The sequence below is a fragment of the Aythya marila genome (genome assembly GCF_965140915.1).
Source record: "Aythya marila genome assembly, chromosome: 1".
Taxonomy (NCBI): domain Eukaryota; kingdom Metazoa; phylum Chordata; class Aves; order Anseriformes; family Anatidae; genus Aythya; species Aythya marila.
The window spans coordinates 159124451-159700015 of NC_139042.1; the positions used below are offsets into that span (position 1 = coordinate 159124451).

Consider the following 575565-nt stretch of genomic DNA (forward strand, 5'->3'; position numbering starts at 1 on the left):
AGCCCAGGGAAAAATTCAAGATCTGCAGTGTACTGTGACCGATGTCTTATTTATTATGTTTTTAAGAATTTATATTTCCATTAAAATAAGCAAACTCAGGAAAAAAAATATAAGTCCTCATATTTCTCAAAATTTTAACTCAAAATTTGGAAACCAACAAAATTCCAGAAGAAAGAACTATCAAAGCTTACTGAAACTGAAAATAAAAATAATTAGTATTTTTCCAGCTATCTACTATACTTGTCAGCCACATTGTTTTATCTGAAGTATAGATTACAGCATTTAAATAATAGCTTGTCCAATTCTAAATATAAGTGTAGACTGTGTTAAATATATTTGGCAGAGAGTCAGGCATACTTCATGTGTATATAGTATGTCCAAGAGTGAAATTCCATTTCCTGCTAAAAATGCCAATCTATGATGCAAGTCATTTATTTACTAATGAATCAATTTTTTATTCCACTTTAATATATAGGAAATAACTGTAAACAAACACTCCATACCTTTCGGTGTTCAAATCAAAGTCATACCTGAAAGCAAAACAGATAGAACTCCACTAAAGTTTGCTCTTTTACAAGGCTCTAAGTCAGGGAATGCTGTGTCTGGCTCCCAAGGTAGGGAGGTATAGGTCAGCAAATTTACAATTCAGAATTAACTAGAAAGTATTTTCATTTTTGAAAACCCATAGAATGCAATGCATAATTAAAATCAGAAAATACACATGGATAGATTCTTAACTGATGTAAACAAACATTTCTCAGAGGAGCTGTACTGCATGCCTGAAGTTTCTAGGTTTGGTGTTATTTTTAAATTGTGCTGTCAAGTGAATTCTTCCTTGGACGTCCTCAAATATTTAAATAACTATCTCATTATGATGAATAACCTTTATGAAACTGTCTTGTGCTTTGAAGCTTACAAGACCTTGATGTATGGCATGGATTATGGCCGTACTACATTGACCAGTACCATTATGCTGGTATTCTGTAATGAAGGGAGATGTATATATACTCAGTGTAAGTCATCTATGTAAAAGTAAGGAATTGTGAGGTGATAAAGGTTGCTGATGGCAAAGTTATTCAGAATAATCAAATCTACATTGAGCTGTGAAGAACTGCAGAAAGCTTTCACATTACTGGAGAGACAGGGTGATAAAATTGCAAATGAAATTCAATGTTGATAAAAGCCAAGTGCTGAGGAAAAAATAACCCTAACTACATTTTCTAGTGTACTCTACCTCTACTTCAATGATACCAGCTGTCATTTTTTCAGAGATGGTCTAATTGACACATATTTAACTAAACTGAGCAATTGGTCTGTACTTGCCACTAGCTATGAAAGCTTCTGTTTCTCTTTCAGACCGAGGGGTCTTATGTACTCAAAAATTATTTATTGATTGATTGATTTTAACTTGCAAAATATGCGAGTTGTCTAATGAAAGATAGTTCTGCTTCCAGATCTCACCCTATGTAACTACATATATATAAAGAGCTTCTTATTGTATCCTTTTCAGGACATCCTTGTTTTTTCTAAATCCAATCAGAACTCAGTAATGAATGAACTATACACATTAATGATATGAGATGTTTTCTTTAAACAACAGCTGTAAACGTGCATGTTTACATTTCACCCTCCATAAGTTAAGAATTTCAGTATTCTGCTGAGATAAATATTCTGGAGAAGAAGGGCAGTTAATGGATTGGGGAAATACAGACCAAACTACCATTTAAGTAAGTCATAGCTAATGTGTGTTTCTGCAGGACACAAATCTACAATATATTGTTCCAGATATACAAAAACATATGAAAACATAGTGCCATGTCGGCTGCACAAGCCACTTGAAGGACTGGTAATAATGGGGTGTCTATGGAAAAGTCCTACATTTGCCAGAAAAGTTCTCTGACCACCAGCAATATAGTGTGGATCATAATTGAACCTAAATATTCCAGGAGAAGCTTATAAAAACTATAAAATTTCTTTCATCATATTCAGGAAAGTTATGTTAATGTCATTGTGAATTGGCAAAAGAACAGAGGATGTACTAGAGAGCATTGTTAGGCCACTGAAAATATCTGTTGTGTCAATATTTTGAAAACTACACACAGTTCTGCTTATCTCATCTGCAGTTGGACCTGATGATCTTTGTAGGTTCCTTTCAACTGAACTATTCATTTTCAATAGTAGTAGTTAAGTACAGGGAAGGGTGTCCAGAAAGATGAGGGATGTGGAACATCCATTAACCATTTTAAAAGCAGTAAGAACTCATATAAGAAATGTTTGAAGGGATGTATGGGTGCACTGTAGATAAATCCTTGCAGGACAGATTAAACATAATAGCCTGAATGTAGTATCGGACAAGAGATATCTTTAAATCGCTCTTTGTTGCAAGAAGAAGCAATCTTGTTATATTCAGCCTGGTTCACTCCTTCCCTAAGCAGACACTGCAGGTGAGTGCAGGAAACAGCTTTCTAGATCAGGATTGTTCCAGACATGATGCAGTTAAGATGTTCTTGTGCTAGCTTAGATCCACACCATTATGTCCAAACACAGAGGAAACGGATGGATTTGCTCTCATTTATTGATTGCAAGTTTGAATTCCTGACGGCTAGAAAAAAATAATGGATCTATTTCCAGAGTGCTTTATAAAAGAGGGGTTTAAGTCAGGGAGCACTTTGTCAAAGAACACATGCCCTTAGTGCATGACTCTTCTTAGTCAAGTCATGGGTAGGTTTTGACAAGTTTTGTTCCTCTTGATTTCACCAGCTAAAAAAGACTCTCTTTTACATGTCTTCATGAGAGATCTACTGCATTACTGGTGATCAGTTATGATACTAAGACTCCACCAGTGAAAATCAGAAGATGAACCCCAAAACAGACCTAGTACAGTTGCAATAACCATTGTCCTAGGAGTGGCCCAAGTTTGAATAGGCAGAAGAAAACTTTGATGGCTACCAAGAAACAGCAAGCCTTGTTAACTAACCAGAAGAAATATCATTTAGCAGATGTCTATTTCAGGAGTTGAATGTTCCTGAGAGAAACTATGGTTCTTCTTCACATTAGCTCCAACAAAGTTCTAATCTTTACTACCGTCATTATTAATGCATGCTTTGTGCTTTCCAGAAGAGTGTGGTGGTGGGAAGAATGATTTATATATGCATTTCCTCCAGCTTTGTGAACTAAAATAGTCCTATTATGCATCATTAACAAGCAGCTTCTGGTACACAGGAATAATAAATTAGCACCTGACCGAAAAAAAAAAAAAAAAAAAGGAAAGAAGTATGCATTGCCTACAAATATTGACACTGAATTTTACTGTTGGATAATATATAGATGAGCCACATCAAAGAGAAGTAGAGAAACAATACTCATAAAGGTCTGAGTTCTGTGATTTACACTGTCCCACTGGAGGCGTTTGAAATGAGACAGTAAAAAAAAAAAAAAAAGAGAGAGAAAAAAAAACCACAGGAGTAATTAAGGCTTCGAAATGTTGGAGGTTTATTGGTTGAACACCATAAAGAGTTCATTCATAAAGCTCCTGGCATTCATAGAATAGTCAAACTATAGTCTGTGAAATTATTTCACAATATTTTGCACATTTCTTGTTACATTTATCCTTGTTTATCCAAGATGTTTGTTTTTATCCCTTTGCCCACTGAGAAGAAGGGGAAGGTGAGTTACTCAGTTTATATGATATAGGTATGCTAGAACCGTGGAGGCAGTACTAACTTGCTCCCTACTTGCATCACTGCTGCAGCCTGACCTATATAAGGTGCAGACTGTGAATCTAAGCAGGGGTTTAGGTTTTTTTCTGCTTGCACACAGCACTGTAGTTACTGGAACACTGAGACTTAAATGTATTTTACTTTTTTCTTCAAATGCATTTTTCATGCATGTTAAGCTTGCTGTTTTATTTTATTCTTCCAAGCTAGAACTACAATGAACAAATGTCCTGACTTTTAAATTATAAAATAGAATAGTTAAACAGTACAAAATGTTTAGTCTATGATAATATATTTAGAGGTCACTTTTGCCTTTGATTGGTCTTCCACACTTGCACACATCTTGTAGGGAATCAGGAGGAAAATAAAGTATTTTAAATTGTATTACCAGACAGTAGGAGCAGGTTCATGTCTTTCAGACACAGGTAACCTCTACAGACTGACTGAGACTGAATGGGAGAGAGCTGCCCTTTGTTGTGTCTACACAGACTTGCCTTGAAGCAAGCTTAAAGTCAGCCTTGGCATGCAACCAGACACTCCAGGGCTGCATCCAAGCCTTCTCTCTTTTCCCGTTAGCTCTGGCCAGCTGGTGGGCCATTCCTGCCACTGGTGGGGCAGCTCTGGGAGAGGCAGGTGTGAATCACCAGCCTGGCCTGGCAGGCAGCACACGTCATGCTGGTCCGTGATCAACAGCGCAGCTCCAGAGGGTGAACGAGTGACTCCTGCTCCAGCCTGCCCCTAACTGCCCACCAGAGCTCGAGGGAGGTGGAAGGGCTCCAGCTCTGGACTGGGATCAGCGCAATGTCCAAGTGACAGGAGACGGTATGGGGGTCACTTAGGCTGCTCTGTCCCAGTCCTCTTGGAGCGTTACAGTTTCAGAGCACAAGTTTAAAAGACTTTTCCATTTTGACACACGGCATACTAAGAGCCATTGAAGAGCCACATAAGCTGAGCCATCCTGTCTTCAGCCTAATTTTCTCCTGAAGACAAATTCCATTCAGATTTTGAAATAATTCTGGACTGCACCCTTCTGCAGTGAAGCAAGAGCAGAAAAATTATGATGGGAACTACAGGGCCACCACTTTCAGGATTGAATATATGGTGCCTGGTCAGAGATGTACCACTAAAGATTTGTTTATATAAAATAATTTTCTTGCTCAAATTTAGAAGTTTTAGAAAAAAACTATAATGTTCTATCTATGGACTTCGAGCAATCAAGTTATAGAACTTAGCTGTTTTTGATTCAATGTGAATCATTACATCTCTGCAAATTATTTTTTCCAGAATAAGTAGGAATATCCTGAAAACTAATGGTCAGCTTGTTGCTACCAGGAAGACAACTTTTGTTGTTTTCCCCTTCACATTTAAAAACGGAATATGTCCCCTCTAAAGCAATTAATTTGCACAAAATATTCTAACTTTATAGATACAGTTTTTAAATTCTGAGAAGAAATCCTTAAAAATACTATTATTTGACAGATTTATGTCTATTATTCTTGTAATAAAAGTAAATGTAGTTATTTTATTTCATCTCTTTTTATGTTTTTATATTGAAATTATTCTCTATGACTCTATTTTAACTACAGGTGTATTTTCACCAGAAGATTCATAATGCTACAAGTATTTTCTACAAAGTTATAAATTTTAATTTTGAGCAACATGGCGGTCTTCTTTTCCACCAACACCTTCTTAGTTGTTACCAGAAAACAATAATCTTCTCCTGATTAAAACACAAAGCAAAACCAAAAACAAACAAACAAAAACTTTTATATTTTCTGTTGTATTGCATTTCCACTCCTCTCCTTAAATGTGCTAAGGATATGTTGTGTGTCTTGAAAGCTTTGATTCAAATGTCTATAAGTGATAAGTGAACAGCGTTTAGAGAGAATAGAGAGAAGCACTCTCCAGAACAAATCGTTGAGGGGAGTGCAGAGGGGGGATGCTAAATCAAACTCCCATGGAGGTTCATGAGAACAACTATTGTAGAGTTCAATAGGCTTTGAGTCATGGGGCAAAAGCCACTGGTACATGAATGAATAAATAGGGGAGTGATGAAATACATTGAAAATATCTTTCAAGAGTACTCCAAGGTTTGCTTTCAGATGTACCAGCCAGCTGGAATACCATGGAAGAGCCCTCAGGTTCTGCACACACCCAGCATTTTAAGAGACACCACCCTCGGTTGTTATTAAACACACAGTCCCACGGAAGAAGCTTTTAAATGCAAGAAGCTGATTAAGAACCAGATTGTGACATTTAGCTAGAGGCCTAGGTTGGTGGCTGTGCCCTTCCCAGGATAGCTCTGGACAGACTGTGCTCGAGGTAGTGCAGTGCCTTCCCCAGCTGCTCACTATGGGTTTCGAGCCCTGTGTGTGTGGATGAACCAGCAATCTTCCTGGTAGCTGGCTGCATTTTTTCTACACAAATTTCCAAATAAAGCAGTATTTAATGCATTTTTCTTCTTTTGCTTGGATTTTATACTGGATATTAATGCTCGAAGTGAGGATTTGAGGAATGCGTAATTAATTGTTCTGCCTGACATGGAAGGCTTTCCCAAGCTGTTTGTATTAAGGTTTCTACTGTCATGTTGAATAGGAGGTAAGAGGAAAGGAAGGGGCTTGCCTTTTCCATTATTAGCTTCCTCCATCTTGAGCTAAAACCATAGGCACTGACAGCAGAAATCCTTAGAGCTGTCATTAGGAGAACGGTGGAAGTTATTAAATCTCATGATTGTCCACTCCAATGAAACACACCTGGAGACAGTACCAACAGTTTACCTTGGAGAGAAAGGGAAAGAAGAGCAATAGAGTGTCTGGGGAAAAACTATCATCATTTGATAAAACTAATTAGGAATCTCCTAATTAAATCTCCTAATCTGATTCCTAAACTGTCACACTGTTTTAGAGAATAGTGGAAAGATATCAAAAAAATGAGAAGACTGTCTCAAAAGTTGAAAAAAATGTCTTCCAGAAAATAATTATGTGTTAAAGAGAGAATGTTTGTTTCCATACTGTCTTAATTGCAAGTAATAGAAAACCACTGGAAAACCAGAAGCAAGCAAATGCCTAATACTTTAGCATTTTCTTCAAAGTTATGTCTAGGATGCCTGATAAAGTCTGTAGTCTGGTTCAACTTCAACGTTCAATCCCTAGACTGAGAATATCTGTCACAAGAGAGGTGTGGGAAAGATTTCTCTGAAGTTGAAAAGAGTTTTGTGGGGAGGGTCAGATCTGATTCTGGGAGCCAAATGCAGGCCACAATTTATTAAAACACTTAAAAGAACCCTGGAAATGAAACTAAATAACCTCAAAACTAAAGAAAAGCCAAAGAAAGGGGCAGAACTGCAGCCTACTCAAGACAAAAAATGGTTTGATGGTGAGGGCCCTTGTGGTGGGGACCTTGACTCAGTAATGACAAGCTGGGGATTTCTAGCTTTTGGATCTAAATGAGTCCTTGCAATTCTGTTCTTGCTTCTGGCTAGCTGTTCATATACAGATACACAGATATTTCATATACAGATATACAGATATTTCTAGATCTCTGTAACTAGCATAGCAAAGCACATGAATGTTCCCATTTAGAGCATTGGAGTCTATTTGAATGTTTAAATGCTTTATTTGATAGGGTTTATGAACCCAGTCCAGCACTACTCAGTGAGGACAATGAAATTCTTTCCCCTGACATGAATGGATAGTGGTTTGGGTCTGGTAAAGGTAACTACTTATGCTTGCCAGGCTGTTATGGGAAATAAGCACCATCCTTTTATGAGAAGGAAGTACAATTATACCATACCAAGAAACCATATCCCTCAGGCTTTCAGCATTCTTCCCAATGAATGAAGCCTTATAATTACCACCCCTACCTGTGAGAGCTTGCATGGGTAGGACTCAGTTTAATATCTCTCTTTCAAAAAAGCAATAACAGCAACAAACAAACCCTTGTGAGCAGCCTGTGGCTTAGATCCTGTTTTCCTGACACTATTACCTTACATGCAAATATTTTTTTCTCCTTTGCTGTAGGTTTTTTTTCTTGGTTTGCTCAGCTGGCAGCATGAATATGTAGAGGATCTAATACAAATGGCTCAGCTGTACCTGTAGGCATGTCTCACCACAGCTTAGGGAAAAGGATCAGAAGGGGATAAAAAATATATATATTTACTCATTAAGAAGCATATTTCTTCACCTGGGAAGACTGAGTTGAGGACTGAGAAACTTTCTTAGTACTCAGTCAAGACAACCTTCCATCCAAATACTTTGGGAACATAATATTTTCCCTCACTGTCTGAAACAAATGCTGTAGAGATTATTCTTGCCTCTTAGAAGAGTTTTTTTGTGGATAAAGTATCATTTGCACAAATATATAGTAGATAGAATAAGGTCAATTTTTGTATCCTTATTAGAAGTATAGATATTATGATTATAGTCTTCTCATTATTTATTCAAGATTATTGAGCTAATTGTACTTTGGTGACATACATCCATAATTTTTGCTTCACTCCACATCTTAGAATCATGAATAAATTGCCAAGGTAGGGAGGCACATTTGGCAAGTTTGGTAAACTCCTCATTCTAGTGAATTTACTTGTTTTTACAGGCTAAGATTAAAATCTTAATCTATTCTACGACTCTGAGATTAGTCATTTTTGTATGGGCCAATTCAGAAATAAAACATAAATATGTGAGACGTGCTATTGACATAAACTATAGCTGCCTTGAAATCTCCAGTTGTTTTCCTCCCTTACTGATGGGGACCTTCTTCTCAGGTGTCCACCAGTGCTGCAGAACCAAACCCTCAAATGTACTTAAGTAACGTTGGCCAAAAAGGGAGTTTTGTTGGTTTACAAATGAAAGGATCACAGCTTCTGATGATTCATGGCTATAGCAGCAGCCACACAAACAGCATAAATTCTCCCCAAGATATAATGGGGCTTTTTTTTTTTTTTTCCTAAATTGGTGAGATTGTCATTTGTTGTTAGTGAGATTGTTGGTGTTGATTGTCATTGTTGGTGAGATTCTCATTTCTTGCATTAGCAGTAAGAGCACAACATAAAGCTGCCTGGTACCAGGCATCAGGTTTCCAGAAAGAACAGCAGGAGTCAGAGGGGATCAGCAGATGCTTTGATGACCTCAACAATAACTGGACCTGTAAGGGCAGCTCCTCCTGTACCACCCACCATGATCCTTCCCCCAGAAGCCACAAAGGAATGAGAAGGAGGGAGTCAGTGTTGCAAGGGCAGCCAAATGCAAAGGCTTTGAGTGCAGGGATGGTGGTTGCTCTTCATAACTGTGACCTGTGTGTGTATGCTGTCCCTGGCTTGTCCCACATTTGCCTAAGAAAGTTAACTAACACCACTGCACGGTGATTCCGTTTAGTTCTGGGGTTTAGTAAACCACGCGAATTTATCAGAACAGATGTTCTTGTCTGCCTTTATGCAGCAACTACAAAAATTGTTATCAGCAACTCTAGATTGTGGTGAGAAAAGAAAAACATCAGTAGGAATCTAACAATCCTAAATTTACAACACAATTTGAATAGTGTAGACAATAAGGGCTAGGTTCAAAGAATGATAAAAGTAAAATGCAGAATATCTGCCTGTCTTCTAGGGCAGGAATTTTGTGCAAAATTAAGTGTGTACCAATGATCTCCATAGACACAAACTAGTATTGCATTAGTAATAAACACTAAAATGCTAGAAACCCTACCTGTCACTTCTTGACCTATCCATTCTTGACCTTGTAGCCTTAAAATTTTTAGACTTTCTTTGTGTTTCTCTTCACTACTGACCTGGAAAAGCCATTCATTTTGGAAAAGAGAATTGCACGAGCATTACAAATTGTTAGATGTTTTTTCAGAAAAAAAAAAAAAAAAGTTCATACTTTTGGACTTCTGTTTAATGCCCATTACCTTCCTTTGATCTGCACAACATTGCAATTTAAAATAAAGTCAGAAAATATACTCTAGGGGTAATTTATCTTCCTTCTGGATAAGTGTACTGTCACGGATTTGTTTTCTTCTGATAGGTAGGTAGGTTTTCTTATTTTTGCAAGGTTACTAACGGCAGTTCAGCTTTACACTTCAGTATTAGTCTTCTGAAATATTGGCTGAACCACAGTTGCAGCAGCTAATCATACAGTGTCTGTGAACTACATTTGTAGGTAGCGGTAGTTTATCTGTGAAAAAAATACAAATGTAAAGGCTGTCATACCAGAGGTTCTTTTCTTCCCAATGTTGGCAAATACATCTAGAAAACAGAGATCTTCTTAAGCAAGGGTTTAAGAGAGTTTGTATGTTTTAGGAGAGAAGATTATTAGTATTATTGGTATTAGGTTATTTTCCTTTTTTTCTCAAAATTTCCTAGAAAATTGATGGATAAAAATGTTTTTATTACACTATTAATTGCTAACTTTTATATTATTTATTACTTTAATTAAAATTTAAAATATTTAAAGGAATTTTAAGGAGTTGTTTCCACAATGGAGTGCCTGTGCCAACTGTGTAGTTCATCCTTTGGCAGGGGCAATTTATGCTACTTTCTTGTCACTTACTGCTAAGGATTAGCATGGATCAAAAGGAGGTGTGCCCCTCAGCTAGCTGCAATGAGCCTGTCCATTGTAAGGAAGCCCATGTTCAGCTCAGGCAGTCCCAGTGAGGTGCCAGCTCTGCTGCCAATCCATGGGAATGCCAGACACCTAATGATCCTGGTCATTTGCTGGATGCTAATCTCATTTCTCAGCCTTTACCTTTGAAACAGTGGCAAACATCCAGGAGTTTCCCCTTTTCAAAGTGGGGAGGTGATGAGCTGAGAGACAAGGGACCTAGTCCTTAATTTTTGTTAGGAAGTGGAATAGAAATGCCTCAGTTCTGTGTCTCACCCCTTTGCTCTCCTGGCAAAATTATTCTTCATAGCAAAATCCCTATTCAGTTGTAAACTCTGATGCTAGCTTTGACTAAATTGTTTTTCTTTGTTTGATCTTTCTTTCCTTACAAGAAAGCCTGTTATACAGAAACCATATACATATGCCAGTAAAAACATCATAAAACCCCTTCCAAGTGTGCTAAAAGGAGGTGCTGGCAGCAATGGGAGGAGTGGAGGTGGAAACAGACAAAATATAAGATTAGGACTTTTTTATTATTCTCATTTATATCCACCATTCCACTGATATTGCTGTATTAACACCAATCCCCTTCCTATGGAGCAAGCCTGGCTTAGACCTGGCCCCAGGTTCAGTAGGAACATATTTTTAAAAATAACTATGCAGAACAACATTTATCCCATGATTTATCAGGTCTGAATCCACAGCTCTGCACCCCATCGCTGATGCTGGTGATGAAGAAAGGGAGGGCACATGATACTGGTGCCCCAGTAGCAGGGCAGGAGGGCAGTGAGGGGCAGCGCTGCCCCAAGCAGGCCAAACTGAAGAGTGATGCCAAGGGGTATCCCGCAGGGAGCCTCCACTCCTGCAGCCCACTCAGAGATGGACACCTCACGTCAACAGGCAGTGTCTGGTGGTGCCTTCTCTCCATCAGGAGAAAGGCATCATAAACTGCCCTTGGGATGGTGGAAAATATGTTTGTTTTTTGTTTGTTTAATTTTCAGCACTGCTGCATGTTTAATAAATCACTCAAGCCCTCTGTGTCCCTAGGAAATGGGTCACCCCAGCAGGGCATGGGTACTGGAAACCCCAGTCTGATGGGGAAAAGTCACAGCCAGCTTCCTTGTGTTGCCTCCTTACTCACTGTGGTGCTGAGCATGCCTCATTGCTCACCGAGCACACCTTTAAGCTAGAGATTTCCTTTATAAAGAGGCATGAATAAGCCAGTACAACTATATATATATAACTTTTAATCTCCCTCTTAGTCAAACAATTCCCCCCCCCCCCCCCGCCCTTTTCCAGAATTTTGCAAGGTATGCATTTTTGAAAGGTAAAAAGGGTCTTAATGAAAGGGTTTGTTCCTAACCCCACCCTGAGAAGCAGAGTTCCTTGTAACAAAAATAGGTATTAGCTGTTGTCCAACCCACTTGAAAAGCTCTTGTATATTCCCCCAGTGTGAAGGGTTTATTGAAGACTACAATAAGAAAACTTCGCAGCTTAAGCATTTTCACCCTTGGGACTTAAACTTCCATTTATGTTTTTATTTGCTACAACCCCAAAGAGCTGCAATGTCAGTGCCTGAAGAAATGAGGCTTGAGAGGTGATTATAGTTTTATGTGGTACAAGAGCTGTTATGAATCGGAAGACAGATGCTAAAAACTGAGTCAGATAAAGGTATCTATTTTGCACTTGCAAGATATCACAACGCCTTCTGCTGTGTTGCAATCTTTTAATCTCTGTCAGCACATCTTGTACTACAAAATAAGTGTGGATCATGCATATGGATATATGGGAAATATTTATTTTAAGAAGACTACAAACTGCCATACATACATGTAAAATGTAATTAAAAAGTGCACCATAAATAAATAAATAAATACTTCAGGATTAAAGAAGCTTAACAGTATTGAACTACCATTTGCCAAAAATATCTTTCTATCTTGCTCTAGATGACTTTCTGAATTAATTGCAAAGATATCAAAACATAACCCAAATACCAGTAATATCACATCTTCTTTTCTTTTTTTTTTTTTTTTTCTAAACCAGATCCTGTAGCCTGTGTACTCAATTTTAATGGATGTAAAATTTATCCACCTACTATGTTTTGATTACTGATCTATCAGCATCAGGTTTCAAATTTGTGCCAAGACCTAGCCAAGAGTAAGTTACACAAGGAGAAAATCTGGAAAAAGGCATGTATTCTGTATGTATAACAGAGGGTAAGGGGAGGAGTGACAACAGCAGAGTAGTCTCTCCCTCTTTGTATTTTCTGCACATGCACTTAGCAAAAGGCACATCTCTGATGCTGAAGAACTAGCTCATGAGAGCTGTTAAGGGTGATGGGGCACAGGACAGAAGGAATTTTGTTTGGCCACCAGAACCCAGAGAAAACATGCTGGGTATCAATTTAGTTTATAATCATTGAAGCTTTTGCTTGACTTAATCTGATGATCCAACAAACATGTTTATTTGAGGAGTGTGGAGTTGGCTGAAGACTTTTGTGACTTCATGCTGCTTCTACATGAGTTCCTTAAAATAAATCTTAATTTAATTGTTGCTGACAGTGCCAGACCTTTGTTACAACACTGTACTTGTCCAGCATCAGATGATTTCCCCAGTCTACAGTAACACTAACTGTATAGCTGATGAGATAAAACAGGAACAGTTCACTGACCAACATTTTCCATTTGCTATTAACCATGTATTCTGAACCCCTTCACTCCCAGATATCAGTGCTAGGATGCTTACAGATTTGGATGACTATGAAACTAATCTGTGAAAAGTAATTGCCAATATTTCTCAAAGAAAGATGTCTGTAAGATATCACCTCTTCCTGCCCACCCCTTCCCACAAGAATAATGGAAGACAAATCAGGACTAAATGTACTCCAAGTCTGGGAAATGACAAAGTAAATATATATGTGAATCCTCAATTTGGACTGGAATCCTTCTTGCAGTGTCTTTGCTATTGTCTACCATCCCTTTGTGGTCTCTTATTAGCAACTGGCATTTCCAAAGCACAGTGCATTTTCTCCTCACAGACACATTTGAAATGTGTAAGATAAATTGCCTTTTCAAAGTGCCTGTTTCTCTCTAGTGACTGTAAAGAGAGTCTAGACAATTAGATCAGAGACAGAAGTCTGCACAATAAACTTCTAAATTAAGAGTGAGGAATCTCACCCTTATATCTCTAGGACAGACTCTGCATTGGGCAGACCTTTACTTCCATCACCTCTCATCCCCCAGACACATTCAGTTGCTGCTATGGTTTATAAACAATAGTTGAGGTGAGATTTCCAGTTCTCAGGTGTCACTGTCCAACCTTAAATTCTTCTGAACTCCCACTTTGGATACCTGAAACCTTTTCTAAATCTGAACCTTGCAATCTCTGCAAACTACTGCACTACCATGTGAACAGGACAAGTGGCAGTCTACATGGGTGCACTATGGCCTTTATCTTGGTGAAATATACACACAATAAATTGCATTCCTTTTGAGCTGAACTTGGCAAAAAAAAGTCACATGAACAAGCTTCTATGAGCTGTGCAGTAACATTTTACTATGGTTTTGATCAAAGAGTTGCAAACAAGAGTTCTTTGTCCTGAAAGACCAACTATGTACATGTTTTGGGAAAGTTCTTTCAGTGCAAACACTGTTTTCATTAGCAGTAACATCAGTCCAGACCACTTTTTTGAACTTTTACTCCTCATTTACAAAAATGACTGGATTTCTACCAGAGTAGCTAGTATTATGAATCAGCTTATCATTATAAAATTCAGTGCTAGTGCAAGTATTTATCTACATCACACCTCTGGTGCTACATATGGTGCAAATTAAGGTATCAATGCTTTTAATTAATACCTTTGAAGCACATAAGTACTTATGTGATCAATAGGGATACTCATAGGAAAGCACAAAAATAAAGGATTTGTTGGAAATGCATCTGTATTCCCATACGAAAAGTTAAAAAAAAAAAAAAAAAAAAAAAAAGACAGAGGTCAGTGTATGAGGAAAATTTCTAAATTTCTTAAATTTCTAGCAAAATTTAAGCTGCAGAAATTCATGTAATAAGACATCACATGGTGACCTCTACACTGAAACACATTGCATAGCAGACAGATATAGTATTATGAATCCAATCAGAGATAATATAGGCAAGAAAAACTACTAGGTGAAACTAGGTGATGTTAGAAATAATTTCTGTGGTATGACTCACTGTAGTTAATAAATTACCAGACTCTGAGTAAACTGCATTTTTTATTTTATTACCAGACTCTGAGTAAACTGCAAAACAAATAGTACCAGGTACAGATACTGGCGTGGAAAGGAATAGCATCAGGGATGGAGAGCGAGACTGGATTGTGTGCAGAGCACAACAGGAAAGTACCATAAAAGCCACGGGAACACAGATTAGTAAAAATAGACTCAGCTGATGCTATTACCAAGGGGAAGACTGCAGATGGACAACATATATTACAAGAATCATCAGAGTTCTGCTATCTGCTCACTGCAGATAGACACTCTTTGTCATCCTCACTTTCAGAAAGATTTGCTGTCAAGTGGACATGGATGATTAATTTTACAGTGTCTGTTCATGCCAGATTTCTCCTTCTTGACACCACCATGTTTTTACACAGGTGGAGTTGCAAAGGCACTTTTTTTTTTTTTTTTTTTCCCAATATTATTCCTTACAGATTCAGAGAGACTGCTCCAAAAGCTAAAGTTAAGTGGCTGCACAAGTTTCCAGAACAAAGAGCTTCAGACATGTTTTACCGTGATTATTGATCTGTCACTTGTACATTTCAGCTTCTGTCATTTGGACTGCATCCTCCCAACAGCAGTATCACTTCGGTTTTCAGAATACATAGATTTGCAAGGGCTGATACAGACCACCTACATAATGTCAAGCCACATCCTTTGCTAATGATAGATATGATGATGACAAATAACTTTCAAACACTTTCAAAAAGGATGAATTACTCTGAGAAAATAGTGTGATACACAAAAATAAAAATAAATGAACGAAATAGTTGATTTATTTTTGTTTGTTTGTTTGTTTGTTTGTTTTCAGGACATCTGTGCTTGTGACCTTCCACAATGCCCCTGTGCTGCTTCTCAGTCTCTGATTACAACCAAGATGCAGAGATAAACATTCAGGTGCAAGTGGTTTTGTACCTCCAGGATGTGATGCCTGCCTTATCTGTTAGCTAAGGAGAGCTATGAGAAACAGCAAGATTGGCAGCATTGCTCTGGATAAACTAGATTATAAAATATACTTCTCTCCTACAGCAATGCTGGTGTAGTTCCAGTGGAACTACAGCTATTTAGGACTCTGATAGTATTACTGATGCATGGGAACTCCCAACTGAAAGTCAGGCTGCAGTCCTGGGTGCATATCTGTGGTGGGAAGGGCTGTCATGAGTGCGCAGGCCACTCGTAGCCATTTTACAGGCTCCTCTGTTGTGCCAGCACAGCTGTTCACACAGATGTGCTGTGACCAGGACCAGGGTGAGAAGCAGGCTTCAGCGTATGACCATGCAGGCACTGCCCTAACAAGGGGGGGAGGAGGAAGGAGGAGGTCAGAGGAAGGAGGAAACTCTGGAAATAAGAGAGCAGGGATTTCTTAAAAACTGCCATGTCTGGCCATATCTGACATGGCAGAAGAGATTTAGGGCTTATTCCTGCTCTTGCTGAATGAAAAAGGGAGCCATAGAAATCGGGCCAGTGCTAACTAAATATGATGAAATTTAACAAATTCAAGGCATTCTGGATCTTATTCCTTGAAGAGATGAACCTTTTTCTTCGTTTAACTTGAGAAATTGTCTTTTCAGTGCAAACAGACAACAATGCAGTATATGAAAGAAAGACATGTGTGTCACAGCTATTCTGTTTTCTAGTGATATTCCTTTTTCTCTTTGGTTGTCATCGGCCACTTTTGGTGTGAAATTGAAGATAGGCTTGTAAACAGCTGCTGATACGTACAATACGCTACATGGAGCAAGAATGCACATCATGAGTCATCCACACCCTATTTTGTCATGATGGTATTTGCCTCAGACTGTGCTGAAAGTGTAATTTTTTTTTAAATTCCCTCCCCCCCCCAAAAAAAAAAAAAATCTTTTTCAGAAAAAATAAATAAGTCCTGAAAATGTCAAGTGTTTGCTTAGGATCTGATCCAACACACCACTAAAAACCCTTTTTGAAATCAACTACATCCCAAACTGCCCATTCCTTTTGGTAATCTAGACCTTGTAATGGAAATTCTAGCAGAGCTGTAACTATTACTAATGCACTTAATACATTAAGAGCTCAATTTTGAATGCCTTGAGCACTTAGTCCTTCTGCTAAAGTGGATAGGAGCTGTGGTGGTTTAGTGTAACAGAGGCAGTCCCATAGTCTTTGTGACCTTTTGTGAGCAACTGAAAGAGATTGCATTTAATGATTTTAAAATGTCAAGGCCCATTTCAGGAAAAAAAGAAAGAAATCAAATTGGGTTTCTGCACTGTGTAAGCTTTTGAAACGAGTCCGTGGACTTTCTCAGACATAAGACATTGGGGCTGAAGTATCTTGGAGGCTGAATACATTATATTTCAGAATCAGGACTCAGATACAGTGATTTTTAAAAACAGGCCTGCAGAATAATAATGTTACGGCACATGCCTGCCATAATTTGCTTTTTAGTTCATTCTGAATTACCTCAGCACAACCAAGTAATTCATCAGTGCATAAAGCATGCAGAGACTGGAAGTGTGAATTATGCATGAAGGATTATATCGCTCTGATGTTCTGCTGGATGTGTATGCTTGTGCAGTGTACACTGGAAAGCTGCACTAACAGCCCATGATGACTGGGTGTTGGTTTGTGGAATATATGTGGTCCTGTGTGAAAGCATAGTCAACTGTGATATGGCACTAGTAATAAAAACACATCAACAGTATAAATAAATGATGGCTTTAAAATATGAATTATGCCATAAATAAATGATCTTTGCTTCCTCACATTCTGCCTCATAGAAAGCTAGTTAACCAAACACATTATTCACTATCCATAGACAGCCTGACCAATCAAGGTTATTTACTTCACTAATATGGACAGATACACCAAAGAGTGCAAACTTGTCATGTAACCAGTAATAAAATATGTGTTGATGACATAATTTGTCTGGCTGGTTCTGGCATGTCTTGGATTTGAATGAAGCTCTCCTGGGATTTAAAATAAAGATGCAAAATTAGACTTCTGAAGAATGAATCCAAGTTAATCATCATAATTAAAAACAATAATGAGCAGTCATTTCTCATGCATTATATAATAATCACGTAATAACATGTTAAGATGAAACTAAAGCTGCAGACATATTGGTGATGTGACTGCCTATTAACTTTTCACGAACACTAACAATGAAAGCAATAGAAAATACAGGAAATATAGAATTAACATGTTATTTCTCTAAAGAGTTACCTTGACCATCTTAATCGTAGAACTGGTTGAAGAATAGAGCTACTGTATGAAACGACTTGACAAGTTCAAAATTATTTTTGTTTTATAGACTCTTTAAATAATTATATTTTTATACAGTTTTAGACATATGTGAAAATGCTATTTGATTTAACAGACGTTTTGTTGCTTTGTCTGTATTTTTCCTTTTTCAGCTCTACGTTGGAAAGCAGAATGATTTACACAGAGAGAAGGAAAAGACAGCAAATAGATCTCTTGATATTTTGTTGATAACTGCATTTAGAAATGTAAGAAAATAATTTCAGGTTAAAAACAGGTTTTTCACAAAAGCTTCAATTGCACTTTACATAATTCTGACCTCCTAATGGGATCTTGTAAGAATAATAATAATAAAAAAAGTGGTAGATTTTCTTATCATATTTTAAGTCACTATCTAAACCTGAGAATTAGCGATGCCAATTTTGAGAGTAAAACATTTGTGTGAATTCTAAGGAGTGGAAAAAGGGTTTATTTTAGCAGTAAACAAGTCACTGTTTTAGTCATTCAACCGTTATTTTCATTCACTTTAAAAGCAATATTGTTTATTGAGTAATGTAAGTATAGTTATATTTTTAATCTGCTGGGGTGTTGGGTCCCAAAATGTGAGGTTCAGATATTCATTGTGAAAAAAATGCAGATTCCCAACTTATATGGCATTGGGATCACTGCCAGATGTAAAACTAATTCATGAGGGAATAGATGAGGCATGTTGGAAAACAAAGAACAGAAACCAGTGCTCCCCAACCTCCCAACCCCAAACCTGTAAGGTGCAAGAAAAAATATCCATGGGATCTGTAAAAGCCCATGATGACAACTACCAGAAATAACTCTTTGCTCACATGCTACCCTCAAGAGCACAAGCAACTCTATGTTTGAAACACATCCATTTCCCAAAAGCTCTCATTCATTTGTTCACTGCAGGAATCACTGCTGGATAGAGCCTGCCCATGAAGGTCACTCCAGACCCAGATAAACATCTCAGCACTACCATGGTAAGGCAGAAGCTCCTACATTGTTACCAATTTTAACAGGCAGGAAACAGATTACAGTAAGAAAAGGGGACACAAACATCATCCCCTATGTATACCCACATCAGCTATTGCTGACTGTGGTGGTAACTTCCTGTATGGGGACCAGAGATAGAGACCATTGCACTTTTTTCACCATCACCTCCAAAATAACTGACAAGCAGTTAGACAAATACCAGACTCTCATACATTTTTAGTTATTTAAGGCAAAGTAAGTTTCATCATTGAGCACAGACTTTTCTGGAAAGGGTAGGATTTGTCTCTCCTACATTTAGCTACCTGGTCATGAGGCTTGTGTGAGCTAACTGTCTAGCTACCATTCTGCACCCAATAAACAGACTTGGGCATATCCAGAAACTGATTCCCCTTGCTTACATGAGACATCCTTCACTGGATGAAGGTACCCCTCTTAGCTTGACCTAATGCCTTATGTTTGATTTCCTATAGATAATAATTGCCTAGCTAAATTCCCATCCTTATAATTCAGAATGACCTTTAACAAACAAACAAACAAACAAACAACAAAAAACAGCAGAAATATGATTCTAGAGTTCTGATGCATTTCTGAATTCACTAAGGACTCTCAGTTCTTAAAAGTGATTTTTTGCAAAGATAGTACTGCATAGGTGCCACTGGCTTCAAACAGCAACTGTAAGATTCTGAGCCCTTGCAAAAATTTGTATATCTTCTTTAACTGGGCCAATACATTTTCCAAAATTTTCTGAGAATCTCTCTATGATGTAAAAATTAGCAAGAGCATTTACAAATAGATATGGCAGAAATATTTTGGGGGGTCCTACACTGCTCAGTTAGATTCTGTAAGGTGGATTACTGTACTCTTGGTCCTCTAGCAAGGACTCGTATTAGATATAAGTGTCCCAATGCAGAGAAATCATAAACTGAGGCTGCCTTTTCCTTCTGCAGATGAGGACAGAGCTATCATTTGGCTACAGACACAGAGGAGGTTGCTGCTTCCGATGCTGAGAAGCAGCTTGATGTATGTTGGCAAGATGAAATTCTGCTCTAATTCCTCTATGCTTTAGTTTGGCCTATCAGAGGAGCAAGCAGGAGAGCAGTCTGTGGCTGCTTTTCCTAGAGGGATGATGCAAGCTGCTGCACACTGTGTTCCTGTCTGATCACCACCTTCAAAATATTTCTGCCAGCCGCCACTGGAGAGCACAAGTCCCCAGCACTCTGGACCCTCAGCACAACAGCCTGTCCATCATTTAAATTCAGAGGTGGTAACAGTCTTGCAAAGAAATCAATACATTTTAATAGGTATTTGCTGAGGTTTATTAAGTATCAAACAGAACTGAAACATCCACTTATTGCTTATAGCTGCTGTCATTTCTGCTTGTCTTTTTTTTTTTTATTATTATTATTAACGAAAGCAGATGTGAGTTAGTCACTGGCAGACTTCTCATTAAAACGATGTTCGTTGCCTCTTTTGTGGATTGCACAGGAAGGTTGCGATAAACAGTTCACTTTATGTCATCCATCTGATGCTGCCGTTGTTACTAATGAAATACTAATGCTCTGATAATTCAGTTGTATTTTTTATTTACCTCTTAGGTTTCAATGTTATCCACTGCATAAAAAGAGCATTTGGAGAAACAAGTTCCACTGAGCCATGACAATTTATTCCAACTGAAGATTTGCCCCCCTTCCTCCTGAGGTAGACTTGGACTAGAAAAAGGAGCTGTCTGGCTAATACAAGCATACTTTGTAGCCATTGTCAAAATAGTTTTTATTCTCATCCAATGCAAACCTCAGGCATTATTACAGGGTTTCATGGAACAGATGTTCTTGAATTTGCATAATGACAGACAGACTGCCTTTTCTTTATGAAAGGTCAGTAAAAACCAGTGCTACTGTTCAGTTAGCCCTGCCTTCATTAAGCAATTTGAGGACAAAACTGCTTTGTCTTCACTCACTGTTTTCACAACTACTGCTTTACATACTTTAATCAGATGAAACTGCCACCAAACCATTGGCTTATGTCACACCACATGGCTGTCTAGCTTCCCTTATTTCCTAAACTTTGGGCATTCTTGTATGATTGTTCAAAAAACAGAGGAGCAAATCCTTAGTTGTTGTTGGACTGTAGCAACATTGGTGAAGCCTCCCTGACAGATGCTGGCTAAGATAAACAGCTCTTCAAGATAACATCCCAAAACTGTGTGCTCAGCCTCAGTTTAAACACAATTCTTTAATTACTTGTTTTGTTTTGTTTCTTTTTTTTTTTTACAACAGAAAAAAATAAATTTGCATGAATATTCTGAACAGAATTGTTATTTCTCATAAAGTGGATTTCTACTTAATAGCATGTGTCTCCATGTACAAGCAAGCTAAGCTGTTTGAAACATTTGTCTTCTTTTGTTTGTGATGTATGGGCACATCAGATAGCTGATGGGAAAGTTTTACATCTTCTACATCTAATGTCCCCGTGACAGATAAATTCCATAATGGATATCCCCAAAGAGAAGTGCTTGTTTGCCTTCAAGGCAAAAACTGAACTTTGCATGCTAGACAGCATGCAGCTGGAGGGTTATTGAGAAAGTTGATAGGCAGTGAGTGTCCTCATGGAAGTGCACTGGGAGGGGCAAAACCAAGATAAACGAGCATCATTGCACTACACAGTACTATCAAATCATGCTGAGATGCCTGAGAGAGGAGATGGAAGCTCTTTGCCTAAATGGGATGTGAAAATAATCACAAACTCAAACAATGAAATTCCTTGAATGGCCAAATAATTGAAGGTGAATCAGAATCATTAGTAGTCTCACTTATTGCTGTTTTTATCTAGAATTTTTTATTTGTCTCTGAGTGGTGTTCCCTAGAGGTTAACACATTCAGGCACACTGGACAAGAACAGGAGCAAATTTATTGTGCTGGTCTAAGAAAACACTGTACCAGCATCACATCCTTGCATGCATTTACATATAACTTACCTACTTCAGTATCGATGTTTACAATGACTTGTCAGGATATGAAGCTGGGAAGAAAGGGTTCTTTTAGTGAGTTTAAGCTTAAAGCAGGCAGAGCTTTAGATTTCAGAGCCACTCATCATCCAACTAAGCCATGCCTGGAATTGAATTAGAAGATTGCTTGGAAGCTTGTTTGAATAGTGAGGATGATAAGGAGAAATGAATGGCTGTGGAAGGGTGAGAAAAGCATAATTCAGAGAAGAGAGCTTCACTCTGAGTCTCGCTAGTGTGAACTTTACAAGTCTGAGAAGTGAAGACCTACCAAAAAGGGTGTTAAAATTGAAAATCTGATTTTTGAGCAAAAAAAAATCATTTTCAAGTCCTCTCAGTGATGCATGATCATGCCACAGATTTTACATTTGGACAAGAAAAAAACAGCCAAGTTATTTGTACTTCTTTCTCTCCAGAGTTACATGGGGAAGGGAGTTTTACGTCCTCTCTGTTTCCTTTTAGCTTTAATGTTCCATTTAAATGCAGCACAGCCACTTTATCTGAACACAGAAAGATCTCAAAAGAAGTGAGCCTGACCTTCATGTCAGGAAGTGTGACAGATGCCCACAGACACTCTGAGGTGCCCACAGGCAATTGTGAGGCTAGCATCTGGGCAAAACTGAGGGAGGATTGATGAACAGTGGAAGAGGACTGAGATACAAAGGAGTAGATCTAGGAGTAGATCAGCCTAGCACTCCACAAGCAATGTCCTTGTCTGTACTGGAAGTACAGCCAGAGTGATGGCGTCTTCCATCCATGTTCTCTGCAAAGCACAAGTTGCAATTTGATGTCTTGCTAAAAGTCAGGCTGTAGCAGGAGTTATTCAACCCATGGAAAATATTAGTATAAATTACGTAAATTTGGCTTTTGTCAAAAAGGGATGAGGACATATCTATTTACAAGACAATTCCAAGAGTTCCATAACTTAACCAATGTGTCTTGCTCAAAAATATATAAATGCACTTTAAACCTTTTTACTCACTTAGCATAATTTTAATGTGATATAAGACTATTGTACAGTTTGACAGTCATTTAAGGATAATTAGCGCAGCTCTTAAATGTATGGCTGTTATGACTGTATTCCTTAAAGCAGGTACAGGTTACACTTGTTCTTCAACTACAAGTTGAATTTGTTTGTGCTACTAATAAAATAGATTCCAATAATAGATCATTGGTTTGTATGATAAAACCGGAGGTGGAAAACCTCAGGATTTTCTGGTTTCTGATTTAAAGGGCTGATATGGGAAACTGAAATTAACTTCAAAGTTTTAGATTAAATTACCATTGCCTATTAGATGATGAGCTAGTTTCCTTTCAGTATCTGTTTCCTGATATTTCTTTTCTATTAAAGGTCGCTTAATGAAGTGCAACATAGAAAGCCCATGACTACCAGTCTTCACAGATAAAATGCTTCATGACACCATGTTCATAATTAATATCTTCTGGCAGCTCAGCCAATGCTATTGGGGAAATATATATATATATATATATATATACACACACATATATATGTTTCAAGACATGGCTTTAGTCTGTTTTTAATTCAAGTCGAACTAGCAGTGATTATTATTTGTGTTTATAAACTTTGTTGTCTACTCTGAAGTCCTTTTGGTTACTGCAATAAAACAGACATCTCATTTCAGAAATAAAATTCTGATGGAAATGAAGCCTTGATGTCGATTAACACTTCATGAACAAAAGGAAAAATTTCAACAAACCCATTCACATTTATCACTAATGAATAAATTGTTCTCTAAACAGAAGCGCAATCCCATAATAAGGTACATCACTTGCAGCATGCAGAGCATTCTGTTGTGTCAAAGAAAATGCTAACTATAAGTAAAATATTCATCTTTATTATTATTACAATTTTCATTTGTAGATGATTCTTAAAAGTGCCAAATATAGATGAGCATTTGACAACAGTGGAGGCAAATAGCTAACTCCAGACAACTGTGCTTGTAGTATCTTACTGAAATTATTCCTAATCAGAGAAAATCACACACACAGAGACACAAGACAGCCTGTATTCTTGTATTCCCTTAATATTTAGATCTGTCTTCTTTTGCTGCCTGAAACTGTACTCTAAACTCATTTTCAGGCTAGAGATACCTAAATTATGAGTGCCATAGTAATTCTGTAGAAATTAAGAACTGCACTGTCCACTGGCAGAAGAAAAAGAAAGTGAAAACAATTATTTACATTTCATCATATGGCAGATGATCTTACAAGTTAAATCCCTTAAGGGCAAATATGAATTTAATTTTCCCGTGGCGATAATTTTTCAGGATATCCACTGACATTAGACTCCTATTTCAACTGCCAAATTTGTGCCTGTTTTCCAAGATACTGATGTCCCTTTGAAATCAAGCCCCTATAAAATTGCTTAAATTTCAGAAATGTGGTTTTAGACACACATGTGGAGAGTCTTAGAATTTACTTGTAATGCACATTAAGATCTAACTTTCAAGTGTCTTTTACAGTTTACTATAAATAAGATTTACTATTTAAAATGTAACAACAACAAAATCTTTTCATCTGAAGCAAGGCCTTTTGCCAGTAGCTTTGGAGGCTGAGCAAGATAGATAAAGATTTAGCATAACCCAAAATTCATCAGTGAGCTCTTGTTAAAAGTCAGAGGTTTGGAGGGCAGGAAACTAGGCAACAGACCTGCCTGGTTACTCATTTTGACAACAGTGACAGCAGGTATTCAGATGGGAAATAAAAATGTCACGTCTCATCACTAAACTCAGAGGGATGTAAAAATCATTTACTGTCATGGTGAAAGAGACGGAGAGAGGGGGAAATTCCACTGGAAATGCCATGCTACCTGATTAAGGATGAGATGTTTTTTCTGGAATATTTGACGGAGAGCTGGGGCAGGATGGGGGAAAAAATAGTGAAATGGCACTAACACAGAGGTAAGAGAATTTTAGCAATACGTAGGTATAGCCAAAAGTACTTGACAAAAATAAAGAAATTAAAAAAATAATAATCATGTACATGATCCTAGAACTGGAAAGTTTAATTTCAAATAATTTTTAATTGTAAAACCCAAAGTATTTCCATTTCCAAGTTTGCATTTGCATTTTTTTCAGGCACATGGAAAAAAAATGTACAAAGTATTTTGGGCTCTATGCTCATTCCAAAAACTTTTAACATAAGAAATTAAAACATTTTGTTTCTAACATGCATGGAAACTTAAACTGATACAAATAGGAAGAAGCATTTGACATATAAATTATCATCTACAAACAAAGTCATTTTAAGACTAGGTTGAAATATTTTGAAAATGAAAAACTCAGTACCCAAAGCATTTCAAATTCAGAAGTGTGTCTAGCAACTTCTTTGTTTATCTCAGTATAAAGGAAAAAAAAAAAAAGAAACAACAAAACACATTCTTGAATCAACAAAAATTGCAGGCTAACTTGCCATAGAAAATTAAGCTTAACTAAGCCTGAATACAAAGAGCAAAAAGCCCTAATAATCAATGTGAGAATGTTCCATCTATAAAGGTAGGACTTTTGATAATCTTGTACCCAGTTTCCAAGTTGTTTAGACTAAAACCACCAATGAACTGTGAGCATGAGCTTCATCTGAAAAAGCAAAGCTTTTCTGAGGACACTCAGGTCATTTAAACAGTGACTGATGTCCAAATGGCAGATTTTTTCTTGTTTGAAGGAGTCTAGATTGTGAAAGATAAAAATGAAAAATCAAGAAAATTGTCAATTTTTCTAACCTACCTTCTGCAAATTTTGCCTCTACATTGGCACTTTTCTAATACATTACTTAAACTGTCATTTCAAATTCACTTATTAACATTTTGAAGGATACCTTAATATATTGGTCAGGGAGCTCCTTCTGCCCTTAAGACATTTTTTGTCCAGTCCATGCTCAATGGCAAAATAGCCCATAAAGAATACAGAATTGCAGCTGATAATGCTGAGAATGGCCATCATGTCACATTTTATCCCCTTTCTGGTTCCTTGCAACTGTTTTAACTGCTCCCCTCGGGGAGCTGAGATTTTCTATGTTCACTTACTACCAGAAGGTCAGTATTTGTTGACTTGTCCTAAAGTTTAAAAAGGACTCTGTTAGTTGAAATAGCTTTGAGGAAAAAATATCTGCAGTCTACTTATCTTAAAGAAAATTAATAAAAAAATCAACAATAAAATGAAAAATAAGCTCACAAAATAGAGAAGTGTTAACACTAAAGCCAAGCAAGCTAAAGAGCGTAGATCTTCCACTGAGCTCTGGGCAGGATAGTGCGTGTAGAGGCAGGTACAGTGTCACTTACTAACATCGCTTTGAATTATTAATCACACTACTTATCTGGGTGCATCTTGAGACTGCAGTTAGGGAAATACCAAGTTCTCTCCTCTAGCCTTTTGCAAAACTGAAACCAGTAGAGAGGAAAGCTTCCTAAACACCCATCTGGGCAGTATAACAAAATATAACTCTCCACATGTTAAAAAGAAAATGATGTCTGATGTGAAGGATTGTTTTTCATTGTGGTTTAGCATCTTTTGTCTAGATATGCTCTCCTGACCTATGGTGTGTAGTGTATTTTCTAGTTCCTGGTGTGTGTCAACAACTTCTTCTTGCAGTTGTTTCAGCACACCAGCAGAATACAGAAAATTGTCATGTTGTTAATGGTTTTTAGCTGGCTCGCTAAGGTCTACGAACACAGTCCCCATCATGGGAATAATCTGGTCATGCACTAAGATTTTACAATCACTAATCTGTAGAAGGAAGTCTAATGCTATGCTGACTGGGAAAGCTGTCATATCTCTGTGATAAGAACATGCATCTTTAATGTATCATGGGTAACATGACACCACAAGATACCTTTTATTAGTCTGAATATGAAGAAAGCACAAATATGCTTTCTTAAGCAAAAGAGTGTCTTTTTTTATTATTATTATTTTATTTTCCTGCATTCCTTTGAGCACACAGCCTGCTCCTTTGTGAGCAGGGTTTGCTTCTCTGGCTATTTCTTCCCTATGTCTAGCTCTGGCAGGGACACTGACCTTTCCCCTGTCTTTTTCATCAGATTTCTCATTCTTCACTCTACTTGGTTACAAAGGCTTTTAGGCAACTATTTTGTTTCATGCTGCCATGTTCATCTTGCTATCATTCAGTAATGGTTAGAGAGATTTATTTTATGAAACTTCATAAAATGTGAGATGGTGGTCCCTATACAAATTTATTACCATCTTCCTTTAAAAGAAGAAAAACAATAACAAGATTACTATAGACAGGGGTGCAAAAACACATCAGGTAAGTGCTTTTAAATATGTCATGTTGTTATTGATCTACTGATATCTGGCAGATTAAATCGCAAATTGAAATTTCTGTTTATGTCTTAGTCAGTGTTAACTACTGTCATTTATCAAAAAACAAGCCAAAAAAGCCCCATGAACAACAAATAAGGTAGTGATTATTCTATAGCTGTATCAAGAGGGTTGCAGTGTAGCTAATTTAAACACTGGTAATGAAAGCATTTTAAAGAATTGTCTCATAAAAATATACAGAATCATTGCAGTCATTTTGTTTGCTGAAAAAGTTAAAACGTGCTGCAAGTTACTATTGAATTACTGCTACTTAGGAAATATATATATATATATATATATATATATATATATATAAACAAACAGCACAAATCAAATTCACTATTTCACTATTCCTGGGAAAAGTATTTTACTTCACATATGAAAGAGTTGAACACGTATGTCTCTATAGACAGATGTACACACTGGGTTTGCAGACATGATTGTGAATTGAGTAATTCTTCTAGTGTGACAGCAACAAAGCAGATCATTAATCTACTCATCAAAGAGCCAGGTCTTCAACTACACTCTTCAGTTATAGCAAGATTTTGTTCTTTGTTACCCAGTTCTTCAAAATAAAATGGCTGAAGAAATGGCCAGAAGCTAAAAGATCAAACACTGAGCAGGAAGATAAAAGCAGAACAAAGCTGAGTGCAAATGATAATGTACTCCAACGTGCACAAAAGCAACTAGTCCGTGTATTAACGTATAGAACAAGCTGCAGTAGGTATTGTTTTCATTATGGTAAATCCTCTGAGACCCCTCTCTTGTTGCATGCTGCTAGTGGCCACCACAGTTTTAAAAGCAGCAATATACCATCAGTCCCACTGGATTCAAATTTGAGCTGTATAGCTTTTATAGCAGCTATATAACTTCTTAAACACAAAGTGTCACAACTTACTTGTGACTATTCATGTAAGACAAGGGCTAGAAAAAAAAAGACCTAAAATCTTAAGATCAAAATTGAAGATCTCAAAGCCTTCATTAAATTGCTGCTAGTCCCCAAAGCACATAAATACCTACATGTCTGAAGTTTTCACCATTAATACGTTTTGTAAATACCTATACTTCTGCTACTTGGGGTCCTTTGCATATTCATGCAAGCCCCAACAAAGCTAAGATGTTTAATCATCTGAGTTTGGAGACAATCTCTTTTTCTTAATCCTCAAATAATGGCTCAGGCTATTCATACCCCTAGGTCAGAATCCCAAGACGATGTAGGCATCTTTCCAAAAATGTGAAATAAATTTCAAATTCGTCCCTGTCCTCAGAATTTTCTGCTTTCTTGCTCAAACAGGCTGACTTGCTGTTTTGTAGATTCCTCCCTGAGACACTCAGGCTTTTCTGGGATCAGCTGGATTCTGCTCAAGGGTGAGTGCTTCGCTTTTAGACAACAATAGGATAAAACAAATGCCTAATTTCCTGAGAGAAGCAGATCTTGACATAAATAAAACAGATTTTAAAATGGGGGGGGGGGGGAGAGGAGGGGGAAGCGGGAGCGTGTAATAGCAGAATAGACATAGGACTTACGTACTTACGTCCTATGTCTATAATCCTGAGTGCTTTGGGGTTCAGGTCTCATTCAGGTGATGCAGTTACATCTCTTGGTGGCCAGTATTCAAAGAGAGTTGACTGAGGAAATGAGTTACTACAGGAAACAAAAAAAAGGTAAACAGGAAGTCCTGACTCCATGGAATTTCAACATGGCTCTGGTTTGATCTTCAAAGGCTACTTACTCCCTAACACCACTTCTTGAAAAATATGAATCAATGCTGGGCACCTAATCTCTAGCAGATAGTCTTGTAATATATATCTTCAAAAACAGTAAAGGCAGATGCTTAGTTGAAGCTGAAGTGAGAGTAAACTTGGTATGTTTCATCCTCCCCAAAATCTGTCTATTGTTTAATAATGAGCTCTTTTGGCATTGGAAGCAATCATTTTGCTCTGAGTTATATACTACCACTATGTTAGCATTGCTCTGCTGACTTACTGCAGCTTTAGCAGTTTATTCAAACAGCAAATTTGGTCTGATGGTTTAAAAAACAAAACAAAACAAAAACACTGTCTCCTGATAATCTATAAATATGTGTGATTTGGGAAACAATTGACTCAGTTAACTGGAAAATAATTGTGTAATTTTTGTGTAAAGTACATGCTAAATTCTAAAAACATGTTTTATATGAAGATGTTCTATTTAAATCACAAAAAAGTTTTAATTTATTAATATAATGTATGCAAAAATGAATGCCAGTTTAGCAGAAGACATAGAACATAAATGAGAAAAAAAAATCTGTCCTTATGTATTTGAATGCACAGAATATATATGGAGATAACTGCTTTGATATATTTTGAAGTTTTATTTCTCACTTTATAAAATAGTGCTGCACTATACAAAAAATAAATAGGTCATAATGGTGCCTAGAGACTAACTTTGACAATCATTGCAACCTTCATAGATAGTAGTGCAAAAATATATCTTTCATAAATAGAAACTTGTTTCTGCTGACCTACCTGAGGGATGTACTTGCTGTGAGTATTCTTTATTTGGAGATTTGGTGATGTAGTCAAAACAGAATATGTTTTTATGGCAGCTAAGCCCAAAATGAAAAGTTTAGTATATTCCCTATTTGACAACATATAGTTTTAGGAAGTACAAGTTACCTCTGCTGAAGGATAACAAGTTGGGGAAATGTACTTACTTTCAAGTGGCTGTTGCTATTTTGTAAACTGTTTTCCTCTGAGGCTCAAAAGCCATACTGAATTGCATTTTAAACAGCCATTCCAATTCTTATTTGGATACTGTTGTAGACAAGTGAAAGAATAAATTAATTTTCACATACCCAAATATATGTATTTAGCTATGAATTGCAATGTTCCAAAGAACATTTAGAAAATAATTAACAATTTTAAACATTTTGAAGAGGAATAGGTTCTCACCTAATAAGCTCCCATCATGCTGTGAGTGATGAAATACGACTGTCCTGTAAAATGATGTTAAATACTGCAGGGTAGAAGAGACACAAAAGACACTAACCCATCTAACAATATGATAGAAGGAGAAACAAGTGTAAAACTGCTATATAGGATTATTTACCTTTATAACATCTCCTTTGGAGCTAAGCTCCTCTTTCAGTTTGCTGTCACACAAGTTTCAGAAATCAACATTCACAGACCATAAAATAATACGAATTTTAGCATATGAATCATGAATATTTAATTATTCTTTTTCAGGTCTTTTTTTTTTTTTTTTCAAGAACATTTGACAATTATTTCACAAGACAGATTTTTCTCTAAGTGAAAAAGAAAGTCTGCAACAGCTGAACTCAGATATCTGATGACTGCTGACAGAAGTGTTCGGGGATGCTCAGACTGCTATGCAGAAACGTTAGACGTGTCACTTTTCAGTTGTGATTCTGGATTCACTTGAAAGGCAACTTGCAACATACAGGTACCAAGCCTTACATATACCTTACACATATGCATACATACATAAGGAGAGTTAGACAGTTTCCAAGACTCATAGGAGCCTCTCCAGAAGATGAATGCTGCTATACCGAGGTAGGATGGATGAGGATGGGTGAGAAGTCTGCAGTGTTTTGACACCACTTGCTATCTCACCACTCCAAGTGCTCCAGTCTAGCTGAGGTTAGTGTGAAACAACTTGTAGGGCGAAACACCTCTACAGTGTGAAGAGAAGGTGCTGCTCCTGCAGGAGGTAGTGCAGCAGAGGCTGATGCTTTGAACTGAGTCTTAAGGCACCATATTTCTAATGGTAGCTGTATTAAAGACAGAGTCCCATGTCAACTTTCAGGGGTGTGTGGGAAATGTGAGCTGAAAATCCATCTCCTTGATTTAGAGAGTTCTGGTGAAATATTGAGAGAAGTTAATGAATGTAGGAGGTGAACAAATACTGTCCATTTTAGTGCTGTGTTATAAAATAAGTCTGGAATTACAGGCTGGATTTTTGGTTTGGGCTTTTTGCAGCTACAGAATAACACTAAAGGCTACAAAACTATATTAAAACAGATTCAGATGAAGCACTTTTATAGCAAACTGGGCTTTCAGTTAGCATGAGTAGAAACAGATCTGTGTATCAATTATTTTTGAAGCCCTGTGGCATAAAAGGGATGACCAGGGAGTTGGCCTAAATGCCAAGCTGGGCAAGAAGAAACTATATTAAGCTTTATGAAAGCAATTTTAGCCAGTCAAACAGGAATAAGGAAAATCTTGGTGGAGGAAAAGGCTGTCTTACAGTCTTGTTCAACCAAAAGACTGTTAGAAAGTTGTTCCTGCCACAGTCAGAGGAGCAATTTGGCAGCTGTAGGCAGGGCCAATACTTGCTAAAGAGGTAGGTTAGCAGCGATCCTTTGCCACTCCTAAAATGACACATTGTTGTATAAGATTCACAAATTCATCAGAATCTCATTCTGGGGCCCTTGAGGGGCCAATACCATAAAACATCCTTAGTGAGTTAGAATAAATTGATATTGTCAATATCCATCACCTCCCCACTCCACATGGTGTATAGATAAAGGAGGAAATGACAATTGCAGACATCCAGCTTGATCTTCTGCTGAATGCAGGCTGTAGGACTGCCCTGAATTCTTAACATCTATGTGAGTTTTTTATTATAAAAATTGCAACAGACATCCATTTGGCCCAATATATTGTTGTTTATTTGTATTATTGTCATATTTGTAAACTATAACTGCAATAAGGTGGCAGGCAGTGAAGAAGTTATGGGTGTGAGCCATCTCACCTAACTTTAGCTACCTGCAGTTTAATATCTGATTTAAAGTGTAGCCAATGGAAAGGGGTAGTGAGTGAGAAGTATGTCCAGAGACCAATTCATGTTATTCCAGTCTTAGATGAGTGAGATGAAGCATCCTCTGAAAGTGTCTCTTGGTATATATTAAATATACAGGGAGTCTGGATAACTAACAGAAATGAGATTTTAAGATTTTAGAAGACTAATGTATGATGAAGTCTTGCCTAATTGCCTACAGATTTGCAGTCTAAATGAGTCAGAGAGATGAGAAGTGATCTGCCTAGCGTAACACAGTTGCATCATAGGTGATTCTTCCCAGCAGTCTATTAACTGCTGGCCCACTCTGCCCCTTTATCAGGTTTATCAAACAATATCATGTAGTAGGACCTTAAAAGCATAATAAAGAGTCCTGAAATTTGTCACCTGTACAGTTCAGTAACAAGATAAATAATTAGTCTTTAAAAACACTTCTACAAAATTTTCAAATACAACTTGTTCATTTCCAAGTAAAAGAGTTTCCAGTTGAATGAAGTATAGCAATTTACCCTGTAATTTGCTGCAACCTTGTTAAACCTTTAGTTTTGCTATGTGGGGTTTTTAAAGTAATTTCTAACAGTTCCAGTTATACCGGCAATGATGAAAAAAGACGTAATTAATTCTGTTCTGACACTGCAGTCATCCATAGCCAATCCACTAGTTTTGTTAAATTATAAAAGAGTCCTAGAAGAACTTATATGTTTACAGTGAGTAATTACTGCTGGCACTCTGCTTTCTCACAGAATATTTAAATATAAAAGTACAGATTTTCACTACAGATGACAACCTCATTGTCTCAAGACCTCATCTAATGTTTAGTAAAGTAAGAAAAATACAAATAAAAAATAAGTCTCATATTAATTCCATCAAACTCTTCATGATTCTTAAAAAATTTCATTGTGTTCCTTATTTGAAACAAATCACAAAAGTTAGGGTGCCAAGCTTACAATACTCTTGCCTGGCTCCTTAAAATACATTTAGTCACCAAAATATAATTTAATTTTCAAATAAAAAATAATAAATATAGATATATATTTATCCTTGTTATGTTAAATAATAGCTTTGCCAGACAATACTAATGTCTCTGTAAAACAAAGAATTCTGTATTTGCTGAATGTGTCATCAAAATAAATTTTCAGGGTTGATAAACACAAGATTGAAGAAGGACGTCAGGGATCTAAAATAACTTTATACACCCACAAAGGTATCTTATCAGCCAGAATGAATTCTCCAGTAAATATGTGTGCTGAAGACATAACTCCATTAATAAAAACAAACAACTTCCAATCATATTACAAACAAAGGCACAGAAATGTTATCAAATGACTGATAATATTGTATAAATCAATGATGTGTCCTTGTCTGGAATACTATGTTCAACAAAAGAAACTGTAGCAAAAATAGATGGGCTTGCATGGAATATGAATGAACAGTGTTACAGAAAACATGGAGTCTGAGTACACAAGAAAAGAATGGGTGATATAATGATATCCCAAAAAGATACCCCGCATCAAGAATTGTTGAAAAGGTGTATCACTTTCTGCCTTGCATAAAAGAGGAATTCACTCCAGGTGTGTATTCCTGTAATGTTTGTTTTCTGCACATCCTCTAACCATTTAGTTTCTGTTAGACTTCTAGAAAAATAAATTCAATACATTATGTAAATAGGGAAAAAAATGAAAGAAAAAAAAACATGCAAATGTCATTTTCAGTTAAGGCAGCTTGTTTTTATCAGTGACATGGCTTCAATGGGAAGTTTCAGAATTGCCTGCATCATACACAGTTTACAGGTTGGGGTGTTCTGTAGAGACTTTTTAGATGGGGGTAGAGACATTTTTAGGCAGGGAAGAAAAGCCTTGTTCTTTCCTATACTGGGTGAGTGCCCTGACCACCAGACTAATATAGATTTCATTTCCTAACATTTTATTTTCCCTCCATTAAAAACAAAGCAGTAGCATTCTGAGCTTCTTCTTCCTCATATCTGTGTAGGTTTGAGGAGTGCTTTCAGGGCACCTTTGGAGTTTTGAGGAGGACATCTTCTATCTGATAATCTAGAAGAAATATTGGTCTGAATTAGTCACTGGTTTGTTAAGCTCTGTCAAAACTAAGGAGCAATTGCAGACCTCAAGAGACAATTTGTTGTTTACTCCTTACCAGTAAATGCTTGCATGCACGTGAGAGGTGTCTGAGAGCACGTAGCTGGCAGACTCATTAGGGAGTGTGCAATCAGATCTTTTTGCTGCTGTTTGCTCTGATAGTCTCTGTGGTCTGAGCACACCAAACAATGCAATGATGTGTTTGAGCTTATGGAGGTTTGCTAAGATTAGCTAAGTAAGTATCCAGATATAGAAATATCACCATTCATTTGCTTCATAAACTACATGCCAAGAGTAGTTTGGAGGGTATGAGCAGCACAGAAGAATTCATTACAGCTCTCTACAGTGTTCCCTCCCTCACCTGTGATTCACAGCTCTTGTTTTTGTTTTCTCATTCCCAGCAGCCAATTTAGAGATAAGTGACCTCTGACCCAAATGAAAGCCACTATTTCTAGCTGTTTGATGGCATTTAGCTACAGTCTTGTGCTGTTTCCCTCAGGCAAGAAGTCTGTGGGCTCTCTAGTAAACACTGCTTTACTAGAGCTCTGTACTGCTACTGAGCTCTCTGGATCTTGCCTACCTGCCCCAGGGCTACCAGTGGGATCCCAGGTTTTGTCCTCCAGCATCTGATGGAGAAGGGCAGTGATGTAGATGGGGGGGCAGCAGCAATCCTGCAGAGTGTGCGGGAGTGCCGTTTGGCAGGCAAAGCCAGAAACAGACTGCCTGAGACTGGTGCTGGACATCTTTCTTTCACTGTAGGTCCTGCATTTCTGATAGTGGGGACAGCCACTTGCTGAGGGCTGCACTGTAAGTGCACAGGCTGAGAGAGCACATTGCCATGATGGGCAGCGGCATGAGCCCCAGGGACTGACTGACCGAGTGACACAGCATTTAGGCATGTCTTTGCTGAAAAGCAGCTGTTTTTTATACACACATATATATGGGGAGGGCACTTAGGCATTTTTTGAGGGAAAGAAAGTCTTCTAAGCTTGTATTTTATTTTTAAAATAGGGAAAAACTACAATGTTTTGTATCAAACAACAAGTTAACTTATCAAAAAGGGCAAGGCAGCTCTCCTTTATTATAGTGTCTGGACCTCTGTGTTACATTTCATGAACTCAGAGGAAAAGCTGGAAGGAAAGCAATTCTTTCACAAAGATACACAGCCCATTATGTTTACGATAAACTACTTAGCTAGGAATTGAGCTTCTCCCTCAGGTAAAAAGCCAGATAGCCAGAGCAGGACAAAGTACAGATTTGGACATTCCTGTTGGATCCAGCCGTACCCTGGGGAATAAGATGAACCTCTGTAGGATGTGAGGTCCAAATAGTGGATAGCTTTTAGGCTGATACCAGCCCCATCATCTCACACACATTACTGTAGCACACACATTACTGTTTCAGCAATAACTGAGAGCCAGACAATCATTAATTTCAGAGCTGGAGCACTGCTTGTTGTTTATCTGTTGTCAGGTTTATTTGCTGTCGAGTTTCTCAACTGCCGTTCTTACAAAGCTCTGAAGACACATATGATGGTCATAAGTGATGGAAGTGAGGCTTGAAAACTCATAGTATTAAATCCATTCATTCAGTAGCCCACTTTTGTAATACTGTTTTTGAAAACAGTTGGCATTTATGCTTTACATCTATAAGATGTATGGCATTTACCCTCACAGTAGGCCTTATTGGTCACTGGTAGTTGCACTGCAGAGACAGAGAAATCAGTTCTCAGGAAAAGAGAAAAAAAAACGCTCATGGAAAAATGTGAACATATCTGCAATAGAAGACAGACCAGAACATGGTATTTTGAAACCTTACATTTAAAAACACAACTGCAAAGGCAGGAACCATTTTTTAATGAAGAACCAGGGTAGAGTTTTTGTATAATATCTTTCTTAATAGTATTTTTAAAACTATTTATTATGTTTTATATTATTCATTTTTTCTATGTGCCTTAAAGTCAGCTGGGAACTATTAACAATTACTTATCAGAGTTTAGAACAGTAATTAAGTTGAATTGTTTAACATTTTTTTGATGATTGGAGCTCTGACCTGTGTTCTAGGAATGAGTCACCCTCATCAGTACAGAAAAGGTTGTGCTAGAAAAAAAAGGTTGTGCTAGATATAAATCTACAATATTGTCTCATTATCTTTCTACCTCATTATGCCAGAAACTCATTCATATTTCAGATACTAGAGTTTCATTTCTATAGATTCTAAACGTGGTGTTTAGCTTTCTTTGACTCCTTGATACTTTGTTCTGTTACACAGAGAATTGCAAAGTGTGTAAATATTTAAATGTTCAGGAGAGTCCCATTTGCTGGCACGATGTGCTCAGTCCATATTGGTTTTATTGTAATGGAAGAGCAGAATTATGTACTCTTGATGACACACTACATTATTTTTGATTTTTTTACTTCTCTGTTGTATGTCTGTTTAGTCTAAAGCAAACTCATGTTGACTGAAAGAATATGGCAAGCTGTGTAACAATAGTCAGTATCCATGGCAGTTTCCTAATCTGTGTAATTCTCTTGCCACACTGGAACATACAGATCCCTTTCTTTCTCCTCCCAACCCACCTAAATGAAATTTTTAGTACTTGGACTTCATTAAAGTTAATTTCTGAGGATTGAACACTTGACTCATCTTCAAAGCCGTTAATAAATTTAGATCAAAACTTTCCTATCATAATGGAGGAAAACTCCCAATCTTTTTTCTCCATTTTTTTTAAATGAATTTAAATGTAAAAAAGTATCCTTTTCACATATATATTTTCTTCGATCTTCCTCTTCTTTCCTGCCTTTTAAAGGCAAAATGACAGAGAAGAGAGTAAGGGAGATTAACTCTGAAATAAAAAGTATAAATTTAGACAAAAAGATGGCAAAATATATTTCAAAATAATTCACTGTCTAATATTGATGAAAATTGAAAATGAATGCCTGTTTTCGTTATTTGCATAAATTAATGAGAGTTTTTTCTGATAAACTTGAATGAATTTTAAACTGTTACTGAATAACTTATCTTATTTCTTCTTGTTTTTTGGACACAGTGATGGGAAGAGGGTGATCAATTGATCATCAGCTACTGGTTTTCTATATAACACAAAAGAAGGTGGAAATCTGATTGTATTGTTTTGAAACAAATTGACAAAGAATCCTGAGAGCCCTAGAGTGTTCCATCTTGACCTTTGTCTAGAACAGAATGTCTGCATTTTCCACTGAAATTTCCTTTTTTTTTTTTTTTTTTTTTTTTGTGCGGGGGTCCCGAGACAGCAACCTCTGTTCTTCATCAGACCTGGCTTTTTCACATCCCAGGCTGGCCAGCACTGCTTTAAAGGCTGACTATTGGACTGCAAAATGATAAACACCTATACTTATTTGATTTTCATCTGCTAATATCTTTTTATTTTTTAAAGGGAGAAGGTTTCTTCTTGTATTGTTATCTCATAATTCAATGTAATCTCATAATCCTTTGGACCGTAATGAGAGCATTCTGCCAGTTACTCTATTTTGGCATGGTTTAGAGATATATGTGAGTAAGAAAGGACTTCTGTCTCTTCATCTGTTTGCCCCACTTTTTTTTTTACTTTTTTTTTTTTTTTTTTAAATAAAGGCCATCTGGATTTTATTTTGCACTGAAGAATGTACAGCATGTACAGAATTTGTTTTCCATGTGAGAGACAGCATTCAGTTACGACTGCTTGGATTGTAAGCCTGCAAATGTTTGTGGCAAAATACCTGGCTTCGAGTTCTGCTTTCTAAAAAGAAATGTGAGCTAAGCCTGATCTTGAGAATGAAGTGTGGGAGAGGGGCTGACAGGGGTAGGGAAATGCCATGTTGGAAAGCCTAAGAGTTTCATATAACCCACATTCAGACATTACTGCACTGCCCTGAATTTTGCATGCCCCATCTAAATAACATGTAGACTATAAGCATGTGGCATTTCTAGTGAGAACAGATCAAAACCTCAAATAAGACATATAATGGCTTTAAGCCAGGGGAAGAAAAAACAACTGAAAACCAACTTGAGGAAAGTACAAATTTAGCTTGTGGTGTACTGTGTACTCAGTGCACACTGTCAGAGAGGGGTGTGGTTCATTATTGTGAACTTCTCGCCTCACAATAACAACTTTCCCAGCTATCCCTGCTATCCCTGCTGTAGTGACTATTGCCATCATCATCATTGATCAGAAGGAACATCTGGGCTCTATGAGAAATATAGAAATAACCCAGGTATTATAAATTTTTTGCATCTGAATTGCTTGGGCACATGCACTAGCTTTCACAGAATATTGAACAATTTCTTGAAATGCTTTTTGATTCAGTTTTAGGACTATCATATTTTACTCCATACCCAAGGGAGAATGACGGAGAATATTCTCGCTCCTCAATAGTTTAACAAGGTTTCATATCCAGGAAGTTAGGGAATGTAGACACCAAGCTCAGAGAAGCTCTTATGTGACAAGGCTCATTGTACCTGGAGTTTTCAAGGCTGAAAAACACTGGTGATGAAGGGGGATAACATGACAACACTTCACTTATTCACTTGGGCTGTGCCATGCTCCTGGAAGCGCCTTGCACATGATCAAGCTTTTGAACAAGGGATCAAGTTGTGCTGGAGCACCTGAGCAATACGCCCTGGTTCAGTCTGGAAAATTATTTTATACCTGATAATGACAAAGGGAAGGGAAGGGAAGGGAAGGGAAGGGAAGGGAAGGGAAGGGAAGGGAAGGGAAGGGAAGGGAAGGGAAGGGAAGGGAAGGGAAGGGAAGGGAAGGGAAGGGAAGGGAAGGGAAGGGAAGGGAAGGGAAAAGGGTGTAGTTCAAAGAAAAGCATTTAGGCATTTCAGAGGTGGAACAAAAATTTCTAAGCTACATGCCTTCTGGATACAGCCGAACAGTCCTGAGAAGAAAGTCATAAAGTCTCACAAAGCAGCAGCAGTAAGAACGTGGAAAGCTGAAGTCTCTTACCCTGACTCCAATCACTTCTGTACAATTCCTACAAGCTGGGGACAGCATTTGTTTTGATTGATTGCAGCCATTCAAAATCCAATTATTCAGTATAAAACCGGTATTTGGCCTTACTCCTATAATCAAGAGCACTTCTAGAGGCACTTCTAGAGGAGAATTTAATTCATTCTGAGATAGGTGTCTGGAATAGATGGGATTTGTAATAGTCTGGACATTTCTTATAATGGAAATCTTGGCAGCTAGCAAGATTTAGTTTTCTAAATGTTAAGGAGTCTTCTCTCACAGGTACTCACAGGATGCAGGACCTACAAAAGAGATCAGGAAGTTCAGCTGTTTTTGATTATAATTTCTTTTGCTTTTTTCAAGTGTGTATCAACCAACTGCTTTAAAACCTCTTCATTTTCTTTCATCTACCACTATACATCACTGACATATGTGTTTCACACACTGTTCATATAATTTGTTTTTCAAACTCATAAAGCATTGGTTAATCTTCCTTCAGTCACAGAAAGAATGAAAACATGTCTCCCTCTATAATCTATTTTAATTTCTCACACAGATGATTTAATGCATTGGCAATCTACTATTTAATGTTTTCAGTCACTTAATATCTATTTTATCTCTCACAAATATAATCACATATATAATCAAAATTTCTATCAGGCTACATATTTTAAATATACGTTTGATCTGTCCCTTGTGGTGGGTTTCACAAAACTGCTGCCAAAAAATACTAAGGCAGTTTGTGGGAAGCTACAAAAAGTTCAGCCTGCACAGTCTGCTTCCTTAGGTCTAAGATTATATTTTGGTTTTAAACTCAACCAGTGCTTACTAAAATGCCATCAATCAAGATAATAAATGATTTCTTTTTAATGTGATATGTTCTCCAAGTGGAATTTTAATGAGATACTAAAGTATACTTCATAGCTCAGGTTATACACAAATATCTTAATGTCAAATATCTTAGTGCCATAAAAAATATTTGACTAAGGCAAACATATATATGAAGGTATATGTGTTGCTGTAATGGGAAACATCTTTACTGATGGAAGATAAAAATAAATTTATTTATTCTTCCAAGTACAGTGGTTCCTGTATAGAAGCCACCTCCTTTAACATTAAACTCATTTCTTTTAATAGTAAACATTAACCTGACAATGACTAAGTCTTTGTCAGGACTTAAGTCTGACTTAGTCTGATGACTAAACTAAGGTTTTTGCTTATTTCTGTGAAGAGTTACATGTATTTAATAGGTTCACTTTCATCTTACCTAGCATTAATAGTTACTCTTATGGGCAGTAAGATTTTAAAGAAAGGCACTCTGGTTTTCTATGTCTTAGAGCAAATTGGCCCTTCCTCTTATGGAAACATCCTCACTTTCCTCTAGTATGCATGCCTAGTAGTAATAATTAATAATGGCAATCAATTACTTGTTTCAAGGCTGGTGTTATTTATGCATTGGGAGCATTCAAAACCTGCCAAGTGTTGAACTGCCAGCCTCTCACAGGCCTCCCATTCCTGGCTGTGCTGGGGCTGGCTGCCAGGCCTGCTGGCTGGGGCAGTGGTCGTGCACTGAGCCAAGCTTGCACAGCAGCCCCCATCCTGCTTACAGTCACAGAGGGTATTTAATGGGGACCCCGTGTTTGCTTCAATCATGAGGGAGGAGCCAACTGCTACCATCTTTTCCCCACTGATTATAAGCTCCAATAGACAACTGTGGGAACTATACAACATCTTTCTGAAAGCAACAACTTATATCACAAAGAGACAGTAGAAATCATATCAATCACTGTGTTTACAGTAGTGTTCCTCTTGAGAAATGAAGAAAGTAACCATGGGAAATGTTCCAACAGACGAGAGAATTTTCTCCACCAGCAAGTAGACTTGTTTTGTCCTTGTGCAGTAAAAGCTCTTCAAAGTGCTTGCTAGGTTTGTAGTACTTCCCCCAGTTTCCCCACATGTTCTTAAGAGTTTAAATAATGCTGTAGGAAAAAATAGACAAGAATTTATGTTTGTTTCTGTACAAATAAGTTAGTTGAAAGAGTATATTTTTTAAAATCTGAAAATACAACAGTTTCATTGAATCTTTGATTGGGAAAATGAGCTCTCAGACAGAAGCTGGAAATTCAAGTGGGTAATGAAGGGAGGGGGCTGAAATAAAATTTACTGAAATAAAAGATTTAATGAAATAAAAAATAACTTTGTGATAGGTCATTCTTTCTATATGTGAAAAATCGGAGTTTATATCTGTGGCTGAAATCACAGAAAATTTTTCATTCTTGATTTGGGAATTACTTTTTGGTTTGATGTCTTTTAGCTTAGTTTAGGGAGGGTAAGGGCTATTGTTGGTTTTCTTCACTGAAAACCTAAGACTTAAGTCAAGATTTTGTCCTAAAAGGGAATAGGGAATGGGAGACAGCCAGACAGAGACAAACCAAGAGAGACAGAGAGAGAGGAGAAGAAAAAAAATATATAAAAAAAAAAATGCCTCACACTGGAAAGTTACATGGGACAGGAAAATCATTTCCTGCTTAGCCCAACTAGTAAGAGCTGGCAAAAACTCCACAGCTGCTCTGGAGTGTCTCGCTGGTACTCAGAGCTAAACGCATCAGAGGGAAAGGAACGCAGCATGAGTAACACGATGAATATTCATGTCCTGGATGTGGGTCTTGGAATCAGCAGAAGTGAGCTACTGCCAGATGTGAGAGTTCAGTCCAGACGAAGGAGACTTTCAAAGAATCCTGCGGAAAAACTGTTGAGTTCCTACTCACTGAAAGAGTTCATGTCTCTTCTGGCTTATGACTCATTAAAACGACTTTTTGCTTTAAATTTAAAAAGAACACAATTGGGTCTAGTGTGTGTGTGTACAATTTTGTAGAAGTGAATGAAACTAACTGGTTATCACAAGTAAATATTTTTCTTCATCCTTTGAGATGCTATGAGGTGCATCTACCCTGCTTTATTTTTTATTTTTTTTTCTTTTTTTCTTTTTCTTTTTTCCCCTGGTACTGACATGGTCCTGCTTGTAACTACTATGTTCAGTAAAAACTTTTTACTCACTTTCTTTACTGTCTACTTGCTATTTGTCATTAAATTGAGAATGTTTTCAGGCTAATCACAACAAAAACTCAGTGAGTGTGGAAAGAGCTCTGTAACTGGCCTCGAGCAGCTGCCACATCTCCATGCATGCACAAAGGCAGCCTTGAGCAGAGCAGGCAGCAGTGGGAACCGCTGAGCCACCTCCGCCTTGCCTGGCGGAGCTCTGCCTTCCCCCTTTCCTCATCGCTTCCTGCCCCTCCACCCCCTTCCAAGTGTGTGGGCCTATAAAGTACTGGCAGTCCCTCAGTTCATTGTATGTCTGGGCTACATATTATTTACATTACAGTAGCTGCAAACAGCTCCAGTTAAGACAAGCTCTTTTTTTTTCTTTTTCTTTTTCTTTTTCTTTTTCTTTTTCTTTTTCTTTTTCTTTTTCTTTTTCTTTTTCTTTTTCTTTTTCTTTTTCTTTTTCTTTTTCTTTTTCTTTTTCTTTTTCTTTTTCTTTTTCTTTATTTTCTTTTTCTTTTTCTTTTTCCTCTTTCTTTTCCTTCCTTCCTTCCTTCCTTCCTTCCTTCCTTCCTTCCTTCCTTCCTTCCTTCCTTCCTTCCTTCCTTCCTTCCTTCCTTCCTTCCTTCTTTTCTTTTTCCCTGAACTTTGAGCAAAGAACATAAAGTCTTGGTTCTGAAGAGATCACAATCATGAACCATGAGGGTGGTAATGGCAAAAAGAGCAAAAAGGAAAGTGGGGGTTAGATAAAAATGCCAGTAGAAAGTCTGTGGATCTTTAGCAGATGTGGGTCTGCTATTTAGAGCTGCTCTATCCATAGCATTTGGTTAGGGCTTGCTGTGGGGGACCTGAGGAAGCCATGAGGACTCCAGGCTGCTGAATGCCACCATGGCATGTAGGTTGCCTGTAGGCAGGGTCTAAGACAAAACATTCTGGGCCTACTGGTTGTCCTTTCTCATTCGTCTCTGTAACATGAGAGCAAGAGAAAAAGTAAATGAACAAGCACAAGCTTGGCTTTGACCTCAGACCTTTTCCTAATCATTTTTAATACATTTGGTGAAATTTAACATGCTATGCTAATATTTTCATCCAAAGCTGGAATCAACATCAAATATTAGAACTGTTTGATGTGTGGTATCAGGAATTGCAAGCAGAATAGAGCCATGCTTCACCTAATTTAGAATTTAGGCTTATGATTTGCCTACATAATCATTTGAACCATTAATAATGGTTCCAAAAAGCACATATGTGGCTGAAATGTAATGCATAGATAAATAGTTGCTGTCACAATGAGGACCTTGATTTTCTCAATATGGTGTTCTACTTTCTACTGGTAACAGGGCAGTACATCTTTGAAAAACAAAAATATTATTATTCATAGGCTTTGCTAACCTTATTGGGGTAGTTTTAGGGTAAACTGAATGAAACTTCTAAGAGGAGCCATCTATAATGACAGGATCAAAATAAAAACAAGAGAAAGTGCTGAAAACCTTGTATGTGTATAGACCACTGCAAGAATAATCAGAAATATATATATATATATTCTTGCAACATGATCAAAAATGTGATTTACCTGGCATAATAAAGACTTCCTGTAATTCATAAGCTGAAAAAATCCTAGAATACAGATTGCTCATTAAGGACATATGAGGAAAGTGAATAAAATGACTTGAAATCACAGGGTAAGCCTGATGAAACAAGTGCCAATAGAAAGTGGACCAAACACAGGAACTAAAATGGAGGACAAGGCCGACCACCATGAATAGATGATCAAGAGTATAAAGCTTTATACAAGCTTCCATCAAAAGATCAGGGTCTGCCTGGGGAATTTTAATCAGTCATTCATTGGGAAAATAAAATGGCAATATATGGACAGGTGATAGTTCTGGGTGTGTTGGAAACAGTGGAGGAGAGGAATTCTAGTAGGACAGGACTAATTGAGGATAAAAAGTTGATAAGTGACTTAGGTGAAAATCACCATGAAATTGTAGTTCAGGATCTTTACAAAGGGGTGGATGGGAACGGCAAAAACACCAGTGAAATTCAAGAGGCAGAGTTCAGTATATGTAGAGATTGAAAAGATAAAATCCCAAAGTTTACAAGAGACAATTGAAAGAACATTGAAACAACAACAACAACAAATGAACAACAACAAAACATGTAAGGACTGCAAGCAATTTCTCGAACAATTTTTAGGACTCAGATACAAGCTGTTTCAACATGGAGAGGGAATAAAAAACATAGAAAGAGCACTACTGGCCAAACCTTATGCTGTTTAATAGCCTCAGATCTAGTAGTGGCACAGTAAGAAAGTGGAAACTATGCAGAGTAATAAGAATGAATATGAAAGAAGAGCACAGACATGGGGGCAAGAGAATAAAGGGCACTGAGTAAAGAGAGGTGAGTCATAGTCATTTGGTAATAAAATCAGTAGTAAGAAGAAGAAAAGTTGACAAATGAATTAAGAAAACACAAATGTTTAATTTCTGTTTTGTTCCCTTCCTCAATAAGAAGGTCAATGGCAATCATGCAGATATCACATTTAACGTCAGAGATGATGGAGTGAAAACTCAGATTAGAACAGGGAAAGAAAAGGGTAGAGAACAGACCAGGCTAGAAAGAATTTACATAGGCTAGATTGCTTTACATCAACAAGTTCTGATGAAATTTGCCCTATGGGACTTAAACAACTGGCTGAAGCAGTACTCAGGGACATCATTTGTTATCTTAGACAATCTGAGCAGAACAGGTGTGGGTCTTGAAGACTGAAAAAGGTAAATTTTGAACCAGTTGAAGCTGGAAAATGAAACTAAATATGACAGTAGTGACCCCAATCAAACTTTGGAACAGTTTCCCTAATATTTTGGCAGATTCACTATTACTTAAAATCAAATTTAAGCATAGATACTTTTTCATAGATGCTTTTTTCTTTTTTTTCTTTTTTTCTTTTTTTTTTTTTTTCCTATAAGAGCTGCTACTGCTCAGACAGAAGTTATAGAGGAATCTCTGAAATTGTTTATGTAGAATAGAGAATTTTTTAACTGGGAAACTATCAAATATTTGCGGTGTTGCAAAAGAGGGAAAAAAAATCAGGGCAGTAAGTCAATGCAATGAACTAATCATCCTATTTCCATGGAAACAGCTGTGTTGAAGTGGTAGTCATAAAGTACAAGGTACAGCCTAAGATATTTATCATTGCTTAATGCAAAGATAACAGTGTACCGAAGAATGATTCATCTGAAATGGCAATGCAGTGATGGGGATGAGTGGGCAGAAAAATATTTAATACTGAATAGTATCTCTCTCTGTTAGAGACCCTCTTGATTTTGCAGAGTCATGACTGCACTCTTCCCATAAAAACCATAGCTGCAATGTCAGAAGATCTAGACAACCTTTTTGAGGGAGATAGTAGATCATCTGTAAATAATACTCAGATTTCTGAAGATCACGGTGCATTCTTCATGACTGCCTAGCATTTCTGAAAGTCTATGACAAAAATGAAAAGTCCTTAGAAACAATCTCTATTCCAGTTTCTTTGAAAAGTTCCATTTCTTTCCTTTTACTTTTATTTTTTTTAATAAATTAAACTTGAAGATTCAGACTGTGTTACTTTAAGATTTTTTTTATTTAAAAGCACTCATACTTTGGTAACATCCCTTCAGATATGACTAGCTATCTATTTACAGTCAGAAGAAAATCAGAACACTAAAATACTGGGAAATTACTTCTACATTACAGAAAAACAAATAGAAGTTATTTGGGTTTTCAGATATAATATGCATCTTTTTAGTCAGCCAAAACAAAAAGATTTCACTCTATGCAACAATACTGTTGTTCTGTTGAAATGGAAAAATATCCAGATATCTAAATTTCCTAAAGCTCATCTTGGGATGTAAAACTCACTTGGGTGTAAGAAATATTGAATAGAACTGAACTGTTTTATCATCCACTTTATGATTAGAATGACATTAGCAAAAAACAAAAAACAAAAAACAAAAAAAAAAAAACAAAAACAAAACAAAACAAAACAAAAAAACCTCCAGGTAGAACTATACTATAACAGACTTTCTGAATATACAAAATATATTATGAGATAGATCCGTTTTTTTTTATTTTTCTTTAAGTAGCTATCTCAAATAATTTTCAGCAAACCAGCAGAATGAAAATGTGAAAATGTTTAAAAAAAAAAAAAAAAAAAGAAGGATGGGACATGATGACACATGATCAAAAGTCTATTACAAAAGTCTATTACAAAACATGATTCTGTTATCAGATGTGATTATCTCTGGCTATACAAGAATATTATTATATTTGAAAAGGGAAAAAAACACTAAGCAGTCCGAATTAAGATCTACATTCTGCTGAAACCATTAGAGTTGCTCATAAATGCATTATCAAATAATTCTCCAAGTGGATATTGTTTTCACCAGGGAAAGATGCAATGCCCAAGTGTACTGGCTATATAGCTACAGTGTTGTTAAAACACATTATCTAGTTTATAGAAAGCTTTGCATAGTGAATGTATAGGTGTTTATCAGCAAAATATTTTCTTGTTTTCGTCAGCAGGCCTATTTTCTTTATCTGCAGTACGTGTGACTAATATTCAGATCCTCTTTCCTTTCAAGTAGCTTACCAATCTGTCAAATGTTTACTTGCCAGTTTAAGTTTGTTGATCTGCCATAGTGTTAAGTCTCACAAGATTTTTTTGGATTTGGATTTAATTTCTTCCCCTCACCCCAGATAATGCAAGCCACAAGAATGTACAGGAGATGACAGAGCTGCTCATGTATACATGTGAAAACACTAAGACATCTCAAAGATATTTTTGGTTTGAGGGTTTTATCAGTATACACCAGAACCATTTTAACCAGTGAGATTGTCTGACTCTACTATGTATAGCTAAAGGCATTTGCTAAACAGTGGAAGTCTGCTATCCAAATATGCAGTGCAACTGAGAGGACAAGTGTTGTAACAAAAAGGATTGATCAAACCTAAGCTTGGTGCAGACCCTAGTGAAAACTGTTAATCTTTATATGATTCTCTTGTGATTTTCTGTGCTAAGGCCTTCCAGATAACAACATTTATCTCCTTCTGAGGCCTCTGTTCCCATTGTCTGTTGTTTAAAATGTGTCATCTTCATCACACCCTTCCACGCTTGTGCTTTTTTTCATTTCTGTTAGCTGCAGTAATACAGTAGAATTGTACCTGGAGATTTCAAGGACCAGAATCGTTTACATCATGATTTAATGCTCTGGAAATCATATGAAAATGTCAATTTGTAGTTGCACATACTGGTTAATTCAGTTCCTGTTAGCCACGTAAGCTTTTCTTATCTCTTTTCAGTTTTACATGTAGCTGAACTCACTCTTCTTGATCAGATTTTTCAATAAGAGTGGAAGAACACCTGTACACGTGGTAGACCAGTTTTCAGCATTTCCTCTTGTCCTGTTTATCTAACCGAAACCAAAGCAAAAGAACCCCTCATTTTATGGACCCAGACTTACCTTAGAATAAGATTTTAAAAATATGGACTATTCAGATAAATTTATTTGAAAATAGAATTGTGAAAAGCATCAAATCTACCTTTTACAGCATTAATATAATGTGGGAATGGTAATGTTAAAATGGTGCAGAAATATGCTAATTTTTACTTAATTCTAAACCACGTATTTGCAGTTCAAAAAGCAAGGTTTGTCATACATATCAAACAAATGGTGTTAATAGCTAAGGGCTGCTCATAAAGTTTCCTTCTACCCTACCACAGTGTGCCTGGAAAATGATTTGAAAATATAGATAGCGGAGCAATATGGCTTCTGAAAAAGCTTAAACTATTAAAAAGTGTCTAGCTAGTGAAACAGTTGAATTTTTAGGCTACAATTACAAATGATGCAAACATCTTCTTTTTAAGACTGAATCTTTAAAAAAATAGTACTTCTCAGAGGGAGCACAAACTATCTCCCCAGGATTTCCAAACAGGCTGCATTAAAGAGGAATAATTACAGCAGTAAGAACAGCTTTCATAGTAGCTACAGTTGGTAAATTACATTTTTTATTTTTATTTCTTTTACTTTAGACATTCTGAGTTGTTTGTTTTTTTTTTTAATTTTAAAGCAAGATATATAGGGTGACTCTGAAACCAAATTCAGAAAGCAGGGGGATTTTAATACAAAGAATATTTGTTAGTTTTGAATATTTATACCAAATAATACTGATTTGCAGAAGTACATTTTCATATTTCTTTTTATACACATGACCATTTTGTACGATGTTTCCAATTTGTCAGCAAAAACATTTTCTAAAAATAAGGGTAGAAAAAAATCTAACAAGTAAATGCAGATATGAATGCATCTGTTTAGTGCTCTGATAGTAGCATGCAAAATCCTATCTGAATCTTTCTGGATTTTTGTTTGTTTGTTTCTTTCTTTCTTTCTGTTCTAGAAGTCATTTAAACTTGCAAATTTCTGAAGAGGGCCTGACTGCTGCAAGTCTATGCTGTCTGCTTGGTGGAGCAGCATTTGGTACACTCACTACCTGTGAGTGCAACTGGGAATGGCTGAGGAGTAATGTAAAGCTGTCTTGGGCCTTCCTCCTGTGCTGACTTGGAAATCCTGTTGTTTTCTTCCCCTGTTTGCACCCAGCTTGAAAAAAAGGACTAACCTGATTCTCTGGAGCAGAGCAGTAGGTGTAAAGGCCAGTGATAGTAGCCCTCTACCCCAGTTGCAATCTCTGCTTTGCCTTCTGGCAGTTTTTAGCTGATGTTAGGCTGGAATTTCAAAATAGTTTTATAAAGGACTGGAAAGTTTCTTTGCTTTCTGAAACAGGTAAAAAGTTGGAATGGTTTTCAAGCAAACCATTCCAATTATAGCCTACCACAGAATGCCAGCATTCTGTTTGTACTCAAGGCATGGTTTAAATATGCTGCCCCAAACTAACAAACCTATCAGTTTACACTTTACCTTTCCTTTCCTTTCAGCTGCCACTTTTTGTTTTATAAAATACTACCAAATAGCAGAGTTCTGATAAAATGTTTTGTCTGGCTAAGGTAATTTTCCAACGTATTTTTCCCGCACATTAAAACCTTCTTGTTCTGCTAAAGGCGAATGCAAAGATCTGCATTTTTGTGTGCTCAAAATTCTTCTATGAATTCTTTTCCTTTCAACTCAGCTGATGCATGTATTGCAATATCTAATGTAAGCCAAAGAGGAAAACTCCGTTATGGGAGAATGCCAACAACTGTAGACTGAGATAGCAGCTTTCTTCCAACAGTTTACTTGATTCATGAAAGAAGTCTTTAATATATACTTGCTGATCTTGGAGACATCAGAGATTTTTTGTACATTCAAGGGACTACTCCATATTCATAGGAAATAATCATAAAGAACAAACACAAAGAGTGAGTTGCAAAACAGAAGTAAAAATGAAATTTGTTTCAGAAATTCTGTTGATTTTCCTTCCCTCAAGTAAGGGGGATGAACAAAGTAAGAAAAAATCCATCCCACTTAAAAATAAAATATATATATATATATATATATATATATGGAAATTCCAGATTCTTAGAAGACCACTTATTTCCAGCATTTTGTCAGAATGAAATAATCTATTTACAATGCGATTATCTCAGAGCACTTTGTAATGGAAAAATTTGCAAGAGATACAGGTATCTGTGACATCCCAAAGTGTTGCATTCTGGGATGTCTTTAACAAGAAGGAAAGCCTGAGGCTTATTATAATACTTGAAGAGAAGGGGGAAAAAATAACATTGATTTAATCCTTAATCTTCCTGACAGTATGACCTGCATCTCCAAACAGTTTACATGTTTTTCACTGCTGCCCAAGTCCCTTGCCTCAGTTCCACAACTCCATGTAGGAGATTGCTGGAGATATCCTTGCCATTTACCAGAATCACTGAATTGTGCTATTTATTTTTCTTGTTCTGAATACATTTATTTACACTTCTAGAGGTTTCTTCAAGGGGTTGAGGCAGTGAAAGTGACAACAAATGTGACACCTTTGGGATGGAGAAGGAAGAATAGGATTTGTGTACAGCAGCGTAAGCTCTGTAGAGATGTTCTGTAAGAGGGATGATGAGAGATATAAGATATATATGAGTGAGTTCTATCAGAACTCTATAACTTAGTGAGTTCTATTAGATGATTGCTTCCAGAAACAGTCTTGGGTACAAAGAACAGACTGGAAGATCTCCAGTCCTCACACATGCCTCAGCCATTGCACCATTCCCTTAGAAAGGGTTCTTCAGCATCTGTCCTTTATGATGTCGTTTCCTGAACAGACTTCGGCAATCATGGTTCTGTCAGTCTACCACCCATTCAGATACATCATTGCATGTGGAGTTTCCAGTGGACTGGTAGGCACCTTGGTGTGTGTGTGCACAGAGAAGGAACTAATTTCCCAATACAGTAGGTGAGCTGTACTCACTTCAGGACTCTGGATCAGCCTTTGGAGGCACCTTTCTGTCTGGGCAGATCTCTAATGGCAATTTAGGATAGCATGATGTCTAACTTAGGCTGGCACAATCAACTTGGTGGAGCCAGGCACTTATTTCTTAGGAAACCCAGTAATGAAATGAGACATCTGAAGGGACAAGGAAAAATCTGGCTTAAAACCTACAAGAGAGAAAGACAGAATCCACATTCTCTTTGTAACTTGTTACTCACTGAGTTGTCTAATTTTCTGGGAGGAGAGAGACACCAGTGCCTCTTCATGAATGTAAACATTTTCTAGAATTATTCTACCTGAGGCAGAATGAGAAAAATCAACCCTTCAGGCCTCTATACCCCACTAGTTAGGGAGTTCTCCCTCCAAGGGAGAAGATTCACCTTCAAATGTTGCACGATTCTTCAAACCCTGCTCTGAATCATATTTTGTACTTAAAATGAAGGATCAGTCCTTCCTGTAGCCCTATTTATAGATGTATCTGGGTAATATATCACTGTTCAGAATCTGTTTAGACTCAAGCTGCTATTCTTAGATTACACCAGACAGTACATAAAAGCAGTTACTAAGTAATGTCATTTGTCTGGCGTACCCACACAAGCCATGCCATTACGTACAGCCGCTGACAGCGGAAAACAAAATTGTTGACAAATAATCAAAATCCAGGTAGTACTGAGAGGTGATGATCTGTTTTGTAATGGCAAATGGAGATCAGGCTTGTTTACATACAATCAAGCAAAGACACAGACTAACCACTGGGCGATACAATTTTACCTCATCAAATGCAGAAGGACACTAACTTTATTTTAAGTGACCATGTCCAAATTTAAATTCACCTTTATAATTCACCTTTTTCTCTTTTAATCAACTAAATGAATAAGTAAAGTTTCTCAGTATAAAGCACATGGTACCTTTCTGCTAAATGTGTTACACTTATTACAAACTTTGTTTTAAACCAGGTTGGTTTATTTGCTTTCCTGTAGTTCATTTGTGAATCTGCTTAAATATATGACTCTCCATAAAGCCAACACAAGCATATTATCAAAGTAAAATTAAAGCTGGCAATACAATGAGCATGCTTAAGAACCATTATGTGAATATATATATATATATTTGATTTTTTCTTTGTTTGTTTTCAAACAAATATGTTTCGGGTTCTTCTTGGTGACATCCTGCTTGCTGAGCCTTGAGGTCAAGTAAGAGAGATATTTTGATGCTTTCTTCATTGTTTATGGGCAAAATGATACTTGAAAGGAGAAAGGCAGAAGTAAAAATGAAGAATAGCAGTAGGAAGAAGAAAGAGCTAAGTCGAACGGAAAGACCTTGATAGATGTTCCCAACCAAACAGTGGTCCCAGCTGCTCTGAAAGTAAGACTCTTTCAGGCCAAAGGCCTTGATGACAGAAGGCAGTCTGGGACCATACTGCAGACTGGAGCATGAAGTATAAAAATCATAATTGCTTTCGGTTCCTTGAGGAGAGAAGAGAGACAATATAAAGCCAGGCTGAATGATGGAGGGGATTGATTCTGGGAATGCAAAGTATTACAGACTTTTTATGTTATTGCCAAGTCAGGGAGTTGCTCTTGACATACTCCTTTCTCACTAGGAGGCAGGATGCTCTCACCTCCCAGGATGAGGCTCTCTGAAAGGTCCCTGAGACAAGATAAAAGCAGCAAAACTTGAGATATTTTGTGCTTCCCTGCTACTATCAGTCAGAGAACAATTTATCCTCTACAGTTCCTGCATGCTCACTTGTGTGGCACTACTTCTTACTTCAGCATCTGCTTCAGAGGCCTAAGAGGTCATTTACCCCTTACTTTTTCTTTCCTTTCACTGGTGTCTCGATCCCCTGAAGATGGCCCCTTAGCACACCAATGAAGTCTGAAAATTGCAAGAAATTAAATTTCAATCTGTCACACAATGGCAGGTGCATCCTTTTCTATTCTGCTTGTGGAGGATGAATAGCAGCTGCCCCATCAGAACAATAAAACTACTTTCCAGCTCTCTGTGATTGGCTGTCATTGAACAGCCATGCATAAAAATAATCCATGGAGATCCCAGGGGTGGCATTTCTCATCTCTTATCAGCTCTGCAGCACACACCAGAACTTGATAAGACACCTAGAAGGATGATAAAAGTGGCTATCAATCTGTCTAAGTAGAAATAATAAGAGCAACACCAACAATATCAATAGATCTATAGAAAATCAGTGGCTATATGACTTTGATGTTGTTTTAATTATTAATTTCTAAAATCTTTCCTTCTCCTCTTTAAGCCTAGTGTATCTAACATAACAGGTCTGTATTTTTATATTAACTTCACAGATTAATATCCTTTAGTATCCCTGAATCAAGCTCAAATTATCTTCTCTTTAATTAAAAAATAAATAAAAAAAAAAAAAATCAAATATAGTCCTTCAAAGCAACCTTCCTGAGCCCTTTCAAACATCCACACCATTGTGCACATACACATACATATCTCACCCTTCTCATCCCAAGTATTTGCAAAAAGGTAGTACACATAATCCTGCTAAAATTATTTGGGGATTTATTAACAGTGGAATAGACTGGTAATTTGCCTGGTTCCATATCCTTTCTCAGGCAATGCTTTATGGCAGATGTTCCAGAGTAAAACATTAAATTCCCTGTGGTGTACTTGACAATTGTGTAATACTACTGCTCTAGGGGAAATCTAAAACTTTCCCCAGCTGGTAATCAGCTCATATATTGAAGTATGAGGACAGATAATTGTTATCCTACCCAGAGAGACTGAAAATGATATTTTTATTCCGGAGCCTTCCTCTCTGAATCCTACTGATTACTTTCTTTCAGTATAATGCCCTGTGACTGTGAGTTCCCATGGCTAACTTTGTATTGCACTTGGTTTTGTTCTTGTGGATGTAAATGAGTATGTTTCAGTTTCATCAGGTTTCCTCTTGTTCGTCTTTCTCTTTTTAGTTATAGGTACTGCAAAGAGGAGATTTGAGCTATTCTAAGCAGTCTCTATAATATGAATAACAGTAAATGCCTCTAAAGCATCTGCTTTTACTTCTCCAGTCCTCAAAGGAAAAAGCTCTTTTCTTTCAGAAACACTGATAACACAGATAGATACAACCCATCTCTTTAACATCTAAAGGAAAGCATTACATCAGAGCACAGTAATAATAACTAAAGACAACAGTTTACCTTTTGAAACTAAAGATGGCTATAGCATTACAGAAGTTTCTCCTCAGTGCATACTTTAACTTGGTTGACTGACACCTTTGCACGTCAAATAATTCCCCTCAGAGGAACAATACTACCTCACTGCAGTAGTTTTAGAATTGGTCCTACAGATACTTTACTGCAAAGTACATGGAGAACTATGTGCTCAGTGAAGCACATCCCTCTCACTGAAACCATATGGCAGTTGGAGGATCAGCCTCTCTTCTTTGCTGTGGTGTTCAGCGAATCGTCAGCAGAGGCTTTCCTTCAACATCTGTGTGAGACTGTGTGACTACAGTACCTTACACATAGAAGGGATGTTGGGATCACTTCCAATGAGCTTTTCCATGTCATAAATATATAACCACTAGTCTTAGATTTCCCCAGGTTGAAATCTGTTGACTGGAAGAGGTATCATTTGAATGGATGCTTCTGTAGACAAATGTATCCTCTGTGGACATATACTAATTATAATTGTCCAGTAAACAGAAAATGTTTTAAGGCTTGCTTATCCAAATGTTTTCCTTTTGTTTAGGAATATGTATATATATATATGTGTGTGTGTGTGTGTGTAAATCATATATAAATATATAATTATATTATATTATATTATTTTATTATTATAATATATTATATATAAATATATATTTGTATATATAATATATATATGTTAATATATATACATATATTTTTTTCTTATACACATTTAATGGGAAACTAGAAGGCAGAAATTCTCTCTTTCAGTAGGAGAGGAAAAAAGTAAGGTCTGCTTGGTAAATCTTCTTGATGTGTTAGGCAAGGAAGTACGCATGAAGTTTAAAGGTAGGAGGCATTATGAAACACCAGAGGGAATAGAAGTCAGTGGGGTGCACGGATGCTTCCTTTCAGAATGATACCAAGGGGGTTAATGTCTGGCCTGGTGTTAAAATCCTGGCATCTGTTACAGAAAACACAATGAGCATTGTTGTCATTGAGAGAATGGCTCTGTTTTTCCTGGCAAGAGTTGCTGTTTGGAAGCTGTTTTAAAATAGAAAAGAAAAAAAAAAGAAAAAAGAAAAAAAAAAAAAAAAGAAAAAAAAGAAAAACTCACTCTGAAAAATTAAAAATAAAGGGCTTATGCCAGAATTGTGTTCTCTGCTGTATTTCTAGGAAGTGTTGTTGGTTCATTGTTCTGAAAACATTATTTGCATACCTTAAATACAATTGATGTCTAAATGCACAGCAAACTGTACAGACTTTGACACAGACACCAACTGCTGTATTGAATGTGCATAGGCTCAGAAATACAATCATACCGGAGTCTCCCCTAAGGCTGGCTGCAGGCACATGGCACTGATCATAGTGGGTTTTCTCCTTTGCCAGTGGAGAGCCTGCCATCCCCAGTGCAAGATTAAGAGCATCCAAAATAAAAGCCTTTTCTGACTGTCCCTAGAAAAGCTTCTCAGCCCACTCTCACTGACCCTCATCCCACCACTGGAGATTAACCTACAGCTAAAGTTAGTCTTTGTGGAGTGCCCTTCCTTAACATGCCAAGTATTCACAAGTGAAATGAGATTATAGCCTGCTTCATTAACTGGTTGTCATTTTTATGTGAACTTTTCTCCAAAGATGAAAAGATTTTGTTTGCACCTTCTAGTCCATATAAATTAACCATTTATGAAACATGTCCTTCTATAACATAGTATCTCAGTTTATATTGAACTAGAGTATGCACTCACTGTTTTTGCTACCAGAGGCAGTGGAAGTGGGCAGCAGGCTTTTCATTTCCTCTGCTCACTGTTCCTTCCATGCTCTGCTGCTGCCTGCTATTTGTTGGCTAACTTCTAAATAAGCACAAGCAGGGAAGAAAGGTGAAAACAAACAGTTCCTAAATCTCATTTTGTGTGTCTCTGATTCACCTGACATGTAACTTTAGAACAAATGGAGAAAACAACCACCGTAGGTGCAGAGCAGAGGAGAAAACGTATGCTACTCCCAGGCTGCATTGCTTGCCTCTGAGCAATGCAGAGGATCATGCAGACAGTGACCGTAACTTGTAATGAAAACATTGCTTTCTTTCTTATTTCAGACAATGCCCCCAGTATGAGCCAACTACAGAAAGCCTAAGCACCTCAGAAGATGCAACAATCTGACTCTGTACATGTGGTCAATAACCCAGCACATATTGCCCAGTGCAGCCCACACTCATTTTACATACTGGGAGATAACAAAGGCATAAAGTTTATATATGAGGTTAGTATCAGATTCAGGGAACCAGAGTGGCTCTGCTGTAGCACCTTGGTGCCAGGGAATATTAGGTGTTGATGCAGCAAAGAGCTGCTGCATGACCATATCAGGTACAACCTCAGCAGTTGTAGCTAACTGGGGATCCATGGGGATCCATGTTGCTGGCAAATCTATTTCTGATTCAGTTAACCTGGTAGCTCAAACTGAATCAGAAAGCAGAGGACCCTTCCATGGTTTGTCAAAGCAACCATCAGACAACTTATCTAACTCCCAAATTGCCTCATCCAGAAACAATATAATGGGACTGATGGGTTAGTCAAGAATAGTCCATTGCATCTCTTCATAATTGGATTTCGGTAGAGTTAAAAGTAAGATGTCAATTAAACAAATTATAGGACAAAACAAACAAAAATACATTGAGAAACACCATTTGAAAATGGAAGCACTATTTTATATTTCCTATAATGATTTATTATATTTTATGTAACAAATTTCACTAAGCTATAATGCATTAGACAGCACAGATAAGTAATGTTATGGCAACAAGCCTAGTTCAGATTGGTCCAGTTATTCAGAAATAACTTTTTAAAGCCAGGAAGCTCAGAGTTATAATTAAATTTATGGGAAATTTCAAATACCAACTGCTTCATCCATTTTTCAATGTACAGAGTGCATAAATAACCCAAGTAACCTCAGGCCTCCATAGTTTCAGCAGTCTTGAAGGAATGCCACTGGAGGCACACTTCAATCTTCAGCTGAATGGTGTGTGGATACCTAAATGTGCTTTGAACAGTTTGGATTCATTTCCAGATTTCCATCCCTGGGTGTGTCTCTTTTGCCTTTGGAGACCTGGAGACTATTCCCTTCTACTCTGTGTATCCCATAATCTGTTGACAGATAAACCAAACCTCATTTCTAGCACTAGTAGAGAACTGTCATAAAACCTTAAATTACAGAATTCATTAATTTCACAGTACTGGATGGGGGATCACACAGCCTGTGCTGGCAAGCTATGTAACATCATAAGCACAATGTAGAAAGAAGTTGGCATCAGAAATGCAGTGGATTGAATTACATTGTCAACTAAGGAAAGAAACAGCACTGACTAAGAAGCAGCCTCAGTAGGTAGGTATCTGTGTCTACCCATTACCCTGCATGAGTCATAAGAAGCTGGTATGAAGCTCTCACCCTGTGCCACCTCTGTGTGACACATCTCTTTTTCACAAGAGACAATTTGGAAAGGGCTACTTTGACAAAGGTATTCCCACATCAGCAGTCATGGATGTATTTCAAGTCACTCCTGAATGAGGTCAATAAGTAGATTGGATCTGTTACTTACTGCTGGCAGCAAGTCTTCAAAGCTGCTACTACATGGTGGAGTTCCTTAGGATGGTGATCCCTACTAAAGAAACACAGTCAAAACAATTATTGTATCTTTTGGGAAAACAGCAAGGAACTGCCAGTCAGCTTACTGTGAATGATGAGAAAAGAATTTTTGATAGGGTTCAAAGTGTCAGAGGATTATGACTTGCCCAAGGACATTTGTTAGTCAATTTTTTTATTATTTTTTTTTTTCCCAGAAGCATATTCTAACAAAACAGGACATTACAAATCAATACAAGCAACCAGAGAATGTTTGGAGAACTATGAGAGATCTATTTTTCTCTAAAGTAAGTCTTGCCTACCTGCAACCATGCTCAGCCTAGCAGTCAATAACAGGATATTGAACAAAAAATTAATGAAACACCATTACATAATGAGCATTTCTTATAGCTGTATTCTGACTCCATGCACTGATTCAAACAGAAATACCTTTAATTTGAACCAATATCTCTTTAATAATCAAGTTAAAAACATGAGTTGTTTTTTTTCTTTAACCTAGGAAAATCATGAAACAGAAGGATAGAATGGAGACAGGACATTTTCTGCTAAACTAACTTACCCTACTTTCATTCCTGCCTCCTTACAGAAAGAAGTTATTGCCACTAACTGCTCTGCTGGGGATCTCACAAGTTGAGATACTTTTCAGCTCCAATCTAAGCTGCAAACTATCTTGAGTAGCATCTTTCCAGTCAGGGAATAAAAGGTTTCACATAAAAAAGTCAGAGGCATCCTCTCTGAAAATCTCACCTCTCTGAGATGAGCCATCATCAATACACATCATCTGTACTCTTCCAAATATTTAAAAAATTATTCACATACGTTTCATCTATTATTAAGAGAGGAAAAAAAAAAGGTGTGAGAGAGGAGGCCTCTGCTTTCCACATGAGCTTAAGTTTATGATGGTTTGTAATACCCTCACATGGACGTTTACAACAAAATCAATGAACAGTGTGTGTCAGGTCAAGACCTTGAGACTTCACCTTTCAGCTCTGCACAAAGAAGCCAGTGACTATGAGTGACTAGCAGTGACTAGTAGAGGTTCCAAGACTGCCCAATACTTTCTTAAGGCTGATTCTTGCTAGGCTCTGATTTTGTTTCTGTGACACCTCTGACAGCATAGGGAAAGGTTACTAGTATCTATGGATCATCATACACATGCTTCTCTTCCTGTGGACATTTCTGCTCCAACAGAGAAGATTCATTACATTACCCCTACATTACATGTAGTCCATGTAGCAGGGGCTCCCAGGACAAAAAAAAGGTTATGGAAATGTGCATTAACAAATAGCCATTGAATGCTCTCCTAGATCTGTAAGCAACCTGTCAAGCCAGGAAAAAGTTAGTAAACAAAGAATACAGCTGTAAATCAAATTCCCATCCCTATTATAGCTCCTGCACATTGGGAATCCCTCCTTTGAAGGTTGCCTCCCCGATGGGATAGCATTGAATTTTGCCCACAGTGAGATAACCTGGAGGAAATTGTTTAGAAGTGTTTGATTGTTTGTTTTCTGCTCTTCTCCTTCTTTCTGTCTCATTTTTTTCATGTGCTTTGTTTACTTTTTAGGAAGGATTTGTGTGACTGAAGTTGACTGAAGCATCATTTTTTGTCTTTCCCCAGATCTCTTCTTTTCTCTGTGTGCCATCCTTTCTTCCTGTGACTCTTCCCTTTGTGACAAAAAGCACTGCTAATTGCATAGATTAGCTTCAAATCCAGGATCAAAACTTCAGCATTTCAATTTTCTGCTCTTCAGGCATTTTATTTTCTTTCCCTCATTACGGGAAATTTGCTAAACTGCTCACTAGAGAATTGAATTGATTTTCCTCTGAAAGTTGAGTGAAAAGGCTAACCAGGGAAGGGGAATATTCTTACTTGACCTTATGTGGTATTTTGGGAGTTATATATATTACATTGCATCATTAAAAAGGCAGAGTGAAGATTTTCAAGTGTTTACAGAATACCTACTGTTGGAAGCCACACTAGAGAGAGGAGATGCTGCTACTGTGTCATTTTTGCCACTCCTGAGAATGATAAAACTGAACCAACTATTGGCATATAGACTGATTATACGCTGTTTGTTAGGTTAAAGGAAAAGATGTTATGTGTTCCTTGTCTATCAAGAATGTGTACAGCATTGAGAGTGGACAGCATTTTGAAAAGCTGTTCTGGGCTTTTCAAAAAGAATTCTTATTCTTTTTCAGAGAGCATGAGAGACTGGCGTTTGAGAGACCTCCATTTCAAACCTCGACAAAGTACAGTGCTTTTAAGAGAGCCTTGCTCCTGAGGGCTACAAGGAGTCAGAGTTCCCTGTGCAATTATGAAACAAGTTCAGTCCCACTTTCTCAGCTGCAATCAGATAAAACAAACAAACAAACAAACAAAAACAAATAAAAAGGATGGGTGGGGAAAGTATTCATATTTTAAATCTGGCTTTACTTATTTTTTGCCTTTGACAATAAATTTCTTCTTTGAGTCAGTTTTAGCAGTCACATTTTGCAAAAGTGGTTGCATGTAATTTGAACAACTGCTTAACACTATACCTTGACATTCTTGACATATACCAGGTGTACAGAGTAACACTGACAGTCAACCTATGAAAAGAAAACTGTGTACTTGAAAGTAGATATTACTGTGCTTAAAACTATTCCACCAAAGTAAAGAACTTAATAACATGGGGGTGGTGAAGATGAAGCTAGATGAAAGCATAGTTTTCCCCAGTACAGTGTTGGAGTTATTTTTCTTATGTACAACCATTACAGAGCTTTCCTTTCCCATAACAGCAGCCAATCAAAAAAATGCAAAAATGGTAGATGACTAAAGCATACTTAATGACAAACAACATACAGTTTGCTCAGTGTCTGCATTAGCTAATCAAAATAGAAGCTGAAAGAATCAGAAGCAGATCCTTTACGTGGTTTGCTTTTATGTAAGTGGGTTTTATTTCTGTTTAAGCTTACAGATAAATAGTTCAGTATTCAAGAAACTGCCTGTATGTACAGTCTGTCGATGTGATATTTTGTTTCTCAAAAGCTTCTCAAGATAAAAAATAATAATAATAATAATAATTACCCTTTCTATATCTACAACATTTTATCATCAAAGATAATGTGAGTGTGGAATTATGGTTTACTCACCCACGCACAGAAGAAAATTGCATGCCATTCCTACATTCTTATTGGCTGATGGTTGCAAGTGATGGATATATTTTCTTTCTCTCTTCTTTTTTGTTACTGGCTTTTAGGAAACTTGATTGCCCTCTTTCCTTGTTTTTCCATTTGCCCATCTGCAACCTCTAACAGAAATGTGCTTGATCACACTCCCAGATCATGGGAATTAATTTTTACTATTATTATTTCTGGTTTTGCAAATACTTAAAAATGTAAACATTTTTTTTTCTATTTTTGCATTTTAAGGCAGAAAAAAAAAAAAAAAAAAAGGATAATGAGCAAGCACATGGCATTAAAGTAAGAAAATATGAAGTGAATTTCCTCTAATTTTCAAGCTAATTATTTTTTCCGCTTTGGTCATGCACAACTGAGAAATGTTTAAAGAGATGCACATTAGACAACTGTTAATATACAACCTATAGCTGCATCTGCCACTCAAGCAGAGGATCACTCTTCCCCCTCAACCAGCACTTTCAAGTTTTATAGCTTAGCATAACCATTTTAATTTGGGGCTGGGGGGTGGGGGGTGGGGTTGTTGTTTCTGTTTTTGTTGTTGTTGTTGTGTTTTTTTTCCTGTAAGGCATGAAGATAAACCATGCATGAATCAATACATGAATGAATCAGCCTCTGGTCTAGCTTACTGATGTACTCATCATTTATATCCTTGCATAATTTACAGAAATTGAAACTGTAGCTGAGCTTTGCATTCAGCTGAATGTGGCTTGTTTACACATTTCAATAGGGTTTCATGTTACAAAAAAGCTAATTCTGTAAGGATCACTCAAGCAGGATGAAAACATCTAAGGCTTTGTGCTAAAATGGATGCAGTTAAGTGCCTAGGTGTCCCAGAGCTTTAAGCCAAAGCTTAGTTAGTTCACCAGCATCTTAATTTTGTCACATATGATCTCACTTAATTCAGAGGGAGTTTTGGCTCCCTGGGTAAAATGTGTTTGCACCCTAAACTCAGTAGGCTGAAGTAGCCTTTGGCTGTCAGAAAGAGTGGGATTCATCTCAGTGAACTGCAATTACCTAACAGCTGGGTAACTAATCTAATCTACTTGTCCAGGTTCTTGCAACTCATTGAGATAACTTCCCTACCCAGCTGTTCCCTGTTCCCCTACCCTCAAGGTTGTTGGTCACATAGCCAGGATTCACCTTATGGACCACCACCTCTTAACTGGCTGACTCTTAAATCTCAGCCTCTATTGTCCATTAACCTTAATGAGAATGAGATTTGAAGCCACAAAAATAAATAAATAAATAAATAAATAAATAAATAAATAAATAAATAGATAGATAGATAAATCATATTAACTATTCCCAACATTTTCAGAAGAATTCCCATATTATCAGCATGTTTCCTTCTGCTTTCTGTACCCACTCTTGCCACATGGATGTGTACATCCATCACATGGATGAGGACTAATAGGAACACAATCCCTGTCAGGTTTCCTCAGAGCTCTTCTCCTTGGGCAATAGTGTTTTTCCTCCATTCTCTCCCCTTCCATACAAACACACCCCACCATGCACTCCACCATTCCCCAAGGTATCAGTGGAACTGGGGGAGAGGGATTGGAAGCTGTCTGCTTGTGCAGCCACTCTGTTAGTTTGGATTTCATTGGCCTTTGCTGGGCCAATCCTGTTTCTATTTTCTCTCTTGGTTGTATTCTCCTGGGGATATATTCTGAATTTTAAAAGATTCCCGGGAAGGATTTCTGTCTCTCAAAAGCTTGTTATCTGTTTGAAGTGTTCGGGTTTACTAAAGACAATTACTAAACAGAAACAGTCTATATACGAGGAAAGATTTTTCTTGGATTGGAAGGATGTTTTCATTTTGGCTGTAACTGTCAAAGGGGATTTCACAGCCATCCACATTGCATCTCATCCCTGCAGCTGACATTAGAGCAACATTTGCTTGAGTAAAAAGAGATACAGGAATATACATTATTCAATTTTGTACAGAAAATGAAAAAAGAAAAAAAAAAAGTATTTTCAAAACCCATCTAGAACTCCACATCAGATAACATATGTATTTAAAAAGAAACATGGGATCATGGTCTTAATGAGATATTGTTATTTCCTAGAGGCTCAGATGAAGTGTTTAGTTCTGTGCAACTCAGAAATTTCAAAACAGCCCTGTCTCATTAGCACGGTACATCAAACACCACAAGCTGATTTTTGGTTCAGCTGAAGTCTAAGGATTTACACCACCGACAACAGCCACGCATCTGGTCACATACAGTCAGGAAATGAATAACTCTGCATGAACCGAAGAGAGCGAGGGTGCAATAAAAACACATCCTGCAAAGGGATCTGTGAGGGGAAATGGGAGGAGAGCTCAGTTCACAGGAGGAGAACAAAGCCTGTCTCACTCCAGACAACGCTTTTCTTCAAAACACAGCACAGGAAAGGCCTTGAGCTCAAAAATATCACCAGAGAGCTATTTCCAGGCCAGTAGCTCAGCTTGAATGTGGGTGGGTACCCAGGGTGCTGAGTGGGCACCAAGAGATCTTCCTTGCACCAAGCAGCCTGGCCTCCCAGCAGAGCCTGGTCCTGGGCCACAGGGTGCTGGTGAAGGTGTTTGGTTTGTCCATCACCCAAATGCCTCAAGTAGCTAAGCAGTCAAGGACATGGCCACTTGTGAAGCAGAAAACTTTATGTTTTATTCAGCTGTGCCACATACAGTTTTGGCATTTGTTTCTGTAACCACAGACAGCTTTTGGAAGAAGAGTTAAACATTAAGCAAGCCCAGAAGGAACAAGAGAGGATACAGAAGTGTGTTCTGTCTTGATATTTCTGATTTTCACAAAGCTAAACAAACACAGAAAAAGAAGCTGTGACTCTTTTTAACACATTATAATGAAGTGAGAAGGAGCCTAAATTCTGTTTTGTTTGGTTTGGTTTCAATACATTGCCCTCGATGACTTAACTCTTGCCCAATTCAGGCAGAAAAAACCTCCACCAATGTGTCTGGAAAGTGAGTATCCAGAAGGGAAGCAGTACCAATCAGTCCCTGGGTGGGTTAAGCAGTAAATGCACCTACTCGTGCTTAAAGAGCTTTTTGCACAGTGACACTGTGGTGACCAGTTGTTTTGGTGACGTGGTACATTTAGTGATACCACAAGGGTGTCCTTCCTGTTTGCAGAGAGATGTACACATTGTGAGACGTGCTTTGTTGATGTCTTGGCCGCCTGCTGCCTTCCTTTATCTGATTAATATTTTATCAGTTTTTCATGTAATCAGTGTATCCATTCCCACAGTAATTATAATCTGCACTGTTCTACTGTATGGATGTCTGACTGCACTGCAGCGTGACACCAGGTCTAGATGGTATACACAAACATCTTTTATTCATAGATTTTGAGACCTAGAACTAGAATCATTTTAAAGTACTTAGACATGACAGAGGAGTACTAAATCAGTTGATAAACAAACACAGTAAAATGTGGAATGGATTATTTCTTCTTTTAACATTGCCAATAAATGGCAAGAAACTTCAGTGTGTTTGGCAGTGCTCCACTTCCTTTCCTGTACACCTGTCTGAAATTAAAGGCGTTTTCTGTGATAATGTAGGTATACTATATGTAAAAATAAATACAACATGATCTCTCCTTCACCCAAGAGTAAATAAGAGCAAAGCTAAACTCACATCTTCAGAGGGATGTTGACAGATTGCTGAACACATGCAGACAGGAGCAGTGCTTGGGCCACTTGGGCTAATGGTGCTATTTGTGGAGCCAATTCAAAGTTCAGTCAATGACTACTTAATTGGCCTCACAGGCTTCAGATCTCTGGTTCCTGTGACAGAGGTAATGATCTGCTCAAACCTATCTGAGAATTTTAAGATTGTACTTAAGTTACAGCAAAATAGGTGTTATAGTCTGTACTTTCTTGTAAGTTATTGCAATTTATTCTTTGTAGACAAACGAGGTGGAATATTGTTCTTTAGATGCATGTGAGATGCATACTTCTTTTTGAGAAATCAAAAGTCAGCGTGCTTGAAGGCTTCTGATAGTAAAAGACAAGGGGAGATAAGTAACACTGCATACTGAAAAAAAAAATAATAAACAAACAAACTAACTAAAAAAACAGACTGTGACTATTGAAAGCAGGTATTTACTGTAAACATGTTTAGAAGACATCCTTGAAGAGACCTTAAAGACCTTCAAAAACTTCAAGAGACACAGCTCTGCAACTGAATTAATGGCCCACTCTGTTCCAGCTTTTCCTTAGGACCCTGGATAAATATGTTAAATACACACTTGCTTTTCTTGTCTGGATTTAGCCTCTACCTGTGACCACGCCTGTCAGGTAACCCAACCCGCTGAAGATACCTGTCCTCGTCAGGGAAGCTGATCTCGGCCCAACCTAGAGATTGGAAGGGAAACTGCCATCCACCACCTGGACAGGGCATTTCTCATCTTGGAGCTTCGTTTGCAAGAGATGGAAAGAGCCCACCTGACTTGTGAAATGTGGCACCAAGAGAGGGGCAGCACAGGGGCAGAAGCCCTTCTCTGCCCTGCTGCTGAGGATCATGCTGCAGCACGGAAAGGGTAACGGTGCCCCTAGTGCCCCTCGCTCTCATGCAAAGCACAGCAGATGGTGGTGATCTGATCTAGACTTGCTGACCTTGCACCAGCGTGGATGCAGAGCCGCCACATGGCCAGGACACTGGAAAGAGGCTTAAAATCTGCTCCAACTGTTTCCCAGCGGGTGTTTACTTCCTCCCAGCTGACAGGCACGACTGACTGTACAAACACTCTTGCCCCTCTGAGGACAAAGTCAAACAAGCATACCTTCGGCAGCAATTTGTGTGACTTTGCTCTCAGACACATTAAGGGTGATTATATGGCAGGTAACTGCCTCCTGGCTGGGAGGTAGCAACAAAGAGCTGGGAGTTCAAAGACAAGCCAGAGTCACTCATTCAGTTATGGTAATAACCCGGGTATAAATTACAACAGACTGTGAAACAGAATTGTGTTTAGATGTAACAACAGGTGGGCAATTGTTACCAAATCCTTACAATACTGAAATGTACACCTCAGTGATTTCAGCCCCATCTGAAGTGACTGCATTGGAGCTCTTTGAGGCAGGGAGCCTACAGTGGGGATCCAGGCAGAAGAGCAGAGAACAGGAATCTCCCTGAGCAATGGTGCTAGTGGGTAGGAGCCCTCTGCCTTTCTGGCCCTGCTCTGTGGGGGCCCATGCAGACAAACAGCCCACTCTGAACACTGAGCCCCCAGCTGCAGCACCACAGGGAAGGGGGTTGGGGCTCACCATGACAAAAAGATTGCATTCAGAGCTGCTGGGGGACCTCAAATGCTACACTGTGTTCCTTCCTGACAGAAATAATGGTGGAGGAAAACAAATTTAACAAAAACAATTATTTTTTCAAGAATGTTTTGGTTGAAAATCCCTTCCACTCTTACAGCTCTACCACTTATGTCTCAGCCTCAGGTCTGCCCCAAGACTTCCTGTAAGCTCTCCCATGAAGATTCACTACAAGTAAATCAAATCAAGAGAAGGTTTTCTTGATGTGAAATACAACTGAGAGATCATCTCCCAGGCTACATTTCCTGATTAAATGAATTTTGCTCCCAAATTTCCAGCACAATTTAGATTTTCACATGTTTCTCTGTTGCAAAAATTTTGCAGCATTATGCTTTCAAAACTGTCATAGTGTTGGCAGAAATATGGAATACCACATCAGAGATAATTCAGTCACAGATCATTCCCCTTCATTGGGTTTTGGCCACCAGGACCTAGAATCAGGTTGGAAGGGACCTTAAAGACCACCCAATTCCAATCCCCCTGCCATGGGCATGGATGCCACCCACTAAATCACTTTGGCCAGGGCATCATCCAGCCTGGCCTTCATCCAGGGCATCATCCAGCCATCCCTCTAGGGATGGGGCATCCACAATCTCTCTAGGAAACCTGTGCCACTGCCTCACCATTCTCTGCGTGAAGAATTTCCTCCTAACCTCTAATCTAAGTCTCCCCTCTTTTTGTTTAAAACCATTCCCCAAGAGTGGTCATTCATCTTTCTCTGAGAAAATACAGGAAAGCAAAGGTGTGAATTTGGTTGAGAGCAACCAGTTCCAATTTATTGCAGCTCTTAGCAGTCTGGTATTCCTAGCCAAATACCAGATATGTTATTCCATACTTATTAACCACCAATTTATAGACCAGATTTTAACTGGTATATGTCTGGACTGCTCTGTTGAGGTTGCTTCTTTGTATTACAGAAGCTAAAGTCTAACTAGTGTACTTCACCTTTCCTAACAGTCCCATATAAATAAATATGGTACTTTAGACAGACAAGAGCATTCTTCAAGGCTTTGGCTGGAAGGCAGAGCATGGTGTTCATTTCAGATATGTGTGTGAGAATGGTGGGGACAGAGGACAGGTAGTGAGCAAGAGAAGTAATGGTTTTATTTTCTTGCATCCATGCATAACTGAGACAAAGATTTCAGAGTTTAAAACATAAAGTATTGCTTAGTACTGACAAAAGCACCAGGTGTTAATTGACAAAAAGAAATTGGTTCAGAGTTGCAGAAAAAAGATATATCAAATGTCCTTAGGTTTCCCCCTGTGAAATTAAACACTTCTTATAGAATATTGAGGTTGCCAAATTAGCAAAACATTTCATTAAGGCAGATAGTTTCAAACCAAAAGGCCGTGATGCTCCGTCTGAGGTCACCAATAGCCATATCACCCAACACGCCCCATACAAGAATGAGCAAGTCACCTTATATGAGTCAGTCATGGGTAACTTTGCTTGTGACTTCAGATAATTTTCACAGTCTGGTTAGGACCTGTGGGTCCAATTGTTAGTACCCCTTAGCTGAGTAGAGTTTGCAAACCAAGACTTGATGGACCTGATCAACCAGTCCTTTGTGTTGCCCATGCACTGGTGAAACTCCACCAACACCACTGGCTATGCGTGGAGGCACCTGGAGGGGCTGCCAGGCTCCCCACTTTTAGTCAAAAAATCATTTGGTGGGAATCCTAAGCAACAAGTGAGGGCTGACTGTGCTCCAAGCAAAAGCAAAGGAAGAAAAAATAATGCAGCAGTAACTGTTTGGGTTTCAAAATACGTGTCATTACATGCAAATTTAGTCATGATTTTTTTTCCTCCAGAATACTCAGGTTTTTAATAAACCACGGTGTTCCTGCCCCTCACAGTGCTGTCAAAGTATTTGTCAAAAATCACAGTGATCAGATGGGTTCATTTCCAACCCCTATGCATGTTACTTTACCTGCTGGTTTTGCATGTCCTATTAGCTCAGATGGCCTGCATGACAAAAAGAGCATAATAACATTTCTGGGCTTTGCATTAGGCCAGTGATTTGTTAGTGTTTTAGCCATGTTGCTGTATGCAGAAATGTTCTGTCTCCTCTTTGAAATGAATCTCATCATCATCAGAGGACCTGGAAATTACATCAGCCTGGAAAAAAAAAAAAAAAAAAAAAAGATCCATGGCATAAACTTTGGGGATCAGCTACAAAATCCCTTCAGAGACACACCAAACACTTAGCTGTTTTTCAGAAGAACACAAGTGGCGTGAACAAACACAGTCACCTCCACAGCTCCTGTTCCCACTTGCTCTCCAGCTTTGGCAAGGGCAGGGATACAAATTCCTTCACGTTCCCATTTGCTGGGTGATAACAGCACTAATGACAGCAGTGTTGACAAGGCAGGGCCATTTATCAGTCTCTTGCCTGACCTTATTCCGAGCTCAGCTGCAAATGACGCACCAGGTGTGACCTGCCCTGGGGGACTGCCAGCTCAGGACCCCTGTGGACCCTCTGAAGCCCTCCAGAGAAGCAGAGCTCTTTCCATGCACCAGGCACATCATTTCAGATTGGCCATGGGTCAGAGTGTGACGCAGAGTGCTAAAAACCCTGAAGCTGTGCCTTGGGTGTCATTGCAGCCTTTTTAAGTTCCACCTGGTCTTCTCTTTCCTAGGGTGAAAAGTCCTCCCTCCATGGGCAGCTGTAAACAGCTGAGCTCCCTGCACTGCTGCTAACATGGTCCTACACTTTGCAGAACAAAGGGGGACTTAAACACAATGCATGTAGTATAAATTAAAGCAAAATAAAGAATGCAGTTGGAGCTACTAGTATCATCTACATTACTTGCTTCTTCTTATCAATCCTGTTTTTCGCTGGTTTATCATTTTTTCAGACATGGGGAGGGGGAATTTTTCCAAGCCAGGTGTCTCTCTTTGGCTGGACCTTTTATTTAATTATTTTATAGTTTCAGCAAAGTGGTTCAGCCATTTCCAGGAATAAAACTGGGGGCAGGGGAAGGAGAGGGAAATGTTGTCAAGGCAACAGTAATCCCATTATTTTCTAACTTCTGAGTGCCTGAGTAGGCAACCTTTATCTTCTTTTTGTGCCATTTTTGTACATAATAAAATTGGTAACAATTATTCTCATGTTTTAAGAAAAGAGCAAATAGGGATGGTGAAGGGACAGTAAGACATGCTTTTCCAAACAAAATAGACTGGTACCTTCATAGTGCTGGCTGCTGGATCTCCTGCAGCTGTGTTGAAAACAGATTTTCAGGGCCCGGCTGCTCTGCTAGCAACGTCTCTCTAAATTGCCCTCCATCCGGACAAGATCAAGAAGCTCATTTCCCTGGCTTGAAGTGCAATTGACAGCCTCCACGTGTTCTGGTATTAAAATCATTGAGCATATGTTAGTGTTCAGTAATCATTTCCCTCCAGATTTTATGGCTCATTGTCATTTTTCACGCAACAAAATGTTTTAATGAGAAGGAAGCCTCTGCTTTATGTTTTCGGGAAGGTCCCTGGGGAGAGAATTTTAATTTCTGCATGATGGGGAAGACTTTTAAATCATATTGCATCAGTTACAATTTGTCAGATAAGATGTGTTCTTAGCATAAACTAAGCCTACAGCACATTTGTAAAGCTTACTAAATAAAAGAAAAAAAACAATAAATAAATAAATAAACACACACACATTGTCCTTTCAGGAGTCCTTCTGGCTTTACATTCTTTCTTCCTTTTCCTCCTCTAAAGCAAGAAAAGTCAGTCAAAAAATCAGATTATTTTTTCCAAAGGAAATAAAATATTTATCTATCAATATTGGCAGAGCATATAGGGATCCATATCATGGATTATTTTAGGAAAAACAAGCAGAGTGGAATATGACAGTCATACTTGAATAGATAATTTTATCTTTTCATTCAGCAAATAATTTTATTCCAAATTTATTTTGTGTTTTTACATTTTTATTTTTTGCTTTCAGGTCTTTTCTGTGATTTTTAATAGTGTTGCTCTGTGTTTTTATATTTTTGTAGTGTAAAACAGGAGGCAACAATTCCTAGCAAATAGATCACTGGGATACAGCTAATGAAATTTAAATTCTACTCAGGGCTTTGCCACTGCACTTCTGTATGATAGACCACTTTATTTTTGTTTCTCAGTTTCCCAGCCCATGAAGTGGAAGTGATAGGTGATCTCTTAGATTAAGCACATTGAGGTTTATAATAACAGGCACTAGGGAAAAGCTGGTTTCATTATTTGTACTCTCTATATAAAATACATTGTATAATGAAGTATTTACCCTTGGATAAGAAATCTAAAGAGTGTGAGAAGTGATCAGACACATTACAGGAGATGTCAACATTAATGATTTTTTTCCTATTCAGATGGAAATATCTCCAAAGGTAGGACCTTTTTTTTTTTCTTTGTTTTTTTCTTCCCCCCCCCCCCCCCCCAGGAAAGAAGCCTTCCTTGGCTTCTGTTCATGCTTTGCACCACCAAGCAGGGCATGTGTCTATGATTTGCCACAGTGTTACCCTGCTGTGCTACCTCCTATATCATCAGAACTTGCCACTTTTCTGCTAGAGGAAGCTGAGCTCACATTTCTTTTTTTCAAGTACACTTTGACAAGCCATGTAGCTTTGTACCTAGCTAATATGTGCGTAGGTACTGAATCCCATCCAGCGCCATACACCAATTAAGTAAATGTACTTTGAGAACAGATGTGACATTTAAAAAATCATAGCAAAACCTATTTCAGCAAAACATCAAGCAAAACATTAGCAGCACCCTGAAGAATTTCTGAGAATATCAGAGACAACTTTACTTCTGCAACAACAGCAACAAAAATAAGCCCAAGGCAGGAACAGGAAAACACACTTGTTAAATAACAGCGAAATCAGCTGGTGTGAAAATCTGATGAGAAGTTATTGACTGCAAAGGAGTACGTGTGCATATACCACATCACCACCACAGAGGTACAGGATGTTATTAGTACAATGAGAACCTTTACTCAGCTGTCATTAAACCACAGACTGTGCTCACTCTTGGGCTGTTTAACCAATTTTCAGACACTTTCCATGGAATCAGCTGTTCTGCTGGTTAACTTACACCAACTGTTCCCGAGCTGACAGAGTGAACTAAGTCACTTCTTCCCAGGTGGTGGTACTGAAGAAACAAGGCTGCACATGCTATCTTCTCCTTCCCACCCCACTCAAAAACAAAATATCTGCATAGAGAATTTGGACCCCACACCTGCAAACGTTTGGACATATGCTGAATTTTACTCTAGAATCTCCCACTTTGACCTAGCACAGGGTTTAATCCCACTTTACTTATTAATAATAATCCCACTTATTTATTAATTAATAAATAAGTGGCAGGGTGCCCATTGGAAGGAAGGAAGCTAAATTCTTGTGTCCTTGCAGGAACAGGTTTTATGCCCACAGTATGGTTTTAAGCCCACATAAGTACTTTTGTACTTTTTTTTTTTTTTTCACCTCACTAATCATGCATTACTGAAATGCTCTGTTGTTCCAAACAGTAATAATAATTAAGTACATCACACTCCCATGAGACAGGTAAAATGATGCAGGCAAGGGTCAAAGCGGTTCACGCAGTTCTAACATGGGCAATGCTGAGTTTATTCATTGCTGGGTTTGGAGAACAAACAGGGATGTTGTTTATCTGTCATTTTAATTACTACTGTAGCACTGGCATGGTGGAGAAATGCACAGCTGTGAAACAGAAGCTGGCAGCCGTATTTCCTGCAGTACTCCTGTCCTCAAAGAACAAAGTAAAATGTGTGATACATTTACAGCCCTTCCAGAAGTATCTCCCAAGTTATATAGAAAAGAAAAGTGTTTTGCCAAGAGTAACAAAAATCTTATTATGGCCACACAAGTATATGCATGCAAACAGCAACTCTGATTGCTGAGAAGCTGAGGGTCAGACACAAGGATAAATTAGGTTTTTCAAACTTAGACAGTAACTGGAAAGATAAATGGGCAATGGGTGACCTTATTCAGCCTTCCTTTGAACATCAAGACACAGTTCAGGCAAGAAACAACTGTAAATTTAGCAGAACCAAGGATAAGTTGATGGGCTTTGCAGGGATGGGCTCTCTGTGAATTCTCAGCAGTTTTCTTGTCTGACAGGCATTTGCAACATGCTGAAATGCCCTGGCGCTGCTCTGTTCTCACCAAAGCAATGTATTTGACCTTTCCATATCAGTTCTTGTGCAACATGTGGAGCATGATAGCTTTAGCCATGCAAGACAAATAAAAGCCAACATACATGGTTGTAGTCACGTTATCTGTCTGGGTGGCTTTCTCTCAGGGACTGTCACTGATTCCTTTGCTGAAAAGCAAATGAATGGCACTTTTGCAAATTTAACCTTTGCTTTATGTTACTTCTCATTTCTCTGAGTCACAAGGATTTTATTCTCTGTTCTTCAGCTCACCTGCGAAAAACAGTTTCCTTCTGCCACAAAACATGCATGCACAGTGTAGAGACAGAAGAAACACTGTTATCATTTCCCCTTGGCTGATTTGAAGAGATCAGGCAGCTAAAAGCAGCAGTGTTTCTGCTGTGTTTACATTCCTGCTGAGCAGGTACAGACAGGGCACAGACCCAGATGTGCCGACCAGGGCACTGCTGTGCACACACAAAAACTCCTCGAGAAATTGAAGTTCAGCCAAAAAGAAACTCAAGGGTCTTTTCATGGTATCTAAGGTGGGGATTAACACCTGCAATTGTGTGAAGTTTTTAATTTCCTTGGGGCGACATTTCTCGTGCTGTAAAGGCATAATTCTGTGGTTCGTTTTGCTTCTAGGTACTCAACATACCTCTCATAAAAAGGGTAATAGATTATTATCTGACCTGCTCTTACTGTTTTACAGATCATATTTTGCCAGTGTTGCCTTGTCACTCTAAGGAAGCTTTCAAGGCACTACTCAGATAGGGCATCTTCCACATTTTTTAAACATGAACTCCTGTTTTTATGTTATTTTAATACATGACAAACTTGGCTCAAATTTTCCACATGCTATTTCTGAAGCTGAGTGCCTCCTCTTTGGAATATCTGATAACAATATAATTTTATTCAGCAAATGAATGTAAGGGCTTTCACAAAGTCTGGCCTCTTAAATATTTCTCACACTGGATTTAACCAGAACTATGATATCCCAAATAATCTGGCATTTTTTTTAAATATAAGCAACATTTTTTTTCACTCTTTCAAGAGATGTTTTATGATGCTAAATGCTTAAATAATGTCTTTGTCCCACCAGTGGGCCAGTGGGATTGCCCATGCAGTAGGTTTCAGAAGAGCTCTGTTCTTATTCCACCTTGATCACAGAGCTATCGCAAATTTTTCTACACATAATTTTTCACATCTGTAAAATAAGAGATGTCTACAGCTTCATCTGTGGTGTCATATGAAAGGCATTGATGAAAAGTATTCCTCAAAATTTAGTTGTTGTTAGAAATAGTTTGTTAGCTATGAATCCTCTCTGCTTCCCTTCAGCACAAATATCTTCAGCATGCAAAAGGTTTCTCCACCCGCATGCATGCACTTTGCTGTAGACACCAATAGGAGGATGTACTTGGGATGGTCCTGCTGAGGGACTGCTCTTTTCCTGTCACCAGCAGCTGCAGGAGCATGGATGGGCCATCTCTGATGTACATGCTGCATGTGTGAAGAATGCAGCCTTTGTTGCTGGGGAAGAGAAGAGGCAGGGAAGATCAGATCCAGCCAGGAGAGAGGAAATGACAACATACAGAGGGGGAGGGAGATATGATGTATTGGGAAACTGCAAAAATATTATCTTACGGGCTCCCAGTGTCACAGCACCACCAGCTTGGCCCACTGTTCCAGACATTTCTTCCAGTTGGTCTCAGTGTCACATGGCCCCAAATGTCTTCCTTCTTCCACTGCATTGTCGCTTGTCTGCTTTTCTACTGCAAGTAAGAAAACCCCAACTGCCTTCTTTTTTAGTGCAATTCTTGTGAATTGCTGATTCGTGCTGACACCTTAATTCCCTTGGAAAAGTTTTCAACATTTTAATCTAATTGCTTCTAGCAAGGAGGGCCAGAAACATTAATGCTAAATTGTTAGCAGCCCACATTGTAGTCACTGGTATAGACTTCTAAGATTTAAGTGGGAGAAAATCAAGGGGACATGATTTCCAGATATGTAACAGCTTCCAGTGAAATCAACAGTGGTTGCACCAAGCATGCTGTGTTGCACCAAGCTGAACTCTGCTTTTTGCTGATTAACTGATTGAAATTTTACAGTCATTACTGAGATTTTTTTTTCTCCAAATGATAATCTGGGTAACAATAGTGTCTTCATCATGACTTCTACTGTCAGACCTTCACATCTAAGTGGGGTTACTGTAGCAAATTCCACTGAAGCTGAGAGCTACCTACAGATTGGGAAGTGATGCCTGGATGAGCTGAAGTAACTTCCTGAAGTCATACATCAAATCTGTGGCTTGGTGCAGGAAATGAGCTCAGATCTTGCAAGTCATGGTCCACTGCCTGTGCCCACGCAGTTAGTGGCCACAAGTCATTCTGCAGAGTGGCAAAAATGAAGAGGAAAAGCCATTTCCCATCAGCAGCAAAACTCAAGCTCAAACATGCAAACTCAACTTCAGTGTCATAAAATCCTTTCATGGACAATGCAGGAAGGGTACCTGTGCATGACCAGGATAAAACTGACTCATGTAAGAGCAGTTGTCTGCAAGCTGCAGCACCCCACTTAGTTCTCATGGTGAGCGGAGCCTTGCAGTAGCTGTGGGCTGTGACACAAAAGCTTTGGCAGTTGTAGCTGTGCTGGAGCCAGCTTCCTGTTTCTGCTCCCTTTGCAAAGCCAGAGAGTAAGATGGGGAGGATGTCTGGCAGCAGCAGGCATGGCCACCCCCTGCCCTCCTGGCAGCAGTGAGAGCAGCACCCCACATTTCTCCATCCCATGTCCATCCTGTCTCTATCTCTGCTTTCTGGCAGGAGGCAGTTTTTTGTTCTTGTTTTGTCAGACATTGCCAAGAAGCCTTGATATGGCTCTGCAAAGCCCTGCTGAAATTCCAAAGAAAGGCATAAATGTGAGATTTATGTAAGCTTTGGCTCTGGGATAAATCTCACCTGCAGTGCCCAGATGGCCACTTTCTGCCTTCACTAGATCTACTGTAGTTTAATATACTTTGTCCAAAGGCACATCTGAAGGTAGCATTTGTCCAAACAGTAAACAAGAGTTCAGTTCATGCACCAGCAGAGATCCTATCTCTTTTGTGTCTGCTTCCTGGTCACATGAATATCTCTGTACAATACTTCTTGAGCCTGGAAAGCAAAGGGTTGTAGCAGCTGCCCCACTTTGACCCTGAAATCTTTTGTCCGAGGCCACCGTGATGCATTGCTCTAAGAACTGCAGATTTCTCTCTTCAGCTTGCCAGCTCTTGGCAGAGGTACAATAAATACATAACACGTAGTACTGCACTTTGACAGCTGCTCTGTCAGGGACATACCTTACTGTCTGATTGCTATTCTACTGTTCAGCTCAGTTGTGGCAAAAGTTGTCTGAGGAAGAACAGAACCAGGAAAGTCAGTGGGCACTGGGGTCTGCTGAGGATCTCCATCAGGACTCAGCCCCTCCACTGATTATGGAGTAACCAGTTCTATTTTTTTTGTCAACATCTAACATATTAGACAATATATATATATAATGGCTTGTTTAACAGCAACCAAAAAGACCAGAAAAAAAAAAAAAAAAAAAAAAGGCAGGAAGAACACTCTTGTGGTTTGTAACAATTTAAATTTTCAGTTCACCTGGTATTTTCCACTAGCTCTGTGAATACTGTGAGAATTTCATGAAGGCCCAGCCTTTATGAATACCTTCTTTTTTTATTATTATTATTTTTGAGACACATTTGGCTCAGAACAGTGAGCTACTCTCTTTTGAATTTAATTTCTCAAATATTTCTTTACCACATAGACATAAACCACAGACTATGATTTCTGCATCAGTGAGCCATAGACTAGAAACCACTATGTTAGGATATTTGCAGTTGGGATCAATGGCATATGGATTCATAGCTCTGGATTCCTGCTGAGAGAGGTAGTTGAATAGTGCTTGGCACTAGGCTGGATATAGGAAGCTGCAAAATCTAGGGTCTTTGGCAAATGTCTGAAAAAAAAACATGGCAAATGTTAAGAATCCAGACCAGCTGCACTGGTAGCTCACTGTATTGCCTTCAGCTGATCTCTGTCAGCAAACCCATGAGCATCTCACCTGAAATGAGCTTTAGTGGTCCCCACATATGCAAATAAACACAGTATCCAGTAAGGCAACCATGAAATCTACCTAGGAAACTGCACAACAACTGGCAGAAGATATCTGGCTACTGCTTGAAAGATTACTGGCAAACCACCAATATCCTTCATACCTAGCTTCACACAGCTTTGTTTATTATTTATTATTTATAGGGTAGCTGAGAGAAAATTCTAGGATGATTAACCTCTATTTAACAAATGTTACACTGCACATAAGGGAAAAGAAAAGGAAAAGGCCATGTGTACCTCCTATATGGAAAAAGCCTATAAACAAACAATTCACACTCCAATAGATCTCACACTGCCTATAGGATTCACATAAAAGAATAGTGTGAATTTATTTGTCCAGAAACAATGAGCTATTGCTTCTTCAATTCTGACAAGTGTGAAGTGAAAGGACAAAAGTCTGGAAATGTTTTCACAAGGCATCTGAGTAGTGAAGATTTTAACAGGTACTCAACTATTGGGCTACTTCACTCTCCAAGTTGTTCTTTTTGTCTCATACCAGGGATAGGCAACCACCTTTCACAGTGCTGTTTTGAGATTCAGGTTGAATGGCTTTTACAAGAGATGGCAAAGGAAAGATAAGAACTTGCAGGAAGTGTTATTAACCTACCAAAATTGGGGCAGGTACATGAAAAAGGGAAGGAGAACAGGAAGGAAAATACTCCATAACAACTTGTCTGCTCTCTCAGGGTACACTTATATCTGGATTTTATGGAGACATATGGTATTGTGACATCTCTCTCTTTACAGTTGAATGGTTTATGTGTCACTACTTAATGTTTCAAAACAATGGTGAGAAAACGGGGGAAAATCTGTTGTTAGTAAAAAATTCTCAGCATTTCCAGGAATGTTCTCCTTCCCTGGAAGGAAAAGTTCCAGCTACTATTTCAGTAATCCCTCCTGCCACACCATCAGCTTGTTCGTTTTCTACTTTAAAGAAGAGCTAGCACTGAAGTTTTCTTCCGCACGAGTGGCCTTCAAGCATAAAACCATAACAAGGGTCCTACTGAGTAAGATCACTGCTCCATGTTGCATGGTATTCTTCCTTGAGCAATGAAGAAACAGGTACTATTTGGGAGGTGCACATGAGTGAGGACTGAACAGTCCCAGGTTTTTCAGTCTTCTCTCTTAAAGTCATTGTTCCATCCCCTTGATCATTTTAGTTGTCTTTTTCTGTATCTCCTTCACCTACGCTAAATCCTTCCTGAGGTCAAATACCAGGACTGCACACGGAACTCAAGATGGGAGTACATCAGGTTTTAGATAGAAGAAAAACATACCTTCTGTACTGTTCCCAGCATCCTTCCTGATGATGCTGAACATTTAGTTGGTTTATTTGGCCGTGCGGCACACTGAGTTGATTTTGTCACAACAACAACTCTAATATCTCTTTCCTGAGTTGTAATGACCAGTTTCAAGTGCAGCGTCAGGTAAGCATGATTTAGATTATTAGATTACTAATGCAAATATAGAACACAAACATGTTTTGATACCACACCTAAAATTTGAATGCAAAAACAACCCTTTTTACAGTGTTGGAACATGGATTTATTTTATCCCCTGACAACTTTTATAAACCAAAATCTGATAAATACTTTCAAGGAAAAAAAAGTAATTACACAGTGGCCTAGAAAAATATTTGTAATTATTTGCTTGGGCATCTTAAGTGCAGCAGACTACTGTCAAAAGAGGTCTGCTCAGCTTTCAGGGCTAAAATTTAAAGCAGACATTCTTCAAAGCTGAGTGAACTCTGTCTTATTTTTGTATTGATATCTATATAATGAATGCAAATTAATTACAAACATTGTGTATTGATTGTATTAGACAATGTACTTCTGATAACTGTACAGAAATATCACCATACAAAATATATTCCTATGTTAGGAATATCCATCTATATTCCTTTAATTTAAATATTGTATATTTTAGCTAAGTTTTGACAGATAAATTTCAATGATAAGGTCAAAACCAAGGCAGGTCATGAGAGGAAATTTTCCTTTGTGCTGAAGGTTGCTGTAAAATTATATACTATAGATCTCACTTTTAAACTATAGTATTGGAGAGAATTCCACCTGATATAATCCAGAGCTATCTATTGCCTTTGCAGATATGTTTACCAGTGCACTGTACACATATACATATATGTGTATGGAAATCACCTGCCTCTGACGGGTTGCTCTTGCTCCAAGTAAACTCAACTCTTTTGCTAAAGCTGCTCTTTGTTTTCTACCAGGATGTTTTGGAAGTGGACTAGACAGCAGCCCTGCTGATTGCTATAAAAACAGCTTTTACCAGACAGAGGAACTGATGCTTGTGGATATGTGCCAAAAACAATTGACCTGGTTATCCTGAATGTGTGAATATCAGATTATTGGTTATAAAGAGTCTGAGAGAAGTGTATTCATGTCTTGGTTCTAAAATACTGTCCATTGATTCTTTTGCCAAAGGGAATGAAAAAATATATACACAGAATAGCCACTGTCAAAAATAAAATAAAATAAAATAAAATAAAATAAAATAAAATAAAATAAAATAAAATAAAATAAAATAAAATAAAATAAAATAAAATAAAATAAAATAAAATAAAATAAAATAAAATAAAATAAAATAAAATAAAATAAAAAATAAATAACCACTGGATGCTTGTTTTAACTTGTGTAAACTTCACGTTGGATTGGTTTTGCTGTTTTGCTTCTTTATATGAATTTGGTCTATTGAAATCTGTATGAGTTAAAATCACCTATTTGAAATTGCTGTAAAGGGTGGAGAGAAGATTATCCAGTTTAAAACAGTGCTCTTGGAAGCCCAAGAGCTTCGTCCCTGAAAGGAATCACCCACTGATTTATTTTTCATATATTTCCCCAGTCTTGAATAACTTCTTACCTTCCTCTGCAGGTGACAGCAACTTGCCTCCTACCTGCTCTATGGAGAGCCCAAGCAAGCCCAAGATAAGGCTTGTAGGGAAATCCTCCTGCATTGGTACCCTTTATATTTGGACCTGGAACCCTTGTCTATTCAATACTCTACTTTGCGTGAGCAGATCAGAGAAAGAAAATTAGATGCACATCTATAAGGCAACACACAGTATGTCTAAATTTCAGCCCTGACACTCTCAGTACCTGTCAGTGCCAGGTTATATCATACATATTCTTGATAATCTCCCACCCTCTATTTCCCATGAAGAGGTGGCAACTCAGTTTCTAAAGAGTTGCCCAACAGCAGAATTAGATATGAAATAATATGAGGAAATGAGGGGGAAAAATACAGAACACATTGTTACATTAAATTCTGCTTTAATGCCAGCAAGATAGGATTCAGGTGCAGCATTTCTGCTGCTTGTTTTGTGTATGGCAGGACATCCCTGGAACCCCAAAGTACATCTGAGCACAGTCATCCACTGACAGTGTAATGACATGGGAATCCCCCAGTTCCCTTTTCCTGTACTCCTTTTGCAGGTGAGAGGGTTGTCCCCAACAGAGGGGAAGGATTACAAGAAAGAGGTAATCTCTTCATATTCCCTTTTTAACAAAATAAAGTTTATCCAAGGAAGAACTCAAGACAATGCAGCGAAAATAAGGCACAAATCTCAAGTATTGAACACACAGAAAAATAATAGAACCTATTAACAACAACTTTTCCTCAAGTTAGTGTATTTTTCTTGAAACACTTAGGGCAGTAAGAGGGCCTGTATCACAGTGCCCATGCATACTTCAGCAGATGGTCCCTGATGGAAGCAGGTGGAAGAATGTCCTTTCCCTTATCCTCTGGTAAGCAATGGAAAAAATGTTTTGCTTTTGAACCTCCAAAGCCCTAAGCCTCAGTCCTAGGTCTGACAGAGATGGCTTGCTAGCTTCTTCCTAGAGGACTGTGTCATCCACCAGGACAGCAGGGAGAAAAGAAACATGCTAGGAGCTGGTATATGCCACTTTGGTTGATAAATTTGCCTGGACCAGCAGATCTGTGCTCTGCTTGTACCCGGGGCTCAGACAAGGCCACTCATTACCTCCCTGCTACATTAACAGGACATGTTTTTGTTCATGTCATGTGAAAATGGCCCCCTGCATGGGCAGGGGGGGTGGTCCAGATGACTTCCAGAGATCCCTTCCAACCTTAACTGTTCTGACATTCTGTGATTCTGTGAAGAAGAACAGAGACTCTGTCAGAATACCCTGAAATGTCCTTATCTGCAAATCAGTTTGAAAAATCCTGTATTTTAGGACAACATGGACTGCTCCAATGCCAGAATATCACACACTGAAAGAGTATTCTTCATCCCAAGGATAACCTACCTCTATTGGGAGAGTATCCGACAAAAATAAAGGTCGGACTCCCAGAGAAGTAAGATCATTCTGACTCCCCATCCCTCTTAACATGTGTGGGAGGATTTCTGTAGGGGTCTCCAGCAGTGTTATCCAACACATCAGTCTGCAGGGGCACCTTTGTGGCTGTGAGAGGAAAGAGCAGCTCTTTTAAGTTAGGATGAGATGCTGCTGGGAATCAAGAAGGTCATTTTCTATAACTGGAAACAAATTTCAAAAACAGGCTTATTCTTGTTTGATCTTTTCAGACATGCTAGCTTAAAGCTAATCAGGCAAAGTAATTTTTTCTAGTCCTCTGAGTTCTGAACTAATGTGTTTTGCTGGCTAAAGGACTTGATATTAGCCCTTCCGTAAACAGGCATGAAATCTGAGATGTCTTTTGCCTCCTTGTGATTCATGCAGAGACCTGTAGCATTTTAAGCCCAGCGACTGGTATAAAAAATTGATTTGATACAGATAAAAATGATGTTTTGTTTGTCAAAAATGAACAGGCTGCCAAAGAGATGAGTAAAGTCAAAGGGTTAAAGGAAACTGGTGTTGAGGGAAAGCCAAAGAATGAAACACCATTGCCATTCTCACTTCTATAAGTAGAGAACACATAAATACTTCCTGACTTATGTACTGTCACCTGATGAGGGGTGGCCAGCCTCAGTGCTGTGCAGGACTGCAGCACTCCTCACTGCTGTTTTCATAACAGCAGCATTTGATCTGATTTTGCTGTGAGCAAATCTGAGCACGAGTGTTCCAAAAGTACACAATGTGTGTGTGGTTCCTTCCCACCTGGCACTTGGACAAATACTTCCCCCAGCGTTAGCAGGACAACTTCCATAAGTGAAGTGCCAAAGATTTAGTTCAATGTTCATATTCTTTAAATTAACTTTCTTCCCGTATACAGAGATATATAAACATAAACATCCTCCCCCTTCCCTAGGAAATTAACATCTGTGTTCACTAATTTCCACATTCTTGCTTTTCAGGAAAAGCTGTCATCCAGTTACACTCACAGTCCTCAGCATTCAATTTCCAGCATGGTGCAGACTCTCAGGCCCTCACAGCACTCCTCCTAACACGTCATCACTGTCCATGACAGCAGAACCGAGCCCAGCTTTGCTCTCTGTAAATGCACACTTGGCAGGAGGGGAGAAGAAAGATAGGGAGAGCAGGGGGCTCTGCTAACATTGTAGTTGTATGAAAATAAATATGTGATTTTCCTCTCTCTTAGACCTGGATGGAAAATAAATAAATAAATAAATAAATAAATAAATAAATAAATTTTTTGGGTTGTTGTTGGTAGCAGTGGTGGTGGTTTTATTATTATTATTGTTATTATTATTATGGTTTGTTGGTTGTTTTGTTTGTTTGTTTCTTTCTTTCTTTCTTAGCTCAAGGATGTCCTTGGCTGGAATTTAAAGCTTAGGAATAAGAAAAACAGATTGGGTTTTAAGAAAACAAAAGCCTTAGATGTCATCTATATTTTAAGTATCAAAAAAGTGCACTCCTCTCCCAGTCCCAAGTTAACATATTGGAGTAATTTCTACAGATTGCATCATCCCAGGATACCTGGTTGCTGCTGCTCTAGTTGATATTTTACCAGCAGTCTGCTGACAGTCAGCTTGCATTTCTACTTTGCACAGTAACGAAAGCAGAGTTTGTGGGAATAAACCGAGGGGCTGGACACTGATAGGCAAACAGCTATTTAAACATAAAATATCTGAATAGCTCCAGACCAGGGGCTAATTTTTAACAACCTTTGTCAATGTGGGCAGGCATGAGCAAAACGTTGAAGCCATTTATATTTTCAGCCTGCAGGCAGAACAGTTGGTGATGTAAGACCTTTATCTCCTGGTAGGAAAAAAGCCTTTCAGTTAAGGAACAACAACTTTAAAAAATTCTCAGCCACTCCTCCTGAATAAGGGCCAAGTCCTGCTCCATCTAAGGAAATTTTGAAAGGGGCAGTGCAAGTACTGCTGCATTTTCAGGAAAGCAGACTCCTTACATGATAGTGTGTGGCAGCCAAACTTCTCTGGAGTTAAACAGTAACCGCCTTTTTGGAGGCGAGCCCTCTCTCTTCTCCTTCTTTTCCCTTTACCCGCTACCACCAGCCTTGCCATGATGTTAACACAAACAGCAGCCCCTCAGAAAATAACAGCTGCCACAGGGAGGGACAGAGCCTCCATGCTCTCAGAGCACAACTGCCCCACCACCAGAATGGCTGGGCACCCTCACAGGTAGGGGATACACAGATCACAGGCATGTGCCGAGCTGCGGCCAGACCATACCACAGGCAGCAAATGTAACTCTTTTTTTTTTTTTTTTTCCTAAGCAGTCTGATCATAAATAAAAGCAGTTGCTAAAGACAGGTGAGATGATCTCTCCTCTCCATAAAATAGTTTTGGATAGATTTCAACTCAGGTGCAAACTCCTGGCAAGAGAAGCCAGATGCTGTTTTCTACTATTTATTTTATTTTATTTTATTTTATTTTATTTTATTTTATTTTATTTTATTTTATTTTATGAAGGAACTAATGATGATGCTTATATAGATTTTTTTTAGCTAAGAGAAAGCATTTTTCCCCTATGGTAGTTTTCAGTTGTGACAGAAAGCCTTAGCATGGGGAGTGGGCATCCAGGAGCACAGGATGCTCAGGGCAGGGTGTGAAGCAGGATGGGTGTCATTGATGTGCAGTACATGGTGTCATCTGAAGCAGTTTTGCTTTCTGAAGCAAGCTCAATGAGAGACACCACTTCAATGGGGGGAAGGAGTGGGTAAGCAGGCAGGATCACTGAGGTTGTCCTATTTCCCAGTTGATTAAAGCAGCAGCAGCTCCAGACCTCTCCCACAGGCAGCCCATGTCCCACCCAGCTCCATCCCACCTGGAGAAACCCAGAGCTGATAGCTCCCCAACAGCAGCGGTTCATGCCAGACTCCTCTTGCTCCCTCCCTCCCCTTCCTTCCCCCCTGAACGCTCTTTCTGGCCATCAACAGACCCAGCTCTGGGTTAGATGTTGCCCTGCAACCTGCTTTCAGTAAAAGGTGGTTTCCTGCTGCAGGAAGTCACAGTTCCCCTTTGGGTGCACTGAAGTAAATCACCTCCTGTACTTTACCTGCATTTTCAACAAAACCACTGAGTTATAATTTGCAGGTATTTTTTCTTAACAAAATGATAGACAAAATACTACCCATTTATCAGGCTGTTCTTTCTTCCATGCCATGTGAATGGCAGAAAGAAGAATATCCAGAAACTCATCAAAAGAGCAGAGTTTGTTTCTCCTTCTCATTACCTGTGGTGCTCTATGGTGAGACAGGAACTGCCATGTCACCGCTGCAGAGAGCAAGCCCTCTCATTTCAGGGAAAAACAATAATAAATTGAAACAACATATCCTATCCCACATGTACTGTCCTTTCTCATTGTTTTTGTTATCACATAGTCTCACATCTCAGAAGTTTGAGTTCCACATTCAGATAATCCCTCAGAACCTTTACATCAAAATTAGCATTTAATTATCAAATTTGTATGCTTTGTCCATGTCTAGTTCACTGAGTTACTTCATGACCCCAGCTTTATACAAATGCCTTGTAAACTTTCCAGTAAATCTAAATTTTTGGATTTCTAGTGAACTCTCTTGTGTTCTGGTTTGATTGAATGTGCTGCACATGCTGTGAGCATGGACACCCTCACTGCTGCACCCAGGGGACATCTGCAGCCCAGGAACAGCATGTAGGAGCATCTCCCAAACCCCTGTTGCCTGATGGTGGAAAATGGAAATATATAAAGCTTAGCCCATTCTGAAACACCAGATTTCCCCTCTGGAACTGAAGATAGATAGGAGTCATTGGAACTAGACAAAGATGTACTACCATGTTGTGTCCACATTAGCTTTATTACACAGAAAATTAAAAATCTTGCTGTGCACAGTCAAGTACCCCAAAAATGACCTTGCTCTGAAAGCTTTTGGAGAGCCTGAAAGGAGGAAAGCAATTTTAAGGGCAAAATAGTTCTCTGCTCAACTGTGACTTCCTCTGCCACAAACACCGTTAAGTATGTACTGCCTGTAGCACCCCTTGGTCAGAGCAGCTTTATCCTCATAGAAAGTTGTCCTCAACTGCTTCTCATCTGTGGTTCAACTTCATCTCTGCCAGAAGTAGCTAACCACATTTTGGATGTGTCTGTGTAAGAGAACGTGACATCTGAGGTGGGGAAAGAGGATGGGGAAGGTATTGCACAGCAGCACAATATTGTGGCTATTCAGTTAAAACATGTGCCAACTTCAGTGGTTCAGTGGTTTCATTGAATTGTTTCCAAAAGAAAAAAAAAAGGGGGGGGGGGGGGGGGGATAATGAGAGTTAAAAATATGAGTGGTATTGACACTTGTAGCATGGACATTGTGTAAGAAAGGGCTTTTATGAAAAAAAAAAAAAAAAAAAAAAAAAAAAAGGAAAACACTTTGTTCTTAAAAGTATTAAACAATGACAATCTGTCCATAATATCAGTGCAAAGGCACTGAGTAGACCAGAGCAAGGAGAGGCTTTCACACCCATGTATACAAAGAGCTGTTAACAAAACTTCAGGAATACTTCCCTGGGAAAACTTGGGAAAAAGTCTGAATTGTAAGCACCCCACCATACCATGAAAATATTTTTCATTAGTGGGGAAGTAAGGTGTCTGGGAGTGAGAGCATCCAGTCTTCACAGCACCCTGTGATGAGGAACCAGGATGAATCCCTGGAAACCTCTGCAAGGTTAATGTTTGGTTCAGACAGAATAGTCATCCACATTTTTTGCAGTGGCACAAAGGGTGACAGCTTCTTATGGAAAAGACATGGATTAGTTTAGCACCATCTTCAAAAATGAGCTGAAATACTCCATTCAGAACAATACCAGCATAGCATTATTGTCAGAAAAGAGAATTACTTGTCACTTGGGGATGAAGGGAATGAAATCAGGGAAGTCTCAGGTTGCCAAAATACAGGGTGAGTAGAATGTAGGGTTCAGGCTTCCAATGATCATTGTGGACACTCTTTGGACCCAGTGAATGTAAAGTAACATGAACTATCTTAGCTCACATTCACTGATATTAGGAAAATATGCATGCTCTTGCCTAGACTGTGGCACAGAACATGCATGTGTACATTTACTGCAGTAATGATGATCAGTTAGTTAAGAAACAGCAACTAGATTGTAAGTCATTGGCATTACAATGAAAGGAAATTGGAGAAATAAGTCTAGTGAGTATGCATGGAAGAAAGAGAGCAGCTGGAGGAATTGGAAGAACCCCACAAGTGAGCAAATACAATGCCTCTAAGAAAGAAAAGAGATAAAATATTGAGACTGAGGAAAGCATGTGAAGGATGTCTTGATTTCGGTCCTTCTAGAATTTATCTATCAATGTTAAGACCAACAAAGAAGCTTCTGAGGAAGATATTAAGGCAAACCAAAAAGGCATGGAGGCTGCAAGCATAAAGCATATACAGAGGGAGAGGTGGAGGTGATAAACAAAGAAAGGAAGACGTGGTTGGATTCCTGCGCTTTCTCCAGACTGTTCTCATTGTATTTTGCTAGGAAGAGCTGATGTCTTTTGGACCTAAAGCACTGGGTAGGATGCAGACATACTTGTTTGCCTTCCACCCCAAAAAAATAAATAAATGTGAATTTTGGAATACACTTCCAGGTTAGAATAAATAAAGAGAATAATTGTGGGACACTGGGACAGTTAAAGCCACTTGTCCCATTTTCAGATAACTAAAGTCTGATTTGGAAAAATTCATCTTTATGAGGTCTTATAACAGTGCCATTACATCACTGTATATACCTACAATGCTGTAAATACAGCCTCAGGGCAGCATGAGGTTTTCAGCCCCAGCATGCAGTGTTGCAGCTCCAGGTTAGCTTACTTTATAAGATTAGGAGGCTCTGAAGCAATGTTCTCCAAGCTTTCTGCAATTGCTCTCCTCCAAAGTGCTGCCGGCTCCCAGGCGCTAGGCTGCCAGCCCTCCCGTTGCTTCTCCTCACCTCGCCGCCCTTCCCACAGCTGGAGCTGCAGGCCTTGGGGCTGAGCACGCGATGAGGGCAAGGGGGAGAGGGCCTACTGCTTGTGCAGTGGTCAGTGCTCGGTGCCTGATGCATGAAATTACATTATTCCCCAAATATGTAACCTAATCACATCACCATGTATCTCGCCGTAAGAATCTCACCCCTTCTTACAGATCTTGCTGTTGCCAGCCTGGGATGTTGCTTATGGTTGTTGTGATAAGCACCCGAGGAAGGATTTGTAATAGGGCAGCAGTATTCACCCACCAGAAGTGGGAAAGGAACTTTCTAGCTTTTAAACTGTAGTTATTGCTTCACCGTTGTTTACCCTATTCTTTCTTGTCAGTTTGAATAGGAATTTAAAAGCAGAACCGATTTTTTTTTTTTGTATAAACATTTGTGGTAAGCACTGAGCCACAGCAGTGTCGCAACCAAAACACAGTTGCTCAACGGCACCTGTTAGTGCAATTACTTTGACATAAAATGTGTTCTTTACTGTTGTCTACAGGGAAAACCAGCAGCAGCCTGTTACCCTGTAGCTCCAGCTGGCAACAAAATTTGTTACCTTGATCTTGCATAATATTGCAGATGAAAATAACAGAATTCCTGTGATCAAACTTGTTTTTCACTTATTACCAAGTGCAAACTACACCCCGCAACCCAATAACCTTGAGAAACAAGACTAAACCAAGCTGCTTATTTACAGATAAATATTTTCATGGGACTTGAATTTATATGCATCAAGGAAAGCATACCTGAGGGTATATTTTTCCTTCATTTCTTTTCCATCACTGAGTTACTGCTAGAGAGAAGGCAGAGTTTTAACAACAGTCATTTATTTCTTTGTATGTTCTCACAAACGCTTTTTCAGTCCTAAGTGGAAGACATACCAAAATGTTGGCTAAAGGTAAAAGAAAACAATATAATTAGGATCAGACTAGAAGTTCTGCCAAGTTTCTCCTAAAATTACTGTCATTGTAGAGTGCACAGTGCAGATGTTACCCATATATTCAGGGCTAAGGGTTTTTATGGTTGTTAAAGACTATTTCTTAAGTATCTGTAAAAGACAGTTCAAGTGGGCACGAAAAAGCTCAGAAGGTTCTAGTTCACTACAATGGGGCATGGAAAATATATTCAGGTTCATAGAGTTAAAAAAGTGAAACTAGCTTATTGAGCGTGGAAGCTCAGAGACACATTTTCTTAGCAGGTTTACAGGGATCGTGTTCCATAGGTCCTCTGGGGAACTACATGAAATTGAGAATTCTCCTTACACCGAGCTCTTGGAGCAGATTTTATGTACTGGTGTGGAAGAAGCAAAAAAGGGAAATACCATGGCACTCATGGGCTGTCCAAGGACTTCTGGAGGTCTTGGAATTGGCACAAGTCTCTACCTTCTATGCAAACAGTAGCACAAATATCACAGTTTGGCTCTGAACATGTCTACACAGTTTTGACACCATACAGCAATGTACAATGCCCTACAGTCTACAGAGCCGCAGAGCCATGCTAGAGCTACCTTTGTTGGAATGAAAGGTCAGAAAAAGTTGGGAAGCAAGCAGATGGATGGATAAAAATTTTTATCTCTCTGTGAAATGAAAGGGCATGAAATTGATGCTAAAGTTATTGTGAAAAGTCTTTGCTATCAAGATATGACTTCAGGCTGATGGTCCAAACACTGAGTCAACACTCAGAATAAGCATGCATTGAGGGCTTCTCTCACAGCAAATGCTCGATGACTCACAAGATAAGGTCTTAGTGTATGAATTATGATGGAGTGAGGTCTGCAGATAAAAGGCTCATCCCACCATTTAATGGAAGTGCTCGGAGCTGGTAAAATTTAGGTTTCACCCAACAGTGCCAAGGATAACTGAATGAAAGGGGAGCCCTGTAACAGACATAAAGGATATTCACAAAGAAATAAAGATTGAGAAACCTGTAAACAGACCCTCTAATCTATGTTTAACATCTACTTACAGCACTGAGTAACAGACTGGGAAAGTTTATCATTTATTTTTCTATTATTATATATCCATTTTACCTTTAAATTTGGAAAAAAAAAAAATCTCAAAAAAAAAAAAAAATGCAAAAAGCCCACAAAAGGACACCTGAGGGTAAAAGGTTGTTCTTTATAACTTGCAAAGCTAACATTGTATAATAGGAGTAAATGTCAAAAAAAAAAAAAAAAAAAAAAGTCTACAGTGCTAGCAAAAAGGCATTACTCATAGCCTGATATAAACAACTAACAACTCCCATCTGGCAACAAAAGTCTTTGCAAAGGGAAATACACTAAAACTACTGCCGTTGATAACTGAGGCCTGTTATGGGAAATGCCTGCAGGATCCAACTGTGATTGCAGCAAAGGGAGGGGAAATGACATGTTCATGTCCAAAATAGGTTGGAGTCCAACAGTATTTGAGGCATTTCAAAATAGCACACATTCAAAAATGAAAAGCAAGTAAAAGTGGACAGTGGATACAGCACAGTTCAGGCAGCTGAGCTCTGAGATGGCTCCTTGCCCCTGACTTTCTCATGTCTGAGCATCTGTGTTGCCACCAGCCCCAACACCCCTGTTTCAGAGCAGAGAGGAGCAGAGTGAGGTGGAAGTGGTTCAAGTGGAAAAATACAGGTAAAAATACATAGGAAAAGAAAAATAGAAACTAAATATTAGAAATTTTAGTTAATTCACAAGAAGAGATTCTCATTCATATAGAGCTTGAGCCAAAGCCTTCTGAAGCCAAAAAGAGCCTTGCTGTGAGATTCAGTGGGCTTTGGCTCATGTCCATAGGCTAAACGCTTTCTCTGGCAAGTCTACAGAGTGATTCAGCCCCAAAGTGCTCAGAACAGCCAAATTCAAAAGCTCTATTCATATTCTAAAAAAGGCAACTGGACATCATTCCATGGTCCCAGTTGCATAATTGTCTTCAAACAGGTGGCAGCAACAACATCCATCATCAGCCAGAAAAACAAAGAGAAAGTCAGAAGCTTGTGCTAGAACAAGATTTTACATCTAACACTCATATCATGGAACCAATTTATCAGTTTCCATTGAGATTACTGTCTTTAAAAGCAGTGTTGAGTCTTTTATTTATTTATTTATTTATTTTTCCCTCTGATTTCACTGCAGAACTAATATTATCTCACAGGAAATCATACAAGCATGTGGAACTGATACTCAAACGGTAGCATTGTGAGGAATGTTTTAACAATTCGTGTCCATAAAGAACAATTTTGTTTGAATCCTGTCTGCCTCTGGGCCCTGCACTGGCAATTTAATTCTTGAACCACAGATGCAGTGTGTCCCAGTCTCCCCCTCATTCTAGTCAATTTATCAAGTCTTCAGAAAATACTCCTTCAATTTATGAACTTGTTTGCTTTTGTTATTCCGGACTTCTATTTCTAACAGTTACAGCCTTTTTTCCTGTCTTCTTCGAGATTAACTTAACACTGCTATAGACGTGTCTGTGAATGGCTGGGGAAGAATGTTTTAATTACTCGTGAAGCCTCAAATAAGAAAGCTGTTCGTGTTTGATGTCTGGGAGTTTCAGAACAACTGATAACAACTAGTGACTGTTATGGGATACTATGCGAATCTTTGGTATCTGGTTAGATACTTTAGGATCTTTCCATTAGTAGAAGAAGAATGATAGCTAAATATTATATATTTTTGGATAAAGCCAAGAGGAGACTGGAGAAGAGTGTGTCTCACAGAACAGGAATTTCTGGTGGGCAGAAGAGAGTTATTTTTACATATTCCCCAGGAAGGGTGCAAATGAATAGGCACAAAGATACATTATTGGGTCCATATTTTGCAAATTGAGCTTTTTCAAAAGATGATAGCTTCCAGCCTTTACAAGACTAATACCCTAAATACCAAATCACACCATAACAAGCATACACACAGTGAAGAATAATGGAGAATGGAAGGAAGCAGCCAGTCCGTCACACAAGCTTCTGTCAGGGTCTTCTAGTATGGGTAAGAGAAAGTTGAATAATATGCAAACCACATCACACAGAGGCTAAAATGCAAAGAACATAATTTGCAATCCCCAAGCAGAAGATGCTTCAGTGGCTATTTAGTTTTATAGCTGGATCAAGTATTTGCGGTTAATATATTTCCATATCCCTACAGCCCTTAGGAAAATTAAAGGGAAAAAGTACTTCGAGTTTACCTATATGGTGGGGGACAAACTAAAAAGTAATTTAAAAATAATAATAATTACGATTTATATTTTCATTTTGAAAATTTTGAAATTGAAACACTTGTTTGGCAGAGCTGAAATGTCTATTCATTTTTTTTCTAATTTTACTTTTCCTTTCAAAATAGCATTATTTTGCTTTAAAATAATCCAGATGACAATGAAAAAATAAATAAATAAATTATACAACCCTCAAATTAAATTAGGTTTTGAATTTAGCTTAAAATTTGAATAGTTTCTCTTCTGCTGAACTCAGACTCTTCCCTCCTCACACTCCCCTCTAGCTTTTCAGATTTGAGCCAATGAACAAAAACATCTATTATAAACCCATGTTGTGTGAACAATGACATAGGGTGTATCTGCAGTGCAGTGATGTTCCAAGAGAACAGGCAATATCTTAACAGGGGAAGAAGAGATCCTTATGAGAATAACACTGCTAATTCTCTGTTTCTCTCTGCTTGATGTAAATTTGTAAATTCCTGTTCATGCACGATCAATGCATGAAACACACCTTCACTCTCTTTAGACAATATTTTTTAATCATTTCCTACTGTTGTGAACAAGTACAGGACAATACACCATCAGCACTATGGGTCCACAACATGAATAAATATTGGTGTTACAGCACAAAGTTCTCCTAGAAACCCCTGGATGAGAGAAAGAAAATAATAAAATTAACTTTCCAAAGAATTGAAAGGCCAAGTTTTCATTGTTGGTGGAGAAATCCTGGTTATGCTTTAAATCATCAAAAAATTACCAGAGACTTCAGTTGGAATGGGAATGCAAGTATGCACCAGCCTCACTATGGACAATTCATTTCCTTTTATCTTTAATTTAACTTAAGGTATTTTTTCTGTTGTTGTTTTGGTTTGGTTTTATTAACATTTCCTTTTTTTTATTCTTTCCTGGGCAAGGACACAAGAAGGAAATCCCAAGGGACCTGATATTTTTCCATCCCAGCTGCTCCAGCTGAACTACTGCAACAACAACAAAAAAATAATAATAAAATATCTAAGTATTGTTTCTATAAACTGTTGAGTACATTTTATAACACAATAATTCCCACAAAATCAGTAACTGCAGTTAATGACCGGTTTGTTAAGGCATTAACTGCACTCAGCTGGGAATGACCAATTTCTCTGGAATGGCTGTATAAGAACTAAGGATAATTCAGTAACACTTTCAAGTAATTATTTTGTTAATTAATGGTAAATTCTTTTGGAAATCCTATCAAAGTACTTGTGACCCCCATATTTAATATCCAATGAGTTCATTATGATTCATGTTTTATTGCCATAAATACCAGAAGAATCCATAATGACTAGGCCATTATTTTCCAGGGCTGCCCTTACTGCTTTAGGCCATTTGGCTATTCCACCTTCAGTTATAAAATGCTTGATGCTCAAAACTACTAGCGTTTGTAGGCCACAACTTTCTGACACCCCACCAAAACTTTGGTGATTTTTATGAACACATTTGGCAAAGAGCTTTTTTCATCTATTTCTCTTGCTTTTTCTGGTTAGTGGAATTATTGATGCCTACCATAAAAACCCATAAGGAAGCCTTTCTTGCAGTGTCTGCTTTTTCATGTGTGGCCTTCAGACGTGGTCACAAATAGCAAAAAAGGTATCGCTTCTATGCTTCGTAAAGTTGTTCTTTGGTGAGGTAATTGGCAGGGTTTGAAATTTTTGCAGCCATGTTTCTGAGCAATGACTTACCCGTGGCTTTATTCATCATTCAGATGAGTGTAAAACAAAACAAAAAGGTGATTTTGGCACCAACATGTTCAAGTCAGAGTCAGTAGCTGACAGTTGATATTTTGGGGAATGAAGCCCCAGTGTAACAGGATGGCATTTGGCTTATTGGTGGATTTCTTCAGTCTGTCATTTCCTACCTTTTTACACCATCTTTAGCCTGCAAGATGATGCTTAGTGTTCACAGCACTGTAGCTGTTGAATCTGTTCTCTTCCTAATTTTAGACAAAGTAGTTATGCACAGTTTCCAATCAACTTTCCAATAGGTTCTATGCTTCCTTATTGAGCACGGTATTAACAATTTGCATTAAATCATTGTGACTGTGCTAAAGAACAAGCACCTCTTGATTTTCCTGAAGTGTTTTATTCTTTGGCTCGTGAGTTGCCACAGTTTTACGTGAGAACTGATAGAAGTGGGAGTTTTTTTGTTGTTTTGCTTTGTTTTTTTTTTCTACTGAAGTGCTTCCATGGTGAAATTTAGGATTTCAATGCTGTTGTGTTACTGAGGTTAAGGAACATCTAATGACTCCCACCAGAGGACCCTGCTCTCAGATGAAGCTCCTAACTCCCCCGGTGAATCAAGCATATGGTTATAAGAGGGTGTACTGAAGGGCACAAGATGAAGAGGAACCTATGGAAGTGGATCCACCTCGGCAACAACAAACATGGGACTACCCCAGCAGCTCTCTCAAATGTGTCATCAAGGAACACTGCCAGCTGTGCAGAAGGGCTCGGCAAGCTCCATACTCATCATCGCTCAGGCTCCATTCCAGGCATTAGCCTGGAGCCACCCGGCAATAAAGATCTTTTGCTAGTTCTCAGGGGTTGTGTAAGTGCTTCTTTCCCATCTGACAGCCCTTGTGCGAGAGGTGGCAGCCCTTCTGCTCAGAGCCTCGAGAAAGAGCACAAGAGAGGACCCAGCTCCCTTCGGGCTGCTGCACTGGGGTGACAGGAGGAGTCCCCAAGGGCCACCATGTGCCTTTAACATTTGTGAAAATAGACCAAGGGATGAATATAGCAGTGTGTGAGCGATTATAGCTGGATAATTTCTTATATTAGGAGTGAGTTTCTATTTCTGAGTAATTGGTAATGACAGACATGGAGAAGGCTGAGGTACTCAGCAACTTCTTTGCCTCTGTCTCCACTGGTAGATGGGCTTCCCACATCTTTCATTTCCCTGAACCCATAGATGGAGGCTGGGGGAGCAAAGCCCCACCCACTGTAAGCGAAGAGCAGGTTCGAGACCACCTGATGAATTCAAACAGCTACAGGGCTATGGGACCTGATGACAAGAATCCCAGGGCCCTGAGCAAACTGGCTGATGTAGTTGCCAAGCCTCTCTCCATCACAGCAGAAAAGTCCTGGTAGTCAGATGATGTCACTGGTGAGTGGAAAAATGGCAACGTCATGCCTCTACTCTTCAACAATTAAAGAATTGAACAAAGAGCACTGCTCTTCAACAATTAAAACAATTAGGAGACATTACTTCTCAGAAAGAGCGGTCAGGCACTGGGACAGGTTGCCCAGGGAGGTGGTGGCATCACTGTCCCTGGGGGTGTTCAAGGAAAGGTTGGATGTGATGCTTGGGAACATGGTTTAGTGAGTGACATTGGTGGTAGAGTGATGGTTGGACCAGATGATCTTGAAGGTCTTTTCCAACCTTAATGATTCTATGATTCTATGATTCTGTGGTAATAGGAACATGTAAGAACTTGTTGAGGGAGAAACAATGAAGTACATTCCTTTTTGCATTTCTGAACTGCAATTTCACTGTTCACATGCTTCTAGCCCTAAAACAGAAAGGATCCTATAAGTACTCCCATTTACTCTTTTTGTTATTTGCCACTTGGAAAATCATCTTAAAGAACTTTCCTGATGTTTAATGGGGAAAAAAAATATCAGTGTGTGATAAACACTCAAAATTAATAGATTTTTTTACAACCCCTTCCAAAGGAGGAAGAACAGGAATTAAAAACGTTCTAGGTAGGGAAAGGAGTACGTCACACAGCTATGCTCCAAATAATCCCCACTTGAGCTCTGCATCAGCTTGGAAGAAATGAAAACAACTGGGTAGATCTGTGAATTGCTTCTTTTTCCCATCTCCCTTCCCCTCCCCCTCCTCCTCCCCCTTTAGTTAGGAAGAAAACAGACTAACAGAGAGGGAAAAACAAAACAACAATAACAACAACAAAAGAACACTCCCCTTGTGAACTGTAACTCACACTTAATAGTCTTGAGGCCAAATTATGCAACTGAATTAACATAGTCTAATCTCTTACTGTCACTCTTCTATTATAATATCTCACATAAATTATTCAACTTTGCTCTTGAAATTCATCCTGTTTCACTGTAAACATACCCATTTGTGGTCTGCTGTGGAGTTCTGACCTTGACTCTGAGATTCTACCAACCTGACAGAAAGTGCATCAACCTTGTCCAGGAAAAAGGACAATGGCAGGTTGTGCAGGTTTGCTTTCACATGCAATTCTAGACATACAATAAATTTATAACTGAGAAGTTTAAACATGTTGTAAGAATATAAACATGCTGATATAGTACATAGCAATCTGTCCTAACAGGAACACTTGCAGAAACTTTGGCGAACAATCAAACAGCATTAAAAAGCAGCCTTTCTTCACCCCACAATGCAATGTTTTCAATTTCTTGTTGCCAAATTAAGTGAATACATAAAATAACAAGGGTTGAAGGGAAAAGGTGTACTGCAGAGCCTCTCCAGTCATGAGCTATATCTGTAGATAATTAATTTTGACCAGCCACAAGGTCTATTGTTCTATATCTCTTGTATTCAATTCATATATAACTAAGGTGTATTAGAAATTTCTAAATTTGCAGTCAGCATTGAAAAAATGGAAATGCTGGAATTAAAGCTACCTGGGTAACACCAATCCAACCCACTTATGCGAATGCACCAAGATACAGACTTATTTATTTAACTACACATTTCTTCACCACTGTCTTCCATCCTGCCTGCTACTCAGTGCACACAGCAGACTCAACAGGCATGTCACATTTATTTTATACTTTCCTTGTGACGGTTGATTACACTAATGAAGAATGCACACATACTCTGGCAGAGAGTTTCCCAGATGTTTGCTGCCAGTGAGGAAGCTGGCATTTCATTTCAGGCCATAGATAGGCATACACAAAGGAGAAGACCACTGGCTTTTGCCCTGCCCTACCTACCCTGACCAAACTGTTCTCCTCCTGCCTGTATCTTCCCTATGCCTTCTACTTTTTTTCTCCCAGTCCCATCCTTCCAACTCCAGCCTTATCCAAGGCCTAAACAGTCCTTCCTACTGTATTCACAGTTGCAATCCTCCCCACATTTTTCATGGAAATGTCCTTCATTACCAACCCAGTTTTCCCTATTAATTCCCCAGGTCTCCCCACAGCCTCTCTTTTTGTCTTACTCTCCAAGCCCCTGACGTTTCTACTTTCTTTCCACCAACAAGCATTTCCATGTTATCCTTCATGACCCTTATCCCAGTAAGCAACTCCCAACCACCACCAAGCTCTTAGCTCTTGATCATACCTCACACAAAGCAAATTAACATCTCTTCCAGATTGCCCGAGCAGCCACAAGCAGTTTCCTAACCTTCCACAAGGCCTCCTGGCACCTGGTTAGCACCCTGCAGCTGGGAAAAGCAGCATCAGAGAAAGTCTTGGTTTCAGTAAGAAACCTTGGAGATAGCATATATCTGCTAACAACAGATCTCTTTTTGTTATTATTTTTCTCTCTCTTTTTTTTTTTTTTTTCCATTTTGCTTTGCCTCTTTTCTCCATTTTCTGCCAAACTGCAACAAGTCTTAGCCAAGCACACACTAAGAGATTTTTCAAAATGTTCACATTGGCCAACATCAGCCAATCTATCCAAAGAAAAAGAAGTAAAAAATTTCTTAAAGGAAGAAAAAACATGTCATGTCGTAGGATGTCATTTCAGAGCTATAGAGATGCAAAACATCCCCAAGTAATTCATCGAGAGATTAATTTTTTATTTTTTTTTCTTTTTACTAAAACATCTTTTCTCTTAAAAATGGTTTTTGAATGTCGCTTAACTATTTTGTCTTTAAAGTTTTTTCCAGAAATATTCCATCTTACAGGTAGCCATTACAGAAAATGTTATACAAACATATTTCCTAAGAAAGATCAGAATCTGAGATGTTCCACGCAAATGACCATCCCACTTCCACTATATTTCCAAAAAAAGATGTTTTGGTTTCATTTATCTATCAAATGCGTTTGTTTTATGTGTTTTGTCACAACTGGGTAAAGTTGGTTTGGGGGAGAGTGGGGCTGTTTTTGTTTTTTTCTTTTTGAAAGCATAGTTACTGGAAAATGCAAATTTGTCTCACTGTAAAGCACGAGATAACTCAAATAAAATCATATACATCCATCACAGTTCTGATACTCAGGAGTATCATCTGCCTCTGAGAGATGCAGTTCAGGAACCCCTCCCACAATCTACACACAATGGTTTGGAAACATTCCCTGATTTTTTTTTATTTTTATTTTTTATTTTATCTTTTTGCTGCAGTTTAGTTTGGCTTACATGCACTTTGGAAAAAAAGAAAAAATACACATCTTGTTCCTGCAAAGAATAACATGTTTAATTTTACCATTTGAAAAGTCAGTAAGTTTAAATATGTGCACAAATCTTTGAAGAGTTGAGGCCCAAACCACCTTCTGATCAAAGTACAGGAGAATATTTGTGATCTTGTATGACATTTTTTTCTCTCCAGATTCTACAAAGGATAAGTGAAACCTGCATTGCCTTACAGATTATCAACTCGACATACTCTATTGTTTCATTTCTTTTTTCCATTCTTCTTTTATCTTACAGCTGCTAGCTTTGTTTTCATTTTACAAGGGCCTGCATCTCAAAGAATGTTGCTTGGATTTTCTTGCAGCAGACTGCGTCTTCTAGTCAAACCCATTTCTTCTGGAGATAAGTCTAGAGATTCACAGAAAATTGCTTTATCAGACTGAATCACAGCAACAGAAATACCTTTGAGGAGTACTCCTAGAAGAGGCTAGGCTGATCAGGCTGATCAGGAGCACTTACAGCTCAGAAGCAATTACCAGATATTTCCAGGAGAAACTCTGAACTGGCTGCCCAAAGGTACACTACCACACTGCTGAGAGAAGATATTTAGGCTGATTTTAAAATTTAAAATCCCATGAAACCTTTTTTTTTTGAAATTATTTTTATTTAATTTTATTAATTACATTTTTCTCACTTTTTCTGTGGAAATAAACCACCTAAATGCATTGGTTTTGAAGAAGATTATCAAATGCTTTGTGGACTCCAGCAGTTAAGACATTGTAATACAATCACTCATAGATTTGCTGGTGTAAGCAAGCTAAATTTCCACAGAGGCTACACTGGTAGAAACACTTCAAAGCCAGTCCTACAGTAGACGTTGAACTTTACTCTTGAGAGGGCAAAAAATTGCTGTGTGTCTCTGACATTGGCAGGGAGAGAAAACTCATAATGAACTTAGAGAATAGGGCTTGATCCACCAAAGCAAACACAAGCATATCTTAGGAAACTAAATTTATTTAAGGTATTCTTACATATAATAATAAATAAATAAATAAACTAAATAAAGAAGAATTAACATCAAAAGCACTTGAAAGGTCAAACAACTCACTGTGCTTATAAACCATTTATTAATATAAACAGCTGTGGTGATTTGAAGAAACACTGCAGTACTGGATCCTGAAGTGGAAGGAAACAGAGGCTGGAACAAGCTCAGGCTTCAATCCAGATAGTAGAGAAGGTTTCACTAAGGGAAACTGTAGAGACTTTCACCACATTAGCTGGGAAAAACAGTGGGACACATGTTGTGTGTTGTTTCAGCAAGCCCAGATGCCAAAAGAATCACCACATTAATAGAGCTTATGATGAAAGAGCCCTGATTAAAATTGAAATAGCCAAAGACTAGCAAAGGATGAGAAGTAGATGCAAACCCAGAAAACCATTCAGCCTTAAGTTCAGAAAGAGCCAGGAGAATGATGAATGTTAGTGTGCCTTTGAAAAATGTGAGGCAAATACTTACACAGAGCTGCACAAAAATTAAGTTAAAAAAATGATGCAGAACTGAGAAAATAATATAAGAGTTTAGCCTAGAAAGAAAGAGAAAAGAAATGCACTGCTGTTACCTGAAACATGAAGCAGTGACAGAAATCGCGGCCTTGCTTAGCATATCAGGAGTGGGATCACTCAGGAGATGAGCACACCTCAATCAAGATAAACATACATTATCTGCTATAAATATATCTTAATTAGTAAAATACAATTCAGTAACCAGGGTCTCACTAGGTGATACATAACCATTCAGCACAGCATACAAACAGTTAACAAGAAAAATTGTTTATCGTCTTTACCAGCCCCAGCACATAATAAGCAGACACAGACTTTGGGCATGGGCACTGTTATCATTCTTTCCCAATAACTGCATTTTCAAAATAACCCACAGATTGTGTATCAGGTAATTTGGGATCCTAAATATTAGGCACTTGAGCGTTTATCATCAGCAGTGTTCTGCACTTAATTCTCTCCCCACTGAAGTTCCTGTTCCGAACATCCTGTCCAATTCCCAAAAATATGAAATGGTTCCAGAGCCCGTTAACTTTATTTGGCACTGTGGCCATTCAGCATCTTGTTCAAGCAAGGTCTTGGAGACATGAGTTTGACAAACTGAAACACAGTAACCTAAAATCAGCAAAAGAACTGGAATTTGGCATGAATAGGTCTTCTGGGAAGTTAGCTTAACCTATGGCAAATCATATTCCTTTTCTCTCCTCACTATCTATCCCCAAGCCCAAAATAAAAAGAAAACATTTTTTTTGGAAAGTATTAGTAGGAAGAAGGACCCACATCAGAGATTATTATAAGTAGGAGAGCTGGCTCCCCATTAGAGATATGGCATCGACCAAGCAATCAGCAGTAAAATGAAAACAGCCTGAAAGCTCAGTAACTGAGAAACTACAGAACTTTGTAAATCACCCAAATCAAGACAGAGGCCACTTTATTAGCAGATCTAAGGAGGAGTAAACTGAGTAAACTATAGTTGGTAGATAAAATTCAAAGAGTCAGAGCTAAGAACCACAACACCTTGGAAAGTTTAATGCTCAGGAAATACAGGATGCATGCATATAGTCCCACTGAGCTCCTGGCATTGCAGGGCTGAGACCTAAATTTGGATTTGAATTTCACACTCAAACTCTTGCAAATGTAAATTTAGTTATATTGGCAGAAAGACTGGACTAGTTTCATATGTCCTGATTATTAAACTCATTCTGTCCCTATAGCAGATACATCTAGACACACAAAAAATCCTGCCTGAGGTGACAGTCAAAGAATTAAAAGATATTTTTTTTCCTGAACTGTGGAATAAAGAATCTATTGTGAATCACTTGACATTTGGGGAGAGCAGTACCTGTATGGTTAATATGTTGTCTGGCCCACTGCAAAGAACTAATAAAAGTAAAAGCTGTGCAGCTGCTCCTGCTAATCTGAGAATAAATCATAAAGGACGGCATAAACAAAAGGCAGGTGAGTTCTCAACTGAACAATTAGGAGGAGGAACAAAAAAAAAAAAAAAAAAAAAAAAAAAGTTGAGCAATCCACCCAACCTCTTCACCAGAATTTAATCAGAAAAGCAGTTTATAAGGGGGCAGCAAATCTACTGAAAACAAAGTTTCAAATAGCAAACACCAATAAAAGTACAATATAAATAATAGCCCCGAGGCCAAAGTCGAGAGATCAGCAGAGCAATCAAAAAGAGCCAGAAACAAACAATTGCAAGTCTGTGAAGCAGTCTGTCAAGCAAACAGCTCTTGAAACCAGATTTAGAGAGCAAGCTCTGTGGAAGGAATGGTCTAAGACTGAGTGATAGAGCCAATATAACCAGCCAGGCTGGGATTTCTTAGTGAATGTCAACCTCATGAAACAAAGACTTTTCCTAAAAAGCAACTACACATGATAAAGGGTCATAAGGAAAAGATCAGAAGTTTGTTGCCATAATCTCTGTATTAAATACAGCTACTCCCTCTTGGCACTGAAGATTTTGGTGATGTTTATTCGTTCTTGGTCTTAGGAAATATATTAGAGCTACACTGTAGGATACTGTATGCATTAGCCTTAGAGACAATAACCAATATGTCTTTGGCACACAGTCAGTGAAAATACACATTGATATTCAGCGGCCTTGCCTTAGGTCTGCATCTGGGTACTTATTTGAGACAAGGTATGCAAAATGTCCATTCTTTTAGCCTTCTGTTCCCTCCTGAATTGATGAGATTTGGAGGCTACCACAGCTCTCAGGCAATTGTGGACTCCTGCTCTGGGATAAAAGCTTTACCATGTCTATCTGGTCAGAATGTGACTTTGCTGTGGCTTGCAAGATCATAACATCCAGGACAGCAACATTTTGGAGTAAGACAGCCCTTGAGACCAGGCAATTGGCAAGTTGTATTTCATTAATTGTGCATGAATATTCCAGAACTGAACTGTCAAAAATAATTGTTGCCTGCAGAATAATAAAAGCCAGAGCCGGTCTCTGTTTCCCTAAAATACTTACTCTGGGAGGTTCAGCCTTCACCACTCACTCTTTCTGTGATGAGTCCTCATTTCCAGCCTGGCACTGTACCTTTCCCACTGAGGCTTGCTGTGGTGTCTTGTGGCAGCGGGCAGCCCCAGGCCTCCAGAGCTTGGGCACCTCCCGAGCCTTCTGGTGGTGGGTGGTGGCACTGAGGGCAGCACAACTAGCAACATGCATGTCAATCCGTGCAAGTACAATCATGTATTTGCGGGGTTGGACTGCATTATAATATTATTAACACAGGATCATTTAATGGAGGAACAAGAAACTTTTCATTGTATCTGAGGAATAAATCCCTGACTGTTTCAAGGCTCCCAAACAAGAAGGGTTTTCATATTTGTCTGTGCCCGCTGTCTATTTTGGATCTTTGTCATTTACCCTGCCCCACATTTAGGCCTGGAGCAGCTGAGAGAAAAGCCTGGCTGTGTTTATTTTTTTATTGCCCATGGAGCTGAGCCATGAGGTAGTTCCCCCTGAACGGGAACGGCCTATGAAGGCATGACTGACAGATTACAGTAAAATAATACAGTGCACTTTAAAGTGTACCCGAGAGCAGTGGCTCTTCAAGCAACATGACCTTGTGGCTTCGTTTAATGTTTCCAGGACAGAGTCTGCAAGGTTAATGTGTTAAGACAGTAAAACTTTCCCTTTGCCTTAGGCACATCACTTCTATTCAGCCAGGCAAACAAGACCCAACCTACGGCCGCCTGCCCTGCAGCCCAAAGCTGCACAGCAACAAGACTCCGTTTCTTCCCTGGCTCCTTGTCTCCTTGAGACTGACATTGCCTGGGCGCTGAATAGCCTGGTGGGAAGAGTTCAATGCAGGGTTTGCACTTTCCCAGCCATTAGCCAGCTGCCACAGCATTTCATTATCTTAGGGGGGGCTTTTGTACATCAAAGGGACTTGCAAACAGTGTGATGAAGTGGAAGTAACCGAACTCAGTCCACGTTGCAAGTTGCAGTATTATTTATTGTTGTTATTTTTTGCACCGGTACCATGCCATCTGGCCCGCTGACTGTAAAGGCCGGTGATGGAAAAAAGAGTCAACACACCCCTCTTGGTTTCTTGGAGTGAATCCTGCAACACAGTCGGGCGGGCCAAGAGCAACTGCCCGTTGTTATCAGGCCTCACCATTGTTTTGCACAGGGAGCTCTCTAAAAAGCAAGGGGAGAGGGGGGCAGTAGGGGGGACACAAAGGTAGTGCACAGGATCTCATGTGAAAACAAAGTAAGCAGACCATGAAAAGCAGCGCAGGGATGGCTTTTTCTTTGCTTTCTTTCCAACACGGCCAAGAAAGAAAAAGAGTTGAAAAAGGTTTTCTTTCAGCCTTGTAAAGGAGCAGCCTGTGAGCAAGCCAAGGTATTGGGGTTTGCATCAGACTGCCTCGGATCGGTGTTCAGCTGGTCTTACTTCATCTTTTGTCCTATTACAGCTTTCTTTTAATAACAAAAGCCCATATGGTTAGTAATTCATTGTGCTTCTCCAAAGAGTTTGAAACCTGCATTCCATTACCTAATATCTCTAATCGACACATTCATAAAATCTTGAAAATTACATTAAAAGGTGAAATAAAAGTGAAATCTCTCTCTGTGTCACAGACTGCTTAAACAGGACTTGTCTGTGCATGTATGATTAAAGTTACGCTTTAGTGTGATGGATCTGTTTTACACTACAAAATTACATGGCACTAGTGTACACCAGTGCGCACTACAGCACGTTTCTACATTTCTACCCCTGCTGCATCTGCCTGTCACCAAAATACCTTGTTACCAGGAAATTAAAGTCAATGATAAATGCTCATACTTCCATAGCAGTATTTTATGGTATTTTGGCTAATGATTTATTTTACTGTCCTGTAGCCATTAACTTGAGGCTTAAAAACATTGTAGTTTGAGTGCGAATAGGACAGGATGGAATTGACTGTGCTACAACAAGGTACTCTGGCTTGAAAAATGCCCCAGACATGCAGATTATAACTTTCAGACTATTGGTTCTCTTTTCTACAAAACCACAAGTGTTTTGCATTTTTGATCACTTACTATGAAAATAAATATTTGTTATAGTGAATAGTGATATGTAAGGCCCTGGTTCTGTAAACCACATTACTTAAGTAAAATTTCTGCTCATATGGACTCCAAGGTCTCATGTGCATGAAAAACAGTTTACAGTGTTAGGGTCAGTTTCAGCAGGCTTGATTAACTTCATTTGAGGTTGACACATATATGACTGAGACAGTAAAAGATCCTCAAATCTGTCCTGAAATCTTCTGCTCTGTGCCCACTGCAGCTACCTGTAGCTGTGAGATCTCTTCCTGTAAGCTAACAATGAGATTGCTATCTGAGGCTGGTTTGAAAATAGTAGTCAGAGAAGTCAAGCTACTTGCAGCCAACATCAAAAACAAAAATTCCTGACCTTGACTGTTCTCAATACAAAAACACTTTTCCTGCTGCTTTTGGATGAACAAAAGAGTAACAGCCAGCAAATGATATAGCAGACACTTTCTTCTGAAAAGATAAAGCAAATTTGTTTTATTTCTATACACAATCTGCTGCCCAAGTACAAAGACGGGAAGCAATATTGGGAATTTTTTTAAAATATGATTTATGCTGGATAGAGTCTTTTCCTTCTCTTTTCTATCACTTGGCATAAACAGCGGGCCAAGAATTTCCTGAACTTTTGCAATTTGATTGGAAATTGTGTTCTCTCTTCCTTGTTACTGCACTGTGAAGAAAGCATTCATTTCTAGTAGTAGGTTTTACATTTCACTTAAAATAAACCCACATTTTATATGCTGTCCTCTGCCTCTACTCCTGCTATCCTGGCCTTCTTTGTAATGGGACTGAACATGTGCAGGTACACGGCTCCATTTTCAAGCTACACATGGATAATCTTCATTTTAGAGCATGGCAGGAAGTCCTGCTTGGGTAGTCAACCCAGTGCCACAAAAATGGAGGGAAGAGTCCCAAACAGAGAAGGTATTTGCTCATTTTTAGAAATATGAGCAGACTAACGTACCGTGTAAGTCTCCACCAGAGAGATTTGTGAAGTGTTCCAGATGATCTCACTGGACAAAATCCCTCTCAGGAAGGGTGAGGCACAGCCACGTTGCCTGGAACTGCAGGATGCAGGGCACTGAGCATCCTGCAGAGCAGAGAGAGGAGAGCGCTCAGCCTTGGCACTGCATTTGTCTGCGGGGACAGGCCAGTTTCATCCTCTGATAAACTGGATTAGGGAAAAGTCAGTGAATTAGACTTCTGGCTGGGCTGTTTACCCACTGCAGGCAGGTTGGGCTCTCCTGGTCCCGCTGGAGCATGGCAGCAGCTGAGGACACAGCCCCCAGTGCTTACTGCCCGTCGGTGGGCTCTCCCCAGGTAGCAATGCTGCCGGCCCCTCACTGCAAGCAGAGACACACTGAGGGCCAGATTGTAGCCTGCCCAAACACAGATTCCCTGGACAGCACAGTTCTCTCCATCCCCCACCTACCCCCTGCCACCCCGTGAGGCTGTCATATGGAGCCTTGTCCTTGCCAGCAGGTTTGGGGCAATCTGAACTGCTGCCAAGGCACAGCCCTGGCAGGGGAGATGAAGATGGAGGCCGAACCCAGTGATCCTTTGCTGGAAATAAGGAAGAACTGGAAAGAGAAAACACAAGCAGCACAGAGTTTGGAGCTATGTGCAGCTCTTCCCTCCCAGGATAAAAGGGAAAGTGGGAACAGGCGGCAGCACTCAGGATTGCTGTCACACTGTGCAGCAGCCCTGGCTGAGAGCTGGGCCAGGAGGTCCTAACTCTGATGATCCAGGGGAAAGGATTTGTTTCCTCTATGGTAGAATACCACTAAATATCCCAAAAGAAAAGATAAAAGATAATAATAGTCCTCACCTTGTTTTGGATGTGGTGAACTAGAAGTAGATTTCTTTAGCTTTGCATTTTGTTAAAGGTCACTCTGAGTTACGAATCTCTCATCTAAACTTCTCAGCTATTTCCATGCAGTGTCACTGTCTGGACAACCTTCCTAACACATCAACAGCTAATGAGCAGTGACAATAAGTTATGAGGCACAATTCAAGGAAACAAAAACAAAAATGGAAGGATGTGAATTCTATGGGGCATACAAAGAGAAATGGGTGGGATGCTTGTTTCCTCAAATTGTGTATCAACTTCATAAGCTAGCTACAAATTATCCCCCACTAAAGGATTAGGGTATCATCTTACATCCCACCTTTGTGTTCTTTTTCCAGTGCTCCATTGTGGGATGAGATCTTTGCTGCTTCTATTTGAAGAACTGCAATTTTTTACATTTCTGAAACATAGCATACAGTTGTTAAAATGATTTAGTGCTGATCTTGCAGCACATAAAATCAACAGATGATTTCAGAAAATCTGAAAGAAAGAAACCACAAAGCAAACTTACACTAATTTGTGTTCAAATGACAGTACTTAGACTATCTTTAGCAGGATAACAAATTAAGGATGAATTACGTCTGAATACAAAACAGAGATTTTTCATACAAAATTTTAGAGCACCTTTCTGTAGGTCTGTCTTCATTCCTGAAATTGATATTTTTATATGAATTTTGAAATTTTCTAATTTTAGTGTCCTTGTTACACCATTGTCTCTTTTTCCTTAAAAATAAATAAATAAATAAATAAATAAACACCACCTTTTCTCTCTCGCTTCTTATAACTTTACCTAAGAAATGCATTTGTTCATCCAGATATTTAGTTTCTACAGTGAGTTATTGTTTGTGTTTTCTGCTCCCAAAGAGAAGCATACAATAGCTAAAAATGTTGGTTTGCATGTACACTGTGTGCTGTACACAACATGTCAAAGATGTGTTTGTTTTCAATGCTTGCAGTTTTCAGTCATTAGGCTGACAGAACTTTTATTTATTTATTTTCATTTTATTTAGGAAATAAGGAAAATCTTGAATCCATTTCAAGGAAATAATTTCCCCTCTGGTATGAAAATATTTGAAACATTGGTAAGATGCAGGTTTTCCAGGGCACAACGAGCTATTCCATGAAAAAATACTGTTTTACAGACCTAATTTGTGTATCTTTTTCTTCACAAATACAATATCTTAAGAAATATACATATATACATAAGGTAATGTTTTCTAAAAAATAATTCACATGTTTAGGAAATACTGGATTTATGTTGCAGTAGGATAGATTCATTAAATACCACATCACCATTACAGCAAAGAACTTATTTGTTCACATTATTACATGGAATATACCCTTTGGCTAGAAGAGGAAGAGCTGCAAATAGATATAACAAAGAGAGTTTTGTGTTGAAAGATCAAATAGCAAACATATAACATAGTATTTCAAGACAAAGCAAAATGAATGAAACATTTTTTTCCATTGTTAGAATTTCACAAAATAGATGCAAATTCAGAGTTAAGCAAATTTAGAAACAAATTAAGCTGAAAGAGGATGCTCTGTACCAAAGCAAATTCAGTTTGACAATGTTAAACAGATAGCTGGGATCTGCTGGGAATACATACCTTAGTTTCATCTGATTGACCTCATATCATCACTACGTCACATAACTACACCTGACAGGCCATTGATTTAGCACTATGTAAAGTGGATCCTTAAGGAAATAGCTTGGCAGAGAGCAGCTTCCCATGTTTTTCACATTCCCATAGCAAAATTCAAGTCCCTGGTTGTAGTATTAATTACAAACAGAGAGAAAAGAAAAACAATTCTCTTACAAAACACTTTATACATAGAAAAGATGGGTAGCAACAATCCCATATGTCAATTAACAGATTTCAGGGCTCTGAAGACACACACACACACACACACACACACAAAGATTAATATTGATTTCAAATTTCAGAATGAAAAAAAACAATACTTTTTTTTTTATCTCTTTCCAGTCCAGCTTTCACCCCATAACTCCAGTAACCTTAACACTTTTCGTTCTTGGTCTTTGAAAATTTTGCCAGAAGTCTGCAGCACAGCCATGTGCACAGTAACAAAGCCAAACCAGAGTGCTGTTTATTCTGCTTCCACAAAGGCAATTTTACTCCACTTTGTGCCACCAAACGTACCACAATGTTTTCATCACCAAGTTAAAGAGAGTATGCCTAATGGCTTATACAATCTTACTGCACAAGAACCCTATTCAAACATTTGCTCAAGTCATGCGTGGTTTTAGTCACATGCATAATAGCCTACAGACAAAAGCACAAGAGACAAGGAGGGCTTTATGTATCAAACTGAAAGTAGTATTTCCCCGTGCTAATACTACGTAAACAACAGAGAGCTGCAGGATATCATATGAACGTGATTTTTTGGTGATAAAGAAATAATGATTAATTCATATCTAAAAGCTACAGTACCTGTACCTGGAGGGGAAAAAAAAAAAAAAAAAAAAAAAAAAAAAAAAAAAACACGTAAACAACAGCAAAAATGAGAGACAAAACATCAACTTAGATGTTAATATTAAAAAATAATGTTTACAGTAAACCTAATTACTTCAACAAGGATTAATTGAAAAGCTTTTTGTAAAGTTCTGAAAGACCCACCTTTTTGCTGCTTTATTAGGTAGACATGATTGCAATTTCAGAAAGAGACATAAATAGGTAAACCATCACTAGCTATTGAAAGAATAGTGTTGAGTGACAATATTTTTCAGTGCTCCAAGCCTGCATAAAGCCTTGTACATTAACATGGGGCTACTGTTCTGAAGTCAACACCACCCATAAGGTGCCAAGAGGCAAGAGTACAGAGAGGTAAATCATTAGGCAACTCATCAGTTGATGCAAAGTGACAGACCCCCCCTCATTCGCAATGGCTGAAGCTGCACTTCCCAGTGGCAAACAAAGACAACAACAAAACTGCGAGTGAAGCCAAAGTAATCTGATCATATTCATGGAATGGACATGCAACTCTTTTATAAATCTAGAGGATAGATCCCAGTCAACAGGCTTGTCACAAACCAGATGCCCACTCTGTAACAAAGGGTTGGTTTGGGGATAAACTATGCCATTTTCCAAGCAAAAAGCAAATGACCCATAGGGGATGTAGTACTATGGATTGAGTTCTCATTCCCAGCAAGAAGAAAATATAATGTGCCTCTTCCACATGGTTCAATTATTCAAGAGTGCCAATAAAATTAAATGTTTAGAAAAGACCATTCTCTGGATCTTGTTGAAACAAATGTTGCCTTGGAACATGCATAAAATGTACACATAAAATACACCATCTGTGGACCCTGAAGCATACAATGAATGAGATCAGTACCGGTACTCTCATTTTCAAAGAGGACAAGGGAGGTAAACTAGCCTCAGTCCCTCAGCAATCTGAAAATAAACCCAGAACTTAGACCCAAACCTTCTGAGTCCAGGTATAATACATGGAAGAATATATCAACTCCCTTAACACCAGAATGGGACCATAGCTGGCAAAGACCTCTCTATGGCAAAGGGCATAATAATTCTATGAAGTGCTAACTGAAAATTCATTCAACACTGGGAAAAAACTGTGATTAACAGAAGTGGAAACTTTCATGGAAATGGCTTAATTTTGATAAAACGTTGAGAATGAAATGGTTTTTCAGATTCAGAATAAAATTTTGACTCAAACTAAATAAAAAAGATCGGAAAAACAGCTTCATAGTTTGAATCCTCATGTACAGTGCATTTCCCAATGAATATTTCATACTCCAACAGTCTTCATGCAGACTTAGAAGGCAGACAGATGGCATCAGGTTAATGGAAGAAGGGCTTGAGCTTGAGCCTTCTGCTGCCCACTGAGTGCCTGATCACAAGGCATTAACTGCTCTGGTTTTTGTGTATCTGGTGTGTGTGGCCCACTGCTTCAGAGCCAGGAGGACTGAATTTCTGAAATGGTGTCTTTCAAATATTCTTCCAAGTGTTAATGCCAGGTGATCTTGATTTATTCAAAGTATCAGAATAAGAGGTCAATTTTCCCCAAAAAGAAAACCCTAGATAATGAACAAAACAAGCAAAAAAGCCATAAACCCTCGTCTGGTACTAGAATACAGGATGATGCACCCTTAGCAGGAAACATTGTTGCTGATCTGTCAGTTAGATACCAGCACCGCCTTTTGCAGAGTGTTTTGCAGGATAGCTATCTGACTGCTGCACACACACATACACCCTCTCGTAAGGGAACCTAACTATCCCAACATGGTGTATTTTTACTCCTCATATCTTTTACATACTGCTACAAAACCAGAGCCTTGTTAAGTGATTATCTCTATTAACCACTGCACATAGTATGCCTTATTGTCAACATATTTTTCAGAACATCCAACTGCGTGCACTAGCATTTCTAAAATTCAACAGAAAACTGAATAATGTATGTGGAGCAGCAATACCTATAGATTAACTATAAACTCATTAATTTAAAATAGTAGAAGGAATCAGCAATGTTACCAGCAAGATACCCCTGATAGCCTGTGCTGTCAGAGCTTGGTTGGGGAGGTTGTATGTGCATTGGGTATGAGCTGAGAGCAGAGCCTGAGTTGTGTCCCAGAGAGCCTGGCACTCATCAGAGCCTGCCCTAACCATCATGTTATTTTCCTTTGTTCTATTTCCAACTGGGAACAGTTGTGGTGCTCTGGCCACCTGGTACAAGGAACAGACATGAAGCAAAGCAGGAAAAATTTGCCAACACTCCGGGTTTCTGCTATTTCCTCCCATGCCAGTTTAAGCAATGGTTATACTGCATGTGGACCTGAGTCCTAGTTTGCTTCATAGACCTGGCCCTTGATGTTATATAATGAGTGTCATGACACCATTTGAAGGATACCTAAGCTTATATTTATGATTTGAATAAGGCAAATGGAAGGGCATGAAATGTTGAAACTAAGGTTCATGACAGCATGTCCAAATGTTTGATAACAGTCAGTGCCTTTATTTACCATCATACAGGGCATGCTGATGTACTAACCTTAAGATTGCTCTTTTAGTACTGATAGAAACAAATCACATACTAACGAGTGAAATTTCCCATCAGCTCTTAAGGCTACACTTTGTGGAATGAAAATAAAGTCTCTCTGAAAGTCAGCAATGATACTATCATAAACCTTATTGACTTGATCCTCAGGTCATAAGAACTACAAAGTACATGAAGAACTAGTTTTTCATTTTCTTTATGGAGTTATGGAAAATCATGAGAACACAGGTGAAATTACAAATGAGTTTTTCTTTGTTGTAGAGTTTGTTTCCTTTGTTTGAAGAAGAAAAAAAAAAAAAAAAAAAAAAAAAAAGAAGAAAAGAAAACAGAAAAAAAAAAAAGAAAAAAATGTATCTCTTTTAGAAATACCAAATCCTCTGCAGAGTTAAATTAAATTGAATGAACAAATATGGCAGTTTTATAAAAGCTTTTTTTATAAAAGCTTATCAAAGTTTTATATGACATATTTTATATCACATTTCAACATTTGCTAAACAATCCATGTAGGTTTCTGATTTTAGAATATTTTTGTTTGGAAACTGTTGAAGATTTTGAGAAGAAGCAGAAATTTTAGTAGATTTCATTTTGGGGCAATATGAACATTTATCAATTGTTTGGTTTGACCTCTAAAAATAACAGTTCTGTAAAAATAATTCTTTAGATTATTTGTGATGACAGTGATGACATAACACCTATGTAACAATGATAAACCAGCTAATTCACATCTGAAATGTATCTAATTCAGGAGAAGGACATACAATGCAGGTTGCTCTCTCTGGCATTCACACTTCTCTCAGTGATTCCTTAATGCTACTACAAAGGAGTGATAAACTATGAAACTGCCAATGGAATCAGAATCATGGAATGCTTTGGCTTGGAAGCGACCTTAAAGATCATCTAATTCAAACCCCACTGCCATGGGCAAGGACACCTCCCACCAGACCAGGTTGCTCAAAGCCCCATCTAGCCTGGTCTTGAACACCTCCAGGGCTGGGGCATCCACAATTCTCTGGGCAACCTGTTCTAGTGCCCCAACACCTTTGTATTGAAGAATTTCTTTCTAATATCTAATCAAAATCTACCCTTCCTTAGTTTAAAGACATTAGAAAGATCTGTCTAAAAAAACTGGGCTGTCCGGTGATGCAAATCTGATGTAACATTTGCGGTGCTGCTCACCAGGGCTTCTCCCAAGGCACATTTCTGTGGGAAGAGCCACAGAAAGGCATGGTACCTTGTCTACTAAGAGCACAAAGCCACCATGGAGGTAGCAGTGCACAAGCTTTCAAGTCGCTAAAGTGCCTCTAATCAACAATGCTAAAATCTTTCACTATTGCAATGTAAGGCCATTTTAAATGGCTAGGTTAGTTATCTTCCACTACTGCAGCTGCAGAACACCACCAACATGCCCCAACATGGATAAAAAAGAACAAGTTATATCAAAAGCATAGACAGGAAAGGATGTCCAGTGTGTTTACTTAAAATCTGTTCAGTGTAGGAATTATATGAGATAGCCTCTTTCACAAAAACAGATTTCTGTAAAGAAATCAACAAGAAATCTCATGCAGGTAACTAATTTGCTACTGTGAAGTGGCAACTGATGCTTTTGCACTTTTAAGATGTATTTGGGAGTCTAATAAATATTAAAATATGCACTGAAACAACTGTCACTTGTAGACATTCAGTCATGTTTCCTATATACACTCTGGGCACGTTTTTGTTTTTTTCCTATTTGTATTTACCTTATTCTCTGTTCACTGAACTATGAGCTCAAAATCATAACATAACACAATCAAAATATAGGCATCAAAGCAATGAACATGTTCTGTGTGAAAGGTAATGATTTTGAAAAGCATTTTGAAAGCATTGAATAAGCAGAAAAACAGCATTGCCTTTCAGATTCCTTGGGTGCCTCTCCTTCTCCTCCAGGCTTCCTATACCAGTTTGGGTGAACATATAAAAGACTTCATTTTCACAGTACTTCTTGCCACCAGTATGTTACTTTATGTCTGCCCAGATACTTCCATAGTAATAGAGGGTTGATTCCACTCATAAAAGCCTTTCAAAAGGCACAGTTTATAGGTAGAAAACAACCCTGTAATTTGTTAGAGGATCAGAATTAAAAACAACTTAGTGGTCCTTGAAAAGATAGGAAGTGTCTCTCTGAGAGTTTATGCATCACTGATGTTAATGGAAGGAGAGTTCTTCCACTCTAAGAAAAGGATGATCCCTAAATACTCTTATACCCTATCTAAGATCATGTTTGTCAGAACAGATGCAACAGGCACAGCTTAGGAAGTAGGTGCAAAAATATCTACATATCTTTAGTGGACCATAGGCTCATATATAAAGAATGGCTGCCAAGACAGCATGGTACAGCACAGGGAATGCAAGCAAAACTGAGAAAATTCTCAAAATGTGGAAGTTTACATATTTGCAAACTCAGAATTTAAAGACAAATAAAAAGTCTAATAATGTAATATTTTAATAACTGTTCTATTTTTTCAACCTTTCACATATCACAAGCCTCCACATTTCATCCAGTTTTTCTAATATTGAACCTACTAACTTATATTTAACTTTAACATATCTTCCAGAAAGGCACATGGTCTTGATTTGCAAACATCAGGAAATGGGGCCCTTGGTTCCATTGGTGGGCTGCTAGAAGGATGAAACCTTCTTTGTGAAAAACGTGATCTATTTCCAATACAAAAAATGCCAGGATCCAGGCATTGCCAAGACTTTGCTTTTCATTATCTGCCTCTCCATAGGGCTCTAGCATTCTTGGTCACTCAGTATTACACATTGAATAACCTCTTGCAGGCTGTAAGATAGATCCTCAGTCCTGTCTTTTTGATATGCTAACCAAGATAGAGAGCTAAGGTCTAAATCCCAGGAACACTTTCAAGCCTGAAACTGTTCTGGTGTCACTGCTCTGCCCTATCCCCAGTTTCTGAAATCTTTACTCTGACATTGACACTAACATGGGACACTGTCTTTAGGGACAAAGGAACTGATCAGAGCTGGCAACTCTCTAAGAGAACTCTTAACTTTAATCTTTAAGAGTAGTTTAGCACTTCTCTTTAGTAAGAGCTCTCCAACCCTACGTGGAGGAAATCAAGCAGGGAAGGCAGAAAACCAGCATGGCTAAGCAAGGACTTGCTGGCCAAACCGAGGCACAAGTAAATGCACAGGCACTGGAAGCAGGGACATGTGGCCTGGGAAGAGTATAGGGATGCAGTCCAGATATGCAAGGATGGGATCAGGAAAGCCAAGGCACAGATGGAACTGAGTTTGGCAAGAGATGTGCAAAAGATAAAAAGAAGGGATTCTAGAGGTACACTGGCCAGAAAAGAAAGGCCAAGGAGAGTGTTCCTCCCCTGAAAAATGAGAAGGGAGAACAGGTAACAACAGACATAGAGAAGGCTGAGGTACTCAACAACTTCTTTGCCTCAGTCTTTACTGGCAGTCAGGCTTCCCAGGTTTCTCTTTTCCCTGAACACCTAGGTGAGGGCTGGGGGAGTAAAGTCCCTCCCGCTGTAAACAAAGAGCAGGTTCGAGACCACCTGATGAAACTGAACAGGAACAAGCCTATGGGGCCTGATGACATGCATTCCAGGGTCTTGAGAGAACTGGCTGATGTACTTATCAAGGCACATGCAAAGCAAGGAGGTAATCCAAGACAGTCAGCATGGCTTCACCAAGGGTAAATGATGCCTGACCAATCCGGTGGCCTTCTATGATGGAGTGACTGCATCTATTGACAAGGGAAGACCAACCAATGTCATCTACCTGGACTTTTATGAGGCTTTTGACATGGTTCCACATGACATCCTGATCTCCAGACTGGAGAGATATGGATTTGAAGGGTGGAATTCAGTAGATAAGGTATTGGCTGGATGACCACATTCAGGGAGTTGTAGTTAAGTGTTCTATGTCCTGGTGGAGGCTGATGAAAAGTGGTGTCCCTCAGGAGTCCATCTTAAGATTGGTACTGTTTAATATCTTTATCAATGATATAGACAGTGGGATCCAGTACACCCTCAGCAATTTTGCATATGACACCAAGTTGATTTGTGCAGTCGATACAACAGAAGGAAAGGATGCCATCCAAAGGGATTTAGACAAGTTAGATAAGTGGACCCATGTGAACCTAATGACGTTCAACAAGACCACTCTAGAATTACCTTAAAGGAGGCTATAGCAAGATGGGGATGCTCCCAAGCACCAAGTGATAAGATGAGGGGAAATGACCCCAAGATGTGTCAGTGGAAGTTTAGGTTGGATATTAGAAATTTCTTTACTGAAAGGGTTATGCAGCATTGGAATAGGCTGCTCAGGGAAGTGGTTGAGTCATCATCCCTGGAGGTCTTTAAGAAACATGTAGATTTAGAACTTAGTAGCATGGTTTAGTGGTGGACTTTAGGTTGAAGTATGGACTGGACGTTCTTAGAGGTCTTTTCCAACCTGAATGATTCTATGACTCTAAGTGCAAGGTGCTGCATGTGGGTGAGGGCAATCCCAGGCATGAGCACAGACTGGGAATGTGGCCCTACAGAAAAGGACTTAGGGGATCTAGTGAACAAAAAGCTCAACATGAGCCAACAGTGCATGCTTGCAGCCCAGAGGAGTGGCCAGCAGGCTGAGAGAGGTGATTGTCCCCCTCTGCTCTGCCCTTGTGAGGTGCCATCTGTAGTACTGTGTCCAGGTCAGGGGCCCCCAGCACAAGAATAATGTGGTTCTGTTAAAGTCAGTCAAGAGAAGGTCCACAAAGATGATCAGAGGACTAGAGCATCTCTCCTATGCAGAAAGGCTGAGAGAGGTGAGGCTGTTCAGCCTAAAGAGAAGGCTCCAGGGTGATCTCATTGCAGCCTTTCAATACTTGAAGGGGGCTTATAAAAAAGATGGAGAGTGACTTTTTACATGGGCAGACAGGGATTGGACAAGGGGGAATGGTTTTAAGATAAAAGAGGGAAGATTAAGATTCAATGCTAGGAGAAAATTCTTCTCTCAGAGGGTGGTGAGGCACTGGAACATGTTGCTCAGAGAAGTTGTGGCTGCCCCATCCCTGAAGGCGGTCAAGGGCAGGTTGGACAAGGCCCTGGGCAATCTGGTCTAGTGGTGGCACCCCTGACCATGGCAGGGGGGTTGGAACTGGATGGTCTTTAATGTCCCTTCCAACCCAAACCATTCTATGATTCTTAAGTATATCCCTGGCATCAGTAATGCTATGTTTCAAAGTAAAATCACACTTTCCCTCCCCCTGATTTTTATACACCCAGGAGTCTCACTGGGCCTTTCTGCTATAACATTGTGCTGTCAGCTGCTCTTCTCATGAGCTGCAAATTCATTCCAGCCGCTGACTTCCAGGACACAGTCTTCCATTGAAATATAGAGGACCTATATTTGTTATTCCTCAATGAGTGGCTTTGTATATGTTTCAGTAAGGTCAAATACAACATATACATCCTGTTTATTGAGCAACATAGATTGTTCACAATCAGCACTTTATTGTCCTTTTTTTATGTTCCTCCAAACTGTGGCATATAGGCATTTTAAAAGCAGAGATTTTATAAGTATTTTCAAAGCAGTAATGAAAATTCTTAATAGCAGTTTTACAGTACCGGTCCCTGCAGAACTTCACTGGAAGCATTTCCATTCACTGATGAGTCTCCATTGACAGTCTTTTTGAGAACAGCCAGTTCTGTTCCATTTATTATGCTTTGTGATATGTTACAGTTCTTAACAAAGCTATTATGACTGGAAAAAATATCCAAACAAATGACAGTTCTGTATGTTAGAGTACCAGGGGACAAATTCTGTTCTCTCTGAAATCAAGTAGAGCTTGGAAATGTTCTTTGTTGAGAGCAGGAGCAGACCTGATCTAAAAAAATTAAACCACAACTCATTCCTATATTGCCACTAGCACAAAAGAAATTCATTTTCAGCAATCAACAGCATCTTTCCCTCTAGCCCAAGGTAACACTGATCTATTCCATGTAATCTGAATGGTGGTAGTCAACCGAGAAAGTTTTTACTGGATTTAACTCAAATGTTCCATTAGCATTCACAAGTATAGACAGCAAGCCAAGACTGAATGGCAGCTTACTTTGAAAAACAAAATGCAGCAAAACAAAACAACCCACAATTATTTATTTCTAAATGTATTAATTTACAAGTGGGATAAATTCACACCATGACCATATTAATGGATCACAATGCAAAAAATATGGTGTTGTAGAGTTGTGTACAGTCACTGAATATCCAAACACTCAGAGGAAAGGTGATGTTTACATTTCATTGTGCAAGAAAAAACATGGTACAAGACAAAAACAAGCAAAACCCTTCCTACCACTTAAAGGAAACACAAGTGAAAAAACGAGAAGCAAGAAAATCGGTGGTTTGTACGTGAATGTGAAGATGAGTCCAGAGCTTGACCCTTCTCACCATCACTGATCTTAGAAGTTTTACCTGGACAGATAACCACAGTAGGAGGCAACCTTATTTACAGAACATTAAAAGAAAGATAAGGTGGAGTACAGTACACCACCTAACAAAGGAAAACCTCTCAGAGCTTATCTATTTCTTTTTTAGGCTGCCCTTCCCTGTCAAGATTAAGCATCTTCTGTGCCATGAGATAGCCCTGTTTCAGAAGATGACAATTTAATAAGACGAATGCTCCTGATTTCTTGGAGCAAAACCCAAACAAGCACTTTGGAAGAGCATTAGTACAAGTAAGAGAACTTGTGAGCAGCTTCCATCACATCCAAAACCAGCTTGACAATTTCAGAGCAGCTCTGTTAGAGTTGTGCTGGCTCTCCAGCTGCCTCTTTGCTTTTTGTGGCCCAACAGCCTGGTAGCAGCATATCCCTCCTGTACAAAAAGGGGTGTCTAAGGTGTTAAAAATAACAATGACCTGGAATTGCATCAGGAAAAAAAAAATATATATATGTGTGTGTGTGTGTGTGTTTGTGTGTGTATTGGTATATATATTGGTATATATATTGGTGTGTATAATAATATTGGTATATATTTATATACCAATATTTTTGTGACTCCATAAAGTTAACTGTTGACATCTTCACCAATTGATTACAAAAAGGAAACAGGTATGTGATCTCTAGCTCCTAAATAAAATGAATGTCATGTAAGAAACTTAAGATCTCACAAGAATCCAGCAGTAGCGCTGGGAAAAGTGCTCCCATGGTGCACACAGCCCTTGCAGAACTGCACAGTACTACCAGCAGCATCTACTGCCCAGCAGTTTGACTCAGAACAACTATGTTAAAGTGCCAGCAGCAATCTTCAGCAGCCACCCTGGATGCAATGGAAGTATGTCCCTTGCATCCTGGTAGTGTTTCTATTCCTCTGGACCTACAACACTGCTTGAAAGAAGCAGAGAACCCCATCCTGTGATTCCTCAAAGGGTTTATTGGCTCCCAGCTTCTCCTCTCCAAGCACGGCACAATTGACTTGGGGCTATAACACGGCTGGGAAAGCAAAGCATCTGCCCACAGCCACTCCTGCTGCAGAGCAAGAGTCTGGCTGGGCTCCAACCTGGGGCTGCAGCTGAGCACCTGGCAGCTGGAACAAAGCCACGTGTTTTATGTGTAAACTCAATACAGCCAATACAAAAAACACAGATGTGTTTAGGTCCTCTTAGAGTGTGCTTTTTGAAAGGAAGCTGCACTTAGAAGCTCTAGTTTTATGTTCAGAGAGTTTTGCTTGGTTAGCAAAACTCCCTGTGTTTAGGAACTGACTTCAAAAAAGTGGAAGAGTGAAAAGAGAATTAAAAGAAATACTTACATTCCTGGGGAGAAGTGTTCATCTACATACCCCCTCTCCCCTCCCTCCCCCCCCCCCAAGAGTAGGTTGGGCAGCCCACGTTCACAGAGCACGGGAAGCTGCCATGAGACAAGCCATACCCTGCAACTTCTCAGAAATACTTTTCCACTGTTCCCACTACTTGAGTGCATGTTCCTGAAATTCAGGAAACATATTGCTGATGATTTCCTCTAAGGTACTTCAATTCCACTGGACTGCAAAAGAAACATGTGAGAAGGGCAAGCTATTCTTCTTTAGGGGTATTAACAGTGAATAAAGTAGTTGTAGGTATCTAATCAGTGCAATCCAAGTTAAATAATCCTTAAACAATCACCCGAAGGACTTTGTTCAGAAGACTGGTGTGTGACTCTCCTAACCTGGTGGAGTCAGTGATTTCTGAACAAGTTCTCTCACCTTCTTCCTATGAAGGAAAGAAACCAGTGCCTATTTAAGAGCACATCCCTTCTAGCACAGGCTGCTGCAATTAGTTTGAGGATTTTCCATAAAGAAAGTCTGTTTCTCTTTATTGACCTGAAGCAGAGCCTAGGAAAGAGGCCTCAAACTCAGGCATGGGCACAACTGGAGAGAGCTGATATTGGGAAAGAGAAGCCAACAGGCCTTGAAGAGGCATTCTTGGATGGGTGCAAGGTGCTAGTGAAAGAAGTGACAAGCCTTTCTGAAATTACTTTCCCCACCTGCAGATCAGCCTCTCCTGATAAAAACCAAAGAAATTAATTTCCACTCAAACTGATGATGTCAATGCCAAGTTAGTTCATAAGAGGACATTTATTTGTAGCTTAAGGATGTTATAACTTATAAGTGAGATTTAACATGCCCTAACTTTCATTTTACCTTCCACAGTCAAGTTTCTCCAGTTCTCTACTTTCATTCCCATTTTTTCCAAAAGCCAGAACTTCACATAAAAAGCTGAAATATAAGAATTCTCTGCAAGCTTCCAGGGAGAAGAGAGGGTGCTTTCCTGCCTTTGGATGTATCCACCACTATTGCATAAATATTATGCAGTAATCATTGTTTAACCATACCAAGGTATTTGCAGATTTTTAAAAAATATTTTAAGCCACTGCAAACTCCTCTTTCATAGCAACAATTACGCTTCTTGTACCAGTGTATGGGTGAAACTTTACATACATGCAGCATGTAAGCAACAGAGCTGGTAAATGTTTTTAGCAACCTGAACTTTCTGGAGAAGGTAAAGCAGCGTGCAGGTCCAACACTGGGACAGCCAACAAACCACAATTACCTCTCCCAGAGTAATTTGCATTGGAAGGGTTTGTGTTTTCAGAAATCATTAGTCTAAAAGTCCTTTTTACAGTTTATATTACTACCACTTTACATCCCGATAGAATGACTTCACCTTTTTTATCACTGCAGCTCCCCTATCCTTGACTGTATTTTATCTGCAACCCAGACTGAATCCACACTGCCCACAGCTACGTCTGGAAAGCAGGCTGTGGAGAAAATGGCCACTTGTGAACCTAATTCCTGGAAATCAGCACTGTCCTTTATCTTGGACTCGAGCAATATATCCTAACAGTAGATGCAGTCAAACACATACCAAACTCAAGGACTGTGAAGTTGAAGGATAGGATTATCCACTGAATTGTGCATGTGCCAAGTCAGGTTCCCAAGGCACCACTGCTGTGCCACCTAACAAGCAGGTAACATGAACGCTGCAGAGCAGCACTCCACTTTCCTGTATTTTAAGACACATAGGTGTCCTAAAGGCAGCTCTACAAGGCTTTCGTGATTCCTAGCAAACAGTTCAAAGAAAAATTTACCAAGCTTACTAGCATAGCAGCCCGAGGCAATGTGATTTAGAATAAATGGAAACTTTCACATACACATACACACACACACACACACACACACAAAAAAAAAAAAAAAAAAAAAAAAAAAAAAAAAGAAAGAAAAAGAGGTAAGCCAAAATTATAAGCTTGGTTTGGGGAATTTTATTTTATTTTTTATTCATAAATTCCCGTATTTGTCTCAAAGGACAGCATAAAAATGTGTATATTACAGCCCACGTGATCAGACACTCTCTCAAGGACTATAAACAATACGTCTGTGAGTCACGATTAGGCTGGAATTACATCCCGTTCTCTCCCACTGACTCACTGTATGGATTATTTGTCTGGTCTTTGCTCCCTCCACTCCCTTCCCTCCCCCACAGCCCATACATGACCCTTTCCTGACATCTCAGCACAAGCGTGCTTGCTTCATACGTCCCAGCTCTTGGAGTCAGGTGGCAACAGCAGCTTGCAAGACTCACGCGTCTGGGCGTTATGATCACATCCCCAACAGCCCAGCCATCTGCCAGAGGCCACCATCTCCCCAGCAGATGTGAGAGCAGCACTGGGCCCCTATCTCGTGTGATGGAGTCTAGAATGGCACAAAACTAGCCACTGTAACAACTTCAGCTCATGTTGAGCAAGAATCAGAAAAAAAAACAAGAAACATACCAGATACACTTTCTGCCACCCCTCCTACCAGAATGGTAATTTCTGGCAAAGCAGTGGAAAGTCTGGATTTGGATAGTAACATAGCCCACTGCAGCTAGGTCAGACCTATTAATACATCAGTCACGGCTTTCATCTTTCATTTAAAAGAAAAAGGTAAAGATCATTTCTAGTCTGCATAGTTGTAGAAAAAAAAATGTTGAAGTTATGACTTCCAAATCTTCAAAGGCAGATTGTAAATAAAAGTGCTGACATTTATTGCTTTTAAGTAAATCACATACTGGAGTGTGACTCATGAGCACTGGAACTGGCAAGCACCGAGGCAATCATGTTGAGAATGAGATCATGATGCAGTAGGTGTGCAGCATTCACTTTTCAGCCTATTCACTGTCCCTATTCTTCGGTAATAAGAGGAAATTTTCTTTTCAGTCAATAATAAAGATTTGAATGTGCCTTCCAGTGCCTATGGAAATAATAAAAAACACATTTTCTGCCTCACTGAGAAGGCTTTTGACACATAGCTGATCTCATAAAATACTAAATGGCAGATGACGTATTCACATGAGTAAGTCAGGAGTACTCAGAACAGTGAAATTAGGGATGCACAAAGGCTGGGGTCTTAGATTTGAAAAGTGCAAATCCCATTTGAAATCTTCCTTTTATTGATTGCAAACTGATTACAAAAGGATGTTGCGGTAGTTAGGAGCATGTACCAAGAAAGGGCAAGAAAAGGAAATCAGCAAATTTGAATTGCAGAATTTATCATAGGGTTACATCAGTTTTATAATTCAGAGACATTTTGTACACACATCAGCTTGGCTTGAAAATAACTTCTTCAACTTCAGTAAACTCAGCTAGTAGTGCTTTCAAATTTGAATGACAGGCACATATTTTTCTATTGAATAACTGTGGAAAATATCACCGGCAGTATTCAGAGCCAGTGTTCTGATGTTTGTGATGCAGGACTTGTCATTTGTGGAGCACCTTTGATTCACAGGAACATTTGCATGAACAATCAAGACGATATATTTGTTCAGGTGTCCCCCTGAAAAACACCTCTATATTTGCAACATGCTTTTCCTCAGTCTTATTACAAAAGCCTCACCCAGGTTAAATATGTAAAGTGTGATAAATACCATCAAAATTTATAGTCTGGTACCTTAGTCACAGAGAATCAGAACCTTTACAAACACAGCACTAAATTTATCATTTTCTTTAATGTCATCATGATTCAGACTGATATTGCCATTTCCACTACCTTATTTTTCTCTACTGATCTTAATTCTACAAACAGAATGATTTTACACTGACTGCAAGCCAGGGAGTTAGACTATAGGTGGTAAATGAGAAAGGAAGCACACAGTTAAGGGCTAAAAAACAGATTAATAACAAGTTAAATTTAGGGGTGCAATTGCAAAGGTTGGTTAATGTCAGTGGTATAAATTTATAACATTAAGTGTACCAAAGATGGATTGCTTGATTTTAGTTTGCACTTATGATACAGAGCCTTTCATACTTGTAGACCAATTCCTAATTTACACATCACTGAACATAAATGTTACTGAACAGAAGCAACTATTCTGATGTATTCATCTAGGAAGGGTGGTAGGTTCAGCTGAAATGGACCTTTTGCTGATAACTGCTCACCACGAAGTCGAGAAATCTCTCTCCTGTGTTACAAAGCTTTATCATGAATACAACCAAAATTCTAAAAGCAACTTAGTTTTATCTTCATTTAAATTCAACCTTGTATTAAATTGATTAAAATATTGCAAATAATCCCTTACATAACTACAATTTGTTTTTGTTTTTGTTTTGTGTTTTGTTTTTTTTTTAAACACTACAGAAAAAAATCATGAAAATCTGCTCAACTAATAAGCAAACTGATTGAGCTGCAACATCACATGTATAAAATTGGAACAGAAAAATAGGAATACACTTTCCTGTTAATACTAATGTATTAAGGAACCAGAATTGAATAAGGGGAATCATTCCCCCCCACACACACGCACGTGTATTTCAAGTCTTCAAAACATCTGCAGTGACCTGTGAATTAAATCACAAGAAGCAGGGACTTACAGTGACCCACTGAAAAGACTTTAATTATTAAATAAGTATATATTTATATAAGAAATTTGTGTGCCTTTGTGTATATGTATACATATATTAGAACTAGTTTAAACTTCAAGATGGAAGGAAGGAGTGCAAAAAGGGAATGTTATCTTTCAGAATTCTTCTCATAGTACTAAAAAGCTTGTTAATTAACCTGTTAATTAGCCAGTAGAACACCAAGACAGACACCAATCATTACTTGGTTTTAGGTTATAAAAAGTGAAACTAATGGATTTTTTTTAGAACACAGAACAGCAAGGGCACATTGTTGGAGTTTCTCAGTTGCAACCCATGTCAACCAGTGATACTCTCGGCACTAGAAACCCATCTTTAACTCGATCTTGGAGTTCAAAGCTGTGCCCAAGTCCTAGCTCCATGTTACAGCCGATTTGGGCGAGTGCTGAGTCTTGGAATGCAGCAGTAAAAGCTGAGCAGCATCCTCCAGCCCTGCCCCTATTGTTTGTTGCAGACACTGCTGCTCCTTGCGTACATTCAAGGTTGTTCCAGGAATGCTAAAGTTCTCTTCCCTTGTGTCCTTACAATCCTACTAGATTAAATAGTTGTTTATAATTTTATTCAGTTATACCATCAGCACATAACACAATCATACTAGCTTTTACAATGCCCCAGAGAAACTGCAAAGCTAGAGGCCATTTCCTGACATCCCAGAGATAAAAGCATCAGATAAAGCTACACCTCTCAAGAAAACTTTTAAAAGGTCATTGCAAGCTATGATGAGACATTGAGCAGCTGATCACGGGACTCTCAAGGTAAAAGCACTTCCCTGTGCACGTATTATTTTCTCATCCAGTATCATCACAGTCCTACTCCCTTCCCTTGTGTTTTCACAAGTGGGTGACTTTCAGTGAACACGTCAAAACCCAGAGATGTGGGATTTTACTTGTTTTCATTAGCTGAGGCTCATTTCTCTGTGCCAGCTTTGCAGTTACTGGATTACAATTATTACAAGAATCTGTTGTCACACATGCAGTATTACTACTTGTGTGGATTTCTTCCCAGCAGCTGGGACAAAATGTTCTTGTTTAAACAAAAACATTAAATGGTTAGGAAATAAGGAGTTAGGAAAAGCTGTACACAAGGTTCACGCTTCAAAAATAGGAGGGCACAAAAGATTTAACCACTAAGAAAGCTCCACTGGACACGAAGTTGCAATAATTTAGATGTGTTCATTGATGGTAAGTCAGCCATTTTACTGTTGACCTACTTTGTATCAGCAATAATTTGTCACAGTGCATTCTCCAACTGCTACTGAAAGAAAGGTTGAAACCATACATTAAGAGCACAGTGTCAAAGCAACTGATGTTAATTATAGCCTGCAATTCCTTTGTTGATGAAATTGTCACTGCTAACCATTAATACAGCACTTACTGTCAAAGCCCAGCTTGCTCTACCAACCTTTGAAAGCCACTGAATTAACATCCTGCTTCACAATGTTCGCTTTATGCCACATTGGAATGTAAATCTGAAACGTGTAAAAATAACCTCTGCTATTACCCCAAGAATGTGTAAATATACATTCCTTTTTAGGAGAGCTATTTATCTCCAGTCTATATGTTTCACTCTTTAAACTAAAAACGGCTTTAATGTTCTTCAGTCAAGTGGCAGCTTCTGCCAATATAAACTTATTTTTGCTAAAAATTATGGCATCAAGTAGAGGAAACTTTGGAAAATGTAGAGTGCTGCTTGATTTATGGAAATTCAGAAATAAGCTTTACATAGATACACAGCAAAGAAAAGAAGCAATGTTCCTCTTTTTTTTTTTTTTCATTGCTAGCCTGTGCAATAACAAGCGATCATATTCTCAGGGCATAAGTAAGGTTAATTAGAAGGACACCTTATGCGGATTTGGTGTTCATGTTCAGTGACATCTGCTTAATTTGGTGACAGAAATGTTTACAAGCATCAGCACAAACTAACCACTCTAGGACCATTAACTGGATTCTTTATGGTTTGCACATCAGTAAACTGTTTTGTAAGGTCTTACTGCAGTACAGTTCCCCCAGCTTCTAAATCATCTCTCAGGCCACTCTTTTAACCATTTTAAACTAAGGCAGTCAAGAATATACACGTTGTACAGTATTTAGCATCCAGAATTGTCATCACGAGCTAGGACACGAGACAGCACAATATGATCTTCTGCTCCCAAAAGAACATTTAGCAAGGACTAGAAGAGATTTTTTTATCTTCTGAACTATGCAATATGATTAAAAATGGACACAAGTAGATGCCGATGATGGTATTTTCACATCAGAACAGTGCCCCACGTAGGTTATTTCCAACTTCTCACGTAGACCAAGAGAACAAACCAATCATTAGAAAATCCTGTGGCATGATGAGGCCCATCACACAGATCTACCAGAAAATCCTCGCATATTCAGCAGTAAAGTAGAAAGCTAAACTCAGTATTATTAGAAATCCAATGAAGCCTTTACTTCCTTGTTCAGACCTAAGAATGACCCTAAGAACTACAGGAGGAAAAAGATGGTGTTTTGAAAGACTGCTTAAGCCAGATGTACATCTCTGGAATAAGCAGGGAAAAAAAAAAAAAACCTTCAAGGAGAAGTGAAGAATGGAGATTCTTAAAGAATACACACAATGCAACTTGTTATAGGAGCAGTATTACTAAACATGAAACAGAAGTACACTCAAGTGTGCAGGACCTGACTCCACACATGGCGCAGTGAGGAAACATGCTGTGAGAAAAAGAAACATTTGCTCACCTGGAATGAGCTAGGAGGTGACTGCACACTTTAAAAAGAAATTCACTGAATGGCCAACAAGTTTTAGCATATGCTAAGTAAGACTAAGAAGAGCTCTAGTATTAAAGTTTCACGCAGCCAAGCATTCCCTCAGAACACCAACAGAACAAAAGGATTATTCACTACTTCACAAAGAAAGTCCAACTAATTTAACTAACGTGCACTTGGCAAGCAGGTCTTGAATGTGCTCTCTCATCTCCAATATTTGTGTTAAAATAAGAGCATTGCAGGCTTCATACTGGCACCTTAAATGAAATCCTAGTGACAAACATTTAGCTTTCTGCACTGTTTGTTCTACCTGAACCAAAACATAGGATTGGCAACAGCACTGGCAGTTACTCCATTTCTCTCTGAGCCCTTCCTATGCCCTGCTGCCACAGCATGTTAAGTATTTTTAAAATCAGACAAGGGCACATTGTGTGCACATTGGAGGTATATTTAAATTCGAGTTGGAAGAAATCCCAGTAACTGAGGACACAGGTTGTACCAATTACTACTTACAGCTGCAGTTAAAAAATCATGGCATGAATGAAAGCACCTTACCTTAAAAGGACTAAAATGTTAACCATCTAAGGGATGGCACACTCATTCTTAGTTCAGTGTCACATGCCAGCCTCACAGATGGAATATTTGTTGGCTTGTAAAGCTATGCTTAACTTATCAAAAAGAAAGCACCAACAGCTGATGCTTCCATAATTTGCATAGCTCATGTCAGAGACCAGCCATACAGTTAGCCTTTCTGCTGCTGCTCGTGCTGTGCAGTAGCAAAGACATCAGAAACAGAAGCAACAGAAACATCTGAGTAGTTCCATTGCTTGAATAAGTCTTAAACACTTCACAAGATTAAAGCAATGTCTTACAAATGGGATTTTTAAGGTATACAGATGTGAACCTATACTTGACTCTACGCAAGAGCAAGTACTTCATAGCAAGCTCATTCTGAAATTTTGATCTCTATTACCTCCAGCACTGGGTAACAAGTAAGGTCTTTAGAGTTCATAGTTTCAATAGCCATTACGCTTGCACAAGTCTACCCTAGAAATCAATGTTGCTACACAATACTGTTGGAGTTTTACTAGCAAGAAAGTGCTGACAGTTGACATACTTATTTTATCTATGACCTGAATATGTATTTGTAGAGCTGAACTTTCAAAAAAAAAAATAAAAGGTGGAAAATAAATTAATAAGAAAAACTAGACAGTTCAGTCTTATGTTTTGCTTACAAAATCAGCTAGATCACAGATCAGAAGATTTAAACGGGAGACGCAACGGTACTATGGCCGCACTGTAAAGGGTCATGCTTTAGCAGGAGTTGCTGAAATACGTGGTAAAACTGAAGTCCAGTCCTACCCGCAGCCAGCAAGTTCTGGTGGCAAGTAATGATTGTTTTCCTTCAGCGCAACAGAATTTTTCTCGTAACAGAAGTGACTGAGTTGGGTAGGCCTTTTATTAAACACTCACAGAACAAAGTACGTAGGAGATAAGGAACAAAAAGTTCTTCTCAAGTTTTACTCCAGCACTTTAACAAGTGTAAATAAAGGGGTAAGGAATTTCTCTCAAGTGTAACTAACCACTGTGCAGTATACAAATGACACTAGTGTAGTGCTTAAGTGAATCACATCTCTACATCATTCACTAACTTTGAATACACATAAGTATGGGCTTCTCACTTTACCTCAACCAGCCTTTTAAGTTTGGGAAAAAAGATCTACATACCTTTTGTTGAATCCCATCTTAATGATTTCTAAAGTGAAAGTCTTGCATCTGAAGAAAGCAAAAGGCGAGCAACCTTTCTGTAGAGTGGTTAACCTGCTCTTAAGGCTAAGGGACGTTTGTCCCCAAACTCTTACTGAGCAGGGAATCCATCAAGGAAGAACTGAGAGCTCGTGAGCAAGTAGGTCAAAATGGACATTTAAGTTTGCTATATCCTTCATCAGGAAGCCAAGTAAATTTTAATCCTCTGGATTTATTCAAGTCATCTTTGGTGGATGTTATTTCTGTACCTTTTCCTCATATCCTGGAATTATTGGCCCTGGAGTTACTTCCACACGGACTCATTTTAAAAGGTTTAAAGTGACATGTAAATCATTGTGTTCCCCTAAACTTCCCAAACTTATGTACAGCGAAGTCTTCATTAATCCATGTCTGTAGCAAGTGTTCCCTAGTGTTGGGGTGCCATTCACGTTCTTAATCCTTTGTAGTACCTATTTTACATCTACTGTGAGACAAAAATAGTTTAACTGATCCTATGTAATCACGACAAGAGATTAATTAAAATGCCAAGATAGGAAACAATTTATTATAGAGAGAAGAAAAATTTCTCATCCAAAATATAGAAATCTGTACAACTTTGCCACAATCAATATACATGAACTGTACAAATTTACACCAGTTCATAATTTACCAAATAAAAGATGACTAACAAAGTTCACAAAATAGATGGTGGTTTGTGGAAAAGACTTTTACCCAATTAAGAACAAGGAAATTACAAACCAGACCTCCACTTTCTAAAAATAAGAAGTTTACTCAGTCTTAGAAAACTACAAGCTAGCAAATGTACAGATAGCTGGCTGGTGCTAACACCACAGTTCAGACAGTGTCTTTATATGGTCTTTTTAAAGCCTGTTGCCATGGCAGATTCTGATCACTTGCTACTTTTGAGGCCAATGTAAAGATTTGACCATTTCCCCAGGTCATACTTACTAGTTTATCTTATGTACATTTATACATATCTGTAAGTGCTAGGTAAAAGTCTGAAAGATAAAATTTCCAGTACTGTTGTGTCCATAACAATAAGTCTTGTTACTGAGCTGCCAAAAATGCTAACAATTAATAAATGTAATAGTGCAAATTTACTCTGCAAGACTTACTGCAGAGACTCGCTTTATAAATACAGATTGGGGTTGAAAGAATTGGTGTAGAAATTAAGTAAGATGTCTTGGAGAAACTGACCCTCCCTAGATCTTCTTCACTCTCTAGCAAGTTGTAATCATTTTGACTCACAGGCTATTAAATCACTGAAAGGTACTGTCCAAACTATGGCACTGTCACTTTAAAGTATACCACTCTAACGTGTGCCAGATCTTCACAGCTGTGACATGGTTTAAATTCCATAATCCATCCCCAGAGGTGCCCACCCAAAGTAAAAACCAAATTTATCCATCCATTTTAAGGTGATCCATCCACAGACTATATCTTAACCTGATACAGTCATCATATTGTAGCTTTTGGAAGGGCTAGTTCTGCCCAAGAGAAGTTCCTCCTTACAGCTTATTCTGCTGTCTACCATTTGCATGTTGGTGTTATTTTGGCTACCTCCTGCTGGTGCAGCTTCGTACAGCACGCAGATCGAGCCATCCTCTCCAATACGATAGGACACTTCATACGGGTCAACCCATAGAGTGAGTTCGCTTGGAAGAAGCTGGAACAGTTCCTGACTGCTCAATCCAATCCGCTGTGCTGCCTGTCCAATGAGAGGATCCATTTTATGGTTGATCCGGATACATCGGTAACCTGATCCCTTGCATGGCTTTTCTGGGAACCAGTGGTGTTTGTAATGTTCTACAAAATAAAAAAATAAAAAAAAAGATTATCCTCCTTAATTCTGTCTTCACAAGGCTGTGCAGCAATCAGTGTTCTCTTGCATAGTTTCACAATTCTAGATGTTGAGATGCTTATTATTTCAGAATCAAGTGACCTGAAAAATCATCGTGGCTTCTATTTTGCTGATGATTTACATGAACACAGGGTCCCTTGGGGACCACGCACGCACAAAGTTATTGTTTCATTCTACCATACATGGAGAACAATGTCTGCCTTAAGAAAGGAGTGAAATGTAACTTCCTAGTATTCATAAAAATAAATGTAACAAAGATCTTACATACAAAGCAGAGAAGTTTGAGGGCTTTGAAACACCACGAACCAAGGTAAAAAAAAAAAAAAAAAAGTGCCTTTTCAGCATAATTTTGGAATCACAGCCAGGCTTAGTTCCTCACGTCGTAAGAGTGACTAAAAATAACCAGGGAAGCGGCTGGGCAGCGTTTATTGACTCAAGCTGTATTTCACCAGCACTCTTCCCGGCCAGTTTTCCGGGGCGAGGTACCCACGGCTTCACTTACCTTTGGACTTTTACCCCTCCCGACACCCCAAGCTCGGCGGTACCCGCGGCACAAGGCACCGGCCCCTGCCAGGAGCGCCTGCGACCCGCTCTGGGCGCTACAGAGCCTCAGGGGCAGCCAGGATCCGGGCGCCACCGACCCCAACCGGAGCCTGAGGGCGGCCGCGCGGTGCCTCCAGAAGAGGAACCGGGCCCCGTCCTGCCCCGACGGCTCCTCACGGGGCGAAACCAGCCCCGAGAGCGACCCGGGGGCCCCGCGGCCGGGCTTTGTCTGCGGAGCGGAGCGGGGCGGATCGGATCTGGGGGGGGGGGGGGTGGGCTCCGCGCACAGCCCGGGGGGCGCCCGCTGCCCCTCGCTGCCGGGCCGCCCTCCCTCACCTGCCAGCAGCTCCTGCAGGCTCTGGCTGAAGGTCTGCAGCTGCCGCTCGTTCATCAGCCCCTTGGTCCGCAGGAACTTGGAGATGAAGCCCACGGCCGCGGCGATCTCGCGTATCATGCTGGCCCGGGTGTACAGGGCGGGATGCATGGAGGCGGCGGCCGGCGGGGGCGCTCGGTCGGGTCTGGTCAGGACGGGACGGGTCTGGTCGGGACGGGTCGGGTCGGGGCGGCTCAGCTCGGGCCGGGCCGGGCTCGGCTCTAACTGGGCGAGGCGCGGGCGGCGGCGCCCAGCTCACATGGCGGGGGCGGCAGCCTCCGCCTCCTCCTCCTGCGGCACGGCGGCAGCGGCGGCGGCGGCCGCGGCAGCGCTGCCCGCATCTCCTGCGGCGCGGGGCGAAGGGAGCCGCCTGCCGCGCGCCGCCTCTTATAGCCGCCCGCGGCAGGAAGTGGCGTCGGGGAGCCGGGGGCGCGGCGCCGCCAATGGGGCGATCGCACCATTGTGACGGAGCCGGGCGGAGGGAGGGGCAGAGCGGGGAGGGGAGGGGAAGGAGGAGAGGGAGGGAGGGAGGGGAAGGGGGGGGTGGGGGTGACGTAATCGGTTGTAAACAAATAGAGCGGGGACGCGCGGCGCGCGGGGGCGCGCAGGGCACGGCGCCGCGCTGTATCCGGGGAGAGCAGCGACACGTCAGCGGCGCGGCCCGCGGGAGCGCGCCCCGCCGCGGCCCCAGGCGGGCTGTTGCCGGAGAAAGGTGGAAGAAGGAAGAGGGTAAAGCACCCCCACGAGTGCAAAACCAAAGGGGGGATGAGAACAGCAACGTGTTTTGTGGAAAGCTCGAAGTGCAGCTATTTTATTTTTTTTTTAATGTGGAAAATTCGCTCTTCCCCTCGGTTATTGCACACCCTGCTCCTACGCGAAGGTGCAAATGCAATACAGCCTGGTGTTTACATGTACGCTGCTTCCAGCCGGAGAGCAGAAACACAGCCACTGGAGGCACATTTAAAAAAAAAAAAAAATCTTTTTAATTATTTTTTTCAGCAAAAGTAATTTAATAACGAACTACATAAAAATAAATCTGTGAAATAATTTGAATAAAAGGTGAAAATACAGCACTTCGGGTGGTGTGATGTTGGAGGTGTACCTGAGCAGCGCTTCCAGCCTTCTCTCCGCACTCAGGAGTGATTCTATCCCAGGCACTCAGCCTCAAGGGACTCTGTCTTTGACTCTCTAAGCACAAGGGAGATCTGCAAAATACCTTCAAAAGATAATCTTGGGAGCTTAAGTCCACAGCTTTACTGCATACTAAAAACCCTGGTGTAGTTTCAGAGCGCGGTCTCATCTATTGTTCCGCCACCAACCTCTGAGTATATCTCATTAGCGATCACAGCCTGTCCTGTCCTGTGAGAAGGGAGGAGCTGGCAGGCTGACCCCTTTTCTTGCTGCTCCACAGGTATCAGCCATCCCTTCTTCCCCAGTGCTTCCCCAGCATGTGTAAGAAACAGCCAGAGCAGCCATTTCTGATCAGTGCATAGGTTGGCATTTGCTGTTTCCTTTCAGACCTCAAAGCAGCAGATGACTCTCTTTTACAACAAGGTCAGTCAACCTACAGGAAAATCCCACTTCTCTCATACAAAATTGACCTTACTGTCAGAGCTTCTCAATTACAACAAAATAACTACTGGAAATACGTTACCAACAACAAAATAATAATGAGTGTAACATGCATGTGGCACTTGCCACCTCTGCTTGGATCCAAGCTTCATCTGGGCCAGTTTCTCATCTCCCCTCCTTAGTGCCAACCAGCATCAAACACTCAGAAGGAGTTTTAGGAACTCCAAAGTAGATAAGTGGTCTTATGTAGGAGCACCCTAAAACAGGTTTAACAAGCTCTCCTCAGCTTGCCACAGCTGTTATGGAGAGCAAGACTGTTCAGATCAGATTTGAATCATCATACTTGAATTTTACATGAAGAAAATGGCAGCATGCACCTTGTCCCACACTCTGTGAGAGAGGGAGAAATTTCATTTTTTTCATTTTTATTTTAAACTTTATCAAAGGTCTTCCCTCAAATGTCCTGCAATTCAATAAATTCAGATCATTTTGCTGATCAAGAAGTTCTGATAGTTTTGATTGCTTCCAAACCATTACAGCACCTATAAGGAGGGTCTTGTCTGTGGAAAGGATAAATGACTGTGCACATAGATCCAGTCTGCTAGTGAGGAATGAACTCCCTTGGTGTTCTTACTGCAAAACAGCAAGCAGTTCACATGTAACTTTGAGGCTAAGGCTCGGTGAGATACCTGCCAGCAGGACCTCGTCACTGGCCGTGGGAGGGAGCAAGGCAGAAGGAGCTTCTGATGCAGAGAACTGTCTTGTTTTCCCAGTCTGGCTACGTCAGCCTCAAACTCAGTGCTGCAGGGGGATAGGTAAGGAGCTGCTGCCACTTCCTGACTGTGAAACACTCCCAGAGAGCCTCATCTTTAATGTGTGCAGGCTCTTAGTGATGATGAAGTGTTTGGCATACAGCTCACAGGATCAGGAAAAGCTGACTTTCCTTGATAGGACCTCACTGGAGAATGCCAGAGAAGCCAGTTGTACCTTAGGATGGCTGCTGGTTTGTACCTTAGCTTCCTGCCAGAATGCCAATGTGTTTAAGTGATCTACTATTTTGCTCTGAGCTTCTTTGGCACCTTTGCATTTTGGGGAAGACAAAGTGCTTCTTCTTTTCTCTGGCCAGGTCTCAGCTGTGCACCCCTGTCCTGGCAACTCCAGGCACAGAGGAGAAAGCTTGCCTGGTCAATAGTGCAAGATACCCACTGATACCTTGACAGCAGGGTGCTGAAGAGGAGAAATGTAAACATTTAACAACTGCCTTATTCAGCCCATCTGATACTTTAAATGAAGCAGAGGCCCTAGGGAGAGAAAATAAAGAACAGAGTTTGTGATCATGTAATTAAAGACTGTATCATAATGAATATGCACAGAAGGGTTGAATTAAGGTTGTACTGGCAACCCAGCTTCTGATATTTCCTAACTTTTAAGCAATACAATGCAACCTTTACAACATTTCTTTCATGTTGTTTTGGCAGGCACTGTTTCTCACTATTGGTTTGGAGAGAGCCTAGCGCTTTGTGAGTTCTGTCATCATGGAAACAAGTAATAGAAATACAACTACTTTTATCTGTGCCACACACACACATACACACCCTGTAACTATTGCAACACACTCTTTTCCCAGCTTTTTCTGAAGGAGGCTACTGCATGCTCTTCACGGTAAGTGGGAAGATTCAAGAGTTCAAAGGAGAAGAATGAGAAATGTTTGATTTTTTTAATTTGTTCTGGTCCTAGAGTCTGAATTAATATATACCTGTTTATGAAAATAAATGCACTGCATGTGCAGCATGGAATTTTTTTTTCCTATTTGAGAAAATATTCCTGACAGAATAAGGAAACACAGGAAAGTGTGAGGATGCTATAGGATTTTTTTGTGGTATTTTCTTGAAGTCTTTCAGCACAGAAAAGAATTAGGTCTCTTCTCTTCCCACTCCACTGTGTTTCTAGCTATGATTTTACAGTGTTTAGCGTTGACCTAATAAAGAAGTAACAGCTGAAAAAAAAAAAATGTTGTCTCCAAAAAGCTGTATATGTGCCTTAGCTTGACATAAACTTTCTCTCACCTGTTAGCTGAAGAGTACTGTTTGCAGTACTTATGATATATCATTAATCCATTCTTTTATAGAGTTTATTTTTAGTGTAGGTTGATGTTATGAAAACACCACATTATTTTTGTCATATAGCAAGCATTTGAAAGCTTATAGCAAAACATTGCCTCCTTGTTTTTTGTTTCTGCAGAGAAAAGCTCACCACGGGTTGCATAAAACATTTATTAATGTTTTAGCTCTCTCTAGCCTTTGCTCTGGATACCCAGTCACAGTAATAGAGACATTGAGCTGCTGTTCTAGGAGGCAGCTGAATCCCGGGGTGTCTGTGTGCAACCCTCTGTGTCCACACTGCTCCCCATAGCTGGGCTTTGAGTTCCCACCTTGTTCTGCAAAGTTTCCAAAGAGACATCTCAGAAAGTCTTTCTCAGAAAGACTTTGGTCACAAGGCTTGTGTTAAAAAGGAGACAGAAACATTTGGGCCACCTCACTGCTGAGTTCACTGGTGCTTAGCTTCCTGTCAAGGGCTATGTTGGGCCTAGGCTGCTTTTGTTGTTTGCTTTTTTTTTTTTTTTTTTCCTTGAAAGCAGGCTGCTCTTCATCTTGTGTTGCCATAAGACATGTCTGGATTCGAGCTTGGGCTCAGGCTCAGAAATATTTTATCAGTGGAGACTGCTGTGAGGAGCCACTGTGCAGCCGGGGACAGGACTCCTCGGCTCTGGTTGCAGGCCTTTCTCTCAACCCAGCCTTACGACATTGAAAGTAACCACAGCGCTGTACTAATTAGTGTTTTATCCTGAAAATGTCTGGGGGTGAAGAAGCCTGTCAGTTGTTCTTCCAGAATGGAGATGTTGTGCTATTGAAAGCTTAAGCTAGACCGGTATGAGTCAGAGAAAGGGCAAAGGTCTTCCCTGTGACCACATGGGGAATCCCCCTTTCCTTCCAACATGCTCACATGTGACACACACACAACTCTATGTTTCTAGGCTGGTTTATCAGGCACCAAATCCCTCAAGACATTTTTCCCACAAAGCAGTCCCATATTTCAGCTAGTGGGCTGAGTCGGCTGAGCCAGAGTCCTGTTCTGCACTGCAGCGATCACCCAACAAGCACCTCCACCACTGCAGGGAGACTGAGAGGGATGGAAAGACCTGGAGGTGCAGGGGGAAGCAGTCAGTGTTGGTTGTAATTATTGCACATTCTGCAAAACTAATGGCAAGAAAACCAACTTGTGGTGTCTGAAAATGACATACTGCTACATGTATTCTGTACAGAAAAAAAAAAAAAAAAAGCTTGCTTTATTGGAGATAAAGTCTGATTTTAAAAGGTACTGCTCACAGATCAAATATTCCTTGTGGTGTAAGCCTTAAGTCACAGAAACCAGAATCCAGCAAGGACAGGTTCAGGAGAAGTGTTTTCCAATTCTATTCCTTTGATTTCAGCAAACAACTTGTGATAGCATGTACATGTAGGAGATAAAAAGCAAAATCAGAAAATAGTAGTATTCTGTTTGTGTTATAAAGAAGATTTTTTTTTTTTCCACATGGGATAATAGGTGTGGCAGCAAATGTGGTGCTTGTTTTTAGTAAAGCAATCATTGTTTGGATGCAATAACAACAAAAAAAAATTAAGACAATAGAAGCAGATTATTTGAAAGCTTGTCAATAGAGAGCTCCTCACAACCCAGAGTTATACATAACCATTATTACACATCCATTTTTTCATTTGTATGCACTTATGAATAAAACAGGAGAGACTAATATAGATGAGATAAACAGTCAGAGATTGCAGTCCTGCATGGGAAAGTTATTAACAATAATATTAAGCGAAAGGAGCTTTTAAGAGAATGATTTAACCATTTGTTGCTGTGCTCTGCAATCAAATGATGTCATCTCAAACTCCAGGTTTTTGCCTCTTTTATAGCTTTTCATGTAGCAGCTGGGATGGGAGCCGAAGTAAATAGCTTTATAATTCGCTGGTTCCCAGAGCTTTCTCTTCCGTCCTGCAGTATTGCCTCAGGAAGGCCTGAAATTATCCCAAAATCTCCATGTCTGTAGTGGCTGTGTATGGGCTTCTGTGCTGTTGACTGCCCAAACTGGCTGTGCCAATCAGCAAGGGGTTTTCACCCCCCTGGGGTCAGGCAGAGGGAGATCAACAGGGGCAGCCTGCTGGGAGAAGGATATCACAGACATGAAATCATCAGCAGGGACACAATATTACAGCTGGATGAAGCTTATCAGCTACTGTGGTAAAAGCAGCAAAAATCATTATGGATTATAACATGATGTTCTCCATAATGCTTGCCAATAGAATAGGCATCTAAACATCTGATCCATAGAAACACATCTCTGCATATTTTTTAAAAAGGTATCAGTTCCAGAATGGAGCTCCATGCTGTGAAGGGTCCACCAGCCTTGCTATGTTAGTCAAATAACATGGATTGAATGATAGTTTTGTAACAGTATTTCCAGTACCTTAGAATTAAAACTAAGATTGTCTGCAGATTTCAATCATAAGCTTCATTAAGATAGTTAAAGATATTAAGAAAACAATATGTTGGTCCTGCTACTGTATTCATATTTCCTTAGTATTTGCAGCTTGTGTACTTCACTTAATGATGTGGTAAAAAAATAGACAGATTTTAAAAAATCCTTAAAGATATCCAGAAAAATAATCTTTCATTCACTTATGTCATAAAAATTGCTTGAGCAGCTTTATTTATGTTTGTGATTTGGAAACCAGATAGATTTCCAAATGGATGGCTCATTTGGACCAGATTTGATGTACAAACCTTCAGCCAATCTGCCTCTCTCAAAGATACCTCAGAATGGCAAAATGTGGAAACCTTGTGATGGCAACAGTGGAGATTTTAGGCCAGGCCTGCACAGACCACAAAGGACATTACCCCCTATTCACTTTAAAGACAGAAGAACCAGTAAATCAGTGACTGTAATATACAGATAGACATACACCTCTATCTCACAAACCCATAGCATTTTCTGACACAAGCTAGGTAGGAAGTAAAGAGCAAAATGTGAGAGGAGATAAATGTAGCCATATTTTTCCTTCTGCCAAAGCTAGACATGATTTTTTTTTTTGGGTTGTAAATAGGGTGCTCCTGAAAGTGTTTCATTCAATGCAGGATTTGGCTATAGAGGACAAATGATTTCAGATTAGTCACTTTTGTATTCTTTCATTGTGGTCTGTCATATCTAAATCCTGCATATCAATGCAATGAATACACTGCTGTAAAAACAGACACTTATCAATTTTTTTCATTTTTCCTAGCCAACACTTACCACAACTTATTCTCTCTCTCATTATCATTTGTAGTCATGGCAGTGCTCTTGTTACAGCTTTTTCTTTTCTTTGCAGTGATATTAACTCAAGCATTTTAATCAGTCTCAGACAGAAATTTAGCCTGTGAATTCTCAGGGAAAAATTAATATAATTAGTTCTCTTGGACAGATTTGGCAGTCTGAGAGAACATCGCATTGAGAGTTTGCATATTACCTTGCTTTCAGTACTAATAGATCTTCTGGATATGAGCAGATGGAAAAAAATATTTATTAAAAAAGTCACAGATAACCTCCTCTTATTTAGTTGTGTAACTGTATCTGTATTGTATTCAACTGTATTTATGTATGAAGACCTAAAACACGCTTGTGTGAAAATGTAGTCATTGTTGCCTTTAAATTGATTGTATTATATGTTGCATGCCTAAAATTATTTGCCCAGTCCCCATGCAACACTCTCCACAGAAGCAGTGAACAAACCTTCTTGGCTTAGGAAACCTTACTTTCCTAAAATCACTCCTGTGACTAAACTGCCTGACTTTGATGAATTTATCCATATAATTGCAAATGAACAGGATCAGGATTTTAGGACTCAGGACTTTGCATCTCAGAGCTCACATTGCATGCTTTTTCTTCTTTCTGAGAGATGTGCTATAAACTGAGGAGCCTTTTTTGTCCTATATTACCTATAAATTGCCAATTCCTTGGGGAAAAAAAAAAAGGATTTATAATGGTAAAATTTTTACAGACATCTAACTGACTTAATATAAGTCTCAAAACATGCTTTATAACACTAGAGAAGAGGGCAGAAGGTCTAAAATACAAGCACAAGCAGTAGTTTACTTTTAACTAATTGAAAATAAAATGTTTTTTTACCTCTATTGTTAAAAAAATAATAAAAAAGAAAATTAAAACAAAAATCTTGACAGCAGAGCAGAGCAAAAACATACACCTCAACAAAATCAGGCCATTAGTTCTGATTTAGATTAACCAGATGTCTCAAACAGTCTTGTGATACAAAAAAAAAAAAAAAAAAGGGGGGGGGGGGAAGAAAAGCACAGCTTTTTAATTAAAAAAAAAAAAAAAGTGCATAGTATTTTTGAATCTAATAAAAAAACAGCCTTGTGATCTTTTCCTCTCCTGCTTCCACCATCACCTTCAACAGTGACCATTTCCCCGCCACCCCACCCTCCCTCCGTGTTTGTCTCTGATGTATTTCCAGAGACAGAGGAACAAAAAGCTGCTTGATACCCCTCTTACAATAGAAAGGAGATGCGACTGGCTGTGTGGGAGGAGCCGCTCAATTCTTCCATGTAGTGCTGGTACACATGCTTCGAGCGGCATTAAGTGTTCCTCAGAGCAGGGAACAGAGTGTTCCAGCAGGATCTAACACAGGCAAAGATAGAAAGCCATTTTCTTCACAACTACGCAATGCATTAATACAAGAGCCTGAGCTTGCAGGAGATGAACCTACTGTTTCAGTACTTTTTCCTTTCTTTTATTTTCTGCATCTTAATTTAATTTTGAATTATTTAAGCAGATTTCTTGATCATTTTTTATATATATATAAATTTAGTTCTTCATGGGAGCCTGATTTACAAATAATTACATGAGAGATACTACAGTTGCATAAGCATCCTTTAAAGTTTTGCATAAAATGTCTTTGCAGCAACAATTGCTTCACCTTGGGTTTTTGTGTCCAATCATTCAGCTAGGAGTCAGTAGAGAGGGAACAAGTGGAAATTCATATGAGATAATGAGAGAAGAGAGACATAAAGCCATGCCCATCTACATGGAACATGAACACCATATGTTCCTTGGTGCACAATGCCATAAGCAGGTGGAGCCCCACCAGCTGTCTCAGCCCCACTCTGGTGCCACGTAATTGCAGCCAGCTCAGGGCCCGAAACTGTGCTGCTTCATACCAAGAAAACAACATGTGCAAGGCCAAGACACGGAATGTCTGCAGCACATTCCTGTCCTCCGCATAGACATGCCTTCATTGTTTCCACTCAGTTTTGTTACCCTGGAGCTGTAGGGTATTTCCTGCAGAGTCATCTCCTCCCACCAGAGCAGAGGTTCAGTTTCATATGGTATATGTACATATGTAGGCAGTAGGACCATACCAGAGCTGGTGCTGCCAGCACCCAAACACTTCTGTTGTATACTAAATATCAAAGCAAACAAACAAAAACAATAACATAAAATTCCAGGAGAATTGTTCAAAACTACCTTCAAGTGCGGGTACATACCCCCTAGATTTTCTATATACATATCACATTATAAAGAAATGCTCAGGGGTAAGGGATGTCCAGGAGTGATCATAAGATAAATAAGTAAGGATGTTCAGGAATGATCATAAGAAAGCTCCTTCTGTTGCTGTAGTCCTAGAGGAAATGATCTGGCTGTAAGTCATGCAACTTCCTAATTTGTATCAAAGGCAATGTCATTAGTTTATATAAAGATGGCTTAGTAATAACTGATATTTCCTGAAGATTGGTCATCTTTTTCTTTCAAAGATGGTGGAATATACAGTAAGAAATAGTGATTGAAAACTGTATTTTTAATATACATTTTAAATTGTTAGACTACTGCAGAAATTTGGACACAAAACAATCTTAAAATGATAAACCAAACCTTACTTTTCTGCTTTATTTGTGTGACCTCAATGTTACAGCCAATGACTAAAAGTACAGCAAGGATGAACTTCAATTGATCAAGATTGTAGAGTAATTACAACCCTCAGACTAACACAACAGCTATGAGGGCTCAATATCTGAGAGCTTTGATGGTGTGAAGAATCCCATGTCCTTGGGGTGCAGATAGGAATTTCGCCTGCAGCCAGCTCATGGTTTGTTTGATACACTGTGAATTCAACAACTGTGGATTTCATTTCATTTCATTCTGAATCTAATCATCTCAAATCACTTTGACCACATGTTTGTAAATGCCAGAAACTTGCTATACCTTCGCCACTCCAGCTATAGAGAAGTTACACTGGCCACAGATATGCTGATGCCATCAGTGGAGGTTTTGGAACAAAAACAATAGCAGTTTTACTATTCCTGATAAAAGTAAACACCCTTCTCTATGAAGATGAAGAAATAAAAGATTACCTATAGCAAATATCTTTATGGATGGTCACATAAAAATTCATTAGTGTTGTTCATTAGCTCCAAAAATTGGAGAACAAGCAGATATTTAATCTGTCTGGAGGAAAATTTTGCGTGGACTCCTTTTTGAAGCAAACTAAACAAAGGCAGAGGAATACTTTTGTTTTGTAACTGGCATGAGTCTTCTCCAAATATTTTTATAGTTATAATTTTTAACCTCCTCATGGTTTATATATCAATTGCACCAGCTCCTTGAAAAGGTGATGTTCTTGAAGCATAAGGTCAACTCAATACTGTGCACTAATGTGAACCATTCACTCGTGTATACACTTCCCAAATTCATCAGGCTTTCTTCTGATACCAGAAGAGTTTTGCCATGGAGTTCTGTAGAAAAAGGATAAGAGTTTACATTTTTCACTGTGGTGAGTGGTTTAATAACTTTTCCTTTATAAACTTTAAAGCCAATTTTATTTTTCTTCATGTGACTTCTGACTTGTTGACTGATATTCACAGTTGTTGTTTTTCTCGGTTTTAACTGACAAAGCTTTAAAACATTGGGAAGTAGATGAATTGATAGTAAGAATTGAAGAATTTTGAAAATGCTTTGAGTTAACAGACTTTAAGGTTTACTATTCAATTGGGAACATTCCATTTACACAAGTCCTACTCTGCAAGTGAGATAAATCCATTTCTACCTTAAGTTTCGTATGCACAGGTAGTATTTTGAAGAGAATTAAGGACATCCCTTAGGAAAAATAAAATAAAATAAAATAAAATAAAATAAAAAAGATTAAATTGTAAATGCTCTCCATCTTACAAGGACGCAGAACAGGAAGCAAAGATAATGTATACCTGAAAGTAGTGGAGCATTTCACATTTATTTGGGTATATCATTCATACATTCCAGAGCTCATGAAAAATGAGTAGTTGTTTTTATCTCTGCTTAGCATAACCTTTTTTGAAAAGGAAAATCAGCTGATGATTTTTGCCTTATTTGTTTGCAGAGCAGAATGGCTAGTATTCCCACAGAGGTAAATAGAAATTGAAAAACAAACAAACAAACAAAAAACCAACACTAGGGGATTTTAAAAGATGTGTTGGCCTAGACAATAAAGAAGTAAAGAATAGCTCAATTTTTTGAGTGATTGAAGCATTGGCTCTGGCCTAACTAATTCCCCCCCTGTACACTCTCATCAAAATAGAGGCTTTTTTAAAGCATAACCTCAAAAGTTTGAAATGGCTGGTAAGAGCAGCTCTCCCAAGCTATGGCCAAGCCTATGCTGTGGATCAAGGGAAGCAAATTTCCAGAGTGAACATTTGGTGCCGAGGACCTAACAACCACACTATACAGTTTCTGGGGGTTCCCTTCAGGTCACTTCTAGTCTGGTCCCATGGGCTATATGTGTATTAGTGTCTGGAGAGCTCCAGGGTGTGCTTCTGGGTCACTTCTCCCAGTTCAGCTGGTTCAGCTGTAGCCAGTAGCAATCCAGTTCAAGCACTCGGGACCACACTGTGATGGAAATTAAAGCATTGCCAAGCGTTGACAATGAGGAGATTCATTTCCAAAGAGCCCTCTTGAGAAACTCGGTCTCTAGTGCCCATGCACCCCATGATGCACTCTAGTCAGGGACAGATTACAGTCAGTCCACCCAGGGTACCACCACCAGCTTGCAAAAGCTTGCTCCATATGGTACTGGGAGAAATATGATCCCAGGGACCGTGGAGAGTAAGGGCTTGCTGAGAAGGAAGGATAGCATGTGTCTGGCTACTTATGCTCTGTAAGCATGAAGAAAGGTGTTACTGTGGTGTTAGCAATGTGATTACAGTGTGGGGCCCACCATAGAAAGCCCCAGAATCAACAGGTCAGATGGACACTAGTCATCTCAGAATATTTTTGCTGCCTGCTTTATGGCAGCTATACCAAGCAGAGAGCAGGCACAATGGAGGGTCTGTGCTTTTAGTAGCAATCAGGTCCACCTTACAGCTGATAATGTGACTCTAAATATATCAGTGATTAGGGCTACCCTGCACAGATTAAAGTCACAGCTCTATATCTCCCATCTGAGGCACAACAGTTGGCCTGATGACAGGACAAACATGAACTCTATGACCTGTTTTTCCAAACTGTTTTTTAAAGCATGCTTTAAATATACTGGGTCACTGTCTGTGATAGCAGATTGCAACAACTGCAATTCCTTCTCTAAGCATGGCTTCCTTAAACTTCAAAAATTGCACTGGGGTGGAGCAGCCTGCATGATTAAGAGGTCGTCTCATTAATGGTTTCAATGCCCCTAATTGTGTCACATCATTAAAAAAAAAAAAAAAAAAAAAAAAAAAAAAACCACAAAAAAACAAAAACCAAAAAACTAAAATTGTTGTAAAAAGCATCAGCATAAGGTTTAAGCAAAAGAAAAACACATATACAAGCATTTCATTTTGTCAGCACTATAGTAATGTATAAAATACCTTTTTTTGACACACCTTTTTATAAAGATGCCTCAGTTATCCATTTTAACACATTTCAGGAACAAGAAGTGATCCTGTGACCCTGAACAAGCCGTTCTAATTGCATGTCTGTCCAGAGCTGAATTTAAGACTCTGCTGCCTTGACAAACAAGACTCCCTTTGCTCTGCCTCAGAAATCCCCAATATAATTATAGAAGATTCATTTCTTTCCATATTTTTCCCTAGGCAATGACCTGCTTTGCTTGTATGGCAAAATCAACCCCGATTCTATCATCCAGAGGATAACAGAGTTGCCTTATCTTTTTCAAATAAATGCAACTGGGAATTGCAAAAAGGAAAAAAAGACCTTATTCCTTTAATTGTTCACCATTTTAGCATGAAGTTACACACAGGGGAGCCTTGAAACTTCTTTCATGTTCTGACCCTTTAATTCAATTAAGGCCCTAAGCTAAAGCAAAGAGCTAGCAAGAGTCAGATACTATTGCTCCTGATAATGTAACTGCCAAAAAAATTAATGGCATATAAACAGTCCAAGTAGCTGTTTTGTTATGAGATTTCCCCTTCTGAAGTAGGTTAGTTTGCCTATTAGATGACAAAATTATATATGAATTCCTTACACACTCCCTTCAACCTTTGATTTAAAGTAGGCCAATGGATTTAGACACTTGAGGTGTAAAGAAGTATTCATATTTCCTAAATGGCCTTCTGTGATCTGAAGAGATCAATGGTATATATTTTACTTGCATTGCCACATTTGGAATCCTAGGGGGGGAAACAAAAGGACAAATAATGGATTGATTTAGATGGAATTTGAGATTACAGCCTAAGGATTTCAAACACATTTTGAAGACTTGTGAGAGGTCATATGAAGAGCCAACCATGTGTTGTGTTTTGCTTTGTTTTGTTTTTCTTTCCCCTATGGTCAAAGTATTGGCTGCTAAATGTGTAACTTTGAAGAAAATGGAACTTAGACTTAAAATCATTAATGTAGTCAAAGGGAAGTATCAGGGGTCTGATCTTGAGCCTTAAATAAATAATTAAACAGAAAACCAGGAAACGGGAAACCAGGGAAAAAAAAAGAAAAAAAAAGTTTTACTGAAAAAAACTGACACACTTTCATGTGTTACCAAATAAGGAACTCAAAACATCTATTCTGAACCGGGGGGGGGGGGGGGGGGGGGGGAGGGTACATAAAGTGAAAAAATACTCAGAAAAATAAGTCTTAAATATCCCCCCTAAATCTGAGGAAAATACTTTAAGTGAATTTCATGATCAAGCAAAAATACTGAAATGCTTGAGAGTGTGTATTTGGGGATCTGCATTTTCCTCAGACATGTTGTTATGGCAGAAGCGTTGATGAGACAAAAGTAACAAAGAAGAGGATCATGGACAATGTTGGCTGTACACAGTCAGAATGGACTGGGCTGGAAAAAGGCATCAAGTTCTCACCTCCTAATAGGAGAAGTCAGGTAGCAGCTGTATCTCAAGTATCTACATACAGATGCTCTCTCACAACAGGCGTTTTTAAGAGCATAGCTCTCTCTGCCCTTGCTTGAAGCTCTTGAATGCTGCTTTGAACCAAGGTGACCAATAAGTTCTTGGTGAAGAACTGTAAATAGACTTGAAGGCAAAGAGACACTGCCAAGCCTGTTTGCTTGCCATCTTCTCCCAGAAACTCTTGAATCACAGAGTATCTCAAAATAAGGGTGAGGTGAGAAGAAGCTTTCTCCCTATGCAGTACATGCAAATGCCCAACATCCAATTTTGGAAGGACCTCCTTAGGAAACCAGTGTCTCATGGACTTGGCTCTGGGTCCTGTAGCTTAGACGAGTTTCTCCTACAGGAACAGTTTATAGGGAGTAATCCACCTCTAGTGAAAAAGCTGCCTTTTGGACTTCACTGCTCCTCCTTAGGATGGCCATGTTGACTGACCTCATTAATCTTGTTTTTCATGGTCACTGTACTGTGCAGTTATTCCATTAACATATTGTATTGCCTGAGGCTGCATTAATGTATGCTCTGTTCTATATTTGCCTAATTTATTTAGGCATTTGTAGTGCACTGACCACTGTAGGGTGTCTCTCTCTATGGGCAAATGAGAAGAGCATATGGCATGGAACTCCAAGCTATTGACTGTGCTCCTGGGAAGCCTCATAAAAAGGCACAGATACTCTGATGCAGTGGCTTTACACATCTCTGCTGTGGAAAAAAATAAATCTACATAAGGAGCACTTTATATACTTTTATGCCTATGCATAGTGTGCAGTGAAGGAAGGGAAGGGAGAATGTGCCTACAGCCTGTAACAGATTTTTAACCCCCTGACAAATCTGGGATCCAACTTAAAGAGTAGATTTTGCAGAGCTTAGTAGCAGATCACATATGGCATTGCAAGGGCCAACACATAATTCAGACATTCTATTTTCTGTCATTTTTCGAGGCAACAATAGAACTGGATAGAATCAGCAAAGTGAAAAAAAATGACAAGGCGTTAATAAAAATAGGACTTCTTTCCATGAGTTCATCTCTCCAGCATTTAACATATATGCATACATTTCCTTGCTTGGAAATAAAGGTCATCATTCTTTTTTTCTTTTTGCTCACCAAATGTATACATGACCTTTTTCTTTAGGAATGCAAAAAAGCACAAGATAAATGACATGAGAATACTTTTATTTTTTTTATTTTTTTTTTTTTTTAAGTTTACTAAACTCAGGCTTAAAAGACAGCACAAGTTGTGAATCAAATATAAATTAATGTGTTTTGCAATAATACATACGCATCATCTAATACTGAAAAAAATAATAATTTTTTTCCAATATTTTCCTTATTAATATTTTATTTTTTTATGATTAACTGTATTAGGTGAACAAAAGCATAGAGAAAGTGTTATATGCTAAAGTTTCGTGTTTTTACCATCAACTTTTGAATCATATTCCATTTTTAAAGGCTGGTCATCAGATATCTGTAGTGCATTCTGAATTGCTTTTCTTATGTTAAGAAAAATATTGCAGATTTTTGATGACGTATTCCAGAAAGGGCTAGTGACTTTAGATGTCAGGCTTGAGACCCCCCTTGTATCTTTAACAGGTGTAGCCATGGTTTCTGTGAGTACTGTTCACACACTAAAGAGCTAGAATTATAGTAACAGTAAGAATGAGAAAATAATTCACTCAAAATCCAGAAAAATATAAGAAGGAGTTGGCCTTTTGTTTAAGCTTTAAAACATCCATACCTCTCCAAAGCAAGCAGCAATTGCACTGTTCAAAATAATGGAAAGCCAGCCCAAGCTTGATCCAAGTGCCCATCATCCCTTTGTCACAGTCATTACAATGCTGTCCAATTGCTGCAAACCCAGAGGAGACATGCTTTTAGGGGAGGGAGTAGATATCAGCTCATAGCCCTGCCTTGACCATTTGTCCCTTAGTAATGGCAAGGAATAAGGCAATTGGGAGAACAGAGCTGAGTGCTGCTGGAAAGGTAAGAATATCTTTAAAGGCTCAAAGGCTTGTTCAAATTGTTTTATGGCAATAGAGTAGCCATAAAAAATAATTTGAATTACAAACAGTGAAAATTTATTGTTAAACCAGTTACTGTGTCTGAGCCACAAGCGGCATCTGAGCAGAAAGGAAAGACCTGGAGCCGGATGGAGGAGGAAGGAGTTTCTTACCAGCATGTCACCCACGTGGCATCTCAGGCAGCACAAAGAGCAGATGTCTGCTGGGGGATGGAGAGCCCTTACCTATTCAGTACCTATTTGTTTACCAGCACTCGTCAGCCTTGTCCTGGGAAGCAGGTAGTCTACAAGAGGAAAGGAATACCATAAATATGAGAGGAGGGAGGTAGAAATACCTTCCTCCATCCCCAGATCCATGTTTATGTATGGTATGACACATAACTTCATCCTCCCGTGTGCTTTTGAATTCAGTTCTAGGTGGAGCTTCTGAAGGTGAGGAAACACTGAGGAAGTGTTGAAACTCAGAAAGTGGTGTTTACACCGTGTGTGTCATGAGGGAACTTTGTTCACCTCACAGTTGTAAACCTTGGGAGAAGAGTTGTCAAGTAGATATGTGTACACCGTTTTGCATGTTCCCTACACCGTAGGGTCATATGGAGGTAGTTTGCTAGAGAACTGATCCTTCCCACTGAGTCAGAGCAGGAATAAAACCATCCTCCTGGGGCAAAGGTCCAGATTCCAGAAATACAAACTAAGCTCTGCCCATCATACTGTACAGAGAAAAGACATTTAAAAGCTGCTGCACGTTATAGCTCCCCTAACATAACCAATGAGGTCTTCATAGCCAGCCCACAGTCTCATCTGCAGTTCCTGGACAGATCCTGGGTCATCAGAGACCCCAGATACAGCCAGTTGTCCCACTGATGGTGTTGTATTAGCATTTGGTCCCTGACTTTATCCAGAACAATGCGTTCTTGGAAAATGCAAATATATTTACTCAAAAACTGATCCATGAAAAACCTGCTATTCCCAAGTCCAAATGGCTACAGCATGCCTATGCTGAGGGGATCCTTGAGGAATACACCACAAATACAATTACACCTTATTTCAGCAAGCCCTCCTGCCTCAGAACAGCTGAAAGTACATTATCAGGGCAACAAATGACAGCTTCAGCTGCAGATAAGATGAATTCTGTAAAGAAACCACCTCTGTGATGAAACACAGGCAAACCTGTATAACTGCATATGTTGCACAAAGTAAATTAACAATTTATAACTCATTCACATAATGCAGTTGCTTGCAGCAAAAAGCCAAGAACTGTACCCTATTCAATGGAGCTTTAGGAAGACATTATTTTCACTCTGCTTTCAAAAAACAGTTGCTGTCAGAGGCCAAAAGGAAATGGTAGGTGTTAGCTAGCCTAACTGTTGTGGATTTGACTGTCAGTTCTGTATCATATTGAGGCTGTGCATGCTTGCATGTGCATCTAAATGTCAAACTCCACTGCAACTCAACTAGGTCATGTTAACGAGATCTTCAGAAGTGTGGCTTTAGGTGCTCTCCCAGCCAAACCAGCTTTAATCAAAGCCTTTCCTCAGTAAAAAAAAAAACAAAAAAACAAACAACAAAAAAAAAAAACACACCTGTGCTTTCCTCTTAACCTTGGTGTTGTCAGAGACGATAGTAAGAACAGAGAACAAGCTCTATCCCTATTTACATGGATTTTATTTTTTTTTTCCACCAGAAGTTATGTGATTCCAAAATAAAAGAGAGGTATGCAAGATGAAACTTCATTCAAAAATAAAGTTTGTCTGTTTCCATGACGTTATTATTTTGCAGAGTATTTGAGATACTAGATTCACAGCAATTTGGACATTTATTCAACATTTACTAAAAAGAAATACTTGGCTGTTTTTTTTTGTTTGTTTGTTTGTTTTCTTTCTCTCTCTTACATTCACTGCATAGAGGAAATCATTTTTGACCTGTATAAATGGCACACAAAAATGCTCTCCCCTGCCTTTTCCAAAGTTTAATCTAACAATCAAAAATGACAACAGCATAGATAAGCACAAATGTCAGCCAGCTGCACACTAGCACAGACATGTTTCATGGAGGAGGTGGAAATAACTCTCACTTTATTAAAGAAAGAAGGCTGATATAGTCGTTTGCTTTCCTGTATATATTCTTAAAAATTCATATTCCTAAGCTAAAAATGAAATAAAAACAAGTGCTGCTAACATGGAGACACATTTCAAGTGATCCTTTCAGTTTTCTAGATCACAGTATATTTTCTTGAAATAAAGTACACACACATACATGCATTCACACACACAAGTAAACTTTACAGAATACCAGCAGATTTTCTAGTGTTCATGTGTTCTTGTTAAAAAGTGTGTTCTCTAAACTGGAATGTCTATCTCAAGTTGAATGCAGTGATTTTTCTTAAACTACAGTGAAACTTTCCCCTCAAAGTCCAAGCACAGGGAAGGCATGAAAAGTAAAAAAAAATAAGGGCTGCTCTTTGGGGAGGGGGTGGCTGGCTTCCAAGGGCACAAAGAAAGTACATGTCAGAGCAGCTGCAAATGCTTGAGCTGGGATTCAAATGCACAACCACAGCCCTCATGGTGATTAAGGAATAAGTTAACTCTCTGTAGAAAGATCTATTATTTGTAATGTGCAGTGCTCAGCACTGTACAGCCAGGGAGGGAAGCACCAACACAGCTCCTTTACTGCAGTCTCACATTTATCAGCAGCACTCAGATCATTCCTAGCACACACTGCACTTGAAGCTCATACACCTGGTTATACCAGCTTTCTTAATCATGCATTTTAAAAGGATTCCTCTTCTGATTTTATATTTTCAAACCAGTTCAGCTATCACCTGATTGTAGTTTACACACAACCCTAATCAACATATTAGAGCTTGGGAACTGCTGTGCCATGTCATTCCACTAAAAGGAAACAAGCTGTTCCTATGATGCATCCGATTGCCTGTTCACACAAAATTAAACCCTTTAAAAAAAAAAAAAAAAAAAAAAAAAGCATTAAGCACTTTTTGAACTGTGCAGCCACATGAAGTTGAGCCCTTCCCACCCCCTGCATAATGCTGCTTACATTAAGCCTTTGGAAACCTGTCCAGGTGTGCTTCCCACTGCCTGGAATCATGGGGTTGGAGGAGGCAGGATCTTGAAACCGCTGACACTGGCTTTCAATACACTCCTTATTTCCAAGTAAATATTCTGCAAGCTTGTGATTTTTTGGCACTACCTTCACTATTGTGGCATTGCCCCGAAGGACAGACTAACCCAGTTTAAAATAAGTATATTTAATAGTGCAGAGCTCTATAACCTGTCTAGTAGGACTTTAACCATTGCTTTGTAAATGATTTCAAAACCAAGCTCAGTTACAAAAGAAAATGAATTTTCAGTTGACTAATTTTTTTTAGTAATAATTAGAAAGTTGTTTTGCAGGTTTTTGTTTCTGGAAAGTATACAGGTTTACCCAACTGTAAGCACATTCGTGAAGGAGAGCAGCACATTTATTTTTTGCTTTTGAATCAGAACATAAGTTAATGTTTCAAGACAGATTTCTATATTGAGCTTACTCAAAACGTGCAGCCAAGAAGAAGACAGACTGACCAACTGACTGACGCTCCCTCCTGCCCACACACAGAAACATGTATACTATGGCCAGATCTAGTAAACACTGGTTCAGGGGGAGTTCATTTCAACTTTAGTTTATGTCCAGAAGGTTTGCTGTGTTTTATGTCAGTGGTCATGTACTACTGGACAGGAGATTCCAAAGAGTAATGGAGAACACTTAGCTGTGAACAGCAGTTTAGTCTATGTACTAGTAATGAAATGTGCTGTTAGCACGTGTGTTACTCTGTCCATTTTTTTGACATAGTAAGAATAAATAATTATCTTCAGCAAGAAAATCTTGTTGCATAATTTCAGCCTAACAGAAATTACCCAAATGAAGTTGTAAGACAGTTCAAAGGGTTTCATAATAAAACCAAAATCATTCCCAGTTAGGAATTTCTCCCATGATCAACATTTGGACTAGGTGTGCTACAAGGCCTATCTACCTCTTTCAAAGATACCACATTTGATTTTAGCTGTGCTTCTTGTGAGTTCTAACAAAACAATGGGAAAATGTGTTTTTACAGTGTAAGGAAAATCTGGTGATTTTGAAAAATGATGAGTCCAACACTCCAAAAACCGACCCAGAGTCAGTCTCCAAGCACAGAGCATTTAAACCCAGCATACTGCTTCTTGCTTGAGACATATTTTCCTTCCTTTCTTTTTCTGGTACAGGACAGATTAAAAGTGACTTTTGCAGCTAAATTAGAACTATTAAATATTGTGTTCATCATGGTAAACTTTATTCTCAACCATTTTGTTCTGGTGCTGATATTAGTCCAATTCCACCTTTAATCCTGCATTTTTGTTTCACATCTGCTGAGGAGACAATGAGGTAACCCCAAATAACACATAAATATGAGTTTGTACTTGCATACCACAGTCCTTTTTGTCCATCATTATTTTTTAAAACAGAAAAATATTTTTCATTTGTTAACATATTAATCTTACAATGTATCAGAATATAATAACATTGCCAGTATTTGGATTATATAATGAATTATATAGAAAACATTTTTAAAATGTATGAAATTGTCTTACGTACGCAAGATATGAACTAAATTTTGCTCTTCTTAACTGATTGGCATCTTACATCTTCTTTCAACGGGACTTCTAAGGACTGTCAGAAAATTACTCATTGCACAGAATAGATTACACCAGTAAGTAAAGGGAAAATACAGTTGTTCTCCTTGCAGACTCACCTCTGACGTACCTGTATTGGACTAAGTACAGCCCTTGCAGTAAGTTTCCTCTGCTAAATGAGCATGAAGTTTTTGCCTCCATTTGCAAAAGCAACAAAGTGGCAATTGAAGTATCAGAGCTCTGGAGCTTGCAAGACTATCAAAGTTTGTTCATGGTTATAGAAAAAATAAATACGACGATAAATTGTTTTCCCAGTGCATTTGGATTTTTAAGGAGAAACAGTTCTCAGCAGACAGGCTTCTAGACCAGGGAAACAGCATTAAGTAGCCTAACATCTGACAAAGGAGATAGCACAGACATAGCCCCCGTCAGGTCAGGCAGACAAAGCTTCACAAAATCCAAATTTTGCACCGTCAGCAAGGCATTGTTTATGTCAGGACACAGCAAAAAGGTTGTGCACAGATGGAAACTGGGTCAATCAAAGGTGAAGAGGCACAGGAGGAAGAGTAGCTGCTATCACTTCTGGAAGACAAGGTTGTCTGAACTCTTGCTTTTTCAATTGTTTGTAGATGCATCATATTATTTTGTTCAAATATTTACTAGACCCCATCAAATAATCAAGCAAGTGAGATTTATTATTGTTGTTTCCAAAGCTGATTACAGAGGGGAGATATCGCTTGGATAATCAAGCAATGGGAAAAGATTAACATTTAGAGTATATGCTCCCACATCTCTTTTCAGAGCACAGATGCTAAAACTGCGGGACATCAGTTTAATCCCCAGGTATTGTCACAATCATGAATCCAACTGGTTTTATTCCAGGTAAACAATAGCCAACCACTACATGCCTACTTACAAAACCATAATTAGGGGAACTGTCACCTAAGCCAATAATGCTTCAGCTGACCATACACAAAATAAATCCCTTTCATTTAGATATTAAGCTTATAGCCTTCTATTGCCTTACATGATGGGAGATAGGGACAGTCAAGGAATTCTGCCCTTTTTTTTTTTTTTAGCCGGACAGTGCAGGATTTGTCTGTCTTGAATGGAGACAGTCTGACCCTAGCTAACAAGCAGGAGGACACAGCTACTGGCAGAGTTTCAGATAATTCCATCATTTAAGCTGTGAACTCTGAGGGAAGGGGAAAAGGGGAAAAAGGGGGGGAGAGGGGAATGAGGGGAAGGGGAGGGAAATGTTTTAGACAGAAAGTTTTGGCCCACAAAGCTGTAGTAAGATTCAAGTGTGCTGAAGCAGCCAGCTTTATCTAGTGATAGAGAGCAACTACTTAGATAGTAAATGAAAGAATGCAAGTGCATTTAAAACACTTCAGTTTGGAAAGGAAAGTTAAGGCACATCTTCTATTCAAACCTTTAAAGGAAATATTTGTGGCTAACAACTGCAAGTGGATAGGACATCTAAAAGCATTTCTTAAAATAACAAGAGGGAAGCAGTTGTTAGACTGATTATTCATTAGCTAACAGGGCCCTGGGAATAAAGGTATTTGCCAAACAAATAATTAAAAAGTATTAACTAAAACATTTTCGGAACACAAATTATTTCTTGTTTAAAACTAGTTGATCACAAAAGGTGACAAGCTATATTACACCATCCCAGACACAACACTGCTAAATTCATGGAGAAAAGTGAAGATTTACAGTAAGGAGCAGCTGAAGATGCACATCAGCCACCTGCACACCTGAACGCTTTTATTTACTTTCTGCTCCCACAGATGTTCACAAATACTTTTTCCCACAGCAGCAGGCAGAGAGGGGTGAAACACTCTGAAAACTTCTGTGGTCATGTATTTCTGTGTAAATGCAAGTTGCACACAGATGTACGCTGGCCAAGTGTACAGGCAGGCCGGCCTGTGCACACACCAGTCCATAGCACTGGTTTGGTTCAGCATCAAAAACTGGGCCATAGTAGCCCAGGCACTGAAGTGTGGGTTCAGCACATCAGGCACCCAAACAAGGCCTCTTCTCAGTTCCCCGTGCTACAGTCCTGCAGGCAGCAGCCTTGTGCAAACACCCAGTTACGAACATCACATACCTTGTCCATTAGTCACAGTGTGTTGCGGGCTAGCATGTGTTCACGCAAATAGCATAAAAGTCAACAAATGCATAAAACCCTGTCATCTGGTCTCAAGTGAGCATAAGCAAACAGGAAGATGCATTTGCCATGAGAGGAAGGACTGCGGAGCAGCTGCCAGGCTTCATCTAGCCACCCGGATGCTGAGCTAGCTGCCGTCGCCAAACCCTCCCTGCTCAGCTGACGTTCAGGAAGGCAGGTCCCAAAGCCACCCACAACCTTCAGCTCCAAACTCGCCCTAAATCCTTAGGAAATTCCCACGGGGCCAAGACACAGAAGACAGGGATGTTTCCAGATAGTTTTCCCTGTGCTATTCATTGTGCAGAGGCATCCTCCTCCTCCTCCATGCAATCACCACCTGCATCCAGATCACACGTCTGCACCCTGTTTCTTCCTGGTTTCCTTTCAGTCCCATCAGCATTGATTTATCTCCTTCCCAACACGGGTGGCTTAAATAGCTTTTCATGGAAAATTCCACAGCAGAAAGAAATTTGGATTTCTCACAGGGTTGCTAAAGTCACCCAGTTTTACTCCTTCTTCTACTGTAAATCAACAAACCCTGAAGACCTTGGAGCAAGAAGTGCATACTCAAGAGATACTTTGCAACATTTTATTGGTGTGGAGTGTTTGCCAGTTTAGATTCCTCCTGAGGAATGTTAAATATATATATACACATATACATTAGTTTCCAAAAGAGGCTTTATTCAATCAGAAAGCCATAAGAGCCTTTCACTAGCCTCCATGACTTGCTTCTACAAATTCTACAAAGACTGATGGTGATTCACCCCGTAGGAGAGTTGTGCTTAAACACACTGCTGGTATCACACTTCCAGCCTCAATGCAGCCAGTCCGAGGACTATTCTCATCACAGGAGGCACCACCTGCCCAGACACAGAGCAATACAAGTTCCTTTGTACTCGAAGGCTGGACAGTAAACAGGCTGCCAGTACAAGGCAGTTGGATGAAAAGAATCAGAAGAATGCACTTTACAGCTGCTCCATTCGATGATCAGGGAGGAGGAGGAAGAAGGGAGAGGTAACTGGGCTCTGGTGTTTGCATTAAGGTCAGCCCTTTGTCTTAACACTTTACAGCTTACTGTGAGACCATTCCACTTAGACTCAGAGAGGCATCATCCAGCAGGTTGTAGTCAGCCATGTAGTCATTTAATTGTTAGCACCAAAATCACAGCTGTGAGAGCTATGGCCGAAGAGCCAATATTTTAGACATATGCCTTATTTTCAAAAGAGACAGAAATGCTGTCCATCTCTTCTGAGAAAACAGAAAAATCTTTATCTGCAGAAAAAAAAAAAAGCTAAAAAGACTTACTCGTGGTTGTACCAGCAGTGATTTTATATACTTTTAAAACATTCCTGTGCTTTTTGCAGGATCAGTACAGAGATGTATTTCACATAACTTTTCTGTGTAAATTAGTTCAGAGCAGAAGCAGGGAGAAATGGCTGCACGCACAACAGTAACAAAATCATGTTGCTTCAGAAGAACATTAATTAATTTTGTGACCCCTCCACTCTCTCTGACCCAGTTCTGAGAAGCTTATTGCAGTTGTCAGGTCAGAGCTCATTTCAAAGAGCCAAGTGTTAACTTTGCACTTACAGTTTATGCTGGCTGGAGTCTGTCTGCTTGCATAGGATATGTCCTTGGTCTTGAACTGCATTATTTCCTATGGTTCTGTAGTGCAGAAATAAGGAATTAGCCTTCCACCACAATTTACAGATGGCATTGATCAGTGGGCTAAAACTCCACAGCTGATTAGTTCTGCCTTCTTTAGGAGTTAATGGGAAAATAAACCTTCTCTTTAATGAGATGGACAACATAAAAATGTTTTCTGGAAAATAGGCAAAATGCCTTATTGCAAAAATGATACGTACAGAAAAGCAGCAAAGTGCCAGAAATCCCACAGATGTGATAAAGCTCAATAAATAGGGTGGATAAACAAAATAAAATCAGGGAACCATGGAATTCTCCCACAGATTGGGGTAAATTTGTTCTCCTTTCCATACCAGTCCTATACCCAAGCTTATTTTATCTAAGAATGCTAAAACAGCACTGAAGAGAGTCAAGATAACCATTAACACTTGTGGTGGGTAGTGTTAATTTAATCTTTATCCCATACAGAATATTAAAGAGGAAAAGCACACTTGTTTGTTTGTAGAGCTTACCCCTTAAGTGGGAGCATCAGCTGTAAATAATTGAAGCTAATCTCAAGTGGCAGCAGAGTGATGCATGCACATGTAAAGGCACATACCAAGTACATATATTTTTAAAGAACACAGTTATATGTTACTTATACCACAATGCCTCCACAAAATAAAATAAAATAAAATAATAATAATAATAATACTCATAATCATTTTGGCAACAGTTGAGCCACTGCTTCCAGAGTAAGCTCTCTGCATTTTCAGACATATTGAGCTCTCTTGACAAGTGCCTCCGTTTGGATCCCAGAAACTGAGGCAGTCAAAGTTACAGATGTTATTGAAACATAAGCCATGGGTAACTTTCAAGTATAGTCTATCCTTTTTTTCCCCTCTCACACCAAACAGATTGCTCTAGATGTGTTGTTATTAACTAAAATCTTACAGTATGATATGTGATTTGGGAAAGTATTTTTAACAAAACCGTTTCTTATTATATATATATGTATGTCAAATTTATAAATGCTGTTGATAAAAAGCAATTGAAGTCACCCCAAAAAATTCAATGGTAGGATATGGCAAAAATACATCATAGGTCAGTTTTGCTTATTATTCTATATTGAGGTTTGCCTACATACATTATTTTTGTTCAATGAGTCAAATATATTTGCGTTACTCTTAGGAATTTGTACTTTATTCAAACCTGGAAGTGAAAAAGTTCTTTTCTGCACTTACTTCTGAGGGGAACTTGAAAAACTAGGATGCTGCACAGCAGCTGCAGAACAGTGTGATGTTTCAGAGAGCTCAAAGCAGGGGAGAAGAGATGACGGAACTTGTCTTAAGTTCGGCTGCACATCCCTCCTTTCCAGGGCATTCATTTTACGAAAGGGTATAATGAGCTCCTTAGATGTAGGAGTGAGATCATGCACAGATGCAATAGAAAAGCTGTTACTCTCCTCCAAAATGGCAATCTGTCTTGTCACTACTATGGTTTCAGCTTCACTTAGTCCCTTTTTCCTTTTACATATATGTATTTTTTTAATTGTTATTCTTAAGTACAGTTTCTGCTTCACTTGGGTTCAGTAGGAAGTTGTACTGTCAGCCTTTTCAGCTTTCATGTCTTTGGCTGAGGAAATGAGCTTGATTGTATTTACTCCTCAGGGATTTTAATTATGATGGAGACCTGAAGAGCTCATTTTCAAGGGACATCCTTGCAAAGCCTGGCTGCCTGACACAGCTGCTACAGAACACCAAAGAAATCATGCCACTACTGCCACTTCTGGGTGCACAGAATATATATCCTGCATGCAACATTGCAAAGATGATGGAATGGCATGTGGGGATAATTTTTAAGTCCACCTAGACAGTAACCAGCTGTCCTCTCCGGAACATAGGGCACATCTGCATCTGTGTCTTGCGGCAGAGTATAATGGGGAAAGGAGCACCAAAACCAATAATACAGGAAAATAACATCATTCTTTGAAAAGAGACTTTCCACCCTATATGGCAGTGGGTTATTGCACTACTATCATTGGAGCCTTCTCTGTACTGTTTGTTCTGATGTTATACACAGAAAGAAGGGAAAGGTCTGAATCAGCCAAATGTGGCACACTGTTCGGTCTCAGAAGCATTACTAATCTTGTTACAATATCAATTGTGAGGCATCCCTCAGTAGTAAGGGGGAATGGAGCTAAAACAAAGGGAGGAAGGATCACTAGCACAGGACTGAGGCAGCAAAACAAGCAGGACTAAGGGGCAGAAAATGAGGACTGGAGAGAAAGATAAGAAGGTGACAAATCTGAGAGGGTACAAAAGTAAGCACAATGAAAAAAACTCAATTTTGCACCAGAGTAGAGGCCTTATGGCATCCCAAAAGGCCCCTAGTTCTTTTTGCACTTTTTTGATGATAGTAAGGCTAACTCCTGTGGCACACCAGTGTTGAACTGCATCTCACAGAGACTTCTAGTCACTGACACCTCGAACTGAGAACAGCACAGAGAGTGAGCACCAAGAGGTCTGTGCATCATACAGTGGCCATAGAAGGACTTAATCATCTTCCTCTGGTGAATTTATGAAGCAGCTGCTCTATAAGGCCTCAGTGCTTAAGGATGAATGATTTGTTTTAAGGAACACTGCTTGGTGTTGGGGAAGATTACCATGCATGTCCTTAGCCATGAACACCAGGAGACAGATGAGCTGTTCTGCTTGACCTTTAATGTAGAGGAGAGGGGATTTTGGAACGAAAAGTGTGATTATTTGTATGTCTTGTCTTATAGCCTGCACTTTAACTGCGTTTTTCTAGCTTATGCAGCTGTGTTTGACTGTAGGAGAGAAGAGCTCTCAGACTTTATTCTAGCACTATTCATACCTAAGGGAATGTGATGTTAGTCTTCCTGGTGCATTTTTTTTCACTAAAAAAGAAATTACCAGAGCTTGCTTGATTGCTTTTTTTTATTTTATTTTTTTTTCTCTCTCTTAAGTGACACATTCAACAGAAGTTTTAGGCAATATGTTTATTGCCTATTATTACACACTTTTTCACTGTTCTAGTTATTATCACTTAGGATCCTTCAGAATTAGGGATTTATTTAGGCCATCTGGGAAAGGAGCAGAAGTCTTATATGTGAAAAACAACCTGGAGTGAAAGAAACTTCTTCCTTCCCACATAGTCCCTGGAGTTTTGTGTTTACCCTGGATGATGCCTGCATCTCTTTAGGGCAGGAAGAGGCGAGATTGGCTTGGAGATCCAAGCCAATCTTAGTTGGCTGGAGCAAGAAAAAAGAAAGATTTACCTGAATGTTTATGAATACTGAATTCTTGTTCTGTTAGAGAAATTGCTGGAATTAAATACATTGAGGATTTTCTCTCTCTTTGTTTTACTCCGTTTCATATTATGCTAACATGTACTACACAGGAAAACAAATCAGGAACATTTTAGCTTTCTACTGGACAGACAAAGGGAAACCTAAAAAGAAGCATCCACCAAAAGTATATCTTGCCATGATTTGAGATTTGTAAGGATCAATATTACCCAAAACCCCAAACCCAAAGATACTGTTTTTAAAATACTCTAACAGCTTTAGTACAGATATTACTAAGTTGATAAAGCAGAACACTGAGTGACAAGGTCAATCAGACACTTAAAATAGCAGAGCAGAAAGTATTTAGAACATTGGGAACAACATATCTTGAATTTAATAAACCAAGGATTCTGAAAGCCCTATTTGAGATATCTTAATTGATCTTGATTTTTGGAAAATGTTATTTTCTGAAAATGTGCTCTTTTGAATGATTAGTAATGCAGCACTCATTTTGAGAATTAAAGTCACCTTTTGTGTTATTGCTGTGTCTAAACTGTGTAATATTGTTAAGACCTTTGTATTTTAGTTGCAAAATATACACTGAATCAAGCTTTGCAGTCTCTTAGTAACATGTCGTCTCCAATTTCCAAAAGAAATTGAGGGTAATGAAACTATTTACTGGAGGACAAGTTGCAGGAGAAAGTTTTAAATTAGAAGGTTCAGTAACATCTTAATAATTTTTATGCTGCATTAAGCCAGAAGATTATTCCTGTTATTGTTATGCTTAACTTATAGGGAAAGCTTCAATGCATATCCAGCATAATAATAATAATAATAGTTCTAAAAATATGGGTAAAATGAGAGAGTTCATGATCAGCCACTATTAATGATTGTCTCAAATTAAAAAATAAAATAAAATAAAATAAAAATAAAATAAAATAAAAATAAAATAAATAAAATAAAATATAAAATAAATTGATTTTTAACTTCAAAACTGATATCTTCGAAACTGATATCCACAACTTAAGCCCAAGTTAAACAAAAAACTTTGCAAACTGCAAAAAATAATGTTGCTGCATTTTGTATCTGTGGATGCCACTAAGAAAAGAGAAGATTAGGTCTCTGTACACAAAGAAACAAAGGAGTAACATCTAAAAACAGGCATACCTATGTTATGAATAAATGCTGGCAACCTCAAAAGAAATTTGTTGCCTCAGATTTCACTTTAGCTAGAGCTAGCACCTCTGCTCTAAATGAAGATCTTTCTAATACCTCCCATTTTGGGATAATCTAATATGGATACCATTTGGTATCCATAGTACCATGTTGTTCACTGAAAAGGAAGACTGACATTTTAATAACTGAGTCATCTACATGATGTGTCAGTTCCATGTAGAAACTTCCCTGAAGAATTTCCCTGACCAAATATTAGTCACAGCTGAGCAAAACATTTTGTAATGGTCCAAGCTAAAACCTTGTTCTAATATCAGACGTCTGGATGAAGCGAAGACCATATTTGTTGTTGCTTGCTTGAAAACTAAACCAAACAAAATCAAAAAAAAAAAAAAAGGGGGTGGGGGGAAAGGATGTCACAAGGGGGTTGTCGTATGTGCTATGTATAGAAGTGTCATGGTAAATATAATCTCCAGCCTGTCAAAAATGTTGTCACTCTACATTACTGGTGGAATCTTGCCATAGAGTCATCAATCTCTACAGAGTTGTGATGATGCGTCTAATTTGTTGGACTCTCATTGCTACAATATTTTGTCTATTATCCATGCATATAGACAAACAAAATCAATGTTGTTCAAAAAATAAAATAAAATAAAATAAAAATCATATGATGTACTTTGGATTCAATTTGTAAACACTTTTCTCCTCTTCAAGTTACATATGGAGGGCATTTTCCCTGTATTCAATCCTTCTCCAAATATAAAGGAGTTGTCACATCTTACACTCAAACTTGCATGGGTGACAATCTTACTGTGATTGATTACCCTAGAGTCACACTTAAAACAAAAGCAATAGAAGCATTTGTTCATACAATGACATAAATTTCCATTCTTTTTCATCTTCCTGCCCTGTGAGCATTCTCATTTCCTTCATTAGCAACCTCTATCTGTGATTACCTCTTTCACTTTGCAGTCTGGGAGACCCTTCTAATGTGTTAGTTATCCTTTCTTTCTAATAGTTATCCTTTCTCCTCTTCTGTTACTCAGAAATTATATAAATAAAAATCACACTTCCCAAATAATACACAACAAAGAAATACAACAGACTTCTCACTTAGTCATTGAATTATTTGCCATCTTCAAACTGTCAACAACTTCTTGATGGAAATATTTTATGACTCATTTCTTCCTTGTCATCCTAGAGAATAATTTATCTTTTCACTTTTACCTTAAGATACAAAGCTCCCTTGTTTGTTTAGAGGGGCTGGTTAGCTGGTTAGGTTTTGGATACCAGATCATTGAAATAGGCTTGTAAGTATACAAGGTGATAAATGTATATGAAGAAGCATGAAGTTCATCAATTTAAAATATTCTGCCTTGAGGTCAACCAGAGCTTACAGAGGGTCATCTGGTGTATGCCCGGGTGCTGAAGCCTGTGGGGTAGAGGATGGCTGACAGGGATCCCAGGTAAGGACCAAAGTAGACACTGCGGTTCAATGTCTTCTCCCATTTATTCCCACATCTTGGTGCACATTCACCCCTGTGCTTTCAGTAGTTATGCCAAACACACTCAGAAATCTTCCCCCCTCCCAGATATGTGCATGTGCAACTCCCCATCCATTTCAGTGGAGCTTTATTCACATTTGCTAAAGTTTTGAAGATTTTAATTTTGAAATGCTTTATATGCTTCATTTTAAGAACGATCCACGTGCATTCACTAATCAGCAGTGAACTCTTTAGTGATGACTAGATCTTCACAGATTTTCACATACTGCCATTTGTCTGCTGTTCTCTAGTGTCAATAATATCCAGGATAAATCATTCACCTATAAATATTTTTGTGCTTGTCTATATCCAGCTCCTGTAAATCAGTCATTATGAACACATTGCAAATCTTTGTTTTGGACTGGAGAAGTTTGTGTCTGCCCCTGAATATTCTTTGTGGGTATAAATCCAGAAATTTCCCTTAGATAAAACCAGACAATTATTTCAGTGAAATCTCTATAAGAAAGACTCATTGGAGATTTGTTTTATGAAAGCAACTACACACAAACCCCCATAACACCAAATATACACAACCCTCCATAATAACAAATAGATTTTTCAGTTATTATCTACTGAACACAAAGAGCACATTTCCTATAATAAGGGCAAAACACAATCTAATTTTTCTAAGTACAACCTACTCCCTTGTTGATTTTTTTTTCAATAGGAATGACGAGAGCAGCAGCAAACAGCAGCACACACCTAACAAAGCCTGCTGTAGCGCTAGAATGTCTCTCCAGCTGCTGCTTTATTGAATCTTCTCTTTATGAGGTCTATTATCCATGCATTATACTTCTTGTTTCCCCTTCTTCACCAGCATCTTCCCTACTGCAGGTGGCCACTGCTGGCCCTGAATTGAAATTTTCTTGTGCAATAGACCCTGTAACCTCTCCTTTAAACTGCACAGCCCCCATTTCCTTTGCAATATATGAAGAATACTGCTCTTCCTTTCAATTATTGTGCCTTCAGCATTATATCTGGTCATTATTTTCCTCCTTTTTTTTTCTTCCTCTTTGTTACTTTAGAATCAGAAAATAATGTCTCTGATCATTATAGACATGTAATCAGGATAACCAAAGGCAGCACCTGAAGGATGCAATGATAAAATTTATTATAAAATGGAACACCTAAATGTAAAAGTCATGGATTAGATAGTTTTAGAAGTGTTTAGGTAGGTGCTTAAAAGCATGTGTCTTCAAATGATATAAACACAGATCTCAGCAGAGCTTTCAAGTGTCGTGTTTAACATCAGTTCAGAACATGGTAAGACACAAAATATAATATATCCTTATACTGGTAAGCATGATAATAATGAAATCTGTTGGAATAAAAACCAGAAAACATAATGCATGTGCAAGGACACCTGTTGCTACATTTTTATTTCACAAAAACTTACTGTGTTAAGATAGTGCATCTAGTACACAGGTAGAGCTTTCAGGCAGCTGGGCAATATTTAGCTTCAAATAAAAATTGCTTTTCTTTGCAGAGTTTTCTGGTCCAAATCCCATTGACTAATTAACTAGTAGAACTGAGTAAGAACATTTTTGCCTTTGCCAGTTTTTTTTAACTTAAATATCTTCTACATGTTGAACGAATAGAGATTATGGTTACTAACTTTCCAGTTTCTAAAGGAAAAACAAGCAGAACACATGTAAATAACAAGTATGTTGAATGACTTAGTTTGAAAAAATATCTAATCTGCCTTGTGAGGTATCCATTCTCACAAAATAAATAAATAAGTAAATAAGGATTTCCTCTAAAACATTATTCATATGGGACTTCTCAAATTTCATCAAATCGAAAGACCAGAATTACTAGGTTTTGACTAATACAAACACAAATGAGGGAAAATATTTTAATCTGGGACTTCCATTTGCTAAACTCCAATCTGAGCAGAACAGAGCCCTGGACTGATTTCTCCAGCTGTGGTCAGTGAGTGTAATGCAGTAGTCCAGCTGTAAGACTTGCAGAGCACTCCTCTGCTTGCACTGACCAGTCATGGGAATATAAGAATGATGCAACATCTCTCTGACAGCTTCTCTGTCCCACTCTGATCATCACACACACACACACAAGTTTGATGGCAGTGTCACCTTGCCTCAGCAGACTTTAATGGATAGCTAGCCACTTTATGTTGGCAGACATTTTGCTGAACTTTCAGCCCTAGTTTGGAGAATTGATTGACTGTACTTTGTTGTGGTCCTCACAAGGCCAAGAACAGCTCTGAGACTGAGTAGGAATAAATGTGAAAACACAGACTAGGCCTGCTTGACTGGAGACAATGACTCACAATCTTCTTTTTGCTAACCTCTGCAAAATTTCATGTTGCAAGATACGCACCCATGAGAGTCTCTTTCCCCATATTTTTTTCTTCCCTGTCCTTCTCTTGTTCAAGATTAGCTAATACATATTCCTCAGAATTGTCAAAATAAAACAGTTACCTCTAAACTAAGACAAAACACCAACACTTTCAAATCAGAACAAGACAACTTGGAAAGGCTAAGTGCAAAAACAATAACAGATTCATATGCATTGCTTCAGTATCTTAGCTGCTTTGCCAACAACACTGTTTATTTAACAAATAAATCTAATTAAATTTTGACAGAATCTAGGATTCCCAGTTATGGCTGGGAACTCACTGTGTTACATTTTTATATGTGCAGGAAAGAGATTGAGAGAGAAAGAGAGAAAGAGAGAGAAAGAATTCGTTTATTTAGATGTTGGAAATTCCATACTTACACATAAATCCACGTATGAAATATCGTAAACAAAATATAAAGACAGATTTTGTCAAACTACTGCTTTTCAAGATGTATGTTAGTTTAATAAGATTGACATTTTAGCAAGCTGAAGATCATAAGACATGTTTTATGGTGCATTAAAATCTCATAATAACAATTTCAGAGAGTTAGCATAATATATTATTCAGAGTTAAATACTGCCTTGAATGATAAGGGCTATATGCCATCAGGCTATAATAAACTACAGCTTTGAAATATCAATTTTAATTTATCAGTAAAGTCATTTACATAGCTAAAGCAGGAATGTAATGATGTATTTTCTGCCTAACTAGAAGGAAAAAAAAAAAAAAAAAGCAAAAAAAAAAAAAAGCGTGTCTTTTCCAACATCCAGAAAATATGAAAATATTCTGAGAAAGCCATTATTAAGTCATTTAACCTTTCATACAAAATAAATTGTTATGGATTAGTTATAAAGCTGAAAGTAAACACATTCTGATTTATTTAATTATTTTTTTTAAGTAAACTTACATAAAATCTAGGGGAAATATTGTATTCAGGCACAAATGTATTACAGTAACTGGGTTTTTGACAAATTGCAACTATTTATCTGATATTTCTGTAAGTGGCACAAAAAAAGCCATGCAGCACTCCTCTACAACTTTACCCTGAAGAGGAATTTATCAGAGTGACTTACTTAGAGCTGCACATTGATTTGCCCTTCATCCACATCTGAAATACCATACTTTAAGGCCTTTAAGCTGGTAAAAGGGTACACTCATGCAGTTAATAGGGTGGAAAAGAGGGCAGTTAATAGGGTGGAAAAGAGGGCAGATAATATGAGACAGTGAAGGAGACACAAGATCAGAAAGTACCTTTAACCCCAAATCTTACTTCTCAGTTTCGGTTGAGAGCCATAGGAGTGTCCACAACTATAGAGAGCTTCAGGCTACATTTATCTGATTTGATGGCACAAATTTCAGAGCCCTTCTTTCCAAAAACACATGGCCAGCAAAGTGGGAAGTTAACCAGGAATGTGTCCGAGCTGCTTGTGTGCTGTGAGCCTCCCAGAGCTCCAGTTGCCCCATTTCTCATGCTGTCTATGTATATTTAACAGTAAACTTTTGACAAGTAGCAGCTTAAGCACCTGCAATTCCTCCTCTGCCTTCAGCACAGCTATACGGTCAGGGCAAGCCACGGACCAGGTATTGCACACAGCCTTGAACGCAGGTGCTCAAGCCATTGCTATAGGAATACAAAGGGCAAGAGGATAAGTCTGGTACAAGGAGGTTTATCTTGGCCTCCCACACAATGCTGTGAGAGACGCAGAGCACCAATCCAGGAATATACTTCAACCTGTTGCCAGAAAAGATCAGAAATTCCTCTCCACCTGACTATCACGGTCTTCCTTGACCATGAGGGACAGTCAGTACAGAAGTGCCCCAGAAAATGCAGCTCTGGAAGCCACGGAGAAACACCTCCTCGGCACACCAGGTCTGCACCTTTAGGGTAAGGGGAATGATGAGGCCCCCCAGCCACAGCAGCACACTTGACCTAGGTCAGAGTAATGAATCCCAGCCACTTGTGCCTGGATGTGAACTACTGCAAGTAGTTCTTTATCCATTGTCCTCTATGACATCCTCTGCATTAGGACTAACCTGTTATTTACACTACAGTCTTTAATCACAACAGCAGGCAGATCAGGTCCAAAGTACTCATTCAAACTGGCTTCAGGACTTAAAGCTTTGGAGTGGGCTGTAAGAAATCATAAATTTTATCAATTACTCTGAAATATGCACCAGAAAACAAACAAACAAACAAACAAACAAACAAAAAACCACCATGCTATCCTGTCTGGCTCAGCATAGTAGAAATCCAATGTGTGTCACAGGCAGTGTTGATTTTATAATGCAATTTTAAAAACCTCTCAACTCACAGGAAGCAGTCTATAGTGTGTGAGTAAAGTTTGGTCATTTAAACAAGCAGGACACTGGAGTCACCATAGCAGTCCACGGTGCAGCACAGCCTCTTGTCCTGAGTTTTGTTAGTATGCTAAGCTTAAGTCTTACTGCAACGCTAGCTATGTTTTGTACCAAGTTTAATTTAATTCTAGAGTAGGTAATCTCTCAGAATAGGAGTTATTTGCCCTTTTTTTTTTTTTTTTTTTTAATCTTACAGAATAATTGTATGTTTCAGTCACTGTGCACATACCTCTGTGGAGGTGACAAACTGGCCTGTAAGAGTACAGCAAGTATAAATCAGTATTTAAAAGACCTGTACCTTTAAATCTCTAAACTTTTCTGTTTCTCATCTCCCTTGTTCCCCTCATACACACTAACACTGCTGTTGTTTTGGTTTTTTATATGTCACTGGCCTTATTAGCAATGTAGCAGAATTAGACTGTGATGAGCCTGTACAGAATAAAAGGCAGGTGTCAGGCTGATATCAGGTCCAATTGGACTTTGAGGAAAGAATCAAACAGCCTCCTTTCAAAATGATTGATGCCTTCTCCAGATTTAGCTTAATAACTTTGTGCATTTGTATCAACAGCTTTGAGGTGAAATTTCCAGAGCTGCTCTTGTCATCCCTGCCAAAGTAGATTGTCAAGATCTGCAGGTGGCTGAGACCAATACAAGGACTGAGATCAAACCTGACCATCAGTTCCTGCAAAGTCCTTCCAGTGTTGCCAACCTAAGGTGAAACATGCTGGGAGCAGACAAAGGGAACATCTCTGTAATAATAAGTAACCCTGATTTTAAAACACAAGGATGAGATTCACGTCCACATATAGTTCAGTGAGCAGCTTGATTTTTAATAGTGTTAAGAACTGGTAGGTGTGCAGTACACCTGGGGAGGAAAGGAAGGAAAAATCGGAGATGTAGGAGCAGAATTAGGAATGAGATTCCTGCCAGTATGGTCAGACCAGAGCTTCCCCCATCCGCGGGGGAATGATATGACATGAGCCTGACATGAGCCCTAGACAAGTGCCTTCATGCCACAGGTTTTGATTCCACCACATTTGTTTTCAGACTCATTTGTCAACAACAAAAGAACAAAGTTCAAGCAAACTGCTAAGGTATCATTTCTTACGAATAATGAACAAGGCTAAAGACACCTCCTGCAGATTAATGATGGGTTGGAACCAGTTAATCACCTCAAGCCATTAACCCTAACTGTTATTAAGCTCTAGACCTAAACCAAGTCCTCAGTCAGTGTGGCTGCTATTCACCCCTCCAATTTCTACACCCATACTTCGATCTCTCTCCTAACTCCCACCCAAACAAAATCAGTGAAAAACCGTATGTGAGAATTTGTATTACATGCATGTAGAGACAGACGTCAGCTACATAGATTGTGGAAGTTTTCTATTTCTGAGCTATTTTAAAGCAATATTTGTTCCATGTCACATACAAGGTATTTGAGGGCATTGAAAACCTGCCATGTTAGTCAGTCAGGGCTCACCAGTCTTTCCACAAAGTAATTTAGTTTATAGCATGGCAGGAAATAGGGCAGGGAGAAAGGAGCTGAGGGGAAGGGAGGAAGAAAAAAGGGGGGGGGGGAGGAGGAGGGAAAGCTGAGGAGATAACTGACATCTTTCGTAAGAGGAATCTATTCATAAATTAATTTCTTGATGTATTCTAATAGATTTTTGTTTTGTATTATTTTATAACCCTATTGTACAGTAGCTGCCTGTTATTTGCTCTAATCATCTGTTTCCATGACCTTCACCTTTATTGATTTGGCTTCTCCCGAAGTTTAATGCAGTCTCTGAAATTAAAGTCATTTTTCTCCAGGCCAAGTTGTTTAACAGAAGATTTGTTTTTAAGAGAAGTAGAAATCATTGTGATTAGTAAAAAGTGATTTTGAACAGAGAAAATATGTTTAAGTAAATAAAACCCCTTTACAGAGCCAAGCAATAGAAGGGGGCTCCAGCTCATAAACGATGTCAGGTTTTTTTGTTTGTTTGTTTGTTTGTTTGTTTTTTAAAAAAAAGTGAAAAATTGAGTGAAAAAATAAAAGTAGCATTGCTTATAGTATATTTATGAGTGCTACAAATCCTGCAGATTTGAAGAATAAGGTACATAGGATTTTATTTTCTTCTCCCAGATGTTACTTTAATCAGGTTTCTAGTTGCAATAAATAGAGAATCATATTATATGCAGTAATGTTCCCCAACAGATATAGTAACATAACTCAACATTTTGCAATTGTAGCAGGTGAGATTATAAATCAAAGACAAAATTTACTACAAGAATATAATAAACCAGATCCCATTTTCCTTAACAATTTATAGTTCTGATTTGATTATGCAGCTTATTTGCTTAATTTTATTACTGGTTTAAACTCCTGCCTCCTTCATGATAATCCATTCTCCAATGTCAACCTTCAGTTACATGTTTCAGTAAGAAAAGCACACAGTTGTTTCTTATATATAATACATCAAAAACTGCAGGCTGCCTTTCCATAGTCACACATACAAGGATTGGATTCTGCAGCCCCTTTACCTCACTTGAGACCATAATGAATTACCAGAGATAAACAGACAGATCCAAACCCACTGCAGTAAATGGAAAATCATCTGTTGACCTCACAGGGCTTTGAACCATTCCTGCCCTGACAGCAGACATTCATTTCCTGTTCCCAGACTCTGCCAGGGTAATAATAAATGTATTACCCAACTCAGCTCTAGTACTCAGCAGCAAAATGAACCAGAGAGAACATGCAGTACAAACAAATATACCTAATTTTTTCTATACCATACACAAAATTCAGAAGGACAAAAACCCAACATATAATTATCCTCATGTAAAAAAGAAATGAAAAACAAACTGCAGATAAATCTTCGATTGCAATTTTTCTCATTCTCCCTCTCATATACTTTGTCACCATTATTTTTCATTACCACAATATCATTTCTGATGAAGAAAAAAAAAAAAAAAAAGACACTCATGAATTAATCATACATTTAGCTCATAAATATTTGAACCACATACTGGTTTCTGTTAAAATGGTACAGATTTACTGGAACAGAAACCAAACAGCAGCTACAGAAGCACCACTTCCTGTTGATAACTAAAACTGAGCTCTGCAAGCTCACAAATTAGCATCTGTTGTCTGGAGTTTCCCCTATAGTGCTTCAGCTGTGTTTTCCCTAGGTATTGTTTTGTTTTCATCCCTTGCAGTTTTCTAAAATTCCTCTGAAACTGAACAATCAGGAAAAAAAATGTTGAATGTTACTATGGTAACTAAAAAAAAAAAGAAAAACACTTCAAACAGACCGATGACTCAGGGCACAGCTTCTCAACAGAAACCAACGCACTGGTGCTTTGTCCACGAATAGAGCAATTTGGGGGCCTATTTAAAGGTGTTGAACTCAAGGAATATATTAATACTCCACTCTTTTGTTTATCATAGAATATTTTTCTCTACTGAGCAGCAGTACGGCATTATGTGTGGCATTAATTAGCACATATATCTTTGTATCATACATGTCTTCCACAGAAACTATTTCAAGCTACCATTAAGGTCAAAGCATTACATGCAGAGAAATTAAAACCAAAACTTAAAAACAACAACAGAAAATCAATTACAATTGTACGTAGGCTCTTTCATCCCCTCACACATGAACATAAAAGACTTTAACTACTGACTCAGTGTCATTTCTTATACTCTTATACATCTCTTATACTTCTTATACATTTCTTATAGAAGAAACTTTCTGGGTTAATGAGACCAATCCTCAGCTATTACAGGCAACCACATTGTGTAAGCCAAGCCATGAAAATACCAAACTCCTTAAAACTGCTGTGATTTTTGCAATTATGACTCCCATCAGGAAACTGTCCCAGAGTTTTATTCCTGAGAGGTCTCAAAAGCACACACACCCCATTTTCAGTCAAGTTTACTTATTTGTTGCTAGATTATACCCCTCCCCTTTCCCCCTATTATATATATATATTTTTATTATTATTATTATTTATTTATTTATTTTCCCTAGAGCAAGCACTGACTGTCCTTTAGCTTAAACTGCTCCCCTCCCTCTTTGGTTTAGAGAATACACTGACATATTTATAAAGAACACTATTTTCCCTAGCCATCCTTTGTTACATGAATATATCATTTGGCTTGCTCATCTTTATTTTTAAGACAGACTTTTCTTTCATTTGTTAATTCCTGTATTCATCTTCAATTGTTATTATGAAATTTCATTTTCACTGATCAGTGAGAAACTCCAGATTTTGTCTTACCTGGCTCTTGTATGATAGGATTAATGCTTCTTTTTCATCACTGGAAATCGCTCCTGATACACCCCAGAAAATATCATGACCCTACCATATCATCATACTATCCTTCTCCTAGGCTATGTATCAATGCATGTGAAAGCACCATGCTAAATTCTACAGAAAAAGAATATCACAATTTCATCTTTTCATGGAAATTAGGATTAAAAGACTCTTCTAATTTTTCCCACTTTTCTTTTTTCCTTATAAGGCAATATGTTTTATCAAAATATCTCTACCAAGTCCAATAACTTTTGTGAAACCCAGTGTTTTTCAGTCCTCAAAAATCCTTAATTAATCTGAAGTAGGTCACATAAGAGAGAAGACATTTTTGATTTTAAAGTGATGGCCGCATCATGGAGCCCTTCCAAATAGAAAATAATAAATCTAAAAAAAAAAAAAAAAAAAAAGTTTTTTTTTATTCTAATTTTTAGATGCTTTGTTCACTATGTATTCCTAATGTGATACTCATGTCCATAAGCAATGGATGAGATAGTTATTTACAAGCCCTCCAGTCTGTAGGAAAATATGTTGGACTGAGAAATAAGTGGACTCAGGCAGAAGACAAAGATGGGATGTTTGGGGTAAGCTGAAGAGTAAGAACTCAGCAGAAGCGATGGTGACAGATTGTTTAATTGGGTAACTGTCTCCATCATCTTACTTGCAAAGAAAGCAAGCAAATAAAACCTTGGGAATAATAGTCTATAAACAGCTTGCTTTAAAAAGTAATTGACAACTTCAACTGCTATGATACTTCAGTCTCAGGGGAAAGAGGCTGTAATATTTGCTGCAAAGTCTTGAAAGCCCTTTTTCCTTGTTGACTGCAAGAAACAATCAAAAAAGTATTTTCTCCTGGTATTGCACATAAATATATGTATGTGCAAAGCAGAACAAAATGCAGAACAAAATAAAGTAGTAGGTTTTAGAAACCAAGAGTAGATTTGTTAGTTTTTCACCATAAAAGCAAATTCTTAAAACAAGTGTACATTTACACCACTGCAAACAACCACTTTGATATGAAGTTGATTTAGCTATAAATGTGGTCAGAATTTTTGCCAACAAAAAGATTTTTTCTTTTGGTGTTGCAATTTCAGAATTGTGCAAAAGCTACAGGATAAAATATGATCATTGTCCACCCTTTATTTTAAAAACACAGGTCAATAGTTCAATTTCTCCTTGAAATAACACAAGGCTATGTGGAGTAATGGATCTGTATATTTGCAGTGGAGAGTTTATGTAAATGTGAAACTAATGTCATTTGCAAAACCCATGCAAAGCATCAACAAACACACTAAGCTTTCCTCTCCTCAGTCAGGGTTTATTTCACCCCTATTACTGGAGGCCTGGGCAGAGACTGCCAGATGTGTCAATGCTTCTCACTATGACAACAGTTTCTGATGTTCAACAAAGGGTTGAATATGAAGCCGGACTTCTTGCTGTCTCTCGCTGCTTTAACTAGGATTTGGGCACATGTAAACAAAGAGGAAGCCTAAGAGAATAATGACCAAGTATTTCTTGGCTACGGAAGTAAGAGACTTGGTCTTAAAACTACTGAGCCTTTGCTTCCCATCACTATGACATAATTAAAGAAGTATAATAACATTTAAAAACAACAACAAAAACTGTTGTCCTAACTATACAACACAACAGTAGGACTGACTGAAAAATGCAAACTTCAGTCCAAAGATGCAGAATAAGGTGCATCCAATAGGCTACTCCTGCAGCCTACAATTTAGAAGAAAAAGAAATAATAAAATAAAGGCCTATTGCAATGCTTGGTAGTGACTTCAACACAATATAAAGAAGAACTGACTTTATGAGGCTGAGCAGAATGGCTTTTTCAAAAATTTAATTTCTTCAGAAAAAAAAATAACATATATATATATAAATAATAATTAATAATAATAATAATAATAATAATAATAATAATAATAATAATAATGATAAAAACACCTAAAGCTACAAATCATTTTTTTTTTGTTATTCAGGCAATTACTGTTTTGAACATGAAGAGTTATAAAATTCTTCCACAGCTACGTAGGGAGACAATTAAAAGAAACTTAACTTTTTTTTTTTTTATTGTCATATGTTAACAAGCCTTGAACCAATGCATGACACATACAGAACAGTCCTGGGGAAGCATCAGTATTACTGTGAAAGTGACTCTGTGATTCTGTGAATGTAGTCTGGGTTACATTTGTCGTATACTTGTTTGTATTACATTATTTATCACAAGAATAGCATTTTAATGTCAACGCAGACCTGTTTAATCTGTGCCTAGCTTATCCATATGTCTGGCTAGCTGAGAGACTTAAGCAGTAACTAATCTAAACAACATATGTACTACTGATTTACTCATCTTAATTTTACGTTAATTCAAGTGAAAAATGACCTTAGCAACTGTGTTGGATGAAGCAGGTCTGATTAGAATTCTGTGAAAAATAGAAATAAACTGCCTTAATTTAAACACTGATCTAATTTGTTGGTTCTTATTGTTTTATGCTTACAGATTCCATCCAGGGTAGAAGAAAAGGAGCATATGGACAATCAAAGCACAAAAAGCTGAAAAAGCCTGTTTATATATACATATATATATTCTCCTACTGTGAGAGGCAAAAAGCACAGATTAAATTACATAAGTGATACATTTCCATAGCTCCATCATTTGTTTGAAATAATGCACAAGGCTTTGCTGCTGATGAAAAAAGAAACCCTAAGTCGATCACAGAAGTGTACTGAGCAAGGAAAAGCTCTTGATCAGAGGAATTGCACAGAATGAGACCATTTCCTGATGTAGCAAATGCTGCTAAACGCTAATCTATTCCCATGGAGATGAAAATTGAGGATGCAGGGCAAAGTCAATCCTGCCTAGATTATGACCTATGGCTCTAGGGAGATTAGTCATTTTAAACAGGAAAAGCACCCAAACACTATTATTCAGTATCTTTTTTTCTGTGTTTACATTTAAACCTCTTCCTCCTCTCCCCTTCTTCTCCCACTGTCCCCCCCCCCCCAAAAAAAAAAAAAAATGCTTATTATCCACTTTGCCCCTGAATTTTTCCCTCTTTCTTTAGTCCTGTTCTTTTTACATACTTCAGATTCCTGGTCCACAGTCTCAACTAGGGTTGGTATAAATCCGGTTTCTGAGGGTGGTATATCTGGTCTCTATGGGCAAACATTCTTCTATTTCAAAAATTTGAAGAGTCTCTTGCCAAGTAGGTGCAGTATTTGGAGTATGTACATAAAATTGTATTAAAACTGTTTACACCCACAGCTTGAGGTGGTTAACTATTTTTCCCATCACTCAGTTTTCCTATACCTACCCTACTTCTATCAATGTTACTGTTGAAGAACAAGATGGGAGAGAGAGAAGGCGAAACAGTTGGTATTTGTCACATCTTTCAGGTTATACGGATCATACCATATATGCGTTTTTTGTGATTCATGAACAGGCATGTCCTCTCTACCTTTTCGCACATTCCTCTCCCTGCCCACCCAGTCTTTCTTGACAAAAACTTCTTCAAACTGAGCTAGGAGTAAATATAAGCCTATATTGCTGCAACAGATCTACTTAGACTTGGTATGATGAACTTCAGCTGACCTAGATGCAGAAATATATGTCAGAGTGGAAGCCTTAAGTGCCACCCAAAACCAATTACTTCTAAGGTCATTTATCAGCAGAGATAGTACCAGAGAAGCCTCTTTACTCCTAGATGTTTCCCCTGATCTGGCTCGTTGCTGAGGCTGGAGACATGGGTTAGATGGACATATTGCCACCTTGTAAAATGTCATTCAGGGCAGCTGCTCTACTTTGGGTTTGTCAAGACCTGCACCTAAACCACAGTGACGTTATTTGTTATTTTGAAGCCTTGTGGAAACTTTTGGGGGAGCTTGAGGATACTGCCCAAGTCATAGCACAGCACAACCCTCTCTCAGTGAGAACCTTGGTAGCCCCCAGTCCCTCCCCCGGAATTACTGTAGTCCTCCGAAGGTGTAAGCTGTTCCTAAGGAGCAGGACAGAAAATAAATGCAAAGCTGTTCCAGGCCAAGCCATAACAGATTAAAATGAGTGTTTTCAAATGGAAATCCCTCATATTTTTAACCCTCCATTCTTGAAAATACCATCTTCAGTTTGCCTTAAGATTTCTGGAAAAGAGTAGTATCAGATTGTGAAATTCAGAAAGATTTTGCTGGTTAGCTAGAAGTGAAGGATGAACCAAAATCAGGAATGAAATTGAAAACTCTTCTCACAGTGATAAGGAAATAAGCTTTCAGATGCCTTGGATGAAATACATGACCTTGCAGCCTTTCCATCTCTAATTTCATTGTTTAAAGTTATTATTAACAGTTTTCTTAATTATGCATAATATTTCTGATTTTCTGTAGTCCTTGCTTTGTCCCCATCAAGTTCTTGCAGATCAATTTCATCTCTCCTTAGTTTAATGCTAGATTTTAAAATAACCAATTCAAGAGATAATTAACTTTATAACATGATTATGTAGTGCCAGCAACACAGCATTTGAAAAAATGTACTTATCTAAGTAGTATTATTAGCAAATGCAGAGGTGATTTTTCTGATCTCAGTAACAGAAAAGGATTCAATGGATGTACAGCGCATATATACGCTTTTCACAGTTACCAGTCAGGGAAAGCAACAGTTGAAGAACCGTGGCTGTCAAGACATGGGTCAGAGTGCTGCATAAATCCCTAAACCAGCACTAACCTGAGCGATTACATTCATGTCCCATGGCTCAATGACACCAGTGTCTCCATAGGGCCCCAGCAGACATCCAGTCATACCAAGCCGGGTACTGCATGGAAGGCCTTTTCTCATCTGGGAATTGCAGCAGCATTGAATGAATTGTCACAAGGTTTGCTGTATTTGCACCTCAGCAGTAGGGGCAGTTAGCATCCCTCTGCAGCATTGGTGCCAACTGGGTGCCTGCCTGTCTTCAGATGTTGCCACAGGAAATCCAGCCCCACAAACAAGAGCAGGAGGAGCCACATATATTTGAAGCTGTTATTGTTCCTATAGACTCCACGTATGAAGCCAATGATGTGCTGCCTCATGCAACATGCAAGGACGTTACCAGGACTTGGTTTCTGTGGTGCAATCTCTTCAAAAGTTACAAGGACAGGTAAAACAGAAGATAGGAAGGAAGGGCAAGTAAACTCCGGAAACTGGAGACAAGCACAAAGACACAGTCTTTCCTAGAGAACAGATAAAATAAGTAGCATTATTTTTAATAAATACAAAAATACATACATACATACAGTTTAAAAGTAAACAAATAGTGTGGGGATGTTCATACCCAACTTATAAATATATACGGGCTTAATGAACTTTGGCATTGATGTCATCCTTTGTTAGCTTTTGTGTTAGTCTAGATAAAATGATGGGGAGTCTTCTGATTCACCTACTCAGTTAAACTTAATTTCAAATATATTTTAGAACTGAATGTACTTTAGTCCTCAAAATTCCCATGGTTAGTATATAATATGGATTCCATGCTCCATGCTTTGTTTATGTAATAAAGTTGGCATGCTGTATAGGGATATGTCTCTAAGGTGGATGCTAGCACTGACCCACATTGTTTTTAAAATTAGACAGGTATAAATTAAATTATTGAGTGGTCATGTCCTTTTCAGAGACCATTGAATACTCTCTCTTTTCTATGAGACAAAGTCCATTAACAGCCCCCCACTCAGAGTTTAGAAAAATGTTAGCCAGTACTTGAATTCAATACATGTATCCTGGTACTAAGATTATTCTGCTACTTACTTTTCCTCATTCTACCCACAGATTTACCTCTACTTTTGGGTGGAAGTTCACTTTAGTAATTCTTACTTTTTTAAGCACAGTGATAAGGCAGTGTAAACATATAAGGATTTTCCACATACAAATCAATAACAACAGTAAAGTCCCTATGGAATCTCAGGGTCACTGCCACTTTACTGTCTTCAAGTATAAAACTCTGCTTGGGTTAAGGATTTTTGGAAAATATAAACTTAGGAATAAATCTGAAATTTTGACTGTTCCATAAAATGTAAATTATTTACCATTCATGCAAACATACGGTCAGCATTTGTATCTGCATGATTTTTATAGCCAGGCCCTTCCATAGCAAACCCTTCTTTCTCCACCTTTTTTCCTTTCCCAAACAAATAAATCTTTATATTTGCAATTTGTAGTCTCCCAGATGTCAGAGATATTTGTTCTTTTACATAGATGAAACTCAATTCATTAGTTGCTTTTTAAGTTAGGACAAAAACTATAAACTGGCATCGACAGCTGACCAGAGTAACTGAAACACTTCTGTAAAGACCTGTTATGTTCACAGTGGGCCAAACGACTGGATACATGGCAGTACTCTTCTGCCTAATTTATGTACACTCACCTTTGGTGATTCCCTTGGAGAGGGTTATATACAAGGGTGGATACAATGATCCTTTAAATGGAAATTCACTAAACTTCTATTCACTCATACTCCCACTATCTAGAAAACATTATCTGTTCATCCCAATTTCACTAGCTGATAAACACAGTTTCTTCATCTTCCCAACACTTTGTCACACATTGACAGGTAATAGGTATATGCCTTCAGTGGTGAGACTGAGAAGATACTCTACCAACTTTTTACCTCAGTTCACTGACCAACATTTCTTCAGTTTTGCCCAGCTATCTTTCATGCAAAAACTGAATAATCACGTTCATCACGCCATTTTCCTTCTGTGAAACACTGATTCCAGGAAAATGCCTTCTCCATTCTCTTGGCAGCTAAGCCTATAGCACGTCATCATCTCTTCTACTTGTGGACCCCTAGACTTTATTTTATTGTACTACCTCTTGGTTTTTCATCTGAATTTTTTGGTCCAAAGTTTGAACAATATTACTGGAGATACCATGGAATATTCTAACACTGCAAGGTGAAGCATGACTTTCCATGGTATTGCTTCTTTCTGAATACTGTTATTATACTTGCAGTGGAAATTAATTACTTGTCCATGGGTCACCTTAAGATAAAATGTTAGTCTGTAAATAAGTGGCATGAAACTACATAGAAAGATTTGAAGGTATTTCTGGGTAAATATTTTGCTTTCAGAATGTGTCAGATTGCCCCACTGTCAGTAATTTCAAAACAACTTTATAAGAAAGGATCTCCTAGCCTCTCTTGCTCTTCAGACACTGACTGAAATAGTAAAACTAGGCACTATACTGTTCCATCAGCATATTGCGTTTAACTTTCAGATGCGAAGCATAAGTCTTCGCCTCAGAAATTTATATTTTTAAAGTCTATTTACAGAGTGGCATCACCCTGTAGAGCAAATGTGAAAATAAGAAAGATTTTGCTTAATGAAGAAGTGAGTGAAGGTTCCTCTTCCTCCTCTTTTTGCAAACATAGGCCTGCAGGGACACAGAACACACTAAGGGCCTTGAAATACAGAAATGTCTCCCTTTGATGATGTCTAAAGGTCCTAAGAGAGATCTGGGGGAATCCCTTATAACTTAGTTTGTCAGTATTTTCATCTTGGTCTACAGATTTTAGTACTTTTTTTTGTTATGGTTGTTGTTGTTTTTCTAATTTTATTTTCTCTGTCACTGGTAATGAAGAGAAATGTAGATGATAATAAGCAGAATGGATACTGACACTATAATAAAAACAAAGCTAGAAATGCTTCAAGAATGGCAGCTGTGGCAGGGTTTTTAAATGCAATTGCCATGCTGTAATTGCCTATTTTTTTAAAACCCAGTCTTAAAAAGTACTAAAAAAATCCATTCATTGCATTCGAAAGCAGAAGCTGCATGTGAGAAAATAAACAAAAATGGAATAGCAACTTACCACTCTTGAGTTATCCTCTTTTAGAAATAAATAGGTGTATTCTCAGGTTCAGCTAAGAGGAAGACAATGGGCAAGGGAAAACCAGATTTTTTCATTGTGCTTCTTGGCATCAAAGCCCAAGTTTCTCGTCAGAGAAGAATAAAGATAGAGACTACCTAAGGAGAAAAATGGCAGGCTCCCAGCATACTCAACGTGCTTCTAAAACAAGACCCTCCTCCCTACAAGCCACTCTGCACTGGTACATTGCATCTCTCATAAATAGGCTAGGAGATGTAAATAATGCAGAAGCATAACATGCTGAAGGGAAAGCATACAGTTTGCCTCATCCTGGCCCACCGAGTCCCAGGTGAGGTAAGTCCATGACAAAGGATATTTTTCTCCACAGAGAAAAAAAGCCCAATAACATTATTATTACTAGCCTACTTTATTGGAAGTCCCTGAAATTCATCATAAGTTACATTTAATTGTTTACTTCTACCTGTATTTAAAACTTTTTATGATTATATGCCACATTAATCAGCATAGCTGATTATACTTCAGTTTTAAACAGTAATGTATTTTTGAAAGAGTCTGCTATGAAGTCATAAGTATGGTATAAGAGCCTGGCTTAACACTGCTCACCTCAGTGACCCTGAAAATCAAAGCCAATATCTCAGTCTCATCTCAATCACTTACTCTCTGAGTGGCCTTGGGCAACTGATTATCTCCTCTGTATTCTCCTTAAGACATCCATCCTTGAAGGGAATAGCAAACAGCCAAGCTTCAAAGTAAACAGCTAAACTCTATAAAACAAGAAAAAAACAAGCTAAGCATTAAATGCTACCATGCTCTACTGAGGTTTTCCTAAATCTCGTTCTTTAACTGTTTTGATATACACTAGACAATACTTATCTTCACTATCTACTGCACGGTTTCTTAGTATTATTACATCTTTATTACAATTTACTACTAAAACCTGTAGAATCACAGAATCACAGAATTGTAGGGGTTGGAAGGGAGCTTGAGAGATCATGGGTCCAACCCCACTGCCAAAGCAGGCACCGTAGAGTAGGCTGCCCAGGTAGACGTTCAGACATGCCTTGAATATCTCCAGAGAAGGAGACTCCACAACGTCCCTGGGAAGGCTGTTCTAGTGCTCTGTCACCCTAACCATAAAGAAGTTCTTTTGCATGTTGGTGCAGATCTTCCTGTGCTCCATTTTGTGGCCATTACCCCTTGTCCTGTCCCCGCAAACCACTGAAAAGAGGTTGGCCAAATCCCTCTGTCTCCCACACTTCAGGTATTTATAAACATTGATGAGATCCCATCTCAGTCTTCTTTTCTCAATGCTGAACAGACCCAGGTCTCTCAGCCTTTCCTTTTAGGGAAGATGCTCCAGGCCCCATAACATCTTTGTGGCCTTCCGCTGGACTCTTTCCAGGAGATCCCTATATTTTTTGTACCGGGGAGCCCAGAACTGGACACAGTACTCCAGGTGAGGCCTGACCAGGGCAGAGTAGAGGGGGAGGATCACCTCTCTTGACCTGCTGGCCACGTTCCTTTTAATGCACGCCAGGATCCCATTGGCCCTCTTGGCCACCAGGGCACACTGCTGGCTCATGGCCAAACTGTCATTCACCAGGACCCTGAGGTCCTTCTCCTCAGAGCTCCTCTCCAGCAGGTCACCCCCCAGCCTGTACTGATGCCTGTGCTTGTTCCTTCCCTGGTGTAGGACCCTACACTTGCTCTTATAAAATGTTAGAAATATAGAAACATAGAAATGTTACCGAGAACAAACCTAATCACTCAGTAGTAACAGAAAAAGACAGCTTAATTTTAAAAGTTTTATTTATACTATGTTCCCCTGGGTGGTATTTACTGAGACTTGAACCCATATATGCATTTAAGCTTAACACTAATTTCTACACAACTGCACTCTAGAAGATGGAAGACAGGACATGGTGTCAGCATGTTTGCTAAGGGGCAAAAATTTCCAGGGACTTCAAATGGAAAAAGTCCCATTAATGACACCTGTGAGAGACAGCTAGAAAAATAGCTCCCTGCCTCCCTCATTTTAGTAGCACTGGAGCAGATCAGATTGAGTTGCCCTTGGAGAAACCTATGTAAGCATGTGCAATATGAATAAGATTATCAGAAGAAAAACAGAAACTGAATGCACTCGGCAATAAAGGACATTCAAAGACCACTCACAAAATGGTTACTTCAGAGTGGCACGTGCTTCTCTCTGTTGAATTTAATTGGGCCACCTTACAAAAAGACACACTGGGAAGACTGCCAAGTGAAGCTTGAGGAAGACTAAGTTATTATTACGAAAAAAAGTAAGAAAAGGACTATTACATAGGGATTCAAATTTTAGTTATAGTTTGTTTACAACTCGTGTTGCAAGCAGATATTGCAAATTACCCTATGGAGGGAATAATCAAAGTCAGTAGGATTTTTTCTCACCTTTTCAGACTAAAAACTTTACATACTAGGCACACATCCATTTGTACATTGGTGACCATTTATAATGTCAGATAACTGAGCACTTTCCTTTATTTTATCAGCTATTTTCCTCCTGTTGTTCCTCAGACACAGGTAACCCAATGTGAGCTTTTCTTTCAGGGATGTGTCACTCGTGAACTGGTCAAATCTGTTACGGAAAAGACAATTCTCCAGAAAGGAGCAGGAGCACCAAGACAAACAAATATTTCAAAATTTGTCAGTCTCTTGTCATGAGCACATAAAAGCATAATTTAAACATGTGTTAAACCAAAATTTAAATAAGTAAAAAACAAAACAAACAAACAAAAAACCCTGTAAGGAGTCAAATCGATAGTAGGCATTGTAGAAACAGCAGTTTACAATGAGACGTAAGCTTAAAAATGTTTCTAAATTAAAGAGATGCCTGGGATTGGGCTCAAGTGAAATGACTGTCTTTTCCAAGCCAGGGAGAAAATCAAGGGAAGGCAGCTGCCAAACGTGGACTGCACTAGAAGCAAGGCTATTTACATCTGAATAATAAACACCTTGGAGTTCACTGAAGGAGCATTTATCTACTGTTGGCTGCAGTCTATTGTCCTTCATCAATTGTTATGCATCTATTTTTGGGTCTGTTTGAAGAAATTTCTAATTTCCTTTAATTTGGAAAAAAAAAAAAAAAAACACTAACAACAAAACACAACTTGCAAAAGATTATAAGCCTGATGAGAAGGACATGATGCATTGCTTTCCTTTTTGTTTCTCCCTGTCACTGTGATCTCAGGTCACATACATAAACATCTGAGAAGATAATTCACAGGCTTCCCTTTATCCAAGCCTTCCAACCATTGGATTGTTGGCCATATTCCCTCCCAACATCCAGGGTAACTGCTGTCATTTTTATATCAGTATCATCTTGCAAATGCCTCCTTACTTTTGTCAGACTGTTCTCCCTGTTTTTATAACCTTCTTCCCATTTCACTAACGATTTCATAGCTGCTGACCTGACTTCCTCTTCAGTCCAGCCAAGATGCTGCCTTGACCCTGCTTGGCTTCTTTTTCCAGCCTGCCTAGGTGGCTCACACAATTCCACAATCTTTCCATAGGAAATCAGCACTGTGGCTTAACTCCTGTTGCATCACATGCAAATCTCTTGCCTTTAAATCTCCACAGAATGTGTTTCCTCCTGCCCTTCCTGTATCCAGGCCCTTAACTTTCTCATTCTTTTCATACTCCCTTCAGACCTTTCTCCCACAAATCTCTCTGTTGCAGAACATGTGCCTGAAATGTGACCCCAGTTCTGGGACAAAATTGGTTTCTGATCTCCATCTCTCATAAAGGAATCAAGTCCTTTCAGCTTTCTGCTTATGCCATCACCTCCATTTCATCACCTCCATTTCATCACCTCCAATGTGCTATTTCACATTAATCTCATGAGATATTTAATGGATAAATCTATTAAACACAGGAAAGTATGCAAAATAAAAACTCGATCACTTTGTGGACAAATCAGACTAGTACTTAGGTAAAATTGCTCCAGACTTCCTCTAGAAAGTCCACCAGGCATTGTTCCACATACATGATAATCTCATCAGTGCAACAGTTGGTTATTTATATGATTATTATATACAAAAACATCCTCAGCCTCTGTATAAGAAAAAATCACCAGCATTACAAAATATAAATCATTGATATTAGGGGAAAGAAAAGATGCAATTGTCAAAGATTCAGGATAGAAAAAAAGTGTAATCAGGCAAGATGACAATTGTCTGAGATTCAGGGGTTTTCCAGTCAATTCAGGTTTAATGTAGATATAAAACCCTCCGTGTGCCTTGATGAGCTCTTTCATGTTTCCACAGATCTCTGTAAAAGGAAACCATTCTGTTTCCCTGGGACCTCTGTTTCGCCATCTCTCCCACTTGCACTGTAAACTCCTAAAGGCAGAGTTTCCCTGGCTACACACACGAATAACGTCTGCAGCAAGGGAACGCCAATCTCATCTGGGCTCCTGGGTTTCAACATGTTATAAATGCTTCATTAAGGGTTTATTATCAATGCAGCAGTTATTGGTAATGTTGGAAAATTCCTTTATTTCTCTTTTTTCTCTTTCTCCCTCTCAAAGACATGGGCACACACATACCGTTCACACAGGCTTTCTTTGGCTGCCATCGTCACCACACACTGACCTTTGAAATATGGAAATAAAAGTGCTCAGAAATAAAGCTGGCAGCAACAGCAGCCCGACTGTCGTCATTTAGAATCTGAAACAAGTGGGGCCATAGTTTGCAAGCTGTCTTCATAATTACTTGAAGCAGTTGTCACTCTGGCTCTAGTTTGTTCATTAGACCCCAAACAAACAGCTGATATTTGTTAAAGCACATAAGCCACTTTGTTGAAGCAGGGCTCTTTATTGTGAGGAACCCTGCAGCTGCGAGTCACATGCAGTTCATAGTATTTCCTGATTTCCTTTGCTTTATTTGCCTGCCTACATTCCCCTTACAGTAATGTCTTTTTACCAGAGAGAGAGAGAGACTGAGAGAGAGTTAAAAAAAATATAATACAATAAGGTAAATATTAGCTAACATAAAGCTTGATAGGCTTAAAGTTTATGACCCAAATCTGGTTCCCATTAAAAAAAATACTTTTGCTGTGGTAAAGAATGCTTAGCAATAAGAAAGTCATGGCTGGAATTTGAGGTTGCTGCACTCCAGTGAAACGACTGCTGCTTACAGTTCAATGCTTTCTCCCTGAAGCAGTCTGAAGGGGAAGTGAATGGAAAGCATCAATCTGAGCCAAGTCAGAAGGCTTCTAGGAAGGTCTTTTCTTTGCACTCTTATGTCTTCAAAATTGAGGTACTGGAGAGTGTTCTGCTGTATTCTACAAAATAAATAAATAAATAAATAAAAATGGTGGTTGATGGTCACGATCACCTCTGATGAACCACTGGGTGGTTGTACAGATCCCTTTGGGTCTGCAGTGGACAGGTCTCTATGACTGCTGGTGGAGATGAAGGACAAAATGGGAAATGTATATGGAAAGCAGAGTTGGTTTCATCTGAGCTCTACAAGGAAAAGAACATCTTGCCTGATGACACTTTTTTTCTATCCTGCTCTGACAGCATGATTTTGAAAGGATAAAGACAATGAATGATCTCCACAGGCCAAAGAAGTTGACACAGTCTTGTACAAGACTAAACTATTAAATAAGCTGTAGATGTGTCATCAGAGATCTCAGCCTCATATTCACAGCAACGATCCCTGAAAAGAATAATGTAATATCTTTTGAAAATAAAGGTACAGAAGAAAAAACAATGAAACTATTTTAAATGTAGTGTATTTCATTTTGATAGCATCCCTTATTCCCTTTCCCATTACTTGCAGGGAATTTTTATGTGTGAAAAATCCCTGTATGGCAATCTTTCAGGTCATATGAAATACGTCAGTGATTGCCCTTGTTGGAGGGGAAGAATCAACTGAGGTGTTGTTACTGCAACTCTTTAAAATGTGCATAAGACAAATAGTTGAGGTGAGAAAAGACCAGTAAAGACATAAAAAAGTGATTTATTTCTATCCTGTTGAGTTGCTACTCTAAGTAGACTGCTGTGGAATCAGGAGCCCAGCACATTGTCTTGTCTGACATCTGCACAACCAACAGACTTGTACCAGAGCTGAGCTATTCAAGATAACGTTATCTACAGAGCAGCTGACAAAAGATACACTCCGGGCCTGTTAATCAGTCTTCCCATTAAATGGGAGACAATGAGAAAAGAAGGAAAGTGAAATGCAGTGCAAGGAGATATCAACTGGGGAGAGAAAGGCTGTGTGTTATATAAGAATTTCAGCAAAGCCAGGGAAAGAGGTGAAGATTCCTGAGGCCCTGGAGAGTGTCCAGAGAAGGGCTATGAAGCTGGTGAGGGGCCTGGAACACAAGTCTTATGGGGAGTGGCTGAGGGAACTGGGGTTGTTTAGTCTAGAAAAGAGGAGGCTCAGGGGAGACCTTATTGCTCTCTACAACTACCTAAAAGAAAGGCTTTTGGGTCGGCCTCTTGTCACAGATAACTAGCGATAGGACTAGAGGGAATTGCCTCAGGTTGTGCCAGAGGAGGTTTATGTTGGAAATTAGGAGACATTTCTTTTCAGCAAGAGCGGTCAGTCATTGGAACAGGTTGCCAGTGAGATGGTGGAATCTCCATCCCCAGGGATGTTTAAGGAAAGGTTGGGCCTGGTGCTTAGGGACATGGTTTAGTGGGTGACATTGGTAGTAGTGTGATAGTTGGACCAGATGATCTTGGAAGTTTTTTTCAACCTTAATGATTCCATGATTCTATGATTCTTGGTGGAGTGAAAATGGGTAGTGGGTCAAACCCATGACATGAAGTTCACTCTTTACCATTCAACCACTTTCAGTTTTCTTCTGAAAAATCTATAAAATGTGTGTAGAACAAGCTACCCTTTCATTGCTCTATTCATGGTTTAAGCCTTTAATTTCTCAATCTCTTTCCTAGCTAGTGACATCTATGTGTTACTCTTAGAGCTATCCATGTGTTTCTTTTCCTGTCTGTGACTGACTTTTATACTTGGCATGTAAGAGGCCAAGTTAGATCTCTGCTATTTTGCCAAACACAGAGAAGAAACCCAGGGTCCAGAGAAAAAGGAAATAGATAATTGGACAATCCATAATCTCAGCACAGAGTATTTGTCACACCGATCTCAGTTGAGAAATGAAAGTTATACCTATAACACATCCTTACAAGAGGAGCTGGGAGTACTTTCCAGGTCACAGCTCTCAGCTCTGATTTGTGTCCTGATCACTTTCTTGCTCCATAACAAGATGAACACAAGCATGTGAATCCCATCATTCCATGCCTGTGCTTTCAGAAGAAAGAAATGAAAGCATGAGGCAAGAAGTAGAGCTGCAATCTGTACAATGTTGTCTAAACCATCAGGAAGAGGACTGACGGGAATGCCTTCATGTGTGTCTGCTCCAGAGGCTGGACATAGTCACCGCAATCTTTTGTCTGTGATAGCACCAAGACAACGGTGCTATGGGTTATATGCCAGTATGTTCAAGGGCAAATTGTTTTCTGCACTGATGGCAGGTTGTTGTGATTATGCCTCATCTGAAAGATTTTTTTCATTTTTATGTAAGTTAAACCATGTACAGCCCTAGCCACACTATAAGGATGAAAAAACAGCAATAGCACCACAGGAAAAAAAAAAATAATAATAATAAAAAAAAAAGTTTGCATGTTCCCTTCCAAATGGATGTGAATTTTTTGTGTGAAGGATGGGGTAGATATATGATGCTTCAACCCAAGGTGGGTCACTTATACAAAGCATGTGCACCCACCTGCATTCAGTCTGTGTTTCCAGGTTTATTTTTGTGTATAAATAAAGTAAGTTTCATTAGAGCTTTGGCAAGTCTGTTTTTCCCAGCAGCTTTTCACATTATTTACCCTGGCGCCACTTCCAGTAAGCGTACGCACTGAAAAGATAACAAAATGTTTATAAGGAAAAGGTGGCTTCAGAATATCAGTCTAATAATATATTTCTACAAATGTGTACTTCAAAAATGAAAACACTTTTTATGCTGGGAAATTTTAAAAGAGGATGGAGCCAAGAAATCTGGGAGGGTCCTTGCCAGTGTAAGTGTCTACCAGAGCAGAGAGGTACCAGGCATCGAATGAATGACCAAGCTGAATCTTCTGTAGAAAGTTTAAGGTTTATGGATAAAATCTTTGAAGCAATACTGTGATTGTATAAAAAGCAAAGCTAAAAGGTAGCACTGAGGCTGTGGAAGGCTTATATATCTTGACTGGGAAGACATCTTTCTAGTAAAGACTGTCAAATTTCTTTCATTTCCATAGGTGTTTCCTCCATCTCACTTAATAATGAGAAATACCTGCCCATAGTGAGACAAGTGACATCAAGCCTGTTTTAATGCTAGATGGACTGGGGTTGGTCAAAGGGTGGTAGATGGACTGGGGTGGAAAGCATCTTAATAAAATGATAATGAAACCACTATATACTGCACTCTTAGTATCTGTTTTGCCACAACAAAATAAATTTTAGATGGGAGGCCGAGTTTGAAAATGAAATATCTTACAAGGGATTTGTTTCCCTCCTTTCCCACTTTCTCTCTGTTTCCTGAACATGTTCTATTATTTAAATATTTTACAAGATAGGCAGTGTTCTCCTTCAATTTAAACCCTGATGAAAGAGCATTAGAAAAAGTGACAAGACTATTATTCAAAGGAGAGGGTCACACTAGTGGCTTGTTACTTCATTTTCATGACAAAGATTGCATCTGACATTTAATACCCAACATCTTTCAAGAAATATAGTGAAGTGATCTGCCATTTTGACCTTTTCTCAGCTCTTCATTTCTGATTGGCCCATCCATTCCACTCTTTCCTAGGCATTATAGCCCTATCAATCAAGGAAATAGAGATTACACTCCACTGAGAAACAAATATGCATTTAAAGGAGACACCATTAAGGTTTTTAGGTCCCACACTTTCTGTAGTTTAGCATTGTTACAAATGGATCATTAGAAATGAATTTATCATTATTATTATTATTACCCATCTTCTTGCAACAAATTAAGAAAATAATGAAGTCTTTGGCATTGGCAAAGACACTGTGGCCACAGCACCTAGAAACATCCCTAGACAACATGTTTGCACAAGCAGCAGATTTGGCATGACTAACTGAGGATGCTCACTGAGAGGCAGAGATTTTTGCTCATTCCCAGATCAACCATTGTGCTATGGGAGCTTTGTTTCTCTGTCTCTTTTTCTCACTCTCTTTCTGCCCTGTCTGGGTGTATTTTGGGGAATGAGCAGGTGAACTTTAAGCATGCAGAAAATGTCAATCTGTAAAAAAACAGTAATCACAAAACACCCAGTTCTTCAGTGGCACTTTTCAGCTGCAGACTTCAAAGCACTTCCCAAAAGTGGGAAGAGGTATTTTTAGGCATACCCTATGTTCAGCCCAGAGTTCACTGTGGAGCCAGGGATGGAATCCACTCTTCCCTAGCCCCCATGTATTCTCCTTCCTAGGAAACAGGGAAAATGTACAGGTAAACACACACTTAAGGGCTTATAGGAGAGTAACACTACAAAAGTGGGGAATACTGTAGAGCACCACCTGCGTCTCCTTTATTTGCTGTTGTTGTACTTTCTCACAAAAGAAAGAGTGATTTGTAAACTGCAATTCATGGCAATGACGAATACATCAAGGAGTTTATGGCTGCTATTGACTGACATCAGCTCTGAATTATGCCCTGTGGTGACCAAACTCTAACTCATGTTACTGAAGATATAGTGGAGTAACCCTTGAAGTTGCCATGTAGTTACCGCACTACCAGACAATGCACTGTTCAAGCAGCTCAGCAAACAAAATGAATCACTTTCATACAAAGGAGGAAAGTAAGGTAAAGAAAGTAAAGAAGATATGCAGTAGCCAAATAAGAACTTAAGGTAAGGTACTTTCAAAAACACAAAGAGACATATAGCAACAGTCTGATTGAAAAGAACTTGAAATCCCATTCGTGAGCCCATCTCAGTAGCACTAATTATTTGAGTGAACTTTGACCTCTGCTTTCTAAAGAACTGAACTAGCATCACACGCCTTAATAAAAATTCCCACCAAAAGTGGTACTTGATTACTTTGCCACATCTCTGTACTATAATGCATGGGAAAACAAAAAGCAAACAAACAAACAAACAAAAAAATCAATCTAAAATGAAAAAAAAAAAAAAGAAAGAAAAATCCTGTTCTTTTCATTGTTGCTGACACAAGATCAGTAGCATGTACACACCCTGGATACAGTTTTGTACTGAGGGCTTTATTTGCTCTGAAGTGTAATCATCTATTGCATGTTAAACTCAAACATCTTGTGGGGTTGAAGGAAGCAGAATAAATCATATCAGCAGACTGCAACATTTCACAAGAACTGGATGTGGTTATGCTGGGGGGGTGAAGGTGGCCCTCCATCACTTACCATGCTGGGCCATGCTGGTGGGGGAGTTACTTCTCCTCAGTTCTCCCCATTTCAGTAAGTCTTTGCTAGTCTGGTAATAAAAAGTTAGGTAATAAAAAAAGCATATGGTCCTTCACCAAATGGCAATTGTTGTAGCTGCTTTCCTTCTCATCTAGGGTCAAGGTTCATTAAGAATTATTTTTATAACTTGAATTTTATTACAAATTTAATTCTTTAAAACTGATCTGTTCGTGGAAACTTATTGGTTTGGATGAAAATTTCATCTGGAAAAGACTTGTAGAATTAATTTTTGAGAGTTCAAGAGTTTCAAGAGTTCAATAGCCACTGTGTTGTGTATAGGGCACTCAACTGATATCCTGAAGGTGTTAGTCCAAGGGTGCTAGCCCTGCTCCAAAAATAGAGTCTTGTGCTTAAATCATGGAGTACAGGCTAATCCCCGGTGATGTGTTCTCCTCCCTTTACCCTTCCCCACCAAAAAATAATATATATATATATGTATATATATATATATAAAATAATGAAATAGTTGTACAAAAACTTGATTTCATACCAGCAAGGAATGGAAGGGTAAATAACTGTGCAAAAAAATGTTATGATATGAAAATTCCCAGCCCAATTTTATGAAAAGGGAAATAGAAGCAGGTGAGAAAAGCATCCTTCCCAGATCTGCAGTGCAAGCTTCTGACAGACCAAGGGTTAGAAAATGAGGAGCTGTAGCTAGTACTTGCAGCACAAGGCTTATTTTTCTGGGAAATATATTTACTGTTAGTCAGTCATCTCTTGCACCAGAGATTTCTTCACAGAACACATATACAGGGAAACCTCCCATGCTTCCCTTAGGGCCCCCTCTGTCCTTTCTGCCCATGTTGGGAATCCCTCTGGGAACAGGATGTCAGAGGGACACTGGGCTCCCAGCCCTGTGTGGCGAGGACAGAGAGGGGACACTCTACGAAGGTAATCTTTTCAAGCTGTGCATGGTGGCAGGACCAAATGGGGCATCACTGGGAAGCGATGGGATCTCCACACGTGTTCTGGCTGGGCCCTAATAATGAGGATAGTGTAGGCTAGCAAAGTCATCTCCACCCCTGCCACATTACTTTCTGCTGCTTTTGTCACTATTCTCCCTCATTACCTTTTACAGGGTTTTTAAATAATGTTTTTTACATTTCTTTATTCTACAAAGCAGGTGTTCCTGGAAATTTGTCTTTTGCCATCTACAAACTGGACAACTGCTGATACATTAGTTCTGGCTGCTGCTAACAGTCTCCAATTTTAATATCAGATTTATATTGCATCTGTCTGTATATCTGACACCCACCTTCTTTCTCCCTCTTTGGCATCTGTTGTTTTCCTTCCCCTTTCAGCTTTGGCTTGTGGTGCTAATGGCTTGAACCTGAAGGGATCTTGTCCTGACTAAAAGGTAGCCCTTTGAAATTTGCATGACCCAGAAAGAGCTGAGACATTTGGAAAAGTGTTATTAATTGAGCAACACTCTTTTTATGATCTGGGCTGAAGTTTGAAGCTTTACAAAATTTCAGTAATTAGAGGGATAAATGTACTTGAAAAGCTTATCTTATGGACCTACTTTTGTTTAAGTTGGTGGTGTCAGGAGAACCTCCATAGATTCTAGTCTTTGTTAAAAAATATGGGTTATTCACGTGAATTTTATATGAGATAAATATATTGTCAAATGTAGGCAGTTTGGAGAGTGATCAATCTGTTTCTACTTCGTTGTGTGCTTCATCATTAGAAAGAAAAAGATACTTAATCTGTATTTGATGAGAATCTTAAATGTTGTTTGGGAAGGCTATTTAAGGTGAGGTTCTGATACACTCAGAGCTGCTGAACGGCTTCTTATTCTCTATTCATTTAAGTGCTACCATGTGGCTATTATTGCTATCTAATTTTCAATGGCCACTAAGGGGACCTTTCGTTGCATATTTGGAAAAATGTTCTGCTTGCTTACTCTTTCCTCACTCCTTATCCAACTTAAGCTGAAGTTTCAAAAAACATTCCAGCCTTCAACTCACAACCCTTTCTGTCTTCTCGCTGTCTCTGCTTGACCTCCAAGGACTATATTTTATATTATTATATTGCTTACTGTTCCCCAATATAATAATATCTCTGTCCCTTCCATGTAAAATCAGAAGAGATGTTAAAACTCTTCTTGCTTTTTAGAGAGGTTCTGCCTTTTTCCTATTCATGTAAAATTCTGCCTGAGAAATGCTTTAACTTTGTTTTGTGGGGGATACTTGTTTATTCATCGTTGCTTTTACACTGTCTGTGTTTCTCTGGTTGGTTGTTTGAGATTTTTTCTGTAGGTGGTTTTCATAGTGCCTTTTTCAGAGTATTTTTCAGAGTGGATAAACAAAGCAGTTGATGTAGTGAGTGACATCCCTTGTCATGAAAAGTTTTTTCTCAGAAGAAGGCTTATGTCTTTTACTAGAGATGGGATTTAGTCTACCAGTGAGATGCAAGTTAGTCTCAAATTTCAATTAGAAATTCAGGTAATCTCCATGAGAATTAATTCAGTAACCGGGTCCCATCAACTAAGCATGTTTGTTCCTAGCTCTCATCTGTTTCACTGTGTGCATTTTGAACCACAAATAAAGTGAGAATCAGACATCCCAGCATTTACCCTGCACTAGGTCCATGATTCAGCCTTTTGAGGCCTCATGCTCCCTGCATTTTGGGTACCACAGCTCCTGAAGAAGCATCCTGAGCAAAGGAGAGGCTCAGTGCTCAGGAAGCCGCAGCATGCCTACACCTCCTCCTAGAGCAGGGTCAGTGAGAGCTTTCCCAAAACACCCTAGAGTAACAGATGCTGAGACTCTTCTGATGACTCCTATAGCCATTCCCAGTCAAATGCATCCCAGCAGAGGAGACTGGCTCTCTGTGGTGATCTCTGTAGAGCTCAAATCCCTATAGTCTCTCTATATTTTTTCTTTTCCTCAAGCAAACAAACAAAACAAAACAAAACAAACAACAACAACAAAAAAGAACAAGAGAAAAACAAAACAAAACAAAACAAAAAGCAAAAACCACATAATTTATGTGAAATATTATGGGACTTGATAACACTCAGCCTTCAGGCTCATGCCTGAGAATACACCTAAGCATAAATTATTGCAATATTCAAGCCCTGTCTGGTCTTACTGTTTAATAAAATTAACATGGTGATATGAACCAAAACATCCTGAAGTAAAATTGCACTTTTTCAAGAGTTCAGATGAAAGGAAAAAAATGAACAAACAAACAAAAAAACACAACATTTTTTTTTTATGACTGGGACAATATGACTTTTTCATCTCAAGACTTTCTTTTTCCTTTTTACAAGCCAGCAACTTTGTTCCTTTTTGCTCTGTAAGTAATGTCAGACACCTTTTTCTGTGTATTCTGAGTTGTTTCATCACTCAGAAGCAAAGCAAAACCAGAAAGATGCGTGTGTTCCTGCATTTTATTTTTAATGAAAAATACCTTTTCCCCATTTTTTTTCCTAACACTGGCAGTGAAAGGAATAATACAGTGTTCTGAAGAAAATACCTGAGACAGGAACTTCTCTGTCATTCTCTTCTTGAAAAGTTCCTGAAGTAAAAGTGATGGAGGAGTTTCTCAGTTTCAAACCACATGGTTTCTGCTGCTCTTACTTTAGAATATGTGCGAATACACACCAGCACATAATGCAAACCCTACACCTGTAGTTAGAAAGAGTATGGGAAAGACTGAAGATTAAGAGTAAAGCAGTATTGGTTAGACTGACAGGAAGGCTTGAGAATTAAAGGTAGTACAGCACTTATGACAGTCAGCTTATTTGCTCTTAATGTCTGTAGGAATGTGGAAAAGCTGGCCTTCTTCTCGAGAAGTCAGCTTGTCACAGGATCCAAGTATACAGCCTTCTGCAGCTCAAGAAAATGCATCAGCCACACAGAAACAAGACACAGATCAAGTGAACGCTTCTCAATATGTATAACTTATACCAGAAGTTACAGCACTTAATTTCTGTATAACTTGGTTAGTTTTATGTTTTCAGCTATTCTATGAAGCAGATGCAATTTATTCCTAGGTTAAAACTTCGAATGTGTGTTCATAGTTCATTTTGCTTGGGATTTTTTTTTTTTATTTTAATTTTTTTGAGTTCTTTAATTGAGTGATCCTCTCCCCAAGAAAAACAGTGATTGTACTGCTCATACCAATTCTTGTCAGGACAGGAAGACTGTTTAAAATAGTCTATGTGATGGTTAATACACTAAACCCCTGAGTGGTGCCATGGAGATTATTTTGCAAATGCATAAAATCTCCTTACCATACAAGAAAATGTCTGAGTCTGAACACAGTTATTTATTAAGGTAGCCACAAGGAACTACAACATAGTAATTGCTGGAAAACACAGAGCAAATATATATATATATATATATATATATATATATATATATATATATATATATATATGCACCTAGAAGTGCAGCTGAATCAAAAAAAAAAAAAAAGCAAGGCTAGCCTTTGTTAACCTCCTATAGTTACCGGAATATAAAGGTGAATTTGAATCATAATCAAACACAGAAAATGCTGGGTCTGCTCTCTACATGCCTTTGAACTGGCCTAAGCATGCCTCAGTCTAGGCTGGGAAACATGCATGTACTAGTTTGAGGATTTCACAATTATGAAACTAGGGAGTCTTTTGTTTGTATATTTTTTAAGTTAAATGTAACACCATACACACCTTGTCAAAAAAGTTTTTGATCAAGTACTTTTAAAAGGCAAGTAAACAGATGGAAAGACACTGACTGCTTTAGCTCTCCAGCCAAAACACTTGGAGAGCAAACTTACTTTCTTTCAGGTACTACTTTTAATTGGGTTCTTTCCAGTGTAAACTCTATGGGAAAAGCTTTATGTGGGTTTGCAAGAACTCCCTTAAGTGGGTCTCGTAAAAGATCTTGGTCATTTGCAGGAGATGCCATGCTACAAAAGTCATCTTTTGTACTCTCTGCATACTCAGCTGTCCCTCAGGACTGGAGACAAGAGGAGCAACAGGGCAATCAATGCACATATCCCAAATTGGCAATACAAAGCAGAAATAAAAGGCACAGCTTCCACAATGAGTCTGATGTGAATAGCTTGGAAAACGCAAAAGCCTCGAATAGAATGAAGAAAATAATTAGGTCACTGACTCTAAGCCAGGAAAAAAATACACACAAGAGGAAATTAGAACAACAGAAGTATTTCGTATTAGCTCATCCAAAGACTTAACGTGCATGGGCAGTGGTATGTTCTGTCTTCTGGAAAACTATTGTGGGCAGGAAAAATTGTTAGGAATTTCTGTGCCATCTCGACAATGTAACCATTCCTACCCAACAAATTACATATGTGGCAGTATACATATGACATGAGATATCCTTTAAGCCTGGAAGCCAAATACTTGAGTCACCTTAATGAGAAACAGCACAAAGCCTGCTTCTTAACCCTATACAGTGAAAAACACTGTACATTCAACACATTGACAGAACATCATCATGGCTGCAAAGAACACCCATCATTCTTTTTCTCTCCACTGCACTTGTGGATATTTGATTATGTATAAACATTTTTTCCACATTAAAATCACTGCCTCAGATGAGCCATTTCCAGGTCCATGAAGGGTAATAACTGATTGTAAACAATCTGCACAGAATTATCAAAGGAAAATTGCATTTGTCCATCCTTATTGCCTACTGTGATGAAAGACTGTGGATGAGGGGAGAACAGTGAATATCATTTACTTAGATTTCAGCAAGGCTTTTGACATACTCTTCCATAGTATCTTCATGGTTGAGGAGATATGAGCTAGATGGAAGGACACAAGGTTGGTAGAAAACCTGACTGGACTGTTGGTCTTGAAGGGTTGTATTCAATAGTTTGAAGTACAGCAGGTGGCCAGTTACGAGTATGTTCCTTCAGTTTTGACTTGAGTATTGACTGGCACAATACTGTCTAATATCTTCATCAGCAAGCTGAGTGAGTGAGAAAAGGCACCCTCAGCAACCTTATGCATGACACCAAACTGGAGGAAGCAGATGACACAGTGAAGAGTAGGGCTATCATTCAAAAGGACCCAAACTTTTGGAAGAAATGGGCTAGCTAGAACCTCATGAAGCTGAAAAAGGCAAACACAGAATCCTGTACCTGGGATGGAATAGATTCATACAGAGGTTGGGAACCAACTGGTTGGAGAGCAGCTGTACAGAAAAGATTTTGTAACATAATGGAGGACAAGTCAATCATGTGCAAGCTGCTTGTTAATGCAGAAAGAAAAAAAAAAAAAGAAAAAAAAAAGGACCGCTAACCATGTACAGCAAGATAATCAGCAAGTCAAGGCAGAGTTTATTTCCCTCTTCAGTTTTATATTCTTCCATACAAGGGAAACTGGAGATAGTCCTCTGGAAGGCCAATGAGAGGATAATGTGTCCAGAAAATACAACAGGATAGGCTAAAAGAACCAAATTGATTTAGCCGGGGAAAAATTCCAAAAAGCATCTGTCCTCCACTGCCTAACAGGCATCATAGAGAAAATGGAAACAGACGGTTCTCAGAATTATGCAGTAAAAGGACAAAAGGCAATGAACCATCACACATTTCAGAAATGGACAGTTCAATGTGAATATTGAAGCACTGGAAGGAGGGACAATTAAAAGAATACATGTTACAAGGCCTTGAGCAACCTGACCTACCTTATGAAGTTGGCTCTGCTTGAGTGGGGAGATGAGCTAGGTCATTCTTGGAAGTCCAGTCTGACCTAACTTTTTCTAAGGTTCTATGAATTGAAATACCATAGGCTTAAAAAGCCTAAAGCCCATATCATACATGAACTCATCATCCCTACTCTTACTGGCATGGGATCCAGTAGGTAAACTCCACCCACAGATAGTATCTGGTGATAATGGGACCGTCCATGCTTTTGGAAAAAGCAACACCTATAAAGCAGTTGTAGCACTTGAAAGGCACTTTGAATTCACACCTCTGACCTTGCAGAAAATGTTATAACCCCTGAGCAACTCACCTTAGTTCAAAAGATGGTTGCTCAGCACTTCTTTCTCTGAAGCTTCTGGTGGATCAAGCCAACATACAGGAAAAAAAGAAAAAGAAAAAAGAAAAAAGAGAAAAGAGAATTGAGAATCATATGGCCAAGAGAACGAGCAGGTAGGGACTGACACAATAGTCAATTGATTAAGGCATTGAAGTGAGTAAGAAAGAACTGGTGACAATTAGAAAAGGGAAAGATCAGAGGGTGTCTGCTCCCCAGAATATTCACACATCTTATATGTGAGAATCATCAACTAAATGATCCAGGGAGAACAGAAAAACACCTGGGTCTTCTCTTCTAGTTATTTTTGTATCTGCTTCCCAGTGAATAATAACAGGAAAGAAATAAAAAGGGAGAGAAAGTGAAAATTTACACTGAGGAGGCTAGAGAAAAGAATTCTGTCAATTTTTCAGCCATAGACTGTCAATGTGGTACAAGACCAGTCACTCTAACCAACATTTCACATGCAGTGAGCCATAACAGGAGTCCTTTGTTTGACACCCTGAGGTCTAACACAGAGAGCACTGGTGCACTTCGAAGTGTAGCTGGAGCCAATGTAAACTGTGTTTTGGATATACTGGCTACAATTATTTAATATTCCAGGACCACTCACTGCTCCTGGGACCAACTGCACGGAGGGCCTTTGTCCATACTGCTCATCTCAGCTTCCAAAACGGTATGGACTTCTCCACGGTGTCTACCCGGCTTGACTCCTGTGCTCTGCAATTATCTGAGAGGAATTGCCATGAGCCAAAACCATGTCAGGAACTGGTCTAACAATTCAGAGCAGTGTTTGAGTGATCACCAGTGCATAAGACATAGGACTATGGACAAAACAATGAGAAAAATTAAGATACTGAATAAATGTTCTGACGCAGATTCTGTCCTCCTCACTTAGTAAACAATAGCTTTCCTCTGCTACTTTTCCAAATTAGCCCTTAAGGTACTACTTTCCTCCTTTCTTTTCCGAGCTATAGAGTAGGTACGGGAGATAAGACCTCAGCGTGCTGCTGATCAAAATCAGTGAGATTCCTACATTTCCTTTAATCCTTCTGTTTGTCTTATCTGTTGTGGCATTTAAAGCTTATATTCCAAACTCTTTGTGTAGTAACTCATTTCATCTCTTATTTTGTGCATGAAATCCAGTCAGCATCCAACCCAGGCTACAGCTGCTTTGTAATGAATAATACAGATTTCATAAAACGTTAAAAATTATTTTGAACAACTGTATGTGTTTTTAAGATTGTTTGGTAGCTTTAAATTATTCAGTTCTTAAATTTACACTTGGTTTTGTCTCTTAGTTCAGGTAGTCTTCATTAAATATTTTTAATGCTGATTTAGATTGTCAGATAGGAAATACCTTGCAGTTCCCTAGTGTGGTGGTTTCACACCAATGGGCAGCTAAATGCCACCACAACCACTTTCTTACTCCCCCTCCTCAAAAGAAGTGGGGACGAAAATATGAAAAAAAGAAAAAAAAATAAGTTCAAGGTTTGATATAAGGACAGGGAAATCACTCACCAATTACAGTCATGGGCAAAACAGATTCAGCATTGGGAGCTTAATGTAATTTATTGCCTATTGATAACAGACTAGAGCAGTGAGAAACTAAAAGCAAACTAAAAACACCTTCCCCACATACATTTTCTTCTACCTCCTCCCCCAGAGTGGCACAGGGGAACGGGGAATGGGGGCTGTGGTCAGTCCCTAACACTTCATCTCTGCTGCTCCTTCACAGTCACTCTCTGCCCCTGCTCCACACAGGGTCCCTCCCATGGGATGCCATCCTTCCTGAACTAATCTTACGTGGGCTTCCCACAGGCAACAGCTCTTCAAGAACTGTTCCAACATGGGTCCATAACATGGGGTCTGTCCCCCAGGAGCAAACTGCTCCAGCACGGTACCCCCATGGACGGCAGCTCCCCCCAGACCCTTGCTCCTGCGTGGGCTCCTCTCCACGGGCTGCAGCGTGGAGATCTGCTCCATGTGGGACCCATGGGCTGCAGGGGGACAGCCTGCTGCACCAGGGGCCTCTCCACAGGCTGCAGGGGAACTTCTGCTGCATACCTGGAGCACCTCTTGCCCTCCTTCTGTGCTGACCTTGGTGTCCGCAGAGCTGCTTCTCTCACATTTCTCACTCCTCTTTCTCCCAGCTGTTGTGGTGCAGTTATTTTTCCTTTCTTAAATCTGCTCTCCCAGAAGCACAACCGACATTGCTCTCTGGCTTGGCGCTGGCCAGTGGCAGGTATCTTTTGGAGCCATCTAGAGCTGGCTCTGATCTGATACAGGGCAACTGCTGGGCTCTGCTCACAGAGGCTGCCTCTATAGCCCTCCGGTTACCAAAACATTGCCACATAAACCCAATAGACCTCATTTAGGTGATCTAGGTCTGAGGTTGAGGTATCTCTAAAATCTCTCAAATTTCTATTGTTTGAGTAAGAATTACATGAGGCAAGATCAAGAGACACCACCTTCTTAGTGTCAGGCAAACAGATCTCAAGCCTTTATATTGCCTCCAGTTTTTCCCAGAATGTATTATTCTCGGAGCTGGCACAGGCCCTGCTACAATGGAGAAACTTACGACTACTTTACATCTCCTTTAAGCTAACCTGCAATGAGTATGCTGATAGGCCAAACATATGTTGAACAAAGGGGTGTCATTTCTCTGTAAAAGTCATGTTTTGACTGTAACTGTAGACCTGTCAAAACTCAGGCACTGAACATTGTTGATCCTGCTCCATGATTTCACGCACTATGATTTCACATACCAGCCTGGAGGCTTGAGAGACCTCAGCAACTGGTGTACCACAATGGAGGAGGAACTGTAGATAATTCACTCAGTCAGAAATACCCCATTCTGATAGAAGAATCTTTCATGTAGATGGCATAAAGGAAAATCCTTTTGTGGTAAAAAAAAAATGTGTCAGCTATTAAAAAAAAAAAAAAAATCAAAAAAAGTTTTGGGGAAAATCAAAGTAGATCTCCACAAAATCTTAATCATCTGGGGTGCCAGCTGCTGGAGAGACAAATGGGTTGTAAGCAAAGTAGCTGAGGAACCATCAGTTCCAAGAGATAGGAATGTGTCAGCCGCAGAAGCTGGGCATACCAGCGAATGCTTGAAAGGGAGAAGCCAGGCAGCTCAGCAGGCTCAGCTGGCAGAAACTATTAGTTTCTTTATCATCAACATTATTTTTTTTTCAGTAGGAAATATCTTTCATCAGATTTTCAACATAATTATTCTCAGAAAGCCCAACAATGATGATGCTAAGTCTCCCTAATTCTGCCATGTGTGAACATAGGAGGATGGAGCTCAGCTTCTTTAGGGAAGTGGAAGCAGAAGGCTGGGGAAAATTCCTTTTCTGTAAGAAAACAAGGTGTCATCTCTAAATGCCAAATAGTCTTTTCTACTTATACTATGGCAAAGAAAGTGTTTCTCAGTAGCAGATAATTTGTTAGCAGAGACTGAAAGGACTGTGATATAACAGAAGATGACTTACCTGGTTCCATTTGGCAGCCATGACCAGAACAGTCCCCTCCATTAGTAATGAAGCTGGACACTCCTACAAAGTCAGAGGCAGTTTGCGTATCATGCTGCACTGATCTATGAAGTGGCCTCATTGCAGAAGTTTGGGGCATTCAATACTCAGGGTAGATTTGAGTGAACAGATGTAGAACAACTGAGCTGATTTTAGTTGTATTCAGATTACATCCTGTTGCCAAGCTCACCAGTTTCTATGTCTTTCTTTAATAGGAGTTCCCTCATTTTGCATGTTGACTCAGAGATGTTTACAAGGGAAAAGTATTCTTTAGGATTATGGGCAGTGTGTGCCTGATAAGAGTGACTGCAGGAGGATATTTTTTTAATTTCACCAGGACAGAGGCAAAAACAGCTTTGTTGGAATCCTAGACCCACTGATTACAAACTTGGTGTTACATAAACTGCTAGGAAGACAGACTATCCATGACAATGCTTCAGTGGGATGGGACACAGATTTATCATGTATGACCACAATATGAGCTGGTCTTTCAAGGCTTGCCCTCACCTTCCTTCTTGCTGTTTGACCCTTCATCCTGCTTTCTCTTTTCTCCCTGACAGCCGATTCTCTCTAGACATCATATTCTGTACCAAGGACTGATATTCATCTTCATCTCACACTCAATCTCTGATCTTTCAATGGATGCAATCTCTCTGAATTCACTTATTCTCCATTTTAGGCCTAGGGAAGGCCTAAAGCTCAAAAATCAATAGGGAAGTGCAAGAAAAGTAGCACAATCTGGACCTAGCTACAGGCAGCTCCTTTTATCTTCTTGAGATGAAATGTCATTTCTGTATCAAGTGCCTTTTTATTTGGAATCCATCTTTTCAATGATGAAATAACAGTTCTGAAAGCACCACATCAGAGAGGATGGCTCTTTGGGGATACAGTGATAATAAGCATAGAAAGTGACAGAGGATAATCTCAGCAAGCATTTAGTAAGGTAGGAAGCACAATACCTATTCAACCTTTGATTAGGCAAAAAACTTCCAACTGGGATTAAGCCAAATCTCTAGCATCCGTGACATCTCTAAAAGAAGCAACCAGCTGTTGGGGCATACAAAGAGCTACCATCAGAAATTCAGAGAGCCCAAAAGACTCTGGACATTCTTGTAGAAAGACTTGTTCTGGACAAACTATTAGTATGAAATTAATTTTAACTGTTTTCCTCACAATTCGTAGCCTCTGACTTCCAAATCCAAGGAAAAAAAAAAATCTATTCTTTGAATTAGTACAATCTCATTCTTGGCCCTTCATCCTTCTGCAAGACTCCACAACACTATTGCCATCCACAATCCTTTAAAGCTTTGAATTTGTGTCTTTGCTCCAAAGGGGATATAGTCCCACAGCTGTCATTAACATGAGGAGTCATTATTTCATTGTTATTTCATTCAAAAACCAAAATTCTACTTTTTCTCTTCTCTTAAAAAAAAATAATAAAATAAAATAAAAATAACTAAAATAGAAGGAGCACAGCTATAAATAAAATAAATAATAATAATAATAAAAGTTTTACAGTAAATGAACAGTTCTGCCTCAGCTACCATCAAGCATTATGTTACATTGCCAGAGTCATGTGGCACACCTGGGTGACTTATGTTTCCTTTTAATTTGTGCAATTTCTGGAAAATAAAATGCCTCATTATGTTCTGCAGTAACAGTAGCATTTCTGGAAGGTGCCCCAAAGTATCTAATCATCACAATACTTTCCTTTTATTTCACCACAATGAACAGACAAGCACAGAGGATATTTAGCTTTTGGCTTTTAAGGGAACAGTTGGCGTTCACAATTTAAAGTCTTTCTATTATTTCAGCTAAGATGATTAATAGAAAACAACTGTTGTCTGGCAGATTGCATTTAAAACTGTACTATTGAACATATCCCCAACTGCTATGAAACAAGGAATATGCAATGAATATATCATTATATACATTTTGTGAAGGGAAGCATCTGCTAAAATTTAAGACAGGTAATTGTGTAAAGTTCAAATAATGCTAGTAGAAAATCCACCCATTTTTCTAAATTCATCCCTTTGAAAATAGAAAGGCTGTTCTCTCACAGTAAAACAGATCTAAAAGCAAAATAAAAATACACTTGGCTTTTCTGTGATTTTTTTTTTCTGGCTTTTTTTTTTTTCCTTATGGAAAAAAAGACATGCTTTGAGATCGGGTTTGGAAACCAGCAGGAGAACTGTTTAAATATTGGTTTAACCAGTAGGAGGACAATATAGATATAAATATGACTGCATCCATTGTTCTCGGATGCAAATACCATGCACACAACTTGCACCAAAACAAAATTTAAACACAGTTTAAGCCTATATTTCAAACTGGGTCTGGAGTGCCACAGACTTAGACATGGAAAGGAGTTCCAATAGATGTAGAACAGAAACATGAGATTCACAAAGCCGAGGTGCTCAGCACAGCATTACATTCTCTGATTGTGCCCAGTGTTGCATCTTAATTTTATCATTATCAAGCCCTTTGCCCTCATGGCCTCCTACTCCCAGTGCATGAAAACAAGTGAGGATGCAGAGAAAAGGTGCTGCCTGCTGCTTGCTGTGGGTCTGGGGGAGGCTGGCTCCAGGCAGGCGTTGTGCTCTGCGTATTCCTGCTGCACCTTGGACCAACCAGCATCATGGAGCATGTTGTGGGGCTGTGCTGCATTTTATTATGTAAGAGGGGACTTCTGCTTCAAATACACAGAAAGAGAAGTGAATTTAAATAAGACACTGAAGGGAATTAGCTATAAAAATTAATGCCAGGCAGGCCGTTCTGAACACAAAATGCCCAAATCCCTTGTGTGAAAAACAATATAGCTGAAAGCAGATATTCATAATGTTAAATTACATGTTTGCACATGTGGTCTCTGCACTTAGCACATGTAAGCAGTCTCCAGCAATCACACACAGGTCACACACACATCACATCACATCACAGACATGCAGACACACATACATGGAGTCATGCAATTCAAATACACATATAATATTCTGTTCACTTTTCCCCCATCATACGTTAAATAGGTCAAAATAATGAAAACACATGCATGAGAATGTACATGAACAGCTGTACATGCCAGATATAGAGCAAGCATGTAAGCGTGATTATGATGCACAAGTCTGGATTACCAGAAAATCAAACAAAAATGCAAAGAAATTATATTTAGGATTTCACAATTTATCATTCAATATTACAGCTCATTCTTTTTTTTCTTTGTATGTGTGTGCGTATAGTTAGAGTTATTTCTAGATAGCCCAAAACTGGGTGTCGTGGAAGTGAAAAATAATAGCCAATGGAGGTACAAGAGCTATAACCAGAATCACTATGTGTGGATACTCATGAACTAGCTATGGTAAGAAAAAATATGTTTGCATGGGTTTATATGAAAATGGGCATTCTTAGATGGGATTACTTGTGACAATTTTATAACCTCAGATGTCATGCCAGGACTAATAAAACTGGCTGAGAAATAATCACCATGTTCAAAATTAGTTGCATTTTCTTAGTTTGTTTCTGATTATCATCCGTGAGCACATCTTCTTAGCTACTCAGCATGTAAACATGTTGAAAGAATATCATACAAACACAAAGGACAGATACTGTGATTTATTAACATAGTTTGTATGTAGACTCTAAGTTTCAAAAGGCATCACTCAAGAACTCTTGTGGGTAGAATTCATGTATACCTCTTAATGTTAAATCTCAGTACCTATCATTAGCCAGACAGAATGCGTGTTGAATTTATCCTTAGATCAAGCAAAGTACACAAATTCAGCTTTCTGAATTCACTGTATTAACAGACTTGTATGTTAATGCTCTGGAATTTAAAAAGAGTATATTTTTTTCTTTTTGACAAAGGACAAAGGAGTTGGTGAGATAACATTTAATGACAGAATTATTACTTAGGTCTACAGATTTAAGCTACATAAGTAATAAACACCACACCAAATATGTCTTTCTGAAAATCTAGTGCATGTCTTTCCTCTTTGACAAATGTGTTACACATCATTATTTCAACGTTAATTGCAGTGGAGACCAAATAGAGGAGCTCAGAGTGCCTACTGTGCAAGTGCAAATTGTTTGTCCTATTCAAAATCAGTAGTGCTTGACGTGGTAAAGGCTAAATACCGTGAAGAACAGTGAATGGCTTTCAGTCTTCAGTGCTGATAAACAAGTTTATTGTTGCTTTTCTTTTTTTGTTAGCATTAAAACCCGTTTCTGCTAACCCTAGATATACGTCAATCGGTAGCTATATGAAGAAGAAACTATGTCAGTCAGACCCACAGGAGAAAAAGACCAGAGTATTTAATCCATTTGGCCCTGAAAAGGAGTAGTTCATTGGACAGGAAAATTATTGAGAAAGCATGAGGAGCGTATCTGCGTATTGTTTGTGATTTTTCCTCTAAGGCAAAGACAAAGAAGAGATTCTGAAATGATTTATTACACTAGAGATTTATGTGGGATTGCTGAAAGCAAAGTTCTAACTAAGTGCTCAAAAGGCAGGCCTCCTTCCATCTAGATACAGACTATACCTGAAGAGCAACTCTTCGTGCTTCCTGTGAGCTATACCAGGACAACAAACCAGATCCACAGGCAGACTGAAATGAAGAAAACCACAGTCTTTGGTTTGCCACAACCCAAGGCTGGAGACCCAAAAGTAACACAGCACCCACAGCAAATGATAGTGGTGTTCAGATGCCTCTGCCTTTGTGAAAGAAGCACAGTACTGTATTGCTTAAGAACTAACCAAGACAAAGATCATTTTTATGAATGTCATCTACAAATTGTAGTCCAGTTACAAAGGTGAGTGGGCAACAAATTTGTACAGCCCTTTAGGCAACTTTGAAAAGGAACAAGACACATTTGAGAGGCATAAACCTAGCTGAATTCACCACTTGTGGACCTTTTGCTAAGCTGATCGCTTTTTTGTTGTTTTGCCATTTAGCAAAAATACTCATTTTTGATCAGCTTTTGGATACTCCTATACTGGTTTCTCTGCCCCAGCTTCCCCATTACTCTTGAAGTTGGATGGAACTGTCTAAGGAGTCCTAGAGTCTTTCTCTGTCTTTGCCCTTTTTGGTCCTGATATCTGCTCCGTTATACAAAGGTAAATACACATACATACTTTTCTTTGCTCAGATAGTATTCAATGCAATTTCTTTCTTTCTGGTCCCCCTAACTGACTACTAAATACCCTTCCTCCTCACAACTTCCCATATTTTTGCTGTGTGACACCCTCAACAGTATTGCCACATGATAAGAGTCTTTTGTCCTTGGCCCTTCAATGCTGGGAATGCTGTTTTGGGTGCTGGTTTGGCATCCAGATGATCATCTGTTTGTATACAGGTACTGCCATTTGAGTTGGTGATCATCTCCTCTTTGAGTTTCTTTTCACTATTAACATGAAAGACAGAGAAGGAAAAGTTATCCCAGCTGAAATGGGGGTGACGCTTACTGCAGCTAACAGCAAACAGGAATCACAGAAATAACCATCATTTCGTCATTGCTACAGTATGATGGTAGGGAGAGATTAAGTTTGGAGTACGTTAACAGAACGTGAATAACATTATTACAGCAACATGATATACATGGTTTCTACCTCAGCTATGTTATGAAAATGCTCTCATGCTTGTGAAGCCCCTATAAAGTATGAGCTAGCTTTCTCAGTGCAAAGGAAGAACTGATCTCCAGCAGAATTTGCAAAGTCTATCCTCCCAATAAAATTATATTAGAGGTAGCAAAGTATTTTTCAATTTCCTCATCAGACATTACTAATCCAAAGACAAAACAAACCAGCCTAACTGGGTCCAGAACACGAAATCTGGATTTCAGGGAATTTGAAACTTGAACTTTTAAAACCCTGGGAAATTCTCAATTCTGGGCAAGTTCCTTTTCAGTTTTTAGGTATGGGGATTTCACAGCAGCAGCAAGAAATTGTCACTCCTGTTATTTACAGGCATGGTTCCCTTTGAGCTAGGATGGGTGCTTTTGGGCCGGGCTTGCATCCATCTTCTCACTTCAGATTAAAACTGGGGGATTTTCCTGAATTACCACCAGAATATTATGTGAATTCATAGGTGAATCTCATAAAAACACTGCTTGTTTTTAAATCACCTACTATGTTCATAACTGTAATCAGAACCTCACACTCCTAGCATTCCTCTCTTACAGGTCATTAGGAAGGTCTTTCACTCACCCCCATACACTAGCTTCAGTGTAATGAGCCTTATGTTTCCTTACTGCTTACATACTTCACTTGAAATTCCACAGGGACCCTTTAATAAACAGTTTATATTCCATAACATTACAGGACATTTCTTTTCAACTTTTATTTTCCAGCTGGAGAGCATTTTTTCTAGGATTGCTTGCAATTTTATTTTCAGTTTACACATATCAAGACATCATAACACATCTGTACTTCATACTTCTCAGAAAGTGTTTTAATGGAAATAAACATGATGTCCTACAAGTGAAAGTTCTGGGGAAATGAGACAACAAAGGCCATCTCTGCCTGGGATGAAAAACTTCCCAGGAGAGATTTCTTTCTGTAGCCTCGCCTCTGCATTAACAGCCTCTCAGCAACCTCCACATAACTGAACTGAGGAGTCACCTCAGTGATAACATAACTGAGAGAAGTCACCTCTCTTCTACCTCAGACTTAATACTTGGTGATGGCTCTGCCTTACCAAAGGACCTCTAGCTCTAGCCAAGATGAATAACTGGTTATCAGAATTTTATTTTTTCATTGCCTAAACCTTCCCTGTACCTTTAAAACCCCACCATAACTTAGACCCCTTGGCTTTGTGCCTCTGCTAACCCTAAAGTTACTAACACTAACACTAACTCATAGAGTGATCAGAGACTTCTCAGGAAAACATAATTGGTTGCCCAAACCATCTCTTGGAAGCCCCTTCCAGCACTTCCTAACTGGATTCATATAATTTGTCCTTCTTCTAACCCTAAAAGTGGCTGAAGCTTTAATCCTAGGAAACCTTACCCTGGACAAAATGAAGAAGTCTTAGGTAAGACTAATTTTTTCAAACCTTCCATGAGCCGCACCTTAGCATCTCCTCTCTAACTGGCTCCCTACACTCTATCTTCTTCCTAATAATCATTCCTCAACCCTAAACCCATTAGCTAAGCCTTAGACCGAGATCCCAAGACAAAAAAAAAAAAAAGGCAGCCTAATTGCTATTGCACTTCTGTGGCCATAGGCCATAATCCATGGGAGGGCTGAACTGCAAAGAGAATTTTCCCTCAGACAGTCTTTGCCTAGGCTGGTAGTGGGGGTTATTTTCTAATATACAATACATACAAATGGCAAGGCTGAGGTTAGGAGAGAGGCAAAATCCAGGGCTCTAGTAGTATTGGCATTGCAGAGAGATTGCCAAGGAAAAAGTTGGACAGCAAAAGATATTTGTCTTTTGAGAAATTTTCTGTCTAACATGTTACCCGAAGTCCCAGACTATTTGGTCAGACCATATCTGGAGTTAGGGTAAAAAGAGGTACAAAGCTTAGGGATCCACTTAGAGTAGGGCTGCAAAGAAGATTCTCTGGGGAGATTTGGGCAACAAAAAGAATTCTGTCCTGATTTTGTTTATTTTTTTGTTTGTTTGTTTGGCCACAGATAGGTTTGTCTGGGGTTAAGTGTGTGGCCACTTCTCGGGAAGACAGGAGACAAAACCTTGTGATAGGGTTGTGGTGGGGATTCAAAGAGGCTGCCAAGAGAAAGTTTGCACAACAAGAAGAATTTGACCCTTTTCATTTTGGCAGTGGGAAGAATGGTAAATGCTTCAGCCACTTTTAGGGTTATGGTTAACACAAGGTGTAAGACAAAGCCTAAGGGTCCAGTTGGAGCAGGGCTGCAAAGAGGTTGTCTATGGAATGTTTGAGTAAAGAAAGGAAATCCTTGTGAGTGCTTTTTCTTTTTGCCCATGGCAGAGGTAGTCTGAGAATTTGTCTGGGGTTAAGACTGTGGCCACATATGGGGGAAATGGCTATCAGAGCAAAAAAGCTTTGTGATCCATTTGTGATGGAATTGCAAGAGGCTGCCAAGTGAAAGTTTGGGCAACAAAAATAACCTCCCCCTACAGATTTGGTATCTGTACTACTACCCCCACTACTTGGGGTCTGAGGCTAAAGTTAAGGTTAGGGCCATGAGAAAGAAAAAGTTCAGTAGCGGCTGGGCAGCCAAGGGGCCTGACATCAGGGAGCAGGAGTTGCAGCTCTGCTCCCTCAGGGCAGGTGAGTGGGGGGCCCAGGGCACCCCATCATGAGCAGAGCGGTGACCCCACAAAAGGGGCACAGTCCCACCATTGACTGATAGGCAGAGCAGGGCAGTTACTGCCATGGGTTCTACTGATAGCCCAGGGATCATCAGACCAGACAAGGGAACTGTCCAGGTCTGAGGTCAACCCAGGAAACTCACCAATGGCTGGGGAAGAAGGCTGAGAATATGTAGCAAGCGATTGGCCCTTGGCAAGGGCTAGTAGAAAGACAAAGCTGTGGGTCCTCCTGTGACAGGGTCACAAAAAGGTTGCCAAGATGAAAGCTAGGCAGCAGGAAGACTTCTGCTCTAAGTTAACAAAAGTTAATTTTAAGATATCCATTTACAGCTAGAGCTGGTAGTGCGCTGGTGAGATCTGTGGCACATCCAGACAGCAGGGAGGAATGAGAGGAGCTTGGAGAGGAGGGCAGCATGGAGGAGAGAGACTCTCTCATTAGGATGCAGCAAACAACCTTTGCTATCTCATCAGACCACAGGTTAAGGGTGACCTGTGCCAATCTAACACCAGCCCTGCTCATACCCCAGCTCCTGATGCGTGCGCTGCCCCCTTCCCATGTCTCTGTCACCTCAGCCTTGCACTGGTTGATTGCAGCCTCCTAGCCCAACACAAGGGGCGAGTTGTTTCCTGAAGGTCACAGAGTGAGGCAATGCAGTGAAAGGACAGAATAAAACTTGCATATCCCATGGAAGAGGGTAGCACAGCTGGGCTCAGGACACAGGATTACGGCAGCTTTTGGTCAGCTCAGCCAAGTCCACTGTGGTATCCCAGGCCAGAGATCCAACCCAAGGACTCTCACAGCAGGGACTCTGCCTGCTGCTCAGTCCATTTTTCACTCTCCAAGCTGTCAGCCGAAGAGGTTACTAATTGCTGAGACTTTTTCCAGTCCTCTAACACAGCTGAGCTCTTCTTGGGCTGCAAAGCAACTTCATAAGTGTCCAGGATACCACCTGATAAAAGACCCCAGAGCCTCAGCCAGAGGCAGTTATAGCTAAGGCTGGAAAGAAGCTGACTGGAAAATGTGATTTCTATCTCCTGAAAATGTCATTTTTGAGGAAAAAGGATCATCTGGGAAAGGCACACAAAGCAAAAACAAAGTTATGTCATGGGGAAAGAATTCTGGGAAAAAAAAATAATAATAATCTATTTGGGAATTGAAGTTCTTTATCTTGCTGAAAGTGGTATTTGCATGTCCATTTTCTCCTTGAGAACACCTTTTCGGACCAGCTACAGGGATCTGTCATCTCCATTTTCCTGATGGAAAATAGGGCTTACCTTTTCTTTTGGGAAAATTTCCATTTTCACCTTTGCGAAGAATACAATCTCTGCCGAAGGACTGCTCCCATGGGGCAGCCTGCTTCTCCTATTAGAGGGAGCCACCCTAACACACAGCAGCCATGTGCTGTCCCTGGGAATCTGCCTGGCCACACTGCTGCTTCTCCTTATCCCCAGCCTGTTCCAGGTTCCTTGCTGTGAAGAATGGATGGTGTAGGGAACAAAAGGTGACAAGAGGGGTATGAGGAGCAAGAGGAATAAAAAAGCATGCCGGACTCAGTTTTGACATGTTACAGAGATATACTGGGACCAAGGGGATACAAACTGTTCTTGGATTCAGTAACACAGACCTAGGCAGATAGTATCCTCCACTTTCATTGTGAGGCTCCCAAGTTCAGGCTGCCTCCTGAACCACAATCTGCCTCTCTCCACAGCTTTTACTGCCTGATGACAACAGCCTTGACCCCGTTCATTTAAAGTTGTTTACAAGGAGAAATGGTATTCAGACAGTATTTATATAACCTAACTTCTTGTAGAGTATCTCAGCAGCTGGCAATCAGGGTCCACACCATGCTGACCAACGAACCCACAATAAATAAACCCTTGGGCAATTGTTAAAATCACTGGTTTATGGTATTTTGGAAGCAACCTTATCTAATATGACAAGCATTAAAGGTGACTTAAATAGCTCACAATTCTTTAGAACATCTGGGCTTGTAGTCATTCATCACATAAACTATGAATAGGGCCAAATGAACTAAAAGTCTTCTGTTTTCCTTTTCCTTTATATATAGCTTTTTCCACTGGAAGAATACACTGTGGGTCTTTAATCACTTCTGCAATATCACAGAGTGTCAGTTTTATTTAGCAAAGCAATACACATTTCAGCAACAAGGTTATGTGGACAAATTTACATTTTATTTTTCTGTTTAACTAGATTTTTTTTTTGTTTTAATACCAAGGGTTTCTTGATGGATGATTTTTCATTTTGAGGCTAATACTGTTTTTTAAGGCAGTGACCAGCTAGCTTGGCTAGAATGCTTTTTTAAATATTCCTCTTTTTATGGAAGTTATTTTTGTTTGTTAACTGCTGCTTATGTGTTGTAGTGATTATTCTGTGTGCTGAATTCTTCGGACAAAGTGCACACTGCTATGTAACTACAAAATATATCATAACACATAGATGCAAGGGGTTGATTACAGCTTCAGGGAAAGAGATTGTTTTGACATTTCCTAGCTTTTCACTTCTTCTGTTTGCAGTCTGAGTGACATCTCTGTTAACAGAAGGTTTTTTAATATAAGTTCCTAAATTTGCTTTTTGTTCAATTAGAAGGTAGAACAAATTGTACTGTATACAGGGATCTCTTCTTCCCAATGCACATTGCCATCAGAGATGCAATCCTGTTTTTCAGCCCTGCAGCACAGACCTCCAGCACTTCATCTGCAGGACTAAATATGTCACTGGGTATCCTGGCTGTAGGGTGAACTGTGCCTTTCCCTTCCTTTTTTGCACACCCCAGAGAGGTAACAGGCTGACTTCACTTTATTTCTTTACATTTGGCATCCAGCACTTTAGACTAGATCTCTAATGAAACCTTCTTTTTTTTATTATTACTATTTTATTTTTTATACATGTATGATTGATTTGGCAGGGACAGCTGCATTTGCTACACAGAAGAAATTTTCATTTTGCTGTCCCAGGCCACCAGCAGCCTAGAACATGGAGAAAAATTGGGAATTAGAGCCCATCCTCTGTATCACCAAGCACTGGAGACCTCCCCAGACTCATGTATGTTGCTTCCAGGCCTCTCCCCACACAGGTGAGTTGCTGGGACCTACATGATCCCCCAAGACTGCTCCCAAGCCTGTTGTAACTGCCCTGCTCTCTCCAGAAGCAAGTTGGGCACCCCCCAACTAACCAAATCTCCCACCCACCAGTGACCCAGGCTATTGTATCTCCCCACAACACAGATTTTCAGGAAACTCTGCCTATAGACATGATGACAAGCTACTGATTTAAATGTCTTAACTTCTTACAGAGAAACTCTGCAATAGGCATGTGGTGAACAGGAACAACAACAACAACAAAAGCCACACAATCTTGGTACTCTTATTCAGTTTACTGTTCCTTGCACCTCTTGTGGTCAGCCCATAACGTAAGACCTGTATTTTGATCATCTCTACTGTATGAATCTGCTGCTTCCCGAGCAACTGCCTCTCCTTCACTCTTTTCCAGCCTTTCTCAAGTGAAAGTTTTAACTGATAAATGTTTGATTTTGATCCTTAGCCTTAGCAAGTAGCCTATGCAACTCTGCTTGGCACCTAGAATTAATATTTCCCCAGCCAATTGTTTGGCCATTGTTTTTTTTAACTTTTTGACGTTATACCCAAAGATGCCTTATCTCCTTGCCATTGTTCCACTTCCTCCTTGACATTACTTACAGTTCCTTTTGATTCAAGTCCATCTTGGCAGGAAGAATAGCAGCTTGAAAATGAAATGAGGCATGCAGAAGGAGCAGTCTAATTCACCTACTCAAGCAGTTTAAGTTCCATATTCAGTAAGCAAAGAGAGTAAGATGCCTTTAGAGGCCTGATGAAGCATATTCATTTCAGGCATACCCAAAGACCAGAGTTGTTCTTCAAATCACATATGGACTGGTAGGAAAGTAGCAAGTGCCTCTATCTAGCTGCATAGTTCACATTTAAAGCAGGGCACCAAAAGGTGCAGAGGAGGTGCCACTTACCCTTGCAGAAAGGGCAGTTTGAAGCCAGTAACTCAGGATGAGGGAGGCCTCATCCCTGCCTTCTGCTCTGCTTGGAGTTAATCTCCCATGCCTGATGGCAGTACTTTAGTGGTAGGCTGTTTTAAAGCTTTTCATTGCTTAAAGGGGGCTAATAAAAAAGATGGAGAGCAACTTTTTGCTCAGTCATATAATGACAGGACAAGGGGGAATAGTTTTAAGCTAAAAGAAGGGAGATTTAGATTAAAGGTGAGGAGGAAATTCTTCACTCAGAGAGTGGTGAGGCACTGGAACAGGTTGGCCAGAGAAGTTGTGGATACCCCATCCCTGGAGATGTTCAAGACCAGGATGGGGTTTTGGGCAACGTGATCAAGTGGGAGGTATCCCTGCCTGTGCCAGGGGGGTTGGAACTAGGTGGTGTTTAAGATCCCTTCCAACATGAGTCATTCTATGATATGATTCTATGATCTTAACAAATGGGAATGGACTGCTAGGATGAGCTCTTTCCAGCTGGGCTTCTGAGGCATAGAAAAAAATAATTTGATAATTTGGTCTTTTCTAGTTATCTTCCTGAGGCCATCAGCTTGCGGTTTCCATTCTGCTGCTGTTGTTTTTTCCTTTGGTGGTATTTTTTGACCCTAGCTATTTAAAATGTTTATCTGCACTTATTATGTGCAGGCTCTTAACATTGCTCTGAAGAACACAAGTAAGAGACAGGAAATGGTGATATCTAGCAGCTTACATCTCTGCTAAACTTCTTTGGAATTGCATGGGAGCAAGAAAAGACACATCTCTAGCCCAAGGCCTCTCCTTTCTAAACTTCAAAGTCTGTCATAAACAATGAATGCAGTAAGATTTTTTAATGAAAATTTGTACGAATGTTTTATATTGAGAATATAATTCTATATATATATATATACACACAAGTTCCAGTGTTTCCTGGAAAATTTCAGATTTCTAAGCTTTATTAAGTCAATTCAGCAAATGTTTAACAGGAAAACAGTCAGTTATTAGTTGGTCAGACAGTTATCTTTTAAGAGCTAAATAGACTCCAAGTAAAGTCAGAATTCACTATAGTGTCACAAACAGAACAAAATAAACCATTAGGTCACCAACACAAAAACTCTAAGAGTCAATACGTGGAGGTAAGCAGATGCAGAACACTAACCATGACACATGAAACACACTAATAGCTGCAGAGAGGCTGTCCAATAAAAGAGACCAGTGGCTTAGGGTCCAGGAGATTCAATCTGACACCATTCCAGGGATATCAGCATATGACTTCAAACACTGCATTAAGAGATAGAAAGCTTAATATCTGCTTTCTGGTTTAGCGCAATGTCTAGAGATAATATTCCTGAATATAGAACTCATAAAATATCTGTCGCCTTGAGCAGCAATATCTCAGTACTTTGCAAAGATCAAATCCTTTAGTAAAGTGTGTTCATAGGTAAGAGGCAGATGACAGTATGTGAGAAGGGACACTGCCTCCTTAGAAACCTTTATAAGAAAAGGAATATATGAGGCCAGGGGAGATATGTGGGGACACAAATAACCATGAATTTAAAAGAGATTTTCAAGCCTTCTTATTCTCTAGTCATACATTCTATGCACCTAAGTAGTGAATGGCCAAAGATACAATTGTTATATGTAGCACTTTCAAAAATGAAAGTGCAAACCCAGCTGACAAACATAGGCAGATAAGGAAAGCTCCATTCACCTGTCAAGGATGCAGGAATATAATGTTTTGCCAATGTTTTGATCTGCTACCTTGGATTATCCAAACAGTCAGACAGGAAAGAGGAGCACAGTAGCCTCAAGACCAGTACTTCTGAACAGAGCAATTTCCTAGAAGAGCAAGATAGATTTTTCTTTCACTCTAGGTAACAGTCCTATGCCGTAGCAAACAACCAGTAATAATATGTTTTTGCCTTGGAAACAAAACCTTTATCTAAAAAAATGTTGAGACTATTAACCTTGGGAGCCTGAGAGACAGCTAGAAAGTATTTTTCTGATTTATTTTCTTGCCTATTTTTGTATGAAAATTACTTAAGAGTTGAATATTTACAGCAGAAATGGCCTTTGAAGTTTAGTCCTTAAAGGCATTAAGTTATGAAAAATGGTTACCCTGAAAAAATGAGAACAATGGACCTTACTTATTCATTCTGTATGTTCTGTCTAATAACTCAGGGCTAAACCTCACCCAGCTGTGTTTGACTGAGGTCAAATGTAATAAAAGACTGATAATAAATACTGAATTGCTATAGGAGGACCCTAGCTGATGGCCTTCTTGCATGAGTAAACCAAAATCAAGACTATTCTTTGCACTAAGCTAGTAGAATGTGGAAGTAGAAGGTTGAGAGATCTGTGGAGATTAATTTGTTATAATACAACAATCTTCTTAAATAAGACTCTACAAAACAAGGTCACAAAGGACATCTCTCTTTGTATTCATTAACACTACTATTTCCTTGTACATGCTACTGTCAGGGTGGAGTACAATTTTCTGCAAATCAACTGGGAAAGCTATTAGAATACAATAAAATTCAAATGTCTACCCTTATCAGATCCTTCCCTAAGAACTAAATAGTTGCATTATAACTATGTTATGTCACATGAGTTAATTCCAAGCACCAAATTCTACCCCTCAGTATTCGCTATGGATCTTGACTCCAAGTATTTTTCTCTCATTCTCATATTGCATTCAGTACCAAAATCTGGAATATGCTCCCAGTTTTTTGTTACTCCAGAAACTATGCATGAAATAATCCCAGATCACCACTAGGTTAGCTCGGTATACTAGTTTTAGGGCTATGCTAGGTTTATAGTATTGCTTATAGTATTGCTTAGCCAGAATAAATCACAGCAGCAAAAGGTGGGAATAGCTTTACACCAAAGTGGAACAGGAGGTTGCCCAGGGTAGCATCCTTCCTACTTTTGCTGTTCTAGCCAAGAGAACAACTGTTCTGGAAACGTGAGCTAGAACATCTGGTTTCTGACTCCCACCTGCACCTCCCAACCTGCTGCTCCTCAGAGGCAGGCAGAAGTAGCAATCATTTCCCTAAACCTCCAATTGCATTTTAATCCCTGCACATATTCCAAATCCAGACTCCTTGAAAACTGACAGACCTTTTCTAGCCATTGTCACATCATTTGCTTTTCTGTAGCCTCTCTGTCTCCCCACTTTTCTAACCAGCTCCCTTGAACTTAGCTGACTTTCCCAGATCTTGTTTCACTAATTTCCCTCTAAGCTTGACTGTCACAAGTATGAGGACAAAAGGAAAAGGCAGAATTCTATCTAAGCTACTGAGAAGCATTAGAATAGCCTTGTCTAGACTGACCCAAAAAATATGGTCCATAAATGCAATCTGGATATATTCTGTCCCAGGAGTCACTTGAATTCAGTGGACAGGAACTCATAGACACTTCTGAATGTAACTATTTAAATTTAAACCTATTTTGTTGGTGGTGGTTGGTTGGTCTGGGACAAACTGAATTTATATATCACATTATTAATTAGAGAGCTGCCCTGACATATACTTACCAAGTTGCCATAGTATGAGTGATGGCAGCATAGAAAAAGTAGTTAGTGGGTAACAACCATATCTATTATGAGATGTGTGGGCCAGAACAGGTGCCTTCAGTGAAGCATGGAGGGAGATGTGATTTGCTTGAGAGAATGCATTGCAAATAATGATCTGGGTTCATGAAATTTCCAAGAAGATTATCTAATCTTTTTTATTATTATTATTTTTATGAGGAGGTTGAAGATGGAAAAGATGCGAAGGTTACTCAGTCCCTGTCTAGTGTTTTTTGTTGTTGTTGTTGTTTTGTTTTTTCCTACAGTGTATTATTTAGTGACTTGTCTTGTTTCATTACACATCTTAAGCAATGAAGTTGCCACTACTTCCCTTAGAGAAAGTCCAGAACTTGCAGTTTCTCACTTGTCAGGATATTTTCTCACACCAGCTTGCATGTTTCCTTTACTAATTTATTCCAGTTGTGCTAGCATTATCCACATCTACTGCTTTTATCAAGAACAGCAATGAGTATTGTTGTTGTTACTAGTCTTACATTATTGCAGCAGCTATGAGACAACTCCATGTAGCAGGTGCTGTATAACAAAAGTTCCTAAAATGATAAAAATGTAAGTATTTCTTTCAGAAGTGAATTTACATTTTGTCAATCTCTTAATAATATATTCCATATGAAAACTTTCCTCTGTTTTTCAGTAACACACAGACCCAGACAATGCTTAATATTTTGAAATGTAAAAGTATTATATCTTGTTTTTAAACCTTTGGTGGATTTGGGCTTCAATACTTCCAAAACATTGAAGTGAGCATTCCTGCATGCACTTTGCCTTTCAACAAGGGAGAGACAGACAGTGCCAGCTTATCCTCCTGGTAAGCCTGGTACTCTTTCTCTACCATAAAATGGAAGTTCCACTTCTTGAGTCAAGAACAAGACTGCCCTCCCTGTCTGAAAAGTCCTTGGGTACTCTGATGAGTCTAGCATTTTATATGAAGAGGCAAACTCAGCTGAGAAAATCTGAGTTTGACAAGCCACAACACAGCTGTAAGAGGTAAGGCAGTAAGACAGTTGCATTTGAACACAGTGTGAATACAGTGTCTTGCTGTGAAAGGCAAGATGTTGCAAACGATCAGATTTGAGCAACACAAATCCACTGGGTTTCTATTACCTTAGCAATGTGTTTCAGTTCTATGTTTTAAAAGATTAAAATTCTGAATTTTCTTTAGAAGAAATATTATCAAATGGAATTAGTACATTTTATTTTGCTGAAGTCAAAATCTTTCATTCTGAGTTAACCTCTTTTTTATCTTGCTGTAATGGTGTGATTTGTAATGCTGTGTACTCCTTTTAAAGTTTTGTTTTGAGTTCAGGACCAAAATCTAAATTACTGGGAGAGGAATGGTTGGAAAGCTGCCTGGCGGAGAAGGACCTGGGAGTATTGGTTGATAATCGGCTGAATATGAGCCAGCAGTGTGCTCAGATGGCCAAGAAGGCCAATGGCATCCTGGCTTGTATAAGAAGCAGTGTGGCCAGCAGGGCTAGGGAAGTGATCGTCCCCCTGTACTTGGCTCTGGTGAGGCCGCACCTCGAGTACTGTGTTCAGTTTTGGGTCCCTTGCTACAAGAAGGACATCAAGGTCCTTGAGCGAGTCCAGAGAAGGGTGACCAAGCTAGTGAAGGGTCTGGAGAACAAGTCCTACGAGGAACAGCTGACGGAGCTGGGCTTGTTCAGCCTGGAGAAAAGGAGGCTCAGGGGCGAACTTATTGCTCTCTACAGGTACCTTAAAGGAGGCTGTAGCAAGGTGGGGGTTCGTCTGTTCTCCCACATGCCTGGTGACAGGATGAGGGGGAATGGGCTAAAGTTGCACCAGGGGAGTTTTAGGTTGGATGTTAGGAAGAACTTCTTTACCGAAAGGGTTGTTAGACATTGGAACAGGCTGCCCAGGGAAGTGGTGGAGTCACCATCCCTGGAGGTCTTTAAAAGACATTTAAATGTAGAGCTTAGGGATATGGTTTAGTGGAAGACTGTTAGTGTTAGGTCAGAGGTTGGACTCGATGATCTTGAGGTCTCTTCCAACCTAGAAATTCTGTGATTCTGTGATACTCCATAATTTTAATGTAGTTTATTTATTGAGACATGTATGGACATGTCTCAATGCCAGGTTTTGCTTGCAGTGTAATAACATATGTAATAACATATCTCTATGCTATGTTGGAAAATTTTTAACTAGCTTTTTTTAATAAACCATTGTCTTTCCTTATAAACGTAACAATTCAAGATTAACAGGAATAAAGCAGGTTTGTTGTTTTCCTGAGCTAGAAATTTTGCCTACATTGTTCATTGCTCAAGTGAGTGACTCAGTGCCTAAGACTACAAATAATCTTGGTGATTTGTTTGCATAATTTGAACAGTTTGCCAATAACTTGGGTGTGAACTATTAAAAAAAAAAATCTATTTACTCCCTTTAAGTCCTACAGTCACTATTCCTGATGGGTGTGTACTGTGCATTCTTTTCAAATATATGGGATGAAAAAAAAATCATGAATCCTTGAGTAATATTTTTCAGGTGGCTTGTTTTGACCACCCTTAACATTGTGTAATTTATTTTTAAAAGTTTGTATCATATGATATGATTCAGAATTTAGCAAATAACTTTAAGCACTCTGCTTAAGGGTGTTTCTTTATCTGCTGTTGCTAGTAGTTCAAAGAATAACAACTCTGAATAGTGTGGGACAGAATCCAGAAGCAAACCACAGAAAAGCAGTGACCAGTTATTGTGTATGGAAATCTTCAGTCTTGCTTGACTGAGAAGCTTTACTGTATTTTTGCATTACATTTTTATAAGGTCAGGATTTAAGAAATTCCTAAATCAAGCTTATACTGAAAGTCTAATCTCATTTCTTTTGTTTTCAGAAGTATATGGTGCTTTGAAAGGGCCTTGTGGAATTGCACCAAGGAGTAACTACTTATCCAATCAGCATCCCTCTAGATGAATGGCAAAGGCAGCAAATTTTGAAGTGGAACCATTAAGGCTGAAAAAAAAAAGGGAGAGGATTGTAACAACGACAGAGGTATTATCCTAAAGTGAAAAAATTCTGTTCATGGGAAAAAATCTAGTCAGTTCAGTCTGACTTTGATCACTGCATTTCTACAGAGAGCCTGCCCCACTGCTGCACACAGAGAACAAGTCTGACCAGAGTCATTCAAAGAGATCTTTATGTAGGATGGGGCTTCTACTGCTGGGATGCTATCGCCTTCTGAATTACCTTACCCTAACAGCATTCATTTGAAGTAGTATGATTATAAGAAAATTTGCTCCAGGAATACTGGATTTCCTGGGTTTTCCTAAAGGCAGATTTTTTTAGATGAAACAGTAAAAGAGTAAAAGTATATTGAGCAGTAAAACATTATGGAAATCTACAATATCAAAAATAAGTCAGTTTCAAAATAACTTATTAATTCTTTTACTCAAAGACATAACATCTATGAGTCCTCTTCCTCTTCTAGATCTCTTTGTCTGGGTAGCACGTGCTTTGCAAACTTTCAGCTGGATTAAATTAATGTGAATGGAAATGGAGGGCAAATTCTTGTCTCTGATTCAGCAGGAAGCTCATGTATGTTTAATCCTAAACACCTGATTCCCTCTAATTCAAACCTTAAAGCACGAAGGATTGACCAGTCACCTCATGACTGATTCTGAGTAGTAATATTGCAAAAAGAGACAGCTTTCATGTCATGTAAGCGATGTGTATCACTGAGATGCACCAGCAACTTATAGTGAATTTTGATGCCCTGCTACCTTATGAAACAAAAATATGAGCATATAGTCCATCTAGATGGAATGGTACTGCAATGTCAAAGAGGCATCAGGATGTTTACAGCCAAATAAAAATTGATATGTTTGAAATTGCAAATAATGTGGAAAGTACAAACTATTACAATAATGGAAATAAAAAAGTAAATGAACAAATAAATAAATGTATAAACACAGAAGAGGAAATCCAGAGAAAAGCAACACTACAAGCAAGAAGATTAGAGGAAATAACTAAATCTTATATGCCAACATGTGCTGGAAATGGTAATCTGTGGTTGCTGGAGAAAATGTTAAGCTAAGTAATAATTGAGTAAGCCAGACAGATATGTGCAAAGTTCATGGGAAAAGTATCAATGATTTGAAAAGGAAATTGTCAACAACATAAAGAAATTGATAAGATCAGAAGTCTCAAAAAGACACGTGGAAGAGATAATACTTAGGAGTAAGAAAGGGTGATGTGCTACAAAGATGACCCAAGAGGAGGGCAATAATAGAAAAGCCAAAGACTTCACATGTTATCCCATAACCAAGTCTCTAATGCACTGTTCCGAGTCCAAGAAAGAGAACCAAGGAGGATTCCTGACACTCACAGAGCTGATGAAGAATCCATCCCAAAGCAAAAGTCCATCTTTGACACTTAATCTGTTCTTAACTCTTTATGCAGGAAAAAAAGACAAGGGTGTTCCAGTTTCAGTCTTTCCTTCACTATGTGGAACTCCAGAATGAAATCAGAAGTGGTGACTGCACCAAAGGTATTCTCAGTTGGGTGTACTATGCTAATTTTAATGCTTTCACTATTCACTTTGTGTTCACATCAAGAGAAAGTGAAATCTTGTTTACAACAAGTTTATTCCAGTATGAATTTAGGATGTGTGGCTTCCAAGCACGAAAAGTGCCTAAAATGCAGATGCCTATCTCTAACCTGGTAACATAGCCTCCTTTTTGGCCAGGAAGAGAAATAAGTAATTCTAAAGAATCATTAATTTAATCTATTTATACTTCTTGTGAAGAGACAAAAAACATACACCAGGTGTACGAATGATTCTCCATCAGCCACAGGCAGGGCTGTGGGTGACAACCCCTGATGGAACTCGCTGTGCTGCAGGTGTCTCTCACTTTGAATGAAAGTAGCTTATATCTCAGAACAGTGCCAGTGTTATGTGATTTAAGTGAATTTTCTAACAAACATCATTTTGATACAAGTAAATCAAATGTAAATTACCTGAGAGTAAGCTGTGTTGCAACCAGATTTCATCCCGAGCATGAAAAAAAATGGAAGAGGGAATAAAACTTAACTGAATTATTTGAATAACTGAGAGCTGGACAGCTAAGTCTATGTAATATTTAAGCAGTTATTTCACCTCCCAAATGCCATCCTTCTACATGCATGTCCTCAGGATACGGACCAGGAGCTTTGCAAGGCTGAACCTGACCTTGTCCAAAGTAGAGTAACCATCAAAAAGTTCCTCTGGTTAATTCTTCTTGCAGCTACTTCTATACTTAACAAAAACTAACAAAACTCCGTGTGTCTAAGAAATTCTGTATCACAAAGGAAGTTTAGGAGTCCTGCAGTAGGCAGTGGTACCTACCAATAAGATAATTTCTAATCCAAGTGCCATGAATTTAGCGATGAGCTGCGTCAAGACCAGAAAGATATAGAGGCATGCCTGAAAGAAAATGGGGAAGCAGTCTAATATTTTGTATGATCACATACACTCATGGTAGTCTGGTTCCCCAAAGAGAGTCCCCCCTCTTTCTGCTCTTCTGTAAGGACGGGAAAAAAAGGAAAGAAGAAAGGGGGATTGGGGGGGAGGTGGAGGGGCTGGGGGGATAAGATGTAATGCCAGAAAGTCTTTTTGAAGTATTTGTACTCTTGTTTGAGTTCTCTGTTTGGCAAGACCTAAGTCAAGATACATCAAAGAGGGTTCAAAATAAAGAGCAGCTGAATGAAAATGTATGAGATGACAGAAGGAATAAACAATAATAACTGTGCATATGTTCAAATCATCTGAAAGTGATTGCAGCAATGTGTAAAATATCTGGAAATAGACATTAAAATAGCATCTTAATTCCCTAAGGAAAAAAAAAATCTGCTTAAATCTTAAATAAATCCTGTTTAAACTAAACTACATCTATTTTCCCCTTTACTTTATGACTTCAGGAGCTTCCCAATCTCTCTATTTGGTTATACATTCTACATGTATAATGTAGACACCACTACCATTCTCTGATTTTCTGCCATGATGGTGATTTTCTGTAGGTAAATGTATTGGCAACACAGGCAACCAAAATAATAATAATAATAATAATAATAATAATAATAATAATAATAATAATAATAATAATAATAAAACTCCTCACCAATTATAACTGGTTTGGAGGGGATGAAGAAGCAAGGATTTTATACACACCTTCTCTTTACTAACATTTCTCCACGGTTGAAAAGACAACATTTTTGTTTGTTTGATTTGTTCTGTTTTTCCAATAGAAGTTTGTGTGGAGAGTATGAAGTTATGAAGGAATTGTATAACACTTCACTCCATGATAGCTTAAGAGTTGAAGAAAAGAGCACTAGAAACAAATGAGAATGAAAATAAAGGACAAAACTCAGGAAGATAACAGGCAGCAAATGGCAATACTAGAGTAATAACATGAAGATATCTGTTTTGGTTTCCATTTTTCAAATACTCCTTGTTCTGTTACCTATAGAAATAATCTAAAACAATCTGACAGTGAGGCATCTCTAACAAGATTACCACAGATTTTAACTCAACATCATATCTCAGCTTCAGAATAGCCCTGTGTCTTATTGTCCATTTATTTGCTTCCAGTTTAAAACCTTGAAAATTAATTTGAAAAGTACAGCTTTTCATAAAAATATTCCCAATGGATGTTATTAAAAGTGAGCTAGTTCTCTGCAGTGCTGTGACTTTGCACTGCCTGTATATCCATTGTGACACCGTAAACACTTCTGAACAGTACCACCAAAGTTGTATTTTAACAAGGTGACAGAATAATGGCCTTTTTTCTGTTGATTTTTTCAAGCATTCAGACTTTAGGAACCCTTGCAATAAATGGTTTATAGCTAACAAGTGCAGATTAATTTTTGGCTCCAGTATTATCTGACAGGCTATCATTATCAGTCACTAATGTCTTTCATGAAATGGATAAAAGGTCCAGGATATCACTCATGCGGCTCTTCTAAAATGCCCTGAGGTTTTCTGTTTTGTTTTGTTTTTGTTTTATCTCCATCTGAGTGTGACAAAATGTGGCAGACAGGAGGGCACCACTGAATACTTCTGAATCATTTCACATATGTTGAACACAAGGTGTTTAAAGATAAGGCTGCAGAAATCAGTGCATATATAAATGTTTTACCCCACATCAGATTCTGTAACACACTAACACCGCAGCTGTACAGGAGCAGCTAAATGCAGGTTATTTGATCCTATATTTACATTGCTGTACTTCATAAGGAAGTGGCCTGTGTATGTTTAAAAAAAATAGATGAGGATTTTGATTTGAGGACCAGTTTTGCTTTCTGCATTCAAGTAAACAAAAGGGAGTCATAAGTGTAGAATATAGCACTGTTTGTGTTGGTTTATGATGCTTGATAATGTACCAGGTGCCACCAAGCTGAATTATACCCTCCTTATCTCCTCATTCGGTCTCAAACAACCAACGAGGAGATCATGAAGCAATGGAGGGGTTCAACAGGCTGGCTGACATTAGATCACAATGGCTGTTCTCCCTCCTCTCACTCTCATGTACTTCTGCTTAGCCATTCCTAGAAAACAGAGATGTGATCAGGCATCTGTTGCCTCCAGTCCAGTTATAAACCATCCCTCTTACTACATGCTGCTAGATTACCTTCAGTCATCTTCAGTCCAAGGCAAAAGAATAGGTGGCCTGAGACTGGCCAAAGTGAAGAGTACTAATTAAGGAGCTAGCTGACCCCTTTTCTCATCTTTCTGCATATCCACTAGAGACAAACCGAATGATCAGTTATATAATAATGAGGTGTGCTGTTATTTGCTGTCTCCTGCTAGTAGAGTTGATTGTGTAGTATAATATGAAGCCAGAGCAGAAGGTGCTCCCGATGGGTATCCCTATGGATGGTCATGCACATGTACCCCAGCTAATGTGGATTGTGGCCTATTGAAGAAGCATCTTACCAGGGCTGGCAAGTAACCTAATGGCCAAAGCAACTTCAACTCTGTTAAAGCCATACTGAGCTTTTCAAAGCTACTTTCCATCTTCTCCTCCATTCAGCCTTCCTTTTCTCCCTGCCTGTAATGAAGCCAGACCTTACCAGGAGTGTCCTATTGTCTCCTGGATTGGTGTTTTTTTTTTTTTTTTTGGAGACTTTCTACCCCTTGCTTGCACTGCCCAATGGTGGTGTGTGTTTATATCAGCTTGGTCTGCCAGATCAAAGTTCATCTGGAAGAAGATAGTTTTTGTTTAATAAATAAATAAATAAATAAATAAAAGTTTCTTGGATGAAAAATTCATTGCAAATTGAAAACAGTTTTATAACACTCTTTTTCAAAACTGATCAGAGAATTCCTACTGCCTTGAAACTGTAACAGGCTAGGGTGTTTGCCAATTCACTGTTTGCCCTAAACACATTTCACTCACAGCTGTAGTCTCCTCATGTCAGCTCCCTCCTCTCCTGCCATTCTCACTGCCTTCTCCCCTTCTCCCCTAGAAAACAAGACGTACAAGGAGTGGCTGAGTGAACGGGGGTTGTTTAGTCTGGAAAAGAGGCTAAAGGGAGACCTCATCACTCTCTATAACTACCTGAAATGAGTTTGCAACAAAGATGGTGTCAGGATCTTTCCTCAAGTGGCAAGTGATAGAACATGAGGAAACGAGGATATCAGTAAGAATTTCTTCACAAAAAGGATGGCCAAGCATTGGAACAGGCTCCCCAGGGAGATGGTGGAATTGCCATCTCTGGAGGTATTTAATAAATGTGTAGATGCGGCACTTAGGAACATGGTTTAGTGGTGGACTCGGTAGATTTATGTTGATGGTTGGGCCTGACTATCTTTAGGGCCTGTTCAAGCTTTAATGATTCTATGACTCCTGTGCATCCTCTTGTCCTCATTGCCCTCAGAATTTCCTTTCAGTAGTTTATACTCCTTCCTAACCAAATCTCACCTCTCCAAAACAGGACAAAAACAAAGCCAAAAAGACTCCCAATCCCATTGCAGCACAGGGATCCCATTCTTTGTTCATGGCATTCCGGAGTTATGTCACATCGTGCTGCATCTCCCAACTTTGTGCACAAGCATGGCACGGCTGCAGAGGGACGTTCCTCTGGGAGAGGAGTGTTACATGCATGGTTATTCCACTATAACTGCGGCAGTAAGCAGGGAATGCAATGGTAAGAACTTCAGGGCATAGACTGTCTACTCTGTACGGCATCTAGCAGTGAAGAGCCCTTAGGCATTATGGGGCCAAAAGTAATTATGGGTGATTCCTTTTGATATATCACCATAGGGCATTAAAAACACCTTTATGGGTTTCTGAAAGTCTAGAGGGAGATGCTTATTTAACAAAAGGACTTCCCCTCTAGCTCAGCCTGTAAATGCAATAACTTCCATATTATTCCCTTAAAGAAAAGACCTCTTCTTACAAGACATGTGCATAAGTCTGTGAATAGTTTCCTTCCCTATGTGGGACTAGTCATAACCATAAAGCTAAAACTGGGTGAATGTCTCTTTAGGATCAATATCCATGATTTGTAATATACATGTAAAGACTGTATTAATATTCTCAGCACTGCAGCCAAATGTTAAGCTCTACAACTTTATGTTAAATATTTGTTTTTACTGGCTGAGTTTTAATGAATGAATACAAAGACTAGGAGAGAAATCCATATTTTCTTTGGAAACCAGAAAATTATTTTGGAAACATTCTCATACCACTATAAAAGCCCCAAAGTGTATCTGGTAGGATGCCAAGGTATGAACAGTGTTACTGAATATAAAGTAATCACGAAGAAAGTTTGGCTTAAATAGCTGAGAATGTTCTGGAAGATAAATGAACTTTTCAAGTTTGTAGTATGTCAGAAAGCATAATTTCCCCCAAATTTGTGATTCTGAGTGTCAAGAGACCAGCATTATGTGAAAAGAGGAACCCATCAAGTACAGTATGTGCAGCTGCAAATACTAATGCTGGATGAATGACTGTACACATAGCTAGTAAGTCTCACTGGACTCATCACAATGTTCCCTATTTGTAATAGTAAATCAAATTCGTTGTCCAAAAAGAGCCACCACTTACTGCTAAATGGAGTCATATGATTGTTTCTTAGCCACATGGTATTGACTTCTGTTTGCTGAATGGCTGACCTACATTCAGGAGATACGCCTCAGAAAATAACTGCACTTCAAATTCCACAATGAAAAACAATGAGAAATCATTTTTAGAAGAGAGTGGGAGAAAGCAATTTTATTCACGAAGAACTGTAAGACACTTGAGGTATTTTTTGCCAACATCAAGAGGAAAGTGACATGTAATTTGATTAAATGGTTACAGACATCAAATTTTTAAGCAACTGGCTTCTCCATCACCCTGTTTACAGAAATAAAAGGAGAGATTTGCCAGTTCACAACTATGTTACTTTCAATTTTCACTTTTTAAATTAAGAACTCATCAGCCCTCTTTCTCTGGGACTCTATGGTCTCCTTTCCTCACCTTTCTAACAAACGACCCATGAGAAAAGTGTTTCTTCTTCCTAGGTTTCAATCCATGACAATAACACTTATTTACACCAAGAGGGTCTTTACATTGACAGCTCTGTACAGAGGGATTTCTGAAATTCAGGTAAAAAGTATTTTTTTCACTGACACACACTTTCCTTTGTGCTATATGGTTTCTCTGAGGTTGACCAAAGGTAGGCCAAGATATTATGCAGTAATACAGCGTTGCACACATGCTTCACCAGACACAGTTTTTTAGCTGCTGTGTTCCTCATGAACTACAAATGAACATCTTCATATCAATTTGCCAGTTATCTGAATCAGTCCCCCGGCAGTATAGGTCTTGCACATATCTATTCAGCCTCATGGCTTCAGTTCCTCAGATAGAATATCCTTCTGCACAGTTTGCAGATTTTCTTTTCTGAAGTTTTACTTTAGCATACCAAGAATAGACAAATTAGTAAGGTAGGATGCAGAGCTCCAAAATAGACTCCAAAACATTGTTTTTCTATACAATTAAGCACGAAGAGTAAAACAATCTGTAATTTCTCATTTTTCAGAACTGCCAGCTATAACAAATCTGATTAACTAATTATATTAATACCAGAATTGTGATTTTGCTTTCAAATATTTGTGAATATATGAGGATGATAGATATATTCATTTAATGTGCTATGAAAAAAAAAAGGGGGGGGGATTTTAAAAAGTTGCAATACCAACACAAATAAAAACCCATAACCTGGAATAGCATTCAACGTGCAATTCAAACTGAAAATGTAGTTATTGAACAGAAAACCAGGAGCCAAGAAATATCAGGATGGAACCATGTCCATTAAGTATACAAACCTGGTAAATACATGTTTGGGAGTTCAATAAACTGAAAGTTAAATTTCTGTTTAATAACCACAGCATTGCAATAGAACTTACAATTTCCATTCTTCAGTTCTAGACATAGAATACTCAGAATATCAGTGTGCTAACCCCTGTATGGGAAACATTTTTTTGGAGTTCTAAGACTGATAGCTTGCCTCCTAACTACAGAATTCTCTGAAGTCAGAAAAAAAAATAATAAACAACAAAAAAAAATCTGCTTGAAGGTAGGTGTGCAGAAGGAAGAAAATAGGAACTGGTAGATGATACATAAATAATGGTGCCAAATTCAAAAACTCTCCAGGTGTTTACCATTGGCTAACAGACAGACTTGTAGAAAAGACCAGATTGAGGCACCAGGCAGATGATGGGAAGGGAAGGGAAGGGAAGGGAAGGGAAGGGAAGGGAAGGGAAGGGAAGGGAAGGGAAGGGAAGGGAAGGGAAGGGAAGGGAAGGGAAGGGAAGGGAAGGGAAGGGAAGGGAAGGGAAGGGAAGGGAAGGGAAGGGAAGGGAAGGGAAGGGAAGGGAAGGGAAGGGAAGGGAAGGGAAGGGAAGGGAAGGGAAGGGAAGGGAAGGGAAGGGAAGGGAAGGGAAGGGAAGGGAAGGGAAGGGAAGGGAAGGGAAGGGAAGGGAAGGGAAGGGAAGGGAGCATCTTAGTTTTTTGCAAGCATGGTTTGTTTTTCAGAAGTAAATGAACTGTTTGAATCTTCACATTCTTCCACTTTTATTTACTAATTCCAGGCTGTGTCCCAGTTGTGTCATCTGCTTAACATGGAAAATTTTGTTTGAACTGAGATTCAGGTTGCTCACTTCCATATATCTTTGTAGAGTGCATTGATTTCTTCCCATGTATTACAGGCAGAATGAGTAAATGTGAGTAAATAAAGATTCTTCTGCCTTGACTCTGGTAATCATAAAGGGTACTACTCATGGGACTTTTGCACTCTTATACTGAGCTATCAAGTCTTTTCCCAATATTTCCATATGTATATCCACATTTTGAAAAATCTGCAATCTTTTCCTATCCCTTTCAAAAGTTTTCTTGTGCTAGGGTATTTCCTTATTTGAATGGTGAATTTCACTGAAGTCCTGCAAAAAATGGTCTCTGGGTATTTATTAAGAAGAAATTAATTTCAGGGATATATGTTCTTTTTCAGGGAACTAATAGGAGAATGTTTCAGCTGATATATTTTATATCACTTGTACATAAGTGATGACATATAAAAGATCACTTATAGTGTAAAATTATAAGTTACAAGTTTAGATCTGACTATCAACTGTATTTCAACTTTTAGTATATGCTAATTTGCATTATCTTTGAGACAAATTAAAATTACAGCATCACACATATACATACCATGGGTACTTTCTCTGCATTTTACACTTGGAGACAATAGTAACTGGTGCTGCAGTAGTCCTGGTAGTCAGGACTTCAGAATCCACTGAGTTCAGTGGAAGCTTTGCTGTTTGTTTTATAAGTCCCCCAGACGGCACACACTCATACGTGTGTGTATATATGTATTCCATACATATACATACAAGCACTGCAAAACCACATTATGCATTCTATGCAAAACAACTTCATACAGATTACAGGCCAGAAACATGCTGCTCTCAACATAATCTCACAAACTGATTTTTTTATTATGGTTTCATTTTCTTGAAATTCTGAAGGGACAAAACCCAGAAAAGAATGTGATGATGGAAAATAGAAGTTGAATTGTTTTTCACTGTAAGGTAGCTCCTATCATAAATAACTCTGTTAACCACCTTAAGCACTACTGAAATATTTGAATAACATATAATGGAGAACATACACTGTATAAAGTCTGTATGCATATGAGCAATTGACTTGTTAACTGCATATAACTCTAATGAAAGCTAATCATGCATTCCCCCATTTTCTGATAATTAGCTGTTGTTATCTGACAGACACCATTTTCTACACATGCTTTTGCTCAGAGGTAAGTATGAGAAAAGTTTGCTGAAGGCAGGACTATTTTTGGCCCAGTAACACTTATGTTGCTATGTGATCTCAGATTACTGGGTAGATAGGTACACAATGAAGTCAAACAGCTGATCTGCAAAACTGAGAACAGTGCGGTTTCCTCTACTGGTGCTTGTTTGTGTATAAATATGCACATGTGCACAGACTAGGGGTAATCAAAGGTTATTTTTTTTCGAGATATGCTTGTCAAAGAAAGAAGCCACATCCTGCATCCTGTTAAGACCTTCTGTTAAAATGCAGCTAGAACCCCTTAGCAAGCTGCGTGAAGTCACTCTGTACTGTGGTGCCCGTGACAGTTTGTACGTTCTTTTCATTGAGTGATTTAAAGTTGATCTTAGTTAAGATAGAGAGACCATGTGCCAGTGCTGCTGCAAACATTACTTCTTTCAGTCAGTTGATAATGGCAACATTGAGAGCCTTTGATCATTGCCATCACAGCAAAGCTGTTGGTGGCAGCAAATACAGTATCTCTTTCAGTTCGGGTCAGATGGGGGATTCTTCCAATGTTAGTGGAAAAAAAATAGCAGCTACCTTCTGCATAAGTCCGGACTCAGTACCTTTCACCTGTCTTGTCTTTCCCCTCAGCCTGTGTACTGGGCATCTGGTGAAATTAAAAGCCAAGCTGTCTCTGCAGGATAGTTACAAGAAGCACCCAAACTTCAGCTCACATATTTTATTAAAGAATACCACATCCCCTTAGGCAATGAAACTCTCCAATAAGCATGATGGGCTGTTGAAAGGAAGCTGTGGTATACAGGTACATTGGCCAGTACAGAACACATTTAGGTCTGCAGTCATTACCATGGTAGGGATTATAAAAATCCCATAAGTACACACAGTAATGACAAAAAACCCTATATCAGGCACTGATAAAGGTATGTATTCTCAACCCTATGCCTGCATTGTGATTAATTTTCTGCGGTAGTTATACAAAACTTATGTGGATAAAAGTTCTACATCCTGACTCACTTACAGAAATAAATCTCTTTGTCCGTGTTTTCAGTTACCACAAGGATCCACAGGACTAGGTGCACCTGGTCTCCTTTTATGCTCCCCAAACCCCTTTCTGCAGAGGGGGCAGGAAAACATGAATCCTATGTTGGAAACACAGCCTATGGTGTTCGTACATGAGCATAGATGATGGAGACAATCTGTTCTTGTTTTCCCTGTATGCCCTGCCTTCTTCTGTTGGGATATTTGGGACAAAACAGGTCACAATTAGTGACGATGAGCTACGGCTACACTGTCATGTATCTGGCACCCCATTCACCATGTTCTGGCCTCATGTGATGTTAGACACATCTCCTCCAGATGAAGGGATGGGGAAGGGTAGAAACCTGCTACACTTCTTTAGCAGCAACAAAGATTCTTAGCCTGGTGTGTTTGGTTTCCAAAATCCTGTTAGAGGGCTGAATTACAGCTATGATGCCACTTTCTCTGTAATTCCTTTAGGATGCATATTTTGCCCATGTACACATTTCTCCTCTGAATTAGACCAAACTATTTCGTAATTGTTCTAATTTGCTTTGAACTTTGCTTTGTGACAGAATTTTAAGACTTTTTTTTTTTTTAATAGTCTTCCTTCAGAATGGATGTGTAGTCATAAACTTTGATCCTGCTGCAACACAGTGTTTCACTTTTTCTTCCTTCAGATTAATAAAATCAGGGAAAGAACACAAGTTTCAGGTCCTTTCTTCCAGTGAATCCAATCCCACCAGTGTCATATGACTTAAGTCAGTGCACTCTTCATGCCATGATTGAACTCTCCCTGGCAGGGTCCACCCTTTACTAAAGATGGACAGGTACTTTTAAGAGAAGAAGAAACAAGCCTTCATTTCAGAGACATGTACTTTGGATTTTGGTAGTGTTGGGATCTATCAGTTCCCCAAATGGGGCATACCTCTTACATCATTTAACACTGGAAATGCTATGGTTTTATTGAGAGTGAAAAAGGGAAAATCCCAGCTTCGAAAGTCATCATTACTTAAACATATCTCTTGGGCACATTAAAAAAATAACTCTTTCAGTTCAAACTTTACACCAAAAAGAAATGGGAAAAGAAAGGGAATTCCCTAAGAAGACAGAAAAGGAGAACCTGACATTTACTCAGGATTCTACAACAGAGGTAATTCTCAGGAAAATGTTACTCAAGCTGGGGAACCACAAGGTTCAACACCATTTGCAGAATATTAAAGAGGGCAGTTGTATGGCCTAAATCTGTCTGAAAGTTCCTTTACCTTCAGATTAGCCCCTGAATCTGCCTTTTTTTTTTTTTTTTTTTTTTTTTCTCCTTTTACCCCCATTGCTAGTTTTATAAATCATCTTCAGTGTTTACTATGGGAGACAACAACTGAAGACAACAATGCCACCTTATGAAAACCACTTTTCCTTTCTGCAGTGCTAAACAAGCCCAGTGGGATAATGTAATTGTCAGGGACTTGCTACTGCAGCAACTAAATGTCAGTCAGTGGAATATAAAAAAAAAAAAAAAGTTATTAAAGTAGAAAACTGATCACCAAAACCAGATGGGAGAAACACACACTTTGATCTAATGCATTCTTTAATGCCAGCCATATCCAAGTGTGAAGAAAAAGTTTGGTCTCTGTCCTTCTCGTTAGTGTGTTTCTGTTAAAGATATGGGAATGCAAGTCTATTTAGGTATGTGCTAAATAAAGACAATGTGTATGTTAAAAATAAATAAATAAATAAAATCCCAAAGAGAACAGATAGATACTTATTTTTAATAGTTATGATTTAAGCAAAATTTTTCATTGTGTTGTCAGAGAAACTAGAGACAAGCTAAAAAATTTCCCTGACAACATGAAGCTGAGCAGTGTTGGAAACATAGGAAGAATGTAGATACATAAGAAATTCTGTGTGTCTTGGAGAAATGAGTTGCTGCAAATGGAAAGATATTTAGCAGTAGAAGCTGTGATTTTGATGTAGAGACATCACCACTTGCTCAGATACCAGCAGATACCATCACTGTCTTTTGGCTGTAGTAAGACAAATGGAGCTGTAACAAGCATCAGGCAAAATAATTTTAGGTGGAGCAGGTCAGTTATCATAGTTAACAGAGGTGTACAGGGCAGCGGTGAACCCACCTGTGGGGTGCTGTGTGTTGTTCTGGTCTCACATATTGGATAGAGCTGAATTCAGACTGGAAAAGAAAGGATTACCAGAAAAGCTGGGGATTTGAAAGTTTGTCATGCAAGAGTCTTGTTTAGCCTGTGAAAATGAGTGCTATGAACAGATCAGATTATTTAGTATATCCCAGAGTGCATTACTGCATGAGAGGAGATTCATTTAAGTTAAAGGACAATGTGGTATAAGAGCTAATTGCAAAGGATGGTGACAAGTAAGTTTTTGACTTGAAATTAGCATCTTTCTAACTAGTAGAGGACTGAAATTCCTGAACAGCCTTCTAATAGGAACAGTAGGGAAAAGCAACCCACCTGACTTTGAGTTAGATCACTCTGTGAAAGGGATTACATGGAACAGTTGCCTGCACCAGCAGGGTTTTGTGTTCCAGGAAGTGCTTGTCGAAATAAAATAAAAACAAGATCAAGAAGACAAGTGCTACTTAAGCTACTGAAAATATACCTTGCAGCAGTATGTGAATTATTATGTTTGCTCTAACCTGAAAACTATTATTCATTTAGCTTCATCATGAAATCAGGTAGGTAGAATACTCACGGAGTCTTCTTTTTTATCTGTACACAGCAGCTTTGCTTTATTTTCTATAATCACCAAGAGCTTTGCTGGCAACGCATTGGAAGATTTAGAAACCAGGGGCTGGGGGGGATCTTTGCTTGCTTTGTTGAAAACCAGATAAAGGCTGAAGTAAAAAAAAAAAAAAAAAAAAAAAAAAAAAAGGATTCTTGTGAGATTGGGTGGTAAAAGACTGCCAACAGGCCTAAGATTATCTTGAAGCAGTGGGCAAACATTTCTCATCTATCATGAAACCGTGCACTTCCAAGCGCAATGGGATGACAGTCACAGCAGGTCTGTGTGGCACCTGCTGCAGAGGCTGACTGCACGGGCACACCACTCTTCACAGTAAGCACTGCCTGGCAATATAAAGCCAAGTTGTGTGACATATATCCTCACAAGAGATATACCAATTACTTTAATGGAAAGAAAACAGTTTGCATGCATGATTGAGCTTTCATGTTTTCCTTATAGAGGGCCTGGGGAGTGTGAAATGACTCATGGGTAGCTTCTTTTTCAGAAGATTGCTGAATAAATTATTAGACAGACAGCTACCCTTGGGCCAGTATATTGGGCTGAGGGAATAGGTAAACAGAGAAAGAAAAAGCAGAGGAATTAAGTGTGTGTGAGAGACAGCAGTTGCTCACACAATAGTGTCCTGCTTTCAGGCGAATACTCTTTCTAGTGTTTTAAATTTCTTCCTGTGGTAACAGGCTGAGGGCTGTACTGAACTTTAAAGGCCTTCATTAGTTGCTAAGTTATACTGAGACCAACCACAGTGCAGCTATTCAATAAAGATATTTCATTATTTTACTAGACTGCTTAGCATCTCAGTACCAGAAAGAAACAAAAAGCCCCAAAGACCAAGCACAAATTAGAGCTGTTAATCTTTAAAGACAGATGATTCTTCTGAATATTCTGGGAAAGACTTTTTTCTCCCTGATACTAGTAGAGATTATAGAAGAGTCACTCTTGTATAAATGAGAAGTGTTTGATTGTTTTGTTTAAGTGAGGATTATTATTTTTTCCATAACCATATCAAACTCAGCCACATGGAATTAGCTGGCATTTGTTCTTTCCCAAGGATTTTCCTTCCCAGCAAAGATATTCCTGCCCAAGGTTACTGACGTAACCAGTCATACAGTCATTCAAACATATGCAAGAGTTTGTGTAAGGAAAGGAGGTGTTGGTACACTGAAGTGCCTGTGGGCAGTTGAGAGGTTACATCCATTACATCCATTTAAAAGGACTATGACTGCAGGAAAAAAAAAAAAAAAAAAAAAAAAAAGAGAGAGAGATCTTTTCTTCAGCAGTTTAGTTCAATCTGCAAAACAGAATGGGATACTTAGATACTCAATGATTTATTTTAAACAAAATGGTATGACTCATGCTTGCTCCCTATCAGAACTAGTGTGGTTTAAATGCAGTCTCTCTCCCAGACCATGTATTCCTATTCCAGGAAAAGCAGCAACAGCCTATTGGAAATTATTATTTCCCTGTTCTGCCATTTTCTATCAGTTTCCATCAACATGAAAACAAAATTGCCATGCTGTATAAATAAGGTAATATGAAAATATGGTCATTGAAAATGTACTAAGTGGTGCTTTCAGAATACAGGAAGACTCTTGCTTTGAACTTATTTGCAGTTATCATTTAATAGCCAGAAAAACACACAGACTGCTCTCTCACCCCACTCCAAACTCATCCCTCCAACATTTGTTTTATTGAAGTCTCATCAAGTTATAAACACCAGCTCAGAGATCTCTTTAATTATGGTCTAAGAATAGGATTGTGGTGTATCAACAAAAGTTGTGTCTACATTTTAGAATTTTTGTTTCCAAGATTATTCATAGCCTGAGAAGGAGATAGGGTACAAAATTGCCATCTGATTGAATTTCACCATGAGAAAGTTTGCAAGGCTATTCAAAAATGGAAAAAAAAAAAAAAAAAAAAAAAAAAAAGCCTCATCCAATTCCCTATGCACAGTGGGAGTCTCATCATTGTAACAGGGGATATAGCCATGCAACTGTCTCTCTGAGTAGATACAAGCTAAATACATCTATCTACTAACCACGTAATGAGAGTTGTCAGGTCCACAGCTGAGTGCCCTGGTCTTCACCTCATTTTTTGAGGTTAAATGAGAATCAGATTACCCCCACAGGAAAGTAAGAGAGACTGGAAAACAATATGAAGTGATGAAATAGAAGTATCTCAATGATAAAATTCTATTCATAGTAATTATATTCAGAAGTAACTTCTATTAGGACAAACCATTTCAAGACCTCTGTTGCCAGGGTGACACCTGACAGATAGGCTGCTGCATCTGATCAAGTATCCCACAAGAAGGAACTAGAAAATTTTCAAGGATTGCTAGTGAAATTCAGTTCAGATGTGTACCCAGCTATGTCTAAATTTATTTTATATCTTCTATTCTTTATATTTAACTACTATCTATTCATTGTCCTACAGTTATGTTAGAAATCTAATGTCAGCATGAGATGAAGTTTTATTTAAAAAAAAAAAACAAAAAACAAACCAAAAAAAAAAAAACACAAACAAGCAGCTAGAATGCAGTACCTCAGTCTACTCTACACTTCCACCAAAACTTATTTCTTTGTTAAAACTTAATAATTTTTTTCTTTCTTATTCTTTTAGCACCTCCACTTTTTATCAATAATCTAACTAGAAAAGCTATTGCTGCAGAGCTTCCTGCTGAGATCATATTAGGAAGTAATGGGAGTGTCACAAAGGAATATGTTCTCATATTTTCAGTATCACCTTTTTCTTTTTAATTTCCTTTCTACTCGTATGGGAGGAAAGGGAGAGTCCAGAATGCAGTGTCTAAAAGACTTACTAGCTTATCTTCCTGCCATTCTCTGCTAATACAAGATGCTTCCCTGCATGTCATCAGCTAGTGCTTTGCCAAGTCATCAAAGTCCCAAGAAGACATTTTTCAACATTCTTCCCAGGAAGACTTATGTCTTACTATTGTTTCATGCTTAGCCAAAATAGTCCCTTTAAATGTCTTCCATATAGATCTATCAAATAGTAACACCCAAACTATTTTCCTTCCTTGGAATTTAGCAGCCTTCATTTATACACAGATTTTTGTGAGAAGACAATTTGTTCTTCGAGCACCATGAGCAGTTGTTACATCACATATTTACTCCAGAAACCCAGTGAATTTCAGCCCCAATATTTCACCGTTCTTCCAGATAACTGGAAAAGCTCTAAGAAACGTAAATGTGCAGAAATGTGCAACCTTAGCTATAGATTTATTATAAAATTCAGCTATAATACTTAACAGCTTCACAGAGGTGAAAGGTTGTGACAGCTTGTAGTTGTGTGGACCTTTGAACATAAAATGATTGCAAGTTGATTTCTCTATATATACATATATATGATGACTATGTAAACAAACTGAACAAGAGCCTCTAGAACTATCTGAATTTATAAATTTATAGCTGGTCATTACACAAGACGGGATTTCAGCAATAGCCATTGGGATTTTTTTTTTCCAAATCTGTTTCCTACAAAAAAAAAAAAATCTTAAAGAGTTTTAATGTTAGAAGCCTACGTAATTTAGTAATTTAAAATGAAAATTATTCCAAGAATTTGATACTTACATTTAAATATTTATTTTTAAATTAATAAATTCAAATTTAAATTCAACACAGAACATAAGACACAGAAATATTAAATTTCAAAATAAATGTTTCCAAGACATATTCTTTCTCATATGACTAGAGGGAAGATTAAAATATTTAAAAATAAGTATAGTTAAATTTAAAACTACTGATACAATATTCCTTATTATTTTTATTCTTTATTATTACTATTATTATTATTGTTTTATTTTATTTTTAATTATTAATGATACTAATAATCTAGTCCTTGAAGTGTTTAAATCTTGGAGGTTTTCACAAAGCAAAGTGCTAACATTACTCCAGGTTTGTAAATGAGAATTAAACACAGAGTTTAAATGTTTTACCACTGGAATAGTAATGAAACACAACACCTCTGCTCTGTTCTCTCAGTCTTATCTTAGACACCTCAAAGTTTCTGGGTCTCTCTATTCCAGAATGTTTTTTGGTACAACTGGAGAAATTCAGTCTTGCATGCTTCCTTTCTAGTAAATTGTCTTGACAAATTTTTAGTACAAAACCAATTACAAAAAAACAAACAAACAAAAAAAAACTCTTCAGGTCTTTCTCTCTATGTTCAGATTTGTAGTTGCTGTTATTATTATACTTAGAAAATAAGAATCAGTTCCTCTTTGGAAGGAGCACTGTTTCAGAAATTAACTTTTAGCAAGGCTACTTCCCATCTCTTCAGTTGCTACATACCTAACAGATACCTCAATATGCTTCTCATTTTACCTTCAGATCAAAATAAATAAGTTTAATGTTGTAATTCCTGTAAAAAGAAATGGATTTTTAATATTTTGCAAATTAGTATGCAAGGGAAACAGAAAAGCCCCTGGTTTGCATTGGTCCTATACATCTGATAGAAAATTCCCGCCAGTGACTCATGCATTGTATAACATCCCCAGTGAACCCACATGATCACTGTGATGATTGACTTGCAGGAAAGAAGGAAGTATGGGGCTTTCCAGACCACTTTTACAGAGCTAAATTATTATTTCTATCAATTCACTTACTCTAAATTAGGGAGAGAACAAGGATTGCAGATAGAAGCACCCTGAAGGACAGGAGTTTCTGGTGACAAGCGTGAAGCAGTGCAACACACAGAGTGTGAGTGAATGGGGAAGTTGTAAGTATCTTAGAAAATGGATAGGATAGACTGCAGCCAGCGAGTTTAGGACAGCTTTAACCCCCTGGTCATAAATCCTGGATGTGTCTGAAACTATTATAGCCAGGTTTGTGCCCTCTTACAAGTTTCCCATTATAACTTTCTTCCCCTTGGAATTGGCTACATCATTTTGGGGTGAACTTCTACCCACATTTACTTGTGCAATGCAGAACAGATATTCAGTGAAATGCTGTTTGACGTATGCAGTGTACACCATGGAGATCATAGATCTGCCTGAACATTATAAGGTGAAAAAGACTGTCATGAGAAAATGCCAATACACCAAAATCTAAAGGTGTTTTATAAGGCTGTGGATTCACAGCCTTCTGGCAAGTGCACGCAGGGTTGTGTTGTGATGACACTTGACTGACCACTGAGCATCTGTGAGCCTCATGCTAGGGCTGCCTTGGGGATCTTAGGGCTTTTGGTGGTTGTCAAGTACAGCTTTCTAGACTTCTGATTATTTTTTTTCCAATGGTGATGAAGTCCTAGGATCTCAATCCCTCCTGAAGACTTCTTTTCCCCTGGTGGAGAGGGGAGCCTGGTATCATTAAAAACCCTGATTCATGCCAGGGCTCCAAGTTCTGCCTCTCATGCTCATTGATCTTGGCTCCTACCTGATGCTCCTAAACTCCCTGATGTCTTATTGATTTTACTTTCATAGCCAAGACAACAGCTGCAGTGGTTAGCTTCCCACTTGCATTTTGACTGAGAGCTTCCTAAGCCAGCTGATGTGATACATTTTTAGTTTTCCACATGCAGGCATCTCATACTCCATTTTTCATTTCAAAATGGAGCATTTGCTCCAGCTTTGTTTGCTCATCTAATCAAGCCACCTCCTACAGTGTTACAGGCTCCACTAATAAAAACATGATTCTGACAGAAAACATTACACCTATATGTTTTCTTTTTTGCACTAACATTTTAGGGATGGGGATTTTTAAAGTCATAATATTCCTGAAGCAGCTAATATTCCCTCATGATATCCTTGTCTCTAAATTGGAGAGACATTGGATTTGACAGATGGACCACTCAGTGGATAAGGAATTGGCTGGATGTTCACACTCAAATGGTTTGCAGTCAATGGCTCAATATCCAGGTGGCGTTCCTCAGGGGTCAGTATTGGGATCAGCACAGTTTAACATTTTTGTCAGTGACATAGACAATGAAATTGTGTGCGCCCTCAGTAAGTTTGCTCATGACACCAGGCTGTGTGGTGTGGTTGGCATGTTGGAGGGAAGGAATGCCACCCAGAGGGACTTGGATAGGCTTTAGATATGGGCCTGTGTGAACCTCATGAAGTTCAACAAGGCCAAGTGCAAAGAGATGCTCTTAGGTCGTGGCAACTCCAAGCACAAATGCAAGCTGGACAGAGAATGGTTTGAGAGAAGTCCTGAGGAGAAGGACCTGGGGGTACTGGTTAATGAGAAGCTCAACATGAGCTGTGAATGCATGCTTGCAGCCCAGAAAGCCAACCCAAACCATTCTATGATTCCATGATTCTATGATACTAGCATGCTAGCTAATCATTCACGCATGCCTCCTGCACACTGGCCAGACTCGAGCTGAGGGTTACCCATCCCTATATTCTAATTCAGTTTTGTGGGAAGAAAAGCCCTCAACATACGACAAGTGGCATGTAATTAACCAAATCTAATGTTGGTTTCAGATTTCACAAACAAGAAGTTCACATCACATTGCTAAGGGGTTTCACACCTTAAGCCATGATGCACACACCACCCTACTGCAGATCAATAGAAAACAACATTTAGTTTCACACTTCCAATTTGAGTGATTCTCCTTTGATGCTTAAAGTTGCCTGTCCAGGTTTCCAAAGAGCAGTAACAAAAACCCAAATAACTTGAAGACAAGTCCAATATAAAATAGTTAAGGATAGCTGCAGGTGCTAGTTCTCCACTAGCTTCTCTAGTTATTGTGTCTATTAATTTGCAAAATACACTTTATTTATTTTTTTTTTCTTCTGTTTTTTCTTTGATTTCAGTGAAGACCAAAACAAAGAAGGCAAAAATCTACACTGGAACAGACAGATTTTGTGTTATTTTACAGTCACTCAGAGGCCCTCAGATCACAATACTTTAAAACAGTAACTACCAAGTTTCATGTGGCCTGGGGTAAGTTATATTATGCAAATTATGTATTACTGAACCGATTCTATTTTTCCTAATACCATACATATAGTTCATAAACTGAAGCATGACATCAAAATCTGTACCTGTCTTCCACATTATTTCATATAACATCTTCACCGGTTGGGCTTTCTTGTAAAGGGATTTCAGTGTCATATTAGGATAAAAGGAAAAGATATAGAGAGTTCACAGTAATTGTGTTACCTCGTGATTTTTTTGACAGCTGTGAAAAACAAAATCAGCACTGATATTTCACCAGTAATACAGGTTCCTATTCCCAGATAATAATAGATCAATGACCTTTAAATTTATTGCAGAGAGCACATTTTGTAGAATTCTTTGCAGGTCTTTGAGATTTCCCTACTTTCCTCATGCCCATTGAAGTTGCTGAAAAGTCACACATGAATTGCCTGTTTAAAATCAGGATTCCAAACATTAAACAGATTTTGTTTCAGTGTGAAAATCTTTCAGGGTCAGTCAGCAGTTCTCTGGATCAGCATCCATACACACAGCTCCTTGGAGAGTTTCACTCTGCAAAGTTGCACTCCATTCCACCCTTCTCTGCAGGAGCTGGGGCCTCTGGGCGGGGGGTCAATGGGGTTACAGTTCTCTAGGCTGGCCAGTTGTCTCACTAAGGCACACTAAAGGTTTTGCAGAACTAATGTGGGGGCTGGTCTCTTTCCAAAAGAGGTAGAAATCAGGGTGTCCTTTAAGGTATTTCTCTAGTACAGTGCTTTCATTTTTTATATGTACTACCTCTGTTTTACACCTTACTGCTGGAGACCTAACATAAAATCATAGCATCACTTAGGTTGGAAAAGACCTCTATGATCATCAAGTCCAACTGTTAACATAGTACTGCCAAGTCTACTGCTAAACCATGTCTACATCTACATCTACACATCTTTTGAATACCTCCAAGGATCGTGACTCAACCACTTCCCTGGGCAGCCTGTTCCAATGCCTAACAACCCTTTCAGTTAAGAGATTTTTCCTAATATCTAACCTAAACTTCCCTTGGCACAACTTGAGGCCATTTCCTCTTGTCTTATCACTTGGTGCTTGGGAGAAGAGAACAATCTCCTCCTCATTACAACCTCCTGTAAAGTTATTGTAGAAAACAGTAAGGTCTTCCCAGAGCCTCCTTTTCTCCTGACTAAAAAAAAAACAGTTCTCTCAGCCACTCCTCATAAGACTTGTTCTCCAGACCCTTCACCAGTTTTGTTGCCTTTCTTTGGACACACTCCAGCACTTCAATGTCCTTCTTGTAGTGAGGGGCCCAAAACTGAACACAGTATTTAGGGTGCGGCCTCACCAGAGCCAGATACAAGGGGAAATCACTTTCCTAGTCCTGCTGGCCACACTATTTCTGATACAAGACAGGATGCTGTTGGCCTTTTTGCTCACCTGAGCACACTGCTGGCTCATATTCAGCCAACTACCAACCAATACGGCCAGGTCCCATACCCATGGGGTTGTTATGCCCCAAGTGCAGGCACTTAGCCTTGTTGAGACTCATACAGTTCATCTTGGTCCATCAGCCCAGCTGATCCAGATCCCTCCATAGAGCCTTCCAACTCTCAAAGATATTGACACTCATGCCCAACTTGGTGTCATCTGATAACTGCTGCACTCAATCCCCTTGACCACAGAGCAGTTCCATCCAGCCTAGTTCTTCATGCCAGGGAACAAGGAACAACTTACAAACACAACAAATCCAGCTGCATTCCTCCTCCCATGCATGTGTCACCCAGCGCAACCCACCAAATTTTTCCTGCTACCAATGTGTTAGAAAAGTTGAAGGGCAGATGCTGAAGTTGAGTGAGAAGGGAGAGGAGTAGATGACAAAAACACTGATCTAACCTAAAGACAGGATTTAATCCATGGTTGGTTGTGTAGTTATGGAAAGTATGATTCAGCAGAATACCAAGAGAAAACATGCAATAATTAGTTCAGTTGAATTCATCAAAATTCCCCATGTTCTCAGAAGTACTTCAATCAAGACAGCCTTGACCAACCAAAAACAATGGGCATTTGTGAGACATATTCCTTACACAGTAAAAATTTCAAAGCTCCCCACATTGTCCAAGCATAATCAAAACAGATCAATAATGCAAATACTATCTCCCCAATTGCTGTCACTGTTTGCATCTGACTCTGATATACCACCAGAAATACACCAAGTTTTAATAACCATCTTTTTGATGTCAATGATTTCCCAGGCTGATGTGAGATATTATGCTGACACATGTATCTGTCTTCCTGTTATGTACAAGGCAGAGTATTTTGTAAGAAAGAGCACTGCGAGAGTGAGAGCAGTCGATAATTCTCTTGGCTTACCAAAGTCTATTAATTTTAAATTTCTGTCATATAACCAATTGCTTGGCACTTACATTGGCTTTCAATATGTCATTTCAACTAACTTAGAGGATCTTTTAGGTTTTAAAGATGCTATGAAATTCCCGCTGAATACACATAGCCATTTTATAACTATCAAGGAAAATTGTTATAGATGGTTACCCACAAAATAATATGCTTTTTCAAAACCAGTAATTTACTGACTGCTCTGCTACTAAATTCCTTAACTTGTCCCACTAGCTTAAGTCATTTTGCATTCATTTTTTTTGTGCTTGGCATCACCTTGGCATTATTCTTCCTTATTTCCTATTTATGGAAATAAAAATACATTGTCTGCAGTTTTTTTTTTTAAATGCAAAGAATCTGATAAAATAAAATGTTCTTGCACTCAATCTAATATAAGAGAAAGTTTTTTACTGAAGAAGGGTCTGCTTTGGGTTTTATGATTACTAAATCATCCTCCCCACTGAGATGCATTCAATCTTGGGTGCCTATTTTCTTTTGTTCCTTTGATGATGGCCAGCCTACAACTTTACTTGAATTCACTGAACTACTGCTACATGTCTTAAGTATGTAGTTACATGCTTGTCAGAAGTGAGGACTTCATTACCAGTATCTCTCACCATTAGGGCAACAAAAGAGTAACTAGTACTCTCTGCTGAACTCCAGAGTCCGGTGGAGGACATAGCCAAAGACCAACCTCAAAGCCATTGACTGACTCCCAGCAGCAGATGCTAGAACGTATATGCAGCTCCTTTGCAAGGCAAAGGTAAGCTTCAGAAAATTAGTTTGTGTAGCGAGGCATTTAAAATCAGCTTTTATTGTGAAGCAGCTCTGTACACAATGAAGACAAAGAAAGAAAAAAAGAAAAAAGAAAAAAAAAAAAAGAAAAAAAAAGAAAAAGCAAGCTGTTTGGTGATATGAGTCAAAGGCAGTTTTTCCAAGGCAAGCAGGCGGGTGTAGAAAACATTGCTTGAAATCTTCTGACCCTTTTCCTCCTGCAGCGTGAGCCTGCAGCAACGCAAAGCATGGGCAGGGGAAGGGTTACAGCTTTCCCAGCTGTTCACACAAAAGGACACTTTGCACCTGTTCCCAGTGAATGAAAGTCTGCTTTGTGTGGTTGCAGTTCATCACCCTGCCGGCCTTGGCGTGGGGCCTTGGCGTGGGGTCTTGGCGTGGGGCAGGCCAGCCTGGGCCCGCTGGCTGGAACCAGTGCCGTGGAGGAAGAGGGAGGCCAGTGGGCAGGCCCCTTGCAGCCTGGCTCCATTATCTCTAACGTGCAAACATGCCCCCACCTGAAGGCCGACGTCACAGCCAGTGCAAACAGCAGGGATGGTCAGCTAAGCGTGAGCAAGGGAATATGTACTTTTCGCTTTAATCCCAGCACTGTTTAGTTAACCATGTTTGCTTTGCTGGCATGCTTTACACAGTACCAGTGAGCTATTATTCTGAAAAAAACCCACTGCACTGCGCCTGTGTGATTATAAAGAGATGTACTTCGCACTTCCTTTGATGTTGTCTTAGATCTACATCTCCTCAGTTGTGATTTCCCTCAGATGCTGCCATCAGATTTGTGCCAGGCCCTCAGTGGGGGTGGATGAGCCATGGCACTGCGTGGGGCTGCGCCAGCAAGGCCTTTGGGCTGCTTGGGAATGGCCATCCCTCTGGTGAAACCGTGGTGGCAGAGGCATGAGCTGTGGTCAGAGCAAGGACAAGATGAGGAGCTAGGCACGTATTTTGATATTGAGACAGAGACAAACAGACAGACAGACAGACAGAGAGAATTAAAACCAAAGTCCCATAACTAAAATAGCAGCTTCTCCTTTTCTCGTGTCAGTTGGTGACCCAGCACTATAAACGCTTCTCCTCCTCAGCACAGGGGTCACAAACAGGGCATGCAGGCCACCCATCTGGGCCAGTGCAGCATCAGCAGGATAGACCCAGATTTCCTCTCCATCTTCACACTCCGACCTTCAGAGTATATCTCCCCCAGCCCCCACTTTAATCCTGGGGTCTTTACTTTGGAGCTTATAATAAATCAATAGACAGTAAAAGAAAATCCCTGTGGGAGCAGCAATTGTGGCTCTATTATAAAAGCTTAAATTCCCCACCTGCCACTTGACCAGTAAAAAGCTTGGATTCCCCACTCCAGACCAGATTATGTAAAACTATTCAAATCCTGAGTGACAGTATTTATGAAGACAGCTGTTGGATTCTCCAGCTGGGGGAGGCAGGGGCAAATGCTGCGGAGTCCTGCAAGAGCTGTCCTGCTATTCACCCTCCCACTGATGGACTTTTTTCACTGATGATGAACAATACCTTTATTTTTTTCTTTTTTCCAGGTGGAGGAAAATGAATAATAAGTCAGAGAAATGAACAACTCCCAAGCCAACAGTTCTCAGAAATATCTTTAAAAAACAGATATTGATTCAGAGACTGTTCTCATTCTCACGTCTCCCTCCCCCTTTCTCTCCCCACCATGTCTGAGCTGGGTTGTTCATCACAAAAACTGGCAGGAGGTGTGAACTGGTCATTTGTCTATACCATTCAGCTTAATACATTTCTGTGGAAGGATGCTATCGTTTTCAGTCAATCAAATGTTTAGCCACTCCCCTTCATCTCACCAAAGCTCTGACATTGACAAGTATTGCCATTCCTGTTGGTATTTCAAACTACTGTTTACCAGCAGGGGGTTAAAATCCAGCCAAACGAAGTGGTTTCCCGTGGCAGTGGTTACTGTGCACTGAGAAAGGCTCAGACAAGAATCCCAGCCACTCACCATTACAGTCAATAGTGAAACTCCTGTGGACTCCCCTGCCTCCATTGGGTTCTGAATGCCAACATCACAATTACAGGAGTAATTGGAGAAACCCATCTTTTTACATTTCACCTTTTTCAAGTTTGGGGAGGACCTGATTCTGTTCCACGTATAAATAATCTTCCAATAAAGATTGTTCTTTTACCACAAGGTGGACCACACCAATGAAGTTTTACTGAATGTGCAATGTTCATTTGACCTATATCACTTCTGAGATCAGCTCTAACAATATAGCATATCAGCATTTGATAAAACCTCCAAGACACATAACAAAAATACATATAACAAATCTATTGCAATATGACCTTAATATATTCAGCCTTGTCTTTAGTTCTGATCTGGAGCTTATTTCTTATCTTTGTTGCATTTATACAGTTACATTTTTCATGTACAGACCGTGGCCTTTAATTTGTTTGGTTTGGCAACAGAGGTACCATAAAATTGTACCAAGAGGAAAGTCACAGGTTCCTTTGCACAGAGGCCACCCTGTTGCAGTCAGTCTAGACTCAAATTCCCTTCTTCTTGCACTTCCAGGCTGGTGGGTAGCGCGGGGCAGTGCCATAGTCCTTGTATTCCCCCTGCACCTAGATCAGCATCAAATTTGTCTCATGTAATGAGTCATTGGAAAGGTAGGTGTCTAACTGAAGCTAGTCATCTAGGCCTAATAACAACCCTGAAGGAGAGATGTGTATTCTGCATAGGAGGATTGCCCCCTCCCAAGCTTGTCTTTGGAGGAAGGTTGGATGAAATGCCCTCTGGGGCTGCTCTGTCCTCATAGGCTACAGAAGGCTAGCTGAGCCCAAATACCTGGCATTTATATGGCTGAGGGTAGGTAAGGCAAATCTAGACATAAAGGGTCATCACAACCCTGAAGTTCATGCCAGGATTTCATCTTGCCATAGAGCTGAAAAAAAATAGAGAAGTTGTTTTCCATGATGCGCTTTATTCTGTACAACCAGTATCCAAAATAGAAACTGGTGTGGAGATCTTGCACTTTCAATTATTATTTTTTTTTGCAAAAACTCTTCACTTCCTCCCATTCTGAACAGACAGAATTGCACTCCACCCCACATCAGAAAATTAGACCCTCACAGGGGCCAAAAAAAAAAAAAAAAAAAAGGCAACGGCAAACAAGAATATTGATGTAAGAAATGTAAAGAAAATTGTCTAAAAAGCTTTCATTTAATGAAATAAAAATATATAATTTTAAACTTCAGAATTCATGTCACTGTATTACTGCTTTGTAATGAATGCTCCTTTCTGACTGGTTATTGGCTGTGAATTTTGAGGCAGTGTCTGGGCAAGTGGAACTGATATACCCCTTAAAATTAAGTGAATAATCCTGATCCAGAAAGACTGTCAGTTTTCTTTGCATGACTGAGGAATGTGTGATGGAAATGAGAATGGAAGCCACACAATTCTTCAAAGAAAAAATTCCTACATATGCTGCTTTATTGCATATAATATGCAATAAATATAAATATAAAATATATTTATAGTAATTTATTTGACCATATAACAGTTCATAGATGCAGGTTTCAATTATAAATATTTGTGCACATGGCAAAAAAATAAATAAATAGCAGATATAAAGTGCTTATCCTTCCCTAATTTGCCTTGCCAAAACATACACATTTATTTCTTTGTTTGTCTTTTCTTCCCAAGAAATATCACTGTAATGTATTAAAGAGCTTTACAGAGGAAAGGAAGCAGGAGTCTCCAATGGGCTTCAGCTCTGCCCCACTGATTACCCCCACAGAACTTCCTCTGACAAGGCCAGGACAAGGAAAGAGAAAAGCTAAAGTCTAATTTGAGAGAGTGGTCTTTGGAAAGGTAATCTCCTTGCTGGAGTTCAAAGTACCCTCAGAGAGACTTAGCTGCCGTTCCCACTGGTGTTGCCAGTGGACAAGATCTGGATAAACACTGGAGCTGTTCTTCCTGCACACATTCAGGACAGAGTCATCCCCCCAGCACTGACGTCAACAGACTGTCCCAGGCACCTGGCACATCCTGGGATCATGCTCCAACCGGCTGTTAACCCAGCAGATATGTTAAATGGAGTGAACTTGGCAGTTTAAGGTCAGTCCCAGAGATAACATTATCAGAAGAGCCATTTGTTTCCAGTGGGAGCAAACACAGGCATCTATCAGGCTCCTTCTTTCCACAGCTCTTGCCAGAAAATGATAGAAGACAAAAATAAATAAAAAAGAAAGAAAGAAAAAAATATATACCATGACTTCTTGAATTGGTGTTCTTGCTACCTTAATTGATGGTATTTGTTTCGTTTTGTTTTGTTTATTTTTATTTTATTTTACGATATGTCTGGTTATCTGGCCTGTAGCACCAGCAAGGTAGCAATAACTTTAACCAGTAGAGCCCCAGAAAAAATAAAAAATAAAAATAAAAATCATGTATGTAAGCTTTCTTTCAGGCTGCAACAGCTTTCTGATCTGGCTGTACTAGCACAGCAATACAGGCACTGTTACCCAGAACATGAAGCCATACAGTTTTCCCCTTTATCAATTCATCTATTCTTCCCTTTTGAACTATTCCAGACTTCAACACAAGCCAAGTTCGGAGAGAGTTCAAGCTTGCTGTGTACACCATGAGGGCTGAAATATTCGGTTTCCATTTCACAGGAATAGTTGCAGGTTCATAGAGCGGGTAAAAAGCGACACCTAACATTTGTGCCAGCCTGGCAATCACTCTGTGCTGCTCAGCCTCCCAGCTCTGCTCTGCACAGAGCTGGAGTGGAAATCCATTCGCAGCTAGAAAGGCTTGGCACGTCAACGGGATGCTGTCAAACTGGCAGGCCTAAAACCTTATCTGTCCTCTCTTGTCTACATTTGTTTGCAAAATCTACATTATCTTTTCAATATAGAAGTGCTTTATTTCCGGGCACAGCTTGGAGTGAATACTTTTCTAGGTCAGTATCAATGTCAGAATTGGTAACTGTCCTAGTCCGGTGAGTACACAAGGGAAGAACAGAACAAAGTGCATGCACATAAAAAGGGGGAGAGGATGAGGACATCTTAGGCAAGGAAGAGTTTCATTTGGGCTTGCAGAAATGATGATAAGAAAAAAAAATAAGTTAGGGAAATTATGTCATGTACCTTCTCAAATGCAGACTTCAGATTTTGTATTTAAGAGTAGGGATAATATACTGTTTTAGCTCATTGAGTTATTTGTGGCCTGTGATAAAACAATGGATCATATAACAGACTTCATGTATTACACTGCGGTGCATTCTAAAGGGGGGGGGGGGGGAGGGGGGAGACATAAAAACAAACAAACAAACAAAAAATTCATTCCTAGAAATTGAAATGTTTATGATAAATGGAAGATGAGACGATTATCACTGAACAGTGTATTCCCAATATTAGAAAGTGCAACACTTTTTAAAAATCTTTTGGGTCCTATTGAGACACCTGTTTCCAAAATAAACTGGTGGCAGGAACAGTAACAGTACTGCTGCTGAATTAACATATCATTTTCATTCTCTACTTTAAAATATGTTACATCATTTAATGTTATCATTTTGGTTTTAGCAGATTAGGCGGCTGACCTTTACCACATCAGTGTGTCCCTTCCTGCTTTCTCAGAGAACATACAGATCATGGGAGGGCTGGGGTGTCTTTTGCCAGACAGAGGACACAGCCCTTTATTCTGGGCTTGCAGGAGCTTCCAGCCTGCCAGGGGAAGGTATGACTTTTACCAGGTAGATGCAGTGCTACAGATAAGCAGCCACCAGTTTCATAGAACTTTGCTTGCTCTCCTCAGCTCTGACCACCGTAACATGGCCACTTGCCCTTCACCATGCTACAAACAGCAAACCAAATCCACCTTGACATTCCTCCATCCTGTGCTTCCCCCCCCCCCCCCCCCCAAAAAAAAAAAAAAAAGGAGGGGGGGAGAGGGGAGAGGGGGGGAACAGCAATGACTTTTGAATGCATTTGGGTGGCAGACTTGCAAAACTGGAAACTTCCTATGGACCCAGTAACAACTTATTTGCCTGCACAGGACCTAGCAGAATGAGACCCTAAATCTAATTAGCAGCCCCTAGGTATTACAGACAACAGTAATATCACTAATTTAATACAAATGACAATGAGAGGAAGGGACAAGCTATTCACAATACTGACTTCTTTCCATCCACAGATGCTTGGCAGGACTTCAGATCTGAATTTAGGGAGTGTGTAGACTTTGCTGAAATGGCCATTCTTTATACAAATATGTCCCCAGTCAGCAATAAAAAGAAACAGATGCAGATTAACACTAACAAGTCACATACCCAATGTACTATACATCTAACCTAACACATGTGAATAGTCCTAGTGACCTTACAGCTGTTAAAGAAGCACACCCGAGTTGTAGGCATTGTCCTCTCTCACAGTGCAAGCTCTCTGCAGAAGCGAGGAGTTTGAAGGCAAAAGGAACAGCACCCACATAGTAACTGATGGACACCAGAGAAGAGCAAAATGGGGTAGAGCCGTCTTTACATTCCCTAAGAAGATCTCAGAATTTTAGACATTTTGTAAACTCTTGCCTTCTCAGCTCCCTCTGCTCCCCATGGGGAGATGAAGAGGGGCTGGACTGACTCATGCCATCCTGAGGCCTAAGGGGCCTGTGGTGAATCGAGGCAGCTGCAGGACAGAAAGAGCCCGGATGACTTGCTTACACTGGTCTCCAATTTTCAGATGACTAATGTCAGGTGAAAAAAATCTCACTTTGATGGCTGACTGAGCTATCCTGCCTCTTGCAGTGTCGAAAGTGAAGTGGGAGATGAGTAAAACCCCTGCTGTCTGGAGCTGCCAGAGCTCAGACACTGTGGGAAAGTGGTTGTGACCTGTAGGCAAACAGACTACCTGCAGTGGGTGTGTGACTTTGGTATTCGCTCTCCTTCCCCCCGCTGATTGTGCAGTGACAGGGCCTGGCAGTTCCAGCTAGGACAAGGCTCAAAGCACTTATTGTTGTCTTGATCTTAGACACTATCACAGGTGTGACTCCTAAATCATTTACATAGATGGGATGGCCCAGCATCTCCAGCAGTTCTCATAAGAATTATGCATTTTGGAGAAGAGATTCAAAAGTCCACAGAGGGCCATCCAAAGGCAGAGGTAAAACAGAGTCTGTAAATCTATTGTGGCCCTAATCTGTTGTGGGGAGGGGAGGGGATGTGTCCCTATAGCTTTCTGTAGGAAGTCCCAGAACCTTGCTGCTTCTGTCTGTTTTTGAGCTGCCCTGTTGTGTCTTGTGATCAGGTGTTTTTGAGCAGTGTGAATTCACACCACCATTCGTCTGCATCCTCTTGGCATGTACAGAGACTGAGAGTCAATGACCTTCCACACTACATCCACCACTCCTCTCAAAGGATCTATTATGTGGCTCAGTGGAAGAGCACAAGCCGGGTTCTGTTTGAGTCAGCGTGACTCTTACAGTATAAACACTGCAAAAAAACTCTCCACGTAGCCAGTCTCATTTTGCATTAGTCAGGAAAGGTCAAGGCAAAATTGCAGTCAGGATAAAAGTGGTCAGTGTTTGGAATCAGTCCCACTTGAGATTGATTTCCTGCCCTCCCTTCCCCCTCCTAAAAAAACCTACACTGCCTCCCATTACCTGAATATGGAGTTTATTGAAAGTTGCTATACATGCCACACACACACATTTCACATACAAAAATTCCTTGAGTGCCCTCTGAAACCATCCACATGAGTAAGGAAACTCTTAAACGTGCTTGTTCTGCAGCCACCAAGGAAAAACAGAAATTTGAAAACCAGAGCCTGTATTCTTTCCTTTACTGTTTTTATTATAGTGTTGTTTTTTTCAGAGAATTGCCTCTAAAATTAGTGGCAGTCCCTTCTAGAAATACAGCCAGGCCAAAAGAAGAAACCAAACCAGTGGCTTTCCGCCTAGCACCCAGACCCGCTGTTATGGATTCAAGAGCAATCCAAGCATTCTCAATTTCAGACTGGAAAAAAGTACACAAATCTGTCTTGATGTTTTGCTGATCAGACATTAAAAATTAAAATAAAGTGCACCTATGTCCATCGGAATTAAAATAATTAAAATATCAGTCTCTAGGAAGAGAATAGTTAGATGCACTGTTGATTAAATAGCAGTCAAAAATGACTGTCAGCTCTCTCTTTTTAATGGGATATCTGTCAAAGTTAGAAATTTTATCTCCCTAGTCCCTTCAGCACTCTCCTTCCATTTGACAGCAAATCCTAACAGAAGAACCAAGAAAGAACTTAAGACAGACAAGGTAAAATACTCCAAGATTTATGGACTTGAAGGTCTGGAGGGACAAGAAAGCATTCACTTCAGAGTTTCAGCATTGTATATGCCCAATAGATACCCACTACTATCCCAGAGGAGATTCTTTCTTCTATAATATTAACAGGCAAATATGATTTTCTTGATCCCCGTTATTCCAGCTTCAGTACTTCCCATCAGCTTTCTGGATCCCCTTCTTGAATATTTAATTTACAGTGCTTTCAGAAAGATGAGAGGAAGATTTAGTTCACCCTTTACTTACCTTTTTTGTTTGACTGTTTTCTTTTGTTTTCACCTTCCAGTAGTAACTCACTGTCCTCTACTCTGCTGGACTATTTCTGGAGTGCTCTGCTCATTGTACATAGATATGATATTTTACTTTTTTTTTCTTAATATAAATTCTTCAGTACATATTACAATTGAGATTTCTGTAACAGAAGTCTGCTTTTCTCCAACTGAAGTGAAGGGTCATCATGGCTCACATCTTTCCAGTGATCATGAGGTGTGAAATCTTTCAGAAATGCAATGTACAATAGTTTCCATGAGTCAACCATGGACCTCTTCATCACTGCTTCATAAGAGGTGCTGTATTCCTCTTCACAGGAACACAGATGCTGCAGGCAGTAAGAAGACTTAAAATTAAGCCATTTTATTCCAGATAACACCTTTGATTCTCCCTGATTCACAGCCATGTAACCCTTCATCTTCAACTTCCACAACTCATTGCCATCCTTTGGTTTCATACCTCCAGTTACTGAAACCATGATTCGAACTCTGTCTCCCCCATCACCACTGAATGTATGCCAGTATAATGGGTATCGTCTCCCACTCTCTGCCATACACTTTTCTCTCCTTGTTGCCAGCTTCCTAAAGATGTTCATCCTGTGTCCTCACCAGCATTTACCCTGGCACAGTTCTGTCACTCTGCAGTGCCTTGAGGTACCCAGCAGGGCAGACACACTTCATGCAGTAACACATTCCTACACATGAATGTGTGAATAAGCTGTTACTCCACAGCAACTGGAAGATGTAACATAGTTCGGAGAGAGCTAAAAATTCAAGGTTCCTGTCCCTGGAGGAAAAAATTTGCCAGTCCAGATGGGCCCTGTCACAAATCTTTCCTCCTTGTCTGAGCTGTCCTTCCCCTCCATGACTGGGCACAGACCCCTCACAGCCTGGCTGGGCCCCAGGAGAGAAGTTACAACAGCCATGAGGAACCTAGGGAGAGACACGTCTGAAAAGTCTCTCTGCTGCCTTGCTCAACCTTAATCTCCAGGGTACTGAGTCACAGACTAAATGAAAGGACAAGTTCCTGGTAGACCTGCTGCCTCAGCTCCTACATCACACTCACAATATTGAATACAAACTGATTGCACTCAGCAGAGGATAAAGAGTTCGTGCCATGGAAGGGCAGTAAGCAGTGCGAGGCCAGCAAAAGTCTTACAACTGGTTAATTTTCTCCGGGCATTGTATATGCAATGACAAAGGTTGTACTGTTCCTACTCTGAGGTAACAGGGATGTGAATGACACCAGCTAGACAGCCAGGGGTTATGGTCCACGCAGCTTCAGAAGTGGCGATACTTTGCGGTTCTGTGTCAAGACCTCAGGGAAACTTTTGCTGATCTTAGTGTTGACAACTTGGAGCCTTTAGGCTCTTTGAGAACTGCAATGGGATATGGGAACAAGGAAGCTAAGGCTCTTCATTGTTGCCTTTTCCTATTGGACTGGAATCAATTTGCCACCCCCTAATTATAATCCTCTCAGCTAATCACAGAGAGTTGCCTACAGGCAGACACCTCTTGTTGCCCTCTTGCTGGAAGACATATCCCAGCTGGCAAGTGTGGCACATCATGATGCAACATAGCCAAGCCAAGTAACAGGGATGCACCTTTGCCAGGGGAGCAGGAGCACCACCCCAGGGAGGTCTGAAAAGTTTCTCCAGGGCTGCAAATAGCACTTCGGAACACCACTAGGCCTTGAACTTTTATGGCCTTAGTTTAAAAGTAATAGACTGAGCTAAATAAATAGACTCCGCAGTGAATGCAGCAGAAGGTGTAGGAATGTCTGTGTTTGCCTTTCAGACAAGAGCACGTTCGCTTTCAGACAAACTTTGCCTGAAGTTTCAGGCACAAGTGTTATTTCCTCTAAGTTTAGGTGTAACAGGACCATTATTTGCATCATCACTGTGAAACAATGAAGAATTACAGAATTACAGAATTACAGAATTTCTAGGTTGGAAGAGACCTCAAGATCATCGAGTCCAACCTCTGACCTAATGCTAGCAGTCCCCACTAAACCATATCCCTAAGCTCTACATCTAAAGCCATGGAGGATGCAGACAAGAGCAGAGAAGGAAAGGCAAATGATGTGTAGTAATACAGTGATTCAAAATCTGTGCAAAGGCTAGTTACCAGAGATTGAAATAGTCATAAAACAAAGATAAGACTTTGGAGTTGTGAATGTGACCAGAAAAAGTAGTGGATTGTTAAGATGCAAAAGTATGATTTGGACAGAGTGAATGTCAAAGGACAGCTTGCTACCATGTATAGCATGGAACAGAGTACGTTTCTCTGTTTTCTCGGTCTGCTTCCTCACAAATAAATGTTAGAAACCAATGCTAAGGAAAATAGATCCAGCTCTGGGAGAGTAATTCCCTGACTTCTGGAAGTTCAATAAGTTCATTACTCAATAGGTGAAAAAAATGAAAAGAAAAAAAAAAAAAAAAAAAAAAGTATCAGTAATAGAATCCTACTTATAAGAAGAGCTATACCATTTAACATTTAAAGAAATGGAAGCAGTAAGACAAAACAAATATTTCTGCATACATTTTAAGAGATTTTTGAAAGCATATCTTAGATAAATCTAATAAAATACACACGCCAACATGCTGTTTGGTTGGTTGTTGTTGTTTTTTAATACTGAAAAGACAAGCTAATTCACCTAACTTCTTATAGTGCAAAATAGAGAAATTGCCAGCAATTTATTATCAGGAACTTTACTTCTATTGCTTCTTTCAACATAAATTGCTAAATTATTTAAACAATCTACCTCACAATATTCAGGCAGTTTAGTTTACAAACTCACATAAAATTGCCCTACTGATTTGACATATAAATGACTTCAGAATAGAATTTAAAAGCATTAACACTTTAACGCTTCCTCTTTTTATTCTGTCTTTTTCTAAAGTAATGAACACATAGAGGTAGTTCTCTGTGTAGCAGTCTGACACCCATATTTAACTTCTTTTATTCTGCTGTTCTTAACTTCTTAACATTATTTAAGGAGTTAAGGAAGTATGCATAGTTTCACAACATATGATATCATATTGTGAAATATTCCTTACATAGGTGTGTGTATATGTAATATATGCATGTATATATAAGTAATTTCAGTACCTGGGAGAATTTTCAAAAAATATATATTTAAATTCCTTCTCAATAAAGAGGAAGAAACATGATGAAAAGGACTAAGCTGACATAATTTTGATCTAGGTTTACCACTTCACAATTTTCCTATATACAGCATGAGAGGCTAGTGGGCAGATTAGAGTATCAAGAAATATCTTCTCTTACAGGATACTGTAAAGCATAAATTTGTAACACATAGGGCATATTTTAAAATATGATTTAAGAGATTCTCTGTCTTTTCCAATAAATTTCTGGTGCAGAAATACACACACAAAATTCTATTTCAAATACATCTAAGAAACACCATGCAAAGACATTTTACAAGCTTAAATAAAATGAACTGAAGCCAGAGTACTGTTCTGTCACACTGTACCTCAGCTTCTTTTAAGGAGGGTAGATAAACCGTGTCTTTGACATTCAATTAAGTTCAAGGATGGCAAGCCTCTTGTTTATGATGCAAAGAACTAGTCTGATTTGTCCAACACACACACACACACACACAAAAAAAAAAAAAAAAAAAAAAAAAAAAAAGCCAATTCAGCAAAGTTCTTCCTCAGCAAAGAGGAAGGAACATGATAAATGAAGAAAACACACCAGCTGTAGATCAGTACACACAGATTCTGTGCTCAGCCTCCGGCCATTCTCTCACGCATTGGCACTATCTGCAATTTCAGACATATTCAATAGTAAACTCCACCTATTCTGTATGTCTGTGACACAAGGCAGCTGAGCACTTGGCTTAACTAATGAATCTGGTCTCCATCAAAATGGATTATTTCAAATGTAATGAGATGGGGCTCTCAAGTACAGTCTGACATTTAGACCCCAATTTTTGTGTCTGCAGATGTCTGTTAATCCTCTAAGCAGTGGAGCTTTATAGTCAAGTCAGGTTTAATGCTCAGTTCTGTGCTCACTCATGTCCTAGGAGACCCAGGACATCCACACAGGCTGGCAGATATGGCACAGAGCCCACAGGAGATCCATCTCTTTCTGGAGCCCCAGCATGCCATCCCAGGGCACCTGCTATTACACCAGATACTGGCGTGTGCAGGCAACTGGATCAAGTGTGTAAGCAGTACAGCCAGTGAAGTGAAAAAGCTACTCAGCTCACCACACAGTGGGAGTTCAGTTCAGCTGTGTGAGACCCATGACTTCTCTTGTCCAGCAGCTAAAGGCAGGGTGGGTTTCCCTGCTCCCTTTCCAAAAGCTCTAGATGGCTATGGTTAGGCATCCAAACTGAACCTAGAGTCTATCTTAGGCTGTGATGAATCACTTTCCAGATTATTCCTGCTGCATTGAGCTTATTCCTGTTGACAATACAGAGAGCTTATACACTTTCCCTGCATACAGATACTTCCCTGTACACAGTATATTTAATTTTTAACCTGAGTTGAATCCCATCCTTTACAACTGCAATGAACAGACACAGCAATCAAACCCTCCCATTGTCAGCACATCTCTATTGTTAATATCAGAAAATAGAGGTAATGCATCAATTGATGCATTATTGATGCAATTGATCAAAGATCATACAGAGATTTACTCTGAGAGAGAAAGCAAATTTTACTGTAAGGGATGAAGCTGGAACCAATGCACCTCATGGTTTTGTCTGAAATATTAATCTGGGGCAGGTTTACATAGTCGAGGAGTAGGTTTCCTCGTACCCTGGCAAAGAACTTTTATTCCATTCTCTCCTCTGCTGGAGGGGATATGGGCCCACATTTTTTACTATTAGGATAGTAACCTAGGAATTTAACCATCATGTGTGCTATTCTTCCTCGCTCTTCCCAGACAAAGTTGTTTTTCCAGAGGAACAGCTCTTTGTATGGATGCATTGAATGCTTATTGATCCTAAGAGTAAGAGAAGAATTACATTTAGCAGTGTTTGGGGCAGACAGTTCACAAATAAAAGACTATTGCTCCAGCTGTATCAAGCAGAAAACAACTTTGAACTTAATTCTGTAGACAGAGAGCTGAAACTTTTGTTTTCATTTATCTTTTAAAATGCAGGTATCTGATTTATAGATAACACAAATCAGCTTCATTGAAACTGCAGACAACACTATCACAGAACCATAGAATGGCTTGGGTTGGAAGGGACCTTAAAGATCACCTAGTTCCAACCCCCCTGCCATGGACAGCGATATCACCCACTAGATCAGGTTAGACAAAGCTCCATCCAGCCTGGCCTTGAACACCTCCAGGGATGGGGCATCCACAGCTTCTCTGGGCAACCTGTGCCACTGCCTCACCACCCTCAGAGTAAAGAGTTTCTCCCTAAAGTCTAACCTAAAACTATTCTCTTTTAGTTTAAGACTAAATTATCATTATCTACCCAAGTAAAGAGTCCCTCTCCATCCTTTTTACAATCCCCCTTTAAAAACTGAAAGGCTGCTGTCAGGTCTTCCTGGAACCTTCTCTTCCACAGGCTGAACAGCCCCATCTCTCTCAACCTTTCTTCACAGGAGAAATGCTCCAGCCCTCTGATCATCTTCATGGTCCTCCTCTGGACCCACTCTAACAGATCCACATCCTTCTTGTGCTGGGGGCCCCAGACCTGGATGCAACACTCCAAGTGGGGCCTTACAAGGGCAAAGCAGAGGGGGACAATCACCTCCCTCAACCTGCTGGCCACTCCTCTGTCAATGCAGCCCAGGAAGCAGTTGGCCTTCTGGGCTGCGAGTGTTTACTGCTGGCTCACATCAAACTTTTCATCCACCAGAACCCCCAAGTCCTTCTCTGCAGGGCTGCTCTCAATCAGTTCTTCTCCCAGCCTTTGCTCATGTCTGGGATTGCCCGGACCCAGGTGCAGCACCTTGCACATGGCCTTGTTGAACCTCACGTGGTTCACATGGGCCCACTTATTCCCATTGTCCAGGACCATTTGAATGGTATCTCTTCCTTCTGTTGTATCAACTGCACCACTCAGCTTAGTATTGTTTGCAAACTGGCTGAAGATGCGCTCAATCCCATCATCTATGTCATTGATGAAGATATGGAAAAGCACTGGTCCCGAGACAGACCCCTAAGGGACACCACTTGTCCCCAGCCTCCACCCAGACATAGAGCCATTGACTACAATGTTATGAATGTGACCTATTCATCATCGCTTTGACCTAGTGTTTTTTCAAATACATTTTGTTTGGCTTAGTTGCCATGAAAAAGTAGCTGAAGCAAAATTAAGAAAAAAAAATCAAATAAAATTCTCTACTGGCTGCTGTCAACAGTGTAGTCAGCAGGGAGTACTATATGTTAGTGAGATTTCCCATATAAAGACTCAATTCACACATGGAGTGAAGTATAAAACGTATTTTTAAAAGTTCCTTTTGAGCCAGCAGCAAGGTAGTATCAACAGCCTGGGATAAAATATTACTGATAAAAACAATTACAAAACATTAGAAATATCCACTTTTCCAGGATAACCACTAGATTCATTTATGATTCATCTGGTAACATGTACATTTTAAAGATAAGACCCTATTCAAATTATTGGGAGAGATTGGGGAGTGTGAATATTTGTCCACTCAACATATCAAAATAACACCTATAAAATGTAGTGATCTCTTTTCTTTATGCATATGCAGTGAGGTAAAAACACAGTAAGTAAAACAATTTCACATGTAAAACAAATGAAAAACAACCTGGCTTTTGTGTACAAGACCTGTATCTTAATTCAAGACATAACACCATAAATGATATGTTGTCCACAAATGTAAAATAGTCTTACACAAGTGAGAGTCTTCCACCTGAAAGCTGTCCTTACAATCTCTGTATTCATCAGATGCCATGAGGAATATGTTTGTCCTTCAGAAAGAATTATGGAAAAGTGTTGAGAAACTATTGAAAAGCTTCAGCAGGAACTACTGCAAAGCACTGCAAAAAGGGTAAGTTTTCAGTATCAGCAGAAACTGACTTAGAAAATCTAACTTGTTCTCCAGGTTGAACAATGAATATGTGGTGTACACACACTTTGTGTAGGGAAAGAGTGTAAAGATGGAAATCAAGTGCTGGGTGGAAAACCTAGGAACAGATCTCAAAAGAATAACTTTTGAAGTTATAGTAATATAGACAAAGATACGCTGCTATATATGTAACAAACATTTCTATCATTTGCTTAGTCAAATACTGAAGGGAAGTGAGAAAGCAAATACTGTGCACCTTGCCAAATACTTGATGGCAGATAGAAATTTTATATTTTTCATTTGATGATGAGTGAGTGGATCCTCAGAAAAATAAGGTGGTTCATGGGTCCCATAAATGATCAAGAAACATTTACTAAGATACAGGGTTATGTGACAGAAAAATCCTGGGCTCCATCACTGAGTCCCACTAAGCATTTCCCTGGACCCTGTTTGATTTTTCTGGGGCTTCATTAGTTACTGATGAACATTTGCATATTGATGTATGATGCACTGAAGGTGCCAAGTGTCATTGCATAGTGTTCATGCAAATGAGACTGTTCATTGCCCTGGCTTGTTGATGAAGGCTTGCAGCACAGTTTGTAAGGGCTTTGTTCCCAGTTTTACACCATTACAATGCAAGTGATTTCTCTAATTGGAATCCCCTTCCTTTAATTGAACTTAATTGTGAAAGCAGTAGCTGCGGTGATCTACAGAGCTGTACAAAGTTTAGGATACTGATTATAATTTTGGCTTTTTAGTAAAGTGTCCAGATCAAGCAGATTTTACTGCAGAAAAGGAAGAAAAATAAAGAAATCTAGCTCTTGAAATACCAAAGAAACATTCAACATTCATTTCAAGGTCAAGCCAGAAAAGGTTCTGCTTTTCATGCCCATTGGCCCCTTTTATAAAACTGCTGCTTTGCATTTGCCCTCTCCTTTTGATGTCTCCACCTCGATGTTTTGGCTGAAAGCAGGAAGTAGAGCAGTGGGTGAAAGCTCACACACACAGGAAAAAAAGTTTAAACATTTTCCATGGTCAGAGGGGGGTTGGGGTTTGCAGGGAGGACAGAGAACTGTTTAATTTAAAATGTGGTGAATCCAAAACCAGTCGTGCCCACCTCTAGGCGTAACCAAAACAGAACAAGCACATTAAGTTCAGTTCCACTGAAAACACAGACTGAGCACAAAATGGAAAAGGGCTACACAGGATGGCAAGGGCTTCAAGTGATGCGGGGAGAAAATTCCACAGGAAAGTATTAGTGTGAACATAAGCCAGCTGTGTTATTTAATGACGGGAGGCAGGTCCTCTGTGTGCTCAACATTTTATATGTTTTCTTGTAACAGCCAAGCATTCCATTCAGGCAATATTCACAGTTTGCAGAGCCACTCACATGGCTGCAGATTTTCAGTGAAAAGCCATAAAAGCAGTGTGGCTCTCACTTTGCAATAAACTCAGCTGTTCTTTGTCTCTTGTTTGCTTGCACTGTACATCTCTGTTGCAGTTTCATGTTCTTTTAATTTGATAGGTTCTGATTAACCACAAAACTTAAGAAATACAGCTGGAACAGGCATACAGCTCGTTTTGATACCTCGAATCCCCTTGACACTCAACAGGCCTGCAGAAACTCCTACAAGAGACATCTTCTGAAAAAAAAAACACTACCCAGTGGCCCACAGATACTGTCCAGATTCTGTACTCCTCTCTCTTCCATTTACAACACTTAGCATGTACAAAGACCAGAAACCAAACTCATCCTCCAGCTAGGATTGGCTTCTCTGAAGGCAAATCTCTGGCACTGTTGGCACTGACTTCACTTTCCTGTCCACCTCTGTTGCCTGATAATGATAGAGGTCTGGCTGCAGACTGATAAGCATGTGAGAACATAAGGAAATCTCATAATTTGGGGACGTCAGGTGAATTAGTGCACATGCTTGCTTCAGCCGTAATCTGTCTGCTCTGCTGTGAGCCAGGGGTGCCACAGCTCACTCTTTGGTGTTCAGACAGACAGAAAAGGTATGACCTGTCCTAGGTTACACTCAACTATGAATGCAGCACTGTGTGCGTCCACACCTGGTGGATGCCATGGCAATCAGCCTGAGTAGAAAAGAAATACTGTGTGGCTTCAAACCTTCTTTGTGTTATGACCTCTTTTTTTCAGGTGTTGGCTTCTATGATAAACAGCTGCCCACAAGGTAGTTTTTTCCAGATAAGGTCGTTGTTCTAAAGGTAAGCTGTTATTTTCAAAAGTAGGAAAAAAAAAAAAGAAAAAGGCAATGCAGAATTATTGTTTGAAAGATGAGAGGAGACTTGAACTCGATGATCCTTATGGGTTTCTTCCAACTCAGGATATTCTATGATTCAACAGTAAATACCCCTTCCTCACAATAAAAAATTACCCAGACTCTATTTGACTAATTTTATAGCTGAACTGGCTGACACTTAGTTCTCAGTATGTTTATGTAACACATACTTAAGCCCCTAAACTGAACCTCAAAAGGCTAAGGTATACATTGAAAAGAAAAATTTATGAACTGTATACTGGCAACGGTAAGAACACAGATACCAAAAGAAGAGCTTTGATAAAACAGCAGACATTGTGCTCCAACAAGTATCCTCCTGATGTAGTGACCCAGCCTGTACTGGGATGCAAACCAGTGACCATCAGTGGACATTTGGCAGAGCCTGGAAACACCAAAGTCCAAGTCTGTGACTGCATAGGGTCATGACTGCAACAAAACTGGGAGAAAAGCCTATGTACGGAGCTGCAGTGCTGATCAAAGCCTGCAGAACACTTAATTTCTGAATTTCTAAGAGCTGCAGAGGTTAAGGGAGGCCCCTTCCCAGGCTGGGACAGCCCCTGCCCAAGGGTGCCAACCCACGACAGGCACTTCTGCAGGCAGAATCCATCAGGGTCTGAGGTAATGGTTTTACAGTGCACCCGCAAGCACAGTACACAGTATTTCTCCAATTCTTTCTAAATAAAATATTGAAAGACCTTTGTCAACACAGGTGAGAGGGACAAAAAAAAAAAAAAAAAAAAAAAAAAAAGGCCACAGAAAGTAAATCTGGGCCCTGAATATCTCTTGGTAGCTGGAAGGCACACAGGAAATGGCTCATTCAGTTCCCAGGTTTGAGAAGAATAATCCAACCAGCATTCACGAACAGTTGTGTGTTTGTGTGTGTGCACGTGGTTTTAAAACATGGCGTGTGAAATTTGCATTTTTCTATTTAACATCATACCATCAAATTTCCACTCTAAAAGTTACAGGATGTTGTATGTGCATGTTAGTGGAGAAATTTAACTCTTCTTGCTTGTTGGCTGGAATGCATGCATGCTGGAAGCAGTAAAGAATTGCTGAGGATCTGACAAGGTTAGGGAACTTTAACTGACCTAATTAGTTACAATACTGCCCTCTCCCCCCCTTTTTTATTTCCTTCCCAAGGACACATCACCTCAGGGTAGGTTCTCTGATTAATAAGTTCTCCCAGCTTCAGAGATACGGAGATTGTATTTCTATCTGAAAGCCTGAGTTACTAGGGAGGCTGGAACTAAGACTTGTTTCAGCTTGTAAATCACAGGGCTATGTGCCATGGGCCAGGCTCTGTTTTGATTTGGTACAGTGTAAAGAGATCCCTATCACAGTACCCCATATAAACATCCAAAAAGATCACGTTTCTAACCTCACAGTAAGGAGCAGAAGTAATTTTCCATGATTCATTTACGGGTTAAAAAAGTCAATAGGAGTGTTACAAAATGTTCAGTTCAGTTCAAAAATAACTACTAGCTATACATTAAGCAACCCTCCAAATACATGATAACTTCTGGGAATGTCAACCCAAAAGAGTACAGGCTGGTTGGTAAATTGCCTCTGTGTCAAAAATAACGAGTGTGTTTGTTGAGCAAGGTCATTACAGTAGTTCAAAACTTGTGGTCGGCAGCAGCATGCTGGATGTTGCTGAGTCTGCAATTTCATGGCAATACAAATATCAACAGACTGGCCAAGTAGTGCAGAGTAAGTTTTTGTAACTGAGCACTGAAGGATGTGTTCAGGACTCTGATTTATTAGAAACTTCATCAACAATTGAGTTAGGATTTCCCCATATAACCTTTTGAAGTGTAAATGTGCACAAAATTATACTACATTGCAAAACCAATATGTTTTCTCCAAAGCTTTACATATGATTTTGATTTAAAAATGCACAAGTCTGAACACATTAGTTGGAATGTTTGTTTGTTTTTTTCCTTCTGGAGATACACTCAGATCCAAGTACATCAAAAGATAAAGTAGCTTCACTAAAATTTCTCCAGGGAAAAGACCCAGTAATTCCAACTATTGAGAGAAACTGGTAATTAACATGAGATGAGGTGTATTTAGCAGCAGCAGAGAACTTTCCTGGCCCTCTATCATATCTGTATATCTCACAGTCATTGCTGAACTTTATTATTACAACAACCTTACAGAGAATGGCCTTATTTTGCTAGCACAGTGCATGCTGTAAGAATAGATAAAAAGTTCTCAAAAATTATCAAGCAATAAGTTTAGGGGATGATGAAGGAGAACAGCATCTTATGTTTAATTCCACAGAATTAAATGCAGAAAATAATAGAATCCAGTCAATTACTGATTGTGCAGGATTCGTCCATCTGTAGCTAAATAGTAGTTAAAATGTAGCAAGTTTTACAACTAGACAGGAGTCATCACAGGAGCATCTTTCTCACATCTCCACCCGTTGCTCACTTGATCCTCTGGAAAAATCCAGAAGATATAGAATTGTACTTTTTAAAGTCAATATAAAATGAAATGGTGTTTTCTCTATAATTAGATATAGCTGACTATATATAAAATGATTTTAAATTAAACAATATTCTTTAGGTAAATGTCATTTATACTGTAACCTTTCAAGCTTCTGTAGAATACATCTCCGTTCTATTTTGATTTTTCCACAGAAGTATGCACAACACAAGTACCAAATTCCCCTATTTCCATAAAATGTATGTTTCTGACAATCATTACCACCAAATCAATGTCTCTCCTAAGTGTCAATCAAGTGACTAATATCTTTTCTTTCAGTTCCTTACTCTGCTGGCTGCCTGTTGTAGATTCTTCAACCACCTGAGTTTATTTTAAGGGATTCTCAGATGAATGGTGCCTTAACAAATATAAGTGCAAGTAAAAATTTAAGTGCAGTATGCCTTCCCCTGTGGTCTAGGCCATGAGCTTTTGAAGGCTTGAGGGGTGACTAGAAAGAGCTGAATGACAGGCTGAGACTGGAGGGAGTCTCCATGGGCTGGTGATAGGACTAGTAGGGATGCCTGTCCTGTTCATGGGACCTACAGTCACAGCAACAGTGTACCATTGTCTATTCAGACTGGCTCATTTAGCTTACTAAGTAAAACTGCCAGACAAGATTTGCTGTTTTTCAATTATTTTTTTTTCCTGCCAGCATATAGAGAATAGCTCTGTCCTCACCGAACCACAAACAGTACCACCCAAGGACGATGCCGAGGAAACTTGATATGTAGGAAGGAAAAAAAAAAAAACAAAACCACATTTCAAGAATTTTAATTTGAGGCTGAGACAATTTTCAGGAGTATGAATTACCACTGAGTTAAGAAGGGAGAAGGAAACAAAAGGACATCAGTGGTCAAAACAAAAAATGTCATTCTGACATTGCTCTTAGTTTACGGGTTTGGAATTGTATTATTATTATTATTATTATTATTATTATTATTATTATTATTATTATTATTATTATTATTATTATTATTATTATTCCTTTTCAAAAACTAAGCATGAAAGTTCTTCTTCAAACAGTCAGCCATCTGGCCCTTGCTGGATTTTAATCCAGCTCCTGAAATTTGATCTGAATTCATATAGGCAACAGTGTCCTTTGAAGTTAGCAAGCACATAAACACAAAAGCTTTATCAGTAGGACCATTCATACTGCAGCAAGCAATTGCAGGGTAGATTCATCCAGCCACAGCCTGTCCCCACACAAAAACCATTCCCAACAAAGCATCAGTTTTGAGGATGGATTCCCACTCACCAAGCACACACAGTCCCAGCTACTCATGTGATGTGTTGGGTGCTAAATAGAAACAAGAGTGGGCCTGACCCCGCAGCCTCCAGGACAAGCTGCAGGGCTTTTACACAGATGGCTATGGCCTGAATAGCTCGCTGACTATATAGCAACAGCAGTGCACTAAAGCTTTAAGAAGAGCTAAAAACAAGGTTCTTGTTGTGTTGCTCAATAGCTGCACAGTGCCAAGGAGCCTGGCAGGGTCTGCTTCACAGGAAGGGTCAGGTCAAACGGATCTGTGGTGTGTAATTTTAGACCTCTGCCCGGCACAACGTAACAACAGCTTCTAGCTGGCTCTTCTGAGAGACACCCTAACCACAATGTCCTTCCTACAGCCCTGAATAACAGCAGTTTCTATAAGCATTAACATAGTTCAAAATGTCTAAATGATATGAAGTCATATATGATAACATAGAATGACAAAAAATGTCCAAACACCCTATGCCATTAGGAAACCTGCAGGTTTCCCCTAAGTCTTCTGAACGTTATTGGGCAGCTGGACAACTCACAGCTCTGCTTGCTTCATCTGCGAGCTCCCACTTAGCCTGTCAGGGTTGTCATCTGCTTGAGACATTCTCAGATGAAGCAATTAGCTCAACATCCTTATTTCCATCCCCATCTCCATTTTTCTATCTTTTCCACCATCACTGGACATGTCACTGTATAAAGAAGAGAATCACAACTTCATTAAACTGCAAAGCTGATTAGATCCCTGCTGTCTGAGAACAATATTTCCTATCTTGTCTGGGCATGGCATAATTTACGTGAAATTGTGGCAGCTCCAGGATCACATCACGTTGGATTTTCATACAGCTTTGTTTGTCTTCCTGTGTAATTGCAATTTCCCAGCAATTGCAATATGTTTCTAACATGGCAGGCATTCTTATATCTAGGTTTCTCCTGAAAACATTGTCAGCAGGTGATAACTCATGATTCATTAGTGCAGTTCTGCAGTTTTGCTGTTCCCATCTCAAATCACAGTCTGATTCAGCAATCTTCTATGAGGCACTTTATTATTTTGATAATATTTTCCAACTACTTGATGGGAAATAATAGGGTCTAGTGGTTACTCATCTAAAGCTGTATTTCCTTCCAAATGACCTAAATTCAATTTAATGTCAGACATGAACTTTTCATGAAACTTCTGTCTAGCTACCTAAAACTGGATACGCATGGCGGTACCTACTCCTAAGAGTATCTCAGGAAAATGGAAACAGCTTAGGACAACTCCAACATTCATGTTATATCTAGCTAACAAATTGGTAATTATATTTTTTTCAATAGATCAATAACTTTTTTTTTTTTTTTTTTTGCCAACAAGTAGGCCCCTTTGCTTTATTTGGACTGTATTTCTGCCATAGACATCATCTAAATAGTTTCCAGTCTCTCACTGTAATTTTAAAACCAATATAAAGCATATCCAGCCCTGCACATGGCTTTTTCCCATTCTTAAATGAGTTTCATATGACATGTTAACATATTTTTCTGTTGCACATTGGTAATTACAAGATGTGCTAAAAAGAAAGTTCTGTCTAGGATTAAAATGAAGTTGATCAAAAGATCTGAGAATACACTGACCTGGGCAACTTTTCCTGGAAGAACTTTGTCTCAGTGACATCTCCTATAATCATTTGTGTGAGACTTGAAGAGGATGTTATAAACTTGACATGCTCAAAATACAACTCTGTAGTTTCCCTAAAGGCACTTAAATACATCTATTTGTTGAAACCAAGTCTCCCAAGTCTGTATTCAGTTTGTACTTGAAGAAAGTAACCTCTATATCCATGAGAGAAGTTTACCAGGCCCTTTTGGCAAAGGAAAATGGGAATTGTAGACATTTTAACCTAAACTCTTACCAAAGCAAACGTCTTTTATATGTATATATATGACATATATGTCTTATATACATATATACATATATAATGTCTTATATATATAATTTTTTATATATATATATATATATAAAATTGCAATAGCTGTTTCAGAATGATGTTCCAATATTGTCTTTGAAGTTTTCCAGGGCCAAGTTCCTTTTTTTTTTTTTTATTCCATATTGTCACCTTTCAGGAAACTCTTGAACTGACTCCAATTTCTCAAAACTTATCCATGAGAGAACTCTGCCACACAGCAATTAGATACTTCTGCACAGTAGTACCTTCAGGTTGCTGATTTCGGCAGCTGCATTAGGCATAGACATTCCAATATTCTGCTCCAAAGAACTGTTGTGCCCCTTGCTTCCTGCAGGTACAAGTATGAGGTGTTAGCTTCAGCTTTATAGTTACCTACTTGTACTCTGTGGCATGATATTTTTTCTTCTAGGTACCTTATTTTTGCTACAGAGAATGTACATTTTTGTTCGTCTAGGTTTAGTCCAGCCAATGTGATTCTTTCCAGAGCTGTTCAAAGCCTCTGATCATGTTCTTCCACTACGTTTGCATAGATTAAAATATCTCTTTAGATCATCAAGGATTTCTTGCATTTTCTGCTGAAACAACTCAGATGTGAAAACCAACATAAACAGGAGCTTGAAGAACATGTTCCTTCCCAAAGGTGTGCTGAATGTGAAAACCCTCTGCTCTAATGGCACCTGCCAGCAGCCTTCCAGTACATCCACCACATGAAAACATTTAGCATCATCCTTTTTGAAAAAAAAATTAAAAAATTAAAAAATATATATTGCCTTTGTAGATAAAGGTCTAAATCCCCATTTATTATGTATTTAAGTGTTTGGTGCCTTTAAATAAGCAGCTGTTTCCATCTTTCCCTTCTCCTGGCCTCCAGTTCTCTCTTCATTGGGGATATACCCAGTAATTTCGAACACTGGTGGACTACACACCATGAAGATAAATGTTCCTCCTTCTACTCTTATAAAGACTTAGCTGTACAAAAAAAAATATATATAGTGCCTTTAAGGACTGGATCTTAAGGAGCCTAGTGACCCTGTTCTTCCCTTTGAGGTGTTTGTCATTGCCAGTACTCTTATGTTACTGATGCCTCCTTACACTACTTTGGAAACTTGCTTCCTTGCAAAAGCCAATCCTCACACATACTCTTCACAAGATCCTGACCTTGTCATTGATCATCATTAAGCAAGGTCAGATCTGTTTGGTAGGAATAACTTCAAGTATTACAGTTATCTCCTCCCTGCAAGGACTGGTTTGATTGAGAGAACGAGGTGAAGTACAGACTGAGGGACCTACAAATGATTCTGAGCTGTTGGCTGCAGCCAAATATCAACTTCATTTTAAGTGTTCAAATTTGAAGTTCAAATGCATGCCCGCCACTTTCTCAAGCACTACCAGCACTCTGATTTCACAGCAAGGCCACCTGGACACACAAGCTGAGCCAGAGCTGCAGGACACAGGAAGGAATTCATCATTGGAAGGAGACAGCAAGACCAATATTAAAGGGAATTTAAACCAGTTTATTTCTGAGGTATTTCCTTAAGGGAGATGAGTACTCTTGAATTAAGGCTGTAAGAGCACTGAAGTTTACTGTGTTTTAAGAGTGATATGCCTTTCTCTTTCCCATATCAGGCTGTATGGGAAGTTTTGTGCTGGTGACTCAGCACCATCTACAAAACACTTGGGGCTTTCAAAATGTGACAAGACCATTGAGGGAGAGGTTTTTAAATAGCTTAGAAGGAAAAGTGATGAACTCTGATTCACTGCGAGATCCAAAAATCAGTGCTGATTTGAAAACGCTCACCAGCATTGAAAGCTAAATACAGACAGTTAAGGCAAAGCTGACAAAGCACATTCCAGTGCCTTTTCCACCTTTTTTAAGCTGGGGAAAAAAAAAAAAAAGAAAAAAAAAATCTGTGGTGCTGAACATCCCAGGCAGAGGTGTTCTGCTTCTTTCTGCATGCTGAAAGCATACAGAAGCATGCACCACACCAGCCCCCTTCCACTGTGTGTCACCCTGTCATCAGCCTGATGAGACTGGAGACGATGGGAAAATTTGTGTTTTTAATGCAGCCCAGCCACACAGCTCTCCTTGTCCCGGAGGACATCTTCCACCAGTGACATGACGCTGCAGCCACACAGGAGGCAGAGCAGAGGTCCTACAACTAGCTTTGTGGTGCACTGGGAGAGGTGGGAGGGAGAGCTGTCTGCCAGCTCTGCAGCCCACAGCCTCGTGGCAGCACCCTGTCACCTGTCTTTTCCATGAGCAGATTGGGACACAAGACAATTTTGCTCAGGATGTAGATACTGCATCTTTTTTACACATCCACTAATGTTATAGGGATCCACAGCCCATGCTGCGGACTTGCACCATATGAGCCAGAGACTTCTATGTGGGGATGCAAGATAGTTTATGGTATTCCTGGATTTTGACAGAAGGCTCAGCTGTTATACAAACATAGCCAATATTTCTCAGATGTTGGCCCTCCAGGCTGTGGAAAATATCCTGACCTGTGTTTGTGGGGAGTTCAGCATGAAAAGGGCCTCTGTGTGAGCCAAGGCTTCAGGACACTACCATAACAAACAAAGACCCAGATAACAATCACAGTGTGTTAAGGCATTTTCCTCACCACTATGAGAAACATGTATACTTTGTAATGGTAAAAATCAATTGTTACAAGACTAGAAATAGGAGAGCTGCCCATGGAGCTGGCAGAGCCATCGTGCAGGGGTAGGAAGGTAAGGAGCTTCTCCTTTCTCCAGAGAGGCAGAAAACTTTGCATCCAGTGTGCCTCCTGGGTCATTTATAGAAGCTTTGTGTAAACAGAACCATCAGATTGTCTGATAAACTCCACTAAAAGTTATTTCTTCCTTTTCTGTATTTATTGTAAGGAGGCATGAGCTTGTCTGAGTAATTTGTGTTACCAAGAAATAGAAGCTGTTTACCAGGTACATAAAACTTTCCAAAGAAGCAATATCCATCAAGCCCAGCCACAGTCCTGGCTACCGGTGTATAACAAATTCTTCTTTTTTTTTTTTTTTTGCCTGAAAAGCCTTTCATATTTGTGTGAATTCCCAAAAGCAGGCCATGAATAACGTTAGGCAGTGAAGCCAGGTACAGAGTTTTCTTCTTGGAGACACTTCAGAGTCAATCTTATCATTACAGCGGTACTTTACCAATTACTGTGTTTCAGTCTCTAGGTAAGGACATAATCGTAGCTCAGTCACTCCAGTAACAACACCCCAGAAAGTACCATAAGCAAAACACTCACTAGACACAGCCTATAATGTTGGCAGAACAAACAGAAATGAAAGAAGACAAGCACTAATATTTTATTTTCTTTTTCTTTCCCTTTAGTGAGAGTTTGTGGCGTGTGTGTGTACATGCATGCCTGCATGTGTGGGCATTTAGATGTCCCTGAGAGCAGGGGGACGACAACTACCACTTTCCCATGGGCAGCCATGGTGCCAAAGAAGGGGGATAGGAGAAATAAGCAAGCCCACATCCTGGACACTCCCAATCCAGGAATGCAGCCTGCCTGTGAACAGGACTGGACATATTTCCTAGTCTGTAAAATCTGGGTTTTTTCTCCCCATCTTCATCAGCCAGCTGTTTGCAGGATCAGAACAGCCCCAAGGAAGGCAAGCCCATGGGTAAATATTCACCGTCAAATAGTTCAGAGGTGTATTGACATCAAATACAAACACCTTGATTCCTTGACATGGAGTTACATGATGGACTTACACCATCAGTTCTTACTGATGCCCAGTTTCTTCCTGAGAGAAACTTGTGATCAAAGTCGGTCTCAACAGTCCAGCCTGACACTGCCTGCCAAGGAGACCATTTAAATACTGCACTTGGAAGATGCTTATTTGCAGATTCCTGGCAATGCAGGAACAATGGCTCTTGCTCTGGCACTGGGCCCACACACACACCACCCAGGCCATGCAGAAGAGTTTGAAGGTGACAGTATAACACAGCAGAAGGCAGTACTTGTCTCTCACCCAGCAGACATCTACATTCAGCTCACTCCAAAAGAGCTGGTTGTCTTGTTGGATCATTGCAGTCATGCTCCTCTTACTACAAGCACTATTTCTCTCCAATTGGGATACTATCTCAATCATATGACAACATGTAATTGCAGAATCCTGTCATCATCTTTTCCTGAATACTTGATTGGAAAGCATTTGTCACAATCCCTTTCATCAGGATTCAGAGGTGAGGGTTAAAGAAGTGTGAAGTCAGCCATGCCATAAACCAATATGAATCTAATAGCTGGTAGAGAAGACTGTGAGGAAAGTTTGACAAGAGTGACCAGAGCTTCCAAAACAGAGTAAAAAAAAAAAAAAATGAACACATACATTGCTATTCAAATGAAAATGTTTCAAAATCCTGTGCAAGGGCTATTATAGCTGCCACACATATAAGGAAAGAAGATTTCGATTGATATGTTTAGGACTTGATTATTAGCTATCTCTTACACGACCTGCAGTCTGCAGACCCATTTAAGCTGTTTACAGATCTTAAATGTCCTTCTAAAAAATCAGCTCATGAATTCTTGTGACAGGAGAACAGATTGGGAAAAAAAAAAAAAAAAAAAGTCATTTCAAAGATTTTAGGAATACTTAACATTGTCAATATGCCATCTAATTTTATTTCTGATTTAATATTGATCCTTCAACATACACTTATGGTACTAGAAATTGAAATTATATATGATGGAAAGGCTTTGCTGTTGAGTTCCTCTCTGAAAGCATCAGAGCAACCTAGTCAACAGATATTTTAGTTAAATCCCAATCAAATGACAGAGAACACCCACTGTACTTGGCATCTATTGCCACTATTAATCAAGACTGCCTTTTCTAGATATGCAGTACAAATGGTATGAGAAGCATATAGGGTAATGAAGAGGTAGCTTTAAAAACCATGCCTGATTGCAAAGGCAGAATTACTCCAGGTTCTCTGTGTTCATGTAATAGAATAATGCCTCTCATATGTGGGTCATCTGTAGACTCCAGCACCTGGGTATAACACTTTCATTTTTGGTTCTGTGATTGTGTATTTCCCCAAGTGGCTGTGTTAACCCATGATAGGTTTCTTTTCCTGTTTATAAGGACGTTTTCAGACTCCATTATGAATTTACCAGTAGACGTTAATTTTTGCTACTGTTTAAAGTGAATAGCTTTCCCTTCTCATGTCCTTTCAACACAGTTGTACTTTGCTCCAAATACAGTACAGCTATGACCCAATTTATAGCCCTAGGTAGTTTTTGTGGTATTATGGTACTCTTCCAAGAGCACAGAGGCTCATGAGTTTATAGGGGATGTGTTTCCTTACATTAGCATGCAACTCTGTTGTTACAATAACATGATTTCTGCACTCATTTTTTGTGCTTTCATGTTTACATTGGAGAACGTTCAAACTTCTCCTGCAGGTAGGTGTTTTTCAGTGTTCCTTTCCTTTTTTTTTTTATAGAGAGAACTGTGAAAGGTGTATTTCCAGTTGTTTAGCCTGTGGTTAGCTTTTTTAAGTAGTTGCATTCTTAAAAGAAAGCTTTTGTCTATGGTTTCAGTCTGACAACAGCTCTGATATGTTTGGGTTGTGGATGCTTTGGGTTTCAGTGTGTTTCACAGATCATCATTTTTCTGAAGTAGGTTGGAGATGGGCAGTGGTTAAATACAGGTGCATACACTAGCTGCTTTAAGGCATTCAGAATAGATCAACACCTTTGGTACAGTCTGATGCCCATTTCCTTGCATATGTTCTTTCTCACTCTGCCTGTCCCAAGTAAACTGTACTACAACAACCATACTTCCTCTGCCTTATGTAAAGATGTTTCAAGATCACGTAGTTCACAAATGAGAGAGACATGTTTGGGGTTTGGTGGTTATTTTTACTTTTTTTTTTCATGATTCATCTCTAATTTAATAACAGAGGCCAGAGAGCACTGATTACCCCTTGACAACCAAACTGTAGGTGGAATGCATCGTAGCTTACAGGACTAGCTACTTATAAGTATATTCCCTTAAATGGCTATGCAAATCTCCATTAAACAGTATCTTTTCCAATTCATCTACCAAAAAGGAAATTAAATAATAGTCCAGTACTGCCACACTGCACTAGTTGTGTTAGCTGAAAGAAACCACAATACACTGGATGTCTTCAGAGTCTTGGTCTAAAGAAGTCTAACAGGTTAATTGATGCTTCCTATTAAGCATATATAAAGTTTAATTGTTGTCATGCCAAGTGTTTATACTAACTAATCACTAAACTGTAATTTACTTGTTTTTTAATTCTCTTGAATTTGCCAGATTAGAGACTGATTTTGTCAGACAGTCTAAACCTAGTGTTCTCAAACCCAGGGACCCATGTTAAGATGAAAAGATGCAGAGTATCGATCACTACAACTTCTCTTCACATTCTACATCTCCAGTTCATCACAAGTGGCCAAAAAAAAGATACACTTTGTTTTTATTTCAGAAAACTATCAAAGTAATTGCCAGATATTTATTATATATATGGATATAAATCTTTTGAAATATCATCTCAGTTTGGAGGGATCTGTGTTCATGGCTGATTTACAGAGCATAGTTAATGCCTAATTATTTCATTTTGCCTTTTGCCAGGGTATGAATAATTCATGACCCTTCTTTAACAAAACCAAGAACAGGTTGATTCATGATCTTGATCCACAGCCAGAATTATGAAAAATGCATGAATATTGGAAGAGTTCAGGACTGGGAAGAAGAGGCTTCAATTTCTACCTAGATTATTCACGTTAGCATCCAGAGGTTATATAGTAACTATGCTGAGTAAAGGTGGAAAGAATATGCGATGTATTACTCGCAAAACACTGCTGAAACCTTTGCATTAAAGCTATCCATCAGGCTCATAACCAACAGGTCTGTCTTCACAGTACCATTGCTCAGCCATTGACCGTGGATTTGTTTTTGTTGGTGAGTCAAAAAGGTGATCATGATCCAAGGAGACAGTATCTAGAAGATAAATTTATTGCTCACATTGCACCCTCTACTGTCTTATTCCTATAAATGCTCTGGGCAAGGTCTTCTGGCAGTGTTACAGTGGTGTGAAACACCACAATGTGCAGTAAGACAAGCAAGTAACCAAGGGAGAAGATGCCAAAGTAAAGGAAAAGACCACACAGAAAATCTGCATGAGAAGAAACTTATAGAACAAAATCAGAAGTAAGGAATGTGCTCATTAACTGACTGTCTGAAGAAGTGTTAAGCCCTAGCCTTTAATCCCGACTACATTACAGTTCAATGGGAAATCCTTTTTAATGAAGTCAGCAGGACAGTGCCTATAAAAATGCAGTCCATAGTATTAGGAAGCCCATCTGCCTTCTTAGACCATCAGATATATTTGAGGTTCAGATGCTAAAAATTTGTCAATGCATCAGAGCAGCTCTGTGGTGTACAGGGGTCATTGCTATCAAGAATTAGACAGCGGATCTGGTTGAGTATCATAGGTCAAAAAGATCCATCTTCCAGGTTAGTAAGATGGGTATAAGCACTGGAATAGGCTGGAGACTGGCTAGTTTGTTACCTTACATTACAGCCCAGCCAGCAGCATACAGTGACAGGGTATATATCTCATCATCGGCACACACTGTCTTGTTAATCAATGTGCCAACCAGACACTGTCCTATGTTTAACCACTGTACGTTACTGAATACAAAACTCATCCTAAAAAAGCTCAGCCTGCTCCTAAGATCCTACTCCCAGCTCATTGCTGGTGTCCTGAGAGAGAGAACTTCCCGCTTAACCTAGCTGACTTCTTAGGCTCCAACGAGCAATCCAGAGCATGACACCACAATTTACACCCTGATGTCAAGTATCTGAAGTTATGCTACACAATATAGAGAAGAATCCATCTCTAGAGTCTGCCCACCCTCACTGTGGTGTCTTAGCCAGGCGAGTTGGCTCATCTTGCCTAGTATCTGACATACCTTATTGACTATAGAGGGAACACAGTTAATAAGCTTAGACTAGAGGGCTAGATTTCAGGTGGTTCACTTGGGGAAGAATTGATCCCACTCATAAGGGCCTACCCTGCAAGGCTTGCAATCCAAAAGGACATGCTATTACAAGCACGTTATAAGGAGAAAAGGCAGCAGGAAAAGAATGGAAGACCAGATCTGCATATAGTTATGTTACTTACAAATGTAGCTGATAAGAAATATGCAAAAACAGAGAAAATATGAAAGAGATTAAGTCCATGGTGATAACAATTATAACTCTGTATCATGAAAGAAAGGTGCATTCCAATCTTCATTTCACTTTAAAACAAATAAATAATTTTTAAAAACAAAAAAATTACCAAATGTTCTTCTGATCCCACTTTAGTTATTGTAAATATAGTGTTATTCTATACATGCCATTGGAGAAAATATCCACTGGAGTGGGAGACATGGCTCTCAATTTCAATCTCCAGGCAACATTACAGAAGACTCAGCAATTCCAGAGCAGTGGTTATCAAAAGGCAGTGGGTGACAGCCTACATAATCCTGTTTGCAACTGTACCCTCAGAGTTATCTTTCCACAAAAAAGGGCTTAAAATGGAAGCTGGCTCAGACTTTAATTTATTGCAGCCAGACATAGTAAATAAAATCAAAAGTGTGATCTTCTTGGAAACTGAGCAAATTGGCAGATGTGCCACAGTTCTTTCAGAAGCATATCTCAGGATATCCATTAGTTTTGCATCATGCTCTGCTGCTGCTCAGGGATACTGTGATGGACCAGCAAATGAACTATTTGTTTCAGCTGCATGCTAAGGGAGGAGACATGAAATTCCATTAACTACCATGTCTTCATTCAAGCTCGAGACACCAGTGTCCATTACCCTGTACAGAGCAGGCTGTCCCACTTTCTTTTTCAGACCCTCTGTAAGGTGTGCCATCCATTTAAGCATTTACTGGAGGAGGTCATAACTGCTAAACAAGGAGTCATAGTTTAGGATGGTTGTCGGCTGAGATTTTTTAAACATAAAACTTGTCTCTCAAGAGACCCAGCAAGAACGTGAAGCCCTAATAAACAGTCTGTACAAAGCACCAGGCAGTGTGTAGCAGGAGACGACTCTGCTGTGCTTGGACTTGACAGGCAACCTTATCCCTCTCTGACTTCTGTTATTTTAGGATGATAATCTGCTGTTCTCAGACCGCTGTCCTTGGCAGAGACTGAAGCACAGCCAACACAAGGATATCCTTGCTTATAACTTGAAACACAGGGTCAGAATGACAACTCAGAGCCTAGATTAGGTGGAGCTCACTGCAAAAAATATCCTTTCCTCTCATATTATCCTCTCTGCTTCACAGTATTTGGCATCAGCCTCAGTTTTTCTTGATTGCAAGTGTTGAATATGTTGAAGGTAATGGAAAGTTCAACCAATTAGCGGTACATTAAATGTTTTTTCTGTCCTTTGAAAAAGGGTTAAACTTTGATTTAGGAACAACTATGTAGAGTTCTTGCTTTTGTAAGAGCTTCTAAAGGTGAGTACAAATGGCTGTTCTTTAGCATGGCTCACACCAGTCAAAATACAGTGTGAATAGGTATTTGACAAGAAAATCATGGATTGCACAGGGTATGTGAATCACATACAAATATTCATGTAATCTGTTCACTTAGGTGTCAAAATATCTAACGCAAACTGACATTAAAAAAATAGTCTAAAGGGCAATGCAGTTCATATATATATAAATAGGTTGCCATCTAATGAAGAATATTCAAGAATATAAGAAGGTAATTCACACCTTCTGCAGGAAAGCATTCCCCCCCATGTGTATAGTAAATTTTAAGAGTTGCTTCAAGAGCAGACATGATATTAAATTTGCCAGCTCTCCTAACAGGAATAGGCTTGAGATAAGGCATTCCCTAGGAGAAATCTCAAGAAATCTGAGCCTTCAAAATATGGGCTTTATCAGGCTTTGCCTGCCCTCATAGTCTGCACGTATTGCAGTGGCATCCCCTGTCCAAGTCCATGCAGATGATATTGTCCAGGATACCCAACAATACCTACCAGCAAATCAGAAAAGATTCATACACGGTCTGAATCTATGAAGAAATGGGGGTGTTTGGGATTGGTCTCAGGAGGACACATGGCTGCAGGCAATTTCCAAAACTGCCAGCACAGCAGCTACAAGTGCCATAGGTATATCCAGAGAAAGCCACAGCAAATTTCAGGGCTTAAATCAGAAGTTTACCTTCTAAGTTAACCTTCTAAGTCAGTTCAACCTGATTATCCCCAAAGTTGGGCTGTACACCCTGTGTTAGGAAGGTACCACCATAACAAAGCATAAAAATAAATTATTCTCCTCAAACTGCATCTTTAGTAAATCAGCACAGCAGAGCCCAGAAACACAAAGTGAGTGTTGTTTCAGTAGAGCAAAGCGACAGGGCCAACAGCAGATGCATTTCTTGGCACCAAGCGCTGCAAATTTTGTAAGCAGCAGGGACAAACCTGTTTCACCAAAGATTAAGTCTACACAAAAGCATCTCATTCAGAACTGGTAAAGAGGCTCATCTATTGTCCTGGCAAATGGCACCAAAGATACAGTACCCTGGAGACAAAATGTGAGACTAGCTGGAAATGCACTTGCCAACCTGAAAAGAAAGACAGTCAACACAATGGTAACTAGTGAAGAAACAGCTGGGCATGGTGGCACCAGACTGTGTCTTTCAACCCATGTTATCAACACTTCTTCATATAGCCAGCATGTTGTGAAGAAGCACTTGTCGCTTTCCATTTGGTCACAAAGAAATGAATGGGGCCTAGTGTCAAAAGAGTCTGGTAAGGGGCATTAATTTGTTTTCTTTTAATACTTAACAATATTGGAAACGGTATAGTTAAACAGTAAGGGCAGCCATGTGAAAATTTGTATCACACTAGTGACTTATTGCTGACATTTGAGAAATGCCAAGGCTCAAGGAGATTTTGGAAAAATATGGGCCATCATCAACACAACTAGTGAGATAAACGCTTCTAGCACACTTCACACTCACACCAAATTCAAGGGCAAAAAGTGTGACTGTCAACCCATTCCATTGTACAGCAGCCATAATATGGATACTGGCTCATCCCTTCCCATTCAGAATTTCATCCCTTGGAAAAGGGGGTGTCTAGCATCCATTCCTTCATCAATTTTAATCTCTCTTTCGGTATTTATGGCAGAAGCTCACTTTTGCAGCTGTACTGAGAAAAACAAGGCAACTATAAAGTATTTCATTGTATGAGTTATGTGCAAGTTTCAAACTAATGGAAAAAAGCGAATACTTTTGTGAAAAAAGTTTTATGCCTCTGCTCCAAATTATCTGAGACAAAAATGCTTATAATCTTTCTTTCCCCTGTTTGGATCCCACTCAAAAGGAATCTAAGAAAATATTCTTAATGGCAACAGATGAAACACCATTATACTGGCCAACTCTTTTATAATATATATATATATATATTTGGTTTAAAAAAGGCTCCTAAGGCACATACTATTTTAATGATCACAGCAAATTGTAAGCTTTTAAATACACTTCCTCAGACTTCTTCCTAGGAGGAAATCAGGAGCTGTAAATGATCCAAGGATAATAACTCGTTACAGCAGAGGCTGGCTGCTGGGGAAGGGAGTAGCTGGACTGTCAAGAGTATGGTTGTTTTCTACAGGACCTGTGTTGAAATGAAGCTATGTTCTTGGTCCATATCAGCACCAAGGGTCAGTATTCTCAAAGAGCAAACACATGAGGTGGAATTTCTGACCTGTTTTTATTGTGACTCATCTTTTCAGATGCAGTATATTTAAGAGCCACCAAACTTTATCTGCTAGAACTTCATCCCCCTTCTACATCCTACACCTCAGGAAGCTGCTTTGCTGTGCCACTGTCCACTTGAGCAAAGCACCTCAGAGTAAACATAATGAGAGCAAACCAGGATTTGTGCCAGCAGCTTGTGAGCATGCAAGGAGTGATCTATTCATACAAAGAGTTGACATAGGCATATTTCGGTGCAAGGGCCTCTTCTCTACCCAAGACATTAACAGAGATTATGAAGGCAGAGCAAGATGTCTTATAAGTGGAAGACAGTTGATTTTTGTTAGGACTCAGTAGCTTTAGGGTTTCCTCAATATTCTAAATCAGAATATCTATTTCAGGGCATGCTACAAGGTTCAGTCCTTCTATGCTCCCCAAAATTTGAAAATGAAAAAAAAAAAAAAAAAAAAAGCGCTTCCAGAAATGAGGTAACTCTAATGTTTAGTTTGCCAGTCTTGATGCCACTGGAGAATATTGCTGGACATTATCTGTTTTCTTATTTCAGACTTTATCTGTTACATCATGACCCACAAAAGCTATTGAAAAACACATCTCCTTTCTGAAGCATTTGATGGTGAATTATGCATTTCTGAAATATTCCAAGGTTATAAGGAAATGGCTGTAGTTCACAAGGCTGAAGCAGCTCCATCCAAATTTACATCTTACAAAAAGCAAAGAAATCACCCTTCCAGAATAAATAAATAAATAAATTTAAAGATGAATCTACACATATATTCAGATAATTTCTTTCCATTCTATAAGACTATCCAAATAGTTTCTTTCATTTAAGCTTTTAACTGTGATAGAATAAGTATTTTTTCTAGTGTTTACACGCATGCTTGGGGTATTTTTGTCTGGTCTAAGAGGGATTTTTTTCACAGTCTATTCAGGGAAGTAGTATCAACTAGTTCTGTTAAATTAAAGGTCAGCTAATATTTTCAGTATGGTTACTTTCTAGTGCTTTCAAGTCAAAACTCAGATAGAAAGATAGATATTCCTTTAAAACTGCTTCTTTGTACTGTAGGCCTATGAGGTCACTGCTAGAAAGAGAGAACAAAGTTTCTTCCTCACATACCATAAAAATAAAAAGAAAACAGAACTGAGAGAAGCTCATAATGATGAGCTTTTTAATAAAAATTTTCCTTTAAAAAAATGAAACTTCTAACATTTCTTCTGAATATAATACAACTTAGTCAATAGGTTTGGAAAGAAGGTGACACATACACAGTGGGTTTTTTTTTTTGGTTTGTTTGTTTTTTTTAACATCAAATTACCTGTGACAAGTAGAGAGGGACACTCTATAACCCATGTATCACAGAAAACTGGGGAAGTTTCCTAATTGTCTGAGATGCCTAAAAGAAATTTGAGAGGGATAAGAGCCATGACGCCTTGCACCCCACTTTCTCCTAAATTAGGCTCCAGCCTAGACTGATTTCTGAGTGTCAGTCCCTGAACCATGCTTGCAGCCAGGGTCTATCCCTGCCTGATGTCATGTGGAAGGTGCAGGGAATCAAGCTGATATGGGCACATGCAGGATCACTCTGAGCCGCTGGCTTGTACAAGAGCAAGTGCCTAACACAGCTTGTCCCACCAGAGGGAACAGACCCTGGCTCTCATATATGCTCACTTTATTTCTTCTGTGCCATGGAGACAGAGCTGAAGTTTTTTTCCACAAAACCAACACCTGTGCTAAAATCTCTGTGGTTACAAGACAAAGTATGGATCTGGTAAACGAGTTCCACTTCAACTCATGGTGCCTTACCTGTAGTATATGAGATGCTGGCACCAAGGCCATTGTATGGAAAAAAGTCTTCCTAAAAAACGTTTTCCTCTATGGATCATTGTCTTTCTACTTAATAAAGCCTCATACTTTTATGTTAAGCTTAATTTCTAAGCACACATGGTACAGTTGTAAGATTAAGTGTGGGTATTAGACACATAAGAATAACTCCCCCCCCCACCTCACCCCCCACCCCAACACTCTCAGACACTTTTAGTTAGCTTCGTTGAGGCCTTTGATAAACTAAATACATACGCCCCTTCCCAGGATGTCATAGGTTGCACCTTTAAATTTCATTTCACTGAAAAAATAATTGAACAGACTTCACAGAAGATATTTGAGTAAAGAGAGTGGAGTACTGGTAGTACTGGTAATAAAGATTTCAACTTGGGTAATGCAGTATGTTGACACAGATTTATTTATTTTTTTGCTTATTTCTTATTGCTTATCATATTGCTTATTTCTTTCTCTTTTCTAAGATCATTTCACACTGACAAACAGCAGGAAAAGTCATTAGGAAAAGGCAGAGATATCTTTCTAACAACATAACACAAATGAGATGAATTGCAAGATCTTGGTGTTAAAAAACATTTCAGTTACTCTTAAAGAACCAGTATATAAAATTTCATGAAATAAAAATTATCAGACATTTACTTAATATTTTCCTTTTTATTTTTAAGGTTGGTAAATATGCATAAATACAAACTCTTGCTGTTAATCACCCCTTTTTCTCCCACTGATCTACACCTGCTATTAAGAATGCTATGCATTTTTCAACAAGTGCTGACAACATTTCATAAAATCATTAAAAATCATCATCTTGCTTTTACAGACAGTGTCACAGAGGTGATGTGATGTGTGCAAAACTCCTCCATAAATCTTTTGCAGAGTCAAGAGCAGAGTCTACTGCTCTGTGATCCCATCTCCCTGTCCCATTCATTTCCTGCACTACAAAATAGGAAGATAATGGAGATGTAGGATGTAGATTCTGTAGAACTGCCAAATAAATCAAAAATCACCTCACCCCCACTCTGTGTGTAACAGATCTGTTAGGAGTCCCAAGAATGGCAAGGCAAAGGTGAGTTTGCTTTGTTAAAAGGGAAAAAAAAATGCCTTTGAGCATTCTGGTGCTAGGGTTGTGTACATCTGCATATGCAGAGGCTGATCTCAGAGGTGGCCACCCAAGGCTAATTAGAGTTGGAGGCATCTATAATTATAGAATTCTCTAATTATAGAAAGGATAGAACTCCCACTTTTGTACAAATGCATGGCTAATTGTTCAGCAATGATGAGAAGGAAAAGAAAGAGAAGTCCTATGACTATTTAATGAGGTTTCTGAAAACGTATTACATTATTTAAAGTGTGTTTGAGTGCAGCTGAATCTTGTTAAATTGCCACTCTTCCTTCATTTTTCAAGGCAGGTAACCACACGGCCTTGGGCTGAGCACTGGCGAAGCTGCAGGCTGGGAGGTGGCCTTAGCTCTTTGCTCAGACAGAGGCGGGTGATGAGCAGCTATGGATTGATGCCTTTATGAAGGGCTCAACATTCAAGATAGGCATTGTGCTACCGAAGCCAGACGGGGGGATTATGCACATCTTAACTGCTCTTTCAGGTCCCTTCCAACCCAACCCATTCTCTGATTCTATGGCTGTGAGCCCTAGCAGGATTTTGTTTCCCCTGATAGAGAAGCTGCTCTCCTTTGAGGAGGTGGCCAACAAGAACCACCAGGTGCCACGAGGATACTCAACTGTCACCCTAGAAGAACTGCCAGCCCTTCCAGCAAGAGTGGGAGCATTGCAGTTTGGGAACCTGGGCCTTCTCAGCAGGGATACTCTGTTCATCAGTGAACTCACGCTCTGCCTTGGTGCCCTTGCACCAGCCAGCACATCAGTGTCACTGTTGTTCATTTCATAACCTGGTGTTAGTTAAGGGCTTTGCTGTCCACCTGGACATGTTGGCTGGCATCAAAACCGTTGATGACTGTCATCATGTTGCCATTTGGAGAGGTTAAGAATTAGTGCCCCATATCTTTATCTAGAAAAATAATTGCTTGCTTCTGTACCCACTGCCAAAAGCACACTTTGAAACCACCAGCAATGCTGACTGGGACAGAGTCTGGGACTGGGGATAAAGGCATCAAGATCTGAGACTGTCAGTGAGGGTGAGGTCAAAAGGAACCACCTACCAAGAGCTTAAGCAACACAGCTCCCAAGGGGCAGCCACATCAGAGGGGAGCAGAGCTCTGCCGAACCAGTTTCAGCAGCAGAGCTGGGGCCCAGATGTGCTGTGAACAGCTAGATCTGCTAAGCCAGCACTCAGCAGCCTCAGCACAGCCCTCCTCATCGCTCCTTTGCACTTCAGAAATGCAGAGTGCGCTGAAAGCTTCTTTTCCTGAGACTTTTTCTCTGGCAGGATATCAATGAGCTGGCATCTCATCTAGGTATTAACACCCCAAGTGGGCACTGATGAGGAAAGAGAGGGGAAAGGTTTTTCTGTTAAGGAACAGTTTTTCCATGTAATACATTTAGACCAGGAAGTTTCCATGACAGTGAATATTATCAGAGCTGACGCTTGATCATCTTTTGCTGTAAAGTTCTTTCCAGCTATTTCTGAGTGATCTTATACTAACAGAGATATGAGACACCAGGCCTAACCTTCATTTATTAGAAAATGCACGGGCAAGCAGAACAGGTAGCAACACCTAACAATGGAAAATACAGAAATGTAACACAAACTGGTTTACAATTCTCCAGAAAGTATTAATGGAAAAAGAAAAAATATCGCTTGACTGTTTACATTTATCAAGACAAATTTACACAGGTTTTATTTAGGCTATAGGATCCAGCTGTGACACATTTCCTTATTTCAGAAACATTCATTGAGTTTGCAAGACAAAGGAAAGGGCTAAGATTTGAACTGACCTCCCTTCTCCACAAGTTAAAAATTAAAAAATAAAATAAAATAAAATAAAAATCCTACAATCATGTTAAGTTCCTGTGTAGGAACGTTTCATACGTTAGCATTAGGCTTAGTGCTCTTGAGGGGTTTTTCACAGTAGTCTTGAACATATGGTTCTATATGCTTTATTTAGAAGAATTTTCTTTTAAAATTGCTGCCTGAGTCTAATTCCTCTTGGCATCTGAAATACTGCTCATGAGGACTGCTTGCCTGTAAAAAAACAAACAAACAAAAAAAAAAACATACACAAAGCAAACATGTTTAGAGGCAAATCCGATCTCTGCCTCTTTTGAAAGGACAGCATTAGCATACCTTGCACAGGATATGCTACAAGGCATTTTTAAAAGAAGTAGACTGTTCTTTCCAACCTGGGCAGGAGGCAGACAGAATTTCCTTTGTTTTTAATAGATTTTAAACTAACCATATTGTTTAGGGAAGGACTGCAAGCTAACAAATGCCCGAACAATATTATGTTTTGTCTGTGCTACACCATCTGTGTTTGCAAAGCTACCGCAATATTAGAAGTTTTCCTGCATGGCACTTCATGTTTTATGTATACCGTGATATCTCTTCATAGCATTAACTTAAATATTTCAATACTGTCTCCAGGCTTAAAGAAAAATCCTCCTCCCTCCACTTGCTTCCCCCCACCAGACATCATTAGGTTTACTAAGATTCAGTAATTCAGTTGGGGGGACTGTAGTGCACTTGTAGAGCTTTTTCCTGATAGTGTATATAGAGCATTGCTAAACATTTCAGACAGACCAAAGGACATAACTAAATTTCTGGCAGTGTCTTCCTGGCTGACAGATGGCAGGACAGACATTCTCTCTCATCAGGAGTCTCCTATGTGTCTCATGGGGTGAGGTAAAAATGGGCAGAAATAAAAGATTTGTCATGGAAATGTACATAATAGTTGTAAATCAACAGAAAGAGTAGAGATGAAGTCTCATGAAACCCTGAGAGTGTGATACAGTTTACATTATCTAAGCAAACACCAGAAAATCTTCCAAATCACTGGAATTTATTGAAGAATATAGGAAGAAGAGACTGGAATTCTAAATGTGTCTACACCTAGCTTAAAAGGCCAGAAGTCACCATGAAATATGGTACTAGGTACAGATTGCCTCTACCAAACCCCTGGCTACACAACTAGGGCAACAGAAATAGGCTCAAAGGCATCATCATTTCTAATGAATTAAGTAACCATGCCTGGTGAAGACAGCATGTAAGTCACTGACTTCAGTAATTGTTATAGTACTTATCCCAGCGTTGAAATCAATGGAAAAATTATTTTGAGCAAATGGTAATAAAATATATATTTTTAGAGCTTTGCAATGCAGGGTTTTAATACCTTTTGTATTGTTCTTAATATTAGCCTGGCATTTCAGATACAACTACAGGGTTTTTTTAATTTTTCAAGGCAGTAATCCAGTTCCACAAAAGATGTAATTATCTACACCAAAGGGATGTGGATTATTACACATGAGAAAGCACTGTGAAGGGATGGCTAGTTCAGCAGGATTTTTTTTTAATTGAGAAGTTATAAAGGTCACAGGCACTGAAATCTGAAAGAAACCAGCTTTCTTTTGCAGGTTTTCCTTCACATTCACCTTTCAAGCACGAATTTTTTTTTTTTTTTTTTTTTTTTTTTTTCCTTTTCAGGGAGAGGAAAGGTAGCAATTCTGCATGCTTTTTCCTTAATGAGGAGCTGCTCTGTATGAACAATTAAACCAAGAATAAATAAAGTCTTTTTCTATCTGGGAACACAATTGAGTCAAACACCTAACACATAGTCAAAACAATGGTCTTTGAAGGCTGGAATAACTCTAGGGGAAAAAAAAAAAAAAAAAAAAAAAAAAAAAGTTCAGTTTTGAAGTGTGTTGAACAAAGCAGAAAATGAAAAATTCTTTAATTTACATCACAGATTTTTTTGTTTTGATCTAAAGTTTTTCAACCTCAACTCAAAAGTAAAGTTTTGTTTAAAACAAAGTGATGGTACAAGGGAGTTACAGAGAAGCAACAGAAAAATGTCACTAACATCGTTCTGAAAAAAATCCTTCAAGTTACCAAGAATAAACAGAGTGGAAAAAAATAAATATGATCATCTGAAATTATTCATGCTTCCAAGTTTATCATTCATGATAAAGCTTAGAGAACATATTATGGATACAGAAGCACCGCTTTCACTGTTTTTGCAAAATAAACAAAATCAAATCTGAAGACTTAGAAAGGAAGAGGAACAAAAATAATTTATTTATTTTTCTAGAAGAAGAAATCTTTAAAAATATTTATTCAACACTTTAAATCCAGTGGTCCCCACATTCAGGAAAAATGGTCTTTTGTATACCCAAAAACATTTTCAGAATTTGTAATATTTTGCTTATTAAATTCCTTTTCCAGTATATCTTCCAAGGGTTCATGTGCATGCCAGCTGCAAAGCAGTTGTCCACAAACAGCTAAAGGGCCAGCCATGAGTTGTTTTATATGTTTTGCTTGGTTTTTTCTCCGCTAGCGTGGAAGCAAAAACGCATTTAGCATGGACATGATATGCCATGGACGCTATATAGCTCAACACACATCAAGTTCAAGTTTGCCAATGTTGCCCTGACACAGAGCTTGAGTTTTCATTTTAGGTTAAATAAGGATAATGACAGGTCACCGTATGAAGAAGAGTTTGATCTCTGAGAGGATCAAGGAAATTCCTAGCCTGAAGAACTTAAGAAATGATGTCTTCCAAGGCACCTACACTTTTATGCTAAGGTTATAAAGGTCTCTGTGGAGATACCATACATAACATAGTGTTGCAGCTAACATGCAACTATTGGCTGACATATGACTGCTCTGCAAAGTCATGAGTTGTTATTTACATTAGCGGCACTACCAAATTTTCTTGACTTCTAATGAAATTTGATAAACACTGTACTAATTTTGCACTAACCAACTGAACTTTCCTCTTTTTTTTTTAATCCAGTTCACAAATATCACTGTATTATCCCAGTGCTTACCTCTTTGGGAACTTCTTAAGCAGCATAATGGCATGAGCACATAAATAGGAATAAAGTGGACTGTGAATATTTGATGGATTTGATGCAGGGTATAGTGGGATACAAATTTACATCAAGAGAGCTACTCTGCAGAGCTGGCACTGTGCTTGGGCCACTGCTTTCTCACTGCCCAGTAAGCTGCACTTTTGCCTGGAAGATACATCATCACTTCTCCTCAAATTTTCATAAGTTTGTTGATAAATTTGAAGTAAATCTCTTATCAACTAAAGATTATTTTTTTTTAAGGAAAAAAAAAAAAAAAAAAAAAAGAGAGAGAAATTTTCTCTAGTAAGAGACTCAACATTTCTCAGGAACTCCATGCATAAATTATGTAATAAGTCAGAAGCCTTTCTAGTGCAATAGTTTAGTGATGTGTATGGGTTTATGACATTATATTTTTGTTGTTAATTAAATATACACTTATTGCTACCATTCACCATAAACAAAACCTCGTGCTGCAATCTACCTGCCGATAAAGTGGTTCACACTAACTGCTTCCCTTTTTCAATGAGGTGTCCAGATGCTTTTGCAACGCTGTTAGCAGAAATACTCTGTACTGCCTCCTCTTGTAGCTCCACACAATGTGAGCTACCTCTTGTAGCTCTTGAGACTTAGCGAGCATAGGGTGCAGGAAATGTGTTTTCCTGTGAAAAGACATTTCAACTGTGTTGCAAAAGGAGATCAACAACGGATGTACTCTTTTGGGTCATGTTAGGATTTGCAAGAATCTGTGTGCCCTCTATCTCAAATCATATCTGTCTTTGTAGAATGGCAAAGATAGGTCTTTCTGCACTGGTGATGTGAGGAAGGGGAAAAGCTAACAGCCTAGCTAGAGCACATGTAAGCACTGTGTGACATCACAATATACACTATTGCAAACAGTGGGCACATATGCACATTGAGGAGCAGAAAAGACATGCTAGAGATTGCTTTGATTTTTCATTTTCTTGGGGCCAACTGCAAAATTCAAGTCAAACTTCTCGACTGGGTCCCCAGAAACTACACTCTCTCCTTGGAGGACAGAGGAATTGAATACAATGATCCTTGTGTGTCCTTTCCAATTCAGGATGTTCTATGATCCTATGATTCCTTGAGCTCAGTGGTGCTGGTAGGAATGAATAAACACATTTCTTTTCTTAGTGTAGATCTATACTCCTGCCACTCTTGTTCTGCAGAAACTGCCCAGTGGAAGATGAGGTTATTTCACAATTTTTGAGAAAAGCACCTGGAGTCTGCATAAAATAATAATCCTGATCAATCCATGCTTATATTAACATTTTGAGCATCTGAGAGTACTGCATGTGCATGTAAACAGAAGATGCTCTGCATGTGTGCAGTGCTCCAAGCTCACTCTCCTACATGTGGTATCGAATCTCTGGTATGCACACAAGTGCATAGTTGTGACACAGTACAAAGCTGACCAGCTTAGCTAGTCTGCTCAGAGCAAATTCCTACTTCTCTGGGGGCTTCCACCACACAGAAACCTAGGCACAATGCAACAGTGGCAGCAGGAGCAAGCTTGTACCTGCGCAGCTAATGTTGTTCAGGAAGGTAAGACAAACAGAGATATCTCCATCAGCATGAAGTCATCTGCACTGCAGAACTATCAACTCACTCGAGTATCCGAGTACTACAGTGTTAACCCGGGCTCATTTTATGTATTTTGGCACTTGCATAATCTCCCATTCTCTGCTTATTTACACTGCAAATTGCTCAGAGCAGGGAATTTCTCTTATTGAAAATGTAATAGGGTATATAATATAAGGATTTGATTTCAGCTGAAAGCTCTCAGCTTTAAAGTTTTAAGGCCTATGTAATTTATAAAGTTACAGGCTACAAGAACACATATGTGCGTATAAGCGTGTACTCATACAGGTATATATTTATACATGCATATACACAGATCTGTATATACAAACACAATATATATTTCTGACATAAAATATGTATATAGCTTAGATTTGAAAATCTGTATCTAGAGTTATCATGTCTGACACCCTTCAGGGGGATCATTTCTTATTTCTCTTCTTGAGAAATAATAAATGATCTAGTCATTGAACTGCATCCAGCAGCATTACTCTATGGTCTGGTTTATGCTAACACCATTTCTCAAAAACTTAGCAGTCTAGAGAAAGTAGAAGGAATCATATTAAATGTGTAACAGAAACTGAAGCAGCCCCAAGTCTTTTCACTCATGGTGTCACACCTTCGCTGAGTCTGCTGCATTTCAAAACTCATTGCAGCAGACTGTCACTAACACTATCTAGGGCTACTGGTGCAGTATTTCCATAAGAGGTAATAACTTCCTGCAAGCTGGAGATATTGATGTTGAAATACTCTCTAATTAAATGAATTTTGTGTGCATTCAACTTCAAAGAGTAAAAACAGTCAGAAAACAGTTTTTGTCTTTTTTTTTTTTTTTATCAGTGCTTATGTGTCATTAATGGAGACTGACTTAGATGTGCTACCAACAGAAGATGGTTTTAAGAAGCTCTGAACTAGAGATTTCTTCCAGGAGGAGTTCAGGGCTTGGGGAAGTGCTCCCAGGTACAAAGAATCTCTGATTTGCAAATCTGATTTGCAAATGTGCATAGGGTAGAGGATGTAAGGGAGGAGAGAGAATAACCTTTGAGAATGGGAAAAAGATTAGTTCAGCTAATATTTCTGCAAAAAGGGCCTGTTTATGTTCCACTTGCCAATACACCCTTTAGTGAAAAGGACCCTGAAACATTTTCTTATAATATATGACAAAGAAAGTTCATGCCAGAAAGATCTTATGCACAGGATAAGTAAATCCCTTTCCCTGATGCCAGGTACAGTGTGGGCATTCCTACTGCAGTATGACAGTGTTTTATTTGATTATTAATTTCCATCTGAGCTGTTATAAACTGCCCTGAAGAACATGAGATGCTCTTGTTGTCAATTCGTGGCCCTGAGGAAGCTAAGTGCAGTGGTTTAATGTGCCAGCATTCCCCAGTTCTCTGCTCTGCCCCTCTGCTTGAGGTAAATGCACAGCAAGAAAGCAGGGCCTGGTTTGCACCAGCTCTGTTTGGCACAGGATCTTTAGTCACCAAATATTAAGCATTCAGATCATGAAAGGGATGAGGGGGTCAAAGCTTTAAAGGAGATGGTCACATCTGGCTGTGCTGGTTGTTTGGCAAACATGGGTGAGAGCCTTAGACACATGCACATGCTGGCACTGTAGGAGCATGTCTCTGTGCTTTCACGTCACACCTTGTGTCCTGAATGGCCTGCTGGGCTGGCAGGCTCTCAGACATCCCTCCCTCCTTGTAACTGAGTCTGAGATAACCCAGGAAATCATGTCCTGGGGTCACCTAGGAAAGAGGTCTTCTGGATTCTGCTACTACGTGCAAGAGGAGGAGTAGTGTTAAATCAGAGGAAGGTCTTCAAGTACTGGTGGGTTAGCTTCACAGAGCAGCTCTCCTGACTCTGCCCTGAAAGGGGAGATTATGGCACAAAACTGCAAGAATCAGCAGGGAGTGGTAATTGGGATAATTGGCTGAGATGCTGAAGAGATGATCTAAAATGTTTGCAAATGTGTTGCAAACTGTGGCACACCTTTTGGTTCCACAGGGCTGTTCATGAAGTACAGCGCCCATGACGTTACCACAGCAAGTGATCTGAAGTAGATCAGACCTGCCAGACACAGCAGCTTGGAAACTTGCTACAATCTGAATTCCAGATTGTTAACTCCACTTGGAAAGCATTACCATCTAAAACTGAGGATTAGGGTGAAGAAAAAAATAATAATAATAAAAAATAAATAAATAAAAAGGATGTTTTAGTGACAAAATGAAGAGGAAATGACTGCTTGGAGACCAAATCCCAAAGGGCAGGCTGCAGTGTTTCTGGGAGCAGACCTAGGAGTGCTGCAGGGGGCTGAGATGGGACGAGGTACATAGCCTATTTGCTGCTGAGAACAGCTGTGGTGATGTTACAGACCATCTGGGGTCCGTGGGTGGGACAAGGTTTTAATTCAGAAGGTTATTGGTAGGCCATGAATTAGGCAAATGCATGCACACACTCACAAATAAGACCAAAGGCAAAGGGAGCAAAGTGAAAGGCAAAGAGTCACTGACATCCAGGAACTTAACTCTGAGGAGACTCTTCAGCCCTGGGGATAGTGTTTCATCATCAACCAAAATGTCAAGTATTTTAGTCAGAAAAATATACTTATGCCAAGTTACCTAATATTTCCTTTGGGAAAGCAATTCTAAATGAGTTTTGAATTATCTCATGACAACCAGAACATTTTTTGGAAAGCTAACAGAGAAATTTAGCACTCTAATCCTTTATAGATTCTTTTACCATGCATCCCTACTTTAAATGAAATTTAGCACCGATACAGTTGATTACTGCTTTACAAGTATCTTGTTACAGCTTTGGCAGATGGACCAGCAACAGCTAGAACAGAGTTCCGTTTATCCCTTGTCTTTCCCTTTCCTCTTCTTCCTTCCCTCCACCCTACCAAAGCAGTACACAGGATTTTCCAAGCCAATTTATAAAATACACTCTGCAAACACTGAGATATTTTCTATCCAGATGCTCCACATCATTGAAGATTTGTTCCTTAGCATTGGGTAATGCTACTAGAAAATAACACCTAACTCAATGATTAAAGTTGAAAAAAAAACAAAAACAAACAAACAAAAAAAAACATACAGTCAATAATGTGGGAGTTTCCTGAATCAGTAAAGCCTTCCATAGAGCCTGTTAAATCTTACTTAACCATTTTCTAGTGGAAGTGAGAAAATGAAGTAACTTTCCATTTGCATTTATTGTGAGTGAAGCTGTAAGTGGCAGTGGGTGGGTGGGCAGGATACTTTCTGAGAGCTGAATTCCCACTCAAATTTGGATCTTGTTTCTAGTTTACTTGCTTAGAAGGTAAGAAGGTAGAAGGGGAAATTAAAGTGCTCCCTCTTTCCTCTCCTCATGAGCCAGCTTCTTCAGGGCAGATAAGTATTAGGGCAGAGTAGAGGAGACAGGAATACTAATTCTCATTGAGGCTGCAAAAGGATGCTGGCAACGCACTTAGGCTGCTGCATGGAGATCCTCCTGGATTCTCTTACCATGGGCACAGAGTTTGCACTGAGCCCCAGAACAGGAGGGCAGGGACTATTGAGGCAGCACTGATGTCCAGCCAGCTTCTACAAAGAGCTGCTCTATCTAGAGACACTTCTACACCTACACACAGAAACCCATCAGAAAGGGCATTGGGGTGGTTTGACTCCCTCTATGCAACACCCCCACGCAGATGTAGTTCTCCCCTGTGCTTCTTGTTCTGTGCTATACCTTTAAGAGAGGCAATAGGAAACCTCATCCTGAAAGGGTGGGGAAGAAAGAAATACATAACTAAATTGCAAGTTCCATACATATGTAACATTTACCAGACATTCAGTTCTGCTCGTCTCAGTTACAATATATAATAATATAGGTTCCACATTTGCCAAAAGAAAGAGAGAAAAATTACCTGTTTTCCTAGATAGAATTAGCCTTGAGTTCAAAGTGCATACTAGAAGAGTTTGAAACTTAGGCTATGGTTGTGAAGCAAAAAATAAATCTGCTGGAGAGGTTTGCAAAACCTCACACCACCAGGTTCACCAATCTCTAATTGAAACCTTTCCCCTAGCTCCAAGGGGGGAAAATTATGTGCCCTAGAAGTGCCTTCCCTCCTGCTGCTTGGTAAGTGGATTGCCTTCCTGCCTCAGGCAGCTTTTGGAGTATATCCACTGTCAAACAAAGAGGCTCATCTGGCACTAGAGCTTGACCATTCCTATTCTTCAAGTAGTCTAAAGCTTTCCTCATTTGGAGTTTTTCCATTTGGTTCTGTAAAATCTGAACATTTTTTTCCATCCCTCTGTACCGTATGCCACACTGGAATCAAGATGTCAATATGAAAAAAGCATTTTGACCAATGTTACATAAATGCCAACATGGGGAATTTCTAGTGCAGCAGCATCAATCAGAGCATGAGTCACATGTGGAGGGATTGATTTCATTGGAACTTAACAAACCAAGCCAGGAACAAAAACCTCTCCATTCACAGTAAGGATAGGATCCTCAATCTGTATTTAAAAATTTATTGCACCTCCTTAAAAAATTCCGGGCTTAGTCAAAAATGTCATTAATTTAGTCAAACTTATTCTGCACCGTAAATATAAAGCATTATCTTTGAAAAATAAACTCACTGAAAGGTTCCCTCAGGGTAAGAAAATATCCAAATTTGCCTATTGTTAAATGACTAGCTATATTTATTTAAAATGTTTAATTAAACACAGCCAGAGATTATATTCAATATGGCTTAATTCTCCTGTTCATATCTATTCAGGGCTTGGTACAACTTATACGCACTCATAACTATTTCTGTACACATTACTGCAAGAAAGCTAATACAACAAATAAAACTAATAATTTAGTTTTTAGCTTGTAGCTTTCCATTCAGATGAAACATTTTGTACATGAAAATGAACCAAGATAAAAAGTAAGCATGAAATTATAGGGGAATACAAATGGAAAAGATTCAGCATGTTCTTCACAGAGCCATCCTCCAGCTGAGGCAATAGAGAGGGATGGAGGAACTGAAGTTTGAAGGAGTAAAAACTTGTAAGAAGTCTCAAAGCATATTTGGGTGTTCATGTGAGATATACTACCCAACTTTGGGAGCATTTCTGCAAATGGCTGCTTTAAGAGAAAACCAGCTTATGATTTGTTATGAACAACATCCTTCCATGTTATCACCTGGCACATAGCCTGTACAACAGTAGCTTGATCATTTGATGATTTTTTTTCTTCTTTCTAAGACTTCAGCCATCTCTGTTTTTAGCTTTACCAAGCCTAATTCTGCTACCCTTACCGTCTCTTCTTTGCCATGCATGTCTTTGCCACCATCAGCTTTAACTAGACTACATGTTACCATGTGCAGGGTACAGACATCGAGCTCACCCTGCCATGTCAGAGACAGGTCTGCTCCAGCTCCATGGTTGCCGCTTCCCACGTGGGAAGCAACAGGTGAGTGCTGCCGACTGAAGTCTGCCTCAGCTCCCTGATGCATAAAGAAAACATTGATCCTTGTGTTTGCTGTGAATGCCCAAGAGGGCCCAGATCCCCACACAGGACCTCTGGGCGTTACTGCACACACGTAGCTGGGCACACATCAGGCCTCCCTCCCCTGGCCCCCACCCAAGCAGGAGGGATCCATCCTCAGGGTGGGGCCGGGCTCCTGGGAGAGCGCTGGAGGCAGGCTTCCCAGAGCAGCAAGGTGCTCCAGACACTTTTCCTCCAGCCTGCCAGGCAGAGCAGCAAGAATGGTCTTGCCTGGCCCATGGCACGAGACAAACATGAACGCCCTCCCGTGCCCATGGGCAGAGAGACGGATGCCAGGACTCACCGACATGGCACCTGCTTTTCTTCAGCAGGCGGGGGAAAAGCAACACAAAGGCTTGCTGGCAGAGAGATGTAATAGCTGGATGTAAGTGAGGTGAATGCAGTTCTGCTGCTAATGGAGCAGCAGGGAAGCTGCAGCAAGGCGTTTTCACCTCTGCTTCCCCTTTGATGAAGTCACAGCTGGTAAAGCAGTGTTCTCGCTGATTCATTATCTGCAAATATTGGTGAAATACAGATTTAGTCCCATCACTCAAGCATTTAATAAGTTAATAAGTTTCTGAGAAGGCTATATTATAACAATAAGAGTTTGTCTTCCTAAGATAGCTTTTAACTTCTAGCAAAGACATTCCTGTTTATCTTCATTACAGTTTCAAGCACTGTCTCCAGTGAAAAAGAAATTATTCTTTACCAAACTGACTCAAGAAACACAAGAATGTGTACTTTGGTATTTATGATGAACTGTATTGTTTTCAAAATGGGTATGCTGGGTACTGATGGTACAAGCTAACACTCAGCCCAAACTCAAAAGATTCTAGAAGAGTCCAGACAGCTGAAAAGGCTGTGAGGATGGAACAAAACCACCTTTTATTTTCTTTTCCTTTCTGAGAAGGAAGGAAGGAAGGAAGGAAGGAAGGAAGGAAAGGGGGAAGGGAAGGAGGGAGGAAGGAAAGGGGGGAGGGAGGGATGGAAAGTGATCTTTATTTTTTTCTTTGGTTTATCCAAAGCCAGGCTTCCTTTACAGTTAAGTATAGTAAATTTATAATGAACTTTCTTTCAAAGTCTGTTATTAACAATAAACAAGTGTTATCTGGCTGGTACGTATGCATTTATCACAGCTCAAGGAAGAGTAAAAATAGGTTCTCCAAATATGCCAATGGGGGAGTGAAAGGGAAGGAAAGGTACCATAAGGATCAAAAAAAAAAAAAAAAAAAAAAAAAAAAAAAAAAAAAAAGCTGATGTGAACATCATTTATGACTGTGGCTGCCTGTGTAAATATTTACCCACATGCTACCTGGAAGCCAAACTACAGGAGGGTAACATTTCAGAGCACTGGCAGACAGGCTGTCAGCGGCGTCACTAGGGCTCAGTGCCTGGGCCTCTCCCCTTGCCAGGCTCACAGGGGCTTGCCAGCTCTCCCAGGCACTGGCACTGGCACTAGAAAGGACAGACGTCTGCCCTGAGGTGTGATGGGCTGCTGGGTATTCGGACACAGCACAGGCACACCCATACTGACAGCCCCATCTAGGCTCTGCTGTAGCTCCAGCCCAGCACCTCATGGCCCTGCTACCCTTCAGCAACCCCTGAGCCACAGCAGAGGCAAAATACCTCCTCAGCAGGTATACCCTGAGATATGAGAGAAGGAAAGACGCAGTGTGAGCTTGATATAGCTAAACACCCTGAACATAAGGAAAGAGGTTCAAGGTCTATGCTGTGAGCTGTTTCCATAATACGACTAGATGGCTTATACAGTTATTGTTAATAATAGCAATAACAGAGAGTACCAAGTAAATGAAAAAAAAAAGTTCATTTAAAAACAGAAAAATGAAATAGTACAGTTAATGGTAAGATTATTATCATAGAATCATAGAATCATAGAATATCCTGAGTTGGAAGGGACCCCCAAGGATCATCAAGTCCAACTCTTGACACCACACAGGTCTACCCAAAAGTTCAGACCATGTGACTAAGTGCACAGTCCAATCTCTTCTTAAATTCAGACAGGCTCGGTGCAGTGACCACTTCCCTGGGGAGCCTGTTCCAGTGTGCAACCACCCTCTCTGTGAAGAACCCCCTCCTGATGTCAAGCCTAAATTTCCCCTGCCTCAGCTTAACCCCGTTCCCACGGGTCCTGTCACTGGTGTTAATGGAGAAAAGGTCTCCTGCCTCTCGACACCCCCTTACGAAGAAGTTGTAGACTGTGATGAGGTCTCCCCTCAGCCTCCTCTTCTCCAGGCTGAACAGGCCCAGTGACCTCAGCCGTTCTTCGTACGTCTTCCCCTCCAGGCCTTTCACCATCTTCGTAGCCCTCCTCTGGACACTTTCCAACAGTTTCATGTCCTTTTTATACTGTGGTGCCCAGAACTGCACACAGTACTCGAGGTGAGGCCGCACCAGCGCAGAGTAGAGTGGGACAATCACCTCCCTTGACCTACTAGCGATGCCGTGCTTGATGCACCCCAGGACATGGTTGGCCCTCCTGGCTGCCAGGGCACACTGCTGGCTCATATTCAACTTGCTGTCTACCACGACCCCCAGATCCCTATTAGTATTTCAGTATCTTTCTTGCCTTGAAAGCAGAGCCTTACCAAATCAACATGAAGCTCTGGAAATGCCACTGTGGGCAGCAGCAAGGATTGTGGACTTGATGCTGCTCCATATCCCCTCAGCTTCCATGAGAGTGCTGTATGGATCCATGCAAGGAGGCAGAGATAGTCAGCACCCCATTACTATATTTATAGACATCCCCAAATAGTCAGGGATTTGTGGGTGACTGTTGGCGAACATGGCAAGTCTGTTCTGTTTTCAAATAATATGCTCGTAAAACTATAGTTCAAGAGCACTGAGATGACTTCTACTTTATTGACCTATTTTTTAGATCTGTTTTATTAGCACTATTTATTAGATTTATGAATGCTATTTGATTAGAACCTTTGGACCCTGTCATGCAGAGCTTTATTTTTTCAAGCAGAGAGACCATGAGGTAAATCAAGGAACTCAGGTGATAGATAGAAAATGCTTTCTCATTAATATTGTTGTTTTCCATTGTGAAGGTTTTTCCTGTTTTGGGAGGGATAAACAGAGAGGGAATTTTCAGTAGTTTGGGATACAAAGAAAGTATTATAAATTTCAAGCAGTTTCCCAACACAACCCTGCTTTTTGGTTCTTCTTTTTGTGTCTCAGATGCCTTCCTATGCACCTCCTTTTGTCCCTCTGCTACCTCTGAGCTGGCAGAAGCTCTGCTCCTCCAACTCAGGAAAGGAAGAACAGGCTGTCATTACTGGATGCAAGCATAAGCATTCATTTCCTGACCCAGGGAAGTACCATGCTGCTGCCAACTAACTCGACATCTTCCAGTATTTTGCGGTCTCTTTTCAATCTTTTCATGACCTCCTCTGAGTCTCTTCGTGACTCCCTACCATTTGTGACCGCAGTTGGAGAGAAGCTGATGTAGCGCAGAAGTAAGAAGCAAAGGTACACAGATAGGAGCAGCTTGGCAGAGCAGTGCGACTCAGGGGGACAGGTGGCAGCACAACTGAAAGGACTCACAGGTGCCAGCAGTCCCCCATGAAGAGTATCCGGGTACACAGGGTAGTGCCAGGCACTGCTACAGCCTGCTTTGCAGAACAGCTCCAAGAAATAGCCTGACCGATTGTAAAGGAAAAGTTATACTTCCACAGTGCACTAGGGATGAGCAAGGTTATAAAGAGATCTGATTCGTCAAGAGACTAACATGAAAAACTGCATTAAAACAACTCCTTGCTAGACCAGAAAACTACACGTGTCATTTACACATCAGCCTTATTCTGAGCGGTTTCTTTCCTTTGTCTTCTACCTCTAACACAACACTGGCCTAGGGTTTACATTAGCAATAAATGAAAATAAAATATTAAACAATTATTACATATTTTCTCATGGTAAGACTTCTACAATATCAAAATAATTTATTATTGGCAAGTAGTTGTCACAAAACTTATTAAAAAAGGCCAGTGATCTGAAAATAACCTATTTATTCAAGGCTTTCTTTTCATGATGAATTCTTTTTCAACTCTTTTTATGGTCATGTTTCTGCCCCTGGTTTAGATTTTTATAGAGAACAGCATGGGCTCAATGGCAAATAAAACAATGATTGCTTTGGTACACTCCCACGTAAATAGCTCTTCTGTCAGGAGGCAGTTGCTAAAACTTGACAGTTTTTGTCATATAAAAGTAGACACATGGAAACAAATACAAATACTTAGGCCAAGGAGAGGTAACCTCTTGCACCCAATGTTTTCCCTAACTCACAAATTGTTACTAGAGGAAAAGTGAGAAGGAACAGTCTCAAACAACTGGAACTGGCCTTTGAACAGATGTGTTTCATAAAGTGAAAGAAATTGTGCAACACTTTTCCTAGTGTTGAACTGAGGGCTCTGATCCAACAAGCACAAGACTCCATTCAGCAGGTATGTAGAGACTGCTGGTTATATATGTCATCTTTGTACCACAAAAAAAAAAAAAAAAAAAAAAAAAAAAAAAAGTATTCTGAATTATTAGGTAAGAAAGAATTTTTAGAGGATCTTAGAAGAGGCATACCTGAAGTTTCAGAATAATTGCCAAGTCACTTTCTAATGTATGGCCCTGAAACTGAAGGCATAGCAAGGAAATTCTCCTAAGTTGGCACACTTTCTGTTTGTTTTCTCTGCTTTGTAACTGATGTACTGTTCTCTTACTGGTGGCACTGTGCCATCCTCTCCTCAGCTTCTGACATGTTCTTGCATCTTGAACCTAGTCTGGATATTTGGGCCCTGTTTTCTTAATGCTGTGGGGACTGTTAAAGGAAAAACAAACTCTCTAATTGGGAGATTTTCCAGCTGGAGAAAGCATAGTTCCAAAATTATATATTAAAAGAAGTGAGAACTTCCCCAAATGTCAGGGACTGCAGTAATAGGTCACGCGTTATACAAGTATTGTACTTTAAGCTTTTAAAAGGCGCCATTAGAAAATTGAAGCTTTTAGAGCTGGCTGCACTGTACTGTGCAGAATGCTTTGTAATCTTTGCAAGTAAAAGCAATACAGTATCATTTTATAATTTTTTCATCTTTAAATCATCAACCTATTTACTCTGGGTCTAAGGGTTATTATCTCCAGTTATTGTGTGAAGGACTGTGATGAAGAGAGGTTAGGTTGCCTTACTGAAGGGCACAGAGCAGCCAGTGACGAAGTCAGGACTTCTTGCAAGTGAATACTTATGCTATGTTTCCTTCAGTGCATACGCATTGCCACTGACCAGCTCTTGTTCTTGCCCAGAGATCACTGTGTTTCAGAAGACATTCTGCAAAGAAAAAGGCTTGGCATCATGAACTATTGCTCACTTTTCTGGGTATGCTGAGTAAAAATGCATGTGTGTACAAGAGATGGACAAGTAGAGACACATAAATATGTAGATTTAAATGAATAGTGTCATTGCAAATTTATTTGCTTGCTGAAATATTGTCTGACTCTCTTCTGTGAGATTAATGCAGAGTACCACAGCTGAACCACAGCTGAAGTCACTTTTTTTTTTTCTTATTTATTTTGAACTCTCACCAGTGGCCTAAAATAGGGACCTTCAGCCTTGAACCTCCAACCCCTGTAAGTCAGTTGCCAGATCATTGCAACCTACACGTCAAGACAACTGAGCTGGCAGCTCGCCAGCAGAGGTCAAAGTGGTGACACTTTCAGTGGGACAGGGTTCCTCTGGGGAGGAGGCAGGACACACCTGTGACTATTCTGTGGCCATGACAAAGGGCTCTGCACAAGCACTGGCTGCTGGTATTCTCGTACAAATCCTGGAAGCTAAATCTATTAGGAGCAAGAGGTCTTTAGCAGCTAAGGTCTACAGTGGCATGGCACAGCTAAGGCAAGAAGGGATTATTCAGGCAGCAGTGGGCTACTGGACAGGGAAACATCTCTGAGTCACTGGAAGAATAATGTACCTGCCAAAAGGACCTGCCATTTTCCATACTTTCCTCTGCGGCTGAAGCCTGACTGCCCTCAGCAGAAGGTAATAGGTTTCTGGGTTGGCCACAGGAACTGGCAGAGAGAAGAAGAAGACCATAAAATGTGACCAGAGACAGGGTAGAGGGCAAAAGGCAAACTGAGATGTTGGGGAATCTGGTACAATGAGTAAGGAAGTACCCTGTTAGGCAATGAAGTAGAAAGCGAAAAATTGAAGACAAAATACAATGGTCTAACAGCCTGCTGCTGCCAAGGGAGTGGTTCCCCTTCCCAGACCTCATCTACTGGTAGTGTTTCTTCTTTTTCCCCCTTTCTACCTGCACTGGCACTTGGCACTGTCTCAGTGAGGCTTTTCAGCTCGCTAAACCATAGAAGGCAGTCAGCTCATAAAACCCCAAGCTAAGTCTGTTTTCTGCTGGACCACCAGGCTCAGACGGGGCAAGGTGACTTTATGAGAGCTGGGAGTCAGGGCTGAGGCAGTACTGACATTTTCTTGAGCATTCAGATTGACTCAGTCCCCTCCTGAAGCTTCTCTCTGAGCACAGACACCCTCAGACAGAAGCAGGCACATGTGCTGTGATGGCACATTGTATCTGTAATGAATTCCCATCCAAGCTGAGGGAGGAAGGATAGGTGCTTGCTGGCCTGAAGTGTAAGAGAAGCTCTCAGGGAGGCAATATTGCATTTAATGGATCATACTTTATTAAATCTCATGATTCAGAGGGTCTGAATCATTCTATTTGTTTGATGCTGCCATTGCTGTGACTTAACGTGCCTAAAGAAAACGCAATTACAGATTCTGAGAATTTATTTAATCCTTTCAATCAGATCATGCTTGAGCACAAAGTTATTTAGCAAAAGAAAGCTGTTTAGTAAAAAGTGCTATTGCTACATTATATGTGGATATATCCCTCATGTGCTGCTATTATAAGATTCTCCTCAGGTTCTGCCCCACAAACATTTATTTTAATCTCATCCATTGAGCATTAACCAGCTTTTGTAAATATAGGGCAATGTCGTTACAGCAGAGTGACATACACAGGCATGTTCCAGCTGATATTAAGTTACAAACTGTTCTGGCTGATTATTAGGTTACAACCACTTCTAGCATTGCAAGGCTTCACACATCCAAATCACACACACAAATAATAATAATGATTAGGAATAGGAATACAAATAATATATCTTTAACTGCTCAATCCTTTAGATACTGTTTAATATGTTTAGATACTGTTAATATGTTAAGTTCAGAAGAGGGCTGCAAAAACAGCTTCTCAGGAAAAATCTGTCTTACAGAGAGTCTGGTAAGCAAAATGGATTGAACCTTTCTAAGGAAAAGGTCAGAGGGGATCTTGCCATGATAAGTGAGTAACTGTATGGGGAAGAGATTTCAGACAGACTGTCCTTTATGCCTGCAATGTAAGTGCACAATTCACTGGCTGTAAGCAAAAGCTAGAGAATGGTTATCACTCCCTCCTTCTGCCACATTTTCCCAGCAACTCCCACAAGCATCAATTTTTGGGGTGCGTTTTCAATAATCCATCCTGTACCATACCCAGAGTACCAAAGGGTGGCTGCAGACAGGGAAGGAAAACATCAGGAACACCTGGTTCATGCAGTGCTCCAAGAGCCCCTAAAGCCTGGATGCTGCCAGCCTTGGAATACTGCTTCTAGAGCACTTGAGGGCCCCCATATCTCCAGAAAACCATGGCATGGGTGTTCTCATGCATTTTCATGTCATACCTGACAAAAATGATGTGCTCTTATACCTCACAATATGCTATTGTACCTGTCACCTTGCTCCTCTGGTCTCACATCTCTGTAACTCTCATCTTCCCCCTTACCCCTTGTCTTTTCATACACTGCTCTGTGGTATTACCTTCCTCTGACTTACACGTCTGGGAGAGAGGCATCTGTGCACATCTGTGTATAAGGCTGGTAGCATTTTACAGGAGGTGGGAGAAGAATTGCAATGGTAAAATACGATTTTCCCTCCACTGGTAACAGGAAACCAGGAAAACTTGTTTGCTTGTTTTCATGTAAAGGGCTCTTTATAGCATGGTAAGTCAGGGCCCTCTGTCATAGGCTGACTATCTGCTGTAATGGCTGTAATGGCAAAGAAGGGAAGAGTCTGTCTCATAAGAGGAAGAGGGTTTAAGGAGGAGAGAAGGAAGTTGTCTAAAAGGTGGGGAAGCTAAAAAGGGGAGGGATGAGACAGGAGCTAAGAATTTCGAGGTGAAGCAGAGGCATTGTTGCTAAAAGCAGTAATACCTGCTGGGCTTTCCCCTTCACCTCTCATGACCACTTGATGGATAAGGAATTGGCTGGATGGTTGCACTCAAAGCATTGCAGTCAACAGCTCAATAATCAAGTGGAGATCAATGACAATTCCTCCGGGGTCTGTATTGGGACTGGTACTATTTAACATCTTTGCTGGTGACATGGACAGGGGGATGGAGTCCACCCTCAGCAAGTCTGTGGATGACACCAAGCTGTGTGTTGTAGTTGCCACGCTGGCGGGAAAGGATGTCATCCAAAGGGACATTGAGAGGTGGGCCTGTGTGAACAATATGCGGCTCAAGAAAGCCAAGTCCAAAGCCCTGCAGCTGGGTCAGGGCAATCCTAAACATAAATACAGGTTGGCGTATCCTAGGGGTCAATACTGGGTCCAATCATCTCTTCATTTAAAAGACACCTTTTAATTCAGAGCTGTGAATCCTAATTCACTACAGTACACCACAACACACAGCTTGTTGATCAGCTTGTCGATTTGTAATATGAACTTATTACAAAAAAAATATTTTGTAAATGTTGCTAAAAGTCTCCCACAACTTCCCAAGGAAGAAAAGAAATTTGACAAGTTTTCATAAAAATATGCATCAATCTAGCTGATCTATCTGCACCATATTCCATTAATAATATCCATCATAAAATGATTTCCTACTCAGCTCAACGCTGTTATCATCGTGGTTTAATGCATGCAGCAGCAAGACAGACATTTGCATTTTATTTCCATTTTAACATGAAAGTCTGGTTCAAGGACTGTACTGCTTCCACTGTTTCTTCAGTATTGCATATTGCTCACTTGTCTTATCAGAAAACAAGAGGCACTTGAGCTGATAGCATGAAGTGCCTCATATAAAAGAGCATTTTTAAAACACTTTCTTTCATGTGCTTCTCTGCAGTACTTTTTATGCAAAGAGCAAAAGCTGACCCTCTGTACTGTTGTTGCAGGAAGGAAAGGACGTTCTCACTTTCAGAGGCTTTAAGTTCTCACTGAAGATGTGATCATCTTTTCCTGGTACCTTCATACATCATCTAACATAACAGAATGACATTTTTAGACAAACACCTTCAAGCAGTGATACAACATGATCATTTTTTTGTAGCGTGAGGTAGGCCTGCCAAAGTTAACAGTCATTTACATTAGTTAATCCCCCTGTGAATCTACAGAGAATTGGATCTCTAAGGGCTTCTGTCGATTCAAAGCACATTTTATTTTCTCCTCAACATGATTAATCAATCAGTAAATAAATAAATAAATAAAAGCATCCTACCATTATACCAGTATACCTTCATTTTGTAAATCCATCTATGAGGGATAGATGCCTGATTCAGAGAATTAACCTCATTAATGCAAAGTATTAGACTGCAATTTTCTTCCAAGTTCTGTTATTGACCTAGAATTTAATTCAGGAGATATCTCTGTAACTCTGTCACACTCCAGCTAAGGTAGGCATGTGCTTTTTTCTTCTTTCCTTGGTTAAGGGCAGGTACCAGCTCAATGCTGTGGAGACACAGCAGCCATTAGGCCATCGCCCTGGGACCTGCAGACAGTCAGCACTCAGCTTGAGCAGCACCCAGACGGTCAGAAGGGCTGACAGGGTTGCCTGACACCCAGGAAGCCAAGCTAAAAGCCCTGTGCCTATACTGTCAGTTCAGATGTACAAGCTAGTTAATAGAAAAGATAAGGTTTAGACAGTGGGTCTCCACAGTGAATCTGGAACCCACAGTTCATTTTTCAGGTCCTTATTATAATATAAGGGTAGCATTAGAGCTCACAGACCCAGAATCTCCCCTTCCGTGTAGTGAAATATGTAGAGGTAGGTAACTGGGAATGGGTTCCCTCTGAACTCACACCCCTTAAAATTTTGAAACTTGTACTTTAAAACTGGCACAGATACATTTTCTTTGTTTGTTTTTAACCTATCAGATGTGATAAATCAGTACTTTTAACTCATTACACAGCAGTACGATTTCCCCAGGGAAGGCTTTTAACATCGCTTCCAGCCAAGAAAAAAAGTGAACTTTTGAACCAGGGCTTCAAACTATTCAAAGTACTGACAACAAAACTACACATTCATACAGCTCAATGAAGCCTACTACAGACTAGTTTTGTTGCAGTGACCCATCTAGAGCAATCACAAGGCCTCACATGGAGTTTCTGTGGTCTCTCTAGTGCCAATAATAACTGCAAAATTCTGTGTGCTACCACTACTGAAGTTTTAATAAGATCAAAAATCTCTGAAGCTCAAAGCTTCTGCTTTGGCCAGCTTGTTAATGTTTTTTGTTTATGTTTTTTTAACACCATTAACAAGCCAGAATTAAAGGTAAAGTTCTGGGGCACTGCTACGAGGGGAGACAAGAAATCCATACTGCTCTGTTCTCTAGCATGGACCTAACATCCACAAGTTTCTTGAAAACTTAACAGGTTGAGTGGGTGGATTGTTATAGGAGGCCTTAGTTCTTTCTCCCTGTTTTCTTGGTTTATTTAAAACCAAGACTTTCAACTTGTGGGCATGGTCTTCATGTAAAGCCAATAAAAACTCTAACAATAGTGTGATACAACAGAGCAAACTTCATGACCTCTTCCTACTAGAAAAATACAGATGAAAAATTGAATGGAGTAGCTGACACAAGGACAGAAAACAATAATGACAGTCATTAATTCCTGGAGAAACAGCCAAATGTGGAAAAAGCTTACCTGAACATATAATAAGCTGCTTAATGAACCAGAACATAGACTGATTTGTTCTGTGAGAACAGGGATTTTAGTCCTAGATTTGGGCATCTCATTAGAGTTCCATGTAAAATATCAATGGCAACCTCAGTCAAATCTAGCATTAATTTTCCTCCCCTGCCACAAATAAACTTTTATTCTTGTATACCCAATTCTCTGCCAAAGAGTAAAAGGCAGGAAAAGCTGAGAAAATCTAATCTCTTTACCTTGAGTCTCAAACCAAATCCCCAGTTTCTTCTGCCCTCCATGTCAAGCAAACCTTTTGATCTTTCAAGTAACGCAGGTGAAATCAAATACAGAGTTTCATTTTCTTGGCCTCAGGCAAACAAACGTACCATTTTTTATTATTTTTTTTCTCAGAGCTCAGTAACATTTTCTTGATTTCCTGTTTTTCAAAACAGAGATACTGAAGACAAAAGTATGTCTATGATCCAGACCAAAAAAGAAATTACCTTGACGTGAAGGAAAATGCCCTGGTAATTATTCTTGTCATTCACATATTCTCTTCTCCCTCCTTTGCTTCTCGCTCTTAGAGATCTTACTCTTAGGAATTCAGTAACACAGAATTGACAGGGATAGGAGTCCATGTCCCCAGAGCAGTTATGGAGTCTGATCCTTCCTCAGAAGATTCAGCCTGGGCTTGCAAGTAGGTACCTAAATCTGTTAGCAAGACTAGGCATGCCAGTATCTCTAACTTCAACATTTCCTATGGTTACTTCAAGCATTTTCCTTTGCTCTCCTTCACTTCCTATGTTCATTCTAAATCCAACTGGAAATACCTAAAATATTTTATTTATTTATTTATTTATAGGAATTATAGGTTTCTAATCTTGCTAGTCCTTGCCAGTCCAGGAAATAAGCAAGGGACAGAGATGCTGGAAATGCCACCATTGCATAAAGAAGCCACATTTAGGAATCTTGCAAACCTATTTTGTGGATTGAAGTGGGTATTTGCTGGGTGGTGTTATCTACATGTTTCTACAAGAATGTTTACATAGTTCAGAATAGAAACAAATGTTTCATAGGGTAAAATACAGGATCTGAAACCTTTTCTCAACAAGTCTCCTTAAAATAGTTTGCTCTAACAAACAAACAAATGGGAATCTAATTCTATTACTTTTCAGCCAGAGCCACTGACAAGATATCACTGAAAAGATGGAAATGGCACTCAGTGTGGGTCTAAGATTTTTCTCTCATGAAAAAAGAAGAAATCTATGTCTTAGTCTTTTCTGTTCTCAAACTGTAGAGGATGAACACTGCATAGAACATGAGGAGTCCAGCTCTCAAGGATGAGAAATGAGCTTCAGAGGATACAACTCTGAGGACCATGCATTTCATAGCATGCTACAATTTTACAATTCAACTTCAAAGTCCCTTTTGTCATCCTGGGATAATGAACTCCAGGATCTGCACTGGGAAAAGTCTATGTCTTTCCCTACTTGTTTGAGGTTTATTTGGCTTCATGACCTACTGTAAGAACAAAAACTCATCACAATTCCTCCAGCTTTCAGTTAAAAAATACTTAAAATTATAATGTTTTTCTGTGCATGGAGAACTTGTGAGTAAAACTTGGCCTGTAACCCATGAGTCCAGCTTTATAAAACAGAGTAGTGACTGCCGGCAAAAGTACCATCCCACTATTTAGCTGCTTGTTGGCCACAACCCTGACTTTCAAAAGAAAAGCCCCACCTCTGTGCAGGAGGTGAATGCCACGATAAGCATAACACATTATGATAGTCCATACTTCATGCCACACCAAGATACAGACTTATAATTAGTTACTTAATTGGACACTCAGAAAAGAAAGAGGTATAATTGTTACTGGGTTCCAGAAATTACTAGTGTTTAAGCCAGAAATCTTTTCAGACTGGTTTGCCTTAAACTGCACAGCTACTCCTCTTAATAACATGCTCAAGTCTGAACTCAGCTGTAACTAATAGTTGTAGTACCAGCTTAATAAGTGTGGGAAAAGAGCTAGAAAATAATGAGTTTGCATGAAAATAGAAGCAACTGAGTGAATTAGAGGCAGAAAGCAAGAAATGCTTCAGAACTAGTAGACAGGCCTTGTTTATGTAGACAAGTTATCTTGCTTTCAAATTCCTTGAAGTATCTTCAACCACCATGTTATCCTGCTTCTCAGTGGAAATCACGCTGTCTGTATATCATGTGTGTACAAAACATGGCTTATGCTAGAAAATTGCTCAATATGTGGAGAAGCTTAAGAACAGGAAGCTGTGTGTTGTTCATGTGAAGACCACAAGCAAGTCTGCAAGAGGCACGGCTTATCCGTTCCAACAGAGCCTATCTTGACATCTTGTCCTTGCTTTCTTATTAAAAAAAAAAAAAAAAAAAAAAAAAAAAAAAAAAAAAAAAAGAACCCTTTTGATGGATATCCACACCCATGAACAGATGTACAAGTGGAAAGCCAATACAGCAGTTGGCCATGATAAAGCCTCAAGAGGGATTTTGTAACCCACAATTGGCCAGGATTGTCCCAGCCACGTAGTTTGTCTCCCATGAAAACCATTTGACCTCCGATTTCTTTCTTGGAGCATGCAACTGTTTGTTTTGGTGTGTTTTTTTTTGTGTATGTGTGTGTGCGTGTTTTTTTTTTTTTGTGCATTTTTTTTTTCCATGTTTCTCCCTTGGGCATTCAGTGGAATAGCACTGTTTACTAGTGTTTCAGCCATTCCAAGTATAATGTAAGAGTGACAAAAATGTAATGTTATTTTAGGTTTACAAGCTTCAACAAATGGCTTGTTAAGTGGCATGATTAAAATAAAGACAAAGTAAAAACTTCAAAGAAATGTCAGCAGATGCTAGAAGGGGAGACCTCACTATTTGCTGGAGATTTTCAGAGAAGGTTCCTTTATAGAAGAGCTCACATTTTACATTTCACATTTCAATCTACTAATCACTCTTCCATCTCAAATTTGTTGGAGTTCCATCCAAGACAACTGCAGACATATATCAAAGCAGAAACCCTGATTCCCTGTAAATAATTATCATGTAGTAGCAAAATAATGTAGCATTTATCATCTTTATTTCTATAAAAAGAAGACATATAGCTTGTTAGTTCAGCACCTCATGTTCTAATAATAACAATACTTAACATTTTACTGATTTTCTGATGCAATCAGAGTCATTAAACTGATTTTATGATGCACTCAGAATCATGAAACTGACACAAAAAAATTAGGACAACATTGTTCTTGGACAATAGATAAAACCTAAGAAGATTTCCAGAAGAGTCCTTTTGACCCACAATTGTATTATTATCTCAAGGAATTATCTCAAGGCATATTTGATCAAGCTGATGAGTTTTACTGTTTGCCATGTTGTTACTTCACAGCATATGCTTGTACATGAATTACACATTAAGAACAATGTGAATACCAGTTTAAGAGTGCTTTGTAAGGGCTATTATTTATAGTGGAAGTCAATATAAATTCATGATCATATAGTTAGGAGTTTCCTTTCTGAAAACTGTATTATTTCAAAAGCCATTAATTCATCTCATGGTGGCAAGTATTCAAAGAGAAGTATAACAGGTAAGCAAAGGAAGAGGTAGGTCTACATTGTCATCTAGCAGTCTTTTAACAACAGAAAACTGCTATATCTTTATAAGATTCTAAGGGATACTTATTCTAAGTTGTGTGTATGACTAACATGCACAGGAGCTCACAATACCAATAGTGGCAATGTATTTTAGAAGCTATAAGTAAATCATTCTGAAGGAAAACAAAATAATAAGATTTCTGCCAACCAGTTCTTGGAAAATAAACCACATGTGTACAATTTGTGAAACAAGAAGGCAGAGTTTCCGTTAAATCAGCTCATCTGAAACATCTATAATTTTTGTTTGGCTCTCAACAAGTACAAGAGTGTATAGAGAGGCTACAGACAAACCAAGTGGCCGCTGGGAGGTTACGGTCATCCTGCTGAAGCTCTATTTTAGGTGAACAGCCAGCCAAAATCATGATGTATAAATGCTTTGTGGTATTCTTGTATGCTGGGAGTGAGATGGACCTAAAATACAATAAACCATCCCACAAGGATGAATTTTAATCACATTAACATGTTTGGTAACTCAGCCATGCTTTGAATCTACTTTGGGCTTGCCGGAATTATGCGTATGAATATAAATAAAAACAACAGCAGCTACATTTGCAACTCACTGGTGTGCACTTGAGATTGTTACCATATGATCTATATCTGCCCAGAACAAGAAAGATCCCTCTCCTAATAGCACTTCTCTCCTCATTCCTCCCTCCCCCGGCTTTTCAAAGGGAGTTCATCTGTGTAGCTACTATTCAATTCAGTGACACTGAGGGGTTTCTAGACAACAAAGAACTGAAGTAGAAAGCTTTCTCCTTTCCAAAATGCAGGATCTTAACAAATATTGGGAATATTGTTAGATTAAAACTTTAAACCTGGTAAATTTCCCCCTTTACCCTGAGAAGCTTTTATTTAATGTGCAAATACAAAGGAAACAATAACAGGAAGAAAGAGAAAGAAACGCAGCATTTTGTGATACTGTCCACAGTGTTATACAATGTGGCTTGCTATAATGTAATAAATTGTTTCAGATGTTAACTGGGATGTTTTCTTCATCTATGCATCTTTTTTAAATGTCTTATTACAAACTCTTTCGCTTTCAAAGTTTATTCATAAGGAGAGCTTTTATTATCTGACTGATAAGTAAACAGGAGGGAAAACATCAAGAGGCCCAAGCTATTGTATGTCACTGGGCAATGTCTTACTGCCACCTTGTGTTGAGCAAAAATATGAATAGCTCAAATTTCACAGACTTTTCAACAAAACAAAACAGAAAAAATACTCAGAAAATAAGCATGAAGGAAAACCTTCAGAAAGGTATGCATGTCTGTAAGAATACATATATAATGTTGTAAAACTGGTTTTGAGATCATAATGAGAAAAATGCTTGATTTTCAGTTCGAATTCGTCTTCACAAACATGTGGCAGATGTCCACTAATGATTAACAGCCTTTTGGCTCTTATAAGCTGAAAAAGGGCAATTATTTTTTCCTGGGAAAATTAATGGACATTTATTATTTTGTTCCCTGTGCAGATTTTTTTTTTACAGTTACATCATGAATAATGGGATTTCTTACAAGCTAGAGAGATTTTATCCTACTCTAAGGTTATTTTTCAAATATTGCAAACAAGTTTTCACACATCAGTACGTCCAAATATTGAAAAATTCCTACAGTGCTGCAGCTTCTTACATTTTGGAATAAATCCTTGTGCTGCAGACAACTTTCCCACCCACCAGATAAATCATACACAATGACAGGATTGGTCCTTGCACTTTAACAACTTTCAAAATCATCACTCAGAGAAAACCTCTCTTATGGTAGCTTCACAGAGATCAGTTTTCCTTGTGAAGCAATCACCACAGCAACATGTATATACACTCACACACATGTAGACATGTACAAAGCCAAGAGATGGCAAGCTGTTCTGCAGCAAACACTTTACCTTGCAGAATTATGATCAAAGAACACAGTTCATCAAATGTGTATTAAAGATGCTAGCATTACTACAGTTCTGCTCTCTGTCCATCGTTAATAAACACTGCTGTCCCTGCTGATGGCTCACTGGACACTCTCCTTTATGCTTTAAATTAGTTGTTTGCAATTTGTCATTTACAGATCCACAAAGTCCTGTGGGCTATTTCTAAGATGTCTACAAAATAAGAATTTTATGAAGGGCATGTTAATATATTTTTTTTATAATTAACTATATATATACAGTTTTCAGAAACTTCTACATCTACATTCACTATCCACAAACTCCCCCTGTACTCGGCTCTGGTGAGGCTGCACCTCGAGTACTGTGTTCAGTTTTGGGCCCCTCGCTACAAGAAGGACATGGAGGTGCTCGAATGAGTCCAGAGAAGGGCGACCAAGCTGGTGAGGGGCCTGGAGAACAAGTCCTACGAGGAGCGGCTGAGGGAGCTGGGCTTGTTCAGCCTGGAGAAGAGGAGGCTCAGGGGCGACCTTATCGCTCTCTATAGGTACCTCAAAGGAGGCTGTAGCGAGGTGGGGGTTGGTCTGTTCTCCCACGTGCCTGGTGACAGGACGAGGGGGAATGGGCTAAAGTTGAGCCAGGGGAGTTTTAGGTTGAATGTTAGGAAGAACTTCTTTACCGAAAAGGTTGTTAGACATTGGAACAGGCTGCCCAGGGAAGTGGTGGAGTCACCATCCCTGGAGGTCTTTGAAAGACATTTAGATGTAGAGCTTAGGGATATGGTTTAGTGAGGACTGCTAGCGTTAGGTCAGAGGTTGGACTCGATGATCTTGAGGTCTCTTCCAACCTAGAAATTCTGTGATTCTGTGAAATTCAAAGATCTACAAACTGGAAGGGATTGGAAGGCACAGTATTAAAACTCTGACTTGATCTCAAAACATTGGGGCCCACTCAAAAGCACATTATCTCCAAACTTATTGAAACCACTAAACATCCAATATCAGCTTTACTGCTTAGAACCCGGTCAGGCACCAGATATAGACTGCTTGATTATTTTTTAGGTGGCCATGCCACCGTGGCCATAGACTTTATTAGTACAGTAAATAACGGTTATTAGTCAAGTCTCCAGTAAATCAGAAAGTATCTTGTTGTGGTAATACTATTTAGTGAGAAGTGGTTCAGCTACTTCCATCATCATCAAATAGTTGACATGTGCATCACCTCCTAGAAAGGCAATGCTGTTGATGCCATGAATCCCAGCACAAAAGAACAGAACTTCTATGGCTTCGTGCAGTATGATAAATGAATGAACTAGTTACTTAATTTTGTGTGGATGGTAAAGAACTTTTTCAGACATTTATGACTATTGCTAACCCCAAGTCATAAAAACAGGGTTGTTTAATGTTCTTGACTGAAGCACAATGCTGCATGTGTTGAGGGTTCACTGACTTCAGTCACTGCAGTGTCTGTCCTCAAGGCATTATTTGAAGGGCTGATGAAAGTGTTTCTACAGCAATAAAATAAATAAATAAATAAATAAAATAGAACTATAATAAATTAAGTATGTATAGTATAAATTACCACTCATGTTTTGATGTCTGTGACTAGAGTGTCACTCTAGTGACACTCTATTATTGACTCCTCATAATAATAAATTTTTATCTGCAATTATTATGTCTAACTAGCAAAAGCTGTGCTGTAGGCAGTCATGAGAACATATTAGCAAGGTCTATGTATAGTGAAGTACACAAAATATTCTGGCACAGCTACAGAGGTCCAAATCAAGGGGTTGCTTTATATCAAAGTGAGCAACCTAAGTCACACTGCCTGCGACTGCTGACTGCTGAACAGAAAAGACTGAAAAAAAAAAAAAAGAAAAAAATAGAAAAAAAAAAGAAAAAAAAAAAAAGCTCAAAGACAGGAATATAGATAAGAGAATCAGAAAAGGGGAAAAAATATATTATTTTTGCTGTATATCATCCTTCCTGCTAATAGCTATGCTAAGAGAAATTTTCAAATCAGACTCGTAGTCTTGGGTGACTTCTTGACTTCTTACATGACCCATGCTGGGTTTCCATTAAGATCTGCAACAGCACTTCCACTGCTACAAACCCTCCTTTCTTCCTAACCATCTCTGTTTTCTCAGGAGTCTTCCAAGATTTAGGGACAGAGACACATCCTCCTGTTTCACTTCTGTCAATCAAGGAGACATTAGAAGGCTGAGCTCCTATTACCACTGCTTTGCTACTCTCCTTGCCATCATTTCATTTTCTTTCCTCATCTTCATCCTCTGCACTTTACCTCCTGTTTTTGATACAAAGGAAAAAGCAAGACACATTCATTTTTTAGCCCTAAAAGAGCTCAGGATAGGTTAAATCTGAGACCCCTCCTGGCCACAGGCCATAAAGAAGGTAGTAATGGGCAGGTTTCTCAGACTTCATTATCCATGACAACTTCCATTCTGTCATTCTCTAAAGTCATTTGCTGAGCTCCTAAATAGGTACTATGGCTACATATGTCTATGAGTATCTCTCATAGTGAGCCTTATTCCCTGTATATGTCTGCAGAAATGTCTCATGGTCTCATTCTAGATCCTGCAAAAAGTACATTTTTAGTTAGTGTGCCAGCCTATAAACACAAATATCTGTGAGGCCAAATACCAGCAAAATATTGGAGGTGTATTGAAATCTCTTTAAAACAAAACAAAAAAAAAATAAAAATAACTGCACCAACCTCTTCTGTCACAGCATTGTCAAGTTAACAGTGTTCACCTAGCTGCCATGATTTCCTCTGGTAAGATGTGGGTATAAATACAATCTAGTGAAAAAATGGTGGCTTGAATCTGAAAATGTTCCTTCTTTCCACCGTACAGGGAGAAAAGTCATCCATGCCAGGGATAAAATGTCCATCAATACCAAGGTTCTGTGGTATGTATTGGGATTACAAATCCACAGGAAATCTTACTGTTGGTGTCTGATCCCAGCAAAGTTGACTGCCTTGAAAGTAGTCCTTTAATCCCTCCTGCTGCTGTTCCCGGAAAAGTCTGGCTGCAAGCCCTAGCACATGAACTATGCTTTTGGAAGTCAGCCTTGTTTTATGGTAGCCATTGGTAACTTTTAATGGGCTAGTATTTTCTCCTAGTTCAGTCTGCACAACCAAAAGGTTAGAAGTCATTCATTTCGTTATGAAAATGAGTTTCAGCTGCTTTTTCTTACAATAATTTGAAGGAATTCTTTGTTAAATTCTTAATTCCTTGCCCAGGATTTGTGGCTGAAATGGCTCTATATTGTTTTTAATTGCCCATGCTAAAGAAAACACAAGAGAAAATGTATGCTCACACAGCAGCCCATTGTGCTGTGTAGATTTATGCACACTATCCTGGACAATGGCTGCTCAGCTGCCAGTATTATACAATAAACAAACATCAACAAATGATATTTTTTGACAATAAATGTAGTTGCTTTGGGGGGAGTTGGTTTGTTTTCTGCCTTACATAACACCAAGGAAGAACTTGTTCAGGAAGGACAGTCGGTACTTCAAGCAGAGGAACAGTGCAAAGTAAATCATCAGTGGAAGGAGAGCCCCCCATCTGGGACAGAGGATAAAGGGGAGCCAAGCAGCCAGCAGGATGCAAAATGACAGCTGATTAAACCACATTTCTAACTGCTGTGGCCAAGGGTTTGATATCTCCAAGGAACAAGCAGTCAGCCACAGGGGGGTAGGACACAAAAAGACAGAAAAGATCAGCATATTATTATTTTATTGTGACCAGACTGCCACTTCCTGTCCAACTTCTGTAATAGCTTATTAGCAATTGCCCCATCCAAACATCTGGCTACCCAGGCTTTGCTTTCCTCTCTCAAGATCTAATGAATTTTAACATGTTTGAATAAGCATTTCCCTCTGGCTTACCGAGATAAAACAAGAGAGAAACAGTCCCTTTGGGCCTAGCACATCCTCTGCTCAGTAGTGTTCCTGAAATGGCTTATTCCCCTTTCCTCCCAGGCAATCTATTTGTCCATCAATCGCTAGCTCCTGACTTGTTGGTAAAAGCATCTGGTGAACGACATGAAAGTTCATTTGTCCTCAACTCTATGCCTAGGGGATAATACAGATAGTTTGCCATATAGCTCCTCCATCAATAGATCCTCTAATGTTAATAGGAGGATGGACATTTCTCCCAGTCTGTCCAGGAGCAAGAACAAGTCTGCTGTTGATGGTTCTTCTTAACATCAAATACTGTGGTGATGCTTTAGAGCAACGGAGGATCATATGTCCTGGCTCTGATACTTCTGCTCGCTACCTCCATCCATGACAGAGCACACCTCTCATTTGTGGAAGTCAGTCTATGAATGCCTCCATCCTCTGACTCTATTTTCATATTGCTTACATAAACTAGACCTCCACTGTTATTTTTAGTAAGAGTCTTAATACATGACTTGCCTCCTCTAAAACAAAGGGATGAGTATTTCATGTAAAATCTGCCTGTCTGACAGAAGGAGGGTGGGAATACAGCTGACAGTCCCAGTAACTGTTATCAGAACCAACCTTCTAGGAAAACATCAATGTTAAATGTCGAAAGGAAGGAAAGTGGATGAAAATGACCTGCCTCTCCAATAATTCCTGAAATTACTCCAAACAGGCTTCACAAGTGTCCAATTGAACCAGACACCCATCCGCCTTCACATGATACATCAGTCCTTTTGTTCATCCAACTTCTTATTCCAAGTACCCAGAATACCTCACAGGAAGGCAGACGGCGTATAAACTGGTAGTTTTGTACTGTCAGCAGCTGGAAGCCAGGAAAAATTGTGCCAGTGAAAGCTTCCATCCAATTTCGGTAAGGTTCTTCTACACTGGGAAGTCTTGCCCAGCTGTTCATTCACATTATCTTACATTGAAATCAGTTGGATAAAGGAAAAGTCTGGCTGTGGTACCATATGCAGGGAATGATAGTAAGAGATATATTATGTTTGACAAGGTGTCTGATGAGAATTCACAGGGTAATGGATTAAGCTGTGCATTTTTTTGCTCTTTGCACAGAACTACCACATCAGAGAAAGAGAAAGGTGATGGTCTTTCTTACACAGCCCTGTAAGACTGCTACCCGATCTATTGAATTCTCTCTATCAACGACAGTCTGAAAATAAGGAAATTCAGAAAAGAAGAGAGAATGACTACAAGGCTGAAGGGTGGATTTTTCTGCATCCACATGCTTCAGAGCATGGATGATGACCACAGATACTGCTCCTATGAGTTCCTGTTGCTCCTGATTCCCAGGCTATTTATGTCCCAGATTTGCAGTGCCCTGTCTTCTCACAACAGCTGCCTGCCATGAAGTCTCAGCTATCTCCCTCTACCACCTCCCAGATGCTGTTGCATGTGCGTCTCAGACATGCCTATCCCTGTCCCTGCTCTCCACATATGCTTCACTGCAGATCCAGCTATGAGAACAAGGCTGAGGAGCACAGGAAAATTGTGATTTACACCAGTACGCACTAGGGAAGCTCCTTCCCTGTTCCAGGTTTCACAACTAGAACTTCCATTCTGGTCAGGTGAAAGTAGAAAGGATTTTCAGGAAGTTGCAGGTGAGAGATTCAGCTCAGTGAACCTTCTGCAGCCTGCCAAAATAAAACTGGCATAGAAGGAAGTGGCTTTGACTGAAGCAAGAACAGATACAGAGACCCGTATCAAGTGTGAACATCATGTGGAAATCTCATGTGTGGTCTCAGCTGGAGGCAACCTCTTAAGTCTCAGCTGCTGATCTCTGAGGCAAGATCTCAGTTTTGTGTATCATGTTAACTTCTGACTTCAATTTTCTAGGAAAAGCAACACATTCACTTGCAATCTGCAGAGAGCTTTTCATACTCCCTCAATTTAATTTTAAGGTTATATCCCAGACTTCACCTAGAAATCCCCTTACAGAGGCCTTCATGGAGCTTGAGGTGACAGAGTTTTAACTTTTATTTTATGGGGCTTTGATTACTCTTAGTCATAATTTGAATACCTTCCTATCCTTTAATTTCACATTCACCAATTTGCCACTGGTTACTGACAAATCTATAATGAACACGGAACACATGCATAGGTTTGTATCTGTATGGGGCCATTCTATCTGATAGATTCTGTCTGAGGGACTTCAGACATCCATGTAATCAGCCTGTGAGATAATGACACAAAGCAGCAGTAGCAGCACAAATTACACAGCCAGACCAAACTGTGGCATTTCATGACGTTTAGTGGTTAACTCTGTAAATGTACTCTTGAGTTAATGTCAACTTTTGTATTTGATTCCACTTGGATTTGTTGTTTGTACTTTTCCTTTGAGGATAACATTTCAAAAGGCTAATCCCTACTGCTTCAAAGCTATGCTATTTAGACAATAATTACAGAGCAACCATGCAAAAGTCATTGGTGTTTGACTAGACGCTAGTCCAATCCTATCATTTTAATTCTACTTCGTGGAACCAAGCTGCCTTTAAAGCAATATATGATGGAATTGTGAATACTATCTTTCATTACTGTGGACACCCATAAATATTTTTTTTAAAATTATGTCCTATCTAGTTTGTAATTGTTTTAGAGTTCAGGGAGTTTGGTTTATAGTATGCAAGCGCACAGTACTTCTTTCAAAATAGCAACTAATTTTTTTCTAGTAGCATACTTTCCAAATGTTCATATTTTAGTCAATTAAAACTTAATTTTCTTTACAAAAACATAATGTTCTGCAGTCCAAGGGGGACAATTACTATATACCAGTTCCAATATATTTTTTTTTAGATTTTTTTTTTTAAGCTTAAAAATAATGTACCTTTTCAGTTGTAAATATGTGTGTTGTTTTTTGGTGATATATTTTTTTTTTGGTTGGTTGGTTGTTTTTTTTACTCCATCCAATATCACTAGTTGAGGCAATATTTCTAAACCTTTCAGAAGCAATTGCCTTTTCACTAAAAAACTACGGTGTGGTATTAGATGGTAGAAAGTTTAGCTCTGTGCTCGGGTCTCTAAAAGTGAGGAGTAAAAGGGTATTGATAAAATATATATATGTCCACTAGGCTGTTTACTATAATGGGTTTGGGTGCAGGGTTTTTTCATGTTTTTACTATTATGATCGCCTGGGGAGCTAAATACACTTTGGACCCCTTCCTGGCTATTCAATGATCTCTAGCCATTGGTTTTGCTTGGGCAAGAGTTAATACCACTGTCCATTCAGGCTAGGAATGAAGTCTGTAAAATTCATGGTCATCATCCTAAAAACAGTTTAAGCCAAAACATGACAACTTTCTGTTTCCTGGCAAGGCAAACTAAGTTAGCGAGTGAGCAAAAAGTTAGCTCAAAGCACAGTCTTATTTGTTTAGGATAAATGCATCAAAGAAAAAAGATATCGTAAAACTGTAAACACTGTATGAATGCCAGGTCAACAAAATATAAGTAATGTCTACATACAAAGCAGCTACATGACTCAGAAAACTTTTTCCTGCTGTAGGGTAGAATTTTAGGGATTATTCCCCAAACAAACTGTAGTCTTTCTGTAATCAATGGAGAAGGAGGGACATCTCCAAGGCAAATCACTATGGCATAAGTAGTATATGCAACAGACTTGGAAAAATAATTTATTAAAATAAAAATTTTAACTCTTCTTTAACTATAAAGATCTATAGCTATCTATATTATAATAGTAATAATCTATAGATAATAATCTATAGATAATCTATAAATCTATATCTATTATTATCTATAATAATCTATAGATAATAATCTATATTGATCTATAGCTATCTCCTTCATTACTTATACTGCATAATATTCACTTTTACAAGACACTTGATAAAATTTAAACACGAAGTCAGTGGAAACAGTGACCCATAATTTGAAAAGTATATACAGTGACAGAGCTAATTATGACCACTGAATACAGTTTGATTACTGAAAGTCACACATATTACAATAATAACAACATATTTCTGGCCAGAAAATTTCCCAAGTTTTCACAGTATGTATCCATAGATACACAAAAATATACATACAGAGAAAACTTGTACAGTCATGTATGTGGGTATTGCTAGGTTGGGTTTTACCTCCAGAGCACAGACAAATCTTCAGTGTCATGCATACATGAAATAGTTACATCCTGCAGACTAGTGCCTCTTGTGATTATTTGGCTCCTACGTTAATTCACCTGCATGCTTTATAAGCCCACTGCTATAACTAGCTATATAGTCAAGCAATAGGAAATGCAGAAGAGGTTTGAGAGCCAATAAACACAAGAAAGAAAAAAAAAAAAAAAAAGAACAAGGATTTTAACTGGACAGTAATATCTTCATCGAATGTAGTCAAAGCTACCATTTTCAATAGACTGAATTTCACTGTAACTTTTTTTAAAAAGGAGGTTTCAGACAGCATATCTACATATTACTCCAAGATATATTTTATTCTAAACTGCAATTATTGTGATTGTGTGCTTAACCACTCCTTTCTCACAAGGAGTTGTCTCCCTGTCTTTTGTTCATGAGAAGAGAAAAAATTGTCCTTATTTAGGACCTCGTGCTTTTTCCCCTTGAGTGGCTTTTCCATTATTTTTTTCATTAACATATATATTTTTCCTATATTCACCAACACTTGCATAGTTTCTACACAAATTCTTTGAGTGAGTCAAGATATTTACCAAGTGTCATGGAAACAGTTGAATTGTCCATATCACAAGGCAGAATGAGTAATATGCATACAAGGAGTGAAGAATATATAATATTCCTTGATCAAAGTCAATTATTTCAATAATTATTTCAAGTGAGGGCTTGAACCAGATAACTTCCAAGTGTTTCATTTAACTTAAATTATTATTTGATCCTAAAAGTTTACAGTGTTACATCATTTCTCAAAGAGAGTAATAGTTTGGGTACACAAAAATTCATTTGTTTATGAAAGAAGCTACTCTCTTAGTGATAACTTTTTCCAACCCCCTTAAAGGTTGATAGATAGTATGTGGAGGAAGACTAATGTCTGTTTTACAGGGATGTATAGATCATGAGGCTCATCCAGATTAAGAAGAAAGCTCAGTGTAGAGTCAAGCAGTCAGAAAAGCAAATTCCAATCCAAATTTGTAATACATCGCTGTCCCTCCTGAACAACTACTATGCATTTTGAGGCCCTGCTTCCCACCATGCCTGCTTACCACCATGTATTACAAGTCCTACTACTGCTCTGAGAAATGCTCTAAACCAGGAGAGAGAAGGACTGACATGTGAGATGTTCCAACACTGTGTCTACATCCAGGCTATGACACACAATCAACATAACCTAAATAGTAATACGAGTGCAAGAAAACCAGTAACAATGTGTGAGGCTGCTATAGACTACCCATCCTGAGACCTGGCTGTACTTCAGACGCCACTGTGGAACAGTGGGATCTTTGGAAGTGTGATATTTTCTCCCATTTGTGATCTACTTCTATATACGATCTTTTCCATATGTGATCATGTCTTTGTTCTTTCTGGCATACATGTTTTCTTTTGGCATACATGTCTGCTGGCTTGTTGTACATGCAAAGGTTCATAAAGCTTGATGTTTTCCTCTGGTTTTAATCCTAAATAAATAGAACTTAATACTATTTTCCTCTTTAGGTTAAAAGCAGTTTTTCTTTTATTTCATTGGCTTACAAAAATTCCACCCAGCTTTCAAGCGTAATATCTTTTCACCAATTTTAAATAAATATAATGGTTTTAATGCAGTGGACTGTCTAAACGAATTAATGTCAAATGTACTTAGACTAGTAGGTAGGCATTTTAATAATACGGCAATTTATTTATTATCATTTCCATTATTACAACTGATTGTTTTGGCAGTTTAAACAGATCTGTGTGGTTTTTTTTGTTGGTTTTTTTTTTTTTTTTTTTCAGCAATGAACATGGTGCTGGCATGCTGCAGATGGCATCATCTGCCGACTGGAAAATTTATTCATGAGATGATCTAGAACTGAACCGTGCTTCAAACAGCTTTCAGACACAATTAGATAATTATTGAGTCTATTTTATGAAGATAATTTTGAGAGCTACTTAGGTAGTATTTAAAGAAAGCTAAAGGGCTACTTAAAAAAATCCTATTAAAGAAAGCGTAAATAAAATACAGATTAAGTTACTAAAGACTTACCACCTTTTTTAATTGAAGCACTCCTTAGTTTCTGCAGAAAAAAAGGTTTTCTTTGGAAGGAAAATTTCACAATAATCATTTTCAACTATTATAACTTTTTAGAGAGGAATTTCTTCAGAAATTAAACACTCATGACATATTTCTGTTTCCTATATTGAAGTGTTCCTCATAACATAGAAGCAAAGGAAGAACTGTTTACCAAGACAGATTGTTTAGCAATGCAGAAATATTTTGTGAAAATAATACTCATGTATCTCATGTTTTTTTTAGTGACTGCTTCTGGTTTCTGAAAACTTAAGGCACTTAAAGATATTTCACAGAATTTGAAATTTCAGTCCTAAACATAAAAAAAGAAAAAAAAAATCATTTACCCAAGGTTTTTACCAGCTCACATTCTATGTTAAGAGCTAACAAGCTAACAGAATGAAAGAGCAAAGTATGAAACAAATTTGGTAGAACCAAAAGCTAAAGGACACCGTGATCTGAAGACACCACCATAAGAAATTGTATTGACTGATATGTTCACACCAATTTGGGCTAGGGAAGCCTCCAGCCTGGCAGCTTCACAGACCCAGGATCATTCTCCTACAGAAACAGAGCAGAAGGTTCATACTATTTCAGATGATACAAATCCAACCAACGTGTGGTTCTGCATCTCAGGAAAAGCAGACAATACCAGAAATGAGTCATAAGTAATCTTCCATTAGCCCCAGATTCAGTTTTTCATCCCTGACACAAAGCAAGGTGCCTTTCAGAGGCAAGGACTGATGAGATCCCAGGAGGTCTTATTTAGCAAATGGATGGAGTGAACACCAACTGGAAAATATAGAAGTTATGTTACACTGGAAAGTTTCGTTCTAGGCATTATTTTCAACCCAAAATATCAAGGCTCACTGATTTTAATGTTGAGACCATTGCCACCCTCACTGAAATAAGGGTTTCAGTCCTTTTGTATAGTGGAAAGCAATCACTTTTGTATGCAGAGGATGTGAAACTAGCCCATGAGGCCACTGGTGACTCAACAATATGTCAAAGAAATAACTTAGTAACCATCCTATTAATTTATCTGAATATTTCAAATTTTCAAACAAATTGAAAAAACTTACTCTTTTTTTTTTTTTCAATAAAAATCTATATACGGCAAGCTTGCCACTTTATACTTACCAATAGTTCTGTTATTAATCTGTTTTGAATATATATACAAAACTCCAGCTCAAAATAAAGATAACCTTTCTTATTATTACAGCTGTCTGCTTGAGGTATTACTCTTCTGAAAAATAACAACTTAAATATCAAGGATAAATATTTTGTAAGTATGGTTATCAACTGAGTTCTATTTACTTTTTTTTGATAATCAATTGTAAGCTTGTTTATTGACTTCACTCATTATTTTTTATAAAATTTTTGTCTTCAGCACTGCCCAGTATCTTCCATCAGAGGATATACCCATCTGTATCTGCATTGGTTTTTTGCTGATCTCTTTGGACTTTTTCACCAAGTATTCTTTTCTTGACTTGAGTCCACCTGGCAAACCCTGACTTTCACTAAAGGGTTGTGGAATACATTCTGTAACCATCACAGCTTTTGAAGAAAAGAAAACCCAGGGCAAAAGTAAAGTCACTTGATGCACTTACTCTGTTCTTTTCCCATTTAGGAAATTATACTCTGAAATATTTAATTCTTTCTGCAAGTGAAGAGAATAGAATTGCAACTGTACTAATCTTTAAATTGTGATTATATTAATCCATCTGTTAGATTAACATGTGTGTGAGGGGGTGGGTGCAATTCTGGTCTAAGCAATACTGCTAAAATTCCACGTCTTATTCCTAAAACTGATGTGTAAATCACTTAAATGTGTTGATTACCAAAATAGCTGAAATCAAGTCCATGGGAATTGCTATTCATAGTAGTCTGTAGCTTTATGTTATCATGTATGTAGTCTGTACCTATATGTTATCATAGGGTGCCATCAATAATTTAAAATACAGAAATGCATGTGAATATCTTATTGAAACAATGAATCTGTGGCTTTTTCCATTATAGTGGAAAATCGATAACAGTTTCTATCTAACATATCAAAAGCACAGCAACAAGGAATAGACTTCCAGCTCTAGGGAAGTTGTTGCCTGTTTTTCTGATGCTCTCAGATGGTCAGTAGCACCTCTGGATTTGTTCTGCAGGACACATGGATGCAGATCAGAGATTTTTAGAGGTGGTCGTACAATAATATATTTAAGTCATATATGAACAAGGCTCTTTTAATAGGTTAGTCAAAGTGTGTTTTGCTTTATGTTGAGAATGAGTGTAACAAAAAGCTGCTTTCTTTTGCCTGTCTTTGATCTTGCAGTCTGGAGAACTAATAGCTGCCTACTGACTGTCAACACCAAAATAAACTCTAAAGTCAGTTGTAGCATAATAAATTCCAAGGTGTTTTTAGGTAGTTAAAGAGGATGGTAAGGAAATTGCCAGGTGGCAGAAAGACAAAATATCACAACTATTTTACATTTACCTATGTTTTCATTGTAACAAATACCATCCCTATTCTATTCCATTATCTTTTCTCCTTAAGCTAAAACTAAAAGAAATAGGCCATATGGCTGGATGTAGTCATGGTAATTCACAGGTGAAATATCTTATGAATTTATAGTGGAGATGAATTTTCTCTCATCTCCATGAACATCCATCAGGAGCAATGATCTACATTTCCATCATTGAAGAAAAAAAAAAAAATCCAATAACATATTAAATTCTTTTAAAATTCAGAGCAATGGTTCACAGTTTTGGGGATGGTAAGTTTCATTGTACTTAGGTAACACCACATATGGTTGAGTCAGACAAATAAACATTACAAATTCTCAGCCAGGATAGCACAAGATAATCCCAGTTATTTTGCTGAACCAATGCTGACTACATCACTTGAAAAATTTAGAAGTGTTCAATGCTCAGTGCTGGTTTTATACCTTATACTTTCTAACATAAAATCATATTCCACATTCATTTCTTTGAAAACATGTGAACACCACCTTTTAATGTTTCAAATGTGACTATTAAAAACTAATGATCCATCATCTGTATGTCCAAACAGCAGACTGATATGTCCTACATAATCAAAAAGTTGTGAAGAGGATGAGTTAACATTGTGTCCAACTAACACTAGGGCAACATCTGGCAACCATCTAGGGAAGTGCAGCCAAAGTTCTCTTTAACTCACCCTTCAATTGTGCTGATACATTCTTCTCACAGAAATTTGGTGTATATGTTGAATTTCTATAATAAATTTGAATTAGCTTCATGAGAATAGATACAAGTTTTTAGCTTTACACAAAGTGTTGTTTTATTGTTGTTGTTCTACAGTAATCTCCCCTCACAGCACATTAGGTCCTAAAAAGCATACAAAGAATGGGGAAATATCTGTGTATATTTGATTGGAATCCTGTCATTTTCATTACTATGATTATCATGTGAGAAGCCACTGATGAGTGAACAGAAACAGATGTCACTCTTTACAGTATGTATTGTCTTGGCAGGACTACTGTATCCATTAAACCCAGCTATCTGGATAAACCATTGCAAAAGCATAACAGTGCTGTAGGTTGGAGGTGGAGGCTGTTTCAAAACCTTTCTCTACAGTATTACATTTTCTGGTGGTATGCCAAAGAGGGCTGCCCAGCAAAATAAAAATAAAAATCCATAAAGCTAGAGTAAAAGCCAGTTAATGGATTGTTAATGGAAAGTTATGATTTTCACCTACAAATTTATCTTGTGATTTATCCCATAGATGGCCAATCAATACCTGTTACAATAAGAGCCTTGTATAGTGCTCATGGTGATAAGAGTGCTGGGTTCTTCTGATTCAGTGTTACTCTTCTGCCTATAGCTTTTACATTAAGATGCAGAAAAGATAGCTATGAGAGTAACTGGGAGAAAATGTCTGCAACTTTCAATTTTATGACAGCGGTCCTGGGAACCACATTAAAGCAAAAGAATCAGTCTCATTTATCAACACTCAAGCATACAGATTTCAGCTCTGTACTCCTGACTGATGATTTGCCAACTGATTCCTTTCTCCGTTTCAATGCTGCTTTGCCTTCAGCCAGAAAACTACAGCTCTCTTCATTCCACCTTTATTCCTGCAACAGCATGAACCTGTTCAACACACAGCTGGCCAATTTGTCCATAAATTTACTGCAAGGGTTGGTATCAAAGGCCTTACAAAAATCCAGGAAGGTTGCATTCACCACTGCCTTCTCTTCATCCACTTAGTGTGTGACCTTACTGTAGAAAGAGATCAAATCACTAGGACGGGACTTTCTTTTCATAGGAACCCATGTTGACTATGCCTGATAATAGCTTTGTTCCTTAAACGTCTTTAAATAGCACTCAGGATAATCTTTTACATAATTTTTCCTGATACTGAGATTAGACTAGCATGTCTGTGGTCTCCTGGATCTTCTCTCATGCCCTTCTTTTAGATCAGTGTAACACTGGCTAGCTTCCAGTCACCAGGGACCTCCCCAGACTCACAAGACTTTTGGTAAATTGTTGAGCAATACCCAGCTATAGCATCTACTAAATCCTTCAGCAATCTGGGGCAAATCCCATTGGTCCCCATCTACTTCACAGAATCACACAATGGTTAAGGTTGATAGGGATCTCTGGAGGTCATTGGGTCCAGCCCCAAGGGACACCTACTGCAGGTTGTTCAGGACCATGTCCAGACAGCTTTTGAAGATCTCCAAGGATGAAGAGTCCACAACCTCTCTGGGCAGTCTGTTCCAGTGTTCTGTCACGTGCACAATAAATTTTTCCTGATGTTCAAACAGAATCTCCTGTGTTCCAGTTTGTGCCCACTGCCTGTGACTGGGCACTGAAAGGAGCATGGCTCCATCCTCTTTTCACCCTCCCTTCAGGTATTTATAGACACAGATGAGATTCCCCCAGCCTTCTTTTCTCCAGCCTGAATAGCGCCAGCTCTCAGCATCTCCTCTTAGGAGAGAGGTACTCCAGTCCCTTGGTCATCTTGGTGGTCCTCTATTGGACTCTCTCCAGTACGTCCATGTCTCTCTTGTACTGGGGCAGAGGGGGACAGAACTGGACACAGTAGACTCCAGGTGCAGCCTCACCTGAGTAGAGGGGAAGGATCAAAGGATCACCTCTCTTGACCTGCTGGTGATACTTTGCCTAATGCAACCACAAACATCATTGGCCTTCTTAGCAGCAAAGGCACATTGCCAACTCCTGTTCAATTTGGTGTCCACCAGGTCTCCTAGGTCCTTTTCCGCAGACCTGCTTTCCAGCTGGGTGACCCCGGCATGTACTGGTATAGAAATATTCCTCCCCAGGGGGCAGGACTCTGCACTTCTCCTTGTTGAACTTCACGAGTTTCTTGTCAGCCTCCTTCTCGAGCCTCTCAAGTTCCCTCTGGATGGCTGCATGACCCTTTGGTGAGTAAGCCACTCCCCCCAGTTCTTTCTCATAATATAACATTTCATAACATATGAACATTCAACAGATAGAGCTGGTCCCTTAAAATTTTGGTGGCCACAAGTGGAAAGTCACTACTCCACAAGTCATGGTCCAACAAATCAGAGGACTGGGCAGCCCAAGGTCTACCAATAATATTAAAAACTAATAAATACTTAAAAAAAGAAAATAATATCATCTTCTTGAGATCCTAGAACAGATACCTAACACAGGTCAGATGAATTATCCCATGAATCACATTGTGTATGTAATAGGCATTACCACTGCCACAAGGACAGTTGCTTTAGGTGCATGCCTGTCTAAACATGGATGAGATGAATTACTCTTCCAAATAACTTGATGTGAAATTGAAGAAAGCAGGCCAAAAGCTCACTGATCTGCCAGGTGAGATTCAGACCTGATCCTTTGGCCATTGTTTTCTACCTCTGTTTCGGTATTCTAATTTGCATGATATGATGAGTTTTTAGATTAGGTGCTGAGAGATGAAAACCAGGCACAGTATCTGACAGGAAAGGCAATTACCTAGATTGCTAAGAGCTATCAATGCTGTGATTGAACAACTAAAGTTCAAGCTGACCCCCAAGGCATTCATAAAGAAACTCCCAGGAGAGAAAAGGAAACATAAAAGTGAGTATAAATAAAGCTGTCTAAAGACTTCTTAAAAACAGTAGATTTGATGAATTATATAGTTTGGAAGTAACTGATATTATGTGTAATTGTATTCAATAAATGCTTTCTTCTAAATATACTATTAAGAAGAAACTCTTCAAATGGAAAAACTTTTTTGACTCTTTAAGTGACCTGTCTTTAAGGTCAAAAGCATTACCCATCTGAAACAATGCTTCACTAGGCCCAGATCAAAATTAGGTAGAGTGAAATTTTGCTAAGACAGTCAAGTCATTTCTGTCCTACTTCAGCCCGAAACAAAGCTGCTCCTTCATTATTTGTTTACATATCATTAGCCTAATACAAATTTCTAGAGATGATTTCAAATCAAATAAAAGATTTCCTACAGAAGAGTTTGAGAAATTAACAATTCTGCGCCTCCCTCTGACTTTTATCCCTTTTGGCTATTAGTTATATTGTGGGTGTTACTTATTTCTGAATTTCCATTTCAGAAGACAAAGAAGCTTTTCTCCATTCGCTGTTGGATATGCAGAAAAATTACCATTTAAGTTCCATGGGGGTTCATTCTAAGAACAGAAAAGGCCTCTGCTTTTCAGAGTATTTTAGAGAGCTTTTCATGAATACTGTTTTTGATCTTTTGCTTTGTTTATTTTTTTAAATGCATCATATTTTCTTTTACTCCAAAGAAAGGTAAATAATAAATGCTTTATACAGAAATCATTGTGTATTGGTAGGAAGGTGTTGCCTCTCTTATTAACTTCTCTAGAAGTATTACTGTCCACTGTCAGCACTATAAAGGCAGAACTGGCAATGCATGTTAAATTGGCCCAGAACTTGCTCTCATGATTATTTTCCCATTTGCTTTGTCAAATTTTAACCATTTGACAGAGATTTCATATAATGGGTGTCTGCCATTAACTAAAGATTTTGAAACTTCTCAGGCAAAATATTCTGTTTTGTTTTGCTGAGAGAGAGAAAATCTAGAGAAACAAAATATTTGTATCATAACAAAATGGGAATTTCTTCTTTTATAAGTTTGGTTTTGGATTAGTTATTCGGAATTTTGCTGGAAAATAGTTTTTGTTTGTTTGTTCGTTTTTATGGAATTCATACTGGTCCAATGAAAGTCTATCAAATTCTGGCTAAGGTAAAGCCTTGGAAAAATGGTGAACCCTGCATCTCTTGCTAAATTTCTAAAGGATTCTGTCCACACTTACAGAGATGTTCATCTGAATTTGCTTGTTCTGTACCTGCAGCTCAGATACAAGCCACAACTTTCCTCTCTAACTGAGAAAAGGAAATTTATTTTCTCTTTAATTAGAGATGGGAGAAGGCTGTAGGAATTTAGAAGACCAATATTTTTATTGCAAAGCTAAGTGCCAAGAAATGAGAAAGTGTCAGAGCATAAATCCCCTTTAGTAGCCTTTTAGGCTTCCTTGGGGAAGAAATGGGAGGTGGGGGGGAGGTCAGTTCAAATGATAGTGCTGGTTACACCAGTTGCACAGTACCTGCATGCTGTATGTTGGATGGGACCCTTCTTCAGAGTACAGGATGTCCTAGCTCTGGGAATGAATCAACACTAAGGCACGTAGGAGACTGCTGTCTTTGGACCACTGCTCTTTATTTGTTAAAAAACTGATAAGTGAAGGTGACGGATGCTAGGGCTCATAAGGGAGAAAAGGGAGTTCTCATGTGAACATTTACCTAGAGAAGTGTTTCTCCATCTATTTCATGGTTTCTTTGTGGTACTGCCCAAACTGAACTTTTCACAAGGGGTCACTAAATGCATGTTCCTTATTATCTGTGTCCTTGACTTCAGACCTGAAGTCTCAAGGAGTCCCAAGGGAGCTGAGTACTTACAGCGGCAGCTGATGTCAATAGCATCTGTGCTCTGACCCTGTTATGAGCTAATCAGAACTAAATATATTGAAAGCCAGATCTCAGATGTTTTGAATTGGACAGCAAGAATGAGTTATTTTTGCCCAGCAACTTTCAGTCAGCGTGACTACATCTACACTGCCTTGTGCTGAGACCACAACTGCTGACTTTCTCCCCACAGAAATGTTCTTAGAAGAGTCTCACTGACAGACCAGAGAATAAGACTACAAGTGTGTTCTAAAGTGTTAACCCCTCATTAGGATACCCACACACACAGCATAGACTATGTGACCTTAGGACCGACTCGTTCTAATTATGACTCGGCTTGCGCTACAGCTCCCAGTACTGACTTGAATTCTCGCTGAACTGGTAATCTATCATGCTTGGTCTGTTCCTTCAAGAGTGCAACAGACCAGGGAGAATACACAGCCTGATTTTTAAGACCAGGTCTTACTGTAAAGCTGCCACAACCCACAGGGCTACTACTAGGATCACAAAGACATGTCATTTGCTTCACTCACTTTGGAAGGGCTTTGAAGCACCTATAAACATGTCTTATGAATTCAGAAGCATGCATCTGTTCAAGGGACTAAAAGCAAAGCTGGGAGCAGTGCTCAAAGAGTATAATGGCTAGGTGAGTATGTTCAGCATACACCAAATTCTGAAAGTCATTTGAAAGAAAACATAGTAATGCCCATTTCCAGATAGCTCTATCAGTGGAGGACTTGAGGAAGAAGAGTGGGGCACAGAGAGCTTTTTACTTCAATGTAGAGAACATGCAAGTTTTTGAGGACAAATGGACAAAGGTTCTGCCCTTTTTACCATAGTGATCTTATGACAAAGCCATCATCCCACATTTCATACATTTCTGTTGGACTAAAGTCCAGCTCTAACTCAAACCCAAATTCTAGCCTCTGCTTTGGCCCTTTCATTATGCAGTCCATCAGCCAGCATAGTGTTTCCTAAGCTATTCAAATGCATATTCCTCTGCTTAGCTCTGTGTTAATTCTGTCTCTGACAGTAGCAAAATGCATATATACATATAAAAATATGTAAAAACTTCTTGATGTTCCATGAACTATTAGAAAGTAAGAGGTTAACCCTCTTCTACCAAGGAAGATGTTGAGAGGTGAGAAAACTAAACATGAAGTTGAAAAAGGAACATTTGCAATACTTACTTTTCATTGTATCCCTTTCCAGCACCAGTCCACAATTTAGGCTTGTCATTTTCCTGAAACAGGCACAGTTTCCTACGTACCAAATTGACTGCTCAGTCCTACCAACAACCTTCTTTCATGCCTAACCATTTCTGTCATCCTCTGAGTTGCATGTAGGCAAAAAGAAAAGTAGTATTTGAATGTTTAGACATTTGGAACCTGAGGCTAGATTTAGATTTAGAAAGAGGTTTCCTTGAGCAGTACTAAGGTCTGGTCTGGTAGACCCTGTACTGATTTGGGGACTGGTGCTTGCAAAGGGCTACCTAAATACCTTCACATAAGAATGCATGGAAGTAAATTCATAGTATCAGCTTTAAAGTACATTCTAAGGATTTCAGTTAGGCAGTGGACAAGTCTGCTTATGCACTACACACAACTGTAAAGAGTGCCAGGCACAGGGGATATATGAATTATGGATGTTAAGATGAGTTCTTAAGTACTCCAGTGCTAAAATATGTCTGTGTTCAGAATTACTCAGACGACACACTTGCTTAAATAAAAATCTGATTGTAAATAATGTAACCAAAGGATATAACGTCACCACTATTCTTCCATGAAGGATGAACAATGCATACTAAGATCCAGTTGAATGAATCAAGACAAGCAAAAAATGTGTTATTGGAGGGGTGGAGGCATTTCATCTGCCCTTTCAGTTTATTATGTACTTGACTGACATCCCTCTTGCCAAACTTAAAATATGAAAAGCAAAATAAGAATTAATTAGGGAATTAAGTTTAATAAAATGTATGGATCATGTTACCATTTGTAATTGGGCATTGATCCTGAAGCCACTTCCGTCTGACCTGATAAACAAATCCCCTAGAAACAACTCTACAAGAAGAAAAACTAGTTCCCTATAACTGCATTCAGTAAGGAGGCTTTAAAAGAGAAAACACTGTCTCTGCTCCTAAGCCTAATATGCAGTTAATCAAGCACTTGTTGGAAATTTGACTTAATTGCACACAAAAAGGACGTGACATTCTAGAAGCTGGTAAATCTTCACCTAGCTAGCTTGGTAAGTTTAATCATATACACTAATTTTTCTGCATGTGTGGGGGATATTTCTGAATTTTTTACACTGTATTTTCTTTACAAATATTTTGCTGCTGAGACATTTAAGAACAATTTCTTGAGTTTCTACTTTAAAATTATTATTTTTCATTACCTTTTATCTTTGGTATTTTTTGTTTTATTTTTTTAAGTTTAATATGAAACTTCCATGAAAATATGTCTTTAATCTTTTCTATTTCTACAACAGAATTCTACATAAATATCTGGAAATTCCATATCTGTCTATAAAATTCTGCAATCTCCTTTCCTTATTATATCTAGATGTAATTGCACTTCACAAAATAGAAGTCTTAAAAGATCACTTAGCAATAAGGTGTTCACAGCAATGGTATGCAATTGTATCTTTACTAAAAATTGGAATATAGTAATTGTTACTCATTATTGTAAAATTATATATTGATATATATTGAATGTGATTTTATGTCCATTTTAATGAGCATATGCATTAATTAACCTTTATTTATTAAAGGAGAATGAGCAGATGCTAATGTATTTGTGGCTATTCACTACACTTGTGAATGAAGCCATTTCCATCATAAATATATGCTTTTGCTTCCTGTAAGCATTTGAATGACTGTCTTCTACTGGCTGAAGAGTTTGTAAATAACAGTATTTTGAACTGGCAAACCTGATGAAAGCATTTGTTTCTCGTCATTTGACAAATCCATTTTAGAGGACTACAAAGTCACTCAAAATTAATATTCAACATGTGATAATAGCTCAAGAAAAAAGCCAACGTATGTGTGAATAAAATCATTCAAATAAATTAATAAATAATAGTGCCCAACCAAGCCAGCAATCATGAACAGCTTTTAAGATTCCTCCTAGCAAAAGAAGCAGATGAATTAAAGAAGCTGAAGAGGTTTAATAATCATCAGTTATAATTTGAAATGTCAGTCCAGTTTTAGAGAGACTAGTCATCAAAATACCTTAAAATAGAGATCCATGAGTCATAGAACATATTTACTCATCAATCAAAAGATAATTTTATTTGATAAATTGTTTTTTTCATTAGTTTATTACATATACATAATGTTTACTACAAAATACTTTTCCTGAAGAAAATAAAAGAATGATTGGACTCACCTTACATAAATGATAAATTGTATTTGCTTAATCTTTCAGCAAGTAATTAGTATTTGTATGTAAACTGTTTAGCAACCAGTAGGAGTCTTGAGAGCTAGCGACTTCATTTTTATCCTGTGTACAGCAGTGCTACAGCCTCATTTAGGGGGAGTAGCAACAGGAAATTAGGTGGCTGCAGCACCAGATGAGCACAGTTCCTAAATACACAGCTAGTCTTTACAATTTAATTAGTTCTGCTGACTGATGCTGACACTGCTTGCACACTCACAGTTCACTGAAATACTGTTCTGGAGCTGTTGAAACCTGCATTTAAGCAGGATTCGAATTGCAGGCAATAGTTTCTGTATTCATGCACATACCTACGTTATCTTGTTTAGACTTTTTCAATTTATGTATTCTCTCATTAAAAAAGAAAAAAAAAAAAAAACATACAGCAAGTTTCTAAAAACCTTTTCTGATCATTTTTGCTTGGTGCACACAGCTATAAATCCTCATGCTACAAATAAAGATGCAACAACAAAGTTCTGATTATTCTCCAGACTTGGTCAAAGGAACCTGCATCAATATGGAATTTCTAAAGAGTGAAAATGAGCTTCATAAAGAAAATATTGTTTTGTGTAGAAGCAGCAGTCTAGAAGATGTCTTCAGTCCCTGTGAAACACAACCAGTATCAGCTTGTATGGACACCACCATGCCTACAAGTGACTTCACTCGAAGACATGGGTATACTGAGTCTTCTTCTCTTTTCCTGAAGCTTCCCACAGAGGAGTGCACTGGAAGTCATCATGCACCTTTCCAGTTTGACCGGCATGCTCTGGCCAGAATTTCCACCTCTCCAACTTTAAGGCGTCTACGGATGGCCTCTGCCTCACAAGCACCAACATTTCAGGACTCCACTAATACAACTCAACTAGTGAATCAAAAGGAATACACCAGCTCTCTCCACCACATTTGTAAAAGTCCACCCCGGTGCATTAAATCTTCCTCACTGTCTTTGCCTTCTTGCGTCCATGCAAAATTACTGTCTTCCAAAGCAAAGTCGGAGACAACCATAGCAGATCCAGAGTCTGCCAGCTCTGGATTAAAGTTACCAAGGCAAAAAGATCCTCTAAGAAATGGCAGTCCCAATGAGATGCTCCAAAATTCTTGGCAAGCCAACTCTGTTACGCTGCCTAGGAGACTCCCCCACCCCAGCTGTATGCCACAGGAGGCTATCCAGGTAAGAGGAATGGTATGATGTGACCTCCTTTGCAGTCTTAGATATTTGGTGTTGAGCCATTATGGCCTAATTCTTAGCCTGAGCTGCCACCCAGCCCATATTCCATTTCTATAACAGACCAACTTCTACACTCACCAGTAAGGGAGAATTTTCTTTCCAAATCAAAAAGAGAGCACAGTTCCAGCTATTAGTGACCACACTGGCCTAGTCTACTGCTAGTGGCATGGCCACTCCTTCCTACCTCTGTCCATTCACCCTGGTGGGCCAGTGTAACTGCTGTGGGGCTATGAAAAAATAAGACTAAGTAACTTATCCAGGACAGGCTTGAGTTTCAGAAGGTTATATTCTTTCCAGAGTCCTACAGCAGGGTTCTCCATAAGCCATGGCAGCTCTGTATTCTGTTTTACTAAATAGCATTAGTTACCCCAGCACAACCGAGAATTAAGTCACTCAACACAATTGAGCTCAATTTGAGGTTTGCTACTACTAAAGCAAACCTTAAGGTTTAAGAAAGGTCCCATTTCCTTTCTTTGTGTCCTCTTATCCAGTTCTGCCATTCATTGCCCCCTTCCATTTATATGCAGCCAAATGTGCAATCTTTTCTGAAAAAAGAAACGCCGGTGTAGCGAGTACCAGAATCAGTAAACAAGAAGAAGCAAAAGAGTAGCTAGCCCTCTTCCTTTCCTTGTCAGCTTTTCCTGTTCAGCTTTCCCCCATAACAGACCCTAAGGAGAAAAGGAAAGGTGCTACACAAGTCAGCTTTGCTGCCAGATTCACCGTCAAGGGCCTTGCACCCCTTGCACAAGAAGCTATATTGAGACAAATGCTTGACTCCATCCTCATGCAAAGCACAGACAGGTTGCAATGAACATGGATGGTGTCAAATAGGTATATGTCTCTTTAATACCTAGTCAGTGTTGTTCTACAAACCAAAGGTACTTGCTCCCCATCAAATATATAAAACATTTTGGATATCAAATGAGTTCTGCTCCTTTATCCACAACAATGGAAATAATTAGCCAGTGTCTAGGTGTATGTAGTATATTTTTCTTAACGAATCAGTACTTTTTTTTTCCACAACATTAGATTACTTGCTTGCTTTCTGACAAAGTAATGAGGATATCTTACTTTTTTCTTTCTTTTTTTTTTTTTTTTTCAGAAGAGTGGACTGCCTATACAAAGGTATGCATATATTTGTTTCATCTCATTTTAAGCTTCACTTCTGTATATTTTGATTAATCAACTTCACTAAGACAATCTGAACAGTGAGGCATGTATGCATAATTCTACTTTAATTTATAGATTTACTTTGTGACATGCCTGTCACCAGCGTGTTATACTAAACTTTTTAGTGAGATTTTCTTTTGAAAGTCGCCCTCCCTCTGACATATTTCACACAATATTTCAGCTGGATCATGAGAGAGCTCTGCACTAGGAACTAACTGCCAAAAGGTCTGGCTGTTTGGATTAGTAGGGTCAAATTTCAGCCTGAAGAATGTGAAACATCTCATAATCTTGAGTGGCATTCTTCAAAACTTTGTGGGAGGGAAAAAGGAGCAAAGAAGCTAGCAGAACAGCTCAATATTGTTCTCAGATGCAAGGAAAGCAGCTCTAGGACTGCTGCTGATCATTAATCCTACAAAATACCTCTCCCACTGATGGTGCATTGTTCACCTTACTGCATGATTCCCTCACAGATTTCAGGTGAGGCATGCAGGTGAGTCAGGTACATTAAAAACACTGATGAGCAAGGCTTGGAGAAGACAGAAGGAGCCTCACAACAAACAGCAGTACATTGGTTTTGTGACTCTACTGTAATGTGTTTCACTTCTTAAGGCAGCAGATATCATTATTTGAGCTGTATCTCCTCTTCTTCCCCATAGTTACACATTCTTGAGGTACAAGCTCTTTTATTACTAGCAGTTTGCCAACAGGTTTGTGTATCAAGTCTGTTTGTGTTTTGGACTGAGGGGTGAAGAGGGCTGGTACAGTCCGTGAATCAACATGCAACACAGTTCCCTAGACAAAGTTTAACAAATGTGTGCATGCACCTGAAATAACACGTTCATTGTAGAAAAGGCTTCCTAGATTTTCTGAATTATTGCAATTTTCAAACCACTCTTTAGCCTTTTGAATTTACAGTAGAAAAGGGGAAAAGGGGATGGGTGGCAGGGAGGGGTGAGAGATCTTTTTGTCTAATTATGAAAACAGTTTATCTGCGCCTATTATAGGAACAGCCTGCGCTGACCCCATGCAAAACTATAAAGCATTCGGATGGTTCACTGATAGGGTGAAGATTTGCATGATTAATAGCAAATCAGGTGAAAATTTGAAGAATACCAACTTTAAATGGCTAAAAACAGGAGAATATGAAACATTTAGTGCACACACCTTCTCTTGGTGCCATTTGCCTGGCAGGTTCAGAGGGAATCCAGTACATACCAGCATGCCAGCTAGGATATTGCCTCTGGGCTTTCATCCAGACATTCAAAGAAAAAAATCAAGAAATAACACAGGGAACATTTCAAGCTTTATTCCTTGGCTACCAGCAGGAAAGAGAAAAAATAGGTTTAGGTGATGTACTAAAACTTCTATTTGTTGTTCTGACCAATGTTTGAATGTGCAGAAACGTAAAATAATAATCCCTATTTTCTGCTTTTAACTTTTTTTGTCAAGTTGAATTTGATCCACAGTCTGGGCAAGGACTGTATGCAGCTCCTCCCTTACCCAAACCATTAGTCTAACTTCTTAACAGCTAATCCCTTATTATCACAGCCAGAGAGAAGTGCTGAAGTGTCAGATTATTCCCTCGGTCTAGAAGAACTTTGGGACAGATGGCAACCCTCCTCCGACACTGCCTCACATATCATCCAGGGTAAAAACATGCTGCTGCCCCTCAGTTTTAATGAACATCTCTTCTCCTCACTCTCAGGTTGTACTTGTAAAAGCCTTTCTTTAAGCAGCAGTGCTCATTTTAAGCAGCCTTCCCTCACACAGCTCTAAGTAATGGCAGTACATCTCTGTTAACATAGCAACATGCTGAACTGATGCTGATTAAAAATAATCAGCCAAAATAAACAAACCGAAGAACCAGAGGGGCAGCAGAGAGAGAGGTGCATGTGGTGGAGACAGGGTGAGAAGCTAAAGTCAACACTGCAGTAGAAGGTAATGTTGATTTAAAAAGTCTTAAATTTACTCTGAGCTCGTTTTCTCTTTACCCTGTTCAGTATATCAGCGACTGGGTGCAAAACTGGATCAATTTCCTACAGACATACTGCTAAGGAAGAGTCTTCTCAGTACCTACAGGTCATTTTCAGTGAGTTGAGACAGCTGGGCTCAGACATCTTGAAGTACTCCTCTTCCTCTTTCAATGTCTCATATACCCATAAAGTGTCCTGCAAACACTTTAAAGCAGGGAGTCCAAATACCCCTCCTGAGCCATTTGGTTAACAGTGTCATCGACTGACAACTGCCTCAGTACCATGGTCACCCTAAAATACTTCGATGTGGTATTCACTTATGTATGGGGATTTATATAAATGTCTTTTCTCTGGGACATTTAAAGGTCTTGGTAGGCTAAGATTATGAACATACTGGGACACACACCTCTAAAAAGCAGTCATCTGAAACTCTCCATGCCCTAGGAACAACTATACCCAGGGTATTTATTTTTCCAGACAATGAGCTGCTTCAGCATATTTAACTATTTTCCATATCTTTGTAACATGAACCCATAACATTATCTTGTTTCACAAAACAAGTAGATTTAAAGGAGGAATTATTGCACAGATGATATCTCCTCTTGCGATCAAATTCATCCCTAAAGTACAAGCATTCCTACCAATCAAGCACCACAGCACCCTTCCCTTAGTAAGAAAATCAAACACAAGCTATTGAAAAAAGGCAAAACTACAGGGTCAGCAGGCAAGAAAAGATGGTAAAACTGACCCAAACACTGATAAATTGTATCACGCAGCACTTACGTATTTTCATTTCTCCAGTGAAAATCAACAAAAGCACTTAATATACCTAATATATCTACAGGCACCAGGCCAGATGATCACAGATACCTGTATCTGTACCTTAATCTGTGAAGGGTGAGTACATAATTTAGGCATGTAAATCATTAATCTCACCAGACATGTCAGAATGCAAGGGTATGTTGTAGATACACATCCAAGTGACCTTAGCATGCTCCCACACATCACAGGCTTGCATTCCTACATGAAGAGCTTGTTTAGATGTGTCTCTGAAGTTCAAGACCTTTTTTATCTAGGGAAATAACAAGATTTAACTCCGTTACAATGAAACTGTGCTTCCCATTATTCATCTACATAAGTGGTCAACCTCCAAAATATATTATGAAATTGCAGTAGGCAAGATACTTTAAAGATCAGTAATACACTGGATTCACAATAAAATTTTGCCAAGTTGAAATAAGTCTCCTGAATTTCCCAGTACAGGAGTGACAACTTTTGGGATTATCTTTGTATTATATTGCACCATCCAGTTTATATAGTAATCCAGTTGACCAAGAGATTACATAGTGGAATCACAAGTGGTTTCAGAAGTATCTTAATACAACTGTTTCCAAAACATAGAATTGCAGTAGATAGTACTCAGAACACCTTATCAGGAAGCAGTCTCCACTGCACTGGTGCAGGCTTGCAGACAACCAAGAAACAGACCCTATCCATAAAAGCTCTTAAACCATGGGCTATGTTTAATTTCATGGGGAAACTCATAGAAGATTCACTGCAAATTCCTCAATATAAATAAAAAAGATGTTATGTTCCCCATTCAGAAGGACTATCAGAAAATGAAAAGCTTTTAGAGAAGCCATAGATTACACATTGTAAACTCCTCAACTCTTAGTTTTCAAGCCCTAAAATGCTGTTTCAAGTGCTAAAGTCCCAGACCTGGCCCTCCTGACAGCCTGCAGCTGTCAGTTATTAGGAGTAGACCTTTCCTTTACAATGTACAATTTAGCTGGTTTATCTAAGGCAATTGCAAACAGTGTCACCATCAGATAATTTAAAAACAAACAAACAAACAAACAAACAAACAAAAAAAAACACCAATCTCCCTTTCCTACTATGCAAATAAAATAGCAGTTCTCTACCTTAGAACCCACGTGCCAAATGATAAATTTTTAAGTGGCTATTTGTGCACTTGGGGGTGGGGGGGTAGAGGGGAAAGGAGAAGGAAAGGAGAGGAGGAAAAAAATTTTAAAAAGAAAGAAAAAAATGCCTGCAAGGTTTCACATCAACTGTTGGCAAAGCGCTCAAAGGGCCAAATGTTCCCAGTAAGACAGCTGCCTAGGCAAAGAATATAAAGGAAAGATACTTAACTAACCAAAATTACTACACACAATAAATGGAGACTAAAAAAAGATCATTTTTCTATGTGCACACACACTTCACACCTCCTTCCTCAGCTACTTTGTTACCAACCCTTTGAAATCATATGTGGTCTGCTTGCATCAGTCAATGGTAGACAGTAGAATAGCAGCTGCAGACGCCAGTCGTTCTGCAACCATATGCTAACACCGTTAATTAGGTATGGGCGTGAATTATTAGCAAAATTCAATAAAGTACTCAATATGCATCAATAATTTCTGTATTTGAATTTAAGCAGCCTCTGGCACAAACACACCATTGGATACAAAATGCCTGTGTCATTTCACTTGATGGATGTACATCCCAGACAATGCCCTCCATTAGTAACAACAATAGTTGGAGTTACTTGTTTCAGATCAGCAGGGCTGCTAAATCACATTATATTCAAAATACAACATATCTGAATTAGCAGAAAAATCTTTAAAGATTTAGAAGGAGAATGACACAAACTAGCTAAAAGGTTAAATATAATAAAACAACAACAACAAACACTAAACTGTAAGACTCTACTGTCTTTTCCTGATGTCTCCTGAGTCAAAAAGTCAAAAGTACTGGCACGTGTCAGTAGAAGCATAGTATGTAACTGCTCCTTTGGACTCCAATGCCAAAAACATCCTGAAATGTTTTTTGCTTGATCTTCGAAGAACGCAGAAATTTCTTATATTTAAATTCTCTGAGTACTCCTCTTCTGAGGCAGGTCGTGACTATGAACACCACAATCTCAGCAGCACTGTGTAGTTGTAAAGATAGTGGGATATCTGCTGTTGATCACTGAAGTTTTCTTCTCATTTTTTCCTATAATACCTTATGCCATAGCCACTGTGATTTAGATTTTAGCTCATTTCCTCCTACATCAGGAAGTAGCACTTCAGGAATTTCCTCTGCAACCACAAGAGGAGAGAGTTGACACGTGTTGCTGTTGCCTCTTGCAGATCAGCCGAGCGCCGGCGTAGCTCTGTGGTAGTGAGTTTGCCAGGACTCGAGGTATTCCCTGGAGACCTCCTGGTGTCAGACAGTGCCTTGGACTACCTGCCCCACGCAGCCCTGCTGCTAAACGCAGGTCAGATACAGGGTGGGGTTTGCTCATCTGAGCCCTGTAAAAGCTGCAACAGGCGTGTGTGTGCGCGTGGGAAGGGGGGGGGGGGGGGAGGATCGGTGCAGCAATGACACACAAAACAACAGAGCCGCAATGGGGGATTCTGTTAAGCAAAACCAAAGCACCTACAGTGCTCATAAAAATGTCTTATTTTTTTTTTTTCTGCATTTTATTGTTGAATGCAAAATGTAAGAGAAAGTTGAGGAAGGCAGGACATATTACATCCCTCCTCCACAGGAGCAACCAGTGGCCAGGTCAGGATTTCCATCTGCAAGCAGTCGAGTTACAAATATATCATAAAATCATTAAGGTTGGAAAAGACCTCCAAGATCATCTGGTCCAACCATCCCCCTATTACCAATGTCACCCACTAAACCATGTCCCTAAGCACCATGTCCAACCTTTCCTTGAACACCCCCAGGGACGGTGACTCCACCACCTCCCTTGGCAACCCATCCCAATGCCTGACTGCTCTCTCTGAGAAGAAATGACTCCTCATTTCCAAGCTGAACCTCCCCTGGCACAACTTGAGACCATTCCCTCTAGTCCTATCACTAGAGTTACCCGTGAGAAGAGGCCAAACCCCAGCTCCCCACAACTTCCTTTCAGGTAGTTGTAGAGAGCAATAAAGTCTCCCCTGAGCCTCCTCTTCTCCAGACTAACCAACCCCAGTTCCCTCAGCCGCTCCTCACAGTACTTGTGTTCCAGGCCTTCACCAGCTTCGTAGCCCTTCTCTGGGCACATTCTAGGACATTGATGTTTGAGCAGAGGAAAGAGAGAGCCCCACGCTACCTTTTCAATTAGTGCTCTAATCACAAAGGTAGCAAACCCAACTCATCGCTACATGTTGTTCATGAAAACTTCCAACACAGAAGTATTGACCTGAGAGCAGTTTCTACAAATCTCTCTTGTGGAATATGGTATAGTGCACAGGTGATTGCCAAAGACTATAATATGCTGGTGACCAGAGATCAAAATTTTCCATAAATGAATAGGGTTATAACCATCAGTTTCTCAGAAACAAATAACCTGGCCATCCCCGGAAACAATGGCCAAGGTCTTCAAAATTCAAAAGAAGGTTTCAACTGCAATTCCAAGTGACATATAGGCCTGAAGGTAGGTACCATAAATTCAGAAAATCCTTCCATATTTCTTGCTGTACAATCTTAGCCATCTCTAGCCTCCCACCAGTGCATTCCTACATCTGTATTCCCAGCCTTCCCTGGGCCTTTCTGAGGACCATGAGTTACAGCCTGCACCACTGTGCTAGCCCCATGACAGCTCCGAGGCTTGGGGAATTTAGGACTGCTTATACATGGATGCTTTACAGCTGTGATCCCATGGACACTACTTTCCACAAAGATATTCCTACTGCTGCAGAGACTACTCTGTACAGACAATGATACTTTTACAGTGTAGCAAATTTAAAAGATTCATACAAAGTACCATAAGTACCTGCATAATTCCAAGACACCACTAATGAGAAGATGTAGGCTAATTCTTCTTTCAGAACAACGGATATCTTTAAGAATTGGCCTGAGGTATGATGCATTTCCCCATGTTAAAAATTGTCAGTCACAAACTGATCATCTGCAGAAAGCAGGAAAGTTCAGCATCAACCAGACACCATCCCAACAGCCTTAATGACTTTTAAGTCTGGTGCACAAACTGATGAAACAAAAATACTAAATTTGAGCCAAGTAAAGTATGGTATATCAGTCTTCATTAAGGGGAAAAACCATAAATAACAGTTTTATTTTTAGCTATTTGTTTCTTTACTGATAATACATTTGTTTTACCCATTAGAGTCCAAAAAGCCAAGGTGGCCATTTGCCAGAAGGGGAGTTGTGAGTATTTCACCATGTTTTTTCCCTTGCACTGACCTTGCTTTCTCACACAACTAACCTGAACCTGGGTAAAAAGAGTTTCTTCACTCTACTGCCCTTGAAGAAAGGCAGCCAGCAGGCAAGCAGAGCATGGAATTCTAACCTGCCTCTGGGACCAAGCACCTGCTTGGTCGTTCGTCTGCAATAAAGGTAGGGTGACTCCAGCACAGCCACAGGTGACACTGCACGTAACGTGTAAGAAGACAGCCAGCACACTCACCCCCAACCCCAACAGGGTGAGGGAGCACATGGTGGCTGTGGCAGGCTCTGCCATGGGTAGTGTCGCTAGGGTCATGATCCTGCATCTCACCCACCTGAGCCGCACCCCTGAGAGGCTGCCCCAGGGGTGCAGAATGTGAAAGAATTACCCTTGGTAATTCTTTCACATTCTTGCTTTAAACTCACTGTGTCATGTATTTTCTGCATGCCAGCCCAAATTTTACTTTGCCTGATACGGAAGGTATTTAAGCTTCACCTTTCCAGCTGGCTTTTTAGATGCATTCTTACACCTTTCCTGTCCTCATGGGTGCCCTGATTCTCTCCAATGAAAGCACATACCAACACCCTTCAGTTAATTTCCTTTTCTAACACATTCCCTTGTCTTCTGTTATGAAAATTTTCACTTGCAATGGTATCCAAATTTCTTTTCAAAACCATTTGCAAGTGTCTTGATAACTTTCTACCCCTAAAGATGTATTCATGAACCTTTCCTACCCTTTTTTTTTTTTATATTTTATTTTCTAAATCTTTACCATCAAAGAAAAGTTTATGCAAGTAAATCAAATACTTGGATTAGCATATATGAGTTCCCACTTCGTTTGACAACATTTATACAGAATTTCAAGGAGCACAGCCTAAACCACAGTTTAGACTTCAAAATATTTGAAATTTGCAATAAAATACAGTGAATATTTAGTCAAGTGATTTCTGATATTATTACATGGCATAAAATTTAATATATATAAATGCATTTTTAGTGTATTGGTTAAGCATGGTGCATTACATCCACTCCTTTTCAAGATATCTTGCAGAACTAAGAGTTCAGCTTAAATTGTGAATTTCAAATATTATATAGTTAAATACATATTTCAAAGTTGGTTTGAGTTCAGTGCCTAAAATTCCGACAATAGCAATCCATGAAGTATGTGTATATAGTTCCAGAGAGCAGATAAAACTTAGTGACACTCCTTATAAATCTAAGTTCACAGAACTAAATTTGGGATCCTAAACGTTGCTTAAACTTTTTACATGGCACTGCTGGCCTGAAAAATAAAGCCAAACCAAAAGCAATTGTTTTTCTTTCATGATCCCTTACATGGACAGAACCCAGTTGCTCTTTAAGCTTTCTAAGAGCTCATTTTACAGACGCTGCTATGCAGCTGACTAGAGGAGTTATTTTTAATACAAAACTCAAATTAAAATAAATAAATAAATAATCTCTCAAGATTTATATACCTAAGATGGCAGGAAGAAGATTTCAGATACGAGTTTGCTGTCCCATAATTCTGGCTGTGCTGAAGGAAACAAAATATTTTATTTGTTCCGTATTGTGGTGGCAGCCCATTGTCTGTTGCCATACCAATGATCTGCCCTGCCTAAGACCGTTGTGTTACATAAACAAGATCTTACACACCCACACCTCAAAGCCACCTACACACACCACCCATAAGTACAAATAAACCTGCCATTGCTGTCTCATCTCTGAGCAGGAGAGCATGGAAATATAAGAAAATCATGTGGTTAAGGGCAAGCTCCTTAGAGATCAAAGCAAGGTTATTCAGCTGAGTAAACTTCTTACTGGTCTTCAAAACACTGCATGAATCAGGGGTGATTTTTTTGTTGTTGTTAAACAGGGTAAAGACAAACAGAAGCAAGATCTGGAAAACTGTCTTTCAACTGTTAAGATCATAGATTGCGGCACATATGATTTCTGCTGTTGCAAGGTATCAAAATACTCAGTATACTGTACCATAAAAGCTATCTGTTAAGCTCTAAGAGATGGAGATAAAACTTTTGTCTTACTTTCAAGTTACCATACTTTATTACATTAATCTGGATATGAAATGCATTTCGAAAGCCTCTGAAAGCCTAGTCCTCTGATACCTTGATTTTACTATCTGAAAAACAGGAGGCTATCCTCCATCTCTGCTTTCCAGCAGCACCAGTACAACACATCACATTCATTAGCTTTTGCAAGCTGCCCACTATTTTTTGGTACAGCATCCTACAAACATAGGCTATTATTCTGCACTACTTTCAAGTTCGGTGTGTTTATGTTATGAATATTTTAGAGGAAAATGTCAGTTTTTTAAATATTTTTAATGAAAACTTCAAGCTTTCAGCAGAAGAATTACTAATACTGTCAGACAGACTGTATATGGGTAAATAGATATTAGATTCTTTTCATATGGTCTGAAGGAGTTGATGTGGCAGTCAATTATTTTTTCTTCTTCTTCAATCAATAGAGTAAATCTTGGCATGAGTTTATAAAGGCTCAACAGACTGAGCAGAAAGATGTCAACAGCCGGTTGGAAGTGAAAAAAGAAGAAGCAGTGTGGGAACTTTTCACAAGTGAATGCACTTACTTTCTGGATCATTTGCTGGTTCTCAAGATGGTAACTTAAGATTTCATTTCTCAAGAATGATGAAACATTGTTTGCCCTGTTGACAGCACAGTAGACATAAAGCCATCTTTACCCTCTCCTTTGGCATCTACAGGGGAATGATAGGCTATTGCTTCCCAACCCCTCTTTCCCTTTCCACCCTCCCTCCCCTCCCCCCCCAAAAAAAATATTTATATATTAGTATTAGTTCAAGGAAAAACAGAGAAAATGCTTCACTAATCTTATCTGTTGCTGAGTAAGTAATCTAGACAGTACAATAAGTACTGCAAAGTAAAGGGAATAAATAGGGAGCAGGTTGAATTCCTCCTTGGTGGAGCAGCACAGAAAAGGATGGGAAAGGGAACAATAAGTCCAAGGTAGGATTTAAGTGTCCTTACTTACAGACTCTTTGGTTAGCGATCTGAGAAGGTAAAAAAAAGTGAATCCTGGGAAGGATGAGAATAACAGGAGACGTGCAGCCTCCTTGCTAAGTCTTATATAGGACTTCACAGACAAACCTTCACCAGCCCCATATGACCCATGTTCAGTCCACACCAGTTTCCCAAACTCTGCTGCCAAAGAAATACACTGAATTTAGGTTTCCAGTTTTACAGATACTTGCTATTCTAAGTATTTCCCAGCATTCAGGTATTTCACTGATTTAATGAATACCCATAGGGGACTTAATCACCATAAGCCCCATCTAAGTTCTCAGGTCAACTGTTTGTGGCAGTTAAAGAATTATGCAAGGCTAAGCAAACACTCTCACTAGCTCTTCAATCTTAGCACACGGGTGATGGGTTTTCTTTCATTAATGCTTTTCACACACATACTAAAAATTCCACTTAATAATCTACATTTCTTTAGCCTTTTTCAGCTTTAGGCCAGATTCAGCACTGCTCCAAGATCACTGTCAGAGCTTAGGTAAAATAGCATCCTAGCAGCCAGTCAATACAAATGCAGTTTTCACTCAACACAGGTTAACAGAACAATCCAAAGAGATGAAAGCCATCACAAGTCCTTTGCTTATGCTATTCCAATAATTTTTCTCTCTTCCATAGTAACTCCAACTTGTGTAGCATGGGTTAAGAAGGAAAGCATTTAGAAAAGTCATAGAACTCTGTAACTCTGCAATTCTGATGCTATCAATTCCTACACACTACAACTCTGATGCTATTAATTCCTTCACACAGACCTGCACAGATCAGCAGCCCCTGGCAGACAGAGAACATGGCAGGGACATTGCTACTTATGTGGTAGCTGCAAAAGACCCCAGAGCCAACCCTCATACCCTGCTCCTTACACAAAGCCCTGTTTAGCCTTCAGGCATGGCAGAAAAATTTTCTCACAGCATCATCTTCTGCTCTCTCCAAAATCAAAAAATCTTTTCAAAAGAGTTACATGTTCTTTTCATTAAAATATTATATATATATATATACACATATATATAAAATTACATATATATAACAGGCAAAACTGCTAAATAGCATGCATTTGTTTTGTTTTTAAAGATATTTTTGAACACTCTAAAATACCTCCAGAGTAAAGAATTTCTCTTGGATGTGGATTTATGGAAACTCTTTGCAAACTTGGAGGAGTTAAACAAGGTGAGTTTAAAATAAATAAATAAATAAATAAATGGTGGGGAATCTTACTGAGATTAGGAACCAATCAGTCCAATAAAAAGAGATGAGGATCCATCAGTAAGGTCTTTATTCAGACTCAATGCCCAAGACAGGAAATGAGTTAAAATAATTAGTCTTTTCATCATTTCTGCTTGGTATTTCTGTGGGGGTCTTTAATGCAAATTCTCACATGCCTCCAGCAAAAGATAAACAGGCATGGAGGAGAGTTCATTCAACAGTTGTTTCTGAAGTAAACACCAGTTTGAGACAATTTCTCAAAAGCAAAGTCCTTTTAAAAGGATTTGTGAAAGCAGACAGCAACTACACAATTCTTACTGCAAAACTAAGAATTATAAAATAATTCCAATAACAAGCTTCCTTTCTCAAACTTATGGGCACAAAGACCTTTTTATCTACTAAGCCACTCTTGCAGAACAAGGAAAAAGAAAATGCTGACCATCCCTCACCAGCCAGGGTTTCCCCTGGTGTGGCTACCCCCAACACCGAGCTGATGCTCTGCATCCATGTACTACTCACCCTCCAGCTTCCAGGAAGAAGGAAGAGGAAGACAAGGCTTGGCTGTGATGATCTCTGACTCTGCCACTTGTGGCCAGTTGCTTGGAGATCATTTTCAGCTCCTGAAAGTTAAAACAGACAATAAGTCCAGAATATCTTTCACAAAGCTTCATTAGCAATGTGGAAGTTTTTCTTGTCTTTAGAGCTCTTTTATGGGACAAAAATAAACTCAACATCTCAACCTCAGCAGCAAAGTGATTTTTGGAAGGGGCTCTTCAGCTTCAAAAGTGTAATGTCTGCTCACAATCATATCATGTCTTAAACAAATTGGCTATTTCAAGTTCTTTCCTTTACTGTTACACCCTTGCCTTAACCACTAACATCTCAATTTTTAGGCAAAACAAGAAGAGCAGGAAAGTTCTTCAGAGCAGGAACAATTAAGTAGAAATACATGAGCAAGTCATCTTTGCTCAGTAGCTGACCACTCACCAGATGACCATATTCAGAAGCAGAAGGAAAGAGATTTTAACTAATGCATTTGTGCTCTTGTGCTTGTCATGGACAAAAATCATACATGCAGATATCTAGTAGAGTTTAGCTGATGTGTAATTTCTAACCTATTTCATTCTTACTTAAAGAAGGTGTGCCATTCTGGGAACACAAATGCTTTGAGCTTGGCTAGAGCTTGATCAAGACTTGAGACAATTATCTTTAATGTATTTTCCATTTTGTTTTCTTATTTTGTTGTCCATATTAATGAGGATGAGAAAGGATAATTTATTGTACATAGTTGTACATAAAAGACTGGACTAAGGTACAAAAAAGTAGCTTCTCTCACTGCCTTTTATGCCTTTTTCGTGCACTTTACAGCATGCATTTCTTCTTGACAGCAGGCTGAATCCAGGAAAAAATGCATGCTGTAAAAGGTGCAAAATGAACCCTTGTTAAAATGAAAGAAACCCTGTCCTATAAGCAACCCTGCCCCCGTAAGTACATCAAACAAAGCAATGCATACAGCTAAAACAACTCATAGCAGTATCACAGAGGGCAATGTTGCCTTCTGGTCACAGGCAAATACCAGGTAATGCAACAAGGTAATATATGCAAATTTTTCAGGAGAACTATGCCTGAAGAAAATGACAAAGATAAAGACCTGGGAGATCCTTCAAACACATCTGACACTTGTAGTATGTGCAAGGCTGCTGTATGCTCTAACCATGGGCAGTGTAGAGTTTGGGTCTCTGCCAATGTGCTGAACGTATCCAGCTCTCTCTTTGAGACTGACCAAAACGTTGGCCCAAAACTCAGTCTGGTCATGAACATGAGTGTAAACAGTTTGGGAGGTGAGCAGGGGTTTAGGAGCAGGCCTTCCCCCACTTCTGACTGATAGTGTAAGCACAAAGAACTTTTGAATTTAACTTACAAGGAATATGGGGGTTTCATCTTATAGCATTTTATAGAAATTTCCCACACCTCCCAGAGCGTGAAACAAAGTCAAAGTATGAAAGATGGTGTCCCCTTCAAAATAGCATGGTCTCCTCCAGTTGTCACAGCTCTGTCACACACAACGTTTACAAGTAGATACCTTTCATCCATTGTAATTTACTATGTTGATTCCTATCAAATACAGCTGCTACTGTAAAATAAGTTTAAATGAAAAAAATTAAAAAACAGAATCCTGTTTCAAAGCTTTTTTCATATGGCACTATCATGACATAACTGGGTGTTTGTAGATATTTACTTTATCTTCTGATTGAATAAAAAGCTCTGGGAGCAATTCTGATGCTAATTCTAGCAACATCAGGGAGAGAAGCATAGGTGTCTTATGAGGTTTGAAGCCTTTGAAAAGACCAGGAATGAGAAATAAAGTTGTCTTAAACTTAGGCAGATCAGACATACTAATATATATATATTTTTTTCCCTGTTGCTTAGATAAGTCTCAGTTTTGTGGAAAGTTTTTTTGAAATTGTGAAGGAACATGTCAGCGAGTCAGGGTCGCCTACGGATTTCATCTCCATACTCAGAAAGGTAACATAATCAGAAGCTTTTTTGTTTAATCTCAGCAGATCTTTGCAATGTACCATTTGTCATAGCATGTAGGTTACCTTAAAGCAGTCAAGTCAGTCAAGGACATGCCATCTGTCACAGGCAGTTTGGTCTTAGCCTCAAGTACCTCCTGTCAGTAGGACATTTTTATTTTTATTCATTGACATGTCTGAGGTGGTCATGGAAAGCTGCCCTGTATGTGGAACAGAGCATGGAAAGATTTTCCATTTCTGGGGAACCACAACCCAGGCCTTCTGGAGACATTGCCATCAACAGAGCCAAGCTTCTAACTCTGTGGGAAAAGTTTTCCTAAGGCCAGATCCTGACCCTGTCTCCAGCTGTACCCTGCTTCCTTTCAATCCATCGTGTAGATCCTTCCTTTACTCCATGGACCAGATCCACAGATGTATTTAAGTGACTAATTAAGATCTCAATGGGATATGTATTTTGGTCTGTGCCTGCTAAGTGAGAGGCAGGCACAGACCCTTTCCCTATGTACAAGGAAATCTAAGGTAAAACCATGTTACAAAACGAAAAGGGTTGTTCCTGCCTTTGTTGTGATATTTTTCTTTCTTGACAAGATTCCAAGCCTCTTTTGCAGTTTTTCCAGGGTGACCTCTGCCAGACGCACCAGATTTATTGCCTCAATTATACATCCGCTGTCTTCTACTTGGAAAACCTGAGACAGAGAGAAGATTTTGGCATCTACCTGAAAGTAAAGTGATGGTTTTATTGTTGTTGTTGTTGTCTTCTGGCTTTCTGTCTTATGAAAAGATTTTAACAGCAGGCTAGAAAAGTTCACTGGAAGCAAAACTGTTAAAGTAGCATTTTACACAGATAATTAAACTGCAGGGGATAATCATGCATATGAAGTCACCCTTCAGAGTATATGTTTCCCTGTGCATGTGAAAGTCCGTATTTGTAATTTAAAACAGGCAAGAGTGGAAAGCTAAAAGGGAAAATCTGGCTGCATTTTTGCAGGCAGAAAATACATACTGCCAGCATCGAACATGTTATGTTTTGCTCATAATCCATTGACATGGTGACCTACACTTTAGCAAAGTGAAATGGATTTAAAAAAAAAAAAAAATCAAGCCACTTTGTAAAACCTCTCTAATGGATTTTCCTTTGATACATGTCCAGTGTATCAGCTTGGTTTAAATGTTGAATGGGATCACAGCGTATAGGGTATTGCATGCTCTAGAATATGACCGGGCTCAAGGGTATTCGCTAATCCACATCCCCTCAGAGAGGAAGCAGCATCCTGGACACCACAGCAAGCAGACACTCTGCAATGGCAGTGATTTAGCCCCATGGTTTGGCTTGACTACAGATAGAACAAATGTAGAACTTGGTATCAAAACACTACCAGCAGATGAATGTTTACTTCCCTCATATAAAACTGAAAAGAGCTATTGGGCAAGTCTTTGTAAAGTTAAAACAATAGTGCAGGCTCTGTCTCTGCTGACACTGTGTCTGCCTAAAAGCAGTAACTGCATCCAGGGTAGCTGCAGAGCTCCTGGGGAGGGGGCTCTGCTATTTCTGACCAGTGTAAATGCTTAAGACTGATCTTCAATGTTACAATCTTAGGAAGAAAAATCTAAAAAAGGCTTTTCTTTTTGTAACAGCTGCAAACGCTGCAGCTTTCAGGTACATCACTCCCTCTCTGACAAGGGTTTCAGACACTCATGTCTAGGAGAAAGGTCACTAGTGGAAAGTAGCAGTTGAACATAAAAAATGGCCCTCAAATGAGACTAAGGTTTTCCTGATGAAATTAAAATGGCAAACAAATAAGAGCACGGCTTTATCCACCAGCATGGCCACAGTATCTGAAATAGGAAGGAGCAGTGTGGATCCCCCTGTACAGAGGTGGAGCCTTTACACTGCACTTGCTCTCACTGTGTAAATAGTTGTTCTTTAATTAGCCCTTGTCTCATTACAGCTGATGATGCATAAAGCTGTTTGTTTGACGTTTGCATAAAGCTGTACCTACATGCCAGAGAGCAAAAGGAGGCCTAAAAGCGATGTTCTTTGTCTTCAGCAGTGGTGTGAACAAAACGAACAGTGCAAGAGACTGCACCTGCCGGAGCTGCTGGTTGCTCCTTTGCATCGACTGACCCGCTATCCCCTCCTCCTAAACAATATCTGGAAGAGGAGCACTGATGAAATGGAGAAAGCCTTTATCTGGTCAGTGAAAGAGAAGGTGGAAAAGTCCATACGTAAGTAGCTAAGGTTAAAAGTCATTAAAAAAAAAAAAAAGTCATTGCAATTAACAATTAGGAAGCTATGTGGCTTTTTGTGCATGTGCTTTGAGTATAAACAGATCCGGTCTCCCTGCAGAGATGCAATGAGGACATGCATGCCTTTCTACAATCCTGAGTCCTTCCTCATTCTGTAGGAAATGATTGGTGCCACCCCTGTGCTCTCTGAGCAAGGTCACAGGACTCCCAAATCAGTGAGTCACTTGTATTTGCGCAGAATCATCTGCAGTGACATGGAAACAATTAAAAGCAGATCACAAATTGGAACAAATAAAGAAAAATCTCAAACAAAGAAGTCTTTGACTTGGATTTATGTCTAGGGAGGATTTGTTGGGGCTAACCCTTAATAGGATGAAATACCACTCACAAGGGGGATATTATGCCAGTGACCTTTTGCTAAATGACAGGGTCCTACCACGTAAAGTAGCAGAAGAGCTATTGCAGCTACAGATTTTTCCTACTTACTGTAGAAAAAGGAGGGATTGGTCCAGGCAGATTTTTCTTTCCTGGATCCTGTTTTAAGTAATTAAATTATTAATTCAGTCTTGTTCAGGAAGCCATAAACACAGCTGTAAGTGCCTTATGGTCTCCTATCCGGAGACAGGTTTATTCTCTAAAGTCATATCGCAGCCCATGCAAATCAAAGACAAGACAAGCAGTGGGGAAAATGCCCACCCTGCCAGTCTTGGCAGGAAGAGGTGCCTGGCAGCACCGTATCCCCACCTGCAGAGCACGGTGCTGCATGCCCCAAAGGAACAGGGAAGTACACGGCAAGAGGTCACTGCTGCCCAGTCTGGACCTCTCAGCTCCTCAGCATGACCTCCAAGTGCTGAACTTTGAGCGAGAGAGGGTTCCTTGCTCCTACTCTTGCTGAGTTTTGTGGAGGAAAAAGGGCAGGGTTTTTTTCCAGGTGTTTCCCCAGTACCCACCAAATTTAAGTGGGTCATTGGAGCAAGGATTAAAGCTCTTGTCCTCTTTGGGTCCAGTCCAAAAATACAAATAAGGACTGCTCATGGAGCAGTGACCCTGTGAAGGATTGGACGCTGCTGTTCTTCCCCCCATCCTAGAGGCTGAAGGTTTAAATGTCTCTTTGGAAGATGAGACAAAGCGCATGTCTTCCAGACATAGATAAACCCGCTCCTGCTTCCTGGATAAATACTCCAATGGCAGAATTACCACCTACAAGGGACTTGAATTCTTTCTCTTATTGACAGATTTTGTGAGGAGCCTGGCCTTACAGCCACACAACAAACAGACCCAGCACAGAACAGGTCTCAGAAAAATAAGGTGGTTTTCGTCACTATACATGTATGGTGTGGGTCTGCTGGGAAACTCTGCTGACCTAAGAAGAGTTTAGTCATTGATTTCAGTGAGGTGAGGACTTCATCCAGGGTTTCGTATATGAGAATTTTTGGCTTCCACTGAAGAAAATCAGTATTCAGCGTCTTCTAGAAACAAGCCTATTTTTGCCGGTATTGGCAGTAACTGATGCTTTACGTATTTCAGGGGATCTGGAAGGCAAAGTCAAATGGCTGGACAACTTTCAGAAGTTCCGGCAGCTGCATGAGGTCATAATTTGGCCTCAAATCTGGGATCGCGACAAGAGATTCTTTGTCCCAGAGGTAAGCACTTTAAGGGCATTTTTCCTTGTGGAAAGAAGGCAGTTTCCTATCTTTACAGTGTTATCTAAAGCTGTCTGTCTGCCTATGCTCTAGCTGCTGTGGGTGACTCTGCTCTAGCAGGAGCAGCCTGTGCACTGCAAATGCTGAAGCTGAACGTGCAGGCTGCGCACAGTCCCCTGGATGGCAGCATGGCTTGCTCTCTGCTAGCATCAAAGAGAGTACGACCAGGAGGACTTGCCAGGGTCTACTTTTAGAGGGCAGAATGAAATGGGATAAATATAACTATTAATACCTTTTATGAGCAGCACAGCAAACATAAATTATTTTCCTCTTCCACTCCTCAAGATGACCCAAAGAAATTCCTACTTGAATACCATTACAGAAAATTATAGTGTCCCTGGGAACAGATGCACCTTTCTGCTGTGGTTGCTCCCTTACCCAGACAGACATACTTTAACCAGCATTACGGTAACATCATCAAGTGGGTCTTACCTCAAGGATTACATCTATTTGTGTGCAGAACTGCAAAAAACATTAAACTCACTCCAGAAATGAAAAAATACAGCTTAATATTTCAAAACCTTAAACACATTTAAAGAGAAGCACTGCTGAAGAAACACAGCCATGATCAGTTATCAGCTATGTGGTGAATTTAGGCTGATATAACATGACATGTTGTCTCTGTTTAACTGCTGGGTGCCTCCCAGTTCATAATCAGATACGCAAGATTCCCTGTTTTATTTTTTTCCTCTCTCTCTCTTTTTGGGGTGAAGTGCTTGAAACAAAACCTGAGAGAAAATAGCAGTGAAAACATTTTGTCTTCAGCGAGCAGACTTCTCCTCCATGAAGGGAGACTAACACTAGCAGGTAATGGCCATAAATGTCTCTCTAGTAGGCGCTGGCTTAATAGAATTACGCTTTGTTATGGCAGGGCTGGAATGAACCTCTGTGATAGTATTCAGGCAGATGCAGGGAAGAAAAAGCAAACATACGGCTTGTCAGAGGCCAAGAAATACCCGAACTACCAAAAGGATGAGTAATTTGCATGATTGTTTCTTGTCACATCTGGATATTCAATCTGCCAGATGCAGAGGAAATCAGACTGACTTGCCTACATCTGTCACTCAGAGGGAGAGTTTTACTGTCAAGCTCAAGAACGTGGAAAAAGGACATCAAGAAGTTTAGACTGTCTCATACAAACTGCCCCACATACCTGGGGACTGATGTCAACAAACCCCACCTCTCTGGCATCACATCTGTTAAACGTTGTATTTAAAATTACAGGACAGTCCAGACAGTTTTCTTTTTTCTTTTTTTTTTATTATTATTTTTTTATTTTGTACTTATCTCTGCCCAGACTGCTGTTGTGACGGACATCTAGGAACAAGATGGTAATGTGTAAACAAGATGAGTGCCTTCCCTTTCATTACCAGCAGTCTCCCAGGACATGCCCCTAATTCCACGTGTAGCACTGAGGTCCTACTTGGGCGTTGAAGCAGAGCCTGGGCAGTTTGATTGCTTTCCATGCCTGGAGAAGACCAGCATCCAAGAGGGCACTGGAAGCAACAGGGCTATAGCAGGGCCTTGGCAGAAACGAGCCCAGCTCTGCCTTACAGTTTCTTCAACACCTCAATAGGAGCAGAGGCGAAGGGAGTGAGCACCCAAAATTTTCTGCCTCCCACCATCACTGTCATAGAGGGAGCAGCCAAGGGGCACAGCCCATGGATCAGTGGGTTTGGTTTTCCTCCCATGTGAGGAGATTTATAGTGGCAGAGGTGAAGATACAACATCAGGCACATGGAAAGCAGAAGATAAGGTTGCTACTGATGTTTAGGGGATGGTGGGCAGAGAAGGAAGAAAGCCACCGAGTTCTCTTCTGCCAGTGCTCCCCTCTGCACTCATTGGCCTTCTGATGAGACACCAGCACATGATCCAGTGAGGTAAGGGTAGCCTTCAGGGGGCTACATTTCTTCCTGCAGTACATAATTAGAAAATGGAGAAGAAGGTATAAGCATAAATCTTACCCAACAAGACAGCCAGATGCCTGCAATCTGCAGTATAAAAGTGCCTGGCATTTGTCCGCCTGTCCAGATGAAATATCTTTCAAGACAAAAATGAAATCACTATTCGAACACAGTGCTGTGCAACAAAAAGTGTGTCCTAATGTCACACTTCTGAACAGATTCAGACAAATTTGTCTTTGAGGTGAACCATGTTTCTTCAAATGAAACTGCAATCTCTGAGACCACAATTGCATGTTTTTTTGGTAATCCTAGCATCAGGAAGATAACACAGGAAATGCTAGAAATCTTGTTTGAAGAAACATTAGTGCTTTGTCTGAATTTTCAGGAAGCAAGTGTTTCTGCTGTCTGCTTCTATTTAAAAATAGTGCAATCAAAAATTGATGTTTAGTGGCACTGGGAGTCAGAGAGAAGACAATCAGAAAGCTCCTAATCAGCATTCCACCAGATCAAGCTGTCATGTCACTCTGTGAAAAACATGGAAAGTTTTTGGAAGTTAATAGAGTTGCCCAGTGAAAGGATGGGAAGTAACAATGCAAGCTGCAGCATAGGGTATTCCCATTAGATATTTGGATAACCTTACTAAAATTAGGGCGGTCAAATATTGGTGCAGCAGACCAGAGTGGTTGCATAGTCTTCATCCTTGAACATATTCATAACTTGACTGGATAAAACACTGAATGACCTGCTCTTGGAGCGGTGGATTCAGCCAGGGACCTCCAGAGGTCTCTTTCAACTGCTGTCATTCGTTGGTTTTCTGAACACAGCATAGATCAAAGAAACAGAAAATTTGGTCTGCAGCAGTAGAGAGAGTTTGCAACAAATAATTCTTTCATGTGTAATGCCCACAAAAGCCTACTGCTGTATAAGAGATGCTGTGGAAAACACCATACCAAGTTTTTGACTTCACAGAAACTTACAGAAGGGCATTTTTCAAAAGACTTCTAATACATGATAACTGGTCTGTTGAATCTCAATTAGCACGTAAGTTCTTCAAGGTAGTTCCTTTTCATAGAAAATGTTTTAATCTTAGTGAGATGAGTTTTCAAGCCAAAGCCTTTCTGAACCAAGCATGCAAGAGAGCATTTTATCATCCTGCAGATTACCTGGAAGCAATAGCTCTGAGCATCCCTTGCAGTGAACAGTAGCTAGGCTTTCCATGCCCAGAGATGCCCTATCAGTACAGAGCAGTCAGAGGAGATATTACAAAGCATAAAGCCTGCAGCAGAGAGAAGAAGTGATTCTAGAAGTTACATAGGGCAGTAAGTTGAGACCAAATAGGGAGATGAAACATAGGTTCATGGAAAGGGATAGGAGGAACTGTACACAGGGAAGAGATCAAAGGACCAAATTCTGCAAATCCAGTTCAGGAAAGAACTTCCTGGTAACCCTAAAAGCCAGATTCCCAGCAGTACATTGTTTAAAAGTACTCTTGCTTCTGTTAAATTATCCCCTTATTTATATAATAACAATACTTGAATTTTCATCAAGGCATGGAGATCAACCTTAAAAACTTAGAACCTTTCTCATAGACATCTGTTGTTATATTCCTTGCATCCTCACAACCTCCAAATTAGGAAGAAAAGATAAGCCAACTCTATTTTGTATAGTTTTTGAAAAGCCTTTGTGATATCATCAGTTAACATTTCATCAGTGTGAAAGTCTGTGCAGAGGGCTGCAAACAAATATCTGTAGGTACCAGTACTTCACTATTTCTTTCTCTCTGACATTTTCAGAAGTTTCACTGTTTACTGGTTAGAATTTGCTGATTTGTAGCATGTCAGCTGTTGTATTCTTAGGAACTGCAGGTGATTCAGATCACTTCTACTGGAAGGCAAGTAGTTATTCTTGCATAATGAAGTGGTAGCTGCTACAAAGTACAAATATTAAGAGCCAAAATCATCAAAAGGCGTATATGACTTTCAAGCACTGTATTTGAGTGAAGACCAGGGGATGAGTAGTTGTGTACTATGCTGAAAGTCATGCTTCTTTTTTTAAAAAAAAAAGTATTGTAAGATGATTCATAGATGTGCCTCAATTTAGAAATTTCTTAGCATTCCTTAAAATAATCATGCCAAACTGACTTTTTTTGTTTTCTTCCTCAGAAAGCACAAAACTCCTTGATGTCTACCTCTTCCTATTTGATGATTTCCTATTAATTACCAAAATTAAACGTAACAAAAAGGTAATAATGGATGTTGTTGCAGACGTTATTGTATTTTCTGGCTTGGTAAATATTTTGAATGTACTTTGGAAGGCTGATATTCAGCAAGAAAAATACAAGATGACTAATAGGCATGAAAGACAGGCAACATTTCCTTATGCTAACAGTAAAATAACTTCCAAGAAAGGGAGAAGAGCTCCTGATATTGAAAGAATGGGGCTGGGGGGATCTTTGAACACCTTTGACTGTTTCCTGCCTGTGTACCTATACTGTGTACCTATCATGTTGTTTTAATACAGGCCATGACCTTGACAAGCGAGTTCCGGATACTGATAAGTTTTTCAGAGAAAAGATTTCTAGGGTTGCTTAGGCAAATAAGCTCTCTGAACACCTTTGATAAGACAAAGTACATAATTTAGGGCTGTTTATTGCCTATACTTCATGAGCAGATGGCATACAACCCGCTAATCAAGTTCATTTTCTATTCCCAGAAATACGGGGGCTCAGATACAGGCATAATCCCTGTCTGTCCTTCCCTCACTCCTGAGCTGCAGTCACTCATAAGAGAAGGTGGATTTTGCTCGGTCCTCGACCAGCCCATCCCACTGGACAGACTGATATTGAAAAATGTTGACCCCGTCCACGTAACAGGTACGTGCCTGGGTGCATTTGAATGTTTTCATAAATACCATCTTCATCCATTTGTGTATGTAGCAGTGAAAGGATTAGACACTGCTTGCCCACAAACCACCCCCAGAAGCATGGAGTGCCAATGTCTCAGCACCGGTTGGCTTCACAGATCCATTTGTACTGCAGTGTCTATAACAGTGACTTTCACATGCATACTGGCAACTTTCGGATCTAGATATTCACCACATAGAAGGTATGAAGACTCCAATGACTTCTATCTCGTGAGCCAAGTATTTTCTTGCCCTAACCACCTTACCATGCTATATCAATCCCTGGAGCTATTTCCAAAGGACACTGTCAATCCCACCGTAGTTATGAAACATTTTTTCAGTTGTCCCAATTGCCAGCACTACAGTGCACTACTCTCCTTGGTGTCCTTATGTGTACAGCAGCAAAATGTGAGGAGGCTGGAGAGATGATCTACCTCCTGCTGCTGCACTGACTCACCTCCCCACTGGCCCTTGAGAGGATGGAAATCACCCACCCTAAGTCAGTGCTTCCCTGCTCGTAGACTTCCAAACACATTGACATGGAAAACCACCTCCGGTAACATCTGGTGTGCCCTTTGGTGAAGTAGGAATGAGGACCAGCCTCCACAGAGAGTATCCAGCTTTGCCCTATCTAAGGAGCATCCATGCAGTCACCAAATAAGAGGTTGAGTCAGGCCTCCAAGCCTGATCCGCTGGGACAAGGTCTCACACACCTCAGTGACACTTACCTGACACTGTCAAGACCCCAGGAGCCTCCTCTCTATCAGAGAGAAATAGAAATACAAAACTCTGGGCTCCAGGGCCTGCCAGCCATCCTAACCCCAAGGACAGGGAGGAAAAGCTCAGGAAGCTAGAGCACTCTGTAGGAAATCAATAGACGTGGAAAAGAAACCTAGAGCCCATAAAATTTATGATAACCTATTCACTTACGGTAATTACCATTCAGCATCAACACTGACAGGAAATAAAGGTAGGCAATAAGAGGAAACTGAAGAAAGATGAGAAGTGGATGAAAACAGAGGAGAATAACCTTGTTTTAAACGTCCTCCAGATGCCATTTGCCTGCCTGAGACATCCCCTTGCCAACCCAGCATGAATCCAGTGGCTGCACCTCACCAGCAGCGTGGCAGCCAGGGCAGCCCCGACAGCCCCATGGCCCTGCCCAAGCCCAGGCCCAACACAGGATCAGCAGCTTCTGGCTGCTGCTGGGGACATGGCAGCAGCCCTCCGGCTTACATGTACAGCACCATGCATAAAAGCCACACAGGATATGAGAATAATATCTGAGGAATTTTTCCTAGCTGCCATTTGCTATATTCAGGGATTTCTAACCAGGCTCCCTGTGACCTAGCCACAAGCAGCAGAACAGACAAAATCACCTGCTGCATCCCAGCCAGGCTCTAAACACTGGTTATGGCCTACCCCACACTCTGGACCTCATTGCTGGTTTTCTTCCCCATATGTTCCTACCAATTTTCTTACTGTCTGTAGCCACACAAGTCTCCATTATTTACTTGTAGTCTTGAGGTCTGCGATCTGTGCTCTCTCCTGGCTGTGTGGGTCCAGGACTGCCACTTGCAAGGGGGCAGTCTCTTACACATTGCTCACCGTTGCTTCATTTACAGCAGTGTACATGTATACTGGCCACAAAAAGCAATGCCAAATGAGTCTGCTGCATTGCAATGGGTCCCTGCACCCTGCACACACTCCAGGGAGAGACCAAGCCCTACACCAGTGTGAGAGCACAGCCACTTCCCTACATAGCAGCCTTCAAATGGACATATTTGAAATCAGATAAAAGTTGTCGATACCTGTTCTTCTCTAGCTTCAGTTATGCTTTAGTCTACTCTGAATGGAAGCTTCTTTTAACAATCCTCAGCAAGACTCAAAAGCAACTGAGCTACACAATGGTTGAGTAAAAATTGTATTAAAAATAAAACTAGTACAAGCAGAATTAACTTTCTGAATTAACAAAGTTTCCTGCATAACAAAAATTAACCCCAGAAGGGTGCCTTGCCCTATTAAGAATCAGGAAAGATGACATGTATCATATTTTCAGTCATTAGTAGACCGTGATATGAAATTGGAGTGGCAGCTGCAGGAGGAAATTTATATAATTTCTTCACTTTTTTTTTCAGTCTTCAGCCTGAGAAATGCTTTCCTAATACAGCATGAAAATAGGTATCGGCAGTGCATAGCAGTCTTCTTGCTACAAACACAAACAGAGATTGCCAAGGTAAGTAATACATCTTTTTTCTTCTGTAATTACACAGCTACGCTTGCCCTAGAGGAGGACCTCAGCCTGAAAGTGGCCATGCTGTGCTAAGAATCTATTAAAGTTGTGACATTTGACCAAAACCAAAACAAACATACCAAAAAAAAAAAAAAAAAAAGCGCTGGTTCACACATTTTATTTGCTACAGAATTTTTACTGTTGAACACGTACCAACTTTCTATCAGGGTTGATAGCAAGCCATATCTTTTTGAAAAACAACATCATTTCTGTTTGCTTAAAAAAACCTGACACTTCTTGCATAACAGAAATGAAGACAGTGAGCTCCTCCAGAGAAGTCAAAAACAAAACAGTCCCCCCAATTCATATCTGTAGTATCCAGATCAGAAAATTGTGTTCATCTATGCACAGCACACTCTTGCAGTTTCAGATGGAACAGATGGTATGATTAATTCCACTGTTATATAAATTTACCCCTCACTTTCACACCATATCACACTTCTACCAGCAGTGCTGTTTTTAACATCTGAAAGTGTGCTAGGCACTTCACAGCTTGGGTGTTTTTTTTTTCCTGTAAGTTGAATTTCATTCTCTAGTACCTAACGCACAAAAATCTGACTACCACTAATACTAATTCTTAAAAATAAATCACAGTAGACAGGCTTTTTCAGGGAAAAACAATAAGTGAATTCTTTGCATTTCCAAGCCACTGGTTCCTACTTGGAATAAATATCTACTTAAGAAGTAGTTACCATCTCCTGTGATTGAAATATTACCATTCCCTTTTGAAGTATTCATGCCAGGTAACAACCACCTTCTCAGTGTCTCCCAGTTTCATTTTATCTATGTACTGAAAGTCTCTTTTCACATGGATGTAGTAACATAACAGCATTTTGACTTGTCTCCCTGATTCTTCAGAAACGTAGACCCCATCCATCACAGTTTTGGATAAACTACTATATTTCTGCTACTAAACCCAATCCCAGCACAGTCAGCATGTTTTTTAAAACAAACTTTACTAATTTTAGCAAAGTTTTAGCCTCACAGTTTTAGCTGATAATGATCTGCAAGACAGAAAGGACGATGATCTTCCTAAGACAACCAATATTTTTGAGGGCCATCAGATCAGGACCTTGAGGTAGATAGAATTATAGAATGGCTTGGGTTGGAAAGGACCTTAAAGCCCACCCAGTTCCAGCCCTCTGCCATGGGCAGGGACACCGCCCACCAGACCAGGTTGCCCAAAGCCCCATCCAGCCTGGCCTTGAGCATCTCCAGGGATGGGGCAGCCACAGCTTCCCTGGGGCAACCTCTGACAGTACCTCGCCACCCTCTGAGGGAATAATTTCTTCCTAACATCTAAACTAAATTTATCCTTTTCCAGTTTAAGACCATTCCCCCTTTGTCCCACCATTATCTACCCGAATAAAAGTACCTGTAGAACCCCTTCTTGTTATTCTTTGCACAACTGTCCAAGTTTAGTTCAGTCGGTGCCTTAGCTTTCCCGATCCCATCCCTGCACATCCAGACAGTGTTTCTGTACTCTTCCCAAGGCACATGGCCACGTTTCCACCATCTGTGCACTTCCTCCTTTTGCCTGTTTGACCAGCAGGTCCTCATTCAGCCATGATGGTTTCCTACCTTCCCTGGAATATTTATTACACATGGGAGTAGAGAGCTCTTGTGCTCTAAGAAAAAATATCCTTAAGTGTTGCCAGCTCTGATCAGATCCTTTAATCGGATAAACCACATCACAAGAGAGATGGTAAGCTGAATGAAGACGTAGGTGCCATTTTCCCATTGAGCCATCCCAAGCAGAGGCCTGCTATGCTGCAGGCCACCCCCAGGTTTTCCCAGTGTTGCAAGGGGCCTGCCTGGGCTCTGTGTTCGCTCACAAGGCCCATGTTCACTGGCTTACCAGAATACAGCTCCGCATTGACTGCACACAGAGCACATCTTCCAGATTTTGCTGCCTGAGTATTCACCATGTACGTAATGGAGATGCGTTGGACACCTGTCCCCACTCCCACCTCCCTCTCAGACACACAAAAACACAGAACTGAAAATACGCTGCTCTTACTCACTCAGCCCATCCATGCAGTTGCCCCACCCTTCTTCCCTGTCCTCCTCTCTGAGCCACAAAAACCTAAACATTTGAAACTCTGAGTTGTAAGGGACCACTCCTGCCCGGCCAACCCTGTGCAACCACCACTGCACAGCTCATCATCCCCTCTTCGGCTGGCAGTTCTAGAGGGGCCAGAGCAACCACCCGTACTGAAGCCAGCATGCAATCTTTCTCCTCTGCTTTCTGTTTTCCAAAGTGATGCATTTGTCTTGTTTGGGGTTTAAGCACACATAGGAAGCAACCAGATGTGTCAATAACAAAATTTATGAATCCTAAAGTAGCACGAAGCAGAGCTGCCTCTCATGCATTTCTATGCCCTGCATCAAAGCCCAGTGACTCTTTGTGCCTTACAGCAGGGAGAGCAGCCACTGAATAGGCAAAACAAAAACCCTGGGGTGGCAGAAGCACAGCTAGACCTCCAGCTTGTATTGCTGCCAAACAATTTGCAATGTCTCATCACAGCAGTTCAGAGACAGCTCAGCTTCTGTGACCCAGACCATCTGGACTAGCACAGAGAGAAGTTACGTTTATGTATTTAAACCCCTCTCTCCAGCCACTACCCCCTGCCTTCGTACCTGGATGATAGGGGATGTAGAGATGAATGCTGTCAGCATGGTGCAGGAAACAAATTCATGTGGCAGCACATGACAGACCTCAGAGGGGCCAACAACTTGCAATATTGATAGCACTGGAGCTGTCTTAATCAGGGTAGCAGGGAGCCCAAACTGCAGGGACAGCATTAAATTAATAAATGCTACACAAAAACAGGTGAAATAGCCTGCAGCAAATTTCAAAATTTCAAGCAAACAGAGCATTAAAGTCCCATCTTCATAACAAAAAGTAAAGTTTCATTGGAAATCTCTGGCTCCAGACAAAGATTCTAGTGATGTGCTGTGGCCTTCGCAATGGGGAGTGTTGGGGCTCAGGGAAAACTCACTTTTGTTTCAGGAATTATGAGCAAGGGCCTGAAGAAACACCAAATACAGCTGAAAGCTCATGGGTGTTCATCTGTCTGAATTACTAGAACTTTGCAGATTGCCTGGGTTTACAGATTATTTTTCTTGTTACAGAAAACATGGATGTCGCAGATAGAAATGGCAATCTCCAATTACACTAAGCAACATGAAACCAAGAAAAGCACACTTTTTTGCTCCCCAGCTGAATCCTCTGAAATTTAATAATGCCAGCACAGCATGGACAGATCCCGTGGAATACTATTGTGGTGATAACATAGTTATTTCTTCCAGCATGCCTTTGCTTTCTGACACTAGCAGACTTCTGACTTGACTAGACAGAAGTGATGAGTTTTGACCACAGAATATAGGAATACATCGGAGGGGGAGAATGAGCCAGGTACCAAACACATCACTCTTAAATGCTCCTTTGCTTCAGCTAGGGGAAGGCTCTTGCCATCCAGGGAAGTGTTAACACAACTTCTTTCCTAGAAAGCAGGACAGGGAATACACCTATATTGATGAGGAGAACTTATTCACCAGAAGTCTAGAGGGGTCATTCTGAGCTCTTTCAAATTGTATTAATAAATTTCACAAAATTAAAATTGTAGGCAACTAGTCATAGCTCCCTGTACTTACTGCCTTTTTACATACTAAAGTAACATCTCACACTCAGCTTGTGGGGGAAGATCAGTAAAAACATATTTTTTTGAGTAGCAATTAATTTTCAAAATGAAAAGGTTGCTTAGTGCCCTGTTTATTTGAAAATGGTCATCTTTACATCTAATATTCAGATAAACTACAGATGCTACAGAATATATAAAAAGAACAGAAGTGCAATGATGTCCCCCTTCTAATGGGGACTTTTTTTACCCAAAGTTTTTCACAGCTTTATTATCAGCAGATCCGTCATTATGCATTATTTACGCTTAGTGCAGCCTTCAGAGTTCAATTTTGCAGTCTTTTCAACTTTTCTTCAAAAACTCAAACATTCTTTTTATATTAAAACATTCAATACTTCACTGCAATCCCAGATCTGTGGTCCATATAGTCAAGTATGTGTATGTTTTTTTCTTTTTTTGAGGTGCCGGAACAGCCCCACATAACAGTCTGAAACTGGTTGACACAACGTTACTCCTGTAGAGGGAGGGTGCTCTCACCACATTAGCCTGGGCTAGTCTGAGATTAGCATAGCAGAGGAAGAGAGACTTCTCTAAAACCAGTCTAAATGATCCTGCCACTTCTCCCACTTCTTGTGCCCAGTCAGTCTCTCCCTAAGCATGGAAGCAAGCCTTTAGAATATCCCTTCAGTAACAGAAATTATTTCAGGGTGAACTGAACAGAGAAACCACACAGATGAAGACTATGCTGAAGAATTTGGGAGCGCCGTTCCAGTTGTTTGCATTACTCACGGTTAAGTCAGCATACCTCCCTATCTTTTGTCTCTGCTCTGGCATCAAATTAGTCATAAATTCAAATGTTGTGTCTAATCCAGTGATCCGGTTCCACCCATCAGGATGTTATGATATGTTTTCTCCACTTGAGTGGTTTACATCTACACACAAACTCTGGTCTGGAAGCTGCGTGTACTTGCTTGGTCCATCGTCCTCCCAATGTCACTGCAGCACATGCTCCTGCTCTTCCCTTTTATGCCCAGAACAGGCAAGTTTCTGTCACAGACTAGTGAGAAAGGGACAGCTACCCAGGCTGCATGCCTGGGGTAAACGCATATGGCAGAAAAGCAGAACTGAGCAGACACAGCAGAGCTGCTCCAGGAAGCCACGCAAGCTGCAAACACTTGGCCACAGCTTGGCTTCAACAGCTGTGCTCTATCTCCACTGATGCCACACTCAGCTGTGTGCTGTGTCAAACTCTTCCATCCCCAGCACCTCTACAGAATCTCACAATATCTTGCCATCAGTGATGATACCAAAGATTTTTAAGCCCAGAAAAGTCACACCTGTCAGATTAAGCCCTGTGCTTCCTGCACTGGCAGAAGAGAAGGGGGTGTTTTGCACCTGTGTTTTGTTTTTTTTTTTTTTTCCTTCCAGAAAGATCTTTAAGATAGGTCTGCTCAGTTTACCAGGTAACTAAATAGTCCTGGAGATTCAGTACTCCCAGATGTCAGCACATCTCTAAGGGGGATACCCTAGGGGAAGGAAGTACTTTCACACAGGCTGTCTTTAGGGAGACAAACTCAACGGGCTCTTTTGTGGTCTGGAGAGGAAGATGCCCCAGAAAACAATCAAAGCAGAAATCAACTTCTCAACTTGAATCCCCTTTCAGAGAAAGCCTCTCTCAAACTTTTTCTACTGTCTACACACCAAGCCTCTAGGAAGATCTACTTCAGTTTTGAAATGTAGTTTTTTGTAAATGCCCCCACAATGCAATAGTGGCTTTATCATGGGGCACATGCTGATTGCCTGGATTCTCTCTGCACTGCAGTTCTGCTCTTTTAGAGGTTTTCATTCAATAAGTGAAACCTCCCATAACCTGAAGAACTAAAACAAGCACTAATTTTGAGCCTTCCAGTTATGTCAGTTGTTAGACTGCACTGAACACAATGTAGGAATGTGGTCAGTGACAGAAAGAATAACTGAACCCAGTATAACCAGCAGATTTGCACAGTTACTAGGAAAGGAAAAACCACTCTGAATTTAACTTGTGAAAACCAGTCATTATCACATCCTCCTCATGAAAGCGAAAGCTTTTGTTGCAGCCTCCAACCAGTCTAAGAAACTGAAGCATTTAGTTGTTCCCACATGTGTGATTTCCCAAGAGTTCCCTTATATTATGATATATTCCCCAATTCAAAGTAGCTTTGCTGTCTGAAGTGAATGACAGAAAGGTCTGTTAGAAAGGTCTAATTTTTTTATTGTCATTCATCATTCCTGTAACAGGTTAGAAAACAAAAATTACATTTCAATAACATTTCATCATAGTTTATACAGAACTGGTTGATGCATGGTGTCATTTACTCATCCAAATCCACAGCCACCTTCCAAATCGCAGAGTTTAGCAATTACAGTGCACGCTGGACTAAATTTTTTTCACAATGTAAGGCACAACTACATGATCACAAGTAGTAAACACAAACACTGAAAATAGAACTTAAGAATCAAACTCCAATGAAAAAGAAACAAAATCCAAACACACTCATGCAAAATTTATCTACACCTACCAAGATGGTATGATCCAGTTTAAAAGAAGTGCAGTACTCTGTAGGTAAAATTGTATCATAAGGCTATTATAATACATTACCTCTAAATACTGGGTAAGAACTTAAAACTTCTTCCATTTATATTTTATACAATTCTACAGAAAATAAGTTGTATGTGTGATATTCACATCTGCAATAATAAACCGATCAATAAAATGCTGAAAAGAGGCAAACAGCACAATGCTACTTGTGGCACGCATCCATTACAGAAACCATTCATCAAGTTCACATCTTGCGTATTGAAGGAAAAAAATGCTAAATTAATGGTACATTTGGTGAATGAGGTTATCCATACTCAAATGACAAAGCTGTATACAAAATTGTTTTTGCCCAGCAGACCATGATTATGAAAGGTTGTGGTTATGATTTATTTCCTGTCCAGCAGCTAGTTTGCAAGATTGAAATTACAGAGGTTAAAAGAATTCAACAGAGTTTACAGTAACTTGAAACTATTGGATACTTCCAAACATATAAAAAAAAAAAAGACTTTTTTTTTTGGTGATAAACTTTTGCAATTTTGGCTTTCACTATAATTTTTACATAACGTGACAGTGAGCAAATCCTATTAAACTTACCTAGTGTTTGAGTTTCACACTGAGAGGTAGTTCAAATGAAATCTTAAGTAACGGCATCAAATGGTGGGGTTTCATGATTTTTATTTTTTTTTCTGATTTTTTTTTCCTTTTCTTACAAAAGTGACAAATCCTATACAAGCAGCATTTTGGACACATTACTATAAAAAGTTCTGGTATTTGCTAACTCAGCGAGACATTCTTCTAAACATCCCTCCTGTGCCAGGATTCAAGACTTAGCGTGATACAGCAGAGCACTTTGCCATAAACCCAGCAGCAGGAGCCCAGACCTGCCAGTGCTGGCCTGTCGACATTTAACACTGAACACTGTTCCCAGCCTTCTTTACCCTAAAAAGGCAGGAAACGGGTGAATTTGTTTTTTAGTTTAGGTCACAGGGGGAGGCAAAGTCGGAAAACATGACTACCAGGCTTCTGCTTTCATAGTAACGTTGATCTAAAGGGGTTAGCAGGGCTTCAGTAATCTCCACATGAGCAGGTACTCCTGTATCTGCTGCACAGCAAGTGCATAGTATATGGCACACTGCAGACAAAAGGCAGAGTTTATTACATTAACCAGTGTCTATTCTCTTTCTTACTGTGATTCTAAGTGGCATCTTGTGTTCTCTCTAAAGATACAAAGCTCTTTATTCAGTGCCACTTTAAAAAAAGAGAGAGAAACACAACTGAGTTTCTGTGGAGGGACTTTACTATCCAATTATTGCTGGTTTTTGAAAAGTAGACCACTTAGTGTTTTCCAAGAGAGGCTGTGGTCGGACAATAATTTTAAACTTATCCTAAAAGGGATGGTGAGGTCAATACTTCAAAAATGAAGGACTAGACAACTGGCAAGAACCTTGAAAATACATAAAATTAATGTATATTCACGTTATAAGCTTAAAATGAAGCTCTACAAAGACAACGTGTGAGTGACTACATGAATTTTCTTGTTACATGTGCTCCCAGATGATGACCTTATTTTTGGTACAAAGTAATTATGAGTGCAATTCTCCTTACATAGCAAGGGGCCAAATGTAATGCAGTGAAAGTCCAGCTGAAGATAAACCTTCTGCCCACTGATTACAGCTAGCACACGCAACGCCAGCAGTGCCATTCCGCTTCTTGGAGATTATATTCAGTTAGACAGCAAAAAGTGCATAGTGCAAATGACAGTGTTATTTCCTAGTCCCACAAGAATATGAGTGGAAGGGGTGGTACTTGGAGGAGTAATTTAACAGTTTTAGCATACTCAAACCACGGTATCATTCTTCCTGACATAGTTCGTGCTCTATTTGAGCTCCAGCTTCAGCAGTTTTCTGTCTGCCACTGAGTACTGGTCATAAATTTTTAAGTTTTGCAAAAAGCATTTGTTTCAACTTTCCATTTAACTGACATTGAACAATCTAGAAAAATATTTTTTTTTCCAGTCCCTGCTTTAGGAATACAACTTCTTTTACATCTAGCATAGTAGAAACAATTATTCTTGCTAATATGTGATACAAACAGCGAGGTTACTTCATGCTTCCACTCCCAAGTACCCTCTTGCTTCACTAAGAAAGGTTTTCTAGTGAGGATTCACAAATAAACCTAATGGCCCCAAAACCAACAAAAACATTCATTGCTCTTGCATGCCTAGCACTCCACACTCCACAACAACTTGGTTACTTAATACTTTCCAAAAACAGAGGAAAAAAACTGCACTCTGTGGTAGAGCGCTGAACTCTTGTGCCAGAGCAAAGCCAGACGAAAAATGAGATCCCTCTAAACCTCTTGTCTCTGCTGGAAGTAGCAGCAGAAACTTCCCTTTGCCTCTTTATCTGCAGACAGCAATTTTTCCTACTGTGACTCAATTTTATAATCTTTGTTAAACCTTTGCAGAAAGGGGAAGGTTATTGGAGGGAAGGAATACATGGGGAGAAGAAACAACAGTGAAGCATATCCCGCTAAGATCAAAAGCTTGCCACTGAACCCTGCAGTGCTCTCTGCCTACATGGGGACTGCAGTATGAAAATATGAAGTATGCATTGTTGACATGAGGCCGGAATAAAACAGTGGGGATTTGGCATTTTGGAGACAACAACCCAAGGGATTGTGGCTGTTTGACTGGGAAGAGATGCAGCATCTCCAAAAAGTTAGAAGAACTTCTCCCCATCCTTAACAAGACCATCTTTTATGCTTCTCCAAATGACTTGGTAGATTGTCTCAGCCCATGCAGCAGTTGGTGTTTCAGATTCTGCTTCACCAGAGATGCTGAATGTGCCCCTGAAGACACTCTATCCACTCTATCTATATATCCACTGTTCAATTTCTGATGCCATGGTAATGGCTGGCAATTAAAGGCAGCTCGGGGATCCCACATACCTTCTGATTCAAGCATTGGTTTCACCATTTTTCCTCTTGACATCTTACTCTACAATGGCCTCTCCTTGGTGAATCAGAGCTATGTGGTTCTTGCTAAAGGCTGCTAAAACACATCACCACACGTTTTCACCTTCTTGTTCCATGTTCTAGTCTCTTCTGCCATTTTTTTCCTCTGTTTCCATGTTTGTAGTCTGAAAAATCAGTGCATTTAACTACTTTGTCCAGAGTCCTTTATCTCAGTGTGGTAAAACCCAGCAGACTTTTTGCTAGGTTTTCCTATTATTTATATTTGAAAGGAGTGCAACAAAAAACCCACATCTTACTGACAACATACCCCTCAAAGCAGTCAGAATCTACAAGCACATTTACAAATACAACACTTTTCACCTTCCAGTTTTCCTTATATAAATAGTAATACCCTTAGGTCATTTTACTGAGCTTGAGCACAACTTCCATCGTGGCAGCCAGTATTATGTGGTCTATCATACCAACAAATTGTCAGAGAATACAGACCTGTACTAAAAATCATAAACACAAGAGTAGGAGCATAAGATTTAACAATGAAGCCACTAATTTATTCCAGTGAAAAGCTGCAGAACTCCTAACTTTGCCTCAGTCTCAAACATCAAAGTTTCTACCTCAGCACTGCTCCTCCTGATCTTAGCAATCCCTCTTTCTACAATTGTGTGTTTGAAAAGTATTTCTGTCCCCTCAAGAAGTCAGTCACACACATCAGTCAGCAAAAAGAAGCCTTCAGAAATTGAGCTGGTTTCACCTTGAAGCTGGGAAGCTCCATCCTGAGTTAGAATCATAGAATATCCCAAATTGGAAGGGACCCATAAGGATCATCAAGTCCAACATCCAACTCCTGAGTTGTCTGGTGACCAACCAAACACACTTATTCAGCAGCCAGCTGAGTGAGATGACTTTGCTTGTCTTTACAGCAAAGCATCCCAAAATCAAGAACAATGATAGCAGAGCTTCTACCATTTCCTCTTTGCTGGAGAGCTCTCTCCTCTGTTCAAAAGTAAAACATCTGAACACAAGCGGATCTTTCAACCATTTCCCTAGTTCCCCCTGAGAAACTTCCATCTTCATTCACCACATACGTTTTGTCCTTCATGCAGTTGTGGGAGGTTTCTCTCTTCCCTCTTAAAATCCCCTCCGTTCTACATGGTTGTCCTTCACCCTGAAAGCTGTACACTCTGTGTTACACAACCAGATGGTGCGTACCTAGGCAGAAGCAAGACTGTGACATCTTTACCTTTGCCAGATTTCTGAAGCCACGTATCAGACAGAGAAAGGCTTGAAAGCAAACTCTTTGGATTCCATCAGTAAGTAATTGAACAGAAAAAAATCCTAAGAGGCAGAGATTCTGTTCATACTTCCCAGTCAAAGAATTCTTATTCCAATCAGTTACCCTGACAAGGACAAGCAGCAAGCACACAGGATCTATTCATACAGAATCATTACAGCACTTGTTTCTTTCAAGCAAACAAACCTCAGAAGTTCGAACTAGAAAAGCTGGTAAGTACTGCACATAACCACGCATGTATTCCAAGCATAAGGAATAATAAGAATTAAATTTTAAGATGACTCCTTGAGGATGCAAATTTAGAACTAGATAGGTAAGCTAAGATGGGATATGAAACATATAGATCATTACAGGGGAATAGGGATTAACAAGTCTTTTCACTTGAGAGTTAGTCAGGACTAGACATTTTTCATAAAAGAGGCTCCTCTTCATTCACATAAAAAGCTGTCAATACATAAAAGTAAATAAGTCTGCCTAAAGATGGCTAAGCATCTATCAGTGTAACAGAACGTGTTTCCTTACCTTGGAAGGCAAGGAGGAGAGGAACTGAGGACATAGTCCTTTTCTCTGAACAGCTGGCACAATTTTTTAAGACAGAGAAGGGCTTGGGTTGTAGAGAGTTTACTAGGATAATGAAGACTAAGGGTCCCTAAGTATTGGAAGGCATAATCAATGATCAGAAGAAATAACCTTAATGGTTTTGAGGCCAGTTACCAGATACTCCTTTCAAAGGGAGGAAAATTTAGACACAGGCAGGCAAGAAAAAACAGGTGTAAATAAAAGCACAACAAAAAGAGCAGTCTATACGAACTCAGCAGGAAACCTCTGTAGTAAGTACAGAAAAGGAAATACGAACAAATACAAGGTGATGAGACGCTGGAGCAGGTTCCCCAGAGACACTGTGGCTGTCCCATCAATTTCCATTGATGTTCAAAGGAAGCGTTCAAAGTCAGGCTGGATGGGACTTTGAACAACCTGATCTAGGGTCCTGTGCAGGAGGGGTGGAGTGGACGACCTTTAAAGGTCCCTTTCAACCCAAGTCATTCTATGCTTCTATGCTCTAGAACCATATATGTTGGCCTGTATATTTAGAGTTGTGTGCTTATAACTAAGCCAGCACCAGGAGAATTAAACCACCATCCTAAGCAAACTAAATCATAGAATTCACACACCATTTAAGAACCCTTAGCAATGGGGGACAGAAGGAACAATGGAAAAGCGATGTTTGTTAGGGCTAGCAGGAGTTCAACTTGTTCCACCAAAAGCTGAAGGAAGGGATAGGAGAAAAGGTCAGCTAAACTGCAGCACCCTCTAAAAAAAAAAAAAGAGCTTTTCTTAGTAGGATACCTAGCGAGGCATTTCTGGACATCCCTGAGAACCACAAGGACTTCTTGGGGCTTCCAGAGTATGGGCAGAGGGTCAGATGGGCTATAGGCTACTATCTGCCTTGTTTGTTTACTATTTAAAACCTGCATATAAAGGGCTTCTGGAATATTAAAATCCATTCATCAAACATGTAAAAGTGAAATCGATTAATATGGGAGAGCTTTGTGTAGTACTCCTACAATGCCCACTAAACTTGGTCACATCATTAATTCACACATACAGACACACAGACACACGCACACACACACAATGCAGTACAGAATGTGTAAAGGTATTCCAGTATCCAAGTGCTGTAGCTGGGAAAGAACTCAGGTGCTGACACTACAAGTTCTAAGCAGGCAAATAAAACAGAGTTGAGTCCAGCCCATTACCCTCACTGCGGAGTTAGAACTTCAGAGAGAAAAGTCCAAGAATCAGAGAGAGAGAAAGCAAAACAAAGGGGTTATAAAGAACATGAGATACGTAATCAAATGCAACAATTAGTTATGCTATTACAGCAACATTTGATACACAAAATCCTCACAAATTTTTGCATCCTCCTTTTCCATTGAAGGAAACAAGAATAAACTGCAATATCACATAAACGCGTTTTCTCTTGAACAAAAAAAATAAAGATAAAAAAATACATTGTTACTCCTCTGTTTAAACTTTATTTACAAATAACTTGGTATTTCTAATCTAGACATAGAAGCTCTTTCCAGGATAAATGGCAATAAGCTATGGGTGATCTGAGCCCATATCTCACAAAAAATACAATAGTTTTACTTGGTATCAATAAACATTTTAAAATATACTAAATTTTGCCAAGTGTTACAATCATTGTCCAAACTGAATAGTAGTCTGAGTGCAGAATGAAGTGCATCAACAGAAATTATAAATTTTAGCGTAACATTTTTTTTGTCTCTCACGATAGCCAGTTATCCTTGCAAGTCATTAAAGCAAGTATCACAGACCCGAACAGGCTTCTTAGAGGAAGGAGTTAAGGCATTCTTTGCTGAGCACTCAGCACAGAAAATATTTCCACACTGTCTACAGTGATGCTGTGAAAGAAAAGAAAAAACACACATGGTGAACATCAATTACAGGCTTACGGGTGTAGATTAATAATGGAGATAATTACCATGTCAAATCAGCACTCTCATGTTTCAGATTTTTAAAATACCAGTTACAAGTGCTGCTTCACTGAGAAGGGAGACCCATACCAGTTTCAGATCTGAACTGGTTGAAATTCATTCTCCTTTTGAATTTTTCCTCTTGAACTTATTTTGTTTGCATGAAACACATTCATCCGACATGTAACTATCTGCTTTCACACTGGGAAGTACACCCTTGAATCAAAGGAACCAGAAGCCTTTGTTCAAAGACTACCCAAAGGACATCACAATGCAGGACAGGGAGAGCCACCTAATACCAAGTCAGGAAGCACTGCAGAGTGAACCTCACCAACATCCCTCACCTACTTCATTGCCAAGTCACTTGGTGGAGGGATGATAATCTCTGGATGAAGGGCAGGCCCTGCCAAGGAAGGGATGCTAACATCTTAACTGACCACAGCTGTTTTTACAAAGAAGGTCTGACTACAGACCTAAAACATACCCAGTTGTTTCTTCTGTTCTTTGTCTACTTAGCATTTACAATCACAAAGCTCCAGATCTTGCTGATGTCTTAGATTTTCACATATATGTGGTTTCAACAAATTTACCTTCCTTTTTCTCTTCAAAATCCATTCCAGACTGGTTTTAAATACGTTTACTGTAAGTACCCTTAAAACAGTATCATTTTTCTTGCTTCGGGGACTGAGCTATTTAACATTATTTATAAAATGCTATCATTAAAATGACAAAAGCAGCATGACTGCAGTAAACCCCACAAACTGTATTTTTAGTATTTAAGGCACCATAAGCAGTATTTGTATTCTGAGACGTCCCAAGTATCATAGCACTTTAAAGCCATTTTCTAAAGTTTCATCTCATGAAAAACAATTTGAAAACAATAGAAAAAGAAAATCCCCACAGATACAGCGAAAGACAAACCTACCCTTCTCACTGTCACTGAAAAGCCTTTTCCACAGGCCATACAATTCTGTACCTCGTTGTCTTCTGCCCATTTCCTGTTGAGAGCTTGGGTGTGTTTGATCTATTTAATTAAAAAAAAAAAAAAAGCGTATGTAATTCTTACTCATTTGCTCTATTACATTGCATACACTACCCAATGCTGTATAAAAGCACCAATTCTGCCATGATACCGAGAGCTTATAATTCACAGAGAAACCTAAAAGCAGAGTTAACCTACAGACAGCATTACGGTCCTTGTGCACCACAGGAACATCTTAATCACTGTGGAAAGATAACCTGCCACAAATATGATGCAAACTTACAATTCTGACAAGACCCACAAAGAGAATCAACAGGTTTGCTTCAAATCAAATGATACCTGTAATGACTGGTTTTCTCGGCCTAGCTCCTGCATTGCAGCAGTAGTGTTGTCCAACTTTTTCTTCATTTCTACAAGTTTGGCTTGAAGCTTTTCAATTTCTCCTTCACTTTTTATACACCTGAGGATAAAGAGTGAATAGTCAGTCCAAAGGCAATGTGCTCTGCCTCCTTTGGGCAGGTTGTCATGACTGAGAAGAGTTAGCCTCATAAAATCCGTCTGAAAATACACTTGCTGTGAAAGTTCTTGGCTGGAAAAATATTCTGTTGTAACAACCAGTTTAAGATTATCTGGCATTGCTCCCAAATATCTGGGGCTTTTTAATACCTGGAGTTACTCCCAGCACCAGGGACAGTACTGAATGCAGCCCATTAATCAACACGCCCTGATGAGCATCACTGTGCAACAGAACACTCTCACAAAGCATCTGCAGCAAATCACTTCAGACAACAAAGCAGAAAGTAACCTTTTTCTTTTAGCAAGGCCACCTCTCATCAGCTGAAATTCAGTTAACTTGAAACACAGATTTTAAAGGGTGTTTTTCTACTAAGCTGTAAAAGTGTTACTGGATGAGTTCAGCACAGTATGACAAGGGATAGCCAAAGAAAAAGAATCTCATTTGAATTGATCCCATCCTTTCCCAAGGCTTACTGCTTAAAAGCCAAGCAGCAAGCTTGACAGGACGGAATAAAGTTTTCCATTCTGCCTTCACCAAACATCTCAGGAAATAAGGATGGAAGAAGTTTCCAGTCTCACAGATGTTGTAAACCTTATAATCTCTACGTTCAAGCCACTCCTGCTGGTTTACATGTGTCTCTTGCTGCCTGAAGGAAAGCAGCTCTGCTTATGTAAGTCTTAACGACTATGTCGTAAAGACAACAGAAGAACTGGAGAAAGGAAGATATTAGCTTTTTAGGAGGAAGAAAATGCCTCATATGAACCTTAGAAAGTCTCTCTAAGCCAATTACATGTTCAATACCCTAATGATGAGCAGTGGGCACACCTAGAAGTCCATAACCAAATTCTGTGTTATTGGAGGCACTAATGAGTCTGATCCAGGTTTCTGGATGACTGCTGCATCTATTCTGATTCATTCAAATGAATCGAGTTCCAAGGAGTCTCAGAGTGACAGAGAAGATAAGTTTACTGAGGTAACAGAGCCAGGCCTTGCATGGTTCATGCAACAGATGACATGAAAAGCCACAACCTACACACCTTAAAATTCCAAGGCGTCCAGTAGGGACGGACATAAATCTTTAAGCGGAGGCACAGACATGTGGCTTTAGTGATAAAGTAAGGTTCTGATATGCCTGCCTGATTTCCTACAATACGGTCACCCTGTAAAAGCTCACAGAGTACAGTTCATTCACAACACCGCTTGCTGCGCTTTGGCAGGGACAACAGAAGGTTCCAGTTTGGAAGCCACAGCCCAGACAAGCATGGATTTAAGTACAGCATGGACGCAGAGCTTGAGTCAACTGAAAGTAGTTTTCAGTGCAAGGCTACCCATTTCCCAAACTACACTTCCACCTCATCATGACCACTGCTCACCTCTCCAGCAATGCTCTTCTCTCATCCTGGTTATTCTGCACTGTTGCTTCCAAGACAGCAATGTCCCCACGTAAATCGTCCGTCTGTTTCTCCAGCTCGCTCACTCGCCTCTGACTGCTTTGCCACTCTTTCTTCATGGTAGCCAGATTTTCATTCAGAGCTGTTACCTGCATGGTGAGCTTGGCCTCCTTTTCCTCATGTTTCCGGTTTTCTTCTTCTTTCTCTTTTACCTCTGTGTGCTAAGAATATCAAGAAATAGTGAAAAACAACCTTCCAAGTATTCTTTCTGTATTCATTAAACTCAAATGAGGCAAAGAGTCTTTACCATACTAGAATCATTACTTTTAACCAATGAACCCTATTACACAAGACTGTCATCCTAGTGAAACTTCCTACACTCTTAAATGCCTCAAAGATTTTTGATCTTGACATTTAAAAATTAGTGTGATGTAAAACGTCAGACAACTCTATGCTTCCTCTCTGCCCCTGAAAGAAAGAATCCAAAGGCACATTCACAAAACAGTCTTACAGTCTCTCACATACTAACCAGTTTATCTTGAATTTCAACACATTCTTTCTTCAGTTCTTCTTCTCTCTTTTTCAGCTGATCTTTGACAGCTTGTTGTTTTTTTTTCTCCTGCTCCAGAGCTGAATTCATATGATCTATTTTGCTCTGAAGCTCTAATTTCTGTTGAATCAATAGCTGTTTTGCATCCTTGAGATTTGATACCTCCTGTTAGGATACAGAGCTAAACGTTAAAGTGGCAACATTGAAACTTTTGCTGACAAATTCAAAACTAATGCAATTGCTTTCCAGGGAGAGCACAGCAATAATTTTTCATTTTATCACTGGAAGAAAGGATGATTTTACAGCATAGAGTACCAATGATTTTCATGATCAAAGACTTTAAACTTATACAATTTTTATGAATAATGCTCAATTTTTAAAATAAACTTAAATTTACTGTATTTTTTCTACTAAACTAGCAGAAGCTGTGCTGGATTATTTTTTTACTGTTCTTTGAAAATAAATGACTGTTGTCATTTTCTAGAGTCAGTTCTAAAATTTACTTCACTTTGTTCTTTGGTTGTAGTAATCAGGTTAAAAGCATAATAATGACCAAGTTAAAAACAAACACGGATGGGAAAAAGCTGGCTTCTCTTAGTCTTATAAGTATAAATATATGCACTAAATTTTATGCAAGCAGGATGATACATTTGATTTTAAACTTTTGTTTGTTTTTCTGTAATAAAAAATATGAAAAAAAATCTTGAGGTAGAATACTCAGTTAAATTTATAGGAATCTCTTTCCTTAAAATTATACAGCCAAATGTACAGGTACTAAGAGCCTAACACGGGTTGCCAGTTTTCCAGAAATCAAAGTTTTCAACAAAAACTAAAGCCAAACCAAAGACAGAGAGAGAACATAACCTGAGGACAAAAGGATGTCCTATAAGAGTGTATCTTATAGGATAAGAGTCCATTCCCTGACAAGAAATGGGAATTAGAGTATAGGCCTGTAGGAGACAATTTCTGTTTTAGTCTGAATCCTTGTATGTAGATCAAGAGATGAATGTATTAAGCCGCCGTTGGTGTACACACATTTCATAGTGTGAAATAGTTTGTTTTACTGAAGATTTAAAGTTATTTAATTGAAGTCTACAGATTTTTACCCTTTAGACATCTCATTTGACTGTTATGATTTTGGAAAACAGTCTTTTATGAGGCTCCCGATGTTGTGTCCCTCCCCCCACCCCAAGTGTGACTTTTTAAGACATTTTAAAAACCACAGCATATCAAGGAAGTTTCACACTCTACCACACATATTTGAGAAGTACCAGATGTTCCTAGAACATCTGGAAAAGTTCGTATTCATGACACTTTGGGACATCTTTTCTACACTTCAGAATTGTCAAGCAAGTGTATGTGCAGTGAGTCTACAGTAAAACAGAAAAAAAGCCCCGAAACTAAGACAAGTCATGTGATCTACCTGGCCAAGCACACTGGTAATTGGAGCTCCAGTACTATCACTAATCAGGTCAGCATTGCTCAGGAACCCCAGTGAAATCTGTGCTTTGGTTCCCTTATCTGTAATACTGATATTTACAGCAACCACCTTTGCGAAGCCATCCCAGATAATTTCTGTATTTCTGATCAGATAACTGAGCACATGAAGATTCATTTTGTTTCAATATACCTTCTCATATTCTTGCTTGCAGACTCTGAGCTCTTCACCCAGCTTGGCACTTTCTTTTTCAAGTCTACTCTTTATTTCCTGGAGCTCTGTTGTTTTACATTTTTCATTAGCCAAGTCTTTTTCTTTCAAAATCTTGAAGAAAAAAATACATATACAGATATATATACATACTTAAAAGGTGATAGAAAAGTGACTTCTTCCAAGTCCACAAAAAAAATAAAATAAAAAAAACACCATCTAGTACCCCAAATCCTTAATTACAAAAGCTCTAAGAAGGAAAACATCCGTCACATCTCTCTATCCACAGTTAGCAGGGCAAACAATTAGCAGCATGTTTACAGTTTTATATTTAAAATTAATAATGTTTTTCTGCATGTCTAACCACTTAGTACAAATTATCAGTCTATTTTAAAGCAAATTCATTTCAGCTGTCTGTTAGCAGTCTTCAAGCAGGAGGTTCAATAAAATTGCTGTTGCTATGCTCTACAACAGTGGTATGCCCCCAAAACAACCCCTGTTTAGAGATGTACCAGGAATTAACGGGGTGGGGAGAGGGTGAGAGGCTGTGTGTTTCTGTGGGAAGATTTCAAAAGACAGAGACATTTACCCTATCATTCTGAAGATCCTGTAGCATTTTGGTCTTCTCACCCAGCTGCTGCTCCTTCTTTGATGCATCCTGTTCCAGTGCAGACTTTGCTTTCTTCAGTTCCTGGATCTGCTGATTATTATTAGCAATTCGATTTCTGCTGGAAACTACCTCTTCTTGAGCAAGAGCAAGTTTTTCTTCTGTGGACTAATTACAAAGACAACTCTGTAAATTATCTGTCAGTATAAGAGCTTCAGATACTTGACAATCATTTAGTCATTTTCCACAGAAAAACTGTCACATAGCATGCAACATTTTACTTCAAATGTTGACAAAGCATAATTACAGGAACTTCTGGGTCTTGAGGTTATGCCTAGCAAAAACAAAGTACCCCAGAAACATTTCCAGCAGCAGTACCTACTCCATCCTTCCACATACAAAATGCGAAAACATCCAGAGGGCAAAGAAGGAAAAGTGATTGTTTGACAAAAAGAGAATGAACTTGAATTGGCTTACACAAGTTGATTTATTCTCAAGGTAAATGTACTACCTTATAATTCTATACAGCTGGTATTTAAGCAACAGAAAAGCTACACTGTGAAGTTTCCAGGAGTGATTCATTATTACTGTATTTTTTCCAATGACTTAACAAAACTAGCACTAGCACAGTCAAGAAATTTTTGAAAATCCTGAAGTGAAATGTGCAACCTAAAAAAGCTAGAATCAGAGCAAAATGTTTCACAGTCTCATGTGTATCAGCATTTCAATTCAATCAAATCTTAAACTTCCAATCAGAATCTATTACATACCATAATTTAACCGGCCTCCAACTCTCTTTATTTCCAGGGTGCCCTCATTGCAGCTTTTCAATACATAAAGGGGTCTTATAAAAAGGATGGAGAGGGGACTCCTTAGTTGGGTACATAGTGATAGGACAAAGGAGGTATGGTCTTAAATTAAAAGAGGATAGATTTAGATTAGACATTAGGAAGAAATTCTTCACTCTGAGGGTGGAGAGGCACTGGCACAGGTTGTGGATGCCCCATCCCTGGAGGTGTTCAAGGCCAGCTTGGATGGGACATCCACCTGATATAGTGGGTGGCATCCCTGCCTATGGCAAGGGGAGTGGAACTGGGTGATCTTTAAGGTCCCTTCCAATGCAATCTCTTCTATGATTTTGTTATACAGAAAAAGACATCTCTATACAATAGGTCACAGAAACCCAAGTAACAATCTCAAACTCACACCCAAGACTCATTCTATTTGCTCACAGCAAAGGCAAACTTTGAGGCTCTTCTTAATTTAGTATTGTGGAAGAGAGGGTGTTGTGATGTTTTTAAAGCCTTTGGCTTAGCCATGGACTAGCTACATTTAGGAGCATGTCATTTCACAAAGAACCAAAATGGAAAAAATAAACAACTCATCCACTAAGTCACCAAAATCATGGTACTTGATGGAAACATTTTATGCTAAGATACACAGTGTGAGGTGGGGAGATTTATTATTAACAATTAATTTATTACCTTCTGTGCACCAATAAGGATTTAAATTCTTTCAGAATAAACTACATTCTTTTAGCTGTTACTCCTCTTACTTAAACCCTAATTAAACCTCTTGTACTTGTTGTTCCTTTAAAAAAAATCACTAAACTTCAACAACCTTGACTTCACTTAATTGTACATCTTTTTTAAGCAGCTCCTGTCTTCATTTAAAAACTGATTTCTGTTTCCTAATCCTTACTTGTAGAGTCTGAAGTGTTTTACTGGTAGAATGAGATTTAGTTTGAAATACTAACGTGATGGAACACTGCTGATCCAATACCATTTTCTACAGCTTCAGTCACTTAAAAATTCAAACTGCCTTTTTGAATTAATTTGCAGGCCAATTATTTGTCTTCTGATCTGTAAGTTTACTATTTAAAACTTCACAAGGTTTTAGCTCAAGAAAAAAATGAAGCAAAATAGTAGGTGCTTTTGCAATTTCAAGGTTGTAGCAGAGTGGGTCCTTCAGAAAAGAAAATAAGCCCTCTCTATTTCACTGTGGGTGGTGGAGTACAGTATTTTCCTACAACTGAGAAAGGATGGGAAGTATAGCATCATCACAAAACACCTTCACAGGAAAACCCAATAGTTTTTGCAAATTTAGAATGAAGACATGTCTTCATTCTGAAGACATGGCTTTTATTCAGATTTGCTTCTTGCAGAAGTATGATTGTAGACAATTTTGTACAGGATTGTAGACAATTTGTACAGGATGATAAAATTTGGCTATGGAGTGGGTAGCCCAACAAAAAGCTTCACCTATCAGATACTCTTCCCTCAACCATCTCCAAAGTGTCGGTACAGGACAGGCAATCTGACTGTGCCTATGCCCAAGCTAAGACAAGGTGAATGTCCTTAAAAGAGGAGTCAGTATTCAGCTTGCTCTGCAATGTCTTATATATAAACGTTTGCAATATAAGGGACTCTGAATTTTGAGCACAATTTATCTTACTACAGCTAATGCACAGCAAGTGGCTCTTAACTGTGTTGTGATTAACAATAATGCTACTGGCCTTAATTGAGAAAACATTCAATGTAACTTTAGCAGTAAATCCACCTTCTATCTATCTGTGCCTTTCTTTCTGCCTTCCTCAGAAGTCCCTCACAGCACCCTCTGGAAATCAGCAGAAATCCAGCACATGGCTAAAACATTCCAGTTATTGTCCTTGCTCCTGGCTCAGTCTCCAACTAGTTCAGATGGATTCTTTTGGACTCCTGAGGAGCTCACATCTTTAACAGAAAATCACCTCTTCAAAATCTGATGCCATTCACCTTAATTATTGTTCAATTTTGACATCGCTCTCCAAAAGCGGTAATATAACCCCAGTCATGAGATTACTCTTTAGGATGACAGAGAAAACCAAATGCAAGGAAAACATACAGAACAAAAGAAGTCAATCTGGACTAAGTGTAAATAAAACCACATGTTAGGTTGACTGGCATAACTAATTAACCAATTAAAAGGAAATCTCAGCCCAGTCCAGTACAATTGGGCTGTTGCACTGCAAACAGGCCACATGGAGCCACCAGCAGAACTAGCCAGGTGCTAGGTCCTGGATTCATTCCATCGAAGTGAGGTGCACAAATGAACAATTTTAGTCTGCATGCCCCTCTCCCCCCACCCAGCTCACAGAAGGGGCATGCCGTTATTCACAGATGATAACCTAATGTCGCTTCAGTTCCTCGGCAGTAGGATTAGACTGACCGTAGGCAACTTAGGCTCCTAACTTAGAGACTTGAGGTCTGGCAGCACAAAGAGCATCCAGAACATCCACTGAAGATACATGGAGAGTGGTGCCAATATCAGAGGCAAAGAAACTTTCTTTTGAGAACACAGAAGAAACCAGGACTGACTACAAAAAGCACAAATGCCAAGACCAAAGAGTATTTGGCAGAGTTCAGGAGAGCAAGATGCACAAGTATGTTTGCACTAACTCAAAATCAAGGCAGAAATAATAACAGCTCTTCATTTTCAATAAGTCTTGTAAATAAAAATAGGCTTTTCCACAAAAAGGAATCCCATTTATAGATATAAATGATATATATATAAATATATAAATAATACTATATAACTTTTACAAGCACTCAAATCTTGCCCAATTTCTTTTTTTCCATCAGAGACAAAAACATGAGTTTATTTACTGTTACAGAAGGCAGGTTTTTTAAATTAAACTGAATGTGCAGCATATCGTATCCATAAGACTCTAGCTATGTTCTCACTTTAGAATTTGCTACAACACTTCTCACTTTTGCTCTGGGAGACTTACAGCTTCACAGTTTGCATCTGGCTAACACTACATAACTTGGTCCTTCTGTTATTGAACCAGAAACTGAAGTGTTAAGGGGGCGTTCAATTTTTCAGCCTGTGCTGCTGGTGTGCCAGGCAGCTGCCCGCTTACTCTGCCTCTAGCTAGGCATAGCTAGCTCTCACGCAGTGCTGCATCCCCAACTGCAAAACTTCATGTAAGCATTACTCACTTTTTATCACACTCCAGTCTCACAGCTCCCTCAGCCCGAGGTGACCAGCAGCCAAGCAGCCTGGCAGTGATATTCCAGCCAGAAGCCAGCAGATGGTGCTCTGCGTACAGCCCCGCTCACTGGGCTTCAAACCATGCTCACTAAACACAGCTGTGCAGGGACTTCATACTTCTGCTACAAATCCTGCAATAAGACATCTAAGCTTACCTAATACACAAGTTCTAAAAAGTTCTTCTACTGTCTACCAATAATATCAAGACCATTCTGGACCCCAGCCCTCCTTGGTTCCAAACCATCCAAAATTTGTAGCTCTGGCTCAAATCATCTGCCTTCATTAAATAACTCCCCTAAGGACAAACATAATGCACATAACTGGCTTGACTATGAATCTTTGCCACAGAGTTCTTCTGATTTGAGTGGTACTTTTGTGTTCAGCTCTCCAAACTAGCATTAGTCTTCCTTGACACTTTTTATAACTAGTCTGAGAAAGCAGCAAAGAATATCATTACTATTTTAGTTTAACATTGCAATGAGACGGCACACTTGTGATTAAACATATATTGGCCCTGTCCTTTTTCCTCTCCTGGATTTTACAGAAAAAAAGCAAAGCGGTGCCAAGCAGACCTCACCATCCATAATTATTGTAAATAACTATAAATAAATAAACAACCATGCAAACAGCCTCCAAACTGGTACATCACCTCAGCACCGAGGACACCGATATTTCGCAGGCTCTTTAGGCTCCACAGATATTTACATAATAAATCGTGTTACCTGTTCATATTAACAATCTTATTCTCCTGTTACTAGTCACCTTATTTATATATTACAGGTGTTGCTGGTCACCTGTTCCTATCACCTTATTTTACCTTTTTGCATTGATGTTCCATCTCTCCCTTGTTACCATCCCAATTCAGGTTTAAAAGCACATGGGAGACCTACTGTCCTATTTTATATTTGTCAGAACTAGAAGTCATCTAGCTGGCTTAATAATACTTATTCAGAGCTATCTTTGCAGCAAGCAATATTTAAATGAACATTCAATGCTTGTACAGGTCACTGCATTACCAATTTAAATTATACCATAATTACCAATGTGTTGATCTAAACACATTCTGGGAAATTAACTCAGAAAGGAGGTTAGCAAGCTATAGTAACTAACCGTATGTTTAAACCACCTTTGCTTGTTAAGCAGGCCAAAGTTCTTTATACCCTTGCACAAGGATTCAATCAAGCAGCACCAAAAATAAAGCTAATCTGACGTGCAGGAAAACGTGGCAGGTAATCTAATGTCACAGAGGAAGAGTATGATTAAGAGAAATCCAATGATGTACACATAAAGGAGCTACTTTTCTTTTTCTTAAAGGAACTCAAAACATTGAGTTTGGCGAGGACTCCACAGCTCATATGGAGCTATCTGAAATAGCCACAAAACCTTTAATATTTCAAGGATGGGACTGAAAAGACTACACTGGGAGAAGTAGAAGGGACATATTAAATCTAACCAGTCACCAAAAGCTCTCTTTATATATAGTGAAGGCAACGGAAGCCAGCATCTAAAATGGATTGGATGACCAGTTCTCCAGAAGCACCTATTTAACTCGAAGAACTTCAGGAAATCTTAAAACAACAGTGTCACACAGACAATGACTCCCTCTCCAGCTTTGCAAGTGAAAAGCGCCAAAGCCACACATCTCTGCAGCATAGTATGTCTTGGAACAAACCTGAGCATTTGTTTAGCACTGACATGAGGGGATGGGGCGGGGGAATGGAAAAAGGATAAAGAAACACCTGTTCTTATCGACTCAATTCCCAGCAACATCTTTTTGAAGGCATTACATCTGAATACCAAACCAGGTAAATTCTGCTTAGGAATAGCAAAATCTTGGAGGATTACATTCAGACATCTGCACTCCAGGCAGGTCCCTAAACCTACTGTTTTTATCAGTATAACATCTCTCAAAGTCTGTAATGAGCCAGGAAGAAGCAGAAGGGGCAAGGGCATAGGAGCAGACTGGCAACTACAATTCTAGTTAAATCGTCTAGAAGGCAGTGGTTACTCACATGCTGTCAGTGACTTTGCCCTAATTAGCTACACTATTTAAATTAGTTGAAAGCTACAATATATACCACCATCACCACCACCACCAACAAAAAACTCAAAAAAGAATATGAAAATAAATCATCTTTCACTTTGCACCCACAGGTCAGATTGCCATTGCAAAAATGGAAGGGTAGTTCAGGTAAGGTGGCAAATACGCTTGGCTTTCAATTAGTGTCAGTATGTCCTTTGTCCCAGGGGAAAGGATTGAACAGCACTATATTCTATATATAGAAGCAAAGAGCTTTTTTTTTTTTTCTTTCCCCATACAGTTTTTGCACTGTTTCTGTATCTTCAAAATGGATACAGACAGGTCTATTAAGTCACAAATAACATTAAAGTGTCTCTAAGTACCTTAAGGTCCTGCCTGGTCGCCAGCAACTCAGACTCTTTCCCGTAAAGATCCAGCTGCAGTTTTTCCATGTTTTCCTTATATTTTTCATAGGTCTTCTGTAAGTCTGCTAGTTTTCCTTTCTCTGTTTTAAGCTCCTGAGCTGACAAAATTGTCTGCTGTTGCAGCTTATTCTCCAGTTCTGCCTGAAACACAGGCATACAAAGTGTCAGTTAAAGTTACAGATAGTATGCTTTATGATGTCAATAAATCATATTGTTACTGAAAAACTATTTTTACTGAAAAACACTTATGAAATAGCAATTAAGTAACCTAACATAAACAGTTTTTATAGCAATATTTTGTAACTAATTTCACAACAAAATTAAATTCACTTTATAAGACTTAGTAAAACACAGCAAGACCAAACATTTTAAATTTAAATTATATATATAATATCACACAGAATCACAGAATTTCTAGGTTGGAAGAGACCTCAAGATCATCGAGTCCAACCTCTACCTAACGCTAACAATCCCCACATATATATATATATTTATTTTTTTAATCATACAGTGTCCCTAGACAAGCTAAAGCAAAAGTATGATCATATAGTACAGGGCAGCTGAAGCTGGCAAAACATTTAATAGTGCACAGCACACAACACAACATTCACTAATGTAAGACATTTGAACTATTTCCACTATAGTTTATTAGTTTCATTCTGTCACTCAGATAAATTATTTTGCTATAATGAAAGAGAGTTTAAAACTGCCATGGACATTCCAAAACACTGCAGCGTTTGTCTAAACTGCTCTCACAAAACTGTCTACTGCTTTACAAGAAAACAGCAGCTCTTACTTCACAGTATCCTCCTGGGTCAAAATAAAGACATACAATCTAGCCATTTTTACCAATTTACTGAAACTCAGCTCCTAGAGAGTCTGTATATTTCAGCAATGGCCATTGAAGACTTTGTTTCCACATCCTGATCTTACCCTTTCCAGCAAGACTACAGTAAATAGCTGTTTATTCCAAAGACATTGGCATAAAAGCCACAGCACATATCAAATTTATATTAATTTTCTTACACGAGTAAGGCCAGCCTTACCTTTTCTAAAAGGGCAGTTTTTAACTCAGCTTGTAGTGTTTCACTGTGTTTTTTCTTCTGCTCAAAAGATTCCTTTAGGTCTCTCAGCTTTCCCTGAAGATGCTGCTCACTTTTTTCTTTGTCTTTCAGAAGACCCTGAATTTCCAGTACTTGTGCACGTGCTGAATCAAGTTCTATCGACAACTGCTTAGAGATCTATATTCAAAAATATTAAATAACTGTATATAATTTTAATTTACATCATTATTTGCACATGCTGTAGTATGTAAACTGTGTGTATGACAAATTGCAAAGCTCAAGAAGTGAACAGACAAGTTGACAAACGAAAAAACTGTTAAAGCTGAAGATAAAGTCTCTGGTCCAACCCCCAAAGGACTGCTCGAAGTTGGGGAGTGTCCACTGGTTGCAGTAACCTGAGAGGCTTGCCCTCAGCCTGCTATGCTCTGGGCTGAACAAACCAAGGGGCCTCAGCTGCTTCTCATACATCTTCCCCTCAAGAGCCTGTACCATCTTCATAGCCCTCCTTTGGATGCTCTCTAATAGCTTTATGTCTTTTTTATACTTTGGTGCCAAAATTGCACACAGTGGTCTTGGTGAGGCTGCACCAGTGCAGAGTGGAGTGGGACAATCACTTCCCTTGACCAAGCTAATAATGCTATGCTTGTTGCACCCCAGAGTACAGTTGGCTCTCCTGGCTGCCAGGGCATATTGTTGACTTATTTTCAACATGGCAAAATTATGCAGAAAACACCCAGACCCCTTTCTGTGGGGCTGCTCTTCAGCCTTTTGTCCCCCAGTCTGCATATATAGCCAGGGTTGCCCCTTCCCAGGTGCAGAATCCAGCACTTGCTCTTGTTAAACTTCATACTGTTTGTCATTTCCCAGCTCTCTAATTTGCCAAGATCTCTCTGCAAGGCCTCTATGCTTACTAGGGTCAACAGCTCCTCCCAATTTAATATCATCTGCAAACTTCCTCAAAACATTTTCTAGTCCCACACCCAAGTCATTTATGAAAATATTGAAGAGAACTGGCCCTCAAATGGAGCCCTGGGACACCCCACTAGTGACTGGCCGCCAGCCTGATGTAATCTTGTTTGCTATAACCCTTTGAGCCCGATCCCTCAAGCCAGTTGTTCCCCCACTGTATTATGCATTTATCTAACTCTATGCTGGATATTTTGTCCATAAAGTTACCGTGTGAAACTGTATTGAAAGCTTTACTGAAATCCAAAAAGATCACTTCAACTAACCGGCTTCCCTTGGTAAACTAGGTGGGTAGAAATTAAGTTCATTAAGCAGGACATTCCCCTCATGAACCCATGTTAGCTGTGACCAACGACCACATTGTCCTTGACGTGTTTTTCAGTAACTCCCAGAATAATTTTCTCCATAATTTTATACAGCATTTACCTTTTGCCAGGCAATTTTATATCACCTAATTTCAGTGTCCCAGATGGGTTACAATTTGAGAACTGCAACCTCTTTTTTTTTTCCTCATTAATCCCAACATATGAGAATGAAAATGAAAATGAATCTTTTAAGCATTTGTTATTATTCTTTTCTTGATTTTTGGAACTCTGCAGACGGCTTACCCCCTCCTTTTTTTCCAGTGAGTTTTTCAATTCATTCCTCTCTTTAGCTACAGACTCTGTTTGTACCTGGAGCTGTTGTTTTACTTCTTGGTAAGATTTTTCCTAAAAAAAAAAAAAAACAACAAAAAAACAGAAGACAAGCAAGTATTTATGTGAGTTTCTAAGACCAGTGACATGTATTTTCACAGGAGCTACAAAGCATTCTAAAAGAATGCTTTTCTTTCTAGTGAAAATGCTTTTCTTCTCAGTTGCAGACATCTTCAGCTAAAAATATCTCTAGCCATTAACAGTGATAAGTCTAAGCTGAACTCTGCTGATATTTAGTACTTCAAGGCAGACATGTGCCAAGAAGTTTTTCTGATTAGGAATAATTGCCTTGGTTGAAGCTGCTGTTGGCAGCCCTTCTTCTTATGGCAAGCAGTAGGCTTATTGCTCTCCTCAGGATCCATAATTTCTTGATGTTCTAAAACTCATGAGTAAATAGATTTGCAGAATTAGTACACAAACATAGTATTTGAGTATAAATTGGAGAGAAAATCCTTCAAGCTTTTAGGAAAAACACAAATGTTTAAACAACAATATTTAATCAAGCCTCTAAGCAAAAAGGCTTATCTTAAGAAGGTGAAGTAGGAAAGGAAAGTGTTATTTTTAAGTATTAGGAGGGTTGTTTTTGTTGTTATTGTTTTGTTGTTGTTTGTTTGTTTAAGAGTAGGATAAAAGCAGCTATACATGGATTCTGGGAAATACTGAAATACTGACATGCAAAATAGGAAGGGAATGAGAAAGAAACTCTACCACGTTCTGAGGGTAGGGCTGTCAGTAAACCTGTATAAGAAAATTTATAAAATATATACTTTTATAGTAGTCAGTCATGTTACCAACAAAGCAAAGGGGGAAGGAAAAAAAAAGTACATTCTAAAGCTACCGGGAGTACACTCTTCTTACCATAACAGGTTGCTCTGGTCAAGTGTTTGTTACTATACTGTCATGTGTGAGACCTCTCTGAAACTCAAATAGTTCTAGTACTCTTATAAAACCTTAAGCTAGGCATCTCCCAAAAAAACAGCCAGTTGGATCTTGTGTGATATGAACTGATGTCTACCACAGTAAACATTGAGACAAAAATTCAAGTTAGGATAAAAATTCAAGTTAGGACACAAGTATAAACAACTAAAATCAAAATCTGTTTTTCCTTAAGGAAATTAACTTTCTTGCACTTATGTGCACTGTTTTCAGAACAAAAATAAAATCTTAATATCACGTTGTAAATACCTCAAACTTAAGCTCTAATAAAAAAAAAGTCTACTAACCATTTCTGCTACAGCTGCTTTTTCTTTTTGTATTTCTTTTTCTAATTCTTCCTTCTTTTTTTTGAAGGATTCAGAACTTTTTGAGAGCTTCTCTTTGGTAGCTGTAAGGTCCTTTAATAGGGCATCCTTCTCTGATTTCACCTGTTGCAACTCCGATGTTGCTACTTGCATTTTACAGTCTAACTCCTTGAGTTGTTTACTTGTATCTTGACTTGATTTCTCAAGGTTTTGTTTGAGGCTGGCATTTTCCTCTTCCTGCTTTGAAATTTGCTGTTTTGCTTGTTCAAGGGCCTCAGATTTCTTCTGTAAATCCAATTTAGCACTAGACGTGCTGCAAATACAGAGCAAAATAAAGAAAAATAAAACTTTTTTAAAAAATTCTCCTTCACAAGATTCTTTATATCATTAAACATCTCTACTTAAATATATTAACTGTAGAATTAATTCAAAGAATACATTTTCCTTCCAGAATACAGGCATTTGTCTCTCCAGTGAAGACATATAAGCTACTATAAACACTATTCTAAGATGGATTTTCCTTCCTTAAATATTGTGAACAGAAGCTACCCCTTTGCTTCTTATACATAAATTGAAAATTAATCTTTGAAAGTTACAGAGCTATGGATAGTTAGAGACGGACCTTAGCGTGTCAGCCTACTTAGATATTTAGCTGACAAGCACAGTGAATATATCAAAGTGTGTTAAATCACTTCAGCCAGTGATTCACAGAAGATGATGTGGCAGATGGAGTCTGCATGGCAGGTAAAGTGCAAGAAAACAGATGAGATATAACTCAGTTCTCATAGCAGAGGGAATACATCACTTTTATTTATGATTTTAAGAAATCACAGGAGAGAAGAATAAAATTTCAACTGTAGTCCAAACCACTCTAATTTAGCTTTATATCTAACTTTGAAAAGTATTATAGCACAGGGTATGCATACACTTCTCTTTCCGCTTCAAGTTGTTTACTCAGTTCTGCTGTTCGGAGGTCTAATTCCGTAGATTGCTGTCGCTGCTGCTGTAATTCCTGAAGAGCTTGTTCTTTGCTTGTTTTAGCATCAAGAATGTCAGCTTCAAGTTTCTGAGATAGAAAAACAAAAAAGTTAGAGCCATCAGAACAGAGACAATAAAACAAAACAACAATAAAAATCAGAAGTCGTCCAGTAGTATTTACTGTAAAACGTGTTTACTGTAGAAAGCAGTCACAGTTCTCACACACAGTCTATTTCATTAGCTGGCCACTTGTCTTTCATTATTTAGTTCCTGCAATACTTTTGCTCCCCCAGAAGTGATCCGTTTTGGTAAAACATTCTGAAATCACCTTTAAGTTAAATGCCAAGCAGCCATTTTACTGCAAAGTAGTAAATAAAATGCAGAAATCTTTAAAAGGGCATACACAGTGTTCAGCTTTGGGGCCCTGTTCTCAGCTCCCAACAAGTAGTTTCAGCAGTTTCAAATGACTGGTGATTTACATATCCCCCAACTCTGCCATTCTGTGTAAATACAAAGACATGAACTACAGCTATTAAAAAAAAAAATAAACAAATAAATAAAAACTGTGCTTGTTTGGCAGAAGGTTTCTTTTGTTTTGTTTGTAGAAGATACTTGTTCATTTGCATGGAATATAAAGAACACAGGAGTCCTCAGCAACCAGGCACTGCTTGGACTCTTCAACACACTGGCTGTTTTATAGATGCTTCTGCTTTCATGCAGTGGCCATAAAACACCATGGTCACCATGGTCAAGTTTCTAAGAGAACATTCCTGAGGGTTTCAGCCTTTTTTTTTTTTTTTTTTTTCCCTCCTCTATCATTTTTAATACCATGCATTCAACTGGAATAATCCTAAAGAATGGTGATGACACCAAGACTTGTACACAGAATTGCACTCCTGTTGACAGCATCAACAACCCTGCTCAGTTTCACACTTCATTTAATACAGACCTCATAAAATCTTGGGGAAGCAAACAGCATATTCCTGTATTTGAGCATTTAAGCATTTGAGTACACTGGTTACCTGTGATACATTAGCAAAAGAATGAAAAATAAAAGCACAAATGAAACCAGGCAGAAAAGCACATAAACAAGAAAAAGCACCCAACTCACTTTAGACAGCTGATCTCTTTCAAAACAGATACACAACACTGCAAAACTAATTCTTCATTGCTCCCAAGACCTATATATTACATGATTTTATATACCGTGATTTTGACCACTAAGAATGCTTAACAAGTATTGAACAAAATGTAAAGCCCAAATTTAAAAACACTGAAGCATTAGGAGTAATTCATCCTTAATGGAAAACATTAACGTAGCAAAATAACAAAAGGTTCTGCAAACCTGGCAGAATTATGTGCAATTTAAGAGAAAATCCAAATCCAGAAATGGAATATAAAACTCATGATCAAATTTGTGGAAAAATATTTCTCACACACAAAAATCACAATAAAAAGCCCCCAGAAAGGCCTACTGAAAGGTTCCAGAATTAAATCAAAACAGACAGGTACTATTAACTTGGGCTAACCAACGTAACACATATTCACTGGTACCACTTGTAAAATATATAGACATGGAGACTTAATTTCAAGAAGTATTCGTGCTCCTTCTCATAGTATTTTCCAGGTAGCATAGAGGTTGGTAAAAGCACACATAGTGGAAAGTGACAGCATAAGGGCAACATCCTAAATCTTAGTATGATATACTAGCACAGAAGAGAATAGGATTAAAGGGCAGATCAGGAAACACCGGTGAAAAAGAAAACCTTCAGAAGTCATATTGATAAAATCCTTTCACTGTAATTTGAGCACAGCTTTTATGAAATACTACCAAGCAGAGGAGAACATCAGTTGCAGTAAGCTCATATACTGTGCTCAATACAAACCTTAAGCTGTCCCTCCAGCTCTTCGGTTTTCTGTTCTAAATAAAGACATTGCTCTTTGTGCTCTTTGAGATTGGCTTCCAGCTGAGCACAGTATTCCTGCTTATCATTCAGCTTAGTGGTAACTTGATCCAACTGACTGCTGACCTTGTTTAACTCCTGGGGTAAAATAAAAATAAGAGGGTTGTTAGCTTTTAAATAGCTTCCAAAAATGACTAATGTCCTCTGAATAAATGCTTTAAATGATCTAATGTGTTGAAATTAAAAAGGAAAAAAATGTTTTTTATTCTGAGAGGCAGGAAATTGAGTGGGAAAAGCACAAATTCTCTATGTTAAACATATCCCTCTCAAACTCTACAGGCTGTGAGCTAAACCTTAAGAAATGTGATTTTACTTATAAAGAGAAGAGAAATTGTATGCAATAAATGCTCAAGATCCTTGAGCATGCTGTTAATACAGCAATAACTAGAAAGTAACACTACAAAACTTTATAGAAAATGTTGCTGTCTTCCTGAAATCAAGGAATCACTGAAGAAGAAAGCCAGTATCATGGGAAGAGTATGCTCTTCACATACTAAAGATGATTACAAAGCATTTTGTTCAACAAATAACAACATAATTTCTGCAAGAGACACAAACGCATTCACTTAGTAACCACTAAGATGACAGTTACATCCAACCTCCTTGCTCTCCAAGCAAGTTGATTTGTTTAACTATTAGGTATTATGTATTTAATTAATAGCTGCAAAAAGAGGTCTTCTGTTTATAGCAAATAATTATATTCCCACCCGAAAAAACAGTGCTCTTTAGAATTGCTGGATATTTCCACTAAGATTGGAGCAGCACTAATCCTAACAGTACAAATGTTTGATTCAGTACCTGGTAGCATGCTTCACTGGGATTAATGTAAAATAAAACATGCAGTTTTAACAAGCACCTTCTAGCTTTTGTGTCAGTTGGCATGCAGATAATTATTTCTGAAAAAAAGACATCTAATTTTGAAACTATCTGGATATGCAATACAAGTTAAGAGTTTTCACTTGTACCCACTGCATTCTATAAACTTTTTTTTTTTCGTAACATAAGGATTAGAATTGAGTTGTACCCCAATATGGAAACTGAGAATACCAAATATGGTTTCCAATACGGAAACCATAGCCAAAAATACAGCAAGGATTGGATTCGTAATTAAGTTCTTTACACTATAAAATGTATCTGGTCCAGATTACAGCAAAAAGAACTGAATACCTATCACGTGGTTAAAATATCCTACATGATTATTTTCAAACGCATAGTCACATGTTTAGTGTGTAAGCACATTATTCGTAGGTTTGTAAGTAGCTTTTTAGGTAAGGTAGAAACATTATGTCTGTATGTTGCTCCTAACCTGTTGTTTATCTTGCAACGCATGCTGGGCAGTGTCCAGATGATTCTGAAGGTCGGCTCTTTGAGCAGCTTTTGATGCTTCTGCTGAGAGCAGCAATTCAGTTTTTGCTTTTACCTGAAAGACAAGTCATGCTTCACTAAAATATCTCTTTTACTGTAGCTGATTTTATTTTTTTTATATTCATAATTTGATGTGGTTTAGCAGAGGACTGGTTAGTGTTAGGTCAGAGGTTGGACTAGGTGATCTTGGAGATCTCTTCCAACCTAGATGATTCTGTGATAATTAAGTTTAATAGTAAAATTAGCAGTTTTCATGTGTTAATTTAAAAAGATTTTTTTTCAAGTTTTAGCAAATAACCAAGATGTTAAGCCACAGTTCTTTCTTTGATATAAAAACACAAATTTAATTTAAAAAAAAAAAAAACAAAAAAAAAAACAGTCCCACTCATTCTCCTCTAGGAAAGTGTTTTTATTCACAAGCAAGGAACAATGGGAGAGACTTACTGCATTCACACTCTTGCATGCCTTAGTAACCTCAGACTACATGCACATAAAATTGTTAGAAGATGAAGAAACAAGTAAAACATGCTTCCACATGTATATTTTTCTCTGTGCCTATCTGCATGTCAGGGAGCAACTTCCTACTCTTCCCAAAATAGCTAACTAGCTAAAAATTTATAGGGCAGGTATGAATGCTGCTGGTGCTTGCAAGCAATACTCAGGGTCAGATACTGTAGCATGAGATATACAGCACAGCAAAAGTATCAGAGCTACATCAGAAGAAGGTCCTGAGTAACACTAATTAAAAAGACATCACAGTGTATTAATCCAACAACAGCAGTACTATGTGCACCAAGTGTATTAATCTAGGAACATAATTGCTAAACGTCTGAAAAAGTGTTGTGTATTCTTTATGATATCTGAATATAATTAGCTGCTTTTAGCTTAAGCAGCAATTAGGAGAGACCACGTTGAATCCATACTTGGGATTTCCCTTGTTTAGTTCAATTAAATTGACAAAAAGGCAGCCTGCAATTTTTTGTTTGTTTGTTTTTGATAAAAGCCACCAGCTTAGGAAATTTCTAGGCAACAGCAAGATCTTACTGATTTAACAGACTGACTCTGATGCACAGAATCCAGGACAGCTAAAAGCTGTTTCGTGGATGATTAACCATTATGAATACAAAAAAGATGCTCAAGGACAAGTTTGCACAACTTGATTATAAACTCCGACCATCACCACCACAAAACACCTACCCATTAAAGAAGGAAAAAAAAAGAAATCACACCAACCTTGCCATCTATTCCTATTCTGAATCCACTTACATCCTCAAGTTTATCTGCCTTATTCTACTTCATTTATCTGTTAGTAGAAACATGCAATTCTTCCCCAATTGCTTTGTACATTCTCTGGAGAGAATACAGAAATCACAGACAGGATTTATCATCACCAGGCAGAACAGAGTTCCATTACCTGTACATCAAGTTGTGATACTTTCTCTTTACTTTCATTTAGCTGGCTGCTCAGCTCAGTGATATTTGCTTCCAGGGAGAGTACACGGTCTTGAGCAGCTCTTAAATGTGCCTTCTGCTCCTGCACTTGCTCATGCAAATTCTCTTGGGCTTGTTTATGACTTTCTGATTGATTCTTCAGCTTCTCTGTCAGCTGAGTTACCTGCAGTGAAAAAAGGAGCTAAATAGAAGACTGGAACAGGATGACCAAAAAAGTCATAAACCTGTTGAATTCTGGGGCATCTTATCATGGCTTTGAAGTCCCAACTTTAATTATTACAACGAAGCTCGTGGCATCAGTTTGAATAGCGTACGAGCTGAAAAATGAAGCAAAGTGACTGGTCAATTTGGCCTTACAGCAACAAAAACAACACACTGAAAAAACAACAGACTGAATTTTGGTATTGAAAGCTGGAATTACACCTATTTTTAAGATAAGAGAAACAAACACGTATGTAACCATTTTTTAAGCGTATATTGCCAGCATGTCTACATAGGAAACATCTAGGAAGTTCTTCCTCTTTGCTGATAGCAAGGAGGTCACCAAAGCACAAATACTGTGAAATGTAAGAAGCAAAAACTTCACAGTATCAAAGAAACAGCAAACAAAGTATAGAAAAGACCAATGCCATGCTTAATGAAACAGAAATAAAGAAAATAAGATGCAATAATGAGAGAAAAAAGAAAGAGATCTCGAGTTTTTACCTGTATCTGCAATGCATGATTTTTCTCTTGTAGCTGGTTAAGAACTGCAGTTTCTCCTTCACCAGCCTGAATTTTTGCATACAAGTCCTCTCTTTCCTTTTCAAGTAGAGAGATATTTTCCTTGCTCTTTTGAAGCAAGGCCTCAAGATTTTGAATTTTTTGGTCCTTATCTCCAATTTGCCGTAGTACTTGCTCCAAATCATTCTAGAAAATCACATAGTAGCTTCCTTAATTATAGCAACCTTAGAAGTTATTCCTAACGTATAAAATGTTGGATACATTTATTTAACATCCTCTGTATATTCTGTTCAAAGTTTACATATTAAATTATTGAAACTACTATAAAGTCATGCAAGCTGATTTTACAAAGAAAATGAATTGAAAATAATGAAATTCTGAAATACACTTTCATGTGAGGATATATTACTATGTTACCTGGGCTTCTCGTAGCTTTGATGTTGTGTTTTGTTGAAGTGTCTGGTGTTCCTGGTGCTGTTGTTTTGCCTTATCTAACTGATGTTGCAATTCCGTGGAATTTGCCGCTTTTTCCTTCAGCTGGGAAAAAAGGAGGCTAATGAATGATCAAGCATCATTCAGTATTTTCATAGCACTCAATGTTTACTCTAGTGTCAGAAGGGTCTACTCTAAACATGAATATTTAAAAATTGGTATAAAAACAGAACTATGTGATGCTAAGTTATAGAATCAAAACCTAACTGAAGCATTCTTTATTATTAATAGGTAAGATCCAATATCATAAGCGAGAACTATGACACTATCAGACATATGTAATTTAGTTCTCAAAAATATAAAAGATAAATAGAGAATTTAGCATGTTTTTTTCCAACAGTTAAGATATAACAGGACTAACAATATAGGTATCCATAAAACAAACAGCATTATTATTATTAGCAGTTTTAGTAGAAATTTCAGTTTAGTAGCATTTCCACTTTTATACTGTTCAAGGCTTTACAAATTAGCTACAGAAAAGCTTTAAAGCTTTGACAACATACCACTCACATATTTGGCCAATCCCCATAGAGGTAGCAGAAAATCAGCAACATATACAAGATGTTCGTTAAAATAAATGAAAAAAAAAAAAAATAAAACAAGCAAGTTCTACCCATCCACCCCACACAGTTTATTAACTAACAATGGTTATCATTTGGTTTTGGGTTTCATCCCACAGCATCTATACACCAAACATTACTCCATATGGGCTTAGGTGTACCTATGTCTTTCATAGAACACTTAAACAAAGCTCATAAATTGCAAAAGGAAAATCTTTCATTCATCTCTAAAGCACCATGAACATACATGCATGAGACGAGCATTTAGCCTTACAAAATCTGTAATACAAATGATATTTAGGCAGATTTTCACAATTTCACTGTAGGATTTCAGCAATATTAGTCGAATGAAATCCTCATAAGGACAAATTTTATAAATCACAACAAAATAACATGAGTATATAAAGGCTATTGTCAGAAACTGTATAAATCAGAGCCTGCAGAAAATGTCCTACCTGCTCTTCAGCACGAGAAAGCTTTAATTGCAGATCAGCCACCTGCTGTTCTTTGTCCATTAACTTTTCACTGGAGAGCTGCCTCTGTTCCTTAAGCCGCCCATGTGCCTCCCCTAGCTGGCGCTCTGTTTCTAGAAGTTTACTGTGCAACTGCAAATAGAAATCCATTTTTTCACACAGAGTCTAAAATACAGGACTGTTGGCTATGTTTGACATAAATTTTCATTACCCAGATTAAAATAACTCCTGAATTCATGCACATACATCATAGTCATCAGAAACATAAGTCACATTATAGAACAGCATCAACTGTACAAGCATAAACAAATATTCAAAGCAGCAGGTAAGGGGGACCCAGAAAAATCTTCATTTATCTACAAAAGACCTTCTACATAGCTACAGAGATTTAAAAAAAAAAAAAAAAAAAAAAAAAAAAAGAGTAATCCTTCTAATACTATCAAGGAAAATAGTAATGCTTAAGCGATCACATCTTACATCTCAGCCATGTAGATCCAGTGGCAGAAACACTGTGCCTTTACCTGCTGCACTGGCTCCAGCAATACTGTTTTCTGCATTGCTAGACTAGTAAGAGTTGTTAGGCACATCAGTGGCATTCATGCTCTGCTGAGAAGACATGCATGAACCTTCACTGTAGGGTACACAGTAACTTGGGTGGCTTATATTCCAGCTCCTCCCAGCAACAGAGAGTAATAAGGGGAAGTGCTCTTCCAGCTGAAAATAAACTCCCTTGTAATTTTAGGGGTCACCAAAAGCAGTACTGCGCCATCTTTAAAGTGCAAGAATGGCCTTATACAATTTACTATTATAAAAAGCTTGCTTCATAAAATCAATTTTTGTTCCCTTTGGGTAACCTTCTACCTACTTCCACACTAACAAATTTATGGATACACAAATGAACTTTCAACTTAATGCAAAAACAAGAAGTGAATCAGACCCTCCATCACAGCAAGTTTCTACAAGCTGTCAGGATTAATGAAGCTTGGTTTCCTATTAATTTATGTCCAAGACCTTTGTACCATTCATCTTGTACCTCCTGGCCCTCCCTCTCATATTCCTAAACCTTTTTCCTAAGCCCTACCTCAAATTCTTACTAATACCTAGGCAAAAGGCAGTGTGACCTTGTTGCTTGCTGCAAGCTACCACTTGTTGACTGGCTGGCCATATATGCACACCAGCTGGCTGCCTACTGGGACAGAAAAAAAGGAACAGTGCTCTCGGTAACATTAAATCTCCCCCGAGGCATGGAGGGGGTGAGACACAAACATAAATCTCCTTCCTCCACTCAGCTGTTTGTTTCCACAAAAATTTAACACTGAAGAACCTAATGCTGAAGACCTTTGCGCCAACTGTCAAAATTGGCTGAAGTTATCAAACAGTGCAAAAGTTACAGGGGATAGAGATGGAGAAACAAATTTGTTTATATGTCCACAACCACCAACACTGCAAATGAAAAGCTGTTTGGCATGCAGCTGAGATGCTGATTCCTAACTGTGACTGCACAGTTACAAGAAGTAGAAAAAGAGAGAGGACAGGGCATGGAAAGAGAACATACCAGTAATCAAGAACATTTGTCAAATGACAGATGTTTTTTTGACAAATTTTGACCAAAAAAAAATTGACAAATGAATTTGTCTTTTTCTGCAGGAATTGCTGAATTATCAATACTTCCTCACTAAAAATATGAACAAGAGCAAAGGAAAAAAATCTATCAAAGGAAAAAAAAAAATCTATCAAAGGAAAAAATCTATCAAAGAAAAGGCGCAATGAGATGGCTACAGAGTTCACAGTTATGCTGATACTGAGAGAGAAAATATTTGGCAAGGAGAAAAGGAAATCAGCAAACAACATTCTACTAAAGTCACTTTTACTGTAGGTACACTAAGAAATAACTTGCAATCAGTCAATAAGTTAACAGATGAATGTTAAGTTACAGATGCTTACAGATGATACTGTGTGTTTTAAATTGTTACTGGCCATATATATAAGTTATGACCTCAAAAAAAGATAACAGCCATTAACCACAAATAACTTCTCTAGCAGGTCATTTATGAAATATAAGAGTACCCATAAAGTCTTGTCATTTTTCCCCTGTGAAACGTTTAAGCAAAATACTTAAACTAAACCAGAATATCATATATCATAAAAAAAAAAAAATCTGCAAAAGGCAAGTACATGTTTGTAACAACAAAAAAAAAAATCATGAGGCTCTGAAGTCTTTTTAATGACATTAAGTAAACAGAACCACGAAACCCAGAATTACCTTGTATTACAGAATACAAAAATGAGATTTAACTATAAAGAAAGGAATATTTAGGCTTTAAAAGATACAATCTTGAAAATATTAAAATTTGCCTCAACAACAGTAATTGTATTTATTAGCAGCTAACAACTCTTCTAGATCAAAGGAGTTCCTATTTCCCTGTGAGAGCCTCTTCCCATCCCGGTGCTGGAACCAACGCAACCATCAGAGCTTCCTTCCATTGTGAAGATCATTTCCATCAGGTCACCCAAATTCTAAAATCAGCACTCAGAAAGGGGCACATAAAACTGAAAAACTATTCCATCTTTTCAGAAAAAAAATAAAATAAAATAAATGCATCGCACCTCTTCCTGTTACTCAAAGAATCAAAATACAAGTCTGCTTTTCTTGAATATGTATCAACTTTCTTACTATTACTTAAGACGGGAAGCCTGTGAGCAATGACAATTGCTCAATGAAGACTGTGGGATAAAAATTGTTAATATTTAGAGAATCTCAGCTGCTGCCTAGAACAGCAGTTAGGCGGGTTAGCACTTTGCAGAAGTACATTGGTACCAGGACCTGCATTTATCTAAGGGATTTTTGAGAAGATGGCAGCTTCTTTGAAAACATGGTTTGACTAAATACCTCTGTATCTGTCTTCATAAAAAACATTTCACTGTGACAACATAAGCTATTAGACTACATCTGTAGAACGGTAATTCCACTGAAGTAACATGTGAACAAATAAGAGAAATTTATTTTCTCCATGATAATAGTTACTTGTTTGGAGGGACAGAGGAAAAAAAATGTTGCTTGGTTTCAATCCTCATTCTACACCATATAAACTGAATGTGTGAATGACTTTTTTCTTTCCTCAACTGTTCTTTTACAGCACAATTCTAAAACACACCCTGAGATCCAGCAGCATATTTGGGTTTTCATTCTTAGACTGACTTCCTTCCCAGTGGTATCCCCAGAGAATGTGCGAGGCCTGCATTTCCTTCCAGAGGAATTCATTCAGCCATGCATCATTCACAATCTTTCTTCATCTGCTCACCTCAAAAATCCCTCTCCAAATGCCCTAATAATCTGAAGCCGCATTTCAGCACTAATTCTTGTATTTGCTTCTGAAGCTTGCATATGTGTTGCCTAGACAGACTGAGGCAGTTTTACCAATGAAGATTCCTAAGCAGATGACTAAGCAGAATACAGCTCTCTCTCCCTTCTCCCACCGAAAAAAGACTGACGGGATAAGGAAAGACATTTTGGGGATACATAAATGAAGTTCTGTATAGTTTATTTTCTTCCAAAATAAACTACACATGCAGAGCTTGCAACTTTGACAAAGGATTGAAAACTAAGAAACACTCACTTTAAAGTAATAAAGTTATAGCAAAAGTTTAAAATGAAGTGCTCCATCCTAATAAATAAATAAATAAATAATTCTATCTTAGAACTGGACTCCTGATGTGCAAATTTTCTTCAGTTTAATGTATTACTCCCCAAGACACTAGATAAAACAACTTGAAGGCAGCCTCAAAAGTCAGCATGCTCAATGTTGTATGAAAGTCTTGCTTCCATAACTCATTGTACACAGCAGAATAATATGGAGATAGTGGAGGCATGACTGTACTGGGTGTTCTCTTAGCCACAGACAACATGTGTTAGTGGATAGGTTCAAGGGAAGCAACATTAAGACCTTATTATCCCTGCTCTTCACACTAAGTATTCTCTACTACATTCACTATTCAAATTTTAAAACAAAACAATTGTTCAGTTCTAATGTAACAAGAGGACTTTAATTTTTCACACTTCCTATGGAGTAGTTTGACTTCAAGTAGTAATCTTACTATTTCTGATACTCTACTTGATTTTTTTTCATAGCCTCAACTCTTTATAGGTTCAGCTACATTACTGAACCAAAATAAATAATCTTGCTGACTTCTTAGGAATTGCCCATTACCATATTTTCCATGGAAACTCAATATTCTGGGCTGCATTCTCATTTGACAATACACCCCTTATTTCAGGGAATTTTATGCCTTTTTCACCAACAGAAAAAAGCAGAGGAAAAAAGATGGAGGATGAAGGAAGAGTTCATTTAACACAATAAGAGAAGGAGAATGAACAAGAAACCTGTTTCACTAAATAAATAAAATCTTATTTATTAATACGCAAGAGAGTCCTGTAAATTCTCAGAACACAAGAAATAAGCTACATCTTCAAAACTGAAAGCTATTTGTGTAAAGACAGGTAATTAGAACAGAACTAGAACAGAAATGTAGTTTCCCCTTCTGAAAAAGGTGAATTATACTACAGATATCTAGATGTTATATTAGTATTCCCAGAAGTAAAAATGTAGAAACATAGCTGGAATTGTAGATCTCATTGAGTTTGACTGTGCCACGGGGGCTACAGCTGTGTTCATTTGCCCTTGATGAGCATTTGGGCCTATGAAAAGGATTCGTATGACATACAAACAGCAAAGGCTTTCAGCACTCATATCACAGGCTCTTCTTTTTGCCTGTTTTCTTCTTAAGTCTCTAAGAAAAAGTGACTTATTGAAATACCAGTTACCTACTTTTCTACTCCCCTTCAACAAGGAAAAGCACAGCTAATAAAACCTAATGGTATGGTTTAAGGAATGGTCCTAATAGGATGATGGTCTGGGAGGTTTAACGACCTTACCTGACTGAGCTCGCTCTGGAGCTGCAGGCCATACTGTTCTTTTTCCTCCCTCTGCTGCTGGAGCTGTTTGCATTCTGCCTTGAGATGCTGGTACTTTGTCTCTACTTCAGATAATTCTTCTTTAAGCTTCTGGCTTGCTTCTCCCTTCTCACCTAGCTCTGTCTGTAATCTCTGTATCGAGGCTTCAGATGCAGACAGCTTCGCCTGAAGCTGTTGGCAGTCCAGGTCCTTCTGGTGAAAGCTTGCCTGCACGTTCTTTTTGCTCACAGATATCTCATCATGTTTTTCTTCTAGCTGGCTGTATTCCTGCTCTTTCTTCAGCAGCTTCTCACTCAGACTCTACAAACAAAGTTACACAGCAGTTCAATTGCAATTCTGCTTACACCCATTCAATACATTATACAAATGCCTTCTCAAGTGCCGATGCAGAACAGCAAAGAACTCACTCAAAAGTCTTATTAAAGGAAATTCTGATCTCTATTTCATATTACAGAAGTTAATTCCAGAGCCCACAATGCCCAGAGTTTCACCTGGTTGTATTGGTTTTCAAATTTTCACATGAATCCACCTCCTCTTACTGAGAACACCATACATGCTCCATTCATGTATCCTGAAAAATAATTTGCTTTCCCAGAAAGTTCAAGTCACAGACTATTACAACTGCATTTGCTTGGAGAAAGCACACATTGACACATGCCAAATATATATATATATTTATATATATTATATATATATATTTATAGATAAATTTCAGCTATTACATTTTTTTTAGCCAATTTTCATGACCTAATCAAAACTATATTCAGATAGAAATTAAGTATCTTAAGGGGAAATATATAATTCAAGAAAGTTTATGTTTTCTCCCAAGCTTAGGTTAACCATTAACTTCAATTTCAGAGATCTGCAAGCATGACAAAGAAGCCATGAGAACGATTTCAAACTTCCACTGGAATTTTCTGAAGCACAGAAATGCAATTGCAAGGAGGCCCTGGTCACCATCCAGCTTGGGTAATTCATTCTGTCTTCTTGAAATGTATTAGCAAGTTCCATTTAGATATTAGTAAGATACTGCAGTATCTCAGTGGAGCATTATTATGCACACCTTTCAAATCCTTGTGTTCTTCCTGCAGTTTCAATGACTACTACATTCTCTAGTGACCCTTTCAATTAAAGCACAGAAAAAGAAAGAGTATTTCTAACATGTCAGCTTGAAAAAATGCCAACGCTGAGGTCAATCTTATGCATGAAAACTTCAGACAGTTCTGCAACTCTGGAGCAACACTGTTCCAAGAGAAGACAGACAGAGCTGTAATTCTGGCTACGCTGAACATCTTAAAAGCACACTTCCACATAGTATCCAGGGATGAAATCTGTTTTGCCAGAAATAAAAAGGCATTATCCAAATAAGTTGAATCTGTTCTTTACAGATTTTAACGAATGACAGCTATACTGACCATTAGAAACCACACACTTGTATTTTACACTAATGATAAATGGGAGTATCTTTTTTAAAAGAGATGTTAGAAAACAACAATAAATCTTTAAAATGGCAACTCTGGCAGTTTAGCAATCCAGGTGAGAACAAATATATTTAATACCTTAAGTGTCAATTTAAAAATATATACTTTCTAAAGCATAGTTCATCCAAGACCTGAAGTAGTGTATTTTGAAGTGTTTCTTGAAAAACAAAACAAATTGTTGCTGTTACAGGTATGCAGAAGTTTTTGTACAGGCATATATAAATGTACAAAACAAGAAGGAATAAAAAACTTCAAGAACATAATGAGGTCATTTGTCACCTTTACCCTCCTGAAGTCAGTGACAAGGCTCCTACTGCTTTCACACTGAATCTAAAATAAAGTTGCAATTCCCTTTTCATTACCAAGAAACGGCCAGCCAGGATCATTAACGTTTAGGCTGAATCATGTTCCCAAAATGCTAACACACCACAGTAGCTTTTTCATCAGAACTCGACAAGTTAGAAAAAAAGATATTAGTATTACTAGTACTTCATAATTAGATACGCATGTCAAATGTAGAACTGCTGTGAGTTATTTCATCATGAGTCAGTGCAGAGCACACAAATTTTCAAGTAAAGTTGGGAGGTAAAAAAAAAAAAAAAAAAAAGAGAAAGAGGAATAACCAACATTGTCTTGAAGCAGTATGAGACTTTGGGAAGCATTCATGGGCATTACTTAAAACAAAAGAGAAGCAAAGCTTCTTCACCATCTCATTACAAGTTATTCAAAGGACAGCCAAGAGCAGCAGCTACACATGGTTCAAGATGCTGCCCTGTATTTGGCGCTTCTCTTCCCCTCCCTGCTCTGTTGAGCAATAGAACAGTGAATATTCATGTTTAAAACTGCAAGGTCGAGTTAACAGGCTGCAACTCAGAGCCTCTGCCCCTGAAAGCTGAACACCTTCTGCAGTCACAAATAGCCTGACAAAGCCACAAACAGTTACTGCTGCTTTCTCAAGACAAGAGCTGTGTTTGCCTGACAGCCTTCTACCTCTGTTTGTGTCTGGAGCCCACAAGTAAACTTGAGGCCACAGAGCTGCTAATGTATGTATCATCATTCAGGTTTTACCAGGGAACCCAGTAGCATTTCCTGTTTGGATGCATGTCCCAGCTGCATCCCAGATTTTAAAAAAAGGCATGTATCACATTCTCTTCCCCATGGCTTGGGTTTCATTTCCACAGAAAAGAAAAAGGGATTGTCAGTGTGTTCCAGCCCGCAACAAAGACCTGAGCCTTCGAAGCTCACAAGATATAAGCTGAAACACAACTCTGATCCCTTCTTTTATATTGCTCCATGGAAACATGCAAGAAGAATGTAATACAAACTGTGCAGTCACAATGGTTAGGCATTAAAGAATGAACACTGTGGTAACCGGCTGAATTTCAGAACAGTTATGTCAGTAGTAAGTTGGAAACTAAGCATTTTTCCATGTAGATAATGCATCAAAAATTTCCTAAAAGAAAACAGAAAACCCACATGCAATGGGTTGGAAATTAAAGCAAGTTTTATACTTCAGCAGAGATGCTTTTTTTTCACATTAGGTCTCCTCTGGGCTACAGGCCATTACTAGCCTCCAAAGCATTGCCTGGCAGTGCAAAGCAGGCCAAGCCCCATAATTACAGAGTTTTATAAATGAAGGGAAGTCAATTCCTACTGTTCTCAGAAAACTGATCTTATGTGCTTGTCATCTGCTCTTCTCAGTATAGCTTCCAGAAATACAAGAAATGGCTTGCTTACTTGAGGTTGTACATGATCTTGGAAAACTCTGCATCAATGCACAGAAATATCTTCGTGCATTAGAATGAAATTATACAAGGATGTACACAGCAAAACATCATGTATGGATGCAGCTAATAGCACATCCTGCCTTCCTGACAGCTTCTTCAAGGAGCACACACTGAAGGTAGGGCAATTTCTGTTGTTTGGGAAGCTAGTCTTACCTTTTCCTACTCTAGGACCAAGTCCTCCAAGGCCAAGGTTCCTTGGCTAGCATACCATAAGCTACATAAGCTGTAAACTGCTTTAAGTCACTGAAACAAGAAAAGTAGCTTCTTTCAAGAAAAAGTTTTCTTTTCTTCTTTCAAGAAAAGTTCACTTCTGCTCTCTCTGTTCCTCATGTGGTGTTTGGTGTTAACCTGACATGGCAGAGGACACTCTCTTAAAGTATAGTCATCTTATTCATCAATCTGTTTCACTTCATGCTGTAAATGCAACAGCAATACATTCAGGCAAGTGCCTTGTGCTTTATAGAAATAATTTTGCCACAAGCTTTATTCAGTGTTGCTGGTCTGTGGAAGGAACAGCACGATAATTCTCACCATCTCAGTTCTGCACTTTATTTTATGAGCTAAAACAAGAGTCATACTACCAAAGCCAAGTTTAATTTACCAAATTGTACTCTATTATATCTTTTAAAATGGTTTTTAAATATTAAATTACTTTAAATATATACTGCTTGGTCCCTGTCCTTTCCGTTTTTTCCCCCAAGATTGACAATGTTGCTGTTAAATACAAATGTAACGTTCACAGTATATATACGGTATTATATATACACGCACAACAATAACCAATATACATCTTTTTCCTTGTCTCCTTTCTTTCCTTATCTCTATTTATTACCTAACACTACATGCTTTCTTAATGCAAATGCAAAATGCAGCAAGCTCACCGGGCTTTGATAAAAGCTCTCAAGAAGTACTTATCAGCTAAGAAGCTTCAGGAGCTTATTTCAATTTTCCACCATTCATGACTCTAATAAAAGGTCAGAAAATACAACACTAGTACAACACTGATATAAAGGCAAAGAAAGTGTAAGACTAACAACGAGATCTCAAAATGCCTTCTGAATGTTGATTTTTACAGAAACATCACAATATTTTGATCGTTACAGCTTTATTCTTCTAATGTGTGAGATGGCAATGCTGTATAAACTACAGCAGTTAGAAACCTGCAAACACAAGCCAGAGGAGCTAAGTTGAAATGTACTGATGATCATTTAAGAAACACTGTTTGCTTGTACATTACAATATCCTTCATATGCTAAGTGAAATGGTAAAGGAATTCTCAACTTCTGCAACACCAAGAAGTGTTTTGTTACAGTCTTCAACACTTCCCAAGGCAATGTGTGGTATGTTTCCATTTTAATGTGAACTGACAAGTATAGGAAATAACAGTATTCTCACCTGGTTTTTCTGTTCTAGCTCCTTGACTGAACTTTGAAGTTTTTGCAGCTCCTGAACATACACTGCTACCTCCTGAGGTCCTTTGGCAAGTTCAGCTCTTAACTGATTAATGGTAGCCTGAACAAACAAACAAAATCCACATTTAAAGCAAAGTTGTGAATAACCCAAACCGAAGCAATATGTTTGGTAGCAAAATAAAAGGCATCTTGTATACACATAAACAGCTAAAGGAAGGGAAATAAATAAATAAAAAACTCCTGAAAACTCAACTCATCTCAGAGCACCATCAGCTATAGAAGTACCAATGAGCATAATTTCCCAGTAAAGATTAATTCACATGCTATTTCAGAAGACAAAAATTTTTCCCAGCCCAACAGAAAACACCACGTTGGGCCCACAAGCATTGAAAATCACAACAGATTATCCATTAATCACTATCACAGTTCTAGCTCGAGGTGAAGCCCCTCCCCTCCAAAAATCATTGGGGTTATACTACCAAAACCTTTGTCTGCCTTGTAAGGATAAAGCACTGGAAAAGGTACTAGAAGCTTTGAGTCTGGCATCTGATGCAAACTTGGTGTATGACTTTTGGATACATTGACCTTGCAGGTCAGCATAATCAGGATAACAAATACTAACCTATCAAACAGGATTGGTACAAAACAGAATATACCAATGACCACATAGTATTTGTATACAGTAAGAAAAACAAACAAAAAAGACTTTAGATGGGTAACAAAAGCTGCCCTAAAGCATGTTGTGCTCATTTTAATGGCAAATAATATCATGTATTTCAGTCACCCTGTGACCTTCTGCAGATACCAGAGAATTTGTAAAAAATAGTAAAAGAAAAAGAAAAGAAAAAAAAGGATTCTTTCAAAAGTGGGATCTCTCCATATATAATTTTAAAAAGTAAAATCTGATTCTTATGCTGGACAGAATAGGTAATTGTTTTTACAGAAGGTTAATGAATACTGAGTTACCTAATTAGAACACATTTTTAGTACATTACCAGAAGCTAGCAGTTGATGTACTTGCTATTAATGCTCAGCTTCTTTTTGACAAACACACCAATGAAGTTTCCTTGAATATTTGTAATACAGAAAATGAAATGTTCTGTATGAATCCACTCACTTTAAATACGTCATTTCAATGACCTTCATTTTTTTCCTATTGTTCTCACAACCACAGATTAAGCAGAAAGATATAAATGCTGAATTCAAGAATGAACTAAAGTAGAAGATCAGAAGTAGTAGACAATAAACATATCATGACCTTCCTATGCAAAAAGGATGACCAAAGAGAAGATACGAACACATTTATTGTGTGGCTACATATCATTATTAATACTGAGTTTCTGTAATCCTGTAGTTTACAAGGCTGTTATATTAAATAGCTATTAGTTAAAATATATCCTGGGCAGACAAATTATCTTAGACAAATACCTGAGACAAATATCTCGAATATCAAATATCTCAGACAAATATCTTAGGCAGACAAATATTCCAGGATGTTCTTAGAAAACAGCTTTCACTACTGAGAGAAGATGCAGAAAATATGCAGAACCTTGCTAAGGTTGCCACTGCAACTGTTCAAACTAGAACCATGATTTATATGCATTAAGATACACTTCTCTCAATTACAAATCAAAGAGCTGTCCTATATTTCATTCTAAAAATGGGAATACATCATGGATGAGTATTCATTCCAGATATTGTCTGGTTGATGTGTACATATGATTAATGAAAAATTAAGCGATAGAACAATAAGCAAATAGGAACTCACCTGTTTAACAACCTCCTAAAATTATCTCGGTAAGACAGAAAACTAATGTAACAATAAGAAGTTTTCAAAAAAGTTACCTCAAATGTAAGCGTCTCCATTAGAAAGCAGAAAAAAAAATAAAATGGATGGATGAAAGATGGAAACAAGCAGTGACAAAAGCTGTTAGCAGATAAGCTTCCTCAAATTTGTCAAACATTGCTGGGTTTAATGCATATGCTTAGTTTAAAAAAAAAAGAAAGAAGAAAAAAAAAAACAGTCCTGTCTTTATCAATTCTTTCCATAACTTAATCTACTAATCTTGTTTAATAACTTAGACATTCAACATAACAATCTGTAGGAACATTTATCAGATACTGAAACAAATCCCAGTCTGCAGAGATTCATAGAAATGCTTAGCTCTACAACAGTGCAGTTGTTTTCATAATGTGTTCATTATACAGGATTCCCTATAGTGAATCTATACATGGAAGGAGTATCTCAGAATGATCGTTCTGAGGTAGATAACCAGACACCAGAGTTTCACCAGAGCTTCAGGCACAACTCTGAAATAAGGGTGTAACACCCAACAAAATGAAAGAACAATAATGAAAACGTCTGGGTGACAACTGCAGATGTATACTATCCTTCATGTTCTCCCTTTCCTGTAGTGTTTAAGATGCCCATTTAGAGTTAGGAAGACCTTTGTTATTCTCTTCACCCAGACTATAAATCTACCTTATTTTAAAGAAGTGTCACTTTGGAAACCAATATTAATATACATTGTCTCACCCATCCCAGCAAAATGGCCAAGGATGACACAAGAACCATTTTACTCTTTCAGCCTTGAAGTTGACTTAAAGAGCAAAGCTGAGGTGTAACACAGCCAAACTTTTATGGACAAAACTGCACTAATTCTGACCAATGAATTTCCACTTCTTGTTTTCTTATGGCTAATACTTTTCAAAGATGTAGTTTTGTTTGTTTGTTTTAAAGTAGAGTTTTCACCGCTATGAACTCAGTTTTGTTTTGTTTTTTAAAGTGTAACCTACTGACACTTTGCATCGACAGAAAAGCTTTTATTTTGAATATGTCTTGCTACCTGTGCCTTAGACTATTGTTGTCCTATGTTGAATTAAGCAGAGAAGACGGTAACTTTTCTGAGAAGAAACAGACTGCCCCTGCATACCATATTCTTTCATGCAACAGCTCATACTGATGATACTACATAGGTACCCAATTTATAATTACTGCACTGTGCTTTATAAACCTTCTATAACATCTAAGACTTCTTAGACTGTTCTTCTGGGAGCAGCCAGGGTTATCATGCAGCCTTCTCCTCCATTTGCCATTACTCCCATCAGGACTGAAAAACCTTCTTCGTTTGTCTTTTTTCCTGTTAAAAGCTGCATGTTAAAGCTAAATTTTAAAATGGCTAGTTATGTCAGAAAAACATACCTAATTTGAGGAAACAGGAACAACTCATGTTGCTGTGAGTGTTTCAAGTTGATTTTCATTATGCCTCTGTCACTATGTCATTTTATCTTCACATGAAAACTAACTACGATATCCAAAACCACAAGAGACTACAAAGACTGTATTTTGAAAAGAAATTTGAATTCTGCAGCATAGTTGTGGGATCTCACAGTTAAAACCAAATTACAATTATGCAGCAACTTACATGGCCACATAACCACATCATATTCCTAACTCCAACTGTGATACTCCTTTTTTCATGTATGATGAAGCTCTTGGCATACATAATTTTAAATTGAAAACAATGGTAGATTCATTTAGTTCTATCCTGTACACTTGTACAATTCCTGGAGCTCTGCATATCTGTTGGAGTGTTCAGGGGAAGGCAGGATGGAAAGCCCTAAGGAGTTTAAAATAATACAGGGCAGAGCTTCTCTGAAGTTCTTCAGTGAAAATTAAGAACTAGAAATTTAAAATTGCATTTCTGAAATCTAGGACACATGAAACCCCAGGACAACAAGATGTCAGGAATTCTTCATGTTCAGAAGTCTCAGCAGGATGGAGGATAGTATAAATCCTACAGAAACTCTACTCATTTCCTCACATAAGCTGAGGAATTCTGCAGTGAACATGTTTAACTAGGGACCATAATTCTGCATCATTTTGCTGGCCTTGTTGCAGTGGTGGGGGAACAACAGTTAGTCAAGTTACACCAACAACAAGTAAGATGCAACACCTAGTACAAGAATTCTTTTGCAGAATAAATAAATTATGTTAGACAAAGCCTTCTTGGTGATAGCGGATTTTTATTAGGATTTCTTGTCAACAACTCTTCCCTTACTATTGTGTTAAACATCAAACAGGCCTTAGCCAGGAGAGATGTGACATGACTCTATCTCAGGACAGTTTGAGGAGTAAGATTCCACCTAAAAAATCCAAGTCATTGCTTTTACTCTAGCCTGCATGGAAATGGAAGCTTTCAGTACTGGAAAAGCAGAGGAACCAAAACCAAGAAAAAACAAACATACAAACAACAACAAAAAACACACACAAAAGAAAATCCACAAACATTTGCTATGGGAAAGCTAGGTAGTTTTGCGTCCTATACAGAGTTCTCATCAGTTGTATATACATGAATAACAGAAGTGGACAAATGCTTTCAAATCTCCCATCAGCAATTTAAGACATCTTCTACTGACTCAGCTAAAAGAGAAGCAAGCCTTCAGAAAGTAATTCTGAGAAGAAACCAGCATATTCCACAACTCAAATAAACAAGTGAGGTTCCAATTTACAGATGGAATGTAAAAGCTTTAAATCCAAGGAACTATGGAGAAAAAAATGCTAACAAAAAAGTAACTAACTCAAGGAAAAGAGCAAACAGGGAAGAAAACTACAATGCTGTTGCCTGAAACAGACTATAAGTGACATACTGCCATCTTGACTTTAAGCCATGGTGAGAGGCCTGGGAATCACTCACTTTCTTGTATAGTGAATAACAAGCAACATTTGGAGGCTATTATGTAGTAGATTTTGGCAAGGAGGAGAAAGAGATTTGTATCTTACACACAAAATATATCTCCAATAAATACTAGCAGTAGAAAGGTTTCCAAATTCAATAGTAAAAGCTAGATAAAGAAAAATGAAAACCATATATATACATAACATCCATTGAGATTTTTTAAATCTTCAGTAAGCTTAAGAGTTACATGTCCTATAATTCCATGTCCTCAAATTATCTACTTTGTATTAATAATTCTTCTCATACATTTTAACACTCTAGCATCCATTTTCAAACACATCAACTCTAATATTAAACTAAAGCCATAATTTTCAATAACTGTTTTTATCTACATGTAGCTCACTATCAGAAACACTTCTCTGAATCACACAAGTACTGCTCTATTTCTCTCTCCAAGCAGAACACAGCTCTACCAGAAGGTCTTTTGCTCTGCTATTAGGCTCTTGTAATAACTTTTCTGCCAAGAAAAGGTTTTGCAACTGTAGTGGGTTTACGTGGCAAGGTTTTGGTAGCAGGGAGACATAGGGGTGGTTTCTGTGAGAAAGATCTAGAAGCTGCCCCATGTTTGGGAAGGGCCCCATTGTTTTCCAGATCCGAGCCAATAAGCGATGTTGTTTTGCGCCTCTGTGAGAGCATATTTAAGACAGGGAAAAAACGCTGCGCCACACAGCAGCCAGGAGAGTCAAGGGAGTGAGAGAACAGCCTTGCACCAAGGTCAGTGTAGAAGGAGGGGGAGAGGTGCTCCAGGCGCCGGAGCAGAAGTCCCCTGCGACCTGTGGTGAGGACCATGGTGAAGCAGGATGTCCCCCGTCAGCCCATGGAGTACCACGGTGGAGCAGGGTTCCATGCTGCAGCCCATGGAGGAGACCACGGTGGAGCAGGTGGCCCTGCACCGACGGAGGCTGCCGCCTGTGGAAGACCCCTGCCGGAGCAGATTCTGGGCCGGACCTGTAGCCCGTGGAGAGGAGCCCACGCAGGAGCAGGTGACCTGGCAGGAGCTGCTGCCCGCAGGGGAGCCAGGTTGGAGCAGTTTTCTCCTGAGGGATGGACCCCGTGGTACGGACCCATATCTGGAGCAGTTCTGGAAGAGCTGCTGCCTGTGGGAAGCCCACACCGGATCAGTTCATCAAGGACTGCATCCCGTGGGTGGGACCCCACAGCACAGGGGACGAGAGTGATCGAGAAGGAGCGGCAGAGAAGAAGTGCTGTAGACTGACCGTAACCCTCATTCCCCCGTTCCCCTGCGCCACTCAGGGGGAGGAGATGGAAGAGGGTGGATGGGGGGAAGGTGCTTTTGGTTTTTTTTTTCCCTTTGTTTTCTCACTTCTCTCGCTTGTTAGTTGTAGGCAATAAATCTTACTATCTCCTTATGCCGAGTCTGTTTTGCCCGTTACAATAATTATTGCGTGATTTTCTCGTCCTTATCTCAATCCTTGAGCCCTTTTCACATATTTTCTCCCCATTCCTCTTTGAGGAGGGGGAGTGAGAGAGCAGCTGTGGTGGAGCTCGGCTGCCCACTCGAGCGGAACCACGACAGCAACAAAAAGCATGGGGGTGTTTCGAGGGTAAATACAGTAAATTGCATAATTCTGTTAATATCAAATAAACATGTCTCTCAGATAAATTAGAGATCCTATTAAGAACAAAGCTTTTTCATTACTATAAATTCATATTTTCCATTTTCATATGAAAAAAATATCATCAAAGGTAATACACATGTCTTTTGGTATGACTATTACCTCTGAGTTCGCCTGCTCTGCCTGTAAGTGCTTGCACTCATCTTTCAGCTTTTCAGATTCTCTCTCACGCTCCAAAGTCATTTTGTCCATCAGCGTCTGAACTTGGACCAGCTCCTTTTTCAGGACGGCCACATCTTCCACACCAGGCCTTTGTAGCTGGAAAGTAGAAAAGTAGGAATGAGCAATATGACATTGGCAGACATTCTTCCAGCATCAAATTTCATCTCTCAAAATCTTTCAAACCAAGTTATAGACAAGGTGACATACATAGTATTATAGCTGGAACAACAACAACAAAACAAAGTATGTATTGTTCCCAAAGGAAATAGGATAATGCCTGCTTGTCAGTTCTTGCCTTCTAAATTTTGAACTTGTTTTCAACTAAAGCTGACAAAAAGGGATAAGGTCCCAGAGACTGAATTCCTACAATTTTCAAGTAGGTAGATGGCTAAGTATAGGAGGTCTTCACTCAGAGAAAACACTGAAGTGACAAGGAATCAATGCAATAAATTTATCTGAAGTCATAATGCCATGAGAAGTAGGTTACATTGATTCTACTACTCTACGGAACAAATTACTGTATATGTTAAACTGCTGTAAAACACACAAGCCCCTCTCATGACTGAGACATATAACAATCCAGTAGAAGACAGATTTAGAATGATACTGTTTATGTCTTCAAGAACTTCTATTTCAGAAAACAACAGACCAAAAAAAAAAGGGCAACTGAAGGAGATATTTGAAGGAACTGTCAGACACACTTCACTCTAGACCCATACATAAAATTTGCTGGTAATTATATCTAAAGCACCATGAAGTCCTACCAAGAGAAGACTCATGGAGTGAAGGAATGTAGAAGGCAATACTGAGCAGTGAAGAAAGATGAGAAAAGTGCTCTCAGTTTGTAGAGAACAGGTACAGGAAAAAGGGTAGGAATGTAGAATCATAGAATGGTTTGGGTTGGAAGGGACCTTAAAGATCACCTAGTGCCAACTTCCCTGCCATGGGCAGGGACACCTCCCACCAGACCAGGCTGCCCAAAGCCCCATCCAGCCTGGCCTTGAACACCTCCAGGGATGGGGCATCCACAGCTTCTCTGGGCAACCTGTGCCAGTGCCTCACCACTCTCCGCATGAAGAATGTATTCCTTATATCTAAATTGAATTTACCCTCTTTTAGTTTAGAAGGAGAAAGGAAGACAAAACTAAACAGGTAGAGAGGAATAGATAGGTCCAGTGGCTGGTCAGTGCCAAGAGGAACCAGTAAACACTTGAGGACAGCTGACTACAGGGAAGAAGGGGAATAAACACCATCCTACTGTCCTCCGGAGTCTTTGCAGTAGTTGAGTGGAAGACAAGCAAGAATTTAGGAAGTCCCTTAGCCACTGCTTTGGAAGCAGCACAACTTCTGAGTCATGGAGATCATTCCCAGAAGCCATGGCTATCTCTAAAAGTCACCATGAGCCAAAATCTTGGAATATGCACATATCAGTATCATCAGCCAAAAGCAAGACGGAAAACATTAACAGACGACAGCTGCCAGACATTTAGCCACCATGTCATGGAGCACATCTGTGAACACTCCTTATGAATGCAGCTGTCCAGGGACAGTCATAGTGTAACACCTCATGGAAAAAGGGTGATCTAAAGACAGCTCCTGAAGTCAACAACGGCATTCACCAAGTGCAGGACTGCGTAACATATCCAGAGCTGTGATACTCTGAAAAATTATTGAAGTGCAGAGCATCAAACAAGAAGACTACAACATAACTTATGGTAAATTTTAATATACACTGGAAAAATGTTGAAAATTTAAGTCACTGAAAAAGAGCAGAAACAATGGTGTTCTGAACCTCCTTTTAACCCACAATCAGATGTCTGCAATCTCAACAGTTTGTCTAATTTAAAGCTGTGTTTATAAGGTAGATATATTTCCCCTTGACTCAAAAGTTATAAAAACATTAATAGTGTGATATGAATACCAGCTCTGTCTTTAAGTCTTCTATTGTACTTCTCTCCTTCAGCAGTTCTTGTGTTAGGTTTGTCAATTTCTGTTCTGCACCTTCCCGAAGGCTGATTTCTTCATCATACTTTGCTTTAAGATCTAATTAAGAAGGAAGTTGAATAAATGATCACTTGCACAAGCTACATAAGCAGAGAACAGAATCAGACCTCATTACTCACCCACAATTTCAGTGGCCAGTTGTGCTGCTTTTTGCTCAAATAAGTCTTTCATTTGCTTAATGTTAAAATTTTCTACTTGGATCTCTTCTAGTTGTCGTTCTAATGATTCTATTTCCATAAAAAGAACAGTATTAATTTCCAGAATTGCTAGGACAAGGTTATACAGTTACTCACATCAATAACAAACCACAGCAGATAAAAAATTAATCTAAGTTCACTTTGCTAATCCAATTACCTTAATAAAGTGAGTGACTTTACTCAAGTTAAATATCTATGAGCATGACAGTGGAACCTGCTACTAGTAGAGTACTATGCAAAATTAAGTACATATTGGTTTTCACCAGTCACAAATAGTCCTTCAGATCACTGTAACATGGTGCTGAAGTATGAGCCCTGAACTGTGATTAAAAGCTCTTTAATCATGATCAGATACTTTATGGATACGTTTGAAAAAAACTTATTCCATGAGTACCTCATGGAAAACAAACATGGTGCAAAAATTATTGGCCTGGAAAACAAGTAAAACAACAAAATTCATCGTTTTCTTTGCTAGCAATCAGTACAGAAGAACACTGAATAAAACCAGCACTGACAAATGATATAGTTTAAATGTATACAGCCATGGTCTTTCTCTGCAGAAGACTTGAATACATTAAATGATTTAAAACAAGTTTAAAACTACTAATACAGAACTGCTTTTACAGGCAGGAAAACTCTCACTTTTACAAATCACAGACCCCAAGCCTCTGTAACATTTCCCTACACTATAGCTGTCTTAAAACAAGTAACACAAGCAAGTGCTTCAGTAATTGTACTAGTTCAGCATGTTATATTTTTAGCTTACCAAAACTGATTTTTCATCAACCCAAAAGCTACACTGAACAAAACTTCAGAAAACCCAACATAATTCAGAAATTAATACGATAAAATGTTAGCCACCTGTAGATGCAGATGTTGTCAATCCATCAGACTTAGAATCCTTAAGAAAACAAAAGGATAAATGCTTCATTATACAGAAGGTATAAAAACTACTACTTCAAAAGTTCATCCCACTTTTGGAAAAGACAAAAATTAAGATTTCTATGCTCATATACTGCAGTATAATTGTTTGAAATCAGGTATTTTTATATCTGGAAGAAAAGGATTTTCTATTTCTTGTATTGCTATCAAACTTCCAGACTTGCAAGACTCTAAGCCCCCTCCCCTTTCTTTTCTTTAATATTGAAATCTGACCTAAAACACAGGTTACAGACACTATTAAATACATCTGAGAAGGCATTCTGTCAGAACATAATTTCTGAGGTTCATAGATATTCAATCCAATATCTAAGTAGCTTGTAGTTATCTAAGTAGCTTATCTAAGTAACAAAGTGAGTTTCCTTAGGGCACAACACACAAATTTGTTTTCAATCGTTTGTTCAGTTCATATAGACTTGTGAAATCACACTACTATTCTTCCCCACGTTTTTTGTTTGTTTTTCTGTTTTTACAAGAAAGACCCCACTGACTTTTCTCATTACAGGTGAAACACTACATTCAATTTGTTGTCTTCAATAAGCTGAGTTCTGAAGAAGCTCAACAGAAAGTCTGAACTGAACATGTTGTAAGCAGTATGGAAGAATCATTATCTTCTCTTAGCTTTTTTTCTTCATATTTATGTAAAGTTAACACTGTGGAGAGATAACTAGCTTTATTTCCAAGAACATGTCAATATTCAAGTTATGGAACTAACTAAATCAGGCCACGTGCCTTACAAAAAAGGTATTAATCTTCAATGTCAATGCTGATGATAAACCTGCTTCAAGTATTTTAAAGCAATTACTTGCTGCCGCTGCCCCTGCAATTTTTCTAGTTCTTTCTTCAACTCTTCTGAATACCATCTCTCCTCCTAGAAAGAAAAAAAAGAGATGGGGGAAAGAGAACTGTAAATTAGTTTAATCAAGATACTGGAACATCTTAATTTGTAATTTGAAACAGAGAAATACATGCAAGTAAAATATCTTTCCAACCTTCAGTGAAGCTTGCAAGTCTTGTACTTCTTGTCGGAGCAGTGATACTTCATCTCTGAATAAATATATCCATGGAGTGGAGAAAATTAATATGCAGCCATTATATTTTTGTCAATTATGTACAGGTTATAATGTATATTAAATAACTGCAAGACAGTTACAGGCATATACTACATAAGTATAACTTACATAAATACAGTTATATTTTTTGAAATTTGGAACAAAGTGCATAATAGATACTTATTAGTTCATTTTGCACATCACCCAAAAAACGCTGAAACATTCACTGGCTAAGCAAAGAAATAGATTTGAAAAAAATCTCATGAAAACAAAACCAAAATGCAAATCTAATTCAGTGCATCAGGTTGACCACAAGTTCAAAATTGCACAGCTGTGCACTGGGATGTTTAACACGCTTTGTCATGAAAAGGACAGGTCTATTCTCCTTCATTTCCCATATCACATAAGGAACAATGCTAAGAGACAGCATGCTATTTTAGAAACACGTAGTTACATAATTTTTCATTCACATAACAATTCATATACACTCACTTAATAGTTTGAATGCCTAAAGTGATGGGATTTAAAATTCTCAAATTTAATGTTCAAGCCTCCAGCCATGCAAGAACACAAGATGCAAGGCTAAATTGTGGTTTAGACAGCACCTTTCTAAATCTCAGTTCTCCTTACAGAAGGAGATAGCAATACACACAATTATAATGTTGCATCACTGAGATATGGCCACTTCAAATGTAGAATATATAGATCATTAAAACCATGCAAACAAATCCTTTCCTATTGCTTGTATGGTGGCATAACTGAGGGGCACACAGAATATGTATATGTGGGCGACAATAGCAACATATTCTCTCTGTTTTACACCATACAATTTTATTGTTCATGTGCTGCATTATCCCCTCCTCCACGGGTGTTCTTTTAAATTGTCTCATACTTTGGAGAAAAAAAAAAACAAAGTAAGTTATTTCTTAGCTAAACTGCAAAGGAATAGACTCAACCTACAGTTCACATTAGCAACAGGTCAGGGTCATCAAGAAGCAAGCAAAATATGTTCACTTGAATGAACAATAAAGAAACTCCAAGAATTGCCGATTTTAATGGTGAAATGAAGATGTGATATTGGGAGGATATTTTTGTCAGAAGATTTTTTGCTTTTTACACGTTATTTGGCCTGTGTGAGATAAACTGGAGGTTCATAAATACAATTTTAATGAGACAGGTGTAACTGCTATTCAAAACCCATACGTTGCTTGGGGGTGGAAAAGCAGGAGCAACTTTCTCACCAGTATTAAGTAAATCAGCTAATATTCACATGGTAGATTAGAAATGTAATGTCAGGCAGGTGAAACAATTAACTACATTAAAGCCTGGCCTGAACACATGCCAGATCTGCAATTCTAAACCATTTAATATGCTCTGTTCTTTGTAAGTTTTTGAACTGTTGAAAAAATAGCTCATAATATATGGGAAGAAGAAGAGGAGGAAAGGGGAAAAACAAGAAAAAACACCCTTCTACCATAGTTGCCTCAATATTCCCAGCACTGTCTTGCTTGACATTTATAAGACAAAACCTAAATTTGGCTTAACTGCCCAGCAGAAAATGAACAGGAAATAAGGAAAAAAGCGTAACTGATCACTTTAGACTTGTAACTTTGTTTTTCTTACTGCCATCCAAATCCTCACTAAATCTCCCTTTCCGCTAGTGCTGTTAGTTTTGTCTTCTTAGCACATCTCCTGCATCTCCCCATCCAGCAAACCCCTGTTGCCTTTCCCTTACACTCCTCTCTATTCCCAAATGCTAACGCTGCTGCCTCCATCCAAACACTGAGTACCAGTGGCCTAGCTCAACTGCTCTGGGGAGTTACATGATTTGTTCTTGGCCCTAGTTACAGTACTTGACTGAAGGTGGGGCGGGAGGACACAGGGTAATTCATCATACCTGTCTCTCTCTCTTGACTAAATAAGGAACTTCACAGACCAAACTTAGTTTTATGAATCATGTGCAGACTTTGCTGCTAGACCACTAGCAGAGTGGCCCCCTGCTGCAGGTTAGAATACTTCTTTAATGCAGTATTCTGAGTATTGAAAAAACATGTTTATGTTGAACGAGAGTTTTCTCAAGAAGACATGCAACTGAGAAACATGTGAAAATGCCACTAACAGGAAGAAATAGCTTGTGTGTTACACAACAGCTCTCAGACTCCCTTCACTCCATCCAAGCTCCCTGACCTTGTTCACTTTTTCAATTATACGAGAGAAAACAAAACCACTTGTTCTTAAACTGTCAAGAGTCAGAAAAGATATATATATTTTGCCAGCCAACATCTGGTTGACATTGGAAACTTGCAGGCATAAAAATAAATCTTTCATAAACTATATAAACAATATAGTTATGACCAATAATTCCCCATGTGAATGCTATTATTCTACTACAAGTATTATTTTGGATCCAAGTTATATCACTCTGAAAAGATTTAAATCAAAGAAGAAATACTCATTCTTGAGTAAATGTGCACATAGGAAACCCAAAATAGCTCTGCTAGTACCCTACTATTTCCTCATATATAAAGCCTAAATTTCGATTTCTTTTGTTCTCCCCAAGCTACACAGTTCCTTTTATTTCAAACTATCCTCCACATCTTATTGGCTCTTGTTGGCTTTTCATACAGTTGGAGAACACTGTGGATAAAAATGATCATAATAATAGCACCACTGAAAAAAAAAAAATAAGAAGAAAATTCTACTCCCCTCGAACAGTTAGGTTGCAGCATGCTCACTTTAAGAAGTATTGCAATTTACTTTTTCAGGGAGCACAGCCAGAAACCTACAGCAACTGTGAAAGAACAGAGCTCATAAGGAAGGGCCCATCCGTGCATGAAGACAAGACCTCTGATAACATTGGCTCTAACTGGCTTGGTCTGCACAACACTGGGGAGACAAGGATCTTCACTTGGGTAATTACTAAAATAAGTTGCTTTCCACACACTTTTCTCACCAAAGTACCAACCTTTCACGAGTTATATACTTGCATGTATTTTTCAATGTGATCATTTATCATTTTGGGTCATGTTTCTACTAGTTACAAACGTCTGAATGGTTTACTTCCCAGCAGCAGCAGAAGCCAGCTCCATTATTAGGGGATAACCTTACAGGGTTTTAAAGTGGGTACCCCTGTTTGCAAAGTGAGGCCAGTCAGCTGCTCACTGCGACACTGTTGCATACAGACCAAAAGAGAGTTTGGTCAGGGGAGAAGGGGGGACCAAACAGGAATGTGGACTGTCATTTACAACCATCCACGATAACCCCCAAATAGAAAAAGAACCAGCAGGAAGGAAAATGAACCCTGTGTAAACTTTACCCGTAAGAAAAAGTTCCCCAAACCAACGTGAGGGATTACTCAAACACAGGCAGCTACTCTAAACTGTTCTACCAAGAGTAAGGTTCATCTCATCAGTGTCTGCTGGTCTCAGAAATAAAACAGACTGACATATTTCCTAGGAATATATTCAACACTTTGCTTTTGACCAAAGGGTTAAACAAAATAATTTAGAGAAAATTTCTGCAAATGAGGATGGAGTTTCTGGAACGTGGAAGGGGACTGAGTACAACAGAGACTTCTCAGATTTGCAGGTAGCTTGGTAATATGGGAACCTATTCAGGCAAAAACTGATGTTATTTTTACCCAGTAACTCTAACCACTAAGGGACAAAATCAGGTTTCTCCTGTATAGTCAGGGTTGTCCTCGCCCCAAGCTCAAAAGATGAAATTTCAGCTCTATGATGCAAATAAGGATAAAGCAGTATTTTTCTGCCACACTCCTAAAAATCGTTCCAGCTTGTTACACTACATTCTCAGATGCATGAAAAACAGATGCATGAAAAACAGAATTAACAATTTAAACCTAAACAAGTGGTTTTCATTTATTGTCAGATTAATATCAACCAATGGAAGTTTAAAGCTGCTTTTTAATTATAGTTGGAAATAGGACACGAACATTTAAATACTTCAGTACGTAATTAAGTCTTCAAATTAATACTGCCTTCAGTGTAATTAGAAGCAGCTCAACACTGACACAAAAGCACATGCACAAATGAGTAGTGTTCCACCTTTCCGGTGACAGATGACCTTCCCCTCCACGAGTTGAATCAATGCCAGAATTATGAACCGCTTCATAGTGCTTGAACAGCTCCTCAGCTGATCCATGAGACTTCATACAGAGAGGACAGATAAAGCCCTATTATAAAAAGGGGGGAAAAAGAAAAAAAAGGAAATGAGAAGTAATTTTTTTTTTCCATCACTTGCCCAAATCTATGTGCTTTTTGTGCATCTAAAAGGTAGCAGTTACAATTGTTATTTAAAAAAAAGATTCATACTATTTATTTCCTGCTTTGATAGCAGCTTTGGCTATTAAAAATTTAGAAAATGCCTAAATAATTCATGTTTCATTATTCAATGCTTTCTTTTCCAGCAGCATTACATACTAGTAATGAGGCGTTTATTCAAAAAATGAGAAGTTATAAGGACTGCACTGCAACTTCCACCATATTTAGGCTACTGATTTCAGTAAAGACCAGGAGATCAAGAACCACTTTTTACATCACATACAATTAATTAGTATTTTTCTGAATTGCACTTACTATCTGTAGGAAATCACGTCTTAACAGCCTAAAGAAGCTGAAGTTATCCACGTTCATTCCAAGATATTTACTACAAGCTGACCAGGGCAAAAACTTATCAGAGTAATACCGTCATTCCACCCATTAAATGACAGCCAAGTGAAAACAGCTATTATTATGAACTCCTAAATATTTGTGGAGTGTCCAGACTGACACTTACCATAAGTCTCATCCATCTCATTTTATCTAGCAACCTCCTACATCTGGTTTTAGGGGCTGGATTTTGTTTCGGTTCTTCACTCGTTTGGTTATCATGCCCACTCCAAGTCTAATTCTCATTTATACCATAGCCAATATACACCACGGTGACAAAACAAAGAAATTTCAGAGTGCAAGCAAACAATTTAATCTCCTGTTAAAGGCTCCTTATCATTCCAAACTGTGTAAAGAGAACCTCATGCAAGTGAAATTAAGGTCCCCTGGTTGCTAAGTCTTAAATAACCAAACATTGGCATGGATTTATTGCAAGAGAACTGTCAAGTACAGGTATTCAAACATGGCTGAAGCTCCAGAGCACTGAGCAGAGACTTCACAACTGCTATTATTTATTTACTGAAATTAATAATTAAATATAGCTGCTTTTCAAATCCAGCATATTATTTTGAAGACTAATTTTAGCACATTATTTTGAAGACTAATATTATGAAGACACATATTATTTTGAAGACTAATTTTACTTATTTCCAGAACTGGTCCGCACTGTTCCACTCCAGATTAAAACAAGTAATTTATATATAGGCATACATACTAACACGGGTACAGAAAGATAGTTAAAGTACTAAATTCCCAATAACATTAACCTGACGGCAGTGAAAGTACCAGAGGGAAATGCTAGGAAATTCCTGGCAAATAGCAGTGGCAGTGAACTACAGAAGCGGTCAAAAAGAGCAAGGAATGTATTTTAACTACCAGGTGAAAGCAGACAGTCTCATACAATGACACTGCAACAGAATATTTCTGGATGAAAGGCTACCAAGCGATTTTCAGCATTCAGTTTAGTCTCCCAGTGGCAGGAATGCCTGCAGTTCTCAGAGAAAAGCAGACTCCTCATTGCACAATTACGAGCATCTGGAAAGAGTAGGAAACTGCTGTCCTCTCCTTCATTTTGCCCTTTATTTCTTTCCACTTGAACAGCAAGTTCATTTCTTTGTTTGGTTGGTTTTGGGGTGGATGGGTGTTTTTTTTGGTGTGTGGTCGGGTTTTATTCTGTGGAAAGAGGGGCCCTGGAGAAGAGGAAAGAATAGGTTATGTTCACAATTAGCCCAAGGGGACAGCAATCAATCATTTGTCTTGTTATTAAGCAAAGCCAGCCTCAGACTTCCCAGAAAGGCAGGCAGAAGTGACTGCAGCCACTGCAGGGCTGAGGGGCCAGATGCAGAGGAAAGCTGCTGTCCAGAGACCAGGCCGAGAGTGAAAGCCCCCACGGTGGACAGGAGCTCCAGCTCTGTAGAGCCAGGCTTGCTGGCAACAGATAATAACAGCATCTTCTAATACCAGGAGCCACCTTCCCCTCCCATGGGCTGAGTGTGTCACCCACCCGTCCCAGCCTCCCCACCGGCACTGCCATACCCAGGGTTGGCCTCGCTTTTGAGGGGCCTGGCACTGCTGGGGTCAGTGCTGGCTACAGCTCGCATACACGCCCCTACGCTAACACAGCACTTCCTAAAGGTGCGAATCACGAGCTCTGAGAACGATGTCCTTCTGCAAAAGGGCAGCCTTGGGGAAGGATGGAAGACATCAACCTTCCCCCTGTTTCCAGAACTGGTATGGGCAAGACCACCAGCTGCTACTGCTGTGTGCGCCCCAGCTCCCACAGCAGAGCCTTACGCCTACACACTCGGGCCTGGGTTGCTTCTTGCAGGCTGGTAACACTGCTGAAGCCAGGGCTGACATCTAAATGTTAATTCAGTTCTCTTTACAGTAAGAAAAGCAGAATCACCAGGACTTCCCTGGGCATCAGCCAGTAACTGCCAGCAGCATACAGCCTTCCGGGGCCTGCAACTGTTAGCCCCAGGTGAGAATCTTGTCTGGGGTGCTGGGTCTCCCTAACTTTTTCTTCTTTTCAGTGCAACCGTAAAAAAGCTCTTTCTCAGCATTGTCTTGAGATGTATTTTGAAAACATACAAAAGTATACTGCACTAAATTAAAGATGAATGAGTGAGAAGGAAGAGGAAGCGAAGAAAAACTCATGGTCTGAGATATATAAATCTCATAAGCATTTTTGTTAGTTTCCAGCAATTTACATCAAGTTGTGAGGCCTTGTCCTGGATAAAGAGGAGATTGCACAGTTACAACCATGAGGTGCACCCTGGTCACCACAACTGGGGAGAGGAGGGCAGGGAGGTCTCCATTCCAGTGAGTCTACGCTTTGCTTCCTTAACTAACAGACTCCCTTGCTGAGAAAGTACCAGAGCACTCTTTTTGTATCTGAAGAAGATAGCTACCACACCTAACAAGCACAATTACAGTTTTCAAAAGGTTGTATTTGCCAAAAGACATTTGGTTGATTTCATTTAAAAATGCATTTACGAGTTACTTTGCATAAGGCACAGTCATGGAGAAGTGGAAGGCGTTTAATATTCTTCATTTAATAAAAGCAAAGATATCACTTATAACCCCTGCAGTGCTGCACTGTAAGTTTTAACTCCCTAACTGATGTTTCTAATGGGGCTTTATCTTTTGCTTTATGTAGGGAGAAAAGAGCCTGGAAGAAGTTAAAGGATGATTTGTTGCTTTTTGTTTTTATAAATAGATAAAATACAAATATAAGTGACAATTTTTTGAATCCAAAATGTTTTGCAGATGCCTGTTAGTTAAGGAAGAAGAAAAGTAATATCAAAACCACCACATTCACAAGCTTTCATCAGGAAACAGTTCTTAGAATCACTGCAGACCTTCTGAAGCAAGATAGAACAAGAATATTGAAAAAAGAATAAGTCCAAACCAAAACACCATATACGTGCACAAACAGTCCACTAGGAATCAGCACACAACTTTGAGCTCAAAGTAGATGAGACAGGCACTCGATTTCAAATCCCAATTTTCTGATCTAGAGGGAAAAGCTTCTCTTCCAGGCAGATGCTTCTGAGCCATGCATAGCACCAAGCACCTCCACAGCACCACACTGCTCGCTGTGGGATGGGTCCTCCTTAGTGCAGACTTCAAAACAGACAAGCTCATTCAGAGCGGAACAGACACGGCTTTTTAAGAAATTGCCTAGGAAGGTGTCTTCTCTCAGCTTGGGTTATAATGCCAAATTTTACTAACAATTTTGAAATCCATGGAAGTACCAGATGCTCATTTATTTGCCTTTTTCAAGAATGACTAATGACCAACCCTGTAGAGGGGAAAAATAGCCACAAAAAATCTTCTAATAGTTAAGATGTACTTTCAGACCTGATAAAGTTAAGCTTCTCTCTCCTAAAAGACATACAAAGCAAAAAATTTCTTGTAGGTAACATTAGTATTTTTACAACTCGTTAATACAGCACTTCTGGGGAACTAAGCCCGAATGCTAAAAGTGACACTAGAAGGGAACTCTTGCAACAAGAGCTACCGTGTTTATTTTTATCGTACCAATATAATTTACAGGGCAATTAGCTGTTTGAAGAACTTTGGCCTCCCACACAGAAACCCTCCCCTGCAAGAGCTGGGGCACAGTCTCGTAGGCACACTGAACATGGCCAGAGTGACTCCAGACAGCCACGGAGCCCTCCTAACCCTCAGCCTTGTTAGATCTGATTCACAAGTAGTTTATGTAACAGAAAAAAGCACGCATAGAACTGAAAGGATTCTGGTTCTCTGGCTCCTTGTATTACTCTGTATGAGTAGAGAGGGAAGTAAAAATATATATTTGAAAATTTCAAACTTTTCAGAATATTACCTTTCTTGTAAATGTTTTTCCTCACCATTCTGCACAAACCTGATCTAAACATGAAGTTATGTTACGTGACAACACATTCAGATAAGCAATATTTTCCCTACTCAGTAGCAACGAAAGTTGAAGATATGCAAAAATATTTCTTCAACAAACTGAAGGTTTCAGCGTGCAATTGAAAAAAAAAAAAAAAACACATCTACACAGAGGTGTCCAACTCTCCAATCACCATCAATGGAGAGCTATTCAACACAGATAATGGAGCAAGAAACTCATCAGCTGACCTAACAAATGTGTACATTGTAAGTAGGGTCAGCGTAACAGCTCCCTAGGCTCCATCACTGATAACTGAAGCTTGAACCAACTCCACATATATGCCTTAAATCTAAATCTAAACTTCTACCAACTGCTTTTTTCCTCCCATCTTAAGTAAATCTTAAGTAATTAATGAGTAAAAACACAGCAAACTTTACTCTAGGCTCCTTTTTCGCAAATTAAAAATTGGAGCTATCTGGCAAAAAGAAGCCACCTCTTCTTGAGGGACAGTCCCATGGGCAAAGACAGCTTTTACAGAATGGAATTCAGATTCGCTTAAGGAGTTGGCGTACAAGAGAAAAGGCACTCTAGGTAAGTTTGGAAGTCATAGCTACCCTGCTTCCTTAGTATTTTCTTTAAAATTGGGGTAACTTTCTGTTCTCCAACGCATTGTAATACTGCAAAGAACTAAACAAATGCCTGCTGTAATTACTGCTGATGTACAGCTGTCTGTGGTAGAGAGCCATATAACAGGAATAGTGCACATGGAGCTCTATTTGTTAATGTAAGCACAACTTCTGCAACATCTTGCATTTTTATCCCAGCAATTACGTCATGAGTCAAGCTTAAAGAACCAATGAACTTTGCTATTTTCCACTGAGAAGTCGATTTTGTTCCATAAACACTCTTCTTGGAAAATATTTAAGTACTGTGGTGAACAAAAAATAAGCAATAACAACTAAAAAAAAAAAAAAAAACACAGAATTGCAGTATAATTGCTACTTTTACCAATTTGGAAAAGGCGAGTGGATAGTCCACCACATGCACACTATGGAGCAGCTCAGTCCAATCCAGTACATATTTTAGCATGTTTGGCATTTACATGACCAGGTTCTAGTTTACATAAATTTGAGTTTTCTGGGCTTCATCTTTGACCCTCCAGAAATACTGGGCCAGCACTCAAGCCTACAGCCTATTTACACTGAGCCACATGAACAAAAAGTGATAGCTGTGATTCAAGTCCAAAGCTGTAATACCTCCCAGCCATGATCTATGTTTGCCAATGTCTCAGAACTGGGATTTACATTAAAAACCTTCAGAACTGTGTTGGTATGACAAGCTGATGCTGTGAATAATGTTCTGCAGGTTTAAAAACTTTCTCAGCACATTCAACAACCTGTTCATGTACTCAGAGGCATAAACACCTTTCTGGAGGTGATTTTAGTTTTTAACTGTGCCAATTATTTGGAAAGATTCCAGATTCACTATTCATGTTTTTCCACTGAAGCTGAACCTCCTCAACCTTCTCGGATACTATTTAAATGCTAAGTGAAAACATGTAACTCTAGACTAAAATTCAGATATTCTCCAGTTACACAGCAATTTAAAGGCTGAAACACTTTACAGGACAGAAGGTTAAGAACTGTGTACACTTAGGGCCAGAGGACAAAAATGCTTCAAAGCTGAAAGCTGTATCATGTAGTTTCTAGGTTTTGTTTCCTGAATACACATTGAAGCAATTAACTGAATCCTCAGGAAGTTCTCAAACGCAATTTAAACTGCCTGCCTAAAGAGTAAGGGCAAGATCACACCTGTAATTTATTTCAGAAGTCTGACATACTGACAAAAAATAAAAATAAAGTATTTTAAGTTAAAGAACAAATAAATAAGGTCATTCCTTTTATATATTCTTAAAAGGAAAATACAATTGACAGATTTTTTCCCCCATCTTCCACCAGAAAAAGCTCTTTCCCCTGTGTTTACGTACACACTAAGATGACATCTCTCTCTAATCATTAGAAAAGTGGGTTAAAAGGTCACATTCCATAAAATTAAGATACATCCATTTCAACTTTATAAGCAGGTATTTAACTTTCGGATCAAAAAAAGGAAAAGGGTGCCTTGCTACAGTTTATTTTATAACATACTGCAGACTCAATGTCTTTCCACAAAAGAATCTGCATTCTTCTTGACGTGAAAAGAAACAATCTCTAGTTCTGTTCTCTTCTGTTTTTATTACTATTGACGAGTAGGATTACAGTTCTGTCACAACCTACAAGACTACAATTTTGTCATGAGTTAGAAATTCTAATTCAGTGGATTATCTATTTCTTAAAAGAAAGTCACATGAAATGGCCAAGTCAAATCAAATCAGTATCTATGATTCGTCATTCTCTTAGTATTCTTCAGATGTTGCAGCAAATTAATATAGTAATGCAGCTCAGCCAATTATTTTTGTTCCTGTGCAAAGCAGACAAGTACCAGCAAGGTGAAAACTGCAACCTAACTGGAGAAGCAGCTGAAAGAGCAGCCAAAAAAGAGGATAAAATATAGTATCAGCATGAAAGCACTGACACAATGCTCTGTTGAAAGGAAGGAAGAAAGGAAGAAAGGAAGAAAGGAAGAAAGGAAGAAAGGAAGAAAGGAAGAAAGGAAGAAAGGAAGAAAGGAAGAAAGGAAGAAAGGAAGAAAGGAAGAAAGGAAGAAAGGAAGAAAGGAAGAAAGGAAGAAAGGAAGAAAGGAAGAAAGGAAGAAAGGAAGAAAGGAAGAAAGGAAGAAAGGAAGAAAGGAAGAAAGGAAGAAAGGAAGGAGTCTGCAACATTCCAATGGCATCCATAAAAAAAGAATATGTAATCAATTGAGATAAGAGACAAGCAGAAAAAAAAAAATGAATGAGGTATTTTCAAAGACAGAAAACATTCTTGCACAACTAGTTTTCCAATTTACACTCTAGGCAAACGAGCTATAAAAAGCCTTTTCTAAAAACAGTGTCATATTTTGCTTGTATTAGCCAAGAAATGTGTATTTACTAAGCATCTGGAAAGTCATGAAAACAACCCAAGAACAGTTTAAAACTGCCTTACATTTAGCTGCATTGTAGCTAAGACAATAGACATTAACAGCCAGCATATCCTAAACACTGCAAAAGTGCCACACAGTGGTTTTCTGGATGCCCCTGGAGAAACCGGGAAGTCTGAAATTAAGCTTCTCTGGTTTACTGTTTAAACATCATGAACATCCAACATAGGCAGTCAGGAAATGGGGGAAACGGTTTAGAAATGTATCATTCCTTTAGGAAAAAGAAAACAAAACAGAATGAACCGCACGGCTTTTGTTAGCGGCTCCAGTGTATATATAAAAGTTGGGGAACAATGTCCCTGTTTGGGAACGTGGCGATGCGTTTCACTTCCGTAAGGAATTTGTTTGGCCAAGCCGACTATATATGGACAAATACACTTGCCAACGTTATGGTGCCTGTTCCTGCAGCTGCATAGGCCTTACCTTTTAGGGTAAGGCTTCATCAGTGCTTGAGGAGTGGGGAAAAGTATTTCACTGCTATTTTCACCAGTTATCATATGGAGCAGTCCCTAGTTTGAAAAATGAGGGCTGCACAGAGAGCTATTTAAGGGAAAGACCATAAATCACACTGCAGGTGAGCGGCGAGGACCCTTTCCTGCAGCAGGCCATCAGACACGTTCAGAAGGTCCAGGGGAGAATACCTCTGCCTGAAGAATGGCACCAACTCTCCTTGCACACAGGGAAGGAAGGGCAAGGAGAACAGCGTGGCAGGCGGCCTGACTGACTAAAATTTTGATCAGCAGGGGGGCTGAATCAGCAAAAGACAAGTTAGCGAAGAAAGTAATAGGCAAACTTAAAAGTAAGGTACTAATTAATGCTCTTGTCAACCAACGACCCATTTTGTAGATCACACATTAGACTAAACACTGGCATTTTGATGCTTCCTGTCTCTAAATTTGAGGACAATGCACTGGCAAAAATAAAAATAAAAATAAAAATAAAAATAAAAATAAAAATAAAAATAAAAATAAAAAATAAAAAATAAAAATAAAAATAAAAAAGATTAGGAGCTTCTTCATCACTGTTTCCAGCAAAATGTACCTGAGCTTTTCACAGTAATATTAACAAGCCACACAAAGCCATATATCAGTCTGAGTAAGCCAAAGTCAGCAATGTTTCATATGTCTGATACAGAAGATGACTCTGATAGCAGATTATACTCTTATAATGCTGCCTCAGGAATGGCAATGATGCAATGAAGGGTGACAGCTTGGTTGTGTTCCTGTTTCAGGATAAGAACGTGCTTGTTGCAAATACAAACCATCATTTTCCATCAACAAATACAAACCACCAGCTTCTCAGTAGTCAAGTATTTAAAATTTTACATTCTAGCATTGATAATGATTAACAAATACCCCACTTTTTCAATGTTTCTATGAACGCTGATATAATAAAGGTGAAACTGATAAATAACTCCCTATATATTAGCATTCTTTGTTTCTCACCTCTCCCAGATATTTATCAAATCACTAAACTAATACAGCTTACAGCAAACAGCAAGAGTTAGAAACAACTGAATTTCCCTTTCGCATGCCACACTTAACACACAAATGTTATTAGGTTAAAAAGTTGTAATGTGACAAGTAACTGATGGTGGCAAAACAAAAACTCTTACTGGGCAAGAACCCACAGGCAACTCTCAAAACTATCTTAAACACAGCCCAGATTAAATGGAAGAATGATTTCTTCAGGTAACCAAGGCATCTCTATTGGCTCACATCCCATTATCTATTGATACCATTGCATCAGGAATGCCACAGTCTGTCACTGTTAGTGACAGCTTACTCAACTAAGGCACTAGCATAGTGACCAGAAAATTGACAAAATAAAGGCAATGTGACCACAAACAGCACTACAGGTGGCAGTGATGAATTAATCAGAAGGCAGTTCCCACTTCTACTGGCTATGAGGAAGTCCCTCTGTGCACCTGGAGAGCAGCTGCCAGTCTTACCACAGCTCTTGCTCACTGTAACAGGTGACAGTTTGTCCTTTACAAGGGATCTCAGGTGACTTTGAGATAATCTCTGTAACGAGGGCATTCAGTATCTTTGGGAATAAAGTCCCACACTTTTAAGTCTTCCCTTTAAAAATGCAGCATAAATACACGTTAGGTTCTAGGTTGGAAAAAAAAGCACTGCTTAGCAAATGCATATAGCAACAAACAGGGTAAAATCACCCAGCTTATACAACTAAGAATAAACACTGATTCCAAAACTCAGAAGATCATCAAAAGGAATGCAAAACAATTTTTATCTCCTTTCAGACTCATTTGGTGCATGGGAAGTTGCCTTCCCTTAGAAGTAAAATCTACTCTCTGAAGGTTCCCAAGGGGGGGGGGGGGGGGGGGGGCGGAGATCAGATAGCTGAAGGCTTTAGGCTGTTATTTTATATTCTACGACCTACAACTGGAAGAATTTAGAAACACACTACTACTTACAGTCTATTAACAGAAACAGCCTTTGCTTTTTGTTGGAGATATAAAACAATTCCAGTATGATGTGGGTGTTGTTTTTTTTTGTTGTTGTTGTACCTATGAGATCTAAAAATGTTCAAGAAGAGACACTTCTAAATTATTTTTGAAATACCTATCTTTAGTTCCATCCTTTATGCAATGTATCTGTCTCCCTCTAGAAATCTGCTTTAAAACATTAGCTAATAAAAGCTTAAAACATGTATTTTCACAAAGGATTTACAAGATTTAATACTATATTTATCATGAAACTGGCTCTAGTATATCAAATGAAGTATATCAAATAATGCAAGCCTCATTTACAAGGAAGCCAAGTAAAAGCTGTTTGAAAAGAACACATTAGTGAATGTGAGTCTCCCAATACTGCAAATGTTTCATGTGAGACAAAACTGTAAACCAGAGAGCTAAACATAAATGAATTCTTCTGCTGAATGTATGCTATTGAATCCTGCAAAGAGATCAACTATTTTTTTGTGAAGAATCAAAAGAAACACACTTAAAAAAAAAAAAAAGAAAAAAAGAAAAAAAAAGCTGATATCCACGCCATGAGAAAAGATGCATGTTCATTTATAACAGTCCATTACCAAAGCTATTGAAACAAAATAAACAAGACCCACAGTAACAGCTGGAAGGTCACGAAGCTCCTGTCTTCCTTCTGTCCCCATGTGCTCATTCTGGTAATGTTCACACAGATCAGTAGAAGTTACACACACTTTCATACAGAGTGGACAGATGAAGCCCTGTGAAATGTATATTGGTCTTTAAGAAACTAATAAAGACACAAAAAGATCTGGAATCAAATGATGTTCAAATTTTTATGATGAAAGTTCTTACAAGCACTAAAAGCAAAGTCTGCAGCTACTTCCTTTTGGAAGGTTAATTTTTGCAAACTGCATATCAATTCCATGGGAAAAAAAAAAAAAAAGAAAGAAAGAACGGTTATTAAGAACATGAAAATAAATCTAGAACACACTTTAAAAGCTAGTACCATGCTGCATATTATTGTTTTCCAGACACCCTTGGGACCCCCTTCAAGTGGCAGAGGAACATGCAGTGTAACAAATCATGAATGGACCATTAAAGGCATCAGATCAGATCCATCATGCAGTTTCCCACAGGCGTTTTCAGATGCATGACAGAAAGAGACCAGGATGGTACACCGAGACTGCAGAAATATCTCTGTAAATTAATAAGCAAATTTACAGCAGAATGAGAGGCATAGGTGCTAGTGCAACCGCTCGTCCAAGCAGTATTCCCACTTAGGGAAAAAGAAGCGTCTTTCTTGGTAGAATTAAAAAAAAAAAAAAAAAATGGAGGTGGGGGGGGAGGGGAGATTAAACATTCTCAACCAGGGATTCACCAAAGCCAGAAGTTAAATGAGATTCTGAAGAACAGCAGCTTTAGATGCTCAAGAAACATCCTTAACCACCTGGAAAAAAATGGGTGTAGCATAACCTGCTCTGGGTCCCTTTGCACACTGCTGGCTGCAGGATGCCTGCACCTCCTTGGCAGACCACTGAAGAGGCAGAGAGAACGGCCTGAACATAGCCCCTGCAGAGGTGCACGTCCACAAAGGAGGTCTGCGGCAGGTCTGTCTAACCACTGCAGCCACGGTATACACTAACAAAAGTGTACATCACAGGTGGAATGCAAACATGCAGTATTTAGCAACCCTTTACTGCAGATGGAATTGCACTGGGACCTAAGGTACAAAGAAAGAAAAGGCTCAAACTTTTCCTTCTTAGACTGCACAGTAAATAAAATACATATTCAGAGCTAACTACAGGTCCATGTGTGACATAGCCCCAGGAGGGACTCAAACAAGCTTTTTTGTTTATTGCTCTTGTTGAGCAATAAACAGTTTGAATTTAACCAACCTTCGTCACTCCTTTTGTTTTGTACTACAACTCTCAAAAGTCAGGAATGATTTCAACCAGGTTTGAAGGGAGTAAGAAACATGAGAAACTATCCAGATTTAATGATTATTCTCCATTTGAATCTTACAGAAATACAAGTTAGAAAATCTAGTTAAGAAATTGGAATGAAAACTAGTCGACTAGATTTCTGGTTTTATGCAATACTGGAGAACCAGGTGGGATTGTAACTATATGAAGGACAGAAAACATCCCGCAAAGCCTAGCTAAGGTGCTTCTGGTGAGAAAGTTCTCTCAAAGAGAACATTTTAGGACAGCTGCACAGGAAAAGGAAGGCCAAGAGAAAGGCTCAAGTTGCATGCCAAAATGCATGAATCTCAGGAAAATGAGAAACCATCACCAGCTTCAATGAATTCAGTTTTAATCAGATTTGGAAATTGTGTGCTAAAGAGAACACCCTACTTGTAACTAATGCAGCAGATGGTGGAAGTATTGACAACTAAAAAAATACTTTTTAATATGTTGTGTAGTATCAACTGAAAGTGACACAGCAGCCTTTGGCCTGACTTGAGTTTAAACTCAGTAGCAAGAAAAACTAATGGTGCAGTAGGGCAGGCACACCAACACTGTTAAAGCACATCCTACGTCAAGAAGATAACCCTACATTAATACTGAGGTACCTTGTGACACCCACCAGCTGTACAGTCAGTGGTATTACACTCATGCTAACAGAGCTGTGCAATTTTAGTCAAACTTTGGAAAGGAACAGTTATCTAATTGCATATTTTTGTGCCATTGTTAACTATAAAAGTAATGAGATTTTAGTCTGTAAAGTAAGAATATTTATTTGCTTCAGGGACAGTGTAAATATGCATACAAACTAGAACTGAACTCACAAATGCATTACATGTATAACATGCAGCAATAAATTAATGAATGTTTGATTATACTGACTCTAATATGGCTTTGAGAGCTAAGAATTAAGCAGATGCACAGATGGAAGGCAATTAGGATTTTAAACAGTACAGTGAAAAAAGTTCTCTTATCGGTTATCGTAACAGACATAGGAGTATTTGAATCATCGCACACTTCATTCAGTGTAAGAAAGGGCACTTTGCTCCCTTTAATGCTGTAATAGGAGTAATTAACCTTGCACTGCAATTGTATGTCAAGCTTGATACATATTTGCAAGCCAGGTAATCAGGCTATGTTAGCACAAAATAGCTTCAGCAGCCAGTGAAGTCAGCTTGCATTTTTAAAAGTTAATATTTGACAACACTGTAAATCTAAAGACATCGTAATATTGGATTGAAGCAAGAATAACAACTTATTCTGCTGGCTAAGCATGGTATACAACACATTAGAAAATAGATAGGACTTGTAACTGGTAGCTTTTTGAAATAAAAAACAGACAAAAATCAACACATTTTCTATTTTACATGGAGAAGGAAATTTCCAACATACGTTACAGCTAGCACAAGCAAGGTAAAAAGGAATTACAAGTGTGTAAAAATGTTGAGCCTTGTATTTCCAAACTCATAAAACATTTATAAATGAGGAGTGTTAAGCTGTGTCTCCTTGTTTTTAATTTTAATGATTCATCTCTATGATTACAGGAAGGATTACTTGTGACCATTTAGATTATTTTAATCAAAAGTTACACATTTATGTCATCTACCCTCACTTTTTGTTTAAACAAGGACCTATTCTTAGGCAATGACACTTGCTAGTATCTACTTTGTACAGCTGTTAATTGAGGTATGGCATCAAAAGGAATGCCCACCAATTTCATGGACCCAAGAAACAAGGTTTACAACTCCAAATCCATGTATCAGTGCACAGTACCTCAGAGGAGCCTTCATTGTTGACATCCACAGCATTTCCTGGTGCGGCAGATGAATCAGAATCAGAGCTCTGAGACCCAACTCTGCCTGGAGTCTAGAAGAGAAAGGAGAGGAAAGATGAAATGTCTGCTGACTGCATTTAACAAAGCATGGCACGCAACTTGTGGAAAAGCCTCTCTTCTATTTACTAAAACAGAGAAGTATTTTCCCTCCACAGAGTAATGAAATGAACAAGCTGACAAACCAATTACCTAATTTTCAGTGCAACACTTCAACAAAGCTTTTATCCAAGACTCAATATATTATACAACAAGAAGACACCAAATGCAAAGGATTTTAACTCACTTCCTCTTATGAACGCTCAAAATGAAACAAAGAATTAAGCTAAAGCCTGCCCTTACATCACTCATTCTGATGTTAAATTAGGTCTCTCTATCAAATAGAACACCAGAAATTACACAATAAACATTTTCGGAGTGGCAATACCATACTGCTTTCTTGACAACTTATCTACAACCTCAAAGACAAAAAATTAAAGACAATTAAAGAGCAAGGACCCTGCTGATGTGATAAGCAGACATGAAGGCACACTAGTGCTGTAATTTGAAATAGAAAAAATACCCAAGTGTTAAACTTATGGCTAAGTTAAACCATGTTTTCAGTAAGACAACCTACACAAATAAATTCCCATGAGCATGCTGGAAATGAAAACAACATTACTGATTGAAACCATAGATTCAGAGAAAATAAATTCCAGATAAATTTGAAGTACTACTTGATTCAAAAATTGGATAGATGGATCACTGCTTATAAACCTTATTTAAATCTAACTTTGTTTCAAATTAAATTTAACTTCTCTTACTTGTCTCCGCAACTCCACTGCTTGACCAATGACAGAAGGTTTAGCATTCATAAAGCAAGCACTGGTAAATAAATTATCTTAATACTGATACTCAATCCTAGTTTTTACAAAGAACAGAAATTCATTATGTAATTCCGTGATGACAACTGAAAATGGGATGAAGTAATGTGACTTCAGCATTTCCAGCCCATCTGGAAATACATGTAATGTTATAAAGGAATTTCTAATTTAATGTAGGGGGATTAAAGACATAGAATTTAAAATATTAAGATTGAAATCCACAGACAGAGGAACAGAATTTGATAAATAGTTTTAGTTTCTAAATCTTGGTGTCTCCAAAATTCTGGTTTACGATTTTCCTTCTGGAATATATCCTTTCTTTTCAGACAAATCAGCCTGATTTACAACATACGTACAACACGAAAGCTTTTCCATACTTGGAAACTGAGGTACATTTTCCTGCTGTGTTTTGTAAAGAAGGTTCTATTTTTCACCTCTTATAAAGACTACAGCCTTGTAATCAAACAAACATAATAAAAACGTCAAGTTTACTGATTAAGGACTTCATACCCAGCGAGATACTGTTAAATTTTAGAACGGCTCCATAGGCTGACCCAAGGGAAGTGAGCAGGGCTGACAGAAGCGAGCTATCAGGAGCTAGTGACAGCAACTACGAGAACATCTCTCCTCATTCTGGTCTTTCCTGGGGTCATCACTGAGATGGGAGGTTCCCACTCGAGGTAAGAAGAAGTTTCTTCACAGTGAGGACAGGCCTTAGTGGCCCACTCTGACCTCGTAGCCAAGCCTGCCCACAGCAGGAGGTTGGACTGCATTTGTGAACCCACGTTGTGCGAGGACAACAAACCCAAAGAGGATGTATATACATGTCTGCATAAAGAAACACAACTAAGTCAGGTGCCACAGCTTTCTCCCATAAAGGAGCTGAAATTTCAAGATATCAGAAGCAGTTTCTTAATGATAGGAATTTTTCAAAAGGCTTTAAAAATCTGAGCATGATGAAAAGGGTTTTGTATGGAAATTAGCTACAAAGGATCCTCTGTCCCCCAGAAAGCTGAGAAATTGAACCCCTATCTGTCCCAATACCTACATCCACACGTAGAAATGGGATGAGAAAGTGTCGGCATTAACAGCTATGCACCTCTGCAGTACATGTAATCCTTTACAACAAATGGAAGCCTTTAGCTCCTCTCTTCAGTTCCAAAAACTGAAGAATATACCTTTACATACCTAGCCTCGGACAGCAGAAGAGGGAAACTGAATAAAAGTTGACAGCCTGGACAATGAGAGCAACAGATGGTCTGACCATCTATTGAGGCAGGCAGAATATACCTCTGCTTTTGCAATACCTGACAGCATGCTTTCGGTATAGTGAATCAATCATTTCTTCCCCAAACCAAGAACCTCCCGTGACAACTAAGACAGAAGAACAACATTTTCTTCATTTTATATTGTGACTTCTTAGACAACACAGTAGCACAGAGTTCATCAGCTATCGTGTGGCAGGACTGTGTTTCACAATGAGACTTGCATATTAAGTTCTGCTAGTTTTAGCACCACAAACTGGAGATTATTACAACCTTGAGGATGAAAGATGATATATTACTGTATTATTACTACAAGGTTGATTAAAATACTTGCTGTATGAAACACCTCAGACATGCTATAATCACACTAAAAGGCACTGCATGGTTTGTCTGATTAGATGTAATATGAAAGAGAGAAATTACTAAACAGTACCTAGTAAAATCCTTTTAACGCTTTAAAAAACCACAATGTGCTCATTTTAAAATGGAAAGCATGATTCAAAGCTAGATTTAGAAAGGTCAGTACACTTCTCGTGAGTGGCATGCATAAGAAAGAAGGGTGGGAAGGAAAAAGGTCATTAAGTACCTTTCCACATCAGGAGAAATGCACCACAGCATCCATCTGATAACTAATACAAACTGTCAAGAAAAATTTAATACAAATTTGGAAGGATGTTATGGAGACCAAGACCATAAATGCAACTAACTTATCCTTTAAAGCTGTACTGTAATTTCAATGTGCTTCAACAGACAAATAAAGAATGGGAGGACCGATACATCAGGACTTTTTCCTTCTATTGAGCACCCCATGATGAAATACATTCAGAAACATGTTTAAGCTTGGCTCCCACACCACTGCCATGCCCTGTTCCATTAAAAAAATAAATAACACATTGAACAACATACCAAATGGGATGCACACTTTGTGAACTAGGGAGAGACCCAGAATGATGTTCTCTGTTTTCAGTTACCTTTCTTATTCTTTACTTAATAAAGCTCTGGGCTATATAGGGGAGCAGAAGAATGACTTATGAATCACACAGGCTTCTGTATATGTATTTTAACATAACTAACATTCGATCCCTAAAGCCACGCATGGAGATATAAGACTGACACAAAATTAGTCTCTAAGCCAACACATTTCTTTCCTAGTTGTCCAAGTTCTGTTTGTTTATTTTGCTGAGAAGCATGCATTTCTACTCATAGCGCTATAGCTGTGGAAATGACATGCTAAACTTCATCATGTTGTTCTCTGTGTTTTCTCCAAACTGCAAGCTAATATAAAGAAACATCATTAACAACAGAAAGCAAGACGAGTGCAGCTTGTTTTCTGTAAAGGAACAGAAAATTATATAATGAATGAGTTGAGTTAATACATTAAAATGACAGAGTATAAATATGGATCTCTACCATCTCATTTTTGCACAGTCATTTATCTGTCTATAGCTACGCTCCATTCACTTGTGAAGCTCTTTCAGCAGTTTTAAATTCAGAATAAATTAAACCTTTGAAAAATATGTTAAGCCTCAAGAATGTCTTAACAAATATAGATTTATATAGTTTTTCCAGCACGGGTTTAAATACTGCATAAGGGTATTACTGCCCAAACCTACTATGGTCTTGAAGCAACTAGCAAGATGCAAGAACAAAAAGATAAGACAGCAAAAGCCTCTGGTATTAAACAACTTTCAGTGCATTTTTCATCCCTCTGTTTTGCTTGTGTCTACCCTTAAAGACATTATAGCCCAAACAAACTCAAAATATTTTTTTCTCTGCAGAAGCTTCCCAAGAAAAGAGCAAGTTTTTTTATTTGGATAGATTCTACTTCACACTTCAAAACAATGTTCTGCAGTCAACATCTTTTCAAGGCCTCCCTACGAGATTTCCAGCTCTCAAAACACTGTAAATCTAATTAAGCACACCTGATAACACCGTCACTTAAAAGTAATTAGCTCGCATGCCAGAATCAGAGTACACCATGTGTACAGAACAGTAGTAGCGTTTACTTCTTCGGAAGCGTGACAGCTGTTTTTCGGCTGCGTTAAAGGCAAGGACTCCCATGCTCGGGGCACGAAGCCTTCCCCCCACCACACTGCCTGTCCCGTCCCTCGGAGCAGGCCTCCCCACCACCTTGTGTGAGGGCACCGGCACGGCCATGGCTCAGCACCCACCTGAGGAAACGCGCCAGCCCTGTAATTATAAACGTAACAAAGAGAATCATAGGCACTGTATGAGACGCAACACACCCTAGACACGTCAATATCTCCAGTCCTGAGGATGGAGAAAGAGAAAAGGCAACCATGCTACTTGAGATACAGAAATGCCTGCAAAACCTGCCAAGAACCTAAGTGTACCAAGTAGTGTTAGAAACAAAACATCTTACCACCCAAACACAGCACAGTGGCTAACAGGTAGAGATAGCCTGCTAAACACGAAGGATTAAGGCAAAAACTAATGTAAACATTAATCACGCCGGCCCACCAGAGGCATTCTTCACCACAAGATAGGACAGCTGAGAAAGAAGAAGGCCTAAGTAATTAGTTTTCCAAGAACTAAAAATAAATGCCTCCTCCCTACAGAAATGCTCACCCCCATCTAAGTTTTGGTATCTGGTGAACGTAAGAAGTGGGCTCTGCTCTCTACTTCAGCTGACCAGAGGCAGCGGTCACCAGCTCCACCAGTAAATGCCCAGCTGGGAGGGGAAGCACTGGCCACACAGGGCCTTCGGAGCTGAACGTAATCAGACAGCTCTCCGGGGAATACGTGTAAGTAGGGCTGATAAAAATCAAAATATCTGGGCAGGAAAGTTGTCTGTCAGTCATTCCACACAGACCTCTTTCAGGAAGGACTACCTTCTCCCTAGATCAGCATGACAAACGATGCCTGAAACTGAGGAGTGACAAGAGCCTAAATGAAAGACTTTTTTTTTACAGTGCAAACACACAGAACAGATGGATCTTTGAGATACTACGTTGAAAACACATAAAATGTAGGAAGAGCCTGCAGCGAAAGGACCTAAAAGGAGGTCCTGGTTCAAGACAGCACTGAGACTCTAACTTCAAAAAGAAACTGAGTGATGTTCAGTAGTAACAAGTACATAATACTTTCTGTTTTAGAAATATGCCAAAGTTACTGAGGGTATTCTTCTAAAAACAAAAATTAAACTGTGGAGGAAATAAAAAGGTCATCAGCCAACAGGAAGAGTGTAAAAAGAAGCATCTGATGTTTCAAAATGTCAGGAACCAGAATGTCAAGTAAGTGACTGAAACTGCAAACAGCATCTTTTTAGTTTTGGTCTTCCTCCTTTACAGCTTGATGCCAGTCTCTGAACCACAAAAAGACACCTTAAGGGAGAAGTTTACTTGTTGCCTACAAGCCAATAACAAAACAAAAACTTATGTAAGAAACAATGTTTCAGTGACTGCAAGGATTGTTTTTTCAAGGGTTTGTTTTTTCTCTTTTAACCAGTTACATTGATGCCACACAGGGAAGGACCAAGAGGAGGATCCCCCCGCTTTCAAATCACTGCTTCAGAGATAGGAAAGATTTTAATACTTATTTTCTCTGTGCACAAATTTGACAGCAACCAGAGGCTCACTTTTAGCACCAAAGCACATCGGAAGTTATCCTCCCACTTTGCCAACTGCAGACTGTGGGTCACAAAAGTATGTGTGAGGTTATGCGTACAATCACTACTTCTACTGAAAAGGTTTTTTATGAAATAGGGATTTTTTAAAAGCATAGTTATTTGCACCAATCAAAAGGCCCTTGCAAATTTTGCCATTTCCTTATTTATTTTGGGGCAGTTTTGTTTCACCTCTGTTAGCAATTGGCTCTGCTATAATCCTGCAATTTTGGGAACCCCTGGGGGACGGTTATTTGTTTAAAATTTCCATTGAAAACGGCTGTTTCTAATACCTGAAAACTTTTATACCGACTTTAGGTTTTCAGCTAAACTTATCACTCAGGGGCAAATCTCCCTTGTACCGAGGTGTTTTGCACATCGCATAACCTCTCCTCAAAGGCCTGCTACATCTCAGAACCAACAAAACACCTGGTTAAACGCCAGCAGCATTTAGTGAGACCGACGCCGAGGTCTCCCTGCTTCCTGGTGCGCCTTCCCACCAGCTCTCCGTGCACACCGGGGGCAACCTTCCCCCCGTGAGGCTGCACGGAGCAGCCAACTTGGGACACGTGCTTGAGGCCAGCAGCCACCGTGAAGTCCCCTGGGCCGCCCGGCAGCCCCCGCTCCTCCTTGCGGCAGCCGCGGGGCGCAGCCAGCACCCAGCACCCGGCAGCCGCCCGGGGAGCCTCCGGGCCGCGGGGCTCGCCCTGCGCTCAGCCGGCTCCGGGGATGCAAGATGGACGCGGGCGGCTCGGGAGCCTCCGGAGGAGCCGCGGCCTCTGCCCAGCGCCGGGCGGGGACCCCGCAGGCCCCGACCCGGCTGGGCTCGGCACGGAGCCGCCCCCGCGGCGCCGCCAGGCCGGCGGGAGAGGGAGAGGGAGCGGCGGCGGCCAAGCAGGCCGGGCCGGTGTCCCCCGCCCCGAGCCCGGCCGGCAGCAGGAAGCGGAGCCGAGCCGAGCCGAGCCTCTCCCCGCGTCTCCCCGCCGGGCGCCTTACCCGCTGCAGGATCCGCCTGAACATGGTGGCGGGGCCCGGGTGCCGCCGGGCGCTCGCGGTGGCCGCCACGCCGAGGGGAAGCCGCGGGGCCCCGCGCAGCGCCGCCCCCGCCCCGCAGGAGCCCGGCGCGGCCCCGAGCCCCGTGACAGCCGCCGCGGCCGGGAGGCGGAGCAGCAGCCGGGGCGGGACCGCACGGCACGGCACAGCTCGGCACGGCTCAGACCGCCTCGGGGAGCGGGGCCCTGCGCCCCGCACATCCGTGGGGACGCGCTGCGACGAAGGACCTGAACCCCGTCACAGCGCGTGTGGACAACCGACAGAGCCAAACCCGCTGGGAGCTGAATTCTGGGTGCCCCCGCGCTGCCTTACAGCCCCGGGCTGAAGGGCTGCCCCGTCACATAGCCCCTAATAACCCACCAGGAATTAGTACTTTGCTTACACATAGCTAAAAAAAGAGTGGTTCTATCAAGGCAGAGCCTGTGCTTATTGGTGCTGAGGCAAAAACCCGTATGAGGCTTTTAGCAGGAGAGTTGCTACAAAACCAGTAGCCTCCAGAATGCATCTGAACACATTTGTCATTTCCTTTTCTGTTCTAAAGCTGCAACTTTTACATACGTGATGCAAGGCAAAGGGTCATGACCCATAATACACCTGATCAATGACACACTGTCCTGAGCACAGAAAACACTAAATGCCACTTGCGATACAAAGATTGAAAACATTTTTCCACTCAGGAGCTGACATTTTTCTAAGTATCCTAAAATCCAAGGGTTAGCATGAGTTATGAGCACAGGGCAGGCAGGATTCAGCTGCAGCAGCTTAAGACTTGAAGCACCGTAGTGTTACGTGTTTGAACTGAGTTCACTCCGGCTCCAGGTGCCAGTTTGTTCCCTGCTGTTGTAAATCCTCAGATGGGGCAAGTTAAGAGCACGCACTGAGGTGGTGCTGGCTTCAGCTGCTGCGTGGTGACTTCTTTGGTCACATCCATCAGATCATTTTCATTTCTGTGTCCACAGTTTGAAAGAGCTTTAACATTGGCTGTACTATCTGGTAATTGCATCTGTTTCTGAATTTTCTGCTTGGGATTGACAATTGGAACAAAATTGTTCTTGCACAGCTGTACAGTTACTTAAATGTCTAGCCAAGCTGCAGATGTTTACTCTAAATCTATTCAAAATGACTGCAAATTTTAATACGTCACTCCCTTTACTAGGTATTTCAACAAGAGCACTTGGCAACTTAGATGATGAACTGCTGGAGTGCTCAGTTTGCCATGCCAGGTAACTTAAGCGGCCCGTTTGTTACTCTCCCAAGTTAGCAATTCTTCCATCCTCAGAGAAAGGTGACAGAAATTTGAGGACACTAATGAAAAGTGTCCATCAGAGGAAGATTTTCTTAGATGAGTAGTGCAAGGAAATGCATGACCGTTTCTTTGTGTGGATGTTTGTGTGAACATGCACATCTGTCTCCCTGTCCATTCACTCAGTAACTTCTGCATCCAATGGCCAATTTCAATCAAATATGACAGAGCCAGATAAGGCTCAAAGATACTGAGCTCCTACAAATTTCAGCAGGCAACCAGGAAGAGGACAGAGAGCCTACTCATTTCCCCTTGTAAAGGAAAGACTGCAGCTCGACTACCTTTACTAAATACCAAGAATGCACATAAGAATTCACCCTTGGGGCAGACATGAAGAAAAAAAGAAAAAAAAAAAAAAAGAAGAAGAAAAAACAAGAAAGATTTCATCAGTCCCGTTTCCAGTGGAATTCCTCACTTTTAATTATTATGTATATAGTAATGCTTACGAATTAATAGCTATAGCACTCTCATGCTGTTTGAATATGGTTTATGCCCTTGGGCATGGGAGTTGCAAATTTTAGTTTCATCCAGCCTCATGAACTCTGCAATGGGTTTGGTGCCTTTTTATGGAGTTCATTGGTGACAAAAAGAGCCTTGGACCAGAATCATGGCAAAGACTTTCATGGACGTTCCAGCTGGAAGCGGGTACTTCATCCTCTGAACAGAAGTCAAAGGCTTAAAGTCTGAACTCACATCAACCTCTTGCATACCATTAGCTGCAGAACCCAGCAGGCCTTTATTTCAGCAAACAATCAAAATCAATCTTTTGACTGTATAAGCAGTATTCAGAATGGCCCAGCATGCAGTAACACCTCACAGACATTCCAACAGAGAGCTGCCTTTTCTTTTGGTTTTGTTTCTGGTTTTATGGCTACACATACAGCCAAATAAAAGGAATGATTCCTGGTCTGTGGCACACAGGACACTATGCCCATACAATCTTCTGCCATCCCTGAGAGCCACAAGGAGCCACCAGCACGTTGCACAAAACAATAGGGAAAAAGTGCAATAACATCAACATCACATACACTAGCTTAGACCTGTGGCCTGTAAATTTTCAAAGATTCTGAGCTGCTGTCCTGTGTATTATCAGTGTTTATATGGATGATTGTTTTCAATCATGTCAGGTTCCTGACCTCAAAATCTCTTGGTCACAATTTCATTGGGTTCATGATGTGCTGCAATAGTAAAGTATCCAATTGTTTTCAAGATGTTGCCTTCAAGTTTCCAATTTATAAAGGGAATTATAAAGTCTCTCTCTTTTTTTTTTTTTTTTTCTTTTTCTTCCTAGCTCTTAAGTTGTACATTTTTGACTGTCACTGTATGCTGTTCATGTATTTTCAGCAAGCATCTTTCAGATTTGCCCACATCTTTTTATGAGGCTCTTTTCTTTCAGGTTAAACTCTATGAATTTAAGTTGAATGCACAAAACAGATGGTTTAAAGGATTTGTATGCTGAAAACCATAATGACTAGCAGGTAAAAGTAATATGTTAGAAATCCACATCACAGACCATAGAACAGGCAAAGACAAATAATAAGATTAAAGATTAAGAGTATTAAAAACTTGCCAACCATCTGTCTTCAAAGATTAAAAGTTTCCATAACCTCCCCTTTATCTTCCTCACCCAAGTACCTCCAACAAATGCATGTTTGAGGTAATGGGAAAAAAATGGATTCTACACAGAGTTTAAATATGTATTAAAAAAAAAAATACAGCTTACAATATGGAAATTATTGATCAGGTTAAGTCTTTTATCTTAAAATACTTAAACAAATAGGCACAATAAGTTTGTTAGCTCTGGAAATTGTTTAAAAGGTTTGCACAACTACTGTGCATGTTTATTAAATGGCAGCCAAGGAGTCCAGATACAGATAAAGTTTACAGCCACCATCTTCCATTTAGTCCTCAATGATTTAGAAAACCTGTCATCTGGAGGTTGGGTTCTAAAATGCTAGATCAGCATCGTGGAGTGTTTTGCCATGCTAATTTGGTCACTTGTAAAAAAAAAAAAAATATATATATATATATATATATATGTTAAGTACATAACATTTCATAAACAGATTAAGCTAGTAAATTTGTGAATAGAAAAGGAAGGAAGCATTGTAAGTGCAGAAGTGTAATTCATAGGTGAGTAGTACATTGTAATTTACAACATTGCTGAAACCAGGAGAAACATCAGGAATGTGCAAATTCACCCAAGTGGTTTAGGAGCATGTATTCCACAGAAAATTATGGATTTGTGTATTCCTAAGTGGAAGCACCATTCCATCAAAACGCCTACTCAGAATTGTCATTTAAGAACATGGCTGGACAAATTAAAATTTAGGAAGGAAAACCAACCCTGAAGAACATTTCAGCTATTGATACTCCTGTCTCCCATTAAAAATATTTGCAAACTAACTATTCACAGTGCTGTTCAAATTCATGTTTTCTTCATTTTGCTGAGAAACTCCAGTTGTAACTTGTCATTCTTGCAGGTGGCACCAATGGTAGAAAACCAAAGTTCTTGGTGACATTTGCGATATGGAGAAATAAGTGTTAGACAATTGGGCTAAGACATCAGGGAGACTCACAGAACATCAAGAAAAAAAAAAAAAAAAAAAAAGTTTTAAAAGTGACACACAAAGTTAAAAGTCACTCCACAGGAGACATAAGTGCTGTGGTCAGTCCAGAGCTGGTGGAGAGCAGAGGCAAGGAAGTTGAAAGACACACGAGGTCCTCTCTGCTTCCTTAAGGAGCTAGGCAAAACCTCTAGGGTGATTATAGGCTGTTCAGACTGCTCACCTGACCCGTTCCCTTCTCACTACAGAGAAAAATAACCACTCTTCAATTCTTAACTTGAGGTACTGTAGAAGCTGGCCAGAGCATCAGTACTTCAGCCTGCATGTGCCAGGGTGAGCGTGTTTCCCCATCTTTTTCAGAGTCAGGCTGAATATGTGATGAGGTCTGTAACAAAGAGGTGACTACAGGCCAGGTCCTGTCCTAGAGAAAGCCTCTTTCAAGTCAGTACAATTACTTGCATGAGTAACAAGTGGGTGTACTAAGAAAGATTGCATGGCTAGCATTAGTAACAAATTCAACAGCCTTCCAGATTTGTACCTGGTGTTACAGAACCTGAACATTGAAGGATTTGCACTGTTCTCCATGGGTAACCCAAAATTAAAGACAGACAGGATAGAATTATCTGTATTTACAACAACAACAACAAAAAGGCTGCAGTAATTGATTTCTTTTCCCATCCCCCAGGACTGAATGTGGAGCATGCCATGTAGCTTTGCTAGAGTAGCTGGAGAGAAAGGCATTGGAACAAGAGAAAGCCCAGCAGCATGAAAGAGAGCTGAAATGATAAATATGTATGAGTTCAAGTAAAAAATAAACTTGATATTAATATGACCAAAATCTGAGATGGAGATCTGCTGCTGAGTCATGCAGAGTGCTCTGCCAAATGCCTCAGCTAAGAAAGTATTCTGCATAAAGTTGAAAGCGTGCCACGAAACAAAGACTTCCAAATTCCACCCTAAAAAGCTGCAGTGATACCATGACATTCTGATCCTGTTACTTCAAAGAGATGTTAGCTCTTGCTGGCAAGTTTCCTAGGCACTTTCAAGTAAATGGCACAGAAAATGAATAAATAGGAAAAAGAAAGGGGATTGGTGAAATTCCACTGCAGAGTAAAACATAAATATTTTAAAGAACACATTCTTTGGGCTTACTCACCTGCTCACTTTGGTATGTGCTTTTATATATATTTATACATAAGCATATATGTATATAATTTCTCTTTCTTGGGGTGTTAGACACAAGCTTATTCTCCATTATTCTAGGCATGCTTGAGGCTATTTCAAAGATTTTTCAGCAAAATACTTAAAATTCCAAATGAAATAACCAGAGGAGCTCTTGGTTATGCAGATTGTAGGGGATGCCAGTACTACTGATCATTTACATTAATCTTACTAGGGCTCATTTACTTGAAGCTGAAACAGAAGATGGATTTTCAATGTGATATGTAAAGATTGCAATAATAGTTATGTGCATTGTTTTGATAACCCTTCTGAATAATTGTAAAAAAAAAAAAAAAAAAGCTGAAGGTCTGCAGTAGTTTTCAAACACAAAATTAAACAAACATAGTAGCAAGCTTTTTCTAAATATATGGAGGTCCATATAGCACTGATTCAAACACTGTCCTCACTCTCTCTGAAAATTAATGCATGATTTGTTCATGGCTTTGTAAGTAAGCAGTTGCAATAAATGTTGGCTTTGTTGGGAGTCACTGTGTACATGCATTGCATCAGCAATTCAGTTAAATATTTTTTAATGGTCAGAGTAGAGGCTGCTAAATAAAGAGGGCAAAATTTGACTCTAAAAGGAGGTTTCCAGGCTTTCAAATACTCCTACAGGCCTAGAGTAACAACACAATGCTTCGTGGCATCTATTATTATAAATTTAACCTCTCAAAGTCTTTCAGAATTTGTATTTTAATGTCAGAAATTTACGGCATCTAGGATCCAAAATGCTGTTTTTAAGATGCACGGTGTTACACTGCTAAAAGCCCTGCTGACCAACCCTTGATTTTCTTGCAGTACTAGCCAAACCTGTCTGTGTAGCAATGGTAGCAATGATTTAGATGAGGAGAAGGATGATGGGAATAACCAAAGCAGGATTAAAAATCTCTTACTTAATCCTTCTTTTTTTGTTAATGTTAAAATGTACATACTAAAAGAATAATGAAGTGGACCTTTCATTCTTGATCTGCCTTTCCTGGCATGCAGCAGGTAAGTTTTGCAATTTCATAAACACTACATAAAGTGTGGGGAAGAAAAAAAAAAAAAAAAAAAAAAAAAAAAAAAAAAAAAAGCTAAGTTACAAATGAAAAATTAAGAGTGTTTACCGAAGCCTAGGACAAACAGGCACTGGGAATCAATGAAGGGAAAAGTAACAAATGCATTTCCTGTGGGATGATGAAATTCTACATCATTCTCAAGAATCAACCCTTCAACAGCTGAGGCTTTCCTTTCATTAATGCCAGCTATATGCATTACTGGGTCAACTGACAATACAATTTTAATCTGAATCAAATATATGTGCACCAATGTGCTTCTGTTTCTTCTGAACTACCAGGAGTGTGGGATATAGTGTTAAAGAAGTTTTATGCTTTTAGCTTACTGTAAGTTGATTGCAAGCAAAATAAATAAATAAATAAATAAATAAAATGAAATCATCATGTCCATTATAAAGCTGGCCAGAAAATAAATAAATAAATAAATAAATAAATAAAGCAAGCTACTGCTTTAAAACAATGTTAAATTATTAGGTCGGATGAGTTTGCACCAGACTTGTATTTTTTATAATTCACGCTGGTAACTTTTCTAATCTGCATTTAAGTTCCCTGAAGCCAGATTTACCACCCAGTGGAACCATGGCCTGGCCTCCATACCTGTCCTTTCTTGGACGGCTGTTAGGTAGCTGTAACAGCAAGAACAATGCAGGAGAAATAAGTGATTCTTGAGAGCACTTGAAGGAATGGCATTGATACATATGCTCAGAAAATAAGTGTTCACTCCTTATTTACTGCTTGGCATTGTAATGATACTAAAATGGCTCTTCCAAAACTGGATATTATATACTATACAAGTCCATAGCATGGGCAGTCTCTGCCTCAAAAAAAGTTTATGAACCAAATAAGCAAGAAAAAGCATATTCTAAAGAAAAAATCTTTTTAAGATTAAAGTTTGGAAAATCAATTAAAACCATCCAACCTGCAAAATGTCTCAGTGGTGGTGGTTTAACTGGCTAGAATATGTGCTTAGAAAAACAAAATCTCTTGTAGAGTTCGAGAGGTGATTTGGAGAAGTAAGAAGTGGAAACAGGTGTGCTGTTTGAAGTTGGCATATTTAATTCATATTAGCAATTTCTGGTCAAATACTGAGATTTCCAGTAATGAGTAATGAAGACGCTCTGTTCACAAGGAAAGGCAGACTGTAGATGTCACAGACTGTGAGAGGCCACAGCAGTGGGCCTGGATGAGTGTGACAGCCAGAGTGACCCCAGGGTCCAGTTCTGAGGTCTTCCAGGAAGACCTGGGCCTGCCCATAGACATGCATGGGATCTAGGAGGAAAAAGCTCAAGTCTATTGAGAGTCACCATCTTACACCTTACATACTGGGATACCAGATGAGGAGATATCTCAATCTCACTGGGGGGCTGCAGAGAAGGCCACTGAAACAGAAATGGGGCCTTGTGCAGTGCTGGGCAATTAGTTGTACTGAGTAATTTAGTGAAGTGATCCAAGAGTCCTGTATTATAAAGGACCCATTGATGCTTAATTACTATTTTTATGAATGTAACTAAAAGCAAGTATTAAAAAGTACTCTCAGATCTGAGCAGAAAGTACGATGCTGAATGATGTTCCTAACCAGAAGTATATTTTAGGAGTATTACGGAGACCTTAAGCTGAATTTGCAGTCAGGAATTCAAACATCACATTGCAGATTGCTATTAAAGATGTTGGTTTCCTGACATCTGCTACCCTACTTACAAAGAACAAGTGCTGGCTACTGTAACTGTTGCTTTGTCGTGAAAACATTTACAGATGATTAAAACAGGTCAGTCCATTTTTCTTTGCCAAGAGCCAGGTTATTTTCTACTGAGAGAAAACTATGTAGAGGCTGGAACTTTGTACAGTTACTATTTGGTATTTCTCACTGACCACAGAGGATGGCTGGGATTTGTAGCTCTACCGGAGCCTCTGCACCCTCTGCACCCTCAGGGCAGTCAGACCTTGCAACAACTCTGGCAGCCTGTGGTCACTGGGGCTTTGCTCCAGAGGTATCCCCCAGTCATTTCTTTCTTCTTCCAGAGGCTCCCTCTGTCATTTCTTTCCTCATGATACCACTGGGAACATCTGCTTCCTGACGGCAGTTTATGTCTGAGAGCTGAGCTGACACAAGGGCAGGTCCCGGCAGCTGCTCCCCCATGACAGCATGCATCCATCCAGTGACCACATCCATCAGGCAACCTGCAAGGGGAGTGAGACTGTCACTAGACAAATCCCATTTCCATTCCATATAGCAAAGGATATTTCTTAGATGGAAATAACTTTTGTAGCAAAGGCAGCCCAAGAAACAAAACCACAATCATCCAATGCCATGCAATGCCAATTCCAATCCAATGCAAAGATGCTGAGAGAAAACTACGATTGTCTGATCTACAGATCAAGCAAATGTGTCCCAGGGGTCCTGGCTAAAGCACAGGATCTCTGAGCCACTCTCACCTTTCCACCTCTACCAGTGCAACTCAAAGAGCAGACCACGTGATTGTAACTAGAGCCTTTATTGAGTACCTTTAGTATGCCATTTATCTGGAGATATTTTTTCTCTGTTTTTCCCCATCATCATTAGCAATTTACATTTAATGAGTAGCCTACACTTATTTTTTATGGCTGATGTTTCACAGCAGCAAATCAAAAATACTCTACTGCATTTGGGCAGCATGCAAGTGGATCCTAATCCTACATTGAACTGGTCCTGGAGGGAGTGCCTCCTGTCCTTTCTCCTCAGAGAGCAGGGATGGAGCTGCCAGAAAGGCCCGCTGAGAAAATAAAAGGCCATCAGCCTTTGTGGGTGAACGTGGTCCCTTTGAAGAGACCTCTTTGCTGTGGACTTCAGGGACTGAGCATACTCTGCCCTGCACTTGTTTGTTACAGAAAGCTGTGACAGTTGAACAGCGCCCAACAAATCACCGAGCTGCTGTGTCACCAACCTCAGCCTACCAGACAGCACAGGCGAGGGGGCATCACGCACAGCATCCAGGCACCTCCACCCCAGCCGCTTGTGTCAGCAGTTTCACATCACCTTTGCCCCCAGCTACATTCAAACATGATGAGGTCTTGTCACACATGCATTTTTGGTTACATGAGCAATCGTTAGTTCATCGGCTGCCTTTTTACCCTCTTCCTGCCTCCTGAGAGTCTGCTGTCAGCAGAGGCAAGCTGCGTTTTCCAGCAGCTGAGGAAGGCAGCGGTGGGACAGCGGGGACCTGCAGGATGGCAGCGTGTCACTCGGTGTCAGAACTGGGCAACAAATGGGGGCAGTCTCTGCACAGAGTGAATGAGAAGGGCTGTTTAGGGGAAATAACAGAAAGCGTCAGTAAAAGCAAGCATCCTTTCAGGCACTGACAGTCAGAACTGTCCTTACATGCCCCTAGTGGAGGCCCCAGATCTTCCTGTGCATTTGTGGAGCAATTAACAAGTTCAGGTCCTGGCCTAATAAATAACCTGGTTGTAATAACATAATTCAGCCAGATGATACTCATATAATACATATACGTGCACAAAGGGGCTGATTTAAGAGGATGTGGGCTGTCTTGATTCCTGCTTTCCCCAACAGCTGAAAACTTGACCATTTGGCTTTGGTAACAATCTTCAGTCCTTCAGTGTGGTATTTTCTATGCATGGAATGCACAAGTACCTCTATCAGTACATCTGTCTATATTTGAAACAACAACAGATATGTTTTTTCCCATCAGGTTGAAAAGTTTTTCTCTATTTACTTTGTTTGCTCTGCCATTGGCAATTCCTAGACAACAACAGAGTGTATTTCTCACTTCATAACCATTCAGTCTCTTTCCAGGAAGCTGTCAAGGACTTTTAAATGTATGCTTATTAAATCTTCTTCCTCGTTCCACTGTCTTGTTGATACATAGTCCTATGCTCATAAAGCAGGATGAACTGCTGCACGTGTAGCTTGTCCATCAGATGTGCAGAACTAAAGGCAAAATGGAGTGTACCATTCCTCCAGTTCAGGAACTGTTCTGCTCTGTTCTCACTAGAAGTCAGTTGCCTACCTAAAGTACATCCCCTCTTCAAACTTTGGTGTAAAGTTCAGTCCAAATCTGTCTGCAGACTAGAGATCCCTAGAAAGGTACAAAGCCAAGAAATCTAGCATCTTTCAAAATTATAGCCATACTAGGAAGACACAAAGAATAAGACTCAGGGGGCTTCTATAACTAGCTACAAATCTACTGTAGTCATTCTGGGCTTGCTGCAGCACACAGCGAGTGTGAGTCAGAGTTCCCGAGGCTTACAGTTAACAACATCTCTAAAAAGGAGAAATGATCAATATCATTTTTCTCAGTGAGTGATTAAGGCTGCTTTTAACAATGCAGTCATGCATGCCATGTACTAAAAGGGATGATTCATTAGTTACTGGGAGCATTTCTTTTCTCAATTCAAAAGCCAGAGGGATTAGCCAGTGTCCCATTAGCATGGCTGATTAGCATGTAGAGAGGAGAGGAAATACTGGCTACTTTTGTCCACGTCCTCACATCTGCAGTGCTCCTCTCATCAATTCAAGAAAGAAATGTGGGTATTTTCTATGCAGCAGTGACATGGTTTGATTTGTGTAAGTCTGATACCAGAGGTGGCTGCTGGCAGCTCCCTCCTCTGCCCTGCAGCCAGCGCGGAGCGTGGTCCTCTTGGTCCTGCCGAGTGGCCCAAACAGCCACACCAGCTGCTCTGCACATCCCGCTCTGATGTTGCTCTGGCTCATACACAGGAAACTTGCTCATTCTGCTGTTTGTGGGGATTGCCTCTTCTGAAATGAAAGAGAACAGTTACAGGTAGAAGTGGCAATGAGGACAATGACAGTAATGGTTTTCTTCTTATTTGAACCACATCATTGCTGAAATTAAGTTCATAACAACTCTTCCCAACTTCCCATCACCTCTAGCATGATAAGCACAGTCTTCCTTTTTGAGATGGTGTCATGCGTACAGTAAAGAATATGTCACTCCCAAGCCTTTTTAAGCCTGGGTAGCTTCGCATTGTACTGTACTCTGCAAGGCCCTGGTGGTGCAATACAGTCGCATGGTGGCATAACCATTCGAAAGGTAACGCTGGAATTTCTTAACATTCTTTCTCCCATGAGGAGAAATGAGGTTGTCAAAGCCTGCATGTTAAACAACTCCAGGAGGTGGAAATTGATGTTACTGTCTCTTCATCACAACACAAATTTAATCTATGGCCAAGTACAAAGCACTTTATTTATTTATTTATTTATTTAAAAGACTGATCAAAATTGTCACATGTAATCTCCTTCCCCCTTTCTTTGCCCAAACATCAGTTGCAAGTATGACTTACATGCAGCATGCTACATTTTGCATGCTACTAACTGCGATCTCATGTAATAATCCTTCGGACACACTGTACTCAGCAAACTGGCAGCAATTCCAAGACTGATATGTGTGGCAGGCTTCTGGCATCAGCATTCAGTGTCTGCAGTGCACATATACATACCATGCCCTTGCATCCAAACATAACCACCACTCTACTCCTAAGCACACTTACATCCTGGACTCTACCCATTGCATAAAAACCCTGCATCATTCATCCGTGGGCTAACCTCTTGTACCTATGCTTCTCTCTCTGCTTTTACTCAGTCTTTACTCTGACCTAATCCTGGTTATCCTCTATGCCTTTCACCTTTCTCCCCTGTCACTGGTTGCCTCCTCGGCTGCCACAGCACCAGCTATTTATGCAGAATTATTTATCTTCTTCTCCCTTACTTATGCTTCTCTTTTTCTTGGAGCAGTCTGGGTGTGATGAAAGGAGATACAGCTTTCATCACCCAGGACAACGCTGGCCCATGTGAAGTGGTAGCAACTCTAAGGGGTGGATCAGCTACCCTTACATATGAGCCCTTATATCTCTATCCCTAATGTACAGCCCTTCCCTCCCCAACTATAATTATAACTATATACTGCCCTGAATATGGTCCACCCTTAAATCTCCTGTGATGGCTGGTATTTATTAGCAGCCTTTCATCACCCAAATCCCTTCTTATTTTGCCTTGTTGAGTGCAGAGCATGCTTCCCATATTGATGGAGTTGAAGAGTCTCTGCAGGTGTCTGTCTAGCTGAGTTCTTGTTAGAATAACTGCTTCAACACCACAAGGACTTTGTTTCATATTATTAATTATGCAAGCGTGCTTAAATCCTTGGCTACACAAATTCCATACAATTCCAAACATCCAATCTGAAGCAAATGTATTACTAGGCAAACAAGACGATCTTTGGAAAAAAGATATATATATATATCAATTTTTAATGAATGTCAAGATAATATGCTGGTTTAAAACAAGGATATTTTTTGTATGTTTGAAGGTCAAAATATGTCTCTTGAAAACCAAACAATTGAATTGAAACATGACCAAGATTTCTTTTAATTAAGTAGTGGAATATATTGACCAAAAAAGGCTCTTCTGTGAATGTTTCTTCTCTAGTCAAAAAGCTTAATCTCCTGAACATATCTGGTGTCCAATGTGCACTGTGCATAAAATTATCATCATTATATCTACATATATAACCACTGAAGAACATTTTTTCCATATTAAATCAGAGCATTATAAATTCCGTATGTGAGATGTTATGTAACTTACATTATTTTTTCTTTCATTATGCTTCAGCTTTCACCAGAAGCTTCAAAGACAAATAAATCATTAGTCATTTAACTGGTGGTATATAGATTTGTCATCTTTGGCAGGGTTTTGCTTTTAAGCTTGAGTTAAAGCCATTCATTTGTGTCCTAAGTGACATAAGTACATAAACTTCGCTGCAGCAGATTTCCAATAGTGCTCAACACAGAACAAGGTCAGACCTGGAGAAGGAAAAATGAGCACAACACTGAATGACTGCTAAGATTTTTTTCTGTAACTCAAGCAAGCTTGTATGTTACTCTCCTGACATTTCCTTGGAAATGCCCTCGACATCCTAGCTAAAACATTTCCTGCCTTCTCCCTTCTGCTCCCCACAAGAAACAGCCAGAGCTATCTATTTATCATTGAAAACTTCTGAACAATTTATTTACATTTACAAAAGTAAGAAGGAACTGAAAATGGTACCATTCAACTGAAAGAGTTTGGCAGTATTTTCCTAGGTGTTAATATCTGTGCTCTGCATAATGGAAAAAGTGCCATTATTTTAATCAGTAATTCAGTGAGATGGTTACTCTGCCACCCTCTGAAAGTCACCTGTGACTGTTAATATATAACTCACAGATGTGCAGTTCTTCCCTGAAGTGTTATTTCAGGCACTACAGGGGAATTCCCTCTGATATCCATGCCAGAAAAGAAGCACACTGGCAGGTGTACTTTCAAAGAGGGGGAAATCAGTTGCAACACCAGCTTGGGAACATCATCCTCCTCTCCCTGCCTTGCCTCAGGCTGCTTCTGCACACTCATGCAGCCCTGCAACTGCTGCAGGTCACTGAGCTGACCCAAATTACAAACCATCTTTTTTATTTACAGGATGTTCTTAATCCAGATTGCTTTTGTTATCAGAGTGACACCAGAAACTGCAGTGCTGGTGCAACTGAGGAGGTCGGGCCCTGGGATGCAGCGGGGAGAAAAGCAGTCAGGATTGCTGGCACCACCAAGGAAGCATGCCTTGGTTCAGATGGTCTCTTTCCTTAATAAAGGTAGACTGCAATCAAAAGTGTGTTGTCATAATGCCATTAACAGAAAATTCGTACCAAAAAAAAAAAAAAAAAAAAAAAACACTATAATAAATTGGTTCAAAAAAGACTAAGACTAAACAGTAAAAAATGTTCCATATGTGGCTTCTGCAGGAAAAGTAGCTATATACATGGGTGTTAGCGAACATACATAAATAGAGAAACATGTGTCCAATGTATACATATAAACATGCAAAAATCATCTCTAAATTTAAAATAAACGCACTCACGAGTTTTCACCACCCTTCAAAACCTGCATGTGGCTCTGATCCCCTGGACAGCCAGCTCATGAGAGCAACAACCAGAAAAGCCAATAGAGGGAGCATGTCGCCCGCTTTTCCTGAGTGACAGCCGTTTTCAGCTTGTGATAACCCTGAGAGGACAGCCAGAGGATGAAAATGTCTTAGGGAGCAGCCCTAGGGCTAGATCGAGTTACCCTGCAAAGAGGAGGGGCAGCAGCAACACCTACCTGCCCAGGGCATGGGCAAGAGGGCTGCAGCTGCCCATCTGCCTTCTTTTCCTCCTTTACACATCTTCAAGTTCACACCTGAGCCCAGGAAGGAGTCAAAAATTGCTGTGATTTCCCTCTTCTGCAGTCATTGGCCTTTTCCATCCCATTCTCTCTGCACATTGCAGGATGGAGATTTCCCTGGAGGTCTTTAAAAGATGTTTAGATGTTGAACTTAGCAATATATTTTAGTGGAGGACTTGCTAGTCAGAAGTTGGATTCTATGATCTTTAGGTCTCTTCCAACCTAGACAATTCTGTGATTCTGTGATTCCTTGATTTAGAAGAATTTCATCCCCCTAAGCAATAGACAGCTGCCTAGAAATGAGGGAAGAATGCAGTAAGTAAAGCCTACTATTCTGTTGAACAAAAAGAATAATTAGAAAATGAATAATTAACTGTATGTCACAGACAACATAAAGGCAGCAGTATGAAGCAGAATCAATATTATTATGGCATTCAGAAGACAGAATATACAGAAATAGCACAGAGTTGTTCCTGTGACTACAGCCTATATGCCTGATTTTCAACAGATCAAATATGTTTATTCTAATTTACATGAGAAAAAAAAAAAAAAAATAGAAACCTTTAACCCGTGGATATAGTTATTGTCAGCCCAGAAAGTTGGTAGTTATTTTTTCAACTGCAAAGCCCAGAAGGCCCAGCCTAGTCAGAATTGCATTTGCTGAGCATGATACAGATCTGTATCAGGAGACTTCACCTCACTTTGCATTTTATTGTTCAAAAAAGAGTGGATAAGGCATTTTTATATTTGAAGGAGATGGGGGCTGTAACCAAAAAAATTGACAGAAAGTCGATCTTAGCAAACAACCCCAGATTTGATTCAGCCTTTGAAATCGAAGGACTAGCAACTGAAAAACATTTGTTTGGAAGTAATGACTTTTATAAGATGTGTAACTGAGTATATGCATCCTCAGCTTAAACATAACTATGAATAAATGAGAAATTGGCAAACAGTGCATGGCAAACACACGTGCTACTTACTGTGTCATACCTGTGAGCTCCTTCTGCAGAACGACTGGCCACCAGAGTGTGCACCAGCTAACTTGTGTGTCTGTAAAACTTAACAGGCACAGAGCATACAATATTTATACATTAAAATTATACTAAGAGCTCTCCCCCACGCACTAAGGTCTAATAACACTTCAGTGTTTGTCTCCTGGGGAGCAAGAGCAGGTTTTAGGATTGCAGCATAAATAGTTAAGCAAGGGTCATGCAGCAGTGGAACAGAAGAGGAACACTCTATGCCCTTCAACTCCCAGGCACTGCAACACAAGGCTTTAAATAAAGGTGGTATTATTTTTATTTAACTAACCCATGTAAAGGGTTTCATGTCTTGATACGGGTTTGCCTTTTTTTTTTTTTTTCCTTGCATTACTGGAGAGACACAATTTGAGGAACATATTCTGCACAGTGATGTGATTCAGCAACTTTCTGGAAAACATAAACGCAGCCTTTTTTCAATGCACTAATGAAACACAACTGGCAATAATTTCCTTCGAATTGAGCTTAACTGAAAGCAGGCAATGTACCACGTAACCTGAAGCTCCGTGGTCTTGGATCACAGTGTCATTTTTCATGTTCTTTTATATGACTGAGTTTGAGCTGAACATACCCTGCTGCTTGTACCAGGCCAATGACAACAAACACATTGGTGTAGGAGCTGTTGTGTTACCGAGAGCAGCTCAGCAAACACATTTTCCTTTTAGTCTAGATTCTAGGTAGCTTTTGTCCATACCAACATGTGAGGCTGTTGGCTCTCAGTATCTCCCAAGGGCATATCCACAGAAAGGTTATCCTGCAATTCTGTGAGGGCAAAGTCCACTGCCATGAGGTTGCCTTGTCATTATTTTTTTTTAATTTTTGCTCAAGGGCACAAGATTGAATGGGGCTTAGTAACTCCACTGTAGAAGTACTATATAGTTTTGCATATTTGGTATTCTTTACCCAGAAGTGCTCCAAGTGTGAGAAATCAGATGAGAAATCAAAAAAAAAAAAAAAAAAAAAAAATTGCCTTAAAGGAACAAATCCCCACTCTCTGATTCTGTGACATGAAGAGCAGTAAAAAAAGAGTTTAGGAAGCCATAGCTGTGGTACTTCAAGGCCATATTTCCCATGTAAAATATCCCAAGACATGCTTGTCCATAGGATAGAGGAGTCCTACCTCCAGGTGGGCACAATGCGGTAGCTAGCCCTGGTAAGTGCTGAGTGCCTGTGCTGGGATGCGCTGTTCTTCTTCACACAACACGCAGGAGCGATGGGCAGCATATGTCCTGCATCCCACCACCCCCTTCCTGCCCTGTACTACCAGACAGCTGTGGTGGCAGCTCTGCAGCACCCACAGCTTTGTGCAGCGCGGGTGCCACCACCGCTGTGATCGGCTTGACAAGGAGAAGTGCTGCGCAAGCATTAGCCGCTATTGTTCCTGGCAGAGCTGCATGGGGCGTTTGCAAGCAGTGCCCGTGGGGCTGGCTAACCACTAACCAGCTGGAGCCTTTGCTCTTAGAAGCACCAAGCAATATTCACCAAACATATTCCCATCTGAAAAAAAGAAAAAAAAAATCATTCTGACAACAAAGTCTTCCAGTGACTAAGCGACCAGCGCGTTCCTGGCATTAAATAGCTGGCAGAATTTCTATCATAAACACTGCTATCAGGCCATTGCAACTCGGCTGTAAAAACTTGCTCCAGGCTGATATTTGGCAAACAAGAGCCAGCAAGATAATCCTTTTTTAAACACATTATCCTACTTGAGTAATCTACAGACATGGGAATTGAGAAGTCTGCAGACGTGGGGCCCACAGACACCTTTACTGATGGTCCCTGCTGATGTGGAGAAGGGCAGCAGAGGAAGAGAGCACCTGGCCATCCCAGAGCTGTGGCACCAAGGCTTTCCTTTTACCTCCAAATGCCATCAGTGGTTGAGACACAGGTGCTGGGGAGGCACAGGGCAGACAGAGCAGAAAAGCTGCAGCCAGTGAGGAGACCCAGAGACTTTTCCCAGGAGAAAAGCCCATCTCCCAGGGACGCACACATACAGAGACACGGATCACCTTTTTGAAGAGAGCTGCTGGAAACCCAGAGTCCCACCTAGACATAGACATGCTTCCTCCTACATCTGGTGTCACCAACTTTCCCACAGAAGTGATGGAAAAATTGCACCTATTTCTGTGTCAGAGGAAAGGCTTGCTGTTACTTCAAAGCAGCTTCTTGGTCATAATGCCACAACTCTACACTGGTTACCACAATCCTCTGTTATTTCAAAAGGTTTCCTGGACTCTGCCACATCTGACGAACGATTTTTGGTTGAAAAAAAAAATGTCATGCACCAGCCCTTCTGAATGGGTTTTGGCAGATCTGGGCAGAATATCCTCAGGACAAAAATGTGGTTAAATGCAACAGGGCTAGAAAACTCAGCACTAAACAAATGGTAATGATGCTTCATGTGTCCTTCTTAAAGTGTTCAGGATTTATAGTCAGGAATACTCCTTTCATTGATTTCATTATTAAAAGTCTGTTATAGCTAAGGTTTTTTTAAATGCCGATTCTCATTTCCAAATGCCCTGAGGGAGCAACGGCCACAACAATAAAATTAGGAACCCATTACTGAAGATAAAATTAGAATAACTAAGCCCAACGCTACGTTGGGAAAATGCAGCGTTAAATGTATGAGGTAAAATGCTTTCTAACTATCACAACATTAAACTTCATTTTGTCCTTGGAATGGGCAAGGGCAGAAATTTGTGACAAGCTACCATGTCATTAAATGCAACTGCATTTTCTGCAAGTTATGAGTTGATTCAGTGTTGTTTTTTCTCAGCATAGCTAAAGCCAAAGAGGCTTAAGATGGATTTCATTCATTTTTAATTAATAAGACTTTTTTCTTAATGCTTTAAATGCTTTTAACCCTTCCTTCCTCCAGAATTTGGATTCAGGGAAATACTGAGAATATAGATGGTTTCGCTTTCAGTCCTGTTTACACAGGAGACCTAGAGGGATGTCTGATGCGAAAGCAATTCCTTGCTAAGAGTGGAGAAGCCTTTGCTATCACAGCCACCTCAATGGCAAAAATGCAGAAGGTGCCAGATATCCACCTATCTACACTGGGCAAGAGCTCAGATAGGTATTTTGTGGTGAAATTTCCTTATGTAGGTAGGAGTGTGTTTCAGACCAAAACCATCATCGTGCTCTGGATTAGACTTCCATTGTCACTCCTGAACAAGTGCCTCCATGAGACAGCGTTACACTGCCTGCATGTAGCACACGTACAGGTTGGGCAGGATGGAGAATGATAATTCGTCACAGTGAAAAATGTATTGCCTTTTTTTTTTTCCCTTGGAGAAAAAAAAATGAAATGGCATATTTCCAAAACGCAAATTGTGTCATAAAATCTGAAGTGGGTTGGGAGAGGTAAGTTGCTCCAGTATTCTCCTTTATACGCGAGGTAACTCCCTCCTTCCTCCTCCTCCTCCAGCCTCAAACGTGTGGCTGTCACACACTCTCTAAGAAAATATTGTGAAATGCATTCACCAAACATTCTGACACTGATGAAGAAGAATCACTGAAATGAAAAAATATTGAAAATATTTGATAATATGAAAACACTGTTGAGAACATTGCTTCACATAACGAACAGCTCGTTTGCTATTCCTGGCTGTTGGAGTCTAGCTCAGTGCTTTTGCAATGGATATTTTTAAATAAAAGCTAAATAACATGTTTGTCTTATATTACATACTTGAAACATTTGTGGAAACAAACAAGCACCCTCTTTTCATGTGGTGGTGTCTGTAGGTCTTGAAACTAGTAGATAGACTGAATACGTGGGGGTTTCACAAACCATTCCCCAGCAAAAATCTGCACATAGGAGCTGACTCCTTATCTGCACTTCAATCAGCTGAGCTTATTGTTAAAGTTTTACAAAGCAACCCAGCAGCAAGGTGAAAGATGAAGAGATTATTGAATAATAGATAAGAATATTTTTAGTCAGCTCAGACGTATTCATGTAGCTGAGAACACACCGGGAAAAAGCCCGCAGAAAGGCACTGGCTGGATTCCAGCAGAAGCAGACCTGCTGTCAGTGCCCAACGAGGGCCGGGGGCCTCCTGGGGCTGGGGGCTCCCCGTGGCTCCACCAGGGCAGGGCCTGTCCCATCGCCCAACCAGGAGCAGGGCACGGGGGCACCGGACACCTCCTCGGGGATGGGGATGTTTTTGCTTTCTTTTCATTCGGAGCTTTAAAGACCCTGCAATCCTGCTCTTCAATTTGTAGCAGCTGGAACTGTAAACTTGTTCCCAAGGCTGTTCCTTCCCATCAGGTTTCATCAGCCAGATGCAGGGGCAACGCAGAACTTTTAATGTTCAGGAAAGGACCCTCCCAAAGTGCAAAAGAAAGAAATGAGCCAATGGTCTGATTCTGGCACTGCTCTGCTTCTTGCCCTGCATCCTCTACCCAAGCTGGGATATTGCTCAGTTATTATGGCCTGAAGAGACAAAGATTTTTAAAGAACTTTTCACTGCCTGAGCCAGCCCACTCCCTATTGTCTCTCCATTTTAATGAAGATCACAGAGCAGTCGAAATCTTTGATCTCACCACAGATCCTCAGAGCCTCTGAAGAAATGGAGGTATAACAACATCATTCACTTAAAAGATAGGGAAGTACTGACTGAAACTGTATCTACTGAAACAAAGTGCCGGTGAAAAATGAGAAGTCACTTGGATATTCAGAACTTCATTTATTACAAACCATTTCCGAAAGGAACTGGCTCTTGTGTCCCCGGGAACAAAAATAGAGGAACCTCTACACTAAATCAGGTTTGGCATTCAGGCTAAGTCCTTGCACAGGGCCCATCCCTCCGCGACACTGCGCGCAGAGCAGAAATGCCCTCACCTCACCTCTTGTGTAACTGTGAGGTTATACACAACAGGGGCCTGAAAATCTTTTGAAAGACAGTTGTAAATGGGGAAAACTTATCTCTACTTACTACGTGAGAAGCACTGTCCTTCACAGCATAATGGACTGAATGCCCCACAAACACTGTGCAGTGTGGAAAGACCCAATTTTGGGGGGCAGAGACAACCAACAACCCGCAGCACCAAGGAGCTCAATGCTGCTTCATTCACCCAGATGTTCTGGTAGGAATTTTTCCTGAACTCTGTGCTGCCCTATAGCTTTACTTCTGAGTTAACAAGTTAGCTTGGATGTGTCTAAGCTGTACTTTGGGTCCTGGAGAAAAAAAAAGCAAGTATGAACTGGAGCCTGAGACTGCAGCAGAGATGTAGCCCAGCATTTTTACTGCTGTCCTGTCCAGCAAAGCCTTTCAGCACACAGAGCTGTAAGGCTCTGAACAGACTTGCCAACTGCATTAATTTAACAATGGTGAAGTGTCTTTTGAGCTCCCTGCTGGACTGGGAGTTATCTCCGAAGCATTTTATAACACAGTAGAGCTTCAGAAAGCAGAAAACAACAGTTACTGAGTTTCTTTCCTCTCCACCCGTATGCCCTGGAACTAGGATGTTTTGGCATAAAAACCAGACATATTAAAGCAATTGCCAGAGGACATCCAAAGTCCCAGCAAAGTCTTTTTTGAGAGGTATTGACAGGTACAGACAGGGCACCTGTCCCAAGGCCAGAAAAGCCCAAGTGCAAGGTGACACAAGGCAGGGTGTACAACTGCAGCCGGTAGGGCAGGGAGCCCCACGTCATCTTCCCATGAGGGCTCAGCCAGGCTGCTGTGCCAGGCACAGAAGGCTACTGCAAGCAGCTCCACCTAGCAAGAAAATTGTGATGAATAATTTGTAGGTGATATTCTCCCATAGGATCTCACCACAGCTCTTGCAGATCACAAGGGAGTGTAGGACTCATCTGCATGCTGACCCACTGCTTTTGCAGCTGTTTTGATCCACCGTCTGCATCTTCTGCTTCCCAGCTCCCTCCAAGTGAGGTTTTGGGATGGATGAAATACTGAAAATGTCCCTGCCTGCAGACTGCACTATTTGAAATGGCTGTGCTAGCTGATCTTCACCTCCTGTAATTGCACCATTTGGCATTTGAAGCTGTGTTTTTATTTCTGGGGAAGAATGCACATGCCTCAACCCTTCTTCTCAGATGTGTCACCCCACTACTTTTCCTTTCTTCCTTAAGCTACAATTTGGTATTCTTTTAAGTGTGCAAGATTGCCAATAAAGCAGCCCCTGATTTCTCCCACTCCCACATCACTCCCAGATCATCTGCTGTACTGTGCCATCATAAATATTTGTGTGGCCATGTGGTGAACCAGATCAGGGAACAGATCCAGCTGAAAAACAGCCCTTGGGAAAAAAAAAAAAAAAAAGCAATTTTTCCAATATAGTGTGCCACAGGGTCATATAAATGCTTGTGTTGGGATTGTTAGGAGCTTTCTGTAAGAACAGGAATGGCTGACTGCAAGAAGCAAGGGGAAACAGCCTGCTGTTTTAAGCAGTACTGCTGGCCTTAATGCGGTGCCACCTTTTGGTGTATGCTTTCACCAGCATTTGTCTCCAAATAGCATGTAGAAACCTCTGTTTTGGGAACATATGCCTGTGAATAGGCTACTCAAAGTCAATAGCTACTCAAGGTTCCCAGCCCCTCCTGAATGCCTGGGGAAAACTTCTTTGCACAGTGATATCTCATTCTTGCCTTGATTTGCGGCCAAGACCATAATCTCCAAGACAGGGTCCTTTCATCTAAGAAGAGCTTCCTCCTATCAACAACAAGATCAGGGATCCTTCAGAATCAGCCACTAGCATTTCAGAGGCAAACAGAGCATTTCTCCTTATCTTACTCTCTCCAGATTTGAGGACTGATGTAACAGAATGCTGCCTGGTTACCTATTCCACAGCCCTACCTTGTAAATTGGAGGAAAAAGTCTGGAAGTATTACCCTTTGATTCCATTTTACCAAGAAGCCTTTTGCAATTAGCTCGCCTCCCCATTTAACAGGTTCTAATATACTAAGCCTAAACATAGAGACAGGAAATCCTGACATGAATTCCTTCAATTTCACTTATTTTTGTCTCGTTTTCTTTGCTTAAAATAAAGCGACAATTCCAGTGCTGATATTTCTCAGGATAGCTGTGGTAATGTTACGTGAAACACTTGAAAATTGTAGTGAAATACAAACTTACTGCTAAAAAATAAAGCTGTGCAGAATACAAAAATGTCCTTCCTTTGCCTCCTCTAATTCAAAAAGGAGTCAGGAACTACTGTTTCCTCCCCGTTGGTTTGTGGTGTGAGACAGCAAGGATATGAAACTGGCTGATCCCATGAGTGGGAGGACTGACTACAATGAGAATCCTTTTTTTTTTCTTTCATTGTTTCCAACAACTGTACAATTAACTTAAATTGTGGCCGTCTTTTCGGCAGTGAGTTAATATATTCAGACTAAGGATAGTGTCTAAGTGAACGTTACAATTTCCTGAAGAGTTTGCAGATCAGCAGTCTTCCCTGAAATCATATACCATCACTTACCCTGCAGTAAACTAGAAACACGAAGGCAGTGTGTTATCATACACTAGGAGACTTCCTTCACGCAGTGTTTGTACCACGGCCAGCGTTGGGACAGAGCCATGACACATAAGTTGATGGACATATTTAGCTTGAGGAGTTTATGCAGTAAACAAAAAATTTGTGCAGGAAATTGTGCATAAAGACAACAGGAAGGGACCAATCCTGGTCATCTCTACTATTTGAGAAGCCCTGCTAATTTTGGAGAAAGCAGAGCAGGATCTGGCTATGTAACAAACAGGCAAGCATTTTTAGATGATAAACTGGGTTGAACTCTAGGAACTACAGAGGATGTAAAATCTACTGCTGGGCAGAGACTGCATAAGGAAGGTTTGTTTTTCACATACCCTTGAGAAAGAGCTGCTTTTGAATTTTTCCTCCAATTCAATTGTTGGTGCCCCACATTTCATTCTGTCTCTACTTCTGCCTGTAATAGCATTGCTGTTGGAGCTATGATGGTCTCAGGGTAGAGGCAACATTTGTTAGGAGAGGTCCTCTTTTTTTTTTGATTAAGTGGTATATTTGGGGGGGGGGGGGGGGGGGGAGGGGAAGCAGCCAGATTTTCAGGTCCACAAGTCCATCTCTGCACCACTGAAAAGTTGATGTGCCTAGAAATGTCTTTGAACTTTTCCAAATACATCTAACAAAAGATAACAATATTCTTCCAGTGCTCCCCTCCTTGACTTGATGCACAGCTCTCCCTGGAGAAGCTTCCTCTTAGCCCTGTCTCTGTTCTGACAGCACTCACAGTCTTGCCTGGACCCACTAAGCTGTCACACACTCGTTTCCACCTTTCTGGCCATTCTTCTCACCCTGCCCCACCATGTCCTTTAGGCCTCTCTGAGCAGATCCTGTGGATCTCCCACCCTTCGTACATTGAAGCCCCTTTGACAGACTCCTTTCAGCCCACAAAGCTTTGTCTTCTGCAAGACAAAGCCACCAGGCAGTTTCCTGTCCACTACTAACTTCACCATGGGGCTGTGCCACTGACTCTATCACAATCAGGAGTGTCACCAGGAGTGCAACTGTATCACAATCAGGAGTGCAGCTAACCATCAGAAATAAAGTTCCTTTTGACTTTCAGCAGTGCAGTGATAGGGTTTAATCTGCTGCTTCACACACAGCTGCAGAGGCAGAGCCGGGGAGATGAGTAGGGGTGGGAATGAAAAGGGATTTCACTCAGTGAGCTATGAAGAAATGAAGACATACAGGGGTTGGCAGCACAGCAAGAGCCCACCAGAATTATGCTCCTGCGATTGCAGACCCAAGAAAGTCCCTGGCAGAAGGGTGCTGAGGTGAGCAGGAAGGACTGCCAGCTGTGCTCTGCAGAGCAGTGGATCCCCCTGTACTCAAATCGCCTAAGGGCTGCGGTGAAGGTGCCCGTGCCTTAGATGGGACGAAAGGTGAAAAGTAAAGCCCCAGCTTTCTGCCCAGCCCAAACTGCGTGGACATTTGAGCTGCTGGTGAATCGACATGAATCAGCCCTCTTCTACCACAGAACATAACCATGATGTAAACTGAGGTGATGCAGCAGCTGACTCAGTCACCTTGCACGTCCAGGATGAGGCACAGCACCGGGGCAGCAAGCTGTCAGCCACCCCCAAATAAACTCATAAAGCCTGGGCAGCAGGCCCAAGGGATTTTGCCCTCTCTAGTTCAAATAACCAACACATATCATGCCAACCAGTAATTAGTAAAGGCTCACTGACTTCCCTTAAAAGAGCAAGTCCTCCTTGAGGATCGATTTCAGTCTCTCCGGTGAGGTCACTGACGATAAGCAAAGGCACTGCGACATTGCCTGGCTGACCATGCTCAGAGAAGGAGCTTGTCACGACTCCGTATCTCCTCTGAGGAGCGGCTGAAGGGTAGCCAGGAAACATGCAAAGACCTGAGTCACCAGCAAGAATGACTTGACTGGACGGCAACAGAAATCTAATGGGGGGACAAAAGTAAGATACCTGGTCGGCCTCAGATACTCTCTCACTAAGCATGTTATTTGTGCAAATAATGTTTACAGGCATCAGACCTTTCTTTCAAGCAATTCAAGAGCAATTCATTCCAATGGGCTACACTGAGCCTTTGAAAAATAGCTTTGTGCAAGGGTTGTTGGTTGAATCTCACCACGGACAACTGGCAGCAGAGCCATTTAAGACAGCAAACAACACGGCAAAATAATAAAGAACACATTATATTTCTGTGGCATCAGTTTCCCAGTCTGCTCTCCTACATGGTGATATGAACAGCTGTGCTGGCATGGAGAAGGCCAACTGGCTAGAGATTTTGGTTGGGATCAGGTCTGCCACCAGGGAATTCCTCTTCAGACTTCATCCCTGAGCTGCCCCTGAGGTCCTGACCCTACACGATACTTCTCTGAAACACTCTTGCTCTAAAATATCCTTCACATGCTGCAGATAACTTGCTGTCAGCTTCTGAGCAATGCAACTTACGTGCCTCACTCTGGGTCAGAAGCAGTGTTTGCTGGCATGCAAGAAATGCAGGCAGAGCTGTCATAAAAAGTTTTAGGAGCATCCCTCTCCCAGACCAACCTACTGCAGTGCTTCTTCCTACCTTTCAGATGCCACCAGTGACCCACAGATCCTGTGTCTGGGCAGCACCAGCTACTGACAATCCCTTGCACGTCCCCCTGCATGGATGCTCCCCACGTTGTGACAGACAAAATTCATGAAGCCCTTGCATATCTGATGGCCCCCTGCCTGCCTCTGCCATGGCTCTGCATGTCAGTATATCTCTCTCTCAATATGGCTAAGATCCAGACAGAGCTAACATATTCATGTCAGTAGCAGGATGAGGCTCTCACATCCCCAAATTAAAGCTGGACATGAGTTAGGCCTGCAGTAAACCAGGGGTGATATTCATTTCACTAAAACTTTAGATGCCTTTTAAGTAAACAGGCAAATCTGAGCTAGTCATCTGGACAACCTTTTAAATGTAGTGGAGAGGCACTTCTGGAGTACAACTTGTATGAATTAATCTATATATCTACTTCAGAATGTACAACTTGTATGAATTAATCTATATATCTACTTCAGAATGGGGTGACTAATGTATTAGAGTACTTATGCCTCTCCATTGAATCCATAAATGGATCCCCTTCTGGATGTCAAACAAGCAGAGCTGTAGTTGCTTGCACCATTTCTTACAAATACCCACTTGGATACATTTACATGTATATCACCCTCGAACTGGTTCATTCCAGTTTCCTTTGCATACTTGGAGTTGTTTCTCACTTAAGCCACAGAAAAAGTTTAGAATAAAGTCTCCCACATATATTTTCATGCATACTAAAAAGATATATATATTTTTTAAAACTGAAATTGTGCAGACTGCCAAAAAAGTCAGGCACAGCACCTTGAGTGCTTAGACATAGTACTCATCTTTGGCCTTGGATCTCTGTGCAGTAATCTGTGGTCTTCTTGAGTGCTATCCCATTGGAAAATAGCAGGGGCTGCCAGAGCTGCAATACCCAAGAGGATGCATCAGATGTGTGGGATCTCCAGGTACTTTCAGCACTTTCTTTGATATCTGCATTGCTGCAGCTACAGTGAAAGCTACGCTGTCTTCTGCTCCCTGCTTTGTGCATGAAAATAAACATTGGTCTCAACACCAGCATCACAGCACAAAAAGGAAACAGAGGTAGGTATACAGTCAACATGCCCATGCAATCTACTTCCAACACACGGTGGCCTTGAACCAGAGAGCTGATAAATGGCTGTCAGGGACAGTCCTGCACCACTGAAGGCACTGCCTGCTTTGCCACTTGCTATGCAACAACAGGCTCAGAAGCATGGGTATCACAGAAAGTGACAATAGAACAGGTAGGGGGTTGTCTAATGTTTCTGCCTAGACAACATCCTTTCAGCTTTCACATTATTTACAATTAAGCTGTAACAAATCAAAATACAACAGTACTCAGTGCCACATTCGCAACTCTTACTTAAGAAAAAGGTAAAAAAGAGTAAAGGAAAGTCACAAGTGTGTTCCTCCTACTAAGGAAAACAGGGATGGATGTGTTCTGGCTTTTACTATGTTCAGCATACCAGATGGTCAGAAGGCCTCTACCTCTTTTGAACAGTAGTGATCTTAACTCTGTATTCATCTCTTGAAAAAATACAAGTGCAAAAGCATCACAGATAAATTCAAAAGATGAGGTGCCAAATTTAGAAAGCCAAAGGATGTCTGAAACAGGACTTAAGTTTGTATCATGGAACCAGAAAATATTTCAGGTTGGAAGGGATCTCTGCAGGTCATCTAGTCCAATTCCCTGTTCAAAGCAGGTCCATTGCCAATAGTCTATCAGGTCACTTGATCAGGTTTGCCCTCACTCTGAGAGTACTTTCTTGTGACTGAGGCTTTGGCAGCCATGATGTTTTTGCTAGCTGAAGCCATTCCTACTTCATGTCCAATCCAGCTTCTTGCACTGCCCTCCCAGCACAAACATTTGTGTAGTCTCCTAAGGAAGTGATTCAGCTGAAATATAATCTGGACCTCCAATATAATAATCTTTTTTTAGCTGGACCAGTTCCCCAGTCCAATTTATTCAGCAGTTCTACTCACAACTCTGCTAGCATGGTGGGGTGAGATCCAGACAAGGACAAGCAGCCAAGTGGAGGAAAGGAAAGGAGGAGGAAGGAGGGAGGATAATGCCTGCCTAAGCCAGAGCTGCAGATTAATGAATTCTATGCCAAGCCCAACCCTCGGAGAAGCAAGAATCAGCTCCTGGTCCAGCCCCTTCACAACTACAATTTCCTCTCTCTAAAAGGGGAACTTCTGTACAAGGACTTAACAGAGTATGCAGATATAGATGAAAGACATAATAAGTACTGCTTATTTTCTATTTTCACATCCATTGAACTCAGGAGGGGAGTTCTCTACCAAATATATAGGAGCCAGGTGAATCTGCACATCTGTTAGAAAGCAGAAGCTAGCACAAAGTTGGCCTGAGCAGAAGCATAAACGAAGCAGAATTTTCCAAGTGAAATAGCCAGACTGGCTGAGCAGCAGAACCCAGGGTGTCTCCACCCAGCATCTTGTGGAAAGGCACTCTCTTCAGATTTAGATCAAGCCTGAACAAAGCTGGAATCAACTCACCTACTTTGGATCCAGCTTTCCTATTTTTCACTGTATTTCTGTATTTGTCAAAAAAAAACCTCAAGATGTTATTCAAAATAACTGACAAAGAGAGCAACCCCTGATCAGAATATTCTGAGTAAATTCCATAGTAGTTCTTGATTGGTACTGATGTGCTGAATGTTTATTTATGCAATTGATCTTCATTAGCATTACTGCCAACGTGAAAAGAAAAAAAAAAAAAAGGAAAAAAAAAAGAAAATAAAAAGACCTCTAGCAGTAGGTATTTAATGCAGACCTCTAAGTTGGAATCCCAGTCACACTAGTTTTTCTGTGTAGTCCATGAAGAATGATAAGCACCTGAGTGATAATTCATCCTGACACCTAGCTTATCAATTCTGTATGAGCCCAACAGAGTTCAAGACTGCCCTATGAGCACTACTCAGCCCCTCATGCTCATCATAGGTCAGTGAGAGGCTAGATGCAACCTAAAGAAAGTCTGTGAGTCCATTTGAGTCCATTCTCAGTCTCTCATTTCTACTGACTGGAGTTGAAAACATAATTTGTAAGCCAAATACAGAGTAAACTAAATCTTGAGGTGCCAGAGACTATGTTTATTAAAATCAGCACAATAAAGAAGCCTGAGCTGATATTTAGAACCGCATGACTGACACTGAACAGCCCAGATTTGAGGATAATATTCCTAAACAGAGTAAAATATTCCCATATAGACTCAGCAGAAGCTGAAGTCTCCAATTAGGCCAGACTCTTACTGCTACTTCAACTTTAACATTAAATGTATCCCTGGAAAGACTTCCAGTCCTACCAAATGTGGAAGAAAGAACAAGTTTGTGGTTCTTAATTGTCAAAATTCCTAATACATTTCAGCGGTTCCACACAAGCAACACAGAAAAGCTGCCTTACCAGCAAGGAAAGGCTTTGACTAGAAACCTGTACCAAACTGTCAGCCTCTAATCACAGCTATATCACTGATTTCAGGTACAAATTAAAGGTGGTTACAAGAGCCAAGGCCCATGGATCAAAAATATCTAAGTACATAATAGACTCATCGTACATATGTTATACACAGACCTACACAAACCAAACTCTACTGACAATATTTCTCAGTTAGTATCAAGAACATATTTGCATTTCCTTTTTAATAGAATACAGTATTTAAAATTAATATGTTCCCTTCTGAAAGTATTAAGAGTAACTTAATTTTCTAGGATTGATGCTATGGACAGGATCTATATAATTAAGAAAAGGGACAATATCTTAATTCTACTTCACTGCTAAATCTCATCCCACAAATTACTGCCTTATTCAGAAAGTCAAACTCACCCTGCTAATTATAAATTTGTCTCCCCCAATTAGGTAATGGAAATAATAACAAGTGACTTAAGTAACTAATCACAGCTAAATAGCACAGCTTGTATTGTGGATACCAAGTATTCCATACTGCAAACATACTTACAGAATATGCACAAGGAAAGCACAGTCTCTTTGGATGCACTCCGTAAGTGGAAGAGGCTACATTCACTGAGCAAAACAGAGCCAATAAAAATTTTAGTTGAGGCTAATATTAAATGCAACAAATAAGCTGTAATTTAGAAGCTTTCAGCTCCAATGTGTTACTTTATTTTCAAGGTGTTATATGAGCTGTTTACTGCCTTTGTACTGTGCTACTAGAAGATTTTACAAGTGGGTAATTAAAGAGACCTAAGCATAGGACACTTCTATCTGACTTACTATATATACATGTGAACTGGCACGTCAGACTGGAAGTTGGTAACACTGCTTTTAAACACGTCCCTGAGTGTCATGTACAGTCTGCACAGTGGCTTTTAAGAGTGTCACATGATTATTACGTAGAAACAAGTTCATCTTCAGGACATGTTACCTTAGGACTTTTAAACAGCAAGACATGTTTTCATATCCCCAATCCTGACAATGAAGGAAACTCCATTTCATAAAAACTCCAGTTAGAAGCACTCCTGCATATGAATATGCTAAACTTTGCTACACTTTGAAATACTTTGCTACACTTTGAAATCCAAGTGCTAGCACATTTAGCTTAGAAATTAGAAAACTGTTGCAGCTAAACAGATACAGAGGACCACAGATGCTCACTAGTCAGTCTACAATGGGGCAGCAACAAATGGAAGGCAACTTCCATTTTACTTCCTAGCTGGCAAGATTATTTGCAGTAGTTCCATAGATAAAAGGATAGGATAAGGATTCCAAACCTCTGCCTTTGCAGCAGAGTATTAAAATAACTCTGTATGCTTATAAGCAGACATACAGTTAGTATGTAAGAGCAGGAATAAAGACAGAGGAGGAAAGATTGGTTGCACCGCCTGGTAAAAAGGAATGGCCAGGGGTTCAGGCACTCACCTTGGGTTTGCAACACCCAACTCCAATTTCTTGCCATGTCTCAGCTCATTCGCTTAACACTGGAACATTCACTGACTATGTGTGCTTCACTTTCTCTCCTGTAAAATGGCAACCACAGACCACAGACAGAGAGGTGCTGAGATGCTAAGAGTACAGCTAGATGCACAGTGGAGAAGACAGAACAGCTGGTTGCATTGGGAAGTGATGGTCCTGCTCATCCATTTTCCCTTTCTCTCTTTTTTGTCTGTATTCCTGTTCCCAACAAAACAGCCTCAACTCCTCTCTTGTGTTACTTCTGATGCTCTGACTGTACAATAAAGCCAAATCAAATTGCTAAGCAGTAAAAAGCTCCACTTAGTTTTTGAGTTGGGGTTATTTTACTGCTGGGCTAACATGTTAAGTCAATTCACTGTACAGTCAGATGAGTAGTAGAGATAATGCAGAGGACAGCCAAAGCTCTGCAACAAGAAGAAGGAGCAGAGTGAAGAGGTGGCATGATCTTCCCTCTTCAGCATCTAGTAATTCACTGGATTGGGAGCTACAGCATGTAACTGCCATTATCTGATGGGCACCTTAGGTAGCAGTGCACAAGTACAGAGAAAATAGGCAGCTGTTTATTGCAGGGAATTGTGTTCAAAACCTGATCCAGAACTGATGCTAGAACTCCAATAGGTTTGATTGACAGAGGTCACAAACAGAGTAATGGAGCTTCAGCCTGACATTAAATAAATAAATAAATAAATAAGAGAGAGAGCGACTGAAACTGTAGCAGCTCAACAATATAGCCAGGGAGGTTTAATGCCAGCTAATGAGAATACACTTTCTCTCTTCCTTAGCACAGAAGTTGTGAAGTCTTGGTTTTGATTGACTGCACAATACTAACCTACCAGGTTAAATATTATTATTGAGTTTGCTTGCAAATATTGCCATTTTCCTAATCTAGTTTGCTTTTACAGTAGGTTCCATGGGCAGCTTGTACATCTGAATAAGGGGGTTCCAGATAGCCATCTTCAGCAAGACTAAGATTTTGGCCTGTGCAGCACAGCACAGCAAAGACTGTATTGGTGACTGGATGCACTTAATAATATTAATATTGTGAAAGATAAGGTTGCCACTGCTTGAACCACAGAGGCTTTCTAGGTATGAGGCACACCGTGAGCCTTGCTGTGGGGGACTGATAATGGATTTCTGACCACTGCCGACTCTGTCCATAAGAGGGCAGTGATATGCATCTACCAAACACATCCACCACCCACCAGAGTCTTGGGATGAGACCCAAGAGTCTAAGTGCAGCTAAAGCATCCCCACTTCTGCAGAAAACAGCAGGAACAGTCATGAGGCTGTAGGGATCACCCCTGCCCACTTGCCAGCCTGAATGACTAAGCCTTCATTCAAAGCAGGATCCCCTGGGAAGCACTGTCAGCACATATACGGAGCAGGACTCATGCGCACCATTCTGGCTCTTTGGCCAGGTGTCCTAGTTGCTCTGCTATCGGGCCCCTGTGGGCTGACACAAATTACATTATCCATGGCTGGCTATAGCTGTTGAAAGCCATGAACCAGGGTTACTAAACAGATAAATGCACCATCTCGAAGAATAATGTATACTTTACCTTTCACAGCAGTTTTCCTGCAGCATTTATCCCCAACTGTGGTGGTGAATCACATTACATGAAGAAGGCAATCAGACAATAAAATCTGTAAGTATTCCTACCCAGTGTGATTAACAGAGGAAAAGAATTGCAGTTGTTCATGTCTGTTATATACATTTTTCCAGATGCTCAGAAAGAATGGTAATTACATTTTGTTGTCTCATTTTAAAAAGATAAATAAGAATATTGCTTGTCAAGCTTCAAGAGTACATCAACCAGCTTTTCAGTCTCATGAGAACTCCAAAATATCATTATTCAAAGGGCAGAGAGCACACCTAGCAGTATGTGCTGCACAGCTCCTGGTACGCTAGAAGAATAATGAATAAATGATCATAACAATAATGCTGTCTTGCATGTTGATAACAGCTTGCCTTGATGTTTAAATTTAGTAAGCACTATTTCTCACTGTATATCAGTTTTGATTCTCCTATGATAAGGCCAAACCACGAAGCATTGTTTTCATGATCTTAAGGTAGCAGTACAAGGAATGGGAAGTGAAAGCTAGATAAGGACAATTTATGAGAAGAAAATAAAATAAAATACTATTGGTTAGTGAAGCGAACAGAAATTATTTGACTCCATGATATTTCATAGAGGACTTGAGGTAATGTATTAGTTCTTTAAAAATTTACATACGAGGCATAATTGGCACCATGTAATCTTAGGCACCTCCCAAGCACATATCTCTGATGTCCAACAGAGATGGGAGAGTTTCCTTTGCCAGTAGATCAGGACTCTCTTGACTCAGGTGTTCTCAGTTGTTTTGTGCAGGGGCCTCACTCACTGCTACCTACAAAGGAAGCCTAGGCAGCCTGGCTGGCTAATGCAGAGGCTGAGGCCACTGGGTTCAACCGCCAGCGGTAGGCTGGCTACAACCATCATGAATGTGTATCTTAAGTATCTAATGCTGAGCAAATGTGCCTTCCTTCCTTCATCTCCAATCAAATACTGCATTGGTCTTCACAGATTATTTCTCCAATTGTTTTTGAAATTGTCTTAGCTGTGTTCCTTTGTTTGGTTTGTTTTCTGAAGATCAATACAACTCGTTAATACCCAATGAAGAAAACAGTCTAGTTAAATGAAAGGCAAGGTGAAATTGGTCTTTAAAGGATAGCTATATTTTTCCCTCACATAACAGCCAACAGGATCTAGGTCTTTCATAGCCTCCCATCAGGCAGTTTAAGAAACTTCAGATACTTTCCAGAAAAAAAGGAAGACAAAATGCAATGTCATTTTCAAGTGCTAAATAATTTCAGAAATTAGCTTAATTCATTATTTTTCAGAAAGTTTTAGTTTGGTTATGGAACTTACATTATTCAGGGCTCCATTTTAGGACCAGTCCTCTTCAATCCTTTCATAAGGCCAACCATGCCCTGCAGTGCATCAGGCACAAGCCCTGCCAGCTTGGTCAAGGGAAGAGATTGTCCCACTCTGCTCTGCACTTGTGCAGCCTCACCTTGAGCACTCTGTGCGGTTTTGGGTGCCACAGTATAAGAATGATATAAAATTGTTAGTGTCCAAAGGAGGGCAACTAAGATGGTAAAGGGTCTGGAGGACAAGATGAATGAGGAGGGGCTGAGGTCCCTTGGTTTTCTCAGCCCAGAGCAGAGCAGGCTGAGGGGAGGCCTCGTGGCGGCCTGCAGCTCCCTCACAAGGGGAGCGGAGGGGCAGGCGCTGAGCTCTGCTCTCTGGGGACAGTGACAGAACCCGAGGGAATGGCATGCAGCTGGGACAGGGGAGGCTAAGACCAAATATAGGAAAAAGGTTTCTCACCAGGAGGGTGGTTGAGTACTGGAAAAGGCTCCCCATGAAGTGGTCACGGCATCGAGGCTGTCAGAGTTCAAGAAGCATTTGGACAATGTTCTCAGACACATGGTCTGTTTTTTTGTTTGTTTATTTGTTTGTTTTTGAGGGGGTTGTCTTTTGGAGGCTCAAGAGTTGGACTTGATAATCATTGTGGGTCCCTTCCAACTCTGATATTCTACAATTCTGTGATCATAGAAATTCCACTTACTGCCCCCTTCCAGTGCTCTGGTTTTGCAGTATTATCTATCACATTGCAAAACCATGGTGCAGATAGGAAAAACTAAGGTTTTATTCTATTGAAGCTGGACAGTTTGGTGTGTCCTAGGCTTCCTGCTCCACTGGGGCTGAACACACAGCTTTAACCCATGTGTACCAGCACATCTCAGATATTTCCATCTAAATCCCAGAAGCATGCACGTCTAATCTTTGGAAATATATCAAACCAATTACATAGAATAATGTCCAGTTTTATAGCTTGAACTATCACACAGAAACAGCTAAAAAAACTAAGGGTGCTGCCAGAAGATAAATGCAGTCAAAGTCGAAAGAGAAGAAAACTTGACAGGTCTAGATGATCAGGGTGGACAGCATATTGTACAGGAGCAATAGAAGTGCAGCATTCCTCCTCCCCCTTCTGTTTTACAGCTGGTTTAGGTTACTCTTTAATTTATATAGTTTCACTTTCTAGAGTTCTGTACTCCCTTTCATTCCTGGGAATACTGAAATCCAACAAAATGAAACAGATGCTCAGGTAATGGCCTAAGCAGGCAACCATGTAGAGCCACTAAGGATTGCTATGCTCTTTAGAGCAGGGACAGATGGCAACACAGGAATGATCAGAAACACAAGCCTTTATATTCCCTTCTGAGCGCTACTCAGTTTGGCCAGTTTGTAGATAATTCCTGTCCAAATCAGCTAAATTTTCTGGATGTCACCTTTTGCCAGATGTCACCTTTTCCAGATAGTTTCATTCACTGTTGTCACTGATTATCTACAGAAATGTGTTCTGAGAAACTATATATTTGATTTGTTTTTACCAATTTTATGCCATTTGTATTCTGCTAATAATTGCTCCAAGGAACAATATCTAGCAGAATAGTTTTCATCTAATATGTAGCCAGCAGAAGCTGCTGTGTAATGTTGTTAAAGAGACACTACTATGCCTAAAACAAGGGTTTTCATCACCAGCTTTCCATTTAGCCATTGCTATTGCAAGAAAGACTAATTTCTTGTTTAGGTTTAAACCATTACCAGTTTAATAATGCATATGAATTAGTGCATTAGTTGCATATGAATGTAGCTGGTTTGTTTCTCCAATTTAGATTCTCCTTTTTAAGAAACAAAAAAGTAAACAAAAAAAAAAATACTTTTTGGAACATTCTTCCTGATCTCTCCAAGTTCTTAAGAGCAACCTATTTCTTAAGAACAACTTAAAGAACAAGCTATATTTCATGCATTTTCAGACTAGATAACAAATGTGTTCCAACATCAGGAATGCTTTTTCTTAATTTTGTACTTTCTGTATTGTGTCCAAATTAAATATATATGAAAAAGTCTTTTAAGCCTAAAAACTCACACTAGCACTGAACTGAAACTGAAGTAGAAAGCTTTTCAATATGCTTCTCAAACATTGTTTAAGCTGGAATCATGACTACAATGTTTTTCTTGGCATAGCGTGTTGCCTTTGAAATACACAGACCACTATTCTTGATATGTTCTTGTTTTCCTTGTATTTTATTTTAACAAGATGTGTCCCTTGGGAATGCATGGTGAGACCCTTTTCATAGAGTGTCTCTGTCATCTAACTGTGGCATCTCTCCACTGCTAAGTATGAAATGTATATTTTTGTGAAGTGTTTATTTAAGTGGGGTCCAGAGATTTTCAAAGACATAAACTAGTGTCATGGAATTTGACACCAGATGCAACATTTAGTGACAATCACAATTATTTTGTTCCAGGGGAGCCAGGTAAACATGTCTTGGATTTACTCAAATAATCTAAAAACCTGCTTGAAACTACCTCACTGAATTCAATACTTAACCTCTTCATTACGAGTTGTTCAGAGATATTCCAAGAGCCAAGAACAAAAGTCTGCTCTAACAAAATTTTACAAAAAGTAGTTTTACTATTGCAGCCAAAGTTGGTTGAGAACAGATACAGGAACTTGGAGAGGGAAGCAGAGAAGAACAAAAGAAGAAAAAGTAGTTTATAACTATAAGCATGTCTTATCAGGTGACAGTAACAATATCACATGGCTCACGAAATTCGTCATAAAACTGCTGTCCTCTACATTTTCCAATCTCATGATTCTTAAAAAATTAAAAATAAAATCAGTCTGCACTGGCAGAATATTAAAACCTTGTCAGGAAAGCTCCAACGCATTCAGTGGATGGGACGGTCATGTCACGCAAGCAGCTTGCTGGCAGCTATGGTCCCACTCTTCTGTTGACACTCCTCCATTATTCCTTACTTAAGTTTCTCCTGAACAACAAATAAATTAATTATTAAAAAACAAAACAAAACAAAACAAAACAACAACAAAAAAAAAAGAAACAGTTATTATGTTAGTGTCCAACTGTACTTACAAACAATTCAGATTCTCTTTCCTTCCTTCATCCCATGATCCAAATCCAAAGCACAGAGTACTACCATGCAAAACTATATCTTCAGTTTCACTTTGATTCAGACTTATTGGGCACCTGTTCCATCTAGAAATCCTGTGTGTTTCATTGTGTATCAGTCCCCACATATAGATTCTATTGGAATTTTAAAACATTTAATAGAGAGTTGTACTTTTGTATTGCTACAATTCCTCAGTTCATTTCCCCTTTTTTTTCCTTCTTCTCCTCCAAATGAACTGAAATTAGTAGTTAATGTTGCTAGTCATGAAGAAAACAGATTCCAGGGTTATATGATATGGCAGAAAACCAGAAAAATTGTCCCACTTCTTGCATATATTATTTAAATTTGTTACAGAGAAAGCAAACCTTCCAGGTTCTTGGCAGCCTAATTCCATCACTGCTTTCACAGATGAAAAGTGATGACTACTGGTGGTAGGAGGGCAGGGAAGAAGAGTGGGTATTAAATTACTCACACTTGGTAATTCATTGCAGAAATTAAACCTAATAGGTACAGCTGCTTCGTGGACATGGGGACATTTCAAATGGCCAGAACTGCCCTTGACAGCAGGTGGTGTTTTGTATAAACAGCATCAGGAAATAGCTAGAAAAAGGCAAAAGAAACACACTTGAAAAAACTGTGCTGGAACTTGATCAAAATGTTTACCAGACAGTTCAGCTCCTAAGAGACATGCAGATCATTTCAGATCAAAAGCAATATCCAGCTGGAGAAAACCCCCAAAGACAAAAAATAAAAAATAAAAACCACAGAAGTAATACTTGGTCAAAAGCGTTTGCGCTCTTCTTGGGTTACACATATCAGATGCTGCTTCAGCTTTAACACACAGATTTGAAGAGCCAGTGTTAGACTTCAGCCTGAAGAAGCTGGAAATGATAAAGGAAAGGTGGGGACAGATGTCTCACAGCAACCCACTTGCTAATAGTGGGTTCTTCTGGGATTACTGTAACCTCAGTCCTGCTGTCCTCCTCCCTGCAGCAGAACAGAGAATAAGCACTACAAATGTGAAAGGACACCCTTTTGCTGTTGTGAGAACCAATTCCGAATGAATGCAGGTGTAAGTGATGTATTTAATCAGTTTTGCTTTCAGTGTTGCGTCCTAATTCCTAAGGCACTCAGAAGTTATAGACCTTGGACACTTACATGAATGGTCACCTACAGGGAGAGACAGGACAAGGAAAAATATACAGCAGTTTCATTGCTCAGTCACAGCAGGATTATCCATCTCCCAAGAAAAGCTGTGCAGAAAACAGAGCTTTCTCAGTAGGCCAGCCTAAAACTTTTGGATGAGTTCCCACTGGAATTATCCCCAGCACAAAGCTCACAATCTTCTACTCTGTGAGTCACATAAATACATACAGAACAGTGTTCAGACAATGTAATAACTATTTTAAAAGACACTGAAAATAAAAAGAGCACAGAAGTCACCTTTGGAAAGAAGGGGAGAGAGAAAACCATGTGTAGCAGATGATAATCCCATCACTTCACTTCTGGAAGCCACTCAGACCCTGTGACGTGCAGCATATAAGAACCTAAACAAAACTTACATAACATTGCATTACATTGACATAATTTTCTAGGTACAGTCACTGGCTGCAATTCATATAAACATATCCATGGAAAAATAATATCTCATCCACATGTACGAGATTTACCAAATAAGAAGAAGTATCACAGCACTTGACAATTATCATAGCATGTGTTTCATAAAGAGTGGCTATGAAAAACAATATCCAGTGTTTCCTAACAGGAAATACCTAATGTGGGTTGATGTGGGTTTTATTCAGTTGTTGTCTGCCTTGCAAGGTAACAATCTTGCTCCATGGATACTACACAACACACTTCTGCAGTGCCCACTATAAGTCTAGGTTGATAGCACTCCGTATTTCCATTTTGATGCAACACCAGGACATATTTCACATTTTCCTAATTCTTACTTTGCTTCAAGTAAAGCTGTATCAGCAGCATTTAAACTTCAACATCCATAGTCGAAACCCCAATTAACATTTAAGCTATGAAGACAATTTAAAAAATAATTACAGTGCAGTTCTCAGCCTGCTAGGCAAAAACTCAGAACATTGAAACTGTATGTTAAATATCATCAACAGCCTGCACTGTAAACATATTTAAGTATTTTTGTTCTTGAAAAGTAAAACTAAACATTTGTTTAAAATCTAGCCCATATGATAACTGTCAGTAAATTTGCACATCAGCTTGGAAAGAGGATAAATAAGCCTAACATTTTGCTGAGAATTTAGAAGCATAGCTTCCACTGTATTTCAGATTCTATATACTCATAAAAAGAGTTCTGCATCAGATCATAGTAAGTTCAACATAAACCCAGTGAGCAAGAGCTGAGCACTTCTTTTCATCTTTTTCTTCATGTGATGTAACAGAAGACACGAAACACTTTCAGACAGCTCGATCCAAGTGGATAAAAGGAAGGAGATGAAGCTGTTTCTGCTATTACAACACACTCACAGTACAATTATATTTATTCCCCAGCCCTTGATCACTTCTATTCAGTCCAGATACATACACTACTCTTGGCCCTCGTGCTGCCTCAGCTATGTGCTCAGAGCATTCTTTCAAGTTATGTCTATACAGGGGGAATCAGCAGTGTTTTGCAAATCCCAGGTGTAAGTGTGTGTACCTGGCATGTCTTGTCTTGACCTGTGGCATACCAAGGCTCAGGGCATGTTTTGGCCACTTGTTGGCATTCCAGTTTGCAAGAAAAATCAGTCTTTACAGATCTTGTCATCCTTTTTCCTCCATAGACTTTATTTAATATAGGAAACAAAAATATTTAGGCAGCATGGGAGCCCATCAGAATGTGGTCCACCAGTTGCTCTCATTCAGGTCTCTCAACTCACCTGAAAAGAAATGGAGTAAAATCCAGCCTGTCAGATTAACTATGCCAGCTATCAACAGGTATGCTTTTAGACCACCCCAAATATGAGGTAACAAGAATCACTTAGATATCTTTCAGAGGCTTAAGCAAAGTCACATCGCCTCACAACTGCAGTGGGCTAAGTGTGCGTACCCGGACAATTACCAACCGTCACTAAAGGTTTTCTGATGTACAGCATCTTTTCAAGCCACTGTAACCCAGACCTTAGTAACTGAGTTCAGGCACAAATAATGTCCATCTTCAGCCATGCAAGTTACTATTTATAAACTGGACTAAGAGTCCAGGGGTGTAAAAGATATACATGTACAAGTATGCCAATACTGCTAAGTTAGGGATAATGTCATTCACTTTGGGATAAAAAACGCACTTCAGCTTTTACCAACAATATGTGGAGTTCATTTTAAGAATTTAGATTGCTGATAAAGCAGTAATTCTGAGAACATCTTTAAGATATGAATCTTAAATGGCATTCATAATAATTACCATCAAAGGTGAAGTGCCCACTCGCTTACATCATCTCTTACAAAGCACAGGCACTCAGAGGTCTCAGCTCAGCGCACCAGCTGAGAACCATACAGTGCATTCTGCGTGCAGAGTGCAAGACTCTTCCTCCTGCTGAGCACCTTGCACCATAGGTGAAAGCTGATGTATATAACAGCCTCAACACACAGCTCTCCAGTGCTCTCTGTGCTGCCTGCACCACGGGTAAAATCCATAAATTCCATGTTGCTGTTTTTCCAGCAAGTGAAGGTGGAAAGACCAAGTGCACTACAAAGAGCTTTCTGTAAGAAAGATGCTCACACACACAGGAAATGGACATAAAACCCAATACCAAGCCTAAGCTTTTCTAAAAGTCACAGAAAGTTAACCTATGATGAATATTGTTGTAAACCATCTCTCTGTTATTTGAGGGAGAAGGTGGATAGAGGTTCTCTTGGAATGCCCATGCTTTTTGTCTAAATTCTGTATTCTGCATTCCATAAAAATGAGAAATATTTTCACTCAAGGCAAGAATCAGTTGTACTTACACTGGGAAGAAACACGCTGTGTTTTTTTTTCCTTTAAAAAGGAACATGTTTAGCAAGCTTAACTATCAGCAGCATTGTCTTGGCAGCTTCTAATTCTATACCACTAGCTTAAAACAAGTCGTCAGCTGTTGTATTTTGGATGTGCGCTAAAAAGCAACCAGGTACTTATCACAGTAATACGTCTACCACACAGTTAGCAAACCCACCTACATAAGTGCTCAGCCTGCTGTTCCTACAGTCCCCAAAGTCCCCACCCACAGTGCATGAAAGCTTTGTCATGTGCCTTGGGTGTAAGTTTTGGCTTACGTAAGGGGGGAAAAAACATACCCATACAACTCAACTTGAATTCATGATTTTGCACCACTGTGGCCACAATGATTCAAATTCCAGTGCAGACACATATGGTCAGATTTATTTTGTTCAGATCTGGACATCTGAAAGTTATACATCCAAATGAGATTTGTGTTAAGCATCCTGTGCAGCCAGTGAAGAGGGAATCTCCAGGGTGCTTTCTCTGATTTGTCTCAGATATTTTAGATGTGTCTACTGAAGGTGCTATTTCTCACTTCGACTAAAAGGAAGCCCAGGATACTTGATTAATTTGTATGTGCCTACATTTGGGAAGATAGGCCCCACATACAGCATCAAAGAGCTTTATGCAGGGAGCATTTATTCTTCTTCTCAGACTAGAATAAAATATGCCAGTATAAGCATTCCCATTTAAGAATAAATGCATCCCACTGGGAATTAGGCTGGTTAGAAGTACACTGCTCTGAAAAAGATGTCCAGTGCAAAAAAATTCTGTGGTATTTCAAAGTGCCTGTAGCCAGCCTCTGCCACTGGAGGAGGAAGCAAATACCATACCCAGGACTTTCCAAATCCCATTCGTGAGTAATTTATCATTTGAAAGAAAGAATTTACATGGCCCCAATCTACAATAACACAGCCAACAAATGTAGCTTGCACATAACAGGAAAAAAAAAAAGTCACAGTCCTTCTCTGTAGGACTCCCTAGATCCAGCTCCTTTTTCTCTCTTTCTCCATATTACTACCTTTTTTTCTTGGGATCCGTCAGAGTTTTTCTACAAGCACTGCACCTTACCACAGTGTCTTCTACCATTTTACTAAAATACTGTAACGACTGGGGCTGTAGACATCTTTCCTTACTAGCTCAGAGGAAATGGCGATGTAGTTATAAAATAGCAAGCTAATAGTCAGAGTCCTCTATCTACTGTATCTGGGCTGGTCCCCTAAGAATTTACTTATGTCTCCACTGCAGTGATTGATAGGCTATGATTAGGGTCATCTCTCCTGCTACGGGGAGAGACTCCCTAAGGTTCCTGGTCTGGCTCGCCCAGCTTGCGGTGAAGCCCTTGCCATTGCTGCATTGGTGCTACTGCACACAAGTTAACCAGAGTGCAGTTCCCTCAAGTATGGACACCTGACTCATTGTCACTCCTCTGGCCACTTCCTATACATACCCACTTTTTCAGCCTGTGAGGTGTACATTTCTGTAGTTCTGTAGTTTCCAGTCCTTCTCTTTCACCACAAAGAACCAGGACATAATGCTAAGTACCCCTAAGGTAAGGAACTCCACTGCAGAAAGGTCTAGGTCCTTTCTTCTTAGGCTGTGAAGGCACTCCTTATTTTGTTATGAAGTAGCACCTGAGCGTAAGTCCTCTTGTTGAGTTCTTACTGCTTTCCCACCGTGACACTTTTGTTCTTCTTCCTCTCACAAAGGTTTCTCATTCCCATTCCTGCCACAGGATGCCCATGTTCCATCTGGGAGACATCCAGATCCCACTGCTCCTCTTGGGCTAATCCCCTGCTAGCAGTTCTCTTTTTTGTATTATCCCAGCCCAGTGAAAGTGAAAGCCCAGTGAAATCTCCATGAAAACACAAGCCAACCAGATAACCAACAGCCATTTTGCACTTTGATCTTCCTCAAGGCCAGTGGACCAGCAGCTGCTCCTTGATTTTTCTTTCACTTCTCAGGAACATGAAGGAAAGAGGAACTGATAGACTTAGGTTATTAAGCAGAAAAGCAGATTGTCTCCAGTGTGATGAAAAGTCTGGTATGGGCTGTTATCTCTGTGTGGGCTGGATATTTGCCTCAGAGACCTACAGGTGTTTCAGCTCCCTAATCCTACTCCTTTCTAAATTACGCACAGCTCATAAAACCTCTAAATAGAAATTGCACTTTCAAAGTGTTAAAACAATTAATAAGTGTCTGAATAAAGAAGAAAAATCCTACATTCCCAGCAGCAAACAGCTGTTTGTCATACTGTACTACCTGTTCCATTGCCCGCTCCAGAAACCAAAGACCTTATTTTATTCATATTTCTGAGGTACTTTATCCACCATAACTTAACATTGTCTTAGCGCATAGCTTTGTGAAATACGTTCATTCTTTCTTTTCATCCCAGCTGAATGATTTTTGTGTTTTGATTAGTCTGAATTGAATGATGCAGTACTTCGGTTATACACAGTTCCCATATATATATATCAAATTTAACCAAGACTTTGGACTTAAATGCAATCTGTTTTTCTCATGGAAAATTAACAGATATGAGAAGCATCAGGATACTTGTATCATCACAAAAGAGCAAAAGATGTTTGTGACAGGAAGTGTAGAATTCACCCATTCTAATCCAGGAGTTTAAAACGCAGATGCCAACATGGCAAAGTGGTGGTCATTCTTGAATCTAAGGATACTTGGTGAATATAAATGAGTACCTTTTCAAGACAAAAGCCATCTTGCCCTAGCACACATCTAATGTTGGATTCATTGCTCCCTGGAGGGCATACTCTCTCTTCTGACTGCAAAGAAAGCCCAGGAAGACCAGTTTGGATATGAATGTTTAAATTTTAAGTATCTAAAACAGAGTGAGATTTGATTTGATTTGATTTGTGAGCAAATAATTCTAAAGTTACAAAATTACTAAGAAAGTGACCAAGGCAAACTTACAAATCCAATTACTGGATTTGGATTAAGAGGATTACAAATCCACTTAAAAATTTATCTGAAATGAGATAAGAGAAAACGCCTGCAACATATGGCTGAGCAAACATAATCAGACAGTAAAAATCTATTATTATCTACTATTATATCTAATCTCAAGATCAACTAACAGAAATGATGGTATAATGCTGGCTCTAAGACAACAGATTTCATGTCTGGAGTAGCAACAGGAGTGCAACAGGAGGAACAGTGAAGTACAAAGACCCGTTGATTTTGGAAATCACTTGAGTTTTCCATATCTATATATTATTCAGAATTATGTGATTTTTAATGAAGCTTTCACAAGCATTTAGGAAACACAGTTCTAAAATGCAGTTTATAAAATTGTCTAGATCATAACCAAAAATACTGTAGGTATTTTCAAGACATGAAGGATAAAGTGATAGCTGTGCCACAAAGCACCGTTTTTTTCTTAAATCAGAGGAATGCTCCACAGAAGAGGCACTGGCTTTGCTTCCTGAGAAATGCCTTACATTATGTATCTTAGGTTGTGAAGGAAGCAATGAAAGCTCCTTATATAAGAGTCAAAAGTAGGAATAAAGATCATAACTCCCTCAACATAGTAGACAATCTGTCCAAAACTCTGTAAAAATAAAATATTTTAGGAACAGAAGGCCCAACACTTCAAAATGACACTTAATTCATTTCAGTGAATCCATTGAGATGAAAGCTTCCAACATAATGTGGGAGCTAAGTCATCAGCTGGAAATGCCTGAGATGCCTGAGACGAAAAGTTCCCAAGAAAATCTAAAAAGGACTGGCAAAGCCAGCTCTCCAAATTTGCCAATGTAATGCTAGCAGCAGCTCTATTGCAACATAAGGGACTTTAAAGGTATTCAACCATTTAAATGAAAGGCTCTGGAATTATTTTTTCAGGAAGACTCAGAATTATTTACTGTCTCATGATAGTTCCAAATGTGGGAGAATGTTAATTAAACAACATGTTTCAGCTATATGGTTCTGATTTCAGTCATGACTAATTGCCCAGCTTTATGTGCTGAAAGCCAACTGTTATCTTACAGAAAGTTATTGAAGCAAGTTCAAAAATATCTCCATTTGCTCAGCCAACCTAAATATCAGATTTTTTCCAGAATCATAAAAGTTGATTTAAATTACTTTCCTGGGACTGAAAAACAATGCTGTGAGCAAGCAGGGTATTAAACATGGTTTAACTTCGCAACAGGAGAATTACACCTCAACCAGCATAAGACTCTTGTAGCACTACAGAAAAACTGATTGTGTATTGTTCCTGCCCAAAATTTTCATTGTTTGGAACTTTTTCAGCTCTGCACAGCATTCATTTCTGACATATTTCAAAAACGATGTTATAATACTTAGTTCTGCGCTATGATTAAATTTATCCCCTTCTAATGATGTGCAAATATTAACCTATGTTCTAAACTGTTATAACACCATTATTTTTGAGGCAGCTAAAGACTGTCAAAGGCCACCAGTGCCTGTGACCCTGGGTGGGTTCCCATACAGTAATGCCTGACTTCTTTTCTGGTTCTACTGTGAACATCAACATTTTTAGGATTTTTTCTGTTTCTTATATTTGAGAGAGAGAGATGGTGATTTTCTGCCATTCAAAATATTATCTACAAAATTCAGTGCAGCTTCCAAAAGAAATATAACTATCACTACATTATATCTCTTTCTTTTCCTTTCTCCTTCCCTTTCCTTTACCTCTCTCCTCTTCTCTACTGTCCTCAAACCACTCCAAACCATGTTGTTGCCTTACCTTATTACTATAATGGACTGTGATAGTGTTTTGAGAGTGACTGTCACACAACACATCCACACAATTTTTTTCATGTTATTTACTCCATTCAGATGCAATGCAGCCTATTGTTATGGTATCTGGAAGTGTGTTGACTTTAAAGTAAACAAACTTTTACTGACAGTTGACCCAAACCTATCCCTGTCTATCACTCATTCTGGTCAGTGTGATAGGATTGCTCTGATTACAGGACTATTTTAAAAACAATGAACTAATATTAAATTATTACTTCTTGCTACATCCTAAAACTTACATAGGCATTTATGAGCGGCTACACAAAGAATCTTTGAGCTTTGAGGTCTCTTTCCCCAAAAAAGCTGCAGAAGCTCCAAATGAACTTCATATGCAGAAGGTAGAGTCCATATGATGGACTGAGTAAAAGGATCAGGAAGGATTCAAGTACTAAAGACCAAACACAAATCTTTTTATATGAGGAACATAGATTTTGGTCCAATACTTCGTGGATAGACTTCCTCTGCCTGCCCTTTATTCAGAGAAAATACTGTAATTCAAAAGTAACAGCTGATCTTCCTCATCATAACTTCTGGGATAGATAGCACCTTCTCTGAACAGAACTGGAACACCATGTATGTTTGTTGGTAGGTTTTATTAGTCTCTAATCATAGCTCTTATTTATTTTCTCTTGCCCATTCTTGTCATATTTGCTTCTTCAATGTCATCTTTTGCATCCTCCTCCGTTCCTATGTTCCTTACACTCCCTGACATTGGCTTTATCCACACACTGACTCTGCTTCTTGCTCACTGTAAATCTGTCATCCTACATCTGTCTGTGCACCTACTGACTCTGCTGGCGCTGACACTCTGGCACTCTGTCCTGCTCCACCTTCTCCCCCTGCTTTTCCTTCCTCTCCTCCCTCTAATGATTGCTTTCCCTAAATTCCAGTCATTGGAGAGGTCAGGAACAGGCAGCGTCACAACCGCATGGAAAAGTGTTTCCTCTAATTCCCATTTTAAGATAATCTCTGTTCCAGATGGTAACAAGCATTACCTGGTTGAGAACTGCTAATGTGTGTTTGCTCTAAAATTAGGCAACAGAGCATAAGAGCATTAAATTGCAAAACAGAGAGGGAGACAGCAAAAATTGCCGTGTTGGTTGTTACAGCTGCTTGCCACACCTATAATTAGCATTGTCTGACAATTCCCATTCTACGGTGTTTTTTTTAGTTCTGAATACTTTGCCAGATCTCCATCACTATAGCTTAAATTTTCCAGCTGGACATCTGCTTTAAGAAACTATCAATCAGAATAGAGCAACAATGTCTAAGAATGAATTCAAAGAAAAGCCAGCTTCATTCATATTTTGCTAATGTTAAAAAAAATGCAGATTAAATTTTTATTTGAAAACCTTTATGTTCCCATATTTGGGGACAGATTTTGAAGCTTTACAGGGAATAGCCTGGTGCGAGAGAAGAGCCTTTTTCACATACACAGGAGGAGAGGAGATGGGGAAGACAGTAGGCTGGGACAGGAATCTTAAGGATTTAAGTTTGGAACTAAGACAAATGGGCCAGCATAAGAAAAGTTAGGGTGAACAGGAAAAAATTGTCCACAAAGTGCAGAAGGATCTAACTCTACTAGTATATAGTCCCCTTCAGAGAAGGTATCTTACCATTCTCCTGCTGTAGGAAACCCCTCAGCTCCTCTGAGTGCATTTATTAAGGAAGTAAGCACGTTCAATTAATCTAAAGGCTTCAAATAGTTTACAGAGGCATCAACATCATTGTCATGTTGATGAAATAGCTTCTGAGTGTTTAAAAATTGCATAAAGTAGACCTCGTACTGTGAAATATTTTCTACTTGCATTTCCAAGCACTAGGAAATGACACAAAACAAACGTATCACAGACAAATAAATAAATAAATAAATAAAACCTGATGTTTCACAAAAAGAATTAGGAAATAGCACAGTTGCTTGCATTACCTTATTTCATCCCCACCCCCACCCCCCATGACAATATATTTACTCTACAGTATAACTTTTTGGTGCAGACACACACACCGTTAATTTTGCAAAGGCCCCTGTGCCTTGCTCAGCGCACACAAGACCCAACTCAGAGACTACTGGCTCTTCGGCCCTGCTTCTTTTTCTCCAGAAGTTGTAAAGTGTGTGGCAAAGTAGATTTATAACTTCCAGAAGAGAAAGGATCATTCCACAGATGAGCACTTCCAAGAATAAATGGATTCTATATTTGTCTTTGTTACAGACTTCCACAAAAGGTACTTTACAGGCCTGTGTTGCTTCAGAGATATGTATAACTGCCCAGGCACATGTAAAGAGCAAAGTGCCTGCGGTTAATAAACCCCCTCAACTGTGTTTTTCAGCCTGCCTTCTGCCTTGTTCCCAGACACCTGAACTGAGACCCTGAGCCCCAGCTAGGCAGAACATGCGGCAGCCAGAAGACTGGGAATCAGAGGTGGCTGGACTGCCATGTCCAGCCTCCCGAAACTGTGGGAAGGGCTCTGAGCCTGCAAATTCTTCAGCCCTGGAGCTAGGAAGAGCAGCTCCACTGAGATCCAGATGCTTCCAGTGAGTAAAGGTCTTCATGAAACCATAGCAAGGAATGCACTGTGTACTTTTATCTATCTAACTGCAAAGTCATAGCTAGAGACAAAGTACTCTTCTTATTTCCTGCAGACAAAATCACCTCTATTTCCTCCTACTGCTAACACTGGATAGACATTGCACATGAGTCATCCTGTAGTAAAAACACACCTTTTTCTGCCCGTGTCAGTGCCCTGAGTCTACCAATCGATGTTGATAGGTGCTGATGAACCTCACTAGGGGCCTCTGCCCCTGCCTTGCCTGCGGCACAGGACACCAGCTCAGCTCAGACATCAGTCCCTACACCAGTGATGCCAGAGGAGTGACAGCCTCTGTCCCTGCCTCCTGCATGGGCTTCAGATCCACTTTGCAGCTTTGTCTCCATCCCTGTCTCTGGTCCGTTCTCCTTTTCCCCCTGGATGAACACCCTGGACCCAGGTCTTCACTCCCCTTCTCTGGGGTAGTTGACGGAGCCTGGTACCACCACCCGGCTCTGCTCACCATGCTCGGACCCCATGGGAGAGTGCCCCACCAGTGAGGGCACAGCCTGCACTGTGGTCGCTGTCAGCCCCAAGCTCCCCATCCCCTCCAGGGAGCCCTGCTGCTCCTTTGCACAAAGGAAAACAGTGCTAAGAAACACACCAGGCAGCCAACATTTGGATTCACTTATAACACACGTAGTCTCCAGGCAAGAACTAGGTCAAGCTGTGACAAGCAATCATTCTCCAGAATACCAAGTTACATAGGCACTGCCCCTGAGACACGGGGTATTTTAAAATCTTTTTTTTTTTTTTTTATATTCTTCCATTTCATAAATGCTGTTCGCCTTCTACTATAATCCTCTGGTGACTCAACATCCATGATGGTCAATGTTCCTCATTCATCTCCCACATACCTCCCCATTTTGCAGAGCATGAAGTACCACTAAAGCACCTTTTACAACACACTTTGGCAGTGCTTCAGATCCCTCCACCCCCCAAACACCTTTTGCTTTCAGAAACTGTATCTGAGTTGGACACTGACACCTATAAAAAGCACTCTCTTGAGTGCCATCTGTCAATGAGTCTTTAGCAAGGCTATAAAACAAGGGCACTGACAAACACATGCCAAAACACAATGCACGTCAGTTTGAGTATTTACAAAAAATATTCCAGGTTACATAACCAGAGCAGCAGTCCTATACAGTTCCTCAGCCTCTTTTGCGTCAGCCTCCTATCAAAGCTGGCATTTGCTGTTGGCTTTGCTTCTTTTTCCGTCAGTTAGCTTTGACAAAGGGGATATCACCTGCCCCTTCGCCAATTTTAACACCAGAGTCAAGATGCTGAGTGGCCACAGCACATGCAAACCCTATGCTGTGATGTAGTTTGAGGTAAGCAGAGATGATGTTTTCTAGGAAAAATGTATCCAAAGCAGATGTAAGCCCTCTGAACCTAAAGCATGAGGGAGTCTGTGGATTAGGTGATAGGAAAAAGGCCTGATTAATTAGAATGCTTACCCCAGTTGTGCTCCTAACATGCTGTTTGACCTTGAGCTATTTGTCTCTCTGCTCACCTCCATCCTTTTGTTCATCTCAGCTACTCCAGTTAGAAACCTTACACTTTCTCCAGATACATTATTTGACCAATCCTGTTCCCATTCCCAGCATTTTTTACATGGCACGATAATCTCTGGTGACTTGGCACACTCCTGAGTGGCAAATTCACATAAGACAACACCACACCACGCTAACATGTGCAGCTTGGTGGTGGTGGCTGGCTCCTGGAAAGGGAGTTGTGCTGTTCCTTGGCAGCAGCAGCAGTTCATGACTCTGTGCTGGCCAATGGGCAGGTGCAAGAGGAGATATCTGGGTGTCTGACAGTTGCCAAACTATCTGCTTCCAGTCATCTCTAGGACAGACAGGAGGCTGGGTTTTGTTGTGCATACCACTTGGATGTAGCTGCAGCACTGCTAGCAGCTTCTAGCTTGAGGATGCTGGTGGCGGCTGACTGCACCGGTACCTCTCTGTCAGACAGGTCACTGCTCTGGAAGAAGACCTGCCATGTTTCTAACATCAGTCTGCCCCTGTCCCACCACACAGGACTTGTGAGCCCAGTGCAAGCTCATTTGGCACTAGCCCAGGGGTTCAGGCACCGCCTGGCACTGCATGGTGTGGCAATACTCCCACCCTCACCTGGGAGGCCCTGGAAAAGACTATTCTCACAGGGATCAGGCAGGCACAGAGGATGGGGGAAGCCACAGGGGGAAAAGCTACTGTAATCTCAGCAGCAGAGCGCTGTGGGGAAACGTGCTACAGAAGTGGCAGCTAGTGACAGCAGGCAGTCAAGTGGCTGAAATAGTCAGGAAATTTGACTAATGATCTCGAGTGTTGAATCCATTTCCAAAAATCCCATGGGAAACTCTTAAAAATAACTGTCTTGCTGAAGACAGTGAAGAAGACAGTTGTGTAGTTCCCTGTCTTTTCTGACTGCAAGGAATTAATGACTTCATTTTTATTCAGATTCTTAATACCTAATGGGCAAGGAAGGAGTCATGAGGAAGAACAACTGTGAAAGCTGCCTCTACAGAAACATTTATTACCTATATCATTTTCTCCACCGGCTTCACAAGGAGAAAAGCCATCACTGGGAAAAAGAGACAAATCACTAGGTTGGCACCTGCAGGTCCCAAGACCTTTTCTCAGTGAAATGAATAATGCTAGAGAGAGGATATTATATGCAATGACATGTCTCTGGCTGTCACTATATCCAGCAATTCATGTCTGGGAGTAGAGCAGGGATGAAGATAGCTCATTCAGAGCAAAGCAGATGAAAAACTTGAGTTTTAATCTGAGATTTTAGGCCATATAGTGTAAAATAACTATTCAAAACAGAATGGGCAAGTAATTACAGCACATTCTTCCAATGGACTATTTTGCCTTTATTTCAGAGTTTCTCTTTCCTTAAATAGAGCTTCCAAAATACTTTAGATATTTGAGGATTTACAGCTTTTTTCATCCCCTGTTTTATTTAGAGTCTTCTCAGAAGAGCATCAACAATAAAGAGTCAAAAAGAGGAGATTAACTGGGAATTTAACCATGATTCCCAAAATGGAAAAGGAAGAGATAGTAGTCTGGTTTCCTCACATGAAAGGTCCCAGGAGGGAAGGCAGTGGGCTTTAAAAAGAAAAAGAAGGAAAAAAAAAAAAAAAAGAAAAAGAAAAAAAAAAAAAACTCTTCCTTCCAAGACTTTTTTCAGTTTTTCCCTTATTTTTTTTCAGGCCAAAATACTGTCAACATCAAATCATTCTCCCCAGCATTTTTTCCTTAAAACAGCATTTTCTAGTGGAAAACTTCTTCTGTCAAAACATCATGACCAACTCTATTCAGTGGCTTCTGTTGCTGTGGAGACCTTCTCCAGGTTATAAACAGAGAATTAAGAATAATATTTTCTCAGCCAAGCTGCTCCTTGCTTACCCAGCAAAGGAGCTGGTCAAATCACTGCTCCCAAGAGCATTCACCTGTCAGGCGGGAGGGGCAGGGAAGTCTGAAGTGGGGATTGCAACATTTTCCAGCCAGATTGAGTCACTTCGTGAGATTCTTAACCTACTTACAAACAGTTATTTCTGACTTTATTTTTTATTTTTTCTTCCTTTTCTAGATAAAGATATCTGGAACTATCTAGGCCATGAGTAAACATTTGATAATGTTTTCCTGTAAAGGTAACGTGCCCAACTCTCCACTCCTCTGCCTGCATTTTAAGCTGCACCTTTGCCACTGCCATTTGTGCAGACAACACCCTTATGCCTGTCTGGAGTCCCACACACTGTATAGAATTATTGTTCAGACTCAGAGCTGTAAGAAAAAGTCCACATATCTGTTGATTTTTCCCCTGGAGAAAGAAAAAAAAAAAAAATCTTGTATTTTTATGCCTTCAGTTTATATGGCCTTTATCTCTGTCTATTTTTAGAGAGCAGGGAACGGCTGACAACAGACAGCTGTTGATACCAGGTGGTACTGGGTGAGAACCAGGCTCCAAGGATGACATTTTTTTTTTTTGGAGTAGTGCTTCAAATCCAAACCTTCAAAGCATAGATCATGCCTGTCTAGACTCTTAGATATTAAGTTTCTCAAACAATGACACAGTCCTGCCTGTGTTTGTACACGCTGGTGTACACACCTCTTTGCTCAAGTAACAGTCATGAGCTGCATCACCCCTGACCTGATAGAACTGGCGAAGTGGGGTGTTCCGTGCAGTGTGCCCAGGAGGAGTTACTCTGGGACAGATCTGCTCTACAGCAGGCAAGAGCTCTCTTCACACTGCAATACAGGACAGACTCAGCCTCTGCTTTCATCCAGTAATAAGAGACTGTCTTACGGCTGCCTTTCTGAATCCAGAGATCCCTTGTTCTCTCTCTTTCTTCACAGCATAGTTTTAATGAAGATTCTTGATTATCAGCTCCAAAAATAGCTCCTTTCCACCTGCCAGAGAATTGTCTCCAGCACTCCTTGCCCTAAATTCACCCAGTCCCACTCTTTCTGGTCTACAGTTCTTCAAAAGTATGGTAAATTCTCATCAGACCGAACAGGAAATGGACCAAAAAGTGCCATAGGACATTAGGCACTCATCCGGTATAAATTCACTCTGCTGGTTCAGATGCGATAAAACATTTTTTATGGCATAATTTTGCACGGGCAGATTTTATGCCAGATGAAGCACTACCCACCTTCGCATGGCCAAGTAAAGCCTGAACAAACACATGAGGCCGGCACCCACACGAGATGGCACCCAGCAGAAATGCTGTCTTGTGCCCAGCCACCACCTGGCTTGGGCCTGTACTGCTGGCTGACCCGGGGGGCAATGTGGGGCAGGAACAGCCACAGTACCAAGGCCTGGGGGAATTCATTCTCCACACAGAAGGGGAAGGTTCTCCCCTGGATTATGGGATTATGACTTGGCCTATGGAAACTGACACTTGGTGGAGCAACTTCTGCTTTTCTACCCAGCAGCAGCTTTGGTTTGCTTTCCTCCCAAGGGCGCAGGGCAGGGCCCGCACCCCAGCAATGCAGGCTGACTGGTTGTACCTTGAGGGTTTGGCCTCAGTCCTCTGAAGTAGGGCAGTTTCATCACCCTAATGAGGGGTGGACTGGACCACTCCTTAGTGACAATATCTGAACTCTTCAGAGCAGACTACTCACAATGATTAACAGAGACTGTCATTCCACTTGCAAAGCTATTGATGATAGGTTATCATTCCTCAAACATGTCTTTATGTTGGAGAATTTTTAGCTACCTGTGGCTTTATAGCTTCCCCAACCTTTGGCCATGCTATGCTTAAGCAATTCAATAAAAATGACTGCTTCAGCAACAACTGAAGATAGGAAGTAGAGAATAATCGGTTTGCTTTCAAGACCTAAGTGCCCAATAGTGGAATAAATACTTTAATCAGCTCACAGAGTGCACCTGGAAAGCTCTCACAGTGGCCTTACTGAGAAAAGCATCAGTTAAGCAGTGGCTGTGCAGGTCTCAGGTTCCTTTTAAGTAAGGCCATCAGGAAAACGGCCTTGCTCTTTCTAAACAAGATGGGAAATCTGAGATCATGGTTCCAGAGTAACAAATTTTTGTAACAAAAGAGCTCCACCTTTACCTCGCATTGGCCAAGCAGGTCCTTCACAGCTGCCCTGTGAAATGCTACCCCTGATCCATGACTTCTGACACTCTGCTGTGACCTCCACCAAGGAGCCGATGCCAGTTAAAAACAAAACAAAGGTTATTTTTTAACATGTGTTAGTTCTTTGATCTAGTTTGTGATTTCTGTGTTGGCTGACTGAGGGACTAGTTCTCTGCAGCACAGGGGAAGGAAACTGTATCTGGAGGTTGGAGGGTTAGGAAACAGCAACCCCTTTATGTGGCACTACCAACAGATGCCACATATTGTGGAACCACAGCCTTAACCTCTATGAAGAACCACAGTCTTAACCTCTATGAGGTCTTAGTTCTTGGGGGGGGGGGGGCAGAACTCTTAAGAAAAAAAAAAAAAAAAACATTTTGTGATGTCTTGATATGTTTGAATGTTGCACCCTTGCTGAACTACTAAATGCTTCTGGTTGTGTTGCTTGGTAAATTACACCTTCAATTTGTAATGATTTTGAGAACTGTCTCTAGATCAAGACTTCCTCTGTAAAAGAAGAGCTTTTCTCTAAATTACAAGTACTTATGTCAATGGGAGCAATGCCAGGGAAATTGTGAGGAGAAATCAAGAGATACTTAGGAGCAGCTTGAACACGATGGAAAAGGAGATCATAAAAACCTAACTAAGTTTATTTCAATAAATAATGATAACAGAAAACTGTTAAGCAAGTAAATCAGGAAAGTGATTCAAGGAAATCAGCATAGTGACCAAAATGCTCTTCAAACATAACATGATCTAGGAAAACCAAATAGGTAAACTGCATGTACAGTCCTTTCTAAAATCCCCAAACTACTGGGCATTAGTTTATCATTGTTCATCATGTCTGCCTAAAGCTTTGAATTCAGCTGTATGATTATTATAAAAAGGCACTGATCTGTAATGACTACACTCAGCAGGTGATAAATTTTGCTGCGGGATTTCCTATCTCCAGTGTATGTCATTTGACTAAGGTCAAGAAAAAGAGATTTTTACACCAGCCCATCTCTTTCACATCTTTATTGAAGACATAAATCTGCCTTTAGCTATGTGTACCTGTACTCAAAAACACAACCAACAAAACCGGGAAATCAGTCTTCAGTGTTAACCAATAAAGAGTATCTGCTTGTTCAAATCTGTCAGTTTTTGTAGACCACTGAAAAATAATCAGGGAAGTGAAAGTGTAAAAGAGCGAGCTTGTGTTCTGAACATGTCCTGTGCATTAAATTCTTTGAACATTCCTGCTTGAACTCCACTCTGTAATAGTCTTGTTAGAATAGTTTATGAGTCATTAATTCACCTTGTCAATATTGTCAGAAAAGTTTTCCTCTGTAGCTTGCCAGTCATTCCTTGTTCAGAGAAAAGAAAAATGTGTCACAGTTGCAATAACCCCACTATGTGGCTGTCAGTTGCCTTCATATCAGTGCTGACAATTGCTCTGTGGTTTGCCCTGCAAATTTTCCTGTCAGCTGCCCTGACCATATTTCTGAGATATGGAAATTCTTGTGTCCACATAGGACTCTTCAGGTGGAGCAACTGAGACTTGCAGACAGACTAGTGTGAAATATAAGAGCAGTGCTTGAATCAAGGATGAGAAAGAGCCTTCCCTGCAGGCAGTTGGCTCCAGCCATCCACAGCCTATATACTGATTTCTAGGTACCAGTGGCCACCTACTCCATTTTTGAAGGGTGAACTTAGGTTGCTAAAAAGAGGGTATGAAAGAAGATGTGAATTCTCATTTGGTCTAGGCACATTTCTGCAACCCAGCATTAGCTAGGAGAAAGAAGTGGGGTTCATACTGCGCAATTCGCCACTTCGTGTTTGATATTTTAGGTAGCTGCAGAGTGCTTTGCATCTTAATCTGAGACACCTTTCCATGCCTTCCGTGCCTTTCCATGTATTGCACCAGAGCCATGGGGGCAAACAGCAGGCTGTGAATTCCATCCTGGGAGCCAGGACCCTACAAGGTAAGCATCATTTTGACAGTGCTGAAGTCTCCCCGTAGATGTAGCCATCAGGGCCTAATTTGTGCCAGAAATAAATTACTATATTACTTTCAACTGGCAAAGCTGCAGTAATATATCCACAAGTTATTTTTCTGTTAGTTGCGTCAAGTAGCTTACAGCTACTCCCTGTGCTCCCTCCAGGCCAGATTTGTTCCCTTTTGATACCAAAGCATTTGCAAGTCATATTCTTCAGGGTCATAAGCTTTCCTAATGATTAAATTAACAGCATGAAATTCCAGTGTGTAGGACAGACAAAACTGGACTTTGGAAAAATACTGTCTTTTTTTTGTCCGTGGGAAAAAGTGCTATAGGCATCATCACACATGGAGTTGTTTTCTGGCTCATTTAGTTGATCTGTCTGTCTAGCTTTGTGATTATTGGATAATATATATATATCATTACAGAGAAAAACTGTCATTCAGAACAAACTGAAATACTTTGGTTAAGGATATGAATTTTTTGACCGTGTTACATTTCACACTAACCCAGACAAAAAAATAAAAGCCAGTCTGTGCTTTCCAAAGATTACATAACCTTGCAGAGATAAAAGAAAAGATGTTACTGCACAGTTGAGAAATAAATATGTGAAGATATACCTCTAATGGTGGATATGAAAATTTTTACTGTGTTTTATCCATGTTCAGTGATCAAACGATTTCCTTCCATTTCAGAAGAGCACCCAGCAATAAGAGAAGGAGACCAACCACGCTCAGAAGCCCGCGTCAATCTTTATACTTGCATATGATAAAGACAGCCACATGAAAGGATAAGGGCATCAACTGGTTGATGATAGAGACTTAAGCCTCCTAAATCACATGGCAAAGATAAATTAGAACTATCTGCCGCCTACATCAGATGGTGAAGGAGGCAGGAACACAATGCTCTGGATACCAATTAGTAGCATAATGGAGCCAGTATCTCATGTTCTAGTGTGTCAAATTCCAGCAGTGCCAGCGAGATCAGAACAGAAGTCACAGCAAGGTCACCGCAATCTGTCAGCAGGACAGCTTCAGCTAAGTACCACATCCTAATCCCTGTCTGTTGAGAACCTAGTAGAGGAGAATGCCTGTAGTTAGAAAGAAACCTAAAATGATACCTGCCAAGGGCATCAGGCTGAAGATTAATTGTGCTATAGAATACGGTAAAACACAGTTAATTTTAACTGTTAAATGAGCACTTTTTGTTTTGAAACAGGAACGGCTGAAGTTTTTTTATCCATGGAAATGGCAAGGGCATCAGCAGTACAGCAGAGGGAACACAGACACCTTCAGATGGCAAACAACTTTTTCTAGTTCCTGCTTGGAGAAGCTACCTCTCTATGGAAAGTTGACTGTGCCCATACTCACCTCTTTGGTGGCTCATCCTCAGGAGTTAGTCAGTTCAAGATGTAGTAATTGTACTAAAAGTACTGTACTTAATGGGTTTATCCTCCTAGCATCCCTTTCAGGCAGAGAAATATTGCACCTCCTGTGCAGTGCATGAAGCACAAAGCAGAAACCCTTGTATATTATTTTGCCAGTCCTCGAGGTAATTAATCAGAGCTTACCCATGTGTGTTAGCCTACCCTGCTACAGTATGGTCACACTCATAATGTTAGCATACTGTTTCATGCCTACCCTGAGGCTGCATGTAGCCACAGCAGGCAATACAGCTGCCAGAGCAAAGACAGCAAGGAATACAGTTTCTCCAACACACTCAAAGTGCCTGGAAAGTAGGATGAAGTGGCATGTTTGGGCTGCGGTTCTTGGGTTGTTGCTTTGTATGCAGATAGAATCCTTATGTGCATGTTACAAAAATAAACACTTTTTTTTTCCACGTGCACTGAAAATCTTTGATGCTATAAAAAGTAGCTTCCCTAATTTGGTCAAAGTATGTGCAAATATAATAGAGAGAATAACCCACTCCTAGGGATTAGAAGTCTTATTAGTTCCATCTTTGTTTTTCTCGAGGTCCATTAGCTCCTGTTGTTTGTTCATTCTGTTATTAATCTTCTGCCTGCTGAGAATTTTTCTTAGAGGGACTTATTCCCAGGGAAGAAGTTGGGAGTTAATTTTAACTTATTCAAAACAGTTGTTGAAGGAGGTGGGTAGGTCAATTATTAGAAGACTCAATAAACCAGTGGTGGTAATGCTGTGCCTTTTCCAGATTTCAGCAACCTTCCAGCATAGTATCTCATTCAGGTAAAGTTTCACTTTGCAGCTGGCCTGATCCAACAGCATACTGCTGCTACAGGGGGTGGGCTGCCTCCTCCATCATTTGTTTCTGTGCATTTCTGCTCCATACTTTGTATGGCTTGGCAGCTCAGCTGAACTGATCTGGCTCACCAAATCCTCAGAAGAATATTTGCTTTCTTGGGTTGAGTTAACTTTTTGTGGGCTCGGTGAGGTGAACTGGCCAAGGGTAAGCAAGTGCCAGAAAAGAAGGTGGTGGGATCTGTGCAGCTCATGATGGGAGGTAAAGCAGAAAAGGGGAGAGAGGGAGAAGTGAAAGAAACTGGTCTTTTTTCACATGACAGTGACCATCACAATAGCTGAGCCATGCTGCAAGACCTCATCCTTATACAATAGAAGAAAGAACAATATATCTGTGGTGTGACACCTTCCATTGGTATCGTGGAAATGTTTCTTTGCTTTACACTGAAGGAGCTCAGTTAATTGAGTGACTAGACAGGGACTGCGAGCTACAGAAGCAGATGAGATGTTTGTTTTACACAAGAACTACTGCCTATAAGTCTTATCAAGTGAAAATTCCTGTCTTATTCCTCTCCAGAAAGAAACTAAAATCAACCAAGCAATAATCTGGTGCACAATAATACACAGGATGTCTAAATGGTCAAGTGGTTTGAACAGGTAGGGACAACATGCAACCACCTGGCAGTTTATATCTGATCAAGGGGTGACCACTATGTTTTAAGTCTACAACTAATTCACCTGATAAGAAGTGCAAATCCCCTCTTTTTTCTCCACTTGCCAGCTATTTTTAAGTGCACAAATGAAAAACTGATCCCAGAAATAGGTAGAAAAAAGTATCACTTAAAACCCTAGCAAAGTCACACTTCCCTTCAGCCCCTTGATCTCTTCTTCACACTGATCTTTAGATCCCCCAACCCTCTGGTCAAGCAGGAGCAGGTTGATATTTGGTGTTCCTCCTGCACTGTTAAAGTAGCAGGTTTTGCTCTCTACAGCTCAGACCATCATCAGCTGGGCCCCTGATGGCTTCCTGCAGTCAAGCAATTGGTATGCAGACCTCTGGATTTTTAAGGGCTACTCAAAATGTAGAGAAGAATGAAAATGAAGAGATTAGAGGCAGGTCCTGATAATATGTGCTAAGCAAAGGTTTTACATCTCCCATTTCTAGCCAGTAATGCAAAGAGAGAGTCAGCACAGGTAAGCAGTACATAGGAATGAGTGTCAGAAGACTTCTGGAAGGTGTTAAAAGACTGATTACCTCAGTGTGAGTACACTCATTCACTGAATCCACCTGGCACTAACAGCTGATACAAAGCCACCTCGAGCTAGCTTGTGACAGTGTTTTCATTTGTGGCCTCTGACAATGGCAATAGATTCAACAATGCATCCCACGTGGAAGGGGAAAACCCAGGTTAAATACAGAATTAGCACATAATGAAGAAAGGAGCTGATGCTAGAATCTCTCCCAGTCGCTGAGTCTTCCCGTATTAGAAAGGCAGAGGAGCAGAGCAGTGATATTCCTGTCACAGTGCTCAGACTAATTGAAAAGTGAGGCAATCAATTGTTAATTTCATAGCTTCTCTAGTTCCTATAAAAGGACAACTTTATCATAATCCATTCAGAAGAGATTTCTCACTTCACCAGCACAGATCAATTCTTATGCCATTGCACTTTCACAAGGAATTAAAATCAGTAACACAGGAAGTCTGAGTAAGTGAGTATGAAAAGCCATCAATAGCAGGGATAACACCATAGCGTAACGCTCATCTGCCGTGAGCAGCTCCCACCAGAGGAAAGATGTAATTTATAGCTGCTTCACTCTCGATTATGAAGACTGACGAATGAAGAAAGACTTCCTTCATTTGAGCTAGAATCTCTTTCCTGATGAAGCTGTTGGAATCAAATACCGATCACTTGACAGGCTCTTCGTTAGACATACTCAGCAATTCATTTACTACTTAAAAGCTATCTGATGCTGCCAAAATAAATGAGATTTTGGCAAATAACTTAAGACTAAGAATCTTACTAAGAATCTTCCCTCTAAGTTTAGTGAGCACTCTGTTCTATTGTTTACCACAGTGGACATTTATTGGATGGACTAAAATCCCAATATAGTAGGAACATATTTCAACATAAAAAGCCTACCATAAAGTTATTAATATAAACCTATTTTTGAGAGGCTAAGGAGACCAGACAAGCAAAGCCTTCTGAAAATAATGGATGACTTCAGAGTGTGACACCAGCTATGTGCAGCTCACTCTGGTATATGGTTACATGAGTTATGTATTTTGCACAATAGGTCTCATGATAGGTAAGAGGATGGATCCACATTGAATGGTGTCACTTTTGGCTTCTGCACCATTACAGAAAACTGCTCAGCTGACCAGAATTATGTTGTTTGTGTAAATCAATCCATCAGACAGGATGCCAAAAGACAAATTACTTTGTGGGTAGCAAGTGTAAGTGCACCAGTATCCCACTGATCCATAAACCTCCCATGTTTCCCCTGTTCACAGTCTGTCATTTTAACCAACTGCATTAGCAGGTAAGCAAGATAACTCCAGGACAGAGCCCAGAAATATGCCTGAAGATGGAGAAGTTTAAATCCAGGGCCGGGGACCAGGAATTCTCAGCCGTATTTCCTCTTCTACTGCATGGTGAAAGGTCACATGGCAAGTCATTACAAAGCACCATGCCTCCTGAAAAACAGATAGCTCATCCTCCTGAAAAAGAAAGCAGTTGGATTGCCTAGTAAAGAAAAGTACTGAGAACGTTAATTAGGGAACTATTTTTTGATCTCGATTTCAGTCTACTGTATTCATTATATGATGAGTCCATTACTGGAAAAGAGAATTTTACATAAGTAAGGAGAAAGAATATTAGAACATAAAGCTCAGTTCCAAATCATAGCCTTTTTCTTGTGTTTTCTTCCCCCCCCCCCATAAGATTAACAGAATCCAACCGTTGTAGTTCATGGATGAGAGACTTAAAATACTCCAGAACAGAACAGTTCACATGTTTCAGTGAATGAAACAAAGTAGAAAAAAAAAATAGAAGACTCGTATATGCCTCAGTAGAGAGAGTCAGAAGAAACACAGCAGCTATAGAGGAAAATTAAAAATAGCAAAGAGAAGCCCAGTGACTAAAAATGTGAGTTATGAAACAGACTCTCAGCACATATGAATGAATTCTTTGGCTTTCATAATAAAAAAAAAAAAAAAAAAAGAAGAAGAAGAAGAAGCCCTTTCACTTCAAGATGCAGTTTTAGAATTACTGCTTTTAAAAAAATATGTTTATATCAGTAATTACTGCCTTCCTCATGTGAGCAAATGCATTTCACCTTTAGTTTGCTGATCTTTAGTGACAATGCCAGCTTAAACAATTCCTATCTTCTTCCCACCAAACACAGTTTGATCCTATTCTCTTCTTCTTGAGGGTGCAGGTTTGGGAGGTCCTGGAATAAACAGGTTTGAGGTTGACTACACCTCCAATTCCCATCTGAACCCTGCTTTTTTTCAGCTGGATCATTCCACAGATGGAAAAAGAGCAAACTGGGAGACTAGAATAAGCTTCCTGGAAGATAGTTCTGGTGCCCAGAAGGTGCTTAAACAGACTTGCTATCAGATACCTTAATTCATGCTAAAAATAATAAAATAAATAAATAAACTTTGTTTTAGCATTACCTTGCTCTGCTTTCCTGAGAAGCAGTCCCAAATATCATGGGTCCACCTGCTCTTTCCCATTCTGAGTCTCCATTTCCTTTTAGCAGAGAAAGATGTTTTTTGTGGCCTTACAATAAACAGGATTGGGGAATTACCCAGATGAAAAGTAGATTTTGCCTTTGTTCTGCTCAAGTTAGTTCTTGAGGGATGCACCCTCCATGTATTGCACCACATATGCACAAAGGCAAGGGCACTTGCAAGTGCCTGAGAAAAGGACCCACAAGACTGAGTCCGTCTGAGGCTGGCTCAGCCAGTTTGTGTGGCCATCAAACTACAGTGCTGCAAGCCCAAAGCTGCTCTTTGTAGCTGTGCAGCCACTTGTTTACTTTAATTGTGTACACAACAAGAATGCAATGGAGTGAAGTAGCAACCCACAAATAAATAAACTACCTCTCATGTTTACTCCAGTCACTTCCAATTAATTTGATGATTTCTTAATGTGATCTTCCACTCTGACAATAGACACCTGTGGAACCTTATTGCTCAGGGTCTCTTGTAATTAAATGGACTTCAGTCAACAAAAACACTCAGGTAATCCAGTCAATTCAGCTATAGAAAAATCCGTAAGGAGACAGAATTTGCATGAAGCTGGAGAGGATGACCCACCACTCTTGCCTTTTTTAATGCTACCATCTCTCTCTCTAAAATCCAGAATTGGGAAAGCAAGGAAAAGTTCCCTAGTATGCTGATAGAAAAGACCATTCAGGAGAGCCTGTCTATCAGCCTGGCATGTCAAAGCACTAAGAATTCGCAAGGGCAAAATAGATGCATTGCTGAAAAACAACATAATTCTTCACAGTTGGCAGAGGAGTCCATCCAAATGCAAAGAGAAGAGACAGAAAAGCTGTTCTTTGATCTAGTCTAGGTAAAGGGAATTTGAAAATATGAGGTGGACAAGTTCCCATGATCTTATGAAAGCAACAGCTCACAATGTGTTGGGCAAATGGGACAAACAGCTCTGCCAGTGCAGGGCAGAGAACTGGACAAAGCAGATAGAGCTGGCACAGATCCTGCAGCCCGATCTGAGCCAGGTCGTGAGCCTGAGGTCTCGCACCCAGTCACCATGACAAGCTGCACTCTGTGTCCTCCAAGGGTGCCATCAGCCCTTCCCTCCCAGTCTGCTCCTGCCCTTACATCAGCTGTCGCATGCATGCAGCCAGGGGCTAATTCACAACAACGGGATGATCCAAGTGAAGGCTCATCAATATATTTGCATGGCAGAACCACTGTTTTCAACAGCAATGTGGTCTTAAGCTCACTGTGAAACCATAGCTGAGTCCATAGCAGATGTCTGAACACCAAAAATAGCCTATAATATTTACAATATGATTGCAACTTACTCTTCCACTGCAAGGAAATGATCTGAGATTTTAAGAAAGGCAGACTGCTTTTTTCCTGTAAATGTCTAATAATGGTAAGCTTCTCCTGTCCTAAAGCCTGATGATCTGAAACCATAGCATACATCTACCTTTGGACATCTACCAAAGGACTGATCAGCCAGCAGCCTGACTGACTTAAATTTGTGAGCAATCTGATGGTGACTGCTGATGTCAGAGTGGGGACAATTTGGAAAAGGACACTGGATGGAAAAACAAAAATTGCTCAAGTTATCTCAGCATCTGAAAGATCTTCTATGAAATATGTGAGTTTAAAAAAATAAAAGGAGGTCTACTATCTTTGAGTACATTCCTGTTAGTTTGGCTGCTGAACGCTGGGACCCCTCAGGGTCAGCAAGGAGCTATAACAGCAAGCAGCCAGCCAGGGTGCGAGTCCTGGGGGACCCTGCAATCTGCCTCCTGCCTCGGAATGTTTCACCAGAATAAAAACTGCCAGGAGGCAGGGAATGAGGGCCAGAAGGCTTTAGGAGAGGCATATGCCTCTACCTCCTGGAAACTGGGGAAAAATAAATATTAGTGGGTGCCTCCCGACAGGAAGATTTTCCTCATTTGTGCACAAGAGCAGAGGTTATCAGTCCCCCTCTGTTGTGTCATTCTTTATTTTAGCAATAAAGAAAAGATTACCACCGATCAGCTGTGCAAAACTTAGGCAGTTTTGCAATCTGTCCGGGCAGAAAGCCATCAAATGAGTTCTAGCACAAGCTGGTAACTGTCAACTGCACCTGTACCTGTTCCTTAGGGGCACTACCACAGTACTTTCCTACGCTATTTTCTCATCTCATTTTTCACTAAAACGTAGCCAGCCTTAACCTCAACTTAACTTAGCCTCAAGTGCAACACTCGCTGGTTCCCAGAACAGAGTGAGAGAAGAGAGAGGTGCAAGGAAAAGGCTAATGGAGGGTGAGAGCCGAACCTGCCTTCAGAGGCTCAATCACGTAGCACTCGGAGGTTCCTGCAGTCACTCATTTAGAAGCAATAGCTTGCAGACAAGACTTCAGTTTCAGCTGGCAAAATAACTGTTGGCTCAATGCTGACAACATCACCAACAGCTCCACAGCAGTACTAGTAATAACACAAAGCTTAGATCTGGTAACTTTTCTGGGCTGGATTTAAAAGACAAGAAGTATGAGACAAGCAAAGGCTTAGACCTTTTCCCTTTACAGTAACCTTTCACGTATTTGAAGATTGTTATCATATCCCCCTTCAGCCTCCTTTTCTTCAAGCTGAACAAACCTGGTCTTCTCAGTCTTTCATCACAGATTGTGCTCTGGAGACTTCTGATCATTTTTACTGCATTCATGTTAACCATAGCTCTAAAAAATAACCTTAGTCTAAGGAAATGTTGCAACTGATCTATCAGCCTGCTTCACCAATACAGCAAAAGCCTTAAGCAACCTCTAATTTTACTGCCAAACAAACTCTGTAGCAATCAAAACTACCCAGTGAAACAAATCTTCCTGGGTTTTATAACAGCAGCTCCCTGATACAGTGCTGTTGTGGCACCAAATCAAATGTTTCTGGCAAAGGGCTTGGAGTGGAAGAGGAAGAGATAAAAGGATCTAATACTTTAAATGTACTGCAAATGAAAATGTTTAAAATGTCTTTGAACCCACAAAGATGTGAAGTTAGGAAGATCTAACTATGAATCTTTCACCATAAGAGTCTGGAGAGGTATTAAAAAAAAAAAAAAAGAAAATAAAAGAAAATAAGGTGGCCAGGTCAGTCTATCCATGCTGAGGTAGGAACCAACACTGCCTGCCACCATAAAGGGACTTCGCATGTTTCCAGTAGACAGTTTTTCACCATAAAATTTATTGTTTCCACTCAGATAAAATAAAAATAAACAAATAAACAAATAAACAAACATATCAGCCTACTCACACATGGAGAAAAGTTGCAGACAAATCTATCATTATTGAAGAAAATGTGTAGCTATTGATATTTTATGGCTTAATCTGTATTGCAGAATACATTGAGTTCAAAAACCAGGAATATATATCTTTTTTAAGTTACATATACATAATACTCCTCACATCCTGATAGTCAGAAACACCAACTATCTACTTCTTCTACAATCTGAAATTCAAAATTAAAACAACAGGAGAAATCTAATTCTGGTAGTTACTGAAAACAAAATCCTTGTTCAGCGTTCTTCCAAGATGCCTCTGAAACAGGGAATTTGTAATTACTTAAACATGCCTTGTAACATCCCATAATCCAGACACATACAATTTGTAACTTCCTTTCTGTTTGGTAGGAAACAACCTATATTGTCTTCTCAGAAACCTCAAAGTATTTACTTCCAGGGGAGATCTATATTTTGCTACACCACCAGCTTTGAGGGCATGGCGAGGTTGAACAGTAGGTCAAAAGTGAATTTTATTTACTGAACAATTTGGCTTGTTCCTAAAATTTTAAGCAAATAAAAATATGCATTTGAACAAAAACTTACATTTTGTTCATTCTAGCAAAACCTGCCTATGTCAACATTTCTATTTTCAATAAATAGCCAGCTGAACTGAACAACAAGGAAAGAGCAACCATATTTTTAGGATTGTTAGAAGGAAAAATACTTTATGGCTGTAGGAAATACAGCAGAGATGATACAGCCATCACTTTAATAAGGCTTTTGATACTGTCTCACATGACATTCACATGACCAAATGTGCTACAGATTTTATATGATATGTGCAAAATAATTTGGAAAAATGTATTGAAAGAGTAATTTTCAAAGCTTCTTTATGATACTATAAGAGTGCATTAGATAGCTTTGTGTTAGACAGAAGTATATTGGTCTTATTCTGTGCTTTTATTACTCTCTTGGCTGATAAGGTAGAGAAGACACCTTTCAAACAAAGTTTGAACAAAACAAAACAAAACAAAGTTTGTTTGAAAAACAAAGCTGCAAAGCGTTGTAAGCACCACGCAGTAGAAACAAACAAAATACAAAATGACCTTGAAAAACCACAGGACAGGTAGTATGTAATTCAGTAATGGTTAAGTTCAAAGTGCTATACTCAGGGATAATTCATTGCACAAATTCTTAGTGAGGAAAGAATGAACAGAAATTTTGAAAAATAAAACCTGGAACTATGGGAAACCACAAACTGAACTTGAAGCAGTCCATTGCCATGACAGGAAGAACACCATAGCTGTTGCAAGTTCTCCTCAACAGTGTATATGATACTAAGTAACCACCATTTTTCTTAAAACTGCCTTCTGACACAGGCTTTTAGATAGACCTGCAACAGCTGAGATCATTTAAAAGGGAAAAAGAAACATAAGCCCACTTATTTCTTTTAAAAATAATCCATTATAAACATAAGGAGTCCTTTCAGGGTTAGCAGGAGAGAAAATACATCTGCCAGCTTGTGCATGAACCATCTTTCTCCCTTTTCAGCTCGCCAGCTTATTTCTGAAAAGCCAATGCATTGTATTGAGAATTTCAGAGCACAGGACCCACACTGTGCAAATGCCAACCTCCTCCATGAATATAAGTCTCACATTCATGCAATAACAGTATAAACAAATGTAGTGCATGCACCTGCAGAGGTAGCTGGTGTTAAGTACATGTCTGAAGTTGCTTAAGACCAACTGTTTAAAAATAATGTCAGAATATCTCATTTAATTGGACAAGCAATAGGCAGAGGTCAAACAGTGTTAATCATGGAGATATTTTTTTCTTAGTCAATCAAACATAAATTTGTCTAAAAAAATACAAGTAAAAAGAAATCCAGGGGTTTTTGTACGTCAAGTACAGTATATGAAAAATAATGTTTTTCCATTATTCGCTTAGTCTCTTGACCCTAGAAGCAACTACTTCAAGGACAATTGTTTTACTTGTCATATCTGAAGTCTAAATTTCCACAGAGATCAGGATGACAAGGGAAAAGAAGATTTTCAAATGAAATTTGTGCAGCTGAATATATTACTTTCAGAAGTGTTCACGTAAGACAAAAGTAAGAAAATGTTATTTAAATTAATTAAATATTTGTACCTTATTTGAAAAGCAATGAAGGGAATCAAATTTAAGACAATCTTCTCTCTTTCCTATTCCACTTATTGTAAGCTACTGAAATGCATTTTTTATTCTCTCCACTTAGAATATTTTCTTTAGTTTTGAAAAATAATCACATCTTTAAACAACTTACCACTGATCTGAATGATTAAACATATTTCTGATGTTGGAAGATATCCTCAATCTATCATCTACTTCAATTCGAATAATGACTATGGGCCAGAGGGAAAGCAAGACTGCAACTTAAATATCCTCCAGTGTCAAAAAGCTATTATTGAAGTGACTTCAGTTCTGCTTACTGGGAAAAATACAACACGACAAGAGAAACCAAGGAATAACAGAGGATATAGCCATTCAGCATGTTATCACTTGCCACAAAATTCAGAGCCCCCATCCAAGCAGAATCATCAATATCATCCAGTAGCTCCTCTGCCAATACCCCTTATTCATCTCTTGTGGGTGGATTCTCCTGTTAACAGCAAGTGCAGGAAGCTGGCCTGAGTCTCTTGGGCATGGTTTGGCCATTCATTAAAGGGGGCTGTGAGAAAGTTGTCACGGTTCTTTGGAGGAGCAGGTGATATAATGGCACTCTTAAAAACATAAACCAGGATTTTTTACTCAGTCCACATTATGCAGGACTAAATGATTTAGGCAAAAGGACAGCAAGATATGCTTGTGGTCTAAGCACTTCATGGCCGAGCAATAATGGGTGGGTTTCACCTCTGCCACCAGTGCTGCTTCTGCTGGTTTGAGTAACTTCTCCACCTTACCTCCCTCTCTGCTCTGCCAGCCAAGCTGTTCGAGCAGCTATGCAATGAACCTGATCAAAGAGCTGATCCATCTGTAAAACAACCAAGCAAAATAAATGGTCATTTGCAGATGGATCCACTCCCAGCATTATTGGGCATTCAACTGCCCAAAAAGACCTGACAGCACAGTGGAAGAAGAAGTGCAGTGACATGAATGGGAAGCCAGGAGCAGTAAAGTTGGCAGTGGCACTAAAGAAATATACACAACAACAGTTAAAACACCAGATGGATAAGAAAGCCTGCACAGTCACACAAATACAGGTACTGCAACTCTGATCCAACAGTCTCATAACACATCAAGTCCAGCCATGAAGTCATCTCTGGAAGTCCCTGTCCCTCCTGTGACTGCCTGTCCCTCAAGGGGGCTGATCAAGCTGTTTCTGAGTTGAACTTAAGGCCGATTCAACAACAGCAACTGGAGCAAAAATGATGTTAGAAAGAAGAGGAATCTAAAACAGGTTGTTGGACATCAAGGAAAATTCAGTCCAAGAATTATTTCCCATAGAACTTTATGTCAAAGCAGCTAAAGTAGTTGCAATTCACATTTTCTACTGTGTGGTGCAAATCTGTGTGCCACTGTGGACTTGTTTTAAGTGAAAAGCTCCCAAATATGATCTGGCTTAGGTTCTTTTGTATTGTTTTGCAGCCACATAAAACTGGAAACTACGGAGTAGAGCCAAGCAAAATAAGGTGGCTATGAGGTACTGTTTCATCATGCCCAGGGAAAGAAAAACAAGCCCTGGTACATACATCTCCAACACCCAGTCATTAAAACAAGCATTTTTCTTTCTCAATTCTGTTTATTTAAACAGGTTTGGGAAGCTGTCCATTTCATAAAATAGAGAGGATAACAGGAAACCAGTTCAGACTCCAGAGCACTTATCCTTGGTTACCCCTGGAATACTGTACATGGTTTAAAGCAGATGGCATGCACTGTTTGATTAACAACTCACCACTCTGCAGGACCAGCCCAGATGAGAACAATAGTTCTGATTAACACCAGAAAGAGATCACATGAGCATGGGACAAAGAAAGCAAAACTACATGAACTCCACACTTGTGTTTGTAAAAAAGCACAAAAGAAAGTTATGTTCACAACTTTTTCTGAAAGTCAGTGGGATTTAGACATCTGGCTTCCCCACCCTGCAAAATCACCCTTTTGTGTAATCTAAATTACAACATTAAGTGACACCCAAGCTGGCCTAAATACACTTCAAACATGAATTCTGAATGATGTTGCAGCAGTCCAATAGCCCAGATATCACACTACCATTGTATACTTGCAGAACTGAAACCTCATTTAGTCCCTGTGAGACAATTCTGAGATCCCATGGATTGCATATGACAATCAAACAGTTATTTAATATAATAAGAATACTGAATTTTGAAAAGAAATTAATCCACAAGAAGCTTCGGCTAAATATGAAGTATTACCAACCACTTGAATTCTGTCCTGAAGTACAAGAAAATGCATTATAGGACACTCTTTTGTCAGAAATAATTAACTGTTCCTTCTTATCTCTAATTTCTATGAACTAGAAGACAGCTTCTTTAATATATTGCAGCTTTTCAATACTTAAAGGGGGCTTATAAAAAAGATGGAGAGCAACTCTTTGCTTGGGCAGATAATGACAGGACAAAATGGGATGGTTTTAAACTAAAAGAGGAGAGATTTGGATTAGGTGTTAAGAGGAAATACTTCACTCAGAGGGTGGTGAGGCACTGGCAGAGGTTGCCCAGAGAAGATGTGGGTGCCCCATCCCTGGAGGTGGTCAAGACTAGAATGGATGGGGCCCTGGGCAACCTGGTCTGGTGGGTGGCATCCCTGCCTATGGCAAGAAAATATGGCAAGAACTGAGTGGTCTTTAAGGTTCCTTCCAACCCAAGCCATTCTATGATTCTATGATAATACCTACCAAATGCTATTCTCATTGTATTAAACAAAACAATTTTTTTAAATACTGTCCTTTAGTAGACACACAGTGCATATGCATCATTCAGAATGACAAATAAAGAAACAAACACACATTCCAAAAAAAAAGTATATATATAACATCTTACTGACCATGATGTAAAAATAGTATTTTAAAGCACTTAAGCATGTGCCTAAATCCTGTCCTGATGCTTCACTGAAATCAACTACAAGACACTTACATTCAAAATTAATAACTCTTAGATAAAGTTGTCTTGATAGATGTTACCAAGATTGGCATCACAATTGTGGGACTTGATTGAAAACAGTAGCACAAGCACTATATGAAAGTTCCCTTCCAGAAATAAAAATATTGATTAAAACTATTTGAAATTAAGTACACATACTGCACAAGAAACTTCATCAAGTTGATTATATTTGTCAGCATTTAGGTTGACTGAAATACATTTTCTATCTAGGGATCCAACCTGCACATGCATATAGAGTAGGTTTGATTTATATGACTAATTATTTCACAAAGAATTCCCTGAATCCTTTTCCTCCTAGCATCTGATACAATTATTTTGGATAATGTCTCTTTTTGGTTAAGAACAGTAATTCCTTCTGATCTTCTTAGCTGCAGAAGACCTCTTTATTTAAAATTTTTGTTATATATTGAAGAAAAAGGCTGTAGCCACTAAAAAGGCTGTAGTCTTTTTCTTCAATATAGACTCCCAGACAATGGGAGTCTAACAGCCTGCCTGCCTGTGCACAACGCAGCCAACATTTCTCATCAGACCAGCCACAACAGAGTCTTGCCAGTCCTTTTCCCACAGTTTATTCAGATCAACCTCTCTATCAACACTATCTACAAGGGCCCTCAAGCCTTGCAGTCTACTGTCTCTGCTCCAGATTACAACCAGACTTTCCTAATGGTGATCTACCCACGACAGCCTTCTGTCTCCACTCCTTTGGCATCTGTCAGCCCTTAATAAGGAAGACTTCATGATTTCCCATCAAAACCAGATAATTTGAGAGGGCTGGCTGGAGTCTAGCTTTTATCTGGTCATCCTGTTGCAGGATGCCTGTGCTGCATTTCCAAATATTCTTGGGTCTTCTTTCATTGCTGTTCCTATACATAAGTAGCAAGATGCATTCACAGTCCTTCAGTTAACAAAAATGATTTGGCTGTGCCAAAAGCTGATATTTGCAGCACAGGGTTTGGAAAGAAGCACTTTAAAGTGCAGGGTCCTCTTACCTCCCGTCATGCTGACATTCAAGGTTCTGCTGCAGAAGTGAGGGACCCACATGCAGAGCACCAGCAACTTGTATTCACCATCAAAATACAATGAGCTCTGTCCACTGGAGAAAAAGGATGGTTGGAGGGAGACCAGGAAGAAGCAGGCCAAGCTGTGCAGACTGTCCCTGCTTGGGCTCCACCAGTTTACCCCTACCCCTTTACAAGAACAATATTGAGCGCTGTCTGGGACACTGAGCAAATAGCTACCTTCAGTGACAGCAAATGTCCAGTCTGTGCTCTGGCACTGCAGACACACAGAAACATCCTATAAAAGGATGGGGTGTCCCATATGAGCAGCTTAGTGTCATTAGATCTCCGCAATACCAAATATATTAATCCAACTGCACTTAATCAGATTAAGAAAAACAAAAGAAAGCACGCAAGTGGTTTGGGGTCTGGGATAATTTCTTGTCACACAACTAAATTGTCTTTAGTAGCAGACAAGCCACAAGACAAGCTCTGTTTGTTTTCCATCAGCACATGGACCAGACTCTTCAGGTGTCTCCAGACTTCCTGAGAGCAACAAACTGAACTGGAAAATGGAAAGGTCAGCCATACCAAAGTGATGCCAGCAGCATGCTTTGTTCTTCTGCTTGAAAAGTGACTCCTTCAGTGTTTTGTTTAGTAGTGCCTTTTTTTTTTTTTTTTTTTACTTGACAGCACCAAGATCCCTGAAAATGATGGACAAGGGAACAGAAGAAGGAAGAAAAGGCCCTAATGTAGCTATACACTCCTCCTTTCCAGAACTAGGCCTACTACAGTTTGGGACAGATGTCCAGGCAGACTATTCTTAGTCACTGCATGCCAACCTACAACCATCTTGTTTCATGCTGTTTTGTCAGGGGCTGGACTCTTTGTATTAGTCACAGCCACGCTCCCACATAAGCTGCAGCATAACCCCACTGGAATCCTGTCCGATGATCTTGCCAGGACGTGGCTTCTCCTCTGTATCCCACTGCTGCCTCACCTGCCAGCCACGCTGCTCCCAGAGCCACCTCCATGCCCACCTGAGAGGTGTCTCCATTGCTGGTGGGTGGAACAGCTGCTGTGCTACACCCACCTCGTGCCTCTTATTGGTATGCACATACTGCATGCAGTTTAGTGCATGCAGACTTGTTTTGCTCAGACTTCAGGATGCTCCAGCTTCACTACTCTCCATATGCTTTTCACATGGCTTACGGTGGGTCTGCTTTTCATTTTTTTACTGACAGTCACAGCTGAAAGGTCTTATTTGGAATTGTAAAGTTGAAGTTTTTTTCTGTTAATTTTTAAACTTCCCTTTACTCCCCCCTGCACTCCCCTCATATCAATAAACATCTGCCTTCCTTCCTGAAGGCCACCCATGCTAGTGTATTCCAGCAAGATCCTGTTACAGGTCACAGCACACAGCCCAAGCAATGCACTTGCTTTACCTCCACCCAAAGGGATTTAAAGAAATTTAACCTCCAGACAATCTGGAAAATCTAAGTTGATCATTTACTGCTATTAACCCCGCAAAAGATTACACCGAGTTGATATGCACAGGTACTTGCAGCATTTGCAAGCACAGACCTCATCACTTACCTGTGCCACCTGAACAGGATGTTTCCAGCAATTTTAAGTCAGCACACACTGCTTGAACTGTTGTTTTGTCCCCTTCCCCACATTACCCTTCTCCCCTTGCAGACATTCCACTTCGTCTTCCTCCCAAGACAGAACAACAGGCTTGATCACTCTCACATCAACATCACAGCCTCAGAAGCTGCCCACTGTACTCAGAATCACAGAATTACAGAGCGGTTTTGGTTGGAAGGGTCTCCAAGGATCACCTGGTTCCAACCCCTGCCATGGGCAGGGACACCTCCCACCAGACCAGGCTGCCCAAAGCCCCAACCAGCCTGGCCTTGAACACCTCCAGGGATGGGGCAGCCACAGCTTTTCTGGGCAACCTGTGCCAGGGCCTCACAACCCTCTGTGGGAAGAATTTCTTCCTTATATCTAATTTAAACCTACCCTCTTTCAGCTTCAAGGCTTATCCCATCACTACACCCCCTGACACAGAGTCCCTCCCCAGCTTTCCTGCAGGCCCCTTTAGGCACTGGCAGGCCACTGTCAGGTCTCCCTGGAGCCCTCTCTTCTCCAGGCTGAACAGCCCCAACTACCTCAGTCTGTCCCCATAGAAGAGGTGCTCCAGCCCTCTGACCAGCCTCATGGCCCTCCTCTGGACTCGTTCCAATATTTCCATATTTCCATGTCCTTCTTGTGCTGGGGGCCCCAGAGCTCCAGAACATCCGCACTCTGCAAGGACAGATCTGCAGGCACTTTCTGCTTTAATTAGAGACAGGAATCCAGCCCAAGACACCTGGTACTGCAGAAGGCCTAGTTCAGTGGCATCAATCAGCAATGTGTTGAGGAAGGCTGACGCACCATCAAAGGATCATTACCTTTATTAGTGAAAATCTAGAGCAAATGAAAGAAGATACTGGCAGTCAGGCACACTGCTAGACACTGCACACAGACCCTATCAAGACAGAGAAGATACTGAGACTAGTGGAAGTCAAAAAGAAGTTGTGATATACCAGTACCTTATTGTTCACTGACACTCAGCCAAGTACTACAGTGTGGAAATACAGTCAAAAAAAAAAAAAAAAAAAAAAGAGAAAAAAAAAAAAAAAACTATTTGGACCTCAGGATTCACTTTGCCAGCCATTGCCTTGGACCAGCACTCCTCACATTTTTTCTGTCATTCCCCTCTCTGACTCCTCCAGTTCATCTGTAGTGAGTGGATACTTCTGCCTTCAGTTCCACAGGGAGCTTGCTCCACTTGTCTGAGATTATTTTGGCACACTGGTCAGTGCTGTTTCAGTTCACCTCCCCACCCAATCCAAGTCCAAAAGCTCAGCAGCAGATTGCCCCATGTGTTTTGTCTCTCGCAGTCAAGAACTATGCAGAAGGATGAACAAGGGCTAGGCTGATAGGCATGAAGGCAAGAAAGGTTTTACACTCAAAAAGCAATTGAACTGCCTAATCTGATCACATCAGAGAGCATTTCAGATAATGGCACAGCCCCTCCACTGCTTTCCTGGACACCTCCAATAAAGGAAGGAACAGACTTCTGCCGGCACAACAGCTGGGACGAAAGGGATGAGTGAGGTGCAGACAAGAAAGTGGCCACACCTTCCTTGTCTGCTTCCCTGTGCCCTGACACCTTTTTCTTCCTGACTCTACCAAAGCGCAGAGGCTCTGTTTCCGTCATTAGCAATTCCATTGAAGTGCCTCCTGTGTCAAAAAGCCCTGCTTCTCTTTCCTTTTGAGCCCTGAGACTTACAGCCCTTACCCCACGTCCTGCTGGACAGCTTTTCTCTGCCTCTCCGACATGTCCTCTTCCTGCTGTTAGGTTCTTGCTGCTCCACTGTTAGGATTTTATTGACCAGTGCTAGAGCTCGCACTATAATGCAGTAGCTCCTCAGTCACTGCAAGATCACAGCATTTCAGAGCACAGTTAGAGGAAGAAAAGAGCTCTTTAGCAGAGCCGTTCCTTGCAATTTGTAAAGAAAGGAAAATCAGGATGAATTAAGATAAAAGGTGGCAAGAGGAAAGCTGCAGTAACAGCCTCGTCTGTTCAGCCAGTACCAACCAGTCTCATCTGGTAACTGGAACGAGCTATGCAGTGCATTGTACTGCTTTACCCTCCTGTCAACGCGATCAAGCAAACTTAGCCACCTGGCCAGGCAAAGCTGTTGTGTTTTCAAACTATCTGCTCCCACAAATGCTTGGCATTCTTGCTAAACTTGTATCCTCTTACAGTTATTGGAGAGCTGTTGTTAATGTCTGTAGTATTTGGGAAAGGCTTATGTGCATCAGCTGCACATAACACTGCAACCTCGCATGTGCAATGAACTTGAAAAATGTTTGAATCCTCTTCTTAAATCCCTTCAAAACCAGGATTTCCAATTCCTAACATAACAGTGGTTCCACCTGTTTCTAATCTCTTTGTTCTGGTACTTTTTCCTGTCCCAGAGACACAAAAGGGAGGCTAGTGATTCTTTCCAGAAGGTGGAAGTGAATTTGTCAGTGCTACAGACGGCTCCATTGCCTTCCCTGAAACACCCCGCAGGAGGGGTGATAGCCTCAGTGCTGCCTGCACTCATCAGCCCTACTTCCTATGTGGACAGAAAAAGCTGAAGAAATATATCAGTGCTAGAGAGGGTTATTATTTATAAGGTTTGACTGCTTAGCTGTTGCATACTTACTGGCTATTTTAAATGGTCAGAAATACAAATAACCCATTTATTTCTTATCTTCCACCTTGACTGACAGTTGTGATGAATACCACACTTCTTCACCACTTACTGGCCAGGATTAATCACTGATAGCTGTCATGCTGCAGTGTTAGGGAGCAGCATCCCTAAAGTTGCATCCCTAAAAGACAGGACTCGCCTGCCAGGGCACGCTGCCACAATGTGCTGTGCTTCCATACAGCTTTTTCTTAGCAAGGAGAGAGCAGTGAGCATCCAGCATGCTGGGTCAGCCCTCGGTCCCCAGGTTCAGCTGATACAAGGACTCCTCACCTTTTACGATTGTGGTCCCTTGAAGCCATCACAGGGCAATACCTACCAAGCTCTTATAAAGGGCCTTTTTGAAAAGGAGACCATGATCTTTAATCTCTGTTGTTTGTGCTTACTTCTACTGAACAGTTACCCAGAGGCAATCTCCTACCCCACTTCTATGACATTATGAAAGCCAACTGATCTTGTGGAGTGCCAGAAATAAGCTATGAATTTATTGCTCTTAAATAAAAGAAGTGGTAAGATCCAAATCCTCCCCCTGATGTTTTCAAAATATATCTCACCTAAAGTCATTTTCTCTGTGAGTCAAACTCAGAGGAGTGTTTTAGGTGAAGTAATTTCCAGCTCCCAGGAACATTACGTCACCTTTGTCTGTCTACAAAAGTTTGGGCTCTGATCAAAGCTAATACTCTGGTTAAAAGGTTCCTGCCCTCATCTCTCCGTACCCGAGCTGAGGTTCCCATTCCTTTGTGCCTGCTTATCTGTACATACTCTGCACATAGTTCAGTCAAAATAATCCTGTTGAACCCACATCCCCTTTTCCACCCACAGAAATGGTATTAAAAGGATTCGCACTAACGTAGGCAGTTCTCACAGAACCACAACTTGAGCGCAATTCCCAAGAAAGGCAATCTGAGTATATCTCACATCTTATGGCAACCAAAGGAGGGTGTCCCAGCTCCTTCTCACAGTATTCTGTCATGCGCTCTTCCTTCTCCCTTGTGCTGCCCTCAGTGAACCAATTCAGCTTACAATAGAGGCAGAAAACTAATCTAAAAAATAAATCATTAAAGCACACTTCTTTTCTGTTGCATTTGCAAGCTGAATCAGCATAGAGTCAGCTAAGTACCAGGGCCCATACGAGGGAGGAAGTGGCACTGTGCAGCCAGGAGCAGGAGAGAGAAAATCATCAGAGACGCTTTTGGCAGCAGTGTGCCAGCAGACCCCCACCTCGAGGCATCCCACTCCAAAAACACTGGGCAGTCTAAAAAACACAGGGCCTTTTGGCCTTTCCTCCCAAGCAGAATTGGAAGTCCAGAGATGGACACATGGTAATAAAATAAGACAGAAAACTGACTCTTTTACTAAGTTTCTTGCTATTTTTTTCATGTTAATCCATTCAACCATTCCTAGAGCTATTCACATTTTTAGCAGGCAGTTCCCTGATTTCAAGCATTTCATGGGTACTGTCACAGTAGACACCGTCCGAGAGCTGAACCACCCTCAGCCATTGTTCTGGGGAAGGGACAACAGCCTGAAGTTTCTGCAGGACTTCAGGCCAGGTACTATTTCCTATATAATGCCTGACTCTGGGTGATACTCAATTTCTACGATGAATCTGTCCACTGGTAAGGTTTCATCCTGAACCATAGTAAGTATGCCTTTCCCAGCCTCTAGTAGGTTAGTTTCCAATGTGATTCAGATGAAATCAGGAGTCCAGCACCTACACATCAGCAACAAATTCTGTATGCTTTTCAGGTTTTGATACACTTGCTACCCTTTTTGTAAGTTTTTGCATAACAACAAAGTCAAATTTAAGGTTTAGATTAGTAAAAAGCAGGGTGCTTACATAGCCAAGCACAGGACTGAGAAAAAAATAATAGCAGAAGAAAAGGAAACAAGGGAAGTAACATTGGTTACTTTGGTTTTCCTGCTCACGCTCTCTGTTTCAGGAAAACCTGAGCTCCTGGCCTGCCTTTCCTCAGAAGGCACAAGGCAAAAACAGACATGTATTCCCCTTCCAGGCTCCTGCTTACAAAACATCTTGTACGTGTTACTCCTTCAAAACATCTGTTTGCACTCCTAACATGAGAAAAAATGTTGAGACTTTGTGTGTTTGATAACAGGCTGTGACCTCCGTCTTGGAATTTGGAATTTGGTCAGACACAGCTTCTTACACTTCCAAAACCTAGTCACTTTGGAAGCTTCAATGAATTAAAGTCTAATTATTGTAAAATGAAATGATTCCTCCTCTGTTTCTGTTCAAGAGATGTTCACTGAAATTATTAAAGAAGTCTCATTAGCTTTGCCTCATTTCTTTTTACTTTTTAATTACCCTAATAGATGAAATCCTAGCGAATGAGTCAGAGTTTTTCAGTGCAGGGCGGTGAGCTCATGAACTCACTGAATGGCTCAGCCAGGCTGCAGCCCCGTCTCAACACCACCTTCTGGAGAGCCTCTGGCATGTGAGCCAGCAGTAAGCCACAAGCCATGGGATGGGCAACCTGCATCCACATTTCTTCTGAGGGCCTCACAGCCCTTCCACCAGCTTGCAACATTCATCTCCTCTACATCCAGGCGGGTCTCCCCACCATGACAGACAGACACAAGGTGGGACAGCACATGCTAGGACAGATGTACAACCCCTGGATGTACGACACGTTGTGCTGTGAGCACGGGATGGAGCTAGGCTACATCAGCCATGCAGCAGGACACACGCAGCCTCCAGTGAGGTGACTCATTTCACACATACCTGGAGGTGCGGCAGGTAGATTTTGAGAACATGACATGTACGCGGCCACTTATCTAGCAGGGGAAGGGCCACACCTACCCTTATCACACAGCTATCAGAAGCTAGGAGACTGCCCTGGCTGAAAGCACAGGCACTGCTGCCTTGGGGCAATGCCTGTTATGGAAAACCCACTGCTGCTCCTACAGTCACACTATTTTTCTCTTCCCCTGTTTTGCAGATATTCTCTATTACAGGGCATAGTGGTCTGTATCTCGAAGATAACAAGCTAGTCCATTTTATTACACATTAATGAGGTTCAGTACAAGGTTTCCTATTATTTTCCACCACTTGTCTGATAGCGAACATTCTTCACATAGCCAGGCAGAATGCCTCCAAGACATCCCAAGTCTCTGTTCATTCCTACAAACTGCTTATAAAATGATGATGGAGTAAAACTGCCAATGAAGAAGCAAATATGAAAATAATAGCTAAAGAAAGAAATATCATTGTTCTCCTGTCAGTATTGTTTATTTGTTTACTTGCTTGTCTAAAGTGTGATCTTTATTCATGATCTTTCTTAAGGGAGGGGTCTTCCTTAAACCATGCAAAACACCAAGAAGAGCGAAGATCACACATCAGACACGGGAAGGGTTGTGAAACAGCAACCAGCCCTGCTAAGGATACAGGTGTTTGTCCTCTGCAAATATAATGTGGCATCTGGCACAAAAACACATTGACAGGGTAAATTCATGCCCAAAAGTTCAGTGGCTGGAAAACAACTGCAGAGGAAGTACCTCCTAGGCAATGATCACCTTCCTTCCCGTGCAGAATGCAGGGACTTGAGTGGAAGATAACACTGATAATTCTGTATTTGCTACTGCTTTACTGAAGTGGCTCTGGCTCTAAGTTTTCTCATTGTTATGATGAAAAGCTGTGACTGGAGAATATGCTTTAAGCTATATGCTTCACGCATCCCAAAGTTGTATCAAAACAGTGGCACCAGCCTGAAGTGCAGTACCTGCAGGCAGGTGAAGAAAAAGAGAAGGCCTATTTCTTTCCTTCAGGACAGAATGTCACTGTGAAATCCAGTTTAGGGCTTAGTACTAATCATTTACCCTCCCTATGCAAAACACTAATTTTCAACAATGGCACTATAGATCCCAGGAGGTTTGTGGACCATATCTGAAGAATCTGAGAAAGGCAATGGTAAAGGCAAGATATTGCTAACAGAAATACTAACCAGAAGGCTACATCTCCAGGTGAGAAAAAGGAAGATTATGCATGAATCAGAAAAAAATAGGACTCCTGAGTTCTCTCTTTTTTCAGTCTCCTGAGGTTTTAATACTTTACTCTCCCTCCTCCTCTCTCAGATTATCCTATCTCTGCCACTCGGTCCAACATCTGCTCTACTATGTCTCTTCTGCTTCATAAAAATAAATCCCTTCTCCTCTCCTCTCCTCTCCTCTCCTCTCCTCTCCTCTCCTCTCCTCTCCTCTCCTCTCCTCTCCTCTCCCTCTCCTCTCCATGAAGCAACTCTATAAAATGGCTAAAATGGCATGCTACCTGGTTACTCTGCTTGTCAGCTTCCAGGGTGTTTAGGAATTATTTTCTAACTTAATTGATGTTAGCAAAATTTTGTTTTTGGTGGAATGGCAGAGATGAATCAGCTGGAGTGGAGAAAACTTAATTCTAGTCTTCTGCCTACAATAACAGGCCAACTGCCATAACTCCAACCTCAGACTTGCAGTTCCTGTAAGAAAGAACTCCTTCCACCAGAAGAGGCTGGGAGATGTGGCTGATTCTCCGACTGCATCAGGTCATGGGACAAAGCCCACAGCCAGTATCTTGCCACAAGCAAGACTATGTTGTCCACTGGAGTGAGGTCTGGCAATGTTCTGAGGAAAAACATGATTTCTTCAGATGTTTTGCAGAACTACCATTCCTCTCCACTGCTCAGGCACCAAGCCAGCCACATGTGGCACATGAGGTCAGTCACACGTATCCATAACAGCATACAGGCAACCCAGGCCCCCAGAACAATCTGGGCACAAATACATAGGCTAACACTCCACTTCCAGCAGCACTTGTCCAGCCTTATAAATCCCATTTCGGGATGATTCTATAAGAATATTGCTTACTTTTTTATAGCCCAGGTTGAATATGCTGGATTGGAAGCAGATACAGTAGTCATTGTGTAAATTGAACACAACTGACAAGAGAGTAATAAGTATAGAAAACTGTGAAGTCAGGTGCAGTCATTTTTTCTGAATATATTTAGACCTAAAATGCACTTGCAAAATAAAAGCAGAGGGTTATGTCATTATTTTTTGTTCCAGTCCTGCAACGGCAGTGGCATCAGTGAACAAATACTAGGACGTGGCCTAGTTATCACAAAACTGAAGCCAAATTATTAAATCAGTTTTTCTAATGGCTTGGCAATCTTTGCCAACCTCCAAAACCACCTGAGTTTGTGACATGATGCTGTGTATAGGATTATCTGTGTACAGATTTTAAGTCAAGGTCTTAAAATACATTCTTACGTAAGGTTTTTGGTAGGGCCCTTGCCTTACTCTATTTACATCAGTTTTCTCTGGGACCAAATCCAGATTATGTACTGATGCAGGCCACCCTTTCTGGACACTCTTTTTTTTTCACTATATTGTTCATTGCAGAAGTTGGCAAGTGATTAAAAGTGTACTTGAAGAAAAGAGAAGGTATCACAACAAAAGCAAATGAATGTGGCTTTTTGCCATGGGGTTCGTCTGCAGTGCCAGCCAAGCCATTTAAATTATACTTTTCATTGTTTTTTAGCAATTGCATATTGCTCTCTTCCCAGCTGTGGCTTGAGATTGTGGGTTCTAAATTGTAGGAGAGCTGAAGTGGCGTTTTCCAGTCGATTTACATGGATGCTTTTATTTGAGTATCTGCAGTAATAAACAGAGAGTACTCTGAAATATCAGCTCCTGATCATCTCAGTCTTAATTTATTCTGGATAACAAAAAAAAAGAAAGTACTAAAGTCCCATTCTGTCACAGAAGTATTATGGAATAAATTCAATAGGGATAAACAAGAGGAAGAAAAAAAAAGTGTATTAGCGAATAAATCACTTGTATATAATTTCCAAGGCTATTCCAAACTACCACCTGAAAAGAAGAGGTATTCCCCACTACAGCAATTCCCACGTGCCTCTCCTGAGTGCCTACCATGCATCCAGGTTTTCTGACCCAAAGCACAGGTCTCTGTGCCCGATTCGTTTAAGCTGCCTTCCTGCTAGCAGAAGAAATTGCAAGGCATTTACTTTGTCAGGGGGTTCTACCAAAATTCGGTGATGTATACAGTAACTTAGGGAGAGTGGGTTTCACTGAGGAAGAAGAATGTGTTCTGACAGGTAACATTCTCAGCACTCTTGTATTTAACTCACAATGCCCAGCCCTTCCTGTCTGTCCCTATCCATGCATAAATATTTTTGTAGCAGCTCCCTGTTGGAGGTCCCCACTTTTGCCTACCCACCTGTGTCCTCCTCTTTCTCCAGCAAGCCTCTTTTATCAGCCCCACTGTCGTGGCTATGCCAGTCTCAGCTCTATCCCTCTGCCTTCTCTCCAAGGTCACTGCTTCAATATCAATCTCCCAACAGCCTCAGTCCTCTCAGTCCTGACATATCCTCCCAGTTTCTTGCCCAGAAATCTACTAAATACCTCATTCCTACTTGATCTTCCATGACCCTTACCAACGTGCTTCTCTTTCAGAGTTTTTCCTGCCACTAGCTCCCAGGCCTTCTCCACCCTTCACACTTATATGTGTATACATCTCTACCTCCCCATGTTTACTTAATCTCCTTTTTGCCAGCCCAAGTCCCGGGTCAGCTGTTCTTCTGTCCAGCCATGGTTTACTTTCCTCACCTCCTCTCTCTTCTTACACCATCTCCATGCCTCCTTCCTGTTCTTCATCCTGCTGCTTTCCATTCCTTCCCCCTCTCCCTGCAGCTCCCAGGCCAAACTAGAACACTGCAGGGACAAATGCCAAGATAAATGCCAAGACAAATGCCATTTTTAAAGGAACAAACCAACATATTTTTTTCCTTAATCTTCTTTTCAGAAATGTCTTGATCACCTGGCTGCTATTTGTCAGAATTTTGCACCTCAGTCAGAAATCAGCTATGGAAAAGTGCAGCCAAAATGGCCAAAGTTTCTCAAAATTATGAGCAGCTGGATACAAGGACTCATACTGGTACACGCTGTGCAGCCTTAACAACACACACTGCTATCCACCACTCCTGGAATCTTAATTATATACAGGTGTAGTGCTTTCATTTAGAGTATTGGCTTGAGTAAATATCCATTAGCTCCATTAATTTCAACTTTGCTTCAGTGAAAAGTACTGGCCCTGGTTAAATAAAGAGGGTGGTCAGCTTTAAGCACACAGAGTTTGCTAAAAATGTTTGCTAAAAATTCCACTCTTATGCACCTACCTAAGAGCCACCTCAAAACAAGCAGCTAAGCATAGGTATCAAGTTTTAGATCATGAATGCAGCACTGATAATTAGATAACAACAGGGTTAATGCTTTTGCCAATGTTGTACTGTCACTCAGCAATCAAATGCTTGTGAAAAAATCATGCTAAAAAGAACACATTTAAAGACAGGCGTTTGATTCTAGTATGCTTAAAAATCACATGGTCTGACATTCCCAGTATGATATTTGCTTGTTTCTTTGGGCTTGTGTTTTGTCTGTATGCAATTTCTTGTATCTTACCAGGAACCTTCAGTTAATTGCTGGTAGCTATAGGAAACCTGAGCCATGTGGGAAAAGATATGTGTACAGACAGGTATGTGAAATTCTAAGTATTCACTGACTTTCATTAAACAAGGACTATAAATGAAGTGCAAAGATATTTACAGACTGCACAGCAATAATGTTTTAAGCAAAAACATCCAAAAAAACTGTCAAAAAGTAAAGAAGCACATAAACTCTCATATGGTATCATTTAAAAAAAAAAAAAAAAAAAAAAGTTAATTCTGCTTGTATTCTATTTTCTCTTGGAAAAGTACATTATAGAGAATTTAAGAGTTTTCTTAAATCTCTCTGTAGTCTTGGTAAGTAAAAACTACTTTCTCTTCAGATTTCGACAGACATAATATAAACAGTGCAAGTAAAATGCCAAGGACAGTGAACTCATTTTATAAATAAAAGTGTGAGCATGTACAATATATAAAATATATGAGTTCATATTTGGTCAGCTAATGTTCTTACACCTGTTCATTCAGGCTTTGGACCAAAGCTAGTGAATGATATTTGAACAGAGCTGGGTAAAAATAGATCTGTTCTTGTAACATTATCAAAAGGATCTGACCTAACAAGTGACGACATCTTATGGGATAAATTGTCTAAATTGGATGTTTCCTCATGTTTTAGGATTGGTTAATATTACTCAGCATGCATAAAATAGCTGACCTCTACTACAGGACACGTATTTATGGATCCTCACCTACATCTTCAGTCCTACATCATGTTTATATTATACTCCCATATTCCTGGTTTATATTATACACCAAAATTTTCACTCTAGTTTTTTTATTTGCAACTTATTTAAAAAGTAGAGTCAACATAAGTTAAGTTACAGTAGTACTGCAGATCTTTGGTAGACAGTAGTCTCTAAGCTGTCTCCTGTTTTCTGAAAATCTAATGTGTCCAATGCATGTAGCTATACAGATAGCTAAGGAGAGTACTCTTCCCTTTATAGCTCTTTTTCCTCCCTAGATAAAAGGAAGGTTTTATTTTTATTATTTTTTTAATGGTAAAAAATTAAGACAATATCGAATGCATTTTAGCTCTACAAGCCTGCTCTGTTACCATGGTTGCTTCCCATTTAGCTTTATTTGCATGACTTTGGACCATGCCTCCTCTCCATAAATATACATGGCCCTGACCACTGACCAGAGCCCTTGTTGAAATGGTTGTTCATTGCAACTGGAAAGATTAAACCTATTCTCCATAGTCAGGGACACCAAGGAAAATAGCTTTAGAAACAATTTAAAATCATGCCACTGGGGATAAAAGCTGTACACATTTATATCAAACAGGAAGGCAGGTGAGATGCTTGCAACTGTATGCTTATTGACAATTAGTGAAAACACCAGCTGCCCTGCTGAGCCACCCTTAATTCATGTTTGATCAGCTTTTGTAGGCAGTGGTGAAGTCTAGGGACACATGCATTAATAAAGCAAGGGCAGCAGTGTGCCTAATTTGCTCAAAAAACACCACATTCCCTGTTGACTCTAGTTTATGTTTAGTTTCACTGCATGCAAGACTTACCAACCTTGGCTTGAACCTTGGGTTTTGTCTATACACAGAAAACAGCATCAGCATCATTTAAACAGCTTGTCAAGCCAGAAAAAAATCTGGTGGGGCACAGATGACTCAAGAATGACTTACTCATATTTGAACAATTCTAGTTGCTAATCAGCATAAGCTAAAGCAAAGCTAGGGCTTTGCTCCTGGGCCATTCATTGAGCCACAGCATACTGCAGAAGGAGGACTCATAATTAAAGATTGGTATTTGGGAAACCTCTCAGTTTTATGACACACTTTCTACATCAGCATTTTTTAAGTGTGCCAGTGTTTTCCATTTGTTTCTGCAGGAAAGCTGGGCTTCTGCTTTATTTGTAATTTGGGCTGTTTATAAGTAGGGCAGTGAAACAAAGCATTGTTACAAAGCTTAATATTAACATGTCTCCTGCTCTTTTTCCTGCAGTTGTGACCAAAATAAAACTGTTAATGATTGTACAAGTACCTTAGAAACTCCCATAGAGAAATGTGTCCTCCCTACTGTATCCTCTACCACAACACCCCTAATACGTTAAGTAGCTAACATAGTAGCCAACATATCAGGTACTGTGAGATTGCTAGCACAGTATGGACTTTCCAGTAGCCAAGAAGTAGAAAAATATTGTAGGCTTTTCAGAGCAAGTGTTCAGGAAGGAATTCACAGAAAAAAAAAAAAAAAAAAAAAAAAAAAGTTGAACAAGGTAGAAGAAAAAAAATGTTAGGTTTGACAGAGTCGAGTAATTAAAACATGACAAACCTTCTAGCATGGGAGGGTATTATTCCTGTCATTTTCTTATTTAAACTGTGGTTGTCAAAATAAGTTTGTCTCTTTTTCCTGGGGGGGGGGGGGGGGGGGGGTGAGAACTGCTCCCAGAAGAGCCAAGGGCAGAACAATGTGGGGTGCTGACAATAACCTTTTGCAACGTACATATCACCACAGGCTTCCTGAGCCTGGGATGGAGGGTGCTTAAACATCCCCAGTTGTCTCCACTGTGGAGCTAAACCAAGTGCCATGTGCTGTCCTTCCTTTGTGATAAGTAGTGGTGAAACTCATTTTCCTTCTTTAAGATTAATATGCCCCACCAGAGAGATCCCAAAGGCTCATATATTTATGTTTCATATATACGAAACATAAATATATATACAAATAACACGTTTAAAAAGAGTTAGGATAATGAAGACTCCTATTATGTGTGATAAAGGGACAGGAAAGCAGAAAGCTCTTGCACTGCTTGCTTATTTGCTATGCAAGCAAATATGACAACGTCAGTCATGTTTTAGCTTTCATCTCCCAGTGAGAAGGCATCTATACAGTAGCATATTCACCTTGTAGACACTTCACTAAATTTGTAATGGTGGGTAAATACTAAATATAGCAACTGCTTTAGAAATATGGTAACAAGAAAATGAAGAAGTTAAGGAACTCAGTTTGGTTTATTCTGTAAGTCATTGGTAGGAAAGAACAGAACAACAAAGCTTTTCCAAATTCCCTTCCAGCCGAAGGTTAAACTAGCAAGCTGTAGGCACCTGCCATGGTCTGCATAGGCTCCTTGTGGAAGAAGGACTTGCATATGGCCACTGAGCAGCCTTGTAGCATGGCAGCCTGATCCTTTCCACGTATTAACAGCTGCAACCTTTTACATGAAGAGTTTTTCATAAATTTAATTTGAACTTTCACTACCCTTTCTATCAGCAGAGCATTTAGGGGAAGACTGCCTTGCTCTTCAGGAACTCAGGTGATCTTTCATTTTTAGTTTATAGCCTTAGATGTGATACTGTATTACAGGCAATCTGAATGTGTGCAATACTTACTGTACACAAAAGTGCTAGTCGTGCCACTGGATGGGCATGATGCCAGCCAAACTCATCTGTCAGGCTGTCAACACTTTACTCTTTTTCTGTGGTGACCTATGTGGAAAATTTTCCTACAAACAGCTGTTCCGATCGTAGGCAGACAACAGGTTGTCTTGAATCCACTTTCAACTGTGCATAAAGGTTTTTGAATTTCTAGTTTCATCTACAAGATAAACAAGATCAGGATGTTCTTTTGATTTAAATTTGTGATTTGTTTTACATTTTTCTATTTGCAGAAATTCTTCTGGACCTCCTAGCTCTGTTGCCAAAAAAAATAAAAAAATAAAAAAATAAAAAAAAAATTGTAGTTCACTGACCTTTTCCAACTCTTTTTTTTTTAAAAAAAAGAGAGAGATGTGATTCCTGCAGGCATAACTAAACTGAGTTCTCTTCCCTCCTTGTTCTTTTGTTATTTTTTTCTTAAGGGTTCATCAGCAGATGTGAAAAGATCGCCCAGAATCATGTGACAAAATCTCAGCAATGTGTACTGTCAATGTGATGAAGACTTGTGCTTCACAAAACTGAAGTCTTGTATTAAGTGAAGCAGTGTCTTTTTCAACAGCACTGAAAATAAACATTCTAAAAGTGCCAGAGTGACTGAGGACCCTAAACCTTTAGACTGCCAACAAGACTTAGGTCTTCAGCAACAGGCCACATTATTTAAACATTCCCTATGTCCTTTGCATGTTTCCTTCTCAGCAAATCAAGGCTTTAAGAGGTGCCAAAAGAAATAACTGATTGATCCAACATTAAAAAAAAAAAAAAAAAACAAAAAACATAGACTACATTCAGAAATTCATCCTGCTTACTCTTTCTTGCCGTTTCATGTGATTCCCATGACTGCACTTGATAACAGTACTTGCAATGCACAGAACGTTCCTTCACAAAACGTGGGGGCTGGTTTTGTTTGTTTATCCTTTCCTTTACACAATTCCAGAATGTTAACTTTGACATTCCATATTTTTGCTGAAATTTTTCTTTGTGGTCTCAGAATTATGGACTGCAAGCTTAGTCAGAACTGTAATTGAGACTGAAGTTAATCAAATACAAATGTTTATAAACCAGACTTTTAAATGCTATGAATAAAAACATTTTCCACCCTTCTTCAGAGCTCATTCTGTTCTGTGCAAACGCCATGTTGCTGATTCTTCAGCTATTGAAAGCTTTTCTGAGTCTTCTTGATGTAAAGTTGTAGGCCAGTGGTAGGGGTCAGAAGTTTCCGTTTTGTGTTTTTACAAATATGACTTGAAGAAAGTCACAGTCTGCCTGAATTTCCATTCTCCCAAGTGCATGATGGGGATTATAATACTCTCCAGAGTCCTTTTCTTTCTTTTTCATAATGATTGTACAGAAAATCATTATCAAAAGAACTGATGTCAACAAACACAATGGTGTTAAATCAATTAGAAAAGCTACTGTGTCAGCATGAACTCAAGTTCATATCATTAAAAAACAAAACAAACAAACAAACAAACAAACATGAGCTCCATTAAGAGATTGAGAATATTGCAACGAGAGAGATTAAACCACCTACTTGTTTTACATGTGCACCTTTCATTTCTATATTTGTATACGTTGTGTTTATAAATTGGGCTAGTTGCTAACTTTCTGGCTTAGTGGATAATACTAAATAAGCTAAAAATATGTTTTTTTTTTTTCCTATTTATGGAAAAATGTCTTGAGTACATGACAATAGTCATGTCTCCTTAGGCAAAAGAATGTGTACATTGTCATTTACGAACATGTAAAACTATATATGACTATAAAATTAAAGCATGCATATTTAAAGGAGCTAGGCATGGAACAAAGCCACTGAGTTACTATTGGGAAGTGGAGCTAAATGAAATGGAGCAATGGATCAGCTGCCTTAACTAGTCCCCATCCTTTTTCCCAGTTAACAATTGCTGTCCTGCACTGCAGTTCACGTCCCCTCAGTCGTACCCATACAACTGTTCTGGAGCTGGATTGCTGTTGTGTAAACTGGATCACTTAACTGATCCAGGCTAAGAATAATTCTGCAACTGTTTTTCTTATTTTTCTTAATCCAAAGCAAGCAAAGCAAGGAAGATGTCAACCCTAGCTAGGAAGGAAAGGTAGTGCAGAGAGACAAGATCTTTTAATAGAGTAAGTGCTGCTCTCAAGAAAAGCAGATAAGTTTTCAGGACACAAATCTTTCTACAAATCCAAAACAGAAGTAGCAGACTTAATCCAACTGCCTTTTGGCAACAATCTCACTGAGATTTTTCCCAGTTAAGTTAACCTATTTGATAATATCACAGCAAAGAGTAATAGGATCAAGCAGATTAGATGGGGAATATAGCCAGAGGAATGAGGATAGGACTGCATGGTGAGAAATGAAAGACAAGTGATACCTCTGAACAAAGAAGGGAGCACTTAGTGCAGAGGAAGTAGAAATGGGTGCATTAGTTTTGCATTTGTTGCTCTAGCACAGTTTGGTTCCACTAGTGATACATCAGCTTTGTGGGATGATTGTTTCTGATGATGAGTTTGGGGTGAGATAGGAGTTATTTGGTGCCTTGCAGTTAGGAGTTTGGGGAGATTATCTTTCAAAGAGTGATCTTGTGATAAGCAATCCAGTATAACTGGAAAGAGATTAATAAAGGCCCAAACACAACAGTAAGAGTTTATCAGCTAAGCCGCAAAACCAATAAAATCTTAGCCTTTAGTAAAACAACATGATTCACTGTCTGCTAAAATTAGTCAATTACCTTGTGTTTGTTGATACAAACGGGCACTTCTGTGAGTCCTGTGTTTCAGCAGACCTGCAGTAGCTTGTGCCCGGTCTCATGTTTCTGACTCCTACAAGCACCAACCACCTGGGCAGAGGCAGACCCATGCTCCACAAGTGAGTGAGACTAATGGTAAGATACTTGTGCACATCCACTACATAAGGATAGTAACTTCAGTGCAGATTTTCAGGAGAAAAAACTCAAGTTTGGGTGCCTTCAGAGGGGTTCCAGACCACTGCTGGCTCTCTGGTGTGCTCACGCATGGTGCCAGCTTAGCCTGCCAAATTCTTATCAGCTGATCTTTCAAATACACAGAGGATCCCTTGTAACATGAAAAATACACTGTTCTAGCATGCTAGGCTTATTCAGGTAACCTTTCATGGAATGGTGTGGAAATAATTGAGTAGTCCCCGTAAAGAGCATTACTTGTCTTTGGTTTGCAGTACTAATTGCACAAATGTTTATGCACATTAGACAATACGCTCAGTGTTTTCAATATCTAAGAACCATGTTAAGAATAAACACTAATGACATATTTTGTAAGATACATAATCTGTTTGTTTATGTGACTCAGTGTGTCTAAAGAGGAGATTTTGATTATTTTAATACAGTCCTGTGGTGGCTATTGTTGACTTTCCAATAGGCAAATGGACAGTCTGACCGTTAAATACTTGAAGAGGTTCCATATTTAAATATCTCCAAGAGCTGTAATTTTCCAAGTCAATTAGATCTTACATTTGGGTTCAGGTACATGATAATCTAAGTGATATATTGGTCAAAGAAATATCTTATTTTGCTAACATGTAGGGAGCAGCTGGAAAATAAGAAAGTATTGTCACCATGAATTTGTATTTTGGTCAATGCAAAATAAATTCCTTGCAAAATGTTAACAAAACATACATTCCAAGTACTTCTGTAGTTCAGCTTCTTTCCTGTGAACCCCCACTCCTCCATCAAAGCAAACAAACAGAAAAAGCAGATATATTACTATTTCAGAATGCACTTTTTTTAAAAGCACCTCTTCATAACACAGAAGATTTCTAATTAATGTTCACTTTTCAAAAAGTTTGAATTCTTACAGGTAGACAAATTTACAATCATGCTGTCTTATCTTTCCACCTCCCTAACATCATGATACCAGCGCCTATGCCAACATCCCATACACATATCATCACAGCCTAGCTTAGCACCCAGACAAATGAAAGCAGCTGTCTAATTTTTCACTCAAACGTCATAAATCGCACCGATTTCATATCAACATCTTAAATAAACATCTTCTCCAGTCTAGAGGCACATCTCAGGACAGTAAGATATCTCTCCTCTTCATCAGCCATCTTGAAGTGACTCTAGTTATACCCATAACTATTTCATTCCTAAGATACAAAGGTGGCATTGCCACCCAGTCTGTAAACAAGGACTAACTCACTGAATTCTGTGACAAACTCAGCACCTACCCTCCTCCCATCAGACCTTTTGTAGAAAGCTTCTCAACCAACATCAACTTTCTAGACAATAAGAGGAACATCACTTTTGCAGCTTACAAAATGGCACACACAGGAAAAAAATCTCCAAATAATATTCCTACCTCCCCAAACTGGCAGCCTTCCCAAATAATGTGATCTGATCTGTGAATTGATTATATGCTGAGTAAGTACAGTATGAGGGGCAAAACATGCACTGAGTGGAAGGAGAAGGAGCCTCACGGCACAGCTGAATGCTTCCCATAATGTGCTTCATATTGTGAGTGATTGGTTTATTTTACATAACATCTGAGAGAGAAAGGGAGAAAGTTTCACTGCTAGTGGTTACAGATTTCTGCAAAGGGAAATAATATCTGGCAGAGTAGGGAAGCAATACCATGTGTGTATTATTTGTTTGTATCTATCCCCAAAGTAGTACTTGTAAAGAAAAAATATACTGCTAGTAAATGTTATGTATTGTGGTTTTATTAAAAGCTGGTAATAAATTAGATATTACTCAGTGAAATTTTTAGCTAAATTTTACTAACCAAGCTTTACATAGGTTCCTCAGTTAAACAAAAATGTAACACAAGCATTGCAGTCAAGGGAATTGTAGCATGAGGTGGTGCGGGAGTACATACAAATTTGAAATTGTATGTCTTCTTTGGGAAAAGGGACTTTATGGAAAAACTCTCTGCTCTCTGTCAAGGGGTTTAGATTACTTTTTAGCATAATATCTACAACGTTGAGAGGGGTTGGTGAAGTGGTTGATACCCTTTGCAAATCTTTATCCTTTGCCAATGTACTCAAACTACAGGCAAGCAATGTCAGTTTTACTTAAGACCTGCTTTTTTCCTCACTAAAGATAAAACAGCATGCCATCATTCTGTAGAGAAGCCCCTGCCTTTCTACTTGCTATGTGAGAAAGACTTAATCTGGGCTACTTCTTAAACTTATGCAACAGAATTGTATTTAAATAATTGTATTTAAATAATTATACACAAGTATGAGATTGGAGTACTTGCAGGCAGAAAATGGGTAGGCTGCACTCACCCATGCTCAGCACACTGAAGTTTCATGTCTTCTCAAAAAGTATTGCTTTTTTCCTTTCACACTACAGGAAATTCAGTAATTAGCATGCTGTTGGTACCAGCTGTTGTGTTAACTGGGAGTTTTAAAATTAGATTAGATAATGGAAAAAACACTGAGGTAAAGAAGATACCTTGAAATTGCAAGATGTGGACTCCGTGATCTATCAAAATGTTAATGATTGAAGGGACCTATAATTAACAATGATAGCACTGCAAAGGATTTGAATGCTCTGTTGCTGCAAGACATGTCACAGACACCAAGTATTAATCATGACTTTTTAAATTCTTCTGTCCTCAGTGACCCATTCAAGTGTCACTGAGGAGTACATCTCCGAGGGTGTCCTCACCCTCATCATGGCTCAGTCTCTTGCAGAACTCACTGGCATGATTTCCTTCCTACAGCAAAGTTCAATTTGTTTTTCAATGCTGCCTCTTCTCAGTTTGCAGTAACTGACAAGCCTTGCCCTGGGTAATTTTGCTCACTGGATATGCTCTCTCCAGGACAGTTTTCATTCGGAATCTTTCCAAGATGTGTCACCATGAGTTTGGCTTGTTTTCGGGTCTTAGGTAGCTACTAAAAATTCACCACCACAGCAGTGTTTGTTTGTTTGCTTGTTTGTTTCCTGTATCTTACTAATGAAAGTTGTACACCGTAACAGGATCCTGTCAATTAAAAAGAAAAGAGAAGCTGATCAACAATAATCACAGAGCAGCATTGTCTTCTGGACTATAAAAGGGCAATGAGGAGCAAGACAATCAATTCTTTTAACTAAACATGGGAGAAAGAACTTGAACAATCCGTATGACTACAGCACAGTTTCAAACTCACATAGGCAAGCCAGTATATGCCTTACAGAGGAAGATGTAAAATGAAAGATCTCCCTTTCCACAAAACCACAATGTTTTAATAAACTACCTTGGCTTTAAACTGCATCTTGCATTGAAAGGGTGATTCTGCTCATATTTTCATCCACAACCAAACTAATAAAAGAAACGTCCTTTGTCCTTGGCAAAATGTTATTCTTACTTGTGCTATGTGACTACCAGGTGGGATTGTTATTTAATGAAATATGAGTTGAACTGTGAGAACTTAAAATAAGGAATGGGAATGGCTTTTCAACCTGAATTATTTCACTGATCAATTTATAGTAACAAAGACTCCAACAGCACCACTGAAAAAATAGTCAACTGCAGCACAAGGGTAGGAACAAGTGGCTTACCCATTTAGATGAGAGCTGAAGGTGAATAAAGAAGTTACTTTCATAGTTCTCTGTCTGTAGGCTGATGACAAAAGACCTTCAGAGGCACAAACAACAGTGACACAGCTGTTCGTTCCTGCTCTGCCCCTCTTTGGTTGTGCCAGTGCAAGTCTTTGTGGCGTTACACCGAGCAACAGATCAAGGAGCTGATCTGTGTTACCAATAACACCTTCACACAAGCTGGGTTTTTGGCACCACTAGGAAGGGTGTGCACTCCCATAAAGCTGTGTTGCTGTCAACATCCTGTCTCATCAAATCACATTCTTGTGGTGAATTTCTGTGTATCAATGTTTTGTTTCGTTTTGTTTTTTCAAAACATGTCTGGTCATATTTCATCGTTTGTCTTTAATGTACATTGCAAATAATCAGAAATTAGCATTATGGGAAACACAGCTAACTGAGGAATTATGTTCTCTATCCATAAAACAATCTGAATGTCTCCTGCAGACTTGTCCAGTCTTTAACTTCTGAATGAAATCACCAGCACGAATACTGATCATAAATGGACTGTGGCAATGGCACGGAGAGTAGTGAGCTTAATTAGGCTCTGTCCCTGAAAACCAGATTAAAGCCATGTGTTCACTTTGAACAACACCAGGCAGACATAAACTAGCCATGGCATTTTAGTTACTAACTTAAACTGGTGTCTGTTAACCTCAGAGTTTAATGCTTTCTTTTTACTGACAATGTGCTACATCTGCAGGACTGAAAAAGTCCTAGTTACATCCACACACTCCTAACTCAGTTCAGTGTGCTGGGGGTAGTTTGCTTCCCATAATTAAGCAGACATGACTATAACAGGAGAGAAATTAAGTTTGCTTAAGTACTATGAATTTAAATCATGCAGCTGGTCCATTGGTGATGGTCCCTAGGGGGCGAAGACAGATCATCAGAGTCAGAAGAACAAGATCTACACACAGAATGCATGTAGTGAAACCCAGCAAGGGCTGGCAGTCTGGTCACCTGTCCATGATGTTATCTGGAATCTGTTATTAAAATCAGAAATAAATGATTTTCTAGGCAGTGATAAGATAAAGAATCATTCCATAAGAAAATCTGAATTTTATCTTTCCACTAATAATTGTTTTTAAAGGGAAAAATATCCATTTACTTTGCAATCTCCATTTGTTATTTCAAACTCAACTCTATATTTCTCACTAGTCCTACAACTAGTTCTAAATAAGGCACTTCAGGTTTCCCTTAGTTTTCTCCAAACCCTTATCTCCTGGTTTGTACACTAATACAGCAAGACAAGGGCTGCCTTTCTTCATGCTGAAACCTCAGTTTCATTATACAAGGATTTTGGTAATGGAATTTTTCTCTTCCCCTTCTTCCAGTCACTTGTTTTTCTCAGCACTGGAGCTCTCCCACCCCACGGGTAGTGACACAATTATTTGCACAGGGTTTCCAGAGGTACACTAAGCTAAACTAACAGCTCCTTGAACCTATAAGCAGGAGAACGTACCTCTGTTGTTTATCTCCTACTAGCTCTGGTACTCACTGGATCTCCTACTAGCTCTGGTACTCACCAGACCCTCCTTTGAGCTACTTTAATAGGCTAAAATGGCAAGGGAGGGAAATGGGATTAATAGTTTTCTGCTGCTCTGTGTAGTGAGCAAAATGAGCTCTCAGAAGGGTCTGACAAATATTGAAGCCATTGTCCAGGATGGGAGGAGAGCCACTGCAAAGCACAGATCAGAGCAGCGAAGAACTACAAAACCCCTCTCTTTCCCCATAAATAATTCGGTACCTTCTCCTGCCTCCTTTTTGTTTGCATTATTTTTAACCTTATCTGGTTCCCTGATCCAGTTCACAGTCCCCAAACAGTTGTGTCAACAACTGAGCGAGTGACAGCCTGACTGTAGAACTTCTTCAGTTAGTTTCTCTCTAAAGGCCACACGTTGTCTGAGCAGTATTTTGCTTCAGGCAAGTCTATCAGGTTCATTTAAATAAGACTATGCGTGGAGGTGTTACCAGACATGAGGAAGATGAGAATCTGGTGCTTTCATCTTATAGAAAGGTTCTATTAGTCTACTGAACTCTGCTCTACCAGAACAGAAAAAAATATCATTATAAATAATAGGTAGCTGGGATTGTGTGGTATATTCCAAAATTACCACTGTTCTCAAGTTTGTCTTCTTACTTACAAGGTTTAGTCCCTACAAAATGCTGAGGTAAGCTTATGTTACTTATGTTACTCAGGGAGTGAAACCAATCACTTTGGTGATTTCACTTATCAAGTGATTGGCACTTCCAGAACTGCCCGTCCTCCCCTGGAGCTTCAACATGCAGACAACACAGCAACTACAATTTTCTTCCTCCATAAGCAGCAGGACAGAAGGTGAAAGACCTAATGGTAGGCCTTCCCATAAATCTCGTTACAGTGGGTGGTTTTATCTCTAATCTGTGGAAGCAAAGATAAACTATATATAACAGAAGTAGCTATCTTCTATAAAAAAAAAAATAAATAAATAAAATTATTTTTTTTAATGCTTTTAAAGATCACTTAATTATTTTAATACAAAAAATATATAATTTTACTTCTTTGAGGTACTCCCACTTAAGTATTTATAGACTGTGAAGATCTATAGTTTTAGAAAAGAATGAACTAATGATCTGAGCCAGAGACAGGCAAGTAGAGTCAAAGCTTCATTTAGGTCCTATTGCCACATTTCTCCCATTAAATTTTCTCTGACCTGCAAAAAAATATACCTGTATCCTCAGCTATTCTAACTCAGATGACAAATGTGGCCCTGTACCTACTAAAGTGAGATATTGTATTGAGAGATATTGTACTTTCAGGTGTTCCTTTTTAATGCAAGCTGAGTACTGGTAATACTGACTGGATTAGCTCTATGCAAATTCACAAGCAAGTCTGACTGCTATAAAGTTTTCATATAAAAGCCAGTAAAAAGCTTGAGAAATCAACCGAACATTTTGGGAAGTAACACTGCAAACTGACACTGAGCAAGATCTGCAGTCATCACCATCTCTGACAGCCCAGCTCAGAGGGAACAGTGGCAGCTGAGGTGCAGCTGTCACTCGACACTGTGATGAAAATGCAGATTGATTATCAGACCTTATGTGACACTGACACTTTATCCTTTCAGTCTTTATGGATTTTAATGCTCATTTAAGTGGGACTTCTCAAAAGCTGTGAAAATTTCATTCAAACTGTGATATATATGACTATATAGTTCCAGGGGTGCTTATCTTTCAGGGTGGCACTGCTGATCCTCCCCATTCCTGTCCTTATTCCATCCCTGCTTTGTCCCTGCAATGTCTGATCCAATAAGCCTAATTTCTGTTAAGCACCTCTGTGAACTTTTAAAATTGGATCTGCTAAACATGATCCTCAGCTCTCCCAAGACTTTTCCTCGCTAAATTACTATCATTCACTCATCCAATGTGTTCTTCAGCAGAACTGTAATACAGCCAATGATCTCGAGAAACCAGCAGCAAACTTGTCCTCCAAGCAGTGCAAAATTCCCAGTTGCAGCCAGACAGACAACAAAGACCATGAGCACAAGGATATAGACAAAATTCAGACCAATAGCCATGTACTAAGTGTAAGTTGTAGTATCTAGAAGAAAGAAAAGAAGCAAGCCTTAGGTCAGACATCTGTATTCCTAACAGGTCAGGAAGCAAGAAATCATTTTATACTATTCATCCCAGACAAGAAAAGAGCATCCCCCTAGAGCATATTTGCTCTAACAGGGCATACTTTCTACTCATTCATTCTACAAACAGCACCCAATGGGATGATGGAGTTGAAGAGGTGTGTCTTTTTCTCCTCTAATACCCTATTTACAATATTCTGGTGCAGGTAAGCATGAAGCACAAAAGAAAGAGCAGAGACTGGATACCAAAAAAGTTTATGAGTTTACAGGTTTTCCCTTCTTGTGGTTTAAAAAGAAATACAGAAGAGTGGGCATTTATTTATTTATTCATTTTAGTTGTCTCGCAACAGTCCCCACATATTCATCATACAATGCAATATCTCTGTGGTAACTCTAGAGAAAATATCTAATTATTCTTCCCATAAATACGTTTGCTTTCTTTGGTTTATGTAGCCATTGAAATGAACCAGGAATGTTCTGGGTCTGTTTATCTAATTACCATTGAAGGATTAGCTGCCATACATGCAAAGATTGTCATACTTTTTTAGCATAGGCTTCAGTTTTGCTTTGTCAGAGATTTGCGAAAGTCTTGTCAAAATCATGCTACTCCTGCTTTGACTGGATATAATGATGTTTTCACAAGGGCAAAGTTTAGACAGACAAAGAGATAAAAATATAAGGTCACTTCAGTGAGGCAATCTGAGCTGGAATGTACATTTTGAATGACCAAATCAGTAGACTTTGTACAAGGCTTTTCTCTCAGCTCTGAGCCCTTCCAATAGAGAATATCAGCCTGGTGACTAAAGGACAGACTACAGAGTTGGTTTTTATTCCTGGCATGGATACAGATTTGTTGTGTGACCTTGATCGAGTAGTTTAACCTCTGCATTTCCTTATTTGTAAACAAGAATAATCACCATCTCTTACCTCATAGGTTTAATTCATGAATACTTGTGAAAAGCCTTGAGATTCTTGGCTGAATGTTGCTATAGAAACAAGATGCAAAACTACAACACAATCGTGTATGATACTTTATGACCCCAGTCACTGTAGTACTCAACTATTTCAGACTTTCATTTTAATACAAGTGGTAATATAAAGAGAGAAATAGCAGCCATGTCCTATTTCATCCATTTTTAAAGATGGGGAATTCAAGTACAGACATTACACCTACACAACATTTTGAGTTCAAAAGTGTGCGTTAGTATAACTTTCAAATTCACTTACATAGCTGAGGTAGATATAGGAAAGACTGGGAAAGAAATCTCGGATCTAATCTCCCCTTGACACGGGTCCAAATGTACACATATACAGACCATATGGGCATGGTGACCATGCTGCATTTAGCTGGCCACCAACATTTATCCCATCTACCCTTCTTGCAATATAGCTGCTAAGCACTTCCTAGGTGAGTTCATATATTGTCCATTGCAAAAGCAGATAGTGGGATTTTTAGGCAGCCTAAGAGACCCACACACCCTTAGCAAAGGAGTATCCAGTGGCTTCATAGAAATGGGTGATGGATCAAACCAGCTTGAGATTTCTCAGTAGCACAGCCCGCTCATGCACAGCATAGGCACAAATACGGACACATCCTACTCTACTTAAGTCAGGGACTTAATCCACTTTGACACAAGCCAGTGAAGGTTCGTTCAATGGTTAAATGACCAACTCAGAATCAATGAAGGAAACCAGCAGCAAGTCTCTCACCTTAGTCCACTGTCCAACCAGTCCATCCTTGTCCTCTATGTGTGGAAATGCCAACAACATTGCTAGGAGTGCTGCACATTTAGAAGAGACCAATAAATCTGAGATCATCACAACACATGGAAATACTTCTACATAGTGCAGGTGGTTATACTTGACATTCATGAACCAAAGTCAGTCTGTGCAGCAACCATGGAAATCATTTTGTTTCAGAAACTTGTATTAAATAGTTGGAAATGACAACTAAACAGCATTATTTGTTGTTATTGCTCCTCAAAATTTGATACTGTTTGAACTATAAAAAGTTCTAATTAAGCCTTGGAAATTAACACATGACATTTGTGATAAGATTTCTATTAATAAAGTTTGTTTACTGACAGGCTTTCTGCTGCTCCTCCCCTGGCCACCAACATTACATGCAGCCAGTTTAATCATAACACTGCTAGCTGTGAAGTGGTGAAGTATCAATGCTTTAAGCCTGCTTATCATCATATGGCTTAACTTATTGACATAAAAGCCAGTATAGAATTATATGGTGAAAGAGTGTTTTAGCATGCAAGAATTTATACAGCGACTCATTTCTTCTGATGTAGACTCAGTCACTCACTGTCAAGATGCTCAAGACCCATCTGCACCAACAGGAGTCAAGCGTGAAGGGACAACCTATGTCATTAGGTTATACCATAGTCGGCAAGCATTCTGTATTGCTGAGAAACAGTTTCTAAATCAAGATCATCATAAACTACTAGATTCTGAAGTTAAGCATCATCATATGCTAAGAAATTCTCCTATGGCTGTGAAGTGTTTTGTGTGTGTTTTTTTTTTTTTAATTATATGTTGTATTTTCTTACAATACTTAGGGAAACATTTCAAATTACTTTAAATTCTATTTTAGAAAAACAGCAACCATGCATAAAACATCTTACATAAAGTCTTCATAAATATTTTCCCTACAGTGATGGAATATAAGTGTTTGACCTAATGCTCCTTTTTCTTAGATTAGACCAAAAAATCCTTGGCAGCAGTTTCTGGACACTTGTATACACAGCTGGGCTCCCCATGGGCCGGAAGATAAACTTAAAAAATAAGAGTCCATTGTAGATAATCGTCTTCCAGACCTTCTTCAGAACGTTCATTCTGAATACCCCAATGATGACAAAGAGACCATACACATTAGATGGGTCTCATAAAAAGACCTTTCTGCAAGCCCATCTTAGTTTGGCAAGGCCAACTCTTAGTATTATTTTGTCTGTCTGCCAACACTCAGCTTTGCACTGAATGATGACCTTCAGTACCATAGCTGAGGAACAGTGCAAATGACATGTTAGCAGCCAACCCCTACTGAATGGCATGAGACTTCAGCAGGTTTAGCTGGCAAGCTGCTGCTTGCTGGGTTAACACATTTGGGGTATTGTTTGAGCTCTGTGGCTGTGGAGTAGCATTTGTATGAATCGGGAAACACGGAAATATCTGTATAGATATGATATGTATAGAAGTCAATATTGGTCACTTTTATCAGGCATTATATCTTGGTTTTCTTTTGTGGTTTGAGTTAGATTAATCTGCAAGCCTAGATTAAAAAGAATAGTGAAATGCCCTTCCTTTAGGGATCTACTGCTTATTGCTTTCTTCCCACCAAAGCAAAAGCAGGGCAGAGACAGAGATTGAATCTTATTTATTCAATCCTACATGAGAAAGGAGAAATAGGGTGAGTGAAAAGAGGCTATGAGCTCTCCTTGTTGGGATCTTGCCAGGTGTCTCTCACACATCACCAGATAGTGGAAAGACCAATGCCGAGAAATTCCACAGCCAGGCTCACGCTACCTCCACTCCTGCCTGTAAAGATGACCCATTACTACCACAGAGATTGCCATGAGTGATCCTGTGCTTTTAGCACAAGAGGGGACTTCCCTTTTCCCACTGCTTTTCATGTCACTTCTGGAAAAAAATGGGTCTTTGGTTTCATTGTATTCTTTACATTTTTTAAAAGATGTTTTTAATACATTAATAAAGAGGCGTTCTGCTAGGAAAGCAGAAGAAGGGTCCTGACCTGTTAGTGTTCCTTGTTTGCTAATAAAACTCTGCAGGTCAGTGTGATGCTGCTAGTTCAGAAATCAACAGTATGCCAAGCAAGAGTTTACTGGATGGAATCAAGGCACTAGGATGAACTCAAGGCATAACAATATGAATTCAAATGAAAATTTAAAAAAAAAAAAAAAAAAAAAAAAAAAGTTAGTCTTTCTTGTACACATCTAAGGCCACATGATTGTTAAAAATATAATGGATCAGTTTCTTACACTTTGTTCATCATATAAACCACCAAATTGTGGGTATAGATTGCCATGGTTCCAATCAGGAAAAGTGCTGAGACAGGGTCAGACCCTTTCAGTTTGTATTCATTAACTCAGGCTTCAATAGGACAGCCTCACGGCAGAGATTCTACATCTGCAGTGCAGAGTTAATGTCATGGAAAAAGATGTAAATTATCTGCAGTGCAAAGACATTTAACTGATAGATGCAAATGAAGCAGAATCATCCTCCGACTCTGCCTTCTTTCCCACTGCTGAGTGCTAGTATTACCATTAGATGTCTAAGGCAACATCAGCCATTTTAAAAAGTGCAACTAGTATGTAAAGTTTTAGTCTATGTTTCACTTCAACCTATCCTGAACTGAAAAAGAAAACAAAGAGGTGTCACCTCACAAAAGCAGCTTCTCTTGACCCCTAAAGAAAAGCTACAGTACAGAATACAACACTACCTGTTCTACTCCAATGTAGAAACCTCTAGTCACTAGAGGAAGCACTTGTCCCCACACCCAGATATCCTTTGGCTCCCAAGACTGCTAGTTAGCACTTTGATCCTGTTTAGACTAACCTGTAGGTTAGTCTAAAAGCAACAACCAATTATAGAAAGGCCTTATAAACACCTGTAAATTCTAATGGCTTCAGATGAGTTAGGTGTTCTACAAGGTGGAAATCTCCATCTCTCCTGGTCTGCCCTTGCTTACTGCCCCTTCTTACTTCTGCAGACTTTCTATAGCCCAGTCTCAAGTTCAGGTTTTTAAAGATTTTGTGAAATCTGCCAAGCACTTCACTATCCAAGCTGTGAAAGCTAGCTTGGATAGGGAGAGGAAGGAATGGTGGAGACAGGCAGCACCCCACAAGGAAAGGGAGTGTGGGCTGCACTCTAGCCCTCCCAATGTGCAAAAACATTTTCCCCTAGGAAATTCAGAGGGAACACAAGCTATTCCAGCTGCCTTATCTAAGAACTTCTGTATCTTAGATGACTGGCACAGCTCATGCTTTTAGCTCTGGCACATTGACCAACAAACAGGTCTGTCATCACATCAGCACTGCTCAGTGTACTAATTAGTATGTTCACATTGTCAATGTGTCTTATTGCCTAATTATTTCATAACTGAGGGCTATGTACTGCGCCAGATGCAAGTGCACAGCCCACACAGACTTCAAGGGCTCCCTTCATGCACAGGTCTGCTGGAATCTACGTTTTTCATAACTTTATTTATCTGACCTGTAAATATTTTGAAGAACACAATGGTGCTTTTGAACGTTTGCATATTTACCTTGACTACGCACTGAAGCTGTACTTACACATGTATCTCTTGCAGAATTCATTCATGAGGAAAACCATACAAGTTTACAAGTTAATCATTTTCCTGAATGTCAGAAGCCAGGGCAGATCAGGATGTACATTGTGTTGGCAGGGCTGCAAAGTAGGCTGCTTTAGTATTAATAGTAAACTGCCAAGCCTCAGTAAGATTTTTAATAGTTTTTGTGCAACAGGTTAACAAGTAGCCACGGATATTTCTCATAAAGAATTTCAAATCCTGGGTAAAGGGCACAATCATTAAGTGAAAGCGTCTTGAGTTTTGAATTCAATATGAAAAGTGTCCAGCACTTCCTGCCTCTGAGTTGAACAGATATTTTGCCACAGTAAGAAAGTACAGGGATTTCAAAAATCCATTGATCATCACCCATATGTTCCAAATCCACCTCCTATAAGATTTTGTCATAACTGCTAACTGAGAATGTGGCTTAGTAGTTCACTCTACATGGGCTCAAGCATCAGCTACAGGATCAGTGAGACCAAAAAGGCAACACTCAGCTGCACAAAGCAGTATGCCTTAGATGCTCCACCTTACCACCTGGCAGATAAATAAAACCCACCTTGTAAACCAAACTGGTGGCTGGGATGACTGACATACTGGCTGACACACATTGTACCATCCTTGTTTGGGGAACATTCGGCAAGGGGAACACAACCACCTAAGTAAAAAGCTTTTCAGAGAAGACAGACTACTTTTTCCAACCACCTTACGTAGAAAGCAGTAAGATCCTTGCAATGACCATTCAGACCCATCTGTCTCCGCATCAGGTACTGATGATAGCCAAGAGAAAGGGATCACTCCTCTGGGCTTATGTTTCATCAGACAGTAGTATTCTTTCATCATTCTCCCTCACTCATGTTTTCTCCTGGTTACAAAATATGAGATTTAAAACACATGAAAATTACTTAACATTCTGCCTCTGTCATCTGTCCCTCCAACTGCCCCTTCTTCTCTCACCCCCAATTTTGCTTCTTGTGGTTCCTTACAGAGTGTAAACAGAAAGTAGGTCAGACAAATGGGCACTGTCAGATGACTAGTTCCAATTCATGGACATGCTGTTGTCTCTGTAGTACCATAGCAAGTTGTTGTTACAAATCCTTAGAAGTTTGTTTTAGCCTGAAAGGTTATTAGACTTACTCAACTGGCAAAAGAGAAGGCTTTCCACAGGAATTTTGTCTGGTTAAGTCAACAGAACTCTGCCTGCAGAGCACAGCTTCCAAACCTGAGGCTCCGTTTTGTATAATTAATTCTTCCCTTTTTCCTGTTAATAATAAAAATGTTATTAAATACCTGAACAACTTAACAACTGGTTTTATTTTCCCTTCTCCCCCAGTCTTTACCCACGCACTTCAATCCCTTAGTTTCAATAAGTTACTTTAGTTTTTACTCATAGCCAGTACTGGATACATGTGCTTCAGCTATCGATAGGCTTCACACAGCCACATGACAGCGCCCCGCCGTGTGATAAGGACTACACCAGAAGGTGCTAATGGGAGAGGACTGGGGATAAAGCTCTCTTAACTCCCCAGGTAAAAGCACCACCAGACAGTTACAGTGGCAAGTAAAATATTCTGACAGATGCTTGATCTAAGCTGACAGTGGCCCTCCAATGGTGTTCACAGTCTTAGTGAATTAATGGCAAGAAAAACAGTATCTGCTTGATTAGCTCCATGTTCAAGTAAGGCCTGAATGACAGTTTTAATAGTTTGATATCAAACCACCTGTCAGAACAACAGCCTGGTTCCCCCAGATTCCCATCATATGTGAGAAACATGGTACAGTAAATAACCCTAGGTTGGTACTCTGTTAGACTGTATCATTACATATTACAGCAGTAACTCTAATCAGAACAAATCCCTATTCAGATTTATTGCCCTAAGTAAAGGGGTAACCACTTCCTCTTCTTCAACAAAAAGAAAAATAAAAATAAAAAACAAATACAGCAACACATCAGGGCAGAAGTGCAGAGAAAAGAACACTCAGCATGACCGTAAACATACCACAAGTGAAACTCTAATACCACTAAAATCCATGGCTACAGGGTTCAATGGGACCAAAACATAACTCCACATGTCTGGTTTTGTGTTGCTTGGTGAAATTAACAGAACAAACACTGGTCATCAGTCCTCCCATTCATGAGGAAATCCTAAGTTGTGGCAGGCCAAGAAAAGGGAATAAGTTATTAAATTGGGATCAGAAGTGGGAGGAAGTCAAAGTATAAAGTGATCCAATAATCTGGCCTATTCAATTAGGAAAAAATTCCTAGGAAACTGTTTTAACTGACAGAACACAGAGCAAAACTGGATGCAAAAACATTCAAATGGAATGATGCTCCCTCCCCATTTATATTCCACATGTTATGCCTAATGTAAAGTCTTACATTTCCCACTGAATATATCCTATAAATATAATGATAATAGTAATAATAATAATTAAAAATATATATATTTGAATATATAGTAAAAACCTATCCTAAAAAATAGAACACCTCCTCTTCAGAGAAGATACTGAAATTCCTATGGTGGCTACTACTTAGGATTTCTTACAGAAAAAAAAATGCTAATTTAATCACTAAGGGTGGAACTAATCTGTCCTGAAGTATCTGTCTAGCCATGTGGAAGTTAGGTACCTGTTCTAACTACGTGTAGACTCTACTAAAGGGAGGTGTTCTAAGGCTTCAGTGGGATAATTCTTCCCATCCTAAAATAATGATCTATAAGGAATGGCAACTCTGGAGGACAATTCAGCCCATTGACTTTACATTATTTGCAGGAAAGAGAGCCCAGATGACTAACTTGTATCCTCTAATTAGATAAGATTATATGAGAAGTATCTCATCCCAAGTCTTTGAGTTTATAGCATAGAGGATCCAGGTTCTTTCCCCTTAAACTTCTTTTAGAAATTATTTTCTAAGTAAATGTTGAAGTGGCTAACATCATTAACTCTTGGATTCAAGTATCTCATAGATCCAAGTAAGATCTTGAAACTGAGGATCACATCTAAGAAAAACAGCTCCAATACTATTAAGCTGCTACTAGTTTCTTTTGGAACAGCACCTTATAAATGTTCTGGCTCATAAACTACTGGCACTCAACACCTTTTGCGTCTTATGCTTTATCATAACGTGGATATTTCTAATTTATCTGTGGTTGTTCAGTACGAAATTCTCAACACCACTTGGGGGTATCCTCAAAAATTTCTTGGTTATCTAATAGCACTCAGTTCAGAAAACAGGGTTATGTGTAGAAGTCAGCAAGAGACTTTCCAATTTAAAAAGGTCATCCTTGTTAATTAATTTAGACTATTAGTCATGCGCCTTAAGCAGCTATTAAACTTTTGGTTGATAGCTTTTCAATACTGCTCATTTAGTGCTTCCTTCCTGAACACAAGTATCTTCTCTATTCTAAGGCAACAAATGTTACAGACAGATCTCTTTAGAAAGTACAATGTTAATGGCAGGAAAGACAATGAGTGATACAGATGTATAGTTAAAAGCTTATTAATTTTGCAGTAGTCAACAGTCCTGGATGTGTACCTCAAAATTTAGCCCCAGTTGTCTCTTTCTAACCATTGATGTAAGTGGTATTGCTTTGCTGACACATTCAAAATTTGACTTCAGTGTTCACGTCTGGTTTTGTGCCATTGGAACCTGGACTTACTTCCATAAAACTGGTCTTCCTTCCATAAAACCCCAGACACACAAAAAAAATCACATAACATATGAGCTATACTAAGCATCTCACAGATATAGTGAGATGGAAACCAAGCTTATTCTGCTTGCTGCTGTATTGTCTAATAGGGCATGCCTGCCATGATTTCCAGCAGGGTGTGACTATATCTTATGAAAGTATGCCCAAACATGCAGACTGTGAGCAATGTAGCACTGAAGCTACAGATCTTGGTGCAAACTGCAAAGCCTGCCTGAGAAGCAAATTCAGAAAGCAAATGTGCTGAATTCTATTTTGCTACTGAATCTACACTAGTAGTAGTATTTGACTGGAGTTAATTAAGTCTAATTTGAGTATTTTTAGGTAATATGATTAAGGTGATTGCCATATGAATATCTTCATTGTAATACATAGTACTTTCTTGTGATTGACAGAACTAAAGAAAGGTAATGTCATGGGAGAATATGGACAGAGTGAAGTCAGGTGGCGTCCTTAAGTTACTCCTAAAAATGGCATTCACATACTAATAAAAACTGCCTGGCGTGAACTATATTGTATGGGTACAGGAACAGATCATTTCTAAACTTCAGTCTTGACATACTTCAGTAGCATTGGTTACGCCAGCCCAACATACCTCACTTTCCTTTATCAGAACAGTAGCTGATAGTTCCTGTCAACTTCGCAAATTCACTCTCCCACTTCTGCAATCTGAAAAACAACAATAACTCAAAAGTTAGTAAAAGCAAATGTGGCAATAGTATTAATGACAAATATTTACCTCCTTATTAACTCACTTTAAGGGCTATGGAAGAGCAGCAGTATCTAAAGAGTTATTTTTCTAAAAGTTCCATTTTCAGAAATCTTTTTTGTCTGCTGACAGCTAGAGTTCCCCTCACACCTCTGCACTGCAGATTGTGTAAGTCACTTGGAAAATGACATCAGATCTTCACCATAAAATAGTTGCAGCATCAAGCAATAGCTGACTACTGCATCCACATATACACATGAGGTCTTAGTTATACTGTTGTTGCTATAGTCCTCCAAATTTCTTACTTCTACACAGAATCTTCTGATACAGTTAATATCAATTTACAGAGGCTTCAGGTCAAGCCAGGGACTGAAAGAGAAAAACATAATGCAGTTGCAAACACACAGTCAATTCAAAAATGCAACTTTTGAGGCTCTTTTGCTTCTTGATTCTTTTGTTAAATCTTTCAAATGACTCAGAAAGTCATAACCACTAATACTGTCTTCAGACTCTACAGTTGAAATGCTAAAATTCCATATTTGAAAAACAAACCATGGAAAAGTAAAATTGAAAACATTCTTAAAAGGTTGATTAAAAAACTGTTTCAACACAGAGTTTACATAAAGAGCTCAGAAAGAAAAGCAAGTAGAAAAGACAGGAAGACCGCTAACAACCAGAAATTCATGTTACATCATGTTTTGATTTAACAATAAGTTGGCTAACTCTAGCACATACAAATCTGAAGTTTCCAAGTTTTAAGATTTGAAAAAGTCACACACTTTCCTCAGTCCTGTCATGAAATACCCTTTTAATTTATGCCCTGCTTCATAGAAGTAAGTTGAAAATACATTCTCACGTGTATATCCAATGCTACTCTGTTGATAAAGGAACCGAGAAAGAGCAAGCAGAAGTATGTCAAATTCCTCCGTCTGGCAGAAGAGAGGAGTTCAAACAGGCATGTAGCAAACCCAGTATTCTAAGCACCAGTGAGACTTTGACCTGGTTACTGGATTCTCAAGGGTATGGCACACCCTTGGGTGAATCCTATATAGTGAAAACATTGTGTTTAATGTCTAAACATACAGTTCTAATGTTTAGGTCTTGAAACTAGATGCAAACTTTTCATACAAGGGAGCTCAAATCAGGGTGCTCATACTTAGATACTGTTTTCAAAATGCACATAGCAAAGTCCCTGAAAGTCTATTATACCATCTGCTTGTAGTATTGCCACAAGAACTCAGTAGGACATCAGGGAAGAGAAGACTTTATACGGTCATTAAGGTTACAAAATTGCTTCTATTGCCATAGCCCTAATTCCTACTGACTTCTGCTTTGAACTGGAACAAGTTCAAAGCTCCTAAAAATCAGCTGCAATAAGTGACTACATTCAACTCCCCCTCTGAAAACTGTTGAGGTAATCTAACAGCAGATGAGCAAATAACATCATTTCAAAATACATACTGGGTATTTGTAAATTATTTTGTTACTTTAAGTCCTGAATGGCAATGGAAAGAAAACAAAACAACAGATATTGATACTACCAATCATTCAAAACCAATGAACTTAACCAAAAATTCCAAGACTGTTTGAGAATTTGAGAGTTTTGTAAAATATATTTATGGCTTTGTTTCTTTCTGCTTCAATTTTTCAGGTTTGCAATTTCTGCAAATACAAGTGTTTGAAACTTTCTATCTTAAATACAGGATCTAACATCTAGCAGTTAATACTCACTTGTAAAATCTGAAATCCACTGAACATGGGGTACAGTAATGTTGGTGGTCACACAGACTCAAATTAAATAAATTCAACAGGTACATCTTGTACAGAAAACTTAAGTGGGATCTGTTCCTTCCTTTTCTGCTGTAGCTGCCTCTCATGCCCTACCCATCCCATTTATCTAGTTTCCCATATCTCTATCCTACAGCACAAGGTAAATAGATCCCAACAGCTTGATTCTTAGATACTTACTTTCATTCACTTAGCCCATTGTTTCCAAAAACTAAGAAATGAAGAGCTATCAGCGCTTCTCTAAGAAAATAGAATAAAACAGAGAAGATGTCTTGAGAAAGTGAAATCCAATACGTCAGAAATTAGGCAGGTCACAGTGTAGCCGTTCAAATCCTGGAAACAGATAATCTGCCAGTAGCATCTTCTCCAAAAATACCTACTGTGTATCTGACTGTGTGAAGTCTACTTTCCTAACACTGAAAGACTCAACTCAGGAATACAGGTTAAAATACCGAAGACCTTAGGATAAATTTGACACTTTATTCTGGAGCAATCGCTACACAATGAAGAACTGTTAACCAGGACAAACAGCTTTCAAATAGCACATCTCTGTGCATTCCCTGCTCCATTTCCAGTCCCTCTGAGAAAACCAGGGGCAAAAAGCTGGTAAGACTAAACCAGTTCCCCCAGGCAATGCAAGTTCTCTCATGGCCTGCTGCCACTAAAATAAAAGGCAACCCATTACAACCAGCTTTAGTCAGCTGCCGCACACATAGTTAGAGCTGAAAGAGTCATCTCAGGCCTCCTTTAGAATGAATGGAGAAAACAGGCATTTAGGGACTGATTCATCTGGTTTATTTTAGTGACATTAGGATGAGATAAATTGTTCTGCAAAATGAAAAAATAAAAAATAATAATAAAAAAAAAAGCCCCAGAAATGCCTATTTTCCTCCATAAATGAAGACCAGACAAGGAATTGCCTGCATTTGTTAAGATGAACTCCACCCAGAAAAGCCTGTGGCATACATTCACCCCTCTCAGAGACCTTTTGTTGTAGCTGTTAAAGTTTCTGTAGCATCCAGAATACTGGGCAACCAGGTTCCCTCCACACTACATGGACGGGGGAGTCACGGACACCCGAAGATATTCTAGGACTTGGAAGCTACCAGATCCTACTGGGTGGACTGACATGGATTTGGGTATGACTTACGATGTGGAATAGTCTATGTGGTAAATGGAAAAGAAACAGACCAGAGAAGCCATCTTTCCTAAATCGGTGAGATAAACTCCCTCCCATTGCGAGTCTTATAACAGCAAGAAGCAGCATAGCTGCCCAAGGAAGGTCAAGGAATTGTTTTATCTGCACAGAAAACTGAGTTAGCCAGGCACACAGCCTATCCACACAGCAGTCAGGACACTTCTGAATGAGCTTTAAAACTCCAAGCCTACCAAGTATTTTTCCTGCTGGACAATCATATGTTTTCATGTGTCCCTGGATTTAGCTCTGACAATGCTCTAACAAGTGCAGAATGAATAGTTAATGCTTTTGGCTTCGAGACAAGCACTGCGGAGCACTACAGACACAGTTACTGCTACATATATTTTGTCAATACAATCTGAAGCCATGAAGTATACTGCCAACAGAAGCAGACAAATGTGAATGCATTCTGCCAAAAGAACTCACTAGCTGCACTGTGCCAACAGACTGCCAGCTACATATCCTCATGCAGGAAAGGTCTTGGATTTCCACTGTCTTTCATATTTCCTGCCAGGTTCCTGTATTAACTGGATGGATTAATACTTTACAGTCAAGAAGTTGACACTGGTTATCTTCACAACTGGTTTTAGTCACTACTCAAAACTAGACAACATCAATTTACGCCATTATCTGTACTGAACAATGTAAATACAAGGCTGTAAATATCTGGGAGTGCTTAATGAAATTATGTTAAACTCCATAAATGTGGACTTAACTGAGGAGTCTGTGAGGTTTCATATGCTTATACTACAGGCTTAGGATACTAGTCCAGCCGGTACACCCAGCAAACACCATGCTGAAATAGCTTTATAGGTTGTGCATCAGTACAAATCAAAAGGACAGATATACCAGAAAAGGTAAACTGTTGCCTATGTTTCAGACTAGGATTTTGCTTTTTGCAGTCCCACCAATTAAACTATCTTGCTGGAAAACTAACTGGTTATTCAGGGTATTTGAGTGTTCTTTGAAAAGATTGTAGTTCTCTGTTGTTCACTGATCCAGTGGTTAAAGAATTTTGTGGGAATGTACTGATTCTGATTTATTTTTTTTACTTTTTTTTTTTTTTTTTTTTTTGGAGAGTTTGAAAATCCCTCCAAAGAAAAAGTAAGATTAGCCTAAACACAATCCAGTGCTGAACCACAGAGAAGATTAAGAAGAGATATCTCATTTGCTATTTTCCTTCAGTTTATGGAAATGCCATGAGGTCTTCAGCCTTTCAGACTCTTTCCTTCTCTTCCTCTCCTCCAAAGAGCACCTGGCTCAGAATGGTTTACTTCGATCACAACATATCCCATGACTATTATCTTACTGTGTGATACCCTTCCCTAGGATGCAGGAGATCTAGACTGAAGCTGAGTGCAGACTAGTTCATACCACTACCTTGACACTGTCTCCTTTATCCACTGTGTGTACCCTACTCATCAAAGTTGTCTTGGAGCCAAGCTGCCTGGTTTGCACTGGGGATTCTCAAATGATCATTAAAAGCTCTTTCTGATGAAATGGTTACTGAAATCTGCACATTCCTATGAAGTTTTATAGTTTTCATGCACCAGCACCAAATGAAATGTTCTTGCACATTATCTTCACTCCCCCTAAGGAGAGGATGAGAAAGGAAGTACAGGACAAATATGTAGGCAGATTAGCCAACAGACTACAGGAGGGCACTCAAATACTGTGATGATTTGTATATACTAAAATGTGGGCTCTGTTGAAATAACAGAAGAGCCAGTGCCAGCCATAAAGTAGCAACTGATTATTTATGCAAAGAGAAATAAGAAACTAATCAATTACAGATACCATTTATTTTGCCTATACTAGGACACAATCAAACATGCAAAAATTCCCATGACGCCTACCAGAAAAAAAAAGCAATGTATTGTAACAATGTCATACCTATTGTAGTGATGTCATATAGAAGTTGATCTTGCAAGTCACACAAGCAAAAGTAATCATTTATTCTCCATGGTAAACACTACACAGTGTTTACAGTTAGTATTAATACTGATGTATGAGAACTATTGTCATCCTGTAAAATTGATACTGCACAGACATACTGAATACTGAAATTTTTCCATCTGACTGAGTTACAGTTAATGGGTCCCACTGCAATGAACTCCACTTAGACATTCTCTGTTCAGGATCACACAGCCAGGAAAGCTCTCCCTTTTCCAGATCTGTTCTGAATTAGATCCCATCAGTGAGTAAATCAAGTTGATCAAGACTATTAGGTAAAAATAAATAAATAAATAAATAAATAAAATAAAATAAACATGAAAGCAGGTGATGACTTAGACAAACTACAGTCTACTACCTCTATGGTGGCAAGATGTTTCAGGAACTTTCATAATGTGGTAGGAGAAATTCTGCTTACCTTAGGAAAAAATCTAAAAGAACACTATTTCCAGGATGCACTGGCTAAGGAAGTCTCACAGCTAAAAATTACTCGGATTTCCTGCAGTAGCAACCTTGGCAAAAACTAGGGTGAACCTAATGATTGTCTTGAAGCCATTCAGTAATTGTTGAAGAAACATGAGGCGTCTGTCCACCACTAAACTGCCTAGAAAGAGCTCGTTTAGACATTTAAATTCCAAAGGTTATATATACTTTGTAGCTTTGAAAGATGAAGAAATCCCTTGAAAATCTATGCTATTTTTTGAAGAGATAATTCAATTGTAATAAAGATATTTACCAAATACCATTTGCTTTCTGCAGGTCTTAGTTTTTTTAGAGGCATCAGCATAAAAAACTAAACTATTTTTATGTTTCTCTCCAAGTTTGTTCTGCAGCAAACTAGCATTTTGAAGAGAGCCTTCTATTTCTATTATTCAATATCCTTCTTTTACATGTTTGTACATATTATTTGGTAACCATTTGCAAAGCCCCTAGGTAATTAGAAAATAAGGTTAGGCAAATGTTATACTTAAAATGTAAATTGAATCACATTTAGCATTTAAAGCCTTTCAGAAAACCTCTTTAGCCACCTCATTTTACAAGATAATTAGAATTTTGCTTTTGACTTTAATGCTTACAGGATTGGCTCATCTTGACATATTTTAAGACACCCATATTTTAGTGGATCTGTTGCAGATGCACACACACTCACTAATGCTTGTATCTTCACTGAAATATTTTTTCTTAAAAAAGCACTTACCACACAGTCATATGGATCATGTAAAAATACCATCAAAGTAACAGTTAAAGCTAGCCCTGTGACTCTTCAAATCATTGAGCTTTGGTGTAGTTCTGGCCAGAAACATTCAAGTTTCATGTTGTTTAGATCAACAGAGATAGATATTCTTCCCACCTCCTTATTCTTCTCACTTTAGTACCATTGTGTTAAAGTCAAAGGAGGTATTTCTGATCTCCACCTACGACACGGAGAATCTTGTTTACAGCCCTGCTAAATCTCAGTACTCCAAAAGATATTTTCAAATGATAAATAATGTAACTGTGCTTTTGCCTCAGAGAAGCAGTTTTCCCATTATGGCATTATTAAATTCCAAATTCAAAATGTAGGATAGATGAGGATATTTTGGAAGACTTCTTGGGGGTAATGTTACTGTAAAGCTCCACCTCCTCTGAAATATTATTTAGAGCACTTCCTAAGCAGGTGCGTGTTAAGATGAGATTGAGACAACTAGTGTGGTATTTGTTCCGCATGCTTTTTGGCCTGGGGGTGGGCATATAGTGATGGCTTGGTGAATGATTCCTTGCTGAATAGTACACACAGAAACTGCAAGTTCTATTAGCATTGTCTTGAACAGACATCTCGTTAGCTGAACTTTTTAATGGGTTATTCTGTGAGTACAGTCTGCAAGCTTTCTCAGAGCCTACAGGCTTCCTCTTTTGTTCTAGTTTCTTTGTAAGGGAATAGGCATGTTATAATACATATCTGCATTTCTGTCAACTGAAAGCTTGTTTAGGCCTCAAGACATCAAGCTCCGGATGACATAATTTGAGCATGTGAACAGCCGAACTGAATTTGTAAGCAATTTCTTTCTCTTCTTAGAAACAATGTCTTAGACTGGTTTTTCTTCCAAAATTGCATACTTCGGTAGAAGGACCTATTTTTACTAACTTAATCATTTGAGAAACTGTTCTTCCCAAAATGTAATGGAGTAAGTCTGAAACATTACTCAAATGATACAGAAAGCCTCTGTTTTAAAATGGCATACTGCATACAGCTGTGCTTTAATTTTGCTTTGGGAAGATGAACAGAGTTGTTAACACCTGTTCACGCCTTGTAGTATGGCATCTGAAACTGGCAGCACTAGGTTAAATTTAATTCTGTCAAAACTATCTAGCATAATTGGAGTTGCTACACAATACTATCTGTGTGCTTATTCTTTCCAAGCTAAAACTCTGAAATCTTCATAAGGTCAAAATATTTGTATTCCATAAAGGTTGGAAGAAAAGATACAGTTTCAAATCAGAAAATGGCATACTTATTCTACGGTGTAAATGAGCTCCCTGTGACTACTTTGTCTCAGGGACTCTATGAGGAGATGATTTACTAGAAGGTTTTACTCGAAGTGCCTTTTCAAAGCAACGAAAAATAGCTGCGAGACTCCTTAGGGATCTGCAAATTTTGTACCACCACTTAGGTCTTTAATCCACATTTCACGTTTTCCAGAACAAGACAGATCTGTGTTTCTTTTTTGCTGTTACCCAGACTCTTAACCATGGGACAGTTGCTTCTCCCCTCAAGAGCCAAGCTTTATTTTGCTTTTTAATTAAAAAGTTTTGGCAAAATTTAAAAAGTTCGGATCTTGTACTAACATTGACCCACATCATTTCTAACACCATTTTCTAAAACGATGAAATATGTTTATTGTAGAATAATTACAATCTCTTTAATTAATGTACTGTTTTCTCAGTGTTTTCTTATGATACCATCATTAATGCTTTTTTTGTACAGGCATAAATGTATGCTTAAACACTTAAATCTAGAAATCTGACTTTAGTGTCATCAGTAGATCACAGTTAAGACAAAAGTACACTCGTATTCTGTCTGTTTCTGAACTGTCTGCAGAATCAAATATTACCCTGCACTATTGTTTTAGTTCCTCTGACTTAACTACAAGCATTCCCTCTAATCAAGTGATTTCTTAGAATCACAGAATTTGAATTTGGGTTGAAAGGGACCTTAAAGACCGTCTAATTCCAACCCTACTGCCATGTGCAGGAACACCCCCCATCAGACCAGGTTATCCAAGGCCCCGTCCAGCCTGGCCTTGAGCACTTCCAGGGATGGGGCAGCCACAGCTTCTCTAGGCAACCTGTACCAGTGCCTCACCACCCTCATAGTAATGAATTTCCTCCCAGTATCTAATCTAAACCTACCCTCTTTTAGTTTAAAACTGTTACGCCTTGCCCTTTCACTCCACTCCCTGACAAAGAGTTCCTCACCGTATTTCCTGCAGGCCCCCTTTAAGCACTGGCAGGCTGCTGTAAGGTCTCTTTGGAGTCCTCTCTTCTCCAGGCTGAACAACCCCAACTCCTTCAGCCTGTTTTCACAGGAGTGGTGCTCAAGCTCTCTGATCATCCTCATGGCCCTCCTCTGGACTCATTCTAACAGCTCCATGTCCTTCTTGTGTTGGGGGCCCAGAGCTCTCCAGGTGGGGTTTCATGAGAGCTGAGTAGAAGGGGAGAATCACCTCCCTCACCCTGCTGCACCTGCTTATTTTGATGCAGCCCAGGATACGGTTGGCTTTCTGGGCTGCAGGCACACATTGATGGCTCCCATTGAGCTTCACATCAACCAATACCACCAGGTCCTTCTCCTCAGGGCTGCTCTCAACTCTGCTGCTCTCTCTCTGCCATTCTCCACCCAGCCTCTTTCTTTGCTTGGGATTGCCCCAACCCAGTTGCAGGACCTTGCACTTGGCCTTGTTGAACCTCATGAGGTTTGCACAGGCCCACCTCTCAAGCCTGTCAAGATTCCTCTGGATAGCGTCCCTTCCCTCCAGCATGTCAACAGGCAGTTGGAGGCAAGTTGGAGGTTGTAAAGAGCAGCACAAAGTCCAGTTGGAGGCAAGTCACTTGCGGTGTACCTCAGGGGGGTTAATACTGGGGCCAGACCCATCCAAGACTCTCATTAACAATCTGTACAATGGGACAGAGTGTACACTCAGCAAATTCACAGTTATTACAAAATTCTGTGGCATGGCTAATACAGCAGAAGAGTGAACAGCCATTCAGAGGGACCCACAGAGGCTGGAGACATGGGAAGAGAAAAACTTCATGAAGTGCAACAAAGGAAAATGCCAAGTACTGCACCTGGGTACAAATAACCCCTTGCACCAGTACAGGCTGGCAGCTGACTGGCTGGAAAGCAGTTTGGCAGAGAAGGACCTTGGGGTCCTTCCAACCAACCACACATTGACCATGTGCCAGTAACGCACCCTCACAGTAAAGAAGGTCAATGGCCTCCTGGACTGCACTGGAAAGAGCATTGCCAGCACATCGAGGGAGGTGATCCCTCCATTCTGCTATGCACTGATGAGACAGCTGGAGAGCTGGGTCTAGTTCTGGGCTCACCAGTACAAGATAAAGTCTTACTGGAGCAGGTCCAGTGAAGTGCCACTAAAATGAATAAAGGATTGAAGCATCTCTCTCAGCCTCTCCTGAGAGAGAAAGTCTGAGAGAGATGGGACTCTTCAGCCTGGAGAAGAAAAGGCTCAGGGGGATCATATCAATGTGTGTAAATATTTGACAGGAAGGGAACAAAGAAGAGGAAGCCAGACTCTTCTCAGCAGTGTCCAGTGAGGGGCAATAGGCACAAACTGACACACACAAAACTCTATCTGAACACAAGAAACACTTTTTTTTTTTTTTTTTTACACTGAGGATAATCAAACAGTGAACTAGGTTATACAGAGAGCTGGTGGAGTCTCCATCCTTGGTCTTACTCAAGACATGACTGGATGCAGCCCTAAGCAACCTGTTTGAGCTGTCCCTGCTTAAACAGCCAGAGTGGACTAGATGGTCCACAGAGGTTCTGTTCAACCTCAACCATTCTGTGAATTGTAAAACTGTGATACAGGTAATATTTAAAATACTGTTTCTCATTGTAAGAGTTACAAGAAAATAGCATGGAGAAGAATCACCTCAATACTCAGGTTGTCTTCTTCTAGTGTTTTCTGCACTGCCTTCTGAAACTAGTCAGACCTAAATGAAGTTAGGGCTTTCATTCCCACACCTCCTACTTGAAGGTTAGGTAGTTAAAAACCTTGTTTTAATTTACTTCAGCCTGAATTTATTCATGACTAGCTCACACCCACATGTTTCTATCTCCACGCTGTTCTTCAGCCTAAGTATATTCTCCCTCCTATATATTTATAAATATGTAGGCTTATTTAGTGTATGAAAACAAAGCCTTTATGGGCTCCTATAATAAACTGTCCACTCATCTGATCATCCTCATAGCCCTTCCCTGCACCTGTTTGAGTTCATCCTTTGTGAATACAAAAGAGCAAAATGGTTGAAACATTATTCCTCAAGAAATTGACACTGCTGTCTTCCTCTGTATTCTGTCCATTATAAACATTTTCCTAACTCTTTGTAGGTAGCAGATCAGCTGATTACTCCTACCTGTCCAAATATCAGAAATTAATACAATAGAAGAACCAGGTCCTTACCTGCACTGTGTTTACAGTCCATACTAGTGCAGGTAGCAGGCTGGGTGGTAGATACAAGGCACCTTTCTGTATCCTTATCACAAGATTCAAACAATCCTCATCACAATCGGAGAGCTAAGGCATGCTGGTTGCAGCCGTTTCATTAAGATCTAGCTTCCAGGCAAAAATAAGTTAAAGTCTTTATTACTGTTTCATTTCCACCTATGCACATTGTCTGATGCTGCAGGCTGCTTTTCCTCAAGAAATATTCAGCAGCCTCTGTAAGATGTCCTAAGTAGTACAAAGATCTTAGCAATGGGAGGATCTGACTCAAGTTAGTCCAACACATACCAAACTACTCGGCAGAGAGTAAGTGGGTTTGGCTTTCTTTAAACGAACAGTAAACCTGCATTTTAATACTTGTAATGAGAGATTTTTCTAAACTTGTTATCTATCTGTACCTAGTTCTCCATGAATTTTCAAAAGTTGCTGAAGTGACTTAGGCTTGTAAGACACTTACGAAAATGAGACCTCACAATTTAAAATTTCCACTGTAAATAAGTTTCTAAATTAAAAAAGACATTGAAATAGAGATTCAACAGTAGACAGAGTCATTGGATAAGCCAAAAATAGCCATTAACAAAACAAATATAACTCTACAGAGATGTAGCCCAGAATCTATTTAGGAGAACTTTGGAAGGTAGAAGGTGATGGAAGGAGGGGAAAAGCTAACACAGAGATCACTTATAACTTATGATGTAAATGAAATATGATTCCATGGCATCTTGAAGCTTGGGATATATTTGTTCATGAGATACAAGCTCATCATCTTCTATATAGAGTTAGGACAGCCTTGTTGTATTACATTTTTCTGCCCACCCTCCCTGGCCTCTTGAAGGAGAGCGAGTCAAGAGTTGTTAGAAAACAAGGTGGGAGAACTTACTCTCTTACCCTAATCAATCTACCAGCTGTTCTGTGCTCTTTACTCCTATTTTCAGTTACATTTTTTCAATGAGACTTTATTTCTCTACTAGCATTTTTCATGCCACTAGAGCCATTAATATGTGAAGGCCTATTTTAAAACCCCTATTGCTATCACTTCTCCTACCTTCCATTTATTGGAGAGAATATGTGATGTGAAGTATGCTGGGAGGTGATATTTTTTGTTTGAAAGTAATGAAGTCTACAGAACTGAAATAGGTTTAATAAATAATTCTCATTTTCTGTCTTTTCTAACCACAATTCCACCCGATGACTCAAATATTTTGCTATTTGGAGTGATCATTTTTATTCATAGGAAGGAAGCAAATTACAATCCAATATTAGGTAGACTTACTGTAGTTAATATTACAGCGTAATGATCCATTCACTGAAAACTTACCACTGATTCATTAGCAAATCTTATCGTCAGTATCTTCATATATGTACATTGCCACTTATTTTTCTAGTTCTCAGCAAAAAACCTTTGCCTCCTTTCTTATGTATGATTTTTCATTAGTCCTCCATAAACATACAGTCACTGTAAAGAAAGGGACGCTTACCCTTTGCTTTAGATTATATTTTTAGCCTGTCAGTTATAAAGATATACTAAAGCAGTAGCTCCCTTTTACTTGATAATAAACATAGCCCAACAGCTGAAAAGATATATTTACAGTCTTCCACCAGAATCCTCCCAACCCCTTACTGCTAAGAAAAACAAGTGGGCCATTGCAGCATGTCCTAGAACTATTTTGGTACTGGGGGAAGTGCAAGTTCCAAAGCAGTGTGGAAAAATGCCCTGCCAGCTGCTCCCCTCTCATACAAACGAAGGCTTAAGTGTCTTCCCTGATCAACTAGTAGATGAAAGAACCTTCAGATAAATTGTTTCTGTATCATTAGTGTTGCATCCACAAAGATATTTAGATGTCTGAAGGCTCAAAGGTTGAAATAAGTTGCTGGAAGCTAGTAAAGTACCACACCTCAGCTGACCTACAGAAATTGGCTGTGCAAGTCAACAAAAAAAATGCAACGTGACTCACAGCAGCTCAACCCCCTTCACTATGGAGTATGCTCACTCAAATTACTTGTGGCTGCCACATATTAAGAGTACAGAGTATACAGAGCTATTGAGGCACAGAAACTTGTTACCTCATACCAACTGGCTCTGGTCTGAGTAGTATATGTATTTATAAATATAAATCTGCTTTCAAAGCTCTGGCACCTGAATAGTCATTGGTGCTTAAACTTTCACCAGTGAAGATAACTGAGAGCCAGAAGGTCTTCTAATCTGCTGCCAAGATCCTGGGTTAGCTGAGCATTTCTAGGTCCTATTTGATGCCTACAGCTACTTAAGATTCACAGTCTGTCATGCCTGTGCTTCATCTCCTGATAGCCAATAGACAGGCTCATAGTACAAGTGCCATACCAAGAAGATCAGACTGAAGCACTGAGTATAATACACACACTTAGAAGCACATTCAAAGTAGAAAGTGGCACCATCCATCTTTTACGTAGCTGTGTAGAGGCTGAAGAAAGGGAGGAAGTAAGAGAATATTCAGCCAAGGGGATTCTTGGAAGCATGAGATCATCAGCATTTTAAAAGGCATTTATAATGAAGTCCATGTTTCTAAAGAAAAGTTTTAAAATGTGAACCTCCAGTGAGTCAAAACCTTGGAAAACAAACAGAAGTCAGGTGCATGAGGATTTTTTCTAAATCTCATGATTTCCTGGAACATGATTCATATATGTGGCACTAACAACAAGTGGGTTACACATGTTGCATTACTGTTGATTCCTGGGTAGAAGTAGCTGACACGCAACATGTTGAAATTAGATTAGTCTGGAGGTAAAATAAATAAATTAATTAATTAATAAAATAAATAAATAAAAATAATTGGGAAAAAAAAAAAAAAAACAATGAAAAGAGTTAGATGATCTATATGAACTACATATTTTCATAGCTTCTTGGTCAAGCTGAGAACAAATGCCAGTCAGAGATGGTCTGGCTGCTGATGCTGCATCCTTAGTGATAACCTGTCAAGAAAGCCCTAAGATCAAGCAAGTAGACCAAGATGAGATGCTGCATCCTTATTGATAACCTGTCAAGGAAGTCATAAGATCAGGCAAGTAGACCAAGATGACTGTGAGGTCATCTCTTCAGTCTTGACTATTTCTGCAAGTAAATAATTTTCATTAGTATTACTACCTCACCTTTCTTCAGAATGAGCTTCAGGCTACATACAAGTTGTAATCAGAGGTAGGACTGAAGCTAACAATGCAAAATCCCATTAGCTGTAAGTAGAACACAGCAGAGGCCTCAGTTATCAGATAGTACCAGGATCCTGCCCAGGTTTGTACAGCTGAAGCCAAATTCAGTGCTGTTGTAACTTCGCTGCTGTCACCTAGGTTAGTTGGACCAACATTTGCAAAGCAGTATCTATACACGTTGCCATCACACCTTTGAATGCAGTGTAGATACAGTCACAGGTAGCTGTCATCAATGCTCTGCACTCACATAGATACCAAAATGGGCAATTTGCCTTCTTGGTTATTTGAAACAATAAATTTTAGGAAGCGGGCGAGGTTTTATTAGAAACTATGAATCACAGTTGGAAGGACATTGCAAAGAGGTAAATGAGAAGACAAAACAGAGAAGCAGTGCAGGAATTAAATCTACATCAGTGTGAAAAAGGATTTCCAACAACAGATCCCAGATATTCACTGTGACACGTTTTGATTACCTAACCTAATGCTCTCATGAAATTACATGAACTGAAATTACACTGAAACTTGAGGGGAAGCAGATAAGTCACGAGAAACTTCTATTAGCCTGGCAACATGAATTTTCCATTTTGATGTACACAATAGTCTTGAACTTTTTCTGAAAGCAGTATATTATATCATAGCTATGGGTAATTTTACATTGCAGTGCAAGTATGTATTTAAGGTAAAGCATAGCGTAGTATATACACATAAAACCATACCCAGAAATTGTCTTTAAATAAACAAAAAAAAAAAGGGGGGGGGGGGGAATAAAGAAACACCTTCGGTGATCCAAGCATCCAGGAGAGAATGGAGGCTAACAAAAAAGCACCTGAAATGTCTTAGAATTTCTGGAATCTTCATCCTCTATTCAATTTCAGCCCTGATGCTTTTATAAGCAATAATCAAAAGGCTATCCTGCAGATGCAGAGGGAAGAAGTTTCAGAATAGCAGTGCCACCTTCCTATCACCTATCCCTGAGCACACATCCCCACGAAGAATAGCACTATCAGAAGAGCCACTGCCTTTGTATTACCTTTCACACATCCAGATCAGTATACTAAATTTCTTTTAAATCTAGCCCTGGCTGTTCTCAAGGGTGGTGTTTGTGGTTTGTTTTTTTGTTTTTGTTTTTCTGCTAATACGTAAATTCCATCTTCAGTTTCCACTTTGAGGTAGAAGGCAAAAGCTGGGAGCTTGTGCTACAACTTCCATCTGCAGAACCCCTTGTGAGTCAGCACCACAAGAAATTCTTCCAGGCAAATTGCAGCCCAGAAGATACTGATGGCTACGTTTGCACAGTGTAGTGACAGTAGATATAAATACTGCCTGGGCATGTTTTGCATGTAATTTCAGTACACGTGAACTACGTGCATGCAGAAGATGGGACACATCTCAGAGAGGAAGATCTAGTGCCTGTCACCCCTCGTTTGCAACAGCTCTGGTTCTCGGTAGCCCTGCAGTAAAACCAGTTGGAATTTTTACATCACAGAACCCCCCAGCTACATCACTGATAGGGCTAATGTGTTTTTCCACCTTGCTAACTAGGTATGAATAATTAAACCAATATCAGCCAGGACTCCATCTCCAGTTCATGGCTGAAAAACATTGCTATAGTCCCCTTTACAAGTAAGATCATTGTGCTGTAATATGTATGGAAAATCAGTGGATAAAAATTGCATGTATGTTTGCTAAGGTTTGTTAAAAAGAACTAGGGAAAGAATACAAAAACCTCTCATGACATAGCTACAAAATATGCTACCACACAAATTCAGGATTTAAGCTTTTTCTCTTTTTTTCTTTTTCCTTTTCTTTTCTTTTCTTTTCTTTTCTTTTCTTTTCTTTTCTTTTCTTTTCTTTTCTTTTCTTTTCTTTTCTTTTCTTTTTAATGGGAGAGAGGGGAACAGTTAGATTTAATGGCACACAACTGCACACAAAAATCAAATGAAAAATAAAAATAAAACCAATAAGCAAACATCTCTCCAAAACGTGCCTTTCTTAAAAATTAATGCATGCTATTGGTTACAGAGAGGATCTTTTTAAGTTAAAAAGTGAGAAACAACATACATCATACACCAAAACATCTGTGGCTGATGTAGGAATTAAAATATGGAAAGATGACACAGAAAGTAAGGAGTCTTTGCTCTGGGCTACTGTCAATGGAAAGCTCAACTTGACGGTCACAAAGAATGAGCTGTCGGCAAACTCATCACTGATGGTGGTCCAAGGGCTGACTAGTGCCCTTCAGACAATGGGTAGCACCAACATGAGAATGGAAGTGGAACCCAAAACGTGCTGGTTGATCCCATCCATCTGCAGTTCCTCCCAATAACATTGTCATGCAGCCTACCCAGAAGTGCAAGCCGGAGTGCAAGCTGTGAGTGCCCTTAGGCATCCAATTCCTATTGATTTCAGTGGGAATCAGGCTCCTGATTTGCAGGAGTTTGTCAGGCATCTGTCACTGGATTTTACTGTCTTTGCCTTCCAAGAGCAGGGAGAATCTTTTCTACTATACCGTTTCTGACTCAATACCTTGTCAAGAGAAAGGGGGAAAAAACAAGACGTGTGCTTCTTAGGCATGATTCATGTTCTTTTTGCAAGGAGATAACAACAGAACCAGCACAAAAAGATATATCATTATGTTTGGGTTTTAACTATATGTGACAGCACTGGTTAGTTACAACCACATTATCATAACTCTTCCAGAAACTCTGACAGCATAGCCCAATATTAAGGAAATTCCTAGTTCTCCTTCTCTTTCCTTTGGACATCTTTGAAAATTAGCCTTAAGGCTCCACATTTGGGTTATGTTTAACAGCTGTTTTATATGCAAAATGCATTAGGATAAACTTGGGTATAGCTACCACAGCCGTCAAGCAGTTTGTTCACATCAATTTATAATACCACAATGGAAGCTGCAGAACTGTATTTAAGGTGCCTCCCTTTAGAATTACGTTCTGTTAGTGTTCAGCTCCATTTGTGAAAGGATATGACTGAGGAAAAAGACAAATATCATGTGTTAGCTATTACCAAAATATACAAATATTACATCTTGTTCTGAAACCCTGCATTCTGTGCAAGTTTCTGTAAGAGTAAAAAGATCTAAAAAATATATTAATTACATTTATTGCCTTCTGGCTTTTTTTTTTTTTTTTTTTTTTTTTTTTTTTTTTTTTTTGCCTGGCAACAGGACATCCTTGCTGGCATTATAAAAAAAAAAAAAAAAAAAAAAAAAAAAAAAAAAGTGCTAGAAATCATGAAGGTCAAAGAAAATGGAGAATGCTAGCACATGCTGACCCTTGTTCTACGGCATATTAACAGAAATACATTCCAATAACAGGTTTTAGTCTAAGAAACTCTGATTTGGAGCAGAAATTCTTCCTGTTATGGCAACAGAGAAAACTGTGCTAAATGATAAACAGTATTTATAAGACTTTTAGTCCTTAAAGTTTTACATGGTTTATGGACAAACAACCATAGACACCACTTATTTTTACATTCCACACTGTCATCACAGCTCTCTGGCAGTGACAGCTGACTGACAATTTATGTCCTTTTGTATAAATGAGACACAGCTACTGGTTGGACTACTCTGTTCCCAAGGGCAAAGAATCAGAAAAGTTCTTTCTTTCTACAACAAGGACTCAAGAAAGTAGGACTTAAAATGTCATCCAGTCCATTCCTCTACTTCAAGGCAGGACTGTAAGGTTTTATACCATATTTTGGCATTTTGACTCCGTATCTAAAACAGCCTGTATCTGGTAACTAGAAGACAGCAATGAAACCAAACCTTCCCCACCCCAGAAGAGCTTTCCACTCTGCAAGCTAATTATGGAAAAAGATATGACAAGAGATACTCCAGAACTTGCACTTGAATTGCATGGTTTGATATGGGGCAGGTTATTGTAATCTGCAGTGTTGTGCTTTTAAAGTGATGCTTTTAGTATGAAAATTGCCAAATGCGGGAATGTCTATGTCTGCAGGCTTTGCCATTGACCAACAGCAAAAATACTGTAAACAAATCAGAACAAGTAACAATGGTCTGAGAAAACAATACAGACAATACTTGTTTTGTTTTCTACAGAAATATTGTACAAAGTACAGATATCAGATATAACAACAGACATGTCTGTCTTGCAGGTAAGCAAATATTCTTTTGTCACTAATGAATAAGAGAAATTAATGTTGTTTTTCTACCACCCTCAAAAACTTGATGCTTCATGTTCTTCCTGAAGACAATGTACTTTTAAGCCTGTTTATGTACAATGCACAGAATGAATTTACTCCCTTTTGAATAGATTTGTTTTGTTGCTGCATCTCTACTGATGGCTTCTGTGTAACAAAACCCCCAAAGTGTATAAAAAAAAAAAAATTCAGAGGCATTCTTCTGTTCAGTCATCACTAGAACAAAATGTTGGCTCCTTCTTAAGGGGGAAATATCACAAATACCATAAGCAACAAAGTTCCCAAAATGGTAGCTGGCAGCAGTGATCTGAAAGCAGCAAACTGCCTTCACTGATGAAAAAAGCTATATCTCAATCCAGATGGATAAAGAAAATATAACTTTTACTAGCTGTGGCTGCACTATAAAAACATATTTTTTCTCTTTTTTTTCCCTTCATATCTACCTTTCCCTTTCACCATACCTTCCTTCCCTTTATGTTCCATTACTTTTCTTGATGCTCACTCTTATTTTGGTTTTCAGAAATTCTTTCTATAATTCCACTTGGCCTTACTTTTAGATCAGCCTAGAACTCACTGCCTACCTACTGTTCTCAAATTATTTTGGTTAAAAAGAAAAAAAAAAAAAAAAAAAAAAGGTTAATTTACAACTATTTCAAGTCCTCTTTTGCACAGCAGCAGGAAATTTTAGTTCCTGCCACTGGAACAGCTGGGAAGGGACTTGTTAAAAGAAAGTTTGAAAATTTTGGGTTTTTTTTCAAAACAAAGCAAAAATTGATAGTTTTACTTAACCACTGAAAAATAATTGTTTAGAATTTATTCAAGCCAATCTGGCCAGGGTTACTGTTTGAAAAATACTTGAAATGTTTGAAATTTTTCCTCACTAGTAGAATCAGCATCATTGGTTAACATGAGTCTGCAAAACTACTTAAGTCAATTTGTAGCTCTCTTCTATGTAAGATTACCACTGAAGTCATAGAAATAATCCTACTAGATATGCCAGTGATCCTCCTCTTCTGCTGTTTCCATGAGTACTTGTAAAAAAAGAACTTTTTCAAAGGAGGTTATAAGAAGCCCTGAAGTAACAAATTCTACAGCGGTCTACTCATATGGGAATTTACTTTTTAATTACAGAGAATATTTATTTTTACATTGAATTTTCAGACTTGATTTCAGTTATTCTACGTTTCTTCATCTTCACCAATATAGCAAGACACATTACTGAAAACAGATATGTTGAGAACAGAACACTTAATTTTACTTAAACTTTTATAAGATATCCACATTAACTTTGCTAAGTAAAGCCCTTCCAAAATACAGATCATAGAATCATCTAGGTTGGCAAAGACTTTCAAGATCAAGTCCAACCATCAACCTGACCCACTAAGTCTCATAACTAAGCCATGTCCCTATGTGCCATATCCATGCACCTCTTAAGTACCTCCAGGGATGATGACTTAACCACCCCCCTAAGCAGCCTGTTCCAATGCCTAACCACCCTCTCAAAAAATAAATTCTTTCGAATATCCAATTTAAACCTCCTTGTGCACAACCTGAGATCATTCCCTCACATTTGCAGATCCCTCTGCAAAGCCCTCCTGCCCTCAACCAGATCAACAGTGCCACCCAACTTGGTATTGTCTGCAAGCTTAGTGAGGGTCACTTGTTCCCCTCATGCAGATCACTGATACACATTAAAAACAACTGGCACCAAGACTGAGCTGTAGGGAATGCCACTGGTGACCAGCAAGCAATTGGCATGAACTCTGGACACTTTCAGTTCAGCCATCCAACCAGCTCTTCACCTAGCAAAATGTACACGGGAACCAGATCTGGGGACCAGGACTGGTTCTTTTTAACCCAGGGTCCTTTTCAACATTTTCAATGCTAAAGAATTGGTTGATTGCTCTGTTCCAGGCAGAAAAACTCATGTTCCTATTAACATAAAGAGCTTACTGTCTTGCTTCTGTCCTAAAGATGAGTTTTGGATTCAAACGTGCCCCCTTCAAGATGAACAACTACCTTTACTTTGTGGGGCTCATATTCTGCATCAGAGATTTGTAACTTCAAACTTCATAATGTCTCCTCTTGATAAACGGATGAGGTTGCAGATGTATAAAAGGGCAATACAACCTCCAAAATACATTGCATTGACACAAAACTATTTTAACGTATTCCTGCCAGTGCATAAACTCCTTTGCAAACCACCACAGATTAGACATAAGGACTAAAAAGTGTGGAAGGCATTGTTTAACATTTTTCTGCATACTTCCAACTTTGTGAGCCAGTCAAGCTGAGATGACAGCTTGAGATCCCAGCTGTGGCTTAGGATATGCTGTGCACCATAGAACTTGCTCCCCAAAGGACGCCTTGTTTAGGAATTGCATACTCTGTGGCCACCTGACTATAAAGTTCATTCAAAATATTCATAGTGTTATGTGTTAAATCACACTGCCTTAATCCAGACCTTTTTCAGCCACTGTTATTGACTAGAAAATATTTAATTTGACAATTTATGGGATCTGGGACAGATAAATTGCAATTTATATTCACAAAAACAGGTACTCCATATTGATCTGACAATGAAATTACATTATCTAAATAGCTGGATTCCCATCCAGCTTGCATCTTCAAGTGAAATAAGTTTAGAAGTTCATTTTCTAGCTTATGTAAAAAAGCAGATAAAAAAGCAGAGGGGAAGTCAGTCTTCCCCTCTCTTCCCCCTCCCCCCAACTTCAGTTTGCAGTATACACTGATAGTACAGTAGGAAAAGACTTCTGACTGTGATCCAAATTTTGCTGCCCACCTAGTGAGTTGTCTTCAAGCACATCAAAATCTGACTTCTATTGTTGTCTTATGCTGGACTTCATGTGCGGAGTAATATATTTGTCTACTTTTCTCCTAAATGTTTACTTCACAAAACATTACTCAAAAGGAGAACACCTGAAGGCACGGTTTCTTTAGATCACTTTACATTTGAAACTGCATTTAGTATTTTAAAATACTAAGTCTATTCACTCAGAAATACTGTGAGGTAATATATTGTACATCAAGTTATAGCTCATAAGATGCCAAATATTCAAAAGCTATATGCAGGTAAGATCTCTTAAAATATCTGCCAAGAGAGCAGTTCTGTGGTTTCATCTGTGGAAGTACGTGGTCCCTTAGAAATGAGACAGAGACAGTTTCTTTGCATGAATCAAAATCATTGCAGCAGAAGTTGGTAAAATAACTTATCCTATCTTAAAATAAACTAACATCTTGGTATTATGCATGCACATTATATTTTAAAACAGTTTAGGGCAAGCAGTGTCAGCATAAAATTGAAACGTACAGCAAAGTACTGGAACGACATGTTCATTCTTTGCATTCATTCCTTTTTATTATATAAGAGGTCTGTACATTGAGTTCAGTTGAGGACAAATGGAATGGCAGACATTACTTCATAGTTAAATGGGACAGCTTCACTTTTGTTGAACAGGAAAACATACAACTGGAGTTCACATAATACAATTAGTTTGCGATTCCGCAATGTTTGGGAATGAAGCAGCCTTATGATCCCTAATAGTGGGGCAATGCTTACATACCGTACTCACAGAACACTTACAAAGCATAATCCCAATTCTACAATTGGATTTACTCAGGTCACTTTCATATATATGAATTCCCAAAGAACTTTACCAAACCTTTGTTAAAAGTCCACCAAGCAGGTATGAATAGGACACAAAACTGACGCAGAGAGGTAACATTTTTCTTTTTTTAATCTTTTTTTTTTCTTCCTTGAGTTGTCATTGCGATAATCAGAGAAAACCAGGAAAGGAAAGAGGGGATAAAAGCCAAAAATCGTTACTCAGCATTTATATTACTGATTTTACTTTATGGGTTCCGTTTCGTTTATTTTACTGGACTCTGATGTCACTTATGATGCATCTCTTGAAATTATCTGCACTTAAGTCAACAGTTTTAGTCTTACTATCAGGGGAAAACTAGTACCCAATTGCAAACTGAGTATCCAGTTGCAAAATCTGTTTAGACCCACATTCTAAAACAGGCATCTTTACTCTAAGAGATGATTTCAAAAGGCACGTCACCACTTCAATAGTGACAAATTTGCAGCTGCAAATGCAACTGGTCTTTTAGCATTTCCATAATCAGGATATGAATTGCAAAGCCTACGCCTTCTATCCATCTAAACTTGATTCATTCTCAGTCAAATTCTAAACCCTATTCCAAACTTAATTTAGACTGAAATATTCTCATTTCTATTAAAATGATAATATGTATAGCCAAGTTCTGCCTTAGTGGGTCTTTCTTACAACTTTCCTGCTAATATGAGCAAAATCTAAACATTTTTAGATTTTTATATTAAAACATTTTATATTAAAACATTAAAACATTTTTTAGATTTTTATATTAAATATACATTTAAGGACCACGGTATCCTTCATTTCTTCCTAAGATGAGTCTTTACTGTTCAAGCAGAAAGGAGGTGCAATAAACAATGAACCAGAGAGACCAGGTCCTTTATTGCCATTAGAACAAAAAAGGCTGTTTGTGGCAAGTTTTACATTTCCACTGATGCACTGCTATCATCAGAAATTTCTCTTATATACATTATATATACAATTATGTATATACATGTAAATATTTATATAATTATTAATAATTTAAAATATTAATTTTATATATAATAATGTATATAATTATTATTTATAATTTATATACAATAAAGATGTTTTATTGAAACTTAAAAATATTAAGCACTCACTCAGAAGGATCAACTTTAATTTCATCAGAAATACTACTCATTTCATCAGAAATATTACTTGTTCATCTCAGTAAATGCAGGTTCTAAACACAATGGAAAAGGAAGCTTTTAAAACTAAATCTTAGTACTGATAAGATGCATAACTGCTGAAATTTTGCAAGTTCTTAATAGTCCCACATGGTCAATTGAGAATGAGATGGACTCAGCACTGTCTATGAAAATCTGCATGCACTCCCATGCACACAAGTGCATAGACAAGACTCTTAAGATAAAGCTGAAAACAGTGTTTTAGGAAATCTTATGACAACCATGGAGCTACAATATAATAACATAAGTCAACTAAGTTTGTATGAACAGTTGTATCTAATTAGGTCAGCGAAGTAAAGTTAAAGCTTGCACAAGCATGATGAAGGTTTGGAATTTGTTGAACTAATTTAATTTAATAAGGCAATAAATGAAGTACCATAGCAAAAGTTTACTAAAAAAGCAGTCTTCAGATAAGTGAAAATACAATTAAAATACAATCACAATGTCATAAGCTACAGACTGAAGAGATAGTCTATCAATACTAGCAACAGAGAGATCAGAAAAATCCTAAATCAATAAGATTTTCCTCTTCCTAAGAAAGGCTTAATCACTGCAATAAAGAACATTTTTTTCTGTGGAGGAGTCTGAAAGAGCTGGCTGTGTTCCCAAATTCAGGAAATGGCAAACTTTAGTAAAACAATGGACAAACCAACTGTTATTGTGATTCATCTTTACAAGCAGTAACAACGCAAAAGGTATTAATTTACAGCATACTTACACTAAATGCCACTCCCATCACTGTTTTAACAGTTGTCATCATAAGAATAGTAAAACCAGAACCTCATTAAACTGAAAGAAGTGAAGCTGTTAATGCACACCTCAATAAGGAGTTGTATTCCAGAATCAAACACCCTTAGGCTTTGAATTAAAGTTACCCACATTTGTTGTCTCTTAGGACATAGTCCAATAAAACCGTTTACTCAACCTCTATTGGAAGCAAGCAGTAGTTGTAATAACGTAGAATAACTAACACCCAACTTACTACCTTTGGGAGGAACTCTAGGAGGAAAACTTGTTTTGAGTCCATATCGCCACATTTTTTTCATTTATCTTCCTAAAATTTAGGAGAGAGTTTTTAAATTTCTACCAAGAAAATGTCTGCACAAGTAAATGCATTCTAAAGACTGCATATATACCTGCATATGTATACAGGACTCCCCTCATATAATTAGTATGAGGGTTTACAAAATCTTATGAAAAAATAGACAACTTTACACATATACTTATAAAAATATACAATTTAAATAATTTAAATAATAAATATGGATTGTTCCATAATTAAAAGCACCTCATTCAGAGCACTGTCCCATTGATCAGAGAAGCAACTAGAAGCTCCCCACCTAGCTTTTGCTAATTTAGAGCTTCACTGGTCTCAATGCTCTATAGTTCTGTCTACTCTGATGATCTTTCCCAAGTACCAATTTTATCTCTCCGGACCTGGAAAGTTCTCCAGAAACAGTTTGTCAAAATAAATACAATCCTTCAATAAAATTTCCCTTTCTTAAAAAATAAAATAAATAAATAAATAAATAAGTTGAAGGACTCCTAGCTCTCCTAGCTAGCTCTAATACCATTTTTGTTAGATGCCATCCCCCATATCTATGCCATTTCATTGTAACCATACAGGGAAAATACACTCTACCTGCCCAAAAGCTGAGCATAAGAACCCCAACCACATGGAAATCACTAATCTAAAATCCAGAGCCACCATAGTGACTCCCTGTTGCTATCAACACACAAGTTTGCATGTTTATCTTCTGATAGCCCATAAACTTGTGCCCTTGCACATTTCTCTACATGCAAAAGGGAAATATGCACACATCTGTGCTTTGACCCCAGCAGAGCCCCTGTACACAGTTTAAGTACTGTATGATCAGCTTGAATGTTCAGGTGTCTTCAAGCAACCCATGATCAATCTTACACTTTTGTAAGGGTTAATAAAGATGATAATGACTATGATAAAAAGATTGGTGGAGTGCTTATTATGAGTCTTCTCCACCCACATTGACCTGTAGATCTGAGCTTTTCTAAAGGGTGCTTCATAAAAGAAAGGTTAAGCCTGACTAAACACATCAGGGTCAAAAGTCAACATTTTGGAATGAAGACTTCAGATGAAAACAGCAAAGGGAAACAGTCAGGTTCTTTTATTGCTTTCTCTGCCACCACACCTTTGCATTAATCACTTTTTCCAATAACCTGGTTGGATCCTGCAACATAACAGCACTCAAAACATTGTTCAAACATCTAAGAAATCATTATACTCTACTACCAAGATTTACCTTTCAAATCCAACTAGACATACAAGAGTAAAATCTAATCACGGTTAACTTCTCACATAGAATTACCATTTCCTGTTACAGAGTGATAGCATTCCACCCCCAAGATCACCACATTTCTGTGATTCTAGTACTCAGCTACTGTCAGCAAGATGTGGACAAAAAGAAGAAGGAAGAAGGAAATGCCACACCAAAATCATTAGGTTAAACAATACACAACACTACATCAATACTTGGTGTCAGTGGATTCATCTCAGTGACTTATATCTGGGTGGTGAGGCCCTGGCACAGGCTGCCCAGAGAAGCTGTGGATGCCCCATCCCTGGAGGTGCTCAAGGCCAGGCTCATGGGGCTTTGGGCAGCCTGGTCTGGTGGGAGGTGTCCCTGCCCATGACTGGGGGTTGGAACCAGGTGATCCTTAAGGTCCCTTCCGACCCAAAGCATTCTATGATTTCTTGAACTCATAGCTACACAAAACAGTCTCCATTCCTATTTAGGACTGCTCCTCATAAAGCATAGTTTGTTCAAGCCTCCAATATTTTTTTCTGCCACAAGTTCCTATTTATTTTTTTTACTACATAGTCAGAAAAAAGATGGGCATTATCATACTAAATACTATTCTAGATTTATATAGTGTCATATCAAAAATAGGCTAAAATAGTCAGTAACCTAGCTACACAAACATACCTAAATAAACATAATAAATAAATGACCTATTCTGTGGGACCTGGGTGGCAAGTCTGGCCAAGTAGATTCCTGTTAGATTAGGAAGATTGCCTAAATGGCAGCCTATCCTTCCATTTTGATGCACCTGTTAATAATACAGCGCAACCACCGACTTATTATAAACCAGGCTTCTAGCATACAGAAAGAAACACGTGGTTTTGAGGTAATCCCATTACCAATTTTTTGACTCACACCATTGCTGGAGACTATACTCCAATGTGGAAGTAACTGAACAGAACATGTGCCAATCTTTTGGGAACCTAATTCCAGTCTGATCTCCTCTGTACCTTAAACTAGGGCTTTGGAGCAGCTGATCTTTGGTACAGCCTTGCTGCAGCTGTGGGAGTGGTAACACAGGTAACCAAAGGTAGACTTCCAAAACAGTTCAGGTATTTGCTCAACTTTGAGTCAGTGAAGTCCTATTCTCACAAGAGAATCAACTCTCCAAAAAAACTAGGTATATTTTACCCTATTGTATTCAGGAAACTGAAAGGGGGTCAATGTAGAGTCTACTTATAATACTACAAGCTTCATGGAAACTCACTATTAATTCTAAATGTTGGCTGGTAAAGCAAAATTTCACTGCAATCACTATAAGGCACAACTTTACTGTTGAACAAGTCTAGTAGTTTATACAGTCTCCCCAAATGATTACTTACTGCAGGAATAGTCTCCTACCAGAATTAACTCAAAATTTGAATAATAAGAGAGTTATAACAACGAATTAATAACAAAGGAGGAGAAAATACTAAAGATCTAATCATAAAATGTATTGTTTACGGGAAGAATATTTATGAACACTAGGACATTTATTAAACAGTAGGACATCCTACTAACAATGCCCTACAGGCTAAAGGGCTTAAACCCAGGTTTAAGATTAAATAAACTCACAGAGAATGTAAAACACACAATGATCTTAATTCATACTTACATGTTTCATGAAGCCTGGCAAAATTCTTAGGGTTTCAGATCATCTCTATTAAAGACAGAAGAATTTTTCATCTGTTAAAAAAAAAAAAAAAAAAAAAAAAGTCCTCTTTAGGTACTTTTAGGGAAGTATCATCAATCTGGTTTTATCATAGAAGTTCAACAAAATATGCTACATAGTTGTGTAAAATACTACATTTTATGTTTTGCTAAAAGAAGCTCAATTTTAAGCAAATCCAAACCAATGACAATCCACTTTTCCTGAGCCCATGAAATACACACAAAAGCGTACAGTACTCTTAACATATGAAAGCAAACGTGCTTGTGGGTCGCTCCTCCCAGGCATCAAAGCAACACTAGCTCTACTTTTTCATAAAAGTCATGATTATCAAGCTGGATTGGCAGACAGTATAATTGCATATAGCTCATGCAATTTGTTTGACGAGAACAACCTAAGGAAGATATTTGTTGGCAGCTGTAGCAGTGCTGTAGATTCACCTGAAAAGAGGGGAGCCCTGTGGATTGGGAATGCAACCCTGTGGTGAGCATGTTTGCCTTTTCTCTTTAAAGTTCATTTTACAGCAAATGCAGGTGAAGACCTGCCTCTAAGGGAAAAGACACTGGGGCATACTGAAAAAACTGCTTTTTGCAGAAGCATGATTGAGAAGCCTGTTCCGTTTTTGAAAGTTAGTTCTTTCTGCTCAGTGTGTACCAGAAGAGAGTGTGTATTCAATTTGGCAAGCTTTTGCCACTTAAAAGTATTTTAAGATTAATGCTAGCATCTTTGTAACTGCTAAATCATTAGAAATATGACATTTTCTTTTTGCAGGGAAGTTAGCCTGGCACTGCTCTCATTTGCTTCCTCATAGCTAACCACAGAGCAGCACGAAATCTCAGAGCATTCCCTTCTGTTGTATCACCTCAAATGAGAAATAAACCAATGAACACTTCTCTTCTCCTTCATATATACATTCAAACACGTGTAAGAATTTTTTCTGGTTTTTGGAAAGATGCTAATCTGTATGGCTGCAGGGTTAACCTCACCAGCCTCAACGCTATTGTAAGCTCTGCTGACACGATGACTGGGCCTAGAGCTGCAGGCAGCCTTTCACTGGGCTACAATGCAGCTGAATGAGGATTTACTGTTCCAAAAAGCCACACAATGCAGCACTGGAGGGATGCTCTCTAAATACACTGTTCACTCCTGAACTTTTGGATTTTTGTGCTGGCTTAACTGCTGTATAGCAAAGAAATGTTTTAACCCTGGCAGAACAAATGATCGTCCAAAACGATAACTAAAGGCACGAGTTTCCTTCATATAATTGATTTGATGTGCTATTTGTGGACATGAGAAAAAAAAAATAATAAGTGTATGTTTCTCTCCTGACTAAATGTTAAGTAGAGAACTGAAAGTTCCATCAAATATTTCATTTTTATTAACCATAATAAACCAAGAGTGGAAAAAAAGTTACATAAAACTTGCCAGAACATAGTTATTGAACGCTGCCGTTTCTAATCTGGGCAATAAATGTAGGTCAAGGGAACTGGAAAATCTAATTACTCTGTAAATTTTTAAACCTGTTTCTTTCTTCTCAAGGAAAAGAAAATCGTTCCCTTGCATTTAAGCAGACTTCACTTAAAGTGTAACTACAGTGAGGCGGAGAGTTATTTTTGTCTGAACGTAGAGGCTTTTGAACTTCCTTTAACAGCGTCTCTGCATCTTGCATGGCTTTCTCAGCTGTGGTTCACACTTGTACTCAAGGTATCATCAGTTATTTCACAATTACCATTGCTATCGTGGAAATTCCAGGGACACTCTTCACATAAAAGAGCCACCTCTGAACAGAACTGACCTTTGGTACACCACTGCAGCAGTTCCTTTAGGTAATATCCTATACAATCATAACTTGATACCTAGTATTCATAGACTGCATAAGCTAAACATGAGGCAATGCATCATTGCAGAACTACTCCTAATATGAATGTGATAGCATTGTAAATGTTAATTATTTACTGATGATTTAACTGTTTCCATAAACTGCTGTTGCTGACTGCTGTGTCTAGATAGCAGTCTAAGACTTACAAGAGGATCAAAGAATTAAAAAAAAAAATACATACAAAAACTTGAAGATTCAAGCCTTTTGCAGAGTCCAAAACTGGGGTCCATTGAAGAATCACAAGGCCAAAGAAAAACTACAGTTTCAGGCATTTAATTCCTAGCCTAATTAATCTCAACCTTTCTAAAACAAGTTGTTGCTGTTGTTTTGTTCATAAAAAACCTCTCAAAACAATCCCTCAAGGTCTAAAAACTAAAACAACCTACTGCTTCACTTCTTAGATTCATCTGTCATTATTTTCTTTGTCTGTATTCACAAAGGGTTGTTTTCCTTTTTTTTTTTTTTTTTTTTCCCTAACCTCTGATGTAAAATAAAAGCCTCATTACATGTAGGTAAAAGTTAAGGCTTCTAGAAAAACAACGAGAGCCCAAGCAAACTTACAGATCATTGGAGCTGTTACTGTTTGATGATACCTGGATGAGAAAAGGTAACTATGGACAGCCTACGTTTCTTATTGACTGGCCCATCTTGCAGAGCTCTCTCTTCCAGCTCTTACCTCTGTGATACGTGACGAAGAACCACAGAGTTTCACAACGGAGAGAGGATTTGTATGTTGTGTTCTGATTTGGCAGTCAAATGTTTTGTTTGTTTTTTGGGGGTGGGTGGGGTGAGTTGTACAAAAGTGGAAAATTTGGCCTGAGCTCATGTGATCTTTGGACACTGCTCTCGTTATGTATAAATCCTAGTTTTGAACTTCCTCCAATCGCGTTGGGAGGTAAAACCTCCCAAACAAAAAAAAAAGGTAATTCAAGAACCATAGCAAAGGCTTAAAACGTGTTTGTCGTAAAAGGTAAACCCTGAAACAGCAGCTCAAAGAACATCCCAAAGTAAACGAGTTGTATGACAAGGGTCTTTTTTGAAAAGCAGACCAATGGCAAGATTCTTTTTTTTAAACTACACGTGTTACTTTAATACACGTTTATGTTGATTGTACAGATGTAGGCTGTGAGGTGAAATCTAAGAAATATTGGTACAGAGACTATTAATTTGTAGCCCTTGAGTGTAATTACACCATACCAGACTGTTTTCTGCATCATAGACAAGTTCATGAATACAAGCATCAAAAACATGTTTTTTTAATCTATTCTTCAGCATTCTCTAATGTTTAAGACCTCAAACTTTTAACTTTTGAACTAACAATTTCAGATACTGATAGGATATTTTTCCTTACTTTACGTATAGATGTATGGATGTATGTATGTGTGTATACGTGTATATTCTGGTTAGAGAACCATTCAATAACTGCTAAGACTGTATGTAGCCTAAGGTCTGACTGATGACACATGGCAATAAATGAGACTCGGATCTGACTGAATGAGAAGGAAAAGAGCTAATCTGCCAGACCTTTTGCCAGGTGCCTTCTAGAATAAAATGCATTTATAGAAGTAAAATAATGGGTAAAAGCAAACTAAAATTGGAGTTTCTTAATCTTTGTGTGTTTGAGCTTACAGCTTACAACTTTAATACAAAAATTCGATAAAATTGTGTTTTCCCATTTTTATCTTCCATGGTTTTCAAGCGTGGTACCACACAGAGTCATTGCACGTGGCTTGCACTCTGAAGAACAAAAGCTCCAAATTTTCCTAACAAGCAGAATAGGCAGCGATGATGAACCACGGCCCTTTATGGCATGCCAGAAAACACATATACGGGTCTGACCTGTTACGTATCAACAGGATTTAAAT

General features: G+C 39.4%; 3 protein-coding genes and 3 long non-coding RNA genes across 10 annotated transcripts; 1 reads left to right on the top strand and 5 right to left on the bottom strand.

Moving 5' to 3' along the window:
• Nucleotides 1-127435: 127435 nt before the first annotated feature.
• On the bottom strand, nucleotides 127436-130056 carry BTG1 (BTG anti-proliferation factor 1). The gene is made up of 2 exons (XM_082768203.1): nucleotides 129660-130056; nucleotides 127436-128725 (listed from the first exon to the last, which is right to left on the bottom strand). Exons 1-2 carry the CDS (start codon nucleotides 129805-129807, stop codon nucleotides 128361-128363), a joined length of 513 nt encoding a protein of 170 aa, XP_082624329.1. The 5' UTR covers nucleotides 129808-130056; the 3' UTR covers nucleotides 127436-128360.
• Nucleotides 130057-230912: 100856 nt separating this feature from the next.
• On the bottom strand, nucleotides 230913-346544 carry LOC309876863. Its single transcript, XR_014317265.1, has 3 exons — nucleotides 346425-346544; nucleotides 343850-343950; nucleotides 230913-231188 (listed from the first exon to the last, which is right to left on the bottom strand). It is a non-coding gene; the product is annotated as an uncharacterized lncRNA (long non-coding RNA).
• On the top strand, nucleotides 329675-360158 carry PLEKHG7 (pleckstrin homology and RhoGEF domain containing G7; the record flags this gene model as incomplete). The annotated part of the gene is made up of 16 exons (XM_082757688.1): nucleotides 329675-330703; nucleotides 331863-331885; nucleotides 337035-337162; nucleotides 339005-339045; nucleotides 340938-341027; nucleotides 341550-341699; nucleotides 343199-343294; nucleotides 345761-345856; nucleotides 346476-346589; nucleotides 347919-348093; nucleotides 349642-349757; nucleotides 350531-350624; nucleotides 353884-353963; nucleotides 354434-354593; nucleotides 356761-356858; nucleotides 360051-360158. Exons 1-16 carry the CDS (start codon nucleotides 329978-329980, stop codon nucleotides 360156-360158), a joined length of 2295 nt encoding a protein of 764 aa, XP_082613814.1. The 5' UTR covers nucleotides 329675-329977.
• A 2632-nt stretch (nucleotides 360159-362790) lies between these two features.
• Nucleotides 362791-439200, bottom strand: EEA1 (early endosome antigen 1). Of its 3 annotated transcripts, XM_082784852.1 has the most exons (30): nucleotides 439045-439200; nucleotides 432238-432330; nucleotides 429136-429258; nucleotides 418488-418615; nucleotides 414364-414418; nucleotides 414177-414242; nucleotides 413294-413333; nucleotides 412355-412462; nucleotides 412153-412274; nucleotides 410172-410327; nucleotides 403677-403793; nucleotides 398975-399313; nucleotides 394024-394173; nucleotides 392934-393053; nucleotides 392499-392702; nucleotides 391756-391956; nucleotides 390283-390396; nucleotides 388899-389054; nucleotides 386961-387100; nucleotides 386017-386347; nucleotides 384707-384808; nucleotides 383115-383309; nucleotides 382027-382209; nucleotides 375574-375759; nucleotides 374967-375098; nucleotides 373316-373501; nucleotides 372769-373007; nucleotides 371218-371338; nucleotides 370822-370920; nucleotides 362791-369824 (listed from the first exon to the last, which is right to left on the bottom strand). In XM_082784852.1, the coding sequence occupies exons 1-30, from the start codon at nucleotides 439066-439068 to the stop codon at nucleotides 369702-369704; spliced, it is 4353 nt and encodes a 1450-aa protein (XP_082640978.1). In that variant the 5' UTR covers nucleotides 439069-439200; the 3' UTR covers nucleotides 362791-369701. The 3 variants fall into 3 exon arrangements, with proteins under 3 accessions (XP_082640978.1, XP_082640979.1, XP_082640980.1); XM_082784853.1 differs by lacking the exon at nucleotides 429136-429258; XM_082784854.1 differs by lacking the exons at nucleotides 414364-414418; nucleotides 418488-418615; nucleotides 429136-429258; nucleotides 432238-432330; nucleotides 439045-439200 and having other exon boundaries at nucleotides 414104-414191.
• A 6702-nt stretch (nucleotides 439201-445902) lies between these two features.
• LOC309885879 lies at nucleotides 445903-468757 on the bottom strand. 3 transcript variants are annotated; one of them, XR_014318865.1, is made up of 5 exons: nucleotides 453385-453571; nucleotides 453146-453288; nucleotides 451843-452060; nucleotides 449822-450000; nucleotides 445903-447425 (listed from the first exon to the last, which is right to left on the bottom strand). It is a non-coding gene; the product is annotated as an uncharacterized lncRNA (long non-coding RNA). The 3 variants fall into 3 exon arrangements; XR_014318863.1 differs by lacking the exons at nucleotides 453146-453288; nucleotides 453385-453571 and adding an exon at nucleotides 468532-468757; XR_014318864.1 differs by lacking the exon at nucleotides 453146-453288.
• Nucleotides 468758-541673: 72916 nt separating this feature from the next.
• On the bottom strand, nucleotides 541674-571962 carry LOC309876944. The gene is made up of 3 exons (XR_014317288.1): nucleotides 571768-571962; nucleotides 544839-544912; nucleotides 541674-541797 (listed from the first exon to the last, which is right to left on the bottom strand). It is a non-coding gene; the product is annotated as an uncharacterized lncRNA (long non-coding RNA).
• Between the last annotated feature and the right edge of the window lie 3603 nt (nucleotides 571963-575565).

Bases quoted from the DNA above. Each gene is read 5' to 3' on its own strand.
- BTG1 (XM_082768203.1), bottom strand. From the start codon at position 129,807: ATGCATCCCGCCCTGTACACCCGGGCCAGCATGATACGCGAGATCGCC. The intron at 128,726-129,659 runs GTGAGGGAGGGC...TTTATTTTGTAG, and splicing joins CCTGCAGGAGCTGCTGGCAG to AACATTACAAACACCACTGG.
- EEA1 (XM_082784852.1), bottom strand. From the start codon at position 439,068: ATGTTCAGGCGGATCCTGCAGCGG. The intron at 414,419-418,487 runs GTGGAACACTAC...ATATTTATTCAG, and splicing joins GGTCATCTGTCACCGGAAAG to AGATGAAGTATCACTGCTCC. The intron at 414,243-414,363 runs GTTGGAAAGATA...TTTTCTTTCTAG, and splicing joins ACTTGCAAGCTTCACTGAAG to GAGGAGAGATGGTATTCAGA.